This window comes from Chionomys nivalis, chromosome 21 (genome assembly GCF_950005125.1).
Source record: "Chionomys nivalis chromosome 21, mChiNiv1.1, whole genome shotgun sequence".
In the NCBI taxonomy this organism is placed as follows: domain Eukaryota; kingdom Metazoa; phylum Chordata; class Mammalia; order Rodentia; family Cricetidae; genus Chionomys; species Chionomys nivalis.
Window position 1 is genome coordinate 17,813,152 of NC_080106.1, and position 554,349 is coordinate 18,367,500.

The window sequence follows — 554,349 nt, forward strand, 5'->3', positions numbered from 1 at the left end:
CTGTGCTTGTAGGGTAATCACTTTAACTGCTTTGTTAAAATGTTGAGTCATCTCCCCAGTTTCTAGATAATTTTTAAAATATTTATTTATTTTATTTTATGTGTATAGATATTTGTGCATGTATTTCTGTGCACCATTACATGCCTAGTGCCCATGGAGGCCAGAAGTGGATGCAGATTCCCTGGGATGGGAGTTACAGATGATGGTGAACTACCATGTGATTCTGGTAATCAAACCCGCATCCTCTGAAACAGAAGCCAGTTCTTAACTGCTGAACCATCTCTCCAGCTCGCTAGATCACATTTTAATTAGATTCATTATTTTACCAGGCCATGGCTGCTTATTTGCACAACTGTCTCTGCGTTTCCCACAACACATTTTAAGTAATTTTAATAAACAGCATTTCTAGGTTCCCAGAACCCAACACCATGTCCATATCACAGTAAATGCCCATAAATGTTTATTGTATTTATAAACTGACAACTTTGGAATATATGATATCAAATTACCTATCCATTGCTTCCCATCCCCATGACACCAGCCTAGAGTGAAATATCATGGAACCATTTGCCTGGCTTGTTTCTGAGTCCATGTTGGGGTTATTTTATTTGTTTGTTTGTTTATTTGTTTTGCTTTGTTTTTCTTCTCCCTTTCCATAATTTATTTTCTACCAGCAGTCAGAGAGTTTGGAAAAGAGACAAATGAGATATAATAAGTATGAAAAATATTTGCAAATTCCAAAGAGACTGTATATACGTGATCTTTTTTTATTCTTTAACTTTATGCTTTTCTGAATCTGACTTTTGGAATATAAGGGATCAAGAGAAGACTATACTGTCCCTTGTGATGACTTGAAGCACTCTAGAATCTCACAAAACTTTGGCTTAAAACTAGAAGGTGCATAATTGTTCTTTCTAAGTCAGTGCTCACACTCAGGATCCTTCAATTCTCCAGGGTATCTTCTCAGAAATTCCTTATTCTTACTAGCAGATGTGAAATCAGAGATCTCAGCCTCACTGAGTTCCACATCTGAAGCCTCACTGGATGTAATGTTGGCATTGGGCTGGTGTCCGCCCATCCTTAAATCAATGAGAGTTTCTTTCACTGAATTCTCCTCTCTCTTCCTTCATGCCATCTGAGAGTTCTTAGACTCACTCTATATGATGATTTTCCTTTGTAGGAACTATGTGTGATTTCCCTCTACAATTTTCTATAGAACTGACATCATTTTTCTGATCCAAATTCTGACATTTTCTCATAACAAACACTGTAAATAGAATTATGGGATTGCCAGTATTTCTGCAATTAACACTTATGGTTCCTTAAGGGAGAAGCTGATGAAACCCACCTACTTCTCTGCTGCCTACTTTAAGGGTCTATCCTCTGCCTTGAAGAAGTGTTCTTTCTTTGTTTTTCCTTCTGACAGCTCATGGTCTATACACATAAGCCCCATTAATTCTTAGAAACGACTTAGAAACAACTCAGTCAGATCCTGTTCATTCCTTACAGTCTTGCTAGGTTTCCTGGTAGTGTAGAAACTGAGTCCAGATTCCTAGCCTGTGACCTCTATGTGATTTGTCCTTGTCCTACTCTCTGCCTTGTCTTCATCTTTAGTCCCAGATCAAGCTAATCAAAGACTTCATGGTAGTCATCCCATCCGCCTAGAGTCTTCCTCTGCTTCCAGACTTTCCTGTGACCACCTGCTTGCCTCCTCCAGGGTCCTCAGTTCAGCAAGCTTGTTTCTGCCAATGACACTAAAGGATCTTGGATTGGTATGGGCGAAGAAGGTGGTACCATTCCCACAAGCAAATCCTACACTGCAGTGAGTTAGGAGGAAATAAAATTTTACCTCTTATGTTATTTTACTGGAGTTTTTGGAACAAATTGCCACAGCACGGGAAGCTTAGACAAAAAAAAAAAGTCTGTTTCTTCACAGTTCCAAGGCTAGGGTGTTACCAAGTTTAGGTTCTCCCAATACCCAGACACCTCAACCATCCCATGTGTGTCCTTGTGTTATCTTTCTTCTGAGTGTGTACATTCATGGTATCTATTTGAGTGTCTAGGTTTCCTTTTTTTTTTTTTTTAATCAGGACATTGCTCTGATTTTTTTATTATTTATTTATTTGTTTGTTTATTGGCTTTTTCAAGTCAGGGTTTCTCTGTAGCTTTGGAGCCTGTCCTGGAACTAGCTCTTGTAGACCAGGCTGGCCTCAAACTCACAGAGATCCTCCTGTCTCTGCCTCTTGAGTGCTAGGATTAAAGGTGTGCTCCACCATCACCCGGCTGATTTTTTTTTTAATAAAGAATGTTTATTTCTTTAAAATGTTGTCTCCAAATATAATGACATTCTGAGGTTTGGGGATAAAGTTCAGTCAGGGAGTTGAGGAGAGAGGTGTGGTTCAGTCCAGAGCATCTCTCTCACTCAGGGTCTGCTGAGGCTCCAAGAAATTCCTATCGGTCATTTTCTTCCATGCTTAGCAATTCTTGCTCCCTGCATTTCTACATAAACCCACCTCCATTATTGCCACATCAGGGTTTGAGAACTCGGGAAAGTTCACAGAAAATTAAATATCCAGCCCACAGACAGCATGTGTCACCCATCGCTCATTTCCTTGGCCAAATCAAATGGCCAGTCCCATCTTAGTTCAAAGTAAATAGAAAATACAACTCCTACCCATCTAGATGTAGAAGAGAATGGTAAGTTACAGTGATGCCTATCATTCTCAAAGATCAATCAGTTCAACAAGCCTAGAACAGAAAACACACCAGCATTTGTTAATTCAAGATTAAGCCTCTTGATCCCCAAGGACAGCGCTGGTAGTGAAAAAAATCAAGTCTATTAGATCCAGTCTAGAACCCTTGTTTCTTGGCAGCTACTCTAATCATCACACATGTTATAAATGCACCTATCCTGGAGCACTGGACTGGATCATTCCAAGTCACTACCAACCTGAAGTACATAAGCCACGCACCCGAGCCCCTGCTAAAAGATTTCTTTGAAGTGGCAGATGAAGGCTCCCATGGAGTGATGCTTTGACACTCAAAGGACCTTTATTTGTCCAGACTCTTTTTTCCCCATTTTTTAATTGATTTTTATTTATCTCTACATTTTTCTCTGCTCCCCTCCCTGCATCTCCCCTCCCCACTTCAACCCTTCTCCAAGGTCCCCATGCTCCCAATTTACGCAGGAGATCTTGTCTTTTCTACTTCCCATGTAGATTAGATCTATGTAAGTCTCTCTTAGTGTCCTCATTGTTGTCTAAGTTTTTTGGGATTGTGGTTTGTAGGCTGGTTTTCTTTGCTTTATGTTTAAAAACCACCTATGAGTGAGTACATGTGATAACTGTCTTTCTGGGTCTGGGCTACCTCACTCAAAATAATGTTTTCTAGCTCCATTCATTTTCCTGCAAAATTCAAGATGTTGTTATTTTTTTCTGTTGTGTAGTACTCCATTGTGTAAATGTACCACATTTTCCTTATCCATTCTTCGGTTGAGGGACATTTAGGTTGTTTCCAGGTTCTGGCTATGACAAAGCTGCTATGAACATAACTAAGCACATGTCCTTGTGGCACAATTGAGCATCCTTTGGATACATACCCAAAAGTGGTATAGCTGGGTCTTGAGAAAGGTTGTTTTCTGAAAAATCACCACACTTGGTCCAACCTCTTGAGTCCAGATAAGTTCATCATCTTTGCTAGCTGCAGATGTCTTTTATTAAATAAGAGATGTCATCTAGGACTCATTGCCTGACTTATTTGACAGCTCCACCCAAAACATCTTCTTGGTCTCCCCAAGTTTTCTCTGGTTTTAGAGGCAAGAGATGATCTTCCCTCTTCCTACTCCCTTACTTTCTGGCTCCCTATATCATCCCATCCCTTTCTCTCACTCTTTTACCAAAGATACACATTCCTAAACTGGAGAATTCTGTTATTGGCTTTACCATTTACTCAAAACATCCATACCTACTGCTTCTGCTTCTTTATTTTCTTTTCCTGTCTTGTCTTCTGTTCCCCTGTCCTGCTGGATGATAGCATCAGCTACTTCTGTCCTCCTCCACCCCGTGAAAAGCTGCCCTTCCTCAGCCTTAGGGATCCACACTCTTGGCCTGCTCCATGCTCTCTAACTGTCCTTCCTGCCAGATGCTCTGGAATGAAACCAGAAATTCCAACCAAGCGTCTTGCCTTCCTAATCGGTCAGCAAGGCAGGTGCTTCTCTCCTCTGCTCAACACTCACCACCACCACCATCACCAAGAATGCCCTTCCCATTTCTCTTGGCGTGTCCTGGTTCTTCCATACCCTACAAAAAATACTTTTCTTTCCACTGTCTCACTATAGCCATTCTGATTGTCAACTACTGTGATTACTCTCCTTCTGACCCTAGGCCATCCAGACTCGGGGTTGGTACAATGTACTAAAGGAGGAGATAGTAGTATTTCAAGTGACCTGTGTAATCTGTCTTCCAACTAGTCTTTCCATATGTCCCAGTGCCCTACAACTTTTTGTTACAGGTAGAAAACATTCATAGATAGGGTACTAGCAAAAACACATAGCTGTGTTTCAATAAAGCTTTATTTACAAAAAAACCTCACAAGTCTATTTTTGGCCCACAGACTTCTGGTTCATCAACCTCTGATCTAAATGATATGGGGACCTTGTTTCCTGAATAACTCACTTTTCAGATACAGCTTTCTTATTTTCCAACTAAAATCACTTAGTGAGATTCTATGAATGTAAACAAGTATTCAGCAAAGGGATGGGCTCATGTTCAGATATGTTCTTTCATGGTCTGTATGGCTTGAGTAGAAAATGTCTCCAAAGTTCATGTCTTAAGTATTTTTTGGGAGGTTATGAGCACTTGAGGAAACAGGGCCTCACTGGAGGAAGCAGGCTAATGGGATGGATCCTTAGTTGTCTATTATCACGGCATTTCCTGTTACTCTCTCAGTGTTCTGTTGGGCAGGATGTGAAAAGTTCTCCTATATTACTCACCCCTGTTGCCATGGTGTGTATGGGGTTGAGCAACCATGGACTGAACCCTCTGAAATCATAATTCCAAATAAATCCCTCCTCCTCTGTCTTGTTTCTATCCGGCAGCTTGTTGTCTCAGTGAGGTGGAAGTAACTCCTACGTGGTCTGTGAAGCCGGGTGCTGAGTGGCTGGAGCCACCAGCATGAGCCTAGGCATGTGAGCATTTGGGTGCTTCCTATTTTGCTTGGTCCTAAGAAATATATCCAAAGTCCATGGCTGTTGAAAAGGATTGGAGTGTTGGAGTGTTAATGCAACTCTGCACACACTATAGGGGACATTCCTGTGCTTGCTCTACAGTGATAAGCAAACATACTTTCCTGAATTTCCTGTCCTGATTTCTATATCCCAAAGACGCATCTTTCTGACCGTATGCTATGATACAATACCCAACTCTATTGTTCTCTTACGGTCCTTTTAAATTGGAGCGTTTATTTGAACCAAGCTGCCTTACCCAAATAGTGTAAAAAATATATCCTAAGCTGCAAAGATTTCTCATGGGATTCTTGTACCTTCTCTCTTATCTGGTGATTCCATCTGCCCCATGTCTGTATTATATCTGCCAGACTGGTGGACCAGGCAGGCAAGGACACACCCATGCTCTGTCTATGAGCTGTCTTTGGGGCTCATGGTGCCTGCTTATCTAGTGAAGTCAGATAAAGCAGAGGGAGGCACACGAACTATGAGGGCTGGGCTTTGATGTCTTCGGTTGGGAAATCATGAGTTTTAGTTGAAGCATCTACCTCTGGGATTTTTCTGTGCTTAACAGTTCTGCACACTTTGTAGTTATCTTGGTCCTCAGGAGAGAACAGGAGTGTGGCTGTCATAGAAAGTTGACAGGCACCACAAGTCTGCCTTCCCTGTCTCTCTCAAGTCTAATTCTGTCTCTCTGTCTCTGTCTGTGTCTCTGTCTGTCTGTATCTATCTATCCATCTATCTATCTGGAGTTTACCACACTTAGAAGAAGCTTTCTTATTATTTGAGGGAAAGAAATAAAGCTGGTATTTTGTCAGTACTTAAAACATAAAAGAAAACTTGTTTAGAAAAAAAAAGAGTGAGGTTGAACTGTATCTCAGGCCTGCCTTTTTGGCAGAATCTAGGGAAGAAGGTTCTAGAATAAGTATATCTAAACTGTATCATTCCCTTGATTCTTCTAAAATGGTTAAAAAGGTTACTGATCTATTGTTCAAGAGCATATTGTATGAAGATTATGCTTTCATTATTGTTGAAGTTACAGTAAAATGAAAAAGAATGGACTGCCACAGATTGGCTGAGTCCTCAAGGAATGACAATAATTAATAAAAATATTCATGCCTTGGATTAAGTAGCTGTCTTTTCTACTATTACCTCAGTCTCCTAACAATCCAAGGAGGTGAATTAATTATGATTAGCTAATTCTATGCCTCAACTTTTGAAGTCAGAAAACTGACTCAGTGAGGTGACTCAGCTGGCCATTTACAGAGTCAGCCTTGGCTGTAAAGTCAAGCTTTTAACCCTTGAGATACCCTGGCTCCTTCACGCCAAGACTGATTTAAAGAGTCATTAAAAAAAAAAAAAAGCCAAGGACTTGTATGGATCCCTACCAACTGCCAGGAAGCAATGCTTTGTGCCTGTGCATCAGGAACAATGTCAAATTAGGAGTGGAAGGGAAGTGTTCATGAGTGGTGTCCAGATTCCCTCTCTATCAGAGTGCGTTAGCCCTTTTGGGGGGGGTCTCAGGATCCTCTACCCTTCTATGTCAGGACAGCTGAAACACAGCTTCTAAGGATCCGGAGCATTGGTGCAAAAGAGGCAAGTCAACAAACAGTGGGTGTCAATTGAATGCTCCGACTTCTTAGGCAGTTCTCATCAAAATACCTCGAGATGCCAAACTCATCTTCTACCGTGTCTTCTAACTTGGAGACACGTGACTTAGAAGGGCTTCCCTTCACATTGTAAGATAATCAAGTAAAGTACAGGCAGCTGTGGAAAGATGAGAAGGGGGGCTGAGAATGGGTTGTAGGGGTGAAAGAACTCGAGGCGTTTAAGCATCCCACAAACTGTTTATGTTACTGCCTGGCCCCCACCATGGGAAGATACATCCCTGCAATTCCTAGCTGTTTCCTATGTATGCCACAGCAGTGCATGCTAAATGCCAGGAAGAATGGCAGCATGGGTAATAGGAAAGGCTGTTGGGATAATATCGACAGATTATCGCCACCCTCTCCACGTCACTAGGAGGAAAAATTGTCACTGTGTTCAAGGGAACATGAATCCAGATTTCCAAAGGAAATGCTCCCTGCCAGCTCTTGTGTGATAGGATGTAGATGTGCGGCTGTCAACGGACTTTTATATTTAATAAATAAACGCTGTGTAATTTGCCACCCTCGTCGTTATGAGAGTGTTTTATTTAAGTGGCAATCGCTCCGCCATTCGCTACAGCAGCCTATGGATCGGGTGGGTTTAGTTTACCGCAGATGTTGCTGCAACCAAGGTGTATAGCAGGCTCATTCGGAACATGTTTTTTAAATAAGGGGTCATTAGCCTGATGGGCCAATTTGGACAATGAATTCTGTAGCAAAGCAAACTCATTGTCCATCCTCTGAATCCCAGGCCCTCGATTGAGATACAGAGCTGAGGATCTTTCTTTTCGTGGTTATTGTATCTCTGTGATTTCCCCCCAGACCTTCAACCTTTTCCTCCTCCTCCCTGACTCCCTCATTTGTACTAGATGCTAGTCTCTGTCCAGCGCTCTCTGGAGATAAAGACTTGCTTTAGCATACAGCACGCTCTCCTTAATGCAACCGAGTTCACGCTCATCATTTTAATAGTGGACCTAAGGTATGTTGCCATGTGAACAAGCCATCATGTCACCATAGCAACAAGCCAGATTGCAGCACACCAGTCTAAGGACTGGACCTTTCTTCCCCCCAACCCCCCGCCTCTGTGTCTCTCTGTCTCTCTCTGTCTCTCTCTCTTTTCCTTGCCTGTGCTCTTTTCTTTTGTTAAATTTGCTGAAGTGGTCACAATTCAGTCCGCTTTTTCAAGTGGGGTTCCGTTTAAACCTGTAAATTGTTGTATAAACAGAGAGGGCCAGCGTGGCACTAGGCTTCATTTCAAAGATGACTTGATGAGGACTTTGAATGTGGGACCCACCCCCACTCTCTGCCATGCCTTACAGTTTGATCAAAAAAGAGACGATCACACATATTGGTGGCATTTGGACTTAACCCACCCTCCGCCCCTGAGTTTCTTCTTAGCTTTCCCCAGCGGGACTCATGACTCTCCCATCCAGGCCTGGTGACCACAGCTAGCCCTTGACGCTGCTCAGAAGCCCTTGACAGTTCCCGAGCTCTGTAGGACCTGAATTAGACCCAATTAAAGATGTGGATTCTCCTTTCCCATTGCCAAGTAACCCGTGCCGGTTCTCGTTCGAGCCTCGTGGGGAGAGCGGGCATGTTGAAAGGACAGATGATAAAGAGACATGTACCACGTCTGCCTGCCCATATTCATCAATTTTGCTTGGCCTTTGATGCTCCTAACCTTCTCATCTTTGTTCGGGGAAGCAGAAAGCATCATTCTTCCAGGCTCTCACATCTTTCCCCCATTTGATTCCCTGCTCACTTGCACATGGCACGTCTATTACCTGCCCTGGCCCTAGCATACCCCCGGTCCCCACCCTCTGTAGCCCCCCTGCCTTTTCAGCTCCCGGCCCTGCCACACGTTAACTGCTGAGTGGTCTGAAGAGTGTGTTGGCCAGCCAGGCTGTGTGTGGGCCCCAGCGCAGGCTCAGCTGCAGGCCAGCACTGGATGGGGTGAACTGCCCACCAGGGCAAGAAGGACCAGTTCAATTCAGCTCAGTGCATAACATTACAGCAAACAAGCCTCAAATAACGAAGGACACATTCATAATTGATTTATGCTGGCCGCCGAAACTTCTATTACCTTTTGTTTAGCTCAGGGGGCCTGACTCCACGCAATCCATTGCTGAAACTAATTACAAGATATAATTAAACTGCGACACAAAGATATTATACCGTTAGTTTACTAATGACACCGCGAAGCTGTACCGCCAGCGCAGGACAGTGATTACGCTTCATTTATTATTTATTCTTTTGCTAAATGAGACGCTGACATTTTCAAAAATTACTTTGAGGTTTCTTAATTGTCGGCAGCAGGATGGACGAGGAGGAGTTCGCTTTCCTCTTAGTTACTTATCCAAACCTCAAAAGCATTATTAGCCAAAAAAGAAAAAAAAAAAAAAAACAAGTCAAATGGCGGGAGGGGAACAAAACCAATCACCCAATAGTAATAAGAAAAGCTTAATTGCATCTCTGGACGTTTTTGAAGTCTTCCCAACCGTGCTCTGCAGTAGACGGGGCCGCTGACCGAGGGTTTAGGTCCAAGAGAGAGACGCTGCTGTGTCATACGACTAAAAGTGACTCATTCTGCGATCTGGGCAAGCGCTGGTCTCCATGGAGATGTTTCAGAAGAGACTGAGCTTTGAGGGCTGAGAGGACACTCACCCCACAGTTTCAACTTTCGCCAACAGGCAGAAGGCATGTGGCACTCTGATAGTATAACATGATTGGTTAATCTCGCCACTTCCCCCAAACCAATCACTGCTTAGCATGTATTCCCAACATGGAAACTTCCGCATACAAGACCCATTGAATCTACTTCTTGGAAGGACTAGGGTTAACATGTGCCTCTCGTTTGACCTGTTTTAAGAGCATCTTCCACAGCTGGAAGGGTTCCCTGTGAGTGCTCAGATGCTCACAGTGGCTGTGTCCCCTCCTTGCCTTCCTCCCCTCCTTAACTGTCAGTACTGCTCAGTTGCAGCAACGGCTCTAGGAAAAATAAAGGAAACAGGAGTGGGAATTCCCTCTGTCAGCTCCCAGGACTGAGCTTCTCCGGGTCCATTTATTTACTGTCCCCTCCATTTCCATGCAGGAGCCTGGCTTTATTGCCCTCTCATTTATCAAGTTCTCAGAACAATAAAAGATTAATTTACTTGCCGCCATTTGATGAGTTTTTGATGCTACAAACGTGTGTGCGCACGAGTGGCTCTCCTTGGGGCTCATCTGGGTCAGGCTTTCTACAAGGTACCACTGGCCCCGAATGGCCACTAACCTCTCCGTAACCCCAGCGGTGACGCAATCACAGCGACCGCTGGTCGGCTTGAGACAGGGTTTAATTTCTTCAGAGTATAATGGCATCCGGCATCTATAATTATGCTATTTTCTCTCCTGTGCTGATTAAATACACTCTACCCAGAGAGCTAAATGATGAATATTTGAGTGGAGTGTGTTGAGCCAATAGCTGGTAAAATAGCCACAATAAATAAACTTGTTGGGAGGGAGGAGCTCAGCGATAGCTATGACTCTGCCAGGTGACATTAGCAGGGACAGCTGGAATGAATGCAAGATTAATATTGGAGTCGGTCCTTACCCCTCCTCACTGCAAGCTCCTGTGTAAAGGAAAGCTGAGGATGGACCTCAAAATCTCAGCTTGGGAACTGAGTGGACTTCCGCGGTCACTGTCCAGCCAGACTCTGCCTGTGTCGGGAGCACGGCTGGCTGTTGTTTCCCGAGCATCTCTCCTCCCTAAGTGTAACCTAGCTTTTGACTGCGAAATTAAACTCAGCATCATTCCTGCTGTGTGTGCGTGTGTGTGCGTGCGTGCATGTGCCCGTGTGTGTGTGTGCGTGTGTGTGTGTGTGTGTGTGTGTGTATGTGCGTGTGCTGTATGAGTATACCCATGGTACATCCCATATGTGGACGCCAGAGAACAACCTCAGGTGTCCGTCCTTGTCTTCTACCCTGCTTGAAACAAGGTCTCTTTGTTGTGGGCTACTGCGTGCAGGCAGCAGTCTGATTGGTCTACATGCTTCTGTGGATTCCTCGGCTCCCCTCCCCCTCACTGTTGAAGCTGGAATTACAGACACAGTACTAGTACTGCTCCCCGTTTTACCCGGGCTCTCACACTTGCCTAGCATGCACTTTCCCCAGTGTCAGGTTCCTCTGCCTTCTCTTGTGTTTAGAAGGAGTTGAGATCAGCGTAGGATCGGTGTCCTGTGATTGTATCCCCAAGGCCCTTTTCATGGAAGGACCAAGAACATGATACCAAATCTACAGGGCACCCTTGCCATCATTTTCACCCTCTGAGCCAGGCACCAAACCAAAATTCATGAGTGATGGACAGCAGTTCCTCTATCTATAATAATATTTATGCAAAATAATCCCTCCTTGTTTGTCTCCGCTGACTGGTAACGAATGTGGTATGAGCATGGAGACCTGAAAAGCGGAGGCAAGGAGGTGATGATGAACAGTTTAAGAGTAAGATATGGAAGTCCCCAAGTCAGATGGGAGTAGGGAATCTCCAACAGGTATATGCGAAGACCACTCTTGCAAGGCACATGGAGGGATCTTGAAAGAGAAGGCCTACATCATGAAACCATTGCAAGCATACTGAACAGCTAGGTTGAATGGTGACGATTACAGAAGCACAGGAAGTAAGAAAACCAATAAGTCATTGTAGGTTGGGGCAAGAGGGCAGACCTAACGGAGACCTGACCTTCTAGGTGTGAACTGACTCTCCAGAGAGAAGTCTCGTCTGGATTAAAGGTGCACACGGATGATTGGCTCATTGGAACATCTGTGATTGTGAAGAGTTGGGATGTTGCAGGTCTGGAGCCAGATTTTCTTGGGTGACCTTAATAGTCAAGAATCTCTAGAGAAACAGGACTGACTGATGTGTGTGTGTGTGTGTTGTTGTTGTTGTTGTTGTTTGCTTTCATGATAGGGTCTGGGTTGCCTGGCAATGTTATCTTCTCTCTAGACAGACCAAGAACTCAGCAGTTTCTCCACCTCTGAGTCCCAATGTGGTGCTGAAGGCCTAGAGGGTTCCTGGAGAGCCACTGGTCCACAGTCCATGTGAGAAGCCTAGGGAAGCTAGGAAGCAGTGAGGGAGCATAGCAATAGTGGCAATAACAGGGTAGATGAATTTGCCAACTGGGAGGCAATGAAGCAAGAAGCAAAAGGCTTTTTCCATGGTCCCCCTTATGTCTCGGCTGCCACCAGAAAGTGCTGCTCACATGTAAGGTGGATCTTCCACTTGGAAGAATCTAGTAAGAAATCCACCATGGGTGTGGCTTATCGCTCAGGTGATTCCAGACTCGGTCAAGGAGACAACCAAGATCACCCATCACCCTTCCTCAATAAGCATTCTATGCCCACCTTTATGTGGGGCCTAACATTCTTTTGATAAAAACCTTGGGGTTGTACTAACAGACCAAGAACATCCACAAAGGTAAATGTGGGGCTCCTGCAAAAACTGCCGAAGCTTATAAAAGTTTTTCCCATTTTGCCATTACACACCTTCCTACTGTTTCCATAAGTGTGTTTAAAAGGTAACTTCATCATGACTTTCTTGTGTTCTGTTACTATAATAACTCCATGAAGGTATTAACACATTGCCTCATGGTCTTTGGTTAACTTAAATCCGTGTTCCCAGGCTATGGTCACTAATATTTGACTCCAGAATAAACTCTCTTATTCTCCCTCTGAGGTGATGAATGCTGGGAGAGGGAGCAGATGCAGGGAAGCAGGGATGGATGGGGTGGGACTGCCAATAGGAAGTGAGCATGGGCTTCCTCTTGGCAGTCCCACAGGTGTTGGTTCCTAACCATCAGGTGATATACAACTGCGTGTAATTCCAATTCCAATGTATGTAGCACCCTCCTCTGGCCTCTGTTGGTGCCTGCACACGCATGTGCATATACACTCATACCAGTACACAATACATAAATAAAAACCAAAATAATTTTTTAAAAAAATGGAAGAACCAATTTTGCAAAGAAAATCACCCCTTGGATGCAAGATGGTAGAATGCTTTCAGACCTCATGCCTCTGGATTTTCTTGGCCCTTGGCATTCAGCTTCCTAGTGACAAAACATTGAAGAAAACAAGAATCCAAACAACCTCTTGCCGGGTGGTGGTGGCGCACGCCTTTAATCCCAGCACTTGGGAGGCAGAGGCAGGCGGATCTCTGTGAGTTCGAGACCAGCCTGGTCTACAAGAGCTAGTTCCAGCACAGGCTCCAAAACTACAGAGAAACCCTGTCTCGAAAAACCAAACAAGCTCTTCACAAGGACTGGCTAGGGTAAACGAGCTGCCGGTGAACCTCACTAGAGGTCAGGCAGGACTAGACCGGGCCAGGGATGCAGGTGGTGGATGAGGTCGTAGATGAGACAGTGTCTCACTTGCCCTTTGCTTTGGAGCTGCGCATCTTCTTTAGTGGCAGCCCCTTCCTCCTCCCAGCTCCCAGGGATCGAGCAAATGGGCCTAAAAGCTTTTCTTACACTGAACTATAAACAGGAAGTGAGTGGGCAATGACACCTCCTCAGGAAATATGCTCTGAGCATATGTTAATGCATACAAAGAAAACACCATTTCCTTAGCTTTCTGCCTTTGGTAGGCATTTTGCTCTCTTCTCTTTTGCTAACTGTGCTGTTTTCTCTCTTCTTTGCTGCTGAAGCCTCCTACAATAAAACCATTGTGTTTCCGTTTGAGTCTCGGGGCCTTTTCTTCCCCAATACCTGGGATTGCGGCATGTTTTTATGCTTCTTTTGTCTGCGTTGTCATTTTGTTTGGAAATTACGTGAAAGGCGAACCACCAAAAGAGAAGATTCTTTGGATGGGCCAAAGAGATAGCGGTGTTCCCAGAAGTCAGGCAGGCAAAAGGGAAATGAACGGAGTCTCAAGAGGGTGTTCCCCACCTGTGAACGGTCTGGTAGACTCGAAGGCAGGAACTTTACCGTAGGAACTGCTGAAATCAGGGCAAGACTTCAAAGGTTTGGAAAAATAACTATGCATAACTTTTGGGGTTTTTCCAGGTAGGAAAAGCCAAGGAGAAATTCCATGATGTTGAATTACTTTAAGCATTCTGTTTTTGAAGACTCAAGGACCCTGTGAGGGGTGAGGGCAGGGTGTCCAGAGAGTTGCCTCTTACTTCTGGAAAGTGAAATGTGTTCTATGAGTCCTTCAACTGACTAGAACAATGCGTGCAGTTAGGCAAGGTGTTGGCTTTCATGTCCTTGATGTGTCACGTGCTTAGAAATGATCCACGGTGACTCTTGGAGAGGAATGTGTGATCATTTGGCAAAGGGGAGAGCTGGAGATGTCACCATTAGTTGGCTAATATCAGGTCATCTAGACTCTAAAACAAGTGGCATTTGGGAGACCAAGCTCTCCAAGACCACTTTGAGGGTAGTCCTGGAAAACAGCCAGCTGTCCACTCAGAACCCTACCATTTATCAAGTCTATGACTTTAAATAAGTCACTAGGTATCCCTGGGTCTCATTTTTATTATATTTAAAATAGAGATTATAATTGCACCTGCCTGTCGTATCCAGGGTTCTCCAGAGGAGTGGAAATTAGAGCATATGGAAAGACCAAGGAGCAAGGAGAACATTTAGTTCAAGGATCTAGTCCATGTGATTATGGAGGTAGGCACATGGATCCCAGATCTGCATTTGGGGTCAGCAGGCCTAAGAGCCCAATGTAGCCAATCATGCAAGCAAAGACCTGAGGCAGTCTGATGGAAGAATCCCTCCTGTTCACGGAAGTCAACCAGCCTTTTCTACTTCGACCTACAGCTGAGGAAGGCCCACCACCTGGTGGGGAGCAGCCAGCTTCCTCAGTTCACCCCCTAAATGTTCACCCATCTGAAATGCACTCCAACTGGCATGTGAATTTAATTGCCATCCTACATAATTACATAGGGTCCCTGACATGTAGTATGGACCGCATAAGTGTTATGCCAGCACTGTGACTATGCAAGGGACAGAAATGACACTGGCACCAGTGTGGAGTCTCAGGGCAGGTTTCCAACCCCAGCTCTATTACCCGTTAACTAACCTTGATCACGGCCTCCCACCTCCCCATGTCTGTAGTCCTACATCTGTAAAATAGGAGGAAATGAGAAGGGCATTGCATTCTTTGGTTGTGGAGGAAGAGGCGGGGGTGGGGAGACTGAATTATGTATATGTGTTTGGGAATGCGAACACACGTAGAGACCAGAGGTTGACAACAGTTATCTTCCGCGAGCATTCTCTGACTTATTTTTTTTGGAACAACGATTTCTTCTTGATCCTTGAACCCATTAATTCAGCTAGTCTGGCCAACAAACTAGAGGGATTCTCTGGATTCCACCTCCCTGCACTGAAGTTAAAGGTATGCTCCTTGTTGTGTAGCTTGTACATGGGTACTGGGGATCTGAACTCGGTTCCACGTGTTCGTACAGCAAATACTTTAGCCATCTCCCCAACTGCTGTAGGTTTAACGTTTTAAACTGTGTTTCCCGCGCACGTGATGACACCCAAGTATGGTCATGGTGGCAATGGTGGCGAGGAGGAATGAGGAGGAGAACCTGCTGTCATCGGCCTTATGGGAGATTTGACCCAATGCTGGCCATGGGCAAAGTTGTCCCAAGTCTTCTTACCTGTCAATCAGGGGTGAAAGGAGGGCATTTGAAATTATTTAAAAGGTCTGTGTTTATTATGTAGGTTTAGACACGCACATGCCACAGCATGCATGTGGACATCAGAGCACAGCTTTCAGGAGGCAGTTCTCTCCCTCTCCTTCCGCCATGTTTGTCCCAGGTCTCAATCAGCATTGGCACAAAGTGCCTTTACCAACTGACACAACTCTCTGGTTTCACATTTGGATTTTTTTTATTTTTATTTGTTTATTTTTGGCTGTCAAGACAGGGTTTCTCTATATAACAACTCTGGCTGTCCTGGAACTTGCTCTGTAGATCAAGCTGGCCTCGAACTCACGGAGATCCACCTGCCCCTGCCTCTCAAGCACTGGGCATATTTGGAATTTTATCTTATGCATAATGTTGTGACAATCTTTGCTACTAACATGGCGAGGAAAATCATGATGACTGTCACTTTCATCAGAATTACAGAATCGGATTTACTAGCTCTTGAATTTGGACAAGTTTCTATAACACTCCTTCATTTCTACATTTTCTCATCCGGAAAATAGAACGACTGCGGATGAGCAGTTTTCTTTAAAACTAGCTGTCAGGAGCCTTTTGGAGCCGTGGGACACTTGGACATCATCCCTAGTCCATGGACCACAGACAGGGTTAGGATGTGTTGGCATCTGCCATAGTTCCTGGGTGGAACACTGGGCACTGGGCATGCATTGAACTCATAGCAGCTCAGCTTTCTCTTTGCTCATCTTCTGTCCTCTCTATGCCAACCTGACACTCTGGCCTCGAGTCCGTACGAGGCACCGTTTGCTACCCAAGTCAGCCATCCTACTGTGAATAGCTCTCAGATGTCAGCAAGTTTTCTCCTCGTATTAGGAAACGGTGTGTAAGAAGATAGGCTATTGACTGTCATCAGCCTTCGATGCTCACTCTGTGGTCTGGGCCCCTGGAGAGCACGTTTGTCCCTCTCCCACATGACAGCCTTCCAAATATTTGAAGACAGCTCTCACATCTCTCCTAGGCACTTTTTTTTCTCATCAGACTAAACATCTCTAGGTCCTGCACCCTTTTGTCACACAACACAGTTCCCAAAGCCCGCACTCTCTGGGTGGTTCTCATCTGGACTGGCTCCAAGTTCTCAGCATGGTCCTCTTAAACTGTGCCATAAAGGACTGTGTTCAGCAGTCCAGATGGACAAATTAGGACCGCTCCATCCTAGGAGAGAGTTTTATTTAGACAACCTAAGTTTGTGTTCTCTCTTGCTCGTTCTCCCTCTCTCCCTCCCTCCACTTCCCCTCTTGCTCCCTTCCTCTCTCTCTCTCTCTCTCTCTCTCTCTCTCTCTCTCTCTCTCTCTCTCTTGTGCTTGCTAGGAAAGCCCTTCACCACTATCCTACAGCCCTACCCTGCAGTAGCTCTTTTAGCAATCTTCTCAGTCCTCTTTTCTTTAATCTCGAGCTTTCCTTGACTCGAGCCCTTCATGTATGAACTGGTCCTAAACAAAACTGCCCTCCTCCTGCTCCTGACAGCTGAAGCATCAAACCTATGTTCATAAGTTTCTTAGTCAACTCCATCTTAAGTTTGGCCTACGTTTTAAACCATTTGGGCATTTGGCAAAGAAAATTTGAAACTTGATTCATGCTTCTTGTAAGATCTTTGGAATAAAAAGAGATGAAAAGATACGATGCTTAGCATTTTGGAGGCGTCCTTCCAGCCTTGTTCTTTGGTTGTGGGTGGATGTGGCAAATGTGTACATGTTTTACTGCTAGGAAAATGTCATGACTACATTATAGTCTGGATCTTTTTCACTCACCATTATGCTGTGGGCAGTTTCCCCCACCTTTAGGCTATAGCGGGTAACTGCGCAGTGCCTCCTATGGGCACGTGATGTGGGTAACGTGTTTAACCAGTCTTCTCTTCTTGGAAGCGAAATTTGTTTCTAACCATTGCTGTCATAAAGAATTCCTTAGTAGGCACCTCTGTGTGCATCCAAGTCTGTAACCCTTGGCATTCTGGGCATCTGGGGCTAGATTCTTCTTTGCTGTAGGGCTGGAATACACAGTATAGGATATTTGGCAGCACCCCACCCCCCAAAGTTGCTAATTAGACACAAGTAGTATCACCCTCCATCCCCGCGGTGACAAACAAGAGTGGATGGTGATGCTACCGGTCTTAGCCTCTTGGGTTGTCATTGCGAGGGGACAGTCTCAGCCTCCTCAGCACTTAACAGATGTCCCCATGAGCAGAGCGTAAATGAAGGCATTGTTGGCAGAGAGTTTAAAGATAGTAAAACGAGCTCCAATATTTCATTAGAGGCCAGGAAGGTCAGCGATGAGATTCTTGTGCCTGCTGGGGTAGGTGTCTCCAGCTCTACCATCACCACCACATCCCCCTCAGCTGGTTTCACCAGTGCCTCTTCTAGAAAAATCCTCAAGGCATGCTGCTTGTCTTCACCAATCCTATACAGGTATAGAGTTTTAACAAAAAAAAAAAAAAAAAAAAAAAAGCCCCCCTCATGAGTTTTATCTACTCTTTTTGCTATAGACCCTCTAGAGGTAGAGCCAGGAGACCGTTGCTATGCTCACAAATATCTTATTGCTCAATTAAGCCCTATTTTCATCCTGTATCAAATATAACTCCTTCTCTTAGAGTAAATTATCACTCCAAGGTTCCTAGAACAACATGCTTAAGAGTTTGGGACACCTTCCCTAGTTTACCAAATGTGTTCTTGTTATCATTCTCCTCTGTTTAAAACTAACATTCCAGGGGCTGGAGCAATGGCTCAGAGGTGAAGAACACGGACTGCTCTTCCAAAGGACCCAGGTTTGATTCCCAGCACTTACATGGTGACTCACCATCATCCCTAACTTCAGTCCCTGGGGACTCAACATCTTCTTCTGTTCTTCACATGCATGATACACATGGGATCCACAGATATGCACACGGGCAAACCACCCATACACACACAAAAATAAAAATCTCAAAGTAATAATAATAAATAACGTTCCGAATTTTCTCTTGTTGCTAGTTCAGTGTAAAAACATTTCTTTTACCAGACAATCAAATTCACCCTCCTATAATGCCAGGTGGGCGCTACCCAACGCTCTGGACCAATCTCCTTGTGTCCCGTGTGCATACATGAATGAGACTTGAGGTCTTTAGACACCGTGCATCCTTAGACTGCCCTTCCTTACTCCCTGCGGGAACCACTCCTGGTATGCGAATCCTCAGCTGCCCTTCTGCTTCTGCCGACGCTTGGCGCTGCAGTCCGGATCGTCTCGTGCCTCATCATGTCACTATCTGTACATTTTTGTTTTAGCGACTAGGTCTCATCTAGACCATTTGAATACAAGCTTCCTGAAGATGACAATGTGTTTCCCTTCTCAAAAATTATATATGCAAATAATAAATACTTGATAAAAATATCTGGGTTTTTTTTCTGTACTTTTTTTTAAAACTTCCATTATTCCTAGGTTACTTGTATAACAATCAAGGTGAGATTTAAAAATAAAGACATGTATTGCCCACGTAACAGCCTTAAAATTAGCTTGGAATTGAAACCTGGCTCTCAAAAACCAACAAACAAAAAATCTACCTGCTTTCTTTCATGGCTCTGTCTTCCTGATAAGCATTTTCTGTGGTGTTCACGCTAACCCTTCTGGGCACCTTTCTCCTGGTGAGTTGTTGATATATTCAGCAGTCGAAGCCGAGCCTCCATGTGAACCCACGGAAGTCATCCAATATTGAAGAGAGCGCAGAGGAGCACGGGGAGCTTCCTGTGATGGTTCATTTGCAAGGCACCTGGTGCCCCTTTCCAAATCTTACTCCACCGCTCATGTAAACTGAAAGTAGTATCTAATGCTATTTGTGGTAGCCACCAAACTTTTCAAATTCTGAATGTCCATAAATTTTTTCCTATTCGCAATATGGGATTTTTAAAAAGGAAAATTTAAACTACAAATTTAACAGCCCATGATACCAAGAAATCAAAAAATTGAAAAAGAGAAAAAGGTCGCAAGAGTGAGTAAAAAAGGGAAAAAAGAAAGACCTTGAAGTCCAAGCGTCCTGTGAGGAAGTGGCTCTGGCTTGACTTACCCATCTACGGTCTTTGTGGCTGTTGTATGTAAGCCATGAGGTAACCCAAGGCAGTACGCCAAAGCAAAACCAAGCCAACCTTGACCCTTGTCCTGGTGTGAGAGACTCCCAGGGCTATCCTGGAGCAGACCAGGTTATCTTCCGAGAATATATCTTTGCAGAAAGGAACATGCTTCTTTTTCCAGTTTCAGGGAAACCAGAGAGTTCTTTTAAGTCCAGCCTCCAAAAGCTCCTTGACCAACAACCTTTGGAGCTTGGTGTCCTCGTGGGGTCAGCTCAGATTGATTTGCTGATTAACTCCGGCATCTTCCTGGCTCCTCCAGACACAAGCACATTTCAGTGCTTTCTAAATATAGGTCAGCCCAGGCAATTAGGAGAGAACTTCTGATTTTGAAAGGTAGGCAGCAGGCAAAAAGCCCAGTTTGCAAACGAGAGATCATGAGGACGAGGTTTGGCCTCAGAAGACTTCACTGTGGGGACGGTGACGTTCTCAGCTACCTGCTTTCAACCCGTCGGGATATGCCGGAGGCTCTAGTGCGTCCTTACTCCAGAGAAGACACTAACTAGGAGGGATTTCTTGTGTCATCAGAAACGCATTTGGCAATGACCCTGTTACCTCCACACTAGGTGGCCACTCTTAAAACCTTGCACGCTTCCTGTGTTGATGACGAATAGATGTGGGTTCGATAAACCCATGGTCTCACTCATGGCAGACTTACATCTGGCCCTCCACAGCTTCATCAGTGCCAATTTCTGGTCCTCGTGCTTGTGATGTAAGGACCTTACTAGCCAAGCCATGTCCTGAGCCCCCATTCAAAACATTCCGCATGAACAACCTGAACTCCTTTGGGCAAGACCTAGAAGTCTAGCACCATAGGGAATGAAGGTCGGTGGACACAAATTGAACATTCACATGGAATCTCACTTATGCCCTTGTCATTCTCTTCAACTGAGATGATGCATTCCGTTCGGGGGGAATGGACCTCTATGAGTGTCATGTAAATGTATCAGTTACTTTTCTATGGCTGTAATGAAAGTCATGACCAAGGTATCTTACGGAAAGAAGTTCTTACAGTTCCTGGGGGTTAAGAGTCCATCACTATCCTGGCAAGGAGGTGGTAGAGCAGGCAGGAACAGTGCCTGGGGCAGTTAACTAGAGCTCAACTCTTAAACAGCAAGCAGAAAGCAAATGCAAACTGGCAAAAAAAAAAAAAAAATCGTTAAACTCTTAAAGCCCGCCCCCAGTGACATATGTCCCCCAGTGAGGCCAAACCTCATAAAACTCCCCAATCAGCACCACCAACTGGTGACAAAGCATTCAAATGACCGAGACTATGGGGGGACATTTATCACTCAAACAGCCGCATGTATGTGGCGGTGCACTTGGGAGGCACAGGCAGGAGGATCTCTGTGAGTTCAAAGCCAGTCTAGCCTACAGAGTGAGATCCGGAAGGGCCGGGGCTACACAGAGAAACCCCAGCTTGAAAACAATCACATGTGCGAATATTGAAACTTTTGTCATTTTTGGAATAGTTTTGATGTGTGTGTGTGTGTCTTAATATATGAAGAACTTGGATTATAATATTATAATATACAGGGCAGAAAGAACACCCAGGGTTTACCTCGGGTTTAGAGTAGACGTAGCCACTTGAAGAGAGCAATGCTATGCACAGTAAAAATTCTGTGGTCCCAGCCAGCGGCAGTAGCTCAGGCCCGGGTCAGGCCAGATCCCTAGGTGATTCTGTGGGCATCACCCTGTAACTCAGGGTCAGGAATTTGCTGAAGTTTTGGGCTTGCTTATCAGGCTGGGATTGAGTGGATCTCAGCACACAGAAGCCAGGCCTGGGCATTGTTGGATCTTATCCTCGGTTAAAAAAAGAAAAAAAAAAGAAAGAGAGAGAGAGAGGATGCAGCATGGGAAACGAAAACGAAAGCACCTACCGTTGGGCGATGTTACCATATCAAAGCCATCTCCGCTTTCTTCCTTTCCTGAGCTCTCTCCTGCCGTAATAGATATAGGCTGGCAAGTTATTAGTGCAGAAACTTCCTGGGACTCAGGGCATTTCAAAGAAGCGAAAATCCTTGGGCATCGCAGTGGTGAATGCTGGCTTCGACACTGCCAGAGCTCTCAAGTTGCAGAGATGGGAATGAGGCAAACTCACATGGCTGCACCGAATCTCATTTCCAGTTCTGTGTAGATGTGTGCAAGGCAGGCACGAGGAGGGGGGCGCGGGGAGGGGCAGGAGGCTGGTTGCTCTTTCTAAACTCTAGCTGTGACTTCCTTGTCTTTAGTTTCTAGAACACCACAGTGCACTAGGATGTCGTCTCTGGGCTATTTCCAAATCTATTGTCCTCTCTCCATGAACCATCCAGAATCTGCCCAAAGCAACGACCACTTACGTGACCCATGGAAACAGATGTGTGCTGCTGTGCTTTATGGTCAAGGGTTGACCCACGCGTGGGCTTTGCTTTTACCCAAGCACTTTAGCAGGTAGAAAATCCCGCCCCTAGTTACCCCAGGTCCATTGCTTCCTTCCAGAGGAATCCAGAACTACCCCCTCATGTAGCCTCCTCCTTCCAGTCTGTCCCCTGCCATCAGTTAGTCACCGGTGTGGGGTAAGCGTGGCTTTCCCTCTTCTTGGGCCACTTTTCCTACACTGCTTTTTCCCCCCATTTTTGTTTTTATTTTATTTTATTTTATTTGTTTTCTCTGTCACTCTGCTGGGGCAAGAGGGTAAAGAGATCTCGCACTAAGTGCGAGCAAATGCTGAATCTGGAATCTATCTTCTAGGCGGCACAATGATAAAAATTCATGGCAGGACAGCCACCACTGACACGCTCTCAAAGACATATTGCAGGTAGCATTATTTATTGTGGCAAGGAGTTCATAGAAGTGCTGCCTCGAAGCACCCCGAGAGATCCTAAAAAGCCCATCTCCCATCAGGTGAGGCAGATTTATGGCGGCTGCTCCAGAGAGGTCAGGCAGTACGGCTTAGGAAGCAGGCTCCTTTCAGAAAGCCTGGATTCCCTTAACATATTCAGTGCAGTGTGATTGGTTCAAAGGAGGGCTTGAGTCTGTAATGTTGACCATAAAATTGCAGTGACACGCTGCTTTAGATAAGAGGGCTGAAGGAAGGGGGCAGGGATGCTGCAAACGCAGGAGCAGCCAACACAGGCAAGACCCTGGAGCATGCGCTCAGATTTGAGGTTAATGCATGGGGGAGAGGCTGGGGGGATGGGCCCAGGCAGATGAATGTTCACACAAAGGAAAGCTGAACCCACCAGCCCAGACATGGCTGATAAACCGTGAGTCTGTGCACGGGCAAAGCCAGGTGTACACGGGCATGTGGAAATACGTCAGAGCCCTTCATGGGCATATGTAGTCATCCCGATTGGAAAATAATACAAAACAAAGGTCAGCTGGGCTAGGTTCACCATTGTCCTGGAGTAAAGGAAAAGGGGGCTGCTCCTCATGCCCCCTGCCAATTTGATAGGTGTCTCAAGGGGTTTTCACCAGCCCTGTTCACACGATGTCATCCCGTTAGGCTTACCAGTCCTGGGCGCAAAGATTTCTAGTTCACAGCAACCATCTAGGCCAGTTGTTCTCAACCTGTGGGCCATGACCCCCTCGGGGTCATATATCTGGTATTCTGCATATCAGATAGTTACATTATGATTCATAACAGTCACAAAAGTACTGATGAAGTCTCAACAAAAGTAATTTTGTGGTTGGGGAATCACCACGACAGGAGGAACTGTATTAAAGGGTCGCAGCGGTAGAAAGGTTGAGGACCACTGACTGAGCACAGCCCTAAGATAAGGCCCTTCTTTGAGCTCAGAGTTGCTGGGTCTGGTGAACAAAAGTACTGAGCTCCTCACTTCTGGAGTCAGTTACGTCCGTGCTGGGCCGAGAACAGGGCAAGCACCCTGAGGCGGCCTAGCACGTGGAGGCAGGCCCACGTCTGCTACGTGAGTTGCTTTTCCTGGGTGGTTGCCCACTGACAACGTTACAAACTCACCTTCTAAACTAGTAACCTCGTTGGTTTAGTGGGGCTACTCCCCTGCCGTCGATTTCCGTGTCCAAGTCAGAGAGACAGAAAGTAAGGAGGATGAGATGGCCATCTAAATAATCGAGGTGATCATCTTTGTCTGAATTATTCAGCCAGAACTTAAATGGCCTATACATTTAGAGAAAGGTAGGTTTTTCTGTTTGTTTGTTTGTTTGAATTTTACAAAGAAAAGCTTTAATTTCCCTCCGCTCAAGCCCACACATTCAGTTACACAGCCACTCCTCCTTGTTAACCAAACCGACATTATGTAGAATTTTGGTTCCAGTCTCTTTTCAATGCCCCTCCCAAACATGTGCCCTTTAGATGTGAGGCCTTTGAGGGGGGTCTTTCTGGGTTCAGAACTTTAGCCTGTAGGTGCAAACTGAAGGGTGTGGAAACATGAGAGACAGACTTATTGGGAAGAGCCCCCTCTAGTCACGTTCTTATCAGGATGGCAAAGTCTTGGAATCACTCCCCTGCTTTCTGCTCCTTGGAATTCCTCCCATGAGAGGCTTCCCTTGGCTCGCTGATAGACTGTTGTGATCTCTCCCATATGTTAGGAAGCCAGGAACACCTGCCATTGTTTAATTCCATCAGCCCACAGCCGACAATCCAAGATGCCGTTGTTTTGCTTCTTTCTTAGCTTTGTGTGTGTACACACATTTATGTGTGGGTGCAGGTGTATACACATGCCGATGAAGGTCACAGGCCAAGTCAGATACTTTCCTTGATCACTCTCCCCCTTATGTTTGAGATAGGGTCTTAACTGGGACTTCACTGGTTCTGCTAGCCTGGCTGGTCAATAAACTCCAGGGATCTGCCTGTCTCAACCACCCACCTGGTACTGAAGCGTCTATACACATGCACATGTTTATGTACATACAAGAACACGGGGCAGGGGGAGGGGAGAGACAGACACTCTGACTCTTCCCGTGCATTCTGGGGAATCTGAACTCAGGCCCTTACGCTTATGCAACAGATACTCTACAGACTGAGCCATCTCCTTAGCCATTTTTAAGACATTTTATTTTGTCTTAAGATGGGATCTTCTTAGCCAAGCAGTGGTGGTACACTCCTTTAATCTCAGCACTTGGGAAGTTTGAGGGCAGCCTGGTTTATTAAGCAAGTTCTAGAATAGCCAGAGCTGTTACACAGAGAAACCCTGTCTCAAAATATCAAAAAAAAAAAAAAAAAAAAAAAAGAAAGAAAGAAAGAAAAGAAAAATAAATAAAGATAGGAAGATAGGATCTTCTCATGTATCCCAGACAGGCCTCTGACCCATGATCCTCTGGCCTCAGCCTCCCACATACTGAGATTCCAGGTGCCCATCATCACTCCCTGCTAGCAATGCCCTAAGGGATGTGGCTACTGAGCCCAGAGAGATGCTCGAAGTTTCTGAGTGCCATGGCTCAGATGGTCATCCTTGCCTACTGGCCTTTACTGTCGTTCCTCCGAGTACCACTGTTGACCCCCTGAGGTCTACTGCTTGACCTCATTAATACAAGGAGGGAGAGAGCTAAGTGAATGTTTTCACAGCCTCCTTTCTCTGCAGGCCACCTGGAGGTTATCAGGGCCAGAGGCTGCTGCGCAGTTCATAAACCTGTTAGGGTATTCGGAGTCATGATTCTCTTATTCAACTGTCTGTGCTTTTCCTTGGGACAGCTAATCCCTCAGCGTGACTGGTGGAAGCCGCAGTATTGATTTCTGTGTCTCTCTAAACCTCAGTTGTGTTCAACGCTTGTTAGACATCTGAAGGAATATCCAGTGGGCTCTGGGGGCAATTTGAGAGCTTGGCTCAATAGGCCGCTCTCCAGAGAAGTTTCTGTAAGGTTGCTCTGCCAGCCAATCGACTAGATTTCAAAATGAGAGAAAGGGGATAGAGAAGTTGAGAGAGAAGAGAGGAAGAGAGAGGAGGCGAAAGATAAAGAGGAACGAGAGAGGGGGAGAAAGGAGAGGGATGGGAGGGAAAGAGGAAGACAAAGAAAAGAAATCTTTTTAAGGGCTCTAATGGAAATCTTGAGGATGGTCACCTTTCTCCTCCTTCAACCTCTGTCCCTTTGTTTAAAACAGGAACATTTTCTAGCCAGTGTGACTGGGCTTTGGGGAGGGTGGCCAAGCTTGAGGCTGGTGCTCTTGTTGAAGAGCCACATGTGTGTACAGCACCCACGGTGGTGTCCCAGCTTGGTCTCTACAGGGAACTGCCCAGTCAGATTGAAGCCATGAGTTTGATGTAGATTGTGAGGTTCTCTTTGGAGTCAATACCTGTCTTCAAACAGTGCCCACAGCTGCAACAGCAGCAGACAGTGAGGGACAAGTTTCCCTCCAGGGAAGACCATTATAGGTGGAAGACTAGCTCCTTGCTGTCAATCATTGGAGACTTGGCAGCAGGCTTCCAAGTCTGCCCCTGTTGTAATAGGAGCGGCGGGGCTGCGTCCCAGGCACCCAGCCACCCGCATGGCTTAGCTTATGTCCCAAATAATTACACGGAAACTGTATTCTTTTGAACACTGGATTGTATTGATATATCTACCATATTACATTGTACATTTCTACCTCTGATACTATGACATTGTTTACAGTTGAAGATCATTGTCTTCATATATTGCACAGTTGTTTATTCTTTTAGTCTTCAAAGTTAGATAGGTATTGAGAATTATATGTTTGTCATATTTATTTTTAAGTTAATTAGGTCTTTTAGTTACATAGAGATTATATTTAGTATAGATAGTATGATCTTCAGCCTGTTTGAAGAGCTGTAGAAAATGGCCTTTAATCTAACTTAGAATTTCTGTGCCAAAGAGACACAATTACTCCTGGCAACATCACTCTACTCCCGAGAGAACGTTGAGCACCAAAGACACTCCACTGGGAGCTTGTCTTCTTGGCAGAACTGGCCTTTGGGTTAAGAAAAGCCCATACCTCAACTTCTGACAAAAATACAGAATATCCCTAAGTGGATGAAACAGGATTGTCTTATCTTGCCAAGACAGGGTAGGATAGTCCTAAGAAAGTTCCTTGCCTTTAATAATGGTATGCCACTTATGTTAGGCCTTAGCCAAAGTTGGTTGACTCAACATTGCAAACGAGACTTTGGGTGATTGCCCAGGTAGTCAGTTGTCTCTGTCAATTGTTGCACATTTTGGATATCTCTCGATTGTTAAGTAATATTTATTCCCTTCTCAGATCTTTGACGGAGTTGAAGATTATATAATTGTAGTTACTCTCTATGTTATTTTAGACTCCTTGAGATAGAATGTTTAGCAAAAGTTTTGTTCTCAATATTGTTTGTTATATTTATTATTTGTTATTATTGTATACAGTTGTATTTGGTTTAGTTCTATCTTATTTAGACAAAAGGGGGAGATGTAGGGACATAGCCCCACCCATTGGGGGTGTGTTCGCCTCGGGCTAATGTTTACGGATAAATCTGCCGGGCGTGAGCCCAGCAGCCCTTTTCTTTTGCTCTGCTTTTCCTGTTCTCCGCGGGAACCTGTGGTCCTGTAAGTCTATTTCCTTATTAAAGCTGTATATATCTATATAATCTGTCTGCATTCATTTGCGCCGCCACATGCCCCTCTGGACCCCAGATTCTCTACGGCCTCTAAGCTCATGGCTCTCAGCTCAGAGCAAATTGGCACCCCAGGATCCTCTGACACACGCGCATTTGTCGTGGCTATGGAGGTGCTCCTGGCATCTAGTGGGTAGACACAGGGATACAGTCAGGCATGCCGTGACGCACAGAACAGCGCCTCTGTCTACGAGCAATCAGATCCGAAACGTCATTCAGGCTGAGATTAAGTAACCCTGCCTTGGTCTATGAGAAACTATGATCTCCAGGATTTTCTGTCTAATTTGCTTTCTATTTTACCTAAAGTCTCTTTTCTTCACTCATGAACATATTAATCATTGCCAAGGTTTTTTTAATTAATAGGAAAGACAAAGACCACACCACTCAAATCACCCTAAGCCAGCCTTTTTAGAGGTGGATCCTGGAAACTATATCTGAAGTCTCACAATTATCTTATATACAACTGTATTTTGAGACATGTGGGGAAATACAGATGATCCCTTCAATGTGCTAACTAGTGCTAAGTGCACATCCTGGCATTTTTCTATCAGAAACCTACTTCCTGGGTTCTGGCACTGCAACCCCCGGTAACAGTGCCATTTTATCAGATGCCCTGACATCGCGACTCATCCTGCTTGCCCACTTTCCTGCCCTGGCAAAGCCTGGGCTAATATTCGTCATGCTCAAAGGAAATTATTTGCTGTGAGACTCCGCCCACCCCTCACGCCATTCTCTGTGTGCCTGAGAGCTGCAGCCACCTACAGACAGACCCCAGCTTCAGGAGCACCCTCATTCTTCCAGAGAGGGGCTGCTGAGAGGCTTACCTACTTTGGAACCCCCCAAACTTCTTCTCTCTCATGACCTCTTAGAATCTTTATTTTCTTCAGAATAGCATTTTAAGGAATCCTCTGTCTTCCCAGGTGACCCTTGGGAACCTCTTTGGAAAAGAACAACAACAGAAGAATCACATCAAACTCTACTAAAAAGAGACAGCACATATCGTGGTGGTACAAATCAGTCAGAATGAAAGGAACTTCTGGCGTGCCACCAGTCACGGAAAATTGTAACGCCTGAACAGGAACTGTAGCTCAGTGATAGAACACACGTCTTGCGTGTTTGAGATTCTGGGTTCAGTCCTTGGCATTGCAAAAAAAAAAATGCATTTAAAAATTTTTAAAGATGTTTGCTGTTGTGTGCAAGTGTGCGTATGTGTGCGTGTGCATGTGTGCGCGCATGTGTGTGCATATGTGTGTGTGTGTGTGTGTATGTGTGTGTGTCTGCACAGGAGTTCAGTTGCCAGCAGAGTCCAGAAGCAGATGTTAGGTTCCTTGGAGCTGAAGTTGGAGGTGATTGTTTACTCCCTGCCTTAGGGGCTGTGGATTTAACTTGGGTCCCCAGCAAGATCAGGATATTCTGTCGACCACTGAACCATCCCTCCAGCAGCCCAAAATATCTTTAAGAAACATTTCAAAAGCTTGGAGGCATAGACACGAAGGTGAATGGGTGGTGAGTATTTCTAGGTTGCCCCCATTGGTTTTGGTGACTGTCACAGTCCTGTGAAGAGTTGTCTTGAGCCTAGAAGGCCTCTCGTCCCTCTTCTTTTTCTTCTTCCTGATCCTGAAGATAGGTCAGGCCCCATAATGTACAAGATGCAATATGGGCCACTATGTCTTTAGAGGGCCCCATGGGCAGCTCTTTGGGGCCCGCCTTAGCTTGCTCCTTCTGAGCTGGAGAACTGACTGGTTTTGTTCCTCATCTGATGCATGAGCTCTTGCCTCTCTTCATTATCGTTGCTTTTCCTAAGACTCCGGCCTGTTCCTCGCCAAGGTTTATTGTGCCACATTCATGAGGTGATACAATACTCTCGACAGAATCCATGGGAGCAGCGGTGGCCTCATTATCTCCACAGTTAACCCCTGCTTCCCCGGTGTTGGTCCCTGTCAGGGATTTTGAAATTCAAATTAAATTTCCGTGCAGCAGCTTTGATGTTGGAGGTAGAACTGCCTGACCAGGAGGTGGTCAGTGATTAAGATTCTATTGTGAGGCGATTCTTATGGACTCCAGTTAAAATGTCCCTATAAGTCACTTTTCCTCTTCTAGGGACTGAAGAACAATATTCTGATGTGGCGACATCTTGTTTCCTGGTTGGAATAATGAATTGGTATATTGTTAAAATCATCTTTTTAGTTAATATGCAAATGCCGGGTTTTGTTATTAATTTTCACACGTGGATAAAATTTTGTTTTAGCCATCACCACCCACCCTTACCCTTCTTGTCCCCTTCCTGCTCCAGCTGATCCCCTTGCCCTTCCAATAGTTCTCTTCTAGTTTCACATCTTACATATTTCCATCTGCTTCTACGCACATTGTTTGTCCCGCTTTCGCCACCACCCGCTCTCCTTCTGGTCTCTGCCTTCTCTTCAGATCCATTCTTGCCCTTAAATAGTCCCCTCAGTATTTGCTTGTTGTACATATTCTTCCTTTAATTGAGGCTCAGCTTATGAGGGAGAGCGCGCAGCCCTTGTGTGAGTCTGGCTTACTTCACTTTATGTGATACTCTCCAGTTTCTCCTCTTTTCCTGCGGGTGATATAGTGCCGTTCTGCTCTATGATCAAATACGACGCCGTTGTGTATATATAACACACTTACTTTATCCATTCATCATGGACGGCTCTTTATCTTCGGACGGTGCAGCAATAAACACATCCAACTGTCTCCACAGCTGCCTCCTGGAGTATGTTTTGAAGAGGAGTCCTGATTTTTTTTTTTTTTAAGTGATCTTCGAGATGCATATGACAAAGGACAGAGCTGGGAACATAGCTCAGTGGTGGAGTGCTTGTCTAGCCTGTGTGAGGCCCCAGGTCAAAGTCCAGGCATCGGAAAGAGAAAAAGATGGAGTAAGGAGAGGGGTGGGTGAGGAAGGAGAGAAAGAAAAGACCAGGAGAGGACAGGTCAGTAGCACAGTGTCTCTCTGCTATGTGGACTACTCTTCCTTTGGATATACCTACCCAGGAATGTAGAGATGGACCATGTGGTAGCTTTTATTTTTCATTTCTTGATGAAAAATTGTTATCAGTCATGTCTAAGGACTAGTATTTGAGTCTGGGTGTTCTATATGATCCTTGGGTCTAGGTAGGGGATCCTGATCTATAAAATAATAATGATGGTGGTGATGCTATTCGTCATAAATATTTAGAAAGGAAGTTAGGCTTCTGAGACTTTCCGATATTTTATACAAAGAATCTTTTCTAGAACTTTCTCTCTTTGTGGTCCCCTCCCATGTACACAAATATTAGCATTGTCTGAGATAGACACTTATTAAAAAGTTCCCAGCCACATGCGAAGCTGAGAGAAGGTGAAGCCTTGTCTTATTTCCACCATCATTACGAAGAGATGAAAGCGTTTTGTCCATAGTGGCATCTAAGGAACAGGCTCTTACCGAAAGCCAGTTGGCCTTCCATGTCCTGTATCTCCTGTGCCTGCCCCCATCCTATCAGAGGCAACATCACCAGTAACAAAAATAAAAAAGGAACAACTCACACCATTGGAAGTGCCCACCCCAGCCTGTGTTTGCTGGCCTTGGCAAACAATCGCATGCAAGTTGGTCCCCTCAACACATAGTAAGGCCCAGAAGCCTAAGCTGTGTTCTGCAAGCTTTCTACCTATTCATTCCCCAGCTTAATACTGTCGATTGAAAGTGTAGGAAACAGCATAGACAAAACACAGTCATGCTCTCATTGCGCGCCAGGCTTTGTGCCATTCATTCCGACCGCCCATGAGAAAAGTTCCTGCCAAAGGAAAGAAGGGACGTTCAGAGCAATTCTTCAGCCTGTACAAGGCCACGTAATAGAAGAATAAGATCTGAATCTGGTGTTCCCAACTCCAAGGCCCAGACATGTTCTTCCGCATTGTCTCCTTCCTCTCTGAAAGTGAAAATCCCATAAGCTATGAGTGCCGCCTCTGTCCTGTGTGTCTCTTAGATGCTTAAGCAAACGAGTTGCAGATGGAAGGATTTGCTTTCACTCCATTTTTGATAGTTTATCTTGCAATTACCTGGCCCCGCTCACTGAAGACATAGGATAGGGTGGTATGTTTTGTCTCGGTGGTAGAATGCATACCCAGCATCTGCGAAACCCTAGGTTCCATCTCCAGTACTACAAACAACCAAAAAGACACATTATAGTTAAGCCTGAAAATAGGGTTTATCGTAGATGGTATACATACTTTCAATATAACTATTGCATTCCTGTGAGAGAAAGAGGTCACCAGCCTCTGGGGAATTACAGAGCCTGCAGACACACAAGGAAATCTGCCCTAGAATTGACACCTCTATCACCAAGACCATGAGAGGGCTCCTCATCAAACATGTGAGCTCTGAGGCCTAGGTCTGCCTCCTGAAGTTCACCACTTGCTGGCTCAGTGACCCAAGGCAATTATTGAACCTTTCTTAACCCCTATTGCCTTATGAAAAAAAAACAGCTCATAATTATTCTTGCTTCGTGTGTCTATTTTTTAATGGAAATGAGATAGTGCATATAAAACCCTCTGGATAGTAAACTGCCCATGATCTTGATAGATGCTCAGTAGATGCTTATTATCATTATCATAGCCATTATCATTATTTTCTCCTGTGCAGTTTGAAACAAAGACTCTATCCTTACCCAAAATTTAATACCAGTGCCCTACAGCTAAAGAAGTCCATCATAAGATAAAAATTTACTCAATACTCCTAGCCTAACTTCCTCATACCCTGGGTACTTTGGTTGAGTAGAATCATCTCATCCAAGGTCCACGTTTATAGTGAGGTGTTAAATATTCCATGTGATTTGAGCTGGGAGTGTGACTCCATGACAGAGTGGTTCCCTTGAGTGTCTGAGGCCTAGGATTCACTCACCAGCACCAAAATCTACATCACTTTAACTCTGGGACTGCTGCACTCAATGTTTTCACACTGGTGCTAAACCATCATTAAGTCGGGGGCTGTCTGTATGAAACTATCTTGGATAGCTGATAACCACTGAAAGACCCAAATTCTGTTTCTGCCTCTCTCTCTAGATAAGGAACTAATAAATAAAGGAGTGGAAAGCAAGAAGGAAACAATGAACAGAATTACCAGTTGGTAAATTTGGGGACTTCTTAATGTATGAATCAATCTTGAATACATTAAAAGAGAGTCATTCTAACCATACTGACATGTATGAGTCTCACAGTAGGAAGAAACTGTCTGCCCTTGGTTGTATTTTTCAGAATGAGGTCTGGGCACAAGGCTGCTTGGTGTTCCTTCCCAACACAGAGGGAACGAAGGACCATTAATGTTCTCTCATCTGCCCTTCCCCAACTTCATTTCCAGTCTTCATCACCGAGTCGTCACGTTGTACTCAAATTTTGTCTTCCTTGGTCTGAGCTTGTAGTGATGGTTTTCATGAAAGAGTTTGGACATTTTTCTTCTGCTTTTCCACTATGCCTCTTAAAATGAAATTTCATAAATATTTAGCTGGTGATAGGAACCAATTGCATAAGTTATTTCAAAACAGAACATGCCAAGGTCAGGGTACAATGGTTTGAACCGCATGCACACCCATGTGCACATACACCACACACACACACAGCAGGGACTGTAACAAAGTGCCTGGAACTCTGAACTTCTCTGAGAATGATGCAAAAACTGAGTAAACCATACAGCCCCATGCAAGGGTGGCCAGGGTGCTATTTCTGCAGCTACTGAAGTTGGAAATAGGTAAGGAGCTATAAGCAACTGTTCCAGGACACCAGCAAAGAAAATGACTTTCTGCCATGAATGTCCCCTATGGGTATAGTTCAAATGAGACTCCCCCCCATCTTGCCTTTGCATCCTCATACCTCACGGCCTCCTGCCCTCCCTGACCTTACAATGAGAATTGCCACTACCTTGTCATTCAGTTCTGTCTAACCCAGGTCCACTTTCTCAAAGGCTCCCTGCCACCCCCACCAGCTCCTTCCAAGATTCCTGATTCTTCCATCAAGTCAAGCAGGTGGGTTGACTGAGATTTTCAGTGTTATTACCTCTTTCTAGAAATGGAGTGAAGGCTACCCTAAGAAAACAATAGATTGGCCAGGCGGTGGTGGCGCACGCCTTTAATCCCAGTACTTGGGAGGCAGAGGCAGGCGGATCTCTGGGAGTTCGAGGCCAGCCTGGTCTGAAAGAGCTAGTTCCGGGACAGGCTCCAAAAGCTACAGAGAAACCCTGTCTCGAAAAACAAAAAAAACAAAAAAAAAAAAAAAAAAAAAAAAAAAGGAAACAGTAGATTGTTCTGAGAATTTCAACATGGGGCAGAGAGGGTAGAGATGTTTCCTAAGTGTCCTCAGATGGAACCCTAATTATAACTTCATTCTCAGACCCAAGAAGACAAGTCTCAACAAGATGACTAATTAACCTATTTTTAAAAACAGACAATTTTATTTTTAATGTCATTTTTTTTATTAATTCTTTGAGAATTTCAATGCATTTTGATCAAAGCCTTCAATCCTAAGGTTGTTTCGGTCAGGTATTCTATCACAGCCATAGGAAAAATAAACATGGCATGAGATTTTATAGTTTTAATTCTGAGCCTTATTCTTATAGGCACATCTACTTAGAAAGTCAGAAAACCATCCAAGAGTTGTTTGAGAGAGTCAGATCCGCCCAGAGAGAAACAAATTGCATACATATACAATGGCTGGTCTTGCCAATGGCCACAAATCCTAGAAGTCTGTTGGCCCAAGCTTACTGAATCTACAGCTACGTGTCGGCTTTGCCAAGAAAACTCCAATGCGGCTCCAATTCCAGCTTGTAGCGATTTCTCTGAAGTGTTCTCAGTGAGTTGCTTCCCTCTCTGTGGCCACATCTAAAGAATCCTGTTCCTAACAGACATGTTTTCCTGGTATTCATGGATGTCCCCAGCGGACATGATCAGGCTGGCTTGAGTATCTCTTCTCTTACAAAAAAGTTAAACTTTAAAAGTCAGTATTCCTTTAATTCATTTTCCTTCCCTCTCAGTCCTGGGGGGGAATCTGGTGTTACCTTTATGCAGCAACAGGGAAAAAAAAGGGTAGTCTAGGATAGAGTTAATTAAACTATAGGGACTGAAATTACAGGCGCTGGAATCTTAAAAGTTCTATTTATGGGCATCTATTCCTTTCGCTTACATTCATAATCTTCTCTATAAGAAACTCCAGCGGAACCTCTGCAAGCAAGCCCTCTGAGCCTTGCTGTTGCTGTTGGTCTTAAATGGTTAAGTCATGGCTCTGGGGCAGTTTCCAAGTCCGGTGAGATCTAGAACGGTGGTTCTTAACCTTCCTAATGCTAAGAGACCTTAATACAGTCTCTCATGTTGTGATGACCCCCAATCATGCAATTATTTTCATAATATTTCATAGTAATTTGCTACTGTTATGAACCATAATGTAAATGGCTGTTGTTTTTTTAATGGTCTTCGGCAGCCCCTGTTAAAGGGTCATTTGACCCTCCCCCACAAAGGGAAGGGTGACCCACAGGTTGAGAACCAGTGATGTAGAGTATCTTTCATATTTTGGATCCTGGAATTGCCCAAGTCATCTCTCTCAAACATTCCAGCCTTGCAATGGTATCTGCCCCCTTCCACTCTCCTGTCTGAAGGCCACGTATGTCAGTGATGGACAACATTTCTGAATCCCAGTTGTGCTGACTTGGCTTCATTCAAAACTCTTAATGGATATTCTGCCTCTTTTAAAGTTCATAATTCCTAGTGAAATATCCCAACATCTCTTCTAGCTCAGAGAATACTATCATGTGATAAAGGTCTTGTAAGGAACAGACCTTACTGAGACTCTGGGTCTCAGCCCCACTCGTGACCTCAAGCCCTCTTTTGGAACTCTTGGGGGCATGGTGTTAGTATTTAATGTCCATATGACAGAGGTGGAAAGGCTTGTTTCAGCTGGCAGAGTCTTCAATCCATCCTGGAAGGCAGGGCAGAAAGATGTCCTTCCATCATGGCAGAGCAAGCATAGGAGGAGATAGGACATGGCTGGGGATGCCTAGGACCGGCCTCCTCTAGCTGGGTCCTGTCTCTCAAAGTTTCTAAAACCTTCCAAAGCAGTACCACCATCTGAGGATCATTCATTCATATCCATAGCCCACGGGGACATTGCATGCTCACCCACTGAGGTCACCTACCTCTTCTGTGTGCCCGCACAGACACAGCACATGAAAGAATGCTAATGCCAATCAAGGGAAGATGCGAGCACTCCTTTCGGGTTTTCAGAAAGATAGTTTAGTATATAAATCAAAAGGAACCTGTGACCATAGAGGATAGCTCTTCTTTACATCACTCCTTTCCCTCCAGAATATCAATATTTTGAGTTTTCATTGTATGACACCCACCTGTGACTCCTTTTCCCACCTCTAAGGCTGTGTCCTTTTAGAGCACGCTGTTAAAATGAAGCCTTGCCTATCTGTGTTCGCAAACATCAAAGGGTTTTGTGTCTGGGCTAGAAATTAAACCATGGGCATTGCTGTGACCCATCACCCAGGAGTAGGGGGCCGGAACTCTTTTGGAGAGCATTCAGAATCTAAAACATCTGAAACATCTTGGTCACCTTCCTCAAGGAATGTCTGTTCCAGAGGCCACCACCTTTTCCTGTATTTGGCCGTGTGTCCTAACTGCAGCTGAGGTCATTTGTTACCGTGCCTTCCTTCTGATTCTATTACCTTTTAGTAATAAATTATTGGCTGGGGAGAAGGCTCAATGGGTAAAATGCTTGCTGTACAAACCTGGGGACCTGAGTCCAGATGCCCAGCATCTATGTTAAAAAAAGAGAAAAGAAAAGAAAAAAAAGCTGGGTGCTATGGTATATATAACTCCAGAGCTAGAGAGGCAGAGACAGGTGAATTCTCAGTGACAGCCAATGAGTGAACTCCAGTTTGAGTGACAAACCTTGTCGCAAAAAGTAAGACAGTCAGTAATAGAGGAAGGCTCCCAGCATCAAACTTTGGCTTCTACTCATATACATGTACACATAGGTGTGCAACCACATAAACCTGTATGTATGTATAAAACATACACACACACACACACAAAAGAATCAGTCTTCTAGCTTTACTAATGGCTGTGAGCAATGTTTGTCTTGTTTAGGGTTTTCTTTCCACATGGTTATATATAGTAAGGTAATTAATGCGCGCAACTTACACACAAGTCGGCAGCGGCATCTCAGGACTTCCCTTACACCAGGGCTTCAGTATTGATCACAACTTCAGTTGTGGGTGTGTCTCAAGGCACCCCATAAAGACCTTTCTGCATGTGTAGCTGGCACACTCGCAAACAAAGCAAACATCAAAAAGTTGACAAGTGAACAACTCCCAAAAAGACTTTCCAGAACATTTGGCATGTCAAAGCCAGATTCAGGGCCATCTCCAGTGAACCTGGCAAGGCTTGATCTCTCACCTAGCCAGGCACAATGCTCACACTGTTAATGGCTGCTCGTGGATGGCAGAGACAGGAGGCCTGTCCTGAGTTACAGGCTATCCCAGGGTATAGAGTGAGTTCTGGGGGCTACAGAGCTCGATGGACCTGTTTAAAATAAAACAACAACAACAAAAAAAACAAAGACGATAAACACAAACATCCAGTACCTTCACACTAAGTCTCCGCTGTCTTGGTTGACGTAACTGGGATGCCTTGTCTCAATCTCTGTTTCTGGAACACAAGCAGTTAAAGGCACCCACCTGATCCTCTGGGCCCATCCACCTGCTGACAGGTACTCAGCTCTGCTGAGGACTGTATGTCAGAGAGAGGTGAGATGAGCAGATGCTGGCCATGATCCAGGCTTCCTAATCATTGGTGAGCAGATGCTGTCCTGAGCAACTCCATGTGGGGATGCCACTAATGTAGAAATTAGTGTTTTTCTCTTTCTGCCAGAATGCAGGATTTACATGATCCCTTGCACATATCTCTGGAGGCCTGGGCTATAATCTCATAACCAGCAAGGAGCCAATAAACCTTCACACAGGAGAAAAGACAACTCCCCAGAAAACTCCAGAAGCTTTATTTCACTGGCAATTTCCCCAACTGTTCTCTGCCGCATTGGAGAGCCTGGTCCCCTTTTGAGGTGTGTCTCATGCGCCAGCCTGAGGTCTCTTGTCTGCCCATCAACAGGAGTCCTGAGCAAGCTGTAGGGTGGACACCCCGTGGTGTCAGTGGAGACGAGGATGGGAAGGGGGCAGCTTGGGTAGACATGCATGAACTTGGCGTGGGTACTGTGGGTACCTTCAGAGTGAGAATAGACAACCAGCAGCTCCTTAGAGACAAGCTAGGGCCTCAAGAGAATCAACTGCATTCTGCGCCGTGGAGTTTGGTTTACCTGGAAGTGTTGTAGCTGATAAGGGCAGGTTGATAACTGTGGGTTTATATGCTTCAGGCTCTTTGAGGCTGCTGTGAAGTCTCCAGCCCTGTGTAAAGGGTCTCTGCATACGGTTTCCAAATGCCATGCTTTGTCTTGTCCTCTGCATTCTGAGTCTCCCATTTCATTCACCCGCAGTCCTCCTGGGTTTGCTCGCAGGAAGAACTTATTCAGCTAACCAACATTTCTTCATTCTGCTCCCAAGCCCACAGCAGTGCTCCAAGGCTACCCGCAAAGTTGATGAAGAGGCAGAGTGGTTGGTGGCTCTGTGAAGACCCTCTGTGGCTGTTCCCTCTTCAGTATACCCTGAAACTCAAAGAGCATTGAGAAAGGGGGCGGGCTACTGTTCTAAGCATCAGCCATTGCTAACCCCTTACTACCCAAGAAATTCTTACATGTCACTGGGTATGCAAGTACCTAAAAATATGTGGACAAATTAAATTTTAACTACGTTTACTTATAATAAGTCACAAAGGGATGTATCTTTAAATAAGCTTTGTTCTAAAGCTAATTTTACCATGTATTAATAACCAAAGCAAATTTGTATATGGAGGTGAATATGTGTTGTAAGGAGAGGGCCCCTTGTTTGTCCTGGCCGCCTGGCTAGCTTACACCTGAAATAACCACACAGAAATTGTATTAATCAAATCACTGCTTAGACCATTAGTTCTAGCCTCTTATTGGCTAACTCTCAGATCTTAATTTAACCCATTTCTATTCATCTGTATATCACCACGTGGCAGTGGACTACTGGGAAAGATTTGGCACGTCTGTCTCTGGTGGCTCCATGGTGGCTCTCTGACTCTGCCTTCTTCCTCCCAGCATTCAGTTCTCTTTTCCACACCTACCTAAGTTCTGCCCTGTCAGAAGGCCGAGGCAGTTTCTTTATTCATTAACCAATGAAAGCAACACATGAACAGAAGAACCTCTTATACCAAATATGTTTATTTATTCTTACATAAAGAATTAAAACTTGTATAGATATTTTATACTACAGAAATTGGAGCAGCTTCAATATTTTTCAGTGTTAATTAATATTTTAATTTTATAGTCGCCAAAACTGAGAACATCACTTTACATAAAAACATAGTACAAAATGGTAAAAGTATTTTTAATGTCATTCAGAAACTGTCAGCAATTTTGCTCTAAGCCCACACGAAAACTCATTGAATGTTTTCTGTTGCTGCTTTAATTTTTTATTCATTTGTTGTTTTAATGAGGCTCAAGTCAATATCTCAAACAGCAGTTCTCAAATTCAAACATGTGAACCCGAAATGATGCAAAAATATGCTAATATAATACTCACCTGCTGAACAGTGGTAGTAACAGGGTCGATTAAACATTTTTGTTTTCCATGATTAAAGCATCATATTTTTGTAAGAGCAGAAAGCTGTCTATGCAGTAAAAACACTGTCATTCACAACATAGAATAGTCTTAAGTCTAAGCAAGGTGGTGTTCCTTGACATTGCATGGTGTGGTGGCATGTCCAGCACAAAGTACTCACTGTGTGTTCAAAAGTAAGGTTGCAGCAAAGTCACACATTACAGCACTGCCGAGCACTGCCTGAGACAGCCTGGGTCCATAGCTGTTCACTTTGGAATTTTTTTTCATCACTTCATTGTAGGAGAAGGCCGCTCGTTAGTTCCTGGCCACCCAGAACCAAAATCACCACACAGAAACCATATTAATTAAATCACTGCTTGGCCCATTAGCTCTAACTTCTTATTAGCTAACTCTTACCTATTAATTTAACCCATTTCTATTAGTCTGTATATCACCACGAGGCCATGGCTTACCAGCAGAGTTTCAGCACATCTATCTTTGGCAGGCGGCTCCATCGCATCTCCCTGTCTCCGCCCTTCTTCCTCCCAGCACACAGCCTAACTTTCCCCGCCTAGTTCTGTTCTTCCCTGGTATAGGCTCAAAGCAGTTCTTTATTCATTAACCAATAAAAACAACACACAGACAAAAGGATCTCCCACACCAACGTCAAGTTCAAAAATCGTCTATTGTTGCCAAATTTTTCATGACCACTGCATTCAGTTTGTGATCCCCCCCCATATGGGTGTCTCAACCCACAGTTTAAAAAGCTGGGTTCTAGAACAACAGAGCATGTCACTGGTGGGGAAAAAAAAAAAAAACAGGCCCCTTGTAATGCTGGGTAACTTGGTAGGATTGACAGGAGGCTCTGCTCTGGCTGTTAGCCCCTCCTCCGGACCCAGGCTCACCTGGAGTTCCTCTCCACACACCTTGTGTGTGCTTCTTTCCTAAACCTACAAGTTAGGTGTCAGGGGTGGCACTTTTGCTGATGACAGACAGTCCCGGGATGTCCTTGTTCTCTTTTCGCATCCAGCTCCTGTACCTCGCAGGGCCTTTGCACACGCTCTCTCTGCCTGAATCTCTTTTCTGCCAGCCTTGTGTCCACCCACACCTTTCCTCTCTCAGTTCCATCACTTTTGTTAGCAAAAAGACTTCCTAATACTCAGATTAACTCAAATCCCCTGTTTTAAACAAAACAGAAAACAAACAAAAACACTCTGTTTTAAAGATTTACCTTTTTTCCAATCATGTGTCTGTGTCTGTGAGTATGTGCAGCTGAGTGCTGTGTCCGCCAGAGGGCATGGGATCCCTTGGAGCTAGAAGTATAGCACATGGGTGCAGGGAACAGAACTCTGGTCCCCTGAAATGCTGAGCCCTTTCTCCAGCCACACACTGTCATTTTATACCCCATTGTTTGGTTAGGAATTTCCAAAACTTCGTCCCCGTGAGAACAAACTCAGAGGCTGTTTGGAGTCCACCTTGGAGGTCCCTGTACCCAATAGAGTGTTTGGCATAAAGCAACCACATAGTAAAAACCTATTGAACTCTTGTGATTTGCAGAAAATCAGCTTATTCTCCATTTATGCAGTAATATACAGCCATCCAAGAGTAGCTGTAGGAGACTTATTCCAGAACCTTCTATGGACACTAAAATCAGTGGACACTTGGTTCCTTTCTGTAAGATGGTGTCACATTTGAAAGTAACTTGTATATGTCCTTCCTTTAGATTTTGAACATCTCGACATTGTTTCTAATCTACAAAGGTATGGAAAAGCAGTGGAAGTGATTCCTAGGCCTTGCTCTTATTGCTGCTGTTGGGAGAAGTAGGTTTGTGGGTGTGTGGCCTGAAATTCACCAACGAGCAGAGGCCCCAGAAGACATGGGGAGTCTTCCTCAGCTGTTCTAGGTCTCTTTCCTTTTAAGTCGGGATCTCCTAGTAGCCCAGACACTAACCAGTCCAGCTAGGTTAGCCAGACTGCAAGCTCCCAGGATGCAACTGGCTTCACTCCCCAGCACTTGAGATACAGGCACACACAACCAAGCCTGTCTTTCTCCAGAAATGTTGGGGATTTGAACTTAGGTCCTCATGCTTGTATAGCAATCACTCTTACCCACTATGTCATCTCCCCTGCTCCATTTTTTTTTTATCATAATTCCATTGTATTGAGTTTTTGAGTTTTTCAAATATGTTTACTCCATGGTTAGTGGAATCTGCAAATACTGAACCCACGGATGTACAGAATCTGTCTGAGTGGGTACATACTGAACCCACAGACTGCAGGACTCTCTGTGTGGGTATACGCAGGGTGTGCTTAGACTTCAATGGACCAGTGGTATGGTTCTCTAATGACTATCCAAGTGGGGCTCAAAACTCATCTTTCTCAAGCGCTTCTGGACCACAGTAACGAGTATTCCAAGTGGTGCTATGTAATACGTGGCCCAAGAAGCCTGGTGAGGCTTGACTAAGTCCTTCCCTGTCTGCCCCCCCCCTTACTCCCAGTTTGCTTCCGCATCTAGATTCCTCTGACAGACTCTTGCTCCTGTGATGCTTCCTCAGGAGGACAAGGGAGTGACTGGTTGTCCCCTTAACTCCTGTCAGCCAGTAGGACTCAGCCCCACTGAGAGGACATTTGAAGGATGGATGTGACTCCTGCAAAAAGGCAGTCCTTGCAGGGACAGGACCTGGCCTGCCAGCCTGAAGCCTCACTGTGGACTAGAAAGCAAATGCCCAGGAGTCACTGAGAAATGCTGTCTCCTCACACCTGCCCCTTGTTAGAGAGAAGCAGCTGACTGATACCACACTGGAGGTGAAGCTGGGCGGGGTTTCCAGTGCTTTGAAAACTAGCAGTTGGGTTCCCCCTGGAGTTGCCATTTGGAGTCACCCTCTTGCATTCCTTCCTAAATGGTGGAGTGTTTGCTGATCGGGAGACCACGTGGGCCCTTCCTTGCCTTGGCTCTGAGTATCTGGAAGAGAACACACATATGCTAGGGTCAGGCACGCCTCAACTCATCAATACACTTGATTAGATCTACTTCGGAGGGCTATTTAGTCAGACATTGGCCTAACCCTTACAGCCACATGGATCCTTAAATATGCTTCAGAAGGGACCAGGCCAGGGATGGGCTCCTTCCCTGAAATGCCAGAGAGGTGCCCCTATACAATCCCCTCCTTGGCCTCATTCTCTGTGTGCTCACTTCTAAAAGGAGTCAGGTTGACTTGGGGGACTTGGGGACTTTAACGTATCTGTTTTCCATAACACAAAGTTACTATTAACAGCGGCTTATTTCATATATATAATTCTTTTTTATAAAAGGTATAACAAGAGACAAGGAGGCTCTCCCCCCCACCACCACCTTGATGATAATAGCAGTCAGGCTGAAGGAGCCCAGGGTCACGGAGCTGCGCTCCAATTGGTGGCTCACGCACTGCATTGACATTTCTGCAGTTTCATCAGAAATTCCAAATAATCCATGTGGAAATGGGTGGCTATTTACTGAAGATAAATGCCCTGCATGTGCACGCAATGTTCTGAAGACATAATCTTGGCTCTCGGGCTGCCTTTTGTGGCCGGTGGAGGCAGCAGCTGTTCCAAAAAGCCCTCGATGAGGTGATAGAAGATGTGTGTGGAAAACTGCGTTCGTGGGCAACTAAGTATGAGGGTTTGATAACACACGTGCTGAAGAATGATATCTCCACTTGGGGCAGCAGGCGGGAGTAGCTCAATGGGCACACCTAGCCAGCAGCTCACACAGGACCAAGCCTCAGGGCCCTGCGCAGGGCCTTTCTGTGTTTTTGAGCTGGTTTCTGTAGATGACGAAAAGCACCATCAGCTCTCAGGGCCGACAGGGATGTATGGGGATTCATCGTCCCTGGCTTGTCCACATGTATCTGAGCTCACTTCTCCCTTATGCTAATCAGGCAGAATAAAGAAGCAGATGGGAGAGTTGCTGAGTCCGGCTTCTGCCTGGGATTAGGAACTCTCAGGCCCCAGGCCTCGTTGGAAGAATGACTCCAAATGCACCCCAAGATCCCTGTTGTGTGTCCTTTGTGCCTCCCTGCCTCAGCCATCATGGCTGCTCTTCCTTTTCTCCCTCTGTGGGGTGGCAAGCAAGAGATGCCCGCAGCCATGCTGATAAAAAGCCAGAGCCCTGGTGTCCTCCTTCTCAGTTCCCTGCTGAGGGCAAGCATCTTGGGGCAAATGTGCAGGTCAGTGTCTTATTGAGGGCATGGACAGGTCACCTTTGATGGCTCAGACACTCAGGGGAACATTCTGGGTCCTGTGAGAGGGAGCGGAAAGGAGGAACAGCAAGAGCTGGAATCATGGTGAATGTGGTGTTTGTTTGGGGGGGTGGGGGTGTTGCATGGAGTCTGGCATGTTCACACCGAACTCTACATGACTTTACCAAGGTGTGTAGTGGGGACTTCGGGTCACCCCTCCTATGCACTGACTAGAAACATGGACTCATATTCAGAGTCATTTGAAAAACACACGCCGTGGCATTTTCTAATTTTGGGGTATCCCAATCAATAGAGCTCAGAATTGTTACTCTTTATAAGATTATTTTGATGGGTTTTGTATGACTTTAAAAATTACATTCTTTTCCAACAGAACATTCTTTTGAGACTGTTTTTATTATTTATGTGCCAGGGATGTGATGTACAGAAGAGGGGAGAGAAGACCATGTGATTGAGAGACAGACAGACAGACAGACAGTGTGTTTGGTGTGGGGAGGAGGGGGGAAGGGAGGGAGAGAGAGAGAGAGAGAATGTTAGGAGCTGCAAAGAGAAGAATTGGCTCCATCTAAAGCTCTTTGTCCCTTCCAGAAATGTGTTTTCATGACAGACTGTTTCAGACCCAGCGAGACAAAGGAAGCTTTTCCAGCACATATTATGAATTCCAAAATGTATAATAAATACACGTTTTACAAAAGCAATATGTGTTTTAAAATATAATATATGCAAACAATCTTATAAATCACTCGGTTTGACACGAGTCAGCCGAAGAGGCTTCTGGGGAAATGGTGTCTTGCATGTGCGCGTGTTTTTAATAATGTAAAAATATGTGTAATATGTTTGAAAAACAACAGCCAAAAACCCCTTCTACCTGCCAACTTTATAATACTTATTTCCCCAGAGTCTGCTATATGCTAGATTCTTGGGAAAATAACAGGGGGCTTACATAAAAAGTATAAATATGAATAAGATGTAAAAACTCCACCCATCCCCATATATTTTTCCCCAATGGACTTGACCAGCCCAAGGATCATATGTCAAAAAAATATGCATTTTATGGTCTTCATGCAAAGGTCTCTATGTTATTGTGTGTAGCAGAGTCACTACCAGCAAAGAGAGCTCTATTAGACACCTCATTCTGAGACCCTCACAGGACCTGGTGCTATCACAGTGTGTTAGGGGCATTTATGGCCTTTGTTCACTGGACATATCTCTGCATTTTTTCTTTTTGGGGGACAAGGTAGGAGTTGTGCTGGACAGAGTGGGTTTCCTGGCCTCTTGCTGTAGATTTTGTAATCTCCTCATGTAGCTCTATGGGTTCCATTTACTTAAGGGTACTGAGTCACCAAATGTCAACATCCTAATCTGTGTGTGATGTGTGTGTACATATGTGTATGCCATAACACGCTCATAGAACTCAGGAAACAACCTTAACTGTTGGTCCTTGCCTACCACCTGGCTGGAGACAGTGTCTCTTGTTGCTCACTGCTGTGTGTCCTAGGACATCTCATGCCCATCCCCAGGCTTTGAAGGGTCATTCACCGCACTTCACCAACTGAGCCATCTTCCTGGCCTAATCTATTTTTTTTATTTATTTAATTATTAAAGATTTCTATGGCCTCCCATTTCCCTCCCCCCCCTCCTCCAATCAAGTCCCCCTCCCTCATCAGCCCGAAGAGCAGTCAGGGTTCCTGCCCTGTGGGAAGTCCAAGGACCTCCCACCTCCTTCCAGGTCTAGTAAGGTGAGCATCCAAACTTCCTGGACTAATCTTAATCCAGGATGGGTACATCTGCCTTTTCCTGTTCTGCCCAAACTAGAATTTATCTTGTCACAACCAAACTTTGAACACTAAAGCCAGACAGATGCCTAAAAGGGGTCAAATCTACTTAGGAAGAAGACCCTACAGCTGGAAGAAGAGAAAGTCTGCCGCTGTGTAAACAGAGGTATTCATTTAACTGCTGCTCCTAATACCAGAGAGAGAGAGAGAGAGAGAGAGAGAGAGAGAGAGAGAGAGAGTAAACTCACAGTGAGGGAGTCTTTCCATGAATTTGAGGTGCAGAATACTATGCAACCATTGCAAAGACCCTTTAGAGCATTTCTGAAATGTTCATCATACTCATACATGACCGGATGCAGTATGTTAAACGAAAGCACCATGCTGAATCCGAACCCCTAATCATCACCTCCCCATTTTTCTCTCCCAGACCCTGACGATCACTATTCTTTACTCTATGTTTGACTATTTTAGGACCCAGGAAGAGGTAAAATCATACAATATTTGTCTTTGCCTACCTTATTTAATTTAAAATGATACATTCCTGCCTGCCCATGTTGTCATTAGTAACAAGATTTTCTTCTTCTGGGGGCTGAATAATATACTGTATGTGAATCAACTGTAAATTCTTTATTCATCCATCCTAGCTTCTCATAGGTTGTGGACTGAAGCCTGGTTGCCCTTTTCTTTATGTCTAGTATCCACTTATGAGTGAGTACATATCGTGTTTGCCTTTCTGGGTCTGGGTTACCTCACTCAGGATGGGTTTTTTATTATTATTATTTTATTTTCCAATTCCATCCATTTGCCTGCAAATTTCAAGATGTCTTTTTTTAACCACTGAGTAGTACTCCATTGAGCAAATGTACCACATTTTCTTTATATTTCTTTGTTTGAGGGGCATCTAAGTTGTTTCTAAGTTCTGGCTATTATGAATAAAGCTGCAAATGACCTTATGGTATGAGTGTGCATCCTTTGAGTATTTGCCCAGGAGTGGTATTGCTGGGTCTTGGGGTGAAATTGATTCCCAATTTTTTGAGCCGGACACTGTCCATATACTGACATTTTGGAATGATGATACACTGAACGTGTCTGTACATGGATGCATACATACATGTTTACATACAAATGTCTCTTCAGTATGCTGATTTCAACCCATTGTATAAATACCCAGAAATACAAAAAAAAAATCAGTAGCTCTTTAACTTTTTAAGGATGCTCCAGTCATACCCATTGTGGTGATGTGAATGAGAAATATCCCCCGTAATCTCAGGCATTTGAACACAGTTGTCTCTGGAGAGGTTTAGATGGTGGAGCCTAGCTAGGGAACTATGCCACTGAGGGTGGCCTCCAAAGACCGTCTCACCCTGCTTCCTGTTCATCCTCTGCTTCATGCTTCCTCTTGAAGATGTGAGCTCTCAGCTTCCTGTTCCTGCTGCTATGCCAGCCACTTGATGCTCTGCTTCCCCCCATAATGCGCTCTTAGCCCTCTGGAACCTCGTGCCCAAATAAGCTGCCTTAATCATGGCGTCTTATCATAGCCACAGAAAAATAACTAATACACGCGTCAACAAATATACACGAGTTCTTCTTTCTCCACGTTCTTACCAACAAATATTTTTCGCTTTCCATTATGAGCTAACAGGTGGGAGGTGATAATGGCTGTGATTTAGGCTTGCATTGCACCGCTAGCTGAAAACCTTAAGATATATTCCTTGATAGTTGCCATATCTTGTATAGAGAAGTATTGTGGGGGACTGCTATTGAGTTGCATGAGCTCCTTATGTTGTCGATGTCAACCCCATCAGCTATGTGGGTTGTACACATGGCCTCTCATCCCACAGGTTGACTTTTCCCTTATTGGTTGTTTCCTTCCCCATGCAGGAACTTGAGGTTCGTGTGTCTCCACCTCGCTATCACAGGGGAATTACCTGTGCTTTTTTTGTTGAGAGGAGCACATTTTAACAATCTTTGCTAACTTCAGTCTGTGTTTTCTTTGAGGAGTGGTTTACATTTAAATCTTTCATCTGTTTGGGGGCCAATTTCTGTATGATACCAGATAAGAATCTAGTCTCATTCTTTCATATATGGATGTCTGATTTCCCAGTAGCATTTACTATGGACGCTCCCCTTCTCTCGGTTGTATCATTGGTGCCTTGGTGAGACTGACCATCTATGCGTGGGCTTACCTATGGATCTCCTGTTCTTGTCATTGGGCCGTACCTTTCTTGTCGTCCTTCCTAACACCCACGGTTGCTGTTAGCAGATTACAGGTACAGCCAGGCACTCACCTTGCTATAGTGTCTTAGCTGTGGAGCTTGTGGTTGCCTCTTTGACTCGGCCTCTGGAGTCTGGTCTTAGAAGAACAAGCCTAGGATTTTATACATCCTCCTTAAACTGTAGTTATGGGTCTTCCTAACTAGATCCTGTTCCACTGGAGAGATGGCTGCCAGTGTCTGCCGAGCATTTAGGTAAAAGGAATCATGCCCTTGCCGAGACAATCCAAGACTACCTGCACACAAAGATCTGGTGGCCTTTACTAAAATTGTTCTGGTTTTATTTCTTTTGCTATGGCAAAATATTCTGACAGAAGAAAATTTAGGGGAAAGGGGGTTTATTAAGCTTCCAATTCTAAACCATGCTCCCTTGCATGGGGAAAGACAAGAGAGAAACTTGAAGCAGCTAGTCATCACCACAGTCGTGGGCAGAGAGATTGGAATGCAGGCGTGGATGCTTACTGCTAACCCCACTCTGTCCACTCTTACACAGTCAGAACCCAACCCCAGGGAATGGGCCATCCACTTGTAGGCTGAGTCTTCTCACCACAGTTACCATAATGAAGACAATTCCCACAGACACGCTCACAGGCCAGCCTGGTCTAGACACCTTTTATTGACACTGTTCACAGGTTTCTCTAACGTATGTCAAGTTAACAAAGAAAGATACCAAGGAAGGAGTGACTGGGCCCGGACCCCGTAGACAGCTAGCAGAGGGGCCTACTGGGTTCCTCATCTGAAAACATTTTTAAAAATTTAGAAGTTACTGAATTAAAATTATTTTCTCCATGTGAAAAACTTCCTTTTTTCACTATAGTTACAGAAGAGAATATCACTTTACACCCAGATCCATAAAAATACATTATATACTACTGATTCCTGATATCCTGATAGAATGACATACCTAGTGTGCTTATTTATGGCACATGTACACACACACACACACACACACACCATACACACACAATCTTTTAAGTGTCTGATAACAAAAATCTGGTGTTTGGTTTACTAAAGTTCCATTAAAGTAAAAAAAAATGTGAAAATAAAGGAAGGAAAAGAGGGAAGAAGTGAAATAAAATATTTGGAAAGAAAGAAGGCAGGAGGGAGGATCTTTGGCTGGATCATTGAAGTCTTTTTAAGCTTAAAATTCATAAAAAGGGAAGTAAGTCCACAAGTGGGAGGAGGGAACTGGGAGATAAGATAGCCAGCAACTTAATTTAAAGATTCCTGTTGAGCTACACAGACAGGAGGGGCTGGGCATGACAAAGGGAGTTGTCCTCTATGAGGGTTACGATGCTGGTTTTCACTGAAAACCTAGCACAACCTTGAATCACCTGCGCCGAGACAGAGAGAAAGCAAGAGAGTCTTACCTGAACAACTGTCTAGATGGGGCCAGCCTGGGGGCATATCTGTGAGGGATTGTCTTAAGTATAAATTGAAGTGGGAAGGCCCAGGCCACTGTAGGCGGTCCCATTGCCTATCAAGAGGGCCCTGAACTGTGATGAAAGAGGAGACAGAAGCCAGGCAAGCAGGCCTACCAGCACTCATGTCTCTCTCTCTGCTCCTGGTGGCAGATGTGGTGTGACTAGCTGCTTCGAGCTCCTGCCACCTCTTTCTCTGCTCTGACGGACTGGGAGCTGATGTTGGCATCTGAAGAAGCCTCTCTGCCCTAAGCTCCTTTTTCCCAGCATGCTTCATCCCCGCAACAGAAACGGAGCGAGAACACTGATTGTTTCCCGACTTAATAGAAAAGAATGGGGTCTCTAGAAATGTCTTCTCTGGGACACAAATATTAAAAGGTGCGTCTCTTTCTCCACCATCAGCAAGGCAGATGAATTCAAAGAAGAGTGAATCAGGAAATTACCAGGGACTGACTGCTCTCTCGGCTTTTATTAGGCCTGCTGGTGACCTACAGACAAAAAACGCTTTCGCTACAATGTCATAAAATTTTAATTCTTTCTACAATTTGGGGAGTTATTCTCCTCTGTAAGTGATAGAGGAAAGCACTTTGATGCTTCTGGGTTTTAATAAAGAGTCCCTGTGCCCGATAAGAAAAATAAATCGGATAGCACCTCAAGCTAAAAGCCGCAATGTCTGGCCTTGCTCTGGAAGCCACTCTGCTGACCTTGAGAATGGTTTGTTATGGGGAGGCGGTAAGGCGGGAATTAAGCAAAGCTGGGGTGACTGCTGGTTCATTCTGGAAATTAAATATTTCCATTAGGTAGAAAACAGGAGCGTCAACATTACTGTTTGTCGGCCTTGAGATTTGTCTTGATTAAAATGCTGCAATTGTGCCAACTGCGTCTTGTAAATCAACTTAGTATTTGTCAAGCCCTCAGCAAGCCCTTTTGAGCAAAATCAGAAAGTATCATGCATAAGCAAGCACTCAAATTAAAGAATTTATCCATATATCTTGTGAAAGCAATTCAGGATACAAAGAGAAAATGGGTTATGTAGTTTAACCTATCTCTCAGTTGCTATGGAATCTATCCTCCAAGACACTCGGTGCTTTGTATGTTAGCCGTCTGCTGGCATCAATAGAAACGCATCCTAAACCTTCAAAGGTAAGACAGGAAATGGTAGCGATCTGAGTCTCATAGTGTTCACCTGTAGCCTCAACACAGAGGGGGGTGTGGTAGGAAGATTGCAAGTTTGAAGCTAGGCTGGCCTGCACAGTGGCCATTACAAAGGAAATACCCTGAACATGACTGACTAGAGTACTAAGGACTTCCTGGTTTCAGAGATATCCTTGGTTTATCTTCCATCTGATGAAGTGTTTGTGACATCCACAAAAGATACTTCCCTCCTGTCAACAAAGATGATCTACATTCAGGGAAAACTTGACATTGGCCTTAAGTGATTTCATTGTGAGAGTTTGAAAGTATTTTCTATTTTTGAAAAGTGAACAAGCGCAGCAGAAATGTGACAAGGTTACTTCACACTTCAGAATCTCAGAAACAACTTTACTATGAATAAGTATACTAAAACTCGTGTTGGGACCCTTAAATCTGAGGGGGGCAGGTACGTGATAAATTTACACGTTGACTTCGCCCACTACTGCTTCACTATAGAAAATATCAGGAGGAAGTGTTTAATAAGGAGCTAGACTAGGAAGTCCCCAAGGAACAGAAACACAGGAATGACAGAGACAAAAGCCACAGGCCTCATGGACTGGCCACTTGGAAGTTGGCAGTGGCCACCTAGTGCTGAGCTCCTGTGGAACACCAAAAACAAGACTTGCCTGATGGGCAATTGCTAGACTCTGCACTTGAACCACGAGTTCAGGACAGAGTAAGACGGCAGGAATGAAAAGGAAGGTCCTGCCTAGGAAATCATTTAAACCCACAAAAGGTCACTCTCAAAAATAGAGAGCAAACATCATGTGTATGGAATTCCTTTAGAATCAGTTTCTTTGGGGAGATAAATTTTAAAAAGGGTACTGGTGATTATTGTGATATAAATATATAATGGCCAGGAAATCTCAGGGAGGGGTAGGGGAGAACAATGAAGTAAATTTTCCCTTTTAGATTATCAAAACATATTAGGAAGCAACAATAATTAAAGCAATTTGGTGATGGCTGGAATCAAGACAGGATCCGTGAATGGAACTGAACACGAAATACCTACAGTGTGAGAAGTCGGTAATGGATAGATGGGCTTCCTAATGAATACAGGAGATGCCTGGGGACAAAACAAACGTAAACTTCACGCAGATGACAGGCTTTCGAAGAGCGCTAGGGGAAACAGACAGGTGAGAACACAGGTCGACTTCGGCTCCTGAAGTAGGCGCCTTTTCTAAAAGGAGTATGGGCAACAGAAAAGATGGACAGTTTGGGCTGAATAACTCAAAAAGGAAAACATGAAAGGCTGTGTTAGCCATCCACACTGCATTGGCAAAATGGAGAGGTTCGAGAATGAATTCCTGACTGGGGACTGCACCGCCATTCTCTTTTGTGGAGTCTTTAAAGACCCTGAGGATAGTTTTTGGCATTTTAGTACACATGTTCTCTTGGTCTAAAATGCTTGGACTCAAACCCAGGTCCTCATGCACACTATGACACCTATTCTATACTTAACCTACAACCCCAATCCATAAATGCAATCTTTAATCCAACATTCTACATACAGAAGTATACAAATATGCCTCACCAATTCTTGAGACACACGCCTACAAATAGCCCACTGAGAGCAGTGAGAATTTATTTCCATCTTGTGGCATCTTGTTTTGAAGTTGAGTTTTCTAACCACATGGTAAAATACTTTTCATTTCATATCCAGCAGGGACGATTTAGATAGTAGGTTTATGGACCATTCATACCCTTCATGTTTTAATAAATATTCTTCAAATGGTCCTGAGTCCTTAGATCTATGGGACTTTGGGGGCTAGAAATCATACTGCTCTCTGCAATTGCTCCTTTTAGCATGGGAACCCCAAAATATTACCAGCTGAGGGTTCAAATGTCCTCGCCAGTTTAACCTGTCCAGGGACTGACTGCTATAGAGCAAGAATTTAGATGCCCTCCGTGCAGAGCTAGAGTCACCAATATTAAGTGTTGTTATTGACTGGATATTCTAATAATATATTGTTTCATATTGACATTCCTACTCTGTGTGGGTTTTTTATATTTTCTAGACTGCTGGGATTGGTAGTAAGATTACTCAGACACAAGCTGTAGTATGTGTGTATGTGTGTGTACATGTGTATGTGTGTACGTGTGTGTACGTGTGTGTGTACATGTGTGCATATACGTGTGTTCACACATATGTAAATGCTTATCCAAGCTTTCACATACAAAGACTGGAGGTCATTGTCAGCTATCTTCCTCTATTACACTCCACATTTTTTTTTGAGACAGAGTCTCTCACTGAACTTAAGGCTAGCCTGAGCTATGTACTAAGATGCTAACCTGAGCTATACACTAAGATGCTAGCCTGAGCTATACACTAAGATGCTAACCTGAGCTATACACTAAGGTGCTAGCCTGAGCTATGCACTGAGAGGCCAGCCTGGGCTATGGACTAACAGGATGTGTTGAAATAATAAAATATTTATTACAATCTAGTTTTAATACCATACCATTAATGAAAGGGCATTTGACACTTTTTCAAAACATAAGAGGCTGTAATAGGGTAAAAGCTAGTCTTTTAGGTAAATACAGTGATTTCTTTCTGCTTTCTTCTCATTTTGCCTCAGAATGATAGAAGCTTTATCAAGGATGAGTGTTATTCTATAAGCTATGTGACTTTGACTGGCTCCTTGGCTTCCCTGAGACAGGAATTGTTTATCTATGAACATTTGGTCAATGTCATTGTGGAAGATATTCTTTTTGTGAGATTCCCTGTAGAGAGTAGTAGGAAGCCTAAGACCTTGTGCCCTGACCACTTCCTGTTCCCTTTCCCCAAATTCGATTTCACATCCCTTCCTGGTTCTTGTTTCTACCATGAACTTCTCATCTGAGTGAGAAGAGACACAGATGAGGAGAAAGTGGTTCAGGGCCATGTGGCCACTGGAGGGAGAACAGGACTGTCACCATGCTAAAGAGAGAAAGTACAGTACACAGGAGGGGACTGGAGGGGATGCAGATCTCGTCAACAGTGCTCCTTCATTGAACATTCTCTATGCCCCTGGCCTACAGAGGGGAGTCACAACCATCCTAAATCTGTCTCCATTTGAAAACCATGCTCCTATTGTCTTTCCCATTTTAATGATGAGGAAACTGAGGTCTGGGTGTTAATAATATATAAAGACCCCAAAGTTGGCCAGCAGCACAGGTGGGATTCTGATTCGGAACTCTGGCCCACAAGCTAGGCTATCAGGTGGGTTCAACCATCTGCCTGAAGTTCTTGCTGGCTGGCTGTGCTGCCCTTACAGGGGTCGGCAAGCTAGGCTCTAGACAGCAGAGAGATGAGAGAAACCAGAAAGAAGAGGCATCCCTCAATGCCACATTCCACTGACCCACCTCCTCCAGGTGCACCCCACATCTGGGGTCTCCATCTCACAATGATGCCATCAGGTCACTACACCACCATGGAAGTCAGAGCCCTTATGATCCCATCAATTCTAAAAGTACACATCAACAAACTAAGCCTGATCCTTTCAGGAATGTTCTAGAATAAAGCTATCACACCCTCCCTGTAAAAATTCTCTAAGCAATCCACCAGTCCTCTCTGGTTTCTATGTTCCCTGCCAAGCCTGAGCACACTCCTGTGATGTCCATAATTTTTTCTCAGTCAACCATCCAATATTTAGTGCAAAATACTTATTTGTCTTTTACATAATATTACTGTAGGATACAAGAATGTGTTTGAGCACTTGCCTGTATTGAATCTGGAAATGGAAGCCATGGGGACTATGAAGATTAAATTATAGCCTCAACTTGAACCCTGCAGGAGAAAGGCATTGGCTGTGATCAGGGACATCTCTGTTGCTGTTTTGACTTCCCTGAGCTTCGTGTTTTGAAATACTATGGAGTGACCTGATAAGTCTCTGCAGAAATAAGTTGCATGAGAACCATTTTCAACAAGATTTGAATAGAGTGGTGTAGGTAAATGTTTCTGTCTTGCAAGCCAGCTCCCAAATACGGAAACTGATATTAATTATAAATGCTCGGCAAATAGCTTAGCGTTACTACTAACTAGCTCTTACAGCTTATATTAACCCTTATTTTTAATTTACATGCTGCCATGTGGCTCATGGCTTGTTACCTCATCTTCTATATGTCCTGCTTCTTCTGTGTCTGGCTGGTGACTCATAGTGACTCTGCTCTTCTTCCCATTGCCCTCTTAGTTTGGTTCTCCCACCTAACCTCTTCCTGCCTAGATTTTGGCCAGTCGCCCTTTTATTAAACTAATCAGAAGGCACCTTGACAAGGACACATCTTCACAGTGTACAAAAAAGATCATTCCATAACAGAGTGGATTCAGGAGTATTTTTTTTTAAATAAGGATCGTATAAAAAAGAATCTTCCATCGTTAGGAAAGTGCTGCCTAAAATCCTAAGGTAGCTTTATATACTCAGAATAACAAAACTTAAAATAGCAAGTGTTAACAAGAAAATGAAGCCACCATAACTAGCATTCATTGTAGATAGTCATGAAAAAAATGATAGATCCATTTTGGAACATATTTAATCAGTCTCTCACAGAGTTAAACATATAGGACCAAGGATCAAGTTATCATAATCTACCTGAGAACTAAAAACAGAGGCTCAAGAGAGATCTATCTATACATGAATGCCAACAGCAGTGTTACCCATGGCACTAAATGCTGAAAAAACCCAGACGCCCACCAGCTTGGGAATAAACTGACACGCCCCACCCAGAAATACTATTTAGCAATGAAAACAGAACTAACTACTGGTGCCCATTACATCAAAGATAAATCTATGAAAACAAACAAACAAAAAAGTCCTCACAAAAATGAAGACGCTTACAGAAGGATTCTGTGGCTAGCACAGCCTAGAAAAAGCAGAACTATCGAGACACAATCAGATTTATGGGTGCTTGGTCTGAGAGCAGGAAAAAGGCAAAGAAGCATGCGTGCGTGCATGCCAAACGTGCCCATGAAAACCAAATGTTGACACTGGAAATCTTTGTCAATCATCCCCCCCCTTTTTTTTTCTGAGTCTACGTCACAGTTAGCTTCAACTGCCAACTTGACGCTATGCAGAGTCAGCCACCTGGGAGGGGTGAACCCCGACTAAGAAACTGCCTACACCAGACTGGTGTGTCTGTGAGGCATTTTCTTAATGCCTAATTGATGTAGGCCGGTCTAGCCCAGCGTGGAGATGCCAGTCCTGGGCAGCTGAGTCAAGCCAGAGGGAGTGAGCCAGCAAGCATCTTTGTGCTCTGCGGTCTCTGCTTCAGTTCCTGCTTCCATTTCCTGCATTGAATTCCCGCCTTGATCTCCCTTGAGGCAGCATTTAAGTTGGAAGTGTCAGCTGAATAAGCCTTTTCTTTTACCCGCTGAGCCGTCCACCCAGCCCTGCAAAAACACACCAATAGTAGAATCCTTCTACTCCTTGATTTGGTGGCAGCTGCCTGGCTAGATTTGTCAAAACTCACTACACCATGCCCTTGAACACGTGAGAATTTTCTTGCATATAATTAATATCTTAATGATCCTTACTTTAAAGCGAAGCTAAAGACCAACCAATAAATTATTCCAATCCAGACAGGGTGTTTTTTGTAGCGTAAAAAGCAGGTGTCAGGTCCGATGAGGAGGCTTAACAAAAATAAACAAAGAACTTTCAACCCCAACATGAGGTTAGCCCGGGTCTTTGTTTCCCACCTGTGCGCATAGTGGTTTCAGAACAGTCTCCAGTGGTGGGCACTGCCGTTAGCTAGGCATCTGCATGCCCACGGGTGTTCCCTGGGCCCACCCTGCTAGTGTTGGCTAGCTGTGAATAGCTGCTTTGGCTCCCAGCTGCTCACTGTCCTTCCGTGGCAGAAAGCTTATGTTCGGGTTCAAAAATCAGGCCACAGCTGCAGCCTCCCCTGGGCCTCCAGTTATCCTTCAGCGAAGAGAGAATGCAACCTTTGGGGTTTCGCCAACCCCTCATTTTAAAACAAAGGCTTAATGAAAGGGCAGGTGTGCCCGGAGCCCTCCTCCATGGCTAGCTGTAATTCTCAGCGAGTCAGACACGCTTGTTCCTGTGAATTAGCACCGAGCACAAGGCCTTTACCACGGTGCTAATTGCTATTGGGTGTAAACAAGAAGTCCCAGTATGTGGGCATGCGGCACGACAAAACAGATGCCAAAGCTATTCAGAGCCCTGTCCTGCACGGGTGCGGCGCTGGTGGCTGAGAGCGACTTTGTCTAAATGTCAGTCTCCCGTGGGCCTGGTTCTAAGCAGTTCTAGCTGAGTAACTGAGCGACGCTCACCCTTCCTCCTCCTGGTCTTACGTGTGGTGCCTGCCATGCTCTGCGGCCTCTCTGCTTTACTTACACAATGTCAGGGAACTATGCATCGCCTAAAGTTTCTCCCCTAAATGCTATGGGGCTGGGAATTCACTCTTCTGCAAGGAAGAGCCAGCTGCAACCCAAGGATAGCTCTGTCCACCAGACCTCTTTTTTAAAATGTCTTTTAAGAGCGTGTAGTAACTGTGCACGATGGGCTTCATCATGGCGTTCTCATTAAAGGATATAGTTTGATCAGATTTGTCGCCCATTGCACGCTCTTGTCCTCTTCCCCCTGATCCCTGCCTCTTCCCAGCCAGCCCTCCTTCCACTTTTCTACTTTGCTGTGTTTGCACATTTGTGTGTGTGTGTGTGTACGAATATGTTCCAGTGGGTTTCCCTAGGCTTCCTTACAGAAGCATGAGTGAGGCTTGTTTATAGGAACATCGCCAACTTACCAATGGCTTTGCCACTGGAGAAACTCAGCCCCAACCCCCGCCACCACTGTGCTTCCGGCTTAGACCACCAAATTTCCTTAAAAGCAACAGTGTAGGAACTAAAAGAGGGTTGTTGCTCGTTTAGTGTGGGATGCAAAATCGGTCTGCTTCCTTCTTTGTGCTCCTTCATGGCTCCCCAACCTTCACGACAAACACGTCAAGATAGAAATAACTAGAAAAAGACATTTCTGGAATCCTCCAAACATGAAATGGGTCATCTGTTCTCATGCTTAACTGAAACAGACATATCAACGAAGAGGGAGAGGGGGTTTCCAAGATTGGAGAAATAAATGCCTATCTTTGTTGGTTTAAAATGCTCCTTTAGTGAAAAACGAAAGGCTTAGGGGAAAGCACACAAGGCCTCAAGCCTGCACAAAGAACTACAGGCGACTACAGGATGCTGAGAGTGGGAGAAATCGTCTTCCCCAGGGAAGAGCGCACCAGCTGGGTATCCGATCCCAAATGGTCAGCTCTGAAAACATATGTAGAAGTAACATTATACAGACTGAGCAGGTTGTATTTATGAATGCGTGCATGTGCGTATGTGCACGTATGTATGTAATGACAATTAATGAAAAAATAAATTTTTCCTAGGCAGAGTCAGGGGATTATGGGAACGAAAGGACAAAGACCAAGCAGTATGTGGGAAAGAAAGTCGATCTTAGGGGAAATCAGTCACCCTATCTTTCCTGTTACATTGCGGTCGTGTGCTTATGGAAGTGAGGTCAACTTTGGGTTCATTACCTTTAGGCTTTTGCTACGTAACAAAGAATTATAAAACTTAGTGACTCGTTACAACAAGCATTTGTTATTTAGCTCTTTGACTATAGGTTGACCAGGGTGCCCGAGTCACCATCTCTTCTGCTCTGGGACAACTCAGCTTTTCTCTGTGGTCCGCCGGTGGCTCACTTGGGGCAGAAGGATCTAGGGGATCTTGCAACTATGTCTGTCCACTGGCCAATTGGTCAGTATATGGGAGCCCCCATCAGGGCCTCTCAGATCAACTCCATACAGGCTACCCCAGGCTTTTTCACAGGGCAGCAGCCTTCTAAGAGAGGGAAAACAAAGCCTATGAGATCCCTTGTTGACAAAGTCTTGGGCCTCATGTTGCATCGTTCCAATGGGGGAAATAAACCAAATTGCTTGATAAATGGAACTACAGGAATCTGTAGGTTATAAATCTACCACAGTGAGACTGGAGAAATGGCTTAGTGGTTAAGAAAAATAGCTGTTCTTCCAGATGCCCCAGGTTTGCTTCTCAGCACCCACAGGGCAGTTGCCCACCCTCTGAAATTCCAATTCCAGGGGCTCTAATGCCCTCTGCTGGCATCCTTAGGTACTAGGCACACACATGGTACATAGACATACATGGAGCCAAACACTCATATACATAATAAAATAATGAAAAGGATTCTTTGAACCTTTCAGAGAAAATGATCTGGGCATGTTGCTCTAGGGTTGACACTGGAGCTGACCATTTTGGCAAGGCAGGCTGGCCAGCAAGCCCCTGGGCTTCATCTGTCCCCAACCCCAGTCTCAGGGAGACAAATGCACATCAGCATGGCCAGTTTTTTCATCAGTTCTGAAGATGACTCAAGTCCTCATTCTTGTGCCCACTTTGCCCACTGAGTCACCTCTCCAGCTTAGAGTTATGAATTTTGGTTTTTTTTTAAATTAATACTATAGTTTGACGTGATTCTTTAATCTTTTGTGGGTAATAAGTATTCCAGCATAGGATTTAAATAATTTATCCAGCCAGACCCCTATTAACATATCAGCAGGCTTGTCCAATCCTTTGCTAGTCTAACTAAGACTATAGTTAATAACTTCATATATTAGTCAAGAGTGGAGGATGTACCTGTTAAGTGGGAAACTGATGTTGAAACCACATTGCTAGGTTTAATAGCAATGGCAGGAAACATACCCAGCACCCAGATCTTGAATCCTAAGTGCCATTTTCCACTTAAATGGGTCAAGAACTCTTGGAGAATGGGCAGTCCCAGACAGAACAGGGAGGCACATCATGGACCTGGGATGTCTTACTGTGTCAGAAAGGTAGTCAGTCAAAATGGAAATATGCCAAAAGACCAGCTCCAAGCCTGGTGAAGCTTGGGGAAATCGAACATCAAAGTACATAGTGGTAGATACAACCCATTAATTAATCCGTGAGTCCTTGCTGATATAAATAGGATATTCCAGTCTCACAATATCTCTCTGAAAGATACTAATTACAAAGTGAAAATCAAAGCCAAGAAGACACGGCTATAATGAAATGGTTTTTAAAAATAGCTTCTAGAGCCACAGGACATATAGTGTATCTACTTATATACAGTAACATATCACATCTCTGATACTTTCTTTAAAAACAAGCTTACTTAAAAACTTGAATCTAATCATGAGGATCTCAACAAGCCAAAACTGAGGGAGACTCTCCTGAAGGAGACTCTACTGTGGGAGACTCTACTGTGTGAGATTCTACTGTGGGAGACTCGACTGAGGGAGACTTCACAAAGTAACAATCAATAGTCTTCCAAAGTATGAAGTTCCTGAAGACCTAAAGATTCATCCATGTTAAATGAGACTGGGGCCTGGAGAGATGGCTCAGTGGTTAAGCAAAGCTTCTGCTTTCTTTAAAAACCTGAGTTCCCAGCACTCATCTCATGCAGCTCAACCTCCTGTAACCCCAGCTTCAGGGGATCAGACTTCTTTCTCTGGCTTTTGTGGCACCAGCAAACATATGTGCATATACACAAATAAAGTAGTCTTTTGAGGGGAGATTGAATACAAGACATTAAATGGAGTGAACTCTTAGATCTGGAAAAGGCAAATGACTCTCATTCCGTGAAAACACTGGTATGACATGATGGTGGATAAAGGGAAAATAAGCCAGGTTACAGTGTTACATTGATGTCGATTTCCTCGTTCTACAACATTTCTATTGTTATATAACAGTGTCTTTGTTTCCAAAATTTTTCAGAGATAAAAATCAATGAAAAAACAGTGTGTGCCTCTACGTATGTAAACAGAGATACACAGAAAGGTGGATTTTAAAAAAAAGAGCAGGGCAGAGTTTTCCCTCTCTAATGCAGATGTGATAAAATGTTGAGATTTAGACAGTCTGGGTGTGCAGGAATTCTTCACACCATTTTGATAACGTTTTTGTAATTTCTGAAATTATTTATAAGTTCAAAGCAAATATGTATAAATTTGAAATTTGATCTATGTTGTCATCTTGCTTTCTCTAGAGTGAGTACATGTTTTCTTCCCAACACCAGCAATGTGCAAAAAAGATGGTGCTTCCCATAAACAAAATGCCCTCACACATTTATGATGACTTCGGAAAACAGGCTACGGCATGTTCCCCATGTTTGTGTAAATGAGGCTTCCAGAAGAAGACAGGGAGAAGAGTGGTTAAGGACATGAGTGTTTGAAGCCATAATTATATGCTATTTCACCCCAACAAGACTGGAAAAGATTATGAAGTTTGAAAATACGGATGGTTGGCAAGGATAACAAGAGACATTCTTGCCGCGTATTGGAAGGAGTGCAATTTAGCACCATTATCTTGGAGAGCAATTTGCCAATATCTAATAACTTTAAAGATGTGCTCATCCTGTCACCTAGGAATCCCACCCACAGCCACCTGTATTTCCTAAATGTTCCCACATGTTCATGCTCACACAGCCATCTTTCCAGCGGTGCACCTTATGGTAATGAAGGATGCAAGATAGCTCACATGTCCACCAAAGGGTTCACATCTATAATTTCAGTTTCCGGGGGGCTGAGACAAGAAAATTGTGAGTTCAAGGCCAGCCTGAGCTACGTAGTGAGAACCTGTCTCAAAAACAGAAACAAACACATTTAAAAAAAAAAAAAAAACTTAATGTTGAATTTAGAAAGCAATTTGCAAAAGAGTAAGTACTCAGGTGCACTGTTACAGAATATCAAATACTACTGAGTGTAGTTACAAACATGTAAGGAAAGCATAAACTCTCTCCCCAACAGGATATGGCATCAGCTCCCTAGAATGCTCACTTAGACAAGGAAGTCTGGCAAGCAGGATCAAGAGAGATTCACCTGTAACAACATCTCACTCTCTCCAAATAGATATGGATATCATATAGACAGACAGACAGACAGACAGATCACTCTTCATTCTATTGGAGGGCTAAGAACTTGCACATTTTTTCCTTATGCTTTTTTTTCTGAGTGTTTCAAATACTTCATAGAGAGAAGGCTAGAGAGACAGCGCTGCAGCTGAGAGTACTAACTAGCTGCTCTTCCAGAGGAGCCCTGCTTGGTTCCCAGCACTCATAAGGGGCTCACAAACATCTGGAATTCTAGTCCCAAGGCATCCAATGCCCTCTTCGGCCTCCACAGGCAATGCACACAAGTAGTGCACAAGCATACATGCAAGCACGCAAAACACTGATGTCACATAAAAATTTAAAATTAATTACTATATACAAAGTTTCATAGCAAAAGCAAACAGTGGAAAACATTGACCTTGAACCTCCTCTAACTCTTGATAATTATGTCATCTTACACAATGTTCTTCATGTCTCTGCATCTGGGTGTTCAATGTGTGAGAAAGAAGTAATATTTGATATAAAGGTCAACTCTAAGCATAATAGTATGTGGAAAACTCATGCATGGTATCTCAAAAAGATCCTGAAAATCATTCTCATCACCATAATCCAGAGTTTTCTACCCAGGAACAGTTTCACCCCAGAGAACACTTGGCCATATCTGGAGACATGTTGAACGGGCACTATTGACTACAGAGACAGTCCTGACGTTGAGAAGGGAGAGGCCAGGGATACTGTTAAAGAGCCTGTATTGTACAAACAGCCCCCATGACCATTTGTCCTCAGAGCGGTTCATAATGAGACCCTACCTATATATAGTTCTAGGTCACCCAGAACTGACTGCAGCTTCCTGACTCCACATGAGTCTTCACGACATGTGAGGTATTAGATCTTGGCCCTGTTGCAAAATGACTATAGAGGGACACTTACCGTCTTTACTACCAATCTGCTTCGTGTTGGGAAACTTGACATCCTATAGAACAGAACAACAACCTGGCACACAGAAAAATTTGACTATGTGTCTCAGAGAAATGGGAGGCAGAGGCAGGTGGATCTCAAGGCCAGCCTGGTCTACAGAGTGAGTTCCAGGACAGCCAGGATGACACAAATGAAAAAATAAATCATTGTCTTGACAAATGAAAAAATAAATAAAAATAAAAATAAATGAATGAGTCCTTCCAATAACCAGTCCATGAATGCAGCCCTGTAAATGATTAAACCAGCTCCCTCACGCTTTCTCTGACTCCTCGTTCATCTGATGTGGAGGCTCTTTTTCCCTCTGTGTGTTATCTAAAGAGAATAATCAATGAACAAGTGTGTCGAAAGTTCTCAGAGCCTTATAGCAAAGATGCCCTTCTCACAATTCAGAATCATAAACATGGATTAATCTTCACATAGTCATTGTCAAGAAATATCTTGGGGCTGGAGAGAGGGCTTAACAGGTCAAGGTACTTGGTGCCAATCTAATGGCTGAGTTCAGTCCCTTGAGAGCCACACTATGAAGGGAAGAAACCAACTCCTAAAAGATTGTCCTCTGACCTCCACACATGCACCATGGTACACACGTACACACACACACAATTAAATGTGAACTTTTTAAAAAATTAAAGAAGCATCTGGAATCTGTAGAGACCCAGAACTGACTGAATGGGCAATGGCCACATGAAGTGAGTTTTTGACTTAAAGATTTAAAGATAATGAGTGGGATTCTGACTCTTTAAAGTGGATTGCTTGCAGCATAGTATGAGGCCAGCATGTGTTGTTGTTGTTGTTGCTTTTAATGGAGTTATTTTATTGACACTCTTTATCTTTGCTTTATTGTAGGTGCTGGTTTGGTGGCTCGGTCACTGCACATGCGCAGAGGACCACGCTAAGTCCCTGCTCTCAACTCTAGGACTGATCTGAAGAAGGTAAGTGCAGTTGCTCTCAAAAATCGATTCTTCGGCCGGGCGGTGGTGGCGCACGCCTTTAATCCCAGCACTTGGGAGGCAGAGGCAGGCGGATCTCTGTGAGTTCGAGACCAGCCTGGTCTACAAGAGCTAGTTCCAGGATAGGCTCCAAAACCACAGAGAAACCCTGTCTCGAAAAACAAAAAAAAAAAAAAAAATCGATTCTTCCTAATGTTCATGTTGTCAACGTGGAAGTTCTCACTGGCTGTTTCAAGAAATACAAAGGTGATTGATTGCATGGCTATAATTCCATTTTCGATATTATAATCATATTATAACTTATGCAAATGCATTCTGGTTTCTACACGTGTGAATGGACATACCGGATGTGAAGGCCAAAAAAATTCACCAAATGGAATAGTATAGGGAGTGCAAAAGACACTAAGATTAGTCGTTGCTTGAAATCCTAACTTTCTGTTTATCATCAATTGGGTGACCTCGTGACAATTACTTGATCTCTCAGTTCTTTGGTCTGCGAAGCAAAAAAATTAAGGGAATTATTTTGAATGCGTTTCCTTGAACTTGAATGTGTTTCACCCTTGCAAGAGCTGACAAACAAAGCAGCAATTACAAAAGTGTGGTGGGCAGCCCTCCACTTCCATCCCTGGAGGGCTCCCTCTAGAAGTCATTCCCCAGCCCTCTTCCCACATCTCCCAAGTTGGGATCTCTAAGGCTAAAAGGGAGTCTGCCTTTCTGGCACTGCCAGGCAGCTGAGACATGCTGTTGTGTAAGGGAAACTCTAACACATTGTTCTATTTGCACTTGGAGCGATGAGACACAGGGAGCTGCGTGTGCACCATGCAGATGTGATGAGCCCGGTTCGTCTTTGCCTTTGTAGAAGTAGTATTAGCAAGTTCCACATCTGATGGTGGCTTTACCCTTTGATCCTGGGCTCTGTACCATCCCTTTGGGTGGTGCCCTCCACTCAACACTTTCTCTAAGTGTCTAGGGTTCCTCCTCCGTGCCATTCTTCCTCCTGCCTGCTAATGAATGAGGTTACATTTCTCTTAGAAATGGCTGTTGGAGAATGGTATCTCCTCCTATCTGGTATGCCAAATGTGAGCGTATCCATGTGTGCTGCTTTCTGAGATGTCACTATTACCACCTTCTAACTTATGATCTGCTTTGAGGTCAGTCTTTGGCCACACCAAGTTGGGCTTTAACTCCCAAAGGGGCTATCACTGTAATATGCCTAAGAGGGTATGTGTTCAGGTGAGTGTGTTATTTGTAGAACCAAGATGTGTTCCTAGAGGAAAAAAAAAAAGTGGTGTTGACAGATCTCCACATCAGACTGCAACAGGCCACATTTAGAGCTCTAGACAGAGAATCGGAAAACCACTCGGGCCATACCGCAGTCCGTTTCTTCTGCCAATACAGGATTATGGGGCATTGCAAGCATTCCACGTTGTGTGCCTTGAGGAATCACAAGGACCCCTAAAGAGCCTCACATCTTAGAGGAAAACTAAATCCTAGCTTTGAAATACAAACACTGTCTCCCAGTGCTGCCTACAGAGACTCCCCACCAGGATCAGTCTAATTGCTCAGTGGGGTGACAGTTGCTCTTCTCCAGGGCTTCAGCAGATATGATTTTCTGGCATCAAATAAAGGGAAATGGAGCCTTAAGAATATAGTGTCACCGTTGTCTGCTGTGGATTGAATATAAAACTCTTCTCTCAAATCACAGGCAAGGCGTTGTGGGTGATCTGTCAGGTAAAATACTAACAAGTGCCCATTCATGAGAGAGCCATTCACCCATAAAGAACATTCCAGACGACACCCACTGCTGGCTGGGATGGATGTGCCTTTATTTGATTTGGGGTTGATTTATTTGTTTGCCTGGCTTCTAGAACAGCATAACTTGGATTTAATGTCTCGAATACTGAATCCAATACTTCTAGGTTCACTGACTTGTTATTATTTAGCATTTATGAAGTATATGTCAATGCACTTAGCTCTTTACAATGACTCATAAAAAGGTCTGATCCCGGCCATTGAGCAGAAGGTTGCTATCTGTTGAAATGCTGCCAATGTGGAAATGATCCCAGGACAGCTCTGTCTACCTTTTTCCCCACCCCCCAAACAACAATGTGCCCCCGTTGCTAAGTGCATCTGAGCCCAAACAAGATGTGTGTGTGTGTGTGTGTGTGATAGCTGCTGCTACCATGTTGATAACAGTATTTATTTCAGTAAAAAATAGAGTCAGTGTGGTGCTCCTGACATCTAAGAAAAGCTGAGGAAGAATGGGTGGATGGGTAGATCAGTGGATGTTATGGGTAAATGCATAGATGCATGGCTGTATGCATGGATTCATAGATGCATGGCTGTATGCATGGATTCATAGATGGAAGGGTGCATGGATGGATGGATGGATGGATGGATGGATGGATGGATGGATGGATGGGTGTGTGGATGCATGGATTCATGGATTCATGGGTGGAAGGGTCCATGGATATGTGGATGGATGAATGGGTGGGTGGGTGGGTGGGTGGATACATGGATTCATGGATGGATGGATGGATGGATGGATGGATGGATGGATGGATGGATGGATGGATGGGTGGATGGATGGGTGGATTCATGGATAGATAGATAAATGGATGGATGGATGGATGGATGGATGGATGGGTGGGTGGGTGGGTGGGTGGATGGATTGCTTTTTCCTAAGTGCACATCTCCCATTATCCACCTGTGTTTCTGCCTAAAGCTTTATTTAGGCATTCTCCACACCTTTAGCTTGTAGAACTGGCTGCCTTGGAATTAGACTGTTGCTTTAGTGCTTTCAGGTGATCAGTAACTAGGAGGTGGCCAGAGACATGAGAACCTGATTACACAAAATCTCTTGTCCTGGAAGCCTTCCTGTCCTCCTTTTCATGAGAAACTAACTCATTCTGTCAGTCATGTAAGTTGGACTCTGGAAGTCAAATCAAATGAGGCCCTGGCCTCACTATGAGCCCGTTCTAGCCTGGAGCTCATTATAGTCCAGACTGGGCCTCCAGCTCACGGCAGTCCTCCTGCCTCTGACTCCCAAGTACTAAGATTACAAGCATAGACCAGCACTCCCAGCTTCAACTTAACTTTTGTATCCCTTGTCCTGACCACTCTTCCCCTCCAGAGGCCCTTCAAGTAGCTCTGCCCCAGGATCACTTCCCCAGTTCTAGCCTCACCCTCTGCCCTGTGGTGCCTCAGGAGGTCTCTCGGTTGAACTTTCTGCCCTATGTCTCTTCTCCTCCCAGTACTTCATGTTCTCTGTGGCAATTTTATTATGCTGAATTTCTCGGAATGTCTCTTTCATGCTAAAATCTTTGGAAGTGTCTTCATAGTATCGCAGCTCTTCCTGCCCAGCAACTGAAAAGGATCAGCTCTGTTCGGCTAAACAGGTCTTTTCTCAGTACTTCCTTTCGTCTCTCGGTTAGGTTAGTACGGAGTGGCTTGCTCTCCCGGCTCCCTCCCCACCATCCCTGGTTCATAAAGTTCCCTCCCCACCATCCCTGGTTCATAAAGAAATAAATATGGAATTGGGACTGCTTCACTCTTATTACCAGCCAATCCCTATCCGTTTGGACTGGGGTGAACTATCTTCCCAGGGATGTCACAATGGAATATCCCCTCAGGTTCTTCTCTGAAACAGAAACCATAGTGTGGTGGCTAAGAACAAGACTCTAGATTTACCTGCTCATTTCAAAGGCTATGCCCTTGCCCCTATCACTTACTTTCCTGAGCCTCAGTTTGCTCAACTATAAAATAGGCTAATAGTTGTATACCTTCCATCAAGGTGGCTAAATGAGGTAATGCCCACTAGAGCCTGAGAGCCACACCTGGAATCTGTGTTCATCGGCTTTCTCTCACTCCAACCCAGAACACCCCGGACAGTCAGCTTAGAAGGAGAAACATTTATTTTGGCTCATGGTTTTGGGGGATTCCATCCATAGTTATATGCTCCCCTGACTTTGGACAAGTTGCAAGGCAGAACATTACCAGACGAGAACATGGTGGGGAGAAAACTGTTCATCTCACAGCAGTTAGGAAATGGGGTGGGGACCTCAGGGTCCCAGTGTACCCTTCAAGGGCTTCCCCTCCCACCTACTACTTCTCACGAGGACACATCCCTGAAGTTTTCACCATTTCTTGTCAGTGCAATCAGCCATTCTCCAGGTCTTCAATACCTGGGATTAAAGAGGCAATGTCTAAGAGCTCAGTGTTAGATGTCACCATTGTTGGGTCATACATGACATAGGACATTATTATGCGTCATAGTTACTCACTGACTGGCAGGGATACTAATTTGGGAAGTCTATATAACAAAAGAATTAATATCATAAGTACATCCTCTAAGACTTGGGGTACAAAGAACCATTATAATGAATAATTTTTTGGTATATAAATTTTACAATAAAGGATATGTATTCACACCAAAATACCTGGACAGTTAAGATGAATAACTCTGTGTAATAATATTTTAAATTATTTAATTTTTGACATTAAAATATAATTACAGAATTTCTCCCTTCCTTTCCTGCCTCCAAATTCTCTTATCTATTGCCACTTAGTTCTCTTTCAAACTCATGGTCTCTTTTCCATTCACTGTTGTTAATGCATGCGTGTGTGTATTGTGTACATACATACATACATACATACGTATATTCCTAAATATTTAATTACAATCTGCTCAGTCTATATAACGTTACTTGTATATGTGTTTCCAGGGCTGAACACTTGGTATTGGATAACCAATTGGTGGGCTCTTCCCTGAGGAAGACTCTTTCTTCCAGTCTCAGCATTCCGTAGTTGCCTGTAGTTCTTTGTAGGGCCGAGGCCTCCGAGGCTGCCCTCCCCCACTCCACGTTAGCATGCCTATTGATTGTCCTTGCTCGGCATCTATTTTACCAGTCATATTGGTAAAATTGTATGGGTGTGGCTTCTGACATTCCCAGGAGACACAATCATTTCGCCTTGTCTTCTGTGGTGATCCCTGGGCCTTGGGTGAGGGAGTTATATTGTAGATCTACCTCTTGGGAATGGGCTCCCCTACTCATTGTTTTGGTGGGCTGTGGTTCTTTTATTTAAGAACTTTTCCAGTGTGTAATAGATAGGCTTCTGTCAACACGCTGCTTGCTGAGCACCTACTGTGTACAAGCCACTTGCTTGGTGTTCCATACCTGACATCTAGCCATGCTGGTGAGCTTCTGTGTTTGTGCTTCATGCATCATTAATAGTCAAAGGATGATTGGTACCTGAGATGGTAACTGACTGTAGCTATCTGGATAATCTTAGACCAGACTGTTGAAAGCGCACTTATCTTTATTAAAGGAAAATAAAAATGAAGGCTTGGTTTCAAAGTTGATCAAAAAGTACCATGTAGATATAGGGATATCGATTAGTTGGCAAAGTGCTTGGCCACATCAGCCCGAACACTTCAGCTGAATCCCTAGTCCCACATCAAAAGCCCTGTCTGGTGCTGTGCTTCTGTAATCCCAGCACTAAGGGTAGGATAGGGAGAGGAGGATCCAATAAGGTGTGCTGGCCAGCCAGTCTAGACCAATCGGTGAGTTCCAAGTCCATGAAGAGGCCTGTCTCCAAAGGTAAGGTGGAAAGGCAGAGAGATACAGTTCAGCAACTGAGGATGCTTGCTGATCTTCCAGCGGACCTGAGTTCAGTTCCCAGCACTCCTATCATGTGACTCGTAACTACCTGTGACTCCAGGTCCAAGGGAGCCAATACCCTCTTTGGGCCTCTCCAGGCATCCACACTCATGTGGTACACACACACACAACACACATACACACAACACATGTAGCACCTTCTACTTTAGACGATGTCAACACTGAACTCTGAGTCACATCCAGGACAGTGTAAGGTTTCCAGCCATGCTCACAACTATTACAGTACAGTGTAATATCTGCCACATTCGTGCAGAAGCAGTCTCTAGCTGTGGTTTGAATGTGAGCGCTGGATACCAGGTTTCTCAGCAGCATGCCCCTCTCTCCAATTGTCCTAATAGATTAGATGATCTCGCTCTTCTTCTTCTTCTTCTTCTTCTTCTTCTTCTTCTTCTTCTTCTTCTTCTTCTTCTTCTTCTTCTTCTTCTTCTTCTTCTTCTTACCTTATATATCAGTTTTACTTATTGGAAAGACTGCAGTGGGATTTTCAACAACTAATTTTAAAACCTGAGGAAATATTAGCATAGTTGAGCAAGATCACCGTGAGTAGCACCAAAAACCCAGCACAGAGGGTCGAGAATGTGCTTTATATGGCCGTGTGTGTGTGTGTGTGTGTGTGTGTGTGTGTGTGTGTGAATATCTTCAAAAACAACTGTGACTTTTCCTTCATACAATTCCCTAATGGAAGAGGCCAAATCCTGTAGGAGAAACCCAGCATTCTTTATGCAGTCCCTGAAAGTGTGAGTACAACCCCAAGGCCACCTTTAAATGGCAATAATGCAACTGAAATAGATCATCCAAGGGAAGGAGACATATTATTAAGGGCAGCAGAGCCATTGACACTTGTTAGCTTGTCTCTGAACAAACACTACAGAGCGGCAAAGCTCGAAATGAATGAAATGGTATCCATTCTCCAGCTAATGAAAATGCTTTGGGCTCTGGGCCAGAGAAGAGATTTGGATCATAGATGGAGCTCTTTTTCCAGGGCCTTAAATTCAAATGACTAGAATTATTTTTAAAGTACCATCCTTCTCAGTCTTTTGGAATAAAAAAAAATGGTTTTCAATTTTAAAAGAAAAAAAACTTCATTCAACATAAAGATGGAGTGCACCATTTTTGACCAATCTCATTTGTGGGCTCAGTAACATAGTATACTCCAGTATGGAAGGGTTATATAGTGGAGGTAACACCTATAGAGCCTTCCTTGTCCCACCGTCCACATATGTATACCCTCCACAGGCATGCTCATATGCATGCACAGTACATATGTACACACATGCAAGCACACAAAGAGAGATACACTATCTTTATAATATGCATGCAAGCATACACAAAAATGCATGCATATATAAGCATGGTATATACCCATACATATATACAGAGAAACACATAGACACATGTATACATACACACACATACTGATGTTTTGTGCCTATGAAGCTTGAAAAAATATGCACATCTGACATAAAAGAGATCCATCTTCCCTCTAGACAACATATATATATTATATAATTATTATACACATAGTGTATAATAAGTTCATATAATAATATATATTACACATACTATTTTATGGATTTCTAAAACACTGCTTTTCAACCAGTCTAGAACAACTAAGACATTTTAGAATTGCTAGTTTGTATGGAATTTTTTTTCCGGCTCAGAATAGCATATAAGAAATATCACCATAGTTCAACACAGTATGCATCCTCCTCATCGCCATTGTATAGAATTGAATTGTCTAGGAACTGAAGTCAGTTGCAAGATTTAAAAATAAAAAGGCAAACCTCAATTTGTTGCTTATTTCAAGAATGTCATATCTAAATGAATAGACTTTCATTGAGACCCAAGTATTAAGAAGGAGAACATGTAGTTACTGTCTGCTCGCCTTTCTAATAAATGGGGTGGCATTGACAGGAAATAGACATTCATTGAGACACCTTTCAGCTGGGAGAAAGCCCTCTTCTAAATGAGGTATGGTGAAGCTGTGCCCAAATCCTGGACCACCCAGTGCCTTAGGTCTCAGTGGGTGCCAACCTGGATCCCAGATTCATAGTCCATCACTTGCAGACTTCTTGTCTTGATCCCTGTGTTCCCAGCTCTAAATTCATTTGAGGAGGTCATGTCTGGGAACAGAGATAAAGAGCTGTGGCTGAGGAGCCCTTTGTTAGCCAAGACTTGTTCCTCTGAGCACCTGGTCATAAGAAGGAAGCCAGACCACAGCAGTCTCCAGATGCTGAATACCGAAAGGACTCCCAGAACTCCTAGCACATCCTTTCCACAGCTGCACAGCCACCCTCATGGTTCTGGGAATCCATGAGGACGCTGCTAGTGAGTGCTCACACTCTCTTGGTATGGCATGCAATACTTCTCAGAATTCTGTGCGTGCCTTCAGCACTTGCCTTCCACCTGTGAGTTCAGATCGTCTCTCGTGGACTCTTTAAAGAAATAAGTGTGAGTCTCCAGAACCAGACTGGCAGATCCTCCTCTGTGGGTTGCATCTACCCATTCCCCATAGGGAACAGAATAGCTAAGGAAGCCTCTGTGGGTGTCCTGTGCCAATCAAGATGAAAGAGCCCGCATCTCATTTCCCAGCCTTGCTTTCCATGAAGAGCAGCTTTCCACCATGCAGTTAATCTTCCAGGGCCCCCAGTCATCAGTACTCTTCAGACTTGGTGCTCAAAGGGAGCCTTGAAGTCTGGGGAGATGGCTTGGTGAATACAGTGCCTGCTGTACAAACTTGAGGGCCTGAGTTCAAATCCCCAACATCCTTGTAAACATCTGTAGTCCACCACTGGGAAAGCAGAGACGGGCCAACCAGGCTACAAACTCCAGAATTAGCAAGAGATCCTGTCTCAAAGAATAAGGTGAAGAGATGTTAAGGATATTTACATATTTGCATGAAGATATTTTAACCTCTGGCCACTACATACATGTACATTAATGTGAATATATATCTGCATACACGTGCACATACACACACACACACACACACACTACTTTAATCCAACTAAGAATGAACACTTAGACTCTGCAGCCTCTGGAGTTCCGTGCTATGACTTCATTGACTATTTTTCTGATTTCTTAGAGTATTTTATTGCTATTACTATTATTGGTTCTATAATTCATTGCTGGGTTCTGGGGTGAATGAGGCTATTCTGTAAATCCAAATTAAGCCACTAAGCAGGCTGGACAGACAAAAGCCCAAAGTGTTGGATGCTCCTTTGGGGTACTTGTCTATATATTCAGTATAATCACTGAAGCAAAAACCTCGTGGAAGCTCTTCATACTTTAGCATCTGCCATCAGACGGGAATATCAATTCCATCTACCAAAGAGAGGACTCCAGGCAGGCTCAATATAAAATGCAAATATAATAGCTTAGCGAGCCACACTTCACCTGAGTCTATTAGCCTGGGAGCTTAAAGACAGCAGATGATGTTCTGAGGGAGTTGCTTCTTCCTCCAGCCTCTGTGGGTCACAGCTTCAGCCGGCCATGTGTGAGATGAGGACGATGGGTGAGGGAGACAGAGTAGAACTCGGCGATGGAGGCAGGGGAGGATCTGCTTGTTTTCTCTGAAAGATTGCCGTTGGCTCAATATGAGCTATTTCTGAAAAAGTTTACCTCTATGTAAAGAAGAAGGTGGAGGCTCAGCAGTCCCTCTAGTCCTGTCTAACCCAAATCCTGATAGTTTGTCCTAGAACCCAACTCTGCTGACCAGAGCGAGGTCAACCAGTCTGAACCATGGCACTGTCTCAACCTTGATGGTTCTACAGCGACATCCAGCACTCGGCTTCCTTTGTTGGCCCTCAGGGTGATAGATTCGTCTCTCAACTGCTCATGCCTCAGACTCTGGCCTCTGCTTTGCCATTGTAACTCGTTAGGCTGTCACAGTTTTGTTAATACCACTGCCTTCCTAGGCAGAACTTTTTGCCGGAATGGTCTGTCATCCCATGGTACTACCCACTTCTTCCAGCAGCTTCTCCAGAACTGTCCCATCTCACTCTACAACCCACAGCTCCGAACTAATGGCCAAGCCTCGGGCACTGTGAAAGTGCCCTCTTTAAGCCTTTACTCCACCGCATAAGACCTGCTTTTTGGACATTAACCAGCTTTATCCAGCTGTTACTGCATAATCCTTCCCAAGATTCGGGGCTTATATCTCCAGGGGCATCTCCCTTCTCCAAAGGAGCTGTCTGGTGAATTGCTGCAGAACATGACAGAAAGAAGTAGTCCCTTTCCAAAGAGTACTCTCAGATCTGGACGTGACTGTGCTTCCTGTAATCCCAGCACTCTGGAGACAGAAGCAGGGATACCGAGTTTGAAGGGGACTGACTACCTAGACAGACCCTGTGATGAAAAACAGAAGGAAAAGGAAGAGGGATGGGAAAGGAAAACCAGAGGAAAAGGGAAGGGCGTGCAGGCTGGAGGGGAGCATTGGATGTCATCTGTTGAACTCCAGAATAGGAAAGGAGACATGAAGAGAAAGGAGGAGGAGAGCAGAGTGGAGGGAAGCAGCTTTAATGGATTTCTGAGCAGCTGCTTGCTACATGAGATGTAAGGAAAGATGTGACTCAAAGAGCCTGTGCTTTACCTCAAAAGAATACCTTGCAAGGCAAATATTTACACTCTTACTTACATTTCAAGGCCCAGACATTTTCCTGAGGTCATCTTTGAGTCCTTGATGCTGAGGGACAGCAGTGGGTAGCTTCTTTCAGCAGCCAATGGAATATGATCATCACCCAAGCTGTGTATCTCATCCCAGCAAACCAGTTTTGTACCTCTGAAAAAGGGGGGGAAAACAAAACCAATATGCATTCACAAATCCAGACAACTTTTAATTTAATGAATAGTAAAGCTTCTAAGAAAGCCAATTTGGGACTGAAGAGATGACTCAGTAGGTCAGAGACCTTGCTATACAAGCATGAGGACCCGAGGTCAGATCCTCAGTATCCACGTAAAAAGCCAGGGGTGGTTGCATGAGCCTGTAGCCCCACCACTAGAGTGGCACAGAGATGGAAGGACACGTGGGGCTCGCTAGCCACCAGTCTCCCCAGGAAACACCAAACACCCCATTCAGTGAGAGACCCTGTCTCAAGGCAGTCAGGCAGAGAGAAACAGAAAACAACCAATGTCCTCCTCTGGGCCCTGCACATACACACTGAACACACACTGGCACATACACCTGCACACCCACATGTAGATACATGTATACACTACACATCAAAAACATAATACAAGATTTAAACAAATTACATAATAAATGTCAAAGTCAGGGCTGTTCTATGAGCCAGGTCATCATAGTCTATTTGAAAAAATAGAAAAGAAAAAGCTGTCATTGTCGGGTATTCTTGGGTTTGTGCAGTCATCCTCATTTATTGTAGATCCTGTGTTGGTGAATTGCACACCCCTTAAAATTCTGCTGTGACTCCAAATGTATGGCATTTACATGGTTATTCGCAGACATGGAGAAGAGAAGTGACAAGTCCCCAGCCAAGCAAGGTGGCTCCATCTGATTCATTTCTCATTCTGTAAACCAGGCTCTTGCCCTGGAGCTCCATTTTTCACATTGTGTATTTTGGGTTGGTGACATCACTGCTAAGGTGACGTCACGGTTAAGGTGCCCCTGAGCATGACACACAAATACTAGCTAGCATGCCCAAGAAAACAAAACTCCTCACTCCCAGCCTGAGCCATAGTGCTGGTGGCTGAGTTCACTGTTCATGAAGTAACTGTCATATTTAATAAGATGTCCTAAGACACATACTTGATGAAAGTGCAGTGATCCTAAGAGTCTTTGCCTAAGAGTAACCAAGAGCAATTTCTTATCCACTAATTCGAAATCGCAGTGACTTCATAGATCAAAACAACAGCAAATAATAAGAATCAATGTATTTAGGGGGTCCTAATAATGTCAAGGAGGTGAGGTACCAATGATGCCGTGTCATTTTCTATTCTAGTTATTTAATATTTTTGAAATTCTATACATGATATAGTGCGTCTTGATTATATCCACTCCTTTCTGCCCCCACAACTCCCCTCGTGACCTCCCATCCTCTTCTCAAACCCTTTTCTAATATGTGAATGTGTGTGTTCCCATCTCCTGATGGATCCAGTTAATATTGCCCTGTGCACACAGAAGTAGTGCGGGCTCCTGGGGCATGAGCAACCAGTGGGGGAGGGCTTGTCCCTGGAGTCACGGAGAGCACTGACTCTTCCTTGATTTGCAGCCTTGGGCAGCCCAGAGCTCCTCACCTAGGGCTGTGACCTTGTGAACCCTCCATCCATCCCTGGGACCATTTTCTGCTTCAGGGAAGAAGAGATCTTCCCGAGCAACCTCAATCTTCCTGTTGGCATGGGTGGACCTCCTCCTCACTGTTCTGATCCCCCCTCCATTTCCCCCGCACCCCTGTACTGAGCCCCACCCCCTCCTCTGGCATCTGCTCTGGGAGACAGGCAAAGAAGCAGAGGGCAAAAGGGAAGTAGAAACATAAATAGCAGGGTGAACCAGCTCCCTGAGGCCTGGCTCAAGAGAAGCAGGGCTGTTTTCTAATGGTCACCTTGAACTGCTAATTTTCACGCTTCCTCCCAGGAACTCTGCAAAGAAAGTTCGCCTGTAATTAACTCCAAAGTTCCTACTGCATCAACTAACATCTGTAGAGTCAAAAAAAAAAAAACTGATGTAGGTGTGAGAACAGCACCCTAGGAAATCCCTCTTTGTCTACAGGAAATGATGGCCGCCTTTCCCTCGGCCTGATTCCATTGGAGACCTTGTAATCCTCCAGCTGAAGAAACAGGAGTTAAAAATAGAAATAATAATGTTGTTTTATGAAGCTCCTAGTTTGTGCCCAGGTGCTGGGCACACGGGTAAATGTGAAGACTCCACCTCTATGCATGCAGCTCATGGTCTAACAGGAAAACTTGGTCATCATAATCACAGGACAAACGCTACAGGCAAGGGTGGTACAGAGGGGCCTGTGGTCGCACAGAAGCCAGGTGGAGGTTTAGAGGCAGAGCGTAAGCTTCTTGATGGACCGGAGACTTGAAGGTGGAGGAATCCGGCAAATAAAGTAAGTAAGGTGTGCCCATTTCCTCGTGGAGTGGTAGAGGTTACCATCCTAGTGTAAAGAAGAAGAAAAATGACAGAAGTTAAGGGGCATGGAGTACATGGGAGACGCATAAGAGAGAAGGCAAGGGGGACGTGATGCCTGGATCGTGAGTAACCTTGAAAGCCAAGTAGGAAGAAGCAACCCTCTGAAGGATGCCACAGAGGCCATCAAAACCATCCCCTCTGCACTCCCTGTGGTGGCTCAATTAAAGAGGTACAGAGAATGCATCATGGGCCGGGTACATCTGAGGATGAAGAGAGCAGTCTAGCTCTTGGGGGAAACCACTGAGGAAAGAGACCAAGAAAAGAGAAGTGAGGATACAGGCAGAGGCCACCTGGAGAGGAAAGCGGTAGTCAGCTGCCTGGGGTCGCCGTACATTGTGCAGGGTGAGCTGTGTACACCTGAGAACAGAAGGATGCCGGCCTGTTCCGGGGCAGGCAGAGCTAAGAGAGAAAAAAAAAAAGGATGAGGTGCCGAGAAGTGAATCAAGGGATAGAATAATGGCAGATATAGCAGAGGAGGAGGGTGTAGTGGAGGTAGGAGAAGTAGACAGAATCCCATGATAGTGACAAAGGAAGCGAGGTGTGATTGACCCTGAGGGGCCGGGAGGCACGTTCGTGAGGAAGTACACAGAAGTGAAGAAGTCAGGGGTCTATATCCCAACTACAGCAAAGGCTGAGGCAGGCCCGCCTGGGCTACAGAAAGTTCAAGGCCAGCCTGGATGACTTAGCAAGACCTTGTCTCAAAATAAAGTGGAAAGGGGCTGGCAGGATGGCTCCGTGGGTCATGATGCTAGCCTGCAAACCTGGCCATGTGGGTTCAAGCCCTGGAACCCACATGACAGAAGAGAGAACCAACTCCAATAGGTCTCTTTTGATACTCTCGCATGCAACACACGTGTGCACACATGGAATATATTTAAGTAAATAAGAAAATATAGAAAGAGGGCTGCAGGTCATAGCTCAGGATCGAATGTCTGTCTCCCTGGCATATATAAGGCCCTGGCTCCCCCCCAAACAGCAAATGTAGATCAGCTGATGGTCACACTTGGCTTTCAAAGGAAGTAAGGTTGTAAAATACTAGAGATTGGAAGGTTGGCGGGCAGCTTGCTGTAGCCACGGTAGTGTAACCATGGTCGCTTATGGCTAACAGGACACAGGGAACATGATAAAAACAACACAGCCCACACAATGCGAGCCTCAGAATGAGGAAGGCAGATGAGCTTTTGGTCAGGAGTTCAAAAGAGGGTGTCTTTAACAAAACCTTTTAGAGAGGACTAGATCACATCAGAGTCAGACCCCGATGCACCACCATGGCTTTCTCGCTAGCGTCCCCTTAAGCAAGTTCTGTCTTAGAGCGTGCCATCTGCACAGTAAGTCACGAAATAGCAAGCTGTGCGTGTCGCTGGCTGCAGGGGGAAGCAAGAGATATGTGTGAAGAGAATTTTGAAGATTGGAAAAGCCTCGTATGATCGTGAGGTGTCACCATGTGAGAACAGGGGCCTTCTCGCTGCCCTTTGCCATTTGCCGAAGAGCCTTTTCCTGTGGGAAAAGCACCAGGGAAGCTTCCTTACAGACTACTACTGGCAGTCCCTCTCTCTTCTGGAAAGTTTCATCTTCTTAGTTTCTACCCCCCTAACTACTCAAGAGGGATAATCCTACAGACACATCAGATACTTTTATAAAAAAGAACGAAAGGAAGGAAATGTTGAGGTTAAGGAGATGGCTCATTAAAGTACTTGCCACCCAACCGTGAGAACTTGAGTTCACATTGCCAGTATCCACATTAAAACCCAATACAGGGCACAAGTCTGTAACTCTGGTGATTGGGAAAGTAGAGAGAGACAGGTGAATTCCCAGAGCTTGCTAGTCAGTCAGTCTAGCCAATCAGTGAGCTCCGGGTTCAGCGAGAGACCCTAACTCAAAACTAAGGTGAAAGGGTAGGCTGACATGACCCAACAACAACCTCTGGCCTCCACATGCACGAACACACGCACCCATGCACACACCTGTGACTGTATGCCCGCATGCATGCACACATATACACCACACACAAAAATAATCAAATTAAAAAGAGAAGAAAGTTAAAGCAATCCTAATCATAAATGACTTTTAAAAGTACTAGAGAAGCTAAATATGATGGTTTATGCCTAGAACTCCAACACTTGGGGGATTGAGGTAAGATGATATCAAACTGAAGGCCAGCCTGGGCTAGATGATAAAATATGAGAGAGAGAGAGAGAGAGAGAGAGAGAGAGAGAGAGAGAGAGAGAGAGATTTATTCATTTCTATATGTTTAATCTTCTAAGTTATGAAGTCGGGAAAGAAACCTTTGTGAAGGCCGCTGCCTCAGATAAACTGGAATCAGAGCATGGCTGCTTTGAGGTGTTTTTCATTTCCCTCCTCTCTATGGTTTTTACTTAGCCTTTTCTTCCTAAGCCAATAGAGCAAGGATTTCCATGATGTTTGCCGTGTTGTGCTTAATGTATTTTCAATTACTAAAACATAAAATGACCCTTGCTAGGTGTTTTAGACCAAAACAATGGCTGCAACCTGGGTGGGCCTCTCAGCTCAACACTTGGAAAGCAGAGGCCGGCTGATGTCTGAGAACTCAAGGCCAGGCTGCTCTGCAGGCCAATCCGGTCTACATAGGAAAACCTTGTCTCCAAACAACAAAACAAAAACAAATGAAATAACTACAAAGTGGCAGAATATATACCATTAAAAAAATTGCAAGTATGAGTTATTTAAGCCACAGGTAGAGTTTGGGGTTTTATTTGTTAATTTGGTCCATTTTTAGTTTAAAGGTTTCTGTTTTTGTTTTATGTACATGTGTTGTTTGAATATATGAGTGTGTGCCGTGTGTATGCCAGGTGGCCCTAGAAGCCAGAGAGGGCCTTAGGTTCCCTGGAACTGGAGTTGCAGATGATTGTGGGCCACTGTGTGGGTGCTGGGAACCAAATCAGGATCTTCTGTGAAAAGAGCAAGTGTTCTCAACCACAGAGCCATCCCTCCAGCACCTAGCTTTTTAAACCGGCATGTTCGGGGTGTGCATGTGTCTCAGTGGTAATAGCTTGCCTGTCATGTATGAGGCCCTTGAGTCGATCCTCAATAGGATATTTTTAAGTTAAAATTAATGTATTTTTCTATTTAAATGCACCAATTCTAGCACCTGTTGGAACACTGGAAAATCAGGCAACAGGGGGAAAGGCTTTTATTTTCCCAAGTGCCAGACAGGGGTAAGGGCTTTCTCTGCTCTCTAGATCACCCCAGCCAGTCCTTCTCCTGTGTATTGTCTCTTGAAACTGAGTCACTAATCCTTGAGCATTTCAAAATATGTGACCATACTTTAAAAACAAACCAGCAAAGAACAATGCAACAGAAATTTGTCTCTAAGGATAAAGTGATCAAAATTTAAAATAAATAAAATAAAGAAGGTTCCAAGCTTGTTGGCATAGACCTGCAAGGGATCCCAAGTTCAAAGCCCTCCTGTGCTACAGGGTGAATTCACGGGGTCCTGAGTAACTTGTTAAGACTTTGTCTCAAATTTTAAAGAAAAGTCAAAAAGAGGGTTTAGGGATATAAATCAATGATAGAGTTCTTATCTAGTGCATCCAAGGCCCAAGGTTTAGTTTCAGTATCAGAAAAAAAAAGGGAAAGAAGAGATAGAAAGAAATCTAGTAGCTGTTGGAACACTAAAGAAATGAGAAAAGAAAAAGAAGCATTTCACCAACCCAGTACTTTGAGTGACCTAGCCAGCTCTTAACCAGCATTCTACTTACCTCAGTATTGCAGAGATCAAAATAAAAGCAACTACTGTTTTGCAAAAGGCCTAATGCATAGTAAAAAAAAAAATGATTTTTCTTACTTCCAAAGTAAAGGCAAGAAATGGGGACATGGCTCAGCAGGAAGGGTTGCCTAACCTATTCAAAGCCCTAGGTTGTATTCCCAGGGCTTCATAAAACTAGTCAGGTTGAGGCACACCTGCAATCCCAGCACTTGGGTGGTGGAGACACGGGGAGATAAGAAGTTCAAGGGCATCCTTAACTCCTTAGCAAAATTGAGACTTGCCCTAGGCTATGTGAGACCCTGGCTCAAGGAAAAGAAGGAGGAGGGGGAGGGGGTAGAGTCAAGCCTACTATGGATGTTCATGCCTGGATTCCTGATACTTAGAATCTAAGAGAGAAAGATCACCATGACTTCCAGGCCAGCCTGGGCTACAGAATGAGACTCTGAAAAAAAAAAAAAAAAAAAAAAAGCAGGTTGGTGGTCAGGAGCAATTGCTCAAAAGATTCCAAGATGTTCTTCTGACCTTTTAAGGTCAAGAAACCTTGATAACCTGTGCCTGATCCTGAATAGAAAGACATCTGGTAGACCACACTTGTCATTTAGCCTCAGCATGCTAAATCTCACTGAGGTTTATTAGCACAGACGTGTTGATCATGGCTGGTCTGTTCCACAGAGCAAAACTATTCCCTAGCAGCACACTCTTTGGCTTTTGTCAATTGGTCCGTTGTCTGTGGAATTTCCTCTTCTCCAGCCACTGAGGAGAAAGCAAGCCCCACCCCTCTGGATTTGGCTGTTATGAGGTTTAAAGAGGATCATTTGTTTCCATTACAACCCCTTGAAGCCCCTCTTTCCTTTCTCGTTAATGAATTTCCATACAAAAAGAAAAACAAGACAACAACAACAAACAAACAAACAAAAGGATCCGGCTGAGGACACAGTTAAGTGGCCGGCGGGTATGACTGTGCTGGCTTTAGAGAAAGGGGGATGGCCATTTACTGATTGTGAGGGGAGGTTGACGTCCTTGGTTAGTATGCTAATTTTGTCTCTTTCATTTAGCATTCAGATCAGGTCTGTGCAGGCCCTCCCTAGTCACAGAGTCCTGGGATGGGCGGCTGTCTGCCCAGCAGCGTAGAACATGCTTTGCATGAATTACAAAAATACCCAAGCGTCCAGTCTGCCCCAACCTCACACTTTCCCTCCCTCTTCTAGAGACACACAGACCCCGAGCCACATGCATGTAAGCACGCCCTGCACATGACGCTTACACATGTACCCACAAACAGCACAGACACACACAGGTCTCTATGAACACTAACGGCACCCAGAGAGGTACCCTAACCATCCATAGCTGGATTTAGTCCCTATTCTTTGGAGCTCTAATAAATCTGCAGGAATGTTCTTTCTACTGCTCAGGGAAACTTGAGATATATTAAGGAGCCCAAATTAAGAAGCAAGGTAAAAGTTAAAAACCCCCATTTGTAGGAAATTATCTTAACTACCATATCCAGGATGTTTTGAAAGTCCCGTTTCCACTTGTGGAAAAGAGAACTGTATAGCTCAATTAACTGAACACCCAGAGAAAAGAAAATCCAACTGTTTTTATTCCTTGGGGGTCCCCACTCTATCCATGTGTGTTTGGAACACTGTATGCAAAGAGTTTGCGGTTGGTTTGGGACTCACCAAGCCACAGCTGGGTGACAACAGAAGACTCCCCAAACTAGCTGCCATATGTCGGTCCAAATGGCAAAGACGATCACCTGGCACGTTTGCCCGAAAGCCCCGCCAATGGAAAACTGAATCTCCCCAAACTCCTCTTCCCAGTATCCTTTTGTGATGGTGGAGGCAGCTCCTGGAGACAAGCGGGAGGAGGAGCAGCTCCTAGCAGAAGGCGCGCATTGGAGTCCCTTTAAATAGATGGAGCGATTCTGAGCCAGCAGAAAGGCTCCAGTGCAAAGGAATGGATATGTTGGCTTTCACTCTTTGGGTCTGGTGTGGATTTGGTTTGGGATCTTTTTGTTTTGTTTTGTTTTTTTGTTTTCTCAGCATGAGGCATAGCTGTGTAAGCTGGCATGCCATGACTCTTTTCTGATCTTGTCTTCTCGTGCCCACAACAATATTCCCAGACTCAGCTGAGGAACTCCAGCGGTTCCCATGTTCCCATCGGAGCTTCCCAAGCCATGGGTGTTTTCCCCGAACTGCAGACTTGATTTGCCTTGATTATTATTTTTTTGGCTCTGATCCAAGATGTCTTCCTGTCATCATCTCACCGTCTTTTCCAGTAATCCCTTTTTTAAACATCGCCAACAATTAGTCGATTTATCTCCATCACCGAGGACCACCACCCACCCCCACCAACATCCACATGCAGACATCCCCTCGGCTGAGCCCCCATCCCTGTCTTGTTTTGCCTTGAAGTATAAGAAATCACAGCTTCTCATTAGCTGGAGAGCACGTTTGGAACGGCTTTGTGTTTACTCACTTAGTAAGTGATGCTGGCCTTTTTAATTATCCTCCTTCCGCATGCCATTTAGAGCAGCAAGCTGTTCAAATCAAACCGAACGGGTGCGCACATCCTCTGCAAGGCGGTTGGAAAGGAATCCTGGCTTTTTTTTTTTTTTTTTTTTTAACCTCACTGCTGGCTGCATCCTTCCTTGTCTGTCAGCAAGCCAAGGAATCCCCCCCACCAAAAGCTCTTACGTAGGAAGACACCAAAACCGTGAGTCACTTTTCGCTCCCAGAGCAGAAGAACCCCCAGCATTTTGCACCTAGCAACACACCCAAGATGATGGGGCTTTCCTCCAAACCATTGAGATCCCTAGGACCAGATGTCCAGTCCTCATACCATTCTCTCTTGCGGTTGCTCCCTCTTTCTCTTCCACCCTTCTCCATCCTTGCATCCGGGAGCGGTCCTCCTCTTCTTCCTTTCTGAGATGTGACAGCCGCAGACCACAGCCAGAGCTGAGTCCCTCTCACCTTCTGTTATTTTTCCCCCTGCAGCAGCCTTTAGCGGCTACCCTCTGCAAGCTGGATCACCAAAGACACACGACTCGCTCACAATGAATAATCAATACGGATATTGATCTAGGGAAAAATGTTTGTAAATTCCTGAAAGGGAATCAGGAGCAGGGGGCAGGGAGGTTCGTGGGGGACGACGCTGCAGAGCTCAACGGCGCTAGGAAGCAGGACCGCTTTTGGATCCCCAAGTTTGGCCAGCTCCGAGGTGACGGGTACCGGAATGCGTGCCGATGAGGGTGTGCGCGTGAGAGGATGGTGCTGTGTAGTCTCATTTCTCTACAGCTGCTTTCCCTGAAGAATCAGGAGCCACATGGTCGGGAGCCCCCGTCAACGCCATGTCTTGGCTGCGGGCCAGCCCTGTTTTGTTTTCATTATCACACGCTACTTTGCAATTTGCATAAATACAGGGTTATTTTTTATCGTGTCGCCCAAAAGATAGAGCCAGGGAAAAAATAGACTCTTTGTTGTGTGCAAGAGGGGCTTGCTGCCTACTCATCGAGGCTAAGGATTTGCCTCTCGGCCAGGGCTTTGGGGCACATAGCGAGGGCTCCAGAAGAAATGCAGGCAAGGGAGAGATAATAACACGGGAAGGGGGAGTAAGAAAGGGGGGCTATGTAGGATTTAATGAGAACCTCAGGAAACTCAGCTTGGTAAAAACCAAATGTTAAAGACCTGTTTTCCTGTGCAGAGAATGTTGAAGGTTTAGGCAAATAAGGCGGAGGTAGCGTCCAGTCTCTCCTTAGATACCTTGTATTCCTTCTGCTGGAAGGAACCACTGGGGGAGGGGGTAATACAGTAAACATACGTTAACATATGTGTGCTTTATCTTGACTCCCATGCAAAACATAGAAAGACCAAGGATAGACCATGAGTTCCCTCTCAGCTCTGATGGTGTTTCCCAAAGCGAGAGGCTTCAAACCCAGTCTTGTTTCCTGACCTTCCTTACAGACCAAGCCCTTCTGCTCTACAAATTGCACCTGTCCAGTAAAATGTGTGTCCTCCCCCTCCTCTCATCTTCAGCAAAATTGGCACCTGATCATGAAGGCTCACTAGCAAGCCAAGGTGACTCTGTCCTGTATGTACCTCTTGGCCATGGAGACGTGGGCTCCCAATCCCAAAGCCACATCTCAAAGCAGTATTGAGCACTTGTGTGTTCCTGGAAGTAGAACTTCAATTCAGAGAAACATCCAAGGAGATAAGGCTCTGAGCATGTCTACAGAGGATAATCTACATTAGGTTAATTGGAATAGGAAAGCCCGCCTTAACCATGTGTGACTCCGTTCATTTTGCCGACTCTCAGCAAGTAGCTGGTGACCACCTTCCCCCAGTGGTCTCTGCTCCTTCCTTCCCTCTCGCCTCACTCTGAGTTTGCAGTTTGATAATGAAATAAGAAAAAAAAAATCTTTGCGATCAGTCTGCCCTTTCTCCCATGGCCCTGTCTCCACCTGGGCTGGTGACGAAGGGGATGTGTCACTTGAGATAGCCTAGCTGTCAGGAGTAAGACCCCTACATGAGGATTCAATTCCAGCACCCCTTGTTCTGAAAGGAGCTGTCCACTTTATCAGCCACCAGCAGCACCTCAGCTGCACGAGTAGCAAACACAGCTTTTTTTAATTCCCTTTCTGGCTTCTGATTAGCTCTGGCAATCCAATTAGCAGAGGCATTTATATCACACAGGCTGAGGTTCCCCTACACATCATGGCAGCTCAAACCCACTCATAAATCCCAACGATATTACATCATCCTGTGACATGGATTAATTACAACCCCAGACCCTCCTAAGTAGGTCTACCAGTACCATAAGAATATTCGAATTAAAGAAGGGGCCAACAGGAATGTCTTTTGTCTGCCAGGGAAGTGACCATGGTCCTCTATCTCTGCACTGGGTCATTGCTCAAGCAGATATTGAAGAGGCCAAGCAGGCCACTGTGGGGGATCCCGGAGTGCTCTATAATGGTGCACCCGTCTGTTTGTTTGTTTGTTCATAACATGGGGTCTGTTATTGCGAAAGTTCAGAGCTCTTCCTAACTCATTTCCTACTCGGCTCTATACACCACCCAAACAGTTAAACCGGTTTAAAACCCTTCACAAAGAGGGATGTCTTCACCTTCATTGGTATTCTGCTGCAGTCGGTTACAGTCATGATATTGTGGTAACTTTGCATCTATCTAAAATTGCATTCCACATTCACCCTTGCATCCATCAAGCTCTAGCGTCTTTCTGTCCGTTCATCTAGCTATATTCATTTAGATATCAACTATTTATTCTGCTTCCCAGTCATCTATTCATCCATGGGCATCTCGCTATCCATTTTCTAACCATGTATTGATCTATGAATTTCTTTCTATTATCTGTCATCTACTTGTCTATCCATTTGTGTCTCTCTTAATCCATTCATCTGCATTATCCATCTATCTGTTTCTCTATCTATTCATTAATCTATTCATGTGTCTATCCATTCAATCATCTATCGTTGGCGTGTTGGTGACCAATCCCTTCTTATTCTGTGCCTTTTGTTAGCTATGGTCTTAACAGGATCCCAGATTCACATCCCCAATCACTTTTAAGGTAAAACACGGCCATTTTCCAAATGAAGTCTATACATGCTCTATGCTCCGCTGTCCATTCTTGAGTTTTAAAGAAAGAAATAGAGATAAATCAGTAGAATCACATGGTTTTAAGTGAGTTAAAATTACAAGGAAAATATTTCATCCTAGATTCCTGGAGCAATTCCCTCGCTTAACAAAATGGGCATTTCTGCTCCCCTTCCACCATGCCTTTAGGAGAAGTGGATTTTAGATAAAGTTTACAATGTAAATCCCATTCACTTGGTTATAGTTACCACTGTGCATCCTTCATGCAAATGATCCAATTCAACCAGAAATAACTTGGGATTACTTTTATCATAAAGCAAAACAGATATTAACCTTAACATGATAGTGGTGTAGTTGTATGCATTTAGATTTCTCCCTTATCTAGAGAGGATCCAAGACCATGTGTGTTTGTGTGTGTTTGTGTGTGTGTGTGTGCACGTGCTCATGCATAAATGTATATAATGTATGTGTCTGTTCATGTGTGTCCCTGGGGTAAACTGAGGACCAAAAAATGGATTTTTTTCTCATTACTTGTATTCAAAATGTATTTAAGTCTAGGCTGAAATTTAGACTTGAGTACTTTCTCAGAACCCTAGTTTTAGCTTCAAAGAAAATAGGTTCATGGGAAGGAGAATGAATAAGAGTCCCTTTCACTTAAGACAGAAACTCCAAGTTATTGCTCTGAGTGGTGAAGGCTGAACAGTGTGACTGTGACTTCTTGGAGTTTGCAGGACATTGTTTCCCAAGTAGTAGCCCAAGTTAGATTCCTAACTAAGAAGCAGATCTCAACTCTGCCAATATTCACTGTCAATAATAATATTATAGTAGTGTATAGACTACATTCCCAAGTAAGAATTCATTTGGATTTTTGTTTCTGTTTTTTTTTTCTTTTTTCCCCTTGTTTTTATTGCATTATTTTTAAAAATATTTCTGGTTTTTTTGTTTGTTTGTTTGTTTGTTTGACTAAAACAAAATATGGTTCTGGGCCTGGGTAGTCACCAGCTCTCCCCTGTCTTCACCCCAGAGTGAGCTCACCAGCATTGCCCAGAGTGATGTGTTGACCCACCCCAACATCCACCCCATCTGTGCTCTGCTAGAGCATGGAGCAGGGGTAGGGGAATAACCCAGGGCTGCAGGATCTCCACAACACAGGGCAGCAATAGCATACCCAGGGAGAATCCCAGTGAGGGTCCAGCATCAATGGTGCAGTAGAGACCAGGGGTCTTGAAACAGGTAATGATTCTTTTCAATAAATGCCTGCATGTAAAAAATGCATGGATACAGGGGTTTCCTGTGGGACTCACTGCGTCACACTGCAGCTTCCATTAAGAGATTTTCCCTTTCTTTCTTTTTTATATTTTTCCTCTTAAATTTTATTTTGTTTGGTGGAGGCAGGTGGGATTGGGAAGCATGATGTAAAAGGTGCAAAGAATAAATAAATAAAAATTTTGAAAAGGAAGCATGGTATTGAAGGGTTTCACATCCATGGATTCAGCCAAGTGCTGTACAAAATCATTTTCTAAACTGGCCCTGCTGAGTAGATGCAGACTCCGTTGTCATTTCCTGAGCAATGTGCCCCTTATCTGAATAGCATTGACATTGTACACCCAGCATTGTAATCTGTCTAGAGATGGTTTAAAATACACAGGAGAATATTGTTGAATTGGGTGTTACAAGTCACCTAGAAAGATTAGAACATAGGAGACTATACACAGAGTACATGTAAATAACTTCACTGTTTCTTATGACTCTCCGACATCCTTAGGCTAGGGTATCCCAGAAGGTCCTAGAATTGATCTCTTAGATTCTGAAAGATGGCTATATGTTGAGATGAAGACCATGAAAACCAAAAAAGATCACTGAGAAACCAAAGGGACAGGAAAAGCTCCAAGCCATGATAATCACTCTGCACCCCGGAAAAGCCAGGGAGACAGAAATCACCTGGTTCTTTATTTTTACGTAGTTTCCATTTCCTCATCACCATGGTTTCCCAGATTCTGTAATCTGGAGTGAGATGGTATGTGTTCAAACCCTGGTTTTTCTTGCCATGCTAAGCAGAAGCTCATCTCTCTAGTCATTACAATCAGCTCTATGTCTTTGATTTCTTACCTTTTAAAGAATTTTTATTTTTTAATTGTATGTATATGGGATGGAGGTGGGTTGTGCATATGAATGCAGACACCCAAAGAGACCACAGATGATTCCCCTGGAGCTGGAGTTACAGATGATTGTGAGCTGCCCAGTGTGGAGGTGAAGAAGCGAACTCAGGTCTGAGGAAGAGCAGCAAGCTCTCAACTGATGAGCCACCTCTCTGGCCTCTTGATTTCTTTTAAAATCATGCAAAAAAGAAATGAACTTGAGGGTCAAGAATAGTGTGTTAACATAGTAATAGCATCACTTATACTCAAGCTCATTTCGTATACTTACACAGTTTTTAAATGTTGTGTTTTTCTGAGGGAGGACTATCTCTTATATCCCCTGATAGACAGAGAGTACTAGGCCCAAGAGAGTCACATAGAAGGTAGGTCCTCTGTGTGACTTTAACTTGTTACTCCAGAAGAATGTAGAAGATAAAGACCTATTGGGAGCCAGACTGCCTATGATCAAAGCTTGGCGCCACTACCTATTGTTGTCAGTGAATTATTGGATATGATGAATTATTGGATATGGTGACCCACTTCTGTAATTCTGGCACTTGGGAGGCTGAGGTAGGAGGAGTACCATGAGTTCAAGGCCAATCTAGGCAAGAGTCAAATCTTATTTCAAAACTCTTATTTCCCTTTCCTTAGCTGTAACTGGAAGTAGTAACAGTAACTGTTGTGGTTTGGATATGAAATAATTCCCAAAACACTCATCTATTGATGCATTGGTCCTCAGATGATGGAGTGTCAATAACTCTTGGCTCTCCCTGATCAATGTATTGACCCCTTCATAGATCCATCATACATTGGCATAGGAGAGATGAGAGGAAATGGGACCCATTTGGAGGAAAGAGGCCACTGGAGGCATCACTGTGGAGAGGATCTCACCTCTATCCCCTTCCTGTACCTCACTGTCTGCTTCCTGGCCGCCAAGAGCAGACCACACTGCTTCCAGTCACAAAGGTCCTCCTGCCTTGCCTCGGGCTCAAAGCAATGGAGCCAGCCAATCAGAGACTGAAATTATGAATCCAGATAAACCTTTCTTCCCTTAAGCTCTTTCTCTGGTTATTTATCACAGTCGTGAAAAGCACTGTGTAGCAGCTAAACCCAGGAATGTTGTGGAGGGTAAATGAGACCCTAGGTGGGAGATGCCTCCAATCTCACCTACGTAGAGTGAGGGCGTGCTAAAATTCACTACAGTGATTGTTGTTATTGTTTAAGCTTTGACATCTTGGCTACAAATGCCTCCTTATTTGTGTTCTACAGCTACAGCTGAATCAATTTTCACTTTAAAAAAATTAGATGATCTTCTTGACATAACGAAGGGAATAAGGAGGCGGTAATTGGACTTTCCTCTCTCCTGGAAATCAGAACATTTTCTCTCAGAGAAGTGCTAAATTCCATGCTCTCTACCTGGAGCGAGGTCTTAATTCCATATTATAAAATTCCTTTAATAAATCAGCATCACCTCTCCTGATCGGGGGTTTGATCCCTTCCGAACTTAAAACAATCCTGCGAAAAACCTTATTAAGAACCACAGGTTGAAAAGAATATTGTCAAAACTTTCTCTCTCCTTTCCTCTCTTCACTTTATTATCTCTTCATTTTTTTTTGTCATTTAACTCCAATTATGAGATGCTAAGTGCTTTTGGAAGTTCCATTGTTAATATCTTCTTACAGCACTATTAACGTAAATCAAGTTTAATAGTGTCCCAGCAACTGTAAAAGCAATCAAAAATTCAGTACTCACGAATCATTCTGTAATTTCAGCATAAAATGTTAATAGAAATAATATCTAATACCATAAAATATCAGTAAATTCAACTTTAAATATAGGTGATGAATCTCTCCACTATCCTATAGTACGTGTGGAATATTCTAGTATGAAGTCCTTAATTGGCCAAGCCATAGCTCAGTCATGCTCAGGCTGTCAGAGTCCACTCCTTTGCTTCACCCTTGCCAGCCAATCCCAGCAGAATGAGAGCTATTAACAGACATTTCTTCATGGCAGACACACCAAGTTAGCTGACCATGGCGGTGGGGGGCTCAAGATCAAGGTGGGAAGTACAGCCAACCTGAAGAAATTCAATTTAATGCACAGATGTCATCAGGAGCCGCAAGACGCTGGGTTGTGTACCACCAGTTGTCGCATGGGCCCATAAGACACATTTCATTCGCCAATCGGTAGTTGACCGGTTTTTGAGTTACAAAATTTGATCAAAGTAGATCATTTTTTTGCTTTTAGAAAAAAAAAACTGTTCTTTGAATGCTTCAACTTGCATTGCAGTATCCTTTTATCTCAACGGTTCTCAGCATCCTGTAGCCTGGACCACTACCATGTTGCTCATTTCTGGTGGCATTCAGCTCCTTTGAAGTAAAAAGAGAGCCTAAGGCCATCCAGGTCGGCGTGGCTGTCACACGAGCATATCTTCTTGTGCTCATTCATCCCTGCCTTGTATTCAATTTGATTAACGTGAATTGTTCATTGATTAACATGAACTTCCGGAATTGGTTGGAAGCAAACAGCTGATTCTTTAACAAGGTATGTCTGAGCTAGGGCGGCCACAGTGCTAAGATGTTCCAAGGCAGAGATGATGAGCTGGGCTCACACAGAGCTGCAGTAGGCAATCCTCTGTGGTGCTCCCCAGGGAAAAGAGGGTGACAGTTCAGAGAGGGAGCGAGGGAGACAGGGTGAGTCACTCAGTGGTGGAGCTCTTGCCTGGCAGACATGAAGACCTGGTATCCCAGGGCCAGAAAAAGAAAGAAAGAAGTGAAAGAAGCAAGGAGGGAGAAGAAAGGAAGAGAGAAGGGAAAAGGGAAGAGAAAGGAAGGGAATGGGAGAGAAACAAGAAGAGATGGTTTGGTTGGTGTTATGTGGGGAACCAGATGCAAGTTTGCAACGTTGGGTCAGAGCGAGAACACAGTGCCCCATATTCACCCTGGCCTTAAAACACACGAGGCAGATCCCATTCATTGTTAATGAGTCCTGGCCTCTAGGACTCAGTATTCCAAAGGCTCCTAACTGATGCCTAGCTGTGGATCTGACCTCCAGGCATTCACCTGGCATCTTAAACCTGTTTCATCATCGCCTATGAGACTGTTCTGAAAAGCCGTGCCTGGCGCTTCTTTTCTCCTGAGTGCATTGTGTTTTCCACCTTCAGCCTTCCTTCCTCCAGTGTGGGACACTTTCCCACGGTGAGGTGCAGCATTCGGCAAAATGCAAACACTCTTTGTCATTTTAACATATGTTTATAACTGCATGTAATTAGGTCGTGATCTCTTAGTTTTATGGATACTGCCTTGAAAGCTCAGGTTAGATCTGTTTAAATAAAATTGTAAGTCCATTAAAGAAAACATGGTGGGTCACAATAGACGGTTTTCCGGACCAGAATGAAATCACGACGGTGACTGGCCACCGAACGATTGGAGTTGAAGAAAAGAGCTGAAGCGGCAACAGCGGTCTCTAAAGGAGACCATCCTGGGTGCTGGTGGAGTGGAGCGCACGCGGCACAAGCCCAAGGAACAGAGTTTGTATCCCCAGCACCCACATAATAGCCAGGTGTGGGGACCTGTATCTGTAACGCCAGTGCTTAGGGTGAGGAGCAGCCAGGAGAACCCAGAGTTTGCTGGCTAGCCAATCATACTGAGAAAGGTGAGCTTTGGGCTCAGTGAGAGGAGCTTATCTCAAAAATAAGGTGGAGATAAATAGAAAAAAAAAAACACTTCCTATGTGGACTTCTGATCTCTACGTGTCCTGCATACGTGTTCACACATACATACTTGCATATACCATATGCACATGTATTTTTTTAAGTTTCTGGGTTGGGGATGTAGCTCTGTTGGTAGCTTACTTCTTACCTAGAGTGTAAGAGGCTTTGGGTTCAGCCCCAGAACCACATAAACTGGGTACGATGAGACACGCTTGCATTCCTAACACTGAAGTTCAGGGTCATTCTTACCTACATTGGGAATTCGAGGCCAGCCTGAGACAGAAACTCTGTCTCTATAATAGAAAAAATAAAAATTAGAGTATTCTAAAGCTTATCCCTCTATGGCCTTTTGGAGCAGAAGGTCCAAGAAGGTAGCCTATGTTCATTGGAAGCAAAAAGCCTTTGTTACTGTTGGGAGCTTCTTGTCTTTGTTCGTTTGTTTGAAATGGCCAGGCCTTCGTTTCTTCCTGTAAAGGAGATGCTTTTGAGTCATGTTTCTGCAAATCTTTTCTTCTTTCATAGGCTGCACTTAAAGATGGTGGGCACACTTTAAAGCAGCATTCAGAGAGCTGTGTCTGTCTGAGGTGACTTGACCGGGTGAGCCGAAGCTACTCTCCATTGCTCAGCTCTTAGAAGTTCAGGATGTCAGTGCACCCAAGACAAAGAGAAATGGACCTCACTGTATGGCTAGTTTGAAAAAGAAAACTTTCTAATAATTTTAGCTGTGCACCACGTTGCTAAGTCCGCTTTTTAACCAGGCTTAATTTTTCAGAGCTGTCTGTGTTCCCAGCAAAGCTGAACAAGCATGTGACTGAGATTTTCCATGTGGCCCATGCCTCCATGCATGTAGAGACAACCTTTGTCACCATCCCACACCAGACCAGTACATTTCTTACAATTGAGGAGCCTGTGTCCTCCTTTTATTTCTCAATTTGTTCACACTTTACCTAGTCTTCCCCCAAAACATAGTTTCCTGAGGAAGTCTTTTCACTGTCTCCAGAGAATCCCTCAGTTTTTAGCACACTAGAATTTCGAACAAGACCAGCCTACAGCCCGCCACTGTGGCATCCTCCGCTCACGCCATCGTAAGAGCTCCTCTTGTTCCATGATCCCTTACCAGCAACTCTCTGTCTAGTAGCCATGGGGAGCTGCAATGCCCCTTAGACAGCAGAGTGCAGGCTATGCTCTGGGCGCTCCTCAGTGCTGCCCCGCCAGCTCGGCTGACCGCATACCAGGGCTCGCCTCCCTCCATCTGCACAGCACAGACTCATCCCTGTGCCACACGCTCCATTCTCTCATCATTGGCTCTGGTCTTTGCTTCTGCTCTGTCCAACAGAAGCCCATAGAGGCTGGGCTGTGAAAAGATCAAGCCACACTGATCAAGCAGCCCCTTGTCAAAACAGCTCACAACACCGGATCTTATGCTGTTTCTATGACTACCGGTTACCAGGAAGGGACGTAGAAGCCCTATGTGTGGATGTAAATGTCTATCAACAGATAATACATGAACAAGTTCTGGTATATCCATATACAAAAGAGTATTATTCAACCATAAAAAGAAACAAAGATCTGGAACATGCTACACTATGAAGGAATCTTGAAGACAATATGTTAAATGAGAAAAGTTGCAAGGCTTTATATTGTGTGCTTCTGTTTATGGGAAATATAGAGATGAACTTATCCATAGGTGCAGAGAACAGAATTGTGGGTACAGGATGCAGGGCAGGAGTGTAGGGAGGAGGGATGGAGTGGTGTCTCCTCACAGAGTGGATCTTCCATTTGGAGGGATGAGGAACTCTGGAGCTAGACGGCAAAGGTGGTGCGGTATTTTCAATGTACTCATTGCTGCTGTAAAGCAGTAAACGGGTGATAAATGACAGCTCTGGAAATCACAGAGATGCTTAAAAGAGTTAGTAAGTAGGGGTAGTGAGATGGCTCCATAGATATAGGCACTTGCCTGCAAGCCTGAATACCTGAGCTCGATTCCTGGGACCCACAAAGTCAAAACAATCAACTCCCACAAGTTGTCCTCTGACCTTCCTATGCAAGTCATGGCAAGTACACTCACATACAAATAAGCAAATAATTACGTATAAGATTTATCTAAGTTAAAAAAAAATAAAGAATTGGTTTATTGCCACAGTCAGCCCAATATTACTCTTTATGTCCTTCTGTTCCTCACCTCCGAATCTCCAGTGGATAAATGAGTCCCTTCTCTACCGGGAGTTCCAAGGTGGAGCACCCAAGCTGATGTTTGCCAGGAGTTTAGACATGGCTGGGACAGGCTGCAGCAACATGCCGTGTTGTCTCTTAGAAGACCACCGCCTTGCTGTGTTGTATGCGACGTCCTGGGGACCTGGGTCTTCAGGATGCCCAGAGCCTACATGACACCAGATAAGGGATGGGGTGGTGTCACAGCTTTCGTTCTTGTCTTACAACCGAGGTGGCCGTCACTTGTGTCTCCTAGAAATGATGCATGGATGATAAGAGGCTTTAACGAGCTTTCTTAAGTCCCAACTATAAGTTTGCATTAGTGACAAAGCCACCAGTATGAGATTTGGGGCCCAAAATGTTCTGGATTCCTGTGTTATCAAGAAGGCTTCTTTTTGCCTTCTGTGGGGGTGGGATGGGGGGGGCATTGTGAGGCTGTGAGAGAAACAACCTTTAATCCTTGCAAAGCCCAATAATATTATGTATATTGACTGAAACCCTGTGGAGTGGGCCTGACGGGTTTTTTCATTACCAGGGTACATTGTAACCTAGCTACCTTTGAAAAGTAACCAACCTCAAGAGGCACTTGACATTTGCAAAGAATTATGGGTGTCCTCTCTGTGTCTTCTCGAGTTCCCAAATTTACAATGGTCTTAATTTAAAAGTTAAGCCGGGGGGATCAATTGCTTAGTGTAGGGCCAGGCTGCCCTTTTTAAAACAAAACAAAACACAACAAAAAAATACCAAGCCCCCGTGGGCCAGTGTGACCTGACTTCCTCCCTGGGCTCAGGTTTTGGTGAGTCGCACACTGTCCTGTGTTTAATTTTGAAGGAAGATGTTTGTACTCCAATCTGACCGGCACGCTCCACTCCTCCAGGTGTGGCTGAGACGCACGGAGGCCGCAGCAGCTGGTAATGCGGCAGCGAAAATGAAAAAGGGACCTAAGGCGCTCCTTTAGCAAATCCCCTGGAAATGACACGGAGCCCTGAGGATCGATGCCATCGATCCAGCCGAGGCCTCCAGCCCAGCTTGGCTCCCAGCAACAGTCACAGCCCAGGAAAAACAGAAAAATCCTACTGGGCCAAACTTTGCCCAGATCAACTGGGGAGCGGGGTGGGGGAGAGGGGCTATCCAAGTCCAGCCCACAAAAGCTTTCTCTATTTGGGCAATGGCTGTAGGTCAACATTAGAGGAAGGATCAGGGTAAAATCCCAAGGGGACCTCAAGTGGGCCTTGGCCTTGCACTCCCACTTAGCTTTCCGACCTTCATTGGTTCTGGCACCTCTGCGTCTCCTGCCGAAACCATGTGTGGATCACGTGTGTAAGTCAAGGCTTGGGTATGGAAGAGGAAGGGAAGGCGAGTGACTCACTTGAACACCACAATTCGGGTGAGGTACAGCACTTGGAAGGCAGAAGCAGGGAGAACTCTGTGAGTTTGAGGTCAGCCTGAGGGGAGGGAGAGAGAGAATACTCACAACTATCCGAACCTGTGGTCACATGGTCTATCTTTGTTTCCTATCAAAATCAGGCAGCAATAATCATTCCTAAGTGAATTCAGACTGTTTTACCACAAACTGGTGCCCAGACTTCAATGATGACCAGGGAGACACTCATCAGTAGAGTTTCCTGTCTGGGGATGGATAGAATAATAACTGCTTCCACTATAATTAGTGCTCTAGAATCTCAAAAGAGGGGAGTTGATTCAGATAGAGAAGGTTGTGTGTAGATGATGACCCTCAGTAAGCTACACCCATATCAATGGGAGCCTTGAAAGACACCGTAGAGATTGCATTTTCTGTGGGAACAGCACAAAGCATAAAATAAAGGACTGGCATAATTATGTGACACTTTAAGAAAGATAATCTAGGAACAAGTGTATCAGTCAGCAGCTGCCATAATGATGCTGTGTAACAAATCATCCTCAACTGTCTTAAAACAGCAAGCACTTCATTTCTTCTTGTCTAGCTATAGGTGTTCTTTGGTTCTATTGGGTAAGATCAGCTGGGCTGGACTCCAAATTGCAAGATGAGTTCAAACCAACTTCATTGTTCAGGCTTCTCAAACCAGTCACTATCCAAGGTATATTTAACTATAACAGATCAATAAAAGCATAAGAGCATGGACAAAAGAAGCAATACCTCCTGAGGCTTAATCTAGAGCCAGCACACACACACACACACACACACACACACACACACACACACAAGCACACATGCATGCACATGCACATATAGGCACATGCACACAGAGGCACAAGCACATACAAGAACAATCATACATCACACGCATCACACACACCCAGAAACACGTGTGCATGTGTACACACATGCATGAGCATACACACCAAGAGACAAATGAAGTCACACAGTTAAGCCACACACCAACAAATGAGGGAGTTCTCCCTGCATCGTGAGTGGGAAGACCCATAAAAATCACAAGACAAAGGCTGTTGACGTATGATCCTCAGAGGCAGAAGGCACGAGGAACTGTGAACAGCGATCCATCCTCCCGTGTCAGGCGGAGGAACAAGCTGGGGGTGGAGAAACCGCAGGCATCTCATGATACGTTGAGTACAGTCCCATGTAAAACAGAAGGAAACAATCCATTGAGGAACACACAGAACCATTCTGAAACCAAGGAATCCAACCGAGCTGGCCTTGCTCGTCTGTTTAGAACAGGGAGAGAACTCTAGCTGGAGCGCTATTAAATGGCTGGTTGAAACAGTTAGGAATTCCTCGTTGAGTTATAGTTTTGGCAGCGGCTGTCTTACAAGCCCATCTGGTTTGAGTTGGCCAAAGTGCAGCTGTGCTCGCTGGGTGGGTGCAGCCTCCCTTTTGAGTAATGGGTCGGCGTGGAAGGGGTGGAGAAAGGATGAGGCTGTTGTCATGAAAAATGGGTAGAGAGAACACAGAGCTACTAATGGTTCTGCTCCGCCACGAGGAAGTGGGCCTGTGGTTCTGGGCTGGAAGATGGATTCCTGGAAGATGACTGGGTCCCCTCGGTCTCCTGAGCTGACATGTGTATTGGGCTCATACTTCCACATCTCATACTTGGGTTATGAATTGATTGTTCTGCTTTTATGGGGACTTGGATAATTAGTTTCACGTTCTTAATTTATCGCGTCAGCTAAGCTTCTTAATCCGTTATTTACGGCAAAGAGTGGAGAACTAAATTGCCTCCCGCCCCCTCCACCGAAAGCATTTCGGAGCCTGTGGCAATGGGTTGTTCAGTCGAGCCCGTGGCCCTGTTAAAGGAAAACTCTTTTCTCAAAGATGAGTTGGGACAGGACCCTTCAATCTCTCCTCCCTGGATCTTGGGAACATAACATTTGACTAGAGTTGTGTTTCTCTGAACCTGTTTTAGGGGGACGGCAAAGCTGCTGGGCTGAGAAAAGGTGATTGCCCGTGTGGAGAAAGGCCCTCAAGTGTGGTTCTTTTTTCCTTTCTTGGCCCCTCCCTCTCAGTATTGCCTAGGTATTCTCATTTGATTCAGCGAATCACAGGATCCTTAGGGAAGTCCAGGAGTAGATGGAGGTAAATGTCATAGGCCAAAGGCCAAGCCCCATGGATGAGTTACAAAAAAAGAAAGACACATACACACACACACACACAGAGAGAGAGAGAGAGAGAGAGAGAGAGAGAGAGAGAGAGAGAGAGAGAGATTGATTTTATGCTGGTCCTCATTCATTCGTTCATGGCTGTCTTCTGCCATACAGCCACAGGCAGCCCAGGGACCACAGTCTGGACACACCTGTATGTGACTGAACACATCCAAGCCCAAGACTGTAAGTGATAGATTCCAAGTGTCTTCCTTCACATCTCGGTTAGTTAAAGGGACTCTCAGGCGTCCTGTCTAGTCCGAGAGAATGGCTGGCAGACTCCCAGAGCCCTCCTCCTTTGCACTGAGTCGTGTTCATAGCCTCATCGTAAGCCACAAGGACAAACCCCTGTCCCAGTGGTAGGGTCTGGGAAGCCAGGCCTCAGGCCTTCCACTTAGCCCTACTGCTGAGGTGGCAGGAGACGAGGGTGGATTGCATCCAGACTGGTAGCTCCAGCCGTGAGCTACAGTTGCGGCTTCCGCCCCAGCTTTGATCCTCTGCCCAAGCCCTCTAAGCTGGAGTGTTGAAGGGTTAAATACAAAACACCAGACCTCACTGGATCAGTAATGGAGGACAAAGAGGATACCGATGGGGAGCTGGGGTCCTGCCCCTCCCTCCCTGCATCTAGGCCAAGGGGTCTCAGTGTTTACTGAATATTAAATAAATACCAATTGAATCGTCTGTTTAATGGGGTGTATCAAACATGTAATAAGATACATATCTATTAAACAGTTGTGAAATCCCAGTAAATATGTTCTTAATAATCAAGGGTGCAGATGGCTTACAGATTGGACCAAAGAACAAAAGACGAAGGAGAAGAGCCGTCTCCTGAAAGCGGAGAAGACAGATGATTCGTAGCCAGAATTTGATACATGTATCTGGGCTGAGCTAGAGGGAAAATAGGAGCCAGGCCCATAAAGGGGAGTCTGTAAACTTCAAAACTTCAAGACGAAGGGAGGCAGCCAATGAAATAAAAGACAGAGGAATGGGTGCTCACAAAAATGCCCCCGTTCCATGTTTTAAACACACCTTCAAGTTCCAGGAATATACAGGAATCTCCCTCTCTGCAATCACTCCTTGAGCATCCCCAGACTGCTGAGACTAGCCAAGAATGAGAAAACAAAAGAGTCACATGATATGTAGAGAAGAATTATTAACTTGTTTTTCTGTCTCTTAAAAAGTGGTAATTATCATATTATATTGCAATGTGCTATTGAAGTTACCTCAGAAAACTACTGAAAACTGATCTCTTTCTCCTCCTCGTGCATCTAGGTCAAACCCAGAATCTGGTTAGGTGTGATTGTTTGCCAAATAAGGGGTGCTTTGAACTGAGGAAAAGAGAGGGAGCAAAGCGTATGGGGGAGGCGGAGTCTCTTAAACAGAACTACGGATGAGCGTGATGCTCAAGATCATGCTACCCAGCATTCCCCGGGGCGGTGGGCACAGTGAGAAAGATTGCCTCTGTCCATCACCCGGGAGTGACCCAAGGCTGGGTGCTCTCAGTTCACCTCTCATCCCACAGTCCCATCCGAAGGGGAAAGAATCCTCTCACACTGTCCCACACGGACAGTCAGAGCTACGAGACTCCAGTGTCTTTTCGGTCTTTCAGATGTGCAATCGTCTCAAATAGTTAGAAAGTACCATGATGGTAATAATTGGCACTGTTATTCCTTCCTGGAGACCCGGCATTGCCCTCAGTGTTTACACAGACTAGTGTATCTAGACAACACATTCTCTGTGGACAGGTTTTTCTCTTTCCCTCCAATCAAGATGCGGGGCGGGCAGGCTAGAGAGAAGACTCAGAGCGCTCGCTGCTGTTGCAGAGGTCAAGACTTTGGTTCCCAGCACCCATCTGGCGGCTCACAACTGTCTCCAACTCTAGTTCCAAGGGATCCAATGCCTTCTTCTGGCCTCTGAGGGCAACAGGCATGCCCATGGTGCACAAACACACAAGAAAACACTCAAACATATCAAAAGTAAATGTTGTTTTTTTTTGTTTGTTTTGTTTTTAAGAAATGACGAGAAAACGGCTGGAGAAGTAGTTCAGTGGGTAAGAGTACCTGCTGTGTGAACATAAAGACCACAGTTCTGAGTGCAGCTTTCACATATAAACTAGGTGTAGCCATGTGTGTGCCTGTACTCACAGCACTGCTGTGGGGAAACAGGAGGATTTCCGGGGGCTCTGGTTTTCTCGCTCCGGGTTTGGGGAGAGACCCTGTCTCAAAGGAATAACGTAGAGAGTGATTGAGCAGGTCACAAATGTCCTCCTCTGGCCTTTGTACATTCATGCTCCTGCACACAGAGAGAGAGAGAGAGAGACAGAGAAGACAGAGAGAGAGAGACGGAGAGAGAGAGAGAGACAGACAGACAGACAGACAGACAGACAGAGAAGACATATGGAAACTGAGGGATACAGAAACAAAGCCACTCACCCAAGATCTCCCAGCAGGGAGATGACATCACCGAGATCCAAAGTTGCCCGGTCTGGTTGCCAAGGGCACACGTGTAACTCCTATGTCAGAATTTTGCAGGAATCTAAAAATCCTGGCTCCCGTGTGTGTGAGATTAACACTGGATTAAGCGCCCTGTTTTGTTTTCACTGTTTGATTTCTGCTCATCACAGTGTTGTCCTGTGTTTCGTGTATGTGGATTTTTCTTGGATTTTCTTGGATGATAACTGGGGTACTTAAACACTTAACCATTCTGTGGTGTCACTGGGACTGGACCTCAAGAAAAATACAGAAAGAATCCCAATATTAAGAAACCCTGATCACTCTTGCCCAAGATTGCTTTCAAGGCAACTTCCTACCTTGTGAAGTGGCAGGTCGAGAGCTGAGACAGTGCTTCAGCGGGTAAGAGCTTGCCAGCCAGGCCTGCTGGCCGAAGTAGGCTGGATCCCCAGGAATTATGTAAGAGCTGATAGGAACGGCAGTACAGGTGTCTGTAATCGCAACACACGGCTGCTGGGTGAAGGGAGGTAGAGACATGAGAACAGCCTGAAACCCATGGGCCAACTAACCGGGCATATGCAGTAAGTGGAGAGCAATCGGGAAGACATGATGGGAACCAGAAGGGAAGCAAACCCTAAATCCCAAGGTTGTCCTCTGACCTACACACATACGAGTGGCCCTGGTGGCTCTGAAAGGGGATTAACTGTGGGTTTGTGGATGTGGCTCTTCTGAGCTGAACTTGTCTTGTTCTGTATGCTGCAGGTTCTTGGGGTTAGCAGAGAGAATGCACATTTATTTACTGAAGGTACTTTATAAATCAATACCTTGTTTGTGAATTCAGGTCAATAGGAATAACTCTGAAACACAACCAACAACTACAGCAACCCTAAAACAGCACTTTCAACTTATTGATTTCTTTGAAAAGTATCTTTTCCTGGCCTCATTCACACACCCTTGATAAGCAACTCAATGCAATCAAAAAATGTAATGGATTTTTTAACCCCCAAATATGTATTTATATCTTCTTTTTTCCAGCATGTCTTTGAAGGGTAGCCAGGTCGCTTCATTGGACTAAATACGGTTGTAGGGAAGACGAGGAAATGAAGGCTGCATTTATCCCCCTGCCCTTTCCCTGTCTGTGTAGAGAACAACCAACCAGACCAACAGCTATTTCCATTTAATCATATCCCATCTTTTGGTGATTTTAGATACTTATCTAATTTCGCTGGAATGTGTGTTTCTTTCCATGCAGCATCTACTGAATACCTTAACTGGCCGCAGCCTCCGCCTATGCACTTCTCCATGCATGCAGCCAGGTGGAACATTCTCCATCTGAGATGTCCATAGGTTCTGGCATTAGTGAACACCCAAAGCTATTTACACATGGGTGTGTGCTTATTTCTTGCAGAGAGGAGAGCATGCATGATTCCAGGGGGGATCCAGGACCCTGAAAAGCCGTCCCTTATTTCTTTAAACTGTACTCGGAGGGCCCCAGGTTTTCCTGTGGCTTCTGGGTCAAAGAAATTTGCATATTCGTATAAAGAGATTTTTGCCCAATTCTCCCTCAGAAGTAGTTTTCTAAAGGTTATGTGATACTGTACACACACATACACACACATTATACACATATGTATGCACACATATATACACACATGTCTGTGTGTGGTAAAAAGGCAGACTGAATAAGCAACTCTCCTCTGTTAAGTTTGATGTTTAAAGGTTTCTACAACAGTGTTTCAACTTGTGCCCAGCAAAACTCATGTTGGAATATATTCCCAATGCAACCGTGCTGCAAGGTGAAGCCCAATGGGAATGTTTACCGTGAAGACACAGAAAGGGATTGTCTAAGCAGCAGACACGGCTCCACAGGAGCTTGCTTTTTTTTTTTTTTTTTTTTTTGGTTTTTCGAGACAGGGTTTCTCTGTGGTTTTGGAGCCTGTCCTGGAGCTAGCTCTTGTAGACCAGGCTGGTCTCGAACTCACAGATATCTGCCTGCCTCTGCCTCCCGAGTGCTGGGATTAAAGGCGTGCGCCACCACCGCCCGGCTAGGAGCTTGCTTTTCTGGCACTTGTGAGACCCTGTTCAGTCACAAGTCCCACCAACATGGAAGTGGGTTCAGGGGAATGGGTGTTCAGCTCTCTTCTGTGTTTCTCCCTCCCCTGCAGAAGGTGCAGTATTAGCAAAGGCATCCCCTTAGAGACAGAGACTAGACTCTCTGCCACCTTGATCTCAGAATCTCAGTCTTCAGAACAGTGTAAACTTCCTCTTGCCTTTAACTCACCCAGTCTATAGTACAAATCCACAGTACAGATGAACTAAGTCAATGCTCACTCATCCTGCTAAATTATTTTGTGTTGGTGAGTATTATTTTCATTGAAATTTGTTACTTATATTAATGTGATTATTTTTATTTTTATGTTATATTGGCATACATTAATTATATATAATAGTGGGTTTCGTTCTGTAATGAGAGCCTTAGGGGTCCTGCCCCAAGACTCTCTTCAGGGTTCAGATTGACTGCTATAGCAAGTGAAAGGCATGTTTTGTATCTGAGGACAAATGAATTCTCTCACACTGTGCTATTCCAAACAAGTCTCTTTATTCTTTTGCTTCTGTTCTAATTCTCCTGTCCTACTTCTAATTCCTCCCAGCTTCTTCTCCTCCAGCCTAAAAACTCTTCTCTTTATAGGAGCCTTGAAGCAATAAAAAAAAAATCACAAACATTACCTCTCATTGGTCAAAAGCACATCCCTAGGCTAAGCCAGAGGGAGCTGAGCCATTGCCAAGGCAACACAGGGTTCCAAGGTTACAGGAGTAATACTGTGACCAGATCAGGGGTGGGAGAGCGGCAACAGTGCTTAGTGAGAAACTATGAGACATAGGTCTAATGTGGGCAGACGTGACAAGTGAAGAATTGGCATGCTTTTCTTAGGGTGCTCTATGCAGTAACCTTGGTTGGGCATCTGTGATTCTGACCTTGTGTATAGCTGTAAAGTTTGAAATGTATGATCTATTTACAAAAAGCCTTTAGTCTAGTTTGAATTGGCCCTTAGGTAAAAATGGACTAATTGTGCGTAGTAGTCTTATCAAAAGGAACAAAGTAGGCTTTGAAGTGTCTACAGTCCTCATGGGACAAATAGATCTAGTTATGGAGCTTGTTTTAATGCATATTCTGTATATCAAAATTATATAGCTACATGAAAAGTTATCTTCCTGACCACCCACAGATATATGTGCCTATAAGACTGGGATGTAATCATGAGATTACACACACACACAAACATATATATATATCTCACATGAGATTACACACTACAATGCAGATATTGGGGATACACCAAGCTGCTTTAGCAAAAGTGAGCAACAGTTTCCAGGGTCAAGGGTCCTGCAGGCCTTGTCTGGACAGGATTAACCTTCATCAGAGCCAATCCTCTGGATATCTCCTCACTGACATCTGAATTATCAATTCTCATATACTATATATTTCCATGGCCTCTGACAATTATAACTTTTTCATATGGGTGCATAACATATCTCAATCATATTTGTCCCCATTCCCCTCTTTCACCCCACCCCCGACATTAATCTCTTTCCTCTTCCCTAACTCATCCCTCTTGTATTGATATGTCTTTTTTTTCCTATGGACCAATGAACTTTGTTTAGGGTCTTTTACATAAGCATGTGTGGAAGTTTTTTAATAGAATGATGTGCCTATACCAATGAAGAAAATGTCTCTCCTGGCATCTTGAAATTTACAGGCAAATGGATGGAACTAGAAAACATCATATTGAGTGAGGTAACTCAGACCCAAAAAGACAAATATAATATATACTCACACATAAGTAACTTTTAGACATAAAGCAAAGAAAAACCAGCCTATAATTCACAATCTCAAAGATCATAGACAACAATGAGGACCCTAAAAGAGACATACATGAATCTAAGCTACATGGGAAACAGAAAAATACAAGATCTACTGAGTAAATTGGGAGCATGGGGACCATGGGAGAGGGTAGACGGGAAGGGGAGAGAAAGGGAGGAGAGAGGAGAAAAATATATAGCTCAATAAAAACAAAAATTAAAACAATACCATGTAACACAGCAAAGTTAGCAAGATTCTGGTTACAGTTCAGTAGCTGTGTATGTAGCTTCCCAGAACCCATTATTAATATCGATTGTAATTGATAGACAATTACTTATTTGCAAATTTTATTACCTTAGATATGGAAACTTATATAAATAAACATAATTTGAAAAAAAAAAAAAGATGTCTCTCCTCCCCCATAAACTATTACCAGTATATAAATTTTCAGGAGGTGTGGTCCCTATGAGCCTCTCTCCCTTCCATAATAGGGTATTTTCAGGCCCAGTCTTGGGGCATTCCTGTGTAACTGATTACAGTTGACATGAGTTCAAGAATACAATAACCGTATCCTATCTTGAAGTCAGTATTCCATACCATGTTCCCTCCCTTCTTCCGGCTCTTGAATTCTTTCTGTTCCATCATTTATGATGGTCCCTGATCCATGAAGGGGTAATATAGATGTCCCTTTGTGGCTGAACATTAAACAGTCACCGAGTCTCTGTATATTGGCCAATTAAGAGTCTCCGTAGTTATTGATAAGTGCTGAGAAAAGAAACGGCTCCGACTGAAGCCGACGTGAATGTAGTGGTCTAGAAGGTAATGTGACAGGCTCGCATGTCCATTTAACAAAACAGTAGTAGCTAGCCTCCTCGCCACAGATATTTGATCACATCTACAGTACCAGATGCGAATTCCCTCTGGGAAGCAGGCATTCAATTGGAGTTTTAAAAGTAGTTGGTTGCTCCTATAACAGGCTTGCCACTATTGCACCAGTGGGCTCATCTTGTTTGGCCACTCCATCTTCTTTTACACTTGGTCAACAGCTGAGTAAGACTGCTGATGGCAGTTCTTCCCCAGTGCACGCTGTGAGGACTAGCCTGCAAAGAATAGGCTCCCAGCTCATTTCCCCCTTGGTTGGTTCCTGCAACCAGAATGCATGGCATATCCCCAGTAATTAGATCTTAACAACTAGTTCTAAGCAACTGGTTGTTTTTAAAGGAGCGTGCATGCGTGTTCCTGTTTTAGTACTAATATGTCAGTCTATACAATCCTAACAGCAACAGCTCCTTGTCACCTTCATAACTCTCTAGAGCATAAATAGGGAATGATTTGAGAAATCAAATAATTTTATAAATAGGGAAGTGATTTGAGACTCGTTCCTCTTTCAGGCTCTTTCTGAGCAATACTAGCCATTAGAAATAGAAAATAAAAATAGACAGGGTGACAATTCTTTAACAAGAACAAAATCGCCAGTGTTTGGCTGTCACTCACTCACAACACAGCTGGTCATTCCATTGGTCGAAGCCAGTAGAAACACAATCTTAGTTCTCTGTGTGGGTTACTGTTTGGGAATGTCACAGGTGTCTGGGTAAAAGAGTTTCACCATGTTTCTAACCTGGCTTCTTTTTGTAAAATAACATTTTCTTCTTAAATGTTTGTTCATTATTTCTACTTATAAAAATAATACATCATTTGAAGAAAATACAAAAAAAGCACTGATAATCTGACCATATAGAAACAGTCACTTATTTTTCCCACTGAGAATAAATAATAAAATTTATTTTGAAACAAAACTTGTATGTATATATAATTTTCCCTTATTAAAGACAAAGCATATTTGCATGCTAATGAGATAGGTATGCTTATATTCACATAGAGAATTATATTGTGGCTAAGTATTTGATGCTCCAGGACACAGAGAATCTTCAACATTTTCAGAATTGATTGATACTTGATCTGATGCTTGTCAATACTGAGAACACCACTTCAAGTAAATACATCGTACAAAATAGTGAAAATCTGTTTAGGGCCCTTTCAAAAATTGTTGGAAATCTGCCCTAATCCTAGATAAAAATCTAGCTAATTTTTTCTTTTCAATTGTTTGAGAATTTCACACATGCCTATAGTGGTTTATATCAAATCCCTCCACTTCCTCCCCTCCAACTTCTTCCCTATCACTGACTTCTGACTGCTTTTCCTTCCCGCATCGTGTGTCCCATTTTTAAAACACCTTTGAGTCTATTCAGTTCTGCCCCTTGTACAAGGCTTTACACGTGTATTATAAATGTGTATGTGGGGCACAGGGTATGGGTGTGTTACCTGCCTGGATGCTTGTGTACCACTGAAGTGTCTGATGTCCTCAGAGATCAAATTCCCTGGGAGTGAAGTTACAGTCCATTGTGAGCTGCTATGTGGGTGCTCGGTATCAAACCTGGGTCCCCGAGGAGAGCAAGAAATGCTCTTAAATGCTCCATCCACATTGTATATGATTCTTCAGAATTTATCCCTTTAACTCAGCTTTCTGGGTGCATTTACCTGGCTAAGACCTTTATTTTTTAATCTTGAATCCTATTCTTGTCACTAGGCACTGTCTTGTAAACGTTTTTCACTTTATTTAAATCACCTTGTTAAACTCCTGAAAATATTTATTTAGACTATAAAACCAGCATGTTCGTTTTCTTAAGCCCTTAGGAGTAGATGACAGTGGAGAGTTATTCACTGTTGATGTCACCCAGCTAAAACAAAGCCCTGGTGATCACAGTGTAAAGTTCTCCGTCAACACAGACTGATTGGCATGCTCGGTAAATCGTTAGAAACATCTTTGGGCAAACACATCTCTTTTCTCATCTGGAGGCTTTTCACTTCATTTCTCAAAAGTAGAATCGCCCAATTAGCCTTCACAGGCTGCTAGCAGGCATATATAATAGCAATGATGATAAAACCAGGAAATAGTGGAGAGAATGTTCTGGAAAGTTCCGTTGTTCTGTAGGGTTTGTTCCTCCACCTTGAATTACTAAGACAAAGGGAGCAGATATACATTTATATCTTTTATTTCCAAATTGGTTTCCAAAATATCCCAATTTGTATTCCCGCCTGCCTTGTTGGGTCTATTTTACATTTTCCTGTTGGGATTAGGGTTTCCCATCCTTACCTCTTTTCTAGGTTTCCAGATGAACTTAACAGACAAAATGTTTCCCTGTGTCAATTTGCATGACTTACCTTCCTGATGTAGACATTGTTTTCCCAATTATTTCTTGCTACTCTCTAGTTTTGCCCCTCTGGTGAGTCATTTTTGTTTTAAAGATGGCTGACTTCAAGATGGCTCACTCACATTGGCCTCAGACCTCAATTCCTAGTCTGGAGCTATGAAACAAGTTAGCCAACTGGCTCACGAGACTGAACTAATGCCTTTGGCTTCCTTATTACTTATTGCTGACAAATGAATTAGCAAGATACTCTGAGAAATTTCTGGCCAGAAATACAAAATGTTGAAACCACAAGAAGGGTTGTCATTATAGCCTACGCTAGTAAATACCCTTCTGCAGTCTAAATTTGTGCCCTGTAATTTAAAATGAACATGAATAACTTATACTTTTAAAAAACAGCAACAGAAGAATAGAGTTAAAATTTGATTTATTTTCTTAGTTAAGAAAGCCTTAAGCCTGTGAATCATGATGGCTGAGCCGTTAGCCTGTGAGTCTTTCTGACTTTCCCCTTGTGTCTGAGTTTCTTTGTACAGAAACCTTCAAATAATTGGGGTGCTAAACTTTGCAACAACAACAACAAAAAAACTGTATCTTTGTCCTTTTTTATAGTTATATGCAAATAGGTTGTGTTTGACTGTCGTTGTACTTCCTAAGTGATCCAGTAAGCTCCAGGTGTCTGTCCTTAGTATCCATGGGAATCATTTTAGGAACATCAAAACCCAAGATGCTCAAGTCTCTTCCGCAAAGTGGTATCCCATTTGCATAGAACATACCCACATCCTGGTGCACGCTCTAAATTATCTCTAGGTTACTCACAGTACCTAATGCAATCAAAGGCTAAGTGAAGAGCTGGTGTATTGTGTGTTTTAAGGAACAATGATAAGAACAGAATCTGTACATGCTTGTCATACAGACACAATGAGGGGTGTGTGTGTGTGTGTGTGTGTGTGTGCTTTCCTGAGGCAACAGATGTGACACTAGTGAGCACAGAGGGATAACTGGCCACATGGAGATAGCAAACACGGTCAGGAGAAGGGAGAACAGAAAGAACTATGGTATATTAAGAGAAAGCAATGCTAATGACAAAGGAGAGGCCTATGGTTGTCAATAAGAAAACCCTCGAACCTTCATCTGGCGATGGATCGAGGTAGAGACAGAGTCTCAATTTGGAGCAACGGTCTGAGCTCTTAAGGTCCAAATGAGGAGCAGAAGGAGGGAGAACATGAGCAATAAATCAGGACCACGAGGGATGCACCCACCCACTGTGACAGTGGAACTGAGTTATTGGGAGCCCACCAAGGCCAGCTGGTCTGGGACTGAATAAGCATGGGTTGATTCCGGACTCTCTGAGCATGGCGGTCAATGAAGACTGATGAGAAGCCAAGGACAATGGCACTAGGTTTCGATCCTAATACATGAACTGGCTTTGTGGGAGCTTAGCCTGTTTGGACGCTCACCTTTCTGGACGTAGATAGAAGGACCTTGGTCTTCCCGCAGGGCAGGGAATTTGGACTGCTCTTCAGTAACGAGAGGGAGGGGGAATGGAGTGGGGGGAGGAGAAGAGGAGTGGGGATAGGGGAGGGAAGTGGGGGGAGGGCAATATTTGGGAGGAGGGGAGGGAAATGGGAAATGGGGAGCAGGTGGAAATTTTAATTAAAAAAGAATAAAAATAAATAAATAAGTAAAAAAAAAAAAAAAAAAAAAAAAAAAAAACAAAAAAAAAAAGAAAACCCTCAAGATGTCACAGATGATGTAACCATGCTCTGGCCTAGAAGTGAAAGGAGGAGTGAACTCTGGGCTTCCCTAGGGAAAGAAAGAGATCAAAATTGAAAGGGAAACACCCTGACATAAACGTCTAAAAAACAGCAGACTCCCTGTTTTCCTGTGTTCTGCTGACCAGATCGCTTCATTAACCATCTCCCAAGCTCTCCAATGTCAATAGTGGTTCATAATGATGACCCGGGGGCACAGCAAGATCTTGAAGTGCCCTCTGACTCATCAAAGAAATATTAAATTAAATGTATTTTGCAGAGGTCTAATTCTTTTAAAATTGGTGATCCATGTGTGGTGTATATGATAATTCCCTATTAATTCAATATTTGATTCAACCAGAACAATATTTGAGTAATCCATTTTCCAACAAGAGTGAAGAGTTGGTGCTCATTTTAAAAATGTTGAGTGTGCCTCCATCGCACATCTGTTCTGAGATATATACAGCGCTGAAGAATTTACATAAGTGCGGCCCGATGCCTGCTCTTTCCTTGCTCTGTGATGAAAGTTCATTTTTGAAGCCTTACATTGCCATTGGGCCGAGTCCATTTGCCAGCTCTTTAAGAACTTCAGCCGAATTGTAAATTGCAGAACTGTCGGCGTCATTTGCATACATAATCACGTTAGAGTGATGGAACAATGAGACACATCATTTATGGGAAGGAGGAACAATAGCAGACAGCTTCCAATCCTTGGGACACTTGAGTAATTTATTACATGGCTGATGTTTTCTTTCTAATCTCTACGAAATGATCTCTTCTCGAATGATACACAGGCAGGGCTGCCCTCCCTTGTGTATTATCTTTACTGCTTTTCAAATCTTGAATTCAGAGCCACTATGATCACCCGTGTCTCCCTCTCTCCTCTCCCTCTCTCTCTTCCTCTGTCTCCCTCTTTTTCTCTCTCTCTTTCACACACACACACACACACACACTTCCTCTCTCTCACACACACACTGTCATATACACACTCTCTCAAACACACACACATACTCACACACAGTCTCACACTGTCATTCACATACGCACTCTCGTACACACACACACACTCTCACACACACTCTCATTCACATTCACACACTCTCTCTCAGACACATACTCTCTCACACACACATACACACTCACACACTTATAAACACACACAGAGACATGGTAATTTCAGTCCAAATAACATCCCAAGAGTTCAATGAAACATCCTCTCAGCACAGCGGCCCTGTATTGAATTAATTTAATCTCTGCATCTAGTTATTGAGTATTGTTCTCTGGACATTGACAATGTGCCGATCGCTCACTTCCTATTTCTAATCAATCTCGCAGATAATTTGCCAGCCAACTAAATGGTTTTACTAGCCTATCACCCTCCTCTACCTGACAGGGAGCAAAGTAAATACAATCAGCCCTGCTTTACACCCTCAGAAATTTATGATGACCCCAGGCAAGGAGCTTTCTGCAAGACTAATTTATGTATAGTGGCATCTGTCACTGTGGCACTTGGACACTCCTGGGCTGTTTTATTAGTTATTCCTGGTAACAGCCCTGTGAGATCACAAAGTAGGGTCAGCTATACCCTTCTCCCAAGGCTTCTTAAATTACATTATACGTGTGCATCAGGGGTTCATCCCTCAAGTCGAGAATATGTTCTAGTAGACCATAGATCAAAGTCACCTTGCATATAAGGACTGGAATCTATGCCAGGCACAAATACGTTATTACCTGTCTTTATTTCTTCCTCCATGATAAAGAGCAGTTCGGGGAGGAAATCACTCCGCTGAGGTCATAAAACAATTAAGTATAGTAACATTGTCACCCTTGGAGTTAATGGTTAACCCCAACTCACAGAAACCTGGATTCCAGTTTCGACGCAGCTGCTTACTAATCCTTCGGCTTTGCTAAGTTACTTTGGTTGCCTACATTTTGGTCAGTATGGTCAACATCTTTCCTCTTTCATTCTTTCTTTTTTTTACTGTGTTTCTCAGGCTGGCCTTGAGCTCATGCTGATCCTGCCTCAGCCCCTAGGGTGCTGGGATTACAAGCACGTGGCACCATACCAGCCTCTCAAGGCCTTTAAATGAAGAAAGCACGGGGCTGGGAAGGTGGTTCAGTTGGTAGAGTCCCTGCTATGCATGACTGAGGACCTGCGTTTGAACCCCAAGCACCCGTGTGAAAGGCCAGGCATGGTGGCACTGCCGGGGACTGAGAGGCATGGACCCCTGTGGTCTAAATATCTTTGACCCTTACCAGCCCATTGTACTAGCAGAATCAGTGAACTCCATGATGGTCAGAGACCCTGAAGAGAAATAGGGGGATAAGGGAAGCCACCTGGAGTTGACATTTGACCTCTATATAAACACAAATGTGTGGATACGTACGTGTATGTGGAGAGAGAGAGAGAGAGAGAGAGAGAGAGAGAGAGAGAGAGAGAGAGAATGTACCTTAAACTCCCAGGGTTATTGTGGAGAACGAAAGAGTAATAGTTCCTCATGTAATTGTTTCACAGCCTAGGCTGTCTGCCTTTCCCTGAGAGTAGTCTGTGCTGTAGCCTGCAAGGGGAGGGATAGCTGCTGTTAGCAGGCTACCAGACTGTAGAGAAAACTTGCCCAGCCATCCATCTTTCCCGTCTAAACTCCTGATGTTCTTACTAAAACACCTTCCAGTCAAGACAGGAAGCTTTCTGTTACAAAATCACAGATTAATGGAATTTTAAACCTTATTTTATTATTTTTTTTTTACTTTAAATTCTCCAGTGTGGGCAGAGAGCAATTGAAAAAGTTCTCTGCCAATGGTCAGAACAACTTCGTAGCAATTCCACTTCTGTGCAGAAGCCAGAAGCAGCAGGTGCAGCTTTCTCTCCTGAGTTATAGGTGCCTGATTGTCCCCACCAGAGAAGTCACCTCAGGCTTCCCGTACATTAGGAAATGGCATTTTGATATACATAAGTGACCTTTTTAGAACAGCCTGCCTCCTATAGTAGGTGTTCCATGTGTGTCAACAGTATTACTGTTATGAGCTTCCCCTGTGGTCATCGCCCCTAAGTTAGGGTTCTGTTGCTGTGAAGAGACACCATGACCACGGCAACTCATAAAGGAAAGCATTTTATCAGGGCTGGCTTAGAGTTCTGAGGTTTAGTCCATTATTGTCATCGCAGGAAGCATGGCGGCGTGCAGGGAGACATGGTGCTGGAGAGGTAGTGGAGAGGACTGCTCCTGGATCCACACACAGGCAGCAGGAGACTAAGACACAGAAGGCCTGTTAAGCTCCTGAGACCTCAAAGCCTGCCCCCAGTGACCCACTTCCTCCAACAAAGCCACACCTACCCCATTCAGGCCACACCTCCCAATGGCACCACTTCCTATGAGCTGATGGAGCCATTTTTATTCAAACCACCATGGCACTCCAACAGTTAGTCTCAATGACTCAGATGAGTTTTTGCTTCATTTTAAATTTTGGGTTATATTTGTTTATTATGGAATTTCTGCCCTCACTCTACCATATGCCTGTGAAGGGCAGAGGAAGTTGCTTCTCACCTTCTACCATGCATGGCCCCGGTAGTGAAGTCATATTATCAAACATGGCAGCAAGTGTCTCTACCCACTGAGCCATCTTGCCAGCCCAGATCAGTTGAGTTTTTTTTGTTGTTGGTTTTTTTTTTTTTTTTTTTTTTGGTTTTTTGAGACAGGGTTTCTCTGTGGTTTTGGAGCCTGTCCTGGAACTAGCTCTTGTAGACCAGGCTGGTCTCGAACTCACAGAGATCCTCCTGCCTCTGCCTCCCAAGTGCTGGGATTAAAGGCGTGCGCCACCACCGCCCGGCCAAAACTAACAAAGTTCTCCTGTAAGCTCTAGATGATTTAACTGTTGTGGTCGTTTGAAAGAAAATGGCCCTCAAAGGAAGTAGCACTATTAAGAGGTGTGGCCTTGTTAAAGGAAATGTGACCTTGTTGGAGGAAGTATGTCACTGTGAGGGTGGGCTTTGAGGTCTCTTTTTTCAAGCATTGGTCAATGGGAGTCTCAGTCCACTTCTTGCTGCATCCGTATCAACATGTAGCATCTCCCTCTCCAGCACCGTGTTTGTGTATTTGTCTACATGCAGCCATGTCTCACCACGATGGTAATGGACTAAACCTCTGAACTCTGAACAAGCCACCACAATTAAATGGTGTCTTTGTAAGAGTTGCCGTGGTCATAGTGTCTCCTCACAGCCATAGAAACCCTAAGACAACTGGCTTTCCCATTTTTCTGGTTTCTTAGCACCATATAAATTCCATCAGTGTTTACAACACAGAAACCAGTAGACCATGTGCGTGAGACAGATTTAAAAGCTTGAAGATTTAAAAACATAAAACTTTGAATCTTGACCTCATGGAGCCTACCTACTGCTGAAAGAGAAAGGGAGGCTCTGCTATCATGCAAATCTAGTGGTGAGATTTTATTTAGATCATGTATATATGCAGAATTCAAAAGGACTGACTGAATGGGTAATGGAAAATCCTAGAGGATTCAACATGAACACAGAGTAGCTCTTCCTCATAGTAATCTGTCTCTCTACCTGCCCCGTGAGCCCCAGGTAGCAAAGCTAGCTTTTGCTCGGTCTCAGTGTGCAAGGGCAGGTGGCCCAGGCACATGGAAGGACAATCTGTGGAGATCAGTGGTGCTGGACAATGTGTTGAGAGCCGAGGACTCCAAGAGGATCTTCTAACAGTGGAAGCAGAGACCAGGGAAAGCTTGCAGAAGGAGATGATGGGAAAATAGGGGAGATTGAGAGCTATGTATGTCACGGAGGCAAAATTGAAGTGGGTAGCTTGAGCTTGGTGGCACCCCAGAGTCTTCAGAGAGTGCTGGAGGGCTGGCGATGAAAGCACAGGAGGGGTGGTTGGGGTGCACAGGACTTTGATGAGGCTAACACAGGTGGTCATTCCAGATGGAAGAAACAGCGTCATCAAAGACACAGAGAGGTACAAAGCACACAGCAGAAAAGTGGACCAACAGCCTAACGTGACTCGAGCCGAGTGAGATCTGCAAAGGTAGAGGGGGGCAAAGTCCACCTTCCTGCTGTGGAATTCCTGTCTGGGTCCCTCCGTGCCATCTGGCTGTCCCAGTTCTCAGAGTGACAATGCAGACATTCTAACTCCAGCTGCTCACACATCTCCCCCATCATAGTGATGGTTTTACAACTTTGATTTTGACTCTGGGCCAAACTGGCCATATGGCTGGGCTGTCTCAGGAAGAAAAAGTCTTGGAGCCTTTTGCATTGGGCCATGTCCAAGCTCTCCTCTGTGTCAGATCTCTCTGCCATGAGGCTTTTGGCTTCATGGTTTGACCAGCAGCTAGCATCAGGAAAAGATGGTTGAGAAATAAACACCTAAGAGATAGTTGCTTCTAAAAGGAATGCCTTCTTTTAGTAGTGCTTATTCTAGAAGATTCTAAAGGCTAAGAACTCCCGGGTCCAGCCCAGGTTTGGAATGCATCGATGAATCTCAACAAGGTACATATTCTTCTTATTCAACTTCTGAGAGGAGAAATATTGGTTGGCTTCAAGAGCTGTAGAGTGATTAAAATCAGCTTAGATCTTTGCACTTAAATGCAAAGTAGAGGGTGCTTCTGTGAGTCATAGAGAATAAAGATCTTCCTGTTGATTTATGTTCTTGGTGTTTTCTGGGAATTTTGTCAGTCTTCAAAAAGAACAGTCATCATTTTCAGATTGTATTAAGCTCCTTAGAAATATTAGCATGCCGTAAATGCCATTCATTTTTTAATATATAGTAGCCATTAATAATAGATGACCATAGTTCATTCTTGTAAGTTTAATCAAATAAGTTCATACTGGCCACCCAGCTCTCGGTTTGGTCTTGTACATGCCTGTCCTTAAGCAGATTTTTGTATCTTTCTATATTACCTGAAATAAAGCAAAGATGGGAGATTTTTTGTTTTTATTTCTTTTTCAAGAATCTCATACTATATATTGGTCATATTTTTTTACTTTACTCATCCCCTACCTCCCTACCCATTTAATTTCTTATTCTTTCTTTCTCTCTTAGAAAACAAAAACAAACCAAAATAAGGCAGACACACACACAGAGGCACACACACACATGCACACACAACACACACCAATTTGTATTGGTCAACTACTCCTGAGCATAAGGCCTACCACAGAGTGTGGATGATATAACCACTCCATTGAAGAAAACTGATTTTCCCTCTCCCAGAAGCTATTATTTTCAAGTAACTTCTTAGCTGGGGGTGGTAGGGGTGGGACTTTGTGTCCCTCTCCCCTTTCCATGCTGGGATTCTGCCTGGCTTGGCCTTGTACCAGTCTTGTATGGGCTGCTCCAGTTTCTGTGATTCGTGTGTGCACCAGCCCTGATGTATCTGGAAAATGTTTTTTCCTTGAAATTATCCTCCGACAGTTATGATCTTTCCACCCACTCTTCCACACAGAAAGATCCCTGAGCCTTGGGAGGGGTATGATAAAGACATTCCATTCAAAACTGAGTGATCCAAACTGTGCAGTGTTGGTGCACATGCCTTTAATCCCAGCACTCGGGAGGCAGAGGCAGGCGGATCTCTGTGAGGTCGAGGTCAGCCTCGTCTACAAAGCAAGATGATTCAGGACAGCCAGAGTTACACAGGGAAACCCTGTCATAATGAAAGAAAAAAATGCTGAGTGCTCCAAAGTCTCTCGCTGTCTGTCCTTTAGCTACTTTTGAGTCTCTATGTTAATTGCCATAGGTTCTCCCCCAAGCAAACAAAATAGGCTATTGTCAGTACTATTGGTTAACTTCCACAACCTTGTACAACAAGACCTTATTGCTGAAGATATCACATACTTAAATCACAGAACATGGAAAAATTGGACTGTATTCAAATGGAAGCTAGCTATGACTAGCATTCACAGCGCTAAAAGATGCTGTGCACATTACCAAAGGAAAAAGGTTATCATCAATCTCACCCAGCTATACATCTGAGATCTACAATAGAGACCTGCTTGCAAGATATACTGGCACAATAGTGGCACAAATGTTATGGGAGTAACCAACCACTTTTTTAAAAATGGATTTAGGGCTCACTCTATGAGATGGGACCCATACTTGACACTGTTAGTAAGGCCAAGAACCTGAGACTAGATAGAACACAGGTCTAGGAGAAAACCTACTACAATTATTTCACTAAATGAGCATAGCAATAAAGCAACTCCTAAAGATATAATGCTATACCTATAGATCAGTATACCACCCTCATCAGAGAAACGTCTTAGAGCAGATGCTGAGGATTTTTTAAAGTATCTCTTCCTTGCTTTTGCAGAAGTTGTTCCCATACCGTGGAAATTACAAGGTCAAGTCTAAGATTTTTTAGCTGCGTTTTCTCCTCCAGAACAAAATTATTAATTTCCCCTTAATTCCATGAACCTGCCTAAACGTTCTGGACTTATCTCAGAGCAAAAGGAAATTAATTTGAAGCATGCAGATTGCTCCTGAACACAATTCTCCTTGTTTCTCAGTGCCCATTGATTGAGACTAACTAGAAGAGAAATCGTGTTAGCTTGAGTGAAATTGAGATTGTATTCAGTCATAGACTAAAATACCTGTGGCAGGTAGAGTCGACGGCTCTAACAGTATTACCTGATTCGTCACATCCTCCCCACACTCACTTTGTATGTTTTCCTCATATATTTGCTTCACTCTAGATGGCGATTTGCATGAAATGGCCCCTGTCAAATTCAAGACCACATTAAATCAACACACCCCAAAGAGAAAGCTCCTCCATTGCCAAAAGTCCCCGTGAAAAGATTGGGGTTGTACCCTTCTGATCCGGCTTGAGTCAACCTAGCACCCTGGGCGTGATTTGTCCCCTGGCAAACAAGTGATGTGAGAGGTGCCTCCACAGCTAAGACACTTGGAGGCTGTGCCCCCAAATCGAGAAGAGGCTACTCAAGCAGCAAGCCCTGACCAGTCTCGTTTCCCTGTAAATACTCTGATGTGAAAAGTCAAGGAGTGGGCGCTAGGGAGCCGACTCAATGAGGGAAGTGCCTGTAGCAACAACAGGGAGACCTAAATCTGGAACCTCAGCACCCACATAAAAGCTGGGCACTGCGGCTGCTCTGTGATCCCAGTCTTGGAGTGGGGGAGGTAGGAGGGCCCTGGAGCTATTGGCCAGTCAGCACAGCTGAATCACTGAGCTTCCAAGCTTAGAGAGAGCTCCTGTCTCAAAATTAATGGTGGAGAGCAACACAGGAAGGTAACTAATGTCAGTCTCTAACCTCTGTGTTCACGTGTGTGTGTGTGCATGCGTGTGTGCACACACACACAGAGAAAGAAAGAGGAAAGGAGGAAGGAGGGAGGGAGAGAAAGTACGTATACTGAACACTCAAATTTTTTTATAAGAAAGAAAAGAAAATCAGGTGGTAGAAGTCAGTTGGGGACATATTACAAGTAATAGCCGTAAATGGAGCATATAACAGAAAATAAGTTGTCATCAAAACTGCTTATTAATTTTAATCTTTAGTTGCTGAATGGCTCCTTTGATTGAGTCATTTGCACTGATTTCAGCAAATGAAACAAAAACATCTTTTCACCTGAGACACCCTCAACCATTCTGTGAACGTTCATTGTTTTTGAACTACCTTGAATGGTTTTCAGGTCAAAGAGTTTGGTAAGCTACACGATCCTTTATAAACAACCCAACGTTGAATAGCTTTATTTTTTTCAGACTCCAGATTCCCCAGAGGCCACTGTGATAGCGCTCTTCAGTCCTTCATTTAAAAGTGTTTTGTGGAAAAAGCAAAGGATTCAACCCTATCTTTGGAGGGAAAATACGTCTTGCCATTTTTCTCTGGTTATTTCATAATCAAGTTGTTATTTCAGCTTTATCAAACCCCATCCTCACCATGGTTCTATATTAAATGAGAATTCATGCAATGATTTTTATACGTAAAACAAAGAGCATTCCATAGAAATATACAGCAGAATTGGTGAACACTTTTTTTAATTTTGAAATTAATTGTAAACTTACATACATAAAATTGTACATATTAATGGAGAGCCTTGTAAAGTTTCAATACATTGTGTCATCAAGCCAAACATAGCTATCTCTCAAATTGTTGTAGCTTCTTTGTGGGAAGAGCATTCAGAGTCCTTTCGCCAAGCTTTCGGTAACATACAGGATGTATGGCTGTCGATAACCTCCTTCTGTATGGTAGCACAATAGAGTTCCTATCTCCAGCCATGTATGAATACATGAATGAATATGAGTACAAGGTGGGCTTAATGATACATATTTGCAATCTAAATGCTTGGGAGGCTGAGGCAGGAAGATCATAAGTTTGAGTCCAGCCTTAGTTACAAAGAGAGCCTCTATCTCCACAATATACTTTTAAATCATAAACTTTTTAAATTTTTTAATTACATTTATTTATTCACTGGGAACAACATACATGCCACAGTACCTGTGTGGGAATCATAGGACAACTTTGAGCAGCTGGACTTCTTCTCACACCATATAAGGCCCAGGGATTGAACGCAGGCCGTCAGGTTTGTCAGGGAGTACCTTTATCCGCTGAACCATCTCACTGACGCCATTAAAGTAAAGCTTTCAAAGGGAAAAGGGACAAAACTAGATATGAGACTTTAGAAATCGACCAACTTAAGTTGACTGCTTTTATTTTGGATCTAAATGATGCTTTTGTTTGAAAATAGTTACTTTTCAATTTGTTTCCCTCCTTTAAACATTGGCATATTTTTCCTAAGTAAGAATTTCCAGAAGATGCGCTATGTTGTTCTATTTTCTCTATCATAATAGCATATTCATTCCTTTATTTCCATGTGAAACCTTGATTACAACAAAAGCAAACACACAGTTCATAAGTTGACAAGGAATGGTAATTAATTTTTCCTAGATCGTAATAAATCCATCTTTACCGGCATTAAGTTGATCTCATGAGCTGCCCCTCCCTCCCCCATTCCTTCTTCCATCTTTAGACTGGTACCCTATGAAACACCCTTGACTCCACAGCCAAAATGAAAGTTGTCCTGCATCTTACAACACCAAGAGTGTGGCAGCACTGTCCTAGAGTTAGGCCCATTCATCTCCCTAGCTCAGCGTCTGCACTATCGTGATGTTCCCCATCCACCATGGCCTCCCAAGGTACTTGTTGGAGTGATGAGATTCACCACTTTTTCATCATTTGAGAATGCCGGCTACTCTCTCTAGTGGGCTCGCGATCTAAGCTGGAGGTGTTAAGAATTGCTAAGGACTGGAGGACCTGTGTAAATTACAGCCATGCAGAGAGGCGTTGGAAAATCAATAAGTAATGAAATAGTACTGGAGTGAAGTAGCCAAGAGAGCAATGGGTGGGAAACTCCCAAGGATGCAGTTTCATTTTGTCAAAAGGTAAAAGAAGATGTTCCAGCGTGTTTCTATAAAGCCGGCTTCCTAGGAAATAGGAAGCGTTGGGCATACATGGCAGTAGCGTTATCTTTGTGCTGCAAGAGCGCCATGGGCTGTGCACTTTTTAGTACTCGGTTTGGGTTTCAACAATCATGTATTTTATTCCATACAATATCATTGATATACTTCAAGACTATAAAATGCCCCTGGGGGGGGTGGTACTCTCAACCACACCCCATTTCCTCCATCTAGATTGCCTATATGAAGCATCTCCATCCATTCTGCTCATACAGCAACAATGGTCCCCCGTGGTATGAATGAGCCAGGATCTCGGCTCCCAGGAACTCATGATTGACTCCAGACATGGGCAGCCTGATGGCTGAAACGCCCTCACCAAGGCCGCTATCCAAATAAAAAGCTTCATTTTGAGTGAAGAGTTCATAAAGCCTAGCATCTCCAAGATGAAACTTCATCTGATGATTTTACTTCTTTGTAGTTATTACTTGAAAGCACAACCAACCCAACCTTCTTAGTAGATGGCTTCTGCTCCTCTCATGGCCATCTGGAACATAAAGGAAGCTCTTCTAGGGAAGGCGAGCTATCAACTGAACCTGCAGGTCTCAACCAAACAAAGAAAGCTACAAGGGGTCAGCTCAGAGCTCACAAAAAAATGATGGGACTGCACCTGCATTCTGCATATCTTTATATATACAATCTTCAATCATAATAATCTATATAAACATATATTTATGTACATTTGTTATATACCTATGTCATATCCAGATGTAGCTTCTGGTCTTTATTTCTTAATAGAGAAGTAAAGCTGGGAACATATTCTCAAGTTCTGTTTGGGGTCAGTTGATATCTATCTACTGAGATTGAAACTTTAGGGAAAAAAAGATACTATCGTGGAATGAAGAAAATAATCACTTGTTTGTGCAATTAAATGGTTCGTAGTCTTTGTGATATTATGACTTGAGTCTTGAGGCACCAATATAACAGCCTGGCTTTATCTCCGTCCCCTCTCTCGGCTCCCAAGCACATGTGCAACAGAGACAATAAGAGTCTTTTATACCTGATAAAACAGGCCAATAACCACAAGCAGAACAACAGCGAGATTGAAACCAACTGGCTGCCCATTCATGCTGTGTCACATATGTTTCCCAATAGCTAATGAGCTAGCTTTCATTATGGTTCCGACACAAGTGCATGTCTGCTGTATTGCGCAACACTGGGAATGAAGGCATGTTACACTAAATGGAAGGATATGTGACTCAACTCCCCAGTCCCCCGCCCCCCCAAAGCAATACTTTTCCTTGAACTTTGTAAACAGAATGGCTCTAGTCAGCTGGTTCATCTCCCTCCACATACATGTGTAATTCAGTCGCTCTCATCCTGTATGGAGATGAAAGATCTAGCGAATGACAGACAGGGAGCTTGCGCTACTCAGCATGCCTAGATGGCTCACTTGTCCTCTGCCTGATGGCCCCTAGACAGAGCAATACCCACATTCCTCCAGTGACGCATCCATAGATGCCGTTAAGCATTGTTCATGACATTGCAGCCACAATAATGAATTGGTATGTCTTGATCTTTGAAGTACTTAGGCAGGAGGCCACACGTTATGGGAAAAAACAATGAGAAGACTCAGTTGTACTCAGCATGGGCTGGGAATGAATACTGGGCAGGAAACTGATTGAAGTTGAAGATAATTTTGTTGAACACAATGGTTTCAAAGATGAAAACAGTTATGATGGGCAGTAACTCCTTCCATCAGAAGACCGCGAGGAGGCCCTACTTAGACCAGTGTGCTGGTGTGATTCCAAATCACACTACCATCACAAAACACTAGGGGGCACCATATTAATAGCAGTGTCCCAGCTCAATTGCCCTCCAGAAAGTCCTCCACCATCCAGACCTTGGCTCTCGGTTTATTCAAAGAATGTTGCTTAAGGTTCATGACATGTGACCATCTGAGGAATGTAAGCTGAATTAATGGAATAGCGTCCTCTCCAGAACTCATTCTAGACAGTGACATCTTAAGGAATACCTACATGTGTTCATTCCTCATGTTAGGCTAAATGTAATTTCTCCATGCCTGGTCCAGCATGGACTGTATTCATTCCAAAGCTCCTTGGCATTCCAGACCCACCGTGATCTACTGACACATGATCTACTGATCTTCTCTCAGAGTGAAATAACCCTTGCTTTCTCGGGATGATGTTCCTACGTGGGGTTGATTACAAAATGGGTGCTTCTTCCTTTCTTTCTTAACTTCGTACCTTCCATCCCCAATTCAAAACTTAGTCTCCATAGAAGAAATGTTAGCATCTCCTAATAAGCGATCATCAGGCCTGGTCACAATCCCCAGTGTCATGCTGGAAGACTGTGGCTCTGATTCCACTCACTCACGGTGCAGACCCATCCACTCCACCACCGCAAGCTGGAAGCTCTGGTTGCCTCATTCGGGATAGGGCTTCTACAGCTTAAAACCGATGAATAGCTGTAAATGACATTTAAACTACAAAAGGGTGTGGAGATGGGAAGGGAATCCCAGGGGAGAGAAATGATCGTGGATGATGGCAAGATCATAGCCGATATGGAATCTCTGTGTCGTACATTAATTTCAAAGCCTGTGGTATCATATGTATTCTCCTTGTTGATGTTCCATTGATTTATTGAGTACCTAGTATATATGAAACAATAAGAGAGATCTAAAGACATATAAGTACAAAGAATAAATAGGAAATGCACATTCTCTTCTCTCTCCTTGCCAATTGTATAACTGCCTTACCCAGAATGTTCCTTTGTCACCGATCACTTTCCTCCCTGTGATGTCACGGTCTTCATCCCCATCTTTTTCCTCCACTGTCCCTTTTAACTGAGCACAAGTATAAAGGAACCAAACCAGGGTGGGTCATGGCTCCATTGATAGAGTACTTGCTATACAAACATGAAGACCTGAGCTCAATGCCCAGAATCCACATCTACAAGGATTGGCATGGTGGTGTGCATGCTTAGAATCCCAACCCTGGAAAGAGGTAGAGAAAGGCACATCCCTGGAGCTCTCTGGCAAGCTAGCCTAGCATAACAGGCTAAAGAGAAAACCTGTCTCCCTGTCTCAATAAACAAGAAAGATGGCCTCCGAGGAATGGCAGTGGAGATTGTCCTTTAGCCTCCATCTACACAAGCACCTAGAGAGAAATTAGACTAGACTGTGTAGCATTTATAGTCTCGGTACTTAGTTTCTGGGGGGGCGGGGAACTTGGTGGTTGTCTGCTGGGCTCACCAGGTTGTGTTTCCTCCTGAGAGTCATCAGTCTCTGATAGAAAACTCAAGAGCTGCCCACCCTTCCACCCTTCTTCATCTTTGCAAGGCTTTTGTAGAAAGGTGACGGAAAGGATTTCTGCAGAGCAGATGAAATGTTCAAAGTCAGTGGTGTAGAAGTTGAGAAATAAGTCAGGAACTTGCAAAAGGTGGTATTTGCCAAGGAGGTCTACCAGGAAGCTGAAATGCCTGAGAGTCCAACTCCTCCGGCCCAGTCATTAACTCTTGTCAAGCTGATTTGAAGCCATGGGGTGGCTAGTCAGACAAAAGAGTGTCTCTGGATTCATTGTTTTTATTTAAGATCTCACAGGCCCTGACCTATAAATACTATACCTAAGAGAAATCTTCATGGCAGGAAATAAGGAAGTATCTTCTCGCTGCTAACTGCGATTCATGACTCTGACTTTCAGAATTGGGAATTCTTCACCAAATCGTGGTTGACAGTTGGTAGTTGCCATGGAAGGAAAGGAAATTTCTTCCAGGAGGAGCAGTGAGGGCTGGGGACTCATGAGGGATCTGCTGTAGAGGTGCTTCCTGTCACCCCTGACAACCCAGGGTTCAAGCGCCAGGACCTATGCAGATGAAGGAGAGAACCAACTCCCAAAAGTTGTCCTTTACTCAAGAATTGATACATGCACACACAAATCAATAAATGAAAGCGTGATGGGTTTTTCTTTTTCTTTTTTATAAATTGGTCACCTTTATTTTAGAGATTTATTTATTTATTATGTAGACAGTGTCCCGGCATATATGCCCACACATCAGAAAAGGGCACCAAATCTCGTTATAGATGGTGGTGAGCCACCACGTAGTTGCTGGGAATTGAACTCAGGACCTCTGGAAGAGCAATCTGTGCTCTTAACCTCTGAGCCATCTCTCCAGCCCCAGGGTTTTTCATTAACTACAATGGCATGCATCACAGCGCACTGCTTTAGAAGCAGAAGATAGAGTGGTCTAGTTCAGGGTTGGTGAGATGGCTCAGCAGGCGAAGGCGCTTACCATCATGCCTGAAGGCTTGAGTTCTGTCCCTAGAAGCCACACTGGGAGGAGGGAACCAACTCCTGGAAGTTGTGGAGCATACATGAACGTGCACAGCATGACACATGATGTGTGCACATACACACATCACAATACCCAGGATTAAAAGTCAATGTTTAGCCTAGCTTATCTTCAGTTACATCACTGTCTTTCCTTCAGGGACCTCCAGTGGGTAGTATCTATTAATATGATTTTCTGATCAATTACTTATCTTTACTGCCTCCAAAACCATATTTGGCCGATCCTGATGATCTCATAAATAAGAAAACAAAGTAGAGGCTCCTTAGTAATGACAATTCCATGAAGAAGTGAGAAACATATGTGCAATTTGGGAGTCTGTGTTAACCTTTCTAAAGAAAGTCTGTAACATTTTACCATTTCTTCCAACAAACCACCGTCCCTAGAAACAAGGGGCTCACTGGGCAAGGGGATCTTGACATAGTTCAGAAACAGCTAAACTAAATCATGTGTCTCTTAATCAGGCTTTCTTGTTGCATGGGCCAGGAAAAGATTATTTAATAATAATTATACTCAACATATACTGGGTATTTGTCATGTACCATGGCACTATTCTTTATTTTATCTTTAATTTATATATATATATATTTATTTATATATATATACATATATGTATGTATGTATATATGTGTGTATCTGGGGGTGCATGTGTCATAATAAATGTCTAGAGATCAGAGAACAACTTGCAGGAATCTGTTCTCCCCTTCCACCACCAAGTGGGCCCTCGGGACTAAACTCAGGCTTGAACTCAATCTCATTTACTTGAAGAACCAAGTGAAGGTTATAGGACTGACTTCCAGCAACCATGTCTAGCACCCAGGTCTCTCTGGGCTCCTAGGGTAACTTATTCCCACTGCTCTTTGAATACATATATATCACCTGGCATTAAAGGATGACTGGACTGGGAATGAGCTCAGTTGATAGAGCACTCACCTAGCATGTAAAACCCCTTGGTTAGGAACCCACATAACCTGAGCATAGAGGTGTGTGCCTATAATCCTATCACTTAGGGGAGGTGAAGGTAGGAGGGCCAGAAGTTCAAGGTCATCCTCAGCTAAATCATAAGTTCAAGGCCAACCTTGGCTATGTGAGACCCAAAGAGGGGGAGAGAGAGACACAGAGAGAGAGAGTCTGTTCCACATTTATTGAGCTCCTTTACAGAGGGTGTCTTTTGATTTCTAGGTCATAGAAGCAGAAAAACACAAACTTAATAGTATAGTTGGTAAATTATAGACTCTAGACCCGGAGATGTCTGGATCCCCTTTGGTCACTGGGCCATACTATAAGCCCAGTAGGCAGAGAAAAGAGGAGGAAGAGAGGATGAAGATGAATAGCCTAGTTGGTGAGCAATGCCTTTTACCTTCTCTGAGGAGGGCGTGAACGGAAATCTGCCGTTGAAAGCCCCAGTGTATGGGGATAAAATTAAAGAGGACAATTACAAGCGATTAGTCACTGGAGTGGCGCTCCATGGGTGTCTTCAAAAATAGGATTGGCTCTCACTCTTTGGACTGGGTACAGAGAAGGTAGCCATCAAAGACATCCTTTCTATGCCTGAAATTCTGTGATTAACTCATTTCAAGGAGCCAGACCGCTTGTGCTCATTAGGAACAATGACCCCATTTCTCAGGAGGTACCGAGTCGAGTTGTCCCAAGGGAATGTCTTTGGCACCCAGTGACGATGAAATTAACACCCAAGAGGCTGGTAGCAGATCAGTCTCCTCTACTGGGTCCTTGAGAATAGAGCTGTCACTCAATCTCTTGGTCCTGAAATCCCAGGAAGTCCAGGTCTGCTGCTAGTTTAGATTTCAGCTTCTCTGAATACCTTGTTAAACAGTCACTTTTACTCATTTTAATTCATTCCAAGGTCCAAAGACCAGCAGCCTGGGTGGATGAAGAGGTGTTGCAGGGGGAAGCAGAGGGGAGGTGGATATGGTGTTTGGGAATTGATCAAGGGAACCGGAGCTTTGGGAGGGAGAAGCCTGGAGCTGCAGAGACAGGAGTGGGCCAGTGCCAGCAAGGAAGCCCCTGCCCCAACTCTAACTCCATTGAGGATAAGAAAGAAAGCAACCCGAATGGTGGCCTCTAGGGGGTTTGCTTGGACCGCTTGTCACTGACAGCTGGACAATGAGACTGAGCCCTTTCCAGGAACAGTTCCAGGGAAGGGAGACCTGGTCCTGGAATACTGCAGCTTTGATGTGATGGGTGGGTAAGAGGTCTCTTTCCCAAACCTTTCCCTTGCTTCCAGGGTTACCTGGCCACACTGCAGATGAAAGCCAGACCAGCCAGCTGCCTGCTCCCTTTCCTGCCTTTTGAACCTGCTCGGGTCCTCAGGGTAGCCCCATGCTGTTACCTGACCCTAGATTCCAGAGAATACAGGAGTGATGGTGGGGGGATGCGAACAGTCCCGCAGCAAAAATATATAGCTCCGGGCTTCTCTCTGAAAGCCATGGGCAGGAGGGAGTCCAAGAAAGATCAGACTAATGATCACTGAGAGGAAAAAAAGAAGCGAAGCCAGAGGAAAAAATATCAAGTAGGATGGGGAAGACTAAAAGGAGACAGTTTTCTTAATTTTTTTTTCCCCGACAGTGGTTTCTCTTTTGGAGATCTAAGGCCTGCAAGTGTTACGTCAAAGCTTTCTCCAAACCACTAGATGAGGGGGTTTTGTTGTGGTGCTGGTACACTCCCGGGACTCATTGGGATGGCAGGATAAAAATTAATTAGACGCTGTTTGGAGGGGGCTTTGCGAGACAGCCCGAGGCTACGCTTCAGTCAGGTTGTTAGAAGCAATATCATCACCACCGCCCCTGCCCAGTGAACAGACCTACACAGGGGCGGCCGAGGGGGAGCCACGGAGCATTCAACACAGACATCAGAGCCGAGAGCTCCTCCCAGAGAGAGTACTTACCACAAGCCAGTGGATCTACCTGCTGACAACCTCAGAAATATGTCTTGTTTCATTTTCAGATTTTTAAGAGGAGTTACATTGGAAGCTTGTGGAATCCTGATGAAACTGCTTTAACAGGAGAGGGGGGAGGAGGTGGCCCTGTCTCACTCACACCTCTGACTATGACATGCAGGCTGGGAAGAGTCATCTGCCAAGCCGGGAGGAAGGCGAGATCTTTCCCAGTCATGAACGTGGCTGTCTTTTTAGAGGATGGCGGGCTAGAAGCAGAGCTCCAAGAAGCTAGCCCGCTTCTGCTGGCCCGTGATTCTTCAAGATAAGACGAGGCACAACAAAAGCCTATGGCCCTTGTCTTAGAGTGCTTCCTATCACTGTCACAAACACCGTGATCAAACGCAACTTGGGGAGGAAAGGGTTTATGTCATCTTACAGCTTATAGTCCACCATAAAGGTCGTCAGGGCAGGGCAGAAACTCAAACAAGAACCTGGAGTTAGGAACTGAAGCAGAGGCCATGGAGGCGTGCTGCCTCCTGGCTTGCTCCCCGTGGCTTGCTCAGCTTGCACTTTTATACAGTGCAGGACCACTTTCCCACGGGTGTCACTGCCCACAGTGAATTGGGCTCTCCCACATCGACCGTTAATCAAGTAAACTGCCCACAGGCATATCTGATTGAGACATTTTCTCAGCCGAGTTCCCCCCTTTCCAGATGACCCCAGCTTAAGTCGCGTTAACTAAACAAACGAACTATGGCACAGAGTCTTCCTCGGTACTTTCTGTGTCCATGTCTTCCTCGGCTCTCTGTTCTGCTCTTCATGAAGAACCCTGCTGTACCTGAAGTCATAGTGCCCTGAGTGTCCTTGAGATTTGAGTCCCAAGAGGGGACAAACTTCTTCCATATAGGTAAAGTGGCTGAAAAGATGATGTCAGGCCTGGGGAGCTGACTCATTGATAAAGTGCCTGCCTAGCAAGCATCAGGGCCTGAGTTTGGATCCAGCAGCCCCTGCGTACAGTAAAGTGCTACAGTGTAGACCCTGTAACCCCTGTGCCGGGGAGGAAGGGTGGACAAACGCTCCCCGGAGCTCATTAAGTAGCCAGCCCAGGCAAACGGATGAGCTCCAGGTTCAGTGAGTGACTCGGTCCCAGAAAACAAACTGGAAAGTGACTGGAGAAGATGCCTGGTGATGATCTCTGACCTCTGCATGCATGCATCTACCCATGTGAACAGTCCACACACCACAGACATGCATGCACGCACATGCGTGCTCTCTCTCTCTCCCTCCCTCCCTCCCCCCCTCCCTCTCTCCCTCCCTCCCTCCCTCCCTCCCTCCCTCCCTCCCTCCCTCTCTCTCTCTCTCTCTCTCACACACACACACACACACACCATTGTATGGGTCTTGGAATGTCATGGCTCACAGTATCTTTTCTGGCTGTATCAGATGCTCGGGTCACCTTCTGGGTACCTGTTACTATCCTGAGAGATCCTTCACAGTTACAACATAGAGTTCATCTCCAGATATATATACATACATATATATATATATATATATATATATATATATATATATATATATATATATACTCAGCTAATTCATATTCTAGCTCTTTCTGTGAAGCAAACAGTAATTAAGATCCCTGTTTTACGGATGGAAAAAGTAAAGTTGTTCACATTCCCCACACCCAGGGTCGGGGGAAAGCACTCTATGAGCGTAAAGAAAACTTGGCAACCCCCAGGACCCTTGCCCTCTCTCCAAACTTAGCGCTGTCTCTTTCTATTGTCAGTAATTGTTTCCTCGTGTCTTGGTGGGAGTGGGGCATGAGGGAAACCAACGGGAACAATTACCAACAGAAAACCAGCCAGCTTTCCCTCAAAAACAGTCATTTCTCAAATGAATTTGCCAGCTGTGGAATATAAAATCACACCATCACAAGCATGTCAGCTACTTCCTCTGAAGTTCCAGGAAGCATTACGTAGGGTGAGTCTGATTCCCTTGACCTTAGATTCTTGTCTGGCCATGACCTTGACACTCATCTTCTCCTCTGAGGAAACAAGGGACTCTTCCAGGGGAAACTTATTTCAAAGTAGACATAAGACAGTGGTGAGCCACTCAGCATCCTTCGGCCCCTCCTTTGCTAGTCCTTATACATTACCAGGTAGGCAGCAAGAGTCCCAGGACATGGAGCCCACAGTACGTGGTTGCTGGACTCTGAAAGACAGCCCAAGGCAGCCCTTTATGGCTCCTCCACTCTCTGCCATAGGGGGTAAAAGGCAATATGGAACGGTCATTCCCAGAAACCAACCAGGTAGCTTCTCAAGTGTGGGTTAAGGAGCTACGGCTACAGAAAGCCAGATCCCCTCCACTGAATACTCTCAAACCCAGCCAATCTGCCTGAAAAATTAATCTTTTGCTCTATACATAGTCGACATATTTAGAGGCATAGAATTTAAAGATAGAAAGGCCTATTAAGTCTTGAAGACAGTCTCTAGGACCTAGTGCAGGCTGGCTCCGTGCAGTCCTCAGTGTCAAGTGTCCCAGTCAGTGAACACATGCAAAACAGAAAGCGTGGTGTCTGCCCACCCCAGTGAACAATGATCACGTGACTCCAGTTCCCAGGCTACTCAGTAGCTTTTGGTATGATGAGAAAAGTTTGAACTTCCCAAGGCCTAGACCAGAAGGAAACAGAACTTTCTAGAAGGCAGAGACAGCTGAGAACACCTTCACCCCTTCCTGTTACACACTGTAGCATACTGCCTTCCGGAAGTATCCAGGCAGTGACCTCTCTGCAAGTAAATAGCCATAAGGGAGGAAGAGAGAATATGGGTGGTTCAGAATTCATTTTGAAGCTAAGTAAATCTTACCTTCCAGGTCCAGTATTCCTTCCCCCGGCCCCCGCGCCTTGTGTTTCCTTATAGCTCAGTTAGTAGCTAACTAGACAAGGATTCTAAGCAGCATCGAAATGAGAGAGGTCAGGGTTTATTTCAGAACACACAGCACCAAGTGATATGAAATCAAACACAGGCCTCTTTCCAACAGCATGATGCAGGTTTGCCGCAGGAACTGCTGTCCTTTCTCTCTGAGCCAGCTAGAGCAGAATCAAGTTAATTCCTGGTATCAGGTAGGAGGGTCTACCTGAGGCTAAACAGAAGTGAAAGCTAACTGCAACCCAGGGCAGAGAAGGACCATGACTGACAGTTATCTTTTTCATTTTCCATTTTCACATGATGGGAAGAGTTGCTTTATATAGTCCAGTTTAAGAACTCCGAATCTGGATAGCTAATTTAGTAAAGTGCTTTCAACACGAGTATGAGGATCTGAGTTTGATCCACAGACCCCATGAGTTTTGTTGTTGTTTTGCTTTGTTTTGTTTTAAGCCGTGCATGGTGATGCATGCTTGTCTGCTTTTTCAGAGCTGAGCAGGCAGAGATCCATGGGTCTCTGGGACTCAGTGGCTAGCCAGCGTAGTCTGCTTGGAGAGTTCCAGGCCAGTGAGAACCCTGTAGGAAGGAAGGAAGGAAGGAAGGAAGGAAGGAAGGAAGGAAGGAAGGAAGGAAGGAAGGAAGGAAGGAAGGAAGGAAGGAAAAGAAAAAGATGGACAGCCCCTGAAAAATGAATGGTTAACCACTAGCCTCCAATTGTATGGTAGGTGTGCATGCATGTGTGTAGGTGCACACACACACACACCTCTGTCACATCACGTGGACAAGGTGACACCCTGCCTGCATCATAAAAACACCACAACTAGACATTCACAATCAAAAAGGACAAACAGCTGTCCTCTAAATAGGTCCGCCTCCCCATTTCTGGCCTAAAAGATGAGATCTGTTTTGATGCCGTTGTTGTCATTGTTTTGAGACAGAGTCTCACTAAGCATCCCAAGCTGGCTTCAAAATCAAGATCCTCCTGCCTCAGCTTTCTGAGCGCTGGACCAGCAGGCATAAGCCTGGCCACACCCAGCTGAGACCTATTGTCTTTACGAGATCATTTAAGCAAAGCTGAACTTTTAACAGCCTGAAATTTGACACTTGGGCCAGCATCACCGGCTGCTTTGAAGCCTCCCAGCCCCCACGCTCCAACCTCCGTCCTTTTCTCTTGCCTTCTAAAATATTATCTCATCCTAGCATGGCAAGCTTTTTTTAAGTTCAATGTCAATAGCTAGTTAGGAGAGGGCAGAGGGTCAGGGATTAGGACTCCAAACTGTCCCTGACGCTTCTCTGTAGGCTGAACGGCTATTTGTATCAAACCACTGGGGGAAAAAAATCCTTCTTTACTATCTGAGGAAAGATCAGAACAGGAAAATGTCAGTTTGAGAGCTGACAGGAGTCAGATAAGAACGAACTAGAAACGAAGGCAAGAAAGGAAGAAATGCTGTCACTCAGAGAAGTTTCTAATCTAATGTTTTGAGACAAATGTGCTTCCTGCTGAGTGTGTAATTTTCACACACAATTGTCCATCCCTCTACATCTTTCCCAGACGTGCTGCTTGAGGCCTGATTTGATTTGATTTGTTTCTCGGATCTTTCCAAACCATAAAAAGATGTGGAAGGGGTCAGCCTGAGAACTGAGAGCATGTTCACCCCTACAGAACTTCTGAGTCCCGAAATAAATAGTGTCCGCTTTCCAGTGTGTGTATCCGTATCTATTAGAGAGATGGCTGGGAATGGAGGACGGAGAGCTGCAGAGAGAAACTGCGTGGCCTGTCTCTGCATTTCCATCTCACGCCCACTTAGTAAAGGCCTGAAAACAAAATGATGGGCATTGCATCTCTGGCTTTTAAATGTGGACAGCAGTAGTGGGTAGTATCTGGGGTGTGTGTGTGTGTGTATACGTGTGCACGTGTGTGCATGTGTGTGTTCACACACCCAGAAACTAAAAGATACCCGGTGTCCTGCTCTATTGCTCTACCCCTTATTCCCTTGAGACCAGATCTCTCACTGAGCCTAGAGCTTGGCTGACAACCAGGAAGTTCTGATAATCCCCCTGCCTCGACCACAATGAGTGAGTTACAGCACATATGGTCCAGCTTCATATGTGACTGTTGGGGATTTGAACTCAGGTCTTGATGCTTGTGCAAAATGCAGTCTTACCTACTGAGCCAATTTCCCAGCCCCTACGTTTTTTGTTTTTTAAATGCAGCGGCTTATCAGGAGAGGAAATGGCCAGTGTTCTAAAATACAGTCTGCGAGAAACATCAAAGAGAGGCCTGCGTTAAGAGCTTTCTCCTTGGCGAGGACAAGGGCAAATCCTCTGACGAGTAAAATGCCCAATAGTTGAGTGATTTTCTAAACTAAAAAAGGAAAGCAAATTTAATCTGGAGCCTAGAGAATTGCTTGTTTGCCCACAAAGTATTTATTGAGCACCTGTTGTATGCCTAGTACTCTGCTGAGCATTTATGTTATTCCAGAAAATCCTACCGTAAGTCTCTAAGCAGATAGTGTTGTCCACATTCTGTAGTCTCGGAGGTTGTCCTAATGAAGGATGGGGAAAGAGCAGGAGGAAGAGGAAAAGGAAGAGGGGAGGAGATCACTTGTCATTGATGCCCTCAACATTGCTCATTGATGACCCTTATGAAGCCCAACTTGGCTCAAATCATCCGTTCTTATTCATGGTGAGGGCCAGCACCAGCACCTTAGTAGTGTTGCCTACAATGCTTTGTGTAAATTCTCCAAGCTTGCTACCTCTGTTTCCTGGTACCACAGGTAGGAGATGATCAATCACTGCTTGTCAACAGAACTTGTCGAATAGTGCTCTGAATTTGATTAAGGAATGAGATACGGTACCTTTTTTTTTTAGATTTAAGTTTAAAGTCCTTTTCTCCCAAGAATGATTTCACAGATATTAAATCCTCCTGCTTCCTTATGCTCACAAGTGGATTTCACATTTTAATTAAAGATACTAGATAGTTTAGGATATTCCAGAAGGACCAGAAGAAATCCCACCCTTGAACGCTAGAGAAAGCGCCTGTAGGAAGACTTTTCTTAGGAAACCCATCCCTACTGTAGTTTTAGCCCCAACCCACCCCCACTCCATCCAACCCCCATAGGCTTAGCTCCTACTCTACCCTTGACCAAGTCCCTCTTATTAAAGCCCCACCTTGGGGAGTAGCAGGGTACCTCTTGGTTGCGAAGAAAGCAGGCCATAAACAAAACGAAATTTTACTGGCTCGTCCTCAGTTCTTTACTTTTATTGTTGGTGTCTCTATTTCTATGACTTGCAGTTGACAACAAGGAGGCAGGGGTATCTTCTGTTAAAGCTGCACTTGGCCTTCCAAACACTCTCATCTGTGAAGGCCTTGTTGGTACCTACACAGCTGATGCTGCTCACTGCCAAGGTGTTGAGCCTTGATCACTCTGAAAATGGATATTTGGACCTTGGCTTCAATGCCTGGCCTTACAAAGACTATGAGAAACATCACTCAGTGCACGGAAAACGCTCCAATGTCAGATGGAGCAAGGCACAGTTCAAGGTTACAGTAAGACTTGGCCACATCTTAAAGAACCTACATTCCATCGTGGAAGACAAGAAGCAAAGACCTGAGGGCTGGCGTGGTCAAAACCAAGGACACAAACCAGACCTCTTTCCAGACATATGGCCTCATCCCCAAGGCCCAGTTCTCCGCGGACTCGCGCACGGGCAGAAGTTCGAAACTGCTGCCAATTCTGCAACTGCTTTTTATTTAAAGGGCTCCAGGTCACGGTATTGCACAGAAACAGCGTAAGGCTGAAGTGTGAACTCGGCCTCCTGGGCTGGAGAAAGCTAACCAATACCACCCAGGCACTACTGTGTGCTTCCAGGGGAAGAGGAGCATGCCCTGGAAGCCAGTCAGAGGAAGTTCTGAGGGACAGAGGAGCCAAGCTCAGCAGCTCTGAACACAACTTCCTTTAAAAAAAAAGAAAGAAAGAAAGAAAGAAAGAAAGAAAGAAAGAAAGAAAGAAAGAAAGAAAGAAAGTCAAAGGACAGCTCAGAATTTTCCAGAACTGCAAACATGTGATGTCTGTCTTCTCAGCTCCACCACCTCCAGACAGATGGAAAGAGATGGAAAGGCTCTGAGACACTCTCACACAGGGAACTCACCCAGAAACATAAAAGAACAATACTTCATAGTAACTCAACGTCAAGATCTCTGAGAATAGGGAAGCAAGCCAGAGTGATGAGACTGGCACCAAGCAACCACCACCACCTCTTCAAAGGCAGAGTCAGAGCGTCTGTACCAGTGGTTCTCAACCTTCCTAAGGCCACAACCCTTTACCACAGTTCCCCATGTCGTGGTGGGCCCCAGTCATCAAATTCTTTTCATTGCTACTTCATGACTGTAATTGTGCTGCTTTTATGAGTCATGATATAAATAACTGTGTTTTCTGATGGTCTTAGGTGAGCCCTGTGAAAGGGTCGTTTGACCCCCCAGAGGTTGAGAACCCCTGGTCTACATGCTCTCGTTGATGCCTCTTGTACCCCTTCTTTTTCCCAGCTCCAAGGACAAGGTCACCATTGCTTGAAACCCTTCCAGATCATATCATATCTCAGTGCCACCGATAAATAGGCATCCGGTTCCAGAGGGCCAGGAAATGTGTCCTCATTCTAGCTTGGCAAACCCACATGGCCTGCTTGTGAAAATATACCCCATGTGCCTCGGGTGGGCCCTAGGCTGTGTCTGCACACATGTAGCATTTGGATGTTGGTGGCTTTAAGCCCGTAGTTACCCTCTCAACAGTTTTAGACAGCCTACAAAATGTCCCCCACCGCACACGGCAGCTTCACAGGAACCACATCCCCAACATCCATCTCTTACGGCAGACATCGCATGAATGATCCTCCCTGCCCCCGTTTGTCATAAAACCCATTTGTGTTGCATATCCACGGTCAAAGGCATGAAAGGAAGGGAAGGCGCCTAGGGTTGTAAGGGCAAAACTTGACCCCCAAGACCATTCTGAGATAATGGAGCCAGAGATGATGTTTCACAGCCCCTGCGGGCTTCCACTGTCCATCACACAGAAACTCATGCTGCCCCTTAACAAATCAGAGCAATTTGAGGGGATGGTCCTACTTGCTCGGCCAATAATGGCAAAAGAAAATTCATGGGACATTACACAATGGGATACCTTTGCTCCCCAGTCCCAATGGAACCTTATTCCCAGATGCTTCAAAAGCCATTTGTGTTTCATCTGTTTTCTTGTTAGTGTATATTAATTATATGAATTAATAACCTTCATTATGACACTCTCATGCAGATAAATATATATTGTACTCTAGTTATATACATTCACTAAAATGTGAAATGTCCCTTACACACTCATGGTTTTGAACTCTTGGTCCCCAGCTAATGGCACTATTTTGGCAGACTGCAAAACCTCTAAGACCGTGAACTAGTTAACAGAGGGAGGTCGCTAGGAATGAATCTTGAAGATAGCTGCTTTCTGGTGCTGCCTGGAACACTGTTTCCTGACCCTCTGAGATGTGAGCAAACTGTGCCACAGGCTCCTGCAGCCTCAACCAACAGCCCTCCCTGCCATAGTGGACTGCACCTTCTCAACTGTGAGCCCAAATAAATTCTCCCCACCTCGAGTGGCTTCCATCGGATCACAGAATGTCCCAGCAATGAGAAAAGTCACTGATATGATCACCCATTTCTTTTAATCAAGAATGCTACAAAGAAGTAAAAGGAGACCTGCCGGGGGGGTGGGGGTGTGCAGCGGGTAAAGGTGCTAGCTCCCAAGCCCAGCAACCGAGTTCAGCTGCCGGGATGCACATCGTGGAAGGAGAGACCTGACTGCTGCAAGCTGTCCTCTAACTTCGCATTCCAGCCGTGGCCTGTGGACACACGCACAAATAAACATGGAAAACTGAAGAAGCAAAATGATAGTCGCCATGCAGTGAACTTGGAGAAACAGGGGTAGAAGGGCAAAGCTAGGGAGCGCCAACGTGAGCATGCCAGACTGGCAATCGTTACAAATAGCCAGCCTTGTATAGGGGTGAGCTTCACAGCCACTCACGTTTCCTTCGCTACTCTTCAGAATCTACAAACTCAGGACCTCCGTTGGCAGATACCATCGCAGGGCGGGTAGTCTAGCCCCTTCTGGTGACTCTAGGCCAGACTTGAGAGTAAAATGGGGGATGAGTAAAAAAATAGGTCACTTGTAATGGAGCTGAATCCCGGGTCTCTTCCCACTTGTTTAACTGCTTCAAGAACTTGGATCCTCGTATAGTAGTAAGTCTAAGCTTTCTGGAACAAGTCGCTCCTTGGTGAGTCCTGAATCCAAGAGTTGGCTGGAAACAGAAATAACTGGTCAAAGTCGGGACGGATTCGCCTCGGCTCAGTCCCTGTGGGCTTTGTTCTTCAATCTGTTTATACAGTTTCCCGTAGGAGTCTGTAATTTTAATCAGTAAATATCTCCCTTGATTTATCACCTTCTATTGACATAGTGGTAATTTAAACTTCAGTCCTAATGCTGGGCCTGCCGTGCATGCTCTCCCCCTTCTCGAGTCCCACCTCTGTTTGATTTTTTTCCAGTCCTCTTAGGTAATTGGGCTACCTCTGACACCCTTTGTATGACAAGGCTGTGGTCAGAGGTCAATGGGTTTCCCCTTCCAAAGCCCAGAATGCTCTAGCCAATCACAACGCAATCCCATCTCAAGTTTGCAGAGCTGGAACAGAAAACCAAGACTGATGGGAACCCGTGGATTTTAAAACATAGACAGCCATGGAGTTTTTAAAGGACACTGCTATCCTCCCTAGCCCCAAAGACAGCTTGAAGACTCCACCCACAGTTTTAGTTTATCTGAATTGAGCAGAGAGACCTCCCTCTTCAAACTACCTGGAAATGCCAATTGCCACATTTGCAGGTTGAAACCTCTGTAAACATGGGCTTGCACAAGCCCTGGCACTCAGGTCTACGTTTTTGTTTGTTTGTTTGTTTGTTTGAGACAACTTCTCCCTCTGTAGTCCTTACTGGCTCAGAACTTCCTATGCAGACCAGACTGGTCTCAAACTCACGGAGGTCCGCCTGCCTCTGCCTCCTGAGTGCTGGGATTAAAGGGATGTACCACTATACCTGGCTTAGTTCTACTTTCATTATTGTACATATTTAGCTTTTTCCCTACTAGTAAACTGCTACCATCCTTTGGGCTTTCAAAGTCTCATGATTTCAATATCTCATTTGACCATAAATGTTCATGATCTTGATGGTCAAGATAAAGGAATGAAGACTTCTTAGTCATAGAGCTTGGCAGTGTCAAGATTGGCTTGATGTTTCCCGAAGTGGTCCATGGAGCAACAGCGTCACTTGTTGTTGGCCCGCTACAAAAAGGAATGGCTAGATTCTGGAGGAGAATTTTCAGGTTCTTAAAAAGAAAACCAAAAACCCTACTGTGAGTTGAAATGATAGACTGAGCCCCCAATGGATAAAATTAATATAAAGCAAATGACCTTTGGTTTCAGAACTCAAATACCAAGCCACCCATAATGGAAGTGTCCCCAAACTTAAGTTTCATGAGAATATGTCACAAGTTTAGATGTTTACAAGCTCCAGACAGATGACTAGAAAATATTAAGGAAATTTTTAGGTTGTGTTCACAAGTACGGTTCCCTATAGCATTATCTCATCAAACGTGTCTTTTGTTGATGGTTTTCATGGTTGTATCCCTGAAGTCATTACAAAAGTACCTGAGATCACAGAAGCTCAAGGAGAGAAAGGGAGGGGCAGAGGGAGAATATGTGGCTGAGTGAACAATAATAGAGTGTGGTGGTTTGAATGCAATTGGCCCCCAGAATCTCGTAGGCAGGTCAGAAGGTGTGGCTTTGCTGGAGTGGGCGTAGCTTTGTTGGAAGATGTGTGTCATTGTGGAGTTGGACTTTGAGATTTCTTATGCTCAGGATACCGCCCAATGTCAACTTCACATTGCCTACAAGATGTAGGACTCTCAGCTACTACACCAGTTCCATGTCTGCCTGCCACCATGCTCCCCATCATGATGCTAATGAACTGAACCTCTGGAACTGTTAGCAAGCTACCACAATTAAATGTTTTCCTTGTAACAGTTGCTGTGGTCATGGTGTCTCTTCGCAGCAACAGAAACCCTAAGACAGAGGGGAAATCAACTCAGTGGTCAACATGCATAGAGAATATTATATTAAACTTTCAATATTACATTTGAGGATGAACATGACAAGTTTGGAAACATATCAAGAGGCCAGCGCTTCAGAAGAGAAGGATTTGGGGATCATGCCATGGGCAAATAAATTTTTAAAATTGGTTGTTACACTTGATCTGAAATAGAAACCGGCCAATGAGTGTTTGAGAAGAGGGCACTGGGAAAGAGAAGATGAATTCTATTCAGACTAGGAATGGTAGAGTTTCATGCCAGAAGCAATTGGCAGAAGCTATCAGTCCGCAGATAACACTTGACATTCTATTCATTTGGAAGAGTATTCCAGAGCACATGGGGAGGTGAGCTGATGAGGCTCTCTCTTATGGCTGCTCCAGGCGTCCCTTATCCAGAGCTGGGCTTTTTCATTTGTGCCTCCGCCACTTCCAGCCAACATGACCTCCATGATGTTCTAGTTAGCACTGTTTTACGTGGAAGCAGCCATCTATGTCTCCTCCATTCTGTTGTAGATTCCTTGAAAGCAACTTGGGGAAGTGGCTCAGTGGTAAAGTGCTTGTCAGTCAAACATGAGGACCAGAGTCTGGATCTCAGAACTCGTGTGAATGTTGGGTGTGGCGTGGTACCTGTAATTCCAGCCTGAGAAAGCAGAGATAGGGGATCCCCCTAAGCAAGCTGGCTAGCCAGAGTAGTCATATCAGCAAGCTCTGGGTTTGCTTGAAAGATCCTGCCTTGATGTGGGAAAGGTGGAAGAACAATGGAGGATAATTGCTGACATCATCCATAGGCCTTCACGTGCATGGGCTCATACATGAAAGCACATCGACACACATGCGTGCCCGTAAACACACACATACATATTTCATACAGACGAAGATTAGTGGTGGGAGGAGCAAACAAGGCCCATGCCTTTCTCACTTCCTGTGCCTGGTAAACATTCAGCATTCTCTTTACTTCCTAAGTTAACTGGAGCTTGGCTACCTCACTGATTCAAGGCTAACACCAGAAGCTTGGTTGGTCTGAATTGAGGTGCACTACTGATGAAAACATCTCCTAAAGGAAACACCAGTGTCATTTTTGCTTCACTCAAGACCCCACTGTGAAATTCTAGAAAGTTCATTTTAGTAAAACCCATTGAGATAGTACCCACTCAGGCAAGCATCTACAAACCAGTGGAAACGTCTTTTCTGGGTAATGTAAGAGGTCTTGATTGTCTCCTTCTTAAGAAAGTAATCAATATTTGGGCCACTCCTAATAACTCAAAGCATTGAACATTTTCATCTATGAGATATCGAGGCTTTATCTTCTGATTATACAATGGGATCTGAAAGCCTTGAATGTGCAAATGAGAGAGACCGAGTCACTTGACAGTATTAGTTTTAGTAAGGCCCAAAATGAATGACAAAGACACTTACCTATATGCTGTGTCTGTGAGAGGAAAGGATTGCTCAGATGGGGGGACCAGTGCCATTTCTCATTGTTGCATCATTACCTTCACTGTGCATTAGATGAATGGGTAGGGTGGGACCATCCCTTTGGCAAGAAGACGTTTCTTGATGCCTAGCTGATGTCTAGCCTACAGTCCATCACACGACCATGTTCCTTCGCATGCTGCGGCGTGGGAAGTGAGATGGCTTCCAGAGAAGTAATTAGCAAAGTGCATGGAGGCTTGAGAAGAGAGAAAAGAAAGAACTACAGGCTAAATCAATAAATAATAAAAAATTCAGTTGAAGGCATTTTCCATCTTGGTGTTCTTGGCTATGAGCGAGAAAGAGAGAAAGGAAGAAAGCAGGCGTGAAAGAGGGATCCATGGGCTGGGTCACGCAGCTTCAGGGGGATGCTCTGTGCACACAAGATGGGCACGATGAAGGCCAAGTCTAGGAAGTAGAATTTTTCTTCCCCTGACTTCCTCCACCATTTGAATCTTCCAGGGAGGTATGTGAGATACCTGTGCTTAGCTATTCCTGGACTAATTGCCCAGGCATTGATCTCTTAATGGTAGAGGATGAGTTAATTTATTCCCAAACTCTTCTAACTTGGCAGAAGAGGAGTTATTAGTTCTTGGACTCGTTCGGTATATTACATATTCTATTATTTATCATTTACATATAAAGGAAAGTGTGAGGCTCTCAAAGGAGAAGCTGGCCCAGGAGCAAGAGAGAAGAGCCCAGAAGTGAGAGAGTGGTGGGGCAGGAGTGGGTGATTTAGAGAGTTTCCATTTCCCAGCTCGCTGCCGTTAGCAGGTCAGTAATGGCAAAGGGTGGGGAAACGGATAAATACCGGACTGGGAGAGAAGAATGTGATGCGGGAGATAAGGAAGGGGACTTTGATGTTCCAAGATGAAAGGTATAAAGCTCTCTCGTTCATGCATTCATTCCACAAATATTCCTGTACTGGATACGGATATTAAATGTAGGCCTGCTCCCAGGTAAACAAACAACATGTAGTCACAAGTTAGAAAAAGTGCTAGGATGGAAAGAAATCGGGTGCTATGGGAGGAAAGAATAGGAATGGGGATTAAATACGTGTGAATAAAGGAGTCGGGGAAGACTTCGGAAAGGTTAACATTTAAACTTGAACTTAAAAGATAAGGAAAAGTCAGCTGCACAAAGAGAAAAAGAGACTTGACAGAGAGCTTTATGAAGGCCTTGAATCAGGCACGTCCTTGGCAAATTCAGATTGACAAATGTTAATGGCACTTGTACTTATGGAGCAACCACTGGCGCACAGACGACGTGTGTGTGTGTGTGTGTGTGTGTGTGTGTGTGTGTGTGTGTGTACGCACGCATGCATGTATGTATGTGTTCATTCCTCCTACCCCTGTAGAAGGCATCACTATTCTCCCACTTTGCTAGTGAGAGAAATGAAGCTAGCTTGGCGTCAAGATCAAACAGAAGCAGACTGGGACCAGCACAATTTTCAGCAGGGAGCTAGGCTTAAACTAATGTAGACTGTGTAAGGATCCCGACAGCTACCATTAATGATTGGGGTGCAGGGGTGCCCCGGAGAAAGTGGAGGGGCATTGAGAAGGAAGGCGTGGTGGGTTTCCAGCAAGTGCCTTGTGGCTGCACCGAGAAGTTTCCAGTAGAGGTGATGGAGGGAACAAAAGGTTTGTAGGCCTATTTTGACTGTGTTGAGAGACAAGAGGCAGCCAAATAGTGAGGGCACAGAAAGAAAACACATAGATTCTAACCTAATCCCAAGTAATTTCTGTCATTCAAGAAAGGAAAGTGGGGTTGAGGAACAGAGTCCCTGGAATGAGAAAGTTTGTAGATAATGCCACCAGCATCCTGCCTCATCCAGTCTAACTTAGGTACCTGCTGCCAATGGCTGTCTTTGATTTCCCTGTACTCCTCCACATTTTTAAGCAGGGACACTCACACACACCCTACCTGATCCAACAACCAACGGGTTCACCAAGCCATCTTTCCCCCTATGACCAAGAAAGAGAGAACTACCATCAAGAAACTGCAATTAGGGAAAAGAAATGCAGGGTTGAATGTATTGTCAGCCAGCACTGAGGAAGCAGAGGCAGGAAGGTCAGAAAGACAAGGTAAGACCAGTGTGGTCTACATAGCAAGTTCTAGAGCAGCTTGGGCTCCTTAGCAAGTTCTAGAGCAACTTGGCCTACATGGCAAGTTCTAGAAAGACTCAGGCTACATGGCACGTTCTAAAGCAGCTTGGGCTACATAGGAAGACCCTGTGTTGAAATAAAGAAAAATACCTTCATACACATGAACATAACAAAAATGTAAGCCCAGCTCCCCTGGGGGAGAGAGGTCCCCTCGCCTGAAGCCATCCTCAACTCCGTCAAAAGCCTGGAAGACGCTCGCCCGCTTGAGTAGTTTTGTATCCCGGAAACTCAGGGTGTTAGTTTGTTTTCAGAACAAGGCCCAATGAAGGAAGCAAAATAAATAAGCAAGGGTTGGGTGTTTCAATTATTTTAAGGGGTTTCCACCCCAACACCATTCCCAAATCTTACAGAAATGAGGGACAGGCAGAACTGACAGGAGGGCCTTTCCGTTTCCCTCTCCTCACAGATGTACGACAGTCATGTGCCCCCACTCCCCAGACAGCACCTTTCTGGGCACAAGTAGATACATATGCAGCCACATTGTGGCTTTGGCCAAATCTGAGTAGATGTGCCTGGTGAGCTGTCTGGGCCTCGGTGGTTGGCTTCAGAACAGTAGCCACAGCGTGTTCCCCAGGGACCGTCTCTGCATTTCATGTGATATAGTTGTTCGTCTGGGTTTTATAGAGAACCAGAGGTCTTGACCCTAGAATACACTAGAGCACAGCCTTGTTAACAAAGTGTCCAGAGGGGGCGGGGGGAGGGGGGGAAACGTTAAGGGAAACTGGGAAAGGCCTGTGGAATACAGTGCCTTCATCCCAAGGAGGCCCCAAACACGCTCCCTGGGTGTGGCCTTTCAAACCAGCAAAATCAACTCCAGATATCTGAGGGAGAGTGAACAGAGAGTACAAATGTGTCAAGGGGAAGGAAAAAAAATAACAGCTAATATGATCAAATGCGAAGAGAATACACAAGCTGTGGCTCGTCGAAGATCTCTGGAGACACAGTGCAGAAAGCACAAAAGTCCTTCAGTGGAGGTAATGAGGCGCATCTAATTATATTTAAGAAAGAAACATAGAGGACGACCCTAAAAGCCTCCCCCCGCCTTTTCCCCAAAAAGAATCAATCGAGTCTAAATGCTAAGCAGACAGGGACAGGACGATTTCAGAGCAAGTGAGGAACTCGAGACAACATCACGGGAAACGAGATTGTCACTTTCCCAGAACTGAGAAAAATATCACACACATCCTTCTCTGTCTATTGTCTTTTAACCACCCCCCCTCCCCAAAAAAGTGTCAGGAAGAAGCAGCAGGAAGAGGAAAGGAAAGGGGGAGGAAGAAAAGAAAAGAAGAAAGGGAAGGAGCGCACGGCAGCCCCCCCCCCCCCCCCCCCCCGCCATGAGAAATCAAGGCAGGCTAAATGACATCTGACACCACCAGGCCACAGCTGAAGAACAAGGAAAAAGTTTTAGGGCGACTGTCATTGACCCATAGTCCTTCACTCCTAACCTTTCCCTCCAACATATGTTTCTCATTTCCTTGCTTATAGCTGGCCCAAGCTAATGATATGTGTTTTGGCCAGGGTCCCGAGCTCGGCATACAGCCGGTCTTGTTCTCATTGTCCGGGCTACTTACAGAAACCTCTTTCTCTGTGTCTTTCTCTCTCGCTCGCTTGCTCTCTTGCTCTCGCTCACTTGAAAAAAAAAAAATACAGCTTTAAAGAACAGTAAATATGCAAAGCAGCCCCCAAGCTCTATACAGCTACCATCTTGAACATGGCCCTCGCCACCCTAACACACCCCATCAATAAAGGCCTGAAGAGACTGCCCACGGGTGAGGGGTAAGTTCAACACAAAAGCAGTGGAAATTCAAACAAATTGGCCCATTAGAGTCTCACACAGCTATAAATACAGCTCGCACGGGCTATTTTGAGGGACGGTGGCATGGGAAAGTTCGGCCTGGAATCTTGAGTCTGTCAAAGGAGACAGATCTCTTCCAAGACATGGGAAGAGGACAGACTGAGCACTCACTCAAGGAGGACGGGGAGGAGGAGGAGGGCAGGGAACTGGTCCTCACAGACTTGGGCAAAAAGCAAGGAGGTGAGGCTGTTTGATCAGGCCTTACCCTGCACGCTAGGACGCAAGACTCCAGTGTTTAAAACTTGTTCTCTGCCAGTGTCACTCAGAGAGTCCCCAACCTCTGAGAAAGCTAGACATGCCCTTTTGCTCCTTCGGGGTCAATGGACCAGTTTGCTCTTCCTGAAGGACCCAGCAGGCCAGAGGAGGAGGGGTGGGAACCAGTGTGTCCTGGAGAGCCAGGGCAGCCCAGGCTGAAGGAGAAATTTCTGACTGACCCTGAAGGGAATTCTGAGGAGTCTGCTTATTCTGCCTACCAGACTCTAAGGAGTGGCATCCGTTGTGGCTATATTGTGAAATGTGGGGTGCTATAACATGGATTCGAGGAAACCGGAGCCCATAAATGAGAGTTCGTAAAATGTACAAGCAGACAATTCATATGCAAATGTCAAGAGCTGTTTAACATGTCCCTCGGGGTCTGTCAACAGATGGCAATGAACTGCTAGCCATTAGAAATGAGTAAACACAGAATACACATCTCCTTAGGCATCAGGTACCTGCCTATCCTGTCAGGGCGGCTTCCTCTTCCTAGTCCTCCCGCAGCCTGGGCTACTTCCCGCCCGGCCTGTCTTCAGAACATAGGCCCAAGAGCAAGCACGGGTTTACACAATCACTTTGAACACTGACTGTATACCAAGCCCTGAGATGTAAGGGTTGTCCAGACACTGTCCAGGCATCTTGGAACTGGAAGCCCAACTGATCTGTCCCCGACCCTACCACAGCCTGGTTTGTATCTGTTGTCTCTGTGTGCTTATCCATAGCCCTACTTTCCACCCTCTGAAGTGTCCCAGTTTGGATGCTAAGTTATATGGACCCTGTAGCTAGAGGCCTTTCTTTAGAAGCCCTATCTGGACATATGTGTATATTCCGATACCCAGAAATAAAAGTGCAAGAATGTAGCATCCTCTATTTTAGAGGCTCTTTGCAGACGCCAAAAGAGGGTTCCCAAATTATCAAGAAAATGGCTTCAGCAGATTAAATTTTAATTAGTTCGGGAAAAGTCTTCACTATATTCTGGGCTGGAGTCCTTGCTCTGTGCTGTAATGGAGCCCATGGTTGTAGATGGTTTTGGCTCTGGATTTTCCATGTTGTGTCTGAAACTTTAAACTGGCTACTGTCCTCCCCTACCAGCGGGGCCACACGAGGGCACTTGTCCCAGTACGGCCTGGAGGGGAAGAGTCGGCACAGATTGCCATGACAACACCCTTTCCTGAAAGTCTCTGACTGACACTTCCTGGGGAGACAGGAAGTGAGGACAGGAAGACACCGAGGTCATTCTCTTCCCGTGTCCAGCTTTTCCCACTTGCCAAACTCATCTGAGAGCTGACGTCTTCTAGCTGTGTTCTGTGCTTTTGCTGTTCCCATTCCCATCTCTAACGCCGTTCCGGAGTTGGGGCAGCAATCAGTGACTTTTGTCCCCTTCTTCCCAGCAGGCCACAGGGAGCTCAAACATACCCCAGTGGTAAATGACATACAAGTAACTAGTGAGAAGAAGCGACGTCAAGAAGTTGTGTAATTGATTCCAAAGTGAAAAAGATCAATGACTAATAGACTGACTTCTCCTTCGTCATCAACATTCTGACGTTAACAGTTAGCAATCACTGTAGAGTGCTGACCGCGGCCAGGCTCGCTGCTAGGAATGTGCATAGCGTATTAAACAAAATAGACATAGGCCTCGTTTTCTAAAGCTGACAGTTTCAAGGAGTGATGTCAAGGGGGAGACTGACCTTAAAGGAGTCACCTCCCAGTAAATACGTACATACCAGTTGTCATAAGGGTGACAAAGGAAAAACACAAAGGCTAAGAGATGGCATCAGCAGGGGGCCTAACAAATTTTGCTGTCCTTGTATGAAATACTCAGAATTGAACATTTAACAAATAGATAAATCTCTGCACCCTGTTTTGTGCAGGGTTCACTCACGGGCATCTTGCCATTTCGACACCATGGTTTTACCACACCTTTCTTAAGGCTAGGACCCAGTGTGCAGAACCGAGCACCAGCTTGGAAAATAATTACAAAATATAAGCTAATGAAGCTGGAAGCAGCAGTGAGGGGAGAAAGGGGCTTCTCCGGGAACATTTTGAAATAACAAGAGGGGATGCCAATGAGCAAAATGCAGGTTTACAAACGCCCTGGAAGCGGGCTAAGGAGGAATCCGTAGAGGAAGAAGTCCAGATGTGGTGGTGCACAGCTGTAATCCCAACACTGGGGAGGCAGAGGCAGGAGGATCACAAATTCAGGGATAGCCTGGGCTATGTGGAAAGATCCTATTTAAAAAAAAAAAAAGAAAGAAAAAAAACATTGTTTTAGGGGCTAGAAAGACGACTCAGTGGTTAAGAGCACTGGCTGCTTTCTCAGAGGCCCCGGATTTAATTCCCAGCGCCCACATAACCCTCATGCCTTTCCATAACACTAGTTCTAGAGGATTTGATGCCTTCACCTGGCCCCCACAGGCAATACATGAGCACGGTGTACACACATACGTGCAGGCTAAACACCCATACACATAAAATAAATTAATAATCTTTAAACCACATTAAAAAAAAAAAAAGGGAAGAGCAAAGCGAACAGGGTGAGATGGGTGGAAAGGTTGCAGCAGCTTCCTGGACGTCCTGTATATGGAAAGATGCATGTGTCTGCATCCTGCCATTCCCAGCACCAGCGCCAGAGACACCCCCAAAGTCTAGGGGGTTGAGGCTGAAGAAAACGGATAGACTGGGGCTCAGTTAGACATTAGGGTGCAGTTATGTTCCAAAAGGGTGAAGTGAAATCCTTCCGGGGCAAACAGAGCGCAGAGCTTTCTGAAGTAAAAGTAATAAACCGGTGGAAGCTCTGCCCCTCCCCGCCCCCACCTGGCTAAAACTCAGATAGGAGGATGTGTCTGACAGCATGAATCCCTAGTTTCAATCTGCAGTACCACACAGACCGGGTGTCGTGGCATAAGCTTTAATCCCAGTCTAGGGAGGCTGACAGATCTATCTGTTCTACAAAATGAGTTCCAGGCCAGCCGAGGTCACATAGTGAGACCCTATCGCCAAGAGGATTTTTTTTTTTTTTTTTTTTTTTTGGTTTTTTTTCGAGACAGGGTTTCTCTGTGGCTTTGGAGCCTGTCCTGGAACTAGCTCTTGTAGACCAGGCTGGTCTCGAACTCACAGATATCTGCCTGCCTCTGCCTCCCGAGTGCTGGGATTAAAGGCATGCGCCACCACCGCCCAGCAAGAAGATTTTTTTTAATGGTGTGTCTGTGTGTGTTGTGTGATCACATGAGCACATGTGATCCCAGAGGCCAGGGGCAAAGGACTCCCCTGTTACAGATGGCTATGACACCTCATATGGGTGCTGAGAACCCAAGTCAAGTCTTCAGCAAGTGCGATGCATGCTTTTGACCACTGAGCCATCTCTCAAGTCCCAGAAGCAAATCTTCATAACAACAGTTTAGAGGGGGTGGGGATGTTTAAACAGATGCTTATTTTATTAAAGACAGTGGTGGGAAGTGAGATGTCTTGTTAGAGCGGGGAATCGCCACAGTTTAAAAACCCATTCCCATTGGACTGGAGATGAACGGGAAAGAGAAATGCCTGGAAAGGTTGTGGGGGGAGGCGGGCAAAGCAGGAGCTATGGTCCTTGGTAGAGAACGCTGGGAGAGTTTTCCTCAGAACAGACGGGATTTGAAGTCACTGCAGCTGGGTCAGATCCCTGTGGTTCCTTGAGATGGTGACAAGTTCTGTAATTGTTCTGACTTTGTTGTTTTTTTTTTCCTCCACAAACCTATTTGTGAAAGTCCTACAGAATGGCCTTAACCAGCCCTTTCTGTCGCCAGAAATATGATACACGGCAGATCGAGAAAAATTATTTTTTTCCCCTGACTTCACAGCCTCATGGCACAAGTTCAGTCCCGAAATGGTTAAAATATCGGCACATTTCACTGGTCTTGAGTTACTCATAAACATTGGGCCAAGCAATTTCACTCAATCGCACATATTAACTTCTTAAGTTCTTCTCTCTGAGGATGTGGACTGTTATTTTATGCCAAAAGTCCTGTAATTAAGTTTGACATAAGCGCATGGATTAAATATGTGGTTGGGGGGAGGGGCACAGAATGGAAGGGTTTCCTTTTTCCCAGACTCTTTTTTGCCATATGGAAACTGTAACCAAATAATGTGCAAAAATTTTTAAGACAATTTCCTGTCTCATTACTCAGAGTTGTTTATCAGGTGAGTCTCCGCGTGAATGTAGTTAACAAAGCCCGTCTTTGTTATTGTTGCTTTGTTTTGTTTTTCTCTAATTTATCCTTCACAACAACAACAAGGTCTGAGAGCCCTGTGCTCCTTCAATCCTAGCACTGGAGACCGAGGCAGGTGGATCTCTGTGAGCTCATGGCCAGCCTGGTCTACAGAGACTTTGACTACCAAAGAGAATAAGATTTAGCCACGTCACAGTCCAGGGCACTGGTAATTTAATCTGTACAAAGTAGAGGAGATTAGCGTTTGAGGGACTACGGGTCCTGACTAGAGCCAATATAGTCAACTGATCTAATTCAGGAATAACTTAGACACTGGAGCCACAGGGGTGGGGGAGCTGGACATTGTAGTGACTTTGTCCGGGTGTGTCAAGACACGTGCTGCATCGTGGTTTCCTGTGTTCCGAAGCCACCGAGATGCCACTAAAATCCTCTCCGTCTGAAGGTCCCTCTGAAAGGGTGGCTCTGAAAGCCCCTGCCCTTGCTCTCGCTTAAGCGATGTAACCATAATTTTACTTGCAGTTTCTAGCCACATTCATGAAGGTTTCTTGTGGTTTGAGAGAGGAATGCTGGTGCTCCTCCCTCCCCGAAGCCAGCTGAAAATAGCTTTCCTACTCTCACTGAGAGAAAGCACCCTCCTTGACTTTCCCCTATCTGAGGAACATTCCGGAAATTAACCCTGAAAGGAAAGTCAGGCCATGTGGCACCCCCTAGCCCGCCTCCTGCAGTTGGCTCAGTCCGGCGCCCTTTCCAGTCCAGGCCTGTGCTGCTCTTGTCTTCCCTGCTTTGGTGGGCTTTTGTCCTGACACAACTCGCTTAACACACCCAAAGGGGTTCTCCGTCGCCGACAGCCTCAGAGTCAACATAGTCCAGCATCATTCTCCAAATTCTCCAAATAGGACTGAGGAGTCAAGGGCTTGTTGGGTGGCCTGAGTTCCATCCCAGCAAAAGGAAGAGTCAGGCCTAGCACTGAGAAGGTGGGGACAAGTGGCCCCCTGGCCCAGGTCAACCTTGTCAACTTGTTAAGTCCCAGGTCCTAGTGAGAAATTCTATCTAGAAAAAAACAAAACTAACAACAACAATAAACCCAAGGCAGATGATCCCTGAGGAATGACACCTGAGGCTGGCCACTAGCCCTCACAATCACACTCACATGCATGCACATGTAACTCCCATACACTGGCACCCACAGACATATGAACACACACACACACAGTCTAGACCCAACCCCCACAATAGCCTTCTCATCTGTCCTTTCCGACACTACATGCCGTGCCTTTTTCTCTTCAAGAGACTAGACCAGGAGCCTCCGACCATTGGCCTAGGAAGCCCTGTCCATCACCACACCACAGCAGCGCCTGGTTCCCACTCTGCTAACATACTGGTTTTCATTTTACACACTAGGAGGCCCAGACGGAGTATGTCGCCACATATACATGAGAATAATCTGTTTAGGCTCGGCGTAACCCACAACACTCTCTCCTTGGTGCTGGGGGGGTTCTCCACCATACCATTTAAATGCCCATCCCAAGCCCTCCAAGAACATTCTTGTCTCTTCATCTTCCTGATTTCAAGACTCATTAGGTTACATTAGCTTGTTATTAGGTGCACATTTACTAGGTGCATAGTCCCAGGCATGCTGAACTGTATTTCACTCTTCTGCATTGTTCCCTCTCTTAGCCACAAGCTAGGTACCAGGCACAGTGTGACCCAATGGCCTATCACCAACCTAAATGGGACAAAGTGCAGTATGTTAAGAATCCAGGTACTGAAGCGAGGTTATACAGACCTTCTGGGGGGAGGGGAGACTGTTGAAACCTTTCTGCATTCATGCCCCTGTTAAGTCTCCAAATGATAACGTAGACCCATTTTTTTTTCTTCTCAGATCTTGTCAGGTTTTTGCCTCTCCGCTGGTACTAATTCCAGCTTGCATCTTGCATGCTTCCTGCCTTTTCTGGCTTCCCTCTGAGATACCTGCGGGGCTGAGACCCTGTTGGAATCTTTAGAGTTTGAACTCATCATCTTCTAAACCTAGTGTTAGCGGTGCCGTGTGATGGAAACACGGCCTTTCTTCCCTGGTTTCTGCATGCCGTCCTTCTTTGACTTCTCGACTGCGATTCACAACACCGCAACCCCATGCTTGTGAGCAAGTGGTGGTCTGCAGTGGACGGGGATGAAGAATACTGTTATTCATAATATCCAGAGTAACACAAACCACATATACAACAAATGACAAAGGGATAAGATACGGCATGGCAGTAAAATAGAGCATTAGTCAACTATAAAGGGTAATGAAGTGCTGACATCTATTACAATGCAGATGAACCTTGAAAACACTGTGCTAAATGAAAGAAGCCAGGCACACCAAAGACAGTCTGGTATGTATCCATTGTTACAAACTTCTTATTCAACAAACACAAAATCAGAAAGCTGATTCATGATTGCCAGAAGCTAAAAGAAGGAACAAGGAGTGACTGCTAATAAGTGTAGGGTTTTTTTTAGGAGATTATGAAAATGCTCTAAGAGTCAGTAATGGCTGCATAGTCTATAAAATATTAAAACCCTCTGAGTTCTATACTTTAAAGGGGTTAATTTTATGGCCATAAAACTGTTACTCTTAAAAACTTTGTCTTTAAGAAAACAAATTAACACAGCCATCCCTATCGATACCTTATCTATAATGTATGAGTTTGGAAGCCAGAGAGATAGTGCAGTGGTTAAGAGCACTTGCTGCTCTTGCAGAGGACTGAGTTTGGTTCACAGCACCCAGGTCACTGTGTATATAACTCCAGCTTCAGTGGATCCAGTACTTCTTTGGACTTCTACATGTACATGCATGCAGATACACACAGAGAGACACACAGTCGGAGCTGGGGGAGGGAGGATATTTGAAAATCCTTCTTTTACTAAAGATCTTCAAGTGGATGGAAGCAGTTTACTTCTGGCCAGGTGAAGTTCCACCATCTTTCTGTAGATTCTCACACACCGTGGTGCCCCTGTGGAGGCCAGAGGCCTGTCCCCAGTGTTGGTCTTCATTCCACCTTGTTTGAGACACAATTTCTTGCTGTCCATCAGGGTGTAGGGAGAGGCTATGAGTTTCCAGGGATCCTCCTTATCCCCATCATTTATCTCACCACAGGAGTGCTGAGATTACACGCAGAAGTCATGGCATCTGGCTTTACGTGGACGTGGAGACCTGGGACAAGGTCTTTATGCATGGTATAATGAGTCCTTTACCCACTGAGCCCTGCCACCAGCCCTGATTCCCAAATTTCAATGACCTTAAGAGTTACATTAAGGGACTGGAGAGATGGCTCAGTGGTTAAGAGCACTGGCTGCTCTTCAAGAGGTCCTGAGTTCAATTCCCAGCGACCACATGATGGCTCACAACCATCTATAATCAGATATGGTAACTTCTTCTGGCCTGCAGGGATACATGAAGGCAGAACACTGTATACATAATAAATAAATAATTTAAAGAAAAAAAAGAGTTACCTTAAAAGTCTGTCTATGGTGTAGATTCCTGACCCTTTCCAAAAAAAAAAAAAAGTAAATCTAGATATTGGAATAGCCCGAGAGACAGTGTTTACTGACCAACCCGAGTCATACAGGTACTGGAATGCCCACGTCACACTTGAAGACATAGTGCTCAAGGCTAGAGAACAACATGGTGTCCAGCATTTGCAGAACACCTTCCCTTACATCCAGCATTCTGCTAGGTGCTTTAGGTGCTGGAAAAATTTAGTCCCTCTGATAAAAAGCACCAGAATAGGTTCAATCTGGAAGACTTAAAAACCATGAGACTAACAACTGACCATACACACAGAATATTATCAGTAAGAGTGAACAACTGGGACCGTATAGACCACGGAAAATTCAGAAGAACAAAGAGCCCCACGGGAGATGCCTGCTGGAGAGACATCCTTTTGGCCAAACTCTTGTGAAGAGAAAAATGCAGTGGCCTGAATCAGAGCCTTTGACTGGGGTTGTGTTTACGTGGGAATTAAGACAACAACCATCGGTAAGGCAGAGTCAGACCAAACTGGCCTGTGAGACCCTCAGAGGCTGGCGAAGAGATTAGGGCTTTGTAGTTTGTGAAGCCCTCTGGGAACTTCTGAACAGGGATGCCGAAGAATCTAGTAGGAAGGCATGAGTGAGAACCTTGGGAATGAGGTTGTAGGAAACAGGGCCAGAGCCCGAAGAAGTAGAATGCTTTGGAAGATAAAGAAAAGGAAACCAATTGGTGGATCTAGGATCAGTCCGCCCTGCCATGACAACCTTTGCCCCCAAAGAATAAGAATACCATGACAAAATTCCTATTTTACTTAAAAGACCAAAGCAATCCTGGTGTTCTTTCCTTCTTACGTTCGTGATAAGAGAGATAGTGACTTGAAAGGAGCCATTAAGAGGTGAGATTATGATAGCAGCCATGAGGGGCATGAAGCTAGAAGACTGGGATCAGCCAGGCTCAGGGCTGGAGAACAGTGTCTGTGGGCTAGGGGAGGAGGACAATGGAGAAGTCACATTGGCCCTGCTGTTTGGATTCCTACCTTTGGTGCTTTGTTCCTGATTGCTAAAAGGAGAACTGCTATTCCTGCAAAACTGTAAGAGGCAGACACTCATTGAGAGGGGCCTTTTATTTATTTATTTTTTCATTCCCGAATACCTGGTTATATCCCCAACCAGACAGGGACATTGTCATTCTGTAACACTCGCCATCAGAATTCCAAAAAGGGTTTTCTATCTAAGGAAGATGTCCCTAATCAAGGAGTGAAGGCAATAAATGCAACGTTTGCCATCTAACAAGCCGCCCCAAAGTGTAGTCGCCTAAAACAATAAATCATTTCTCACTGAGAGGAGAATTGGATGATTCTCCTATTGAGTCAATTTGACTGAGATGGGTGGACAAGAACAGCCCGGACCTCATGGCTGGCAGAGACGTGATGCCATCCCAGAAGGCTCTCTAGTCTCTCCACGGGGAAACACCAAGCTTCATTCTATGGTGAGTCCAAATGCAGGACAAAAGAATAAGCCATACCTACTAGTGCCTAGGCCTTCCAGCTGGGGCTGATAGCCCATCTGCTGTTATCCCAAAGGTAGCCCATCTGCTGTTATCCCAAAGGCCAAGGAAACCCCATAGCTGGATAAGAATCCAATGGAAGACTTTACCCAAGGCAAAGAGGGGAAAACGTGTGTGACCATTTCTCTTCCCACAATGTGGTCCCCATAACAGTGTGTCCCCCCAAAGAGGTGGCAGTTATCTTTGACTATGCTTCAGGAGGATGATTGAGAACTCACAGCTGCCACGCTCTGCTTGTGTTCCTGTCCTCTAGAAGACGGGAGCCCGTGTTGAGATGTTGCTATACCTCTCCAAATGTGAAGGTTCAAAGTTTTGTGAAATAATTTCATGAACGTATATTACTTATAACGTTCTTATTGATTTATTTTGCATGTGTACATATATGTGGTGTGCATACATTAAGTTTATGAGGGTTCACATGTTATGGGCACACAGGCACATGGGTGTGGAGGCCAGAGGTTGATATCAGGTGACCTCCTATATTGCTCTCCCCTTTTTCTTTAAGGCAGAGTCTCTCCCTGATTCGGAGAGTCTAGGTAGCCAGCCTGCTGGGGGATACACAGTCTCTGCCTTGTAAGCACTGAGGTTACAGGCAGGCTACCACTCCTGTCCTGCCATTTACATCACTTTTGGGGACCTAAAGTCCTCACACTTGTACAGGAAGCATCTTATCCACGGAGCCATCCTCCAATTTACTCATCCTTGATGAATTCTTTTTTTAAGGCACAAAGAGACAAGAGGAAGTAGAGAGAGGAGGGAAAGATGTTTTTCTTGGCATATTTCGTTTCATTACTCGGCAGGGGCTGAACCCTTCCTGTCTTGTAAGGGTCCCAAACAATTAGGTCGTGTCTCATAAAATGTCGACCTATCTCCTGCTTCGGGCAGATTTCAACACTGTGGGAGTGTTCACGACATACGCCTAGAAGCTCAAGTCTCCAGCCCACTGGGTAGAAAGCGCTTTGATGACAGACCCAGCCTAGGAAGTACAGACTAGCAATGTTCCATTCTCAGGACATAATTAATGTGCTGGTCATTTTTTTTTTTTCATCAACAAAGGATTTACCAAAATACTGCATGGTTTCCTTCAAAACTGTGGCCCTCCCTTTCCTGTCTCACTTTTTTTTTTCCTGGATGAGGACACCGTTTCCATTGGCTTTACAACGCTGGTTATTTCGGCTACTCTGCTCAACTCTGTCTCCCGGATCTGAAGAGTTCAGAGAGGCCAGTGCTGTGAATGGATGGCGAGGCTGGGGTGAAGGCGCTGCTGCTTCTGATCTTCTCTGGGCCTCTCCTCATCCCTCTGAGCCCAGCGACTTCCTTCACAGCTCACAGCAAACCTCACAGTGTTATAAAAAGCCAGCTAACTAAATAATGCCATAGGAATCTTAATCACTAGGGTCATTTGGCCAACAACATGACATAGCTTTTTCCTCTCAGAATTCAAACATTCAAAATTACAAATATCCCATCCAATTCAGACTTAATTATCACTGTTCAAACTTCAAGAACTTTCTCTGTTTCAGTTATGTAAGATGAGAAACAGTGAGGTATGGCCAAGGGCTAGCGAATTAGCTTGGTTTTTTTTTTTTTTTTTTGGGTCAGCGGGAAAAGTCTTACAACGGTAGTCTCTCCTTGAAACCTTGCTATCTCTGGGGCAGGCTGGCTCTTTGTCAAAGATACCTAGGTCACCTGCAACAGATTCTGTCCTAAAAAGAATAGAACTAACCTGGATTGAGTCCTGATGTCTGTCTCAGCAGGCCAGAAAACACTGTCCCACAGAGGAGGTCCTTGGCTGTGTAGATAACTGTCCCAACTTCAGAACATACCAGTCACCGTCCACCCAAACCGCTGTGGGCTAATCTGCACTGGCAGCCACATGAGGAAAGGGCCCTGGAGGGAACAGCACCCTTGGGGTGTGACTTTGCCCATTGCACTGCAGAACGGGATGCATCTCAGTTCCTGAAAATCTATTTCAGACGGCCTTACCATCCAGATCATTGCCTTTTGTTTTTGTTTGTTACTTTGTCTTTAATGTCCCCAAGCCTTGATCTCCCAATTCTCCTCCTACATCTCAAGTCCTGGGGCGGTGGCTATGCCACCATGCTTGGCTTACACAGTGCTGGGGCTCAAACTTGGGCTCTCGTGCGTATAAGGCAAACTGTCTCTCCACTGAGTTACATCCCCGACTCCACATGGTTTTTAATTATACAGGTTTTTTTAATTATACAGTTTTCCTTCTATACCAAAAATCATTCAGATAAATAGAAATTACCACCTAACTACCGGTTCTTCTAATAAGCCTGACTTTTGTATTACCAGGAAAGTTTTTAACACATTCTCTCTCTCTCTCTCTCTCTCTCTCTCTCTCTCTCTCTCTCACACACACACACACACACACACTCTCTTAATATTCGTTATCCAAAATTTATAGTGCCAGAAGTATTTGATAATCCAGATCCCACTCCCATTTTGGAATATTTGCATATGCATAATGAGTTATCATGGGAATGTGATCCATTTTAATTTGGTATTTATTTACTGTTCACATTGCACATCGTACACATAACCTGAAGGTATTTTATACAGCATTTTTAGCATATCTGCATTGTGGTGACAGTCTGTCTTCTGAGGTCAGGGGAGGAGTTTTCTACACAGAGTGTCAAACTGACTCTCAAAAAGTTTGGAATTCAGGAGCGTTTCAGATTTCAAACTTTTTAAATCAAGGCGCTCAACCCACCCCACCCTACCCCCATGTGTGTTTGCATGTGTGCGTGTGTATATACGTGCGTGCATGTGTGTGTGTGTACATGTATATCAACAGTCATCCCCAGGGGACTGATTCTAAAGCCCTCTTCAGATACCAAACTCTGTGAATGCTGAAGCCCTTCATATAAAGTAGCAAGGCATTTGTATGGAACCTACATTCACCCTCCTACACTCTAAGACACTTCTAGATCACTTGTCTCTAATGCCATATAGGTTCTGTGAAAACCATTATACTGTACTTGTTCAGGGAACAATGACGAAAAGGGAGTCCGGGCCTGTCCTGTTAAAGGAAACTTTCCCATATATTTTAAATCTGTGTTTGGCCGGATCGGCAGATGAGGACTGGCATTTAGGGAAGGCTGACTGCATGTTTCTGTGTGTATGTCTATGTATAAAATGGCATATGTGCTCTGAGATGCATATGTAGATAATTTTGTCTTGTGGTATCAGCACCTTCCGCTTGTCTTATTACATGAGTGGGTTTAAGTGGAGGTCTTAGCGATAGGTCTGGGGTCAGTGGCTCAGCTTCTTCTTCCCAACAAAGGCTCTGGTGTCTAGGAGATACCTGTTATCTGTAAGACAGTGTCCTTTATGCTGACCTGTAAAGCCTAAAACCCTAAAGATCACTTACCCTTAATGGTGCATTGTTTTGCTTTGCATAGTGCCTGAGATTGTAAGGCTATATGTTCCAGCTGGGGAAAAAAGAACGTTTATTTTTAGGTTGGAATGGAGTTCCTGCTACCACATGGCCATGATTTTAGCATTCTCCCTCATTTTTCACCCATCATTAGTATAATGAGGTTTTCTGAAGGTTAAACCTCTGACTTATTCTTATTCCCCAGAATATATTTTTATTTATCAAAATCTCCAATTACCATGGTAACTGTCAAGAGTCCTTTAAAATGCATGCTGTTGTTTTGGTACCAATCTACTACACAGTTACAGCAAGCCACAATGGCCACAGACATTGCAAAACAAAACAGTCACCCAGCCCCCACTTCCCCCCCTCCCCCCAGTCTCTCATTTCTTTCCATTCTGGTGCATCTCTGAGACGTAGGGACAACAAACCTACAAAGATAATAAACTTCTGTGCAGACAGGGAGAGGGAGTAGATGCCCCAGGATGGGCACGCCTCTCTCTGTGCTGCAGGAGAGAAAAAGAGGACCTGTTGAAAAGCGGAACAGGAAACAGATGGGGGGACATGATCTCTCAAAACCTCAGACCAGCCTGGTTGCTAGAAGGTTAGGCCAAATCAGAAGCCTGTGCATTCACCAAAGAGAAGCCGTCTGAGGCAGGCATCAGGACGGCTCGTGTGGCTACCAGTTCAACAGTTCCATGTGGGAAGGAGAAAGCCACACCATGTCTGGATCAGCTGAGGCCGACGTGGTGGAGAAGGCGAGCATGCTGGCAGAGCTTGCCTCAGGCCCTGGCTCCACACGGGCAGCATTGCGCTCTCTACAGCCGTGTGATTGCGTCTGAAGAAGGCTACTTCCTTTGGCTAAATTTAGGGGCTTCCACAGAAGCCTTTATTTACTGAAAATTAAGTTTGAAAAGGTGACCGAAAGAAGTGTGTTTAGTCTGCATCATCTTCTGTCTTAAGGGCTCCTGTAAAGAGGAGAGACGATACGATTCCACGTGTTGGGGTCGCTTTCAATGACTCAAACTCAAAGACATCAAAGAATCTAAACAACTTCATCAAAATTTGCTCCATCATGCAATTATTTATCCACAGAAAGAAAATTATTCTTAACTTCTGGGATCAGTGCTCGGGAAGGAACTTTCCGGGAGGGAACAAACATGCTGGCGTGGAACTTTGTCATCTCTTCGCAGGTTGTGCAATTTGGGGGCGGAATTCTTCCCTCCCAAACTAGAGAGTTGAACCAGTTTCCTGAGATGCTGCATGCTGACCGTCCAGCAGGCTTGCCCTCACAGAGTGAGATGGCAGGGCTCTCTACCCAAATCCCAGGCACCCCTCCCCCTCCCCAGCAACTGCATTTCACTTGTGACCTCGCCCAGCCAGTGGCCTGGAAGGAGCCTTTGAACTCGGCTCCAAAGCAGCTGTGATTGGGAGGACTTTGATTACCCTGCTCGGCTGGTCCTTCCATCTTGCTGCTTCTCTTCTCCTCCCCAACCCCCCTTACCATGACTCCTTTCCCCATCCCATAGTCCAGGCAATTCGGGTTTGGGGTTTTGGTTTGGTTTTTCGCAACCTTCTTTGTTTTTGTTTTTGCTTTAATTATTATTTTTTTCCTCTCTCCCTTTTTATTTTCCTATTGCATCCTAAACCTCAAGACATAGTTAGCACTGATCCTGATTTGTTTAGGGTTTATCTCCATTATTAATTCCAGTCATGCGAAGAAGAAGCAAAGTGCTAGGAGAAAGAGAGTGCTTGGGGGTCTGGTCTGTATACAAAGTTCGGGTGTCTGTGAAGGGAGCCAGCAATCCCTGGGAAACATATTTTCTTTAGATATCTTTTTAATCCAAACAACTTTCTTTCCTAGTCTGAAAATATTCCTTGTGATGGGACCCGTCCTGAACCATTTCATTTATTATCATTCTTTCCCCACCCCACCCCCAGTGATATCCTTTGAAGCTGCTGCCTGCAGTAATCTGGACTTAATATGGATTTAAACATTTACAATGGAAAATAATTTTGGTTATAAAATAATCTCTCTCGATAACGCTAGAGGACCCCAGCCCTAGCGCAACTGTCACCGTCTCTGACAGCTAGGGATGGGATGAGATTCTTGAATATGCATGTTGAGGGGAATGCAAACCAAGACTCACGGGATCCATGTAATATTTTATATTTGGCAGCTGTTATGACTGGCTGGAGTTGAATGATACCCAGGGCCCTGACTTGTTGTTTGAATGAATTCATCATCTTTCAGGACATAGGAGTATCTGGTACCCAGGATATACTAAAAATACTTTCTGTTGGAGTTGAGGGGAGCTGTCTTTCAAGGAGAGCAGGCTGCATCCAGCTGTCGTAGAGGGTATTTTCAGTAACTCAGGGCTGGAGGAGACCTCTCAGCTCTCCACCCCACCCCTCTTCCCTGTTAGCATTGTTCATTCTCTCCACTGGCACAATACAAATTTCCCATGTCATTGGGTTACCTCAGGCGAGGCCAGCATTATCAAGTGGAGTGGAGTTTGTGTGGGTTGGAGTATGTTTATGGGAATTTGGAAAAATTAGATGAGATTTCGAAGTCTACTTTATCAACTCAGTTTATAGAAATCAGCACATGATTTCTCAAAGACCGTAGAAGAAAACTGGGCTGTGTCTACGTGATGCCCTTCAGTGATAGAAAGTCTATGGTTTGGTTGTCATTATCCCTCCATTCTTGTGCCCATGCAGACATCACTAATCAATTGCAAACACTGTCACAGAGCAGGCAGCAGCTTCTACTTCCTGATATCAGATTCCAAGGTGCTCAGAATTTCTCAAAGCATTTTTCCAACTTGACTCTGGTTCTGCTTGGACATCCTTCCTTGGGCCACTGGACAATCTTTGTATCTGGCACTTCCATTCAAGAAGATTTTTCTAGTGTTAACCCCCTTCACTTCCTCTTTAAAATACCTGGCCTGCTTAGCGGGGCTTCTCAACCACTTCTTGTTGCTGCTGTATATTTTTTTCTAATTTTTTTAAGGTTTATTTGTTTTTATGTGTTGGAGTGTTCTGCCTGTATGCTTGCATGTGCAATGCCCACAGATGCCGGCACGAGGCATTGGATGCCTGGAACTGGAGTTATAAGCCGTTATGAACTGCTGTGTGGGTGCTGAGAAGTGAACCCAGGTTCTCTAGAAAAGTACCCTTTTAACTGCTGGGTCATCTCTCTAGCCCCTGATGTGATAGATTTATCTATATGCTATTTAACTCTTTCCATGGTAACGCAATTCACAGTAGAAATTTTATGAACTATAGTATGGAGGAAGCTATAAAATTAAATCATTAATAATACATATTGATATGTAGACATCTAAACAAAATATATAAATATTTCTTGTTTTTATTGTAAAAATTTTAAATACAGGCACTTGGGATATAACTCAGAAATAGAGCACTTTAGCGGGCTATATCAAACTCTAGATTCAAAAAAATGTAAATAGAGTCACTTGTGATTAAAATATATAGATGTAATTACACCCAAAGTGAGTGGCTTTTGTAATATATGCTATGCAAGGTACACATTAGTACGATGGTTGTTAGTCACCGGCCATGCTAACACATTAGTACAATGGTTGTTGTTAGTCACCGGCCATGCTGACACATACCTTTAGTCCCAGCACTAAAAGGACAGAGCCAGGCAGATCTCTGCAACTTCGAGGTCAGCCTGATATACCTGAAGAATTGATAGGGAGACACGATCTCAAAAGGAAAAAAAAAAATCAGTCTACAGATTACACTTGGGAGAGCGTACAGAATATGCATCCAGTTTCATATGTATTGGTAAACAAAAATACTGGTTTCATATTTTGTTCCCTATAAAGTAACAGCTGAGCAGTCTTGAAGCATAGTTATATTTCCAATTGTGGGTGAGTATTTATGTGTGAGTGTTTATGTGTGTGTGAACTTACAAGCTACTGTGAGACACCCAGTACAATTGCTGGGAATTAAACTTGGTCCTCTTCAAGAGCTGCAAACATCTAGTCACGAGACCATCTTTCCAGTATCCCGAGGATATCTCAGAATGTCCCCCACCCCCGACTTAAATTATTCATCACAACTGGGATATAATTCCTGTACTAAGCAATTCGTCCCATTAAAGGACAAAGCTTGTTCCCAGGACTGCACGATCATCACTACCCTCACCATTCAGACATTACCATCATCATCCTAAAAGGAGCTCTTCCATGGATGTCCAAGTGCTTTTCTTTTTTCTTTTTTTTTAAAGATTTATTTATTATGTATACAGTATTCTCAGTACTCTGCCTGCAGGCCAGAAGAGGGCACCAGATCTCATTACAGATGGTTGTGAGCCACCATGTGGTTGCTGGGAATTGAACTCAGGACCTTTGGAAGAGCAGGCAGTGCTCTTAACCACTGAGCCATCTCTCCATCTTTTCTAAGTCGTGCTTGACTGAAGTATTCTGTCGCCTCAACAATGAGGCAGGTTATGTCTGTGCTCACGGAGCTCTTCAATACATATTAAATAATAGTTGTTTCTTTACTATTCTCTGACAGAATAAAATCCTGGCAAAGAGCATTGAACATCTAATTAATTCATTGGCACTGAAACCAAATTGCCAGCTGAAGAGTTAATTGTGAACCAGGCAGAGATGGACAGGTAGGGAGCTGTTTTGAGCAGTGGTGTCATTCCGAACTCCAGGGAACACAGAGCAATAAACACCAGGCAGGCTGCGTGGTACGCGCCTAAGATCCCAGCACTAGGGAAGAAGATGTGAAAGGGTCAGAATCTCAATGTCATCCTCAGCTACACATCAAGTTTGAGGTAGCTTGGCCTACATGAAACTGTCTAAAAACAAAGCAAAACAGAAAGCAAATTAATTCGTTGAATACACGGTTATATGAGCTGCTAAAAACGATGGAGCAAGAGGAGGCTCGTTGTGCAGCTGGCACTGAGCGGACTTCAGTCAATTTTGGGTTACTTCATCACACAACCCTTGTCCAGTGTGACCACCTACATTAATTAGCCAGTAAGTGTTGTGTTACTAGGGATAATTATTTTGTTTTTTTACCTAAACCTAGGGTATTGGACAGGTTAAGCAAGCACTCTTCCGTAAGCTACATCCCCAACCCTTGTTTGGGGGATGTTTAGGGACAATATGCAAATCTAGGCACAGCATGAACAAAGTCCCAAGTACTAGTAATAATTACAGGATAATTGATATACCTAGTCATATTATTATGTTAACCTATTCAAATGAAATAATAGTAGTACTGTCAATATAACTGGCAAATGTTATAATAATTGATGGTATTAACATCTGCGCTGATTATAATATATTAACATAATGTAGTTAAAATAACTGTGAGGCAAGCCTTATATTAAGTCAATATGTATATAGATGCAAAACACACAAACACATGCATATGAAAATCTCCTTTAGTCCTTAGATTATGAGATGAGAAAACATACCCTTATTGTTTTCAAGAAGTATTTTTTTTATTTTCTATGAATGAGTGTTTTGCCTATGTGTTTGTATGTGCTCTTAGTGTGTGCCTGGTGCCCCAGGAGGCCAGAAGAGGGCATCGGATGCCTGGAACTAGAGTTTCAGGCAGCTGTGAGCTTCCATGCGTGTGCTGAAAACCAAATCCAGGTTCTCTAGAAGAGCACCAAGTTCTCTTAACTGCTGGACCAGCTCTCTAACTCCACTATACCCATTTTTTTTTCAGTACTGAGTTAACATGCCAAACTCAGTTCCATCATAGCCTCCTCGTAAGTATCATTAAACTTTGTCCTCAGTTGTTCCCTTCCCCTACTGCCCTCTCCCATCCCCTTCTAGAAATTTCCTCTTTCCCTAATCACAATATCAAAAAGTCCAGGTCTCCTGGAACAAACAGACTCACATCATCTCTTAGTAGACCAACGAGCATTGAGGAGCACAAGAAACACCCAGCGCTGACCCAACCAGTGCAGAACACTCAGACTGCTACATGAAACTGGGGACATTTTGGCATAAAATACTTGTGCCAAACAGGGAAGAGTCCGGCTCCCTGGGGAAATGTTTGATACTTGTCCCTGTTTTGCATATTAAAAATTCTCAGAAGATTGTAAACAAGTACACGTGAGATGGCTCAGTGGGTAAAGGTGTTTGCCACCAAGCCTCACGGCCTGAGTTCGATCTCCAGGTCCCATATGGTGGCAGGAGCAAACAGACTCCCTCAAGTTGTTCTCAGTCCTCCACATGTGGGCTGTGGTCCTCACACCTCGAGCTGTGGTGCTCCCCTCCCCACTCAGATATGAATGAATATAATTTTTAAATTATTATTACATTATAAATAAAAAAAACAGAAGAATATCTCCCAGTATAGATCAAAGCCTGAAAAACATTTTCTATGAAGGTATTTTTAGTAAGCGGGGCGTGATGGTATACGCCTTTAATCCCAGCACTTGGAAGGCAGAAGCAGATGGATCTCTGTGAGTTCGAGGCCAATCTGGTCTAGCTATAGCTGTTACACAGTCTTGAAGAAAAACAAAACTGAAAAGGTTTCTAATAAAGTGATTAGGCCTTATAGACTATACTATCTTTGTTGCAGAAACTCTATTATTTTTTATGTATTGGATGCAAAGTTAGTATGGAAATGAATGAACATGGCAATGTTTCAATAAAATTTTATTTACGAAATTAAGAAGTGGGCCAGATTTATCCTTTACGGTATAGTTTACTGATGTCTAGACTAAAGTCATCTCTTGGTCAAGTTGGATGTACCTATATTTCCTTTTTTTTGTAGCTATATTTCTAAATTCATAGTAATAGGCTTGCTCGCAAAGAGATTTATAATACAAAACCCAGTATTTATTAATTCCCATTGTCAGAATAAAAACTCATGTCCCAGCTTAAGGGAGAAAGGAAACAAGGACTGGAGAAGTAATTCAGTGGTGAAGTGCTTGGCCTCTCAGGCCCTGAGTTCTGTCCCCAGGGAGGAAGGAGAGAGAGGGAGGAGAAATGGAAGGAAACAGCCAAATGTGTGGACATGTGGTTTTAAGATGAACTTTATGCCAGGTTGTCAACCGGCCTCTATCTGAATCAGTCTTTGTTGGACTGTGTTCAGCGGTCAGCGTGATACTCTATCAAAGAACACATAGGATTAAAGAAGCAAAAATGGTATCCACAGACAAATCAAAATCTCACCATACTGCCATGACTGCAGCCATGCTTCTTGACCCATCCTGTGATATCCTAGAAGGTCGTTCTTCATAATCTAGGGTGGCTCCCCGTATGATTCCTTATTAAGTTATAGAATAAGAGCTAGTGCCACTTCCTGAGACTTAATACAAAGGCAGAGCACTATCCTCCAATCTGTGCTTTCTGGTCCTTCACTGTCTGTCTTAGCAGGCTGTCTGTTTGCTGGCAATCCTCCGCCATTCGCATGACTTTTACAAATGTCACTTTTTACATCTGTACTTTGCTTGTCCTAAGCATTTTCCCCTTTCTTAAATGTACTGTGTGCCAGGAAACTGGGGGAACTTAAGTCTTCAGTAACCTCCTCTCCTTGAACTATCTAACCAAATCACCAGCCTGGTTAGATTCCCCCAACCAGTAGATTAAAAAAAAAAAAGAATAAGAATAAAATAGGTTTTAAAAAAAAGAAGAAAAAAGAATAATATGCAGGAAGAAAGAATAATAAATAGAAATCTACCTCTTCATCCTGCATGAGATGGATTGAGGTTAGGATATTGATAGACTACTGTGTCTCTTCCAGAATACTTTTGTTTTCTTTTTTGTGTTTACCCAAATGTCTTGGTCTTTAAGGCTATTTTATACGCAATTTCAGTTCATTTTGGGTTGATTTCTTTTTAGCCCCATTGAACTGACATCAGAGGGTTGATATCATCCTAAACCATGCCAAGACTCAGTGACAATATCGCCTCTAGTGGTCCTCAGTTCCTGAAAAATCTATGACCAACCATCACAGTGGTCTACCTCCACAGCAGAGTGGTGTCCCAGCTGCATGGGAGAGGGAAGGGAAATCCATCATATGTGGAAAACTCAGACATCAATAAGCAACTGTGTAGACCTTTCAGTTGGGGACCAACCACAGAACTGCCTCTCCATCAACAATCAAACAGTCTTTAGCTGTGATCAGCTGCTTCCATCACCTCTGAGACTGGCAGGTTTCCAATAAAGCCAGTCACTCCTTCCCCCAGGGTAAAATCATCAGCAGGAGGCGGCCATTGTCTTGGAGCCCAGCAATTTGACGACAGGTTAGCTTGCACTCTATTAGCCAACAGCTACACCCTGACCCTTGACCCTGACATTGACCTCTCATGGCCCTCTCAGAAGTACACTCTGATCTTTTGAGGTGGCCTGCCCTGCTGGTTAGCATAAGAGAGGGCTTGTCAGGGGTCTCCGGTCACCCTTGCTCCCAACAGGATGCTTAAGACTCCAAGTACAGAAACAAGCCAGAGTTGAACCCAAGATGCCAAAGGTGAAAGTTCACAAGCATATCCATCAGCTGCCTGTCACCGAAGGACAACGTAAGAGCTATGGAAGCTTTCAGCACACGGATGGCCGCTGTCTCCAGACAGTCCTGTGACTTAATGGAATAGACATATCAAAATATGGCTTACAAGATACAAAATAATGGGCTTAGATGTACATTATATGAGGGTGTGAGATTGCTCTGGTACTTACAGTAGGGGAATTAGATTGACGTGTTCTGCCAGGGTAGTTAGGTTGAAATGCAGGCTGTCCCAGGAACGTTAGCTTCGGATGTGCCTTACAACAACTGTTAAATTAAGATGTGCCCGGCAGAGCGGACATTAGCCAGAGATGTGCATTAGACAAAGTTCCTAGTGGAAGATGTAGATTCCATGTTGACGGGGGTAGGACAAAGGGTTGGCTATTTTTCAGGTTATGAGACGCCCCCTGCATCAGATGGATTTCAGGGGGTTGAGTACAGGGACTAGGAAAGACCATGCAAAATAAAGTTCTTTCCCCAGCTTTCTCCCCAGCCAAACAATCTGCTATTTTCCCCACTTTTCCTGTTAGGGCCTTAAAGGCCTCCCCGTCAATAAAAACATTAACTCACTAAACAGCCTGATGGCTTTTCCTTCCCTGGCTTAACCCTTCGGGAGCTGGGGTTTCCTTTGGATTTGTAAAGATATTGATTCCAGATAATGTTTGCCTTTCTAACTCTCTCTTCTGTAGACTTGATGGATAGGTTCAGGGCTACATCTCGGCAGCCAACTCACCACAGCTACCCAGGGAAAGGGGAGTAGAGAATCAGGCAAGCGTTCAGAGTTAACACCATTCGAATCTCTTCCCTGGGACAGGAAGGCAGAAATGTCTGGGTTGGGGAGAGAAAGAGGCAGGCAGGCTGTACAGTTGCTTCGGATCAGTGTGGGGCTCATTTGCAGCTTTCTATATTCCTTTGACTCCTCTGCTGGAATTCCTTTTAGTTCCCCTTAGATTGGTTGATGGTTTCTAGTTAAGATCCGTCGCCATCTGGAGACTGGCTGTCATGAGTCGCATTTTTTGTTGGTTTGTTTGTTTGATTGTTTGTTTGTTTTGTACTGTAGCCCAGGTTAGTCTCATACTGGGTACAATTTTCCTGCTTCAGCCTCCAAGTGCCGAGATCCAAATGAGCACCACCATGCCCAGCTTGAATGATCTTCCTTCTTACCTTACAGTGTCTCATGTCACCCAAGCTAGCTTCAAACTTGCTGTGTAGAGCCAAGGGGAGCTTTGAACTTTCGATCATCCTCCCTCTAATTCTCAAATGCAGGGATTAAACAGATACAACCATGTCGAGTTTCTGCAGGGGCAGGGAGGGCTTTGTGTATGTTATGCAAGCACTCTACCAGATAAACCACATCCTTATCCCCCTGAGTTGTATTTTTTTTAACTTAAAGAAATACTTTAAGTTGATTTGTTTTTATTTTCTGTGTATGAATATTTTGATTGCATGTATGTGCACCATGTGTGTGCCTTGTGTTCTGATGTTCAGAAGAGTCAGATCCCTTGGAACTAGAGTTATGGATATTGTAAGCCACCATGTTGGTTCTGGGTACTGAACCCAAGTCCTCTGCAAGAGCAGCAAATGCTCTCAACCACTGAGCATGTCTCCAGCCCTGTGTTGACGTCTTGGAAACCTCCTTTCCAGGCAGACAATATGCTTTTCTCCAGCATTACGAACATGAGCAAGTATGGGTAACTATGTCTGCTTGTGACACTGGCCAAGTTCAGGAAAACCTGGCGGTAGATGCAAACCTTATCCAAGAAAAACAAAGGAAGAAACAGGGAGGTCATCTCCCTCATTAACCACTCAGCCTTCAAAGGTTCGCTGAAAGTCTCCCCAACAATGCTGTCGTCTTCTCTTCCTTAGCCCGGAAGATACAATTCCTGAGTTGCAGAGGTATAGCACCATGCAATTGGATGGTGTCCAGCCTTGCTGAAGGAGAGAGTCAAGCCCCACCTCTCATGTGTCTCCATGAAAGAAAACGTTATGCCAAGTGAGTTAACACAGTCCAAAAGACTAACCCTCCAGACAAGTGCGCCGAACAAAACCGTACCGGTCAAAGGAAATTACAGTGTCACCAGACACCTCCACATTGTGCCTGACATTCTCAGGAAGAGGCCGGCGGGCATTCCTGCCTATTTGTTGGGCTGTGTTTCTTCAGAGAGAAAAGTGGCTTTGCTGGAGGCTGATGGTATTTGCCTTCTACAGCCGAGTTCTCTTTGAGCCGACCACAATGAATGGGGCGGGAATACGCTGTCCAGGTCTAAAGTGTCCCCGCCTACTCTCGTCCATCTTTGCCCACGTTTTCACATCTTTTAGTTTGTGTTTATTGACTTATGTATTTATGTAGATAGGCTCTCTCTAGGAAGACCTGGCTGCCCTGGGACTCAGTCAGCCAGGCCCGCTTCACACCTGTGGTGATCCCGCTCGTCTCCCAAATGTTGGAATCTCGGGTGTGGGCCATCATGCCCAAACTTCCCAACCTCCATCTGTTTCCTCTCCTCACCACATCGCATCCCTTCCTGGTATGCAGGCTCTTCCCTTCTGGGTGCCCATTCCTGCCTCATTTTCTGACATCACATTTTCCTTAAAAATAGTCCATGAGAGCTATTTCTAATCTCCATCGGGGATCTGTCCAACCAGACTCCCAGGGGATATGGGAATGAACTTAAAGTTTGTCCTGGAGAAGAAGGGGGAAACGTGTATGTGTGTGTGTGTGGAGGGGCAAACTTATTCCCAGACTTAATTTTTAAACGAAACTCCTATTGCGTTGATAGAGATATTTGGGGAGACAAACTACAAACAAAATATGGTTCTCCTTAAACAGCACGCAAAAGGCCACCCCTCAAAAGAGACCAAGTAGCACCACTGCAGAATCGTAGCGGTGTCAGGATCCGAAACAAGCCGGCAAATTCCAACCCCTGCATAATTATTGCTCTGGGAACTAGAGGCAGTCACTGGACCTTTCTGAACATCCATGTCTCTGTTCACTAACTGGGGGGTAACAATGGCGTCTACCCTAGAGGGATATTGTGAATATCTAACAGGGTAATGTATATGAGATGCTTTATCTGTCCCTACCACAGGAGTGGTGAACTTTGCCATCTTATCAGTATCCTAGCAGGAAGAGTGAACCAAGTCACCACGGGCTCTGGCTGCACTGACTTCTGACAAAGCTGGCCATCGTGCCAGTGTCTGGATTCAGAGATGTACTATACCACTTAACCTCGCTACTTTACACAATGACTGTATATAAAGATTGGCTCTGGATGGGGAGACACAGACTGCAACAGCTTCCCCGATAGAGCATGGAGGATCCCACTTGGAGCTCCTATGGTTTTATTTCAAAAGTACCAGTTCATCTCCATCGTGGACATTGGTGTGCAGTGCATAAATAGGCCCTAATATGAACCAGCAGACTTGATTTCTCTAGCTGTATATTAAACAACAACAACAACATGCCTGCTACTGGTGGCTCTAAGGTCCTGACCTTTAATGAGGACTTGTGACGTAAAGCAACTTGCCCGGGAGAACAAGTAGGCAGGAGGCCAGAGGGACAAGGTCATTGGCTAATGAAGCGGTCAGCATTGAGTTCCTGTCACTCAGCTAGTTAAGAGGAAGCTGAAAGGGAAGTTTTTAAAAACGGGAACATTTAAGAAACAAAGCAAAGGACTACACACACACTGGTACTTGTGCTCCAAAGATACATTGATGTTGTCAGAAAGGCATGGTAACAACACATAGCCCATGGACGCCTTCACTGTGGCCCTGTTCAAGCTGGCATGCTGAGCACCAGCCGGTACAAAGAGCATCTTCAAGAGGCGAGCTGAAAACAATCCTCCAGCTCAAACAAAATAAGCGGGCGCTGAGCAGCCCTGCCTTTCGGTTCCGATCTGTTCCAGAGAGACAGCCAAGAGTGTACCAGAGAAGGCGATCAGGACCCATTCCCTGTGCTCGAGCTGACTTCCTCCCGAGCCACAGTTGCATAAGAACAGTACCCAACTCTGGGGGAGGCAGGGGCACAGAAAGAGAAACCTTACATGAAGGGACAAGAGCAGGCTTTGACATGGACGATGGCTCTGATATCAGCAGTGACATTGCTTTTTCTACACAGTCTTAAGGATCTTAGAAAGTGTGCGCTGTTTTTAAAAAATGGCTACTTAAGTGTAAAGAGTACTAACCCGGGGTCACTTTATGTGTAGATTCACAGTGGCATGCTTTACAATTGCTGAAACATTTAAAGCTTTTGAACCAGTCACCCAGTCCGCAAATGTGTATGTTCCTGCGTGCGTGCATATGTGTGTGTGTGCGTGTGTGTGTGTGTGTGTGTATGAAGGGGGAGCACATATACAATGCATGAATGGGTTCAGAAGATGACTTACAGGGGTCTTTTCTTCCCTTCCATTCCACCATGTGGGTTCTGAGGATTGACCTTGGATCATCAGGCTTGGCAGTAAACACCTTTACCTACTGAGCCATCATCTCACTGACACAAAGTGTATGCTATTGAAAACTGCTTTGTTCTCTCCTATACATGGCACTCCGTTAAATCAGAATTTTTAAAGTCATGATCTTGCTATAGAGCCCAGGCTGGCCTTCAACTTAAACACCACCTGCTTCCATCTCCCAAGTGTTGAGATTATGGATGTGCACCACCAAACCTGGCTCTAGGGTTGTTCTTGACAACTTGATGTCCTTCACGGTGGACACATCAAGATGTAGAATATAAATGATAGAATATTACAAGAATGTGCTGTGGGTAGACCAACCAAGTCTTCTTGAGGAAGTGGGGAGAAGACAAGAAAGAAAGGACTTTCCTGTCTATCCCCCCACTTGGTTTCCCAAATCATGCCTTTAGCTAGAGAAGACTGAGGATTCTCTCACTGAGCATCCTACCTTAGAGAGACAAAAGCTCAGACAGACCAGCCCTTGCTTTGCAGTAGCTAGAAATAACACTAACATGGTTGTTGGGGTCTTCAGACTTCTCCTAGGCACCATCCCAGCAGTAACCACTGACAGCCAAGAAGTCTCCAAAATATCCCTCTTATTGAGCCCTTTTGTCGTGCCCAGAACAGAATCCAACTCTCGAACATCCCAAGACACAAAGACACCAAAGGTTTCAATGTCCATTTGGGGAGGGAGTCATAAAATATTATTTTAGCCCCTGCCCATCTCACTTCTGATGAATGGGTGGAGCAGTGAGCAGAGGTGGCAGACATTTGATGTCAGTGGCACCCTGGTCTCTGTCAAGCCCCATAGCCTCTGATGTCCCAGGTCTCCAGAGATTAGGAAGCTGATTTGTATGCCTGCTCTCCTCTGCGTTACAGACATGACAGGAGGGTGAACTGGGAGCATTGAGCCAAGAAATCTGTTCTGGTGTTCCGATGGAAAGTGCTAGCAGATTAGAGCGCCTTAGCCTGGAAACCACGCTGGGACATCACCAAGGAGACATTTTGTCCTCATGACCCAATCAAGCCTCTTGCCAGGACCCAGTGCTCTGAGATATTTGGGGGTTTGGAAACTACAGGAAAGCACAGAGACTTCTATGCAATTACCCAAGGCTTTCTATTCTCAACTATAGACCTAGCTTTAAGAGTTTTTCATAGTCATAAAAATAATATTATATAATATTATATATACCTTAGAAATTATGAGCATTTATAAAAACAAAGAAAATTGAAACCAGCCCAAATATCAGTACCTGGAAGTAAATCCCCCCCACACTTTTGGAAACAGGGTCTCACTATGTAACCCTGACTGGCCTAGAGCTAACTATGTAGACCAAGCTGGCCTTGAACTCAAGACATCTGCCTGATTCTGTCTCTAGAGTTCTGGGATTAAAGCCATAAAGTACCATACCCAGTAGATACCTTAACGTGTATTTTATCTTATCAAATGTCTTTTAGGCATACATATGTATGTAAGTATCCTATTTTATGGCCAAGGTCTGTTTTACATGCTACCCACAACATGCAGTATTAGTTAGTTATGAACATACATATTATTCCCTTCCAGCGGCCATCTTGCAATCTGGTATTGGATGTAACCTCATTTTGTTCATTCTCTCTCTGGGGGTCAGTGTTATAAATAATATCCCAGTGAACATCTTTGTGTTTGGAGAATCTTCCCAGTTGTCTCATTAGGATAGACTCCTGCTATGGGACAATGCTCTTGTACCCTGTAAAGATTTGTCACTTGTATTGATTTAATAAAATGCTGATTGGTCAGTAGCCAGGCAGGAAGTATAGGTGGGGTGACCAGAGTAGGAGAATTCTGGGAGGAGGAAAGACTCAGTCTGCAGGAGCCACCCAGACCAAGAGGAAGCCAGATGAGAATGCCTCACTGATAAAAGGTACCAAGCCACGTGGCTAACACAGACAAGAATTATGGACTAATTTAAGATGTGAGAATTAGTTAATAAGAAGCCTAAGCTAACAGGCCAATGAGATTATAATTAATGTAGGCTTTTATGTGTTTCTTTGGGACTGAACAACTGTGGGACCAGGCGGGATAGAAACCTCTGTCAACAGATTCCTATAAGACAGAAGTGTTGGGGCTGGAGAGATGGCTCAGTGGTTAAGAGCTTTGCCTGCTCTTCCAAAGGTCCTGAGTTCAATTCCCACCAACCACATGTCTTTACAACCATCTGTAATGAGATTTAGTGCCCTCTTCTGGCCTGCAGGGATACATGCAGGCAGAACACTGAATATATAATAAATAAATCTTAAAAAAAAAAAAAAAAAAAGACAGAAGTGTTGAAAGCACTATCTCTTTCAAACAGTGGTACAGGGAAGAAATAACAGAAGAGTGGATAACAAAGCTGGAGTCCCATAAACCCCAGTGGCTTCTGACAATTGCAGGAGCCTCCTCCATTTATCTATGGGGAGTGGAAAGTGACTGAGAAAAAGCCTCTGCTCTGGCTGGCATCAGGTGGCTCCCATCCCCTCTTCTGTGGATTTTCTTCCTGGTTGCTTTCTTCCACAAACGTTGATGAACTCCCTTCGGCACTAACAGGCACCCAGGGGCGAGCAGAGGAGGGAGTTGAGGTGGGTGATTACTTCGCAATGTTTTAATTTGCCTTTGGATGAAGTCTCCTAAGCTTTCATGAGAAAATCTCTCATCATTACATGTAGTCATTTAATAAGAACAGTTGGAAGAGGGGATGAGCTAGGATGACAGATGGAGGGACGCAGATCTATGTCGTGGACCCGAGAGTACTATGAGGATTGGTATCAGGGAGGAAGCATAGTCGGCTCCCACTGCTTGTGACCATGAATATAAGAAAGTGTCAAGAAATTATTAAAATATAGGGATATACACAGGTGACAAACAGATTTCATTATTTTCTTCTGCCTATAAAGCCATGCTAACGTCTGCTGATGAGCTCCAAGACCAATAAACACAGACTGAACGAAACGGAAGACAAAACAAAGCAAAAAAAATAAAGAAAAGAAGAATAAGGCTCTGGTTATAGAGCTTCATCCTTTTCTGCTGGCACAAAGATCACTTTTTAAACTTTAGGCTTCCTCTGGCTTCCTTCAGACAGATTTTCGGGACATCCTAATTTGGTGTTTCTGTAATTCAACATCTATTATTATTTTAGGACCACAGTTATTATTTTAATTATAATTTAAAGCTGCCTAATATACCCAGAGGTCACTGGGCACCTAAAAGGAATAAATAAAAACAACGTTCCGTTTTTAAAAGCACCGTGTTTATTTGGAAGTCCCAAGAGCCATTCAACCAAGACATCATAAAACCTTCAAATAAACTGAAACGGAAACAAAATAAAATGTCCGTTCTTAATCTCCTTAGAAGGCAAGCAGAGGGGAGGCCAGCAAACCGAATGCTGGCATGGGAACTCCAGCACGGGCTCCTTAGCGAGTCAGGAGCAGAAGCATACAGCTGCATGTCCCCATTCTGCACTGTGACCTGCACAGACCTTTCCTAGATATAAAATCCCTGAGCCCTGGTAGGAAGTTTTAGTCAACAAAAGGTGAGCAGAGCAACAAATTGGATGCCGGAGAAAGGAGAAGGTGAGCTGGGCATGGTGACATGTGCTTGCAAAAGCCAGCACTCAGGCTAAGGCCAAGGGTTCCCAGCTCAAGCCTAACCTGATGGGTTACCTGGTAAGTTCGAGGCCAGCTTATGCTACATACAAAATCTTATCTCATCAAGAGAAATGGAAAAGGAAGAGTACGTGGTTAGGGAGATAGCTCAGCTAGTAAATGTTTGCCTTGCAAGCGACCTGAGTTAAATCCCAGGACCCATATAAGAAAAGCTAGGGGGCTGGAGAGATGGCTCAGCAGTTAAGTGCATTGACTGCTCTTCCAGAGGTCCTGAGTTCAATTCCCAGCAACCACATGGTGGCTCACAACCATCTATAATGAGATCAGGCATACATGCAGGCAGAATACTATATACATAATAATAAACAAATAAATCTCTTAAAAAAAGAAAAGAAAAACGAGGCATGGCAGAGGTGAGGACTAAGGAGGTGAAAGCAGGTTGCTTCCAACAGTTCACTGGCCAGTCAGCCTAGCCTACTTGGTAAGTTCCAGAGCAGTGAGAGATGCTGTCTTAGAAAAACAAATAAATAAAAAGGAGAAAGAGAGGGATGGAGAGAAGGAGGGGGAGAAGGGAAAAGAAAGAATCAGACAGACAAGAAGAGAAGAAGGGAAGGAGGTGGAAGGGGAAGGGAAGAGATAATGGATCCCCAAGCTGACAAATTAATTGGGTACACGGGATAAACAGAATCTAAACGAGTGTTGCAAGGTGATCAAGAGAACTAGATAGAGGCTGTGGGGACTTTCTCGGCCCAATCAGCAACAGTTGCTCAACTTCAGCTGATGCTTTCTAACCCAGAATTCTGGGGGGGTTTCTTGAAGAAAATATAGAAATACTGATATTTTCTCTGTGTGTACTTTCTCGCATGTGGAGTGTTGGCAATCAATATGGTACAAATGCCTGTGCTTAGACGGGTGTTTTATTGGGAATGGACCGAGTAAAAGCCTACATTCCACACTGAGTTGACAGGCCAGACGTCCGCAGTCTGTGAGACAGAGTAAGAAACTGGGTCTAAAAGTAGCAAGTAAAGGCAGGGACTGGATACTGACTTCGACAAGTCCTGTCATCTTTATTCCAATCGATAAAGGAAGACCTAGCCTTCTTCTCTCCCGTTCTTTCCATGTCCAGAATATAAAGCTTCGGCATATCCATCTGAATAGCTGGGTAAGGATTCTATGAAGGCTGGTATACTGAGTCAGACGGATGGTTCTGGTCTCTGAGCCTTGAGAGTAGGATCAGACAGATGCGTAGAAAATATTCAGAGAAGGTAGGCCGAAATGTTTTGGCAGATTACTTCTATAAACTGTAATAGCATTTATTGATTACTCTAAGATGTCATCTCTACATTATGCCTGGCATTTCACATTAACTACATTGATATTTGGAGAATGTATCGGTCAGTTTTTACTTTATAGAGATGCAATAACAAACATTCCCTACTTCTCAGTGGCTATCCACAGAGATACAGTTTTCATGGCCAGGTTGCTTGCCTTGCTATTCCGTTTTATCTTTATACTACAACCCGAGCTGAGGGAACGGTCTAGCCCTGGCTGAACTCCCGCTAGAAGACAGTAGCACTTGTTGGCTTTTTAAAGGACTTGCTCATGTTATCACTTTGTCCCCCATTGTATTGGAAAGGAAAGCAAGTCACGTGCCACATCTGACGTTGATGAGGCTGAAGTATAATCCTCTCGTGTAGAAAGGTGACACAACCAGGCCTGTATATCCCAGGGTTCCACATTCACAGGTTTAATTAAGTCCAGCTCGAAATATTCAGGGGGGAAAAAAAAACAAAATTGTTTCTATACTAAATATGCACAGACATTTTTCTTGGCATTGTTCCTTAAACAATATACCCTGACAACCAACTACTTAGAGACATTCGCATTGCATTAGGTATAAATAACCTACAAGTGATTTAAAGTGCACAAGGCACCAAGTATGTACATAAGAGACATAAGCATAGCAGGGGCCGACTATTGGTGAACAGTTTGATTTCCCACCGAGAGCAGTACCTAGAAGGCTCTAGAAGGGTAACTTTACAGAGAGGATCTCCATTCTCTCCCTCTTGGAAAGCTTGACAAGCAAAGCTGGCTCTCTCTGGCTCTCCTTTGAACTCGATACCTTGCGCTGGGATGGTGTGAGTGTTCGGCAGTTAAAAGCATGGTATCTAGAACCAGACTTCATAGGTTCAAATCCTGTGCTTACCATTTATGTCTGTAAGAGCTTAGATATGGTGGTCAATCCCTTTGTTCCCTTACATAAACACATACAAATGGCAGTGCCAGAAGGGTCCCACGAATGAAAGTGGAAAAATAACAGAAACAATACTATCAGAGGGAGACAGACAGACCGACTCTGGGTACAGTAGTTGTTACCTGCTACTCACCATTACTGTAGTAATAAATACTGGAGAGTAACTTGTCCAAATGGAGCTCAGCCACCAACTTAGTACAATATTTGCTGTCTCAAAACAATATTTGTGCAGAAACCCCACCCTGTCCAAAACAGCCGAGCTTTCTGAGAGAATAACCCAAAGAGGCCGGGCGGTGGTGGCACACGCCTTTAATCCCAGCACTCGGGAGGCAGAGGCGGGCGGATCTTTGTGAGTTCGAGGCCAGCCTGGTCTACAAGAGCCAGTTCCAGGACAGGCTCCCCCACCACCCCCCCCCAAAAAAAAAAAAAAGACAGCCAGAGCTGTTCCACAGAGGAACCCTGTCACAAAAACAAATCACCACATTAAGGACAGTTGAGGCAGGAGAATGTCAAATGCAAGGCCACCCTGGACAACTTAGAAAGATCCTGTCTAAAAACAAAACCAAACAAAAACCAAACAAAAAAAGGCAACAACAAATATCCCACATGAGAGACGGCTCAACAAGGAAAAGGTTTGCTGCCCAAATGTAAGTCATGAGTTCTGACTCCAAGTGTTTTTTGACTTCTCCACCCCTACTAAGGTACATATACACAATAATAATATATTCTTTAAATTCCACATTAAGGTCTGGAGATATCATGCATGCAAGGCCCTGGGTTCTATCTGTAGTACAAAAAAAAAAAAAGAGTAAAATCCCACATTAAAAGGCAGGTGCTTCCCATAAGGCTAAATACAACCTGAAACCCATACCAACTAATGGGCATTTGTGAGGGTTCCAGGAGGATCAAGAAGACAGAGAAAATGGACTGAGGGAAATGAACTGCCCCTCCCGCCCCTGCCGCCAGATTTCTTACACCAAAAGCTGTTGCCGTAGGGCCTCCCATAAGGCCAGTGATTCCCATCATTTGCTCAGGCTGCCAGAGTCACATGTAAGAGACTGGGAGGATTTCACAATGGAATTTACTTCCTCACAGCTCTGAAGTTACATATCCAAGGTCCTGATGTTGGTGAAGCTGGCTTCTTCTAAGGCCTCTGTCCCTAGTTTGTAGATGGCTGACTTCCTCCATTGACTTCACAGGATCTAATGTGGGAAAATTTCCTCCTCTTACAAGGACTGGGACCCACCCAGATGACCTCAATTTACCTGAGTTAACTCTTGAGGCATGTATCCGCATGCAGTCTAGGGATTCTGGGGATTAAGATGTCAACATACAAATGTGGAGCAGAGACAATACATCCCAAGACACTTGACCCCACATTGGAGTCTTCAAGGGATACCCAGACCTTGCCTTAGACCACAACATCAACATCCCCGTGGGGTGCAGAACTGTAAACTGCTCGGATCTCCTGGCCTTCCCATGTAGACATTGAGCATCAATGCGGCCTGCTTGCCACTTAGAGAAGCCCCCTCTGTGGGTCAAAAGTGTGTTCCACTCCAACCTGTCATAAGACCTGGTCTCTGACATTCAGGCTGAACAAACCAGAAGCTCAAGTTGCTGTCAGAGAAGGAGGGGAAACGCAGCCAACGTGGGGCTGTGGTCTTCCCGCTCCTGCTGGCCGACCACATTCTACAATGATAAAACTTTTAAAAGGTCGACCCAGAACCGAGGCAGCGACTGTGACATAATGAATCAAACTCTTGAAGAATCACAGTACGTTATGTGATTCGGGCATTGACCCATTGCACTAAAACTTAGCCTGAAATACCACCTAGACACAGGATATTGGATCTATAAGAAATGACTGAGATGCTATCGATTACTTAGTGTCCCTGTGTCAAAGGTGATCCCCAATGCAGAGTAGACCCTAAAACAAGACAGATACCAGCCCACCAGAGAAGACGTCATCAGCCCCCAACTTGCCCCAAATTGCTAGGGGTGAAGGTACAGAGACCAGAGGGCTTATTATGCTGTCTTTGTCAACCCTGCTATCCTGCAACCAGATAGTAATAATACTGTCCACCCGTGAGGCCCCTGGGCCCCTTACCTGCTCCTTGAATTGGTCACAGACAATACCAGGATCCCTAGCACCGTAGCCTCTTTCCCAGGAAAGGACATGTTCCGGGTTATCTCTAAATGGAAACAGAACAGGGTCCTGTGCAACCCTCCTCTTAACTCATAGTTCTCATCAGGCCAAGTACAGTATCTCAAAGCCCTGTGCTATGCTTTCTAATCATCAACCAAGCCCTTAAGCAGCTCCAGACTGACCCCTTTGAGCCAGGATGTACAATCCCCACTTTACAGAAGTGGGAACTTGCCCGGGAAGTAACACAAGTTGCCAAGGCCTTAGAATTCACAGCAGAACTGAAATACCAGGTTTCAGGGTTGCAGCCTGTGGCTTCTAGCAACTCCCTGCCCCAGGCAACTAGCAGCCCACAAAGGAAATCCGATCTTGTGCTGGCCCTAGGCAAGATCACAGTGTGGGCAGAGTGTCTTTGATGCCTTCCCTCCTCCCCCTCGGCCAGCCCTCCCCTCCCCTGCAGGCGTCCCTCCCAGCCTGGGCCCTCCCATTGTGCCAGCCCACACTCTAACTGAAGTTCTGGTGCCCAAAGTCTCCATGCTCTGCTCTCAAAGCTGCCCTGTCTTCCATAGCCTAGAAAGAAAGAAAGAATCAGGCAGATGTGCTCTCAAAACCCAGTTGGCCCGTGGGACTTAGTCATGTGACCTTGAGCAATTTACATTTAGCTTTTGAGTCTTCTCTTCTAAAGAGTGGGTTTGGGCTGTTCCTTAGGACTGTATGGAAGATGGCGTGAGTCACATAAAGTACATGGACTGTACTTGGCATGTTTTAGACTCTCGGAACAGTTGTTTCCGAATTGTTTATGTACAGGCATTAACTATATATCTGAGTCTACTCTCCCGCCACCCCCAAGTGAGAACCAAACCCAGGGCCTTGTGCTTGCTGGGCAAGCCATCTACCACTCGAGCTAAATACCCAAGCCCTATGTCTGTGTCTACTGTGTACCTGGTGTGTGACTTCATCCACCTTCCATTCAAGGTGTTCTTTCACTGACGTCTCTTGGCAACCCTAGGAAGCAGGGACTGCCACTGTTGCACTTTTAGCGTAGAGAGACGGAGATGGAAAAGTATTAGAGACAACATGATGTAGAGCCTGACTGGAGGTGAACCGCTGTGTCTTCACCCGGAACATGGATACTCATTGTTCATCATAGTTTATTTTTAAAACTTACCTTACATCATGAATGAGAATTGTTTAAATGATACTGTAGTTCGGATACTGTTGACACATACCTATAGTCCCAGCCCTGGGGAGGCTGAAGCAGGAAAATACCAAGTTCAAGACCTACCAGGATTATAAAGGGGGACCCTGTCTTTAAAATGAAACAAGACAAAACGCTATGAAAACCAACCAGTGGCTCGACTTCAGCATCAAGATCCCCGGCCTCCGGTTGTTCATCTGACAGTGGCCATCGCTGTGCAGTTGGAAGCTTACTCGGTGACTCAGCGTCAAGTTGCCGGAGATGACAGAGCCCAGGAGCTTGGCTTTGTTCCCAAACAAAAAGGCTTTCTCTGTAGCTTACGAGCCTGTCCTGGAACTCGTTCTTGTAGACCAGGCTGGCCTCGAACTCACAGAGAACCGCCTGCCTCTGCCTCCTGAGTGCTGGGTTAAAAGCCTGCACCACCATCACCCGACTGGAATTTTCTGCTTTAATTATGATGGTTAGCTTGGTGCTCACCTTTGGTTTTTTAAATGCACTGACAACGATGGCTAATCCCTTCCATAAGACACATTTCTGGGAAAGCCTGGAGATAAATGTTTACAGGCTGAGCTGGGATAAGAGAAGCCATTGGTATTTAACATGATTTAAGTGCTACGTGTCCAAGTCTAAGAAACAAGTATGTGAGAGCCACAACATCCATGTGCCGGGATGCTGGCCCTCATCCTCAGAATCACTGTCAACACTTGTAAATTGGCTGCTTTCTCCTTTTCCTGGATCCTCTTATACGAGAAGAGGATAGTAATTAAAACCATACATAGCATATTAAACCAACTATCTAAAGGAATGAAGTTGTTCGACACTGTCAAATATTAAATACAGAAACTCAAAATAATCTGAGCATGATTCTCTTGGTACACACATTCAAAATAAAGCCTGAGTGTAGAAATAGGCAGTGTGCATAAATATGCGTCTGTATACACATGTGCACACGCACACACCCACACATGCTCACACATCATTATTTTTCAATCAGTGGAATAAATACATTTCCTCAGCATGTAAAATTGATGAGCAGAAACCATGGGTAGCATCCTTAGTAAAACAATTATGAGCCAGGCGACAGTGGCGCAGGCCTTTAATCCCAGCACTCTGGAGGCAGAGGCAGAGAGATCTCTTTGAGGTCAGCCTAGTCTACAGAGCGAGTTCCAGGACAGCCAGGGCTACACAGAGAAACTCTGTTTTTAAAAAGAAAAATAAGTAAATAACGAGGCGTTACCAAAGAGTAAGGGCATTGTTGTGATAAACCTGACCATGTGGTTCTCAGGCCTTGGGCACTAGTTCGTGGGGAGAAGGTGGGAGAATTTGAAGCTACAGGCTAGGAAATTCCTCCAAGGCTATGAGCAGAGTTCAGTGGGTCATGCTGGTGGGAGTTGGAAGACCAGACTGCTGAGAGAAATGTGGAGCACAGAGAACTGGCTCCCGCTGTTTCGGAGGAGACAAGGAGTCTGTGGGGAACCGAACTGGAGACAATTGACGATACATTCTGGCAAGACGCCACCTTCCTTCTACCCACCTCCTGAGATTTGGGGTGAGACTGGATTCAAAAAGCAACAGGCTAGTTTGCTTGATGGAGGAAAGGTCAAGCCAGCGTGGCGTTCGGACTGTCATGCTTTGGATGCACTTATATACGGGCCAACACTGGGAGAGAACAAGACGTCTTGGAGCAGAGAGAGATGGAAAGTGCCCAGTTCGGTGGGGAGGGGCACATGGGTGGATTTAATGATACAGATGAGCTGGCTGCGAAAGCAGTTGGAGTCATGGCAGAGCGTGGTACCATTCGGGTCTGCAGTGCTGCAAGAACAGCACATCATTGTGCCCAGCCCTGGTCCTGGGCACAGTGTGTTCCTCTGGGCCCTAGTTCTCCTCTAACTTTTTATTCTGAGGTAGACTCTCTCCAAGTCTCCTAGGCTGGGCTTGAACTTGCCATCTTCCTGCCTCCTGGGTAGCTGGGAGTTGTAAGTAACCTGTGCTGCCAAATCCAGCAGGAGAAGCTTCTTTTTTTTATTTTCAGTGTTACTATTTAAAAAGAAGACAGTGAGGTGGGTGATGCTAGCCCACTTGGCGTCTAGGGAACCCCTCAGATATTCGCTAACCATCTCTCGCTGGATAGAAATTCCCTAGTTTGTATCACAAATGAATAGGCAGTCGCCGTGGAACTAGAGAAACAGTCTACAATGGAGGACCAAATGCAGACGAATGTTCCAGACAGGCTCACTCCCCGTAGAGGTTTATGTAGGAAGAAGGGCTATGACATGGTAAGAGTTCAAAATGAATCCTAGCTGTGTTTTTCTTTGCTTCCCACAGAGAGTGTGTGGATGTGGTTCAGACAGAAAATTTGTTCTCAAGCCTGTACTTAGAGGTCTGTTGTTTGTGAAGGATCTGAGCTGGAAGCCAGTGCAACACAGTGATCGAGAAAACCTGCTCTGGACCTAGTCTACCTGAGTTTTAATCTTTGTGTGTCCTTTATAAGCTGTGTGACCATGGAAATTCTCTCAACCTCTCTGAGCTTCAAAGGCTGCACTTATACAATGAGCACAATAGATTCTTCACAGGGACACTTAGAGGATTACACCATTAATATGGGCAGAGATTTTGCCATGCTCACAACTAGTAGGTGTTCCTCATCCAACTTACCTCATGATAGGAAGAGAGGGGGGGAGAGAAGAGAGAAAGCAAGCATTTCTAATATTTTCTTTTTTAAAACATTTTTCTTTTATTGAAAATTGATTTTTTTTTTGCTGTTGCTGCTTTTATGTCCATTATATAAATTACCCATGCATGACCTGGGTAGGTTAAGTAATGGTCCAAACCATAAACTACAAGCAACTAGTAGACCAAGATTTTTAAAACCCAATCAGCAAAGATTCGGTTATGCTGAGTAACAAGCAAGCCCTGAAATGTAGAAGTGTAACACAATAAAACTCAGTGCTGTTCTGGGCATCTACCTTTGTATTTTTTTCCCTATCTTTGTATTTTAATCCAAGTTGATTTCCCTCATTCTCCTCGACATGAAGGACTGGATCTGAGTGCTAAGCCCGTCTCAGGAGCCTGCTTCTGCCCAGAAGAGACACGCGTCATCGATTCTCAGGTTTCATTGCCCACCACACAGCTCATAGTCCCAGCTAATTCAAGAAAAAGGGCCATCAGTTCTGCCAAACATACAGAACTTCAGGAAGATAAGGTACCAGTCGATGTCAGGCCTTGCAAAGTCCCCCTATCATGACCCCTAGGGCACTGGTCAGCTTCTCTCTGTCACAGGACCCACCGGAGGAGTCAGCCAGGAGTGACTGTAACGAATACCTGAGAGAAAGCCACTTTAAAAAGGGAAGGAGATTTTGGTTTGAGTTTCTCAGTTTGTTGTTGCCACTGCTCCTCCTCCCTCTCCCCCTCTTCCTTCTCCTTCTCCTCCTCCTCCTCTTCCTCTTTCTTCTCCTCCTCCTTCTCCTCCTCCTCCTTCTCCTCCTCCTCCTCTTTCTCCTCTTCCTCCTCCTCTTCCTTCTTCTCCTCCTCCTCTTTCTCCTCTTCCTCCTCCTCGTCCTCCTTCTCCTCCTCCTTCTCCTCCTCTTCCTCCTCCTCTTCCTTCTCCTCCTCCATAAGTTTGAAGTACTCAGATCATAGTTGGTGACCTAAGTGCATTTGTGCAGGTAGCAAAGTAGATCCTAACAGGAACACAGGAGGGAGAAAGCAGCTCACATCATGATAGCAGGGAGAGGGAGAACACACCTCATGGTGGTGGTGGGGTAACTCCCTTCACAGCAGTGGGGTCGGGGCAAGGGAGGCAAGAGGGAAAGCAAGCATTTCTAATATTCTCTTTTTTTAAAAACAAAACAAAACAAAACATTTTTTATTTTATTGGAAACAAATTTATTTTTCATACAGCATATCCTGATTATGGTTTCCCCCCCCCTCCTCCTCCCAGTTCCTCCCCACCTCCCCTCCCATCTGGACCCATGATCTTTCTGTCTCTCACTAGAAAACAAACAGACTTCTAAGGGCTAATACTATAATTAGATAGACACATCAGAATAGGACAAACAAACAGAAGGAGAAGAGTCCAAGAAAAGGAACAAGAAACGGATAGAGACCCACTCATTTGCACACTTGGGAATTCCATAAAAACAAAACAAAACAAAAAAACAGAAGCCATAATATATGTATACAAGGACCTATAGGGTGAGAGAGAGGAAATAAAAAATTAAAAGATAAACAAAAAAGCCACAACAAGACATTATGAGATGAGGAATCTCCAAAGATGATGCTAAGTTTATCCAGTGCTGGGCATGCAGCCTCCCTTAAGAGTTGGAGCAGGTGATGGTGGCGCACACTTTTAATCCTAGCACTCGGGAGGCAGAGGCAGGCAGATCTCTGTGAGTTCGAGGCCAGCCTAGTCTACAAGAACTAGTTCCGGGAAAGGCTCCAGAGCTACAGAGAAACCCCAGTCTCGAAAAACAAACAAAACAAAACAAAACAAACAAACAAAAAAGAGTAGTTTGTCGGGGCTGGAGAGATGGTTCAGCAGTCAAGAGCTCTGGCTGCTCTTTCAAACGACCTGGGTCCAACTCTCAGCACCCATATGACAGCTCACAACCGTCTGTAACCAGTTCCCGGGGGATCTGACACCTTCACGCAAATGCACATAAAATAAATAAAAAAATAAAATAAAAAGACTCATTTGTTTCCCTGATGAGACTCTCTTGCAGAAAACTAATTTGCAGGTGGTTATCAATTGGAGACGGCTTCTGGGTTATATGGGGGTCGTGTGTCCGCTTTCAGCTCTAGGACCCCATCTGGTGCAGACCCGTGCAGGCCCAGAGGATGCTACATGAGCATCTCTGAGTTCCTATCTGTATCAGTCTTGTTGGGTTTAGAAAGTCTTGGTTTTTTGGTGTCCTTCCTCCCCTCTGGCTCTTACACTCTTTCTGCCTCCTTTTCCACAGGGTTCCCTGAACCCTGAGGGGTGGGATTTAATGAAGATTGCCATTCTCTTGAAGGGCACACCCCTAGTGACCCCTTTCCACCAGAACCCACTCATTACGAGTTCTGCCACTTCCCCATAGCAACCACAAGCTGGGAACCAAGCTTCCAACACAGTGAATGGTCTCCATTCAAGATCCAAACTACAGCCCCAGCCACCCTTGCTCAACTTCCGGTGAAGCAGGTCATCCTCTCACAGTGCCTTGGACCAGCCATCCGAGCTGAGGCCAGAGCCTCTCAGCCTCCGTCTAGGGCTCTCTCTCTTCTTGAGAGCCAAGACCTCACCTGTCCACTCCCTAAGCTTGCTTGATGTCTCAGTTTGGAAGCCAAGCTCCCCCAGCAGCTCCCCAGGAAGGCTCCGGCCCCCCAAATATTTAGTTAGCAGTGATTCCACTAAGTGGAATTGACTTTTTATCGGCTCCGCTCGGCACAGCTGCCACCAGTGGAGGCTGTTTCCTTCTTCGCCTTTGCCTGTCAGTTTGCTCCGCGTTCCTATGGGCAGCCTTTGGCTCTGATCAATACTAACTGCTGTGTAACAGCTCACGCACGGCTGCTCCGGTTGGCATCGATCAGACCTTTCTTCCAACAGGTAGTTGGCTGTTTGAGGCAATGACTTGAGATAAACACCCACTTTTACTTCAGGGCTAATTCACGTTGGGTGGGTTTCGAGAAGGCTCTGAAACCCGAACGTCAAGATTGGACTCCTCTTGGTGCTTGCGATCTTGTGCTCCTGCTTCTAGTTCACCCTTGTATTTTGTTGGTGCCACTTGTAAAAAGATAGCAGAAATTGAGACATTGAAAATGCCGCTTGGGAAAATGTGGGGCCAGTCATCCCTCTCTTTTCAATGAGATGCATCCTGCAGAAAACACAGGGCCGCTGGAGAGGTAGCATCCCCACAGGGCAACAAAGCCTACTTCCAAATACCCCAGGACGAACCTCCAGAACCCTAAAACCCTGATCTTCCATATTGGTGTAGGTGTAGGGGGGTCTTTGAATCCACGCCTTGTACCGCAGGCTCCTAAGTGAGTTTTCCAGGAGAAAATACGGTGAAATGGGCCACCATCGTGCAGCCACTGAGGTCTGTGTAGGGGATGCAATTCCACAGTATCTGTTTTGTAACTGGAAAACACACACTTCCTCCCCACACCAATGCCCACAGTAAATGTGGCTGAATGTCACACAGCCGATACCTTCACCGACTTGTCACATAGGCCCTAAGCCACCTGCTCTTTCTCTCTTTCTTCAGCCACCCAGGACACACCTGCCTCATCAGTTCAAAGTCCGCTGCCGCTTTTGCACTGAAATCCCAATGCCCTGTCCCTCCATCTTGTTCAAGTTCTTATGGCCCACGTGGTGTGTGGGCCAACGGCAGCACCCTCCGGCCACTTGCCGGGCTCGCAGACTCTCTGCTTTCTTTTTTTTTTTTTTTTTTTTTTTTTTTTTGGTTTTTCGAGACAGGGTTTCTCTGTGGTTTTGGAGCCTGTCCTGGAACTAGCTCTTGTAGACCAGGCTGGTCTCGAACTCACAGAGATCCGCCTGCTTCTGCCTCCCGAGTGCTGGGATTAAAGGCGTGCGCCACCACCGCCCGGCTGTTCTCTCTGCTTTCTTGTTCTCACTCTGCACACAGATTCATTTCCCAGAACTCCATTGGGTGTGCTTTTCCTCTGAACTTCCCAGTGACTCTCCACAGCTTGTCAGCAAGGAGGCCAAATTTCTCAGCCTCTCATCTGGCCTTCAGATCCCTCTACGTGGTCTCCCACCTCCCCCCAGCATGAGCCTTGTGCTTTAGCCCACCCCCCCTGATTAGCTGTGCCCCCTACTTTCGTTCCAGCTCTTTATCTGAACAAAATGAGGGGAAAAAAAGATGCCATGACACCTTAGAGTCTGGCTAGGTGACCTATCGGCTGTGCAACTTCTGTCAAGTTAGCCCACTTCTCTCTGCCTCCTTTCCTCACCTCTACTAAACAGAGATAAGAATAGTACCCAGCTGGGAGCGGTGGCTCATGTATCTAATTCCATCACACAGGAGGTAGAGAGGTGGATATCTGTGAGTTCAAGGCCAGCCCTGTCTACATATCAACTACCAGGTCAGTTGGCACTGCATGGTAAGACCCTGTCTCCAAAGAAGAAAAGTAAGAGAAGGAAAAAGAGGAGCAGGAGGAAGAGTACCTACCTCACAAGCTTGAGAAGTAAAGACGCAAGTGTGCACTGGCACAGTGTGTTCCATGTCTTTGGGCTTCCATCTGTTGCGTTCTTGTCCTCCCTCCAAGTCACAACTGAAAACCTAACTTCTCCAAGGACGTTCAGTAGTCTTCCCCTTTGATATCCAAAACCATAGATTGTTTTACTACTGTTAATAGCATAATTTTAGCAAGTGAGTATTAAGTACGTGCATAGTGCTTTGATATGCACTATTGCTTCTGTTTGTAGTTGGTGTGTGTGTGTGCGTGTGCACGGGTGTGTGCAGATGCACAACCACAGAGGCCAGAGGAGGATGTCAGGTGTCCTTCTCTATCACTCTCCATGCTCAGCCTTCTTCCCTTGGGCCAGGGTCTCTTACTGAGCCTGGAGCTTGGCAGTCAACAAGCCCTGGTGGTCTTCCTGTCTCCATTCCCCAGTGTTGGGCTGCAGGTGTGCACACAGCCATGCCCAGTTTTTCAATGGGCACTGGGGATCCAAGGTCAGATCATTAGGCTCAGTCGTGCAGCAAGCACTCTTACCCACTCAGCCAACCCTTTCCCCCCAGCACCCCCCTCCGCATTATTGGATTTGAATGCTGGGACTGAATACCTTCCATTGTCCCAGGTCTACTATCCCTCACCCTCTGCCTTGCCTTTTGTCACAAGAGGCTGACCTCTCTGTCCAGTGGTCTCCACTTTGATTTGACCAGTGAGGCACAAATAGGAGGAATAAATTAGATCAGAAGTCGATCTCAGTAGAAGGTCAGGGCTCCTGCCAAAGAGCCAGCCTCTTGGCCGCCCTTTCTCTGGCCATAGTGTAGCCTCAGCTTACTTTTGCATACTTGGGTGGGAGCGTGGCCCAGAGCAATGCACTCACTCCTTGGTTCCCTGCACCCTGACGACACCTTCATAGGGTCCTTTGTCCCTAGGTGATCTCTGCTCAAAGCACTAAAATCCAGTACGCTACATGGACTGACACAGTTCTCATTAGAGCCCTACAAAGTAGGTGGTACCATGTTACCAAAGATGCCCCAGGCCTTCCCATCTGAGTGCTGGGGCCATGTCTGATGTCTGCTGAGGGCCATCCCTCACTTACCACCCATGGAGGCCGCAGTAAACAAGCTGGCCCGGTCTTTTTCCGTAAGAGCACTCTTCCCATACCTCCCATACCTCCCATGCCTCCCACGCAGGAGTGCAGAACCCTCGTGATCTCCCTACCTCCCCAAGGCCCCAGACTGCAGATGGATGAATTTGGGGAGAAAATAAACATTCCATAGAACATAGTACTACAATCAAAATTAGAACCATGCCTAGGTTTCGGGTCTTAAAACAACAATCATATATTAGCCTATCATTCTGTGGCCTGGTGATTGGGGCTGGGCTCCGCCAAAGTGCTTTGGCAGCCAATGTGCGCACAGGAACCTACTGCTGCCGCTCAGACGTCTAGCAGCTGATAGGGCCTGACTCGGGTGACGGGCCACGTGTCTCTGGTTATCTAGCAAGCTAGCATAGACTTCTTCATGGTGGCTAGACTCCAGAGTCAGTGGAAGAGAACCAGCCCTAATGCTCCAGCGCTTTTCTAGCCTTAGCTTGTATGAGGTTTCTCCAACGTCCCAGTGATGGAATCCAGAATCAAGAACTGCCAAAACTGCCCCACCTCTTGACGGAAGGAACTGCGGAAGACTGGCTTTTGTTTGTTTGTTTTTTAATTCTACTACGTGGCTCACACTTTTCTGGGAGGATCTATGGCCTCACAACTTCACATTCTCTATCTTCATAGCTTAGAGAAACAATCTAGGCAAACTTTTTTTTTTGAGGGGGGTGGCGTAGGGAGTGTCTTTTTGGTAGTTCGGTGAACATCTGACTGAAAATGATTCTTAAAATGTAGCATGAAGGAAGTGAAATTTTTTTTTAATTAGGCTTCAGCAGAATTTTTAAAAGGATCTTTCTTTTCTTGAGCTGCCTCTCCCTTGTTATAAATTATAACTCCACCCAGTGGCACACCACAGCCAGCCCGTCTCTCCCTCCCGCCCTTCCACTGCGCTGCTGGCTTGGCAGCCCGTACTCAGCTCACATTGCTTGAAGAGAAAAGAAGTCCCCCTTCCTGCTCTCCTCACCCCCTCCCTCCTTTCTCCACCCCTGGAGCTCACCCTTTGCTCACCCCTGCTCCTCATGGCTCTGGCGGCCCTCCAAGGGGCAGGAGTTAGAAAAACCCATTTGCTGTAGGGCTGTCTGTTCAACCCCGCAGGTTGCACACTGCACACAATGGCTCCGAGACCTAGTCAGAACATTTTAAAAATGGGTGACAAGAAATTTATCTTAAAGACAATGTGTACGAAATCACATTTAAAGACACCTGTGAACTCGACATGGCCAGCTCAGTGCATGAACTCACTCCACGTTTATGGAATATCCCCTATGCTCCAGGTCCCTTATAGCCTTGTGGGAGACGCAGACACTTGAAAAGAATTTCAATTAATGAATGTCAGCTCGTTGTGCAAGTGGGGGTCTTGAGAAGCTAGCTGGTGCCCAGCCTAGGAGACTGAGACTTTTCATGGCAATGTCATCTCTTGTGGGCTAGGCCAGTGCTGCCCAGTAGAAATAGAGAATGAACCTAACGTCAGCTTTCTCAGCATATTACAAAAATACAAATCAAACAGGTGAAAACCATCCTATAGTTCATTTCATTCAATTCAACATGTCCAAGAGATTGCCGTTTCACTGTGCAATTAATATAAAATTATTAATGAGATGACTTACATTCTTTTTATTGTACCATCTTTGCAATCTGGCTTTTATTTTATACTCATAGCCCATCTCCATTTTAACGCCAGGTTTTCCACAGTTAAAGTAAAATGTAGTCCCTATTGAAGCAATTAAGTTGGGTTTAACAGAAACATATTTTATGTTGGTTTGGTTTAAAATTTGTAATTGAAATGAAATAAAGTAGAAAGATTCAGTTCCTTACCAGTGCGACTCGCCGGTCAAGTGTCTGAGCATCTGCGTGTGGCCACTGGCTACCAAACTGAAGATCAGGAGTCCAAAAGAATAAGCAGATACAAGCCCAAGGAAGGAGATTAGAAAAGAAGACAAGAATCGGTAGCCTGTAGCATCATGTTGATTCAGAAACACTAACGTGTCTTGAGAACGAGGTACCGGGGTTCTGGAAACTCAATGACCACAAAGCCCTCTTGAACTGGTGGCTTTCTGATTCTTGTCTTATGGACTCAAATAATCTAGTTCACTCAACACAGAGAGTAAATGTTAGAAAGAAGGTTATTATAAATCCATAGGCGGGAGCAAGAGAGAGGAATACAGAGTTGGGGTGGGGGTGGCTGACAGAGTTTCTGTATAGCGAGCAGTAAAGGTCCCAGGAAATAGGGCACCACTGAGGTTCTGGAACTTTTTAAAGAATTTATGGCAGAAGCTGGGGTGAAGCGCAGAGAGGGGAAAAGCTGGTCAGTCCAGTTGGCCCAACCACAAGATGCCCAGTCATGTACTGGAGTGTAGGCTCCTGGCAAGGGCACTGCCTAGGAGATAACAAGCAAGAACAGAACTCTCTTCTGGCCTCCAGGACATTCTGGGAACTATTGCTTTGAGGTCCCTGCCCTACTATTTCCTGTCATCATCAGCATGGGCTTTGGAATGCTAAGCAGTTTAATATTTTTACAGTAGAGAAGACTAATGATGGTCTAAAAACCAGGGATAGCATATTAATAACTTTCTCATTGTTGCGACCAAATGCCTGACAAGGAACAAGGTGGGGATGGAAGACTCTGTTCTGGCGCGTGGTTTAAGAGGATGCAGCCCACCACAGTAGGAAGGCATGGGAGAATTTGTGGCGGTGAGAGACTTGTGACTGCCTGCTCACGTGTGCGTAGACTGGGAAGCAGATACTGTTTGGGACCCGGATTAGGAGTGGACTCTGACTCTCAGAACCCACCCTCCACTGACTCATATTCCCCAGCCAGACTCCAGGTTCCAGATGGCGCCACAATCTCCCAAAACAGCTATAAGCTAGGGACCAAGTGTTCAAAGACATGAACCTATAAGGGATATTTTATATCCAAACTATATCAGGCAGGACAAACCAAAAAAATGACCACAGAAGTCTTTGAGTCTCCAAAAGAACTAAAAGCCACATATTGTGTGAGCATATACTCAGTATGGGGCCAATTAGACACACAAAAAAGAATTTTCTAGACTAGTCCCTACTACAGCTACTGAAACCCATAGCAGCACACCCACCCTCTTGATAGTCTAGGATGAAGGTTCTATAAGTCAACATCTGAGATAAGGAAGCTTACTGTAAGCAAAACAAAGTATAAAGCAGATGAATATGAGTCTCCAGCATATCACTGTCAGAAACAAACTCCACGAGGTTCAGAAGGATGTTGGCTATCTCACAGCGAACACTTCAGCATCAAAACAGACTGGAGAGATGGCCCCAGTGGTTAAAAGCACCGGCTGCTCTTCCAGAAGACCAGGGTTCAATGCCCAACATCCACATGACAGGTTACAACTATCTGTAACTGTAGTTCCAAGTATTTCTGACACCTTCACACAGACATACATGCAGGTAAAACACCAATGAACATAAAATAAAAATATAGGGGGAAAAAAAAACAGGCAAAACAGTCCAAGTTGTTACTCACAGCAAGTGGTCAAGTATAATGGGTGCCCATCTTTCTTCCTCCATCCCTCCCTCCCACCAGCCCCGTCATCTGTCGTGTGTCTCATCCTAAGCCTTGATACCCTGGGAATCACTGAGCATCTCAAGCTGATGTCGGAGTCCTGTGCTTCTACGTTTATGTTAAATCTTTAAGACTGCCTCTGTACTGTCCCTCTAGGTCAGATGCCTGAGAATTAGACCACACGACCATCCCAAGGCACAACAGCCGTCCCTGAGGAGATGAGTGTAACTGATGACACAAAATATGTTGCCCAGCTCCAATCATTTGGGGCTCACAGTTGGAGTGAACCACAAAGTGCTTGGGCCGAACAGGGTTGTCATCCCTTGAAAATGCTGGATCTGCTCAAGATAGGGTTAGGGGACCTGTGTGCTGGGCAGCAACACATCACCTGCAGCCCACCTCGTTGGCACCTCGGCATCCATTCATGTTTACCTGCAATAGAAACTTTCACAAATGCCTGTGACCACATAAAAATTCATGCCACTCGAACAAAAAAGAGCCAAGAAGCTTCAGGATGCTGCAGCCTCTGTGAGCCCTCTTCTTGAAGTTCAGACATAATTTCTTATGGTCCGATGACCTGCAGTTAAATTGGGTTGTCTAGCACTGATTTAGCCAGGATAAGAAAGAAAAACAGACTGCAGATAGTAACAGCAATGGTAAACTATGGGGAGGGGGATAGGAAATAGCATGTACCACATACTAGACAACAGGAGTCATTGAAACTCCTCGCAGTAGATAGAATTCTTGGCACACAATAAAGACCAGGAAATACCATCTCTGTTGATTTGTCTTCCGTGAACATATCTGAGAGAGGTGTAGCGCCAGGGAATAATGCCCCTGGAGCTGCTCCTTACGCTGCGATGTACTTTTGAGGGTGCCTCCATCAGTTTAAGAACTTCAGGTGGTTTATGAGAGACTAGGTGTTGCGAGAATTAGGAGTTTATTTCATGGTCCCGGAAGCTGGAAAGCGCAAGACCAAAATGATAAGAAATTCTGTACCTGCCAAGGGCCTGTTTCCTGCTTCATAAATGGCCATCGTTTTGCTCTGTCCTCACTTAGTAGTGGGGACAAACTACCGTTTTGGTGGTGGAGTTTATTAAAATCTCTCGGGCCCCTGATATGAGGGTTTGTATTCCAATCAAGAAGGTCCTTCCTCACCTGATCGCCCCCAAAGCCCCACTCCCCAGTGACACCATCAGCCTGGTGGTGAGGATTTTAACCTATGAATTGCACATGCCTAGTCGAGAAAGAGGAACCAGACACGTCCTAACGGTGGCCCCGAGAGGTCAGTAACTTCAGAATCTTCAGGGCCTTTCTTGGAGTCTCTCTGGCAATGCACATCTCTCAAAAACTGAATAGGATTTCGGGTTGGTTTTGTTGTTTTTGTTGATCTTTTTGCTCCTAGACAACGCTACCGAGCTGTAATCAAAACCAGAGATTTCGTTTGGTCACACACTTGAAAGCTAGGAATGTCTGTTTTCTAGGAAAAAACTCCTATACTTTGTCCATCTTCCAAGCCTATTAGTTTTCAGGCTTTAAGGACTCAACTAATAATGTGAAATGAATTTTACTTCATGATCCAAGGTACAGTTATGCATGCGTTGTGTATACTATAACCAAACCACAAGTTTCCTGCTACGGTATTTATCGTCAGTGTCTGTGGCCCATGCTGTTTCGTTCATTTTGTTTTTAAGTAGTTATCTAATTTATTTTTTCATAATTTTGAGATATAATGAAATCACAGCATTCACCCTTCTTTTTCTTTTCTCCAATCCCTTCTATGTGCACCCCCTCACCAAACTCATGGCTGCTTTTTCTTTAATTGCTGTTGCATACACATTCCTTTACTAAACCAGTGTAATCCCTAGCTGCTTTCTAAATACTTATCTGTATGCCCACAGCTCCATTTTTAAAATAAGGAGAGAAAGCGAAGGCGAAGCTGGTTACTGGTCAGGACCCAACAGACTGAGCTGTGGCCCTCTAATGGGCCACGCCCAGGGTGTGAAGAGCTATGTAGCTTAGGTCCCTCCCTGCATTTTAGCATCTGCTTCAAAGGAAATGAAAACAATGGTCTTGGGAAAAGAGTTTTGCTTTTTACTTTTTTAATAGAAAGGTTTTTGTCATTCACCTTTATACTGCTTCTAGTCAGAACTTCGTGAAACGCATAGATGGATTTTTTTCTTTCTCTTCCGGAGAGTATTTACAGAGCGGACAACCGAGGAGAAGGCAGGTCAATCTTTTGCCGCGTTCTGATCTCATGAAGAGCACTGTTGCCATGTAATTCCCATACAAGGGAGACGCGGGATGGTTTGTTCAAGGCCATCTTGAAATACACAGTGAGATGAGATGGAGAGACAAAGAGACAGAGACAGAGAGAGCAATTAGCAATTTCTGGATATTAACCTGTATTTAAGATAGAAAATGCAGCTTTCAAGCCCTGAATGACCCCTGAGTGAGAACTGTCAGCCATCCTGTGTGGTAGACACAGGCCGAAAGGCCCTCTCTTGGCAAACCCTGGCCCCCTCCCTTTCTGTTTGCTCAGAGCATCACAGTACTTTATTGAAACCTATCAGCAATATCCCAACATTCTGAGTGCTCTCCTCCAAATTAAGATGAGATAGGTACCCAGGCTGCTTTCCTAAATACAAAAAAAAAGGACAAAAACAAAAACAAAAGCAACAAAAACAAAACAAAACCCCACACTTTTCCTCTCTTTGTAGCTAATGGCAGATCCTTTCTGCCTGAGTCAATTCCTTCACTGGCCATGGCTGGCCTCCTCCGCTTGCTGTTCCTCACAATACTTCCTAGTTGACACTTCCTCATTCTGAGGATTAGCCCCATCTCTGCAAGCCATCTTCCTTCTCAAGAGGATACCTTGAAGAGAATAGCTTCCAGACAATCCCTGCTAATGAGCTCGCAGGCATTCTCAAGGAACCCCTTTTCTCTGGAGTGTCTGGATTTCACAAGGTACAAGCAATCCCCAAGACCCTAAAGGTATCGGGGCTGAAGTTAATGAGGAAGGGATGGGGTGGGGACAAACCTTTAAGAGGGAGATGACCCTGGGTTTCAGTTCTGGCTCCATCACACGTGACGGGAAATTAGTCCTCCGCCTTTATTCTTTCTGTCATTATGATAAAGTACACGAGGCAGAGGCAGCTTAAGGGAGAAAGGTTTTGTAGTGACTCACAGTTAGAGGTTAGATAGCATCATGCTGGAGAGTCAGGAGCTTGAGGCAGGTGCTCATTTGGAGTCCACAGTCGGGGAGAGCAGGAAATCCACGCTGCTGCTCACTCTCAGTTCTCCGTTTATACTGATCAGGATGCTGTCCCCGTGAATGGCGCCACTCACAATGGAAACTGGACCCTGGCCCTGGTGGTCAGCCATCTTTCGACCTTAATTACCGTAATCATGACATTGCCTTGCTGGTGTGCCTGGAGACTTGTCTCCTAGGTAATTCTAGACCCTATTCAGCTGACAAGTAACACTGACCTGAACATGCTCAAACCTTGCTTCCACTTCTATAATGTTGGAACAATGCTTTCTAAAATTTTAAGTGGAAGATGCGAAGTATCCAATACTGGACCTTCCCCAGAACAGGTACCCCAAAATATTTGTATCATCATATTAGATGCTAAGAGAAGATAGAAAGTGTGGAGCACTGAATGAAGCTTTTTATGGCTTGAATATAAAAAATTCCCCCACAGGCTCATGTTTTGAATACTTGGGACAAGTGGGGTTACCATTTGGGGAACTTATGAAGAGTTTGGGAAGCAAGGAGTTGGAGAACATAAATCACTGATGTGTCCTTGGAGGTTACATATAAGGACCCCCCAGGTCTGCTCCTTTCTCTCTGCTTCCTGTCTACCTCAGAGTAAGGGCTTCTTCTGTAACCCACTCTGCTGTGGGATAATGCTATTGTACCCTGTAAAGATTTGACACTCGTATTGGTTTAATAAAATGTTGATTGACCAGTAACCAGACAGGAAGTATAAGTGGAGTGACCAGACTAAGAGAATTCTGGGAAGAGGAAGGGCAGAGATGCAGTCACAAGCAAACAAGATGAGAATGCCTCACTGAGAAAAGGTACCAAGCCACGAGGCTAAACATAGACAACAATTATGAGTGAATTTAAGTCTTAAGAGCTAGTTAGTAATGAGCCTGAGCAACAGGCCAAACAGTTAATAATTAATATAAGCTTCTGTGTGTTTATTTGGGACTGAATGGCTGCAGGGCTGGGCAGGACAGAAACCTCTGTCTTCACCACTCCCACCCTCATGATGCTCTGCCTGATCACTGGGGCCAAGTAACTGGATCGAATCCTCTGAAACCACAAACCAAAATAACTCTTCCTGGAAGTTGTCTCTCAAGTATTCAGTCTAAGCTATAGAAAGTTACAGAACACAGAGATCAAGCATGGATAACAGCTTTACCACCATGTAACCTTGAGGAAGAGTGGACCTTGGAACACTGAGTCAGATCCAATCAGCTTCTTCGAGGCACAGATTCAGCAAAGTCTGCTAATGAAGATGATGAGTAGCCCGTGTCAGGGTCAAGTTTCTACAGCAATTGGTGCTGATGGTTCTGTTGGCTTCTAAATTGATGCTCAACAGAGATGGCCTGGAGAGAGAGGCTGAACACAGAACCTCTGTGCATCTGGACTCTTCTGGAACAGTCACAGTAGGTGCCAGGATGTCAGAGTGGAGACAGCAGTCATCTTTGGTCTATGAGCTGTCCATGACCAAAACAGGCCAGTTATCTACTGTGTGAGGTGGGGCTGGCTCCTTACAGAAAAGCCCCCAAATGAGACTACCCATTTTTTTATATAACTTAAGGGGTGATTAATGAAGAATATTAAAAATTCAACTTTCAGTTAATAAAATTTGAACTTTTCATCAATGGCAGGGTTATCAAACGTACTCAGAAAATGAGTCACATGTAAAAAAGAGAAGACAGGGCCAGTGAGATGGCTCAGTGGGAAAAGGTGCGTGCTACCAAACCTAAAGACCTAAGATCAAACTCTGGAACCCTGATAGAAGAACAAATTCCTGCAAACTCCTGCAAACTCCTGCATGCTGTACTTTGGCCCTTACTTGCATGTTATGGCTTGACCACCCACACCCATGCATATATACATATATACATATATATACACACAGAGAGAAAATAAAAAAATTCAAAAATACTCTTAAATAAATAAGTGGGGTGCCATGTGTGTTGGAGGCACCTATAACCTAGCCCTGGGGAGAAGGAGGCAGGAATCAGGAGTTTAAGGTCTTCCTTGACTACGTAGTAGGTTCAGAGCTATCCTATGCAATATGAGACACCATTTCTCCCTCCTCCAAAACGCACAAAAAGTAACCTGTATACAGAATCTATTTCCCTGGAAGTATTTTCAAAAGCAACTCAATCATAGAGAAAACCACTTGATTTAAGCCTGGTACTTTTGAAATATCAAAAGGGACACATGTTTTATTGCAGCAATAATACATGTGAACTAAGCTTTCCATGTTTGTTTTTTCATCCTGTTATCTCTTCTAGAACATTCCTTCCTGTGCATTTGTGGCAGTGCTTGCCTCTTCCCAGTGGTTCACAGAGTGGGTGTATGTGATTATAGCCTAGGATGTTCTTGCTTAATTATAATTACTCACATTAAAGCAACGCTTTAGAAGATACCTCATTCCCCAGGCTCTTACATGGACATGGGTGTGGAGAGACGTGGCTCATATATCTTATGGGCTGGGATTTTTAATTTCTGGGAGGTAGCTAGATGGAAGCTAGCAGAAGCTTTTGCACTTCCTCAGGCTTTTTGCTAACCCTCAATTAGAACTCATTCTTAATTTCCCAGCCCAATTTACTAACCTTCAGGATATGGTGAAAGAGCCCATCCAGTTCCTCCCTCTGAATGAAAAAACGCCTTTCTTCTTCCCTGCCCTTCTCCCTGCCAGCCTCCCTGCCTTCCGGCCTACCTTCTCCTCCCGTTTTACTGTGACCGCTCCTGTCTCTCTTGCTATCTTTCTCCTGTCACTCTTCTCTCTTTATTCCTTCCTCTTCTCGCTCCTTCTTTCCTTTCTCTTTCCTTCCATCGCCCTTGCTCCCATGCCTCACCTGCATTGCTGCTGCTATACAGGTTTCTCGATCATTTGGAACCTGTGTGCAGGGCAAAGGGCAGACTTTGAAGACCTGTGAGACAGTGATAGACAAGGTTGCAGCTTCTGCACCCCATGAAAGCCATGCATGAGGCCCATTGCAGAACCACATAGGTGACTTGCAATATGAAAAATGAGACGTTGACAATTTTTTAAAATAACTCAGTTACATAATTCTGGACCATGTGCTTTGTAGATGACATCATGTCATGATTTCAAAAGAATGGACAAACTTGGGTCTTGGTTCTGCTGTTCGTAGTGTGATTCCAGGGTGTTCCTAGCTCAAGACTTGCAACAAACCACCTGCTCAGTCAGGCCCTTGCAGCAGTAGCTGGGGATCCATCACCAGCATTGCCAGAGTAGAACAAAGCTGGTGGTGGCTAAGCTCACATTTCCTCTGTGCTCTTCTCCAACTTCCTCATTCCCTTCCACCTGTGGGGGGAAAAAAAAACCATGTTGTTGTTACTTTTTCCCTTTTTAATTCAGATACCAAGCTTGATGGCACACACTTATAAGCCCTATACTCAGTAGGTGCAAGCGATAGGATCAGAAGTCCAAGGTTACCCTCAGCTCCATAGTGACTTTGAACCCGGGCATGAGACCTGCCTTTAAAAAAATACATTCTGATGGGTGGTCCTGGTACAACTCAGCACTCAGAAGGCAGAGGCAAATGGATCTCATGAGTTCAAAACCAGCCTAATCTACATAATCTACAGAGCAAGTTCCAGGACAGCCAGGGCTACAAACAGAGAAACCCTGTCTTGAAAAAAAAACATAAAAATTAAAAATAAAAATTAATAAATACATTCTGAGTCAAGTGTGGTAGGGCACATTTTTAACCCAGTATTCAGGAGACAGAGACAGGTGGTCCCTATGGGTGTACGGTCAGCCTGATCTACACAGCCCTGTCTCAAAAAAAAAAAAAAAAAGGAAGGAAGAAAGGAATAAAAGAAAAGAAAATTCAAGGCAGGAGACTGCTCAGTGGTAGAGCGCTAAGTATGCATGAAGCCCAGCTTCCAGCGCCACAAACCTAATAACAACAACGACAGTCACAGCTGGGTGGGGGTGATACACGCCTTTAATCCCAGCACTTGGAAAACAGAGGCAGGTAGATCTCAATGAATTTGAGGCTAGCCTGGTCTACAGAGCAAGTTCCAGGACAGCCAGGATTGTGACATAGGGAAACCCTGTCTCAAAAAACCAAACCAAACAAACAAAAACCAACAACAATCACTAACCCATCTGCTGTAGCCGATCGTCACCTTCTTACTTAGCTAATGACACCCGGGACCCACAGCCCCCTCCTGCCCAGGCCCCTTCTTTCCCTCCTGCCCAGTTTCCTTTCTCCTTATTTGATTGACTTCTCTGTGCCCACTTTGTCTCCTTGCTCCCATCCCGCCTCGCCCCTCCCCTTCCCTCCCACTGACTTCCTTGCTTTCCTCCCTCTGGTCTTCACTGAGACTGAGTGCTGCAGATAACAGCAGAGAAAGGCTGCACATACTGAGGAAGTTTGTCAAGCAGGCTTGAACATTCTCCAGGGAATTCATTTTATTCTTCAGTGTGTGTGTGTGTGTGTGTGTGTGTGTGTGTGTGTGTGTGTGTGCATTCTCCTGTCATGGCATGTGTTTGAAACCAGAAGACAATCTGTGAGAGTTCATTCTGTCACTGTGTGGGTTCTGGGAAGGGAACCGAGGACATCAGACAAAGGGCATCAGTGCCTTTGTCCAGAGCCATCTTTCCAAATCAGTTTCCCTGGATTCTAAACAAGGTACCCCTAAAACTAATGTGCAGGACTGGAGAGATGGCTGAGCATTGAAGAGCACTTGCTGCTCCTCCAGAGAACCTGAGTTCAGTTCCCACCACCCACACTAAGTAGCTCTCAACCACCTGTGACTCCACCTCCAGGGGAATCTGACACACCCTCCTGTGGGTACCTCTGCACACATGTGCACACACACAGACACAATAAATAAATAAAATTGATTTTTAAAAAATCTGCTAGGCCTCAGTTTTCCTACCCTCAGAATGGAGGCTGGTAAGTGCTAGAATTCAGGTGTGCCTTGAGCTTGTCTCTATGACCCCAGAGCTAAGGAAGAGGGAAGTTTTCCTTTTAGATTTGTTTCGTTTGTCGAGATAGGGTCTTCTGTAGCCCAGGCTGGCTTCAAACTTCTTCTGTAGTGGAGGATGGCCTTGGCCACCTTGTCTCTGCCTCCCAAGTCCGGGGACTGCAGATGCGGGCTACCTTGCCTAGTCAAGGTTGGGTAGAAGGTAGGGTATTTATAGCTCACTGGTTGTGGTCTGTAGTCAGCTTGATCCATTACTTTGAGCCTTGGATGAGGTTGAAGGCTACGACAGTAAGAACGTGAGCAGGAGGGACAAGGACCAGGTATGACGTTCAGAGCAGTGTGCTACCTTCAGCCAGGACTTGTTGCTTAAAGTTTTCACGACCGCCTAGCTTCTAAGTATTCAACACTTGAGCCTGTGGGGCACATTTCTTAGGGAAGCCATAGTATGCCCCACCTGAAGTTTCATGCGTTACAGGACTGGTAGCCGCTGTAGCTGTGTTGAGATGATGGGATCTAAAAGAGGCGGGGCCTAGTGGGAAGCGGTTAGGCCACGAGAACACCCTTGGAAGGGATTAATACTAGACTGGTTCTCTTGAGAACTGGTTCTTATAACACAAACCTTCCGCCTCATCCCAACACATCTTTCATAAATGTCCCTGCCATAATGATGCCACCCTGGAGAAGACCTTCACCAGAGCCTAGCAAATGGCAGCCCCTTGCTCTTAAACCTTCAAGATCCCAAACTAAGCCTTTTGTTCTATGTAAGTTCCCCCGCCTCTGATACATTGGTCCAGCAATACAGTAATGCTTCTCGGAGATTCTATCACTGAATGAAATAGCAAACACACCACAAATGCTTTGGATAGATTAGACTTATGGCAAATATTAGTTTCCTTTTTCTGCCACCCGTGCAATTTGTGAAGTCTTAGGAAGATAAATAAGCAAGCTTGGCAGGTGACGCCTATGAGAACACAGTATTTTGTGTATTGGATTATATATAGGTTGGCGTAGCGGATGGTAAGAGCCTCCAGGTCAATTTTCATTCTGAGAGTGCTGCAGCCACTGCCTTCAGTTCTTTAATGTTTAAATAGTGCCTGCTTTCTTGTAGCTGGCACGCTTGTTAGCCCTCCCATTACTGTGCTTATTTATTTATTTTTAATTCCACTGCCCATGCATAGAGCATTCTCATAGGGGCGGGTGGGGGGGGGACGGACGGACAAAATGGGATAAAATGAAAGTGCCCCTGAACACGTGCGGAAACGCTGGCCTGTCCCCAAGGTGACAACAGTTTGGCACACGTCCCTTGCATCTTAATTCACGTGCATATGATTGTAGATTAAGTCTGTGATTCTGAGCATCGCGCTCCCTGCTGTTTCGTGTTGTCCTATCGCTGGTTTCCTTGGTGGCTCACAATGCTCCAAAGGGTTCCTCTTTGCCAGTATCTACAGCTCCATCCTGTCTTTTCCAGATGCCTTGGGCTATTCTGTAACCCTCCCTTTATGACTTAAACCTCTAGTATTCCGTCTCGTGTGGCGGGTACTTCCTTCCTGAGTTAATGACTAGAGCAGGGCCAGTGACACAGTCCTGTCATCCCGGATGCTTGGAAAGCTGAGGCAGGAGGAGCGAAGGAACCTCCGGCTTACAGAGTAAGTTCATGCCCAGCCTGGAAAACTTAATGAGATGAGACCCTGTCTTGAAATAAGAAGTAAAGGAGGAGTGGAAGTATAGCTCAGTTAGAGAGGTCTTGCCTAGCATGCTCAAGGCCAGGTTCAGTCCCTGGTCCTGAAAACCTATGGCAAACGGTAAAGGTTGAGTGAGTGGGAGTTCCATATGTGTCTCTAACCGTTCCCCTACGGACACACATGTGTCCCTACCCCCGCTGCATGCTGCAGCCAGCATCCTTCCACCTGCCCTATCATGTGTGCACGCTTCTCCGGGGGAAGTCCGAAGAGGCAGAATTGCTGGGACAAGGAAGACTGCCTTTTCTAAATAATCAACATTGCCAAAAAGTCTTCCAAAGGCTGTGGCGCCAGTCTACAATCCTATTAATAATACCTTTTCCTGAGTAGCTTTCGACAACATGTTTCCAAAATAATTGTATGTGGCTTCTTTCTGTTTTGCCTTTGGAGAAAGAAGAGGAAAGGTAATAATTAAAGAGGAGTGAAAGGGGTGACAGAAATTCACTCATTCATCCATCCATTCATCCATTCGTTCAGTCAGTCACTTTTCCAGGCATGGATTTCCTTCTAAGCCTGGTTCTAAATATTAAATACACAAGACAAACGATTCGCCCTGGAGGGCTTCATAGACTAGATACACATCTCAAATTCCTAATTCTTAAGGTACAGCAAAAAGACAATGAAAGATACAATCCTAACTTAATCAGGACAGGAAAAATGGGTTATAAAGATTTTTTTTAAGTTTTTAATGAAAAAATTATTTTAATTCACTCATCCCATACACACATGTGGAGGTCGAAGGACAGCTTGTTGACTCAGCCCTCTCTTTCATCATGTGAGACCTGGGGATGGAACCCAGGGGTTTGTGTACGCTAGGCAAGCTCTCTGCCAATGGAGCTACAGCCCCAGCCTCCACTTTAGGGTGCTTGATGAGATTCAAATGTGGTGAGCGTACTAGCTAGTATACTGGCATTACCTATCCTGACTTAGAGTGGTATAATGTTCTTGTTCTTGGGAAGTACATATTAAAGTGTGTAGGGTAAAATACACAGTTTCTCCACCTAAATCATAAAAGGTTCAAAGAATATGGATTCCTCTAACTCGGAGCTGGTCAGTGGATCTTTCTGTCCCAAGAATGATCTGTGTCTTCCCTGATGATCTCCTGATGATCTAGGAGCTAGTTACCATGTATGACTCCCAATCACCTTGGCTACATCATGACAGAGGTGACCACAGGATTAAATTCATTTTTTTTTCTGCTTCAGTGTAACCCAGCTAGTGACTGCCATGTTGGACAGCATAGACGGAAACATGAAAAAAGGAAAAAGATAATAAACAAATAGCACAAAATATAACTGATAAATTTATTTGAAGGGTGTGCAAAAAGTCTGGATTACTCTCGTATTTTCTCTCAACCTTTGCATATTATTTTTAAATCACATAATAAATATGAAGCCATAAGAAGAAAATTGAAATTAAAGGATTATTGAGATATCTTTTATTACAATTAAATTATCCCACCTGAGAGGGATACTCAGTTAAAGGCACAGCACAGTGGCAGATTGCTTGCCTACCATGTACTAGGCCTTGGGTTTTATCGCCAGAATCGCAGTCTATTAACTAGCTAAAATTGTATACCAGGGAACTCAAGAGATGGCTCAGTGGTAAAAAGCACCTACTGCTCTTGCAGTGGACCTGAGTTTGGTTTCCAGCACCCTCATCATGGCTTACAACTGCCTGTATCTCCAATTCCAAAAAATCCAACACCCTCTCTTGGCTCCAATGGGACCCGCACACATATGATGCACGTGAACTCATGCAGGCTCACACACGTACATTTTTTTTTTAATTTATACTATCCATGGACCAAGGAGAGGAAATATTCAGGTACTACTCCAGGCTGTAAAAATCATAGCCTTTAAAAATGTAACTTAACTACAACACTACTTGTACAAGCACATGGAAGGGGAAAACAAACACAAGGATATTCTCTGTTGCTTTTATTTGCAGTAGCAAGAAATTGGTAGTGTTCAAGACGTTCAACAAGAAGACAATGGTTCGATGTATTTTGCTTTGTTCTTATTCTGGATTATTCTAAATCTCCCCAACAGATTGAGGCAAACACATAAGGGCATGGAAAGATGCCTAAGAGTGATTGGCAGGGAACAAAAAAGAGCAGTTTGCCTAACAAAATGTTTGCCCATGTTCCCAGACTTCAGTATGATTGAACGTGAGGCTTTTTTTTTCTTCTTCTTCTTCTTTTCACTCACTGGTGATATAGGCGTGTACCCATATGGCCAGTCCAGGCTTCCTTCTCACTTCCAGTACAGTCTGCGGTACTTTGCCTGAGAGAGACAACACTGTACTATCAAGTAGGCATTGTGCTAGAAGTTCTGAATATGTTTAGGTAGGCAAAGAAGCCGGGCATAGAAGTGCATGTATGTGATTCTAGCCCCCAGGAAGCCGAGGCAAGAGGCTCATGAGCGCGAGTCCAGATTCGGCTTTGGAATGAGAGGAGGGAAAAAAGGAAGCCAGGCCGGGAGGAAACAGGAACGGATGCTGTTTGTAGATTCCATTCATTCTCGACCCACAGTATTTTCAGCTTACAATGGATTTACTAGCATGTGGCCCTATTGTAAATTGAGGTGTATCAAAAGCCTGATTGTACTTTTCACTAGAAACACTGAAACCACACCACACACACACACACACACACACACACACATCCGCATGTACATTCACGTGTCCCTTCACACATTCATCCATGCATATTTGTATGTAAAGAAGGAACCTTCTGGAAAAACACACATGAAGCAGTTACTAGGCCATTCTCTGAAATTTCTAGATGCCTGTGGAAAGACCACACAGCTCCGTCTCTTGAGTCACCCAGTTGGCTGTGGAGGGTCCTCCCTAAGGTGCCGCATGCTGTAGGCACAGGAAAGCAGCTGGGCAACCAAAAATATCTCCAGACCAGCGCTTGCCAGCTAGTTAGCTGCTCCTCTGAGCCAACACCAGCCCTGCAAACCATCCCTTTCCATGGCCTGCAGTTCTAGTCAGCGTAATAGCCAGTCCCCCTCCCCATGGCCACCAGGCCTGCAGGGCAGGCAGGGTCATTACTAAATTCCAATGAAGGGAGTGTTTATTATTGTTGTCGGGTTTGATGCTGATCCCAAAAGGACCTAATCAACAGGTAGCAAGACCTCCTGGGAGCAATTAGAAACCTCAGCTTTAACCCCCTCCTAACCGCAGCAAAGCCAACAGTCATTGCAGTACCGTGGCCACACTCTGCAGGAACTGCTGTGACCAGAACAGCAGGGAGGCCCTAAAGGATGTGCTCATGGGTATTCTGAGAAGGGAGGCTAGAGGGAGGAGGGTTGTGTGTGTGTATCTAAACCTCGGTTTCTCCAGGAATATACACCTCCTCATCCCCCTCCTTCTTCACCTTCATGATCCTCATGCTTACGTGTACCCTGTACCAGGTACATGAGGTTCAAACATAAAGTAGCATAGTCCAAACCAGGCGAAGTGGTGGTACATACCTATAATCCCAGTAGCAAGAGGCTGAGGCAGGAGAATAGCAAATTCAAAACCAGCCTGGGCTACATAATTAGTTCCAGGCCAGCCTGGGTTACACTGTAGAATTTTAGCTATTTTCAGCTATCTAATGAGACCTTGTCTCAAATAAACAAGTAAGTACATAGTGCACGATCCTGCCTTCAAGATGTTCTCTGAACGGGAATAAAGACATCAGTACTACAGGAGGTAAATGCAAACAGATTTGACAGACACACACCTCTGTACAGAGATGCGGACAAGCAACATTTCAGGATGAATTAGGAAGGTGTGCTTCTGATGTGTATCTGTGACAGCACCTGCTGTCTGGGGTTACGGCTTACATTTCAATGTCTACTTCTATGGGTCACCTCTGAAGCTCCTTTCCCCTTGTCAATCAAGTTGGGTGCAAATGTATAAAAGCAATGGGTTGTTTTTAAAAATATTTCAGTATCTGCTTTTTTTTTTTTGCTATTAACAGCGACTCACTTACCTGCCAACGGTTGGTTGGCAAGTTAGGTCCACCATTAACAAAACTTAGTAATGACTGAGAAGTTAACGGTGTCACGGGCCACTTCTCATTACCCTTGCAGTGACATTGTTATTTAATTGTCAACTGACAATAGCTTTGGACCAGACCCAGTAAATATATAGAAGCATACTGGCATTATTGTCAAAGAACAGTTGCACCGGGTGGCGGCGGCGCATGCCTTTAATCCCAGCACTCGGGAGGCAAAGGCAGGCAAATCTCTGTGGGTTCGAGACCAGCCTGGTTTACAAGAACTAGTTCCAGGACAGGCTCCAAAGATACAGAGAAACCCTGTATTGAAAAACAAAAAAGACTCCATTGGAGAACAGTTGATTAGGGTTTTGATTGCTGATTCCAAGGAAGAGCCCCCATGTCAAATGACAAGCGATAGAAGACACTGCCACTATTGCACAGGCCAAGTGGTCCCACGGTTTCCAAGCTGTGCAGAATTGCAACAGCCACTCTTCTTACAGTTGTGCAAGACTTTGCATTTTGCGAAAACTAACTGCAAATGTCATTTTAGCTGGGTCAACTGATTTAACCAGACCCAAGAGTACAATAAAGAGAGTGACATTGGATGGGGACATGGCAGCCATCTCACGCTGTAACCTTTTAAGTCCTTTGAAGATCATTTGCCCAAAGAGGAGGAGAATTTGTACGTTTCCAACTTGCTTAACCCTGGTATCATATCCTTCTGGAGCAAAAGTCTTGGAGACCAAAACTTGAGGCCCTACAAAAGCCGGTGCACATTTGAAGTCTTCTGAGAGTTGGTGAGGACGTTGAATGTCATTAGATTTGTTTTGTTTTTAAAAAAGGAGGAATGTTCAATCCTACAGGTCCTCATTTCACAGTTTAAACAGTGCTGTAACCCTTGGCACCAAGGTGGAAAAACAGAACCAGACAAGATCCTTGCCCCTACTGAGTTTGGGCTGTGACTGAAAAGAGACAGAGATCACAGGAACACCGTCAAGAGAGTCAGGCGGTTGCTGAGGTTTGGAGAGCTAAGCGTGGAGGTTTTAACATGCCATGGGGACAAGGATTCTGGGAAGGCTTCAGAGCACTGTGAAAAGGGATTGTCTGTGATGGGAAAACTGTGGCTCAGACTTGTATTCCAAGAAGAGAAGAAAAGCACAGGGGTGGGGGTGGGGCATGGTAAATCAGTAAGCAGAAGGGCAAGGGGAGGGAGGAGGAAGCAGAGAGAAATCTAGATCCAGGGAAATCAGCTCCATAAAGATCTTAGCCTGGCAGTGGTGGTGCACGCCTTTAATCCCAGCACTTGGGTGGCAGAGGCAGGGAGATCTCTGGGTTTGAGGCTAGCCTTGTCTACATAGTGAGTTTCAGGATAGCCAGGACTACAAAGAGAAATCCTATCTTAAAAAAAAAGAAAAAGGAGGTGGGACAGTAACGAACGTATAGGTATAAGCATTGAGGTATAAGCCATGAAAAAAGAGGCTTAGAAAGCCATGAAGTGTATTTTTTTTGCTAATGTTTACGTGTTTAGATGGTTTTTCTACATACATGTGTGTATGTGTATATGTGGGTGCCTGGTGCCCTCAGAGGCCAGGAGACAGTGTAGGATCCCCTGCTGCCATTTAGGGACCAGAAATTTAACCTGGGTCCTCTACAAGAGCAGCCGAAGCTCTTAACTACTGAGCCATCTCTCCAGCTCCAATGTGTAATGTAACTGCAGGAGTCTGACAGCCTGAGTTTACTTCCCAAAACTCAAAGAAAAGCCTGATGTGGTAGCATGTGCTTCTCATTGTCATCTTAGGGGTGATGAGATAAGAGGCAGAGACAGGTAGATCTCTAGAACTCTCTAGCATGGTCTACTTGTTGAAGTTCCAGGCCAATGAGAGACACTGTCTCAAACAAAAGGTGGTCTGAGGACCAACATTCCAAGCTGTCTTTGCCCTCTATATATGAGATATTTATGCATGCATTTACACACGTTCACACACATACACGTGTGTGCACACACACAAAGAGACACCATACACTCACATATTCGCACACACACACATGAATATGCACTCACATTCACACACACATTGCATACACATGCATGTAAATATGCACACATACATACGCACAAAAAGAAAGGGGAGAAATGAGAGCCTTCAGGATATTAGCAAATGTGTTACTTTCCAATATACACAGTTCTGGTGACGTAAAAAAAATCCTTAGAAAAGGTATTAGAGCTTGGTTAGAATATTCTAGAGTGCCCACCTACCGTGCCTATGTTCTAGACTTCCAAAGCATTAATCCACTTTTCTTGGATTCTTTCTTCCTCCTGTCAACACATGGTGGAGAGAATTCCCTCTTTGCATGTTACCCATTCTTTGCTCCATGTACCCACAGGAAAGAAAAAGCCTCATAGACCGCTGCTTATCAGAGTCATATAAGGTCTTATTAGCAAGACCATCATTGCTCATGATAGAGGGCAATGCTGTCAGTTTGGCGTGGGGAGGAGATTCTACAAGTCCGAAGCCCCCTGAGAAGTTCTGATATAGTAGATTTTTGAACGATCCCATTCACTTATGCTATATCTAGATAATACCATGAGAATGTCTGACGAGAGACTTGCTTGAACTGTGCACATGGATGGAGAAGGAGAGGAAAGGAAGCACTGAAGGGTATGCCACATTGGTGCGGGGCGGGTAGTAGGGCGCAAAGTTGATAGGATTCAGTATAGATGGTTGAGGTGGGCGGGACATGAACATGGAAATGAGAACTGTTACAAGTACCAAAAAATGACATAATGCTTTCAAAAAATGGATGCAGAGCAGTAGGCAAGTGCCAAGGGCCAGCTGTTTCCAGATGTCTTACGTTCAGAATCCTTTGTTCGTTTAGATTCTGGGCATTGAGTTCCAATCTGTAACTGGGGAAAGTGAGAGATATCCTTATTCATGTGGGCTAATAGGATTCTTTTGCACTCTTCCACTTTCTGCTATTTCTGCAAGCCAAATACTGCAAATCTCCTACACAGTTACTCTAGACCAAAGTGTGTGTGGAGGGGGAGGGGTGTCACACCCATTGGTCAATTCATTTCAACTCTGATATTGACTCATTCATCTGGAATACTTTTCCAGTAGCTACCTTGGGTTATAGATTGTTCTAAAATGTGATACTATGTGGGGGTCATCTATCTGCTGTCCCCCTGTCTCTACTTCATCCATCCATTCTCTTCCCAGTTCTCAGAAATGAGGAAAAACGATAGACAAAAGCCCAATCCATCTGGCTACATGGCCTTAGCCGTCGGTTGGATAGTGGCACCCTAGAAATTGTCAACAGTGAATCCTTTGACTTCCGTGTGAGCATCCTTCAACTGAGCTCTCCTCGGCCCATCCTCATGTGTAATAGGCTGATAACTGTGGTGACATGGTGAATGGATCATACATCTAAAGTCACCAAGGCACTGTTCCCGGGGAACGGAATTCTACCAAGAGGGGGCCGTGGTCAGGAGAAGTTCCTCCGGGAAAATACCAAAGCCTGCCAGAGGTTAGTGGCAGGCTGTACAGTCCAAGCGAAGTTGAACATGTAACTTGCCCTTATTCCCTTCCTACCCTGCTGCACGTCCAAGTTCAACTCACTTCAAAGACTGCTATGTTAAAAACCCGGCAGGCTAGTATGTGTCAAAGCATAAAATAAAATAAAACTCTGACAACAAAAATTACTATTCAAAGAAAAGTATTATTTTAGGGTGACATTATTTTTGAGATTCACAGTTTTCATTTGTTATTACATGTAGGAGTTCTGTGAACACACAGATAAGAGGGCACAATAGATATTTGACAGTGTAGTTCTCGGAACATTTGCATATCCAAGAGATTATTTCAACAAGTATACTTAGACTGACCCTATTAACCACTCACAATATTTTGTCTTGAATCCAATTCACACTCTATAGACATGTCCAATTCATATTTCATCTCTTACACTGTTTTCCCCTTCAGAATTCGTATTAGGAAATAAATCCATAACATCAAATTTCATGACAACATCTGCGCTGGCTGACATGATTTGAAAGGGAATTTCACTCATCCCAGGTTAGGCTGTCTCTTAATTTGCTCTCTGGCTTACCTGCGAAGCAGCCTGTTTTATCAAGCCTGGTGTTGAAAGAGCAAGTGCCTGATGCAGAATTCACAACCAGCACTGGCCTTCACCGTGCTCAGGGGTGGCTGTAAAGGGATCCCCTGAAGTCACTGTACAACAAACAGGACAGCTGGAGAGGAATCCCAGGCAAGCATGACCTTGTAACTTATGTCCAGGCCAGATCTGCCAAGCAAGCTGACAAAGTGTCCAAGATCAAGGGGACTCGGAGTACATAATATACAGTGAGTGGCCTTTTAATGAAAAAAAAAGTTATGGTCAAATGTATTAAGAGACTAGGCTTTATAGCACATGCCTTTCATTCTAGTATTCAGGAGGCAGAGGCTGGAGAATCTCCATGAGTTTGAAGTCAGCCTGGTCTGCCACGAAGTTCCAGGCCAACCAGGACTATATAGTGAGGCCATGTTTATCATCTATCTATCTATCTATCTATCTATCTATCTATCTATCTATCTATCTATCTCCATATATATGGCTGAGGAGGTGGTTCAGTAGAACTGGAGTTCAGATACTAAGAACCCATGGAAAAGTCAGAAGGTCACAGCAGCCTGACTGTAATCTCTGTATACAGGAGCTGGAGACCCTCAGAGCTCCAGGCTCAGCAGGAGACCCTAACACCATATGTCAGGTGAAGAGCCATCAAGAAAGGCATCCAAAGCCAGGTAGTAGTGGCGCACACCTTTAATCCCAGCACTTGGGAGGCAGAGGCAGGCGGATCTCTGTGAATTTGTGGCCACCTTGGTCTACAGAGCCAGTTCTAGGACAGTTCCAAAGCTACACAGAGAAACCCTATCTCGAGAAACAAAACAACAACAACAAAAAGACATCCAGCATCAAGTGCAGGCCTCCACACATGTGTACATTCACTCCCCATTCAAGCACCAGCACACATGAACTCACATATACACACATGCATACCACAGACATATGCATATAAAAATAGCGACTGAGATACTTGCACATTTATGTTCATAACAGCATCATCGCATTAGCCCAAAGGTGGAAACAGCCCAAGCGCCTATCAACTAATGAGTGAATGAACAAAGTGTATCTATATAATGGAATATTAGTTGGCATAAAAAAGAAGTAGATTACTTACATGCTCTAACAAGGATAAACCCTTGAAAACATTACCCTCAGTGAAATATGCCAGGCACAATAGAAAAACATATTGTACAGTGTCATTTATATGAGCTGTTGAGAAGGAAAAAAATTTGCAGCAAGAGAAAGTGGATCACTTACTAGACCTGGAAGGAGGTGGGAGGTCCTTGGACTCCCCACAGGGCAGGGAACCCTGACTGCTCTTAGGGCTGATGAGAGGGGGAGTTGATTGGGGGAGGGGGAGGGATATGGGAGGCGGTGGCGGGGAAGAGACAGAAATCTTTAATAAATAAATTAATTAATAAAAAAAAAGAGAAAGAAAGTGGATCAGAGGTTTTCAGAGCCAGGGGCTGAGATGGACAAGGAGGTGGGAGGGACATATTGCTTAATGAAGACAGAGTTTCTGTTTACAGTGCTGAAAAAAATTTAGAAATTAATAGAATATAATGATAGTTGCCTAACATCGTGAATGTGATTAATAGAATATAGTGATAGTTGCCTAACATCGTGAATGTGATTAATGACCTTGAAGTGTGTACTTCAAGGTCATTAAAATGAGAGGCCTAGAAGATGATTCCGCAGGTAAAAGTTCTAGAACAAGCCTGGTGACCTGAGTGTGATCCCTGGAGCCCAGGTGAAAAGCCCGGATGCAGTGGTGCGCACCTATAGTCCCGACACCCTGTGACAAGGTGCAGCTGGGCAGAGACAGACCAACTAGCCTGTGGTGTAGAAGAAGAACCAAGGGAAACCCTACCTCTCACAAAGTCAAAGGAGAGAGCCGTTTCCCGAAAGCTGTCTAGACACAGCCGGAAGCCAGAATAAAGCTAAAAAAAAGTTCGTGAAAGCTGTAAGAGGTGGGGTGGGGGGATAAACAGAAGTTAGAAGAAAACAAAAAAACCCAACAAAGTAGCCTAGTCCATCTGTCAATGTGCTTCTCTTTCCCAAGCATTCCAGAAAGAGCTATAACCCATTCTCTTCCTGTTCGGGCTCCTCTATGGAAGTGGAAGTTTGCTTCTAACATACCTGTGGCTATGTTTCAAGATCTCACCATCTGTGTTCGGGGCAAAGGTTCCAGCCTTTTTTGGCTGAGGCCGCTCTGAGCCAACACTCCTGACAGGACATGAGCTCCTAGAAGCAAGTTCACTTGCAGATAGCGCCTCAGCCTAGAGAAAGAGATTTAACATGATGTCACCTTTTCTGCCTTTTCCAGCCTGACTCCTCCCACCAGGCTACCTTTGGCTTCTGCTACTTACTTCCTAAGAGCTCAGTTTTCGTTGTTTTAGGAAAGTGGACAGTGGACGAGCCTGTGAAAGGACGCAAGTCTTCTGAGACCCAACCCATCGGCAGCCCCCAGCTCCTGCTTACTGTCACGGGGAGGAGGGGAGTCTAGTTTTCTGGAACCATTTTGGGAGCCCAAAGCTGACAGAGGCAGCAGAAGCAGGCAGGAGGGCAATAAAGAAGTTTCCAGATCCGCAGGGGACTGTAATCACATTCCCCAACCAGGTGCTGGGAGTAGGGCTAGAGTCAAGCCAACCTTCTTGGCTGAAGGCCAACACTTCCAGGCCTCCTTCCACTCCGCTGCTGCTTGCCATCGTCTTCCCAACCAGAAGCTTGTTAACTGTTTGCCTGGGCTCTTATTCCAATTTCAAGGCCCCCTCCGTGTGTTAAACTTCAAAGAAACTTTGTCGCCCCAAGTGTAGCGTTATATAACAAGTTGGACACTCCAAATGCCTCTGTTGAAAGTGGTTTGTTCAAATGAAGGGGCCTGGACACTTAGCTATTCCCCGCCCCCCTTCAGTCCAATAAAATTGCCTTGGTGTCTGGATTAAGTTGCTGAATATCCATCCTGAAAGTTCTAAAGATGAAAAGCAGAACCGCCTCACTAATAGTTAAAGTGTAAAATGATTACAAAATGGCACCTGGCCAATATTTATGAATCGTTGAATATGATCATAAAATCATAAAAAATAATCACCAAAAGGTAAATAAATTACCCGGCTTACTGCTTATTTTCACGTAGGGTCTGACACAGAAGCTGTAGCCATGAATGATTTATACCTGTTTTAACAATAATACTCATTTTACTGAAAGATGGTCAGCACTTGGGCTGCTGCGGGCACCATGCCAGTTGTCAAAAGGCTGATGTTTCAGCAACAATACATTAAATTATGAATAATACTGGTCCCAAAATGGAAGGTTATTAGCTCAGTATGCTTAATTAGCCCAGCTAGAACTCGGCTATCAAGTAGCAGTGCCCATTTCCAGGGCTGGAGCTATGATGGGGGATGGGGGTGATGCTAATGGCTCGGAGAGAGGGAGGAAGCGCGTGGGCGTGTCTTTTACTTTCTCTTCATCCCTGAACACTGGAAGAGGCATCTCAGAAGGCTGCCTTTTGGAATTTTGAACCTTCCTGTCGGGTCTCTTGCAAACACTTCTTAGAGGGAAAGAGAAAGCGTGGTTGGGGAGGAGCTTGGTGCTCAGTCTGGTGGCTCCAGCTGTGGTCTCCTTCCACATTTCTTGGTTGCCACTAAGCCTGGGTCCTGCCAAAGTCACGTGTAGGTGGGGTGATCACCAACCCTCCTTTCAGGCAGGTCTTTGCTGAATAGTCACAATGGTACAAATGAGGTAGCAGAGTGAGCAACCACCAAGCTAACCAATGATGCAATTTTGCATTAATTACAGACTCATGACTCCAAGGAAAAATGAGTTTAGAATGTTCGTACCTGGCCTGGAGTTGGGATTTAAATTCCTAGAGCAGGCTTCTATCTGTTCTGTCTTCCGTTTTTAAGACGGAGCCTTATGTATCCCATGCTAGCACCATGTAAGGTGCTATCGCTATATAAGCCAAAGAGGACCTGGAACTTCTCATCCTCCTGTCTCTGCCTCCCTAGTGCTGGAATCACAGGCACCTGTCACCACACCTGTTTATGCCATGCTTGGGGTTGAACCTGAGGCTTTGTGTATGCTAGGCAAAGACTCTAACAAACAAGGTACATCCCAAACCCCATGTTTTGTCTTTAAAGGATCTGACGTAGAAATCATCCCATGTAGCCAGAAAGAATGGTCCAAGAGAAAGGTTAGACGTAGGAGGAGTCGACAGGCACTTACCTGTAAGGGTCACAAGGAAGCTACCTAGTGCCTAGCATGTGTAATGTGTACCTGTGTTTGTGTGTCCTCACGTGTGTCTACACTGAACCCCACACCTTGCTCTGTCCTCCACCCTATTTTGGCATTATTCTGTCAGGTGCTCCAGTACTACACTCGAAGTCTGCAGGCAGGATGCGCCCATGCAGTACCAGCTCCATCTGCTAGAGGAACACTGTCTGCACCACTGCCCGGCTATACTTAGTACTGTTAGTAGCTTGTTTGTCTAAGCCCTGAAATTCATTTTCTTTTCCCGCCTTGCTTCCAGAAAAATAAATAAAAGTGAACACATCACTCATTTAAGACGAGGAATGGAATTTAGGTTGCGTTTTTCTTTCTATTTTTATGATTAGTTAGAATTTTCCTGGGAAAGCCGCCAGGAGGGCATTACAGTGAGATAATGTCCTGTATTTAATCGGAACTGCAATGGCGAACAGCGTTCGATGGGGAGAGGCTGAGTTAACGCACCCTTTTTGTCTTGTCTGTTTTCAAGAGACTACCAACTACTTGGCCCGAGATGAAGATGAGGCTGAGCGATGAGAGAAATGACAGGACTCCAGGCTGGCGCGGTGGCCTGCAGGTTGACAGGGCACAGCTGTGACTCCGTCTGCCCACCCAGGACCTGTCAACCCCAAGAGCCCTGAGAATCCCCTGAAGAAGCTGAGTCCAAACTGACCACGGGGATCAGCTGGAGCTCTGCATCCACTGGGCACTTCCAGCATCTTCTTCTGCAACTTTCTGACATCTGCGGGCCTGGGTACACTTCTGGTTTCCAAGTGCACATCTGTCCCTCCTGGTAAACCAGTCACAATGGGCAAGGCGAAGCACAAGGCCGCTAAGGGAATTTGGAAGTGAGCGCCAGGTAGGCCAGATCATCTCCTTGACTCTCTGCGTATGTGTGCCGTCATCCCGGGAGCCTCTGGGGTAGGAGCGGCTGGCTGCGAGCTGCACTGGTCTTGCTGTCGGAGTTTTTGTTCCTCCGCTGCCTCCTGAAAGGAGATGCCTGGAAGTGGTAAAATAGTAAGGGATATCTTAGCGAGATGTCCTAGAGAGATGTCTGAAAGGAAGGAAGAAAACAAGGGCCCAAGGACAAAGGAGAAGGGCTTTAACCTGCAGGAAGGTAGCCGGAGACTAAGTGGATGGCTGTGGTTCAGCCTTTCCCTGCAAAGAGCAGGGTGGTCAGGGAAGCAAGAGCAAGAGAGGGTACACAAAGCCTCACAGATTTACTGTTGTCCCCATTAAACTCCCAGTCGGCAGGAGCCGTCTGTTCAGGTAAAGGCAGTGCAGAGAACAGGATGCCCCAAGCAACCCATAAATAGCAGGGTGAAGACAAAGTGTTTATTACTTAGCCTTATGAAGCCCATATAAGTGCTCTCCCAGGGTGCGCGAGTGCAGGAGCGTGTGCGCGCCATTGGCCCACATGTGTGTCCCTGGAGCGGGAGACCCAGACACAGTGTTCGCGCTTGGCTTGACTCTGTGAAGGCATCCATTTGATGGAATGTACCGGAACAGTTCACAGTCAGCCCAGCAAAACCTTGTCGGGAGACAGCTTGCTTTTTTCTCTTTCCTTTTCCTGTTCGCTGTGAGAACAGGGCCTTTCTCTTCTGGGCTCTTTGCGCGCCCCAAAGTTGTCTCACGAGGTCATTGCCAGATGAGAAGCTTCCTTTCAGTGCGAGACTGGATGGAAACAATACTCTGGTTTCGGGAGTGTAGGGGGGAGGGGACTGGGACGATTCTGGGCCAGACTAGCCTGCTCTAAATTTAAATGGGCTATTGTTTTAATAAGACTGATGGTTTCTTTAGACAGTTGGGGCTATGTGATACAAGACTTCATCTCGTGTGTGTATGTGTGTGTGTGTGTGTGTGTGTGTGTGTGTGATGCTTTTTCAATACAGAGTATCGAAAGATAGGGTCTAAACTTTGTTTAGTTTTTCTTACTTGGTTTTGTCTTGTTTTTGGTGTTGTTTTTCAAGACAGGGTTTCTCAGTATAACAGCCCTGGAGGTCCTGGAACTCACTCTGTAGCCCAGGCTGGCCTTGAACTCACAGAGATCTGCCTGCCTCTGCTTCCTGAGTGCTAGGATTAAAGGCACGTGACACCGCCTGGCTCATTGTTGGGTTTTAATCCTTCACTTAGCCTGTGTTCTCTGACACATTGCTAAGTGACTTACCCTTCTCATCTGGACATTAATATCCTTAATTCAGACTTACCTATCTGTATGATACTTTCTTGGGCATGAGGATATAGCTCAGCTGGTATAGTGCCTACCTAGCATGCCAGAAAGGCTGGGTTCAATCCCCACCACCACCACCTAAACCAGACTTGGTAAACCATGCCTGTAATCCTTGTACCGAGGAAGTAGAAGCAGGAATCAGATGATCAAAGTCGTCTTTAGCTGAACAGTGAGCTTAAGACAAGTCTAGATCACATGAAATGTATAAAAAAGATACTTTCTGAGGTCACATTTAAAATAAAAATATTACCTTCTGGGACTGGAGAGATGGCTGCTCTTCCAGAGGATCTGGGTTCAATTCCCAGCACCCACATGGCAGCTCATTGCTGCCTGTGACTCCAGTTTCAGGGGACCTGATATCTTCATATAGACACACATGCAGGCAATACATGAATGCACATGAAATAAAAATAAATTAATTTTTAAAAGATACCTTCATCATATAGTCCTTTGAATCTGATTAAAATACACCGCGCACGCGTGTTCACCAACACGCTTCAACGCGCTTGGCTTGAATAGCTTCCATAGGGACAGGATCGGTTCTGCAAAAGAGTCAGGGTTAAGGATATGATCTGAGCATCCTACTGAATGTCTCGAAAGACTGGATTTATTGGTTTGCTATAGAGAGTAGAAAGCAGAAGAGACCCGCGCAGCAGAAAGAGAAAAGAACAATGCCGTTCTAGCATCTAGAGAAGTCCTCATGGACATTCATAGCGCTTTCAGCCATGGTCATCTCTGCTGTCACTGGACAATATTTTTAAAATTAAACCACTCTCTCCAAAGCTACTCACCATCATTTCGGAATGAGAACCCAGGTCTGCAAACTCCCGAGAGCACTGAGGATCATCCAATAGATGGAAGCAAGTTACCAAACTGAGGCTCACTATTCTGGACACTAATTTTCAAAAACTGTAAGCTCATGTTTCAGGCCTCCTATTGGGGTGACTCGTAAGATGATGGTGCTCAGCAGGGCCCAGTGTCTAGAATGCCGAGAGCCCTCTGGAATAGCTGGCTGGCCCTGCAAAACCATGGCCCATGTGGCACTGTGTGCTGGCCTTCCAGGAAGGTACATCACTAACTGATCCAAGAAAGAGGGATTCCCTGAGGTTCTGCCAATAAGAGCATCAGGAGTCAGCCGCGGGCCACTGAAGACCTTGGCCAGCTCCTTTGTAGCTCTCCAAGAGGTGGGCTGTCCTCAAGGACTGAATGGCCAGGATCTTTGTCTTTTTCTCGAAGCAGAATTTTAATGGTCCCGGCTGCCTCCAACTTGTGGGCCTCCCCCATAAGTCTTGGGGTGGCAGGCATGTGCCAACAAAACCCTACTTCCAGAGTCCTTTTTAAAGGGCTTGGCACTGCTGTCTGCCAGGTGGGTGGTCTTTACTGCTTCTTTATTCTCCTTTGTACCCTTCCTCCCTTCTTCCCTGAATCCATTTCTCCGTTACACACTTATCGAATGCAGTGCTTCATGATAGCACTGTGCCAGACACACAGCACAGTACGTGTATGTGTGTTCATATATGCATATGTATAAACACATGCATGAACACTGATACATGCACAAGTGTATATATGTTTTCATATATACAGGTGCATACACCTAAAAAAAATTTCCTGAGTCCGTAGTACTTTCTGATCAAATAGGCAAAGAGCCATGAATCCTATTATTTTATTTTAATTTTTTACTGTATGTGTATGTGTGTACCCATGAAGGGATAGTCACATAAGAGGGCAGAAGAGGGCATTAGGTGTCTCCACCATTAGGTAAACTCATCAGCTCTACTATCCCTGCCTGTCCACCACTGTGAGTACAGGCATACATGGCCACATTCAGCTTTTTGCATGGGTTGTGGGGGATCCCAACTCAGGTCATCACGCTTGCACGAAAAGTGCGCTTACTCACTGAGCCAAGTCCCTTGACCAGATGCTAATGTTACTTAGCGTTATCACAATGCACTTGGAGGGGGCAGAGGAGGAAGAAAGGAAGCGGCCTGAGAAGGTAGGTTTTGGAGATGGTCCAGGGTCCTGAAGGATTCCCGGCAGAAAGGGTACAGCACCTCTTTGTGCATTGCATGTGAGCTGTGGGAAGGAACCAAGGAAGGAGAGGAGGTTGGGATCACTAGGCTCAAAGCGAGTACAGCTTGTGTTAAGGAGTATCCTGGAGACACTTCCCTAGACTTGGACACTGATGAGGCTCTCCACGTCTTGCAGTCATTAAGAAAACACTCAGTATCGCTGCATGTCCATCTCCCAGGGCGACATGTTGCTTTAGGCTCTGTGTCTGAAAATGAGAGCCCCACTGGTTTACTCACCCTATCTAGAGATGAATCTTGGATCTGGGACTTGTATTGTCGAATGCCAGCTGATTCATGCGAGGCGCTGGATGTTCAGGGCTTAGTGCACCCACAATTTGACTAGAAGGTGGTCCCTGATGTGGTTTTCAATGGATGGCTTTTATTTGATTTCTCCTTGGCAAAATATAAGTGTGGGGGGCTTGGGATGTAGAGTACTTACCTAGCATACACAAAGCCCTGGGTTTGAACCCTGGCACCACATAAACTGGGTGTGGTAGTGTATGCCTAGAATTCTAGCACTCAGGAGGTGGAGGTAGGGAGGTCAGGGATTTTAAAGTTGTCCCTGAAGCCAGGCGTGGTGGTACACACCTTTAATCCCTGCACTGGGAAGGCAGAGGCAGGAACAGCTCTGTGAATTTGAGGCCAGCTTGATTTGCAAGAATGAGTTCCAGGACAGTCAGGGGTCAGGGCTGTGTAGAGAGACCCTTTCTCAAAAAAAAAAAAAACAAAAAAAAAACAAAAAAAAAATTGTTCTCTGCTATATAGCAAATTTGAGGCCAGCCCAGAATACTTGAGACCTTGTCTCAAAAAAACAAACCAACAAACAAGCAAAAACCGACAAAAAGTTCTGCAAGGATTAGGAGGTGAAGTCCATCATCTAAGGCGTGAAACAATTCCTGACTTTGACACCTAATGTATGTCTGTGCAGCCTGTTAAAAATCTGTGCCCAGGGCTATGTCGTGTCCAAATACAGAGGCCCTGTCCAACCTTCAGGCCTTTTAATGAATGACGTCTTTCTGCTTCTGGCTCTTTCTGGCTGGACTCTAATTCTGGATTCAGAGGACTGGAACCTCCCTTTCAGTAGCTCAGTTGGGTCAAGGCTCTCCAGTGACTGTAGCCTGTATATTACTATAGAAGGAAGTAGGCTAGCCTTCATTGGCTACAAGGAAATCCTATTAACAATTCTGCCCCGTCTCAACCTCCGTGAACTTCTGAGTCTATGCATTCGATTGCCTTGAACTTCCGAGACCCACCTGATAATGGTTTGAACCTCGTTGGTTATATGAGTCCATGCCCAATAATATTTTAACCTGCCATGCCTACCTGGTCCCAAAGCTTTGTCTGAGTTTGGCTCCCTAACCCTCATTTTGTCTGAGTAACTCTTCAGTTGTTCTCCTTCATACCTTGATTTGACATATAGTTAATCTTTCTTCTCTTCCAGGCTATAATTGTGAAAATGGGAATACAGGTTATGAAATGAAGTAAAAATCTGACTTAATTTTTTAATTTCTTTTATTGATATTTATTGAGCTCTACATTTTTCTCTGCTCCCCTCCCTACCTCTCCCCTCCCCTCTTCAACCCTCCCCCAAGGTCCCCATGCTCCCAATTTACTCAGGAGATCTTCTCTTTTTCTACTTTCTACTTCCCATGTAGATTAGATCTATGTAAGTCTCTCTTAGTGTCTGCATTGTTGTCTAAGTTCTCTGGGATTGTGGTTTGTAGGCTGGCTTTCTTTGCCTTATGTTTAAAAACCACCTATGAGTGAGTACATGTGATAATTGTCTTTCTGTGTCTGGGTTACCTCACTCAAAATAATGTTTTCTAGCTCCATCCATTTTCCTGCAAAATTTAAGCTGTAGTTATTTTTTTTTCTGATGTGTAGTACTCCATTGTGTAAATGTACCACATTTTCCTTACCCATTCTTTGGTCGAGGGGCATTTAGGTTGTTTCCACGTTCTGGCTATGACAAACAAAGCTGCTATGAACATAGTTGAGCACATGTCCTTGTGGCACAATTGAGCATCCTTTGTATATATACCCAAAAGTAGCATTACTGGAAAGTTGTTTCCTAATTTTCTGAGAAATCACCACACTGACATCCGAAGGGGTTGTACCAGCTTGCATTCCTACCAGCTTGCATTCCCACTAGCAATGCAGGAGTGTTCCCTTTTCTCCACAACCTCTCCAGCATAAGTTGTCATCAACGTTTTTGATCTTGGCCATTCTTTTAGGTGTAAGATGGAATCTCAGAGTTGTTTTGATTTGCATTTCTCTGATGACTAAGGATGTTGAATATTTTCTTAAGTGTCTTTCAGCCATTTTAGATTCCTCTGTTGAAAGTTCTCTGTTTAGGTCTGTACTCCATTTTTTATTGGATTATTTGTTCTTTTTATGGCCAATTTCTTGAGTTCTTTGTATATTTTGGAGATCAGACCTCTGTCTGATGTGGGTTAGTGAAGATCTTTTCCCATTCTGTAGGTTGTCGTTTTGTCTTGTTGACCGTGTCCTTTGCTTTACAGAAGCTTTTCAGTTTCAGGAGGTCCCATTTATTAATTGTTTCTCTCAGTGTCTGTGCTGCTGGAGTTATATTTAGGAAGTGGTTCCCTGTGCCAATGCATTCAAGTGTACTTCCCACTTTCTCTTCTATGAGGTTCAGTGTGGCTGGCATTATGTTGAGATCTTTGATTCATTTGGACTTGAGTTTTGTGCATAGTGGTAATTATGGATCTATTTTCATTCTTCTACATGTTGATATCCAGTTATGCCAGCACCACTTGTTAAATATGCTTTCTTTTTTTTCTGTTTGATATTTTTTGCTTCCTTGTCAAAAATCAGGTGTTCGAAGATGTGTGGATTAATATCTGGGTCTTCTATTCGGTTCCCTTGGTCCTCCTGTCTGTTCTTATGCCAATACCAGGCTGTTTGTTTTCAGTACTGTAGCTCTGTAGTAGAGTTTGAAGTCAGGGATTGTGATGCCACCAGAAGTTCTTTTATTGTACAGGATTGTTTTGGCTATCCTGGGTTTTTTGCTTTTCCATATGAAGTTGAGTACAGTTCTTTGGAGGTCTTTGAAGAATTTTGCTGGGATTTTGATGGGCATTGCATTGAATCTGGCTGACTTGATTTTAAAAGGTTGTTAATCCCTTATAATTTAAAATATTTCCTTAGGCTACAAAGATGAAGCAGAGGGTAAGAGCATTTGCTGTGCAAGCATGAGGACCTGAGTTCAAATCCCAGGCACCTGTGTAAAAAATAGGGCATGGCTATATGCATACCTGTGACCCCAGTACTCTGGGGAGTAGGGACAAGTGGATCAGCAGGCTCCAGGTTCTGTTTGAGACCTTGTCCCATGACAATGAAACAGAAAGTGATCGAGCAGGACACTCAACTTCCTATCCTAGTCTCCACACGCGTGCGTGGACATATCATCCCCGCCACACACAAACATCTCCTGACCTTGAACCGTATGAAAACTCAGACTGTGCAAGAATTTGGAGATCCCTTTCTTTACTACTGAAAAGAGCTCAAAGTGGCACGAACAAAGTCATCTCCATGAAAGAGGACGTAGGAATGCCACTTCTTCCTAGAGTCCTATGACAATCTCGTCTGTCATCCTCCAATTTTAATTAGTGTTATCCTCCTGTCTCGGGGGGTGTCTGGAGGCTTCGTTAAATCTACCAACTTCCACGTAACATTTAAAACTTGTGTTGTTTAAAATCCTGACCACATCAAAATGGTCACCGTTGGAAGGGAACTGTGTGTATACGGTCCAGGGGCTTCCAGTAAAGTGTTTCACGCCTGTAAGATGAAGACCTCCCAGGGGTCCATGGGAAAAGCAGTCCTCTTTCCTTTGGCACATTTGATTCCCAGTCACCTCCCATCCCTAGATTCTCACAGTATTGCGTTATAGCTTCAGCATCTGTCATTGAGAGCCCATTTTGTGACCTGGAGCATGGGTCTTACGAGATCCTACTGGAGTCCTTCCTCAGAAGCAGTTTGTCTTCTGAGTGGAGTTCACCGGGCACCTTTCCAGGCAGCCACCCTGAGTGCAGATTACAGCTATGACGTGTGTTCGAGACCTTTCTCCTTCCTGCCTTTCCACACTGACAATCAAATCAGTCACTGGCTTAGGTTGTCAACCTTCCAACTGGTGCTTCATGACAGAGCTACTGAGAACCAGAGTTCCTCCCAGGAGTTTCTTTACAGACTAGCAGTGGGTAGTTTTGTGACGCTCAACAACCAGAATTTTTAGACTGGGATCAGAACAACACACACTTCCAAATTTGGAGCTCTCAAGAGTAGCATTTTGGGAAATTTTTAGCTGGAAATCTTCATTGAAATAATGACTTTTGGCAACTTTTGTATTTAGTCTTTGTTTTTTGTTTTAGTTTTGGTTGGTTGGGTTTTTTTTGTTTGTTTGTTTGTTTTTTGTTTTTCTTTTTTTGGTTTTTTGAGACAGGTTTTCTCTGTAGCTTTAGAGCCTATCCTGGAACTAGTCCTTTTAGACCAGGCTGGCCTCGAACTCACATAGATCTGCCTGCCTCTGCCTCCCAAGTGCTGGGATTAAATGTGTGTGCCACCACCACCCAACAAGGGTTGCCTTTATTTTAATGAGTTCATGTACAGGAGCAGTGACTAAGGGAAGTCTGGGAGAATACAGTGATCTGTCCAGGCACACCACTTCCCGGGCCTAAGAAGCACAGGGTTCTGGGAGTCACTGCAGAATCTGTTCACATCTGGCCTGAGAAAAAGGCAAGTTAAGAGGAATAAAAGAAATCTAATCGTTCATTTGATGCTTCTTTCATCCATTTGAAGGAAGTCAGTTTACGGTGACATATTTAAGGATACCTGGGAACCTTGAGAGCTGGTATAGAGAGTCAACTGGTGGCTAACGACACGGATAATGCCAAGACAGCACTCCTACCACCTGTGTGCCCACAGGGGCTCAGGGTCACAGCTCACTGCCTGGCCCCGCATTCTGGAGTGCACGTGCCAATGGTTTTTTTTTTTGTTTTGTTTTTTTTTTTTTGACGTTAGTTCAAGCCAGTAGATCAAGGACATGTAGAAGACAGAGAATCTGCTAATTTAGTAGATGCCAGCATGTCTGTTATCAGAAGGGAGGGGAGAAGAAAAAGTGAACTGTGTGTTACCGTTAAGTATAGTCAGTATCATCATAGAAGAGACTTCCAGTATTGTGACATTAAGGTGGGTTTTTTTTTTTTGGCTTTTGTTGTTTTGGTTTTTTTTTCGTTGTTTTATTGTTGTTGCTTTGCTTTTTTTTTGTTTTTGCTTTGTCTTAAACCACGTGTAGCAGTCATGAAATCATGTTATGGAACTAAGATCTCGAGTGATGTTGACTGGCAGACCAGGGAAGCACACCACATCCTACCGTGTGAAATGTGGCATGACCTCTTACTTGCTGGTTCATTCATGGAAGTTCTCCCTCTCTTATAGTTACAGCGCTAGGAGTGTAGCTCAGTGGTAGAACGCTTGCCAGTCAGTGTAAGGCTCTGGGTGGGATCTCTAGCACAACAAAACAATTATTTAATAAAAACTTATTTCCAGCCATGCGGTGGTGTACACCTTTAATCCCAGCACTCGGGAGGCAGAGACAGGCAGATCTCTTTAATAAGTTTGAGACCAGCCTGGACTACAAGAGCTAGTTCCAGGATAGGCTCCAAAACCTAGAGAAACCCTGTCTCAAAAACAAAAAGCAAAAAACAAAAACAAAAACAAAAAAAAAAAAAGGAAGAGAAAAAGAAAGGCACAGTGGCACACACCTTAAATCCCAGCACTCAGGCGTCTGTAAGAAGCTAGCCTATTCTACATGGTGAGCTCCAGGACAGCTACACAGTGAGGCCCTGTTGCTAAATAAAAAGATAATGGAAATAAATAAATAGATAAATGGAAAATAAAGAATCCACTGTCATATTTTCTTAAGATGTAGGTTTACAGTGCTTCTCCAGAGTTTCAGACTCAACAAGTTTGTGTGAAGTAAGGTTGAAGATTCTGGGTGTATTTAAGCATCTCAGCACTGGCTGCTGCAAACATCACAGGTGGTGTGTGGCTTGAACAACAGATACTGCTTTCTCAGTTCTGGAGGCTGGCAAGCCCAAGTTCAAAGTGTCTTCAGTATCATCTCCTGGTGAGAGTCCTTTCTTCAAATAGGTCAGACTGAAGCTTCTTAGGCCACTGTGTGGGAGAAGCTCCCTGCTTTACACCTCACAAGCAGCTCCCAGACAGGGTTCAGTTAGTAAGTGGGGGGCGGGGGCACAGCTGCATTGAGCAGGGTATAAAGAAGCAGCAGAAGATGTGAGAACCCTACTCTCCCAAGGTAGTCATGGAGAACCTCAAGATTCATACTCATTCTTTGTTTGTTTGTTTGTTTTTTGAGACAGATTTTTCTCCGTGTAGCTGTGGCTGACTTGGAACTCACTCTGTAGACCAGGCTGGCCTCGAACTCAGGCATCTGCCTGTCTCTGCCTCCTGAGTGCTGGGATTAAAGGCGTGCGCAATCACACCCTGCTCAGGACTTAGACTTTCTCTTGAACAGCAACTCTCTGAGAGTCAAAGAGGAAACAAGAGGGCAAAGGACCCCAGGACCCCGTCATGTGACCACCAGTTGAAGGAAGTGACAGTTACTCAGAAATATCAGAGAAAGGAAGGCAAGATAGGAGAAAAGTCATCCAAGTCAGGAAATTAAACTTGTTCTGGGTGGCCTCACAAGATGATCGAGAAAATCCATTTAGGCTCAAAATAGCCACCATCATTCTTGATGGCCAGAGCCGTCACCCACGCCAGAGGGGTTCATGATGGCTGAAAAATGTGTTCAAATGAGTCATCAGAATGGAGATATGGCTGAGCTGGAGAACGTATAACTCAATATGCACAAGAGTCTGACAGCACCAAAAACTAAACAATAATTTAAAAATGTCTTTCAGAATTTGGGTAAAGGGCGAAAGGATAGCACACTGAGTAGGTGGAAGAATCAAGGCAAATGTCATTTATGCTGTTGAGGGTCAATCTCGGGGCTTAGTGCAAGCAAGGCAGGTGCTCTACCACTGAACAACACCCTGGATCTTTCATTCAGTAAGAAAGAACAGAGCTCATGTTCTGTGCTGGCTTAGCTTTATGTCACCTCCACACAAGCTATGGTCACCTGAGAGGAGGGTACTCAATAGAGAAAACACTTCTAGAGATCGGGATGTAGGCAAGCCTGTGGAGCATTTTCTTAATTACTGATGAACTTAAGAGTGCCCAGCCTATTGTGAGTGGTACTGCCTGGGGCTAATGGTCCTGGGTTCTATAAGGAATCAGGCTGAGTAAATGATGAGAAGCAAGCCAGTAAGCATTGCTCCTCCCCAACCCATGCAATAATCTCCTGGCTCCAGGCTCCTACCTTGTTGGCGTCTCTGTCCTGACTGCTTTTAGTGATGAACTGTGAGGGAAACAAACCCTTTCCTCCTCAAGTTCCTTTCGGTCGTGGGTTTCATCACAACCATAGTAACCCTAACTAAGATACACTCCAAAGCAGAAATAGAGAGAAGACAAACAGGAGGGGGGTTGGGCGAGTAGCTCCGTTGGTAGAATGTTTACCTGGTACTGTGTAAACCGAGCCTGGTAACACACCGGAAATCCCAGCATGAGAGAGATGCAAGCAGGGGCAGCAGAAGTTCAAAGAGGAGTGTGACAGTCTCTCACTGCCCTAGAGTTTGTAGACAAGGCTAGCTGGCATCCCCGGGGATCCACCTACCTGAACCCCCATGCTGGGATTTCAAATCATGCTACCAAGCACACACTATATAGACTAATATCTCCCACCTCTTTATTTTTTTCTCCCTTTTCTTCTGGTTTGTTTGTCTTTTTTTTTTTTTTTTTTTTTTTTTGCATTGATGGGTTGGGTCTCACTTTTTTTCTTTTTTTTCTTGATATTTGTGAAATTCTACATTTTTCTCTGCTCCCCTCTTTGCCTCTCCTCTCCCCCTTCAGTCCTCCCCCAAGGTCCCCATGTCCCCAGTTTACTCAGGAGATCGTCTCTTTTTCTACTTTCTACTTCCTATGTAGATTAGATCCATGTATGTCTCTCTTAGGGTCCTCATTATTGTCTAAGTTCTCTGGGATTGTGGTTTGTAAGCTGACTTTCTTTGCTTTATGTTTAAAAACCACCTTTGAGTGAGTACATGTGATAATTGTCTTTCTGTGTCTGGGTTACCTCACTCAAAATAATGTTTTCTACCTCCATCCATTTTCCTGCAAAATTCAAGCTGTCGTTATTTTTTTCTGCTGTGTAGTACTCCATTGTGTAAATGTACCTCATTTTCCTTATCCATTCTTTGATCGAGGGGCATTTAGATTGTTTCCAGGTTCTGACTATGACAAACAAAGCTGCTATGAACATAGTTGAGCACATGTCCTTGTGGCACGATTGAGCATCCTTTGGATACTTACCCAAAAGTGGTATTACTGGATCTTGAGGAAGGTTGTTTCCTAATTTTCTGAGAAATTGCCACACTGACATCCAAAGGGGTTGTACCAACTTGCATTCCCATCAGCAATGCAGAAGTGTTTCCCTTTCCCCACCCTTCTATTTTTAAATACAGGGGTTCGCCACATAGGCCAGCCTAGCTTGAAACTTACTATGTAGCCGAGGCTGGCCTCAAACTCTTGCTCATCCTATTTGAGTCTCTGAAGCAGAAAGGAGATTACAGTCATATACTACCATGATTAGCTTAGTCCAGAACCCTTAAATAAGTATCTGACTTCTTTAAATTCAAAGTCCCCAAACCCTACTGATAGCCAGAAAAACCCAAGACACTAGAAAATTAATTTTGATGGTATCAGCTTTGGGCTCCCATTGCAATCTTCACAGAGTTTTGGTTTTTATGATTTTGAAACTGTGTCCATGCGGTATGTATCCTGGAAATGTTGAATTTTTATTAATCCCAGAGATTTCAGGAAGTTCATAGCCCGTGGGGTTTTTATGGCAAGAGCTGGAAGCATTGAGGTCGTTCATATCTTTTTCTCATTTGCTTCCTAGTAGGTTTGCAATGTTTCTGGAAAATCAAGGTTTTGACCATGACATTTACAAAACTGTCACAGTCTGAAAATTCACCACACCTGTCTCTGGCCTTGAACCCACTTATTTCCGAAAGCTCTTCAGGGATGGACAATATCTGGAAATGGGCTTGTCAAGGTGGAGGTCATGTGCCTCGGCCATTTGCTTCCTCAGAGTTCTTGCAGGATAAACTCAACAATAAAAGCACTTGTTTTTTTGATCGTTTGCTTTTGTTTGTTTGTTTTTAAATATAATTAATGGGCAACATTTTAAAGATTTTATTTTTTAAATTTATTTGTTTTTATTTTATGTGCATTGGTGTTTTGCCTACATGTATGTCTGTGTTAGATCTTGGAGTTACAGACAGTTGCTAGCTGCCATGTGGTTGCTAGGAATTGAACCCAGATCCTCTGGAAGAGCAGTCAGTGCTATTAACCACTGAGCCATTTCTCCATCCCCTGTTTGTTTTAAAGTAGGGTTTTTTTTTTTTTGCAGGGCAACATTGATTATGAGAGGATCTGTTGAAGTCACGGGAAAGACACTTCATTTTTTCAAAAATTGGAAAGACAAAGAGAGCAGGATTCATGCCTCTATTTTTAAAAGAAAAGGGGGGGGGGTTGTAGTGTTCTAAGCCTGCAATGCTACGTGTGAAAAAAAGATTTTGCTAAATCATCATTTCTAGAATAATCTGCAGTGAATACAGTATTGGGAACTTGGATTGCTTGACAGACAGAGCAAGTCCTGTCAAACTGATTCATTTCCTTCCATGAAAGAGTAACAAGATTTTAGTAGATTGAGGGGGATGATAAATGTATTCTGTAGTTTATTTAGCAAGGTGCTCTAACCTGTTTCATCCATCCAACATCCTTTCAATGAATTCTGAAAACTTGGAGACGGGCATTAGATGTCCAGGGGATTTGCACTCCCATGCGGAGATCCAGACTCAATATCACACTATTGTTTTTTCTTTTGTTGAGAGTCCTAGCAGCCGAGAGAAGACACTGATCTTGTGTTTCAAGAGAAAGACATACTGGTTGTTCCCCTCAAAGAAGCCTCTGAATCCTGACAAATGATCATGTTTGTCATTTGTAGGTTTGATCATTATTATTCAGATATGTTCAGAAATAATGGTTATGGGTGTGTGTTTTCAATACGAAATCAGGTGAATATTGACGGTCATTCATTCATGCTTCTGCATCCTGTTGAAAATGCCCCACTAGAACTTCCCAAAGGATTGGTTTCCAGGTTTCTCTATCACCCAAAAACAGAAAAAGAAAAAGAGCAAAGAACACAAGCAAGCTGTGTTAAAAAAAAAAAAAAAAAAAAAAAATCTGTCATCCTGTGTCATTCCAAAAAGAAAACACATTGCTAGAAATTCTATCCTGGCTTAGGATGGAAGAGGGGGGGATTTGGTGCAATGAATAGACCTCTTGCCTAGCATGCAGGAAGCGCTGGGTACCATCCCCAGGGATAAACCAGGTACAATGGTGCACATCCACATATTTGTTATCTCAGTATCTCAGTGTTTCAGAGGCAGACAGGAGATCCGGAGTTCAAGACCTTTATTGGCTGTGTAACAAATTCAAGTCCAGTCTGGGCTACATGAAAGCCTTTATTAAACTTAAAATTTAAAAATAAGGCCGGGCGATGGTGGCGCACGCCTTTAATCCCAGCACTCGGGAGGCAGAGGCAGGCGGATCTCTGTGAGTTCGAGACCAGCCTGGTCTACGAAGCTAGTTCCAGGACAGGCTCCAAAGCCACAGAGAAACCCTGTCTCGAAAAACCAAAAAAAAAAAAAAAAAAAAAAAAAATTTAAAAATAAGATAAAATGTTCTGTGTCGGGAAGGTGTCTGTTGCTAGCAACAACAGCAATACAATTTTTATGTTTATCCCTTGGATTTTCATGCCCTTTCGTTTTGCAAATCCAAATATTTTAAGTACGGTCACATCGTTTAAGACATTCTTGAGGATGTCTGCTAGACAGATACTAGTTATGTTCCCCATGTTTCAGAAACTCTACAGCAACAATGAGCCCTACCAGGTGAGAAGGTTTGTTCTTGATAATATATCTTTATCTCATTTCCCAAAAAGTATCAGATTTAGCCCAGAGCCAAATAATACCTCACAAAGCATCTTATATTTGTTTTGGTCCCTCTGTGTAATCAGTCCCATCACCGTCATTTGACCTTCACGCTCCAACCCTGTGGTGTCAACAGGTTAGGATGACCAGGGTATTATTAATCACTATCAGACTTCCGCCATGTGCCTGCCATTGTGTTAGACACTTTATATTTATCTTCTCATTTAATCCTAAAACAATCCAGTGGGGTATGGAACATGGTTATCTCCATTTTACAAGGAGAAAACACTCCAAAGATTAAGGCACTGAGCGCTGGTGGGCACCCATGTCTCAGCCGAGCTTTAGGACTAAATGCCAAGTTCGGATGATTTTCCCATTCTCAGTATTGTTTCATTTTATTTTTCATATTTATATTGCTTTAAGAAAATAAAGGTAATGAGGACTTAGAGATGGCTCAGTGGGAAAAGATGCTTATCACCAATCCTGATGATATGAGCTAGAGCTAGGACCTGTGTAAAACTCCCCCTGCCAACACACACAAGGAAGGAAGGAAAGGGGAAGGATGTTCTTTGGGTAGTTCTTATTGCAATGATCTACTTTCCTGCATGTTTTGTAGGTGGCGTATTTGATTGCATTTTGTGTACCAGTGATGACACACCCATCTCTGGCTTGCAGAGAGAGAGAGAGAGAGAGAGAGAGAGAGAGAGAGAGAGAGAGAGAAAATAGAGGCGAGAGGAAAGAGGGGAGGAAGAGAAAGGAGGTCATGAGGTAGGGAAACAGATCATAGTTTTAACTTTTTACTTAGGAAGAAAAGGAATTACCAGTCAACTTGGTCACTATCAAGCTCTTCCCATTCAGGCCACATTTCTGAAAACTGAGATTATGTTTTGTTTTGTTTTAAACATGAGAGTTGTTTCTCTTTATTTTTACATGTGTATGTGTGTCTGTGTGTGGTATATGCATGTGCTCAGGTATGTGCAGGTAGGTATGCTTACCCATGCATGTTACATGTGGAGGCCAGGGGACCACCTCTATAGAGTTCGACCTTATTCATTGAGACAGGTACTCTCGCTGACGCTGGAGATCACCATTGTGCCTAGACTGACTGACTTGATCTCTTGTCTGTCCCCAGTGATGGCATATCCACCGTGTATGAATTTTAATGCAGGTATTGGGGATCTAACTCATGTCCTCCTACCTACACAGCAAGCCCTTTGCCCACTGTTCACCTCCAAGAGCATGTGTTCTTATTTTTATTTCTCTTTTTAAGTAAATCACACTCGTGAAATCGTAAAGAAGCAGATCTACGTGAAGCAGCCCACGGAATTCCCAACTATTTTCATTCACCCGTTCTTTCCGCCTGTGCTAAGCATCTCTTTATGCTCAGACCTGGACTCATTATTTGCAATCAGTATGGTCATCATCATTGTCATCATTGTCATTATCATTATCATTATCCTCCTCTTCACCATGGCCACATCCCTGAGTACCAATTAGCAGTGTGGGCATTTGCAGAGACATGTACAATGTATACTCCATATGGCGTCTGTCTTTGAGGAAGCAGGTGGAGCAGCCTGTAGCATGAATGACAATCTACTCACGAATGCAATTGCATTTCCATGTTATCATAGTGCAGCGTAGTGCAATCGAGGGCTGGTCTGGCTATATAAATGAATCCATCCCTACCTCATGAGCTGAATATGAGAAACAGGGTGTGCCTGAGATCGTCCAGAATTGAGAGGTGCCCATAGTAAAAAAAAGAAAAAAAAAATCTACCTCCACTTTCCTGTTCCTCCTCTTCATCCTTTCCCTCCTCTTCCTCACCACCACCATGAGTAGCTATGGCTGTTTCCTACTGTTAGCTTGAGAAGATGAGTGTGGATTGGGTATTGTGGGGTCCACACATGTCTCAGCCCCATGACTGAGGGGGTCCACAGAGCAGGAAATTGAAAAAAATGAGGATGACAGGGAGATCTTCAAACACCATTTTTATTTGTGCTCAGAATCTCTCCAATCAATCATTCAGGCAACAACCCAGCTGTCTAGTAGACAATGCACAAGGACAAGTATGTGGCCTATAACATTCACAAGTTTAAGATTAGACCTTGCACACATACGTAACGCCTGTAGGAGGGTCTCGATTCCTGGCAAGGAAGGTTTAGGTCCTGATGAGCCTGTAGGAGGTATATCTATGATATAACTCACCCTCTTCCACCAAACCTCATTCACTGCTCTGTGCCTGAGGAAACAGCTTTCTCAAAGGTGACCTCCCAGTGTCTAAACTCTCTCCTGATTGGCTCCCAGGACCTTTAACATGGCATAGGACTGCAAATTTATTCTAGGACTTAGACTTGCAGTCAAGTATAGAGGACCACTATTCTACCAGTCCAGGTCTCATCTGGGATGGTCCTACAGGATGCTGGATGGGAGATTTTCTATAAAACCCAGGGATAAAGCACCCATCCGCACACTAGGGTTCTCCCAGGAGAGTCTCACCTTTCCAAGTGTTAGGGATGACTTGACACCTAACTAACAATCTCTTAATAGTCCCTCTCTTGGGTGACCTTTCTATGCCTCTTTTAACCTCTCTCTCCTGCCCCACAGTAAAAGATAGACAAGCCCAGAGGACCATCTGGGGCAGGGGGTGGGAGGGAGCCAAAGGGGAAGGGTCTGCATTCTGCCCCTTGATTCCCTGGCTGGGCCTGGTTACCTTGCTGTCTCCTTTCAAAAACAGCAAGGGACACCCTATGTACCCCTTTTTGTGAGAACAAATAAACAGGCCGAGGTTCTCACGTCTTTATTAAACGTTTCCTTCACACTGCATGCTTTGGCACTGCGCCCATGTGCACCAAGCAGGCTCCGCAGAGCAACTGGACCCCACAGCCCTGCCACACAGTTCCTCTTCTAAATAGCCCTTTGAACAGGCAAGAGGCACCTGCACTGACCACTACAGGCCTCTCTTCTATGCCATCAAGGTCTTCCAGCTGCTGGAGTTCCTGGCTCGAAGGCTGCTGAGAAACCTCTTTGCACCCCTACAGATCAAGGACTGGAAAAAAGGATCCGGGGTCCAGCTGCCTGTGCTGCTTCCACACAAGGCCAGGAACCACTGGGGTGCACAGCCTGGCCGCGGGGAAGGAAGGGCACCGGTGGCCAGCAGCTATGATGAAAACGTAGGACTGCAGCCAGGAAGAGAAAGGCCAATCATAAATAAACAAGAAGGCATGTTTGACCAAACCCCCAACCCCTAAATCTTGAAGGCCACTGGAGCAGGAAATTAAGTGGCTGTACAGAGCAGCTTTGCTTCTCCCCACTCCGCCTCCACACCCTGCTCTGGCCTCAAAGGTTTTCTGGGCTATCCAAGGGGGGTTGTTTGCCTCCCCCCCATCCCCTGTCTTTAATTTAGAAATTTCAAAGATACAGAAAAAGCGGAAGTGCATTTTTAAAGCACACTGAACAGTCAATGGCCAGAGATCTGCGTGATATCGAGAGAGGAAGAAAGGTTGGATGGAGAAGGAAAAGGAAAAAGCGTGTGTGTGTGTGTGTGTGTGTGTGTGTGCAGGATATTCTCTGAGACAGCCTAGGAAAAGGGAAAACAAAGGCAAGCGTGGCATAAGAAGGGCAGAAATAAGTGGGAGAGATATATGAGCGTTGGGGGAGGGGCAATCGGGAGATGGCTGGGAGGATGGAGACGGGAACGCTGGCTGAGAGGCAGGCCGCACACGTGTGAGGGAGAGAGACAATGATGTCAGCATTTCCTTCTGGGGTGGTCACGTGGTCCTTGCCAGGTAAACAGACTGGAAATAGACTCCATAAAGACAGCCTGCTGGGGGAGGCAGAGGCAGCGGCTTCGCCCTTTCCTCTCTGCTCCATCCTCAACAAGCAGGTTCTCCTCTCTGAGCAGAGACAGTAGAATCGTGTTCTTAGAGCCCAAGGAACATGACCGAAGCACTGAAAGTGATTGGCTTCTTTGTGATTAGCCCAAGGAGTTCAGAGACATTTCAATGCTTCGGGGGGAAGAAAAAAGAAAGAAAAGAAAAACAATAAAGGTGGGGTGAACAGCAAGCTGAGCTTGATGCTATGTCTTGTGCTAGGGTTTGCTTAGGCAGGTCAGAGAGGTCTAGATTAAGGCTGGCTTGGGAGGGGCCGTTCAGAAGGCAAGTCATTGCAGACACAAGGACTCAAAATGTTCAGGAATCTAATGCAGCTCAGTGTGTGACTTCAGTGTCACTGGGAGGGATGGAAACCATGCAAATAGACGGGGTAAAAAGGCAAGTTCCAGCTGGGTGGGGTGGCACACACCTGTAATTCCAGCACACAGGAGACCGAGACAGGAAGACCTGAGCTGCTTAGTTAAAAGGGCTTTCTTAAAACAAGACTTGGCTTGCCAAGTACAAATAAGACTCCCCAGCAAAGCATGATAAGAATTTAGGGCCGGGCAGTGGTGCTGTACACCTTTAATCCCAGCACTCGGGAGGCAGGGGCAGGCAGATCTCTGTGAGTTTGAGCTGAGGCCAGCCTGGTCTGCAAGAGCTAATTCCAGGACAGGCCCCAAAGCTACAGAGAAACCTTGTCTCAAAAAAAAAAAAAAAAAAAAAAAAAAAAAAAAAAAAAACAAAACAAAAAAAACGAACAAACAAAAAATGATTATAGGACACGTTCAGATTCTAAGGACACATCTGAAAAGTTGACCAGAGTGGTAGTGCATGTCTTTGATCCCAGCACTGGGAGGCAGAGACAGGTGAATCTCTGTGAGTTCGGCGCCAGCCTGGTCTATATATGAAGTTCCCGGACAGCCAGGGCTATGTAGAGAGACCTTGTCTCAAAAAAAGCAAATAAAAAAGAAAGGAAGGAAGGAAGGAAAGAAGGAAGAGCAAGCTAAGGAAAAAAAGCAAGTAGTTTTTCTATCTAGAAAGCTTTAGGACTCAACATGGTGGCTGCAGGTTCAAGTTCCTGAAAGTAAGGCCTCTGCATGCTGGTGAAATTATCTCCTTTAGGTCATCCCAGTTTGCATAGTTTTGGATCAGACACAGTTACAGCTTTTTTCTCTCCCTGTGGAACTTTGGCCCAGGCCTGTGTGAAGTAAGCCCATCACGTCTGTCTGTCTTGTGGGATAGAGAAGGCTCCTGGGATGCACCTGTAGGCCTTGTCAGAGCTAGACAAATGGGGATGACTTGGTCGTCCTGAAAGACCAGCAGGGCCTCTCCGGATAGAAACAAGAAGAGAATATGCCCCTCCCTCCTCCCAAGACCGCTCCTCCACCATCTCTGACAATTTTAAAGCAGGAAGCACCAGATTTCAAGATGAACTGGGGCATCCAATGTGTCTGTAGCTAGACTTAGGAAGTGAATCAAAAGTGGGCTTTAGCTGCACCAGGGGAATGGGGTATAAGATGTATGTTTGTGGATACGGCTTTTCTACCCCCACCCCATTAGCCCCTCTTATGAGTGAGGGGCGGTGAACTAATGTACGCACATGTACTTTTAGCCCTGGGGTTAAAAGATAGATATTTGATCCTTTCCTCTGGTAACAACATATGTCAGTCTGACAGAACTCCTAGCCCTGAGTTATTTTTGCAGCATTATGTAATTGGATTGCCTAGTCAGAAGCGCTCCCTTAACAAGCCTTTCGGCAGCTCTCCATGTGGGCCAGGCCAGTCCTGCCCAGTGGCATAAACCCACACTTGGGCAGTCCTAGTCAGAGTCAACCAGCTAATCCCAGTGAAGGGAGACTAGCCTGTGGTCAAACACTGTAGAACCATCCAGAAAGGTGGTGAAGACCTGGATGGTATCTAGGAGGCCAGAGCTGGCGGTTATCACACACTGTACCCTCGGGGCCGCAAAACACAAGCTCTCGAGTGCCCAAGAAGCCCGCCTGCCCTGTGAGCGCTGCTGTCATCCTAATTCCCAGTTTACTGGATTTCCTAATATTTTTTCATGAGTGGTTGGTCATCTGATTATCCCTTCCTGTTAGCCCAGATGACTCACAGAAGTAAGGAACTTGTCCCAGCTCCAGACAGACTAAGACAGTTTGCAAAGGAAAACAAGAAGGCCCCGTAGGAACTTTCTCCTCCCCTTCCCCGGCCCCTGGCAGAAGCAGTTCAGGCTGGCAAGTCCAGAGCACACTGGGGCATCACTTCAGGGGGCTACACCCTTGCTGACACCCCAGGTTGCTTGTTGCCTCTGTTGCAGAGAACATCCTTCTTACTGCCCAGCGACTGTCTCCTATTCTTGAGTGTCAGCCCCGAGACCAGACAGAATGAAGACTGGCTTGTGTTTCCTCTGCTCACCCCATCCAAACCGCACCTCTTCCTATACCTTGCTTCTCTTCCTTTGACAAGAGGCAGATGGTACAAAGCCCCCGCAGAACCTGGTCTGCAGTTCAAGCCAAGCAAACCATAAAGCTGTGTGGCCTTGAAGTGAGCTTCTCTGGTGTGATGATTCTCGTGTATAAAAATGGAATCCACAGCAGTTTTCCCAGGGTCTCTAGGAGAGAGGAATGCAACGATGCGTACAGCAGATGAAAGTAGTAGGTGCCCAGCTTACATAGTAGGTGCCCAGCTTACATAGTAGGTGCCCAGCAAATGTAGAGGACTTGGGGAGAGAAGGAAAAACTTGCTTGGCTCCTGAGAACAAACTGTCATCCCTATTAACCGCCACTCATAATGTCATTTTGAATTTCAGCATCATTGGGTGGGGAGGGAAAAAGAGATCCCTGATCTCTGGGATAACCCTCCATGACTAATATGTTTCCCACCTAAAAACTGCCCCACCCGGCGCCCTCTTAAAGGCCCCGTCTTCCGGTAGACCCCTGTAAGGCTAAGCACTAAATCTAATTTAGCTTACGTTTCTTTCACCTGTGCCAAGCGGTAGGGTTCACCAACTACCCGGGGGGGGGGGGGGGAGACAAGAGCTGAGCAAGGTCTCTCCCAAAGGTAAACCCTGGTGTGAATCTAAGCCTTCTGGATGGAACCCACAGGGCAGGGGATACCGAGAGCAAAAGGAGGCAGGCACAAACAGCTACAAGCAAATAACTGCGGAGGCCGGGTGGTGGGGGGTGGTGGAACCTCTCTCTGGAGCTGGGGGCAGGGTAGAGCCAGCACCTCCGGGGCTGGCCGCTGAAGTAAACAAACACCCGGAGCCTGTCACATTGACTGCACCTGGAGGGGGCCGGGACGAGGGGGCCGGTGGCCTGTGGCAGCAGCGAGCACCGCTATCTTAGTTGGCAGGAAGCCCTTCCCTGAAGACTGTAAGTCTAACCTTTAGCATTCAAGTGTCGGGGGCTAAAGTGTCGTTATGAGCAGTTCTTCCTGCTGCAGCGTTCCCAGACTTCGGGAGGAGGGTCGGCGCAAATCTTCCCGCTTTCCTTTTTTTTTCTCCCAGACAAAACGCGCGAGGGAGGGAGATGCTCAGAACCAGGCATGCAGGACACAGGCACCCCTGAAGTTGGCCTTCTGGTAAACCAAACGCCCACTCCCATCACCTTGGCTCTGCGGTCGGCCCCAGTGGGTCCTCCACTCTCCGCTCGGCCCTGAGGCCGAAGGCTACAGAAACAAGCTTCTTTCCCCAACACCTAGGCTGGGAGGGGCAGCCTGGGACGACTCTCCCGCCCAGTGTCTTGCAGCCGCATTCTGGGACCTCTTCCTGAGCAGCCCCACCTCTGCTCCTGGCGGGGGTGGGACGTCTGGTGGCCCAACAAAGTCTGGGAAGCTCGACAGGTTGCCAATGAGGCGAAAATCTACAGGACAGGCAGCCCCAGCTAGGGAGTAGCAGCGATAGGGAGGAAGGGCTGGGCTTGGTCGGTGCGGATCCAGGCAAGGGTGTGCGCCCAAGCCCTCTGCTTTCCAGCTAGGTTGATAGGGCCCGGGCTGTGCGTAATGGTTTTCCTAGGTTCCCGCAGAAGAACGGTGACTGGGTTGCTTCGCCTGGGCTAACCCATTCCCTCTCCCAGTCAAGGGGCCCCAGGGACTTGCCAGGCACGCACCTGCAAGTGGCGCCTGGGTTCCAGGGCTGCGGCTCTTCCCTGGCCTAAGCGCTCCAATTGGTGTCTTCGGGGGCCAGAGCTTCCTGGCACCCCAAACCAGGGAGAAGGAATGGGTCCGGAAATACCGGGCTAGGCGTGCCAAGAGATTAGGGATGCGCGCGCTGGCTCGGAGAACCAGGATTTGCATCTTGGGGAAATGTCGGGATTCTAGCCGTTATGGTTTTGGGGACCAGGATGGAGAGATCTGGGGTGGTGACTGGTCCTTACAATATCCAGTCCCCGGGTAGGGGATGGAGACGCAGATATAAAAAGGGTGCATCCTGTCCGGGCCACGGGAAACTGGCGTCGAATGTTCTAGCTACCCACTGAGCTCTGGAATGGAATTGACAGCCTGTTGTGGTTACAAGGGCGCGCCTGAAACACATAGGGGGCCAGTGCCCTGCCCTATGCCTGGCCTGAAGCCCCCCCTCTCCCCGAGGAAAATGTGGCTAGCTGGAGCCATCCCCCAGGTGCCCCAAGCCTGTTGCGTCTTGAACCTCTCGAGGGACCTCGCAACGCGCCTTGCCGCTACCCATTATCCCCATCCAAACGCGGGTCCTAGATTTCGTGCCTTAAGCACACTTCAAGATCAGATTCACCTTTTTCTTTATTCTTAAGAACGGGAAATAAACGAATTGAATTTTTTTTCCTTTGGAAAAAATATCTGTTCAATATCCTTTGTTGCTTGAATTGTTCTTAGAATTTTTTTCAACTTCATTTAAAAAAAAAGTTGATGTGTTCCCTAAACCTTGTTTCTTTTTAAACCATCCCCTAAGCCGTGCAGCCGGTTACTCAGAGGTTTTCTGGGGGCAAAAACAGCGAAATGGGATGGGAGGGAGAACGCAGACTGGGAATCTCTCATTTTAAATCCCATTATGGCTTTGAGGAGAAGCACACACACACACACACACAAAGCAGGAAAATCTAGTTCGTCCCCCACTGATTTCCCTCACTTCAAAGATTTCCCTCGCCCCTTAAACCAGAAACATTATGGCACTAGGTATTTCTCAAGGAAAAAAATGCACATTTTTTTCCTGAACATGTATACGATATAGGCTCCTTTTTACGTTTCTCAGCAAAAGAGAAAAAGGGGTGTGTTTGAGGCACTCAATTCCCTCGCCATTAAACAAGCCATGCCTGCAAGAAATGCAAGCATGGGGGGGGATTGCTCAGCCACGCATCCCTCCATTAGCGCATGCCTGCCTGTCAACAATGCACGTGCCACCATGGGCATCCTCTCCCCAGGCCAGCCCTGGTAGAGCACACTCACTGCTCTGCTCTTCAGGCCCCCCTCCCCCCTCCGGCTCTTCTCAGGACTTCCTTTTCTTCTGCCTGTGGAAGGCAAGCAAGAAGCGTCCATCATCCCCCCCCCCCCGCCCCCAAGTTATATGCTCTTGGGAATCCCTAAAGCGAGTGTTGTCCGATCAAGGGTCTCTGCCCTGCAGTTGATCACTTTGTTGAGTTGTGATGAGTTAGTTCTGTCTCCTTCTCACACCCGCCTCTGGGTTTAGATGTGGTGCAGACTTCTGGTACCAGGGCACCAAAAGGGAAGCCAGTGTGTGGTGGTGGTGCAGAACCCAGGAGAGTCACGCAACCCGTTCCTCCTGCCCCCCTGCCACCAGGATTGGACTTCGGATTTCCATTGCAAAGGAATGGAGAAAACTAGGGAATCCAACTCTACCCCTGCAAGCTGACCAATTGCCCTGCATTTTCACAAACTCTAGGGACTGAAAATGAACGCAGGATTTATCGCTAGGAACCCTTTCAAGGATCCGGCGCTCTGAGTTTGGAGCTAATTCTTTAAAGGTTTTACTTGTGAGAAATAGGAAGAAAGAAAAGAATGAATGAAATATATTAAACCAAAACAAGAACAATAACAACAAAATACCAGGGCTTATCCCCTCCTCCTTGCCTCAGGGATGAAACCTTTTTAGATTCCAGCGGCCAGTTTGGCTTGATTTCTGAGGTTTGGAGGTTCTGGCGGGATTAGGGGTGGGCAGGTTGGAAAAGACAGACCTCAGCTGCCTTTGGACCAGCTGGGCTGCCCTTGGCCCTGGAAGCACAGGTTGGATTAGGGTGATTTGCTTTCACCTCCGAGGCAGACCCAGAGGAGGGCATGGCATGGATGCGTACCCCATGCTGGACTTCCATTCATCTCCTTATCGTCTCTTTCTCCCACCTGTCTCCTCTTTTCCAGGGACCCGGGTCTTTCTGTGAGTCTGAGCCAGTACTTTTCTTACCCTCAGCTGTTTTTCTTCTTGTAACTTTTCAAGCAAGCAAGCAAACAAACTCTCCTCTTGTTCTCCCAAATGCCCAGCCTCCTTGGTGGTGGTGGGGGGCACGCTTTGGGAAGCATATTTTTAGCTAAAGCCCCCCATGTACACACTTGCTGCACACCCCATTACTCCCAGGACCTGGGTGCTAAGACTCCACAGCTCAGTGCTACCGTTCTGCCAAGACTGAAGACTTTGACAATTTGTTCTTTTCTAGTGAAATACCTTAGGAACAAATATAAATTAGGCTTTTGGTCATTTTTCAGGTGTGAAAAATATTTTTGATGAAAAGTGTTCTGGGGGCTGTGTGAGATGGGAGAAAGAAAACATTTGACTAAAAATGTAGACACAAAGCAAGAAACTGCATGTGACAAACCCCACTGTGTGCACCCACCCAGGACTGTAGGAGTACATGACTTGAGTCCAAGGCAGGGAGGGCCACAGTGAAACTTCTTCCTTCTAGGAGCATCCCAGCCTTCTACAAAGGAGAAGGAAGTTTTGACCTACGTTGGCTTCGTATTCCCTGGCACACTGCAGACAAACTTTCAGATCTGGTGTTTAAGACTCCAGAACACGGGGTTCACAGTAGGGGCAGGACTATTGAAGGAGTGACTAGGGGTAGTCAGAACTACACCCGGCTACCCTAGGAGTCAAAGAGATCTGTCCGGTTTGACTGGGGGTCAAGGGGTGGACTGGGACCAGGGGAAGGAATGGATGGGGCGCCACAGCCACAGCACGTGCATGCTGTTCTCTCCTGTGTTTCCAGCCCCCCGCCCCCCAATCTTCTGCCATTTCCAGAGGCAGGAGAAAGGTGATCTCGGACTTGACCCCTAAATCACAGCTGCCGGTGGCTGCACCTCGCTCAGGGATGAGCACAGCCCCTTCACTGGGCTCTGGCAACTTAACTCTTTCCTCCCCGCAAGCTCAGAGGCCCGAGACGGGTGGCTGCGACTCTGGCTGCTGCTTTGCTAGCCAATCTGCCTCTCCAGCTTTACACCTTGAATCCGGTGCAGAGATCACAAAAGGAAGTCCCACAAAAGGGTGAGGGTAAGGGACGCTGGGATCTTGGGGACAAGCGCTGCCAGGGAGCCTAAGGAGGATCGGAGTTAGCGGAATGAAGAGGGATGTTTGGATCGTGTTAACTACTCAGACAGATGCACTTCGGCATGTCTGTATTTATGGAATCCATATGTTGTCGTGGTAAATGAAAAGACGGCAACATGTACATACAATAGACGTAGAATAACAATACACATTTAAAAAGAGACCAAACATTCTTCACTCTTCAACCCTTCCCTTACATCTTGAGCTAGAGATGTTCAGAGATGCATCCTTTCAACCTCCCCTGACTCCACATTGGGTTTCAATACCCTCTCCCTTTTTTGTTTCTGTGTCTCCAGTCACCCTGATTGGGGGGGGGGGATTCTTGGGACCCAAATCTAGGTTCTTTTTTAAAAGAAATATTCTAGCAAGTCCCCCACCCCACCCCCAGCACTCTCTTTCCTCCTGACATTGGCCCATTGCATATTTAGCCCTTGGACCAAATAATAGCTACCACAACCTCCTACTCTGAAAACTGTAGGGGAACAGATTCAGACTCAAAGTCAGCATCTACATCCTCTTCATTAAAGCAACATTGCTATGTTATATTTGCAAAGAAATGGCTTCAAACAGACCTGAAAACATAAATCTCCCAGCAAGGGGAAGCCCCTGAACAGCTCTGTACAACACCTGCATTTGTGCACACCTTGTATATTTGTGTGCACACACACAGATGAAAAGGCATCTGAAGTCATTCAAATGTATATTTATGTACCCTTTTATGCATATACCTTTGTTATAGCCATTCATTTGAGAGAGAGAGAGAGGCAGGAAAAAAAAGCCGTAGCTAGCAATGCAGTGTTTAGACTACATTCCACTTTCCCTCCCCACTGTAAAATGCCTTAAAAAAACAGGTTGGTCTAAAATTTTCTGCCTTCTTGCCAGTAAATAAAGGATTTAGATTCTGGATTTTCTGCTCCCTCTCCCGATTTTGTATGTAAAACAATCCATATAGATGCTGGATTATCATCTAAAGCATTATTAAACCACACAAGGTTGTTACTTTTCTTTAGAACGAATTCTCCCAGTAAAATTAGCATAAGTACTTACAAGATTAAGCTGACATTTCCCTATAACTGCAACATGAAATAGATTAATATCCAGAATTTTTTCCCAAATAGGGACTTTCTTCACACGTTTTTTAAAATATAAGAAACAACAGGCTACAAGTTCACTTCTATTTACATTTTCAAAGAAAATAAACATATGATATTTAAGTGGTTTTTCAACATCTACAAGGAGAAATTTAATTTTGCCGCATCTCCGAAAAACAAACTAACAGATTTATGAAGATTCATGAAGACAGAGAAATAGGAAGCAAACATATTCCTCAAGGGCTGATCAGTTTTCCTTACCTGATGTATTATGGAAAAATTCAGAATTTACCGGTCTTCCTTCAGTCAGCTACATTTTACACTGACCTGTATTTTGAACTGAAAGAAAAAAAAGATTAACTGTTGCCAATGAAAATTTTAAAATAATAATCAGAAACCAGACAAACTGAAGGTAAAAATATACAATGGCTACAATAAAGATAAATATTTATTTAATCAAAGCAGAGGTTGTATTTGGACTGTAGGAATGTTTCATCCTTCCCCTAAAAAAAGCGGGGGGGGGGGGGGGGAGAAGAAAGGCCAGAAAGAAAAAAGCCAGGGTCTTCACACGCTCCTGGAGAGTCCCCATTGTCCAGGGCTATCGAGAGCCCAGAATGGTATTAACCTCACAAAAGACACATTGTGCAGGGGACAAAAAAAAGCCCCTTCTTCTACAATAACTTTTAGCTTTTTTATTTTTAGAAAATGACAAAGGTTTTGCAAGCACTGACTGGCGAAACCTGTAGCAAGCCAGGCTGGACTTGGCTTTATTGATCAGCTGTCCCGCATGGAAAGGCAGCCAGGAAAACTTTGACTGGCAACCCAGATTTGGCTCAGAGAGAGGAAACCCCTGATTTTTCTAAATGTATTTTCTTTTTCTCCCCCCCTCCCCATGCCCTGCCTAAATAAAACAGCATTATTCCCAGAGTGAATTCAGAAGGATTAGATGAGGTAACTGCAAAATCCTAAACCGGTTTTCTCCCTCTCGTCTTGGCTAAGACGCTGCATGGTCTTAAGAGCATTGGAAAAGTCTCTCAAAATGAAGAATTACTTTCTAATCAAACAGATTTCCCGATTAATTCCCAAATTCCTTCTTAGATGAATAATCTTGGTAGGTTGGGGCAAAAAAAAATTACCCCCAAGAAAAATAAGTTTTAGCGAGCTCTCTCTCTACCTGGCTTGTTTGCAAGTCAGTTAAAGTGTAGATTGCATTTTATTTCATCACAGACAGTGTAATTTTAATGGCACTAGTTCTCATGTAGAACTTACATAAATACATGCTTGTCATTAAAAAAATATATGCAGTAGTCAGTAGCAGTGGTGCGCTGAAACTACGGGGGGGGGGGAGAGAGAGAGAGAGAGAGAGAGAGAGAGAGAGAGAGAGAGAGAGAGAGAGAGAGAGAGAGAGAGACTCTTGTTCTTCCTGCATTTATTTGCTTGCTTTTTGGAGGTACCATACCCCAGCCTAAGTGATGGCTTTGATGTACTGGGAATCTGTAGAGTAGCAGGGTCCCTGGCTGCTGTCTTTGATTCCAGGGATCTCCTTTGGGCTCTGGTGGGATGCGCTGTGCCTAGTCTTTATCTGAAATCCATCCTCTCATTTCAAGCCCTTTGGCTTCAAGACTGTTCCAGACTCTTGGAGGTGGCTGTAAGATTTTTTCCCCCATTAGGGATGGGGTGTGTAATTTCCCCTCTTTCTACACTCTAGACCTTTCCTCACTACTTAAACATATAGGCTTTCTTTCTTTTTTTTATGAATTTCGTCTGAAATTATTTTTCGCTGCCTTTATTACATCCCTGCTTTTGAAGGCAAAATAGCTTCCTGTGTTTTAAAAACATCTGCTTCCCAGGCTTTACACGGGAAAATTGATTTTACTTTTTCTCCACAAGCCCAGAAAGGTGGAAAGTTGGACTTCTTTTTGAAGGCAACTTTTCCTTTCCTTAAACTCGAACCCCTTCCAGTTCTGACTCACTTTTCTCCTTTCATTTCTTCTAATCCTACCCACCCCCCTCCTCTGTCCTGAGGAAGCAGACGATGCTGACTGCATCTATGGCAAGATATAAATTGAACGTACAGATTTTTGTCTAACCTAGGGTACGTGTTAAAGTTTTTCCCGTGTTTTCTTCCTTCACCCTCTGTTTTAAGGAGAGTTAATTTTTCTCCGTTTTTTTTTTAAATCTCTGATTTGCAATTTAAAGCGGCCTCCATTCTAAGCCCCTGGTCTTTCTCTTAAACCTCTGATTTATGCTGTCCCATGTCACTATTGCCTATTGCCCCCCCCACTTGAAGATGCTCTTTTCCTACTTAATTTAAGCATTGTTGCATTTTCTAGAAAAAGAAAAGAAAAAAAGGAGAAAAAAATTAAAAGAAAGAAAAAAATCTTAAAAAAAATCTTAGCCAGGTCTCTATTGTTGCTTCGCATTTCACTCCACGGTAGTGTGTGTGTGTGTGTGTGTTTGTGTGTGTGTGTGGTGTGTGCCGGTGTGTGTGTGTGTATGTGTTTTTAATACATGCATAAACTTTTGGTGCCTCTCTCCTCTGCCTAGGCTTTTCTCCTATCCTCTCTTCCTGCTCTCCTTGCCCTGCTCATCACTTTCCCCTGGTTTTTTTTCCTCCCTTCCTCCCCTCTGCCTCCCTCCACCTCCCCCTTTTCTTTTTTGCTGAATCTTATTGATCCAGAAGGTGGCTAATTAGCCCTTCCCGTCGTGCCTGGGTAATGAAGCACATGCGCACTGAATTAATCACAGCCATTTTTTGCAGGAAACTAATTAGCAGAATAAAGATCCAAAGACTTTTTTTTCTTTTCACTCATCAGCTCCCACTTCCAGCGCGTCCCCTCCGACCGCTGCAGCCGCCGCCGCCGCCGCCTCCTCCTCCTCCTCCTCCCGGCCGCAGCCGCCGCCGCCGCCGCCTGCTTTGCATCCCAATTACAGCCTAGAGCCGCTGCCGCCGCCGCCGCCGCTTCTCCTCCGTGGCCCCTGCCCGCTCCGGGGGCTGTAAACTCCCCGCCAACCATGCTGCTCGGCGGCAGCGGCGGCGGCGGCTCCGGCTCCCCGGCTGCGGCCGCCTCCCGCCCCGGGCTCCGCCGAGCGCGCTCCAGCTCCGCCGCCGCCGCCGCCAGCAGCGCGTCCTCCGCCGCCGCCCCCCGCCAGCCGCCGCTGCTGCCTTGATGGGCTCCGCGGCCCGAGCGCCTCTTTTCGGGATTAAAAGCGCCGCCAGCTCCCGCCGCCGCCGCCGCCGCCAGCAGCACCGCTGCAGCCGCCGCCGCCGGAGGAGCAACCGCGTAAGTGGCAACTTTTCCCTCTTTTTTTTTTTCCTCCTCTTCCCGCCGCCGCCGCCTGCTCCTCCTCCTCCCGCCGCCGCCCGGACGCGGGGCTCCTCGGGGCGCCCGGGCTGCTTTGCATGGGGCTCGTCCTGCCCCCTCCCGGCTCCCGCGCCCGGCCGCCGCCGCCCGCGCTCCCCGCGCCCGTCCCTGCTCGCTCGCCGCGTCCCGCTCGCCTGCCCCCTGCGCCAAACTTTCTCTTTCTCTTTTCTTCCTCCTCCTCCTCCCGCCGCCGCCAAACCCGGGCCGCCCCCTCCTCCGCGGCCCCCGCGCAGCCGCCGGCGACCCCCGGGAGGGTGGAGGCGCCCGGGGCGAGGCCCGCGCGGGGACTTTGGAGGCGCCGCCGGGCAGGGCAGGGCCGGCCGGGGTGCGGGGCCCGGGTGGAGGAGGCGCGCGGCCCCGGGTCCCCGCGGCCAGACAAAGGCGGCGACTGGCGGGGGTGGGGGTCCCGGTGCAGCGTGCCCCCCCCTCCTATTGCGCCCCACCCCGATCGGTGCCGGGGCCCTGGGCGGAGCGCGCGCCCGGCCTGGAGCTGCCCCGCCGGCCGGGCGCCTGTCTTCCTCGCGGGGCCGCTCCGGGGGCCGCGGAGCTCGGTGGTAGTCCGGGGTTCGGGAGGGGGCAAGGCGGCCTCGCCGAGCTCTACCTGGGCGCTCTCGGCCCGGCCGGGTGAGCAGCGCCAGGAACGCGCAAAGGGGCTGCGCTCTGGACACTAGGGGCTCCCGGGGGTCGGGGCCGCGCTGCCGGCCAGGGCCGGAGCCAGCCTTGCTGGCCTCCTCGGCCAGCTGAGTTGGGAGGCAAACATCGGATCGGAGGACTTTTTTTTTTTCCCTCTCCTCCTCCTCCTCTCTCTCTCTCCTTCTCTCTCTCTCTCTCTCTCTCTCTCTCTCTCTCTCTCTCTCTCTCTCTCTCTCTCTCTCGCGAAACTGGGATTGTTTACGTTCGGTTCCCCACGCTCACCCCTCACCCCTTGCCCCACTCCACTAGATGCAAAAAAGCACGTTCCTAATTTTACGATATACATTTTAATGTATAGAATCTTTTGCATGTCAGTTGGAGGGTAGGTCTAAGAGTGTTTTATGCAGTGCACTTGAATTGTGTTTGGGGCTATTAAAATACTGTGGGTTTTGTTTTTTGTTTTTTTTTTTACTTTGTGAGTCAATCTGTTGCTCGGAACCTGACTTTTGTGAAACGTGCAATTCCTTCAACTGTGGCAAATTCGACTATGGTTATGAGTGCTTCCAAAATCACCCATTCTTAACTTTTCCCCTCATTACTTTGTAGTAGGGGAAATATGCCAATTTTTATTGGTTTCAATTACTAAAAATTGTTCTAAGGATTATATGGAAAGAGGAAACTGATTGCCATTTTCTGGCCTTCTGTTGGTGACTTTTGGAAGGGGGGCTCGTTAAATACCTTTGTCATATTGTGGCTCTAATGCAAATTACAGAACATAAATTCACTTTGGAGTTTTAAGAAAGGCTCAAGCCCTTTGGGGTCATTGAGGATTTATTATGTTTTTCTATTATATATATATATATATATATATATATATATATATATATATATATATATCTTTTCTACCTGTTCCTGGCCAACTTTTTCGGAGGTCCTGGGAAAGAAGCTTGGGAAATGGTAGAGGAGAAACTGATCAATGTGAATAATCAATAGAGCAATGTGCTGCAATGTTGTACCTACATTTACTGTAAATTTTTACAATACCTGCAGTGTGGGTGCTCCAGTGTCTTGGGTGGTTTCTTCCAACAGATTTAGGGCAGAATAACCAGAATTTACTGCTCAGGTTTCCGGAACAATATAAGAAAAATTCACTCCATAGTGGCTCATGTTATAACTCCCTTTATTTTACTGAATGTGTGTGTGTGTGTTTGTTTACATATGAGGATTTCAAATGCTGAGTCCTCAAAGTGTATCCTCCTGAGTTGGAGGGAAGTAGGCACCAGCTCAGGACTTCCCGGGTGGGTATTGGGTTATCGAATCAGGGCTTCAGCTTTCCTCTTCTTATGATGTTCTCTTCGATTTTTTAAACTAGTACAAGTAGAGGTAGGAATATAAAAGAGTAAAACATTGGAGATTGAAGCAATATCAAAAGCCAGAGTGGCACGCTCACGCGTGTGTGGCGTGTGTGTGTGTGTGTGTGTGTGTGTGTGTGTGAGAGAGAGAGAGAGAGAGAGAGAGAACAGAAGACAGCTATCTTACAGTCAGTCTGAATGGTGGTGGGTGAATCCATATTTGGAGATTATTTTGAAATAGTCTTGAAAATGGTTCGGAACAGGATTTCGCAAAAAGTGTACATGAAGTCATTTTTGAAAGGATTGTGGTTTGGGGAGATGAGGTGTGGGCAGGAAAGCAGTGGAGGCCGGCAGCCTTCTTCCTCTTGTCTGTGTGTCTCCTCCCTTCCCCCCTCCCTGGGTTTTAGTTTTTAATTACTTAATGCTGAAACACACTGGGCTTATATAAATATTTGCAAATGCTCTTTCCTATTGATTTCTCTGAATAAACTGCCCTGCTCTGGTCCAGAGAGGAGGCGATTCAGATCTGTAGGCTTTTTAAACATAAAGTCTCCAAAGGAGTGTTTGTGTATGTGTATGTTGGTGGTTAGAGCTGTAGGCATGAAGATATGGTGGGGGACACAGGGAGAGTTTAGGGTCTTAGTGGTATGGACTGAGAAAGCTGGGCAGGAGCTGGTCTTATGGCTTGGTTGTCCTGACAGATTGTGTGTGTGTGTGTGTGTGTGTGTGTGTGTGTGTGTGGTGTTTCTGAACGTATTTGTACCCCCCATTAAATATGGAACAGTTTTTCAGGGCTTGGTGACTGCCTTCCTCCTCAGGGTCACATTGAGTGCTAATCTGACCCAAGGTGCAGGAATCCTGCAATGGGGAAATAAAAGAATATACAGAATGGGGTCAGGTCAGCTGCTCAGAGGCCAAAACCCCTACAGCTGCTTTGATTTTAGTGTGTGCGTGCGTGCTTGTGTGTGCGTGTGTGTCTTATGCTCCTCCTGCCACATTACAAATTGTGCTTCTCTCTCAGGTGTTAGCTCAGTAGCTTAAAGGCATCAGGGCCTTCGACTGCATAGATGGGCTCCCAGTGACACCAGAAAACCTACAATACCGAATCCAAAACAAAACCCAGGGAGGAGGGGGAGGGAAAAAACCCAACCCATTGAGTGCAGGCAAATAAGGTGGGGTCTCCAGATGCTGTTACAAAAGCAGTTTTGAATATGGAAGACAGTGCAGAAGACCAGTCATTCCAGTTACAGCAAACCATTAAAACAGAGAAGGAGGAGATAAAGGAAAAGGCATGTTTAGGTTGTAATTTGTTAGTACAAGAGAAAGAATCCCACATAAAGCTAGCCCTCCTCCCGCCCCCCTTTTACCCTCTCTTTTCTGGCTTCATACAGAATCCTTCACCCTTTTGAGGTTGTCTAGTGTATGGGTCCTTTCATTGAAATCTTCTGAGTTTAGGAAGATCCCTGCAAGCAACGCATTTTCTGTATTTCCCCCCCCTTTATCTTGGAGGAGAGTTGGCAAGGGTTCTGTGGTCTGCAGTTACACAATATGTTATCATGTTTTTAATCTCTAAATCATTGCAGTGGTTATAGATTTACAGTCTTGGGGTATTACAGGGAGAAGCAACGCGGCTGTATGTATGCTTTTAAATTACACCAGTGTAAGCTGAGAACAGCAGCTATGAATATGGGCGGCCAGCTCCACCTCCCCCCCCCCCCCCCCCCCGCTAGTTCTTGCTCCTTCTGTGATTTTATTTTTATTTTTTTAAATGCCTTGATTTGCTTAAACATAAGCCATCCTTTTCCCTCTCTTCTTTGTCTCTTCAGCTCTTGCCCCCACCTTCAAGAAGAAATAATTTTCATTTTTAGAACTCGCACCCCAGATAAACTAGAATTCAGACTCTTGACATAGAACTTGGGATACGAGACCACAAAATAATGAAAAGTGTGAATTTCCAAAGAAAACTTCTTGGTTTCCATATCGACCTCCTGTGTTGGGATGGAGAGTTGATTTCAAATCAGAAAGTGGTGGTGGGCGGAGGCGAGGGGAGCCAGGCGAGTGGCACTAGGGAGGTCCTGTCGCTGTGACCCCACTCTCAGCTTCTGTTTTTCATATTATTATGTAACAGAATCCTTGGCAGCATTAAAAATCCAGCATTACAAGCTGATTGTAATGCTGCCTCATTAGACAACGCTGTCTGGCCTTGTATTAAGTGAAACATAGAGCATGGCTTTCAGATTATAAACACCAATAAATATTAAGGCTCGGCAGAGGGGGTAACCAGCAACTGGCTTGGCCCTAGCTGAGGTTCCTCTATCCTACCTCCCTCTTCTTTCCCTCCCCCTCCCCACCCCGGAACAGTCATGTGTTTTCTTATTGGGATGCCGATGTGTAGACCCTAGTGACATTTAGCAAGGCTTTTTATAGAGTTCTCTTGTGTACACAAAAGGTTTGGAAGTTTGTTTTGTTTTGATCTGCAGTAAACAGGTCCTTCACTTGGCTGATGTCATTTCCGTTCATATTTGAGTGTTTATTGTGCGTCTTTGCAAGGCCTTCTCATCCCTCCCTCTGACCTTGCTGTTTGGTCAGAGCTCTGGGCCTGCTTTGGGAAGGGGGAGTGGGTGGTGTTCTCTGAGCTGTCAGGTCTGGCTTGGGGGTCAAATGTCTTTGCTTTGGCCTAGGTTTTTTGTCTGCCTGGGAAGACACTTCCAGCGTGTTAATCTGGTTAAACACTGCTCCATCCACTTGCCCCAGTATTTCCACGGCCTGCAGTGATTCATCCCAGCTTCCTTTCCTGGTGGCACCACCTCCCCTGGCCCCTGCCACACCTTGTCTGGGTTAATACATCCTTACTTTCCAGTTCTCTAGGACAGCCCCTAAAAAAAGAACAAAATAAAACAACATACACACACACACACTCACACACCCAAAAACATAAAACCCCAAGTAAACAAACAGAAACCACTAGCAACGTTCAGTGATGATTTTGAGATTTAGATTCAGTTGTGAATGGGAAATTGGCATTATTATCTGACTTCATGCTGTGCGAAAAGAGATTGTTTTCAGGCCTGGCCCCCAGCACCTCCTATCCTTGTTCCTTGCTGCCCTCACCCCATAATGCCCCTATCTTTTTGGAATGATAAAGGCCAGTCTGATGTTACTAAACATGTCACTGTCTCTCTTTTCATCCGGTTTACAACTGGATCCCCTTTCCAAAAAGAAAAGAAAGGATGGGGAGAGGGAAGGTGAGAAGTAGGCTCATGTAGGCCCCAAAGGCCTTTCTGGGATGGTGGGTTTTAGTTTTTTTTTTTTTTTTTAAAGTACGTATGTGTGTATGCACATACACACACTCATATATACATATATATGTATGTTATTATTTTATCCTCTTAGGTTTAGCAATAATAGAGAAGGGAAAGGAGTCATCACCAGGAAGTTCCCTGAGCTGCTTCCTAACTAAGAAGGGTGAAAAATGAACCAGCTTTGACACTTGGCTCCACGTGAAAGCCCAGTAACCTCTCCCCCCTTCCATGGCCCCGGCCTTTTGTTCCTGGAGAACGGAGCTAAGGTACTTTTTCTCCCAGACCAAAGGGAGCAGGCAAGGAGTCCCCTTGTGAGCGCATCGTCTTTAGATGGCCTGCTCATGGTTATTGTCAATGCAGGCTTCCTCAAACAATTGCTGCAGGGAGACACAAAAGCAAAAACATTTGTCCTATTTTTTTAACCTCTTTGTTTTAGATTTTTTTTTTTTATCCATTCTTTAAATTTCACAGTTTCTATTTGTCCGCAGAGAGACAAACGGAACAGCATGAAGCACATTTCACCGTAGGCCTCACTGGCGATTGGAGCAGCCTCAATAGAAACCCACATTCTAAAACACTGGCTGACTCGGAGAATATGTGAAATTTCAGCTGGGGGTTGGGGTAGGGGGACGACTGTGAAGTCAGATTAGCACAGATTTCCAACAAAATGAACTGCACTGAAAAGATGAAAAAAAAAATGGGATTCTAGCATTCCTCGGGGTAAAGCGTGAAAGGGTCATCTTTTGTTTATCTTCTGGTATCCTGTCCACTACTTAAAAGTGACCATTGACTAAGGGAGAATAGAAATTACGTGAAATTACTCATTAAAAAGAAACACCATCTGAGATGGACGGTTGAGAGTCTCACAGAACGCAGTGTTTAAACTCGAGTGGGAACTGCTTGGTGTGCATGGTGGATTGCTACTGGTTGAGGTGTTTTTTTTTTTTTTTTTTTTGGATTTATATAAACAGACAATATCCCCTGTCCCTTTTCTTTTCCTCTCCTGTTTCCTGTTTCCTTTCTTCTACCTCGACCTCCGTCCCCTCCAAGAATTCAGTGGTTTGCTGGCCACTGAGAAGGGATGTGTCAAACGGCTGGGGGATGGCTCAGGGACAAAATGGGAAGTCCACCTCTTTCCACCCCCCTTGGTCCAAACAAAGCGCCCCTCTCTCCTTAGCATGTAGACCCTGGACTGTGATGTTGCCTTTAAGCATCTGTCTGCTTCGTCATTAAAATTCTCATTTTCAAGGTTTAGAAAAGCAAATGTAAAAATTCCCCTGGGTATAAAAGTCTTGCATGGCAAATTCTCTTTGCCCTTTCAGAAAAAAAAAATATTTTTGTTTCCAAAAAAGAAAGAAAGAAAGAGACCGTGGTGACCTATTTGCCTAACATTTAGGACGGTTTTAAGGCAACTTCTGTAATTTTGCTTCCTAGAGACTTGGGCTTTGCCACTTAAAATTATTTTGGGAAAACTCTTTTGAATTACAGATTTAAAGGCAGATGACTCATTTGTATCTTTCTTGCGTGTATGATTGAAAGGTTTAGGAGGCGGGTTGGAAAGGGTAGGTAAATAAACCAGATAACATTATGTCTATGATGGGGTAAAAATTAATCTATAGAATTAGCACTGCAGTGATATTGAAGGCCTTGAGGTTCCTGTACAAAACGTCTGAGTAGGCCCTCCTGGCGAGCCACCCTCTCTGAGCTGTGCTGTCTGGAGGCTGGTCTGTATTCTGTATCATCACCAGGAGGCCTGGGGCCCCCAGCAGGTACCTGGCCCCTAAATAAAACTACCTCCTCTTATTGGTCGGGTGAACTCAGACCACGGAGCAAAATTCAGTTCCAAATGAATTTGTATGTAACTGGGGGACATGTCTGTGTGTGTCTCTGTCCTCCATCCCAGGTTAAAGCCTCAAGATCATTTAAGCACAAGTTTCAAAATCAATGTGGGCATATCATTTATTAAACATAGAATGATCTGGAAGAATTACACACATCTACGTAAACCCAGCTGTGCTCTGAAGGGGGGCTGGGATGCTGACCTCCCCTGTATCTTCAGTCAAGGATCATATTCAGCTTTGCCGAAGTGAAAGGATATAGAGGGTTAGCGTGTGAGTCTGGGGGTGGCAGGGAGCAGGTTTGGCTGGGTTGGAGAATTGCAATTCATCAGCCAGCTAAGCAGTAGTGGGCAGACCTCTGGCTTGGAGATTGGGTAAGGGGAGGAGAAGAGAAGGGTTAGCGGTTCCCTGGTTTATTTTGAAATATTTATCCTTTGATAATGTCGCCAACTGGGCTCTCTAGATGGGACAGGCCTGGGGACCCAGAACAGTGAGGACTGGTGAAGGACAGCCTTTTCTGAGGGTGGTTCCATTTGTGATTGTGTTCAGGATGTAGCCCGAGAGCATCAGGCTGTCTGTGCTGGGCAGGCAGCTGCCCTGTCCTGAGCTTGGGTACAGAATTTGCAACATGGATTTCTGAGAAACCGATGGTTCCATATGCCAGAGTGTGCTTTGCAAATTCCCTGAAGAGGTCTTATTTTGGTTATGGATGACAATGAGTTGTCCCTGAGGTAGCACCCCAGCTTTTATGCAGCCCACCATATTCACCATGGTCTACAGGCTGAAGGCTACCTGCCCATGGCTTGACCTGTGAAGTGTTTGTCTGGAACAAAGACAGGCTTGAGTAGGCCTCACATGCCTGTAGCTACTGTAGGATTAAGATAAAGGAAAGGGACCAGGGCCACCCTCCTTGCTACTTGTCAGGCTCCTTAGGTGTAAAAGGCCTGTCACCAGGGTCTGGGACACTGGCAGAATCAAGGCAGAGCCCATCTGCCAGCCCCTCTTCAGCGGCTCAGATGGCTTTAGATCTTGTCTTGTGGTTTCTCTAGTTTCATTTAAGTGTATCCTACGCCTCCCCCCCCATACTCACCAAATTAGGAGATTCTGAGGTGGTCCCATGAATAAAACTCGAGAAAGCTGCAGAATTCCATTTTCCAGGAGCAGAAACATTTTCCTGTTGTCTTTACTTCATCAGCTAGGCCCATGGGGTTGCTTCCAGGTGAGGAGTGAGGGTCTGGAACCTCTTGTTTTCCCAAAGAGATTTCCAGGGGGCATCTCTGAGTGGAGGGGCTACCTTGCTTGCCTTGCTGCTAGCATCATCATCTTCATGTATTATTCATACTCACTTTTTCAATTAAATTATTAATTGGTTTTCTTTAAGGTGTTCCTGACTCATGTGGCTAACATAAATAACCGTGTGTTTTGAAAACACCACCTGTTCTTGAGCCCGAGGTCAGGCAGTCTGGAACAGCCCCACAGTGGCCATACTCTGGTTCACAGAACCATCCATCCTCCACCCTCCCTCCTTTCTGTTCTCTACAGGCGTCCCCCTACCCCCCACTCCAAGTTTGACTAAATTTGGCCTCTGCCCTTCTTTGTCCCTAATCGACTTGATTCCCTAGAGGCAGTTCCTTTCTTCCAAGGCCCTAGCTTAGGGGGGAAATTGCAATCTCTTTTTTGTACTAAAATATAGAGGGGGGGAGGGGCGTTAGTCTGCACCCAACAGGTTAGGTATTACATCGATTTGAACCCGAATTCTATTGTACCAAAAAAATGCTCTCTACACAGAGACACGGTAGTTTTCACCAACCAAGCATCCCCCCTTTCCTCCCTGTTAACGCGTGCTTAATGCAAATACGATTCCATACATTCTGCTCTTCGCCTGGTGAGCTTATTATATTTCTAACACTTGCATGGTTCATTATTGTGCAGAAGGAAAAGACTCGCGGCCGCAGGGGCAGCCTGGGTGGCTGGTTTTCAGAAAGAGAAAAAGCAGGTGTCTTTCTTTCTGTGTTGAGAATGAAGACTAGATTTAGGAGGAGGGTGGAATGCTGTCTGAGAGTACTGGAGACTTCCGGTGAGATTTCAAGGGGCCCGCCTTTACATAATAGCATGTAAAAGGTGAACCTGGGGGAACCTCGAAGTGCCCAGCAGTTGCTTTGACCAGCTGAGGTGGCTATGTTCGGTTTGATCCTGGTGGTAGAACCTCCCTGAGACGGGCACCTTTCTTGCCCTCTCTGAAGTGCTGTGAGGCTTAAGGGAGGTCTCCTTCCTTAAATCGGGTGGCTGCAAACTGCCCTTTTCTACTCATTTCTTCTTCTCTTCTCTTTTTCTCCCCTCTCCTCAAAAACTGTCCTTAAATTCTCAGTGGAGAGTGGGGGATGTTTTCGCAAGTTTCTGCAGCTGAAAAACAGAAGTTCTCTGTGAAGCAGTTAATAGGATGGGTGTGTGTTTCAAATAAATTCCTGTCCACATTGGCTAATGTCCCCTGTTAGAGTGGCCTGGCTCTGACGTGGACAGGGCCCAGAGACTGATGGATCAAGGTTCGGAGGCCCCAACTGCTTCTCTTCTTCTCCTTTTTTTTTTTTTTTTTTTTTTTTTTTGGTGGCTGAGGCGCATCGGTTCCTTCCAGGCCGGCCTTTGACTTTTGATGAGCGGTGCGGTCAGTGCCTCGCGGGGACGCGGCTTTGTTCCTGCCGGGCCGGTTCCCGGGTTGGTGTAGGCCAGGGCAGCCAAGACTCCTGTCCCCAGGCGAGTGCGGCCCAGCCTGCCTCCACGGCCGGTGTTGGGAGCCAAGGCCCAGTAGACCCGGCCCTGCTCCGTGTGTTATGTCCTCAGGTCCCCGCAGGCGCGCGGGCGCGGCCACTGTGAGCAGTCCGGCCTGCGCCCAGCGCGACTGTAGATGTCAGGCTTTGCCCGGGGAGCCGAGAGGCTGCGGGGCTGTGAGTTTCAAATTAACCTTCCGCTTTGTTGCTGTGTAATGTGGATCCCCGAAGGCCCCCCGCCCCGCCCGCCCCCCTTCCTCGGGCGGTGCGCGCTGCAAACTGCGAGTTGAGCTTCATTTACATAAAGCGATTCCGGGCGGGCGGGCGGGCGGCGCAGGAGGAGGAGAGAGGCGGGCAGGCCGGGACGGGGACCGGGACGCAGCGCCGCGCCCCGTGGGTGAATCCCCGCCGCGCCTGGGGGACCTCCCTCCCCGGGCAGCCCGAAGATCGCCAGCCCGGGCCGCCACCATGCGCGCCCCGCCCCTGCCGCCAGGCCCCTCGCTCCTAGCCTGCGCCACCGCCGAGCCCGGGGGGCAGCGGGAGGTGGGGAGAATGCCGCCTGGGGTGGGTAAGTTCGGGGCTCCGCTGCCGCTGGAATCTCCCGTTGTTGTCGCGCAGGCCGGAGTGGTGGCCCCCGGACCTCCGAGTGCCTCCTTCCTCCCGAGGTGTACGGAGGCTTTGTGTGCCAGGTGAGTGCAGCCTCCCTCCCCCGCCGCGCGGCTCGCAGCCGGCCTAGCGCTGGAGGCAGGTGCTGCGAGTCTTGGCTGAACTTCCCATTCTCTTGGGGCATGTGGGGGAAGGGCAGGCTGGATGCACTTGAACTCCTAGACTCCAGTGGGAACCTACCTGGGGAGAGAGTGACTAGAGCCCGCTGGGCACGGGAGTACGTTCCTTCTTGTATCCTCTCTCGCTTTCCTCTCTGACCTACCTCCTCCTCCTTCTGTTTTTGGATTTGTTTATGCCTTCCTAATACTTGGGGTACTGGTGCTACTGAGAACTTTGGGTTCTTTCGTCTAAAACACACCCCTTCAGCCAGAGAGAGGGAGAGGGAGAGAGTTAGAAATCTCTGGTCAGTTTGCAGCAATGTGAAGAATGCGCCTGTTTGGGGAGTAATTAAAGAGAGAATCAGTATAGAGCTGGAGGGGACCTATGGAGATCATCTTGGCCGCCCTCTAATTTCGGTTTGTTCTTCTGCCAGAGCCCGTGCAGCATTTTTTGGGGGGGGGGGTAGGAAAGGAAGAGGTAAGATTTTTACCCAGTTAAAGAGGAGAGATGTCCAAGTTAGACTAGCAACAAGAAAAAAAAAATGCCTACCCCAAAAATCATTTTGTAGGTTTAGAGAGTAAGATGCCCCCTGGAAAACAGCCCTTTCTGTCTGGTACACATCTATGTAATGATGGTGGGACTCCTTCCCTCAGGGGAAAGCCCACAGCCCATACGTGGCACACTCAAAGGAAGTTTGAACAACCTGATACAGGGGTACAAGGTATGCTAGACTGCATTAAAGGCAACCCATAACCAGGTGAATCCAGGAGGGCACCTCCACCCTTTGCATTTATGTCACTTAGCAGCCTTTGACAACTCGCTTGAAGCCAATGACATAGAACCACAGAGAGTATAGACTTCCCATCTGGAACCCAGGGAAGGCCTCTTCTTCAGGCTGTGGCCAAGTAGGGCCTGCTTGGCGGAACGCACCAAGGCACAGCAAGGCAAACAGACTTAAGCCTCCGAAGAGAGATAGTGAGAAAGTTACACGTCATCTTCATCTTACTTCATTTAATGCCTTGAGATCCTCGGAGACGAGTCACTAAATAAATAGAGTCTAATTTGAAGCTCACCCTAGCTGGGGGTAACTGTTTCTTTGCCATCAAGCAGCAGGTGCAAGTTTGTAGAGTTGGCCCCTGGAGTCCCCTCATTCCTGAATTCAGGAGGTGTCAAACCTTCATGTTCTTTTAATGACTGTGGTTTCTGGATAGGTTTCAAGGGAAACCCTAAAAATCACGAGTTCCACTGGGCTGGACTGGAGTGCCGTGGTCCAGACTGCGTTACATAGGAAAACAGAGACCCTCCGAGGTAACAGGCTGCTGCAGGGAACTGGGAGCCTGTTTCTTGTTATCACAGCGTCCACTGGCAGCCCGAGATTCTAAATTGCAGACATAGGGAACGGGGAACAGAGGTGAGCTATGAGGGGTCTGGAGACCAAGAATCTTCATCATTTAAGGATTTCAAGAATGGGGTCTTTGGAGAGAGGCGAATGCCTGGGTGTTTGCACACCTGTAATTACATTCATCTAGTTTTGAGGGGTTTTAGAAGGCCCCCCGTACAGAGAGTGTGCAGCCATGAAGGCCAAGAGCACACAGCCAATCCCCCCCCACCCCCCGCCCGCTTTCTTTCCTAAGTCACAGGACAAAAGAGATTGTCTGCATTTGATTTCCAGTATGGCTTTCAGAAGACATGTAAAGTGGCTCTCAGAATGGGCTGGGGGTCACACTCGGCCTTTTATTTAATTACACGAGTGTTATTTAACAACACGGGGTCGGTGGCAGAAGCAAGCACTTGTACACGTTGAAAGCAGGTCCTTTTGGAATGGCCAGGAATCAAGTGCCTTGCAGACCTTCTGTCTCTATGGCATGGGTCAGTCGTCTCCCTCCGCACGCCCAACCAGTAGGATACTTTCTCTGGGATGGAATCCTGTGCTTCACATCTGAAAACTGTTTTGATTGACAAGGAGTCCGAAAACAGCAAAAACAATGGGCTGCACCCGTCAACCACCTGAAGCATTAATTTTGGTTTCTTTGCACAAGGGAATGCTGAGGAAGGATGGAAAGGCAGGGCCCAAGTCAAACGGCACTGCCAGGAGGCCTCCTGTTTGGCTCGTCCTGGCTGGACAGCAAAGTGCTTTCTTGCTGTTTTGGGACTGGATTTAACCGCCATGTAAACTTCATGCCAGTTGGACTTCCTAGTGTCAAGGAGCTAAAACAAGTGAGATTTCAGCCTTCACCGTTAGGACTTAAAGTGGTGGCTCTTACTCTTTCCCAGGACTGGCTTGGCCCGCTTTGGGCAACCCGAAGGGGGTGGGTTCCACTAGAGTAAGTCTGTGAGTGCAGAGTGATGGAAAATGAGCAGTCTGCTCCTGCTGATGGAGGTTTGACTGGTTCTTAAAGGAACTAAAGGTAAAGGTTTGATCACTGTGGTGTCCAGGGACTGTGTCCTTATTGCTGGTGTGTGTGTACGTACACGTGTACGTGTATGTAGGAACTGTTCCTTTTAGTGTCTCTTGAGGCTTTGAGGGTGATAGTGTGAGGACTTGGAGCCCATAGCAGACTCTTTCCTAGGAAACTTAGTTTTCCTGGGGACTTGCAAAAGTTTCATCTTTAAAAGTAAATATTTAAGTGACTAAGCAGTGTTTTCTCAAAATGTGTGGAATTGCTGTTCCTGCTTGCTGTCTGCCCTGGTGCCTGGCAGAGTTCCTAGCTTGCTTCCCAACCTAAGGCCATGAGTCTTTCCTGCAAGGAGGCCATAGGGAGTCTGGTCTCAGGAAGCTTGTCCAAGCCCCGCCTCCCGGCTGGCCAGCCCTGCAAGAATAATGCACCTGATGCTCGCTGTAGCAACCTCAAGCAGTACAGTATGTGCTGTGGTTTATGCTTTCATTTGTGATTAAAATGGTTGCTTGCTGTTAGGCTGGCCTATTTCTGTACTGTTTGGGCCTGTTGGCCTGCTCGGGTTCCCAAGGCTGTTGTAATTACCCAGTATGGAGACGGTTCCATCCAAACACAACAGGAAGGCAGATTCCATTATCTCAAACTTCGTCGGGTCGTCCACATGCTCTGGTCTGAGAATTTGGTTGTAATGGTTATTGTTAGAAATCACAGCATAGCTGTGACTCCCCAGTCCTTTCTCCCTGAGTTAAAGGACTGTGGTCAGGAAACTAAGCAGCCCGATTTAATGGAATCCAAGTCAGGGAATTCCTCTACAAGAGCGAGGCACGGTAAGGTCCTAAAGGTACTGGTTCTGTCCTGAGCACAGCGGCCTGCATTATGAAGCCACTGAAACTGAGAAACAGACACACAGAAGCTAAGGTTTCCTCAAACTGCCTGCAGGGAGAGGCGCAGGCAGAGCAGAGGCTTGGGTCCTTGGCAAGCTGCTTTCAAATCCAGATTAAGGAGCAAAACTATCAAATCAACAACTGTCAGATTTATTATCTGTATGATTTAAAGTTGATTGCCAGACGGTTCTCAGGAATTGACAATCAGGTGTTAGAGGACTGTTTTGGTTTTTATTTTTATTTTTTGTATGTGGCAAATGACTGTTACACAGGAACCAGGGACTCCGGGAAGGCAAGGCCTAGCTTCAGTTGACGGACAGCAACGTTGTGTTGATGCTTCAGAGGCAGTGACGTAGAGATCCCCCCTTCTTCCTATCCTGGTTTTCATCCTTCGGGTCACAGAGCAGGGTAGTGAGGACTGAGGATAAGCCACCAAGGTAGCGGTGACAGAGTGTTTCTAAAAAGTTCTGTGCCCTCTAAAGTTCCCCTGGGTGCCAATTTGTTAAAGTCCTTGTTTTTATAAATTTCCTCCTTTGGGTGTTTTCTGCCTTTCTTTCACTCCTTATCCCTCGAGCTTCTTGCTTTTGCAAGGATAAAGATGCAATTCAGAACAGGAGCAGACTGAGTGCATGAGCTGGCGGATTGGCTCGGTTGCACATCAAGAATTGTGTTGTTTTAACCCAACACAGGACCCTTCGTGAAATACCTGAAGCTTTATCTGCCTTTTGGGTGAGCCATTCTCCCTTCCCACCATATAGGCCCATCAACAAGAGGATGAATGTGGGGTGTGTGTGTGCGTGTGTCTGCACGTGTGTGTGTGTATAACATGCTTCTCCAGAGGAATGAATCCTACCTTCCCTGCCTCCCGAGAAGAGCTGCTGTGGTTTTTAACTGCATCCCCCCCCCCCCCCACACACACCTCAGGTCAGGTCTGAGGCTTCCAGAGAAAGGAGACTTGAGACAGGCCAGACAGTTGACTACCTTCCTACCGCCTACCCCTTCTGATTCCCACTGGTTTGGTACTGAGGCTGTTGCAAGGCCACTCCACTTGGAGATGGAAAAGGCTATGTCTCCTTTTCTGGGAGAAAGGGAATCCCATCAAGGTCTTAAAAAGCTGTCTGCCCTCTGAAGTGAATTTCTTGAATCTGATCTTAAATGGGTCTTTTGGGGCAAGAGTTAGGGATTTCTGGGGTATGTGAAGTTATTGCTAGGAAATCTTTAAATGAAAGTGAGAACATTGGCTCAGTTAAGCCAAATGCAAAGGAGGTGGGTTTTTGTTGTTATTGTTATTTGTGTGTGTGTGTGTGTTTTCTTCCATGACAGAGTTTCTTTCTGTAACAGCCCTGGCTGTCCAGAACCAGGCTGGTCTCAAAGATCCTCCTGTCTCTGCCTCACAAACCAGGTGCTGAGGTTAGAGGCCTGTACCACCTCTCCCAGGTAGGGGGTGGGTTTTTCCATCTGCAACTGATGTTATGCATTGTCCTCCCAGTGCCTTGAGCCACAGACCTCTATCTGAGTGCATCTGCAAGCAGGGGCTGGTGTGAATTGGGAGGGGGTTGAATGCGTGGGGTGATCTTGTTAGTTTGGATAGACTGCGAGTGGGCCTTGTCAGTGATTCTTATTGTCTGAGGAGCTTTACTGTTAGTGAGCAATGGGGGTAACTTGACTGATTTCTTGGTTGCTCCTGACTCCAGCCAGCGGGATTGGAGACTCATTCTTCTGAGAGCATTGACCAAGCTATATTTTTGGATAAACTGGTGTCTGCCTACACTTCAGTCACTGGCTTGCTGTGCGTTTTTTCACTGTTGAAATTCCAGTTCAAAGGCGACTGCCCGACTCTCACTGGACCTTCCTGATCAGAGGGGCTGAAGTCAGATTAGCCCAGCACAGAGAAGATCCAGGTCTTAATTTGATAGCTGGTTTCAGCCCCAGGCCCCTTCCTGAGTCCTATTAGTGCCCATTCAGATGCAAGTCTCCCTTTTGGTGTCTAAAAAAACACCCTGTCAGGAGTTCACACTGTCCATATGGACACGAGCTCACTTGTTCCCCATACTTCTAGTCTCTCTTTAAGTGGCCTACTTTAGATGACTTCTGCTATGCCCTGTCCAGAGGAAATAGGGGAAAGGACATCTGGACTTTCATTTTTTATTTTTTTTAAATGCCCCTCAGCAACTTTTTTTTTTTTTTGGTTCTTGTTTTTAAACAGTTTTTCTTAACTGCTCAAGAGACAATGTAAGAAGCCGCTTGTGCTGTTTCGAGACCTGCTTCCTAAAATGCTCTCTGGCTCAGGGCCTTGGTTCTTAATGCACATTTGGCTGGTTTGGGGAAGTGGATTTGGCTTTCCTTGTATCAGCCCTACCATCTCTGTGGAATATTTGCGCCCTCGCGATAGTGTCAGCTTCTGGACACATAAGGACGAGAGCCTTGTGTGCTGGGGGTGGGCGTCACTCCCAGAGCACTGACTTTGCCAGGCTCCTGTGTGCTGCCACTTTAATCTGGTCACAGTGATTGCTGGGGACTCGAGGTGTGTGATCGGAACCCGGCTTGCTTACTCTTTTTGTAAGATAGTGTTCTGCCCTCTCTGAGGGTATATATAGTTGCAGATAAGCTGTATGTGCCACGTGCCTATAATCCCAGCGTTCTGGGAGGGCTGAGGTAGGAGGATCAGGAGTTCAAGACTAGTAGTTAGACCTTGACTCCAGAATTAAAATGAGGTAAATAAACAGGATGACCCCACCTCCCTACCCTGGTGCCTTTTTCAGAGAGAAAGTGGAAACTGGTTGTTAAACCTACAGATACCTTTGGGGGATACAGAGAACTTGTAGGTCTTTAAAGAAAGATCTGTATGGGTCAGGTTCTCCAAAGGAACAGAGTGGATAGAATGAGTATCTGTATTGAAAGGGGATTTATTAGACTGGCTTATTGGATGTGGACTGGATAGTCCAACAATGGCTGTCTCCTGGGGAGACCAAGAACCTGGTTGTCCAGTTGTTCAGTCCATGGGCTGGATGTCTCAGCACTTCTAATATGGCACCTAGGGCCTGGAGGATTCCTGGAGAGGTGCACGGCTTTGTTCTGTGTCGGAACTCCAAAGAAGTTTCTTAAGATACTGGTGGAGTCCAGATCTGTGGGATCCATAATTTGGCTGCGAGAGTGAGTGCAAGCAAACAGAAAACAAGCTGCTTTCTTCCAGAAGGTGCCAGCCACCCAGGCGTAGGGTGAGTCTTCCTGCTTCGAATAATCAAGAAAACCCCCTATTGGAGTGACCAGCACTCCTGCAAATTGATTCCAGGTATAGTAGTCAAATCAATCGACAACCAAGATCAGGAAGGAGGCGTGTCCTCTTTCATTTTATTATTTACAAAATAATGACTCAGGAAAACAGAGACATCTATGATCAGAGGACCCGGTTGTTCAGCTGGGTTCCATGGGTCAGAGGGCCTGCATTTCTGGAAGCCCATTCACTCCATGCCACCGCTGGTCTTCCTGACCCCACTGTGTTGGCCCTTGATGTTAGGCCCACGCTGGGGCCTTTTCCGGTGTGATTTTTTTGAACTGACCCCTCAACTTCTTTGAGTCTCCCTTATTTTATGTGTCAGAGGGTGTGAGCTCACACCTGCACCTCGAATTCAGTAACGTCAAAGACAAGAGCTTGAGATACTTAGCAAATGGAGGCACCCCCATCCAGATGTTAGTCTCCATTCACCCCCATCCAGATGTTAGTCTCCATTCATCTGTTTCATCCCTGCGTATGGCCCCAGCCACTTTCCTGTTCACCAGCCCCTGTTAGAGGGTGACGAAGGTCCCCAGTTTCTTTCACTCTCTGCTTATTGGCTGTGAATAAGCCTCCTCTTTTTGACATCCTTAAAGTGTCCTGGGGCCTTAGAACTAGTACCCTCCCCCTCCCATCTTTCCCACGTGCCTTCCACACCCCCCCCCCCAACAAGCCTGGCAGGAGGCCCCCTAAGTGAGCAGCCCACTCCAGGACCCACCTAGAGAGGCCTTCCTGTGCTGGCTTATATATGCTAATAGGCCTGACTTGTCCTGGCTTGTTTGTAGTGATTTGTAGAGACATTTATATGCAAATACTATCAACTTGCTGAGTTAATTATCATGTGCCCTCCCACCCAGCCCCTCTCTTGCTAGGCCTCCCAGTCTGACTGGCCTGATCTCTTTCAGCCCTGAGCTCTTCCTGTCTTCTGCCTTCTAGTTTGTCCCCTTCCCGAACCAGCTGACCTGATCACAGCTTCTTCACTGCAGGGCGGTCTGTCATGGGAACCATGTGGTCCAGTGTGGCAAACTGGGCGTTCCAGTGGTGGTCCAATCCCAGCCTGCTGTGGGAGGCAGCCTGTGGCCCAAAGAAGGGTCCCACACCCATAGTGCTGAGCTCTCGGCTACTTTACCAGCTACCTTGAAGTACAGGTGCTTGGTTCTGTCAGTCTTTGCTACCCAGTCTTTAGTGACGATTAGAGCTTTTATGATTATTTCCATTTCACCATATTTAAACAACGACAGCTTACTAATTCAGAGTCCTGGTGAGAGTCTGTTCCAAAAGGATGTCCCCTCTTGTTCCCATCCCTGGGAAACAGGAGTGTACCTCAGGCCACGTTTCCTATTGATATTTGTGGGTGGGTAATTCCTGGTAGGGGGCACTTACGGTGAACATTTTTGTCTTGGCTCTATTTACATATAAATACCTAAGCGTGTGTAGCATCCTTAACTCAAGTGGCTTCTTTGTGGCCACTTGATGTCAGTAGCTCTCTCTCCTGCTGACACGACCGTCAGGTTTGTCTCCAGGAATGGCCTGGGGAGGTAAATCGTCCCCTAGCTGAGGACAACAAGATAGTTTGTTTCTCCAGGATGAAGAGGTGGTAGTCTGAATAGTAGCGTGCCAGCTGAGCGGCCCAGAGCTTGTGATTTGACCCATCTGATAATCAGATGGTTCTGTGGGCTTAATTTCATGGTAGTCTTTTTAGCATCCGAAGCTCAGTAGCTTTTCCTTTTAGGGCATGGTGGTGAGCTAGAGTTTGAGGAGGTAACATCCTGGTCTGTGGCAGGCTGCTCAGTGGATGCAGACAACATCAATCTCCGGACGGAAGCATCAACAGGTGGGACTAAGTTAAAATACATGTTTGCTGCAACCTGTGATGTCAGCAGGACATCCTCCTCTCCACACTTCCTGGCACTGGCTGCATTTCCAGTCTTGGCCCATAGCATGTTGGACATTTCTGTTGACTCCAGTCCTTCCAGGATCGGCAAGTCATTTTCTACAGTTAAGGAGTCAGAGTCTCCTCCTCCCCTCCTTCCTCCCTCTCCCCTCTCTTCCTCCTCCCTTCTTGTCTTTACCTCCCTCCACCTTCTCCACGTGGTGGGGCCTTGGCTGCTCTAATGCGTGCTCCTCCCAGGGAGCACCGTGGCCAGGCCCTGAACGAGGGAAAAGACACTAAGGGATCTTCTGACACCACACAGACTAATTTTGTTAGTCAAGGGGGCGAAAATCCACAGCTGTGCCTGGAAATTGGAAAAGGGCCTACTGGGATGGTCTTGTTTTGGAAAGTCTAAATGCAATGCTAATGGCTGAGATCTAAACGGGTGATGTATGTGCCTTTGACTGGGCCTCCAGATAAGGTGAAGAGTATTCTAAAAGTTACTTTAGTGCAACCTCCCAGATAACTGTATGCCTGGGGCCAGGCACGATTTATGGCCAGCTGGTAGTTCTGGCTGTGTGCTGGCTACCCTTTATCTTTTGAGTTCAGGCTCTGTAGCTTAACTGGTAATGCTGTTTATCTTTTTGGGGGGAGGGGGTACAGATAGGGGTTTTGATCAGGTTTTGTTGCTGGAGGCATTCGTACTTCTGTTGGTGGGGGTCCCTGATGATGATCTGCACTAGGGTGCTGCATTTTAGGGTATCCAGGGATCTGGAGTGCAGGCCCCTCATCTTAAGGAGTGTCAGGTCCTACCGAAATTGTGAGCCTGTGGGAGGGGGTGCCAGGCTTTCATACAGCTCCAGCCCAGGTTCCTTTCATCTCTGTCTTTCTACATCACTGCCGCAGGCCTGGCCAGCACACCCAGCCTGCTTTCCCAGTAAACTGCTCAGTTGTGGGTCATGGACTCCTAAGCTTTTTGGACAACAGTTGAGCCAGAGAGTCTGATGATACCCAGGGAGATCATTCTAGGAAGAAAATTATTTTTCTGATACAGCTAGGAGAGATTCAGCATCTGCAAGAGGAACCCTATGCTGAGAACTGCCCTAGACTTTGTTTTTGGGGATAAGTAGAGTTTTATTCACTTTATGTGGATTTTTGCCTTTATTATTATTATTATGTTGTTGTTGTTGTTTTTGTTTGTTTGTTTATTTGTTTGTTTTTGAGGCAGGTTATCTCCTGCTGGCCTGGAACTTACCAGGTAGATAGACCTGACTGGTCTTGAACTCCCAGAGATGAGGTTTTGCTTACCCTTGAGCTTGCTGGGTCCTGAGATTAAAGCTGTACGCTACCATGCCTCACCTACTTTGCTTTTAACAATCAGGTTGTGATATGTGTCACTCACTTAACTCTTGGTTTGTTTTGGGAAGATTTATTTTAAATTCTGTGAAACTCTCACTCTCTCCACGTGTGTGAGAGTGCAGGTGCCTTCAGAGGCCAGAAATTGTGTGGGATCTCCCTGGAGCTGGAGCAGTTGTGAGCCACCCACATGTGGGTGCTGGGGACTGAGCTTGGGTCCCCTGCTAGAGCACTGTGCACTCTTAACTCCTGAGCCCTCTCTCCGGCCTCCTTGTGTTTTTTATTTGTATTTGAGAACTTATGATGTTAGGTCTTTTAGTTGGGGCCTTAAGGATAAATGGAAATTTTCTCTGACCTTTGGAATTAATCTACAGAAATAATGTCATTATAGAAAGAACAAACTTCAGCAGGAAGTTTGTGGGTGTCTTTCTGAGGACAGAAGATGGACTCTACCTATTGGGTAAACCGCTGCCATCTGCTTTACAATTCTTCTTTAATTTTTTTTTTTTCATTTTTAAATCCTCAAAGACAAAGGGACCTGGAAGCTCAGACCTGTCCTGCCACATTCCTGAGTAATTTGGTTTTGATTAACCCAAGGAGAGAAGTTGGTTTCTCCTAGCGACCGGCTCTGGGACGGAGGGGATCAAAGCGCCAGGAGGGCCAGTGCCCCTAATGCAAGCTTTTCCTCCGCCCTCCCGCCCACTGCTGGCCCCTGTTCTCCCCCCCCCCTCCTCCTACCCCTTTAGAGTCCTGAGCCATAGCAACTTGGAATTTCTGACTCTCCTAGACGTGGAAGAGTCTCAGGGCTTTGGGTGGACCAACCGGGGAGAACCCCATCTTCCTAGCCCCCCTCCAAAGTTGCAGAGCGCATTCCTGTGTTAATCCTGCTGCCGGATTGCAAATGGCTGTGATTGTGTGCGCTACAGGATGGGCCCAACGTGCTGCTGTTCTTCTTGGAGGAGGTGACTAAAAGTTCATTTACATAAAGAAATGAGACTGGCCTTGTGATCCCTTGTGATAGAATAGGCTCGGCCTAATAAGAAAGGGGCCTCTTCTGTGCGGTCCCTGGGAGGGAGGGAGGGAGGGAGGGAAGGAGGGAGAGAGTGTGTGTGTGTGTGTGTGTGTGTGTGTGTGAGAGAGAGAGAGAGAGAGAGAGAGAGAGAGAGAGAGAGCGCTCACATTTCTCAGTTTTCTGTGTGTCGTCCTACAGGGCATTTTAGGGTGAGGGCACTTCAGGCAGAACATTCTGCTCTTGATAGTAAGAGATCAGGGTAGAGTCCAAGACTGGCTTTATCGTGGGTAATCGTCTCTTTAAGCCACATCAACAACTTTCCAGTATGTTTTAGAACCTGGCCATAGGGCTTAAAACCAATGGATAGCATCTTGGAGAAAGGACATGCCACCTTCCTGAGCTGGTTTGACCCCACTTTTTTTTTTTTTTTTTTTTTTTTAATTTGGTGAGGGTGTTTTGGGATATTGATGTGACCTAGGCCAGTTAAAAGTAGATGCTTGGGAGTGGATGATGCTTCAGACAAACAAGGAGACTACTCTCTGCCGCTCCCGTCTGAAGGGGAAAGGCAGGCAGCCAGAGGTTCTAGAACAAGGTCGTTCAATAGATACACACAATTTTATAAAATTTTAAATGAAGTTTGATAAAGTTTTCTACTGACCATGTTCAAAAGTACAACAGTATTAGCTTTACTATGACCTTTTATTTAGTATAGCTTATTAAAAATGTGGCCATTTAAGCATGGAATCAGCATTTAAAAATTATGAATGAAGTCTCAAAACCCTGTATTTTTTATTTAGGGCACCTCTCAGTTCTCATCAGCTGAATTCTATGACCTCGGTGACTGCCTGCTGTGGACAGGCAGATCTTGCAGTAAAAGTCCTGGCTCCAGAGGTTTTAGTAGGTGGAGCTGAGTTATCCTTGTACCCTTCCTGAGGTTCTAAAGGTTGGGCTTAGTCTGCCCTCAGCTCCTCAGCTCCCTTGGGGATCCCCAGAAGGGTCAAATATGACACTGGGGTTAATTTCATAAATAACCCTGTGATGTGGGATTTGGATGTGTTCACAAAGCTTCACCATTCTGTCCCAAGGTAGAGCACCACGGTGTCTTCCAGGACGGACGGCTTTCTGCAGAATCCAGCAGGGTGTCTTACTCCTGGATCCTACAACTGGGAAGGTTGAGCCAGGGGGATCGCCATAAACTCAAGGTCAATTTGTATAGCTACATAAGTGAGTTCCTGGCCTATGGGGCTACAGAGTGAGACCCTTATTTTAAAAAAGCAAGTGGCGCATTTTTGGGTAGGGAGTCCTCAGTGTGTATGCGTGTATGTGTGCTGGGGGTTTAATCTGAGCCCTCAGGCATGCCAACCAATTTAAGTCCTTTGAATAGTAGAATCTTTTTAAAGACAGGATCTCACTACACAGCCTTGGTCTGGAACTCTGGAAGTCACTGTAGACAAGGCTGGCCATGAACACTCCAGAGAACCATCTGGCCCCACCTCCTGAGTGCTGGGATTAGCTGCAAGCACCATCCCAGTGCTGACTTCTCCCTCCTTTTAATACATTTTAATTTTATGTGTCTGGGTGTTTTGCCTGCGTGTCTGTCTGTCTGCACTGTTTGTGCCCCTGCTGCTTGCAGAAGCTAGAAAAGGGTGTAGCCAGTTCCCCGGAGCTGATGTAATAGACCGCTGTGAGCTGCCCTGTTGGTACTAGGAATTGAACCCAGGTCCTCCTCAAGAGCAGCAAGAGCTTTTAACCACTGAGCCCCACATTACAGCTCTTTTTAAGGTAAAGTAGTGAGACCTGTCTGTCCGAAAGAGCTGCTGTGAGGAGTGTGTGTCTGAGGAGCCTGCCTCCTGCTGAGTGGTGTTAGGCGCCTCTGTGTTCACACTGTTGACACCCCCGCCCCATCCCTTAGTCAGTGCCTGTGATAAGAAACAATTGTACTTAGTATTACCAGTCTCAAGTCGCTCAGCCAGTTTCACCTCCTAGTCCATCCAAGGGCCCCCTCTCGGAGGCTAGGGGAATCTGTGCCCTTGGTAAACCAAGAAGTGGGTGTGGATTGGGGTTTTGAAGCAGGGAGGTATCTAATTCCTTTAACAGACTGGCCTCCTGGGCAGGCAGAAAACAAAACAAACCCAGGAGTGTGAGGTAGAAGGGGCCTGGCGCTGGCCTCTGCGAGGGACAGCCCTGCAGCTGTCTGACCCCGGGTGAAAAGTTCAAATCTGCATGTAAAAAGAGTGTCGTGACCCCCCACCCCTTCCCCCAGTCAAATTGAAACTGTTTATGTTTTCTAGGATATAACTTGGCTTTGTATTAGAACATCAGATAGCTTTGGTTCCCTTGGCCAAGGCCTGATCGTGCTGTGGGGAGGGTCTTTTGGGAAGGAGGGTGTCTCTGAGATGGAATTCTTGAACAGCTGTGACCTTTGAGGACCAGCTCTTAGAGGTGCCTGAAAGGAAGGGAAATTTCTTCCTAGGTCAGACCCTAAAGTCCTTAGCAAGGTTTTGCAGGGCCATTATGGGCCTTGTGGGACCCTGGGAGGTGGGGAGGGGGTGGCATCCGATGCCCAAAGCCCCCTGTCCGTGGAGGTGATGGTATTCATGGTAGGAGGATTTGCTCCGCGTGTCCTCTGATGACGTAGACTGCACAGATGAGGAAGGGGCATCTGGGCTTTTTTAGGAAACATCTATGACCCTGTTGGACAGAATTAAGATGGACCCAGTGAGACGCTGGAATGGGGTAGGAAGAGAGCCATGCCACATTGGGGATCTGAAAAATTGACTGGCCACTCTGCGTAGAGGGGGCCTGCACAGCTCAGATTTGTTTACTTGGCCATTAGGTGAATGTAAACAGTTCAGCCTCTCCGATTTTACATCCCTAAAGGGTCTGAGTGTGAATACAAATGGGTATTAGGCCCCTGTGGTTTCAATGACTTCCCTCCACTCCCTTCCTGGTGCTAACTAGTGGGTCTTTGACCTGCTCTCGGAGGAGGAAGGGAAAGTCATTTGCTAGCGTGGAGACTCTGGCCAGCCTTTCTCTTTGCTTTGCTGAGGTCCCACTCACCGTTGGGGACTTTGCCTGTTTTGATTTTTTGGTTTGGAGGAAGAGGAGTTTGCTAGAGTTTAGGACTTTGTCAGGCATCCTGGGAAAGCTGGAAACTGGGTTAAGGCGACCCTTTAGTGCTAGCCAAATGGTAGCAGGCACCGTTTCCTCCTTTCCCAGTCTGTCTTTGTCGGAAAGGGATTTGAACTTTGGAGCCTTCAGAGCAGATTATGGTGTCTGCCAGACTTTCCAGAAAGGGCATCTGTTTGGCTTGTGTAACACATTTGCCTCTTTAGAAGATCTTAGGAAATGCACAAAATCTTGAGGACCCTGTCAGACCATCCATTGGCCCAGAAGCTTCTGGAATATGCCTTCTGTTAGCATGCTTGCATCCTTCTGAAGCCTGCACCCCTTGCGTCCTGCTGAACCCCACACCCTAGCCACAGTTCCTGGAAGGGGTTCCCTTCCTTAACAGTCACACCACAGGGCCGTTCTGACCCACAGAGGAAGGAGCAGGTCATTCCCTTCCCTGTATGGTCGGGTTCTGGTTCACGTGTTCGAGGCCTGTGCAGTTCTGTTCCTTGCGGTGGCTCTGAGTCCAGTCACGCCATCACAGGGGCATTTTAATTAACAGTGCCTTAGTCATTAGTGAGTTATTGTTTTTGTCTGGAAACACTTAAGTACTGTTTACTCGATGTCTCAACGAGATGCAAAACAGCAATTAAGCAGAAATTTGTTGTATGAGGCAGGGACCAAAATGGACCATCACAAGCCGGTTGTGGTTCCTTCAAACCAAGGAAAATCGCTTTCCCCTTTGGCCTCCTGATCATTGGAATGCTCCAGATTCCGTTTCTTCCTGACCTGCCCCCTAGAGTTACTGGGCAGAAATAACTTGGGAGCCTTCAGGTTTCTCTGGTATGGACATTTGGGTTTGAAGTGTTAATGTTTACATTTCTTCCCTTGACATTTTTTTTTTCTTAGTGACCTGGGATATTTCGAAACCTTTTCCAGTGACGATTAACTGTTTGTGATAACTTTTCCATGCCCTGCTTGAGGATTTGTGGGACCCGAGTCTGCTTCGTCATGCCTCTTGAGACCACATGTCCTTGTTAGTGTCGCAGAATCTTTGCGACCCTTTGGTAGTGTGAGAGAGTAGGATAAATACCTCCTGTACATTTAATTTTTTTTTTTTGAAAAAATAGACTAGAGAAGAAGAAGTTAAGAGGATTTCTGGCTGAGGTAGAACTGGAGAGGCAGTTGAAAGCAAGACAAACAAAATAAAACAAACCCCAAGTTGAGCAGGAGGGGCATTCCCCGTGACTGCCTGCTCCTTAGGCAAGCAGTACTGAAGCCAGAGGAAGCAGTCTGCTGCTAAACCAACTAGAAAAGAAACACACAACACCTCCCCCCCCTTACAGGCCTCCAGAGGTTTATGGGAAATGGAATCCTGTGAACAAGCTCGGGGATCCTTCAAGGAAGGCTTCCTAGTTAACTCTGAAGTCATGCATTTGCATCTTTGGGCAGGAGTAAAATTCTTAGGCACTTTTGCATTGGAGCCTGGTTTCCCACTGCTCTGCACCTCTTCCTGCTTCCTCTTCTTTTTTCCCACCCCCTTTCTCTTTTCCTTTCAAACAATATCTTCTGACTTCCAGATTTCTGATAAATTGATAAGAGGCATCGCGTGAGTCAATAGAGCTGTAGACACTTTGCCAATATAACCCCGGCTCTATTGATCTGCCAGTAAATTAAAGTCTTACTTAGAGGCTGCCAATATTTCTAATCTCCTGCCGCACCAGTTACATCCTCCCAGCTACCTGGAAGGAGGACTTGGGCCTTTGAACGTTTATGGTGGTGTTTTAAAGGGGCTGTTCTGTTTCTGTGGGGTCCTGGGAGGCTCTTGCTCTGCCTGCCTGCAGGAGTGGGGGGGTGTAGAGGAAAGGGAATGTTTATACCCCTGTGGGATCTGTTTTCATGCTATAAGGTTCATTGGTCAAAACTGTTGGAAGACAGATTCCTTCATGGTGGGCATTTACATATTATGGTCCCACTCTGGCTGCTCTTACTCCTCCGATGGGCCCTTGGTTTGGAGGTAGGGACAGTTGAGGACTAGTATTAAGGGATACCGTGTGTATATTTTGTGGCTGCTTTCTTAAAAATTGTATTCTAGTGGTTTTTTATTTTATTTTTATTTATTTATCTTTGTTTTTTCAAGCAGGTTTCTCTGTAGCTTTGAAGCCTGTCCTGGAACTAGCTCTTGAAGACCAGGCTGGCCTCGAACTCACAAAGATCTGCCTGCTTCTGCCTCTTGAGCACGTGATACTACCACCTGGCCTTAATTTTATTCTTGACACTGGGAGAGCAAAGAAGTTTTTATTAAAAGCCGGGTGGTTAGTGTTTGTCATTAAAAAAAAATTCCTGACAAGCCCAAGAGTACGCAGAAGAGGGCAGGACAGACAGGAAGAGTGAGGGTGGACTAGATGTGAGCTTGTGTGGACACTGAGTCGTTGTGTGGTCCCCCCCCCCCCAGTGGTTGCATGGGTGCTTTGCCTTTGCATCATTGGAGCGGAAGAATGAAGGAAAGAGGTTTTTTTTTCTTGGTGCTCATTTTGCTGTGGTCCTGTCTGGCCTCCCTCACTCTCCCTTGTCTGAAGTGAGGGAACAAGAGCTGCCTGAGATTGTCCACTCAGAGGCAGTGGGGCTCATACACTTCCCTGCTGGGATTCCCACTTCCGGCAATGGCTGTGTGAGCAAATCGTTCGTCCGATAAGCTCTTTTCAAGTCCTTTTTATGTGGTTGGCATTGGGAAGAAATCTCCAGATAAATACCGTGTTCTCTTTAGTACGCCAGAGCAAAAGGAAAAAGAGGGAGAGGGAGAGGGAGGGAGGGAGGGAGGGAGGGAGGGAGGGAGGGAGAGAGAGAGAGAGAGAGAGAGAGAGAGAGAGAGAGAGAGAGAGAGATAAGAAAATCAGTGGGCTGGATAGTTCCTTCTTTTGCTCAACACATAGGCCTGTGTTTCTCTTCTGGTGTCAAACAACATATTTTTTTTGATGGACAATTGAATCTTTGGAGACCTGTCTTTCCTTAGGTATCCTGAGGAAGGAAGTGTCAGGAGGTATCTGTGAACCTTTAGAATAAAGACCAGCTTGGACTCTGACTTGTTTTCCAAGAGGAAGATTCTAGTCTTTCCCTTTCTCTTTTGGCTTTCTTTCCTCCCCAACCTAGCCCTCAAGAGCAAGACATTGCAGATGACTATGGGTTAGGTAGGAAAGCTTGCTCTTGAGGTTCCTCAGCTGGCGGAATTAGGGAGCCCTAAGGTAGTAGAAGAGCCGGCAGAAGGTGAGGAGAGGCCTCCCCTTCCTACCGAGTGCCTTGCAGCACGGTGGAGACAGACGGGGACACAGTAGGAAGTTGGGGCATCCAAGATGGCACCATGCTGAGGACAGAAGGAAGCATGCTCCTTGCATTGGAGAGTTCTCACCAGTGCAGGCCTGAAGAACCTCACTACCTTTCCTTTGGCTCCCTCAGGCTGAATGAGTGACGATGTTGGACAAGGAGAAACCCCAGGAGGTTAGGATTGACTTTCCCCTATGTTTGGACTGCATTGTTTTGGAGGAGGGGTTTAAATCTTGTTCACACCTGTTGGGACTGAAGGCTGGCTTGGAGAGCAGTTTGTAACAAGACTTCTGTTGTTGTTGCCCAAAAAGTTTCCAGCTCACAACAGAGGAACTTTATTGTAGCAACTTGTTAATGTTCAATTAGGCAAATTCTGAGTGCCCCAGGGGCTGTGGAAGGGCGTGCTAGCTTTCTCTGGGAGGCCTACTGCCCTTATTCCCAGGGATGGGATGGGACAGGCAAAGCCTTTGCCCCTGGCTTCTGGTGTGGGGTATGAGGGGCAATAGCTGGGATCTTGGCCCAGCCTGAGAGACCAGTTGAGGTTGGTAAAAGGTGAAGGTAGCCGTCTTTCGAGGCTGGAAGTGGGTCTTGTGTTTGTTGGCACTTGGTGCTCCTCACCCTTGGGTGTGGCATAGGTTGTGCCTGATGCACTGTTTGCCTGTGGGTTGGGAGCCGGTGGGGACACCTAACCTGGTGTGTGGCAGCCATACAGCCCCAGGCTATGGAACCCGGTTGTCTTAAGGAATCGGGGCCTGCCTGGCCACCTCTAAGCATGTTCTCTGCCTTCTTCCCAGTTGCTTCTTGAGTGACTGACTGTCCTATACTTTGATGGGCGGGCAGTGTTCTCCACCCTGCCCGGGCCTGAGGTCTTGAACCCACTGACAGGCAAAGCCAGGGAGCTCTTTGCTCTGAACGGCAGTTCTGACTGGGAGGTGCTTATGAATGCCAACATGAATATGGTTGCCTGACAGTTGCCTTTTCATGCTAGGAGGGAATAAAAAATAAGGCAGTGGGGGAGGCTGGGGACTTGCAACTCTCTGAGGAGTCTCAGGGTCCTTGTCTCTTCTTGTCCCTTCTTGTCAGGCCCACTGTCAACCTACTTTTGCAGAAGGAAGTGGTAAGAAGTGTTTCCTTCTCCTGTCTCTGGGAAGCCTCAGTGCTGGCAATCCCTGGCAATAAAATATTGCCCCCACGGCAGCCATGCTCCACAATGTTGAGCGATGCGGAGGGCGAGGCACTAGCAGTGTATTAAACACTAGTTGAGCGCAGGAGGGCCACTATATCACAGGAGAGAGATAAGCAAAGTTCCCTGATAGTGGATCAATAAAGGTTAGTGACATCATATCTCAAAGTGAGGGGACCTGCTTTCCGCACAGCCATTTATCAGATCCCAGCTTGGAAGGGCATTAACTCCTTCCTAGCCAGACTTCTGCTTGTTGAACACAGACTTAAGTTCCTCCTTTGGGAGGTGGGGAAGGTATCGTTTCCTTCCCATTAACACTGTGTCTAAGGGGGTCTTCACTTGCTGGCTATGCAAATGCCTTCTGCAGTTAACATATTAAACCAGCTGCCACTGGCTGGGGCATGCATGGAGTGTTTATGGAAAATTTCTTTACTTTGAAATTCGTGTAGAAATTCCCATAAAAAGTGTTTTTTTTTTTTTGTTTTTGTTTTTGTTTTTCGAGACAGGGTTTCTCTGTAGCTTTGGAGCCTGTTCTGGAACTAGCTCTTGTAGACCAGGCTGGGCTCGAACTCACAGAGATCCACCTGCCTCTGCCTCCCGAGTGCTGGGATTAAAGGCGTGCGCCACCATCGCCCGGCTTAAAAAGTGTTTTCTACTAGAGTCTTAGCACTGTGCTTGCCTGTTAACGGGGTATGCAGCTGTATTGCTGTCGGGGATGTGAGGGGGGGCCCTGCATTTTTATGTTTGAAAATCAAATGGCTTTAATCCCTCCCCCGCTTGCCCCAAAAGTTTAGTTAAAAAATTTGATACAGGTTAACATTGAGGCGCCCCCCCCCCATTTTCCTGCAATCAAGTAGTTTTGGCTGGAACAGAAAGTTACAATTGTGTAAGCCTGAGAATGATCATTGTTTACTGTTACAGGCTGGTAGTTTCAGTATTTCAAAGTCTCAGTGGCCTAGAGTTGACAAACTATTGCTGTTAGGACAGATCCACTCCCCAGTTCCTGTTTTTTTTTAATTGCCTTTGGACTAAGAATGATTTTTTTAAAACATTTTTAGATGATGATGATGATGATGTGTGTGTTCATAAAAAAGAGTACTGTCTCATGATAACATGAAAATCTGTAGCGAGCCTATTTGTACCTCTCAGTGTTTCTTGGCTGTTCTTGGCCATTTCTGTGTCTAGAGCTGCTTTCATGTGCAGCGTGGCAAAGCTAAGACTCAAGAGAGTATACGGCCCACAAGGCCTAAAATAGGTCCCGGGCTCTTTACGGAAATAACCTGCTGACCCGTAGTCTGACTCTAATATCAGGTCTACTGCCGGTTTGCTTTGTGACCTTGAGCAGCAGATCATTTCTTGTTTATCCATTTGTTCATTAATGTGTTTATTTATTTATTTATGTCTTTATGTGTGTATTTATTTGAGGCCGAGTCTCTCTGTAGTAGTCCTGGCTAGCCTGGAACTTGCTCTGTAGGCCACACTGGCCTCAGACACACAGGATGCGCGCACGCATGTGTGTGTGTATTTGTATGTATTTGTTTGAAGTAGCCTAGACTGGGCTAGCCTCGAACTCACAGAACTCACAGAGATGCACCTGCCTCTGATGCCCTAATGTATTATATGTATGTATGTGTTTATTTGGAGTAGTCTCTATGTATTCCAGGCTGATTTCAAATGGTTGACCTTCCTGCTTCAGCCTCCTGAGTGTTGGGATTTCTGGCCTCTGCCATCACACCCAGCCTTAATTTTTCATTCACCTTTAGTTTCCTTGATCTTTTTAATAAAATTTTGCCTCCTGCCTATCTGAGGGGGTTTTGAAAGTCATGAAAAATGGCTTTGAAAATCAGCTTACATTTGCCAAGTCCCTCATGCTAAATTAGCATTCTCGCTTTGCTTTGCTCACTGAGTGAGAGTACACAGAAGGACATGAAGACAGTTCTTTTGGAAATGACATGTCCCCGTACAAGAGCATGCATCTTACAGAGGTCTCAGAACTACCTGAGTTAGGTAAAGTTTGAGTTCCTCTGTCTGCCTGAAAACTTGGAGGCGTGCATCTCCCCAGAGCGGACATCCCTTGCTTTGCAACGGGACATCAATTTTCCTCTGTGACTGCTGAGATTTTTATCCTTAAGGAGTTGAATCACTTTTCTTTCCTTCCCACTGGTGATTTATGGATGGGAGAACAGGCCTTTTCCTGTGGGTCTCCGACTGTTTATCCTTCTGGTTGGACCCTGACAATCCGTTGGCTGGGATGCTCCCTTTGGCTGGGGCATTTGGGGGCCAGCTGCCAGTTTCACAGGCTGGGGGCAGTTGGGGGAAGGGCGAGGCCAGAGATTTCCAGCCCAAAGCTAATGGGAGGATGTCCAAGTGGGAAGTGTATTTTCATTGAGGAAGTGTAGGTATTAGAGGAGGCTGGATTACTGTGTGATTGTGCTGTCAATACTGCCGTATTGAGTCCGTGAGAGCCTGCACAATACAGGGAAACACTTAACTCACTACTGCTGCTTATTGAGAAGCCAATAGCAATTTACTTGCTGACACTTGACATCAAATCCATTCCCAGAGGTGGAGCTCCCGCAAACCACCATGGTGTTCCCTCTCTTCCCCGAGCCCCTCTCCTACCTTGGGGTCCACCCGTGTGTGCATGTGTGTGTGCAATTCCTCTGTGTGTGTGTGTCCTGTGTCCTCCTATTTTAGGGCAGTGGCTGCTGCTGGCTAGGGAGAATTCAGCGTGGTGTGGTCATGGGGAAGACGCTCCTGTTTCATGTTCACAGCTGACATCCTATTCCAATCGTTCTTGTGCTTGTGTTCTTCCAACAAAGTGCTGAGTGACCCTCTTTTGGATCCTCCCCAAGGAGTGTCTTTTCTACATGTGGGAACTTTCTCCTCTCCATAAAACAGCTGGTTCCTTAAAATGGATGAGTGAGGAAGTCGTATGTGGGAGAAGCTGAGGCGGGTTGCCTCTCTGGGAGGTGGGTGGACAGCTAAGAGAACAGTCAAGGCCACAAGGGTGGGGGGGGTGTGTGTGAGCCTCCCATAGGACCTGCGTTCAAGACATGGGGCATGTGTGACCCTAGCAAGTGGGGATTGGGCAGAGTTGCACTCTCTGGTCCTCCTGCAACCGCTCATTGGACGGCTCTGCAAAGTGGCTGTTTGAGGAATAGTGGTCTTTACATGACCAAAGGTTTAGGTGCTTTCAGATTCTGGATCCTTGGAATCATCAGCTCAGAAGTCAGCAGACCCCATTTCTGGAAGATAAATTGGCTAAAGCACCATGGTTTAGGGGTGACCAGTTGGAAGCAGTCACAGGCTCCTCTGGTGGTATTGGTCTTGGCTTTGTGTTCTTTATGCTTGGGACTATTCTTCAGCTCCAGTATATATGCCTGGGTGAGCAGTGGTCAGAGAAGGGCAAAGGAAGAGGTAGGCCTCAGTCGTCGGAACTGGACGGCCTCTAACCCAGCCACCACGGTTGGTAGGAGTAAGGAAGACTTGGCCTGTGAGGTGAAGGGGGCTCTAGGGAGACCCCCAATTCATTCAGTAAACTGCGCTCCCATCCGGAAGCTTCACTCCACTTGAGAGATTGGCTGTCCTTTTTCCTTCATGGGCCCTGCCCTTCGCCAGCTGCATTCACCTGCATCACTTCCTCTGCCAAAAACCCTGCACTTATTTTCCTTCTAGCAAAGGCAGGCAAAGCCACGTGAAAGTGAACTTAGGAAGCAGCGTAGGTCTTCCGTTTTCTCCGTGACCCAGGGTTTAGACCAGACCTGTTTATTTCGTGTCGTCCTAGGCCCAGGTGCGCCAGGGCTGTACGTCACCCAATTGTGGCACTGTCTACACTTTGCTCATGGGACATCCTTCTTGGAGGAAATGAGAGCACCCGGGGACAGATGGGCCAGCAGAAGCGTGACCCAGTACACTCTTGATTTTTGCCGTGGTGTCTTGTAGATGGGACCAGAAAAGCCCAGCATTGTGGTATGTGGTGTCATAGTATCCTCTCTCTCGATTACTCGTGTGACTCAAGAATTGACGTGTGGTAGCAAGATGACATGAAGTCTGCCTGGTAGGTCGCTATCTGAATTCTGACTTCAGCAGGTTTCCCAGTGCGCACATTAATCCTTTCTTAAGACCCAATTTTTCTGTAAAACAGAGGGGCCAACTTAAAGGATGCCTCAAGGGTCCTCCCGGTTCTCATTACTTCCTTTCTCCTTTCTTTTTTTTTTAAAGATTTATGTATGCATGTATTTGATGTGTACGTGTGTTTTGCCAGCATGTATGTCGGTGCACTACATGAGTGCTTGGTGACTGAGCAACAGGACTGGGGTGTTAGAGCCATTGGAACTAGAGATGAGGGTAGTTGTGAGCCTCTGTGTGACTGCTAGGGACTGAATCGTAGATCCTCTGCAAGATCTTAAACTCTGAGCACCTCTGTCCAGCCACTGCCTTCCAGGCCACTGGGAAGAAGTTCAGGATCCTGTTAGAACTGTCTGTTAGGGGCAGCAGGGATTCCTGTGCACAGAGCAGGGAGGCTGTGTCCAGGCTGGTTTCTGAAAAGGTGAAGACGTGGCGGCCTTGACGTTGTCTGGCACCAGCTTGTAGGTCTCCGACCACATAGACAGAGCCTCATGCACGGTCCAGAATCAAAAATGGGCTGCCCCTCATTTGTTGTGACTAAAAGACCCTCTTTAGGGTGTGGAGTCGCTCCTTTGCCACCACAGCTAACAGCCTTCTGTGTTAGCAAAATTAGAGGAGGCATACTTATATTACCTTCCCTTCATCGAGTGGGCCCTGCCTTTTAAACAACCCCCCCCCCCCCCCGCATCCTTGTTCTTGCAGGCTTCCTGCAGGCTCAGATGCCTTGTGTCTAAAATCAGTAAACCCTGAACCTATGATGCCTGTCTGTCAGCGTCTTTCTCTATCCTCCAGACAGGCAGACATTGTGAACTGTGGCTTGTAGGCAGAATCTATTTGGCCTGTACATATGTTTTGTTCAGCATGTACCAAGTTTTTTTTTAAAAAATACATAATCTACTTATTTTATTTCATGTGCATTGGTGTCTGCATGTATGTATGTCTGTGTGAGGGTGTCAGGTCCCCTGGAACTGAAATTCCAGACAGTTGTGAGCTACCATGTGGGTGCTGGGAATTGAACCCTGGTCTTTGGGAAGAGAGTCAGTGTTCTTAACCCCTGAGCCCTCTCTCCAGCTCCCTCATGTATCAAGTTTTTAAAATTATCTTACTTAATGTCAAAATCTAGATTGAATTCTATTTTTGAACAAAACAAAACAGATTTGTCCTTTTTTTTTTTTTTTTAATGTTCAGGGCGGTGAGGTGTTGAGAGGCCTTCTGGGAAGAGTGGCATTTGAGAGTCTGAAAGGTGGAAGTGAAATAGAGCATTCTAGACAGCTGGGAGATTCCTTCTGGAGAGGCCTGAGGCAGAGCTGCCTGGTGGGGTGGGGTAGGGGGAGCATGCCTGGTGAGGGGGATGACTGGTACGCAAAGGAGCAGCAAAGGAAAGAGCCCAGTGGCCAGGGATGGTGATGCACGCCTTTAATCCCAGGAGAGGGAGGCAGAGGCAGGTGGATCTCTGAGGCCAGCCTGGTCTACAGAGTGAGTTCCAAGACAGGCTCCAAAGCTACTCAGAGGAACCCTGTCTCGAAAAACAGAAAACAAAACAAAAAGCCAAGGGTTCTTTGAGGGTTGATCTGCTTCCTCCTTTCTCTTCTTCCTCCTCCTCAAGACAGGATCTAATTATGGAGTTCATGATGCTTTTTCTGTTGTTTTCTTAAAGAATCTTAGTTTTATGTGTATGGATGTTTACTCGAATACATACGTGTGCACTGCTTGTGCACTTGATGCCCACAGAGCCCAAAAGAGAGCTTCAGATCCTCTTGGACTGGAGTACAGATGGCTGTGAACCTTCGTGTAGATGCAGGGAACCAAACCTGACTCTTCTGCAAGAACTATGGATGCTTTTAATGGCAGAGCCGTCTCTTCAGCCCCTATAAGCTGGTTTTGAACTTGAGAGTCTTCTACCTCAGCCTCCTGAATAGCTGGGATTACAGATGTGTGCCAGCCACCACCTGTGACTGGCTTCTTCCCTCATAGGGTACCAGTCATTGATTTAAGGCCCGCCCTAATCCTGTATGCGCATGGTTAATTAATACCCTCAAAAACTAGCTTCCGAGACTGAGGCGGACAAATTTGGGAGAGTCTGTTCAACCTGCCACAAGTTCTCACCTTCCGGACATCTTTTGAAAGAGGTGTGGGATGAAAGTAAGAAAAATCAAGGCTGACTTTTGGTTTGAGTGCCTGAAAGGACTAGGTCCCTGGGCTGGCCCTGGCTCTTGACCCTCACGCCCCTATTCCTTTCCTCACTGTACCAAGCCCCAGCTCTGTTTTCCTTTACTGAGCAGCTACATGTTCCTCAGCATGGCTGCCTAGACCTCTGAGTTAGCTACTTAAATATTTATCGGTTTAGTTATGAGTAGCAGGGAGAGGTGCCAGTGGGACTGAGGAAAACGGGAAAGTAATCAAAGAGGCCTCATTTTTCAAAGCTCTCGAGCCCATTCCCTTTCTGTTAATCCTTGCAGTTGTTCCTTGGGGTGTGCAGGACCGGGAAACCTGGTGCTGCAAGATGCTCAAGGAGCTAAGTGTGTCAGGGGATCGCCTACCTTTAGTTCACATTTAAGTGGACAGAGTAGGCTCCCATGTATGAAGGGACTTAGGGGTGGGATGGAGGTGCACTGTATGGAGACATTCTACCCTGTTAAATTCCATCTTAGTTATGAGTTAAATAGACAGAAAAGGGCCGACAGCTATACCTGGAGCTCCCTGACGTTGCCTTGAATGGGAATTGCAAGGAAGACTGAGGATATTGAGGAATTGTTGGAGAAGACTTCCCATTGGAGGACTGACCTTGTCAGTCCTAACTTGAGTGCAGTTCTGGTCATTTAATTGCTGAGTTAAGGTCGACAAGCCCCGCCCATATTAATGCTGTGGTTCTGAAGGGACAGCCAGGTAGGTGGCACAGTGATTTGCTCCATGGGTCCTGTATTTCTTATTTTTGTATTTCAGAAGTTGGACTGAGCCATTCTTGATTCTTAACTCTTAGAATTCTCTGCTCCATAGGGGGACAGCTTTCCTTCCAATTCAAGGTGGAATTCTTCTCTTGAAATTTCTTGTAAGGACTCAGGGTTATCTCTTTATTCTTGGATAGAATGAAAGCCACATTGGCCTGTTCATGGTGTCCTTGGGCAGTTCTCTTGGATGCGGTTTGGAATTTGGTTATGGTTGCTCAGGGAAGTGCTCTTCCAGGGGACATTTCTGTATGTGACTCGTTACATGGATGAAACAAGGCATTTCAGTCTAGCATCCTGTCATAGGCAACACTTTCTACCTGTACTTCTAGTGACTGGCCTTCCCACAGCCTCTTCCCTCTTCCTCTAAGAATGTAAAGGATTCATGTAAGAATTCAACAGGTTGAGTGGCTTTTGTCTTTCACCAATGATAAGGAATGATGATAGCTCCCTTGGAATGCCTCTTCATTCCTTTTGAGAGGTTAAAGGACTCAGTACTAGGTGGAGTTGGACATACATTATTTTTTTAAAGTTTTAATGCTAGGAATGTCCGACAGCTCCCTTATTTTTCTAACCAGTGAACTAAACAAATAAACTATCCCCACTGTGGGTAAATGAGGAAGCTCCCTTGTCAAAGCCATAGAAAACGGGGGTGGGGATCGTAAGCCTGGGTGCTTTATTAGAAGGACTAGGGAGAGAGACCGGAGAAACCTCTCTAGGAACTGTTCAAGATTTGGATGAAGAAGTTGCTTCCTGTGTGCGGGGATGACTCACTGTCTTCGGGAGCTGTCACGTTCATGCCCTTTAGAACAGGAAGACCTGTGCAAGCAAGAAGGCTCATGTGAGGGTGCACATGCAGTTGGGGTGGAGCCGAGGCCTCCAGCAGTCTGGACAGTGTTGTTCTCTGGAGGTGGCAGGGTAGGGGGAGTGCAAGAACCATCTTCAGTGCCTGTCATCGTACGGTGACGGGGAAGAGTGTGTGTGTGTGTGCGCGTGTGTGCGCGTGTGTGTGCGTGTGTGTGTGTGATAGTCACAGAGGCACTGATACATATGCACATGTGTATAGACATGCAGACATGGTGTGCCATTTGGAAGGCTTACAGGCCCCTCTGGGACTTAATGGCCCCAGGACCATTTTTTCTGAGTATATAACATGAGGGCAAGACATACGTCACTGTTAGCAGCTTCAGCAGCATGAGGCCACTGTTTCCTTTTGGTTTTTGAGACTGGCTCTCACTAAGTAGCTCCTACTGTTTTAGAACTTGCTGTGTAGACCAGGGTGAACCCATACAGAGATCCACCTGCCTCTGCCTCCTGAGTCCTGGCATTGATGGTGTGTGCCATTGCCCTGTTCTCGCCTTACCACGATAGTACTTTTTCTTTTCTGTCTCTTGAAAAGATTTTTTTTTAAGTGAATGTTTTGCATACATGTATCCAAGTGCACACTTATATGTGCTTGGTGCCCTCTGAGGTCAGAAGACAATGACAGTTCTCTGGGATTGGAGTTATAAGTGGCTCTGAAACACCATATGGGCGCTGGACACTGACTCTGCAAGGACAATAAGAGCTCTGAACGGCCCAGTTGTCTCCGAACTGCCGAGTGGTCTCTAGCCCCATTTTTCCCCCCATCCCCCGCTTCTTCCTCACCCCTCCTCACCCATCTCCTCTAGAGTCTTTTATTTACCCCAGGCTGGTCTTGAACTCCAGTCCTCCTGCCTCTGCCTCTGAGCTTGCAGGTGCTTGCCAGCACATACAAGTTATTCAGACCTGGGGAAGGAACCCAGAACTTCATGCCTGCTAGACAAGCGCTCTACAAGCTGAACTCTATACACCCCCCCCCCCCCCGGGATAGTTTTGTAGAGACTGAGTGACTTTAACCCAAACTCTGACTTGAGGCAGGACGAGCCGAGGCTTATTTATTCTTGTATCCAATGACCACTCCAAGGACCCCTGGAAAGACCCATAGAAGGAAACTCAGTAAGCCTGATAACACAGCCCTTGAGACCTTTGAGGCATGTGTTCTCAGAGCTAGGTCGAGATCTCAGTGGACCTGACCAGTTTTGCACCATTACTAGGGTACAATCAAAGCTAGAGAGCGGGTTCTTTTTGGCCCTGACAGGAAGGAAGAGCCTTTGAAAGAGAACTATAGGATACAGCCATAGCAGGTGGACACTAAGGACATGTTCACGAGCTCATCCCAATAATTAGAAGTAATGGAGACCGGCTTCAGGCTTTAGAGGAGAGAGCTGAGTTTCCTGAGTAAGAGACTCTTGATCCAGCATGGGGGGCAGGGTATTGAGTGCTGAATCCTTCCCAAAGGTCAGCTGAAGGAAGTTGTACCGTTTAATGTCTAGCGATAGCTCAGTTGTTGCTCAGTTGCTGGAGTGATTACCTAGCATGCATGAAGCTCTGGGTCCATTCCCATCACTTAAATAAGCAGGGTGTGGTGGAGCCCTCCTTTAGTCCCAGCATTTAGGAGGAAGAGGCAAAAGGATCAAAAATTCAGGGTCATCCTCGGCTAATAAAGAGTTTTAGACCAGCCTGCACGAGGTGAGAATCTGTCTCAAGAAACAGAAAAATAATCAAAGAAGTCAAAACAAACATCTCAAATTTTAAGTTAAAACGGTCAATTCTGAGGAGAGAGGAGATGATGCTGGAGGATAAGGGCGGGGAGTAGGCATGGCTTTAAAGGCAAACCAGACTCTTGTAGCCTTCGATTTTCTGCTCATCTCCCCCATGTTCCAAAGGAGAGTGTGGCCCCCTGTTGTCCTTTTTTATTAGAATGTGAAGGTTTGGAAGAGAGTTTTGTCGGGATAGTTTGGCCAGAGTTGGAGCAGTTGGTGTAGGTCAGACTTGGACCCATGAAGGCATGTTGGGGGATAAGAGAAGGTGTCATTTAGCCACAAAGCCAGCCAAGGTATCGATGGGAAAAACTCAGGGAAGTATAGCAGAGAACCGTGTTGGCAGGGCCTCAGTGGCTTGGCTGGGACCACCACTGGGATGGGGGACAGGATGAACTTGGAGAATTTTCAGATAGTCCTTTAAGCATTTTTTTTTTCTCCTTTGGCCAGGAGAGGATATTCTCCGGGGCATCTTCCAACACCTGTTTCTGTGAGCATCAACAAAAACAAGACATTTCCCGCCCCACTCCCATGCGCCTGTTGCCCAAGAGTCCAAGAAAACCCAAATCTGGCTTGGGACGCCTCACTAACCACTTTCCTGGCTGCTAGTGTCCATATGTCTTAGCGGAGCTGGATTTAAGCATGAAGAGAGGTCAGCCAACACTGGACACACGCCTGAACGTGGGTGGGGAGTACCGGGTACATTGTTAACACGGTGTGAGAGGATGGTTTTAGCTCCTACAGACGTTAAAGATTGGCTCTCAGTGGTTGTTCTTCGGGGGAGTTGGCTCGGGCGTAAGGACTTTAAAAGAAGGCCATGAGTTAGTTTTGTGGCATTTAGGGAAGGTGAGGGGGCTGGGGCTGGTTTATGGGGAGCTATCGGAAGAAAGAAGGGGTGAAAGGAAACTGGGCCAACTAGCAGCCCCGTTTGCTAAGCGTACCTTCTCTTTCCAGGATGTGTGCTCCTTCTCCCACAAACAGGAGGCTAAGCAAGAACCTTTTGTGGAAAGTGGTTAATTTTTGAAAACTACATCACCTTGCCTAAGGTAGTGCCGACTACAGGTCACTGAGCTTGAATGCTTAAATCCTATTGAGTAATCACAGTTATCCCAACCCTGAAAGCCATACGGTAATAGATCATGTTATTTGTTAATGTCATGGTTTTTGTCCATTGTTAACATGGAGCCTGGGAAAATGTCAACTGGGAGAATTAGGAGCATGGATTTGGGGTGTTTCAAGTGGGTGGATGGTCTGGCCTGTGATGGTTAGGAAGAAGGTGCTACAAGGGATTCTCAGTGGAGGGTGAGACTATTCTATGCATGGGAGCCATTAGGCAGTGGCTGTACAGCAGTATATTTTCTGGCTGTCTGGCATTTGGTGGGCTGTTCTGCACAGTGTTGTACCTCCATTTGACCCTCAGTGGCATGTACCTGTGTGGTGTGTAAAATCCAGTCCTGGAAAGCTGGTTCCTCTGGAGGTGTTGGGCAATTGGGGCCGGCGGGCAGCCAGCTTCTGATGTGGTTGGCTGCCTGGCTCACACCTCTCAGGTGCTGGAGAATTGGTGAGATCCAATGGCCCCAGGCTACCACTGAGGCGGGCAGGATGCCACTACCTCCCTGAGCCGCCTCCTCTCTTTGTCTCCAGGAGCCCAGTGGGCACAGGCCTGGCTTTCCAGTTCTTCAGACAGGCTGCCTGGCATCATGGCCAGGCTATTGGCCAGCCCACCTGTGGGATGCATTTATTGGGCAAGAATGGTTGGCCTAGCATCTGCCTGCTCAGAAAGAGAAATTATCCTGATACATTTTTTTTCTTCCCAGCTCTCAGGGTCGTCTGTTGGATTAAGTGAAGGTGTTCGGTAATTGTTTCTTTGGCTTGCTTGGGATATTTGTAAATCTCAAATGCAGCAGGCTGTTGTGGGAGTTTTTCCTGTCTCATGGCCTTGAACTTTACTTAGGGGTTCAAGGTCTGTGAGTGTAGATTTTGGTGATGGGAAAAGAGAAGACTCATTTGACTTTTAGACACCAGAGACAGGAGGTGTGGTCTCCTGAGGTTGTCAAGGACATCATTGGTTATTGTCACAGCTCTCTTATAGCAACAAGGATTGTGTTAGATTTTTTTAATTGATGGTGTAATGAACTACTACAAATTCGGTATCCTGAAACAACACACATTGTCTTACTGCTGGTCTCCAGAAACCCATAAAATCGGTTTGAGTAGGTTTGAGTCGAGATGTTGACTGGGCTGAATCCTTCTGGGATCGTGTGAAGCATGTTCTCACCTTTCTAAGTTCTGGGGTAACCTACGTCCCTTGGCTGGTGATCTTTCCCCCACATCTCTCTCTGCTTCATTCTGTTTTCATGTCTCCTGGGGACTCCGCCTTCTCCTTTGTCCCTGATTTTAGGACGCCTGTGATTACAGCAGGCCCATCTTGATAATCCAAGATAATGTGTCCTATCTCAAGATCCTTAACTCTATCCCATCTTCAAAGTCCCTTCTGCCTTGTATGGCAGTACACTCAGAGATTCCAGATAGTTCAGATGTGGGCATGTTGGAAGGCTGGTTCTCAGTCCACAGTAGGGGTCCTGCGGAGGAGTTGCTGTAACCGATGGAGAGGGAGAGCTCTGGATCTGGAGTTGGGTTGTCTGCAGGGGAAAGCCAAGGCCAGTGCCACGCTGAGATCTCATGTGTCTCTCTACCTGTTCTACTAAAGAATGGGTCTTAGAAATAGGGAAGGGGGCTTGGGTGTGAGTAGTGCCCTCCCCTTCCCAAGAGGTATGGCATTGTCTGGCTGTAGTGCAGTGAGATCCTAAGTGTAGACGCTGAGAGAGAAAGGGGAGAAAGTGTTTATATATGAAGGGTCTTCACACGAGTCTCTGTCGGGGGTGAATCTGGGTGGTGCAGGAGGAGCAAAGGATCAGGTGAGATGGGCGTGCAGACTGGCAGGTTTGTGTGGTGGTGGCTTTCTCTCTACCTTCCTTGTACCGGAGACCGTCTGGGATCTGTGAATGGCTGGTCTGTGGCATATTGTCAAACAATGGAGCCAGATGACAGGTCTCTCATTGCTTCGCTGTGACTTTTTGGCAGTTTCTAGGGGAGCCAGGAGTCCTGATGGAGACATCTGTGGGTGCATTTTCTGTGAGACAGGACCATGCAGATGGCAGCTCATTTCCAGGCCAGACGCTAATGGTATCCTTATGAATTTAGCGGAATTGAAATTTCTTTGGATTAGAGTTACTAATAATATCATGGAGCCGTGTATTAATCTAGGTAAGTGCTCCGTCCACCACTGGGTGTTGGGAATTGAACCTGGGGCCTTACACATAGCAGCAGGAATACTCTTGCTGACCTAAACACCCACCACCTTCTGGGTTACAGACTCTCAAAGGCAGAAGTTTGAGTAATAAGTTCCTGAATTAGAACATCCTTTCAAAACTGGACATAGCTGGGCGGTGGTGGTGCACGCCTTTAATCCCAGCACTCTGGAGGCAGAGGTAGGTGGGTCTCTGAGTTGAAGGCCAGCCTGGTCTACAAGAGCTTGTTCCAGGACAGGCTCCAAAGCTACAGAGAAACCCTGTCTCAAACAAACAAACAAATAACAAACAAACACAACAACAACAAAAAAACTGAACATAAAATTTATCCCTAACATTTTCTGTTTAGACTCAGTAACTAGAATGAAGACGTGGCTTCCGGTGGAGCTGGAGCAATGGGCCCTCTTCCGGAACTTTGAGTCCCAGCACCTACACAGTTGCTCGCGTCCATCTGGGACTCCACTTCTGATGCTCTTTTCTGAACTCAGTACACAAAAGGCTCTCACATAGTACACATAGACAAACAGATAAAAGTCTCTCTCTCTCTCTTACTCTCTCTCAACAAAAACAAAAATCTTAAAAAAAAAAAAAAGTAGTGATTTCAGCCACGTTCCAAGAAGAACTTAGGGGAAGTTTAGCTGTAGCCATAGGGGGCAGCCACTGGTAGCAGGCTTGGGACAGAGATTGAGCTGAGATGCAAGGCAGACACATTCTGGAGGTGAATGGGGTGAGGGGTTCTGTTGCTGTTGGATGTACCCAGTCACACTTTGGTGTTGGAGAACTGAGACAAAGTCCCCTGTCAAGCAGGGCTGGCGATGTTGGGAAAACTGGCCTCCAAACATGGCAGAGACAACCTGGTTCAGCTGCCTGTGCTTTTCTGTGTTTCTGACATTTGACTGCAACATTTAGTGTGAATGTATCTTTTTGTTTGGTGAGCTAATAGTGTCCTTCCTGTAAAGATACTGTTTTGGTAGCTGTGGAAGGCACTTCCTCTTTGGGCCTAGGAAGCAGCCCTGTCAGTTTTTCGGCCTAGATAGGAACTTATCTGGCAGCCCCAGAATGCCTATGAAGACCTCATTTAGCACCAGAAACGGGGTGTTCCCACCAAATTGCATTTGGGAAGGACATCTTAATTCTGCACACACCACCCCCTCCCCCAATCACAGCATTACCTTTTGGAAAAGATTTATCTTAAATCTTAAAAAAAAAAATCTACCCATAGATTTACAATATTAACACATGTAGTTCTAGCCAGAGTAGGGCCTGATTTAGTGGCTTCTCGGGTGAGGTGATCCAATGGGTCAGACTGTCTGGGCACTGCTACGCTGAGGGTGTAGCTTCCAAAGAGAGACCCAGCATATCGGGCAGGTTGGAGATTTCCCACTGCCAGCTCCGTTCTTTATGAGGTGTCTAGAGTCAGCTCTCCAGAGAAGAGGAGGCTAAGATGAGGTCACCTGGTCCTGCAGGTCAGCAGGGGAGGTTCTGCCCTGGGGCTGTGTGCCCGCCCGGTGCTCCGATAATGCAGCGTTTTCTGCTGCGTTTTTCGCTTTAATGCATCTGAAATGTGGGTTATACTATTAATTACTGCAGGACAAAACAGGATTAGTGCAGCTGCTGCTCCCCCCCCCTGCACCGCTACACTTCCCCTTTGCTAGGTACCAGCCAAAAGGGCAGTTGGTTTTGCTGTGGTCTGTCTTTTGTTTTAGCCACAGGGGGCGCAGAACCTCTGGGGCTCCTAGGACTGAGAATGAGGCACTGGGTTTGTGGGGGAGGGGAGGTCAGAGGTGTGTGTGTGGGGGGGAGGTTTCCTTCCCTGTCGTTGGCTTCTTTGCTAGGGTTTGCCAGCGTCCGCACTGTGGCCTGGTCTCAGTGGGGAGAGTCTCTGAGCTGTCAGAGTGCTTTGCTGTGTTGGGAGCAGTGGTCATGGTGCTATGGAATGTTCTGCTATGCAGGGAAGCCCACAGGCATCGGGTGGGTTTGAGGCTTTCTTATGTAGTCAAAAAAAAAAAAAAAAAAAAAAAAAACTGCCAAAGGGAATGTTGACATGGCTGGGGGGAGGCAGACTTTTGCTGCACAAGTCTGGTGATCCAGATTCCATTCCCAGAAGCCAAGTAAAGATGGAAGAAGAGTATCGCCCCACAGAATTGTTTTCTGAGCTCTGCATGCATGCCCCGTTGCAGGAGCTCTCGCCATCTCACTCTGCACACACACGTCTCCTCTTGGAAAAAAAAAAAATACCAAAGGAAGGCCTTGACTATGGCTGCTCGTCTCCAGCCCGTGTGAGGGTGGAGACTGGTGGCCTGCAATGAGGTAATGTCCCTTGTGCTCTGAGAAGTTCTAAATTCCCAAGCTTGGCTACTGCTTCCTTATCTTTGCATAAAACGTTATAGATTTTAAGTAATATATGATTACATTTTCTATTTTTCCCATATCTAAGCTAGTGTGCTCATTTTTCATCCATATGGAATGAATTTTTTTTTTTTATTGGATGAGGCATTGAATAACCACATCTCACCAACAATGCTCCCAAGAGCACACAACTTGGTAGCGTTTGCAGTTCCGTACAATGTAATAATCTGTCGTGTGCAGGCGTGTGGATTTCTGTTTACTGGCATCCTTCATTATAGGGTAACATAAGATACAGAATTTCCCAGCTGCAGAAATTAGGAAGTAGGGAACAGATTTCTTCAACATGAACTGAAAAGCTGATTTATGGAGTTCATTTTTCTTTCTTCTCTCCCTCAACTTGAAATGACGAAGTCCGTGGGAAGGAAAGGAGTTGACGAGGCAGAATACTTTTTATCACAGGTTAATTCAATTAATTTGGGATTGCTGCTCACGTGAAGCAGTCATGGGACATGTGCCGCCCCAGAGATGCACAGCAGCATTAGGGGCGGTGGCGAGGCGAGGCGAAGGGAGGAAGGGCGGGGAAGACTGGGACTGTTTGTCCTCTCGGCTTCACTTGTGAATTGGGAGTTTTCAAAATGGCAGCCTGGCTGACACCCAGTGAACGCATAAGGTTTGTTCCCCCCCAATTACTCCCAAGATCTTAATTCTTCCAGAGTTGGAAATTAGAGAAATTATAGAACCAGGGGTCATTTTTTTAATCTGTTTTTTTTCCCCTCTCTCCCTTAAGCCATGGCTGTAATATCGTAGGGCCAAGCCCTGCTCAGTGAAACTGATCTCTAGCTTCATCCCAGAAAGTGTGGGCACTGCCTGGATAATATAGTTAGGATATCTGTGGTTTTATTTCATCTATTGGGAGACAGATTGCTTATTAATTAACTGAAAGGGGCTGGGGTGAGTTGGGTGGGTAAGGGTGCTTGCTTAGCGTGCATGGAGCCCTGGGTTTAATCCCTAGCATTACGTAAACTGGGAATGGTAGCACACACACCTGTGATCTCAGCACTTGAATTGCGGCCAGAGAATCAGAGGTTTGAGGTCATCCTCAGCTACAAAAAGCTTTCAAGGTCAGCCTGGCCTATATGAGACCCTTTCTTAAAAAATGGAATTAGCAAGCTCTCCTGATCACACTTGGAAGTACAGAAAGTAAAAACTGTTGCCGTAGAGTCATGAGGAAGACACCAAAGTTCACAGATCCAAGATGGAGGGGCCGTTGCCAAGCTCGTCTTCAGGGGCACACTTGTCGCTTTCAGCCCTTTCATTGTTAAACAGGAAAAATTAGAATAAATGGACTTAGTGTTCAATTTAGAGTTGAGAAGAATAAGTAAAAAAGTTATGCCGAGAAAGAGTTATAAGAAACAAATGAATTTAGTGAGTTGGAAAAAATAGAAGCATTTGAACTGGTAAATCTAAGAGCTACTTGTTTGGGAGAAAAAAAAAAGAAATAGGCAAAATCGTTATGGTGTCTAAATAAGAAAAGAGAAAACCCAAATATGCAAAACTAAAAACAAGTTGGAATCATGGAAAAAGAGTAACATTCTAAGTTGCATTTGAAACGAAATAATTGTTTTGTAAGATAAAATACAGTAATTTAAAATACAAATGTGAAAATCCGAGTGAGGAAGCTATTTTAGTGAAATGACTCAGACATCTAATAATTTAAACCAGGGAGAGAGAGAGAGAGAGAGAATGAATAACAAAACAACCAAACACCTTCCTAAAAAGGGTCTGGACTACAGTGCGTTTTAATGGGTGAGTTAAGTCCTTTAAACTTTAGGAGACAAAATAATTGCCTACTCAGTACGTTTTCCCAGAGTCAGGAAAGCAGACGCAGCACCACAGTTAACTTTACAAAATTATCACAGCTCTGGGAACCAGTGTCGTGGTCACAGAGGATGCCCAGAGTTGACAAGAATGCAGGGTGTAGTAGCGGCCTGGAGAGAATAAGGCAGGAAACTGATACTCAGATCCTGACTCCAGGGAAAGGCATGAGTGAGTGTAGGCACAAAAATGTCAGATAACAGTCACCCAGGTTCATCCCAGGAAAGTAAGATTTGTGTTCGAATGTCTTCCCTTGCCGTAACTGTAGAAGAGGAGCAAAGAGAAACTTTAAAAAGCCATTTGTTATTTTTGTTCTTATCTCTGGGTTTGCTGCAGAGGGATTGCATCCACTCAGCAACTTCAGACTTACTAGTGCAGCGGCAGCAGCAGCGGCAGCGTGTTGCAATGGGGGAAGGAAACAAAGACAGCTCATTTCTTTTTCCTGCTTTATTGAATTGGCCAGCAAGCCAGAGTCAAATAACGGTTAAAAAAGAAGCAATGGAAATCATTTGTAGATGCTACTGTCTTCCTAGGACACTCAGATATGTTGAAATTCGATTAAGGAGTTGAGTTACAAAGTGAAATTAAAAAACAATAAATAAGCTTCCTGTCAGCTAGGAAAACTGGTTAGAAAATGCTGAGACCACACAATGGAACTGTACCTGACAAAGGCGGCGTTTTGAGTAAGCGGAAGGAATTAGATTGATAGCCTCTGCTCTTCGGTACCTTTAAGTACCCAGTGCTGTATTAACGTTTTCCATGGATTTAGCTCATTTGTTCCTCTTAAGAAGGAGGTGCTTCTCTCTTTTGAGACTGAAGTTCAGAGAGCTAGAAGCTCGCCCAGTCTAGTAGCCTTGCATGCTGATCCAGTGGATGTTTCGAGCAAGGCCTCTGGCGTGCTGTGTTCATCAGCCTCTGGCCGATCGCACTGGGGCGTGTTCTGCGATTCTCTGCGGTTTCAGACACTCTATTCCTCCTCCTCGCACACATCGCCTGCTGCGCTTGAGTTGGTGGGGTTAATCATGAAAGAGCAGAAAGAGTAAGTCCATGTTCATCTGACTATGCACAAGAGCGGGACTCTCAGGCCTAGCAGTTCTAGAGTTTGAACAAGTGATAATTGATTTGCTAGACCTCAAAACAAACAAACAAACAAAAACAAAAAAAAACCAGGAGGCTGAGGATTGTGAGTTTAAGGCCACATTGTGATATGTAGGTAGTTTGAGCCTAGCCTGGGCTGTACGGTAAAACAAAACAGGATCTAGGAGCGTGTCTTTTTTTTTGTTGTTTTGTTTTTGTTTTTGGTTTTTCGAGACAGGGTTTCTCTGTGGTTTTGGAGCCTGTCCTGGAGCTAGCTCTTGTAGACCAGGCTGGTCTCGAACTCACAGAGATCCACCTGCCTCTGCCTCTCAAGTGCTCGGATTAAAGGCGTGCGCCACCACCGCCCGGCTTAGGAGCGTGTCTTGCGAGCATTTGCCTTCGTTGCCCAGAACCTGTGTGAGGTAGGCATACATAGGTGGTGTATGCTCATAATGGCAGCATTGGGTCAGTGGAGACAGGAGGATTCCCAGTGCTCACTGGTCTCCCAGCAGAATAGATGAGCTCCATGTCCAATGAGAGACTCTGTCTCAGAGGAGGTGTGTGGTCCTCTTCAGGATGGCACCCAGAGCCATCCTTCAGCATGTTTGTATGCCTGTGTGCGCACTACCCCACCTCCCCCAACCAAAAAGTCTACGTGGTGGGCATTAATAGCAGAATTTAAAGGTATCTACCAGACTGGGCAAAGATGTTGATGGCTCGTGTAATTGACAAGCTGTCATCAGTATAGGAAGCGCTCTAAACACCGGAGATGGCTCAAGGGAAAGGGTGCCCAGAGTTAGTTCAGGGCGGTCACAAAGCCCACGACCAGCTTTTCATTACTTTAAGATGCTGGATTTCAGGCGAGGTGGGACCTTTTTGTGGTTTTCAACCAAGACGTCTGTAGTTGGTTTTATCTGGCACGTGTTCTGTGCTGGTGAATAGGTAGGCAATCAGTATATGGTCCGTAGGAGGTAGCAATCAGTATATGGTCCGTAGGAGGTAGCAATCAGTATATGGTCCGTAGGAGGTAGCTTGGCCGTGAATGTCCGAACCCTTGACTGTAGTGTTTAATAACTGTTGTAACGTGTCCTACTCCAGACTCCTGTTTCCCTTATTCTACTTTTCCTCCTTTGACCCCACTTCCATATGTCATTTAGGAAGTGTGTGTGTATTTGATTTTTTTGAGACAGGGTTTTACTGTGTAACCGTGGCTGGTCTGGAACCCAGGTAGACCAGGCTGACCTCTAACACACAGCCTAGGTACTGTTTCCTGGGTACTGGGATTAAATGTGTGCTCTGTCGTGCTATACCTTACTATGTATTTTAACCCCCCCCACCCCCCAACTACCCTCACTCCCGTCTTTTGAGACTGGGTTCCTCTGTATTGCCCTGGCTGCCCTGGAACTCACTTTGTAGACCAGGCTGGCTTCTATTTCAGAGATCCGCCTGTCTCCACCTCCCAAGTGCTGGGATTAAAGGTGCTAAAATTTCTTTTTCTAAAACATTTTCCTGATAGAGTGTCAGCTTCATGAGGATGACATCAGGACATCCATTCATGTGTGTTTTTGTGTTGGCATCAGTTAAGCAGGAGGCTGTGTGTGCTATAGAACTTCAGTCTAATTAAAACTACATATAAAGGAGAAGCTAAAGATTACAATATATATAATTAGTGAGCAGTGGTTTTCAGGTACTGGATTTTAAGAAAGACGAGCAGGCCGTTGTGGTGGGCGGCTGTGCCTCTGTGCATACGGGATCTTCCCTACTGTTACAGTGCCCGGTCTGTGTGTGGACAGCGGAGGATCCGGTATTGGGTGCACCAGAGGGCGGAGGAAGGTTGCCAGTGGTATTTTCATGGTCGTGGTTGGTCTGTTTTGTCTGGAGCCTCCTAGGTTTCTGAGTGGCCTCGGGACATCAGGGTGCCAAATTCTGTCCGACTTTGGGTGTCAGTTTCTTGACCAGTGAATGGACGTGACTCTAGCCCGACTCTTCTTTTCCCAGCCTTCACGTTTTGAAGCAGTCTGGCGTTTTTTTCATTCGCGGACGTGAGTTTGAGATACTCAGCTGTCACCTGTGAGGATGAGAGGCCTGGCAGGTTTTGTAATCTAGTCACTGCTTGGAGTAAAAACATGAGCACCCATCAGGTGTGGCCTGTGTGACAGTCCCCTGCTGCCACTTGTCATCACAAAGTTTACCTTTACTTTCGTAAAACGGGGTCATGGTCTGGGCACCACTTCTAATCCCAGCAGGCGGGTGGCTGAAGCAGGAGGATTGCAGTGAGGTGGGCCACAGAACAAGACCATGTGCCCATAAAAATGAAGGTGTACCAGTTATTCGTTGGCACTGCCAGTCAGTCTCATTTAGACAGTCACTGCTTTTCTGAACGACCTGTGGCTCAGGAATCGGTTTAGGACTTGCTGGATACTTCAGATTAGACTTACCCTGAGCGTTGTTCCCATCTGGAGGCTTGACTGGGGAAGGACCCACTTCTGAGCTCACTCAAGGTGTTGGCGGGCCACAGTTTCTCGGGCTTCCAGGCAGAGGCCTCTGGTGACTGTTCATGGAGGACACACTGCCTTGTTCGGAGTGGCTTATGACCTGGCCCTTGGCTTCTGGGATCTGATTTCAGAAGTGACAGCCTGTCGCATCTGTCATAGCCTGTTGGCACTGTTTTGGTAGGGAGAAGGTGGTCACCATACCTATAGCTTGCTGTGAATGCCAGGAGGCGGGATGTTGGGCTGGCTTCCTGTAGCGAGTGGTATTTGCCTGGGAGTTAAGTGAGGTCATGGTTTGTTAAATTGTCAGGAGCATCTTAGATGGTCATTGTTGATTCTTCCTCCCATTCCCACCCTGAATTTTTTTTTTTTAAAAAAATGGCTTCCTTTGGAGGAGTCTACTATTTATTAGCAACTCTGAGAATAGATCAGAATGTAGAAGAGGGCTCACCTCAGTGTCTGACATCTGTCTGCACTTCTTTCACCAGTTAGGCCTGCCTTCAAGTGTCTGTTGGTTGGACAGTTAGGCCCAGGATTCCGCGCCCTGTGTCTGCTGGGTGTGGTAAATGCAGTGTAATTTGAGAAGGACATGGGTGTTGGGCCTCTGCAGATGCCCAGTGGACGAGGCAGCTGCGTAGGGAAACACCCAGGAGCCTTGGAAGCCATGGGCTGGGGTGGACGAGCTTCCTGCAGTTGTCCCTTCTGGTGTCTGCATGTGGCCATTAGGCCGTCAAGGAGGAGGCTGGTCTGGCACGTCTTCTGGTTAAAGGATACTCCAGTGGGTTGAGCTGGGTGCCAGACATTGCCACAACCCTAGGAAATGAGTAAGGAAAAAAAAAAAAAGAAAGCAAAGGAGAGTCCTCCCTTAGAACAAGCTGAGCTTTGTGCAGAGCGGGCTCCAAGTATGAAAAGCCCATTGTTCCCAGATGGCTTTTAATTAATACTCAGTACTCACACCCATCGCTCGCCAGCAAGACCCGCCTCCTCCCTCCCATCTCCACATGCTCTTTGTCCCTCACTTTGGTGCCCTGGGGACAGGTTTAGGGACCCTCGTGGACGGGAGAGTTGAGGAGGCCATTGAGTGTTGAGAGGGTGGACACACAGTGGTCCACTCTCTTTGTTCCCGTTCAGGATTCTTAGCTGGCCGAGTCCCTCCACCTGTTCCAAAGCAGCACTTTGAATCTGTCTGTTGGGAGCCAGCTCTGTCCCCTGTGGGGTTCTGGGAAGAAAGCCCAGCCTTGGCCCGCTCCAGACCTCTGCGCACACCTTTTCTTGCCTACAGCCAGGACAGGGAGCCAGAGTGAACGGTGTTCTGTGTTTCCGTCTCTCCCCGATTGCCCTGCTCTTAGAGCCCAGTTTGGACTGAGGAGGCTTCAGCTTGCCAGGGATGCTTTCTAGATCAAATCATGAGCTCTGGTGGCTAGGGTCAGTCCAGATTCAGAAAAGAGGTGCTTGACTTGATGGTGGTGTAAAGAAAAAGGGCCCTCTACAGAGCCGAAGGCTCATGAGGAACCTCTCCAGCCTGGCACTTGAAGTCTGGTCCATGTCTGCTCTGTGTGCTTCTCAGTAGCATGGAGTCCATTCTCTTCAGGAGTAGATGGAATAGTCAGGCCTGAGCCAGTCTTGCCCAGCCCTGGACTGAGTTTACAAAGCCCGTGGAGTTCTCCTGTGCCCCTCTGTACCTAAAGATCACTTGGGAACCCCCTCAGTCAGTCATTTGAGTAGGCCTCATCATTTTGTATGTGCCGGGTCAAAGTTGCATGGCTAGGACAGAAGCGATTTGGTGTGACCATGGATTAGGTTGTGTGGCCCGCCTAGGGTTAGTTCCATGTGCTTCGGGACATACAGGGTTATGGGGTTTTAAACCATGAAACCCTGGCTAGGGCCTCGGGAGAAGAATTGCTGGACCATCTGCTCCCAGATGTAATCAGTAAGTTAGACAGGATTCCTTAAAAATCTGGTCATTCGAGTACCAGCAAGCTAAACTTTGGCATGTCATGCAAACACAGCTACGAATGCTGAGGTGAAGAATCTCGGGTAGTGGGGTCCTGCAGCGTCAGTGGGTTAGTGTGGACTGTTAGAGAGAGACCAGAATCTCGGGTAGTGGGGTCCTGCAGCGTCAATGGGTTAGTGTGGACTGTTACAGAGAGACCAGATGGAGTCGGGGTCTCTGATCTCTCTCATCTGCAGAGGGGTCGAGCCTTCAGTCCCATGGTGTCGCAGCGACTGGTCAGATGTGGCCCCCGAGCACGAAGAAGATGTTCTGGGAGCATAAAATACCTTTCATATGTTACTCCCAAAGAAGGTCACACCTTAATAAAGCCTGGCCTGAATATATTTGAGATCAGGTGCTAGGTAACGGGGTATTGGCATTCACCTTACCTGCCCCTCTTCCTCCTTTAAAAGAATGGGCTATTGGGAAATTTACAGTCATATAGATAGCTCCCATATTTGTTTATTTTTGAGACAGGATCTGGATAGATAGCCCAGGCTGGCATGTGAACTCATGGCAATCCTCCTGCCTCTGCCTCCATAGGTATTGGAATTACAGGCATCAGTCATCACTGTGGCTTCTATTTTAGGTGAAGGATTTACATCAGTGATTCTCAACTTTCCTTATGTTGCGACTCTTTAACACAGTTTCTCAGGTCATGGTGACCCCCCCACCATTAAATGATTTTTGTTACTACTCATAACCACAATTTTGCTGTGTTATGACTTGTCGTGTAAATATCTGTGTAATATCTGTGTTTTTCTGATGGGCTTAGGCAACCCCTATGAAAGGGTCCTTTGACCTCCAAGGGGGTCATGAAGCACAGGTTGAGAACTGCTGATTGGGCAGTGTACTTGGTGGGAAGACAGGTTTTTCTGTAGTGAGGAGTCCTATCAATGATTTCCTGGTGAACAGCCGCTGTTTGCTTCTTAGATTAAGGTACTGTAGACAGACTTTCCTCAGATCGCATCCTTTCCAGCTCCGGCCACACTGTGACCAGGAGGCTAGCTTCCTCCATTCTTGTGAGATGTGTGTCCTTTGGTGGGCAGGGACTGTGTGTGGGGTTGGACTGTGGAAAGTCCTGGAGGGGAACGATATTGCTCAAGAATTTCAGCAGCCCTCCAGGGTAAAGGACAACTGTTGCTCAACCTGCAAGACCTTCAAGGGAAGACAACAATTGCTCAAACATGCCCCTGGACCCTTTGAATGCAATCATGCAGGTTACACAGGCCCCAAACGAGATAGCACCTTGAATTCTTCAGTGGTATTAAGACTACCATGATATGGTGCTTAGCATACATGAGGCCCTGCCTCTAATCCCCAGCATCAACCACCAAAAACCAAACCAAAACAAATGCAAAAGCAAAGCAGATCACCCCCACCCCAAATACCACCTCTATTAGCAAGCAACACAAACATCAAAATACAAATGCCCTGGTGTGGAACACAGGTTGTATGCCTGCCAAAATTGCTGGGGCGATACATAGTGACTTCACAGGGAGCCTGTCTGTGAAGGTCAGGAGTGTCCTGCAGGGTCCTGGCTTCAGCTACCAGCAGCAGGAGGAAGAAAACAGTGAGACAAGACCCGCCATGCCAGCCAGCGCCTTTCTAGAAAGCAAAGCCCAGTTTCTGTTGGTGATTTCCTTTCTCAAAGGGGCTTGGTTGGGTCTCTCTTTGAGCAAGAACCATGGTTCTCTTTCAAGAGTACCAGCATCTTGCCTCTCTGCACAGACCGTGGCAACTGTTTTGTCCATGAAGAAAGTCCTGCCTGGTTCTTGGCCTTTCCTGCAGAGGAGTTAAGGCTTCACAGACTGGCTGTAACAATAGCTGTAGGACCAGAGGAACAAAGGGATCTTAAGCTTCTTTTAAGTTGTCTTTGTAGCGCTCCTGTGTCCACAGTACTGGTCAGACTAGTTCATACCTGGTTGATTGTTATCAGTAAAGCAAACGTAACTCTATGGCCAGAAACAGCCCCTAGCATCTGGCGGCTCATATTCACCAGGTGGAACTGCCACGGCCACAGCAGCGTGTGCCTTTCAAGGGGTGCAGGTGGGAAATCGGGGCTGTTTGTGCGAGAGAGGTCCTGAGCCCCCAGTCTGGCCCCCTCCCTATAGATTCACAGCGGGTTACGGGTCCCAGCCGCATTAAGAGATTTGTTTTATGGACAGTCGAAGGCTTGTTGGTAGCATATTGGTATTTGGCGAATGTCTGGGTCGCCACAGGGGTGGTGGAGTCCAGCCCTTTATCTAGGATCTGCTTGGTGCTCTGGTCACACTGGTTTCTAGAAGATAAAAGGCCACTGTCTCTGCCTGTAGAAAAACAATGTCCAGTAGGACTAACCACTATCCAGGCAAATAACTACCTGCATTTAAGGGCTCAGAAGGAGGAAAGCCACAGTAGGATGGGGATTCTTGAGCAGAAGGTTGAGAAATTCCGGGGCCTGAGGGCCCTGGGTGGTTCAAACGATACCAGTATTTATTTGCCTTTCGGTTTGCTCTGTTCTCCTCTGGCCCTCTTACAATTTTAGAGGGTCCTTCGGCCGGATCCAGGCCTTCTCTGGGTCCTGCTGATGTGCGGCCCTTTGCCTCATTGAGATTTGCCGGAGGTCCTACAGTGGGGAGTACCAGACCTCCCCGTGTGGGGTTCACGGGCTGATTCCTGTGTGCTTGCTGCCTGCCATGCCACATCCCTGGCTCAGGGTCTCTGCAGAGGCTGGGAGAGCTCTGAGGACTGACAGCCATTGTGTGTTTCATAGGAGAGGAATTTGGGGGCTGGCCTTGGGAAGAGGCCTATGACAGCTGTGACTGTGGATGTGATCCGAGGGACAAAGAAGTTGTCCATCAGACAGGTTTGTGCCAGCGGTTTAATTTCCTTTATTTCAGGACTGGAAGTTATTTAAATTACTTTATAGACTTCCTGCTTCCTTACAAGAGCTCATTAAGTGCGGGCTGAACTGCTTCATTGCCATAATGGGTCGCCTGGACTTGCAGTTCCCATTCTGACCTCTAGGGCGTCAGGAGCCGAGAGGAGCATGGTGAAAACAGAATTTGGGCAGTTCCTTTAGATGACGCTTTGAAGAATAGCTTATGCTTCATTTATCTGTCTGTCTGTCATCTATCTATCTATCTATCTATCATCTATCTATCTATCTATCTATCTATCTATCTAATTTATTTAATATGTGCGTGCGTACATGTGGCATGCCAAATGTATGGAGGTCAGAGGGCAGCTTAGGAGAGTTGGTTCTCTCCTTCCCCCAGGTGTCGTATGATGGATTGACAGAGATGGTCTAACTCAAGTATAAACAACTAGCGATTACTCTGGAGTCCATAGATGATTTCTTGGAACTTGTTAATTTCACTGTCATTCATGTTCTGGACAAGTGGCAGGCATATCTCATCTGGCCTTATAATTCAGGACCCTAGTTACAGTTTCAGTGATTGAAGCAAAGCTAAGCATAGTTGTGTAAGCAGAGACACGGATCAAGAAGGCTCGGCAGTCCCCTTGGTGATGAGGACACCGTGCTAGGATGAGTCTGAGTGATTTAACCCTCTGGTTTACTCGGTAGGAAAGCTTTCAGATGAGTTCCAAAACAGCTCTTGAGCCCAGATCTTAAAAAGATGTATACTTCACTAAATGTTTTACCTTTAAACAATCTAAGAAAGTAATTTTTAGATGATCAAGAAACACCCTGGCCCCTGTGCATCTTTAATTGTCCCACCAGGGGAAACTTGCCCCAGAGTGCAGAGCTGAGCTGGTTGCAAAATGCTGAGTAGAAACAGGAGCCATGACAAACATGTGTTTAAGAGGGACAGGGATTGTGCACCAGTGTCAAGCTATGAACGGCCCCCTGCAGATGTGCTGGCCTGATGTTTACTTATCACTGTCCTGGCAAAAGCTAGAAAAAGGTGAAGTCAGACAGGCTGCTGCATCCAGGCCTTCCTGAACCCAGTGACTTTTGACCTATTTATTACTGTTTAAAAGTCACCGGAATGGGTATGTGCCACTGGTGTTCAGTATGTGTTAAGTTTGTTTTGTTTTTAAACTGACCTAGAAGGTTCTGGGCACTCACAGGAATTGCCATACTTTAGGGTCCAGTGGTGGTGGGGAGAGTCTCTCTTTCCTTGTTGACAGACAAGAATATTTCTAAAGATGGAGATAATACAGCGACTTAAATATAACCCGACTCAGACCTGCATGTCTAAGCGAATGCCGAGTTTTAAATATTCATTTACAACATTAAGCTCTGTAATTTCTTCATAAAGAATTCTAAAATAATAAAGATGACCTGGTAGGCAAAATTCCCTTGTATTTTCTAAAAGCTTTTCATAAGGTCCCTCATAAAAGATTAAGAGAGAACAAAACCACAGTGTGGCGCAAAGTCCTTGTTGTGGATTAAAAACTGATTAAGTGATAGGGAGAAGAATGCTGGTGGGGACCCACTGCTCATAGCGGGGAGAGGTTAATCGAGGGGCGACTGAGGACTCCGTCGCGGGGGCCAGAGTTATTAACTATATTAATTGTTTGGAGAAGCAAATGGAGGGTGAATTCGTGCATCCACTGCTGCTACCCTGGATTTTTTAAGTGGATTCAACCCAGAGGTGCCCTGAATGCATTTGGAAACCGGACAGTCCTGTGGCGGGGAAAGGAAGTTTGACGTCTATGGAGAGCTGAGATGAGAAATCTTGTCTGCACAGGAAGCTGCTGTGACTTCTGAGCCTGTTGCCTCTTCCAGGGAAAGACATCCAGGAGTTCTCCTGGGTCCCAGCAGGTCTAGAAAATGTAAAGCAAAAACCAGGGAGAGGCCGTTGGAGCGGAGGTGTGCGCCTCACAAGGCTGGCGCTGGTGCTGGTGGGCAGGGGGGTGATGCTCACTGTCCTCTTAGAATGAGACGATGTTTAAGTTTGAATCCCAAGGGCTTTGCTCATGTGTGTGGAGGTTTGCCCCTTTGATTTTCAGAGGGGACTTCGTGTGTGACCCTGAACCATGTTACGTAAGGGTAGAGCAGGTGGCCTGTTGGAGTCTGGCAGAATACCCAAGGCATGAACAGTACTCAGGTCCTCGAAGGCTGATTCTGAAGCGTCTTCTAAGGTGAACAGCGTTGCATGGTTGCGTAGAAACGGTGGTAGGTGCTAGACATGGGTGAAGGGTTCAGGTGGGTCAGGCAGTACTATGCTGGGTGTCCTGCCTCTCGCATCTCCTCCTGATGCTTCCTTCCCTAAGCTAATCCCACATTCCTTCTGAGACTCAGATGAAACTTCACTGTGCATGTCTGTCTAGCTTGAGGGCTTGTGTTTCCTGAGGAGGCTTCTCCAGACGAGCTCTAGACGTCTTTCTTGGCCACTTGCCTTTGTTTACCAATTTTCTTTGGTAGCTCCCTAAGTCCTTACCCAAGTCCCACTTTAATTAATCCCTGAAAAGCGCTGGCCTCCTTCAGCAATGTTGCTGATCCCTTCGTTTTTGCTGGGGGCAGATACATGCATCTGTGTGGGCTGGGGTCTCTGAGAGGGCTCCTCCGGGGGATTTTTGCATCCTTGGTTCAGTACCGTTAGAAGCTGCAATTACTACGTGGTGGCTAATTACTCTGCCTGACATTAGATCAGTGGACAGAGGGGGCTCTGAGCCTGTCAGCAGAGGTCAACCAGAGGTCCTCTCACTCAACAGCCCTCCTGTGATAGCCGGACACAGAGAAAAGCATTAATGGGGCGAGCTGAGGGCTGGCTCTGCTGCGGGGGTTGAGGGGGATGGGAAAGGCAGAAGGCTATTGATGACTGACGAGGTCATGGAGGCTGATAACCCTTCACACGACCTCTTCTCAAGAAGCCTGGAGGAAGCAGAGAGAGAAGGCTTTGCATTAGAGATGATGCTCAGAGCAGAGCCAGAGAGATACAGAGCGGAAACCGGGACATGATGCTTGTGGTTGGTGGCTGCGACTGGCCGTTAGGAAAGGCGGTGTTGCCCAGCCTGAGAGATTGAGGCAACTTGGAGCTTTGTTTTTGCTGTATCTTGTAGTCTGTCTGTTCTTGGCCATTTGTCTTACATTTTCGTTTGGGTGGGCTCTCAAACAGTATATACTGCTTTTACCTTGCTCCAAGCAGTAATATCTAAGGAAGTACAATGGGTACTAATCACATTGTTCAGAGAAACACAGGGCACGTTATAGTCACCCGTGTATCATTAAGAACGTGCTCGACCCTGGCCATAAGTGTGTGTAAGGTAATCTAGAGACAAAGTATGAAAGAGACACTGGACCGAAATCTGATAACACCCTTATCCGACACTTCACCCTCCACAATTTTTATTACCCCAGCTCACCTATGACCTGAAAAATACTAAATGGAAAATTCCAGAAAGGAAGAGTTCATAAGTTTTAAGTAATGTCTATTATAGCATAGCATTCAGTTGTTTCCTTGGCTGTTAGTTATTGTTGTTAGCCCGCTGTGCCTGAACTGAGCGTCGTCATAGGGATGCATGTGTGAAGTGAGGAATAGCATATTTAGAATTTGGTCCTACCTAGAGTTTCAGATATCCAAGGAGTCTCTAAAGGTGTGCCTCTTTGGGGTGGGGGACTCATGTAATTATTTGTTTTCAAACCGAGTACTTCTGTCACCTGAAATGTGTAACTATAAGCAGGACTTCATTTCTCTGAGCCTTGAAACTGAGGATAGGTAGGGTCTTCGTCGGGTTATCCACGGGATGAAACAAGGTCGCTTCTTTCCCTGTGCCTTGGTATGCGTGAATATTAACAGCGAACAGCCACTAACCATCTACTGTGCTGAATACCACCAGCCTCAGAAAGCTTCCCAGCCAGGTGAGGCCGCCAGGAGCCCCCACTCATATCTGATGAACTTGAGGCCAAAAGCAGGCTAGGAATTCATAGCATTTATTTATTTATCTACTTATTGTTTACTTACTTACTGTGCGAGGGATGGAAGCCAGGGGTTCACGCATGATGCTTAGCAAGCAGTCTCTCACTGAGTTGCATCCCCCCAGCCACTTGTAGCTTCCAGATGATCTGTCTGCTAGGATGTCAGCCAAGTGCAGATGTGACTTTAACACTCATGCCACTACGGTGTGTGTACTAGAGCAATACCACCTACTGTGCCTTCCTATTGCTGTCTTATACTAATACTGCATCACACTATAGGCCATTCTGTATTACATACTGCGTTACACTAGATACTGTACCAATACTCCAAAGTATTACTAAACTAATACTCCACAAACTTTGCCACATGCCGGATTTCTTTGGTATTGTTCCACATCAAGGTGTTGAGTGTCCTTCTTATATCTGCCTACTGAGTGTGTTACTAAGGCAGAAAAAGGTTTAAAAAGAGAAAGGTCAGAGGCAAAAAGGGTGTAGTTTCTCCTGGTGGCTTGCTTCTGAGACCCCTGCATAACTGTATCAAGGCCCTGTGTTCTATGTCTCCACTCTGGCTGGGACAGGCCTGGACTTTTCCCATTCACATCAGGACAAGAGCAGCGCCTGGGAGGAGGCACAGAGTTCTACCGCAAATGTTCTTGCATCTTCTGAACTCTCTTGATGTTGTTTCTCTACAGAGGTCCAATGGGTTTGGTTGCTCTGGCTTTTGAAGGCAGGACACAGTAGGACATGGTACGATCCTGAACCCTAGGCATTGCCAGACCTGGGACGGGTAACCAGTCCCCTTGATCACTTCAGGGGAAGCTGTTCCTTTCCTCACTTGGGACTGGCTGAGCTTGAGCAGGCTTAGCGCTGTTTCCCCTGTGTGCCAAATGCACAGACAGGAAGAGGACCTGGATCTTAGGTTGGGGAAGTTCAGCTAGAGAGGCCCAGAGGCCCAGCTGTGGAGCCAAAGAGGTGGGGAAGGTAGCTTGGGGTCTGCCGTTCTGAGTTCCTTGTCTGGAGCCAGGAACGCCCCAGGCCTGTGCCTCACAAAACTCAAGTTTTCCTGAACTTCCGCCCTTGGGTGCTGACTAATACCCCTTCCCCTCATATAACTTCACATTGGTGTAATTAACATATAATTTGATACCTGGAAATTCATGTTGGGCGGAGCTGGCAAGGATTACTCAGCTTTTAGCAATTCCAGACTCGGGTTATAGAACTTAGTGTGCTACGCCCTGGTTCTCCGGTTACTAACTTGTTTTCCCTTCACTCTGGCTACTTAGTTCTTCTGTCCTGAAGTGATTGTGCAGTGTGTTTTTATCATTTATGCACACGTAGGGTTGTGGATTTAGCACACGTCAACTGCCTGCTTGTCCAGTGTGGTTGGCCTTCCTTTTCCTCTCCCATCTGCCCATGGAAATTGATGGCACCGTGGTTCGCTTTCACTTCCTGTGTCTTTATCCAGGAAGTCCCCCTGGCATTAAAAAAAAAAATGTAGTAAGGAATTATCAGCTGAGACTAGAGATGAAGAGCGACGATGATTTTGCACCGTAAATTTATAGAGTATGCTGATGGTTATGTTATGTTGGAGAAATTATTTATTGTGTTGATTCATGTACTAGCTTAATTTACCCACTGCCTATGCGTGCAGGGACACAAAGGCTCACTGAATGAGCGAGCACCCATTGCTGAGAATGAGTTAGCACCATTGGAAGCCACCAGGATATCTTGAAAAATAGATCCCGCTATTCATGTTTGGAAAGTAGACATTCAGAGGTGTCAGGGTGGGGGTGACAGATATGCGTGGGGTCAATGTAGAAAGGAGCAGAGTGAATTCTGTAACTGTCTGTGGCCAGTGGCTTCTACCAGGACGCTTTGTCTTTCAGAGCGTGTGCCCACTTGTGTTGACTACAGGGAAGGTGAGGGCAGAGGGAGCTCCAGATCTCTTTGTCCCTGCCCTGCAATGCGCTTGTAAGCCATTCGGGTTTCAGAACTTGACTTCGGAAAGCTTCTAAATTTGCTCCTAGCAGGTTGATTTATTTTGTTGAGGTCAGATTAGAGCTAATGGCCCTAATGGTTTACAATGCTCCTAAATGGTTCTTAGCACTTAGGCAGGCTAGGATGGCCATTGTGGGCGGGTTTCCAAGTGTGGACCATATGATTCTTAGGGTGGATATGGATGTGTGTGTGTGTGTGTGTATACACAACGCACATATACACACACATATATATTTGTTGTTAAAGTTATTGTCAAGAGTCCAATTAATACATGTAAATGAGGCTAAAAGGTAATAATAAAATTAATATTAATCTCGTTTTGCTATCAAATCTAGGGAGGCATTTGCCAGTATGGATCTCACGGGTGTATGTGAATGAGTGAGAATCCTGCTTGGAGTCTGGTGACTGGGAGCTGCCCTTTGCCCTTTCCCTGGTAGTGTGCTATGTGTGAAATGCAGTCCTAGAGAAGCCTCCTGTTTCCCACAGCCATTCCTGGGTGCCAAACGGTTCCTGTAAGAGCAGGTATCTGGGTTAGGATGATCCTGGTGCATCCCTCCCAGCCATGCTGTGGTACCTGTGAGTTCATGACCAGGTCTTTGGCAAAGAGATTACACTCTTCATAAAACTGGCTCCGTGTTTCTGATTTCTGTATGATTGGGAGTAGGTGAGGCAGAGCCAGGTGTCTACAAAGGAGTGCGTGTCTCTGCTTGTCTCCAAAATTAAACGGTGCATGTGTATGCACAGGCTCAGTTTGTGGGCTGTGGCCTTCCGGGGCTGCTGGGAGCAGCTAGGAGACAGCGGCTACTCTGCCTGATCAGAGGCGTTTGGAGCCCAGGCAGGAGTCTTAATACGACTCTTTCTATCCTTTAACCAGGGAGAGGAAACAGAGAAGATGCTGCCTCCCTATCCTCCTGCTTAGGCCCAGAGTCATTTTCCTCAATTGTAAAAGTGGTGTTGCAGGCCACACCCAAGCAGATTGTCTTGTGGGCTAAGCCTTTGACTGCTAGAGACCAAGCCAAGAACTATTGAGTGCTGAGTGAGAGCAGACCGGCCTGCCTTCCAAGTGCCACTGGGCTCTTCCAAAACATGCAAACTCCCTTTTCTTTTCTTTTGTGTCTTGAGAACACTTTGTTTTTGCCTAGGTTTGTGGGGCTGAGGCTATCATACTTCATCATTCATGGCTCTGTAAATCACCCGTAACACCTGCTATTAAGAAGCATGTTCACATTGCTGTTCATCATGACAGTGTGGGTCCTGCTCTTTATCTCAAAGCAGAGGGGTGTGTCCGTGACTAGGAAGGAATCTGTTCCCACTCATTGATGCCCTGGGTGTGGTAGAACTCCAGATCTGGGCCTTGCGCAGCAGCCCAGGCCACTACTGACATGTGTTCTTAGCGATGCATCCCAGAGTCTCTGCTGGATGGTATTCAGTGAGTTCCACAGCCACCAAGTTCTCCAGAGAAGTTTTAATTACCAACCAATGTGATGTGGTTTCTTCAATGTGTTCGAACAAATGGATGTCAGGCCGAGGAGCCCAGACAAGCTTCTTTCCATCAAGCCCAGCAGTTATCACATGGTAGGCTCTGAGGAGGAGTTGTGCACGCCCTGGTGTCTGATGGCTGCACTTCCCTTCCGTAGGGCAAGAGGTTAGGTTAGTTCCTTAGGCTTCTGAGTAGGGTCCTTCCCCTCGGACCTACTGCCTCAGGAGTGAGACCTGAATTTGGGCAGGGAGTAGGAATTTGAGGGATTGGCTCAAATGAAAGACCTTGAAATGGCAAATCTTTATTAGTTTTGTAAACAGCTTTAGGAAGCGCTAGGAGCATCTTGCAGGGACCCTGCAATTATCATAATAAACAGTTTTATCATCTTCTTGGCAATCAATATTGTGGCTTATGCTGCTTTAGTATCTCAGTGGTATTGATTACCTTAACAACTGTGCTGCGGTCAGCTTCCATTAACCCTTGCTCTGCTGGCACTGCCAGTGCCTTCCACTGTTGGAAAAACTGCTCTGGTTGTAGCCCAGGCGAGTGCTGGAATTTGACAGCTGGCCAGTGAGGCAAATACAGCTTTTATCTCAAAGTGCCTGGGAGAAGGAAGGGCCTTAAACAGCAGATCTGGAAGCTAATACAACTTCGTAAAGGGCATTTGTGTGTGTGTGTGTGTGTGTGTGTGTGTGTACCCCAGAGATAGTTTGTAAGTTACAGCTTCGGGGTTCTAATTTGTGAGTCAGGAATTTGGATGTTGAGAGAGGAGATTCTGGTCATCCCTACTGTTCATTCCAGCACCGCTTTCGCCTTTCCTGGGGGACAGATTACGGCGTGTGGAATTCAGTGGAGACCTCAGGCAGTGTGCAACAGGCATCCCCGCCTCTCCTTGTGTGCTCATTTTCTGATCCACCTTTTACTTTTAGAGAGAAAACCACTTAGCTGAGAACATTGCTTGTAGCACTCAGGTTTCCCTGGACCAGTGAGCGTCTGAGGTGAAACAGTCCATCATCAGATGACAGAATGCTGGAGGTGGATTTCGGTGCCACGGGAGATTGTATCACCTTCACTGGCTGTCCTGTCTCTGGTCTGGTTAATGTTTACAGTCTCTTTTCCCCCCGGCAGGAATGAAGGTGACCAGGGCAGTTTTCCCTAGCTGAGCAGCCAGAGTTCACTCCCTCTACAAAGCCAGGGGCAGGGCTTGTCCTGTAGGGGCTCAATAATATTAAATGAGAGTTATTTGGAACAATATCTTGCTAGTGGGGTCGTGCTGTTAGTGCTGTGTGTTTGTGTGTGTACGTACCGTTATCTGTATAGAACTGGGACTTGGCTCTACTATAACAGCAGAAGGTCCCCTGAGAAAACCACCCATAATATGTTTATATGGATATATAGCATGTATATTTATGTTCATAGATACTAATGTAGATATTAGCATATACACGTTCACTAATATACATACACACACACACACACACATATATATGCTAAAATAGTGTATATAAATATTAAAAGACTGTTCCATTGAGTCCTGGGGATGAGCCTGCGTACCGTAGCAAGTGTTAACCCCTTTGGCCCACTTGAGGCTGTGACTGGGGTCCTCAACATTGTGTACCCCATAACACAGGTGCTGTTTAACTTGAATGACACTGATCTACCGTATCTTGGGAGTGAATTTTTAAAGTTTTGGGTGCTCAAGCTGCATGGAGGATCCAGAGTAGGCAAGGCAGGATTGGATGAGGGGAAAGGTGAAGTGAGTGACCTGTCGATCTTACTGCTGCTGTCTGTGGCTTTCTTTTCCTCGTTGCTTCCCAGGAAGGAGCCCAGAGAGGAGGCCAGCTGGTCTGTGACTAAGGCGAGGGTCAAGGATTGAGCTTGGAGAAGTGCAAGCAAGTCTGAGTCAAGGTGTTGCCACTGGAAGGGGTTTCTGCCAACAAGGTTCATGCCCCAGCAGGGCAGGAAGTCAAACCTCCCTCTGGACAGCAAGACAGAAAACTGTAGGCTTTGACTGACATGGGCGGGGTCATAGCCATAGGAATCCGCTGTGACATCAGGGCATTGGCTTGCTGGGCTCAGGCCTGTACTGCAGCATCGCGGAAGACAGGTCTGTGCAGGTGAGAGAAAGGTCTCCAGGAGCAAGGAGAGGAATGACCTTCTGTTCGGGGATGGAGACTTTGCCTGAGCCATGGCATAAGCACACCTTCTCTTTGGGTCTCCCCTTGGGGGGGGTCATCCTCTTCTAAGTGGGAATGTCTCGGGGTCTCGGTCACTATTTTAGACCCGCTTACTTTTGCCTTTCATTCTTCTGCCCAGAATGCCTTGGTCCCACAAAAGAGCAAGTTTTATTTTGAAGATCAGTGCTGTTCCTGCAAATGTCACACAGGCTCAGATGGTGATCGTTGGTTATTGGGTTACCGGTTGGTGGAATCCAGGGCTCGCTGGGCTCCACCCCAACAGCAGACAACTCAGTTGGAGAAACCGCACATGCACTTAAAATGGGTCATATTCCTGAAGGGAACGAGGCAAGCTTTGTTTGGGTTCATGTAGATACGCTGTACTCTGAATTGCGGTACAGTTAGTTACACCATGATCCTTTATAGGTACTTTTGGCTCTCACCTTAGCCCTTCATCCGAAGCAGATCCTGTAGGTTCCGTCTCGTTCACGAGGAGCTGTGAGGTGCCGGTAGCTTACTACTTTCTTTACTCTGCAGACTGAGCGAGCAGAGTGGCCTGATTGCTCCTGGCATTGGAGCTTGCCTGTTGAGGGTGCCCAGGAAGGAGAGGCACTGGTGTTTTCCTGAACTGACCTTCAGGTTCTGTTCCTTCCTGCCTGCCTGCCTGCCTTTCTTTAAAGACAGGGTCTCACTAAGTAGCTCTAACTGGCCTTGAACTCAAAGAGATTCACTTACCTCTACCTCAGCAGTACTGGGATTCAAGATGAGAGTTTTGTAGGCTCGTGTGCATGTTTATATAGCCTGCATGACTTGGGCCTCCCAAGGCCAAAAGAGGGCATCAGGTTCTCTGGAACTGGAGTTATGGACAGTTGCGGGCTGCCATGTGTGTGCTGGAACTGAACCAGGTTCTCTGCAAAGCCAGCAAGTGCTTAACCACCGAGCCGTCTCTCTAGTTCTTACCCTTTTCTTGTCTCCTTTTTTCTTTTCTTTTCTTTTCTTTTCTTTTCTTTTCTTTTCTTTTCTTTTCTTTTCTTTTCTTTCTCTTTTCTCTGCTCTTCTCTTTCTCTTTCTTTTTCTCTCTTTTTTTCTTTTTGTTTGTTTTTTTTGAGACAGGGTTTCTCTGCTTAGCTCTGGCTGCCCTGTAATTATCACTTTGTAGACCAGGCTGACCTCAAACTCAAAGATCCATCTGCCTCTCTCTCCCATGTGCTGGGGTTAAAGGCGTGCACCACCATGTCCGCTTTCCTTTTCTTTTTTGGAATAGAATTTCATGTGTTTCTGGCTGGCCTTGAACTCTCTGTATCACTGAGGATGGCCTGGAACATCTGATCCTTTTGCCTCTACTTCTCAGTCCTGAGATTGTAGGCAGGTACCATCATACCTGGCTTGTGTGGTGCTGGGGATCAAATCCAGTCAGGGCCCCTGAGCTACATTCTCAGTCTGTCTTTCAGGGCCCTTAGAATCCTCATCTATGTATAAATGTACAACTTAGTATCTTCCTGTCAGAGTTCTTGTATTCGTGTTTGGTGTTAGATGTTAAGTATCCTTTATCCAAAATGCCAGAGACTGGAATTGTTTTGGATTTTGAGATATTTACATAAACATCATGATATACCTTGGAGATGGGACCCAAACAAAAAAATAAAAAAACATTTGTTTTCCATGTACCCCTTATATATCTTAAAGATAATTTATATAGTTTAATAATTTTGAATCATGGTGTAGAATTTTCCATGTCACAGTTATGCTCAAGGAGTTTCAGGTTTGGAGTTTTGGTTAGGCTCCCTCTGTATTTACAGCTGTGCCTGCTGTAACCTGTGCAATGTTTTGAGTCTCGGATGCACTCATGCTTTTGTAAGTTGCGAATGTGACGGAGCGACATCCTTTGTTCTTGGGGAGGCTGGTGCTATTCGTGGCTGTGCTGTCAGAGCCCACTGCAAAGATATTTTCTGGAGTCCCGTGGCATGATGGGTACTACACTGAAGTTGCTGCTGGGGTGTGTGTGTGTGTGTGTGTGTAAAAAAGCACACTTACCATTGGGCCATTTAATGAGCATTACAGGTAGCTGGGGCTGGAGGGAGTTTCTTAGATAAAGGTTTCAAAGGAAGGAGAAAATTTATTGCTTTGGAAAAGACTTTGGCTTGTCTTGAACTTGCCAACTCAAGACTGTAGCTTGGATCTGGTGGTGTTGCTATTTCAGGAATGTGTCTGATAGTGTATAGTGTATCTAAGGGAAAATATATATATATATTGTATGAATACAGAATGTAAGAGTCATCCTTTCTATAACTCTGTTACCTGGACTCAGCAATGAACTTTTCTCTGGGTTCATCTACTCTTCTTTTTTTTTCCCTTGGAATATTTTGAAACCAATCCAATCGTGTCATAGTGCTTTATCATTTTTAATATAAATGTTATTAATCATGAACACAGTTGACCTACCTTCCTACCTGCCTCTCTGTACTAGGGACTGAATCTGAGGCCTTTTTGCCTTCTAGGCTTTTACACCCCTACCCTGAGACATTCTTAACTCTCACCTCCTCTCCCCCTCAGTTCTGAGGATTGAACATAGGGCCTCAAACATGCTAGGTGAACGCTCGCCCCTTAGATACAGCCCAGCTCCCTTAACCTCATCTGATACCAAATTGTAACGTAGACTTGTCTGATCGTCATCAACATGGCTTTTTATAAGGAGCTGGTTGGCTAGCGTTGCTAGTCACATCGAGTCTGCATTTAGTTCTTTCTTAGGTCTCTCCTGCTCTGGAAGAGTTTTCTCTACCTTTTCTGTCCATCCTCCATTTAAATACCCTCCTACCCCTCTAGCTGTGGATTTTGAAGAGTAATGAATAGGAGTAGGTACGTGTGTGTGTGTGTGTGTGTGTGTGTGTGTGTGTGTGTGAGAGAGAGAGAGAGAGAGAGAGAGAGAGAGAGAGAGAGAGAGAGAGAGCGCGCGCGCACAGAAGCGAGCACTGCTAGCCGGGTATAAGTAACCAAGGCCCTCATCCTCTTCTTTCCGCCATTGACCAGCTGTCTGACCTCTGGCAAACCACCAACACCCTTTGGGGTCATTATTCTTGCCTGTCAGAAGCAGCTGTGAGAGCAGATAGCCTCACACTCAAGCACTCTCATTGTCACCTCCCTAAAGAGATCCGAGGGGCATTTCTGGCACTTCTTGCTCACACGTTCATCCTACTCTTGGCGATTGAGAGCTCACTCATCCAGACCTTGTTCCTTCTCTCATAGATACAGTGAGTGGTTCACCTCCCGCATGCGCATGCTTCCCGCGTTGACTTACAGATACGCAAATCCATGGCTTGATGCGTAGCTCACCAATGAATGCATTTCAACCTTCAGTTTTACCTAAATTTCTCTACTTAATTTTGTTTTTTTCTTCTTTTTCTTTGGCTTTGATTTATATTATACTGACCTGTTGCTTATTCTTGTAAGAAATACCATTAAATATCTGTGTACTGAATATTCTGTAAGCTCATTGAGGTCTGGTCTATAACTTATGGCTTCTCAGCTCTCTTGAGCCATCGATGGGCTGGGGATATATACTCAATCATAGAGTGCTTGTCTAGTAAATGCAGGGCCCTGGTTTGAAACCCAGTGAAGCAAAGAACCAACAAAGCTTTAAGCTGCGGACTGGAATCAGCTCATCATATCACCTTCAGTTAGCCACCTAAAATTTTCCATTTGATAGTGGTTTTGATGCAGTATTCCCTTTGCCACTGTGGCCCAGCTCTTTTCTGGTTCATCTTTTATGAGACACAGTGGCCCCTGATGGTCTGCAGGGTCACTTGGGGAGGGGGGTGAGTCTTTTGTGGAACTTGGCTTTTCTGATAGCTCTCACTGTCTTGTCTCTTGGCCTTTGGTGAGTGAAATAATATTTGCTGGACAAACAGTTGGAGGGGATTTTAACTGCTAAAACAGTAGCCATTCCATACATTCCGTAGAGAAGGTCACCCGTGGTTCCGGTCAGGGACACGGGAGTGCCGGAGTCGAGGAGGTGGAGGTGGATGGATCAGAATCTATTACCTTTCACCTCTGGACAAAAAAGAGGGCCGTCCGTCAGATGTGCCCCACCCTCCGGGTCTCCAGTGTGAGCTCTTGTGCACACTCAGCCCTTGGTTGCTGCTTGGGAGAGTGGGCTTGGTGCTCTGGAAGGTCCTGGCATCAGCTGACCTTCTTCCATTACTTCCTGGACCTCCACTGCCTCCTTTCTCTGGAGACAGAGACAACATCGACCCCCGGAGGACTGGGGGAGGACCTGGAGTTCGTGCGTGTGGAGGATCTACAACGGTGCCTGGCACTCAGTAGGCACTCAATAAATGGTAGGTGCCCAGAGGATCACCTCTGAGTGGTTGAGGCTGTATGACAACTCTTCTTGTTATGGCTTCCTTTTCTTGTCTGTTGACACCTGGGAAGGGATCCCTAAATCTTGAGGTTTGTGATGCTGTGGGATTGGCATGAAGGATCTCATTCTGAGTCCCCGGAAGTGCTCTGTGTAACCCGGAGAAGTTGTAAGTGCCTGTGAATTCAGGAAGTCCTGTTGCTGTGGCCCCACCCCCTCTACTCCAACTGGCATCAGCTGTCATTTGTCCTTTCAGGATCAATCTGAGGAGAGTGTTTCCGATCTTCTACTCTGGGTAGACTTGGTCCAGTGGTAGGCAGGACAGGAGGGGGGTGTGGGTTGGGTGTGGGGCACGGGGGTGGGGTGGGGTGGTGTCCTGGGTGTGGCTCATGGCTTGTGAGTTTTCTTCTAATGGAATTTCCCATCACTTACTGCCCTGCTGATTTCTGATCAATGAAAATGAAATTGCATCACCTCCTCAGAGGCTCCACGTATGCCTGCCGCTTCCAGCTGTGTCAGTTCCGGTAAAATAATCTCATCAGGCGTGCAAGAGGGTAATAGGAAATAAAAATAAAAACCCACAATTAGCAAGAGGCCTTGCAGCTGAGTAACACTTACCATCCCAGAGGCAAAGGAGATGGGAAGTGGACAGCTAGGAAAGGGTCCCGGGGGGGGGGTGTATGTGGGGGGAGGAAAAGAAAATTCCTGGTGTTTTTCTTTCCCCTGTATCCCTCAACACGTGGATAGTTTGGTGTCTGTAAAATTCCCGTGTAATGAGCCTTTCTCTTCTCTTGAGTCTCCTGCAAACAGACACCAAGTCAATCCCAGGACCTCAGAACCCCATAGCTTCTCCTGCTCACCAGTGTGGGGGACCCCGGCCTCCCAGATTGTGACAGGGAACCCAGTGGACCAGGGTGGGACATTTTGAAACCATGACTGGTGGAGAATCCTCTGTGGCTCATGCCTGTTCTCTCTGTTATCTCTGTTACTCCCAGTGCATGTGTGTTACAGGCATGAGGGGTTGTGAACAGTCACTTGGTTACATGAAAGCTGGGCCAGTGACCATGTGTACAGTCACCCTAGGTGATCAGACTTGGAGAGGTTGACCATTACATCTAGAATATTCCGCCGCTTGTGTCTGGAGGCTGTAAAGTCACAAGGCCCAGCCTGAGGAGGAGCCACGGCCAGAGGAACCAGGATGGGAATACGAAGGGCGAACGAGGATGTAGAAAACCTGTTGGGTCACCTTGGGGATCAAGCAGAAATGCAACCGTGTCCTCCTTTCAACGTGGCTGAAAGAAATTCTTGTGTGTGGCAGTGCCCCTGGTTCTGGCAGTTCCTTGTAGGTGGATGTAGGACAGCACGTTCTCCTCTGTGGGTGCGGGGTATATCTGTCTGTGATAGTCTAAAGCATTTTCATGGTTCCTTTCTTGGGTGGCCCACATGCAGATCGAGGGTCAGAACTTCTTAAGGTCTGACCTGGAGGAGACGAGCTTGAGTTGCAAGCCTTGGAATTTCCAGTGTCGCCAGGCCAAGGGCAGCTGCCCGACCTGCTGTACTATATTAAATAGCTCGGGTTTTTAGACGCAGTAGACATCAGGTCACGGTAAGCCCATCTGGGTTCGTATGTGGGACACTTCTGACATCAGGGGCGGGAGGCTCCGGGAGGGATGAGTGGTAAGTGTGCTACAGCGAATCCCAGCAGCTGCAGCTGGGCGATGACCACACCCACTCCTGCCAGCACGTGTTCGTGTTCACACTCTAGTGAGAGCCAGCCGGCAGGAACCGGCGTCAATAGGGAGGGTGCTGCGTACGTTGTAGGCACTCAATAAATATTTCTTACATGAATGGATGAAGATCGTTAGGGCGGCCAGGGTTGCTTTGGATCAGTGCTATGATGGGTAGCAGCAAACCAAAGGCCTATAGGGCTAGAACCCTGGTAGTCTCTCTGTTCTTGAAGCTCAAGAAATGAGACCTATTAAACAGCCAGGTTTAATTTCATCCAGCCTTATGATGGTTCAATGTGGAAATCTTTCTCGGAACTATAGGGTTTCTGAAATTTTACCTCCTGGCTCCATCCAAGAGCAGAGCAGCTGGTAGTCGCACATTCTGGTGCAGTGTTAGATCTCCCCGGGTGAAAGGACTACGGCCAGAGCTGGTGTCTGTCATCTAGCACATGGTTGTCATGTGTGCATGTTTGCAGAAGTGTTTCTCCTCCGCCATCCTAGACCCTTAGCATGGCGTCTTGAGCTACATTGATCACACTTGATGACTTGAACTGGCAATTTCCCCCATGGGACCAGACCTAACCAGGGTGTTCAGGAAGCCATTAAGGAAAAATATGTAACCACACACATTCCCAAACTCAATTGTTCCTTCTTAGCTATGCTCAGATAAGAGACTTTCAAACATAATTAATCCAAGTACTATTTAATGCGGCCTTGGCTATTCTTCTTTGCTGCTTGTTGGCCCTGAGGTGGTGCTGGGAGCAGAAGGAGGGGGAAAGACCCCCTAGGCCGTCTCTGCTGGCTTTCTTAGGGTGCTAATGTTACTAGTAGCTACTCCTCTGTGGGTTCCCCGTGGGGTAAGGAGAGATTTTCCTCTGTTGTTACCCAGTCGCCTACGGGAAAGAGATCTACACAGTTCTTAGCCGAAAGGACCAGCGTAAGCAGTGGGTTTGGGAATTGACCTCTGGGATGGGAAAGATGCAGAGAGCAGCAATCCGGATTGCAGGCGACTGCTTATCAGCCATATACCCTGTTCCTTACTGCTAGGGGTTCCTCTTCAGAATCTGGAAATCTCCCATTCACACCGAGGAAAAGCAGCCCGGGCCCATGTGCACCTGGCTTGCAGTCCTCAGGGCCTGGCAGTGGTTACTTGCAGCTCCTCGACTAGGTGGTAAGGAAGAAAATTGAAACTAGAAATAACTCTCTAGCCCAGTATGGATTTGAGGTGTCTCTACTCATCCATTGGGTAAAATGGGTCATTTGGTAGAGAGTTCCATGGTGTGGTCTATGCCACCATTGTGGTCTCCGAACAAGAGGGAAGGGAGTTCTCATCCAGGGTCTGTGAAGCTGTCCCATGGAGCCTTTGAAGAGCTGGTGCGGTTGTGTGGTGAGGCTGTGCGCGCGAGTGTTTCCATGCGCCTTCATGTGTGTTGCCCTGCTAACGAGTCTTCAAAGGGTAGCTCTTGTTTGTGTTGTCATGGTGCCAATTTCTGAGCCTCACGCCTAAGCTACTGATGGTGAGCACTCTGTGTGGCCTGCCCCTCATCGAGAGGGGAAATGGGCTTCTATTTTCAGAGTCATTTGGAGGTGGCTGCTGGGGCGGGGGAGACGTTCCTTTCCCCAGGCCCACCTCGCCTGTCACCCTTCTCCGGCTTTCCCATTACCTGTGACAACTGGTTGGCTGAGCTATTGGTGGGGACATACTTCCCCGCCAGGAGAGTTGGATCAGGTTCTTAGGTACTGTACAGAGCTGCCACAGAACCAGCCCCTGGTAGTCTTTTGTCTGCACTTCATACGTCAGACATACATCCAAAACAACTGAAGGGCTGGCCTCTAACTGCATCCCCGAGCTGCAGATTGAAACAGGCTCTGCCCAAGTTGGGTTCTGTGGCGTTCGCACAGCCTTGAACTTCGGCAGGTACTTCTGCTGTTCAGAGAAAAATACTTAGTCGTTCAGGGACTCTTGTGAGCTCCTTTTTGTGTTTTGCTAGTGAACTTGGCTTTGATAACCCGTTCTACCAGACAGAAACCACAGTTCACTCTCATACTGACTGTACGTGATGGGCCTTCCCCCCTCAACCATTGTACTTAGGAATTTGCTTGACTTCGTAGATTTCTGTTCACATCAGGCCTTCAGCAGCTTTAGAATGAGGAATAATGTAGTACCAAAGATCTACAAAATATTGAGATAATCAGAGAAGTCTTTCATGAATTATTATGTATTGTTGGATCTTCTGTGAATATATATGGCATTCACATATTCCCACTATGTTACTGAAGATCACTCTAGAACGGTGGTTCTTAACCTTCTTAATTCTGTGATCCCTTAATACAGTCCCTCATGTTGTGGTGACCCCCAACCGTAAAATTATTTCATTGCTGCTTCATAACTGTAATTTTGCTTCTGTTATGAATTATAATGCGAATACCTGATATGCAGGATATCTGATGTGTGACCCCCGCAGGGGTGGGGGTGGGGGTCACGACCCACAGGTTGAGAACCTCTGCTCTTGATAAAGTATACTCTTTATTCGTTGTGGACTACTTGCTTGGTGTGCTAGGAGATTAGCAATGATACAGCCAATCTTTGCAGCTTACAGTCTAGTTGTGGAGTTAAAGACAGCCAAGACGAGGAATCAGAGGTAATTGTAGTGAGGAATCAAGGCGGGGGGGGGGAGGGGCGCTTTCTGTGAGCCAGCACAGGGTTCTATCACCTGAGGAAAACTTGAGGGTGTGTCTCTTAAAGGTTGTCTCGGGTCTGCATAGATTTGGAGAAAGCGTGGAGCTGCAGATGAGAAGGCCTAAGTGTGGGGAGTTGAGACCGGCTAGATATTTAATAACGTATCATTCCCTCCTTAGATACGGTTACTTTTTGTGATTTCAGCTCCCTAAGGTCAGGGTTAGTAACATGGGATCATTAAATAGAAAATTCCAGAAATAAATGGTTTACATAAGTTTTATGTTTATAAGTTTTATTTTGTGTGCTGCTCCAGCCAGTGTGGTAAACACTCCTGCCATCTTGGTCCACTCGTTGTGAGTCATAAGCCATCACCTTTGCCTAGTGGGTCTGTGCTCTATGCTGCCCACTTGTTCGTCACTTGCTAGTTTTCCCAGCCCCCCCCCCCCCCCGATTATCATGATGCTGAGGTGCTCCTGTTCAAGCAACCCGTATTTCATTTAACAATGCCCATTCAGTATAAGAATAGTAATGCTGGCAACTCAGGTATGCCAGAGGAGCCCCAAAGTGCTTCCCTTAATTGAAAAGGCCCAAGTTCTTAGGGGAAGGAAAGAAAATCTATGTGCTGAGGCTGCCCAGGGCTTTGGTGAAAGCAAACTCCTCTCAGGAAATTCAGGAAAAAGGGAAAAGAAGCTCCTACAGCTGTGCTCTTACACCTCTAACCGCAAGAGTTATCACCACCTTGGCTGGTGTCGCATTATGATGGAAAACTCATTAAATGAAATTTGGTATTCTTCTCAGTTTGAGATGTCCTGTTGGGGGAACTTGGAACCGAAGTGGCTTTCGCCGTAATGAGAGTGTAGACCCGAGACGATGTAGGAAAGCCAGTGTGGAGAGTTTAAGATGGAATGGTTTGGCGGTTGGTTCTTGGGGAGGGAAAATAAACTGGTTTTTCTGGTCTCTACAATCAAAGATGGTACCAGAAGTTCCTTGTAGAGAGACTGGGGCAGACGGCAAGGGGCAGCTCCCCTTGGACATGCGATGCCCGGCCAAGTCGTGAGCGATGGAAAGCTAGCCACTTAGAGACATCTTGTGGTCTGCTGAAAGTAGTAGATGCACATCCAAGCGATAAGTCCGGAATGGAAATTTTTGTTTTGGGAGTCAACTCGTAATTTCAGTAATTGAAACCACAGAAGTAGTTAAGGTAGTTGATGTGCAGAGATAAGAGCCAAGGGGAAAACGTACCCTGATGCTTAAATGCCATAGGAGAGCCTCAAGGAGGGGCTTCTGCGGGTTGCAATCTCAGTGAATTTTATTGGAAAGTGTATCCCAGAGAGCGCAGGGATGGGAAGAGGGCAGGTGATGTGGGGATTGGAGAGGGTGGGGAGCCGGGAAAGTTTGTCAGAGAAGTGAAGTGGGATGATTTAAGGAGCAGTTCTCAGTGCAGGGGAGATGGCAGAAGGTGGGTGGAAAAGCGTAAGAGCCAGTTGCCAGGGTGGGGCGGGCATGGGTGACCTTGGGATCTCCTTGGCCTTCACCTAATTCTAACCCCCCCCCTCCTCAGTTTGGGTGTGGGGCCTGACGTCTTGGCAGTTTCACTGAGTCCCACCCCGTGGGTTCTGCTCCACAACGGTCTGATGCAGCAACCCTCTGTAATCACTGAAAGAAGAACTCACCAGAGACCAGACAGACAGCTTTTGAGGAAGTGAAGGAGTGGGCAGCATCCACTGTGGGAAAGTGTTGTGATCCAGAGGGACAGGACAGGAGAGTTGCCTGGGCTGCCCTGTGAGTTGGTGGGACATGGACTCTGGCGCAGTCCAGTAGGAAGGATCGCCAGTGAAGTCCCACAAAGCCCTTGGATTAGTGACTAGGGCGAAGCCTAACAGCCACTGTCATAGGACTAGCCTGTGCTCCCCAGACACCTCGTCATAGGACTAGCCTGTGCTCCCCAGACACCCCGTCATAGGACTAGCCTGTGCTCCCCAGACACCCTGTCATAGGACTAGCCTGTGCTCCTCAGACACCCCCGTCATAGGACTAGCCTGTGCTCCCCAGACACCCCCGTCATAGGACTAGCCTGTGCTCCCCAGACACCCCCATCATAGGACTAGCTTGTGCGCCCCAGACACCCCCGTCATAGGACTAGCCTGTGCTCCCCAGACACCCCGTCATAGGACTAGCCTGTGCTCCCCAGACACCCCGTCATAGGACTAGCCTGTGCTCCCCAGACACCCCGTCATAGGACTAGCCTGTGCTCCCCAGACACCCCGTCATAGGACTAGCCTGTGCTCCCCAGACACCCCGTCATAGGACTAGCCTGTGCTCCCCAGACACCCCGTCATAGGACTAGCCTGTGCTCCCCAGACACCCCCATCATAGAACTAGCTTGTGCGCCCCAGACACCCCCGTCATAGGACTAGCCTGTGCTCCCAAACAGCAGACGTAGTCACTCTTGAGATGAGGAGGAAGGCTGAAACGCTGCTCCTCACCTGCCATACCAGCATCTTTCTTTTTCTCTCAAGAAAAATTCATGCCCATGGGCCATTGCTGGCGGGACCTGGAAGAACTTCCTTGGAAGGCAGATTGGCACATGCCCGAGTCTTGAATGTTCCTCTCTTTTGAACCAGTAGTTCTTAGAAATGTGTGCTAAGGAAATAGAGCTCTACAGAATGGTAAGAGTGAGGTCTCAGAGAGGCGCCTGTGGCCCCAGAAGCTGACGTACACTGGCCTATGGTTTGTATTCAGCCTTGCTAGACCCTCTGTCCTCATCTGTAAAATGGGTTCTTGGAAGAATCTAGTGAAATGATGTATTCAACAGAGTTGCTTGGAACCACACCTTGTCCTACTGAGTGGACTCCACCAACACAGTAGCTACTTATATTGATTGTTTTGTTTTTCTTCTGCATACGAAGATTCATGGGCACTTATTGCAGACTTAGCCATGAAATATTGGGAATTATTTACATGTCTAGTAATAACATTTGGTAAAATTATGTTGCATGTGTAGGTGCAGCATCTCTGGAGCTGTTGCTGCTCACTTATGAGGCACATTTGATGTCATGGGAAAACTGCATGCTAAATTAAGTTAAGAAGAATCCTTCCCCTTATAAGGAGCAGGACATCTGAGGTTGATAAAGAAAAGCCGTAACTATAGCTACAAAGAGGGGAAGCCTGAGAAACTGCCTGTGTTCCAGTCCTCTGGCTGGTGGAATTACAAGCGATTTTTACTCTAGCTTGGGAGTCTCTTTGTGGCTATCTACTTCTTTGCTTTTCTTTTTTTTTCAATAATGAACTCACACGACTTTAATCAGGAAAAGTTATTTAAAATAAATTTAACATCATGAGATGCCAGATTGAAACGATAATGGACCAGATGGCCTGTTTACACATAGTCTCCTGGCTTGCTCTCCGCGGCCCCAGTAAAAGAGGGAAGAAGCCAGAAATGAGGCTTTTGAGGAGGACCTGGAAGAGCTAGGAAAGTTTTGGATGCTATCAAAGGAAGCATTTAAGTATTGATTTCAGTTTGCCCGGGGGGACTTAACTGCGGAGATTCCCAGGGATGGGTGGAGGTGGCTTGTGCACCTGCCGGTGGGAGGGTGGCTGACAGAGCCCGGAAATGAAGCTCCTCTGGTTGGTGAAGAGGAGGATGACTTCGGATCTTGGAGATGGTGTGTGTGTGTGCGCGCATTCACTGCTGATTGGTGATTAAATTCAGGTCAGGAGCATGCGCAGGCCAGTGGTGGCCATAGGATGCGATGGAAAGGTCTCCACAAGACGCATTCAGATGGTTAAGGACTTTCTCACATGATTAGAGACGAATATTGCATTGGTGACTAAATACTAAATCCATATTTAAAATACTGTAGAATAGAATAATAGCTGGCTTGTCTTTTTTTAAATAAATAGTTACAAACATAGTAAACTTTGTTGTTGTTTTGTCTTAGAAGCCCCTTCCCCTGTCCTTTTCTATGGATGAAGTTCTCTGGAGTATCAGTGAGGCTGCTTTCCGAGACCTCGCTCTGTCTGTCTCGGATCTCATGACTGCCACCCTCCCATGCCCGCCCCAGACCCACAGTAACCAGAATATCTTGGTGGCTGTGTGTTTCCTGCAGAATGGACTGAGCCAGCACTTTTCACTTCCCGGTTGATTTATGTTCATGCTGCAGATAGCGTGGGTGTGTTTATTAGCAGACGTGAAACCCAGGGCCTTCTGGACAGTAGGCATCCTGCTTCATGAAGGCTCTGCAAGTATGTGTCACCTGGCCACAGTGACAGACTCCTTCTTGAGGCTGTCGGGAAAGCACTGCTGAGCCCATGGAATCTCACCTTTTAGTAAGTCATGTTTACTGACCTGTATGACTTGTATGCATCAGTAGACAGATGCTGGTACCGTATAAGCACAGAGTGGAACTGTTTGGTTCTCTACTGGGTTCTAAGCTAAACAGATCTGGGCATCATCTCTTTGCCCCTTGGATGAGGTTTCTAGTGTTTTATTTTAGATTTATTTTTCTTTTCTCTCTCTCTCTCTCTCTCTCTCTCTCTCTCTCTCTCTCTCTCTCTCTCTCTCTCTCTCTCTCTCTCTCTCGACAGGGTTTCACTGTAGTTTTGGAGCCTGTCCTGGAACTTGCTCTGTAGACCAGGCTGGCCTCAAACTCACAGAGATCCGCCTGCCTCTGCCTCCCAAGTACTGGGATTAAAGGCGTGTGCCACCACCGCCCGGCTTATTTTTATTTTCAATTGTGTGTTTGTGTCTGTTCGTGAGTGTGAGTACGTGCCACGAGTACAGGTGCCTGTGGGGACTGGAGGTACCACGTCACCTGGGAACAGGACTTAAAGGCAGTTGTGAGCAGCTCATTGTAGAGGCTGGGAGCCAAACTTAGGTTCTCTGTAAGAGAAGCAAGTGCTATTACCAACTGAGCCATCCCAGAACCTCCTTTCTTTGCTCTCTCTCTCTCTCTCTCTCTCTCTCTCTCTCTCTCTCTCTCTCTCTCTTTCTCTCTGTCTGTCTGTCTGTCTCTGTCTCTCTCTGTCTTTGTCTCTCTCTCTCTCATTAATGAGTGTTTATTCATTGTGTATTTTTTTTTTTTTATTTTACTCTTGTTTTAGTCGACTTGACACTGCTTTTATACTGTGGGCTACTAGAATTCCTTGATGGGGCTCATCTTAATCTTTTTTTTATTTTAATTGCTTTTTATTAAGGTAGGAAATATAGCCAAAAGTTGTGATCTGTCGTGGTTTTCTGAGTGTTACATTATGTGAAATTCTACCCAAGTTAAAATGGCATATTGATTTGCCTTCTCCAACTAGAGGATTCTACCCAGAGGCCTTAGCTGCAGAAAGGAAGACTGGTATTTGAGTCAGTTCTTCCCATGCTTCCTTGCCCAGCTTTGTAACCTCTGCCCTTTCACAAGGCTGTGCCAAGAAGGAATCTCCCACAAATATAAGAACCTCCACATCCATGTGGGTTGATGGTGCATGTATATTTTTGGAGTGTTCTGTTTTCTTTTGGCATGATTGCAGGTGTACAAAAAGTAAAATAAAATAAAAAAAAAAAACAGAACAAAAAATTCCCTTACTTGGGCTAGAGAGACGGCTCACAGGTTACAGCGATGGCTGCTCTTCTGGAGGCCCTGGATTCAATTCCCAGCACCCGCATGGCAACTTACAACTGTCTGAAACTCCAGTTCTGGAACCAACACCCTCACACAGACAAACATGCAGTCAAAACACCACTGTGCATAAAATAAAAATAAATGAATCATTTGAAAAAAAACCTTTCCCCGTCTTCATCTGTAGTCATTTTGCCCACATATGTGTGTGCGCATACATGTGCATATATGTACCACATGTTTCTTATTAAGACTTTTAAAAAAATTAGTAAGATCAATTACTATCTAGCCCACCCACGGTGGCCCCAAGCTTACCTTGCAGAGCTCTCCTGCCCCTGTCTCTTGTGCTGGTAGTTAGAGGTGTGTGTCCTGCCTTCCTCGCTCCTTAAGCTGTTTGGGGATTGAGGCACCACACCTCCTCACCTCTCATGTGTCCAAGCGAATCTTCTAACAGACTTTTTGTGTAACATACCCAGCACAGGCTCCTCCTAGCCCACCCACAGACCATGTTCAGATTCCACCAATTGTCTCTCTTACGTCCTTCCTAGGGAAAGAAAACCACAGAGATGATACATTTGTCACATCTCCCTACCCACCCTTAATCTGAAACACAGTGTTCTGCTGTGTTCTCTGCCACATGGATGTTTCTGAAGAGTGGAGAATGACTTGTAGACTTTGCTCCGTCGGGGTTCATCTGATGTTCCTTGTTGATTAGATTCAGGCGTGATGTTTTTGGCAGGGAGGGGGATGTAGTTAGTGTATCTCAGTGTATCCTACCAGAATTCACACAGATGTCTGTCTGTCCTGCTGCTGGTCATTGGTCTCTTGATAAAGCTGATATCTTCCAGGCCTCTCTAAGGTAACTGTTCTTTCTGTGGTAAGAAGCATGTGTACGGGAAGCGCAGATCGTAAGAACTCCCCTCCTCCAGTTAGTGCACACATCCGCTGATTCCCTCCTGGATGGATCCCTATTAGGGTGGTGGTAAAGAGAGGGTGATTTCTCAACTTGATAGGTATGCGTGTGTGTCTTCTTAAGTTTCTACCCTAACGAAGAACTTTGCTTCCACGCTTGTTTGGGTTTTTCTTTTTTAAAAGCATGGAGTTGTGAATTCTTATTTTATGTATCAAGTATCAGTCCTTTGCTCTTATTTAGTTTTCCTGTTCCGGCTGTCCCAGGTATGGTCGGCAGGAGCCCCTTCAGCTCTCTCCCGTGTTCATCTGAGACATCAGCTCAAGGTGTTCTTCAGTGAAAGACAGACAGTGTCTGTCTTATTGTGCATCTTTGTGTTTCAGGCTAGGACCTCACCACTTCTCCAGAGCCCCCCAGATCTGTTGCCTGGAGCAGTCTTGAACTGACCACTTCTCCAGAGCCCTCCAGATCTGTTGCCTGGAACAGTCTAGAACTGACCACTTCTCCAGAGCCCTCCAGATCTGTTGCCTGGAACAGTCTAGAACTGACCACTTCCCCAGAGTCCCCCAGATCTGTTGCCTGGAACAGTCTAGATTGACCGCTTCTTTAGAGCCCCCAGATCTGCTGCCTGGGCGTCCCTTAAACTGGAAAGGGTGGTGAGGGGAGATGTGTCCATGGGTCAGCTCTCATTCTCTTGAAGTGTTAAAATTTCTCGCACTACCTTAGGTTTTTCATCTATAATTTTATGAATCATCTATCTCATCTTGGTTGTGAGGTAGGTACAGAGGTGAGTCGTGTGGAGCATGATCTCTTGGCGTTCATAGCTGAGACAGACGAGTCAACAGAGAACCAGTCAGCATTGGGGCGACCTGATTGCTGCCTTTAACCATGTGTGTAGACTTACCTTCTAACCCACCGTGTTTTGTTAGTTTGGGCCCCATTCCAACTAGTCAAAGCCCCACCACCACCACACACACCCCTCATTTCTGCTATTGTGGTACTTTTAGTTTTCCTTGTTAACTTTCTGTGCCCCGCATGATGTTATGTGCCTTCTTGGTGTCACCCCCCAAGTTGTTTATTTAAGTGAGCTTAGTAGAGACAGGACAGCACCCGGTGGCAGCTCAGTGTAGCCCTCTGTCTCTGTGTTGACTTGAAGTGGTGGCATCCACCTGCTCTGGAGTCAGGCAGATTTTGTCGTCTGAGAGATCTTGTCCTTGAGATGGGAAACTTGAGGCTACCTTGTTAATGGTGAGGATAGTCTTTGCTGCTTTTCTCAGGTCACCGAGTCCATGCTTGGTTTACGCTGTGTTTGTGTTCTCACTGGCTGATTGCCTAGGGCGGCCCCCCTCTGCCGAGAGCTTTTCCTCAGCACCCGCTGATTCTGCTTAAACCTGCAAAGGATGTGCGGCGCATGCTCACGGGACATTCTTCTAACTCTGATGTCATCACCTTACCCACAAAATTGCTATGCACACATCATGCCCGCGCCTTGTCTGACTTTATGTGACTTTGGAGGACATTGTGCTGCACACGTCATACGCATTTGTGGCCCCCTCCTCAGGAGAACGTAAGCGTTCCCTAGCATCAGCTGGGCACTATATAGGAGGTTCGTAGTAAATAATGAATGAGTGAGTACGTTTCCAGGCCCATAGCTCCTAGGTTATGTCTTCTTTTGTAAGTTTCTAATTTACTCTTATTTCACATATATGATGTGTGTGCATATGTGAGTACAGGGATGTGTGTGACTGGTGATTGGTATGGTACAGTATACATGAAGAGGTCAAAGGCTAACTTCTAGGGGTTGATGTTGTCCTCTCCCTATGGTCCCAGGGAGTGAAGAACAAGCGCTTTTACCCACTGAGCCATCTCTCTGGCCCCTGCACACCTCTTATTTTATTTTATTTTATTTTATTTTACTTTATGTGTACGTGAGTGCAAGTGCACCAGAGACCCAGAGGTGCCGGATTCCATGAAGCTGAACTTACAGGCAATTGCGAGCTGCCTGATGTGGGTACTGTGATCCCAACGTGGGTCCTGTACAAGAGCAGTAAGCTCTCTTAGCCACAGAGCTATCACTCTGGTCCCATTATGCCCTTACTTTTTTAAAAAAAAAAAAAAAAAAAGGAAAGAAAGAAGAAAAGAGAGGGGGAGTGAGAAGCCTTCCATGACTTAGTTGTGGCGTCCCTGCTCACCTTGTCCTCCTGTAGTTATCTGATGGTGTCCAAACGAAGAGGGCTGCTTTGAGCTCTCCTGTTTGGATTGAGGGGTTGAGCAGTCCCCGATCTTGGAATAGTCTGTGCACATGAAGGTCTGATGCAAATATTGGCTCTCAGGATGCTCCTCAGGCACCAAAAGATAAGAGTGTCTAAGAACACAGATCCTACAGCAGCCATCTGGCTCTGTTGTTCAGACTACCCGAGCATGTGCTGCCTCAGTTTTACATCTCGGAAATGGGGCTACAAGAATAGCACCCCCTCCAAGTGGTTACGATTCTGCCCATAGGTATTGCTTCAGTGCCTAACTCAGTAAGTGATGGTTTCCATTATGAGGGCTTTAAAAAGCTCGGGGGAATATAGGCACCAGGGAGGAAATGAAGTCACCCATAATCTCACCTCCTCAAATTTACCGTCATAAAAATTTTGATAGAAATATGACAATGGCTGTATCCATATGTCTTTCACTCAGTTAGCAGCTGATCAGCTTCCATTGCTTGTAAATGGTTTCTTTAGAGTTATCAGCCTTATAACATGTTGAATTCCACGAACTGTAATTTATTTAGTCTCTGTTTTTGCCCGATTATTTCCATCTCTCTCTTTTTTTTCCTGTTACAAATCTTATTATGGACAATTTCGTATGTCCACACATCTCCCGGGTTGTTTCCTTGAAATACATTCCTAGAATGGAGAAATTGCTGAGTCAAAACATGTTGGCAGTGTGTGCTGTGCACTGCCTGGTGCCCGGGAGAAGGGCGGTCCTTACATTTCTCCCTGGGGCAGGGGGAAGAGTCCCTGGAGGACCAGGCATCCTTGCGCTGGCTGATGTCTCTGGTGATACCCCACGTTATTCACAGAGGCAACAGTTTCTCTTGCTGTCTCTATTCGCTTTGTTTTTCTTTCTCTCCCCCTTTGTTTCCCTTCTTGGTTTTCTGCCAAACAGCCCCTTGTGAAAGGACCGCCTAATTAACCCTGTGCTAATTAACAATTTAAAATTACACAGTGTGACTGTTCATGTTTAATTCTCTGGGAGCTGAAGCAACAGCAGGAGCCCCCTCCCCTTCCTTAGAACCGCACACCCCTTACCCAGCCTACTAGAAAACTGTAGCATTTTATCCAGCCCCTGTCTCCTTCATGGAATAAGACAGAACTTTCCTTACACACCCTTTTTAGTTTAAAGAGGAAGATAATTGCCTATATGAGTGGCATGTCACATTGTACCTGTTAGCATTTTATCCTTGAAAAACAATCTTTCCAAGAGGTTGGTGTTTGCAAGACTGCAGTGGGCTTTAAAACTGGGAAGCACAATGTGGGGGTGAATATAGCTCCCCCTTTCGCTGGGGTTATTTATTCCTAAGGTGTTGGAGCTCTTCTGCATGGGGTACTTTGCAAAAGGCAGACTTAAATGCTGAATAGAATGAGACAGTGGGCAAGACTGTGTGTGCAAATGCTTGCCGATCACTCCTGTGTCTTCCCTCGAACTTTGCCATTGGGAAGACGTGCTTTATAAAACCTTACTGAATTCTCAAATAGTGTTGAATACAATATTGAGGTGATTTAAAGGGAACCTGAGGGGAGTGGCCGGGAAAGATGAATTGGCCTGCAGGAAGAGTTCAGAGTTCTGGTGAGCCAGACTGGAGTGCGTGTGGGATGGGTTCACAGCCCGAGGACTGGGTTAGAGGGCTGAGGAGAGGCTTGTGAATTTTGACTGGCAGGGCTTCCCGTGAATGTGTGGGGACCCACTCGGTTCCCAGGCCGCCCTCTGTAACTGAAGAACATTGATTTTACGGGAAACCATGTTTACAGACAGAGCGCTGATCGACCTGCCGAGTTGACTTCTGCCTCCTTAAGTAAGAACTACCTTTTTCTTATTGACTGGCTGATAAACAGAGCAAGCACGCTGGGTGGGAGAGTAGTGGATGCCCCGAGGCCCATGAGCTGCCAGCCTGGGCAGGATGAAGAGACCGCTTCATGTCAGTGCATCTCCCCCCTCCCCCCCATCTATCCCTTATCTGCCAGGATAAGGATGGAGGCAGAGGATGTATGCAGCCATCCTTCTCTGATTACCTGGCAATGTGGGGACCAAGCACAGGCAAGCTGGTTGTCTGGTGCGGATGCAGGGAAGCAGTGTCCCAAGCTTTTAGTTCAAGTTCCCTGGGGTGATGTGGACATTTACACATTCTGTTTGGGGTGGGGTGTGAACCAGGAGCCTGCATTTCTCAGGACAGTGTGATTAGTCCATGAACCATGCCTCTTGTTTTTCACGGGGCTGTCCAATGCTCTGCTTGGTCAGCGTGCATGAAAGAGAAGCTCCAGAACAGGCAGCCCAGGTCTAGAAATTGGGTTCTCTTTCCCACCTGTGTCCTTATGGACTGTCAGCTTCCTGTGAATGAATCCTCCAGCTCACTCCGCTGGCCCAGGGTCACCAGCTATCTTATCTGCCTTTCAGAAGTGGCCACAAGGGTCATTGCCTGCTTGGGACTAGAAAACAAATTAAGGTTTTGTTTTTTGTTTGTTTTATTTTTGTCTTTAAAGTTCCAACCCTTAGCTGGCCAGTTCATGGAGGAGGAGGAAGAGAGCCGAGCAAGCAAAGCCCACCAATTAATTGGTAAATGCTAGCAGGTTTCTCTGGCCCAGCCCAGGCTGGAGAGGAGATTGGCTTTGCTGTCGATAAACAAGTCCCTGGTGCGGCATCAAAGCTCTTCTCCTTTATCAATCGCGGCCTCCCCTTCCCGCATGTTCCTGTAACTTACCAAGCATTTATGACATTGATTTTACAATCGGGCTGTTAACCCTCCCGCCCCTTCAGACCTGCCAACCTTTTGGGCTTGAACTGCCAATCAGGTGTCATCCATCCAATCAGGAACATCCTTAAGAAGAGCCTCCCCAGATTCTCACCTGTATCCCAGCTAAGCCTTATGGGAAGTCCCCGTTCATTTGCCGCTGGGGTTGATTTAGTGCGGTGATCTGTTTCAAACGAACCCGTCCTTTCTAAAGGCCTACAGAGCTCTGCTGTCTCCGAGACTGCGGTTATCAGTTGACAGCCATATATGCATGTGAGTTTCAAACTAGTCGTGGCACATTCTTCGAAAAAGTGATTTCTTCCAAGGCTTCTGCCAGCCTGCCTTCTCCGTCTTTTCCCGAGGGGGAGCTGTTGGCTCACTCTGTAGTCAAACCTGGAGAAATACGAAAAGAGTAAGACAGGGTTGGCAGGAGATGGAGGGGGATGAAACCCGGCCAAAAGCTTTGTCAGCTGCTTGTGCAAGAGGTGGTGGAGCAGGGGAGCGATGTCTTGGGGTCTGTGTGTAAAAGACCAAACTCTGAAGAAGTGCTGAGCCACCTGTAGGAGGGCAGCAGCAGCAAGGCGATCACCACCCCTGCGTTGATGTCACAGGAGCCAGGCAGCCTGTGATCCGTTTCTACCTTCCCCAGGGACGGAGCTCTCAGAGGGCAGGTTCAGCACAGTAGCTCTCTGGAGTCGGAAACGGAAAAGCCCCAGGGCTGAAGGACAGCTGCTTGGGTAGCAACTAATAACGAAGAGGCAGGTGTGGAAGTTGGGCTTGCTAAGCCCAGCTGCCGTCTCTGCTTGTGCTAAGACCTTTGCTAGGGAAAATCCACCGCGCGCCCGGTGGATGGGCTTCCTGCAGATGGGGCGAGGCTTTGCCCCCCTCCACAAGGGCACCAGCAGATTGAAAGTCCGGCCGGTTCTTATTCTCGGTGCCTTCCTATTTTCATTGTGAGCTCTGCTGAATCCCAGACAAGGATGCTTTCCTGGTTTGGGTGGAGGAGATGGGAATTTGGGGTGTCTTCGAGTTTGATAATGAGAGTAACGTTGGTTTCTGGTGAGATTTACCCTGTAAGGTTTACTGCTCAGGAAATGGGACTTCTGTTGCCTCCAAGACCTGAAAGGGAGGGATGTGGCCGCTGGCCCCCTTGGGCCCTTTGCAGGATGAACCTAAGGCTTCACCTTCGCCCTCTGAACCTTGTAGACCTTTGTTCGAACTTACCAAACCTGACACACGGGCACTGAAAAGCACCTGATTTCTCTATGTCATTGGACCCTTCTCAGTTCACCACTCTCATTCTGAAGCTGCCTCAGCTCCCTCCTCTCATCCTCCCTGATGCCCCCCCCTTCCAAGTGTCATACACTTGGGATGACTTCATGTAAGCTATCTGTATGCAGGAGGGCCCTTCCAGTGACCTCGTTGGGTCCTGGAAAGATAACGGGCCTCTTCCACTATGGCTCCCTGCCCAGCCTGACTCAAAGTCCCGATGGCATAGAGTAAAAAATTTCAACAAGTCTGTCTCTAGGGCTAGAGTGACAGACAGTGTGAAGTCAAAGAGGTGTGTTCCTGACCGCTTTCCCCACTTCCCATTCATTACATGGACCTGGCTGTGTTGTCATGGTGCTGCTTGCCCTCTCTGTACTGCACTGTGCAGGGCCGTGTCCCCCAGCCTGCCCTCTGCCCTGCAAGCTTTGTGTTGTGGGTATGGACAGAAGCTGCTTAGAGCACTCCGTGCGGGACCTTAGCCTTGGCCCTCCTAACCTCTTTCCTTTCTCTCTCTCTTTCCCCCTCTCTCCCTCCTCCCCCCTTGCCTCCACCCTTCAGGTCCGATCCGTACTGGGTGCAATGAAAGCTCCACGCTGGCCTTACCATGGAAGGCTGTGACTCGCCCGTCGTCTCGGGGAAGGACAATGGGTGCGGGATCCCTCAGCACCGGCAATGGACTGAACTCAACAGCACCCACCTCCCCGACAAACCCAGTAGCATGGAGCAGCCCACAGGCGAGAGCCATGGGCCCTTGGACAGCCTAAGGGCCCCCTTCAGTGAGCGCCTGGCGGACAGCAGCACCTCGGCCGGGCCGCCAGCCGAGCCCGCCAGCAAGGAGGTCAGCTGCAACGAGTGCTCAGCCTCCTTTGCCAGCCTCCAGACCTACATGGAGCACCACTGCCCTGGCACACGCCCCCCACCGCCCCTGCGAGAGGAGAGCGCCAGCGACACCAGCGAGGAGGGCGAGGAGGAGAGTGACGTGGAGAACCTGGCCGGGGAGATCGTCTACCAGCCAGATGGCTCCGCGTACATTGTCGAGAGCCTGAGCCAGCTGGCCCAAAGCGGGGCCGCGTGTGGCAGCAGCAGTGGCAGTGGGCCTGTCCCCTCGCTCTTCCTGAACTCTCTCCCCGGGGCGGGGGGCAAACAAGGGGACCCTTCGTGTGCTGCACCTGTGTACCCGCAGATCATCAACACTTTCCACATAGCCTCATCCTTCGGGAAATGGTTTGAGGGCTCAGACCAGGCCTTCCCGAATACCTCAGCCCTGGCGGGGCTCAGCCCTGTCCTGCACAGCTTCCGCGTTTTTGACGTGCGACACAAAAGCAACAAGGATTACCTGAACAGCGATGGTTCTGCCAAAAGCTCCTGCGTATCCAAAGATGTTCCCAACAATGTGGACCTGTCCAAGTTCGATGGCTTTGTGCTCTACGGCAAGAGGAAGCCCATTCTGATGTGCTTCTTGTGCAAACTCTCCTTTGGGTATGTCCGTTCATTTGTGACCCATGCGGTGCACGACCATCGAATGACCCTGAGTGAAGAGGAGCGGAAAATTCTTAGCAATAAGAACATCTCCGCTATCATCCAAGGGATTGGCAAAGACAAGGAACCCCTTGTAAGTTTTCTGGAACCAAAAAACAAAAACCTTCAACACCCTTTAGTTTCCACAGCTAACCTCATAGGCCCCGGACACAGTTTTTATGGTAAATTTAGTGGCATTCGCATGGAAGGGGAGGAGACCCTCCCAGCCGTCGCTGCTGCTGGCCCTGAGCAGCCCCAGGCTGGTCTCTTGACCCCTAGCACCCTCTTGAACCTTGGCGGGCTCACCAGCTCGGTCCTGAAGACCCCCATTACCTCAGTCCCCCTGGGGCCTCTGGCTGCCAGTCCTACCAAATCCTCGGAGGGCAAGGACTCTGGGGCAGCTGAAGGAGATAAGCAAGAAGTGGGGGATCCGGATTGCTTCTCCGAGAAAGCAGAGCCAGCCGAGGAGGAGGAGGCGGAAGAAGAGGAAGAGGAGGAAGAAGAGGCGGAGGAGGAGGAAGAGGAGGAGGAGGAAGAGGAGGAGGAAGAGGAGGGCTGCAAAGGACTCTTTCCCACTGAGTTGGAGGAAGAGCTGGAGGACAGGGCCCCCGAGGAGTCTGGAGCCACAGCAGGTGGTAGCAGCAAAAAGGACCTTGCTCTCTCAAACCAAAGCATTTCTAACTCCCCCTTAATGCCTAATGTGCTCCAGAGCCTGTCGAGGGGCACAGCTTCTACTACTTCTAATTCTGCTTCTTCCTTTGTTGTCTTCGATGGTGCGAACAGGAGGAACCGATTAAGCTTTAACAGTGAGGGCGCCAGGGCCAATGTGGCAGAGGGCAGGAGGCTGGACTTCGCTGACGAAAGTGCCAATAAAGACAATGCCACAGCACCAGAACCAAATGAAAGCACAGAGGGCGACGATGGGGGCTTTGTCCCTCATCACCAGCACGCTGGCTCCCTCTGCGAGCTTGGGGTTGGGGAGTGCCCCTCGGGTAGCGGTGTGGAGTGCCCCAAATGTGACACGGTCCTGGGCTCTTCCCGCTCCCTGGGTGGCCACATGACCATGATGCATTCTCGTAACTCGTGTAAGACACTCAAGTGTCCCAAGTGCAACTGGCACTATAAGTACCAGCAGACGCTGGAGGCACACATGAAGGAGAAGCACCCGGAGCCTGGAGGCTCCTGTGTCTACTGCAAAAGCGGGCAGCCCCACCCGCGGTTGGCACGAGGCGAGAGCTACACGTGTGGTTACAAGCCGTTCCGCTGTGAGGTGTGTAACTACTCTACAACGACCAAAGGCAACCTCAGTATTCATATGCAGTCCGACAAACATCTCAACAACATGCAGAACCTGCAGAACGGAGGGGGCGAGCAAGTCTTCAGCCACAGCGCTGGGGCGGCTGCCGCTGCAGCAGCCGCGGCTGCCGCCGCCGCCGCCAATATAGGCAGCTCCTGTGGTGCCCCTTCCCCCACCAAACCAAAAACCAAACCCACGTGGCGGTGCGAGGTGTGTGATTATGAGACCAACGTGGCCAGGAACCTCCGCATCCACATGACCAGTGAGAAGCACATGCACAACATGATGCTGCTGCAGCAGAACATGACCCAGATCCAGCACAATCGCCACCTGGGCCTCGGCAGCCTGCCCTCCCCAGCCGAGGCCGAGCTCTACCAGTACTACCTGGCCCAGAACATGAACCTGCCCAACCTGAAGATGGACAGTACCGCCTCGGACACCCAGTTCATGATGAGCGGATTCCAGCTGGATCCTACAGGGCCCATGGCCGCCATGACGCCTGCTCTAGGTGAGGCTGACACCACCCCCCACCCCACCCCCGCCCTCGGGCTTGTGTGCTTTCACCATATAGGAGGTTTGTCCCGTTGGGGCGGGAAGCATGTGGAAGAGGTCGAGGTGTGTAAATTGGTTTTGATTTTTATCACCTTGAAATTTTTTTTTTTTTAAATGGGAATGTCTCACAATCCAGTGTTTTCCTTCAAGAATCCCTTGCACTTGCTGTGTGCGTCTGGACAGTTTTATGCATCTGACAGAGCTGTGATTGTACTCTGGCTATCTAGGGCCAGGATTAAAACTCAAGTGTTGCCTCTAGTTTTTGGCTTATGGTCAGCTTTCCTTTACTGTTCCCATTCTTTCTCTCTTCTCTTTCTCAATTTGAAAAATTGCCATAATCACTCAAAACTTTTGGGTTCCATTAAATATTAAAACTTACAAGAAACCATATCTGGGACCATCATCTCAATAATTTAAACAGGGACAGCCATCATTCCAATAGGAGCTATTGGAAGCGGTAACATATCGCATTGAAAACCCAAAGGCTGGCTCCGTGCCGAACTGGGAGCCACAGGGAGATTTCTGGAGTTCTCTCTGTAGCTCTGTGGATCTTGATGGAAGAGGTATATTCCTATCCTTCCTTAGTTTGGATGAGTTGTTGATTAGTGGAGTTGGGAATGAATTAGGAATTAAATTGCCCTGGGGACACGGTCATGAGCGGCGTGATAGCTGAAGAACTGAAGAAATTGTAAAATTGTCCTTCAGAGAAAGCTGACATTTTGATAGCAGTTAGACGCTGACTAGTGGGGCCTTTGTTGCCAGGAGAAACAGTGCCGTCTTAGAGACACTGAGTGAGTCTACACCCAGACCCCAGCTGTGTTGTCCGCATTAGTAGTCAGCTTTCCGTTAATATGGCAGGTGCTTGAGATGTAGAAAGAAAACCAGTTTGTCTCCCAGTCTGGGAGGTTTCAGTCGGTGGTCAGTGGCGCTATTGCTCTGGGGCCTGTGGTGAAGCATTGTATCATGGTAGAGAGCAAGGGGCTGAAAAGGAGAGGAAAGGGTCAGGGGGTTCCACATGACTGGCAGATTTCCAGCTGGGTCCCACCTCTTGAAGGTGCTTCACCACCTTCCCATTGAGCCACAGGCTGGGACCAAGTCTTTAACACGTAGCCCTTGGTGAGGGACAGTTTTTCAAACCATAGTGCCAGGTCTTACTACTCAGCTTGACACGTCTAAAACAGAACCAGAAATGAGAGATTTGGATGCTGAGAGCTATGGGTCATGATCAATTTTTTGAGCGGGAAAGTGTACAGATTGACTTTATGAAGGCTAGTATGATGACCGGGTCCCCTTTGACCCCACTTGGTGTTCCACTGATGGAGCCTAACCTGGTCTTTATTCCCTGACTCTACTGTCTAGCCCTTTGGGGATCTGTGGAGAGACCCTAGTTAAGTAGAATTCTATGATCAGCCTGGGAATAAGTAGTTTTCTTAACAGCGAAGAGAGCACATTTGGGCATGGGTTAGGTAAGTGCCAGGAGGCCAGATCTCACCGGTGTGCGGTCTTCACTTTGTGTGGGGCTTCAGGACTAACTTGCTAATGAGCTGTGTTCCCAGGCATTCAGCTTGTTCTACCTGCTCTCTGTTTTCACTGCGAATTCATGATATTTGAGCCTTGTTTTCTGTCTTGAAACATTAGCCTGTTGATCTCTTAAGACCAAATGATCTGAAGACGTTTTGCTGACTGGTCTGGTTAGCCCACGAAGGCACAAGACTCCATTGTCTCACTTGTCCCCAGAGTGAACCATGCACCCCAGGAAGGGTGGGTGTTGGCCACTAGTGTTCTGAGTCTGTTTCTCCTGCTCTCCCCATCTCCTTCTCTGTCTCACCAATAGGAAGTAGTTTCTTACCTTAGGGACAATAAAATTCTGGTAGTCAGATCTTCAGAATAAACTGGGGATTTTCTCCATATCACAGAAGCACAGAGACGGGGTGACTTCACATTGACAAATTAAGGACTTGTTAGCTATCTTGAAAATCAGCGGCTACTATTAGCGTTGAGCAATGGAGACATATACTGTGGGCTTTTTTTTCTACTTAGTGTCTTTGAGTTCCAGGGCATCACAGTTCTTAGTGTAATCAGGCACAGAGGGACAGATCCTTGTGTCCAAACACACCAAGGCGATTCCCATGGTCTGTCTTGGAGTAGAGTTGCCCTGGATCTTGCCCAGTTCAGTCAGGAAGGGCTCTTGAGTTACCGGCGCTGCAATTGCATGAGGTGGGTCTCCGTCCTTTTGGCGGCCACGAGGTCAGTTGGGGTGACGAGAGTCACAGTTGTTGCATGTTGCGCGGTTGACCAGGTGTGCGGACAGTAGGACGTGTCCACGTGATTTGTGGAGGAGGTTGTGTGGCCCTAGCAGGAGAAAACACAGGCAAGCAGAGAAGCTGCACATTGCGGTGCCTGCTGCGGTTAGGCTACTGGTGAGGTGGCTTGAGGGCATCGGACATGATTCGGTTCCGCAGTGAGGCAGAAAGGGGCTTTTATGAACTGTCTTCTTTTGGAGCAGGGTACCATTCATGCCTTCCTTGACAGGACCTTCTCTTTAGGTACTCATCTGGAGATGCTGTCATTCTGGTGGTCATGAGGTGGAGAGGGTTACGCTTTTTGGTCTGGTCTGGCTAAAGCAGACCTGCCACCATTTATAGACAGGATATTAAGACTTGCAGCCATGTGAACATCCTCCCAAGCATCCCTTTAGACTCCCAAGTCTAACATAGCGTCAAGAAATAGCGTCAAGAAATGGGTCCCTTGCCGGGCGGTGGTGGCGCACGCCTTTAATCCCAGCACTTGGGAGGCAGAGGCAGGCGGATCTCTGTGAGTTCGAGACCAGCCTGGTCTACAAGAGCTAGTTCCAGGACAGGCTCCAAAACCACAGAGAAACCCTGTCTCGAACCCCCCCCCCCCCCAAAAAAAAATAGGTCCCTTGCAAGGCATTTTCCTTTTTCCCACCAAGTAGCGTAGCGGCCGTAGAGCACTCTCTTGTCCTTTAGGAGCCCCCTGCTTCCTTCCTTTACTTCTGTGTTATCTGATTGGTGCCTCCTGAGGCTGAGCTTCTGAGCGGGCTCACCTGCCACGGTGTGAAGCCCGAGCCAGTTGGATCTCTGTCATAGGCGCATGGTCCTTCCCAAGGCCCATAGAGGGCTCAAAAGAAACGGCCTGCTGCAGCCTCCCTTAGGCAGCTCCCAGATGCCTGTGGATCAAGTGAGGGTCATCTAATTCACTGGAGTTGAATTGACTGTGTGGACTGGAAGGACTCTAATGCCTTGGCTTTTCTCCAAGGTGGAGTCTTGGCGGGAGTCCTGGCAAGCTCTTCGTCATCCCGGTTTCCCGCTGCTCCTCTGCTGGGCCTGTGAACTGGGGATAGGAGCAGTAGCTTATTCTCTCTGCTTCTTCTGAGGGCTTCTAATGTTCATCCAGACCCGCAGCAAGTGACAGTGGATTTTCTCGGTAGAGTGGCGGTATTGATGTGACGAGCTTGCGTTTGAAGGGTGGGGAAGAGGTGCTGCTTCAGGTGGTTGACATCAGAAACAAATACGCCTTTGCTCCTGTCTCACCCTCTGGGCGGTTTTTGCTTTGAGTGAACACTGAGTATGTTTTGTGGATGTTGCCTGTCTTCATCCTCATTAAGGATAGAACTTTTTTTTTCCTCTTTCTCTTCTTTCTTTTTCCCCTATTTTTTTTCCTCTTGCTCTAAAATGAATGTCATAGTTAGGGTTCCTCTCACCAGGGGATGGGTCGGGAGGGGATGGTAAGAAAGACCACACAGTGGAGGTGGGTGGTCCTTGGACCTCCCACAGGGCAGAGAAACCTGCTTGCTCTTTGGGCTGAGGAGGAAGGAAGACTTGATTGGGGGAGGGGGAGGGAATGGGAGGTGGTGGCGGGGAAGAGGCAGAAATCTTTAATAATTAAATAAATTAATTAATAAATAAAAAAAAAAAAGAAAGAAAGACCACACAGAGAAAGCTTCCTGAACCTTCTGGAATGCACGCGTGGAAGGTCTCTGTGGCTTCTTACGTTGTCTGCAGACTTCGAATGTAACTGGTCTGGCTTAGTGGAGGCCATCCCGTGTTTTCGTAGCTGAAACCAAATCTCTCTCGTCGTTATCATCGTCGTCATCTTCATCACCTTCACCACCACCCTCGCCATCATCATTTTGTTTCCTTTGATGAGCCACCGCCTTGAATTCTAATCAGTCATTTAAAAAATGACCTCAATCAACCACTCGCAAAAGGTCAAGTTTAAGCATCAGTTGGAGGGTGGGGGCAGACCTCGTAGTTCAAGTGTGCACATGTTCAGAAGAGAGGTAGGAACCAGAAGCTGCCAGTCAGCTCCTGAGTTAATGTGCGCGTCTAGGGGATGGAGGGAAGCTCGCAGTTTCCAAGGCTTTCTCATGGTGTAAGTAAGAGCTGGTGTGTTAATCTCCCGCCAGTGAAAGTGAGCCTTCCCCTGGTTTATGCACGGCAGTGATGGACTGAAAATGGGTGGGGGTACAGAGACCTTTCTTAGGGAGTGTGAGCTCACACACACACACACACACACCCCTATAGCCTGTCTGGATTTACTTCCTGAGCATGTATCATTTGGTGCTTTTGACCCTCGTCTGACGCAATAAACATTTGTTCATGTGTGCAGTGGGGTGGGTTATTCAGCGTGAGGCTGGACCTCTGCTCTAGTCTGCCCCCACCCTGGTAGGGATGCAGCTGTGCTGGGGTCCTGTGTGTGGCTAGCTCGGGCACAGAGGCTTGGGAAAGGAAGATCGTCCTAGAAACAGAGGTGGGGGTGGGCAGCTCTGATGGACAGGTAGGATGCTGACAAGAGGGTGCTGGGAGGAGTGGAGGGCTAGCTTCTGAACTCTGTGCTGTATGGTTGTGCATCAGTGTGGCCATCTCTACTAATATTAATGGCAATAAAACATTCCATTTTTAGCCGGGCGGTGGTGGTGCACGCCTTTAATCCCAGCACTCAGGAGGCAGAGGCAGGCGGATCTCTCTGAGTTTGAGGTCAGCCTGGTCTCCGGAGCAAGTTCCAGGACAGGCATCAAAGCTACACAGAGAAACCCTGTCTTGAAAAACAAAGAAAAGAAAAAAGAAAAATATAGTTTCTTGTTGTATGTACAGCGCAAGCTTCCCCTTCCTATGGTGGTGGGAAGTTTTGCTCATCAGCAATGCTATAGAAGAACTCTGGGCACAATTTAGAATCTTCCTAAAGGCCCGGTGTTATAGATTGCTCTGCTCCTTCTTGATTCTGGAGGTAGGCTGGAGTCTGGAGCTTCAGATTCTGTTGCATTCCGAGGGTCATACAGACTTACCAGTTTTCCTAGAATGTGTGAGAGAAGGGAAATTGAAATCAGTCAGGAGACCGAGCTCCCCAAATTTGTCTAGATGTTCTTTTTGAGAAGGTGGAAAGCCTGGAGCCTTCTGCAGACCACAGAAGAGGATGTTGTTTTCCAGCAGGTAGCTCCTTGCAGTGTTTGTGCTTTGTACTGCATCTGTGAGCCTGGCTTCTGACCCTCTCCCTCTGTCCTTCCCTACAGTGGGCGGTGAGATACCCCTAGACATGCGGCTCGGGGGCGGGCAGCTGGTATCGGAGGAGCTGATGAACCTGGGCGAGAGCTTCATCCAGACCAACGACCCGTCCCTGAAGCTCTTCCAGTGTGCGGTCTGCAACAAGTTCACAACGGATAACCTGGACATGCTGGGACTGCACATGAACGTGGAGCGCAGCCTCTCGGAGGACGAGTGGAAGGCCGTGATGGGGGACTCGTACCAGTGCAAGCTCTGCCGCTACAACACACAACTCAAGGCCAACTTCCAGCTGCACTGCAAGACGGACAAGCATGTGCAGAAGTACCAGCTGGTGGCCCACATCAAGGAGGGCGGCAAGGCCAACGAGTGGAGGCTCAAGTGTGTGGCCATCGGCAACCCGGTGCACCTGAAGTGCAACGCATGCGACTACTACACCAATAGCCTGGAGAAGCTACGGCTGCACACAGTCAACTCCAGGCACGAGGCCAGCCTGAAGTTGTACAAGGTGAGGTCGGCTCCTTGAGACCCAGGAATGGGCTCTCTGCAGAGTAGATCGGGGAAGATTGAGAAGGGGGACTAGTAATTTGTATTATAATCCTGTTAGGTGCTAGTCGCCACCCAGCAAACTAGCTCTAAAGGCGTTGCATCCAGTGCCCAAAGAAGCTGAGATGTATCGATGGCTTCATCTGATGGCTGGAGGTTCGAGGTGTCTCATTGCAGGGGCAGGTTAATTCTACAGACCAATACTGTGTTGTTCCTTTCTTGGTTGCTGGTCTCTGCTGTAGTCTGTTGAGTCACCATCAGCCGCTATGGCCCACTCGTCCTTCTGTCCTTTAGTCCGTCTTTTATTTATTCTCTCCTGGATGCTCCCAGAGTGCTTCATTCATTTACCCATCCTGCCAGCGGCTACACACCAGACACGTTCTGTATACCAGCTGCTGTTCTGGAAGTATGTTTGTATCAGTGCATAAAACAGATCAACACAAACACACGTACATATGTACATATATAATGAACACTCACATTCATATATACACGTGCATATGTGTGCACATATAACTAGATACACATTTATATAGATGTACATGCATGCATATGCTCACACCCACATCCCTGTCCTCACAGAGTTTTCGTTCCTTTGGGACAAGCTGAGGTACACTCATAATGGGCAAATGACATGGTAGAAGGTGGTAAATGCTATGAAGGAATCTAGGTCAAGCGAGAGGGCCCCTGGTTGGTTTTCCCCCATGTTCCTGTATTTTACATCCCTGTTCTCTGCTTCCTCTCCTTTTAGCCCCTTTGGTTTCTCTTTTCTCTCCCATCCCTTCCGTTTCCTCCCGCACCCCCAGTCTCTGGCTGAACAGCCTAGGCCAGGCCATCAAGAAGGAGGAGGGCCGCAGACACTGTAAACAGCCCTTTTACTTGCGTGGCAGGATTGCTCCAGACGTCCCTATTGATTTTCGCTGGACTTAAGGCCTCACCTTTTCCTCTAATCATCCCGTAATGGCTTTAGTATGAACAATCAGGTACAAATCGCCATAAATCTCCCCAGCCTCATTCCACACGCCCTCCGCTCCCTCACTCCGCTCCATCCTCCTCACTTTCACCCCTAGTCTCTCCTTTCTCTTTCCACATCGTTTCTCACTCCTGGGCTAGCAAGCGTTCAGTTTCCGCTGACTCTGGAGTGGGTGGAGCCTCCTGCGTCCCCCTCACGATTATAGATGGAGACCCCGCCTGAGGAAGGCTCAGGATCCTTAGCCCACACTGGTCTCTGCTCAGTTGACGGTTGCGATTCATTTTGCTGTTGCTCTCATTCTCAGGGAGTACCGTGGGTAAGGAACAATCTTAGAGCAAGTTAGTAGGGATAGAATGTCCTAGAAGGGACTGCAGACACCAGCTGTAGTGGGCTAGGATTGGTTTAGGTACCAAGTAAGTCATAATCCTCTGCCCTGTGCAAACAAATTCTCCATGTACTGGCTGGATTTTGTCCTACCCTGGAAAGACAGTTTCCTGCAGTCAGGTTGAGTTGGAGGTCTGACTGACCATAGGACCGTGCTGACGTGGTCAAAACAACCAGGTGGGAAAACCAGAGGACACGAGCATTTCTGAAGGACCCGGCAGTCAGATCGGCCACAGGAGGGTGTAGGCCACTCCGATGAAGGGTCACAAAAGCATGGAGTGAGGCTGACCTCTTCCGTCTCTTGAGATGGATTGCCCTTTAGGTTATAACGTACACACAGTGACCACTAAGTCTGCATGCCACATCTTCTATGTGGTCCAGGTCTTGACTAAAGCCAAGTACTCGGGTTTGCTTCTGAAGGCCCCCCGAAACAGAGGATCTGCTGAGAGCTTCCCCCAGCCCCGAAATCATGTCCACGACTCACACTCTGGCCATCAGGATGAGGTGTTTTCTGGGGGGTGGGTGTGAAGGGAACATCTCCTGTACTACTCGTTCTGGTCACTTACATGACTGGGCCTTATTTATCTTACTTATTTTGTTGGTTGGTTGGTTTGTTTGCTCAAGACAGAGAGACCTTACGTACTCTTGTTCAAAGCTTCTGCCATGAGTAGAAGAGCCCTAAGTCCTGAGAGCAGCAGCTGTTTGACCAGTGTGTCCCTGGAGTCACCAGCCCTAGTATTTCGGTGTAGCTGGCCCTGTGTCAGGAGGCAAAGGTCTTTAGTCTGGTTCTATTAGCCCTTGGATAATGAATGTCCCTCTGCTTGCCGATGCTCTTTTGAGGGGCAGGGAGATCCTTTTCCTCCTCCCCCCCCCCCCCCCCCCCCCGCCTCAACCTTTGGATGATGAGTCCAGAGCTTGCTCCAAGCCCCTTTGTTCCCTCCACGTGACTAAAATAAACTTCTTGGCACAGAGGGGGCTCCCTCTCCCTGGGTTTCTTCAGTGCCTGGACTCGGGTGGGGTTCGGAGGTGGTTGGGCCCTGGTGTGGCCCATCGTAATGGAGATTGATTGCATGTTATTTTTCCTCTTGCTAATGTAATCCATTAGCCCGGCACATGCATAATCAGTTTAGAGCACAGTTAACTGGATGTAATCGAGTTCTTTACTGTCTGCTAGAGAAACCGCTCCAGAAGCGACTGACCGAGGGGGGCACTCAGCCTGCCCGGCTCACCCCATCCTGCCTGCCACCCCTTCTCACTCTGTCCCACTTCCTGGTAAATTGTTCGTGACTAGCCAGTGAAAACTTGAAGTTTTTTTTTTTTTTTTTTTTTTTTTTCTGTTCTGCTTTGTGCTTTGGTTTTTGCCTTTGGAGACAGGGTGTCATGGATCTCAGCATGGCCCAAAAGTCACCCTGTATTCGAGGATGACCTTAAACTTCTGATCCTCCTGTCTCCACCTCCCAGGTTCTGCCATGACAGGTTTGCATCTGTGCACCCAGTTTTATGAGGTTCTGGGGATTGAACACAGGACTTCATGCCAGGCAAATACTCCACCCACTCAGCTGCATTCCTAGCTAGCCACTGAAGTTAGTGGTTCTCTAGGGCACCTACTGAATGACTGTGACGTGGCTTCTCAGTGGAACTCCCACATTCCTCCTCTGAGCCAAGCCTTTTATTCTCCCTCTCTTTCCTTTGTGTTGGAGGAGGTGGACTTCTAGGGTCAGGAGATGCGAACAGTGCTAGGCTTGTGATCTCTTCCCAGCGTCGTCACTTCCTTGACGTCGTGGGGATTGGTATAGGTGGAGCAACCTAATGACGTATCGCTGGTCTGAAAGTTGATCACTGACGTGATGACCTCGGGATGGATGAAGGTCAAAACATCTGGGCACTGTAAATATGGCATCAAGTTAACTCTGGCTGTGTGTCTTAAGGGGATGAGTTTTGTGCTTAGATCCCAGTCCCAATCTAAAGATGAGTCTTAAGGCATGGGCAGATATTCCAGAATCAGGAAAACAATTTCCCCAATTACAAACCACATGGGTCCCCAGGTTTCAGATAGTGGACAGATAGCCTGTAGCTATGCTGTATTAGGACTGGACTTTCCAAAACTTGGAATGACCTAAAATTCAGGCACAGAGGTCAAGCCAGTCTGAAGCCGCCCCCTCCCCAATTGTCTATTCTGGATGTTAAGTGATTTTTAAGACACACACACACAATTTGAAGGAATTCATTCTTTTCTTCCACCATGTGGGTCCCAGGGCTTGGTGGCAGGGACCTCTACCCACTGAGACATCTCAGCTCCAGTGATGAATTCTAAAATGAATTTTGTGTATGGTGGGCAGGGGGTCTGGAGAACACAGGTATCAGATGAGAGGCTCTGTTTTCTTACCTCTGTACTCCTGCAAAGTGCCCACAATGGAATCCTTGGCTTTTGTTTGAACCAGTGGTTGCCTCTGGTCATGCCTCTAACTGACTAGAACAGTGTTCTCCGTGACTGTCGTGGTGCCCTGATGACCTGGCCCCTGCCTTCTGTGTTGGGTCAGTTTCCTAAGCCATCATGGAAGTGCAGTGAGGAACAGAACCCTTCCTCTCTCAGCAGGGTCAAGCTCAAAAGCCTCAGTTACACCTTTTCATGCTTCTCTGTGTAAATACATCCCGCCCCCTCCCACCTTCCCATCCCTCCTGCTCACAGATGCTCTTGCTTGTCTTGATGCAGAGAGCAGCTCATGCTAGCAGGACATGTTCCCTGCACTTTCTTCCCGGGACAGTGTAGATTTTGAGTTCACGGGCTAGCCTAGCTTCTCCTGGGTTCATCTTGCCTTCATGATCCTAGAGTGCCAGTGATGAGCTCTGGGAAATATGTGGTCGTTTCTGCCCGGGGAAGAAGGAGGGGTACAGGAAGCTGAATGGAATCCAAGCATACCTGCCCACTCTTAGAGCCTGCTTTGCAGAGAAAAATGCAGCAGCTCTAATAGATGAATTAAGATCCCACCAGAACCCGTTACTCAAGCAGTTCCCAGCTGAAGTGCCTTTGATTGGGCCAAGACCCCAGGTTTTATGGTAACCTTAAATTACAGCAAGGACCGGTGCCTACCTAGCTCAGTGTCAGGGTTGAATGTGAGCCTCCTGGGGCTGGAGAGATGTGAAGCCCTCACCTAAGCCACCAGAGGGAAGGAGAGGTGCTGGTTTATAACAAGCAAGCATACTCAGCTAAGTTGTACATGTAGTGAGTGGATGGTGCTCCTGCCTCTTCTGATAGGGACACAGTCAGAAGGACAGACTAAAGGACAGGAGAACATTGCTTCACACTCCTCCTCCTTCCTTTATGAGTAAGTTGCTCCTTGGATCTCATTTCCGGAGCAGGGTCATAAAACCATTGCGTGGTGGCTGGACAAACCGGAAGATGTAAAAACGCTCAGGAGTTCATATGAAATCCACATGTTGGTCTCCTTGATGGCCACACTGTGTGTAGTGTATGTCCTGTGGCAGCCGGACAGGGAGGGATCTTCAGAAGACAGCTGCATCCTCAGCACCCATGGGGGCTGACTGATAGCCTTCCTCTTGCTCTGACGGCAGGGAGCACAAGTTCTCGGGGGGAGGCAGTGTCCCACCACCCCAGCTAACATTGTGCATGATTTGATTTTGGAACCAGTCTCTTCTGAGCACGTTTTCCTATTAGGTAGACTTGTGTCTGCTGGTGCCTCTGCCTACCTGGGCGGCTTCAGCCGGGAAGTGGGGGAAATCAGATGCTTTCCTGAGAGGTTCGGGAGGTGAGAAAGGTCAGATGCTTTGGTGAGTTTGGCCACACTTGCCCTTTCTGGCCTTCTCCTCTGGAGCAGCCGGGTCACGGAAGTTCCTTTCCCTCAGTGGACAGCAGAGCTGACAGGACACGGGCTGCTGACCTGGCCTGAGTTCATGCTGGAGGGATCCCAGGCTGGCTATGGTAGCGCTTCCAGCCACTTGTCAGCCTCAGGGAACTCTAAGGAGACGAACGGTCAGCCCTCCTTGGGGGCAGGTTAAGTCATCACTGCTGTGGGAACATGTGACCATGTGTTACCAGTGTCGTATATTATGGATGGTCCTTACCCCTTTGAAGGCCCTTGGCCTTTCAGAAGCATCTCCGGCTCCTTCGTCTGTACTCCCTAGGAGGTCCTGATGTGTTCACTGGATGGCCTCGCACACACACTTTGCTCAGGTCCTCCTGGTTAAGGAGTGCAAACCCTCAGGTCAGGAAGTTCAGGTCAGTGTTGTCTTTTGGCTCTACACCTCAGACTTCACATAATGGAGCTCAAATTGTGTTAGATGTGCGTGTCTCTCTTTTTAAATTCCGTGCTTAATATGCCATTTGTGGAGAAAACCGGTGCTATAACCATTAGCCAAAGCACTTCCCTTTCGTTCTCCATGTTTGTGCCCACGCTCCCCTGCCATCCCCACCCCCTCTGGTGAGTGCTCATATGGTCTCCCTCCCCTCCCACCCCAATCTTTTTTCTTGTGGGTAGAAATGAACAGTGCAAACTCTGATGGAATGTTAGTCTATTCTGTTGCACTCTGCATTATTTCTTACATGGTTAGTATTGCATTTACAAACCAGCAATAATGTGAATTACCTTTTTTTTTTTTTACTGCAAATGTAATATGAATAGGTGTATCCATTGTGAAAATACTGTTTTTAAAGACAGGTAGAAAAGAGAAAATTACTGTCAGTTTAGTGATCTCTCGCAGTTACATGTTTGTGTTTCCCTTTTGTGGGGAACAGGCTCTCGCTCTGAAGCCCAGGATGGCCTTGAATTAGTGGTTTTCTTGCATCCATTTCTGCAATGATAGGATTACAGGTCTGTGCCATCGCTGCCAGCTTTTGTCTAGCTTCTCTTTCTCTTGTGCGCATGACAGAGGCGTTTTTAAAAGTGTCGGGATGACTTGGGATCCCTTGGGGGCTGGTGAAGTGGCTGGGTCAGTAGGGTGCTTGCTGCCAAGTTTTGCAACCCAAATTTGATCTCTGTGATACACAGAGTGGAAGGAGATCATAGACTCATGAAATCTATTCTCTGGCTTCCACATGTGTGCTGTGGCGAGTGTGCGCATACTAGGCACGCCAAAAGTGTTTACAGCTAACCACAGCAGAGAGAAAGATACGTACATACTTATCCAGCCATTTTTAAGTCGTAATTTTCCAACTCTGCCCCTCTGCTCTTGTAGATTTTCATATGCTTTCGTAGACAGACATATGTATGCGTTTGAAGAGATGTATTCACACCTGGACTGCTCACCCAAACACCGTTTAGATGAGGTGCAGAGAGGCTGTGGGTCACAAGCTGGTGAGTGCTGGTGGAGCTAATGCACAGCTCAGGACATTGGCCACAGGTCCTGGTGCTTCTTAAATCCTTTGCTCCTATTTACACCTGTTAAGTCTGAGGGGCGTGTTTGGTTTATATTTTCTTTCAGATAGTTTCTGTTTTCTTTCAAATTTCAAATAGAATGGTTACTCTGAATAGGATGGTTACTCCTGGGGGTGGGGAAGCATCAGAGGTTGGCACTGGATACCCTCTTTAATCTTTTCTTTAGCTTTTGAGACAAGGTCTCTTACTGAAGCCAGAGCACAGTTCAGCTAGACCCTCAGCCCCCAGGACTAGAATTACAGACCATGGCTAGCTTTTAAGTGGGTGCTAGGGAATCCAAATCCAGGCTGTCCTGCTTGTACACGCTTTACCGAGTGAGCCATCTTTGCAGGCCCCCAGCAGTTTATATTTTAAAGGGACTTCCCTCTTATGAGCGATGTAAAAAGGTTCATTTCACTTTCCTCATCCTCCAAACCTTACAGAGTGCCTTGCGAGGACCACACAGACCTAGAAGGCTTAGAATGTGTCTCGGGAGGCAGGGAGACAAGGTGGCTTGCAGAGTCCTATGCACACAACATTGTCCCCGCTCCCTTTCCTGGTCTCTCTGGCACACTCAGGGAGAAATGTGTTGGGTTTGTTGTTTTCATCAAACTTTCCATCTTGAGCTATTATCTGAGATATTCAGGGGCTCAGTGGGGAGCAGTTTCATAGTACGTTAATGGGGCCTGTGTATATCTCTCATCATTTATCTTTAAGAATAAATGTTCTGAGAACAGTCCCTGGATGCTATAGAAGCTCCCTTTGCACTGTGTGTGTGTGTATGTGTGTAGGTAGGTATGTAGGTATGTACGTACATACATATGTTTGTTTATAGAACAGGGTCTCTCTAAGCAGTCTAGGCTGGCTCCTTGTAGAGATGGGTCCTGCTTCTGCCTGGATGGCAGGTGTTCAATATTACCCAGTCAGGGGGATCATTGCTTCTCTGTGAAGTTGGTGCCCAGGTGGTATGGATGCCATTTCTGGGCAAACTGTTTTCCAGAGCAAGCTGCAAATCTCCTGTATGCTTCCGTTAGTGTGCCACAGTCCCTGAGTTGAGCTGAGAAGAGAATTTTGTCAGAGTGCTAGAAAAGCCCTGGATGTTCTTACCTCTCTGCCCGCCCCGCCTGCTCCCTTCTAGAGCTCTTCCTGCCAGTGGCTCTGCCCTCTCAGGGGTGGGCTCCAACAATTAGGAGACTATTTGTACAGCTATTACCTTCCTTTGACTTCCAGAACAACCCTGAGTGCCGTAGTTATGTGGATAAGTCAGGGAGACCAGAACAGCCCACATTGCAGGTGCCCAGAATGGGGCAAAAGTGTGAACTCCATTTTGAATCTTTTCATGTTGCTGGGGCCCTGGACTCAAAGGGCACATTTGAATACGTACAGATCCAACAGGTGCTTCTGGTTCTTTGTTTTGAAAGGGAAATTGTAAGGGAACAATTAAGGCATTGTCAGCAACACTGTCAGGAAAAGGCAGGAGTTTTTAAATAATTACATAATATGCCCGAACCATATTCTTGGTTCTGTTTTAAACAGAACTGAGAACTATAAATACTATATACATGTGGGCTGGGAAAGGCTGTTCTTAGGAAAACCATGTTGGTAGTACTAAGTAATTTTAATACTTTAATAAAATTAGATTTCCAGTCCTTCCACCCCTGCATTTTTAGAAGCAACTGTGATATTAGATGGGAGTTTGAAGACTTTAAACAGAAATGAGGGCGATGGCTGAGAACGTGACTCTGTGAGTAGAGCGCTGGCCCAAAGTGTTAGAGATTCTGGGGTCAGTCTCCAGCACCCCATAAGGCAGTATTGTGGTCTGTGTCTGGAAGCCTAGCCCTCAGGAGGTGTAGGCAGGAAGATCGGTAGTTCAAGGTCATCCTCAGTGAGGCCAGCCTGGGCTACAAGAGACAAATGGTGACCGGAGGCGATGACCTTCGAATGGGAGTTCTGCTACAGAGGACTCTAGGTATGGCTGTCAAGCATGGTGAAGTGCTCAGAGACTTGCAGGTTTTAGATGGACCACATGAAATATACATACCATGGCTGGCCCATCACCGCCTGTAACGCTGCTTCTAGGGCATCCAGCAGCCACTTATAGCCTTCATGGGCCCCAGGCACATACGTGGTGAAGACATATGTGTGGGCAGCACACACACACACACACACAATACACACACCTACCTATCTACCTACAACTCATATTTCAAGTGGCCGTCTTGTTTTGTTTGGCATAATCTGCCTTTGGGTGTTGACCTACCAGTAGGCCCTATAGGAGGCTGAGACCAGATAAGTTGCTTCCTTATTTTGTCAATCCCCCTTCTTTCCTTTTCCTATTGTTTCTCAAAAAGACAAATGCTTCTCATGATAGTTTCCAGTTTTTCCCCCTCATAGCAAACTCATATCAGATGGTCATATATTTTTGGTGTTAAATAAGTAAAATGCCTTTCCCTATCACAAAGGTGGAAAAATATCCCCATTCCTTTTCGTTAGTTTCCCCCTTTTAAGGCCCTTCCCCCTTATTTCCTTTTATTGATGTGATTCCATTGCATTTGCTGCGGTGGGGTCAGGATGCCTGGTTGGGTCTGCGGTACCCTTGCCAGCTGTGTGCACTGTCCTTGCTTACCCCAGGCCCCGGGGTCGCCGCCCACAGTTGTTTTTAAGATGCAGAAAGGCACATGGGTCTGCATGGGAGCCTGGATTATTGCACGAGGAGGACCCTTGTGTCTGTGGCGTATGATTTGTCAAGCGGGAAGGCAGAGCAGATTTGAGTTCGGCCTCATCACAGTGATGAGGGAGCTTCTCTAGGGTCCTTTTCTGGTCCATAGAAGGTTAGGACTGTTTACCTATTGCTGATATTTGATCTGTAATTGTTAATGAGCAGGGTAGGTTCCCAGGCTCAGGACGGCCTCCGAAGCATGCTTGGTCTCTTAGGTCAATAAGTATAGCAGTGTTTTCTTTGCCGATGTGTGTTGCCGATGTGGCCTGCACATTGGGATTACTGTAGGGAATGCCCACCCCTGGCTGTCTGCCCCCTCATTGCTCTCTCTGGTGATGACCTCCTCCTTGGGGACTGTTGGGTCTTTGCAGACACTTCTGAGATGACTCTGTGGCCTGCCGTGGGTGACATGCGTCATACCATGGAGCCACCGCCTTCTTGTACCTTTGAGCCCAAGGACTAATAGCTTGTGATGGAGATGTCCTGATGTCATGGGATCTGCCCTGTTCCTCCAGCTGCTTCTGAACCCAGCTGTGGCAGCCTGAGGGGAATTAAATCCCAGGCTTTCCCTGACTGTGCTTCTCACCCAGGGAGACAAATAGGAAAGGGGAATTCCTACCCGGATCAGCTTCCCTTACTGAATGTCTGTCAGCCCCATGGGACGGTGTATAGACTGGGGCTCAAGGCTTTCTAACCTGGTCCTGAAGTCTCTGTTCTCCAAGGGGTTTTGTTTCCAGTATCCATCCTCCGGGTGGTGGTTCCCAGGCCCTGAGAGCACTGTTTCCTGTATGTGTAGTCAAAACCCTCATTTCTTCTGCAGAGTTCCCTTTGGCCGAGTGGGGAAGATGAGCAGGTATTGGCGTGCCTCTGAATTCAGGTGGGGTGGCTTGTCTTGAAGTTTCGTGGTAGTCGTCTTTCTGACGGACAGAACTCCAACCTCTTTGATACCTCTGACCAGCTGAAGAGGCTGGAAGGGTCTTGCAGACAACCCGGACAAGATGGTGAAGCTGCTGGGCCTCGGACAAGGGGAGAGAATGAAATCCTGACTGTCCCCAGTGCTCCTCGCACAGGGTCGCCCACCCTCATTGTCCTAGGAGTGTAGGCTTTACCTGACAGAAGTTAGGTGTTGGGCGTTGGCACTTGCGTGTGAATGTCAGAGAGGAAACTGACATAACAGAGAGGAAATGTCGTCAGCTCGTGATCGGAAACCTGCTGCCTCCAAGCAAACCTGCAGGCTGAGAGGTGAGGGACGGGAGTGAGGCAACACTACAGACACACAGAGAGAGAGAGAGAGAGAGAGAGAGAGAGAGAGAGAGAGAGAGAGAGAGAGAGAGAGAGAGAGAGAGAGAGAGAGAGAGAGAGAGAGAGAGAGAGAGAGAGAGAGCAAGTGAGCCACGCACTGAAGGATCTAGATTTAAAGTAGGACACAGTGAGACTGCCCAAGAGGAGGTCAGAACTCTACTCTCTGAGGAGACTGTTTGCTTTTTCCTACCTGGACCAGTTGGCAGTCATCACTAATGGAGCCAAATCTGGCAAAATATCATCATTAAAAAAAAAAAAAAAAAAGCCTAAACTGAGAATCAGAAAGTGAGTACAAATGTAAAAAAAAGGGGTCTCAGCCAAGTGACTCCCACATCTCTCCCTAGACCAGAGCTGGCTTAGGGGCCGTTGGGGGCTGTCTCACACTCATTGAGCCATGTCTAGAAGAGTATAGGAAATCACAAGCCTGGGCCTAGTGCCACTTGGCTTGGCTAGAGGGGATGAAGGATGCTCCTTAAGCCCTTTCTATTTGGAATCGTTCTAGAAAGCTGGAGAAATAGTAGTTATGAAATACGGCCTATCACAGCAAAACAGATGTGGGAAGATTCCATGGGCCACCATCTTGGATGCGGGGACTGTGTTCTGTCTTCCCCCAAACCATTCTCTATAAGAAAGCCACTGGATGCAGTGTGTAGAGAGCCTTCCTGGGCCCAGGAGAGTTGGTACTTTACAGTGTCTGGAACTGGAAGCATTCCATTCAAACACTGCCTGTTAAAAGCAGTGGTGGGGGGCATGTTCTAAAGCTAGGTAGGGTCTTCCTGCTATGGCAGGTCCCAGTACCAGTGAATTCTGAAATAACCTTCTTCTTCTTCTTCTTCTTCTTCTTCTTCTTCTTCTTCTTCTTCTTCTTCTTCTTCTTCTTCTTCCTCTTCCTCTTCCTCTTCCTCTTCCTCTTCCTCCTCCTTCTCTTCTTCCTCCCTCTCTCCCCTCCTCCCTCCTTCTTTTCTTCTTCAAGATTTAGTTATTTTTATGTGCATTGGTGTTTTGCCTGCATGAGTGTCTGTGTGAGGGTGTCAGGTTCCCTGGACCTAGACTTACAGAAGGTTGTGTGTTGCCATGTGGGTGGGGGGAATTGAACCTGGGTCCTCTGCAAGAGTAGCCACTGCTCTGGAATCTTCTTGACTTCTGTATCACAGTTCCCTCCTAAGCCCCTTGCAGGGCAGGGCCTAGGGGAATAAGAATTAACACCCACTCTGATAGTGTCATCCCTACTGTCTCAGAGAGGTGACTCCCCAGAAAAGCCAAGAGGGAACTGAGTGACAGCCCCAGAAGATACCCACCTCCTCAGTCTTTTAGGAATCCATATGTCCACGTATAGCACAAAACAGTGTGCTGGGGGGGGGGGGGAAGGAGGTCAAGTGCCTTTTTCTGTTACTTCCCATCTTACTGCCCCAGACAGGGTCTCTCACTGAACTAGAAGCCCGACACCTCTGCTAAGCAGACCGGCCAGCAAGCTCCTAGGAGCCTCCTGTCTCTGTGCCCCAGTGCTGGGAGTACAGGCATGCCTGCTGCTACTGTGGGTGCTGGGATGTGAACTCTTCCTCTTGCTCGTATAGGAAGGAAGCACTCTTACTCACTGAGCCATCTTCCCAGCCTCAACCCATGACTTTGTGATAACACCACTCTTCTGCCTTCAATCTTTCCTGTGTCTTGTGTAGATATATAACTAAATAATTTTATATATTCATTTACATTTTTTAATTTTAATAAAATAATTTCTCCTTTGGTGGTGTGCAGAGTACTGTGAACACTAGTCCATGGGGGAGGCTCTGGGTGTAGCAGGCACCAGCTGGACTTTCCATGTTCAGTGAGTCATATAGGTGTTGTCTTCAGCTAGGACCTTACTGATAACTGATGTTTTATAATTTGGCTCTCATTGACTCTGGACTTGACACACTGTTGACTTGGAGGAGAGAGTGCCCAATGTTTTGTGTGTGCGCGCGTGCACGTGCGTGTGTATGTATGTGTGTGTGTGTGTGTGAGTGTGTGAGCATGTGAGTTGCGGGGGGGGGAGGGGACGAAAAGTTTTTTTCGAGACGTGTCACAATTACTAGTCTGTAGTGAGACTGAGTGTGTTACTTGGCCTTGATTGGTCTGTGGTGGCCCTGTGTGAAGAATAAGAAGCCTGGACATATCCCTGAGGTTCCTTCCAGGACTAAAAGTGTATGGTTGTTGAAGTTTTTGAAAAGTGGCTACGTCTGCCTCTTCTAAGAAAGTAGGGGCCTAGTTGAAGTACTTAGGGACACGGTCCAGGGCCAGCTTCACTTTGGCTAGCACTCACTCCAGCCTTCTCTGGGGAGCACCTGCTGCGTAGCACTTGGGAAAAGTGAGCTACAAGGTCCCTTTTATTGCTAGTCTCATAATAGTGGCCTGCATAACCTGAGGCGCTGCCACCTACCTACCTATCTATCAACCTATCTACCTGCTTGCCCGTCCATCCATCCATCCATCCATCCATCCATCCATCCATCCATCCATCCATCCATCCATCCATCCATCTTGGTTTTAGTCAATGTCCAGCATCAAGGTAGCCACATTTTCCTTATGTGATCAGAATTAGCTGCAAGTGTGCGGCTGGAGGCTTGGAATTGCTGTCGAGCGTGCAACGCCTTCTCTGAGAACAACATTCTTTTTCCTTCTTTTTCTCTTATGGTTTGGGACAAAGGCTAATACGTACTTAAAAAAAAAAAAAAAAAAAAAAAGAAGAGAAGACAAAGCAGGCCAACAGCAGCAGCACAACTTTAGCAAAGCTCCAGCCCAGACGTGTAACAGAGAGGGCAAAGATGAACACAAAGAAAGCTGAACTCTAATTAAACTGGAATATGGCTGACACCGGCGTCCTTTCATGTTTTGTGTCTGCTTCCAAGAGCATCGTGTAACCTTGGAAATACCACCGACCATCCTGGAGTGGGAGCAGCCCCCCAGACACAAGCCCGGGGTTGGCTGGCGCCTCAAAGCCGCCCTTCCCCGCCTTGCATAAGTGAGTTCATTTACATCGAAAGCCACAGTGTCTGTGACATGGCTGACTTAACATTGCCTTAGGAGTCTCCCTTTAATGTTTACATTTGTGTCCCTGCTTGTGGCCTTCAAGTCCCCACTGTCCCTGCCTTACAACCAGCACCTGCAGTCAAGTATGCAAAACTGTTTCCATGGCAACCTTTGGTGAGCTATTAATTTTTAGATATTTCAGAAGTTTTTTTCCGCTGGAACTTTTTTTTTTAAAGGATGCATCCCTCCTCGTCCCCATTTGAACGCTGGAAATTAATCTCCTTGGCTGCCCTAGCTGTAACTGTCTCCTCATTTATCCCCTCCTCTTTTAAAGGCAGATTTGCTTGCAGTCTATCTAGTACTCACTCCAGCCCTTTCTGTGGAGCACACAGCTAGTTCTGGGGTTCCCGTTACAGATCTAAGTCAACAAGTAGTAGGAGAAGTCTCCTGTCTTGATTCCCCAAGTGCTAACTTAACGGCGACTTTTAACGCCCACAGCCATGTGCCCAGGAAAGTCTCCCCAGGTTCATTGCCTGCCTGGTAGTTAGAGCAGTGTGAGCAGATTCCAGGAAAGTAGACTTAGCGACAAAGCAAAAAAAAAAAAAAAACCGCGCAACTCTTCTCAGTGAAGCCCATAGGTCGAACCAGTTAAGTCTTTGTGATGGTTTACCTGGGCCTCAAGGGCTCTGTGATGCCCAAGTCTCCAGGGTTGGGAACACCTACAAAACAGGATGCAAATTAAGGACAGCAACTCTCCAGGGTTGCAAATAAAGAAATGCAAAAGAAAGTTTTGCATAGCAACACTCATTTCCCATGCGGTGATCACCCACCACACACGGTATTGTAAAGTCCAGGATGTGGGGTTGGCCCAGGTATTACGCAGTTTTACATGCTTTTAAGGACAGCATGCAAGTCTTTTGCATCCCTTGTTCACGTGTCAGCAACGGCTCTGTCATTTGTTCCTAGTATTGCAAGAATCATTCTTTGAGAATGCAGAAGCCTTAGCTCCATTTTCTTACCCAGTAGGTCCTGCCAGTGTTTGGCTTCCCTGAATGTGTCAGCTCCCATCTATTACCCACTGGGGGCAGTAGCTTGACCAAGGGCAGCGCAGTTTTGTTCCATGGCAGCCGAGCTTTGAGCTAGCATTGCCCTCTCTTAGCCCTCCTTCCTCCTCTTATTTGGGTGGGCACTAGAGATGGAGCCCCCAGGGCCTTGCGGATGCTGGGCCAGCACTCCCCAGCCAGCGAGCAAGTGGAGCTGGGCCCACAGCACTTGGTTAGCCCTTCACTTTTTGAACATTCCCACCACGCTGGACCTTTAGACCTCAGGCCGCGCTGCACAGCAAACCCTCGTGGAGGACTGGAGCCCACCCAGCCTGCTGCTAGCCTCTTTCAACTCCGGTTTTGTTGTTTTTTTAATAAGCTTCTTTATGTTTTTCCTTCTTTCCTTCCATTTCTGAACAGTTTGACAAAAAAATGTTTTCCATGGGGAAGAATCTCACAGAAGTGTTTTCGTCGGTTGCTAGCTAATCTTCTCTCTTGGGGAGATTAAAAATAAAATGAGTGGGAAGTCCTGCTTATTAAGTGTGTGAGTTTATGTTTCCCCTCCCTCTCCCCTCGTTTTCATTCCATCCCTCCATCCTCCCTGCTTTCTTCCTCCGCTGCCTTCATTCATTCCCTCTCTCCTCCCCGTCCTCTCGTCCCTTCTTTTCCTGTCCCTCCCTTCATTTCTATCCTTCCTTATCCCCCCTTCCACTTCCACCTCCTTTTTCTCTGTTGTAGTTTGGTTTCTCTTCCTGTAATAAAAAACACCATGACCAAAAACAACCTAGGGAGGAAAGGGTTTAAATATCTCACAGTTCCATACCGCAGTCCATGAGGATAGGAACTGAAGCAGGGCAGGAACCTGGAGGCAGAAGCTGATGCAGAGGCCATGGAGGGGTGCTGCTTACTGGCTGTCTCTACATGGTTCGCTCAGCCTGCTTTGTTGTCTCCCCCAGGACCACCTGCCCAGAGGTGGGAGGCACTGTCCGCAGTGACCTGGGCCCTCTTGTATCAATCATCAGTCAAGAAAATGCCCCCACCAGACTTGCCTTTTGGACAGTCTGGTGGGGGCATTTTCTTAATTGAGGTTCCTGCCTCCCGAGTGACTTCAGCTTGTGTCAACTTGAAAACCTGCCAGCGCACCTCCCTTTCCCATATACTACCCACCCCCACCCACTTCCTCCCTCCTTCCTTCATTCCTTCCTATCTTCCCTTGACTCCCTCCTTGTGGGCGCCCTTCCTCCTGGGGTGCTGAGAGCTAGGTTCTCTGTGAGCAAGGTTGCTCCAGGCCCGGCTCCCGGGTCTCATTTCCCACAGCTGATGAAGAATCTATCAGCTTGGCTTAGCAGGCTCATTTTCCGTTCCCAGTGCACACTTGTTTTAATGTGTTTCAGTTAATGAGGTAGAAGAGAGAATGAAGTAAGTGGCACTGTTTACACACAGACAGCCTGTGCTGAGGGCCCTGCTGCAGCCCATTTGGCCCTGGGCATCCTCAGGGAACAAGTCCCACAGAGCAAGGACCTTTTCCAAACAGGGTTTGTGGGGCTGGTGCAGGTGATTGTGACTGTGTGAGCCTCCCTGAATCATCTACTTGGGGTTTTGTTTGTTTTTCTAGGTGAGGCTTTTCTTCTGGGGTGATGAAAGATAACCAGACTAGAGCTTTAGGAGGTAATCACGCGAATTGACCCAACCCTTCTCCCCAGGCCATTTCAAATTCTTTTGCTTTCTCCAGCCCCACACTCTTTAAGGGCCGCCTCCTGAGCTACTGGTCAGTTCCTGTGAAGTAACTCAAAACCAGTTTCAGGAGTCCCAGAAGAGTCACACCTTGTGTATGGAGTAGAGTCTGGTTGCCAGCATGGTTCTGCATGCCTGTAATCCTACCACTCAGGAAGAGGTAGAGGCAGGAGGATTGTAAGTTCAAGGCCAGCTTAGGTTACATAGTAGTTAGACTGTCTCGGAAAACAAAAGAAACAAAACTCCCCAAGCCTCAAACAGCCCAGGCGGGCAGTTAGAATTGGTATCTTCTGTTTCGTGGGCAAAGGCAGCACTGCTGATGTGATAGACTCCGAGGGGTAGCCTTGTCCGAGCAGGTGTCTAGTTTGGGCTGTGACCCTGTTGTTCATTTTGGGCCCCTTCACCACCCAGGTGCAAACACCGATGTCCTGTCCCGTCTCAGATCTCGGTGTCAAGAAACCGAGATTGGGTTGGTCTTTACTGTCATTCAAATTTGTAGCTTATGAATACACGGAAGATAAAGGGGTGGGGGCTGTCCCTCTGTGGGACCCTCTCAGCCACGGTCTCACTGGCACCCGCATTGTGGAAGGACATATTCCCATGCTGTCCACTCCTCCATCTTTCTTTTAGCCTTTCCTCCCTGGCTGCATGTAGCCCCTAAATGGTTAACCCTGTTGCCTGGTCTTGGCATGGCGCCAGGCCCAAGGGGCGATGCACAGGCTGGAGGCCCCCAATGCATCCTGGCTTCCCGAAGGCACAGCAGCCGTGGGTTCCAGCAGGAATTAAACAATTACCAAGGCTTAGTCCTCCCCACCTTCCGTGGATCGAGTCTATAAATTGTCAGCCTGTTGACATTTTAATGCGAATTATGTCATGTGGTATCCCCTTTGATTTCGACATGCCTCAGTTTGTAAATACATGAGCCACTCAAAGGCTTGTGGTTAGTGTACACTCCGGAGGCCTCGGGGTTTTTGGTGGGGAAGAGAGCGCTGGAAGAGAGAGCACAATGCTGGGAGTGTGCCTGGCATGGAAAGCTGTTCTCGGGCGCCCAGGGTGGCTCTGGAGGGATGCTGGACTGTGCTGTGCGTGGGGGCACCCACTATGAGCCCTACTGCCAGTTCCTACCTCCCAGCCCCTCCCAGGACCCTGGGAAGGCTCCTGCCGTGGGGGTGTTTTTACTGGGTGTGTGGGTGGGCGGACATTTCCCGTGTGACTGGGTAACTGTATTCTGTAACATGATGGCCACTTTCTCTGTCTCTGTGCCTCAAGAAGAACCAACTTACTCTAGATTTCAGGGTAAGTCAGCAGGTCAAGGGAACCTCACCCAGGGCAGGGCTTTTTCTAGAAAAAACTTGGTTGAGCCAAGGGGAGAATGGAGGGAGGATTCTCCAGCTGAAGATAAGCATAGATGGAGAAGCTGAGGTGAAAGGAAGGAAGAGGCTGTTAAACTATGTGGTGGCCACGGCACCTCACACCCATGATCCCAGGACTTGGGATGCCGAAACAGGAGGATTGCTGTGAGGGCAATGCCAGCCAGCACTGCAGAGCGAGACCCTGTTCTGAACAAATGATTCGTGGTGGTGGGGCTCATTATGTGTGGGAGAAGGAAGCTGGACATGTTAAATGTTCCGATTCTGAAGTGAAATTCCATGGGAGGGGGAACACAAGGATAAATTTGTATAGAGGGTAGGTATTTCTTGGTGTGTGAACGTGTGCGTGTGTGCGTGTGTGTGTGTATGCTCACTCGCGTGCGCAAGTACATGACACCCACACAGAGGTCAGAATTGAACACTGCATGTCTTCCTCAGTTATCGCCCTCAGAGTGTTCTCTGCTTTGCTTTTTCAGATAGGGTCTCTCACTGGCCTCGAACAATTCAGCAGCCTCAAGTCCCAGCAGCCTCTTGTGCCCACCTTTTCAACACTGAGGTTATAGGTTCTGGCTCCAGGACCTGACTTGTGTTCGTGGATGCTGGGAATCCTAACTTGGTTGCTCTTGCTGATGCAGCGGGCACTTTGCCTGCCCTCCCCAGTCTCTTAGAATAGACTTTAGTGGTGATTTTTCTCCTGAGAGCAGCCAAGAAGCCCCCATCCCAGGGCTTTCTTCCTGTTTTCTGCCTGCAGGTCCCCGTATCTGAGGTTTCCCTTTAAGTCTTAGGCTCCTGGAGGTGTTGGTTTCTTGTCTTTCCCCCACATATAGATGTCATTGTTCAAAAATGGGAAACTGAGACATCATGCCCAGATAAGAGTGGTTGGGACAGATTCCAAGAATGTACCGTAAATCTGGAAGCTGGTGTCTTCACTATTTTGCACAGAGGGCCTGGGAACATGTAATCTTCCCTGGTCTGAACATGGCAACTGTTGAGCCTGCTGTCTGGGATGGAATTTGGCTGATTTACAAAAATGTCACGGGATTTTTAGTGGTCCTGGGTGGTCAGGACCTGTTTCCCACATGCTGTGTAATCCCAGTTTCGTGTGTGGATAATGCCTGTGTTAAAAGCAGTTAGAGCCACGCAGAAGCTGAGGAGGAAGAAGGGATCCATGTTCAGTGACACATTTCCCATTCATCCGAGACACAGGCTGGGAACTTCCCCAGGAGTTTGGGAAATGTTTCTGCAGTGGCTTCTGTCTTTCTACTTATTTTAAAAGTGTTCTCATACGAGAAAGGATTTGAAAATTAGAGTTCAGGCTGAGTCTTCCTTCTCTTGTCTCTTGGATGATTTCTCTGTCTTTATTACTTGGGGAAGATGGGACGTAGCCAGTGTAGGATAGACAGACATGTGTGGGAAACATATGCATTCCTTCTGAGAATGGTCATGGAAATTATATTCAGGCTCTCTCCAGTATCTACTTAGAGTTTAGCTGTAAGGATATAATTTGAAATAAAATGCCAAGACATTAGAGTTTGAATCATTATAGCCCACACTGGTCCTTGCTAATTAAAATATAGTTGATAGATTACAAATTCAAGCAGTGGCACCCAAGCTAAAAGAGGGCTCCCTGCCTTAAAAAAATATATATGAAGTATTGTTTGCAACTTGAAAGTAGGGCTCATCCATCTCCTTTCTCCTCACTGTGGGGAGCAGGCGCTAGTGCTTGGAAACGCTTGGATTCTTAAAGCAAGGCCTTCTGTGAAGACACGCTGCGGCAAGAGTCAAGGCTGTATGGTTAAGAACACTGACTGCTCTTGCAAAGAATCCAGATTTGGCTCCCACCACCCATACAGTGGCTCACAGCCACCTGTAGCGTCAGTTCCAGGGGTTCCAGTGCCCTCTTCTGGCCTCTGACAGTACTCTGTGCATGTGGTGAGCATACACACATGCGGGCAAACACATACAAACACACATACACACAGGCACACACACACACATATTTTAAAGTAAACTTGCACGTGTAAGCTGAGATGTGCCGCAGTGGTAGAACTCTTGTCTAGCATGTGTGAGGTCCTAGACTTGAGCCCCGTAAGAGAACTAGATGTATGGTGTAACTTGCTGGCAGCAAGCCGGTTATTTTATTCATGCTTTCCAGTGATTGTGGCACGGTCATCGTGCTCTGGCCTAGACCCCATTCTCGCCTTCCTGGGCTGTTGGTGAGCCTCATCAGAAGAGAATGGCACTTGGTTGTCCAGTTCGTAGAAGAGATGATTCTGATGATTTTAGTGGTGTTAGTAACGTGAGTTCATTCTCTCCCACTCTGGTTTCTTCTGCCTTCCTTCCTTCAAAATTCACTGGAATTGGGTAACGGGCACAACGGTGAGCTAGTTAGAGACACGTGTGAGCTGTAACTTAGTAAAGCCTGGGACTGTCATCACAAGGGGCCACTCCGTCTTCATTAAAACAAAATCTGTGTCTGTGGGGTGAGAGAACACCCACGGAGGCCAAAAGAGGGTGTTGAATGCCTTGCTGCTGGAATTAGAGGCAGTGTGAGCCTCCTGTCATGGGTGCAGGGAACAGAACTCAGGTCCTGGAAGAACGGTAAGTGCTTTTAACTGCTGGGCCATCTTGCCATCCCTGGTGAGTGACCTTGTCCTGACTAGATAGCACCTATTCTTGGCTTTGCTGCCTCCCTTGAGAGCTGTTGCGTCTGACCTGCATGACCCCGGACCCTTTGAGTTTTTCTGGCACCTGGGAACTCTGTAATTTCTTTGCCTTTCATAGATTTAGGGGCTCTAGGCATTCTTTCCGTTTGAGCATCTGCTTCTTTTTCCGTCTCTGCATCTGTTTCAAGTAGAGTTAGCTAGCCAGGTGGCAGGCTAATTGACAGGGTGAATGTGTGCTTATAGGGTTGGGCTTGTAGCTCATTTGGTACAGTGCTTGCTTAGTGAATCCAGAGCCCTGGGTTTGATAGCCAGCAGCACATAAGGCAGGTGTGGTAGCGTGTACCCGTAATAAGGAGAGCGGAATCAGGCATTCTTTGGCCTTCTTAGCTATATAGTGAGTTTGAGGCTACTCTGAGCTGAGACATCATTCTCAGTATGAAGGAGGAAGAAGAAGTTGACAATGAACATGCGGCCCTTGCCTCAGCTGCAGCCAAGCGGAACGTCAAGGTGTACCTGATGGCATGAGAAGAGTCGTAGTTAAAGGGAATCTAGCCAGGCTCTGGGCAGCAAGGAAGAGTGTGCAGGCCCATCACCTCTTTCTGCCATACAGCAGTGGCCGTGTGTTAACTCCACATTCCAGCCATTCTCCCCCTACGGGTTATTTGCATCTCGCATACAAAGCATAGGTCGTACGGTGTGCGCAGGTGTCACAGACCCTGGCACCTGACCATGGATATGAATGAGACCTGTGTGTCCCCATTGTGAGGCCTTCCCAAGTATCCCTGTAACTGCCTGGGCAAAGTTCAGCATCATCAGAGGGGGCACCTGGGTAAGACCCAAAGGTGGGCGTTCCCACCTCTCAGGACTAAAAATGCATCAAAGAGGGGTAGGATGAGATGGAATTAAAATCCCCAAGGAAGTAAATGTCCTAAGGAAGAAAACTCAGGGTGTTGTTTAATAAGGGAGAAATGGGAGCGAGTTAGAGGGAGGTGGAGGGTGTGCAAAAGAGTTAGTGGGGGGAGGGGGTCTGACAATTAACTAATTCTCCTTGCTCTAACCCATGACAGAATTAATCACACATTAACATAGTGACAACAAAATTAATGTCATATGCAAATTAATCGTGCAGGCTTGGCATTCAACAGCTTGTTGGTTTTCTAAGGCTTGTGTTGTATTTAGCACCCACCAGGGTAGCTGTAGTCCATCAGCTGGCACGGCCCCACCCAACCCTTGTTCTGCCTGATAACACATCTAGGGCCTCTTTAAAGCAGAGGGGACTCCCTTCCTGCTGCCGGCTGCCTTGAAATGGCTTAGGTTAAAACTTAGTAAAGTCAAAATAACACACCAGCCTTGACTGGAGACCCCTCGGGCTCTGATGTGGTTTGCTCCCCCTCTTAAACTGTCTGACTCTTGTAGGAAAGCCAAATCTGTTTTCCTGAAGCCTTTCTAGGAAGCTATTAAAGCGCCCCAGAGATAGATGCCCTGTTGAAAGAGAGCATTGGGTTGGCACAGTCAAATCTCAGCTCATTCTAACATGAGTTTGAAACTATGAATGGCATTGTTTTGGGTGGCTTCAAAGAGTTAGCCCAAGCCCATTAAATCAGCTCTGAAGCAGAAAACCTGCGCCTCTCCTTGACGGCAACAAATGAATAAGTAAAGAGGAAGCAAGAACAGTGTGTTGTATAGCATTCTGCCTGCTTAAACTTCTGGGCCCCAGGCAAGTGTGGGCTCGTTCGGTCCAGCCAGCTACCAACCCGCTTGCACATTCACCATCTGTGATAATTACTATTTTGACACTTAATGAGTAATAGCCTCGCTAAACAGGCATTGTACGGAATGTAGACACAGAGATGCGGTCCTGCCCGGGAGCCACATGGTGTAAGAGCCAGGACGACGTGATTCAAAGTAGGATAAAGAACGGTCCACTGCTGATGTTGATGGCGAATGAGTATTGGCGTTTCCTTAGTGGTACTGATTTCCTTAGCTTTTTCATTAGCTCCCACTTCATCTGCTACCAAGGAGAGAGACTTGAGATTGATGAGGTCACGGCAGAGATCTGGGAAGTGCCGCGTGGGCTGCGAAGAGTCTTCATTCCTGGGTGGGGAGGATGTGCTTCCTGTACATTACGCACATTGGACAGGGAGTCCAGGGAGGAAAAAGTCAGGGCCGTAGAATGTAGGGCACTAGGATGCCAGTGGCCAACATTTCAGTGTCAGAAACTGAGACATCAAGAGTAGATGGTGTTCATACTTGTTTCTTCTTTGCTTATTATAGAAAACCTAAGAGACAGGTTATGCATGCATGTAGTCTACGCGTAGATACAAGCATACATGTGCATGTAAACGTATTTGTAATTTTTAGGTGTGTTATGCCTTATATACTAACTTTACTAGTCTTTATAACAGCTTTGAAATGACTACATTTATGTTGTGTGTTTGTGTACATGCGTGCACATGCGCTCGGGTGTTTGTGTCTTTCTGTCTGTCTACATATACGTGCTGTGGCGTATAGGAGTCCGAGGACAGCGTTCAGGGGTCTCAGGAGTTGGGGATCACACCCAAGTCGTCAGACTTGACAGCAAGTGCCTTTCCTACATGACCCATCCTGTTGGCCTGTAACAGCTTTACTATGTATCGACTGAATGATTCATCCAAGAACTTAGTATGGCCAGAGCAGGGAAGCAGGGCGAGGTGGGTGGGGCTTCCGCTTCTGTTCCCAGCTCCGACAGGTGCCAGTCCCAACTCTTCATGCATGGATCATAATATCATCTGCAGAACAGAGCGGTTTGCCTTGCCTGGGGTCTAGGATTGGATATCCCGATGCTTAGGAAGGGATTCTAGAAGCGATGCAGCTTGTGACAATCTAGAGAAGTACCCGGTGATGCCTGATCATGACCGTTGTGTGCAAACAAAACCAAGCAAAACAAAAGACGCCGGGTATTAGAGTGCTTGGAGTCACATAGTGCATTCCGCCAGGCTGGGGACACACGTGGCCATATGCAGGCGTATCTGGCCCTAGTGTTACCTTGTCTCTGTGTTTAATATGGTGCCTTTGAGGCCATCTTGGATGGTAGCCCTTTGCTCCAGGTGCTGGTGCCCGTTGCCGCACCTCCCACCTGGTAGTTACTGGCACAACAGGTAGGACAGGATAAGATGGGCACACACAAGTGACCGTGGCCAGAGAAGTGTCACTTGTGTAGGCATGTGGGCCTCACTGTCCCCATGGGTATTAGGGGATGATCAGGCCCAAGCAAGAATGGTTCAGGAGAAATTACTTTAGGGAGGGGAAATTGGGTTCACAGAGCAGTCCAAACATGGTGTTTGGGTGTCCCTGCTTCTGACCAAAGCCTTCAGGAAGACAGTTGGGAGGGCACTTCTGGCCCCGAGATGTGACCTGTGTGGCCATGTCCTGAGTGGCCATGTCCTAATGCTTCAGTAGGAGGTCGTCTCCATAGCTTCCCCACTTCCCCCATCCCAGGTTCTTTGCTGTGGAGCTTGGTATAGGGACCAGCTGGTAGGGGTCCCTGCATGCCTCCCACCGTGCCCAGCTGGGAGGCGGGCCTGCTTTCCTTCTGCATCTGTGCGTGTGGCCATTTTAATTTTTCCCTGGACAGCCTTGCCTGGGATACTGCTTGCCGCCTGCCATGGTTGCTAAGAAACCAGCAGAGGCCCGGCTCCTCCTTGCTCAGGACAAGGCCTCAGCCAGCATCCCAGAGCCCTAGCCTGCATGTATCCTGCTGAGAGCTGGCCACATGTGCTAACCCCTTTGCTCTCTGTCAAGAGTTCTTCTTTCCAGATCCCAGGACTCCTTTCTACACGTTCAGAGGCTGTGTCTGGTAGCTGTCTCTCCACGTCTCTCCTGTTAGTATTGAGATTCCCTCAGTTGGGATTGAGGATGGCCTGACGTCCACACGAAAACGATAGTCCCTAAGTTTGTCCCATCACCCTGCTCACACCACACTCAAGCAGACCAGATCACATCTGGGATCTCCACCCCTCTGTGTTAGCCCCTCTTCCTGTAACTTCATGCCATTCCTGCTTCTGAGTAACCGTTTATATCCACTGAAGGAAGAAAGGGGGAAAAATGGGTGTGTTTTTTGGCCCTGAGGTCGGGGAAGGAAGTAATCCTAGCTGCCTTATTTCCCATGCGGACTCTGCCTAGTTTCCAGAAGCTGCAGTTTCTGGAAGCAGTGTTGCTGATGTTGCCACGTTACCTTCAGCTCTTACAGAGTTATGCAGGTAGAGCAGGAGAAATGAGGGCAGGAGTGGGGACGGCCAGTTAGAAGTAGACCTTGTATCAGAACACTGTTTATTTCAGGTACTCAGTTATCTTTTTAAAGTCAGCACACTGTTCGGTTGGATTGGTTAGAACAATACAGTTCACCGTGGAAAGTAATGATACATATGTATTTCGTAGTGAGAAGAACAGCTCCTGTGTAGTAGGAAAATAGTGCCTGTATTGGCTTTTGCGTTTATATAAAACCGTGGCGTATTATATGTTGGTCATACCAAGACAGACATCAGTGGGAACTGTTCATCTCAGTGGTATGGAATTTGGTGGTCGTTTTTTTTTTTTCTTTTTCTCCTGTTTCTTTTATATTGCCTTTAAGGAATAACAAGCCCGCACTGTGGAGATGGCTCAGTGGGTAAAGTGTTTGCCTTCCAAGCATGAGGACCTGAGTTCAACCCTGAGAACCCACAGAAAAATGCTGGTTGTGGTAGTGCAAGCTGTAATCTCAGCACAGAGAGACGGGAGGGTCCCTCGTGCTCACTGGTAGGCACTCCGGCCAGTGAGAGACTGCATCTCAAACGAGGCTGGTGCTGTTTCAAAGAACGGTACCAAGCTGTGTCCTCTGACTTTCGCACACACGCGTGCACACACACAATCTTTTAAAAAGCAGATAGATTACTTTTGGCGTCAGAATCAACTGGGGAACAGTTTTAAAGGATGGGCTGAAGTTCTTATCTGAGGTCTTCTGTGCACATGGGTGGAGAGAGAGAACATGTTTCAATAGGCTTTCCCAAAAGCCTTGAGATGATTTAGGAACTTTTGAACCCCATGAAAGAGTACCCCACTGAAATAACTCTAAGCAGTAGCCACCAGGATCCTGGGCACGGTCCCACTTCTGAGCAGTCGACCCCAGGCACTGTTAATTGTAGGAAAGTCTTGCCTGTATGAGAGAGACTGTTTCACTACCACCATGGGTAGACACAGCTCTGTCTTGCTCCTCATCCACAAAATCTTTCTCGTCGTATGATTATTTTATAGACTGGGATGCTGAGTGTATTTTGTCACCAACTTAGAAAAAACTTTGAAAGGAGTGTTTGTTTGTTTGTTTTTTTTTAATCGCTTTTAATATTTTTCTCTGGCGTGACAGCTACGGTGCACTATAGTCCGAAGGTGCTATCACGGTGGTGGTCAGTCACCGCCCCTCCTTTTTGTCATTTATCCGTGCCTCGGGCGTGTCCTTCATTCAGCTTCTTTCCATCTCCTGCATTTGTCACGACCTCTATCCTCATCCTATGTTGTGAATGATGATGCTCCTCACGAGGAGCCTTGGTAAAGCCTCCCGGCATCAGTGTCTGTAATACGCACATCTATAGCATCGCCTTTTTCTTCCTTCATTCTGTGGCTGTAAACAAACCCTCAGTCCCTATGGAACTCCCAGCGCCTTGAAATGATCAAGACTCAAGGAGGGAATTCCTTGCTTCCCTTTTTCCTGTTGACTGCATTGTTTCATTGAGTCCCCCGCTCCCTCGATATTCTAGCAGAAATATCATAAATTTAACAGCATTATATATGTACACTTGGATTCCTATTTTTATTTATGTCTAGCTTGAAAACGCTTCATTTAGAAGGTCTGAAGTGCAGAGAACACACCAAAAGAAAGCTATTCTTAACCTCATTGCCCAGAGGTGATTTTAATTTGAAATACAAATTTAGTCTTTCCTGTGCAGATATGATACTGTTATTTTATAGAATTAAAATGATCATGCATATAATTTGTAACTAGCATTTGTGAAGTTTTACAGAGTATGACCTTTTCTTTAGTGGGGAGGGACAGGGTGGACATGGGTTCTCCTGTTACCCAGACTGCCCTTAAACTGCTGGTCCTCCTCCTTCCAGCCCTTGGAGTTAGAAGTGTGTGCCACCATGCCTGGTGCGTAACCTTGCTTTGATGCCACTAACTATCTTCCTACAACAGTAATATCTTTTGATTCATTGCATCTGCTTATTTATGTGTGCATGAGTGTGGAGGTCGGAGAACAACCTGCAGGAGTTATCCTTCCATCCCATGGGTCCTAAGGATTGAACTCAGGTCCTTAGACTTCCCATCAGCCTCTGTTGCTGGTCCCACAGCAGGACTTTTAATAGCTGTGAACTCTGCTGCTATACAAAGGTTCTCTGGTTTATTTAGCTGCCCCTTTATTTGACGTTCAGTGGTTTGCAACTATTTAACTATTGTAGGAAATATTAACAAAGACGCTAAAGAGGACTCGCTCTGGTTGAGGAGGACTCACTAAATCGGGGAGGACTTCCTCTGTATTTTAGGCCCCGCTCATCATGACCTCTTACTGGTGACTATCCATTTTGAGACCCACGTCTCACATTATTATAATGGTGAAATCTTTGCTTTTCTCTTTTCTTCCCCTTGGTGAAATATGGAAATGCCTCTCCCATGCCAAGGTCATGTGTTGGTAGTTCCTCTTCATTCTATTCCTGGCTCTGTGTTTTCACACATGAACCCATCTGATGTTTGTTTATCTGTGTGCTGTGAGGCAATGATCTCTCTATATTTATTTTCCATGTTTAGTCATCAACGTCAACTTCCTGTACCAAACAGTCCACCTTCCATTCTGTAGTTCCCGGCAGTGCTGACATACTACTTACTAATTTTTATTTAGGTCTGTTAGCTCGTTTCTGTAATCTTGGAACTTGAGAAACTGAGTCGGGAAGATTGCTGCAAGTTGGGAACCGGCCTGGGATCTGCTCCCTCTGTACAGTGAATTTTAGGCCGGCCTGGGATTCGGAGGAACACCCTGTCTTAAAAATACCAAACAAAACAAACAAACGAAAAACTTCCTTTTCCTTATCACCTGTTTATTTTTTTATTATTTATCACCCGTGACTTTTATAGACTGTTGAGTTAATGGGCAATGCCTTCTGTGTCCGTTCCAATCTATTAGAGATGTTGGGCAAAGGAGGACCAATTAGACAGCTGGGCTTTCCTGCCGTGGTTTCCCTGCAGGTTCACTTTGATTCGTGAGCAGCATACTTTGGGCCAACCCTCTTGAGTGCAGAGATGCTTTCGGTCACCCCGATCAGCCCCTCATGTTTCCAGATTGCTCACGAGGATGTCCTGGGAGACAGAACCAAACCCCGCTCGTGTTTAGTGGCCCCTTGACCTCGTAGCCGAGAAGTCACCACCACAGTTGTCGCCGCACTTGGGTGGCAATGGGGAGATGAAGAGTCGGGGCAAAGGCGGCCGGCCCCACCTTCTGTGCTCGGTGAGCACAGCTCTCTTCTCATCATTCCTGGCTACCTGTTCCAAGAACTTGCCAACATCTGCCTGGGGATTGGTTTTTTGCCTCATTGTCCTGGCCACAGTGTACGGGTTCCAGTGGCCTTGAAAAATCAGAAACCGTGCTGCTTCTCACTGCTGCTCTTCTTGCCCAGGATTCAGTCAAACATTGAAAGTGCTGGCTGGGGGAAGCGAGGAGAACGCGCCATTGGTCCTTGGTGATTGCTAACTGTCAGCTCCAGGGTACCGAATCCTTAGAACTGTGGTTGGCACACAACGTGCCCTGCAGACTCACTGCTGTTGTAGCCCTTCTCGACAGGATGGGTGCCCCGAGAAGTATCCTGTATCCAGAATGCTTGGGAGCCAGACATGTTGGCAGTTTGGGAATTCTTCTTGGAATGTTTGCATATACATATCGAAATAGCTTGCGATGGGACCCAGGTCTAAGCATGAAATTGATTTGTCTCACGCGTGTCTCGTTAACGTCACATGGTATTGGTAGTGCACCCGTGGAGTGACAGTGATACCTCATGTGGTATTTTCCAGTTGTGTTGTTATGTCAGTGTCCTCAGTGCTTTTGATTTTTAGAGTATATCGGAGCCTATGTGTCCTTTAAAGTTCCCTCTGAGGTTCTGTCTTGAGAAGAGGTTTCCCTGTTACTGTCTAGCTTACTGGATAGTTTTGGGCTAGCCTCCAACACTTGCCGATTTGGAATGGTTACACCTGCTCTGTTGACTGCTGAGAGCCGCCCCTATTTCTTGTGCTTAGTTGTACTGTGTGTTCACAGGAGGTCTCCTCTGCTCAGGTCCAGATCCATGTCAACATGGGGTTTGAGGAACGCATGTGATCTGGTTCCGGACGAGTGCCGTCCTCCTGGTCACCTCCTCTCCATGGCAAAGAATGGCGGGGAAGGTCAGTACTGGCACGGAGTAGCATGGACTGTGTAGGTGAACATGGCCGTTCTCACCCTCACATCTGTTTCCCGCTTGTTTTCTGGAAGTGGTTTATTTTCTGTTTGTTTTTGGATGACCAAACACTGAACCGTTGGAATTAAACAAGCTAGCGTAACAGTGTTTATAGGTTACAGATCTCAGGGTCCCTGCCAGGTTCTGCCCTCTTGCTGGCTGTTGGTCACTTTTGCAGACCTGTGTGCCTTCCTACTGTGACCGCTCCAGTGGCCGCTCAGACTGGTAGAGGTCAGTATGATTGGTGAGGCTTGTCCCCGTGTCACACGGTCAGAGGCAGTAGCAACGAACGCTGTGACCTTTGAGCATCGCTCGCACCTGTGGCTGGAAAGTTCTCAGCTCAGCTCTCTGAGCTACCAGAGGGCTGCCCTCTGTTGTAACTCACCAGAGTGTCTCTGCTTTGTGAGCTTGCCTTAGCCTTTAGTTATTGCCACTTGGCTATGCACTGCTCCATTTTGATGGCCTTGAGCTTTTTTTATGTTTGTTTGGTTGTGTTTTGTCTTGTTTTGAGACAGGGTGTCACTTCTTAGCCCAGGCTACACTGGTGCTCCCTGTGCAGCCCAGAATGGCCTTGGCTATGCAGTTCTCCTGCCTTAGCCTCCCGCATGCTGGTATTACAGGTGTAAGTCTCCTTGAAATTTTGGAGTTGAATATGGAGGTGCAGGGGAGCAGACAACTCTTGGGGCAGCAAGCATCATCTCTAGACCTACTTGGGGGGTAGAATATCCTGTATATCAGATACTTAGGATTCATAACAGTAGCAAAGTTACAGAGGCAACAAAATAACAGTATGGTCGGGGTCAGGGGTCAGCACAGCATGAGGAAGTATGTTAAACGGTCGCAGCTTTAGGAAGGTTGAGAACCCCTGCAGGAGAGCAAAACAACCTGAGTTTGAGCCTGCCCTGTCCCTTCACACCAGCGCCAACACGAACCAGCGACTCACGCTTTCTGCCGCATCTTCCCGCTTGTTGTCGGGGGCGCATCATCCTAATGCTGGAACATCACATCCAGTAGGCTGCTATAGGTTCAGCGACGTAGTGTTTTGTGTGCTCACGGGACCCTTGCTGGTGCGAGAACTTGACAACCCACGTGTTCATAACGGAGACAGCAAACTCCGGTCTTTTAGGTAGACTTTGCGGTGAGATGTTAGTGCAGAGAGACGCTTACTTCTGTTACAAGATGTTTTTGCTTTCTACTTTAATACCATCAGTGTGGAGTTTCACTCCTCTCAGCCCCAGAAGCCTGGGAAGAACTTAGTGGGAAAGGCCTGCAGAGGAGTGACTGGCCCGGGTGTAGAGAGGCTGGGCTGATGTCATCTCCACCGGGTGATGGAGGTTGTCTTGCCTTCTTCCTTATGATGGGATGTTGTATTGGATACTCTCCTTATCACCAAATGTGGGACAGAAGCACACCGAGAGAGGAACCTGCATAGTTTGTCCTGTGGTTCCTGAGGGGTCGGATGAGGTCACTCGGCTCCATGTTTCTGGTTCTGGTGTGAGGCAGAACATCGTGGCAGATGTGGAGGGAGAGCATCTTCCTGGGGAGAAGGGAAGCAGAGAAAAGAGTCATGGGGGAAAGAATCCAGAGTAACACGTAGCCCGTATCCCGTGCTCACAGGAACCTACACAGCACCGCTTCCTGGAAGTGCTATCCTATCTTATGTCTGCCAGAGGATGAATCCACTGGTTAAGTCAGAGCCCTAGGGATCTAATGGCCTTCCCACACACAGATGCACTATTAGCCTTCTCGGTGCAAATTGACTAGGAAGAGTAAGCACCTGAGAGACCATAGGCAGGGCATGTGACCAACGCTCTTCTGAAGTATCCAGGGCGTGGAATTCAGGGGCACTCGACAGCCCAGTGCCATGTGGAGTCCTGATTCAGATCCCAGATCGCCCGTGAGAGTGGAGAGCCTGAGCAGCCTGAGGCTCAGTAGCGTCAGGTACCGGTCTCCCTCATACTGACAAATGGCCTAGGTGTCCGGATGGGTGGTGTTGCCACCAGAGGAAGCTGTGTGAAGGGTGTTTGGGGACCTGGAACTACCCCGTGACTCTTCTGCCGTGAATACAAACTGATTACAAACTGAAAAGTTAAAAGCAAAGAAACGAAACCTCAGGGTACATGCTGGTTCTCAAAACGCTCAAAATGGGTTTAAAGCCGGAACTTCAAGTGGATGCCACTTTGACTACCTCCCAGGGACAGTGAGCTGTTAAATGTTGGTGGCCCCCCTGGATGGACTTCCTTCCAAAGGCAGGCACGTTAATGTTTTTATTAAATGTTTTTAAAGGCCCTTTTCCTCCCATTCTGATTGCTGGCCTTAGAAGCTCCAATGATTGTGCAGCTCCCCCAGCCCCCCACCATGCCCACCTTCACCCCCCACCCCCCAAAGCGTCGTTTTAGACCCGCTCGGCTCTTCCATAAGATTTCTTTAAAGTGTCATTTGTTTAGCTGTGTTTAATTTTATTTTCCACTCATATTCCTAACCCGTCCAGGTCCCTTTTATATTGCCTCTGCCCTTGCCAGTCTTTTGAAAGCCTCCCAAATTAGCATCATCTGAGAATTTAATTAACTTGCTGTTTACTAACCCTCTCCTTTCAAGATAATTAATGAGGATGTTAAGTGACACTGGGCCTGACGCTGCTCCCCGTGGCACCTGAGCGGGCAGCTACCCGAGTGAAGCCTTGGCAGGGTGGGGCTCTCCCCTTGGCTGTCCTGCAGCCAGTGTCCAGCGTCGTGGCCACACGAGGGGCAGGCCCCTGGGGCCAATGTTTGCTTAAAGCCAGGCCTTCCCACCTCACGTTTTCCCACTCTTTTTTTTTTTTTTTTTTTTGCTTTGTTAATTAAAAAGCCCATTTTACTTAGAGCGGAATGCTTATTTTTCGTGTTATTCCCCAGACAGCGCCTCCATTACCAGACTCGAAATTAAACTGGCTGAGAACGTCCAGTGTCACAATTCCCTTTTGTTTCGGTTGGAGTGGTGGCACAGTGTCTTTGGCTTTGCCCCGCCCCCTCCCAGCTTTCAGTTCAATCCAGGTAACCAGAGATTATTGTTGTTCTAGACCTGAGCACTGCTTGCTGGAACTCCTGGGGCCATGGAAGCCCGCTGCATCCAATGTGGTAGCCCCTAGCCACTTGGAGCCCTTGACCACCATAACTGAGGACCGAAACTTTAAATGGTATTAATGGTATTATTCGGCATGCTGGAAGTTTAAATAGTCACACGTGGTTAGGTGGTGACTCTTGGCCACCGAGGCTGCTGGTTCCTCATCTGCTTGGGTCTGTGTGGGTCTGAGGCCTTTTGCCTACCCGCTCCAGGGACTTTCTCCTCAGGTGGAGAGGGTAAACCGATTGCAACATGGTATCCAAAGGACCTGTAATTAGGAAGGTAAGTTTTCCGAAGGAAAAAGATGTTACTTTCTAAATCCAAATGTAAATGACTTGGATTATCCGTGTCACTGAGCACTTCATTCATGCAGATAATTGAGAATTGACAGTGCCCTTTTCCCTCAATTACTTCCTGAGAGTTCCGTGCGGTACAATGGGGGGAAACATGAAGCTATTTTTAAATAGCTATGTTAATGTCCTCATTAATTTTACCATTTTTCTACCAATTAACAAATATTAACTCTTGAGGCAGAATTAAGTTGGCTTCCCCTAGGAAGCCACGTTGGCCGGTAATTCCCTTGCCACGGGAGCCTAGTGAGGCTTTAGCATTTTAAGCCTTGTGTTTGGCAGTGCGCAGGTGAAGCGGAAACGCGGTGGTTTTCAGGGTGATCCTATGCTGGACCACACCCAGCGTAAGACAGTGTCATGTGACAGGTGCTGAACCAGGACCAGAACCACAGGCTTGAGTTCCATGGCCCCATTTGTCAGCCTCACGTATGACGCAATGCAGGGCTACATACATACTCAGTGCCTACAGGGGCCCCAGGGTTTGAAATGGGTAACTGGGGGGATGTGGAGCCTTCCTTCTGCCCCCTTTCTTCATTCCTGCCTTCTTTCCCCTCTTTTCTGCTCTTGTGTTCTTTTTGAGGCAGACAAAATGATTGCATAGGAAGCTGACAGGTTTTAAAACCTACACGAGTAATTAAAATCCCTTAACATGCAGAGTCACATCGCTGACACTTGGGGCTCGGGGATATCATTGGGCCTCTCTCTGCTCCCCAAGAATCAGCCACAGTGTGGAATAATGGACAAACCCTTTGAAATCCATATAGGGCTGGAGACAAGTGTGGCCGTGTTATTGAGATGTTTATGCGATTTCTTTTCCAAGTCCAGACTTTGAGACCGCTCCTTCTTGGCTTTCAAGATCCTTAGCCTTCTGCTTTTCAGTGGATGCTTAGGGGGTACCCTCATGGTGTGTAGCGAGAGACACAGGCTTGGCGGGTGTCACGGTCCACCTGTGTTCCCTCGGCCATGCAAAACCCGAGCTGCTCTCAGCTCCTGGAGAACATCAGCGACGTCTGCATCCTGCGTTTTCAGCTGTTGCTCAGCTCAGAGTAAACATCCGGTCTTCATTCCCCCCCCCCCCAAAGTGTTGCTTACTCTTGATTATAGAAGAATATGCAAAACCCGAGGATCACATGACCCAGGGCACATTTACACAGAAGTCTTACAGCGGAAACGAGGGATGGTGTTTAATTATTCTTAATTCATTTCGCCATTCAGAGTTAAATGACCCTTGGCTAGGTGTTGACTTTCAGTTCCAAACAGCTTATTTTTATACAAAGTTTTCCAGCCTGTGCGCGTGTTTGTGCGTGATTGCGTGTGTGCACGCGTGGGCAGCAAACAAAGGCTTGTAGATCGGCGGCATTCCATCTTCTTTGAGACCAGGCTTGTGGGTTTTCATGTGACTGGGCCAAATTTTCAGTTTCAGATCAGGATCAATATACTACCAAGAGAGGAGGGAAAGCCAGCTAGCCAGTTGTCTTTTATACATAAAGTTTTATTGGCACACCGCCACCCTTCATCTTCTCATTACAGTTCACCACTGCTTTTTACAGTGCCAGAAACTGGGTGACTGTGACAGAGATGTGATAGCCTCAACTTCCAAGGTGTTTGTCCTCTAGGTGTTCGCAAAGTCGCCTGAGCTCTGGTCTGAAAGGTAGAAATGAGCCTTCTTAGAGCAGTGGTTCTCAACCTGTGGGTCACGACCCTTGGGGTGGGGGTCAGATGACCCTTTTACAGGGGTCGTATATCAGATATCCTGCATATCAGATATTTACATTACGATTCATAACAATAGCAAAACTACAGTTATGAAGTAGCAACGAAATAACTTTATGGTTGGGGTTACCACAGCACCAGGAACTGTATTAAAGGGTTGCAGCATTAGGAAGGGTGGGACCCACTGGTTTAGAGGCTTGTTTTACCGGCATTCTGGGGAAAGTGTGGAGTTAGACATTATCCCCGTCACAGCGTCCTTAGAATGCCTCTGTTGTCAGCGTGGCTGGCTCTCTGGCTCATTCCCATGATCTGAAGACTTGGCTTAGGAGCTGTTGAATGCAGCAGCCCCTCCCTGCCTCGGCCTCATGCTGCTGCACCCCTGGTCGGTCGCTTTTTACTCCCGAGAGCGAGGAGTTTCCAGCCTTGCTGTGGGGAGGACTCTGCTCATTAGTGGGTGTGTGCGTGCGGCCTTTGGTTTCGCTAAAATCGGAATGCTTTCTCACCCCGAAGCTGCGGCTGTTATTCTAAACAGTAAGTGATACAGCCCTGTCTGAAGACAAAGTGTTCCCTGGTCATCACTAGACAAGGTCCATCGTCGTGGTAACACCGTGAGGTGGGCTCTAAGTACTGCCATCTGGCTTCACTGCTGAAATGGGATGGGACAGTGACTCACTGAAGGTCATTTGATAGCAAAGCCCACTGGCCATTCGTGTCATCTCATGAGTCACGGTGGCCCTGGGGCATGCAGCTGGTACCTGCAGGGCTCACACCCAGAGGCAAGCTGGTCCGCCTAACAGGTTCTTCCCTGACAGCCCAATGATTTAATCGCCAAGGTAAGTGAATGTGTGATCAAGCAATTAATTGGTCGCCATGTAGACCCTGGCTCCCCGTGAAATCAGATGGCAGGGTAGGCTTTCCGAGCCTCCAGCTTCCTGTTCACACCGGTCACCACCTGACCTCGGATTTTAGTTTGCTTTTAGCACTCATGAAGTACCTCCACACTGACTTTCTTCCTCCCGCCTCCTGGCATGTGGTGTTGCTGGTCGTCTGCTTACAGTGGAAGACACCACTTGGTCTTCTCTCCCCCGTGTTCTCGCTGTTAGATTATCTGGGTTATGGATGCTGAGTTCAGAGTAGGATGCATAGCTCCTGCCTTTAGAGGCCTTCCGTGGGAACTACAGGCACAAAGCAGAGACATAGATCCTGAATGACAGGGAGAGGAAGTGGGTGGAGCCTTCAAGGCTTAGAATCCAGAAGGGAAGGGCACTCTGTAGATAGAAAGGAGATGCATACAAGGGACAGTTGTGTTAGGATGTGCCGAAAGTAGACGCATGCACAGGAGTAACTGCACAGGCTAGCACACACCATATACAGAAAGAACAAGAAAATAACTTTTCTCTCTTGAGTGGTCAAAAGTGTGAGGTAATAGAAAAAAAGAGATAAAAGGGGGATGAATAAGTTAAAGCTGGAAGAATGATCGCTTAAAAATGTGACCAGTACTTGGGAAACTCAGACAGGAGGATTGTTGTGAGTTCTGAGGCCAGCCTGGGATACTGAGTAAGATGCTGTCCCAAAACAAAACAAAACAAACAAACAAAAATATCTCGGTGGCCAAAAGTTGAGACTGGATGTTGGGTCGCCTGGCCTTTGGTTATTGTAACTGCAAAGGCCCTTGGCTCTACGATTGGAAGGTTTTAAGACTTAAATCTTTAAAATGCCACTAACCTGAGAGATTTCAGAAAGATGGCAGTTTTAGATTGGCACCATCTTACTGACGTGGTCCAGGAAAGGAGCACAGCCAGGCTTAGTCCACATGTCCCCGTGCCCCTTTCACGTAGGATGTCAGACATGGCCGATATGCTGTAGCTTTCTGGTGCTTTGCCGCTGCTGGGGTCTTGGGTGTCTGTTTCCGGGCCCCATCTTCCTTCCCTTCCCTTTTCCCCCTACAGACTTTACTCCTATCTTGCTCCAGTGAGTTTGCACTTCAGTGACGGGAACTGCTTGTGTTACATTTCAGTAGGGTTTGTGGACTGTGCCCGAAGTGGAGTAGATGAGCTGCCCCTGCTCCCAGCAGGTTCCCATGGCCTTCCCTGGCCTATCCGTATTTCTTTGCCTGTTAGAACACTGAGGGCATGTCTCTGAGGAGAGGATGTTTGGATTAGTGCTGGACTAATTGCTGCAAAGCCTTCCTGTGTATCACACTTAGAAGTAAGTTTCCTGGGGCTGGAGAGATGGCTCAGTGGTTCAGCAGCTCTTGCTGCTCTTTCAGAGGACACAGGTTCAGACCCAAGCACCCACATCAGATGGCTCACAAGCACCCGTAACCCCAGTTCCACTCTACCCTCTTCCGGCCTCCATGGGCATATCTATTCACATACACAGAAATAAAAATGTTAAAAATAAGTTTAAGAATGTTTTGCTGGCAACTTTGTCTTTGGCCTTATTCCGCTGATGACTTGAACAGAATCCTGTGTCAGGGGCTTAGGTCCAAGTTGTGTGGGCATCTCCCAGAAGGGGACAGTTTGGGCTGGCCAGCCAGGCAGAAGGATGGAGATATAGCTGAGATGGGAAATATACACACTGCAGTTGTGGATCTCCGAGCCCCTGTGGGGAGTATCCCTCTGCCCCTCACAGGCCCTGGAATTTGGAAATCAAAGAAGGCAAGGCACCAAGGCATTTCAAGGGAGTTGAGAGACTCAGTGGGGAGGGTCAGACCAGGCCCCAGCCACAGTCAGATATGAGGATGGCAAAGTTATGTTGTTTGGAAATGGTACCTTTGTGAAGAAGAAGGGCTCTTCCCATGAGAACCGGGGAGCTGAGGTGCTCACCTTGTGCACTGTGTCCTCTGTGTCCCTGAGCAGCATCACGGTGCTCCTTTGGCCTTGGTAGCTCTTTCAGGTTTGCTGCTGATAGATGGATGGAAGGATTCTTTGCTGTAGAGGTGCGGTGGGCTCTGCCCATAGCTGCTCAGGGCTCCCACAACTTGAGTGGCTCCCCGGCATGAGAAGGCATGAGAACAGGAGGCTGTTCTCTCTCTCTCTTGCCATCTTCGGTGCTCTTTTCCATGTTCAGTATCCAGATCTTGCACCTGCTATCCCATTAACAAGAGAGCATGGCGACCAGAAAACAGGGCAATCCAAAGAAAAAATACAGCTAGGTATATGTAGAAGAGATGGAAGGGTGGGACATCTGTGACCGCTCAGATGTCCTTTAGCTGGGACATTCTGTGATTTGTATACTAAGAAGGGGGAGGGGGCCACTGACACTCTCTTGTGATTTGTATACTAAGAAAATTGGGTCACTAGGTACAGCCATTGAAAGCCATTATCTCCTGCCTTAAAATAGTTTTTAAACAAGTAGTAAATCTTAGCAAACATTTATTTTCTTCCATCCCCAACCTTCAGCTCAGTGAGGAGGGTATAGAGGAGAAGGGTGCAGTGAGGTTCAAAGGAGATGATGTATAGGGGATACTAACAGGGATTGCCTTTAGCCCCAGGACCTGGAGGGAAAGAGACAAAAAATTGCTCAGCTGTGATGGGGAAGGAACTCCGGAGGATGCTGTTGTTGTCACCTGCCTTTTGATTCCTGTGGCATTTTAGCATGTGAAGGAAGTACCTGGGAGGGCATCCAGCCAGGAAAAGGTGCCCAAACCAGAAAGATCAGATTGGTGAGTGCAGGGGAAACTACCATAGGTCTGCTTTTATGGGATGTGGAAGGCTGAAACCTGAGCCAAAAGGATCAGGGCATTCAGACTCCATTAGATAGGTCTTGACAGGCACGCCAAAGACCTAGAGTCAGATGGTGCGGGAGAGGATTTTCCTCATTCATGCAGATCATCAACCACCAGGGTTTAAGGACCCGCCATGGATCTGGAGCTGTGCTGATAGGAGAGAACAGAAAGATAGGACCTGGACCCAGCTCGAGAGCTGCTGTTCAGGGGAGGATGAGGAGGCGCGGAGAGAAGGACTGCTGGTCCTAAAGGAGAGGCTGCTGGACCTCTGTAAAGGGCACAGGGCTGGCCATTCCAAAGGAATACTTCTTTACATCTGAGTACGTCCAGACTCCCTTCAAAAGACCCTGTGCATTGTTTTCAATCAGAAGATGAGCCTGTCAACACTTGGAATTCAGTAGTATGACCAATTTCATGATCTTCATTTCATGAATGGAAACTTTGATATAGGATAGTGCATATTCTTTTGGTTTTGTTTTTTCCCAGGGACTTTGAATTTTATAGCAGGTTGTGGGCTAGCCTGAGTAGTTTTTACCCTGAGCCCAATCTCAGTGCACATATACCCTTCCAGATGGATCTTGGGCACTGAACAGTTTCTAACGGGCAATCAGTTGGCCACCACACAAACGCACAGAAGGTCCTCTCTGTATTCGAAGCCCGCCTTCCGTGACCCACCGTCTAAGACAGTGGGCACCAGACAAACTTCATAAGAGTCACCTGGAAGGCTTGGCTGAAACCCATGCTTCCAGGTCCCACCTTTAGAATTTCTGTTGACTTGGACAGAGCCTAAGAGTCTCCAAGTCCAAGGTTTCCTAGAAGTGTTGGTGCTGGCAGTCATGGCCGCTCTTGGATAATGTTTGCCAAAAGCTAAGCATCCTTGGGCAAGGAAATTGCTGAGTTCCTGGTGGGACCTCCCTTTAATGGCTCCTTCTCAAGGACTGGAACAGGACCGCTTCAGACCCCGGGTCACCCCCCTCCTCATCGTTGTGAAAGTTCAGGCTCCTCCAGTGTTCATGCACTTTGTGTGATGCTGGGCCCCAAGCCATGGCTTTCAACACTCCCAGCTTCTCGCCTCTTTATCCCTGAGGAGCAAACAGCCCTTGTGAACAAACACCAAAGCTGGGTCTCAGCCTCAAGGGGTGGCGGTCGGTCACACTGCAGGGTTCAGTTTTGCCTTGTGTTCCTACTGAATGGTACCGAGGTCCTTCCGTGAGACCTGTACACGCTGCTGAGGAAACGAGGGACAGCTCAGTCAAGGGAAGACTCCCAGAGATTCCTCTTGCCCAGGAGATGGCCCCGTCTTTGAGGCCATGCCCAGTGAAGTGATTAATCAGTGCCCTCCACTCTGCTGGACAATTAAGGGAAGCGGGAGAAGGAGGGAAAAGTCTTCAGTTAGACCTAATTTGGCACCATATTGTTTTCTGTTAATCTATTTTGCTCTCTGTCCGTCTGTCCCAAGGGACGGGTGCCTTGCTGCTTGCTGAAGCATGCATAGCTAATGTCCTCATTAAGGGCTGGTCTGTTTATCAGGACCATGCTAGGAAGCTGGGCTGCCAAACCTAGGCACAAGCTGGGGGCCCCGCTACCTCCCTCCGGGCCTTAGCCCCACCTCATTAGGCTGGTCCCGGCTATTGATTGGGAGCTTGTGTTTGGAAGAGTCTTACTTACTCCATGCATTATCTTGACAGATTGATCAGACCTGATTGAGAACCTCTTAAAGGAACGAACAGCTGTAATGGGAAAGTTGGACTCTGTCATCCGTTAGGATGATTCTGGAAGCAACAAGAACAAGGCTGACATCTTGGAGCAATTGTATTTACAATTAACATGGCTGAAAACGATTGCCTCTATTGATCCCCCCTTCCTGCAATTACAGCCCCATTGTTTACATTCCAGCACTTCAGTTATAAAAAGGAAATTCAATAATTATTGCATTATTTAAAGTTAAAGTGCCACAGAGTTTGCTGGCTGCGCTCGCTGGTTGATTTAACGTTCAGTAAAATCCATGCTGAGCTCTCCATCTTGAGGCCAGCGGTATCGGCTTTTAATGAGACTTAAGGTGTGGGGGGTGCTCGGCGAACATGGTGTTTGTCTGGGTTATTTATGGGGGTTGGGGAGCAGAAAGCAGGACGGAGAAACCAGCCATGTCATGGTTCATGAAACGGTCCCTCTCGCATGGGCATCTAGCCTGCGGATGGCTATGTCTCGTTCTCTTGGCGGCCACTCAGCTCTATTTCCGCCAAATAAGTTTTCTTTACCTTGTTGCTCCCTTGTCCCCCTTCCTCTTCCCTTCAGTCTTTGGCAAAACCTGTAGTCTTTGAGGAGAAAAGGTGGGCTGTCAACAGCGGACAGGAGGATCCCTACCAAATCTGTTAGTTTCTTTCTGTCCCGGTCCCATTTTTCCCTTTCAAGGGAGAAATTAAATCCAAAAAAAAAAAAAATTCACACACCCCTCATGAAGATGTCAGTGGTTCTGTATCCGTGTACCTGGCAGCAAGGACCTGGGTGTTTGGAAAGTGACCCTGAGTTTGCAATACCAAATTCATGCTCTCTGCAACAGCAACTGGAAAGTTCGAGAGTATGGGAGGAATCTTCTAGACTGTTTTCCTGTTTTCCCTGTTTGGTTGAGAGTTACTGTGGACTCAGTTCCAGAGGGCGTCTGGGCAGGTGGACCTAGCAGGATGCAGAGCAGAGGAGGGAGGAAAAGCAACCTTTTTCACTTAGCTGTCACCAGCCACGCTCCCTTCCACAGCCCCAGGACGTTCCGACTACAGGTGCCGAAAGCAAGAGGAAGATGAGCAGAGCCCATTGTGACTTTTACGAAGTATCTGAAGTAGCGGGCAGCTACTTCCCAGTGAAGTTGTCCATCAAAGAGGGGAACTGTTGTGTGCAAGTCTTGGATGATTTCTTGGGTATACCTTGTGGGAATCCGAAATGCTCTCTAGGAAAACGGCAAGTGCAGAGGTTAGAAGGAAGCCTTGAAGTTTTCCTGCCTCCTGTGGGATTGTCTCTGTTTCCTAGCCTCGGCTTCTTTTCTCTGTGATTGCTGTCCAAGCCATAGCCTCAGCCCCAATGCGAGCGCACGTGCGCACACACACGCACACGCACACGCACACACACACAAGATTATAAATTCCTGCCGAATTAGGAGGTGCTGTAAGGGACCTGATAAGGAATGACAGCCACGCCTGCCCTGCAGGTGCTCCCGATGGAGGCCAAGCTGGAAAGCCACTGAGCAACAACACCCGTTGCATCACAAACATCTGGGTCTGTGGTGTGGCACCCACCTGCCAGATATGATGAGGCAGGATCTGGGTTCACAGTCTGATCGTGGCAGTGCCAGATAGGCAGTCCTTCCCCGTTTTTCCACTCATGGTTTCTCACCATGGTTCCGTAAATGGCTTCTGCGGAGGCATGGCAAGTGTGAATATCTCCATTTTACAGACGAAGTGATAACACCTATTTGGGCCACCAAACAGGCCCCCTCCCCGCCATGTGGATTCTCACGGAGTTGGAGATGCAGATAAGCAAACTCGTCAGAGTGCACTTGGGGATGAGGGAAGTGTCTCCCAGCCACGTTATCCATCACTTTCTCCCTGTCCTCACCTGGGGCGTTGACAGGCTTGATTAAGAACGTGGCCCCTGATTTTCATTCTGTCAGCGTCCCAGTAGACCAAAGAGTGGGTAAACACATCGTTTTGTGGCAAGGTGTGTGGACTGCCTACCCGAGCTGCAGGGCATCCAGGTAAATTACTTCCAGTAGACACGGAGCATCTTTTTATGAGGAGGAAGGTGGATGCACATGTGTTCAGGATCTCCCAGCATAAATTCTGTCTATTACAGTTTCTGTAGTGTTGACACTGGCCTCCCCTTTAGGATCTGGGAAGGTGCGGGGTTGGTTGTACTGAGAGAAATGTTAAATGAGCTGTTTCCTTTCTTAACCCCAGAGATCAACTAATTTGAAAAGCATTGCAAATGATAGTAGCCTTAATTATTAGGAAAGCTGACTGCATAACAGGTATAGTGAATAAACATTTTATGTACAACACACTATCAAGTCCTCTCAGCCGAGGGATAAGGGAGTTCTGGTACTGAGGAGATGGAGGAGGTGTGACTTGACCTTTAGTGTAGCCAGCGGACTCACAATGAGAGTCTCGTGCTGGGCCGGTGGTCAGCCATGGTGCGTCCTGGGCCAGCATTGTTGGCAGTGGATTGATGAGGAGCGGAATGTATCATCATCCTTGTTTTTGTGTGACAACTTCTATCTGTGAGGGCTGGAGAGTAACACCAAGGCAGGCAACCATCTCAGCGAACGGAGAAGGGTACCGCTGTCAGAATGCTGTCTTGGTGAAGATTTGAGTTCCCGGGCCTGGGGCCATGGGCGTTTTCTGAAGGGTGGTGAGAATTTTCCTCAGGGTGCTAAGGCACCAACCTCGCCCATACATCCACGTTTGTAGTCTTTCCCTAGAAAGAGTCCAAGCACAGGCCGACAGTCCGCACAGGGTTTCAGATCTCGGTAGTTCTTTTCCTCTTAGGCTTTGGCGTCTGGCACAAGGCTGCCAGTACTGAGATTTAAGGACCGAGTAGTGCTCACGTAGGAGACAGAGTCGGGAACCTCAGCCCAGATCCTGGAGTTCGGAGGCAGAGAGTGAGCGCCCAGGTGACTTGTTCTGGGACGTGAGGAGCCTGGCCTAGAAACCGGAAAATAGGGCAGAGCCACCCAAACGATTGATCTCGGAACCATTTTTACTTCCTTTTGTTTTTTTTTTTCTTTTCTTATAAATCATATCTTGCGGTGTCTGCAGGGCTCCTACGGTGAAATGGGGCTAAATTAGCATGTGCCAAGGACGAGGGCACTAGTGGATGAAAAGCCAAGATTAAACAGAAAATATGTATGTATTTAGGTCGACCTTTCACGCATCATGCCGGAAATGTGACATTCAGTCTGAAACCAACTCAACCTCACTGATTAAAAAAAAATTAACTGCCCTCGCCCCTGGATGCAGCGCATCTGAAAGGGATTCTTTTTATAGGCGCTCAAGGTGAGTGCCTGGGCTTTGGGGAGCCTCTTGTAGAAAGGTCTTTCAGATCAGCTCCCAGCTGCCCACGGCACGCACTTGGAATCCTGTCCTGTGCCTGCTGATGCAAGGACGGTCACGTGACCCTCTCAGTGCTGGACAGGAGTCGGGTGCTCTGAGCCTCCCAGGGCGCCAGTGCACCCATCTTGGCTTCCTTCCTCTTTCCATGTTGGGGAATTTGCAGCCTAACTCAGGATCCTCCTCCTCTGATTTGCTGGTGAGGTTTAACTACTGTACCCCAGCCCCCAAGAACCTTGGTGTGTAACCCCAGGGGGCTGTTCCGTCAGAGCCCTCTCTTGCAGCTTCGTGGATGGAGAGAAGTCCAACACACACACATCTTTACCAGGACCCAGCAGGTGACTGGAGTCAGCCAGAACGTCCCCCATGGGGATTGTTCTTCACTGAGCAAGAGACGTGCGGTGGTCCCTCACTTAGCTGGTTTACTGGGATGGATGCCTAGAAGCTGTCTCCCTCACTAGAGAGCTTTGCCGTTTTTCCCTTACTCTCAAAACACAGTTACACACCATGTACTCTGAAGTGTGGCGAGAGGGTCTGTGTGGGCGCATTGATAATAACAGGTGCTACTCCCAACGGCCTGCCTGTTGTGAATCGTGTGTACTACGACGGTGTGTTTGTGCGCACCTGCATGCGCGCACACGCATGGGCGTGTGAATGTGTGAATGTGTTCTGCCCATTTTTTCTTTAAAGTGGCAGCTGTGACCGAACCTGATCAATATTTCACATCCCATGCATGAAGAACCAGATGTTAGAAGTTTCCTTTTGCTGAGGAGGAGGTGGTAGTTGGGGCCTCTCCAGATTTATAGAAATCAATGTTCTCTGACAGAAGTTGGTTAATTTTCCTGGGAAAGAAGTAACAGGAGCACATTTTTTTTCCCATGATGAATTATTTCCTAACGAGCCCTCTTTGGCTTTCCATATTTGGCTGGGGTGAGCGCGCACAACATATTAATGGATAGACTCCCACAGCCACACAGCCTGGTCTCGTTCTCCCTTCCTTCTTAAAATACTAACTGGAGTGCTGTACTCACATTCCATTGCCAGGCTCCTTGTCAAAAGCATCTGTTCACTGTGGGGAGGACTCTCTTCCTTGACCCAAGTCAGAAAGGGAAGCCATGGAAAGAGGTGTGGGCTCTCAGGTGTCCCCAAATGAGGCATACCCTGTTCCACACAGCTGGGGTGAGCATTTTAGAGCAGAGAGAGAGAAAGAGAGAGCAAGAAACCATGAGCTGGTGGAGACACAGGAATGCCACTCTGACCAGTGAGTGAGCCACCCCCTTTATGCTCGGCATAGGATGCCAACTGCCTGGCATGTACCACTCCCATTCGCGGTGGCTCGCCGTGATGGCCAGCTGGTCTTCCATTGCTGCTTAGTTGTCATTTAGAGACCTCAGGGATAGAGATAGACCTTTTCTGTTTCTGAGTGTGGGTCACGCTGGGTAACCTCTTCCCTCATAGAAGTCTTGCTGTAAGCCGCTCTGCCTTCGCGTCTTTTGCAGCATTTACCCATGCAGTTTGCCGTCCGTCCTCCCACCTACCCGTCCATCATTCATTCTTTCGGGTTAACATCCATCCGTCTACCCACCCACCCGTTCACCCGTTGATAGGATAGGGTTTTGGTCTCATGGTAGCTCCTGTAGACAGTTTCCTAACAAACAGGGCTCGGACGTGGAGGGCAAAAGGACCACCTTCCTGGCATTCAGAGCTGCAGACAGAGGACGACTAGGCCCAGAAAGTTTGGATAGACCTGGGTTCCACTGTTTGCCATTTAGCTGTGTGACTATTATTATAATAATTATTATTTTTATTATTGTTGTTGTTGTTATTTTTTATTTTCTCGTTGGTCACCCTTCTTTAGTAGTCCTTTGCTATCTGTGCTGTCTCTCTGGGATGTGCTGGATTTCGGAGTCTGGGCGGCATAGTCATACAGTGACATTAGAATTGACAGGATCCTGTCCCCTGGCACCTGGCATAGCCTCTGCGTCATTGCTGTCATCGCCTGAATTCTCGGTTGTGAAGGCCCCGGTGTTGTGCGCTGTGTTTCTGCGTGTGTAGGCTCGTGTGTTGTAGATACATAGACTCAACCCCCAAACAAACGCCAACAACTGGGCTCCACAGCCGTCTTCCTGTGAGTCCCAGGGGCCAGGCACCTCACTCACCACAGCCGAAGCTGAGGCTTTGTTTTGTGCGAACCATACTTGTGCCCTGACAGAGAAGGGCACGGAGGAATGATGAACACGGAGGCAGGGAAATGGAAAGAAGTACAACAGAACTTGGGTTCCTCCTCCCCATTGGGAGAACTCCATGATAGAGACGAAGCATCCGTCGGGGAATTCAGGATTGGCGTGGGAGAGAAATTTCCTGCCTGGCGAGGAGAGCAAGGAGGCTGAAAGAGGTAGCTGGTAGCTGCTCTGTTACTGAGTGTACCAGTGGGATTTGTGCCTTGGTGGATTCCTCATATATTACAGTGAATTTAATTAAATACATTGTGATCCCAATTGAGGGTATTCTAATTAGCTGGGTCAGGAACAAATTATTCTCCCTCCTTCTCCAAATGAAAACATCTCTGCTCTTCTGCTGGGAAGGCATGTCCTTGGCGGCCTGACTTGCCCCGCGGAGTCCTCTTCTGTCTCCACCGGCCCCACCCGCTCCTGCCGTCTGGCATTAGGCAGGTTCCCAGGGTGGGACTCTGGCGAGAGGCAGTGCCCCTCTGTGAGGAAGACGGAATCTGAACAGCTGGGCCAAGGGGGTTGACACACTCACGGCTGGGGAGTTACTGGAGGTATTCAGGGCTCAGGGAGAAATCAAGAGTCTGCTACAGGCCTTGGGTCCTTGTTGACTCCAGTAACAAGGAATAAAGACAGGGTTGTCACATGCAGGTAAGCGCCAGGAACCCCATGTTGTACAATGGAAAGTGGACATTTGGAAATAGAGAGAGAGAGAATGAGAATGTGTGTGTGTGTGTGTGTGTGTGTGTGTGCGCGTGCCCACCCTCATGCTCACTTGCTTGCGCCCTGTACTATTATTAGTAGAGGGGACTGTGGCTCAGGTCTTCTTGTTTCCTTTTATTCTTTCCTCTATGATTTGTGATGGGTGGCCATTTCCTTTCCAGAATGGCTCTCCAATGGCAGACAAAAGAATTGGTGGCAGTTCTGCGGGTTGCACCTTACCACGGCGATCTTGTGAGCAGAATGGTTTTAAAATTTATCTCTCCCCGCCCCCCACCACCACCACACACACTTTTTAAAAGAACTCCCAGTGTGATGTTTATCCCAGTTCAGAAATTATGTGGCCTGGCCATCCAAGAGCCCCCAGATTGGAGAACAAAAGACAGTTCGACATCTCAGTTCCTGTTCAACTCTTTCTAGGTCTTAGTCTTCGCCTCTGGCTCAGAGACTAGAAGCCCCAGCCATCTGGAATAGCACCCTCACCTCTATGTTTAGGTGCTTTGCTTCAAACTCAATGCATTCCTGGAAGGAAGTCCTCTTCCATGGGGAAACCATTCAGGTTTAGGAGTTGGGACTTTTACAAATCTTGCTAGTTGGTGATGCCATCAAGACCTCTTATGGAATGGGACACTCTGGGCCCTGACTGTTTTCTCTCTTAGCTTTTAGTCCCTCGGTTTTAATGGTCTCTTTAACAAGTGTTATTTTGTTAGTCTCTGACCCAGGAGCAGTTTCTGTGTTCCTCGCTCCCACTCCCAAGCCACACCCTCATTCCCGGGAAGATCCATCCCCCTGGGAGATTGAATTTTTGCAAGGCCCAGAGAAGAAGCTGGGGAGAATGACCTCTCTGGATCTTCCTCCTCCTTGGGGTGTGGACCCCACTAAACATTGTCTTGTTGTATACCCTGAAGATAAACAATGGGGGAAAAACACACACAACAATTTATCTGCAGAAGATTTTTTATTGTCAGTTGTACTTCTGTGCAGGTTCTTCTGGCTCCTGACTGTGGAGTTGCTCTGGGCAGCTGTTACTTGCAGGGGCTTCATTTTGTTCCAAGTACTGCTTTGGAAAGAGTTGACTTTCCCATTTTTTGAGAATGGGACGGGGGTCAAACTGTGGACCTGTTCTCAACTTGGTGCCCGTGAAGCCTTCTGCATTTGCTCTGCAGGTTGGCTCAGGTTCTTTGCAGAGCCTCAGTTAGTTCTTGTGGTGGAGGGCCACCAGCCTCTCGAGTGAATTTGCCATAGTACCTCATTGGTATATTCCTATTTCTTCATCTGGTTATGTGCAAACCTTTTGGGTTTCCCTCATCCTCTTGGTGGATGTAAGATGTGAATGCATGACCACATGAGCACCAGGACGGTGTCATCAGATAGGGTGTGCATGTGCTCGTAGGGCCATTCTATCATCTGCAGTCTCTGGAAGCACATGGTGTTCTGAGGGCTCTGGCTTTGCTGTGCCTTGCCTTACTAGCTGGACAAGAAGGTGTCCCTTCCCGTCCCTACAAGATCAGAAACCGCTGTCAAGGCATGGGCATTGCACAAGCCCTCTGGAGTCAGGAGGGAGACTTTTGCCACAGAGCCATCCCAAGACATTTGCTGTGTGCTTGTTCAAGCTCCTCTGGCCAGGCTCTGGTGACCAGAGTTGAATGTGGGAAGGTGGAGCAAGAGGAACGGCCCCCAATCACATGAGCATGTGAGGCCTTGAAGTCTCCTGTACTCCTTCATTCCCGGTGATGCTGGCTGTACAGTGTAGAGGAGACAAGATGGGCTGTAGCTGTTTCTTTGCCTGTAGCTGAGTTACTTGGGTCAGCCCCTTGAGCTCTTTGGACTGTTTGCCCTGCTTCATGTACAGTGAATGGGGACTATTAGAATAGTCCTTTAGACTATGAGAGATGTCTTTTTATGCAAAGAGCAAGTCAAACCCCTGTTAATAGCCACCCCTTTCTCACAAGAGGTCCAAGAACTTGGTGACTTTTGCTCTTGGGTGACCGTTAAGTCACACAGGCATAGAAGTCTGGCCTCTGTGGACTGTTTCTGTGGCCCCTGCTGTTCTTGTGCCCACGCTTTAAGCTGCCTGTGTTCTGCTTCCTGTTGGCTCTTGGACTTCCATGTTCTGGAATTGATGTGGTGTCTGCCAAACAAAGCATCATTGGGACCAGTGCAACTGACCAGTGATGGACTATATGATCTTGCCATACTGCTGTTCTGGCTTTGAGGCCTGAGCTTACTATTTTGACTAGGCTGGCCTTGAACTAATGATCGTCCTGTTTTTCAACCACCAGGCGCTAGGATTATAGGTATGTACCACCATGCCCAGCTAGAAAATTTTTAATTAAAATTTTTTTTTTCAGATAACCTTATGTAGCCTACTTTAACCCCACACCCACTGTGTAGCCAAGGTTGACCTTGAACTTCTGACTCTCTTACCCCTACCTCCCACACTGGAATTATGGCTGTGTACTCTTAAATTCTGATCTCACAGATTCATACATGCTGGGCAAGCACCCACCTACCAACTGGGCTGCATCCTCAGCTCCGTCATTTTAAATACAAAAAAAAAAAACCCAAAAAAAACAAAAATTAACAACAAATCCCACGATTGTTTTTATTAGGGAACTGCCCAGACCTGTACTTTGTTTCTGTGTGAGTGATGGAGGGGACTTTGCTGTCAGATTGACCACGGGCTGTCCCTAAAGCAAGGTGGTTGGGCCGGGCGGGGAGGAGGAGGCTTTGTCTGTAAAGGTCCAGATCATAATATTTTAGTCTTTGTAGGTCATTCTTCTGTGTCACTATTGTTCAACTCCGAGGCTTCAAAAAGGTCTAGAGATTGTAGTCTGTCAGTGGCCCTAGCTGTGCACTAATAAAACTTTATTGATGAGAACAGACAGCGGGTCAGATTTGCTCTCAGGCCACAGTTTGCCCACCTCTGCTCTAAACAAAGCAGTGCACGCTGCCGTGCGAAAGGGCGAAACTTTTATAATTGCGTGTAGCTGAGAAAAGTGGATGAGCACCGTTAACAGGGCTCATCGTGGAAAGTTACCCCGGGAGGGGCCGGCCACGTGGGAGAGACAGGTGTACATACTTCAGCATGTCATTTAACCCTCGAACGCTGGGGAAACTGAAAACAGGCAGTGCAAGGAGCCTAGCGTCGGCTATCCTGGCCCACCACGGCCCCTGGCTGACACACCTCCCACTGTGGCCAGTACAGGAGCGGCTTGTGCCTCCATGTGCCTTGAGTGTTGCTCTCCTCTGTCCCCGCAGCACCTGCAGCAGCACGAGAGCGGCGTGGAGGGGGAGAGCTGCTATTACCACTGCGTCCTGTGCAACTACTCCACCAAGGCCAAGCTCAACCTCATCCAGCACGTACGCTCCATGAAGCATCAGCGCAGCGAGAGTCTGCGCAAGCTGCAGCGGCTGCAGAAGGGCCTTCCGGAGGAGGACGAAGACCTGGGCCAGATCTTCACCATCCGCAGGTGCCCCTCCACTGACCCAGGTGAGACATGGCAGTGTACAGGGGAGGGAGGGCTTGGTGGGCTTCTGCGAGAGCCTCCCCAGCGTGGCTGCTCCTTGTGTCTGGCGTCGGTGCCTCGGCCTACTGTTGTGTTCTGGGTGGGAGGAATATGGATTGGTGTTTTTTTTCTCAAGGACTGCCTTTTGCTAGGCCTGTGTTCACAAACACAGGGAAGTCGTAGGTGTCTTGTCCACCAACCCCTGAGTTCCTCTTGCGTGTACTCCGGATTCTGTTACTGCTGCACACTGGCCTTGCCAAGTACTAGTGTTGTGGCCCCTAAGTCACAACTTCGGAACTGAGCTGCAGAGAACATTAAAACTAGCACCCGTTACGGCTGTATCTGAATGTGACTCATATTGTCCTGCTGGTCCAGGCCTCTGGGCTTCCTGCTACTTGTAGATTGTGGCCTTGTGCGGTTTGCTGTGTTTCTCGGCTTCCCACCATCTCATCTCTGGAGATTCTGTCTCTCTTTCCCCCATGTAACTCTCATTTCTAACAGGACCTCTCCCTCTTAACGTGGTAGTACAAGATAATCACGTGCTTCTTTCCAAACAAACAAGACAAGCCTGGTGGTACAGGCTTGTAACCCCGGCACCTGGGAGGCTGAGGCAGCAACTTCACAAGTTCTAGGCCATCCTTGGCTACACGGTGAGACCCTGTCTCAAAAGCAAAGGAAGAAACCGATCAAATGAAGCCTATCTCAGTCTTACTCTCTAATGAAATCCTAATGAGTTTTGAAAGAAAAAAAAAAAAAAACAATCTTTGTAGCTTATCTCTAGTGTGTTCCCAACATGTTATCACCTGTTCACTCTTGTTACTAAACCAGCCCGTGTGGGGAGCCTAGGGCCTTCTGGGGTTCCTGTTCTTTTCTGTGAAGTTTGAAGTGTTGCCTACTCCCTCGGGAAGCTCCCTTTCTTTGACTTCCAGGTTGTTTCTCTCTAGGCGAGAGGAGGAAGATGCTTCTCTTGACCCTTGTCGATGCATGTCCGTGGTTCTCGGTGCTTCTTTGCTCCTCAGGATGCCCCTGCTCCTCACTCAGCCCGCTGGTCTGGCCACATATATTCCAGCAGTTTCTTGGATGTCTCAATGGTACCACCTCTTGGACTCAGTGTTTCCTAGAACTCACTTGTTTGGTTTTGTTGTTTTGTCTGTTTGTTTTTGTTCTCCATTTCCTAAGATGAAGTGACCACATGTGAGCTTTTAGGCCGCTAATCCCTCATCTCCTGCAGCAGCTTCCCAGCCATTCAGCTTTTGTGAAGTGCTGATTTTGATGCTGTAAATCAAGTAGGCATTTGAATAGTTTTCAGAAGTGGAAAGTTACGTAAACCTTAGGGGGAAAAAAAATGCCACACCCTTCCCCCATCCCATTCACCAGACTGGGAGAAGTGGTTCAACTTGTAGATGTTGATCCTTTTTACGTATCTCTGTTTCTCAGCATGCTCCTATTTCTTGATGAATTTTGAATTTTGAACACTGCCTGGCGTTCTGAGCTGCAAGACTCCCCAGTGCGCTGTTCTGTAGCTCCCACCCCATCCCTACCTGCCCACCCGTGCATCTGCACACAAGCTTACCCAGACCTCATGCAGACGAGCGCCCCTCAGCCCCCAACAGGTGGATACCCCCACTTTTGCCCATACACACTCACGCACATGCTGCTAACATACAACACACACACTCAAACACACATGCTGTATTCGCACATACCCCGGGAACAACAACAGACTCTCCCGATATGTATCCTTGCCCCCACCCCGATATACCACAGGTGGATAGCACACCTCACATTCCCCCATGTGTGCTTACACTGCCATAGGTGGACGCCAGTTTGTACACATAGACCAACGGATGCCACCCCTCACCCCAGTTCCTTCTCACTGTGCTCCCATCCCCCTACGGACCCCCTCCTCTCCTCTCTCGCCCTTCTATTAGGATGAAATAATAATTGGGGGTGATATTAATATTCAGTATTTTCATTATTATAACTCTATAAATATTAATCACAGCTGAGCCTTGTAGAGTTTTATAATTTCATTTACCTTCTTGTACAACTTTTTGTTTTCCCTGCTTTTCCAGGTAGTCATGATTAATTCATGGCTTACCTAGTGCTGCCGGAGCAGACATTTCCTAATCTCTAAGCGCTCCGTGCTCAGTTCTCTCCGTCAGCTTCATTTCCTCTTGGAGCCGTCCCACTAAGCCCCCCAAAGCCCCAGGCTCCTCGGCTCCGTTGGGATCGTCCCATGGCTCCTTGGCTGTCTTCTCTTTGAAAACAGAAGTGCCATTCCCGAATGACAGGACACACTCACAGACCTCCGTTTAGGGGTTTTTTCCCGCTGGGATAGATGACGTTTCTTGTCTCTATGAAAAGCGTCCCCTGCCATGGTTGGCAATTCAGGGATGTGCTATTAGCAGGGACCAGGATAATGTCTGTCCCTTGCAGGCCTGGGAAGGCTCGTCTCTTCCCAGGTGTTTCCAGGTAGCTGCTCTCCTGGTTGAAGTTTTAACAGTTTGATCCGCAAGGCTCCTGATCTTGTCTGACCCCATCGCACAGTGGGTGTGTACTCTGGGGAGTAACAGCGACAAATGGGCACTTGTAGACACTCCCTTGTCCAGAAGGCCTGAGATCATGTGTCTCCAGGCTGTGGGATCCCCGGTCCCACCATTTTATCCTAGCCTCTGTGCGGTCCTTCTCTGGCCCCCTCCTCCCCATGATGCACTGTGCCGTCATGTCGCAGGATTTCCCTCTGTGCACCAACCTTCGCTTCAAGGTCTCTTTCACCCTGTAGTTCTCTCCACTCAGAATTCCCTTTTTATTAGCGAGGTGCCCCGAACTAAACTGCATCCAGCCGCCATCTTACTCAGGTCTGTGTAATGGAGCAGGCTGCCCCCTGCTTGCCAGTGCAGCACTCTCCTTTCTGCTGGCCAGGCTGGAAGGACTTTCTTCCACGCCACCTTCGGCACTTCCTTTCATTTATTATGTGCTAGCCTCCCCCGCCCCAAGTATGTGAGCAGCTTGTGTCAGGGCGCTAGACTTCCTTTACGAATTTCAAAATCCTTTGGTGTTGTCTTTGGCCTCTAGTCATGCTGCTGCTCCAGCATCCACGCACATGCACACGCACACGCCCCGCCCGCTTCCTCCCACACACGTGCTCCTGTGAAGTTCATCCTCCGCTGATGACAAAGGGACAAATTATTAGGTAATGCACTGACATTGACAGGAACACGGTTCTGTCTTAGAAATCCTCGCAGGAGAGAGAACACATCTTGAAACATAGCCTCCCTCTCCACCAGGGACTCGCTCTTAAGAACTTGAAAGGACGTCTTCAAGAAAAGGGACGTCCAAGGCCCGATAAAACCGAGATATTTCAGATTGTCAGCTTCAGCTCCATAAACACGGACTTTGTCAGCACTTCCCGTCCTGTGCTCATTAAGAGAAAGATCAGGACATGACCCTCTCCAGCAAGAAGTGTCTTTCACATGCCGTATGAAGCATTAGGAAGCCCGTGAACCCCTTTCAGGTCCCTGTCTACCCCAGCTGCAAACCAGGTGGTCATTAGCTGGTCCAGCTGCCTGGAGGTTGTGACGCTGGGTATCCTGTGATCTGGTTCAACTCTGTCGTTCTTATGCCTGTCTTCTCTCCTGTGGTCCATGTCCCGCAGAGCGGCATGCAAAAGGCTTGAGCAGTCGTCTCCTGTCCTTTTTCAGGCCCAAATGTTCTCATCTCAGGCCCCTTCCACAGTGGTTGGGAGTCTCCCTCACTGACAGCGTCTGTAGGAATGAATGCATGACCGACTTCTTCCCCAGAGATGATCCGCCTTCCAAGTCTTCCTGTCCGGGTCACTCGGCGGCTCGTCAGAGCCTGTTGGTTCAAGAAGAAGGAGACATGCAGGAAAGGATGTAACCCTTTGTAACCCTTCTGGTCATAGTTGAGACTGACACTGTCGTGATGGCTACATAGCCCACAAGAGGTCTCAGAGCCAGAGTTAGATCATGCAGGTCCTGCACAGGGCACAGGTTGATGGGCCACCGCTTCTCAGGCGGTTCTGTTTCTCTTTGGTGCCTGTAGGTGTGTAGCCCACCTGGCACCAAGTCCTGTGTGTGCTATAATCTTCTTTCTAACCTCAATCAAACGAAAACTAACTCTTTCTCTCCCTTTCTCCCCCTCTCTCCAGATCGCAGAACACATGCTCACCCATATCACCCATGCATACGTATTGGGATATAACACATTGTTATATGCACAAGGTCCTGAATTTGATCTCCGCCACTGCAACTCCTCCTAGGCACAGCCATGTCCTGTTCCCTTAGAAATTTTAGTTCTTAATTTCTACCTAGAGTAACCAGTGTGTCAGTTTGAATTTTGTTTTTGTTTTTTTTTTTCTCAAAGGCCAAGTAGTCAGTCCCAATCTTGGCTTGGTTGGACTTTGGTCTTGTCCTTTCCCTCCTGTCTGGAGGCAGTAGCTGTTGTCATGAGCTCTCAGTGGCTGGTACCAGCTATCCGCCTTGCCTTGGCTGACCAAAAGCCCTAGCCTAGAAAAGCTCGTATGGGTGTGTCACTCGAAGGATCCCATCCCTGCTTTGCTTATTAAAAAGGTACCTCTGGCTCCTAGGTAAAGCTGTGGTTGATTTTATTTTATCAGTGACCTAACTCCTGAGACTATGAAGTCCTTTATGTTTCTGCTGCTGCCTTTTCCTTTTTGTCCCCCTCCTCCTCTTACTGGCTCCTCTCATCACTCTTGCCCCAGCTACTTTTTCTTTCATATACACAGAGATCTCCAAGCTTTATATACTTATAATTTAATCAGATTATCAAAGGGTGACTTATGTGCTTTTTGTTGAGTTGGGGAGCACAACTGAAGTCTTTCAGGGTAGTGACTTTCTGGGGTCGGGGAGGTGAATGCAACTTGTTAGGTGATGCGGTGTTTTTGTGCCGGTCTTTACTGAAGCTCTCTTTGGCTTCTTAGTGGCTCTTGTCTTTAAGCCAAGTCCCAGTGAGTGTGTTTGGACTCTCTTGTGACTTCAGAGAACAAGACACTGAGTCCAGCGTTCTCATTTGGCTCTGTTTTCAAAATCAGCAGGAGGCCGCCCTCTAAACATGAAGTGCGTCTTTTTTGCTTTTGTAAAAATAACTAAATTGCATGCAATTTCAGTATAATTTTTCTCACAGTGCTAAAAGGCATCGCAGCCAGCTCTTCATACCTGAAGCTCTGTTTTTATGAAGCCTCTGCTTTCTCATTTCCTTTTTGCTGGGTCTTTGTTGACAGGGCTTGGGAAAGCCTGGGGCTGAAGTGTACCTAAGTCAGATGTCAAAGGTAAAGGGGCAAACAGATTTGGGTGGCTGCAGGTCCTAGTATCTGGAGGAATGGCACCCACAGGACTTCTTCCATTTTGAGTGCAGTTTCCGAACAAAGATTGTAAATTTTGAGGTGTGTTTAGAAAGACGTTTTTGCAAAGGGACCGTCGGCACTGTGCATCAACAGAAACAGAATCTGCAGAGCAGATCTGGGCTCACAGGATCAAATATAAATACAGCTCACTGTTTTCCAAGAAACCTTTTCCTTGTGCCTTTCCAAATGGCCCATGTTTAAGTAGAGTTTATTAGTTGGTGTCGCTGACAGTTTCCTGGGAGGGATCTGTTTATGTGGCACCAAAGAGCATTATGCCCATGACAGGAGCTCAAGCTGGTGATGTCCATTGAAATTCCCAGCCAGATCACTTCACAGCATGCCAAGAGCATCTATCTCCACTGGCTAAGTTCCTGGACTTAGTTTTCTGTCATGGGCACAAAGCATTCTGTAGTTTGGTTCCCTTCTGACTCTGGTGTATTTTGTATCCACCTCTTGGGGCCAAGAGTAGTTCTCAGGGTGTATGTGGCCTTGTTTTTCTGTTGGAACTGAGTTCTTGATTTGCCTTAATTAGTCCTCTAACAATCTACAAAGGTCAGTGCCAATTGCCTGCTCATTTACATTTGTAATTGTGACGGCTTCTGATTACATATTCCTTGTTGTCGGTCCTTCCTCTGAGTATATGCTGGAGTCCCCAGCCCCCACTGTCACCCCACACACAAGCAGGCACATGCACGCTCACGCACAATCCCAGCTCCGTTTCAGCTGAAGCACGGCCTCTTTACACAAGAGCCTTGTGTAGTGGTGGCCCCGGGTGCCAGTGTCTGCTGGAAAGGCACCTTGGAGAGGCTCTCGTCTGTAAGGTGGGGATACAATGAAGCTGGAGTCAGGGAAATTACGTCAAGACCAGGCCAGAACTCTGAGAGCCATTATCCAGGAACCTTCTTGAACTAGGTAATTAGGCGCAATTAAACTTTTCTGCAGGCTCTCTGCAAAATATGCTAATGCCCTGGTCTGTTGGAAGGTGGACATGGGCAGAGGGCTGCCTGAGTGCTGTCACCGATTCCTGGTCTGGAAGGGTCCCTCTGGAGAGAGCATGATGACATCAACAGGAAGGTCACCTGGGTGGTGGGTCCAGAGTCCACAGCTTCCTGCCTCACCTGACCCGTGGGGGTGGGTGCCCTGTCTGTGCTCCAGCACCAGGGTCCCCCTCTCTGCAGAATTTGTCTTGATTTCAGGAGTCTCGGTTGCAAAGGTTCTCACCCATTCATCCCTTCTCACCCATTCATCCCTTCTCACCCACTCATCCCTTCCTACTATCGAATATGTTCCCTCCTCACTTTATGTTTCATGGGTTCATCGGGCTTTTGTGTTAGCTCACCACTTCACACTGGATCACAGCTTAGCCTGTCCCTGGCTGGGTTTTCATCACACCGTCCAAGCCATCCTCTTGAAGGACGTACTCTTGTGTGTCCTGATGGCCGCCCGTGGGCCTACTCTGAGAGGCACAGAACTGTGTCTTTGTTGAAGACAGCTGGTTAAGTAGCCAAACATTCTGGAGACCCAGGTGGATGTTCGTAGCGTAGTCATAGGCACCGTAACAGAACCGTAGGACGTTGTTTTACCAAACATTACTTAAATGAAACTTTATCTTGAGATATCTCTCGTGGCTTTGGAAAAGGGCTATCTAGGGAACTTGAAAATTTGAAACTTGTCCCTGAAGTGAACATGGAGAGGTTTTTTTGTTTGTTTTGTTTTGTTTTGTTTTGACTGTACTAGATTGAGAGCTGGGAGTCCTGTCCTTGGATTTCAATGGAAGGGACCTTCTGATGTTGGCACCTGCCGTGGGAAGCCGTGGCCTTCCTCAGCTGTTCTGGCATGCATCCAGGTCCCTCCTGAACTGACCCTCCTTCCAGCCTCTGCAGTTCACACCTCTTGTTACTCTGGTGTCTTTTTAAAGAGAAACAGAAGTTTGCATCCTTGGAGAGGTCCAGAGTGTCCATTTCTGGGGCTAATTACATCCCATCTGAACCTCGTCCCCAGCCGTGGCAGGGCCCGTGGAGAAACGGAGTGCAGGTCTCTTTCTGCTTAGGGAAATAGTGCAGAGGCCTTTTCTTCACGTGCAGATGTTAAGGAACCCTTCAAACCATGACCCGATCATAAGAATTAGAGTCCAAATCCAAATGATCTCCCCCTCGCCCATCACACCTAGATGGGCATTGGAAGGTTTTGTGACCTTGGAATCAGTGTAAGCACTGACTGCCTCTACATCCCCGTCTGCTGGCATCCCAGCCCGGGAGAGCAGAGCTCCTCTTTGGAACCTCGAGTATCACTCAATTGTAAATAACAAAATCTAAATGTATCTTTTACCATCACGGTGTTGCCAGTGTTCCACGGTGAGGTGTGGATCTCTGCTGTTTCGGTACAGGCTCAGGACAGAAGCCCTCCGGAGTGCTGTGCCGGGTGGCACTGGCTTCCTCGTTGGGAACTCTCCGGCTCCCAGCAGAGCCAGGTGATGTGTATTGTGCTCTCCGTCATTTCGTTTGGCTGGTGTCTTGAGTCGATGGTAGCCGCTGGCTACCTGCTGTCCACCAGGCTGAATGAATTCTGTCTTTCTTGCCTCCCCGAATCTCTGCTTTCTTTCTCAGAATGGGGGGAACCATATGCCTGGGAAGAGATTTAATTTTGGGTTTTCCTCTTTACATCTTTTCCCATTCGCACACAGTTTGGAGGGATTTTGAAAGGACTCTGTAAGGATAAGGGTTTTTTTTTTTTTTTTTTCCCCAAGAAGGGATGTTTGAGGGCTTTTTATAGTTTCATATCTCATGGCTATCTTGAGACCTTTTGTGTATATTCTAATAAAAAAAAGAGCTATTTATTGCTTTTTTAAAAAAAGACTGTTGACCTCGGTTCTAATTAGAACATTAGAAGCTGGGCAGCATGCAGTATTCTCAGAAGGGCTTGTCTGATGTTGTACTCCTCAAGTTTTATCCAAAATTGTCATACAGTTTGGTCCTTCCCAAGGTCGTTTTCTTGGCTTGCACATGTTGGTGGCTGTCTCATTCTCCCTACCTTATTCTCCTCTGTGGGCATCTCTCATGTGGGCATCTCTCATGTGTACCAGAGTTTGTCCCCCCCCCTCTTTTTTTTGCAGATGTATTTGTGTTTATTTTATGTGTATGTCTGAGTGCCCCTGCGTGTATATGTGTACCTCATGGATGTGGATGTGTGAGTGTCCTTGCGTGTATGTGTATACCTCATGGATGTGGATGTGTGTGTGAGTGCCCCCACGTGTATATGTGTACCTCATGGATGTGGATGTGTATGTGAGTGCCCCTGCGTGTATATGTTTACCTCATGGATGTGTATGTGTGTGTGAGTGCCCCCACGTGTATATGTGTACCTCATGGATGTGGATGTGTATGTGAGTGCCCCTGTGTGTATATGTGTACCTCATGGATGTGTATGTGTGTGTGAGTGCCCCCACGTGTATATGTGTGCCTCATGGATGTGGATGTGTATGTGAGTGCCCCTGCGTGTATATGTGTACCTCATGGATGTGTATGTGTGTGTGAGTGCCCCCACGTGTATATGTGTACCTCATGGATGTGTATGTGTATGTGAGTGCCCCCACGTGTATATGTGTACCTCATGGATGTGTATGTGTGTATGAGTGCCCCTGCGTGTATATGTGTACCTCATGGATGTGTATGTGTGTGTGAGTGCCCCTGCATGTATATGTGTACCTCATGGATGTGTATGTGTCAGTGCCCCCATGTGTATATGTATACCTTGTGTATACCTGCTGCCTATAGACACCTGAAAAAGATACCAGATTCCCTAGAGCTAGAGATAAGCTGTTGTGAGCTGCCTGGTGTGGGCAATGGGAACTGAACTGAGGTCCTCTGCGGGCTCTTCCCCCGTGAGCCGTCTCCCCAGTCCTCTAACCTCTTCTCATAAGGACATCAGGCAGATCAGGTTAGCCCGTCCTGAAGATCTCATGTAACTCCATCACTTGGGGGAAGACTGCTTTTAGGACCTCAGCTTAGGTGTATGGGAAGAAACAGTTCAGTCTGCACCGTGGGACTCTTCGTGTCTGCCACCAATTTCTCTGCTTTTGTGTTGTCGCCGTGGGCGTGGCGGCAGAGTAGAGTGCAAAGGTGGCTACAGAAGCCAAGGGAGGCCCCCCATGGCGCTGGGGGCCCTGCCAACCCTTGCCCCAGCTTTCCATTATCAGCACACCGTCCTTAGTATGGACCCTGGCATTCCAGCTTTCCACTGTTGGCATCAGAGCAGCAGAGAGACTGATCTGGAGGGGATGAAACCAAACCGAAAGCGCTAAGCAGCAGGTCAGGTCTCAGTTATCCAAGCCCGTTTTACCATGAATCTTCTTCCACCGGTCCTGATGGTGCCCTCTCAAGCCTGTTTCCTGGTCCCCCTGGGGGTATTCGGATCCCTATGAGATGACAGTTTTAGCATCATTGCATTTGGCACTGGCTGAGAGCTCTCTACCAGTCCTGGAGGCTCTGGGGTCCTGGGGTTGTGGACCTGGCCTTAACTGCGTTAACCCTTTACTGCCCGGGCATGCTTTGGAAGACTGAAGAGCACATCCTGGATTCACGCTAGAGTCTGGCAGCCCCAGCTCTCCTGCTCCAGTTATGGTCAGTGTCTCCACCAGTCCTCGCCAGCGTGCCACATTCTGCTCCTGTTAATGGCATGGAATTCTCCATGTTTTAAACAGGCTAGGCTCCCATCCAACGAATTTCAGTGGCTAAGACTGCCCAGGGAATGTAAGTTTTCCTGTTTGTTTGTTTGTTTAAAATATTAAACAAATAAGTTATTGAATGCCTGATTGGTGGGGTATGTGGAGATTATAGGAGAACCCATGAGAGTTGGTTTTCTCTTTCTGTCATGTAGGTTTTAGGGATCAGATTCAGGTCGTCAGGTTTGGCAGCATGTATCATCCATCCAGAAAGCCATTTCTCTGGATTTTACCTTATTGTGTCATGTTCTCCAGAAGGAACAAAATTAAAATCGGGGGCTGAGATTTTTTTTAAAAAGAGAGGGAGCATCCTAGGAGGCCAGAAATGAACTGAACAGTTAGAGAATCAGATACAAGAAGAAAGATTTAAAAAGAAGAAAAGAAACACAGACTTGTGTTTCTAACTGAGATGTAACTGTTCACATTTATGGAGCACGGCATGCTAACCTGGTCCCCAAGTGCAGCACGTAAGGATGGAATGCGGCCTGTAAGCATTTCTGTATACTTCAAGCACGAGTAATTTCTCTGTGCTGGGAACTTTTAAACTCTCCTAATTCATTGTGAAATATATCACAAACTGTTGTAGACAGTTGTCACCCGCCTGTGCTACATAGCGAGCCGGAGCTAGCTCCTCCGTCCTCTCCGTGTTAGACTGCCTGGCATCTCGCCTCTTTGCCCACTTGCCCACTCTCCCATCCTGCTTCTCTCTACGTCTTCCTGTTCCTCTCATAGAAACCCATGGTTGGGGAAGATGTGAGCCAAGCCCAGAGGTCAAGCGCTTTCATCCCACAAATGCTGGCACTGTCTTCTAGATGGCCATGCCCTTTGGAGTCTGGAGAATCCACCAGGAAGCAGAGAAACAGCTTGGATCTCTGTCCTTCCTCATTGGGAAAGAGGCAGACCTGAACAAATGCACGATGCTAGGTGACCAGTGGGATGGAGACTGGGAAGCTGGCTAGATAAGGGGCCCAGGAAGGGCCTCCATTGCCTTAGCACGAAGCTGGGGAAGACTTCTGTCTTTGGCCTTGAAGCTGGGTCATCTGCTGCTGTGCAAATACAGGTCCTGACTAATCTGGACAGCACTTGGCTACCATATGCTGAGACCTCCTCTGCCAGCTGCCCTCTGATGGGCAGCCTTGTCTTACTTCTTGGGATCTGAAGCTTCCTGTGTGTTTCCAGGGCAGGATCTCCCTTCATGCTAATGCAACCCTAAAGAAGCCCCCAGCGCTTTAACACCTTACCCTTTTAGCATCCCTAGGGTTGTGTGACACCTGATAAACCCACCTCTGACTTCCATGCCAAGGCCGCCTTTAGCAGGCAGGACTGATCTTATTCTACAACCTTTTCTTTCCTGGTGGCTATGTACCCAGACCACAGGCAGATCTGAAGGCTCCCTCAGAACACATAAGACCAGGGAAGTTTGTACTGTACCCTGCTGTTTTCTCTGGCCTCTTCCTTAATCAAGAACGTAGACTGGGGGTTTGGAGGAATCAGGCTTTTTGGGTTTTCTTGGGGTGGAGAATCTAGTCACTTCTATAAGGTTCCTCTTAGAAGACCCTGGGAGAGAAGGATGCTGGCGTCCGTCCTGGGTATCTGGGAAGAATGCTTCAACCACACCTGTCTGCCGTGTGTGAGGACAAATTTAATTTATTTCAAAAATCTAGCCCCAGGCAGCCTTTTCTGTTTGTTTCTTTGGGGGGAGGGAAAAAAATTGAAAAACAGCAGCAGCAAGCTGTGGTTTGACCAGCTAGCAGAAGAGAGATTATCTCTAAAGGATATGAAAGGTTTAATCATTTTAATTTTGTTTTTATTAAAGTTCATCATAACTTCTGCCCCTCCTCCACCATGCCCTGGTAGAACAAAAGGAGGTAATATAAATATACAGAATCCCCCAAGTATCTGGCTAATAAAAAACTCCTTTGGGTGCTGCCCTGAGGAGAGGAAGTGGCTTCATGGCTGGGGACAGTAAGCTGAGCAGGGCAGGCCATGACAACCCCAGCTTCTGTCCGGCATCTCTATGGGTTTCCAGCCCCCTTCCAGCAAGCAGCGATCCTGGGAGGATCATAACTTCTGCTAAATGGAAGCAGGAAATTTCAGGTGTTGGCGCATTCTGTCTTGGTTTTTAAGCCAGCCCAGCCCCTCAAAAACACTTGTTGCTGAAGAAGTTGAAATTTACCAAGAGCAAGGAAGTCGGCTCCCAATTGGCTTCTCCCACCTCTGTGTTCTGGTAAAATATTTAAATCCCGATCCTTTGGGGGAGAGGCTTTAGACAGCAAAGCTAGGATACAGAGCCAGTTTTCGGATAGGAAAACTGACTTGTTTTCTCATGTAACAGAAAAACAAGCTGATTTTCAGAGTTAATTCAAGTGTCAGCAATCACTAAATGCAGATGAACTGGCCACACTGGTTCTAAGTAGTAGCCTTTCTGCACCAGGGCTATGCATCCCCCCCCCCACACACACGCACACACATACATACAGAGAGGGAATTTCCTTACCTTAGAACAGTAGAACTGTCTTGAACAGTCTGTCCCTGCCACTGCAGGCATCTTAGAGAACATTGAGAGCAGTGGATTGATACACTGTCATCCAGTTTAGACTGACCTGAGCTGGCAGTACAGCTAACTCGCATTCCTGTTTGCATCAGGACCACATAGCACTTTGTAGGTTGCTATCACGGGCAGCTACTCGCTCATCAGAAGGGTGGTGGCTTTTCTAATGGTAGCTCCCATTCAAGTCCTGCAAGACATATCAAGGCTTCCTCTTAGTATCTGTGAGAATGAGTTAACCTGAGCACTGGCAAGCCTGTGGACATAGCATTTGTTGTCAGGGTTCTTGTGGGGCCTGAGGACCCCCTGGGCATTTGGGCTGTGCCACTAGCATTGAATCCAGTGCCTCCTTGCAGGGCTCAAAACTGAACCAGTCCTCTCTGCTGAGCAAGAGACTGGAGCCTTGAGGGTGCTCCTGATCAGCTGCACTGCACCCTGCTCGCTGTGCTCCGAGGGGTGTGCCTGAGCCTGAGCCCAGCAGCCCCACCAGCCTGGGTGTTTATGACATTGAACTGGGCCAGCCATGGGCAGTTTTCTTTGGAGTTGGAAGAACACCACAAATCAACAAACGGGCCTGGCTCTTTCTCTGTGGGATTCTTGATGGGAGCCCATGAGCCGTGGGCCAGTTAGTCCTCACTGAGGAAGAGAGGCCCCACAGCTCTCGTTGAGGACTCCCACTCTGCAGAATCAGACTGAACATCCGTCCATGGGAATTCTGGGCTGTGGCTCGAGATCTCGGGGCCTTAGTTTTGATGCTGTGTAGAGTGAGCAGGACCCTCATCTGTGCTGTTTCCAGCATTTAGCTGTGCACTACAGAGACACCCTGTGTGGTTCGTGTACGGCAGGGGTTTAATGTCTCCTTTAGCAGCTTTGGGAGGAAGGCCACAGGGCACAGAAGGGGAGACTCCACTGAGTCACTAGGCACCAGGTTTCTCGCAGCCTTTTTATGGAGCTCTTCCTGCTCCAGGCCTGTTGCTGCTGTCCTGATCTCAAGCTCACTGTGCCTTTGAGTTCCAGGAAAGGAGGGCTGGGAGAGGACCACCATGCGCCACCCAAGCCTGCCTCTTCAGACACTACCAGAGCCCTGCCCTCTTCCCCCCTCTTATCTTATTGGCTGAGACTTGGTGATATGCTGATCATTGGGCCCCGCCATCTAGATACAATTCTTAACTGCAGGGAGTGCGCCCTGATTAAGGCAAGTGTTCAGATGGCAAAGAGCAGTTATTAGGGAGGCAATTATAGTCTCAGCCATGCGTCTTTTGGGCGATAAGGAGAGGATTAAGTAAACTGTGTTCTGATTATGTGATGGAGCATATAGGTAGCCATTAGAAGCCGTGTTGTAAGTGAACATTTAAGGTTATGGACGACAGCTCCATAGACAGAGGAAGGTATGGAACCATATGTAATTGTCTTCATTTCCTTTAAAATGTATATAAATATACTGCAATATTATAACTGATTGTGGTTGGATTTTACTTCCTTCAACACCCCCCCCACACACACATTTTTGAGATCATTCAACAATAGGCACTTACTCATTTTATGATCAGGAAAAAAAAAACTTTCACGTGTAAGAAGTAGAGAATCTGATAATTACTACCTCATATATGAAATATACTTGATGGAAAAAATAAAATGAGTAATAAAGGGGAAAATCCATAAACATGTAGTGATAATGGAATGGCGGTGAGTAGATAGAGCTGCGGATTCATCGAGAGCAAATCCCATCACACTAATAAGATGAGATGAGTTAATGTGCATGGATTCCCTCTGAAGGGAGCAGTCGCACCAACGCAGACTGTGTGTGGGGGGATGCCACAGGTACACCTGCAGAACCCCTGCCCCGGGTGTCATTGAGGTAAGTGAGTGGCGGGTCCCCCATGTTCTAGTATTGGCAACTGGACATGTTGAGCTTTGCCACTGTGTATGAAGCCCATATTGGTTGAATACCAGTTGCTATGAGGCGGGGTAAACAAATAGAAGAAATGGACCCGTCTGTGCTCCCTTTGAGGGATGTGGACATGCACACAGGCATGCACAACATGTGTTTACACACACACACACGTACTTATACACACATGTGGAGCAGGACAAGTGCCTCTTCATGGGTGTGAGAAATTTTTGGTTTGGGTGATGAGGAATCTCCGAGAAGGTCAGCCTGTGTCTGGATTGATGAGTTGAGGCGGCAGAAGAGGACCTGGGGTGGTATGAGACCCCCAGAGCTTTATCAGATGCCAGTGAGCAGGGCATTTTAGCTAAAGAAAGGATCTTGGACAAAGACCCAAAATTGTCCCCTCTCTTTTTTGATCCTTTGGACTAAGTTCCTTCCATTTTCCCTTTCCCCATTTGAAAGAGACGACTAACACCGATATCACAAATTTATTCAAAATAAGTTCTTAAAACGCTTGACTTTCCTTGATCTCCTGAGTACATCCAGAACCCAGAAGGAGTTTTTTCATGTGTGTCAATCCTGACTGAAAGGAGGACTGAGCTGTAGATACCGAGTTCAGATTTCCGGGCTGGTCCGGCAGCTGCTGCAGGTGCCGACTCTGTCTTCATTAGTAACGTGGAAACAACAGTACACGAGATTCGTATACTGCAAATTCTTACCGCTAGAAACTAATCTATAATTGATCTAGACATGCCACGAGTCTTGTTTTCCATTTGTGTCTTCTTTGAATAATGGTAACACTGATGGAATTTCACTCACAGAACGGTGACGCAGCATACAGAACACTTATATGGAAGGTCCACAGCCCCACTCCCATTGTCTTGCGCTTTCTCCCTTTTATTGTCTCTGATGCCCTGCATACACATAGAGGATATTCATGTGTACAGATGCACGCATGTATGCATGCAGATATACATGCATGTATGCATGCAGATATATGCCTTAATTTTTTTTCGATTGTCTTATTTAAAAAGAAAAAGAAAACTATTTTAGAGTAAATTTTGGCCATGGTACACCTAGCTAGTGTATATTTCCTAAAAGCAGAAATGTCGTTTCACCCACCTAGAGATTAACTAGGCAAGTCAGAAAGCATTGATACCAAATCGTTAGTTATCAACAGATCTCAGACCACAGGTTGTATTTACCTCTTGTGCCTCTTTTAAGGCCCTCTACCTGGATCCTGTAGGGTCTCGACATATTTGAAGCATACAGTCAGCTATCTGGATGCCTTCCTTTCGAGTCGTATTTAACCGATGTTTCCTTCTGGTTGGAAACAGGCCGCACATTTTGGTAGATGTTCTAGAAATGGTGATGTAGCTGTCTTTCCAGGACGTGCTGTCTGGAGGCTCATGGTACCTACCGACTTGTGTTTTTATTGACAGCCTGTATCATCTGGCTTTCCTGGTTCCTTCCAGGTCACCCCGTTGACGTTCCTACTTTGCTTTTCCTGAGAACCTAGTGGATAGATACTTTGAGATTGTTTAGTAAGGAATCAGGGTTTTAAATGGGGCTATTTGGAGAAAATAGAAGTTAATAAAAATGGATAGATACTTGACAAATGAGGGGAGGGTCACTAAATTTGCTTTTAGCTGGTGCTCTACTTCTTACTTTCCCTAGAAGCCTAGGAAAGGAAATAATGTTCTAAAGTGATGTGGATCCCAGATAGTGCAGGTCAGGAATGGTGAATTTGGGAATGGCTGAAGAAAGCAATATAGTGTAAGAAGAAAGACTGGGGAGATGGCTCAGATGTAGTATGCTTTGTACAATAGCACGAAAACTGGAGTTTGGACCCCCTGCACCCACATACGCTCTGGGTATGGTGGCATGAGTCTGTAATTCCAGGGCCAGGGGGACAGTCGAGAGTGCACTGCTCAGCCAGTCTAGCGGGGATGGTAAGTTCCACAGCCATTGAGAGACACTGTCTCAACAAGGGGAAAAAAATGGTGATAGAATGGAGAGATGGCTCAGCAGTTAAAAGGAATTGCTACAGCCCATGGTGGCGGCGGCGGCGGTGAAGGTGGCCCATGCCTTTAATACCAGCACTCTGAGTTCGAGGCCAGCCTGGTCTACAGAGACAGTTCCAGGACAGCCAGACTACATAGAGAAACCCTGTCTTGAGGTGAGCCTGAGGGCTTACTGCTCTTCCAGAGGACCTGAGTTCAGTTGCCCTCCCCCGCATCAGTCAGTTCACAACCACCTGTGACTCCAGCTCCAAGGACCCAGTACCCTCCCCTGGGCTTTGCTGAGTACTTGTGACACATGCTCACACAGACACACACACTCACACAGATACACACACAGACACACTCACACAGACACACTCACACAGACACACACACAGACACACACATAAATAGCAAGACTAAAAGAAAATGTTGATAAGGCTAAGTTGGGCTGGAAAGAAGGCTCGGCAGTTCATAGTGTGTATCACTCCTCCAAGGACCCGCCATTTGATTCCCAGCACTTACATCGGGGGCCTCACAATTCCAGGTCCAGGGGATCCAATGCCTCCAGTATCCAATTAAACATAAAAATGAAAAAAAAAAATAGGTGGAACACGATGGAAGTCACCCAACATCGAGTGCTGGTTTTTATAGACAATGCATGAGAGAGCACACGCGCGCATGCACACGCACTCACGCACGCACATACCCCTCTACCTCTCTCACAGTTGAGTAGCATGATCTTAGGGATGTGAATGTTGACCCTGTGGTAAAGTAACCTCTGATCCATTTAAGGAAATGAACACTTGTTTTCTTGGGGTGCCCTCTTTTCAGTAAGCCAGTGGCTCTGGCAGGATGCTGCAGAGTGTGGGGCTGGCCCCCAGGGGGAGCAGGACAGGTTGGCAGCTGTGTTGAGAAGCATAAAGGAAAGTGGGGTTCTGGAACCAAGCTTGCTGTTCACCATTTCTAGTCTCCCCACCCCCGAATTTCCTAAATTTTTCAGTGAATATGATAATCTCTCGTTTTCTCCATTAAGCCAAAGTTCTGTCTTAGCATTTTCTCTAATGAACAGATGGGAGCCAGAGCTTTGTCCTGGGTTGGCTCTGGTCGTGAGGTCTCAACGTCTGTTCTTCTTTTCCATATTTTTTGTTTGTTGTTGATTTTAAAACACCGCCCTCTGACTTTCCTCCTGGATTGGTCGTTGTCACCTCTTGCTCTCTGGAGGTGGTTACTCAGTCTGCAATAAACAGGGCAGAGCCTTCAACTCCTTATATGGCCAGTGGTCTGCTGCCCCTGAGCCTGGTGAAGTAGTCAAGGCAGAGGGGCCAGAGGTGAAGGCAGAGCAACATGGTGTAAGCCTGAAGATACTTGCTATCCTGTAGGAATGGATTCCCAAAGGGTTCATTGGAGTGGATTGTTCTAAAATCTGCCCGTACTCCATAGGTGAGCGGACAGAGGGGGCAGAAGTGCCAACGGACACCCATATAGGATCATGTTCTCTTTTAGGAGACCGTGGGCTCACCTTTTGAGGGAGTCAGGAGTCATATGACAGTCATACGAAAATCTCATGATCTGCCCTTCAGGGAGATGCTCCTGGCTCCCCAAAAGAAGATGGGCGGGCTTGAAGGTAGAACTTGCCTGTGCTGCCTGAGAAGGAAGCATTTGGAGCAGCAGAATGGACTGGGTGGTGTTTAGACCAGTTCTCGGGGGAGAGCCGGGGACAGAGCAGATGAGAATGTCTGGGAGGGTCTGAGCTCTGGGAGGTCTGCCTTAGGGAGGTGCTGGTGCTGAAAGTGGGGACAGAACACACAGGGACCCTGTATGGTACAGGGCAGGGGCAAAGACCATTACTGAAAGCCCACTCACATCCCACGTTCCTCACTTTTCCAGATGAAGATAGCACTTAATCTGTAGTGCGCCGTCGCACGCGTGATTATAATTACGTACTGTTTGTTTATCTCATTCCGAAAGGGGTTGACAGCCTTGTTTGGCTGATTATTTAATATCTGCTTACTGTTCATTTCTAAAAGTATAACCCTCTGTGGGGCAGGAGAGCGCAGGCTCTGCCACTCAGCAGTTCCTCAGCCAGAATCCCTGCTTCTATGGGCATCATCTTGGTGTGGGTGCTGAGCAAGCCCCATCCCGCACATGTGTGTGGCTCTTCATTGCTCTTTGTGTGATTTTTTTTTTCCCTTCCTTCCCAAATACTCTTTTTCATTGATCAGTGATAATCAGCCAAACAAACCAACTAAACAGGTTTGTCGTAGTATACCAAGTGTATAATCTGAGGCTGCCACCTTCAGAAAGGGGTCGATCGACATATCGCTCTCTCTCTCACACACATGCACACGCGCATGCACGCGTGCGCACACACTACAGGCTTCCTTTTCTTAATGCTAAGACTGGACTGTCCGTGGGTCCACTATACGAGCACTGACAAGAAATGAGCAAAAACAGACGAGCCAAACGAAGTAGGGGTGTGCATTGCTTGTTTAAAGCAGGGTCAGCAGTCGACGGAAGACGTTTAGCTCCTGGTTGTCTCCAAAGGGCACCAGCTCATCGGATTACAGTGTCACCAGGGTCACTCATTGCAACCCCTGAGGTATGCCGTGTCTGGCTTTCCATTCTCTGGGTTGAAGGAGAACCCACTTGGTTCTTGCCTGCTGCCGCTGGCTCGTGCTGAGAGCTGGCGCACCCCCAACACTCTCTTAGCTGGGTGATACTGTTCTAGACTGTCTCCCAGCTTGATTGAAAAGGGATAGTTCTCCTAACTTCTGTGTAACTGCTCTCAGTAATCCCGCCATGTGCTGTGATGCCACTGTCGGCCCTTGGTGGAGCAGAATCAAAGCTGAGCCTGTCCGGACCGGCAGCTTACGGTTGGGAAGGGTTTTGATGCTCTGGGCCCAAAGCTAAGAACTCCAACCACAGAGTCTGAGGCTCCGTTAGCGAGACTTGAAGATGAGGTTTCCTGGTTAGTTTTGCTCTGCCCACGAGGGTATATTGATGTCAATAAGATGTGGTCTGAGTTGCTATAGTAGCCAACAATCCAAAATAAGGTGTAGTGCACTCTTAGTATTTTACCTCTAAAACTCTTTCTTTGTGTGTGTGTGTGTGTGTATACATACATACACACTAGGGAGAGACTGGCCATAAGAATGAGCATCCCCTCCCCTAAGAATTAGCTATTCATACTTCCTACAACTCTTTCCCTTTTTGGAACACTGATTCAATGAGTCTTAGCACTGAGTTCTTACTATTTATCCTGCAGTTGGCTCGCTGGAGCTGCAGGCTGAGTTTATGCCTGTGTGGATGAGAGACCTGGGGTGGTGGGGTCAGTCTCACTGCTGAGCAGCGAGTATGCTCAAAGGCATGAGATTACTTTGAAAGCCCTCTAGGAGGGAGCAAAAGAGCCCTGTGAATGCCCTCTGACATTTTCCATGACCCGGCACCCATCTCATGTTTATCCGTGTCCCCTTCTCTGAGGAAAGGCTCTTGCGGTCCTTTACCTCTCTGGCAAGCAGTGAACACTGTGGGCTTTCAGGTCAGACCCAGCCATGGAGTCAGTCACACAAGAGCTGTGGTTTGTGCCTCTGTGAGCCCGCAGCCTCAGTCTCATGACATAACCTGAGGCTCCTGGAGCCTTTCAGACGATCTGATGAAAGAAATGACCCCTTACCCTAGAGCAGAGCATCCACAGACACACGGAATCCTTCCCGCCCCTTCCATGATCCCAGTGCTTCCGTCCAGAGCCTCAGTCATTTCGTCTGTAAAAGTGGGCCCACGTGTACATTTGAGGTCTGCCTCATAAATGCTCCTGTGACAGGTGGACGAGAGAGTTTGGGCTGAAGAACTACACACTCAGCATGAAGCCATGGTGTGTGCTTTCTGACCCATAATTCCCTGTTCCAACTCTCCATCTTTGTCAAGGGGAAAGTTACTCTCTTACTTTTCCTTTTGGGCCATTTGTTCAGACGGAGCCTGGTGGGATATCTCTCTCTCTCCTTCTCCCTCTCCCCCCCTCCCCTCTCTCTCCCTCTTTCCCTTGACAGCCATGTTATTATCTTTCTGTTCTCCAGCCAGGCATTTTCTCTTTCTGTGAAGCGAGTGAAACCGTCTTCCAGATTCTGTTTCAGAGACACGAGAGTGACACAGCCATGTCCTTTGCCCGCAGGGCACATAGCCCTAGAGAGAGCAAGAGAGTACGAGCCTTGGTCAGTGGAACTGGGAAGAGCCACCCCCAGATAGCGTCTCTGCTCAGATCTCCTCCACCCCCGTCACCTGTCTCTTTGGCCACCAGTGGTGACAAGAGATCCTCTTAATCTTCCTTATTGCTGTGCTAGCTCCATCTCTTAGCTGCTGCCTTTGGATTGGCCCTGTGCGCAGTTTTGAGGTGTTTCTTCCTGGAGGCTCCCTTATGAACAAGCAGAGCACTGATGCTACCTGAGAGTGGTCAGGCCGTGTGCTGACCATTTGTTGAGCTTAGAATCCTCATCATCTTCAGACCCACTGACCACCGCAGAGGGACCAAGTTTGAACACATGCATCTTCAGGGACCTTTCCTGTCCAGTCCACAGGACCGCATTCCCATGATGAGGACTCGGGTATCTCGGCTCAGAGAACCTCCCACTGACCTCCTTTCCTTTTGGTTTACCTGGTTCTCAGCAGGGTGATTCCAGGTATGGCACATAGCAGCCATCCACAGATGCTTGTTCGTAGCATTCCCTAAGTTAAAAGTTCATGAATGTGAATGTTTTCTGTCAGGTTCTTAGGTGAATGTGTCATCTTCTATTTAACATAATTAAAAAGCGGTTTCACCTGGTTCTGTAGCCTGAGGGTCAGAATGCCAAAGTTAACCTTTTAAGAGTGTTTCAAAAGGGCTAGAGGATTTGGTGATTGAGTGCTTGTATAGTGTGTGTGATACCCTGTGTTCAGTCCCTAGAAACACATGGACAGAAACTCACATTGCCTGTGGTCTGCCTAGGCTCCGTGATACCAGCCCTTACGTCTCTGCATCCTGCAGGATTCTGGGAGTGTCTGTCATTTCCCGTTGACGTTTTCACGACTTGTAAATTGTACACCATTCCATGTCACTGTCCTAGGCCTCATCTTCAGAGCTGTAACATCTGGTTGTTTCCAGACAGCCTGTCGTGTGGACGATTGATGGGTTTTAGCTTTCTAGTTATCTGTTTAATTTTTGAGAAAGGGTATTTCTGTTTAACCTAGACTAGTCTTAAACTCTGAATCCTCCTGCCTCAGCCTCCCAAGTACTGTGATTACAGTCGTCTACCACCATGCCCCACATGCCTTTTTTTAAAAAATATTTATTTATTATGCATACAATATTCTGTCTGTGTGTAGGCCTGAAGAGGGCACCAGACCTCATTACAGATGGTTGTGAGCCACCATGTGGTTGCTGGGAATTGAACTCAGGACCTCCAGAAGAGCAGTCAGTGCTCTTAACCACTGAGCCATCTCTCTAGCCCCCACATGGCTTTTATTCTTGGGTCAGATCTGAGAACTGTTGGGACTGAGCTGTTGGTTCTGGAGTCACCCATGTGGCTGAGCGATGCTTGCAACCATAAACAGAGTGAGGACCACGAGATGTCATTCAGAGATTTCTAGAAAAGGTCCCAAGCTTTACCCATGTCTTAATATTTTTTTTTCTTTTTTTTTTTTTTTTGTTTTGTTTTTTTTTGTTTTTCGAGACAGGGTTTCTCTGTGGTTTTTTTGGAGCCTGTCCTGGAACTAGCTCTTGTAGACCAGGCTGGTCTCGAACTCACAGAGATCCGCCTGCCTCTGCCTCCCGAGTGTCTTAATATTTTTTAAAGTATTTATTTCATATGCTGTGGCTGGACATTGAGGGACACGCCACAGTGGACAAGTGAGGGTCAGAGGAAGTTAACTTGTGGACGTTAACTCTGTCTCCACCATGTGGGCCCTGGAGATTGAACTCAGGTCATCAGGCTTGACAGCAAGTGCCTTTACCTACGGTACCACCTCTCCAGCCCACTGGTGTATCTTCTGATAATATGATCGTCTGTTGTGAGGATGTAGCCCTTGACCCCGGCTAGTGGCATGGGAGCCCTTACATCTTCCTAAGATGCGGGATGAGCAGTCCCTCAAAACGACGTGCAAATGCAAGCCAGGGCAGTGCCTCAAGCGGCTGCTAAATGACTAATGTGGTCTTGTTTGTGCATGTACCTCTCTGTTTCCTAGTGTGTATTTAAGGAAGCTTCCTCGTGTGCCAGGCAGTATCAAAGCCCGAGGGCCACGGTGGTAAATGTGGGTGGCCTGGCCCCATCTCTCACGGAGTTTTCCTTCCAGAAAAGCTTGTGGGTAGAAGAACAAAAAGTATAACTATGAGGCAAAGAATTAAAATCAAATGACAAAAAGAAAAAGGAAAAAAAAAAACACATGTTAGGCGAGGAATTAACACTATGCATAAGATGGGCGCTCAAGATAAGAAGTAGCTTTGGTTTTTGTCCAGAGGCTTCTCCAGTTAGACAATGCCAAGTATGCAGGTAAGTAGAAAGCAGGGTATGGCAGCCGGGTGTGGTGGTGCAGACCTGAACTCCCAGCATTCCACAGGCAGAGACCGAGGTCAGCCAGCCTGGGCCTATGTAGTGAGACTGACTCAGAAACAGCCAAACACCGCCAGCACCACCTCCATTAACACCAGCACCTCCACCAGTACCACTATCACCACCACCACAGCAGCAGCAACAGCAGCACAAGGCCTACAACAGTCCTTGTAAACCCCTCCCTCCCTAACAGGTGTCAGCTCAGGGCCAGTCATGTTTTAGCCGTGTGTTCCACACATTCCCATCATTCATTTATTTTGGAAGAACAAAAGTTCACTTTATTTAAAAGTATTTCAGTTGGTGTATGTTTTTTAACATAACTATAATATCATTATCAAACTCTTAGAAATAGTAAGATTTACAAAAATCACCAAATAAATTCCTTAATCCATAGACTTACCCCCCTCCCCCCAACCCTCAAGAGCTGATTTGTTTAAATCCAGGTGCAGAGCTGGGAGAACGGCTCAGTGGGTGAAACACTTGCGGTGTAAGCATGCGGATCCAAGTTTGAACCCCCAGAACCCTGTAAAGCCAGATGTGGTAGCATGCGTTTGTCATCCAGTGTTCCCGTGGTGAGATGGGGGGCCATCACAGTAGAACGCCCCAAGCTTGTGGGCCGGCTAATTTGACGCTGGACCCAGGAACAGCAAGAGACCCTGTCTCAAACAGGGTAGACGGCGAGGGCCCCCACCCACGCCAAACATGCACAGGTTAGCATAGCCAACTGCGCGTGTAGTCCTCACAGCTTCACGTCTCTATAACCTCCTCTCCTCTGTAGGCCCCTCTTCTACTCCCCCCTACCCCCCTACCCCTGTAGTTAGATCGACACTTTTAGGATTTCTTCCAGCTTGACTTTTGATGAGCGTTCCTGTCAGTGTTGCCTGACACATTGTTCTGTCCCGTGTGTCCTGTGACCTGATGATTATCTCTCGACTTGACCTGGATTATGGCCAGTTGGACGTTTCTTCCTGGCCTCCGCACATGTGCCCTCTCTCCCCAGAGACGTCCAGCTGCCTTCCCAATGGTCAAGGCCATTGGCGACCTTTGCCCACGCCTCCCGTCTCTTTTGGACTTGGCCAATGGGCGGTGTTTGAATTCTGTCGTTCTTCATTTGGTAGCCGGCTCCTCCTCTCAGGGATTGTCTTGCTCATTGGTTACCCTGGGTGAAGGCGTGTGTTAGTTGTTTCCCTTGCCTCTCCGGTGGTGACATTTAGGCCGAGACCTGGTTTGGCCACATGAAGAAGGAAAGGAACACCGCAGGCTCAGGTTCCAGCTGGTGCGGAAGCCCTAGGGCAGAAGGATGGGACATGCAGCTGGCATGTCCCTGGGAGGGTGCCACAGGTTGCACAAGCCATGGTTTCCACCTTCAGAACCGAGTCCTGAGTTGAGGGGTGTGAATGCCTGGCACGGCCCGGCTTGCCTTTGGGTCACAGTCACTCATTTTGTCCCCAGCTCTTCTCCTCATGGAGTTCATAGTCGTAGGAAGCAGAAGACACAGAGCATCCTGCAGGAAAGCGGGCTGCAGCTCTTCTGTGGGGAGCCTTAAAGCCCTGTGCATTTTCCTCTTGTACTTAGTTGTGCCTCTCATGGGGAGTCTATCGTTACCACTTGAATTCCCCTCTATTTTCTCTCTGTAGACAGGGCTTCCCCGGGGAAGCATCTGGACCTTACTTGACAGGTGTTAGCATGGAGTCGCCAAGGTTGTGAGGCTTGGCCAACTTTGTAAACTGTAATGTGAATATGAGCACCCTTCTTTTTGCAGAACTTTGGTTTACTTAAGACAGACTACCATGTAACCAGGCTGGCCTTGAACTCGGTCTGTAGCTGAAACTTGCCTTGAATTACTAAGTCTCCTGGTCCTCTTACCTCTGCCTCCTTTATGCTGGGATTGCAGGCAGGTGCCACCATGTCGGGCTCCTCTCTATAGTTTTTGGGGGCTACTGAGCTCCACTGTGGGGCTTCTTTCAAACTATGGGCCTGTGGGGTTAGAGGCCAGCTGCCCGAGGCTTGCTCAGCTCTGCTTTTGCCTGGGTTTAGTTACTTTTCCTTTGTGACAGTAGAGTCAGCACCCAATGCTCAGGGGACAAATGAACATTCCTTTATCTTTGCAAGCTTTGCCTAGAGCTTAGGAAGCACAGAATGAGGGCCGGGGTGATGGCTCTGTGGTACGGACCTGAGTTCAGGTCTCCGACTCCTATAAGGTCTGACGAGGAAGTGAACACCTGCAACCCCAGGGCTTCTGCAGTTGGGAGAGAGGCGGAGACTGGAAAGTCCTTGGAAACCTGCTGGCTAGCCTGCTGTGGGCAGCGATGGACAGCAAGAAGGTAGAAAATAACGACTGACTGTCAAGGCTGTCTTCTGCGCCCTGCCTGTACCCCTCCCCGCCCCCAACGAACACACCCGTGGGCACATCCGATGGGAAGGGAGAGACGGGAACGGTGCTGTGTCATGGCGTGCTTCAAGACATCCCTGTCCCTGTAAGGAAAAGTGTGGGTATGGAGCCCCCAGAGTTAGTGTGGACGTGCACATAGGGACTCGGGAGTCCGCCAGCTGAGTGGTAAGTTGGCCAGTCATCTGAAGGGGAGAAGGATAAGAAAAAAAAAACATGAGTTAACTAGTGGCTATTGGCCACCTAGAGAGGACAACATGCAAGGGTGGTATATATATAACCTGGGAGAACCCCAGAGGCTGCAGGGTTGTCATTGTGGGCCACGCCCCGCCTCTGGTCAGTTCAGTTTGTAGTTCTCGGATGGGAGTGAATTTTTGAGAGATTTCAAGGAAACTACCTGGTGTCTGAGAGGTTCAGAAAGGAAGACCGAATTGAGCTCAGGCCTGCTCTGAGCGGCCACATGCAGTGAGGGGGTCTCACAGTGTAACAGCTGCAAAGATGACCCAAATGTTTGTGACTTGGAGGCTGAGGTAGAATTGCCCCAAGTTCAAGCCTGGGTTACACACAAACACTGTGTTTCAGAACACACGTGCGCATGCGTGCACACACACACAGTTATTAAGAAAGCAAAAGAAGTTATTTTTTTAAAAAAAATAATGAAAGGTTAGTAGGTTGGGGATGGGGGAATAGACCCACTTAATAGTCTGCAGATTGTCAGCTCTCCAGAGAAAAAAAAAGATGTTCAATTCCGTACCTGACAGTCCAGGAAAGGGTTGTGTGTCACCATCCCAGGGCAAGCAGCTAGCACAGACCTTGTTCCTTCAGTTCAAAATAGAAAATACGTTTTCTTTTTTCTTTTTTTTTTTTTAAAGATTTATTTATTTATTTATTATGTATACAACATTCTGCCTCGATGTATGCCCGCACGCCAGAAGAGGGCGCCAGATCTCATTACAGATGGTTGTGAGCCACCATGTGGTTGCTGGGAATTAAACTCAGGACCTCTGGAAGAGCAGCCAGTGCTCTTAACCTCTGAGCCATCTCTCCAGCCCCCGAAAATACGTTTTCTAGGTGGGACTCTGACTGCAGAAAAAAAAAAAAAACACACACAAGATTGGTGTTACTTAAGTGTGAGACACCGGATGGGAAGACCAAGCTAGAAAAGAAAGCAAAGTGCTGTTGTCGGGAGCGTGTTCTGCCGCGTTCTTAGCAGTCGTGTGCGGAAATGACAGACATCCTTCACACCGAAGGCCCATGAAGACATCCCAGCTCTTCAGAGACGCCCATGAGAGTTTGTCTTTTGGTTCAGTACTGCAACTCTGGGTCTCTCTTGTGGCCCAGAACCCAGTGCCTGGCAGTAGCACCATTGGAGGAGGCTTCATCCATTGTCTCCTGCCCTGAGGAATGTGACTAGGCACCCAGAACCTTTTCTTACATCGAGGCCCAGAAACGGCTGCAGCTAGCAGTTTCGTCTTCTCTAAGCCATGTCCTGTGCCAGTCCCACCTGACTGGGAGAGCCTGTAGTCGGAGGAGTGGTCTCAGTCATTCTTACCCTTGAGTGTTCCCTGTATTTGGTGGAGGACAGCACCCCGTTTCCTGGGGTTTCTTCTGTGGCGATTTTGTAGGAAGTCAAAGCAATATTTAAAATTCTCCAGAGTTTTTGTTTCTCACTCCGGGTGACAGGAGAAAGAGGGGCCTTGTGAGTAGCCCATCAGGCTTTTGTAGACATTGTCGCCACAGTTAAGGAGAGAAGAGAGTGGAGGTGGAGATGGGGAGTGGCTGGGACTTTGTCCTGTCCCGTTTGGCCTCACTGAGACCATAATGGTTGTCATAGAAATTCAAACCCCGGACTGCCCCTTGCTTCATTTCCACCCACTAAGAGTGGAATCTAGGGAGTTTTTCTGCCTTCCAGACCTGAACAGAATGGCTGAGTTAGTAAGGGGAAAAGAGAGTCGACCCAAGTTTGTTTCTCCAGGTTGGGTGTTTCTGGAGAGCATAAGCAAGGCAAAGTCTTCTCCCTCGAGTCGCCCTCTGTGGGTCCCTGAAAGTTAAGCTCCGTTTTGGGAGGAACCCAGGGAGCATGGGGAGGGCTCTTGGGAGTGTCCTAGGATCTAGGGAGAGGCCTGGGAATGCCCACAGTGGCCAGTGCAGCTGTCCACCAGCATGGAGGACTCAGGGGCTGATGGGAGGTGAGCAAGCAAAGCTTTCCAGCCCAGCTGCCCTGTTTAGATTGGCCTGCAACTGCCCAGGAAGCCTGGCAGGCTGTTCTTCCCAGAGGGAGGCCAGGCGTGATCTCTCCATGTCACCCAGGTTGCAGCCACTCATGCATAAACTGGGTGGCCAGGTCCCAGCCTCTCCTTCCCTCTGCGCAAATTGGACGCGACTAACCTTGCCATATTTAGCTCAGTGCTAAGGGCTGCTCGCCTCTGCGGGGCGGTCATGCAGGCACAAATTCGGGAAGTCGCTAAGCCACGGGCAGCCTTATGAGCCTTAAAAGTGTCCTCTTGGCCAGAAAGGTCATTCATAACTTGGCTACCCTGCTGATGTACAGTCAGCGATATTGATTGATTAATGTATAAAAGCCCCAGGTCCATTTGCCTCTATGAAAAAGACTGAAGTGCCGCCGGCTCTCTTGATTTTCACCTCTTCCCTTTGTTTGAAGGACACTTCCCCCTTCTTTTTGTTTTGCCGGCCGTGTGTAAGGGGGTTTCAGAAAGCCAGTTTCTGCCCAGTAATGCGTTCACAAAGGGGGCATTGATTCACATCAGTGTCGCCTCAGCTACCCTTAAAGGTTTGCCAAGGAGTTGCTCTTATTATTAACCTTCTGTCCGCGGAGGAAAAAAAAAAGAATAAATAAGTCGTAAAGTCAGCCTCGTTGATTTGAATTTGGGTTCTGGACTTGATCTGAAATAGTTTCTTCCATGTCTGTGGATCCTGGTGCAAGGTGTTGACGAGAAATACCGTAGTAAGATTAGGGATGGGTAGCAGTAAGTGGGGAGCCGCCCCCACCCGCGCCCCCCTTCTTGGGCACCACACCCCAGAGAAGAACTCTGGATGTCCTCTCCATGCTAAGACTAATGCTGAGGGGCAGTGTCCCCGTGCTCTGTGTGGCCTGGTTCACAGAATCAGGTGCGGTAAACCTGTTAGGAGCATTTTGGTGTGGCCAGCCACTCTGCTCTTCAGCACGGACAGAATTAGCAGGGCGAGTGCAGGGCCATTCTGGCATTGCAAAACAGAGGCAGGCAGTAGCCTGGGGGTCGGGGGCAGAAGGCAGCTCTGCTTTTGGTAACTTCTAAAGAAGTTTGTTTTACTGTCAACTCTCCACCACTACCAATTTTTGAAAAAAATCTATTATCCAGGTAACCTAAGGAAGGTCCTGTTGTCAAAAAATCAAAATGGAGTTGGTGATCTCTAAAGGCCTGAAATGTCATTGGGTTAGCCTTGTGTTTCAGGTGGGCCGAGGACATCTTGGCAGCTTATGAGCTGTATTTAAGGTTTTCCTCCTGTGACCTTGTCAGAAATGCCGAAGGAAATAGCCCAGCGCTGGGCATGCATATAAGGCCATTTAGTCAATATTGGCAGGCCTTCTTCCTTCGGCTTTTGACAGAGGTGTTTCCGGCAGGCTGGGGAAAGTGTGGGTTGAAGGGAGTACCATCCACGCCTGAGAAGGCGCAGTCTGCATCTTCGCCTGCAGGTGTCAGTGTGGAGTTCTCCCTTCTGGCAGGCCCAGTGGGAAAAACAGGTGACTAGATTATTTTTGATAGGCCATAGGGAATGAAAACTAGGCAGTATGCTTGTCTGTTTCCGTGAGCCAAGCCTCACTCACCCAGCAACGAATACATCACAAGGGATGAAGATGGCCCCAACTGTTCATTTATTACAGCCCAACAGAAAGTGACCACCTCCCTGTCCCTGGGGTGTGGCCAGGAGTAGGAAATCGAGGTCCTTGAGCATTGTGAGCGTTCGTGGCAGGAGCCACAGTGGAGCCTCCCCTGTTCTTGGAAAGCATAGATATTTGTGCCTTCCTAGGAATTTGAACCCAGCGCCTCCTTGATGCCTAAGCAGCTCCCATTCCAAGTGGCATAAAAGCATCAGGGTGGGGCCTGCTCCACCCCCACCCTGCCCTTGCAGGTGATTTAGAAGTCTGTAGGGATGTACCCTCTGTGATTCTCTCCTTGTTAAAAGATGCTGTGATATAAGCTGGCTGCCTTTGGCCTGGGCATAATGGAGATGCTCACCACCACACCCAGACCCCCTAAAGCCTCCTGTGTTTCACAGGACCCTTTGAATAATCTCTCCTGTTCAATTACAAGCAGCACAGTGTTGCTGAATTGCTATGGGCTGACTGCAGTCATGGTATTGTGCCAGGCTGGCCCGATTGCCCTTTTGTTCAGGAACACAGCAGAGGCACCAGAGATGCGCGCAGTATCTGGTGGGAACTACCTGCATACTGTGTCGTCTGTTTCTTTGCTAGCACTGGGGAAGCACTGGCCCATATGGGGGGCCAAAGTCACTTTACGTAATTCTTTAATTGAAACCTTGCTTTTCTAGCTGCAGTCCAAACACAGCGCCTTTTGTTAATAGCTGGAGATCCGCGCTTAGAGTTTCCGATTTGCGTTTCTTTTCCCTGGGCTTTCCCCTTTTTTGGTTTTCCACTTTTGGCGTGAAAAAGCAATGCTTTAAGCCATACAGAGGGGCACACACCTGTAATCTGAGCAGCTGGGAGGCAGAAGCAGTAGCATCTGGAGTCCATATGTAGCCTCATCTACGTACTGGGTTCTGGGCTAGCCTGGGCTACATAAGACTGCCTCAGCAACAACAGATGAGCAGTTTAGTTCCTACTGTGGGGAAGGTGGCAAGCGACATTTCTGACCACTGGGGAGATTCTCCATCGTTTCCCTAACTCAAGGTCTGCGTTCTCTGGGCTGCGGTCGTCCGCCTAGTTTCCCGTTGCAATGAACAAAATCTTCAAGCCTTTCTTTACCTGCAAGAGTAATCAGAAAGCTAGGGACCCCCCCCCCCCCCATTTCTCTGGCTCGAGCACTATTTTCCATATTTCTCTTACAAGAATTGAAACAGATCTTAAGACTTGCTTTTTCCGAGGGAAACCCTCCCTTGGTTTCCAGATGAGCCTCGGAGCCCGCCATTCCTTCCTCCCACTGCTGGGGTGATAAGAGCCAGCTCGGAGGATAGACCGAGAATGAATCCATTTTCTCCCCCCCCCCTCGGCAGAATGAATTAGAATTTGCCTGATTTAATAAAATGGCTTCATCTCCCTGCCGTCTTCCCCATCTCCAGAGTATTTCTTCCTCAGTGGCCTGCCCTTCTCTAATGGATCTCAGTTCCATGCCTCCTTATTACAGGCCGGCGGCCGCGCACGTAATGCGTTTACCAGAGCTCTCACGCACACACACCATTTCGCACGCATGCACGCATGCACTCCAGTGTAGGGGGATCCTGATGGCTGAAGGTGTAGGTGTGGAAATCTGTCACCCGGTCTCATTTTCTCCATTGTCAGATGTGATGGTTATAATTGATGCTGAGGCCGGTGCATTCTGCTATCCATCTGCCATTAACCCAGCCTCCCGGAGTGGAGCTGACCACAGCACAGAATATATTTTGGGGGAAGGGGAGAGGTTGAAGATGGAGAATTGCAGCATAAATCTCTCCCTGTGGCCCAGCCCTTTCTCTGTATAATTGGAACCCATTTATCTGGGCAGACTGGAGAGAATTTTGCAGTCTCCCCGTTGCCCTCATAGAGACCAGTGGGTATTTGTTGCTTGAATTTGGAATGGTCTTTCCATTTGAACTTCCCCCTCCCTCCTAAATTTGTGTTTTAATTTCTATTTCCTAGGCTGATTTTTTTTTTCTTCTTTCTATTCTGACACTAATTACGCCAGCCGCGTTGGGAGCTCTCACTGCTGGGAGGTACCCAGCTAAGTGTTAAGAAAGGGTTTTAAAAACAGGCTGAACTCTTTCTTAATGAGGCTCAATCGGCTTCTCCTCCGGGTGGTTTTGTTTTGCTGATCTGTCAGTTTTTCAAGGATTTAATTGCACTTTTTTTTTCGTATTAGTCTTTGAGATTGGCCTATACAATCCAGCTATAAAATACTTTTTTAAAAAGGCAAAAGTTAATAGTTTTTCTCCCTCACCTCCTTTTATTTTATCCTTTGCCTGGATCACTCCAAGGCCCTCCCTAGCGAGTCCCTTTAGAGAACCAGCTGCAACGAGAGTTCAAGGTAGGAAGGGCACACGGACCGTGTTGGGTTGGAAGGCCTACGAGCCATCTCCAAAGACCCTAAGCTTTCCTTTCTTCTGTGGGCGATGGCAACTTGGCAGCAGCCTCCTCTTCAGGGTTTGTTGTCAATCAGGCAGGGTGAGCCTGGGGCACAAGAGCTGCCTCTTCGGGTACGGAAGTGATTGTTCTGTCAGGAAGTGCCAGTCCAGCTAGCTAACACCTCGAGTGCTCAAACATGGCAGCCAAGAACGAATCCCGAAGACAGAAGGCAGAAGTTGTCAAACAGAGGCAGGGAGACGCAGCAAGACCATATCCTTTATGCTATTATCTTTATGGCATAGAAAAACATGCTTGAAGCAATCAGCATGAAATTCTTAATTGCTTCACTTACTTCTGCTCTCCTCATGGGACAGATTGTGCAAACGCGGGAGCTGCCAGGCCCCTCATGTTAGCACACTGTCCCTGCTGCACACACTATTTTTAACTGGCGCTTTGTTTTGCAAAGATACACAAAGCTTTTTCTTTATTTCTTTGTGTTCTTCCCCTCGCTCTACCCAAGGGTGCTCAGAGGCGGCAGAAGCAGTGGAAAGTGGCTTTAGCCAGGCGGGCTGGCGCAGCACCTAAGCTTCCCGACATCTGGGCACCCAGCCTGGTCCACAGCACCACCTTCCACCTCTTCGCTTTGGGTTTTATCCCCTGCCCCCCAGCCTGAGCTTTTGTTTTGTTTCCAGCCTCTGAAGTTTTCCTCCAGACCAGCCCATTTCCTTCTCTCCCTCTCCTCATCCTCCCAGAGTGCTTTGCATCACTCAAGCCCGCCCCCCCTCTTCAGATGTGGATCTTCCTCTTGAAGAAGGCCTTCAGTCCCCTCTCACGAGGTTGTAAAAAATCCGAGGACCAGATCTCTGAGATTTCAAAATAAAATAAAAGTAAACTCTGCTTAAAAAACACTTTAGCAGGAAAGCCAGGCTAATTGTAAATCAATGGGTCTTAAAATGCAGCATCGATCTCCAGTTAGAAGTTTGAAGGGGAAAAGCAGTAATTACTGCAGCAGAAGGTAGTTTTCCTTCTTAGTAAGTTCTGGGCAGAGAGGGGGCTCATTAGGGCAGCACTTCGGAATCTGAGTAATTAGTTTAAAAAGTACTTCTGTGGTGTTATTCCCTCAGCTGGAAATTATTGGAGGCTTCACAGATTTATGGCTCAATTCTGATAAGATTTGATTTATTATTGTGTTTGGTATGGAAGGGCCTTGATACAAAACCAGCCAGGTGTAGATTTAGGAAAGCAGAGATCGGTCTCAGGAATGAAGTGGCCTTTTGGAATAGGCGGATCTTGATTCTGTAGTGATTTCTTCTGTTGATTGATAGTTTCAGAATGGAACTAACTCGGAGCCCTAGCATACGCAACCCCAAGGCCAGTAGTGAGCTGAGATCCACGGAAAGCTTGTTTGGTTTTGTTGTTGTTTTGTGGATTTTTTTGTTTTGTTTTGTTTTAAATTGTTTCTTGCCCTCACACCTCCCAGCAGAGTGGTTGAACTTTACGCAGCCACGTGATGTCACCCACAGTACATCTGCAGGAGGGTAGGTTCTGTGAGGATGGGAGTTTATCATTCTTGCCCAGTTGGGTCCACAAGAGCCGGAATCTAGTAGGCATGAGCCGAGATACATCGGCTATGACCAGGAGTGAACCGACAGGCAGACACACAGTTCCTCCTTTGTTTTCTTAGATGTTTTTGAGAAACTCAGCTACTCCAAGCACCCCCCCATTGCGGGGATTACTGAAATTTTGTGGGTGCTGCTTCCGAGGTCCACCTCACCAGCAACAGGCATTCTGCTCTTCTGGGTTCTGCAATCCCCCTGCCTCCTCCTGAGCCGTGGGTGTGAGGGTTGTGAATGTGTCAGTTGAGGTTGTGCATCTCACAGTCAACTCTCTGCGTTTTGGCCAGCTACGGATGGCTTGTGGCCATGTGGGTGCTGAGAACCAAACCCAGGTCCTCTTCAAGAGCGACAAGGACTTTTAACTGCCGAGCCATCTCTCCAGCCCCACAAGTTGTGAATTTCTGTAATGGTCTCTGGGAGAATTTTATTTATTTTAAATTATCTTTTCTTTTAAATTATATTCTTATTATTTAAAACAATTTTTAAGGGGCTGGAGAGATGGCTCAGAGGTTAAGAACACTGACTGCTCTTCCTGAGGTCCTGAGTTCAATTCCCAGCCACGACATGATGGCCCACAACCATCTGTAATAAGATCTATTGCCCCCTTCTGGCGAGTAGGCATATATGCAGACAGAACACTATATACATAATAAATAAAAATAAAAATGTTTAAAACAATTTTTAAATATATTTTAATCATATTCTTCCCCTTTCCCAAGTCCTTCCAGTTCATCTCCCCCCACCTACCCAACTTTAAGTTCTTTCTCAAAAAAAACAAAAAAATCAAAAAACCCAAAAGCCTAGAAAACAAAATAAAATAAAACAACATCTTCCCCCCTCCCCTCCAGGGGGGAGGGGACAAACTGTAACCAAATAAAAGTACACTAAATAAATAAATAAATGACTAAATGAATGAATGAACAGCTGTGTGCTTGGTCAGCTACTCCTGACTATGCTTTTCCCTCTCCCAGCAGGTAAAAGCGACAGTTCAGTTGTTAACTTTTACACTGGTGGCTAAGTTTTCATTCATTCACTCATTTCTTAAAATATAACAAGATGAAGCAAAACTATCACATTGCATCTAGGAGGATTTTAAATTCCCAGCAGACACTTTTCACGGCGTGAGTGCCTCTTCAGGGTGACCCTAGGGAGTCTGCTTCAGCGTGCCAGGCTGGTGCGTGTAGCAGGTGTGGTAGTGGTGTATGGACTGTGGTAAGTGGCAGCGGTGTGGGGGGGGGGATCACGACTGGAATAGCGGAAACCGTTCTTAATTCTTAGCCCCGGAGGGCAGAGTTAATTAAAAAACAAAAATGGGAATTAGAGAGATGACTAAGAAGTTAGAGGACCCTTGCTGCTCTTGCAGAGGACCCGGGTTGGATTCCCAGCACCCACATAGAAGCTTACAACCGTCTGTAAACCAGGCATGTGTGCATGGTTCACAGACATGCATTTGGTCAGGACACCCATATGCATAAGGTAATTTTTTAATCATTTTAAAAGGCCAGTATATAAACAATGCTTTTGAAGATCTCTGTAACTATAGGAATTCATAATTGTCAATCTGCTCCTGTCGTCAGAGAGTGAGAGCGACGTAGAGGCACTCCACAGTGGTCTAAATGAAGGCTTACAGAAGTAGCTGAATCGCATCGAGAACACTTCTGTTTTCCTTGTGCGCCCTTGCTTCATTCTGTTACTATATGAATCCTGTTCACACAGAAGCACTTCCAAACAGTAGTGGTTTTAAGTAACCTGATTCGCAATCTCCAGAGAGTTTTCAGTTAGGCCCAGGGGTCGAGTGTTTTAAGCAAAGCTCCTAACAAAACTAGATTTGGCTAGTCAAATGACCTCCAGCGAGGTAACGTTTGGCACACTCACTCAGGCTTTATTGTTTCAGTATCTAGGATGACATCAATAAAAAAAAACGCAGAATCCTGTAGTATTTTGGGGTTCCCGGAGAGCAGTTCAGACATCATTTATTCTTTGAAGTACATTGGGATTTTTGCCATTAGAAGGACTCATGACCGTTTTTTTCTGGGAAAAAGACCATAGTGTAAGTGGCTGATGAAGGGCCTCTGTCTGGGTGGCTCCCAGTCACCGCCCCCAGACCTCTGCGTGGAATGCAGCCTTCTCTTGTATAGGCACACTTGGTCTTTGCCTCCCCGTGTGGTCTCCTGCTTGCTTTTCTCTGGTGTCTGGGAGGGTGACTCTTGCTTGGGGCATTGCCCTGGCTCAGGGCTGGACTTCTGTCGTGAGACTCTGGAAGTGCTGATGGTCCACTTGAGGGCAGGGGGAGAATGTCACTTTCTATTTTTAAACGAGAGGAAACATTTCCACTGTTTATCCAAGGAGCCCTGAGCTATGCTTTCAAATGCTAAAAATGATGTCCCTCGTCATGGCCTCAGTGGGCTCCTGTGTTCTGTCACTGCTCACGAAAAGGCCGCTCTCTTCCTCCCTGACATCGTCTTGTCACTGGCTTCTGTCGCTTGTACAAACTCTTCCCTCAGCCTAATGCACGCGCTCGCAAAGTTTACAAATAGCATTAGCACCATGGAGCGGAGTAGTCACCGCTTCCTTTTTTAATTTAGATTTTTTTTCTAAAGCACGTTTAGATTTTAGAAACAGGCCTGGGCTAGCATTTCAAGCACCCATTTTGGGAGTGAGTTCCAGTTAGTTCTTTGAAGACAAAGTCTTGAGAGCTAGGCAGTCTCCATGGTTTCTCTTAAAGCTGAAGGCTTGGTTACCCCCTCTGTTGTTATGATAATTCCATGGCATTCTGAGTTACTGGAAGTCAGTCAGGTCCAGATCTAATCTCCCCCCCACACACACACACGCCCCACGTCTGTAGTTCCCCAACCCCTTTCTAAAGCAGCGCACCTAAACACACACTGTCGCCTGAGCCATTCCCCGGGCTGTGGCTGTGCGGTAGTGCCGGCGTGGCTGTGCGGTAGTGCCGGCGTGGTTGTTCTGGTTTAGTGTATGTGTTTTGAAACAGCAGAGCTCTGCTTATGCACACAGATTGACTGGTCATGTGACACCCATGGGCAGTGACTGCTCCTAGCATGGTAAGTTCTTTTCTATACCAGAGCACAGTTTGTAAGGTGTGTGTGTGTGATAATATTTTCATCCAGGTCTGTTGTCACTAGAGATTAGTGTGTAGGGCCAGCACCCTGGGACAGAACCCTAGAGTGACCAAGTACTTTGAGGCTGGTCCCATGGTTGCCAGGTTCCAGCCTGGAAACCAACCATTCTGTTGGCCCCTTATCGAGACACATCTGACTTTTCTAGTCCTTCTGTTTGCTGTCGCTGTCCCTTTGCAGTTTCCTTCTGGCTTATGTCTCCTGACAGGACAAGACACATCTGTTATCCCTAGAATGTAGGAAGATGGTTTTCAAATGCAAGAGCAGGAAAAAGAAAAAAAACAAACAAACATTTGTTTTTTGTTAGGCAAACCCTGAATAGCACCCAGACCATCTGGGTTTTGGTAGACAGCTGGGAGCCTCAAGTACAGGCACGCTGGACATGGTTCTGTCTCCTATCCCTGGACAAGTAGGAAACCGAATGGCAGCCGCTGGCCAGGAATTGATTGCATTAATTGATATGCCAATAATAGAGCTTGTTACATCCACCATTGGTTAGGAGGCCAGCTAAACAAGTCTGCTGATCAATGGCACCAATAAAGATTTCATCCATTAATGAGCAACATGGTAATTAATGTTATCCCTAAACCAATTAGCCTGCCTAGCTAACACACGCAGATTAGACCAATGACTGGCATCATGGAAAGTGGGCAGATGACTACCTGTGTGGCATGGTTTGGGTGCTCAGGAGCTTTGTGGAAGAGATCCTGGCACTCTGCAGCGTGTTCTAGATGGAGATAGTACGCATGGTATTCTGAGCCCCGGCCGAGGTGACGACACTGGTGGCTGGCTGAGCATTGGAGCGCAGCAGAGCCCTCACCTGTGGCGAGGGGACTGGGTCTGAGTTTCACTTCTAGTCCTTGGGCTGAGCAGCCTTCCCACAAGAGTCTCCAAGGGGCTATTAGGGGTGTAATGGAATGGCTGAGTCCCCAGGTCACTCTGGTCCCAGCTGGGCATGCTTTCCCTGGGGACACCCCGATCTGAAGCTCACGGGCATTACCCTGCGCTTCTGGAGGGCAGGCCATGGCCTCTTCTGGGAACCATGAGCAAGATTGGTAAAGTAATTAACCTCCCCCAAGCCCCATGTTTCATTAGGAAGAACAATTTTTTTTTTGCTAGAAGAAAGGAGAAACAGTCAGTTTGAAGCTGGGCCCTTTCCCTTCCCTTGGCTTTCTGGGATGACATCAGTGGGGTGTCTGCCAAGCATAACCTGGCAGCCTGGCGGCTCTGCCTGACTGCCTGACATTTCTGGGGACTGTGCAGTTCGCCAGCTCCAGCCGTGGCAGCATGCCAAGGTGACGTTCCGTGACTAAGCAGAAACAAGGGAGAGGGAGAGAGGGAGGAAGAAGGTATGTGTGGTTGGGGAGCTGGGGGAGAGAGTGGTCTGGGCAGGGTGTGGCACGGGGAGCTGGGGATCAGAGGAGGCATGTCGGGGGCATCAACTCAGGAGGTCTGATGTCAGGGGAGCGCACTGGCAGGCCAGGAATGCTTCCTTTGTCTCTGGCTGGGGGTAGTAGTGGTACAGGGCAGCAGCCACGGATCCCAGCCTGAGAGATGGCAGAGTGAAGGGGTCTGACTTAGGAGGAAACCGAATGAGCCAAGCAACAGCGACGGCTCAGAGGGGCCTGGCACTAGGAAGAAGTGGCTCAGGGAAGCTTCCAGCAGCATCAGGACCGATTCTCTGCAGCAGAGTTTCCTTTGTATTGTTAGGTATTGACCCTCAGAGACCCCTTGTGGATTCCCTAATTGAAAATTAATACTAGATCAATGCCATGAGCAATTTGCATATTGATCATAAACAACTTTGAAGGCACCGAGTGTGCAGTGGATCAATAGGGCTCCTGAATCGGCTGCGGAGGGAGCACCTCCCAGTGCAGTGCACTCCGAGAAAGGTTAATGATTTGGGAAGTTCCTAACTGTTCAGTGTGGGGATCAGCCCCCACACGGCATAGCATCAGCAAGAGCAATTAGGGCCAGACCTAAGCAGTCGCCCCTTGGCCTCCTCTGCTCCCCAGCCCCGAAGCCCAAAGGGGAGGGTGACTGTGCCCCGTGGCACAAGGGCTGGGACGTCAGGGATTTTAGCAGTTGCCTTTTTTGGAGATGGATGAAGTCTTGGGGTAGTTTATTCTGGGAAATGTACTGTAAAAGGAAGCAGCCAAGTTAAGGCTCCAATAATTGTCCTGGCCCCTTCCCCAAACACAGTTCTGATGAAATGAGATGGAGGGGTGGAGCCTGACTCTGGCCAGCCTCCTCCTGGCTTTTGCTCAAGGAGGAAACCCACGTTAGCCCTTCCCTTGTGCTGGGTTGGATTTGGCCCCATTTTGCTTCCTGTTCCTTTTGTTTCCCCTCTCTGGCCGCCCCCCCATTGCCCCATCACTTATCTACCCTCCCCCGGCTTTCATCCTTGTCTTTGTGCCCTTACTACGGCCCCCTGGCAGGCCTGGAAGGGGCTCCCAAAGGTGGTCACTTTTACCTGCCTCCCACTTGGCTCTGATCCAGTTCTGCTCCTGTCTTGGCTAGAGAAACAGTGAGTTGGCCAGCCCTGATCAGGGCCACACACAGCTTGAAGGTAGAGAGGGTAGAGGAGCCTTCTACTAAGCCTGGCAGTCCAGCCACAGCCCTAAGACATGGAAGCAGGGAGGCCTGTGGAACTAGCCACAGAGAGGTTTTGTGGGTCAGGGGAGGCACCGCTCCTGTGCAGTGCCCCGAGCAGACATAGAGTCACAACAGCCAATCTGAGGAAACACAGCCCCCCCAACCCAACAACAAACTTAGGTTGTATGTCCCAGAGTTCACTAAGAGACAGTGGAAGCTTGTATTAAGTCACAGGCCGTAAGGCTTTAGAAAAGGGATACACAAAGAATCCGTCACCATAGCTGGCTTGTCTTTGTGCCATCACCATCCTGGCTCCCCTGCTGCCGTCCTGAGCCCTTTCATTCCTGGTGTTACCTCTGCTCTACTCTGGTGCATGCTTTGGAGCCTGGTGTCCATGTGACCACTTCTGGCTCTCTGGGTGTCAAGCTGCTGTCCGGTGCTCCAGCACAGCGTCTGGCAAAGGATGTGTGGTAGTCTTCCCTCCCCGTGCGTTTCTTCACCTTGGAGCCAGCTTCATCACACACGCATGTGTTTGTAGGTTGGCAGTAGCCTTTCTGTGGGGACCTGCCTCGGGACCCCCATGTGAAACATGCAGAATGCCCCACCCCCACCAGCACCCACCACACAAACAGTTCTCTGCTCTTCAGGCAAGAGAGGACAGCAACCAAGGCGATCTGGCGATGCTGTGGTAGTTAGGTCCACATAGGACCTGTGTGCTCATAGGAAGAGGTACTGGGGAGGAGGAGCATGCTGTGCCAAGCCTCTCGGAGTGCCTGGTGTGTCCAGAGGCTCTGGCCAGGCAGTGGCCCACAAAACCTCGTAGGACCTGGCCTCCAGGACCTCTCTGCCCCTGATCTTCCGTCACTGCCCGTGTCTGGCTAGCCCTTCTCGGACCTCCGTGCTTTTGGCATACGGGCTAGCCTCGGTGGTTTACACCATCCCTCCACAGGTCTGGACAGACCGGCCACCCTCCCTGAGCCTCCTTGGAGTCCCTTTGCCCCTCACCCCTGCTGTGTCCTTTTTCCTAATCTTTCCCACTCTGCTTTGCTTAGTTGCCTTACTCTCCCATCCTCCTCCCAGCCTATGACCTTCACCAGTCATTTAGCCTCTCTCAGCCTCAGTTTCCTCGTCCGTGGAATGGGACTGCTGATTGCGTTACTTCAGCCCAGTGGGTGTTGTGACGCTTCCACTGGGCGGGTACTTAGTAAAGTGTACGTCACCTTGCTGGGCATGGGACTGTTCTTTGTCTGTTTGGTTTTTTGCTGCTGCTGTTGTTTGTTTGTTTGTTTTTTGAGACAAGGTTTCCCGGTAGCTTTGGGGAACTCTCTCTGTAGACCAAGCTGGCCTCAAACTCACAGAGATTCCGGCTGGGACAGGTCTCCGTGGCAGGGGTAAAGGACTGCACGGGCAGGAGAAAAGGAGAGAGGGCACCACAGCCATCCCATGGCCCGCGCTTGCCCAGTTGTCTGTGCTCTCACTTCGCAATTAAAGCATCTGTGATCAGGTCAAAGAAAATGACCACAGGAGCCCGAGGCTCCATGGACAGGTAATGGGGGCACACGGGGGGGGGGGTTTGACCTGTAAGGGGCAAGGTGGAGAGCCCAGGTGGCGTGGCTTGGCTGGGCGTGGCTGCAGCCCTACTAGCCCAGCCCTGCCAGCCCGGCGGACATCCGCGCGCATGTGATTACTTCATTGTGGAGCCTTTCATTGACTTGGCTGCACCATGCTGATGAACTGAGACTGGGGACAAGAGCTCGTAATTGAGGGAAATGCATTCCCATCACAGGCCTGTCTGCAGCTGGGAGGGAGGGTGGACTGCAGGAGTTTGCGCATGGGTGGGGATGCAGGTGTTTTGTGGGTACAAAGACGGATCCTCTTTTGCTCTCCCCTTCCCAGCCTGCACAGACACTGGGTACAGTGGCCAGAAGAAGGGTGCGGAGGTCCGTGGTCCTGCCTGTGTGTCCCGCTTCAGGTTTCCCCAAGGAAGCCTTAGATATTTGCACACTGCCCTCCTCCCATGCCCTTGCAGGGCCGGCATCTGCCATGGCCTCCCTCTTGTCTCTCCACACCTGTGTTCTCCGTCATTCGCTCCCTCTCTGTGTGCTCACCTTCAGCTCTGTGCTGCGGGAAGGGAAGCACCACCACGTCCCTGCTTAATGGAAGCTGTGTTTTGAAACGAGGCAAGGAATAAGCAAGGACTGTACAGGGCGTTCATCCACTCACAACTGATTCAGTGGGGAGCTTAGCTTGGAAACAGTGACCCCAGGAATACTTAAGGCGATCCCAAGAAAGGGAATTGAGAAACAGAGTTGGAGTGATGGCTCGGGGGTAAACTGCTTTGCCATGCAAGTCCGAGCTCCAGTCTCCAGCACCCACTTGAAAAGCTGTGAAAGCAAGACGCTGAGGCGTGGACCTCTATTCCTGGTGCTGGGGAGGCAGAGGCAGGAGGATCTCTGGAGCTGGCTAGCCAGTCAGTCTAGCCTGAGCGCTAACTTCAGCGAGAGGCTATGTCTGGAAAAATATGATGGAAAAGCAGTGGAGGAAGGTAGCAAACAATGACTTTGGCCTCCACGCGTACACACAGAGATGGACCCACACACACACCACCACCACTACCACCCTGTCCCACAAAATCAGACAGAATTTAGAAGCAGAACTCATTTTCAAAGACCTAAACCAAAAGTCCCACGGCTATCTTGCTGCCGTGCGTTTCCTAAAACCTGCAGCCTAGGCCACTGTCTGGTATCTGTGGTTGGTCGTCACCAATCAGTTGCTTAGTTTACTGCTAAGCAACCTCCCTTCAATGCAGCCTGGGCCATAAGAGACATCTCCGAGAACGCGTAGCCGGCGTGCTGCCCACATAATGGCTGGGCCAGGGAGGAAGGTTGCCTCAGTTACAAAGAAGCACGGGTGGCGTGCAGGCAGAGGAGGAGAGAAAAGGAGAGCCCTCACTTGACACCCTCTGACCCCAGCCGGTGGAGCTGAATGCTGGAGAGGCAGGGCTGAAATTGCAGTCACTTTAGATTATTTGGAGTGAGGAGAGGCAGGGAAAAAAGGGTCTGTTGACTACAGGAAGCCGAATTCTTCCCCTGCTGAAAGCGTATTAGTGAAAGGGGAAAAGCAATTACGTGGCTTTTGCTCGCTCTCTGTGGCTGGAACTCGGGCCTGTGACAGCAGCCCTGTCACCAATGCCTGGGACTTAACCAGATCTAGAATGTTCCTGGGCTCCACCCTTCCAGAAAAGAGCAAGAAGGAGACATGAAAAAGAGAGGCGGGCAGGAAGAGAAAGGGCAAGCACTACCCTTTGTCCTGGCTTTAAGCCTGGTGGTTATATCTGGGGTGTCATTTTACCACTGGGCAGGGAGTGAACAGCATACCATTTGCTAGAAACACGGCTATCTGGGATGTTAGGGGCCAGTGCAGGCTTTTTGGTTCTGTTTCTAGTAAGTTTGGTTCTTCTTGCTTGTCTTTTATGTCAAAATATTAGGAAGAGCTATCTATTGCCTAGAACAGCTGCAGCACCAACTTGAGCCTTTGGGGAGGGAGCCAGAGGGAGCAAGATGGCCAGCGCCCTTCGTTGGTCACGTGACCCTTGCTTGACTTGAGCACTTTTCCCTTCCTCCCATTCATTCCCTCATCCTCCTGTGAGCTCCCTCATTGACCCACCCATCTCTTAAGTCTATAAAACCAAGGCTCTCGTGGTCACTTCCTCCAAACAAACTCCTTTGACCAAATGCGGAGCCCTTGGGTGACCAGGTTTCTACAAACAGCTCTTTCTCCTCATAGAGTCTTTACACTTGAACAGCACGTGTTATCTTTTCATTTGGACTACCCTGCTTATTTATCCTTTTTGAATTTCCTAAAATGTGAAAGAAACCTCTGATTACACCCTACGTTAAATACGGCTACCTAAATTTCACTTAGCTCTTCTCAGCTGTCTGCACCCTTCCCAAGCCTTTTTCCGAGGCCCAGTTTCTTCCCCTCTCTCGGGATATTTGCTGTTTCCGGCTTTTCACCAACGCTCTTTGGTGAACTTTGTAGCTGAGTCAGTTCATAGATTAGCACCTTTTGGAGAGAAGAGGGTGTTTTCGCTCTCATAGCATATGCGTAGTTGAAAAAAGAAAGATTTGTTTTTACTTTACATGTATGATTGTTTGTCTGCATGTGTATATGTGTATCTTGTGCATAGAATGCCCATGGAGGCCAGAAGCAGGCATTGGGTGCCTGGAACTCCAGTTCCAGTTGTGAGCCACCATGTGGGTGCTGGGAACCAAACCTTTGTCTTCTGTAAGAGCAGCAACTAGTCTCAACCCCCAAGCCATCTCTCCAGCCCCATATTCTTAATTTTAACATACCCTGCTCTGTTTCCCCTTACTGATTACTATCCAAATTTTCCCCTTTCTATAGAGAGGTGGTGCTTGGTAAGGGGCGGGGCCTCACTTCATTTGCCCACCACACTGGATGCTGTCGTCACTGACATCATATTGAGCATTTGGTTATTTTTATTTCCCCATTTCCTATAAATCCATCCCAGACAGCCAAACAAAACCTTCAGTGGTCCCTTACTCTCTTTGTGCTAAGGATCTGTGTTTCACTTGGAAAAAGTGGGGCGGATCCTGCATGAAGGATTTCCCCGTCGGTAGAGTTTTAGGATGTTTACCCATTTCATTGCTTACAGAGAAGGATCTCTCCACCCCAATTAAATGGAGATTTGTGCTACAACCATACATAGATCAGTTATGCCTGTGTTAAGTACCAGTTCTTTGTCATAAAACTATACTTTTCTACTCAAATCTCATGGCTGTTTTGTCTTCGGTGTACAGTGTTCAGTCTTCCAATGTCCCCAACATTGTAGCATATGGGATGTAAGCCTCAATTTGGGCTAACATTTATTGTGGTGTTTGCTGTGATTGGTGATTGTTTTTATAATTATGCTTTGAGATGGAGTGCTGTGTGGACTGGGGGCAGGGAACGGAATCTGTTGCTTCTCAATGATGCTTGCCCTGCTGTCAGATCTCATAAACCATTTATAAGAGGAAAAGCTAAGTAGTTGAACTAGAATCTTAGGGCTTGGTTTAAAACACAGTACCTCAGGGAGACAAGAGGAAGAGCTGCTGTGGGTAGCAGTCTCTGAGAAAGGAATATGGGTTAGTATTTTGTTAAACCCCAGAAAATTACTGTTTTGTTGTGTAGGATCCAAATTAACAAAGCAAAACAATGACAGGCTTTGGGTGGAACTATTGGCATGCCTTTCGGAGTTCCTCCGTGGAGGAGCCAAGAATTTTCCTTCTCCCATTGACACAGAAGAACTGCAGAAGGTGCCATGTGTTAGCCGTCCCATCTGCTTGTCCCCACTGTTAGTGCAGGAGCACTCTTGAGCCAGAAAACACCTGGCTTCCCCCCAACACACCCCCCCACACACACACACACCTCAGTTTCCTATGCTTCCCCTTCAGTTTTCTTAGGAACGGTCAACCGAAACCTGCTGCTCCCACCTCCTACCTGTGTCAGATTAGACTCTTGATGGTTTGGGAGAATGCCCTAGGTTTTAACTGTATATATGGCGGTGTGTCTTTAAATGTCATGACCATGAGATCTCCTCCCAGAGTTGGCCTCTTTGCTTGTGGCCAGGCAGTGTGTTATGGTTATCTGAAGGTTCTCCAGGTGCTTGGAGATGAGGGGTCTGCTGTGGGTCACCGCCAGGGTCTGTGTGTGTGTCTGGCATCGCACTGTGATGTGTGGTCCCTTGCAAATGCATCAACCTCCTTCGCACACACTCGGGTCTGCCCAAGTACGGGCAGTGAGTTCAGCCAGTGTTTTCTGAGTTGGCCCGATTTCTGTTGGGTCAGATTCGGTTTGGCAAGTGTAAACCTTTGTTTGTGCTTTGTTTTTATGAATCAGCATGGTTTACCAGCTGTGCATATAAGGGGCTTATGATCCGGGCAGGAGCAGCCCATTGACAGCCAGTGCCTCGCTGCTCTGCCATGCGCTGGTAGACGTCAACAAACGTTTCCATCTGAGTCCTGCAGTTCATGGGCGGAAAGCTGCTTTCTGAATGGCTATTCTCCTCGGGCACGGTGGACTGAAGAATACGGTGACAACCAAGCTGGGAATCGAATCCAGGCCTGTCATCTCCATGCCCTGTGACTCAGACCTCTGCAGTCAGGGTTCTGTTTTCCTCCATCTTGTGCTATTTGTCTCAATGGTCAGAAACAAAATGTTCACCTGTTACTTTCTCCTTTAATTGGCTTCTTTTTATATATATAAAAAAATGCCTTTTTAGAAGTCCATAATTCCCTTTGGCATCGTCAGATCATGCCTTCCCTGGTCTTGTAAACACCCTGAGTCTGCAGGGCAGCCACACCTCCTTCCCTTCCCATGCTCCGCTTCCTGTATGTATTGCATCCATCACTGCTGCTGTTCCCGTCACGAGAGCCGTCCCTCAAGGTTTTTGCGTATGCCCATTAGGTTCTAATCACCTGCCTGTAATATCATTTCTGGTACATCCTGTTCATTTCCCATACCCCTTCATTTGCACGTAGATGCCTGAGTGTGCCTACCGCCTCCCCTACCCCCTCCCCGCGCCTCTCTGCATTAAGCATAAGACCTCTCTCCAGTAAGTCAGTTTTAACTCTGAAGGCCATACCAGTCTTCTGTAATGGAAAATGTTAGGTGTGTGTGTGTGTGTGCATGTGTGTGTGTGCGCGCGCGCGCCTTAATTTACTCTATCACTCATGTGTGTTTATCTATCTTGTCTTCCCCCCTTCAACCATGGAGGCTTGGCAATGTTTATTTGAAGCAGGGTGTTATTGAAAGACAGATGCTGTGGGGACCGCTCGGGCCTCACACCTGGAATGTTAAAAAGCTTTTCAGGCAGATCTTTTCCGTTGATTGAAAAATGTCCCTTTCTGCAGTGGGGGCAGGCAGGAAGGAACTGGTACCCATCCAAGAGGCTCCCCATCTGCACCCATAATTCTGACCCTACCCCTCCATACTTTAGTTAATGTGTTCAAGTCTGTGAAGTGATTTGGTCTGATGAATGAGTGTGCAAAGTTCTTTTCATCCCCTCGTCCATCTAAACCATCTCTCCCTCAGCTCCAGAGACCTTTCTTTCTCAAATGCTATGTCCTGCAGACTTGCAACCCCTGCCTCTGTCCTCTCTTCCCAAGCAGCGTGCTGAGCTGCAATCAGTGTTTTCTCCCAGCGACTTTGTTTTCAACTGCCTGGAGAGTGGCACCTCTCTTGGTATCAAGATCCTTCTGTTTTGCATGCCTCTGCTTTCCAGAATATTCCAGCTTGGTGTGAGGTTAAACTGCAAAGTGGCATTTAAAAAGAAAGGAGAGCAAGAGAAAGATACGCTTCTAAATGCATTTGTTAGGTCACGTTTTAAACGAAGTACAATTGAAGGTAGGTAGGTAGGTAGCTCCCCCCCCAAAGAAAGAAAAACAAAAACAAAACCCTGCAAATCCACTAAGCTCCCAGAGAGCGTGCCTCCTTTGTCACGGCGCTGACATTGAAGTGTAATTTTTCATGGTTATTTGGACTGGAAAATGGGGGGAAGGGAGAGATGGGTCTGCGATTATTTCCCATAAATGACAGCACAATCACATCACGCTCCGCCACAAACATTCTCAGGGAATTTGCCTTTTTTACACTTCATGTGTGAAAGCAGCAGCCGCAGCCAGAGCTCCGTGGAAACCCAGGGACCCGTCTCTGCTGAACTCAGTTTCCTCGGGAGTTCTGGGCTTCTTGTTTACCGTGCGTGCTTTCAGAGCCTGGGTTTGTATTTTACAAACTGGAGCTCACACCTCTCTGTTATTTTCTTTGCTTCCCTGTGAATCGCCACCAGGCGAGTCCGAGGCACATTCGTTCCTGTGCTTTGTCGCTGCTCGTTCCCTTTTATCCTTTCTGGGCTTCTGCAGGGGGCTGCCCAGGTGCTTTCACTAAAGCACACAGATAAATGGGACGCGGTGCAGTGCCGGCTCTCGGCATTTCCTCCCTTTTTTCTCCTCTCTTGACCCCCACCCACCCCCTTAATTCTAGTGTGGTTTTTGACAAACTGTTCAAATGACCAAGTGGCCTTGCCTGGGAGAGGAAAAATGGCAGGGCCCGTCCTGGCCACACAATGGCAACATTCTTAACTCCTGTTCAGTGTTGCTCCCGCAGGAGGGACGGCTCAGAGAGGGGAATTTTCTCTGCAAGGCCACAGGCTCTGGACCCACAAGGATTCTGCCCCGTGGCTGCACCAGTCTGAAGCGAAGTCAGTGCAGAAGCAAGGCGAGGAGCCTTCCCAGGCTGCTGCGTGCTGCACAGCCCCCATTTTTCTTGCTTCTGTAAACAGTGGCAGGATCTTCAGATATACAAAAGCATAATGGTCTCTCGCCCCCAATTAGTCATGTTTAATAACACCCAAAGTTGCCTTCTGAGTGGCGATTCTTCCAGCCCAGTGCCAGAAGGCAGGTGGGTAGGGTGGGGGTGAGAAAGGAGGTCAGGGCAGTGGCGAGGAGGCTGGATTCCTCCATTGTCCACCTTCCACAGAGCTTTTCCCAGAGGTCTCTGGGAGGGTGGCAGCCCCATACCTAGACCTTTCGAGAGGCCTCCAGAATCGCCAGGTGCAGCCCCCAGGTGTCTTGGCTGAATGAGCAGAGCACAGAGCGGAGAATTCCTAAGTCAAACAGTCACTTCAAAGACCCAGAGGAGAAGAAGCCTCTTACTGGAGAGCAGCCCAGGGCTGATCCCCTCCACGTCCTCCCAGGTCCTTTCCTGTCCACGTCCTCCCGGCTTCTGGTGGGCTGGAATGTGTTTATAAATGTCGTCTCCGAGAAGGTGGTTTTATATAAACAGCGTGTCATGACGTTGACTAGTTTCTTTCTTCTTTGCTTTTTTCCACCCACCAAGGTGAGAAAACAATATGTAGGAACACTGGCCTGGGCCCCCACGGCTCTCCCAGCTGCTGGAGGGCTGTCCTTGGCAAACCTGCAGAGCTTACCTGGGTAAAACGGTCAAGGCAATGGTGGCCTGGAGAGGGAGCCCCCTTCTGCCTCTTTTTGGCTCTGTTGTGAAGTTTTCCTGCCTGGACTATGGTAGATGCTCCCCTCCCTGCCCCCAACCCCGTTGCTGTTTTCCTTGATGAATCTATAGGAAGTATAAAATAAAGTGGACAAAGTTGTTCAGCTGTTTAAAAATTAGAACCCTCGGGTAACTACTGCCAGGGAGATGTGCGGATGCCCTGTTCTCCGTGTGCCGGTGAGGATGTACACCCTTCACGGAGACACTGAGGACCAGAGTTGCGAAGACAAGGATTTGTGTCTGTGGTGGGCAGGCACCCTGTTACCTTGTTTTCGGGGAATGTTCCTGGAGCTGAGGAGTTGTTACCCACAAGACTTCAGTGCTCTGAGTTGCCCCTCAGGCAGCTTCCAGACAGATTGTCGAGGATGGAAGGAAGTCTGTGAGTAACCGGGTAAGAGGCCGTGTTTGGGATGCCACTATAGCTTCTTCAGGACTAGAATGTGACCGCAGTACAGACACAGTCCAGGGGCTCGGAGAGTCACCTACTGGTAATGCCTTGGGTCACCTTTCAGGGAAGGTGCCAGAATGTCCAGGAGGGAGAAGGATGTAGTTTTCTGCTCCACCCTCGTGTTTGTTGCTTACTGCATCATCACCATTAGATTGGAGGGAGAAGACAAGGATGGGAATTAACAAACTGACAACAGAACAGCCATCTGCCCGTCAGCATTGAGCATCACAACCCGTTACAAGTTTCTGTTGTGTGTCAGAATCTTAACACAGGGGGGTGGGGTAAAGTGGGGGTGGATTTTATTTGAAGTAAATGGCCTGGGCCTTAGCAGTTATCTTTTATGCTGTGGGGTTTGACCTCCTTCGCAAAATAAAGCGTGCACACTTTGCATAATATCTGTACCCAGTAGAGGTTTCCCATTGATAAGAAAAGGCTGAGAGGACTGGATACACCAGGCTGTTCCTCACCTTGCCCTGTGCCAACCAAGGCTGAAAGAGTGGAAGCGATTGGCTGGGCAAATAGCGCGTGAGCCCAGGGCTCCCGCCCAAAGAAGAGGGACAAGAGGACAAAGCATAGCTCAAGTCCCTCCTGCTACCCACCACCAACCAACCATCCCCGTAACTGCCACCCTCGGCGCGAGGGTCACTTCCGCTGGTCAGAGTGCATGGTGCTTCCTACCTGCCTAGGTGGCCGTTCCTTCTGTTAATTTAGGTTGCAGACGGGAGAAAGGCGGCAAGGCAAAAAAAGCCTTAGCCCTGTCTTCAAAGTAAGCAGATTGGTTATTTTGTTTTTCAAAGAAGAGGTCCCATATACAATTAAAACTTGTTTCTGGTAAACCTCATTCCAGGAAGGACGGGCTTTTAACAAAAGGCTTTTGACAGCTGCAGGCTATTTCATTTTTTTTAATGCCGAATGAAAAATCAATACATTTTTCTGGGTTATACATATTCAGAACGGGCCTGGTATTTCCATTATAATGGAGAGCGGGCGTCTGCACACCTCGCCTGTCAGCGCCGCACCAGCGCATTTTCCGAGCCACTGCTAAATATTTCAAACCTGATTTGATTGTGGCTCGTGACAGCTAATGTTTCTCAGCTCTTGAGCCCGCCGACAGGCAAACTCACTTTATCCCCCTCCGCCCCCCCAAGCTCCCCCCCCCCCGTAAAAGAGAATGAACAATTTCATTCTTCGGGGATCACAGATTGGTGTGTTATTTAAGTAACATGTTCGTGTGAGAGCCTTGGGTACAGACACCCTGATTCTTAGGAGAATTTCCAAATTTCTATCATATCAAGGCACTGTGGGGGCTTTGTCAGGTTTGAATTAATCTACATTATCCTGTTAAGAGGTAGGAACAGAGGGATTAGTTATAATCATTGATTGGCTCCCCTTCCTTCAAGCCTGTAAGCGATGTGTAAAATACCCCCAGTGGACACGTCACTAGACCCATTCTTTGGGGGGGGGAAATGGTATTTTTTTTTTTAACCCAAATGCTCTCGTGGGTGAACTATCTGGGAAGCGTGTGCCGTGGTGGAATGCTGACCTCATAATGATGGTGTTTTCTGGGTTTGGCTTCTAGCTCACACTCCTTGCACGCACCAGCTTCCGGGTTGCTCCCCAAACTCCTCCAGATCCCCGGGGGTTGGCAGCTAACATAGGTGCCTTCCTCTGGAGAGGTCACAGGGGGAGAATCTTGGGTCACCTTGGTCAGGAGGCCGATGGTCAGGGGCTAGAGAGGGCATTTGTGGGAGATTTTTCTAGGTCCATGCCTCTTTTAGGGTCAGTCTATTTGCTGGGATTCTTGGGCCAGGAGTTGAGAGTGATTGCAGCAGACTCGCCCTGCTCTGCCCTGAGAAGGAGGGCCTAGGATTTGTCAGAAAGAGGCAATCAAGTCATAGTTTTCTTCTGGACAGTGGTGGCGCACACCCTTAATCTCAGCACGGGAGGCAGAGGCAGGCGGATCTCTGTGAGTTCGAGGCCAGCCTGGCCTACAGAGCTAGATCCTGCACTGTGAGAGCTACACAGAGAAACCTTGTAGCACACAGGTTTCTAGTCTGCTCCGAGGCCGTACGCCACGGTTTATGTGGCGGTGAAAGAGAGGCAGAGGGCACCACTGGAAGGCCATGTTAGTTTTCAAGATTTCCTTCATTTTTGGGCCACAGTGGAGCTCCCGCTGGTCAAGTATCTGCCTAGCAGGCATGAAGCCCTTGGCTCCATCTTGTTCACGATCGCAGCCCTGGGGAAATGGAGGCCGGAGACCGTATGATCAAAGTTTCCCCTTCTTGATTTCACGTTGACAATGGAGGCAGGCAGGCGGGAGTACTCTACTTGAGGGCCCAGGTGGGCGCGACCATGAAGCTGGGCTCCTGCAGGATTGTAGCGGCCCCACCTCTGGTATCTTTTTAAACCAGAGTGGTCTGGATGCCTTGGACCCGCTGCCTCTCTGAGAACTGGGGCTGGGGTGGGGAGCGACCCCCTTGCCCATGTCTTGCCACACACCCTTGAGAAAGCATTCCTGCTGTGCCGCAGTTAGGATGTGATATATCATTTCCTTAATGCTCCCAGGGAAAGCCGGTTGTGTTGTGTCTGCTTGAGCTTTGTGATGGTTGTTGTGAGTGTGTTGGTTGGAGGAGAGCAACGTATTCCTCAGAGCAATGGACAGGATTTTCCAGATAAAACCTATTGCCAGCCCAAGCCTTCAGTTGTTCCCGCCATCTCTCTGTAGCTGATACTACAGAAGGAAAACCAGAAACATGGCCTCAGTGATGCCCCCGGCCAGTTTCCACCACACAGGGTCGGGATGATCTGTAGGAAAACTGCCCCTCCGTTCCACACCCTGTCAGTACATGAGGAACTAACAGGCGGCCCCAGCTCAGCGGGCAGGCTCTGGTCCAGACCCAGAGGCTCCTGCACCCTTGCCCAACACTTATGTCCAGGGGCCAGGAGACTGACCAGCCCTTCCCTGTGGGTGCCCAAGTCAGGCCTTTGATGAGAAAAACTTGCATAAAAAAAAAAAAACACTCCTGGGACCAGTAAAGACACACCCTGTCTGCAAAGCATCAGGAGCCTGGGCTGTCCAGACAGATTTGCAGTTGGTATCCCTGTTTTTTAATCATTTCTCTACCTTTATTGGTATTCAGCTCTCACAGGTTTCCGGTCAGTGTCAGCCTGGGCTTTCATCCATGTTAAAGAGCCTTTACCCTCTCTCTGTTGATGACGATGGTATGAAGACAGATGGTGTAACTGCTTATGAATGTTCTATTTCCCCAGGACTAGGCCATTCGCTTAGAGATGTGTATTACTTCCACATGCTCAGGTTAGGCAGCCCAGACTTGTCTGCCTCCCAGCCAGCTGCCCTCCTGGGCCTTGTCATGCAGAGGGCGACACCTGTAGGTCACAGGTGGAACTGCAGAGACTCCTGTGACTAAAGGAGACCTATTTCTTATATTTTTGTTGTTATTTTTTAAAGTGGGGTGAGGACGCTAGTCCCCTGTAAGAGGATCTGGCTTGTTTATAAATTCCTTAATCATTCTTTCCAGAGCACACATACAGCATTCTCTTAGTGTATAAGTACAGATGATAAAACGAAGCCTAGAAACTCAAGTGGATTTACATCTTCCACAAAAAATCAATTAAATAATAATAATAATAATAATAATAATAATCACCTCCTGAAGTAAAGGTACATGGTTTCTCACTGTATGGGGAGCTGTCCATTGTGAGAGCCGGCCTATTTCCATCTGAGGTGATTATGGATGTGTGTGCCAGGAAGGCGGTGTGCCCATTGGGCCAGCCCATGTAATTACTTTTTCGATCCTGCAAATGATTTGTGCCACGGAACATATTTAAGATGCCTAACTAGTGTACATATGCCCAGTTTGGTACTGGTTAACTTATTGCTGGTATTGCCATTAAAGATGAATTTTATAACCATCTTATCAAAAGCATCAATGTGCAGAGAACATTTTACCTGAACACAAGATGGCACGTGTATCTTTTGGTACAACTTACTTGTTTTGCCCTCTCATATTTAAGCTCTTTTTGTTTGTTTGTTTTTTTCTCTACAAGACTGTATGGTGTTGATGTTGAGTGGTATACCTATTGAATGTCAAGCCGTGAATGCCCGATTTTTGTCTATTTGAACTAAAGGTAAGGTCAGGAGACTCCGTTAACTTTTCTGTGCAATGAGCCAACAAAGACCACAGGAAAAACAGAGAGAGCCCCGAGGTGATGATGGATAAGCAGTTCACGTGCCGTTGTCTCTGGGGCTCTCTGCTGTTGGTAAGGAAGAAAGGCCGTTCTTCTTCAGGGTTCGTTTTTCTAGCCATCGATACACTGTCATCTTTCTAGAAGACTTAGGAAAACACAGGTCTAGAATACTCCTGGCCTATTTTGGAAACCCATAAAGACAAATTGCGATGACTGTTCCCTCCTCCTGTGGGATAGAACTTAGAGGCCAGTTCTGGGGGAGTTGGGAGGTATAACACCTGAATTATTTAAAGGTGGGTCTAAGGCCAGCCTGGGCCACAGTGTGAGACCTTGTCTCCAAAACAAAGCAACCGACAAAGCAGGCTGTGGTTGGAGAATCTGATGGTGGCACTGGCTAGAACCCAGTCCCTAGGTTGTGTCCTGGTCTTGGCTCCCGTTGAGTCTGGTCCGAGCTTCTTGTGATGGGGTAGGAGTGTGTGTTCTCATGCTTCTGAACCCAGAGAGGTGCATGGCAGTTTCTTCATCACTTCAAGAGATTTTTCGCCTTGACTGTTTGCTTTAGTCTTTAAAAAAAATGAGGTGTGTGTGTGTGTGTGTGTGTGTGTGTAATGTACCTGTGTAGGCACCTGTGTGTATGTGTATGTGTGTGTGGGGGGGGGGTAGTGTACCTGTGTAGGCACCTGCGCCAGAGCACATGTATGGAGGTTAGGGATCAGTTCTATGGGGTTGGTTCTCTCCCATCTTTATGGAGAATCTGGGGCTCACACTCAGTCCACCAGGTTTGCAGAGTGCTGAGCCATCCTCTAGTCCCGAGTCCTCCTCTCACCTCATTCCCATTAAGTGCCGGCGTTGGTTGGTGATCCAGTGGTCAGGAGACCAGGGACCAAATCCCGTCACTACAGAGTCTTCCCTTCTCGCCTTGAGCAGAAGCGGTTGGCTCCACAGCCAGCCGACCTTGGGCAGTGGTCATTCCACTGAGCCTCTCCCATCAGGCTTCTAGAATATCCTATACCACTAAAACATATCACTGATGTTCTGTGACTCTTCAGAACGTAACTGACTGCGGGAGCTCCTGTCACCGTCTGGCACATGTATAGACACTGCCGGGCCAGGGAGGACGCGGCCACCCAGTCTGATCTAGTCTTCAGCCAGAGTTCAGTAAGTGACCGCTTCGCTTGGAGAGAGCTCAGGCGCGGCCCTCAGAGTCTATCTGGAAGTTTCTGGCACACATCTAGCGCCAGTCAGGCCTCACTGCTGCTCTGTCCCTGGACACACCCTCAGCCCCACTGGGCCACAGGGGAGACAGGAAGGGCAGAGTCACCAACATCTGTGCTTTGTGGGGCGAGGAGTGAGCCCTTCATCACCTTCCCAGCTTTTATCCTTGACATCTCTGCTTTTCCATATTTCAGAAGAAGCCGTTGAAGATGCCGAAGGACCCAGTGAAGCACCCGCTGACCCAGAGGAGCTGGCCAAAGACCAGGGGAGCGGCGGCGAGGAGGGCCAGAACAAGCGGGCAGGTAGTATGCATGGCCGTCCTTAGCCCCAGGCCTTCTCCCTGGGAGAAACGAAGCTGCTTCGGCTAAACAGACCCACACCTCAACTCATCTTCCAAAGTATGTGCTCTGAGCACGCCAGAGAGGGAGTTTTGTTAGGTCCCCCCTTTTGTTCTTTCTTCTTTGAGTCAGGATCTCACTCACTATAAAGACCAGGCTAGCCTTGAACTTGCAGAGATCCCCCTGCCTTTGCCAGGGTTAAAGGGAAACATCCTCATTCCCTGTTTTCCTTTCTCTTTTCCATATTCTTTTCAAAGCACCCTTATCGAGCACCGGGCATCTGCCGTTTCTTGGGCAGCTGCTCAGCGTTGTCGCCTTGTGCTTCTTATCCTCCTCCTTCTGTTGAAGGCTCATCAAAGACATCTTGGCTGAGGTCACCCCTGGTTCTCAGCCTCAAGCTTACCAGAGGCAGTGGACGGTGGGCATCGTTCTGCATCCGGGGACCTGAGAAGGGCCTGCACACTCTTCCCAGCATTCCCCTTTACAGAGGGACAGCAGTGTAGTCTGGCGGGGGAACATTTTAGCAAAAGCAGAACAAATTGAAGAAGCCAGGGCAGGAAGTGCTATTTCTGGAAAAGCCAGTGCCAAGAGAGGAGAACGGCCATTTCTCAAGATGACAGGATCTCTATCCTGAGGAGAGAAGAGTTGAGACAGAAGAAAAGCTCAGGGGTTCAGGGGAGGCGCTGAGTCATTTCTGAGAGGATTTACTGGGCAAATAAGTCTTGCAGACACAGTCACAATGCTAACAGGAAATGCTGTGACAAGCAACAGAAATTATTCTGTTTGGTCAACCTAATTCTTACCACCATGCTCAGTAGTATAATTCTTTGATTTTAAAGAAAATATTTACCTTCTCGAGTCTGTATTGGTTAGGCCTTTGTTTCTTTTCTAGGCAAGACTGTTCTTAAATCATATTGAGGGTTGGGGGGTTGGCCTTCATTATTTAAACAAGATACAGAATCTTGGAGAGAGGCCAGAGGAGAGCAATGAAAATGACTGACGGCCGAGAAGTCCTGCCTCTGTGAGGAGCCTGCGGAAGTCAGGGCTGTGTGGCCTAGAAAAGTAAAGTTTGGGAGGCTTTCAGACAGCGGGGACAGGCGTAGGGAGGGGGAATCTCCCTGAGGGAGCAGAGGACAGGGCACAGGCTGAGCAGAGGGGTGCGCCAGGTGGATTTCACTGTCCCTGTGGCTCAGAGTCCTCTTTTTGAAGTAGGCTCTGTGGAGTTTCGAGCTGGATCTTGCCATATCACTGAGGGTCAGGGTCAGATTCCCTGGGAGGGTTTGAGGGAGAGCCAACGGGGAAGGGGCTGCCATCAGTGAGTGAGGTCCCCTTGGACGCAGGGAGAGGTGTTTCTACCTGGTTTTGCCTAAACTGTTGAGGTGAGGAATATAAATAGGCAGTGTAGACAGTCAGCAAGCATCGTGTGCCCCAAGGGGAGCACGTTTTGCCGACACACTCTAAAGGCTCCAGTGACCTTCAAGGTCACCTGGGTGTTCCCATGATCTAGGTGCTTGGTTTCTGGTCACAACCCTGTCATTTGCAGGGTGACATTACTGAGTCTCTTAACCTCTTCGTGCCTTCCTATTAAGTGAGAGAGGTTAAGTGTAGTTCCCAGCGACGTGTTGTCCTAATACAGGAAGCTCAGAAGGAAGCCAGGAGCACGGTCAGCTTTGTGTCTGGAGTTTGTTTACCAGTCAGTCAAACCTGAGGCAGACCAGTAGCCATCTCTCTTGGCTTTCTCCATTTGAACATGAAACCAACGACTCATGGTGGTGGCTTCTAAGACTTTTTGAAAAGGTAGCAGAAGCAGCATACAGCCACGTCACTGATATTTGCTGTGTGTTTCTTGCATCCCATGTGAGTGCTGAACACATTATAAAAGAATGGTTGCTTGCAAAGCTCCTACTATGTGCAGCACCTGCACTGCCAGCTCCATGCAACCTGTATAGGGCAGGCTTTGTTGAGGTTGGTCGGTTCAATTAAACTAGTCCAGTGTATATGATTCAGAGTGAACACCGTCTTCCATCTTAGCGCTCAGCGGACATGCTCAGCAACCAGGAGGCCATTAAAAGGTGTAAAACGAGAACCATAGAGTTCATGTCCCTAACAAGGCTCTCCTGTCCGCATTCATCCACGCAACGGGCCCACCTCTCGCTCTTTGCCTCCAGAAGACACCGAGGAACAGTGACTCAGGGCACCCCTTGCCAGATGCACAGAAGTAAAGGAAGAAGGTGGGCTTCCTTGCTGACACCTGCAAATGACCCTCCTCTGACCTGAAGCATAGTTCTGTCCGTGGCTTCTGAGTTTGTAATGGCAGGCTTTCTTGAAGCACTTGGAGCTAATTTGATCTTGGAATAGATATAGGTGCCAGCAACTGAAACCATCATTTTGGATGCTTAGTATTTTGAAGAAAAAAAAATTGTAATTAAAAAAAAAAAAGTCTGCCTGTCTTTCATTTGTTTCCTAAATTGAGTTGTTGCAATCTGATTAAGCATGCTGGGGGCTGCTTCCTCCCCGCAAACAAGTAAACAGTGATTTCCCAGCTTGCTGTGATGCCCAGTGACTGACTGCTGCTGATGCAGATTAATGTTTCAGAGGGGTCTGGATAGTGGCATTTTCCCTATCTATTGATTTTGTAGTTTGGGGTTTTGTGTAGGAATGGATAATCTTGAAGATTTTTTGTTGTCGTCTGTTGCTTTTTATGGGATCAGGACTGGCGATATCCTTTGTGGCTGGCCCTGAGACGAAGTCCACATGTGATTGGTCAGACAGGGACCAGCAGTTTCGTCCCTGAGCGCCTGTGAGGCACTGGGCAGAGTTCCAAGGACCACAAGTTTAGGGGAGGCTTTTGTTATCCGGGTGCATGACACTGTCCTTGGGTATCAGGATGCCTGTTGTCAAAATAACATTACAGGAACTTGTATGATGACCAGAATGTCCAATGTCTGTATTGAACTTGTACTCAGAGGCAGTAACATTTAAGTTTTGTTTCATTTTAATGAAAGTAGCCACATGTGGCTCGGAAGGAACAAGATTAGCCCTGAAAGAATTCATCACGGGCACTCTGACTCTGAAACTGGTTAAATCTGGAGGCTTCCCATCTGACCTTCCTGGCACAGATGGGTGCCCAGCTAGGTGGGCAGGGCTTCTGTGGCCAGCACCAGTCACAGCTGTTGATGCTCCATCCCAGTTGCCATCGGTTTCCCTGTGTGCCAAGACCGCTTTCCCGACAGAAGCATGCCCGATTCTCGCTCTCACTCTGAAAGCGAGTACACAGCTACTCTCCCACCTCTGCCGTTCTGCAGGCTCGGACGCTTAGGCTGAATAAGCTCAGGCAGGGTACAAGAAGTACACAGGCAGATTGCGAACCGTATCCTGCTTTCCTAAACCTAGGACAGGAATGGGCCCTGGCTGTCCTAGAACTCATTTTGTAGACCAGGTTGGTCTCGAACTCACTGAGATCCACCTGATCCTCTACTTCCCAGGTGCTAGGATTAATGGTGTGCACCACCATCGCCCAGCCAGGAATGGGCTTCTTAGTTAAGCACTTGATGTGCTTTACCTCACTGACCCAAGCATAAGGAGTAGATCCCAAAGTTGTACAGTGAAAATGGCAACCCAGCTTGGACCAGCATGTTCAGAATGACCTGGATTATCTGCTGGGAATGTGCCGTGTAGTGGGCCAGCGAAATGACTCAGTCAGTAAAACACTTGCCCAGAGAGCCTGCTGGCCTGAGTTCCGTCCCTGGATCCCCCTCCCCCAACGGAAGGAGAAAACCAGTTCTGACCGCCACATAAACACCTTGACATGTTTGTGTGCTCAGTGCGCACACATTCGATAAAACGAACTTCAGCGAAAGCAGGTTGTGGACATGGAAAGGGAGGGCTCTGGGTGTGAAGTTAGGAAGGCCATTAGCTACTAACGGTTGGTCATGGGACTTAGTTATGGAGGCCTAGGGTTCTGTCTGTGAAACATGGTCAAGTACCACCAGCCCCAGCCACCCGTGGACTCCACAGGACTGAGCAGTGGTGTGTGTGTGTGTCTATGCCGTTGAAAAGCAGGGTCATGTTTAGTCAATGTGCAGGCTGGTAGGTGGGGGCGGGGCGGGGCAGCATGGGAAGGCTCCTCGAAGCCAAGCGTCCGCTAATGGACTGCCATTTCCACTGTCCAACTCTGTGGTTTTTCTCCTTTGAAACTTGAACATGACCTCTTGTTGTCGTCTGCTGGAGTGGATTTGAGTGTGAGCGTTTGAGATTGAAGAGCCCCCAGTGTCCCCCACTAAACAATGATTAATGCTGTGATTAGCCAAGTCCATCATTAATTGCTATAAATTAATTATACAATTAATGTGGTGTTTTATCACCAATAATTAGGGGACAAGATTGAGCTGTTGGCGAAGAACCACAGTGAGATGGTTATTATTGAAAGGCTACAGCCACCATGGTCTCTAGCCACAGAGCTCCAGAGTCTGGCTAAGGGGGCTTGAGACAGGATGACCAGGGGATGCTAGGGTATTGTAAAGGGGCGGGCGGAGGGGGTCAGAGCACCAGCTCAGCCTAAAACAGAGGCATGGTGCTGCTCTAAAAAGTCTCTTAACTGGTGCTCCTGTGTATATTTTTGTTAAATTTCCTGTTAGAACTTCAGTGGAGTGCTTTCTCTTTTGTGGAGAAAGGGCCCAAAGGGACTTTACTCTTATTTATTTATTTATTTATTTTTTAAATCCACGATGCTCACCTAACTCGGAGCAATTAGTGCAGCAGAGCATCCATGATTGGAATCTATGGGAGATGGCTGTTAGAGAAGGTATTAATGGGCGGCCGTGAGGGGAAAGCGTGTTTGTGGGCACTGGCGCTGGCAGGCATGATTTCAATCAGGTTTGACATGTTTAACATAAATGTATAGTGCACGGCTCTTGCCGCGTATGAATAATTCCTACGGAGCCACTGCCCTTCTAATTACTCAGTCTGAAGAAAAAAAAAAGCAGGGCAGGCGCATCGTGGTGGAAATCTATTATCAGCCCTCCCTATTCTCTGTTGTTTACAGCACTGTATAGAGATGCCACAGTATAGGGGACTTAATGCCCAAAACGGAATCTGTCACAGCCTAGAAGGGGCTGCTACCTTCTCCCTGTCTACCCCCCACCACCTTTCCTCCCTCCTTTCCTCCCACTCCTCCTTTTTCAATTCAGTCATCTACACGGAGGTAAAACAAGGTACATGCTAAAGGAAACATGGGTTGAAGAAAGGTCCGGGCTAGCAGGTGTCAGCAGCCATAGGTTCATTTCCATGCATGACCTTAGGTCTTTGACCTTCAGTTGCCCAACCCATAAAATAGCGGGTTGAACCAAGTTCCAGAACTTAAAATTCTGGGACCGTAGATGTTTAACCAGAAGAAGCATTGTTGAGGGGTAGTATCACCTCCAGGAATATTAGTTACTAACGTCAGAGCACTAGTAACGTTTCCCAGAGGTCTTGCTAATGTGTGGGTCTGTAACACGGCACAGGCCTGGGTAAAGGGTTCGAACTGGCTTTCTCCGTGGGGTCAGACAGCAGCAAGCCCACGCTTCTTGGTGGGATGTCAGAGAGTGCAGACACTCCCCTAGTCCCACATTACTGTGAACATCACAGTCCAGCATGGTGTGGGTAACAGTGGCAGTGCCGCGTGAGCAAATGGTCAGCCAGCCCTGTGTGGCTGGAAGCCATCTCATTCCCCAGCACCGTACACCCTCTACAGAAGTAGCCTGGTTCCGTATCATTCTGGCTCTTGCTTCCTTCTCTACCTCACCCCAAAGTCGGTTTGCCTCTGCAGTCTAGTAGGAGTGAGGGGATGCTGGGAGCCGTGTTGGCGTGACCTGGTTCATGTCAGGTTGACACAGGTTTTTGTTTTCACACGGCTGGAAATTGTGTTGCTGTCAGCCTCTCCAGGGTCCACTTGTACCCCCACCCCCTTTCCCATTTTCGGACCGCTTTTAGCAGAACTTGGCTGCTTGCAGTCGCTGCAGGCAGAATCCTGTCTCACGACTGACAACAAACCAGCAACTATTTTTATGGCGGTACGCAAAAATAGACCTAGGGTGTGGTGTGTAGCTAGACTTGCCTGAATCCCAGTAACTCAAAGCTTGGCTCTGAGAATTATATTGAAAAGTCATCAGTGATAGGACCTGTCAGTTGTGTGTGTGTGTGTGTGTGTGTGTGTGTGTGTGTGTGTGTAGACATGCAAAAACCGAAAGCAACTTTGTAACGGAAGTGTCTTGTGTAATCAGATAATCATGCACAATGAGAATCACTCTTAAGGTATAGATCAGGGGCTTGACAAGTAAATGAAGGTGTAAACTATGTTTGTCGCTATGGAAAACACTTTATAGCAGGTCAGGAAGGTAGCTCTGCCAGCAGGGGCTTGGCTTTGTGAGTTGGAACCTCAGAGCCCATGTTTTAAAATTGCTGGGTGTGGGGCATGTAGCTATAATTCAGCTCCAGGGAGCTGGAGGCAGGTGGATCCCTGGGACTTACTGACCAGCTCCCTAGCCCATTGGGTGCCTTGTGGGCCACAGAAAGACAGCACCTGAGAAATGACAGCTCCGGTTATCTTCTGGCCTCTGTCCACGTGCACACACAAGGAAATGACGAGCTTGTGATTCTCACTCTGGGGCCCTGTCGATCTTCCCTGCCTTGTTTGAGCTTCAGATTTCATGAAGGGCTTCTGTGAGAGCTATAGCAGGTTGTTGTTTTTTTTTTTTAAACATACCCCAGTGCCTCATGGGACATCACTTTTCTTAGGCACAGCCATTCTTCTTGGGTCCCCTGTTATCTTGATTTTTGCAGCTAGAGAACTGCGTGCCATAGATTAGGACCTCCTGGGTGTCAGAGCTCTGATTAGCTTTCTCCATGATGCACCAGCGGGTCCTTTAACCTTCTAGGTCAGACATCCATTCCCTACCTTACAAACTGAAGAGTGTATATATAACACAGCTACTTTCTTTTATTATATGAAAAATGGAGAAGACCTTACAAATCCTGTGCTTTTTAAGATACCATGTAATTGTCAGCTGTGTGCATGATGGGTGGCAATGTACATGGCTTCTACTGAGTTTGGTGTGTGCTGCTTAGCACTGCTCAGAAATGGCCCCAGTGTCTATTAATTAAATAACGCGGCATGAGGACTTTGAAATATAAATGACTCTACTTTCTGCTTAGGGCATCCAGCCCTTGGGGTAGCAGAAGTATTTCAATTGCTGTACATAAAAAATAAATTTAGGATGCTTTCACTTGTCCTAAAACCAGGGACTCTCTTTCATATGGTTTCACCGCCCCGCGTGGGCTCCTATTCCCAGGCACTTCTAAAAGTGAAACCCACGTAACAAGTGTCTGAGACTCTTCCAGCGCCCAGGCCCTGTGGTTGACCTCCCCTTTGGTCAGTTCCTCGAAGCCCTGTGCATGGAGGTGACTGCAGGTTCAGTGCCCTCAATAAAGTGCTCATAATCTCCCAGTTGGGATCTGATCCAGGTGTAAGCAGCTGTGGGGACCACTGTGCCCTATTCCCTGGCGATGAGGACTGGTAACTTCCTATCAAGGGGACTCGGCCCAGGAAAAAAACAGGCACATGGAAAAGGAGCAGGTTCGAACCCTCCCCAAAGGGACATGGGAACCACCTCCCCTGTGCACACGTAACGTAGCTTTGGGAATGCCGTGAGCAAGCCACACGCGGAGACTGTGTGACAACTCAGGCAGCCGTACACACCTTGCTTTCCGTGCTAACAAAGATGACTGACAGGGGTCTCCCACCAAATGCTAGAAAAGGGGACAAGATTTCCGTTTGCTGACAAGGCTACAGCAGGGTCGAGGAGAAAGCTGCTTTGTCAGGGGAGGTTTCATTTGGTGGTCCTGTCGTCATGGGTACATTCCCAAGCTGCTGTGGTTTCTTTCGTGAATGAATTTAGTCAAAACCCGAGGACGTGAGGTTTGAACTAGGAAAACACTGGGAGAGTGTGATTATATTTGCATCTTTGGGACCTTCGCTTGGAACCTACAGAGATTGACCCTTGCTGACCTGAAGGATGCTTGAGCCTATGAAGACTGAAGCACTTCCATTAACTAATTACCTTTGGTCTGGTCCCATGAATTGTGTCTCCATTGAGTTTTTGCTGTTTTGTTGTAGGTTTTTAAATCAGTGTATTATGTAGCCCAGAATAACTATGACCTTGAGATTCCCCCGCCTCAGTTTACCTAGTACTGAAGTGACTAGCACGTCCCACTGATGTATCCCCTGTGTGATTCCACCTCTGGTTGCTCCATGGTCATTATAGTCATGTCATGAAGCCCAAGGGGAACACGCTGAATACAGACCTGACTGTATCCTCTGCCTGTGGCCACAGCAGCAAGCAGCGTGTCTAAAGCCAGGGGCTGACAGGATGCTTTGTAGGAACTGACATGAGGCCAGAGGCAGGCAGAGTTGGCTGACTGCTTCCAGGTTAGGAATCAAGAACACTTCTCAGGTCCCTGACGCCTGACACAAGCTGGGCTCAGGGTGGTAGCCAGCGCCTAGAAGTTTTTCAATAGTCGAGACAGCCGGGCTGGTCTAAATGAGGTGGTGGCTGTTTTGACTGGTGCTTCCTTCACAAGCCTGACACAGAGGGAGCAAGGTGTCTCGCAAGCGGAAATACAAGATGTCCTTTTGGGAGCTCAAATCAGCGTAGTAGTTAAGCAGCCTTATGCATATTTCAACAAGGAATTAGGGCAGCAGATTGATGCCTCTGATGTAGAGTATAGTACTGTTTCCTCCCCAAAGATACAAAGCGGCAGCTGCCGTGGTATCCACCAGTTAACACAGGCGTGCTGTTCCACCGCGAGGCTTCCAGTGTGCTCCAGAGAGACCGCTTACTGGGAAGACAGAGACCCCACAGCTCAGGATATTGCCAGATCTCCACTCCCGGGGTTGGAGTTTAGGGGACTTTGGCCAGGACAGCTTGCCGGTGCATAGGCAGGAAGGCTGGCCCTGCCCCTTTGGGCAAAGTGAGAAGAACCTACAGGCTTTTGCCAGGTTTCTCAGGACCTATGGGAAGAGATTTCTCAAAACAAGGCACCCTGACGTTCTGGATCACAGAGCAAATAGAACAAATGCATGGAGGTGATGCTCTCTAGATTTCTGACTTTGAAACTGTGTCTGTATTTGCTTTTAGAGTGAGTAGGTGAGGGACAACTGCATGTAATCCTTCACCTTTGGCCAGAGACACTTGGCACTGAGACCAGGCCTGCTTCTTCTCCCCAAACTAAGCCGAAAGTCTCAAGTCGCCAGAGTCACAGAGAGGGGACTGGCAGGTGTGCCGTGCTTGTCAGACTCTTGAACTTAATCCAAGTTAGAGCAGAATTCCTTATGATTCCTACCAGTGACAACAAGCGCTGTTTTCCAAGTGTGGTCCCTGGAACACCTGCCTCACTAGGGAACTTTCTGGAAAGGCATTCTCTGGCTCAGAGAGCCCTACAGAATCAGAGCCTCTGCAGGTAGGGCCTAGAGTCAGTATTCTAGAGTCAGTATTCATTGAGCCTCACTAGGAACTTGGGCCCTCTCTGGAGTTCCCGGAGCCAAGGGCTGCAGTCCCAGAGACAAAAGCTAGAGCCATTTATTTATCCGCCAAGTCCTGAGTTCCTTCTAGACTAGAGAGAACTGCGCTTGACTAAAGATGGGGGTGTCCCTAGAAGAGGTAGGTGCAGGTGCTGAGTCTGGGCAGCTGACACCAGCAATGGCAGCATTAGAAGTGGGGGACGGAAGGGTGCTGTCACAGTGACAGAGATTCAAGCCTGTGGAATCTTCAAGAAGCACAGCTCATAAGTGGCATTGGATACACAGCCTATACCTGCTCTGTCCTTGAAGCTTCTTGGAGACCAGTGCTTGTTTCAGAGAGAAAGGGGAAACAATGGTGTCTGAGATGGTTTTCAGGCGCTACCCTGTCTTGTTTGTAGCCGAGTTGATGGAGAGAAATTAATCTCCTTAAGTTACAGTTGTACCCATCCGTACTGAACTCAAAGATTTCTTTGAAAAGGTCTTTCTAGAAACACAAAGTCTTCATTGGGGAGACCCGTGTGGCATGCTGAACCAGTGCAGGCACTGTCTTTCACTCTGGGGCCTATGACCCTTGAACCTGCTTCCTAGAGGAACACAACTTGGGGTGCCATTCCCAAGGAGACGCCCCAGTAGGCTGTTGTCAGGCATGGAGGAGAAGCTCCAGTTCCTAGCAGGAGCGCATCGCCTCTCCCCTGCTGTGTCTTCAGAGGCCTGCCTCTGTTCACTGGAGCTCTCTTCCAACCCTCTCCAAAGCGTCTTGAAGTGTCTGGCTGGAGGCAGAAGGAGACCGTGCACGCCTAAAGACAGCTGGCAGCAAAGCAGACTCTTCAGAGGAATGTTGTTCTCTGAATTAGCAGAGGAAGAGAGTTTAGCCAGATCTCTGGCCACTTAGCAAGCGCAGTGCTCTCCAGCACAGAATCGGGAAGCCCAGCTTGTCCCCTGGGGAACAAGGAATGGCAGCAAGCGCCAAGATCAGCTCCCCTCACATTGACAGCATGAAGATCACAAAGTCCTCTGGAGGCACAGCACTTGCGCTGCTGAGAGGGAGTTGGAGGTCTGGGAGAAGGGCTCAGGGGGAGAACACACCTCGCCTTTTTTTTTTTAACAAGAGCCTTGAGCTGCATGGCCACTTTCAGATCTAGTGAAACATCCGTGTGTAGTCTGCCGGGGTAGCTGTCCCAACACTTTAATAAGAAGTTGTGTGAGGAGGAAAAAAAGTTCCCACTAGTCAATGGAGGTAGATAAAAGATTGCTGTAAATTTCTGGGGCAGGTGGCAAGCTGGTTTACGGAATGCAAGGCGGTGAGAACCTCTGGCTTACGGAAAGTAACATGAATTAATAATCATTTAATTGGCTCCTCCATTACGCTGCTGGTTTGGGAGATGGAAGTTTAGATGGAGGGGCTGTCAGCTTTGCTTCAGCCGTGAGTCGGATGCTGCGAAGTGGGGGTGGTGGCGGCCTCTGGACTCACGACTGTCTGGGGGTACCCAAACGTTCAGTAGGCTCACCCCAGGGCCCCACAAATGAAGAAACTCAGCACATTGGTAAACATCACCTTCAGGTGACCAAGAGGGGCAGTGGAGAAGGAACTTCCAAGTATGTGGGCAGCTCGGTCCCTACTCAGGATCTCCCCAAGGTAGTAACTCTGGCCAAAGGGAAGCTGGCCTGTCACAGCATGGTGTCCACCATGCCAGCGGCCCCCGTGCCAGTTAAACTGGTGGGAGGATGGATTTTTGCATGGGAACACAGAAGGTAACTCCACCAGTACCTCGGTCTTCTCAGATTTCAAGCAGTTCCTGCCTAACATTTTGAGGAAACCAGAAACTTGGACCTTATAGTTCCTTTCACTCTCTTCCTCCATGTTTCTCACAAAGCCCTTGCCTTCCTTGGTTTCAGCATCACACGGCCCATGGCCCTAGATGAGAAAGAAACATGTACCCCATGAAGTCCACAGTCCACGGGGGCCATACGTGCAACTCTGTTGTCTTTTTAATTCCAGTGACTCGGGTTCAGAATTTGTGAGAGGAGACTGAGGTTGGGGAAGCATTTGTTCCAGGAAGACTCTTTCCTCCAGAATTACAGAGACTGACACTTAGATGCTGTGTTCCCATGCGCTCCACACATCAGAAGCCTGCCCTTAAATGGATGTTGTTTCTAACAACAGATGGGTTCAAACATCATAAAACCGTTCATCAAAAACTGACTGAGCATGGTGGCTCACACCTTTAATCCCAACACTTGGGGAGCAGAGACAGGCTGATCTCTGTGAGTTCAAGGCCAGCCTGGTCTACTATATGAGCTCCAAGACAGCCAGGACTATATATAGAGACCCTGTCTCCAAAAAGGAGAGAGAGAGAGAGAGAGAGAGAGAGAGAGAGAGAGAGAGAGAGAGAGAGAGAGAGAGAGAGAGAGAGAGAAACTACAAGCAAACTTTCATGGATTCAAATGAGCTTTCTTCCCCCTCTTCCTTGTCATGAATGGAAGAGGAATAACTTACTACTAATTATTAATAATAAAACATAATGATAATTGTTTTTAGAAGTTAAATACTTGCCAGACAAATGTGATAAGGTCAAAGTATATACAGAGGTGGAGTCTAGGTGGATGTCTCCGTTCACAAATGGTTTTCCCCGCTAAAGAAGTCATGCGCAATGCCGTGTTTCCCCCTTGAATGTAGAGGAATCTGATGGCCTCTGACAGAGAAGCAGGAATCAGGCCACCTCTTTTCAGTATTTGTCCTTGTCAGGTTTAGTGGCCCACCCACCACGATTTAGGAGGCTATGACAGGAAGCTGAACTCTAGAAACACTTCTGAAGCGGCGACAGCAACTTTCTGGTGTTTGCTGGGTAAGCTGGTCAGGGCGACCCTAACTCCCAGCTCCCGAGTCTGTACGTGTGACCTGATAGGGTTAGCAGCGGTTCTGCCCAGCCTTCCAGTGTCCCGGAATCTCATCTGCCTTGCCTTAGGTAGTGTGCCATGCACCATGCATGCTGTCCTTCGACTCCATACCACATTCTGGTCCCTTTGCATTGCTGGGAGCCCAGCGTGTTTCCTGTGAGGATTCATGGAGATTTAAAGAATTTTCCTATGACCTAACTGCCAAAAGGGAAAAAACAAACAAACCTGCCTTAAACAGCAAAGTTTTTTTTTTAAAAAAAAAAAAAATTACCCCCTGCTGTTTTACACAGCATGGATCCAAATACCTACTTTTCATGGACAGCTGAATTTAAATGCTAAGTCATTTAATTATAATATTTAAAATAATGTAGCTACACAATAAACTTAGGAAATTAACCTAATGCTGTTACCTAAAAGAGATAATCACTTTCTATTTTTTCCCTCCAATTCTTATGGTTTATCTGTAACAGTAAAATGTACATTTCATCTTCTCTGAGCCGTACTTCTGATTTTTTTTCATAGCAATCATTTTAATATCTGTAATACACACAGGAATGGCGGTATAGTCACTTTGTTAGATTGTGCCCTATTGTATAATACCCAGTTTTTACTCGTTTGTTTCCTCATCCCCAGCCCACCCCCAGCCACTGCCCCTGGGCTTTATTTTTGACAGAGTCTGGCTAAGTTGCTCAGGCTGAAACCTACAAAGTCCTACTGCTTCCTCCTTTCAGGTAGCTATGCCTCCATGCCTGGCTTAATTGTTTCCCCTTCGTTTAATCATTCTTATAAGGACGGCGTCAGGCGGTTTCTGTTGTTGCTGTCCGTCAGCTGCTGATAGTGGAAGCCATGTTTCTGAGGTCCATCTGTTTCCTCCTCGTTGCCGTGACATCAGAGAAGACTAAGAGTGACCAGCCATTGATTTTTTTTTTTAAATGGTGTTTTCTATATTGTAACATCTTTTTCTAGAGTTTAAGATAGAATTTAGAGATGTCTTCAGAGCAGAGAACCATAGTCCTTTCTCTCCTGGTGGTCATACCGCCTCCTCTCCTCATGTTAATGGAGAACTGTTGGCTACATGCAGAAATTATACAAGGAGTTCTAACCTAGACTTGCTAGGGCTTGGATTTTATGTCTGAGGTCGAGTGAGGGAGGGGCTGGTGTCAGATCATCTTGGCCTGACTCTGAAGAGCAGTCTCCACACACCTTCCAGGTACATGCAGGAGACTGAGTGCATGCTAGTCCTCTCTCTCTCTCTCTCTCTCTCTCTCTCTCTCTCTCTCTCTCTCTCTCTCTCTCTCTCTCTCTCCTCCCCTCCCTTTCTTCTCTCTCTCTTTCTCTCTCCCTCCCTCCTTCCGTCCCTCCCTTTCTCCCTCCGTCCCTTCCTCCCTCCCTTCTTTTCTTTTAAATTAAGGACTTGGTGAGCTGGGGGGTCTAATGCCCACTTCTGAGCAGATTTTATTTAGTCATAATGTTAAGTTGTCCTGGGTAGAAAGAAGATAAGCTGAAAGTTTGTGTACCTGTGGGTATAATATTTCATATATAGCCAGACTATTGTGTTTCTGGGAAGAAAGAGGACTGAGGGAGCCCATTTGCCAATTTGATTTGATTTTTCAAACCCTTTGTAACAGCTCCGTGGCTCAAGGTGGCAGAAGAAGCTTTAGGATCCCAGAGCAGTTAGGGGTTTGTGGGGAGAGAAGGGCAGCAAAGATCCCCCCTACCACGCCAAGGGAAAGAATAGTAGCTTCAGATACCAGAGTTCTCACCTCTGCCCCCTCACCACACTTCCTGTGTTCCAGTTGAAGGAAGAGGATGGACTCTTTGGTCCTTCAAGGAAGCTGAGGTTGCCCTGGTGTTTGCTTTTCAGCTCTGAGAGACTGAGATGGGCTGGGTGGTCTCAGTCTCATTGCCCTTTCATTCGCACTGTTGAGCAGCCAGACAATCGTCTCTTCTCGTAGCGGGGTGGCAAGTGGTGGAGGCCTTTAGTGGGTCGGTCGTACCATTGTCCCATAGCAAACACACGGTGGGCAGAGATGGGCACCAGGAGTAGCACCTGTATCTTGGTTGCCTCTGCTGGAAGGAGATGCCCTTCTTCTAGCGGAAGTTCTAATGCCTTACCACTTAGGGATGGAGCTAAGCGTGCAGAGGATGACTTGGAACAACTAAGCTTTAAAAGTATTTTTAGGAATTCTTAGAATTTCTTATTCTTTAGAATTTTATACAATGTATTTGGATAATATTCACCTTCAACTCCTTCCTTTAGCCCCTTTAAGATCCAACTCCATCTCCCACCCCTCCCAACTTCATGTCCTATGTTATTATTTCACCTCATCATCGTCGTCATCATTGTCACCCCCATTCCCATTGACTCCAGTTTGTGCCGTCTGTGTACTTCTGGGTATGAGGCCAAAGCAAAACAGTATTTTCTGGACGTGATGGATCCACCGCAGCCATGAACACACAGCAGGTGTGGTTGCCGCCACGACGCCCGCTCAAGATGCAGCCAGTCAACATTCTAGTAGGGAGTGGGAAGAAGCTCATGAGCTCCCATCTCCAACTGAGAAGCTACGGGCCGCCAGTTTTCTCTAGCAGTGGGGATCGGGGGTCAGCCACCCTGCAGTGGATGGGCAGTAAGCCTGTAAAGAGCATATCATCGGTGGCTTCCGCTCACCGTCTGTAGCGTGTACTTGAAGAATAGTGTGAGGGGGGGTGAGGAACTTGCTCGTGGCCGAGGGAACTCTCGCAGCTGGGAAAGTGTTTGTGCTGGGGCTGTCACACTCCAGGGCCTGCTGGGGGCCAGGAGCTGGGAAATGGGCCGTGGGGGACTATGTTACAGCACCCAGTTCATCAGCAGCCAGTCCATCACATCAGATATCCAGCCGTCATGTATCACCTTTCAGCTGAAAACGAATAACTCCCATTAAGAGCAGAATGGGTTTGAAGTCGATCCGAGACAGATTAAAATACTGTTATGAATCTGTGCTGGGAGGAGGAAGGGGGAGGGTCTGTGTGTAATACGCCTGCCCTTGTACTTTTTAAATAATAGATGCCCCGCAAACTTCAGGAGACCAGGTTACCAAGATACCAGGGTTAAAGGGCACAAAATATACATTCTGGGAAGAGCCTCAACTTCCTGGAATATTTCTTGTATTTGGCAATTCAAAAAAAAATTTATGGCCTTATGATTTCTATGAATAAAATTTATTTTTTTAAGAATAATTTATTATTAAAGTATGCAGTTCAGTGGGCGAAGGCACTTGCCAACAAGCCTCACAACCCGAGTTCAAAATCCAGGTCCCCCATGTTGGAAGATGAGAACCAGCTCCGGCAAACTGCCCTCTGGTTTTCACATCACGCGTGCACATGATACAAGCATGTGCCACACACACACACACAATAAGTAAAGAAAATTTAATACAATACCTTCAGGTCCACAGCAGAAGTGGTTTCAAGGTCGAATATAAAGGGAAAATACATGTCAGATAACAGACAGAGTGAGACGAAATCTGTTTTACCATGGAGTACACCTTGGGCTTTCTAAAACAGTGACTTAATGCTGAGGCATATCGTTTGTAATGGCAGTGATGCACATTTTCAGTTTTTTATATAAAATTATTTCAAAGAGCTTGCAGATGGAAAGCATCGGCAGCCACAAGGCAGCCACTCACACAAGCTCTTGCCCAGACCCAGTCCGTACGCGGCTGTCAACGTCACAGTTGGAGCAGCCGTTCTGAAGCTGTGTGCAGGTGTAGGGGGGTGGGGTGGGCTTCACTTCCTACTTTTGCTGTCAATTGCATTTTATTTTCTTCGCTGCTACAGAAGGCTGAAAAATCCACAACAGAGTTAGAAATAGAAAGACGAGTAGCTTTATACCCTCCATGGCGATGAATGTGTCCTTTATCTGCATCCTGCCCTTCATTATCTAATATCTACCTTTTTTATGCTCCTTCCCACCTCACTCTGCACCTGCACGTACATCTGTTAACATATATTCATGTGAGAGAGAATGTAGAGCTTTGGTTTTGAGATTGGATGACTTTGCTTAATATTACACGGTCTAAATCCATCTATTTTCTTGTGAATTTTGTGAGTTCCTTTTTCTTTGGAGACGGGTCGCATCTCATTTTATATATGCACCTTATTTCCATTATCTATCCACCTGCTGATGGACAGCTAGTTGGTTCCATTCCCTTGCTGTAGTGAACAGCCAGCCATAGACACCAGGGTGCACACATCCCGTTGGTCAGGTATGGACTTCTCTGGGTGTGTGCCCAGGAACAACTAGCTGGGGCATACGGTAGTTCTACTTTTAGTTCTTTGAGGAATCTCAAGTTGATTTCTCTTTGAGGAACCTCATTTCCATAATGAATGTGTTAATTTATAACCCCACCACTGGTAAATATGGATTCCCATTTTCTGTTTTGTTTGGGGTTCGGTTTGGTTTTTGTTTTGTTTTTTTCGTACTGCTTTAAGCAACATTCTGGAAAAAGTGGAATTTCATATCCTTCGTTGGCAAGGAGGATTGGGATGAGCAAACCCAGCCACAGAGGAATCTCTGTTTGCTCTAGAGGAGCCCTTCTTCTCCCCATTCAACCTTGAGCCCAATTATGTCTTCACCAAGATCTCCTAGGTCCCTCTCTCTGCTTCCTGCAAATCTTTCTGCCAGCCTTTCTGTCCCTACTATGTGATAGTCAAGCCTTATGTGCCCCTCTGCATGTATTGTCTGGGGGTCTTGTTTTGGCGCTTAGCAGCGCAGGCAAGGGCAACACGGCTTGTAATGGTTTGTGAGCCAGAAGGGCACTGGCCTCTTTCCAGCCACTCTGAAGACCCTGAGCATCTGCAGAGCTGCTTCAGTCGCACCTCGGGGCCACGCCCTCGCTCGCTGCAGTCCTCAGTTACCTGCCCCCCAAGCAAACCGCTGAACCTGGATTGAAGTTTTAACGTGTTAATATGCAGCTGTCCACTAAGCCTGTGGCAATGTCGTGATCCCCAGAAGTGTGACCGTATAGTTGGGAGCTCATAGCTGTTCAGTTCTATGGTGTGTCTGGTACTCAGGCTGGTGAAGCATTTGGTGAGACTTCGCCACCTGTCCCTTTCTCCCCCAACCTCTTATAACGCGGCAAGCTGTGTTTAGATAGTAGGACGTTGGAAGAGACCGAATTTAGACCAGCCTGACACCAGGGCCCTTTACTGAAGTTCTTTCCTTCTCTGTTCAACGTTGAGTTGTTAAGGGAGTAACAGGAATTCACAGGGTAGGGTGGGGGTGGGACGGGGAGAAACACACAGGGCTTTCCCAGCATGCATGGTAAGCCATCCTTCCTGTGCTGTCCCAGAGTACAGCACAAAGCCCCCTCCAGACGACCTGCTCTGGCTACGGTATTGCATCTTCTATTTTTTCTTTTAGCGCCGTCCAGTCAGGCAGAGAAGGAGTTGACAGAGTCTCCTGCAACCTCCAAGCGCATCTCCTTCCCAGGTAGCTCCGAGACTCCACCCTCTTCGAAGAGGCCAAAAACATCAGAAGAGGTCAAACCAGAACAGGTGAGGCCAGAGGGGTCTGCCGTCATGGGGGAGGTGCTGTGTGGGGTGCCGTAGATGTTGATGGGAGTGAATGCTGTTTGGGTGTGGTTATTTTAGATGTTGGTGGGAATGAATTTCATGGTACTTGGGGAAGGGCCAGACACCGTTCTGGGAGGGAACAGAGGATTCGGTCTGAGTGGTATGTCCCCACAGATGTACCAATGTCCCTACTGCAAGTACAGCAACGCTGACGTGAACCGGCTGCGGGTGCACGCCATGACGCAGCACTCGGTGCAGCCCATGCTCCGCTGTCCCCTGTGCCAAGACATGCTCAACAACAAGATCCACCTCCAGCTGCACCTCACCCACCTCCACAGTGTGGCCCCCGACTGCGTGGAGAAGCTCATTATGACGGTAAGGCGGCCTGTGCTTCTCCTTCCTTCAGAGGTCAAAAGCCAGGCAGTCACGTGAGCAAGATCTGCCTGTTGGCCAAGAAAGCCAGGGTGAGGGAATTGTTCCAGTTCCGTGACCAAGGTTTTGCTGTTCTCATCTTGCACTTGGTGTAAGTGTGGCAGGGTTGTGGCCCCGATTCAAGAGGTCATTGTTCAGTCTCCAGGTCTTTATTGCACGGTCTGGGGTCTATCTGGCTCCCCCATTCATTATAACCTTTTTCATCCTCATAGCCAACCCTATTTGAAGAATTTTGACACATTCTCATGAACAGATGGGGAAACTGAGTCTTAACAAAGTCACTCAACCCCGTGTGTCACTTGTCAGCTGAGATTCAAACCCACGTGTTTCACTTCTGGGTATGACACTGGAGTGTGGGATCTTCTCAAGTTGTTCTCAGAGAAGGAAAATCATCCATTTGGGTATGACATGACATGCTGGTTCATGAGTGCAGGCTTTACATCTGGACATGGTACTGTTGTGCCCGCGTGCATTGAAAGGCCCTCATAGACATGGCCGAAAGATCAGTACCGACCATAGCGTGAAAACTTCAAAACACTGTACCTGGTAGCAATGTCATACTTTCAGCTACTCTAGGACAGCTAGGAAAGTCCCTTCTGGTCACGTGGGAGAAACAGCAGAGCTTATCCTCACCTCTAAACGAGCATTGGTCCAGCAGTGGGAGAACAAGCCGACACAATTGATGAATCATGTGGGAATTCCCAGAGAGGTAGTCCATTCTGAGTCCCGTGTAGAACGGGCGGGTTGCAGGCCCATCACTTTGAGGGCATCTCCAATTGCATTTGGTTATGTAAAATCAATGAGCCGTGTTGTGTAAGGATGTTTAGTCGTGATGATTGACATGCCAAGAGAATGGGAAACAACCAATGGAAAACTCTAAAGTAGCGTAGGCTGAGCCGCCGTCCAGAGAGCTTTCAAGAGTGAATTTATTTTACATGGGCATTTTCAGATAGGCTGGCAAATCCCGGAGAAAGATTCTCTGTAAGTGGATTGGGTCTTCCTCCTGGGTAGGGGAGGGTTTCTGCATGGCAGGTTTCCCAGGCAATTCCCACCAGCTGTGGAAATAAGAAGGGTTTTTCCCAGGCCTCATCTCACTTTCTGCGTGCCTAGAACCCTGGAAACTGAAGGAACAAGAAGAGGCATGGGAAATAATCATTCTCTTTACTTAGCTACATTTTTCTTCTGCTTGGACGGTTGCTTTTGTTGTATAATAGGAATCTAGTATAGCAGCTATGGACCTGAAGTAATCTCCATGCCTCGCATACATTAGATAGTAAAATACAGTTTTTCCTCCCTCCACTATGTAAGTTGTATTCCAGATATCCAGTGTTGGTCATGTTCGTGTGTTTATTTATTTATTTTGGTGTTTCAAGGCAGGGTTTCTCTGTGTAGACCTGGGTATCCTAGAACTCACTTTGTAGACCAGGCTGGCCTCGAGCTCACAGAGATCCGTCTGCCTCTGCCTCTGGAGTGCTGGGATTAAAGGTGTGCACCACCACCGGCCAGCTTAGGTGGTCCTGTTTCATAACAGAACCAGAAAAGCAAATTTTAAGTGGTAATTTTCATGATTGCTATGAATCTTTGCCAGTGGAATCTTCAAGGGCAGTTGTTACTGCTGTGTTGCTTGGGTCCCAGTCTCTCAGGTAGTTCTAGACGTTACCCACTAAATAGCACTTTGTCGAGAAGTGATTTTCGGCCTTTTAAAGAGCAATGAAAACAAGCCTACAGCCACCCCAGTCTGCTCTGTGCACACTAAAATTCAATAAACCCTATTACGGGCCCTCCTGATCGCAGTGAGCAGATGGCTACAAGAGCATGCATGACAGCGCCAGGGAATGGGCGATACCCCAGGAGAAGTAGCTGCCTGGCTTGTTCTTGAACCCCCATTGGTGAGATTGTGTAGGAGAAACCACTGCCTCAAACCCTATGCTTTGCACAGAAAACCCACGTGCCTCATCTTTACAAAGACAATAGAGATGTTTTCTAGATGTTTCTGAGAAGTGTGCAAATTATGGGAAGCGTGCTGGTTCCAGGAAATGAGTTTGCTGGTATCGGTGGGTAATAGATTGTGAAGGGAAGTTGAAAGTCGTAGGATGCACGAGAGATGCGAGTGTCTAAGTGCCTCCCTCCACTTCAAAGCACAGTGTGGGGGTGCTTTAATGTGCCGCTGTCTGCCTGGGAAGTTGGAGTCGTGCCGTGGCTGTCCCAGGGACCGGTTCTTCCGATCGTGAGGATGGTTTCACAAGTGATGTTTCCTTCTCCATCCCGAGCAGATGAGCCATGAGGGCTAGGGAGGGTCTGCAGCCACTCTCTAGGGTGAACCCAGAATCCTCGTTGATGACTAGGCTCCTAGTCTTGGCCTGGTGCCAGAGCTGTTCTTGTGAAAAGTTTGGTGTTAGAACAGAATTTGCAGTCGTTCCTCAACTAAGTGATGCTAATGAACCTGTGGCTGCAAATCCTGTCCCCGAAGGGTATTTTACAGTAATTTTATTAGAAAATTGGCCCTGGGAAAGTATTGGTTAGGCTTCCTGACAAGTTTATCTGTTTGGCACTCAGAAAGCAGTGTGATGAGGGTGTCTCTTCACCAAGTCAGCCTCCTGGGTTTCCCCGTGAAGGGGTAGCCAGCGTGTCTGCTCACTCAGCCTCCAAGAGGAGGAAGTCGTGTCGTGTCCCTCTGATCCTGGACGGCAAGGCAAACGGCAGTGAGCAGAGCAGCTCGGTCAGGCAGCTTTGGCTGCAGAATAGGAAATGCTGGCAAAGGCTCCCAGATACACCATCTCCCGGTGGATGCAGGACACAACCAGGGTATCTGAAGCTAGGCGTTCTGAAGAATTTTTATTCAGCGTCTCGGTCTAAAGTCCCAGGAAGTGGCTTGTATTGGGCTTCAGTCCATCTGAGAGTAAATTGTGCCCTGGGAAATGCAGGTAGATGACTTTGTGCGCAGTGTCTTTCCGTCCCGTTGTAAGTGGAGAGTGTTTTGAGGAGGCTTCATTTAATAATACCTTATCAGACAGCTTTCAGGAACCTGCAGTGTCTAATATGTCTGTTGCTATGGTAACAGCTGCTTGCTTATGCTCTGCATCTCATATCTATGTCTTCCATGGGTCCCCTTCTTTTTACTGATGAGGGGGCTTGAAAAATGCTCTCTGCTGGCAAGGTTTGCAGCCCCGGCCCTCCACTGTGGAAGCCGCACCCACAGCCCCTCACTTCTGCGTGGCCTGATGGAAACAGCCCAAAGAGGATCTTTTTTACTGAGGAGAGGAGGGGATCTCTCCAGCTGCAGGGCGATGAGACAAGGGCCCCTCAGCATTTGGCTGGGCAATCCCCAACCCCATGTTGATTTCAAGAAACCAGGTCTTATTCCCAGACCCGCCGAGGCTTCAGATTGAGGGAAACCGTGGCACTTCTATCCTGTCCCTGTATTTTCTTCCTTCTTTGGGGGTGGGGGAGGATGAGCACCTAGGGACACATGTTTCTTGGTCCTAAATAAGAATGGGAAAGACCACCCACCATGCATTTCAATACTCTTAAATCATTCTAATTGATCAGTGTCTTCTAAGTGACAGGACATAGCCCTGGGATCCTAGATCATTAATACGGGGACATTTTCTTTGTTCCTTAATCACTTAACAAAATGGGACCTCACAGCTGCAGTGAGGCTGAGCCAGGAACACCTTTTCCTGTAGCCCTCCCTCTTCCTCCTCTTTCCTGGTCCACCATTATTCCATGTTTTATACACGCCCAGATGTCCCTCCTGTGTTTCTGGCCCTGCCTTGCCTGGGGTTTTCTCTCAGCCTCTCTTCCGGGGACAATAGTTTTGTCTCCTGTGATCTTTAAACAGCATCTCTGACTCTCTCCACTCCGTCCATGTGGGGATCTCAGGGACAGGCGTCCCCCTCCCCCACAAGGGGGCTCTTCTGCTCCCCCTGGCCCTGGGGCTCTCACACCCACCAGTGTATCATCTCTTTCACTTTGTCTCCATCTCAGAGGAAGGTAATGAAAATAATCGGGCTTCATTAATTCCAAGCCCTGTGAGATGATAGCCATTTGGAGCCTGTTTGCCAATTAGATGGTCTAAATTAGAAGTGACCTTGGTATATTGCCACTGCCTGCCTCTCGGGGTCTAATGAAGCTATGCTCTCCGATTCTTCCTTCCCCAGCTCTCTCGTCTGTGTGCACACACATGCACGTGTATAACGGTTTGTGTTTCTTGTCTCTCTTCCCCCCGTCTTAGCAGTCTTTCTCATTCTCAGTTTTTAAACTCGGGTTCTGGTCTATGTTTTTATTCTGGTCTGCATAAATGTTAGTGTAACCTACAGTTTTGTTTGTGTGTGTATGTGTAGATTTTAGGCATTATAAATAACTATATAAACAGCCATGTAGGAGCCATTTTGGAAAGGAAACAGGTGGGGAGGAGGTGGAGGGGTTGGCCAGCGAATTCAGAGGTACAGGTGGGCAGGAGAGTGCACCCCCAGTGTCCTCTGGCACAGTAGGCCCGTGGCCATCCACAGCAGTAGATATTTCAAATAGAAACCTTTCAATGCTTCCTGAAGAAATGATAAATATTTGAGGAGATGAATATGCCAAGACCCTCATTTGATCAGTACAGAGTATATGTTTTGAAACTTCATGTTGAGCCCCATACATTTGTACAGTTGTATATGTCAAACTGTTTTGAGAGTAGGCCAGGTGGTACACATCATTACCATGTCAGCACTCAGGCAGGAGGATTATGAGCTGGAGGCTTGCCTTGGACCATGTATGACATTCTGTATCTTAAAACAATAAAAGTTAAAAGTATGCTATTAATATTATTTTTAAGACGATCCATAGACAAGGTCCCATAGAGACTGTGCTGCCGTGTCTCACCTGCAGTGAGAAGGAAGTAAGGAAGGGGGCGCTCTCAGGCTCTGCTCTGAGTGGGGCCCAGGGTTGCTGGCTGCAAATGGCTGGTAGGCCGGGTGGGGTCTACGCAGGGCAGAAGAGAGCCGGTACCTGCCTTCCCTCACCAGTTGGCAACTTCATCCAACCCTAATTGGAGGTCGGCGCTGAAAGCCGGTGCCGAAAGCAGTGAAGTTTTAAGCTCATGCCTAGTGTTCTGAGACAGAGCCTGTACTTCATTGACCAGGACGTAGATCAGTCCAAGCCTCAGGAGATTTATCGTAAGGCTTCCTGTCTTCTGCCCTCTGCAGTGTTGGTCTCTACTGAAGAGTAAGACTTCCCTGGAAATCTAGGTCTTGGCAAATCTACCTGTCACATGGGTAGCTAGCCTTTAAGAGGATGCTCTCTCAGTGAAGACTGGCGCCAGGTTCCTCAGGGTTTCTGAGACGATAGCTCTAGGTTCAGCGTATGGAAGGTGTTGATTATATTGATCTAACTTAGGCTGCCTTTTCTTGAGGTAGTCTTTGTTGTAAAGAGGTCTCTTGTTTGTTTCCCGGCTGCCCGGCAGCTCAGACCCAAAATAATCACACAGAAACTGTATTATTTAAAACACTGCTTGGCCTGTTATCTCTAGCTTCTTATTGGCTAGCTCTTATTAATTTAACCCATTTCTATTAATCTGTGTATCACCACAAGGCTGTGGCTGACCAGGTAAAGTTCGGGTATCTGTCTCTGGTGGAGCTACATGACTTCTCTCTGACTCCACCTCCTTTCTCCCAGAATTCAGTTTAGTTTTCCCTGCCTACCGCTATTCTGCTCTGTGAAGGGCCAAGACAGTTTCTTTATTAACCAGTGGTATTCATAACATACAGAGAGGAATCTCACATCAAGCCTTAACAGATTGATGGATTTCTTACTATGTAGACCTTCAACACCCATGACCTGCAGGCTGGTGAATCTGACTGCAGTTTTCCCAAAGAAATGACAAACAGAGCAATCTCCTCAAACCGTGGTGGGGACCAGAACTCCTAAGACCCTGGGTATACAGGATGCATCCTTGGTTCTTTGGGGTCCACTCACCACACAGAATCTTGAAAGGGATTTATTTACAATCCAAAATACTGAACTAGGAAGAGCTTAGACATAGGTATAGTCACGAATCCACGTCACCATTTCTAGTTGGCCAAGAGAGGTTCACCTGAGTCCATAGATTTTCCCATTAGGGAACCTTTGATTCCTTGAAATTGTGTGAGGTATTCTGTGTTCACAAAGTTTTTCCTGGAGGCTACAATTTTCACTGGACGTCCTGAGAGATTGAGGTCTCCCAGGCGACTCTGGGTGGTGCACTCCTTGGGAGGAGGAACCCTGTCTTGCCACTGCATCTCGCCGGCATAAGCAGAGATTCTGCCCGGTGGCTGGTGAGTGGAAGGCAAATGCACAACCAGAGTCAGCCAAGGCTAGAGACTGCCTTGGAATTGCTTCTTGGCTTGATGTGACACCCTTTGGTTTCTGCTGTTACATGAGAGGGAGGATTGAACTTTAGCCTTGGAGTTGGACGCCCCATTTCTCTTTTCAGCCATTATGCCTGTTCACTTGTTAGGGAAATTTTAAAGCCTCTGCTTTCAGATTTTCAGTACCTACTTCTCAGCCACGGTTTCTCCCAGCATTCCCTTCACCTCAGCATATTCTGGAATATACCTAATTTGGCCCAGAAGAGATGGGAAGAAAGCAGAGGGTCATGGCCCAAGCCAATCTTTCGGGGATTTTTTTTTTCCCCTAACCAGAAGAACTCTATCTTAATATTGAGTCTGAGCAACTTATGGGAGGGAGACTTTATTCCAACTATGACTCCATCATGGCGGGGAGGCATGACAGCGGGCACGGGAAGCTGAGGGGTCACAACCACAAACATGAGTGGGGGAGGGAATAAGGGAGAGAGAACAGAAGTGGGGTAAAGCAATAAATCCTTTAAGCCCACCCCTAGTGATGCACTTCTCCCAGCAAGACTGCACCTTCTCAGCCTCCAAACAGCGCCAGTAACTAGAGACCGAGTGTTCAAATATGTCTGCCTACAGGAGACTTTTCTCATTCAAACCACCGCAAAATGGTCATCAGGAAAAAAGTCAGTCCTATGTGCCTAGGTATCGGAGCTGATTGTTGTACCGGCCGTATTTGGAGGTATGGATGGGTCTGAAGGACAGGCACTTGAGGAGAAGGGGTGGCAGAGAGCAAGATGAGATGTATTTATGTGTGGCCTGCAGAAAAGTCGGTGGTGGGGTCCAGTTATTGGAGAGTCTCAGAGATCTGGCCATGTGTAGAATGGCCGCTGCACTTGGGCCATGGCGAGGTTTGACCCGCTGTACATCCAATGCTTTGATGCACCCGCTGGGAGAGAAAGCCTTCCTAGATCTTCACTAGGCATAGTTGAGGGACTGAGGTACTAGGCCCACAGAGACTGTGGCTGTGACCTTCTGAACCTTCCATGCGGTCCAGGAGCCAAATATGATTGGAAAACATTGGCGACCAAGGTGAGCATTGAGGGATGCAAAGCTCTGGAAACTGAGAGGAGGAGGAAGAGACACAGGCCCGGAAATACTAACATTTGGGAACTGATGGGGGCCCACGGGTGATCTACACAGTGAGGCAGCTTCCTCATCAACCTTGGTTCAGACGCACGCGCGTGCACACACACACACAGACCCTTAGTTCCCTTCAGGGATCTTCCTCTTTGCGTCCTGGGGATTCCTTGCCTATTAAATTTTATATGCCGCCTCCCCAGGACAGGTTAGGCATAGTGCAGACGAGACAAGGCGTGTAGATAAAAGTCACTCCTTAAACACACATGGGGCAGGAGTTCCAGGTTTGGAGGCCAGATTAAGATGCGGAGGAGCACGTGAGGTTGATGATTATATTTCGGGGAGAGTTAATTGATGGAAGGTGAAGGCAGACAAAGAACCGCTGCTTACTGCCTTCTTGAATCCCAATCAGGAATTATGATTAAAGTCGCAGCGAGACAACAGAGGGCTGATGAATTGGTGTCTTTTTTTTTCCCCCTTTTTTTGCCGTCATTCACACTTGATTGACTTCAACCTTTCAAGTGCAAAAGTCTCTCTTTTCCATTATTATTCATAGCCATCTGAGTTTTTCTAATTAAAGTGTATGAAAACAATTACTGATCCGTCGTACTGAGTCTGCGAGAGGGGTTGTCTGCCTTACTGTAATGCCTATAAAAAGCCCACGGTTTTCTATAATGATGTGCAGCTGAGGTGTTAGATAATTTTATTCTTTTTTACTCTGTAGGGCTTTTTTTTTTTATTTCTCATGATTCATTTTTCATATTTCCTAAAGATCACCAAAAAGGACTGATCCTGCAGCTACAACTGAGAAAAAAGGTGGGGGGGGCTCTTTTTCCCCCCCTTTCTCCCCCTCTTACCCCCAACCTCGTGCTCTCCCTTGGCTGAAGACGATAAATTAATCGGTGACCTTTCACTCCTTGGATTCCCGCTGGACTCCCCGACCACACTGGTCAGAAATGCTTTCTATTAAAAAGAAAATAGATGGAACGAGTTTGGCAGTCTCCACTCCACCCTGGACCACGCAGCAGCAGCTCGCTCTAAGCAGGTGCCGCAGGCGTGTGTGCAGCGCAGCTGTCTGGGGGTTGGGCCTATGCCCCTCCCATTCACCTGCCATACACCTGCTCTTCCTAGCACCAGGCTTCTCAGGACCCGTCCTTCTCTGGTTCACCTGTTGCTTAAGGGGCTGAAGAAAACTGTTACACACCTAAATGTGACCTCTCTTTGGTTAGTGGTCACAGTTGTTTGGGTCTCCTCTACTTGTAGAGCCTTGCTGACACTAGAGAACATGCCAGCTGCTATTTGAAAAAGGCTGGGATCTTACAGTCATTAAAATATCTTTTAAATATTAATTTTAATCAAAACTCTAAGGGAAATTATTCTTGCAGCAAAGCTTTGTCTGATTGGTACAGCAGGGCCTCCAGGTAGGGCCTGTTACCATGTACTTCTCCCCCAGTTGTCAAGTTAAAGACCGTTTATAATTCATTTGGAATTGTTATTGCTGCTGGATTTTCCTGCCTCGTGGCAGGCAAAGAAAGCATACTCTTATTTTCCCCCCTTTTAGTCTTGAGAATGTCACAAGTGTATACAATGAGATATGATCATATCCCCTTTTTGGTCCTCCAGCACACCATCCATGTCCTCACTTCGCACGCCCCCTCCCCGATGAGGTAGGTGATCTACAGGACCCACCTCAGACTGAGCTACTGGGAAAGGGAGAATCATTTGATTGTTTTTTTTTTTTTTTTTTTTTTTTGAGGACGTGGCCTCTGGTGGGTTGTGCATGCAACTTAGCGAGATTGTTGCTTTTTAGACGGAGTGCCCTTATTCCTTTCCCTGGGTACTGAAGGCCTGTGATAAGTTGTTGGGACTGGCTTCTGGCCACACAGCAGGGAGGCAGAGAAAAAAGTCTGAGGATCTGACCTAAAATGTAGCTACTTAGATCAGGGCTAATTATGGAAATGCTCCATTAGGGGCTAACAGCCCAGTCTCAAGGTCAGGGAGGGTGCCCTGTTGTAGAGCGCTGTGCAGAATTAGCTGGATGGCTGGGATCATGGGTACAGGTTCCCACTGATGTTGTGGACCTTAGGCACAAAGGCTCTGGATGATAATTCTGACTTCAGTGAGTTACAGAGAGTGCTTGTTTGTACGTGCTCTTGGCTTGTAAAGAGTTGTGGTGTTTCCTGGAAGATCTGCCAGTGTGTCTGCATGTCCTAGCTTCCTCCCTTTGTTCTCTCTCCTTACCCTTTCCTTCACTCTGCCTCCCCTCCTCTCCTTGCCTGAATACATTTGAAAACAGTGCTACAATGCTCCCTGCTTCAAGATTACCATGTACTTTACCAGGTATGATTTAATTAGGGCCCTTATTATGTTTTCAGCAGCTTAAGGTGGGCCTTTCAACTTATCTACCTAATTGGTTGCACAAGAAGTTTCACAGCCCATGACAAAACATTGTCAGTGATCAAAGTCAAAATTCTGCATAAAAGAAAAATATTAATAATAAGATTATTCTTCAAGTGTGCACTGCTAATTATGTCCAGAATGTAACCGTAGAAACACTTTTGACTGATGGGAGCTCTGTCTAATAAACATGAATCTTCACTGAGCTATGAAAAGTGACACCGCCAGCTTAACACTGGTGAAGGCTAATTTTGCTTATTAAATAATTTTTAAACCTTTCGTATTTTGTGTCCGTTCCCTCCACGATCTGACTCCTCTTGTTTCTCTGCTTCTCCCTCCTCAGGTGACCACTCCTGAGATGGTGATGCCCAGCAGCATGTTCCTCCCTGCAGCTGTTCCAGACCGAGACGGGAATTCCAGTTTGGAAGAGGCGGGAAAGCCACCTGGTTAGCGTCATTCATCTTTATTCCTGCAGATTGAAGCAAGATAAATTCTTGGGCCAAAATTTTTATGGGGCAAGGGACTAGGGATTCTTTAGAATGGATTCTGGGTGAGCGGGGCTGAGGGGCTCCATCACCAAAACCTGTACATTTTAGGTCTTAGCGTGTGTCCTGTAGACAGTTTGTTCACATGGTTTAACGATAAAGGACTGCCTGAGATCTCGTGGGATACTGATATGGGACGTAGGTCCCCACAGAGTGCTCAGTTAAGGACCAAGTCTTTAGATACCTGCTGTTCAAAGATCTTAAGGTTCCTTTGTTGTCTTTCTTGCTACCTTTGCGTAGCATTCTTGGAGTCTTCTGGAACTGCCTTTTTGTAAACGTAGCATTTGGAAGGACGGTGGCCACGGACGTGTCTCCTGCAGTTGTCATGGCCACAGAGTGGTTCTTAGGTCTCCGCGAAGCTCTCCTGAGTCTTGAACACACATACTCTCAAGGACATCTAAGGCGGACAGTGCAGATGCCTGGCCTTCGTCCTTGTGATGTGTCCAGGTGACCTGGGAAGAGCCAGAGCACTTATGGATATGATGATCTCGTTGTTTTTTTGCAGGGGAGGGAAGTAATGCATTTTAGTCATTGGGAATCCTTACTGCTTACCGAATAGAGCTGACATTCTAAAGCCACACTAATACTTACCTGCTAGCAAGGACCGGGAAACAGCGATGCCACAAAAAAAAAAAAAAAAAAAAAAAAAAAAGTCACGTTAAACATGAAACTAACTGCCCTTAAGAGACCCCAAAATGTGTTAGCTTCCTCACGACTTGGGACAGCACTAGTGTAGGTGATAGCAGATCTATCTAATGTGCTAAATTTTTATAACAAAAAAACAGTGACCATAAAGGATGCCGTTAAGATCACAGTAACTTTCAAACTGCCTTTTGGGAAACTGAGGTCTCTGAGTCAACTAAATACCATTTAGAAGGTCCGTGTCATGACTCAGACATAGTATGAACCGAACCTATTTATACCCTCCTGTTCACCTCTGTTCGCGCACCCTGTTTATGTGTGCATTCTAGAATCTGGCCCTGTCGAGAGATGCTGGCACCCGGTCAAGTGTTTCCTGTATTCATAAAGCCTGGCTAGATGAATGGCCCTGAGTGCCACCCTGGGAACAAAGCCTTCTTTCTCTTTGGGCTTGACATGTCTTTTTTTTTTTTTTTTTTAAACAGAAACCTCAGAGGATCTGGGAAAGAACATCTTGCCGTCTGCAAGCACAGAACACAGTGGAGATCTGAAAGCCTCCTCTGCCGACCCCGGTGGTGCGAGAGAAGACACGGGCTTCCTCTGCTGGAAGAAGGGGTGCAACCAGGTTTTCAAGACCTCTGCCGCCCTCCAGACCCACTTCAACGAGGTGCACGCCAAGAGGCCGCAGCTGCCTGTGTCGGATCGCCACGTGTACAAGTACCGCTGCAACCAGTGCAGCCTGGCTTTCAAGACCATCGAGAAGCTGCAGCTCCACTCTCAGTACCACGTGATCAGGGCTGCCACCATGTGCTGCCTTTGCCAGCGTAGTTTCCGGACTTTCCAGGCCCTGAAGAAACACCTCGAGACAAGTCACCTAGAGCTGAGCGAGGCTGACATCCAGCAGCTGTATGGCGGGCTTCTAGCCAACGGGGACCTCTTAGCAATGGGAGACCCCACCCTGGCTGAAGACCACACCATTATTGTTGAAGAAGACAAGGAAGAAGAGAGTGACCTGGAGGATAAGCAGAGTCCAACAGGCAGCGATTCCGGGTCAGTACAGGAAGACTCAGGTTCAGAGCCAAAGAGAGCTTTGCCTTTCCGAAAAGGCCCCAACTTTACCATGGAGAAGTTCCTAGACCCTTCCCGCCCTTACAAGTGTACCGTCTGTAAGGAGTCTTTCACTCAGAAGAATATCCTGCTGGTGCACTACAACTCTGTCTCCCACCTGCATAAGTTAAAGAGGGCCCTTCAAGAATCGGCAACCGGCCAGCCGGAGCCCACCAGCAGCCCGGACAACAAACCATTTAAGTGTAACACTTGCAATGTGGCATATAGCCAGAGTTCCACACTGGAGATCCACATGAGGTCTGTGCTGCACCAAACCAAGGCCCGAGCAGCCAAGCTGGAAGCGGCAAGTGGCAGCAGCAGCAGCAACGGGACTGGGAGCAGTGGCGGCGTGTCCCTTAGCTCCTCCACGCCAAGTCCTGTGAGCACCAGCGGTGCTAATGCCTTTACCACCGCCAACCCAAGCAGTGCTGGCATGACTCCAGGCTCCAACCTGCTGAGCCAGGTGCCCACTGAGAGTGTGGGGCTGCCGCCTCTGGGGAATCCCATCAGTGCCAACATCACTTCCCCTGCAGAGCCCAAGGAGGCCAACCGGAAGAAGTTAGCGGATATGATTGCTTCTCGACAGCAGCAACAGCAGCAGCAGCAGCAACAGCAGCAAGCACAGACATTGGCCCAGGCCCAGGCTCAAGTGCAGGCGCACTTGCAGCAGGAGTTACAGCAGCAGGCTGCCCTGATTCAATCTCAGCTTTTTAACCCCACTCTGCTTCCTCACTTTCCCATGACCACAGAGACGTTGCTCCAGCTGCAGCAGCAGCAGCACCTGCTCTTCCCTTTCTATATCCCAAGCGCAGAGTTCCAGCTCAATCCGGACGTGAGCCTGCCTGTGACCAGTGGGGCTCTGACACTGACGGGGTCAGGCCCAGGCCTGTTGGAAGATCTGAAGTCTCAGGTCCAGATCCCACAGCAGAGCCACCAACAGATTCTGCAGCAGCAGCAGCAGCAGCAACAGCAGAATCAAGTCTCTCTTTCCCAGAGTCATTCAGCCCTCCTTCAGCCAAGCCAGCACCCCGAAAAGAAAACCAAACTGGCCATCAAAGAAAAGGAAAAAGAAAGCCAGAGAGAGAAGGAGGGGCCGGAGGGGGTAGAGGGTAACACAGGACCAAAGGAATCACTGCCAGATGCCTTGAAGGCCAAAGAGAAGAAAGAGTTGGCACCAGGGGGTGGTTCTGAGTCGTCTATGCTCCCTCCACGCATCGCTTCGGATGCCAGAGGGAATGCTACCAAGGCCTTGCTGGAGAACTTTGGCTTTGAGCTGGTCATTCAGTACAATGAGAACAAGCAGAAGGTACAGAAGAAGAACGGAAAGACAGAGCAGGGCGAGAACCCGGAGAAGCTTGAGTGTGACTCCTGTGGCAAGCTCTTTTCCAACATCTTGATTCTAAAGAGCCATCAGGAACATGTGCACCAGAACTATTTTCCCTTCAAACAGCTGGAGAGGTTTGCCAAGCAATACAGAGAGCACTATGACAAACTGTACCCGCTGAGGCCGCAGACTCCAGAGCCGCCGCCCCCGCCGCCACCCCCTCCTCCGCCCCCGCTTCCGGTGGCGCCCCCCCAGCCAGCTTCTACGCCAGCCATCCCGGCATCCGCGCCACCCATCACTTCACCCACCATCGCTCCGGCCCAGCCCTCCGTGCCTCTCACCCAGCTCTCCATGCCGATGGAGCTGCCCATCTTCTCCCCGCTGATGATGCAGACGGTGCCGCTGCAGACTCTGCCAGCTCAGCTGCCCCCTCAGCTTGGCCCTGTGGAGCCTTTGCCCGCCGATCTGGCCCAGCTGTACCAACATCAGCTCAATCCGACCCTGCTCCCGCAACAGAGCAAGAGGCCACGCACCAGGATCACCGATGACCAGCTCCGCGTGCTGAGGCAGTATTTCGATATTAACAACTCCCCCAGTGAGGAGCAGATAAAAGAGATGGCGGACAAGTCTGGCTTGCCCCAGAAAGTGATCAAGCACTGGTTCAGAAACACTCTGTTTAAGGAGCGGCAGCGTAACAAGGACTCCCCGTATAACTTCAGCAACCCACCAATCACCAGTCTGGAGGAGCTCAAGATCGACTCCCGGCCCCCATCGCCAGAGCCCCAGAAGCAGGAGTACTGGGGAAGCAAGCGGTCGTCGAGAACAAGGTTTACCGACTACCAGCTCAGAGTCCTTCAGGACTTCTTCGATGCCAACGCTTACCCGAAGGACGATGAGTTTGAGCAGCTTTCGAATTTGTTGAACCTCCCCACCCGTGTCATAGTGGTGTGGTTTCAGAACGCCCGGCAGAAAGCCAGGAAAAATTACGAGAACCAGGGAGAGGGCAAAGATGGAGAGCGGCGCGAGCTTACGAACGACAGATACATTCGAACGAGCAACCTGAATTACCAGTGCAAAAAGTGTAGCCTCGTGTTTCAGCGCATCTTCGATCTCATCAAGCACCAAAAGAAGCTGTGTTACAAGGATGAGGATGAAGAGGGGCAGGATGACAGCCAAAATGAGGACTCCATGGACGCCATGGAGATGCTCACCCCCACCAGCTCCTCTTGCAGCACCCCTATGCCCTCCCAGGCGTACAGCACCCCAGCGCCCTCAGCTGGCACAGCTCCCTCTGCGTTCTTGCAGCTCACCGCGGAGACGGACGAACTGACCACCTTCAATTCGAAAGCAGAGGCGAGCGACGAAAAGCCAAAGCAGGCCGACCCTCCCAGCGCACAGCCAAACCAAACCCAAGAGAAGCAAGGACAGCCAAAGCCAGAGGTGCAGCAGCAAGAGCAGCCCGAGCAAAAGACTAATGCACCTCAGCCCAAGCTCCCACAGCTGGCTGCCCCCTCCTTGCCGCAGCCGCCTCCACAAGCACCCCCTCCGCAGTGCCCCCTCCCCCAGTCAAGCCCCAGCCCCTCTCAGCTCTCCCATCTGCCCCTCAAGCCCCTCCACACATCAACTCCTCAGCAGCTGGCAAACCTACCTCCTCAGCTCATCCCCTACCAGTGTGACCAGTGCAAGCTGGCGTTCCCATCCTTCGAGCACTGGCAGGAGCATCAGCAGCTTCACTTTCTGAGCGCACAGAACCAGTTCATCCACCCACAGTTTCTGGACAGGTCGTTGGACATGCCTTTCATGCTGTTTGATCCCAGTAACCCCCTCCTGGCCAGCCAGCTGCTCTCGGGGGCCATACCCCAGATCCCCGCCAGCTCGGCCACTTCTCCTTCCACGCCGACCTCCACGATGAACACTCTGAAGAGGAAGCTGGAGGAGAAGGCCAGCGCGAGCCCGGGCGAGAACGACAGTGGAACGGGCGGAGAAGAGCCTCAGCGAGACAAGCGCCTGAGGACGACCATTACACCAGAACAGCTGGAGATTCTCTACCAGAAGTACCTGCTGGACTCAAACCCAACTCGGAAGATGCTGGATCACATCGCCCACGAGGTGGGCTTGAAGAAGCGCGTGGTCCAGGTGTGGTTTCAGAACACCAGAGCCCGGGAAAGGAAAGGTCAGTTCCGGGCTGTGGGCCCAGCACAGGCCCACCGGAGATGCCCGTTTTGCAGAGCACTCTTCAAGGCCAAGACTGCCCTCGAGGCTCACATCCGGTCCCGGCACTGGCACGAAGCCAAGAGAGCTGGCTACAACCTGACCCTGTCCGCCATGCTGTTAGACTGTGATGGGGGACTCCAGATGAAGGGAGATATTTTTGATGGAACTAGCTTTTCCCACCTCCCCCCAAGCAGTAGCGATGGTCAGGGTGTGCCCCTCTCACCTGTGAGCAAAACCATGGAGCTGTCCCCCAGGACTCTTCTCAGTCCCTCCTCCATCAAAGTGGAAGGGATCGAAGACTTTGAAAGCCCCTCCATGGCCTCGGTTAATCTGAACTTCGACCAGACAAAACTGGACAACGACGACTGCTCCTCTGTCAACACCGCAATCACAGACACCACGACGGGGGACGAGGGCAACGCCGATAACGACAGTGCGTCGGGAATAGCGACCGAAGCCAAATCTTCTGCACCCAACGAGGGCTTGACCAAAGCGGCCATGATGGCGATGTCCGAGTACGAAGACCGACTGTCGTCTGGTCTGGTCAGCCCAGCCCCAAGCTTTTATAGCAAGGAGTATGACAATGAAGGTACCGTGGACTATAGCGAAACCTCGAGCCTCGCAGACCCCTGCTCCCCAAGCCCCGGGGCAAGCGGGTCTGCAGGTAAATCTGGTGACGGCGGGGATCGACCCGGGCAGAAACGTTTTCGCACCCAGATGACCAATCTGCAGCTGAAGGTCCTCAAGTCGTGCTTCAATGACTACAGGACACCCACCATGCTGGAGTGTGAGGTCCTCGGCAATGACATTGGACTGCCAAAGAGAGTTGTTCAGGTCTGGTTCCAGAATGCCCGGGCGAAAGAGAAGAAGTCCAAGTTAAGCATGGCCAAGCATTTTGGTATCAACCAAACGAGTTATGAGGGACCCAAAACAGAGTGCACTTTGTGTGGTATCAAGTACAGCGCGAGGCTGTCTGTACGCGACCATATCTTTTCCCAGCAGCATATCTCCAAAGTTAAGGACACCATCGGAAGCCAGCTGGACAAGGAGAAAGAATATTTTGACCCAGCCACCGTACGTCAGTTGATGGCTCAGCAAGAGCTGGACCGGATTAAAAAGGCTAATGAGGTCCTTGGACTGGCAGCTCAGCAGCAAGGGATGTTTGACAACGCCCCTCTCCAGGCTCTTAACCTTCCTACCACGTATCCAGCGCTCCAGGGCATTCCTCCCGTGTTGCTCCCCGGCCTCAACAGCCCCTCTTTGCCAGGCTTTACTCCATCCAACACAGGTGGGTCCTTCTCCAGGTGATTGTTTTCAGAGTTCGGTGGGCGGACGCTCAGTTTCATAATGAGGTTACCAACGCTCTGGGTGGTGGTCACGTAGGAGGCTTGCCTCTCTAGTCCCCTAAAGGCAACACAGTGGCAGGTCCTATTGTAGTTCCCATCCAGCCATGTATGCTCCCCTCTCCCCCCGTGCCAGTGGGTACTTGGATTCCCTGGACTCTCCTGTGCTGCAGTGGAAGTGCCCACTTGGGAGGATGTCCTCTGACATCATTCTCAGGGTGCCCGTTGCTAAGAAACATCTGACATACTAATTTCCAGGGAATTTCCAACCTTGCGGTCATATGATCCCACGTAGGTAATTGTTATAAATAGAAGACCAGGGAATTGACTAGCTGAGACTGTATTGGCCCTGGTAGCAGCTGCCTGGAGAGACCTGGAATCAACCCCTTATCCTCATGCGTGTAGTCCCACACACCTTTCGAGAGCAGGAAGCCGCTCATCATGCTGGGTGCTTCCTTCACTGGTTCTCTTCTGTTGAGAACAGCGTTAATCTCTCAGACAGGTGACTACTCTATGCTCCAGGGCTTCTCCGCCCTCACATTCTCCCATCCCTCACACTTGCTTGTCTGGCAGCACACACGTTTGCTGCTTATATGGACTCTTAAGGATGGGGACTTTTGCAGTTCTTTCGACAGACGTTCCTTTCTTGTTCCTCCTCATGTCTTCACCGGTCTTCGCAGCCCTCCGAAACTGGACCTTCTCCTCCAGCATCCTGCAAGAATTAGACACACTCTAGTGAGTCCCCTCTACAAAGGTCTATGCTAACCAGCCCACACACTAGACCCCCACAAGGCCGCCTTGTCTTCCCGAAGCTTGGGGCTTCAGTTGGCTTCCCTAGAGCAGTCCTAGTTCAATTAACCTAATAATGCCGGCGGTGCTTCACAGAGTATAAGCTACTGCATTCCTGCTCTCAGTTTCTTACCAAAGGGAACAAGAAAAGAAAGCATTAAGACAAAGGCTTTTGCATAAATATATCACGCAGACTGATGCTGAAGCCAGCAAGACATAAAAGCCAGGAAGCAAATTGCGGCAAGTGGTCAGACATTTGAGTGATCCTTGCAGCCTAGGGCACTGGCAGGAAGACCCAGCATATAATGATATAATGGCGTGAAAATAAGAGAATCGGGACCAGCAAGATGGCTCATTGGGTAAGAGCACTTGCCGTGCAAACCTGATGGCATGATTTTGATCATCAGAATGCACACACACACAGAGTCTGATGCATTGGCACACATCTGGAATCCCAAGAGTCCAGATGAGAACTGGAAACAGAAGATTTGCCTAGAAACATATGGGCTAGCTAACCTGGAAATAGCTGGGCAGACATAAGAGAGACCCTGCCTCGACAGGGCAGAAGGTGGGAATTCATTCCCAAAAGATGACCTTTGGCCTTGACGTACCCACCATAGCACATGAACACCTCCCGACAACAAAAGTTTTAAGGTAGTCTTAGAATGTCTATACAGATGGGAAATCTGAGGCCCAGAGAGGTCAAGACCATTCAGCAAGCCACGGGGCAGTAGGGAGGGAGGGGGAGCCAGAACTCCCACCCGCCCAGGCCTCTGGGCTCCCAGTGCTGGGTGCTCTTCCACAGCACCCAGTACGAGCCAAGTCAGCCAGCAAGTGTAGGTGCTGCCTAGGTTCTGACCACTCAGTGAACTGGACAAACAAAGCTGTCCTCCTCCTCAGGGCAGCCAGATGTCCCCCAGCTATAAGCACCTCAGCTACTGCAGCTCGCAAAACACTGGACCTGGCATGGGAGGGAAGGAGCTTGGGTTCACCAAGCAGTTACCGCATGCCAGGCCTGATGCTAAGGTCTTTTCTTGTGGCCATTCATGCGGCCCCTGCCATCTTCTACTATAGAAGGCTGAGGTTCTAAGGAATCTCCTAGGGAACCAAAGGTCACACATCTGATGTGTGTCAGCTGCCATCCACACAAGGTCAGTCCAACTCCACAGTGACTGAGTTTTAGGGGGATGAAGTACCTGGCCCAGTTCTGATCTTACAGATCAGAAACCCAGCGTTAACGGCAGTAGAGTGTGAGTCCAGCCAGTACGGAGCCGGATAAACAGCAGGGCTTCAGGGAGTGTTCCTTAAAGTGTAGAGCTCTTGGTAGTCCATCAGTGGAACACACGTAAGGCCTTCTGACCTGAACCTTTCTTTCTCTTGAAAGTGGGAAGCCATGGCTGTGGGCCAATCCACAGACATTCCTATTGGCTCTGGTCCCAGACCTCAAACCTGGAGCAGGCCCCCTGCCTACTGGCACACAGAAAACCGTGCCCTAAGCTCGGAGCTTATAACCCCCACTCTGCCTCACTTGTACCAGCTCATCCAACAAGCCTTGAACTTTTCTCAGTTGCCAGTCGCATCTTCTCACCCAGCCTCCTTCCCTAGTGTACATTGAGGAAGTCGGAGTTGCCCTCAGTGGTTGTACTGAGAGAAGTTTGGGCTCTCTTGGGATTAGCAACAAGAAGCAACCTTGTTACTCCTGTAATATGGAGGTTTTGATACACTGTATCATTCAAGTTGGAAATGAACAGTTTTCATCCATGTCTGGGCTGCAGAGTCCTCCCCCTCCCCCATGAAGACAGTGTTGTTTCGCAACCTCTGCCTCAGCTTTCTGGGAGAAGGCAGTCCTGCTCCAATACTAAGGAGCGGCGATGTGTGAACACCGTCTAGTTTTTCAGCTGTGGTAAATGTGGAGGTGTTCCGAGGTCTGTTGTCTGCGCCTTTTCTCAGCATTATGCATTGTCCAGTGAACGCTGCCTCTTTCCGGCACATGCTCTCTTAGACCCTGGCGTGGGTAATGCTTCTGTACGTAGTGATAGATTGGGATTGAGCAAGATCAAAGATAGAAAGGACCATACTTTGGCTGGCCCCAGTGTTACAGTTCCATGATCACGAGTAAGCAAAAACTGAGCACCGGGTAGGATGGGCCCGCATCCCTTGGGAGCTGGGAGTATCACTCTGAGTGTCTGCAACCCTGCAGGCCCTGTTACGTACTGTTGACACAGAGGCAAGAGCAAGTGGTATGTCTTGCTGCACAGACATACTGAACCAAGGCGCTGGACCGATTTTTTCCTGAGCGAGTTGTTTCTCATTCATCTTCTCTCTGCCCTCCTAAGGCATCCACTCAACTGCCATGGTGCAGGATGAGGACATGTGCAGAAAGTGTGGTGCTTGTTCTTGTGGCCTTGGGGCCCTGCCAGGAGTTCTGCTTTGGCTTTCCCTCTGTGGCACTTTGGTAATGACTTTCAGTTTACATGAGTCCCCAGTTGCTAGAAGCCAGTTTGGGGACCTCCAGGCGAATTTGTCCTAGACAAATTGAATGGTATCTGGAAGTACATGGCAAGGAAGAGGTGAGCTAGTAAGTGTTGATATTGGGCGTGGAAAAGTCCAGAAGCTGACCCAGGTCTGTGTCTTGGTTAACATGCTTGGTCACCTAACCCTGAGCATAGCAGGGTACACCTGTTGACAGCACTGGCTTTGAGAGGACCCTTCAGGTTTGAACATCGGTGACCATGCCCGAGGCACAAGTACAGCACCTTGAATGTGTGACTCACCGTTCAGAGTGACTGATCCGTGACTTTTCTTTCTGTCTCCATTCCTTTTAGCTTTAACGTCTCCTAAACCGAACTTGATGGGTCTGCCCAGCACAACAGTTCCTTCCCCTGGCCTCCCCACATCTGGATTACCAAATAAACCGTCCTCAGCTTCGCTGAGCTCCCCGACCCCAGCACAAGCCACCATGGCAATGGCCCCTCAGCAACCCCCACAACCCCAGCAGCCGCAGCCACAGGTGCAGCAACCTCCTCCGCCGCCAGCAGCCCAGCCGATACCCACGCCACAGCTTCCCCTGCAACAGCAACGCAAGGACAAAGATGGTGAGAAAGGAAAGGAGAAGGAAAAGGCACACAAAGGGAAGGGGGAACCCCTACCTGTCCCCAAGAAGGAGAAAGGAGAGGCCCCTACAGCGGCTACAGCTACCATCTCAGCCCCACTGCCCGCCATGGAGTACGCGGTGGACCCTGCTCAGCTGCAGGCCCTGCAGGCGGCCTTGACTTCAGACCCCACAGCATTGCTCACGAGCCAGTTCCTTCCTTACTTCGTACCAGGCTTTTCTCCTTATTATGCCCCCCAGATCCCTGGCGCCCTGCAGAGTGGGTACCTGCAACCTATGTATGGCATGGAAGGCCTGTTCCCCTACAGCCCTGCCCTGTCGCAGGCTCTGATGGGGTTGTCTCCAGGCTCACTACTGCAGCAGTACCAGCAATACCAGCAGAGTCTGCAGGAGGCAATTCAGCAGCAGCAACAGCAGCAGCAGCAGCAGCAGCGGCAATTACAACAGCAGCAGCAGCAACAACAACAACAACAAAAAGTGCAGCAGCAGCCCAAAGCAAGCCAAACCCCAGTCCCCCAGGGGGCTGCTTCCCCAGACAAAGACCCTGCCAAAGAATCCCCCAAACCAGAAGAGCAGAAAAACGTCTCCCATGAGGTGTCCCCCCTCCTACCGAAACCCCCGGAAGAGCCAGAAGCAGAAAGCAAAAGTGCGGACTCCCTCTGTGACCCCTTCATTGTTCCAAAGGTGCAGTACAAGTTGGTCTGCCGCAAGTGCCAGGCGGGCTTCGGCGACGAGGAGGCGGCTAGGAGCCACCTGAAGTCCCTCTGCTTCTTCGGCCAGTCTGTGGTGAACCTGCAAGAGATGGTGCTTCATGTCCCCACCGGCAGTGGTGGCGGTGGCGGTGGCGGCGGCGGCTCATACCACTGCCTGGCGTGCGAGAGCGCGCTCTGCGGGGAGGAAGCGCTGAGTCAGCATCTCGAGTCGGCCTTGCACAAACACAGAACAATCACGAGAGCAGCAAGAAACGCCAAAGAGCACCCTAGTTTATTACCTCACTCTGCCTGCTTCCCCGATCCTAGCACCGCATCTACCTCGCAGTCTGCCGCTCACTCAAACGACAGCCCCCCTCCCCCGTCGGCCGCCCCGTCCTTGTCCGCTTCCCCCCACGCCTCCAGGAAGTCTTGGCCGCCAGTGGGCTCCCGGGCTTCGGCCGCAAAGCCCCCTTCTTTTCCTCCTCTCTCCTCATCTTCAACGGTTACCTCAAGTTCATGCAGCACCTCAGGGGTTCAGCCCTCGATGCCAACAGACGACTATTCGGAGGAGTCTGACACGGATCTCAGCCAAAAGTCCGACGGACCGGCGAGCCCGGTGGAGGGTCCCAAAGACCCCAGCTGCCCCAAGGACAGTGGTCTGACCAGTGTAGGAACGGACACCTTCAGATTGTAAGCTTTGAAGATGAACAATTACAAATGAATTTAAATAAAAAATTAATAACAAACCAATTTCAAAAATAGACTAACTGCAATTCCAAAGCTTCTAACCAAAAAAACAAAAAAACAAAAAACAAAAAAAAAGGAAAAAAAAAAGAAAAAGCGTGGGTTGTTTTCCCATATACCTATCTATGCCGGTGATTTTACATCCTTGTCTCTTTTTTTTTTCTTTTAATATTAAAAAAAAGAAAACACAAATCCTACCCGTTACATTGTGTCCTTTTAAAGGTACTATTGGTGTGGGAAACTGAAGTCCGCAGGGCCTGCCTATTGTCGTTGGAGCTTAAACCCCTTGTATATTTGCCCCTTTTGAGAACTGCCCCACCTTGATAGCACAGAGGAGGCCGGCACGCGCTGTATGGGAAAGCACTCCGCCTTGTTACAGTTTTAAATGTCTTGCTAGCTTAGCACTCAGATACCAATGGCTTGCTAAAAGAAAAAAAAAAAAAGAAAAAGAAATGTAATGTCTTTTTATTCTCAGGTCAATCGCTCACACTTTGTTCTGTTTCAGAATCATTGTTTTATGTTTTTGTTTTTGTTTTTTTTTGTTGTTCCAGAAAAGATTTTTTGTTTTGCTTTGTTAATTTAAAAATGGGCAGAAAGTATTCAAGAAAAACAATGTGAACTGCTTTAGCTTTCTGGGGATTTTAAAGAATAGCTTTTCTGCTGAAGCCAATTTCAAGGGGAAAAGCTAAGCACTCCCACCTTCAGAGAAAAAAAAAAACCCACACAGAGTGTTGAGGACTTGTAGCTTAAAAAAGATGAGTTTTAAAAACTGACTTTCTGTATTTATGGTAGGTATGAGCATTTTTGGTGTTGAGTAGGTTGCGGCATTGGAGATGAGCTGAAGCAGTACAGTAGACTTAAACCCTTGGTGCGCTTAGCTTTCGTGTGGTCCAGCGACAGCTCCTCATTTGATGTCTTGTTCATCCCTAGTGGATAGATTGCAATCTGTTGCTTCACCTACGCTTCTTCCCCCTTTCCCCCCAACCCCCACCCCATCATCTCTCTCTTAAAGTGGCTGCCTTTCGTTTCTAGGAGGGTGGCTGCAGAATTATTTTATAAACCTAGAGAAAGCATTTCGGAGGACTCCAGAGGTCACCAGGGTCCTCACAGATTATTTTTGGTTGGGGAGCTGAGACTTTGGAAAGGCAGTTAATTCTAGTTACCTGCGTCTGGTAGCCCTGAGCGTTTAGCTTTTTATTTATCCTTCCTTTGCTTTTTCTTTGTGCCCCTCCTCTCTCTCTCTCTCTCTCTCTCTCTCTCTCTCTCTCTCTCTCTCTCTCTCTCTCTCTCTCTCTCTCTCTCTCTCCTTGATCTGTGGACTCTTCAAATATTCTTTTCTTGATCTAAAACATTCGTTTCAGTTTCTGTAATTGGGGCTATGTGCTTTTCTTTCTAAGAGGTTTTTGGCTAGAGATTTGGTTTTGGTTTTTGTGTTTGTGTCTTTTCTTTCCTCTCTCAGAAAAAGAAATTTCATGCTTTAAAAAAAAAAAAAACAATCCAAAGACACACCCTTTCACTGCTGATGCAGAAAAGGGGGAAAGGGTTCTTGTTACTTGAGAATTTGTTTCTGATTTAAACAAACAAGACTTAGTGTAATAAAAGAAAGTAACACAAAAGAGTTCCCAGGTCGTTGTGCGCTTCTTCTGCAAGCAGAGAGGCAACTGTTAATGACAATTCCAGATACCAAAAGACACATTTTTTTTTTTTTTTTACTTCAAAGTTTTGTCCTTGTATTAGGCAGTCTGAGCGGCGAGTGATCCGGAGTGCAGCCAACAAAGAACAGATAACAGTGTACAGTGAGCAAAAAAGGAACCATGTGCATCAGGCACTTGTGTTTCTGTTACTATCCATATCCCTATAACACAACACAACGCAACACACACCCATCTTCATCTTAAAACGGTCTGAACTTTGAAAGGAGAACTTTGTGCTGCTAAAACATAAGTTTTGAAGACAAATAGATGCTTTGCTGTTTCAGTTTCATAGCCAAACCCCAACAGACATAATCTCCCTCACCCCCAAAGTGCGAACGCCTCCCTCACTCTCTTCCTTATGTTTCAAAGGGAACTTTGAAGACTGTGAATCCAGGTTCCGTTGGCCACCTTCTGGGCTTCTTCCCCAGTGCTGAAGCCACTCATTGACTTTGCAAAAGACTGGAGCATTCCAAGATCTGAAATCTTTTCTTTTTTTCTTTTTCTTTCTTTCTTAGCCGGGACTATTTTTATGAATTTGTTTTTAGTTAAAGGAAGAGTAGATCCTGAACTGTTGTACATATTTCTAACTAGGCTGATGCACAGTGCAAATTTTTAATTTTTTAAAAGTAGAAATACTAAAAGAAAACCATCGTAACTATCAGTATCCAGTTGTAGCATAAGGTGTCAAAAACAAATACGCAAAACACTTACTGTTTTAAATAGCTATTTCCTTTTAACAAGAATTCTTGTATTTCTCCCTGTGTTTTGAGGTGAACACTTTTAAATTTTAAAGTTGTACAGTTTTTTGTTTTCCATTATTTTATCTTGTTTGTAACTCTATGAAATATATATATATATATATTTTTTGCCATTTAACTGTTGTATGTTACTGTGTCTGTATCTATAGAAAAATGTTTGTTTTTGGTTCTCTGTGTGATACGATTTAACAATTTAACACTAGCTTTACCTGCCATTCTGCTAGGTCTTCTTGAAAACTATTTTTTAAAACGATATTGCTTGGTAATAGTGCAATTTCTATCCTCCCCACCCCCAACCTCAAGTTTTTTTTTTTTTTTTTTTTTTTTTTTTGTAACTCTGCCAGCCCTTCCCCAATGGTTTTGTTTGTTCTATTTTGAGCTACTACCATCCTCCCTCTGTGAGGCAGAGTGACTGTCAGTGTTTCACTGTGCCATGCCTTGACCCATGGGTGGTTGGGTAGAATGGCTACTGCCCACCAGTGCCCCTCAAAGGAGATCTGTGAGGGTTTCAACCTGGAGTGGCTTGCGTACTGACCGCTTTCCTCTATGGCTGCGGCACCCACACGTTATGTTCATCAAAGAAGAAATTCTCAGCACTAACCCAGAAATAGCAAAGCAGTCAGTGATGGTGAAAATCAGCAGGCAAACAAGAGCCGGTCATAGAGTTGTGGCCTAGCAGCCACAGTGGCTGTGACCTGTAGCGTGACAAAGCATGCCTTTCCTACAGTGCTCAGCCGTTTAGATGCTCTCCCCTCAGGGAGTCTGCTCCTGTCTGCTGCTGGAGCAGGTAGCTGAGGAGACTGTCTCAACTCACTTTTAAAATTACTTCCTAACTTCTATTGGCACTTCGGTTTTTGGGTTTTGGTTTGTTTTTGTTGTTGGCGTTACTATCTCCCCACCCCCACCGCCCAGTTCATTCATGGTGTGACTTGGTGCTAGACACTCTTGGGCATGAGGCACCTGGATACCTGTCAGAATCGGAAGTTATTTCATCCATCCTTTCTCTATCCCTCCCATAAGTTTAAGAAAGGAAACACACACACACACTGCATCTAGGAAGTTGGGGTTTTTCTTAGTTTGCTTTTTTAGTTAAAAGCTATTTAAAAAGATGAATGTGGCCAAAGTGTTACACAATTGAAAATAAAATAAAAGAGGCGGCACATGATGAAACCTGAGTTATCAGGCATGGCAGGAAGTTGCAGGAGACAGGCAGTGACCCAAGCCAGTGCACTTGATGTTCATGGACATATATTTTTTTTAAATAATAAATTAAATTAAAGCATTTTAAATAGAAGCATAAAATTGAGTTGGTTGTTTGTTGGCGCTGAGATACTGCCCACTGTGAAACAAAGCTTTGACTAGTTTGTTTTGTTTGTTTACTTTCTTCAGGGGGGAGGGGGCAATTTTGGGTAGGAAAGAAAGCATAAATGAACGTGACCCTGAGGTAAAGAGGTATATGAACAGCCTTTGCAATGTACAAAAAAAAAAAAAAAAAAACCAACAACAAAAAAAAAAACACAAAAAAACAAACAAAAACAACAAAAACAAAAAAAAAATAGAGCAAGTGAAACCAAAAATGATGTTCTTGGTGTTTTTCTATAATGTAGTCTTGTTAGCTTTTTTGTTACTGTAACAACGCTGATCTCGAACTGTACCAAAATACATGGAGACTAACAGAACCACAAGGAACTCTCAAACTGAAAAAGAAATTTGTCACAAAACTTTGTTGTCATAGTTAAGTTGATTGTAGATGGTAATTGAATATACTCCTTTGAAAATATTTCATCAAGTATGTTTCCTGCTCATTGTGATACATTAAAAAATATGAGCAAAAGTTCTTGTCTGTTACCAGATTTGTGTGCATGGACGGGAGCATACACGGAAAAGATGCCCACAGCTGGGGAAGTGTAAATTTTCTCAATGTCTTAAGGCTGTGTGTGCCAAGTGTACTTATCCCAAGGTGCATGAGAAGGTACACAAAGCACAATTACTCTTCGGTGTCTTTGTACTGGTGTGTGTCTGGGCCAGAGCAAGCCGTGGAGAGTCCCTGATGCAGAGAGCCCCAGTAGTTAGTGTAGCTAGCTAATTTTTTTTAATGCAAACTTTACTATGAAAATTTAGGTACCAGTTCAACCTCAAGCAATGACATTTTGCTAATGGTCAGGAGAGAGGTAGGTTTAACTTATCTGAAGTAGGAATTGGTGGTCATGGCAGAAGGAAGGAGGTGGTGGCTGGCAGTTTCCGTGTCCTATGAAAGGGCTTGCTCAGCCTCTGGTAAGAGGATCCAAGGCAGCCCAAGCACAGTGGCCTCAATGATTCCTCCATGCGAGCAAGCGACTAAGACATGGCAGAGGCTCCTGATGGAAGCCTTCATTCTGCAGTATAACACTTAAAATCCATTAATGAGGAGCACATCTACGATTGGGCCCAAAGAGCTTTCATTCATCTCTAATTTATTAGGCACAGCTAATAATTTAAAGAACTCTAGCACCTGGGCTTGGGTACCACCACCAGCTACTTATGTCCTTACAAGGGGTGCAGTATCAGCTGCTGGCCAACAGGAACCTTGTTTTCTAAGGTGTTAAGCTAAGGAACCCCCTTCTGTTGGCCCCAGACATCTACTGCCAAGCAAGTCTTCCCCAACCCCTTGGGCTGGTGCAGCAGCCTTCAAGGGGCAGCAGTGATCCTATTAACTTACAACCTCAGTCTGCAGGTGTCACAAGCATTGGTTGGACTCAGAAGAAAGCTGCCTCTATGGCCAGTGCTCGAAGTTCTGTGCCAAACAAGTATGGCCACTGTCCCTAATGAAGTCCAGCTATTTCCCCAAGCATGAGACTTTTCTTTCTGATGTTGCTGACAAAGCATACGGCTGCACAGCTGTGTCCCTCATCTCTCCCTAACCCCATGAAACCATGCAGTACGATCAGAGTGGCTAAGAGCCAAAGCTGTCTCTGCCTTCGGTACTACTCTCTCTCTCTCTCTCTCTCTCTCTCTCTCTCTCTCTCTCTCTCTCTCTCTCTCTCTCTCTCTCTCTCTCTCTCTCTCTCTCACTTCGGGAATTCTGCAATAGCAAAGAGGCGCAAGTAAGGCAGTAAGGCTTCAGGATCACTCCCAAGTGGATATTAATTTCCTTGGAACTAATAGCCTTTAAAGAAAGTCTGGTACTTAGCCCCCCCGTAGACTAACGACTTTCTCACTTTGAGCAAGTTTAGAATATAAGTTACAAGAGTCAAACAGGGATGAGAGGTTTGTGCCCACTGCTCTGCAGCCTTAATTCTAGCAAGACAGACGTCCTCGTTCAACCTCCACATTGGTGCTGGGTGGACCAGACAAAGCTTGCACAGAAGCTAATGGTCTCCAGGCTGTCAAGGCAGAGGTCAAGTTCATCGTTCTCTACTTCATGCTAAGGGTGGGTCTTTTCTTTCTCACATACATACATACATACATACATACACAGATAGATGATAGGTAGATAAGATAGATATAGTGTGTGGGTTTATATGTAAATATTTTCTTTAGTTCTTTAAACTAGCAAGCATCATGTTTGGTTGGATTTCTGAGATGGGGGGAGGGAATCTTACTATCTAGCCTTGGCTGTCCTGGATCTCACTATATAAACCAGGCTAGCCTTGAACTTACAGATCTGCTTGCCTCTGCCTCCCAAATGCTGGGATTAAAGCAGCATATTTTGAAAATGTTTTAGCTAGTTAGGTTGGTTTCCTCTGTTTCTAGTTACTGGCAACAAAAGTAAATGAGGAGTTAGCCCTCCCTAACTATGGCTATTTAACCCAACTCTTGACCCCTATATCAATCTGAGAATGAAAGCTTCCAGATGAATCATGTTACTCTTGGGTCACTTCGGACTGAGAAGGAACTAAGAAAAGCAGCAAGTGAGCCCAGCTCTCTTGCTTTAGGACACTTGTTCTTCCCAGACTCCTGCCTCTTGGTCAACCACTCTCCTTTTATCCTTCACACCCCGCCTTGCCTTCTTATTTGTACGGCATTGAAAAACACTCTGTAAAATTACAACTTTTTTCTTGTATCTAGGGATTAAACTCAGGGCCCCGAACATTAACAGGCAAGTACTCTATACCAAACTACATAACCATTCTCAGATTACGTACTTCTTTGCTTATTCCTCAAATGACCTGTAAGTGGGTGAGATTTATCCCAAGAATCCAGGCTAGGTAAGGAGTGAGGGACAGCTAGCTGTGTGCTTAACCGTTGGTGCGCCTCTTTGCTATTGCAGAATTCCCGAAACACTAGATACGGGAGGGAACTGAGTTCAAGTCAGGTCCTTTGGGTAAAATTCTGGCTCTACCAAATTGACCTTAATTGAGTTGCTTATCCCTACTGTAAAATGAGGATAAAAGTACCCTATTCACAGAGCTGTTATGACAATACTGCCTGGTACATTCTAGATGCTCAACATGAGTTTGCTTCAACTATTGATACATCAGCCCTCCATTTCTTTCTGTGGTCCACGTGGGACCATGGTTTTCTTGCTTTTCTTCCCAGAGGGTCCAACGAACGGCAAGTAGGTCCCATCAAGCCCGCTCAGATGTGTAGTTCTGATTTCTTGCCTGCCTGTACCTATATTAGATGGTGTCTAGAGTGTCTAGCAGGTTTCTGTTCATGAGTTCAGCAGCAGCTTTTAGGCTTCACTATTTTACTCAGCAACCCCGAGTGATGAATTTGGTCATGAAGAAAGGATAGCTTTGGTGTGCCGGGTTAGGGGTATATTTGCTTCGTGATGCCTTGAAGGGTTGAACAGCCTAGTAAAGGGTTAAAGAATAGAGGGAAATGAGTATATCACTCGCCTGTTGCCTATTTAGAAGTGTGCCTAATGTCCAAGTCCAGAGCTCTAGAACCTGAAATGAGGCTTCGAGAATAAGTAGGTTACCGGTGACACAAAGTTGAAAGGGGGTACAGGAAGGGGCAGTCAAGATCTCATTTCCTCTAGACAGAGGGAGAAAGTGCTACGATTCTAGCAAGCCCCAGCATAAACATGGAAGATGCATTGGAAGAGGGCATGAGGAAAGGTTTCAGTAGAGTTTCTAGGCTTAGCCTTTGCAGCTCATTGATGCAGGCTTTGGGGGCAAGTGGTCTTATCAATGACTAGAGATAATTGTGTCTAATAGAGACAATGATGAACTTGGCAATAAAATTGCTAGTACTGGAATCAGCTAGCTTAGTAAAGGGTATGCCGAATGGCTGCTGGGTGCTTTTCATTTTTCTCTGATAACAGGCCTCACATGTAGTCAGGAGAAAGGATCCTTCATGCCGTGTCTTGTTTCGAGCTCTAAAGCTTGAAAGTGCATAGCTAGGGGAGGCATAATTTGTCTTCAGCCTAGTTTTGTTTTCTTTCAAACATTTAAGACTTCTACTCTTACATGGCCTTTCAATAGCTGACTTAATGTAACCATATTTGCTATGTGGTTTTTACTTGTGTAGAATTGCCCCGCTTCTCACTAGCTTCATCACATCTTCGTTTCATTATGATGTACCCTCATACAGTTTGAGTCATGGTTTCTTGACCTCTTAGATCTGTAGAATTTGGCTTTTTTTAAAAAAAAAAATAAGAATTGGCAAAATTTCATCAATGGTTTTTCTCTCCCTCACCCCATCTCAGGGACTCCCAATTATTTCAGAATCAGTGCACTGAGGTTAACTCTTAGCTTACTGCTAGTCTGGGTCTTCCCATCTGTTTAGCTGGTTTTGTGCTTTTGTTTGTCTGTTCTTTGCTATTCTATTTATTATGCTATGTCTTTTTTCTAATCGGGAATTAATTCTAACCAGCATATTTTTTTTCATCTCAGACACTAAACTCTTCATTTCTGGCAGCTCCATTTATATTTCATTTGACCTTTGAATGTGAGCACACCAAAACCAAGATTAAGGTGTGTCTTCACCAGGCATGGTTGTTCTTGCATGTGATTTCGCTGAGGCAGGAAGATCAATGTAAGTCTGAGGATAGACTGGACTACTGTGTGAGACTCTAGCTCAGAAGGACGTGTACAAAAACAAAAAGCATTTGCTTTACTGTTACCCTCTGCTAAGTTATCTGTGTAAATTCTGGCTTGATTACTGTTATTAATTAGGAGCTCTGTCTTCCTCTCTGCATGCTCACTAGTCTTTGGCAGATGCCAGACATCGTGTGTTTTCCTTTGTTGGAAACTGGGTATTCTGTAGTCTTGTGAACTTACTTCAGCTTCTTCTGGGATGCACTATGTGACGTGGATGCCTGGGGGTTAAGTCCTGCAGATATGACCAGAAGTCTGTTCCCCACGACTGAAGAATACTTCTGAGAACAATTCCTGAAACCATCAGCTACCATAGCCTCTTATCCTCAGACTTTCAACTGCTTTGTCCCCCAAAGAAAGCACACAACAAAGGATAAAACGAAGAAGACACCTAGCTAAACAGATGGGGAAAGCTAGACTATCGGGAACCAAGGAGTTTACCTCAGCACACTAATTTCTTTCTGGGCCTCCAGTAGTTTTTCTCTGATACTTGTTTGTATCCTGAGACTTTCAGCTGCTTAGGTCCCCCAAGACATCTTCATCTCCTTAACGGAGAGGTCTGTCTACTGGGCTTTACTTAGGTCTCTTATGACATGAAGACTCCCAATACAGTAGAGTGTGGTCATCAAGAGCTCACTGCTTCTGCCTTTCAGGGGCCGTGTCCTTTCTCATGTGATACTCAGGGCTCTTGAACACCAGTTTTTCATATATTTTCCTGTGCAACTTTAGTTTTCTCAGAAGATCTTTATTATTCTATCTCAGCTGGAGGCAGAAGTCAACCGTATTGTTGACACATATGTCAAGAGTCCTGTGGCCCTTTCAGAGTGCAGCCACCGCTTGTGAAGGTTCTAATTAGCACAGGGCCTGATCCAGCACTTCTCTGGGTGTGGTGTGCTCTAATTGACTATGCGAGACTGTAACTAACTCATCTCTGTGCTTCAGAGATCAGAAGTGGAAAATAGTAGGTAAATGAATTAATTATTGCAGTCTCCTTTCTGCTTTGCCACAATGCCACATAGCATGGGGAGGCCATTTCTTAGATGTCTTAGGTTTACAAGTTTGAGCCCGCCCAGGGAAGGCTGTGGAATGGTTTGAGTTCATCTCCCTCAACTACAAGAGTTTTCTCTCTTCATAACACCATTCTAGCTTTTTCATCAAAGTGATTTCATTTCAATGTCTTTCTTCACAAAGATGATTTTTCAAACTAAGCTCAGCTTAGTGAAAATCCATTGATTTTAAAGTGGGTCCGTTGGAGGCGAATCCTCTGCACCAGGTAATAAAGGACATAACAAAGCAGGCCTAGAAACATTAGCCATTGCTTTCTAAACCTAAATTATAGTTTTTGCTTGTCTTTATTTTAGTAAAACTTAGTTCCTACCTACTTTGGGTAAGAACGGATGGATCTGAAAACAGGGGTCCTGTCAAATAGCCCACTAGGACTGGTGCGAGCTGAGGGAGCTATCCTGAGATGGCTAAGCACAGGCCCAGTCTCGCAGGCTCCAGCAGCAGAGCCAGGAAGCTGCAAAGCCAGGTAAGGGTTCTTTCTGGAGTAAGCACTGTAAAGGGAAACACTGGAACTGAAGTTGCCTTTCTAGGATAAAACTTCATAGGAAGAAATTTCAGGCACAATAATCCACAATTGATCAAGGCAGGAATAATAAGGGGTCAAGGAAGAAGACAGATGTGTTATCTCAGATAAAACAGAGAGGAGAGAACAAACCAAGAAATCTCAGTGGAGAAGACTATTTTTTTTAGTATCATGCAAGCAACATGAAGCCAGTGGGATCTCTAGAGCCATGAAACTTAGAAAATTACCCAACTTAGCCATTTTTCCTAAAAGTTTAGGGATGCTATTTTTATAAGAAAAGTATTCGCAAGAAAGAAGTGTGGTCAAATTTCACTGAAAAATATAGTTTGAAATTAAAATTTCAGGCTGGTGAGTTGGCTTCGTGGCTAAAGGTGCTTGTTGCCAAACTGGACTACCTGAGTTCAATCCCTGAAATACCCTGTGGTCGTAGAGAACCAACTTCTAAAACTTGTCCTCTGGCCTCCATCTGTGCACGTGTCACGTGCATGCATGCATGCGTGCGGGCGTGCATGCGCGTGCGCACGCACACACACACACACACACACACACACGAATAGATAGACTACTACTACAGATGAGTGAAAAGCCATAAGGTGAATGCATGGTTTATATAGCCTAATAGTTCAAAATGAGCCAAAAGAAAAAAAAAAAAAAACTTAAAGAAATGTAAGAGAGCAGCACCAGAAAAACTACAAAATAATGTGTCTCTTAAGTCTGCTAAGAGCTGGAATTTGCTGGATTTTTAAAAAGGAACAAGCCTTTCAAAGGATTGGACTTGGAGTGTCTCCCTTCCGGGAGACCACAGAAGAAAGAGCTAGCTCCTGTGAGAGGAGATAAACAGAGGTCGTGGGGGGCAATCATAGCCTGATCTTCAGAGCCCGTGTGGGGAAAGCCGGGCTGGGTGGCACACCCTTATAATCTCAACACTGAGCCACTGGGAACAGGCAGATACTCAGAGCTCTCTGGCCAGCTACCCTAACGTAGTTGGCAAGCTCTGGGCCCAGTGAGAGACCCTGTCTTAACGAAATGGACAGGCTCTTTTCTCTCTTAAAAACATACATGACCAGTTGCTCCTGGTTCATTTGTGGAAAAGACAATCAATCAATCCTTCAAAGCATTACCTTAGCATCCCTGGCAAAAATCAACTCGATGTGTGGTATTATATATGTGTACGTGATCCTTGTATCTGCACAGGCAGACATAGTATTGGCTTATTACCAGAATATTCTAGTAAGTCCTCTCTGCTCATTTTCAAAATCCTCAACTCCCTCCAATTTGATGTGTAATTTTCAACATCATACTAACTAAAAGCTCAAAAAACTAATTCCAAAGGTGCTTCTATAATTCCAAAGGATGTTCTGAAACAAAAAGATTAAGAAGAACCACAGTGTTCTTGAAGAAGAAATGAGGCAGTCAGATTTTCTGCACGATGTGGTGGAGGTCTAATAAAGTCACATGAGTAAGCCCGTGCATGGACAGGAGAACAAAGAGACGCCTTAGACAGCCCGAGTCGGTCCCACACATAAATGGACATTTAATTTATGACAGAGGTTACAGTTCAAAGCAGCAGGGGGAAATGGCCATTTCATTAAAACGTACTGAAAATTTTGAGTACCCATGTGTTTGAAAAGATGTAAAACAGAACTCGTATGCACCATTGGTTACAGGTGGTTCCTAAACCGAAGATGCCTTCTAGCAAAATAGTAGTCTTTAGAAGATGTAGAAAACCCTTTTCATGACTCTGAAGTAAGACAGCTTTCAAAGATCTTTCATGAGAAAGGGAATAGCTAACAATGTGGACCATACTAAGAACGTCCATATATGCAAAGACAGAGCATGTTCTGCAGATTAACACACAAATCCAAATGTTTGGAGCTAGAGCCCATATATAAGAGAGAGCTTGCTGTGTTTGTGTCTCTTGAACCTAGGTTACTTTGTTTATTGTAAGTTTTCTAGTTCATGGATTTACGTTCAAATTTTATTTTTCTCTACTGATCAAAACCCCAGTGTATATATGCCATATTTCCGTTGTCCTGTCATCAGCTGATGGACAGCTAGCCTGATCTTAATTCTTGGCTACTGTGCATATAGCAGCAATGAGCACGGCTGAGAAGTCTCTCTGTGGAAGGGGTTGGAGGCCTTTGAGTCTATGTCCAGGGTGGTATAGCTGGCTCACACGCTAGTTCTGTTTCCAGCTTTTTGAGGAGCCTCTACGGTGATTTCCAGAATGGCTACAGCACTCACACGCTAAGGATGAGCAGAGGTTCTTTCTCCACATCTTACCAGCACTGTTGCCATTTGATTTCTTGACAGTAGCCATTCTGACTGGGGTGAAATGTAAGGAATTTTAAAGTAGTTTAAAAGAAAGTTTCTTTTATGACTAAAGATGTGAATGTTATCTAAAGTGTTTATTAGCCATTTGTGTTTCTTTTGAGAATTCTCAGTTCTGATCACTGGCCCATTTTTAAAAATTGAGCTGTGTGTTTATTTGATGTTTATTTGTTTGTGTGTGTGTGTTCTTTGTGTCTTTGAATATTAATCCTCTGTCAGAAGTACAGATGGTAAAGATATTTTTTCCCCTGCTCCGTGGGCTTCCTCTTCATTTGAATGATGCTTGCCTTTTCTCAGCAAAAGTTTTTCTTAACTTTATAAGATTCCATTTAGGTCAAATTCCCTTCACTACCAAAGTACCTACTCAGTAGACCTGATTGTGCCTATTAGTTCAAGTGTATTCTGAGCCATTTCCTTTGTCAGTTTCAGTATCCAGGCTGTTGAATTAAAGGAGTTTTTGGTGGGATGTCTTAAGGGAGGAAGATAGCAGAATCTAGGTGAGAGAAAACGGGGCATTTTAAGAATACAATGTTTAAGCAAGAATAGTTATGTAGGGGTTGGGGTAAGAATGGGGAGAGAGGAAAATTAATCCAAACTAAGACTGAAAAAACAATTTGGAAATTTACTACTTTGAAATCCAATTAAAAATATATTAAACAAGAGAGAGACAGAAACAGAAGATTGAAACCCCGTGTGACTGTAGAATACTGCTTGGAACAGACAAGGGTTATTAAACAAAACCCTACTGCTGTATATTAGACGCCATCTTATGACTGTTGGTCAGATACCTCAGAGGCCCCTAAGACAGCATAAAATCTTGCCACTCTTCTTAGTTGTCTTCCAGTTGATAAGATCCTATCTGACACCACACACCTCATATATGTAGAGAAATCAAGCTAGAACTGAGCTGGAAGCATCCTCCTGCTATCTACCTGACACCCACACACCTCATATATGTAGAGAAATCAAACTAGAACTGAGCTGGAAGCATCCTGCTGAAAAGCTTCCCTACTGCCAGAGAGTGCCACATAGATTGCTGGGAGAGGAAGTCTTCTCATCTGTGATCTATAGACAGAAGTTTCTGTCCCACCCAGTTCTGCAGCTGTTCAGTCCCAAATAAACACACAGAGGCTTATATTATAAACTGTTTGACCTATTAGCTAGGCTTATTATTAACTGGCTCTTACAACTTAAATTAACCCATGATTCTTGTCTATGTTTAGCCACATGGCTTATTACCTTTTCTCAGTGAGGCAAATGCTTCCTCTGTGTCTGGCTGGTGACTCACTCTGTGCCTTTCCTCTTCCCAGAATTCTCTTAGTCTTGTTGCCCTGCCTATACTTCTGCCTGGCTACTGGTCAATTGGCGTTTTATTAAACCAAGACAAGTGACAAATCTTTACAGTGTACAAGAACATTATCTCACAGCAGTGATCAACAATTCTTCCCCATCTGTGAAGGCTGTGAACTACACCACCAACCTGCCAGGCAAGGTGTGCTCACTGGTGAAATAGTGGCATAACTCTTATGGGAATAACCAACTGCCCACTGGTTGGATTTACAGTCTGCTTCACAAGAGGGGATTCACGCCTGGCGCTGTAAACCTAGTCCCCAGCTCATGGCTACGAGGTCTTCGTCTCCAGGGCGGACTTACTACTCTTGTTTTGCTAAGCTGTCACGGTATCAAGCTGACTTCTAAACATTTTTGTTTATACTTGTAATGCTACTTTCAACCTTTATCAGAGACGTTTCCTCTGTATTGAACAGTGGTGAATGCAGAGATCCACGGCTTTCCAAGATACTGAGAATAAGTGATGCTTGAGCGCTCAGCCTTAAACAGGGCATTCATACCACTCCTTCTTAGGCTTGGGGACTGTCACAGAACAGGGGGCAAAATACATGTTAAGAGCCAAAAGATAAGGAGAAAGGATACAATATGCTATGGGTATGGCACAACCAACGTCATCTTGACTTCACAGGGACTATGGCTGCCTGCATGAGACCTGCACAGCACTGGCCCTATTGACAATCAGTCAGGGATCGGGAGGAACTCACCGGGCACTACCACTTCCTGCTGAAGTATTGGCTGTTAATGGATTCTGAGGGATGTGATAGTCGTTGTCTTTGGATGTGTACCCACTAAGGAGAATTCAAGCTCTATGGGTTTTCCAAACTCATAGTCATGATGATGACCCTGGTTAAAACCCAGTGGATTTCAAACAAACAAAACAAAAGTGCACCTACATGTGAGGAACAAGTGACTTCTAGTGAGGAGGTTGAGGGATGGGGGTGTGCCTAGAGGGGGTGGGGAAGTGAAAGTAATCAGAATATACAAATTCATTAGATATGAAATGCAATTAATAGGAAAGTGCCTGTTCTACGTAAAACTACTCGTAGCACTAGTATTGAGAACAAACAACAACAAGAAAACCCTGAGTGTCGTTAAAGACTCTGGAGGTGGATTATAGTGGTGGGCTGTGGGCTGAACGTGTATGGAGATCAGGGATGTATTCGTCCCCTCACATACAGATACACATAGAGGACAAGCATAAAAGTGGGCTAAACACCCTGAGCAAATGCCTCAGGAAAGACAAGTTTAAAAGGACAACCAACAGCTCAGTAATTGCATCATTAAGCGGGTAAATGTAGATTCCAAGCACACTGCACTCTGGGACAGTACTACACGGCCAGAGAGGAGCCAAGAATCCAAGGCCACCAGGAAGCTTGGTAATGAGAGGGATGTGTTTAAGTTTAAACCCTTTGTCTGGGGCTGGAGAGATGGCTCCATGGTTAAGAGCACTTGTTCCTTCAGAAGACCCATGATCAGTTCCTAGCTCAGAACTACCTGTGATTTCAGCTCCAGGGAATCCACCCTTTTCCAGCCTCTGGTAGACTTGCAGGTCACAGTGGATGCTTTTGAGGTACTGAGCATCAGGAATGGCAGAAAGACTCAATTTTCATTGTGCTCATTTTGCTGTATGTATATATACATACAGCACACATACATATATATAAAATATGGCTTAAATTTTGTTAAAATATATGCTATATATTAAATGAGTCTAATATTGCGGTAGGCCAAGAGAACTGCTGCACCTCAGGGAAGAAGAGCTATAGATACAATGTGGCCTCCTGAAGTCACAGGTAATTCCTAGGTTAAGTTTCGCAGCAGGTCACTTCTTAGGTTTGGACTGTTTGCTACAGTGTCACCTCGGTGAACTTGTAGGCACCGATGTTAAAAAGTCACTTTGGTTCTAGAAACAGCCAAGATGAGTAAGACTTCAGAGCACATCACTGACTGACTCTGGGATTCCTAGAGATAGACACTTGTCTCCCACAGAAGAGAATCCTGGAGATTCTCTTCTGCTCACTCGCATAAAACTAACTCTGTGGCTGGGCGTTGGTGGCGCATGCCTTTAATCCCAGCACTCGGGAGGCAGAGGCAGGCGGATCTCTGTGAGTTCGAGGTCAGCCTGGTCTACAAAGGGAGTTCCAGGACAGGCTCCAAAGCTACAGAGAAACCCTGTCTCGAAAAAAGCCAAAAAAAAATTTAAAAAAATTAACTCTGTGGCAAATTCGCTTGAGCATGCGGTGAGAATCACAAGGTGGCTGACTCACTGGGACAGCTTATGGAGCCTTAAGATATTTCTTCTAAGAGTTTTTCTTGTTCATACTGTAAGTGAATTGCTCTAGGAATCTTAAGCACTCACGGCATCCTTTTGGGAAGAAATGAGATAGAAAGGGTTCCTATTTAGTTAGGTCTTTGGTGATCTGGTAAAGTTTTAATACTGTTTTGATGCTGGAGGATCCAAGGCAGCAGCTATAACAGACTCATCTGAGTCTGCCCGCCCCCTCTGCTGAAGCCCCATCGTGTGCAGCGTGTGCGCAGCGTGTACAGCGTTTGTTCCGCCACTCTCTCGCTGTGTTCTCTTGCTTCACCCTTGGCTGGAGTGACTGCACATGTGCCCCCTTTAGCCTGCTGGCTTCCCTTCTATCTGTCTCCCTTTCTCCCTCGTGCGTGTGTCACGAGATCCCACTACCAGTGACTGATTATAAATGGTCTTCCTTACAATACACTGAGAATAACTAAATAATTTTTCCTCTTCTGGACTTTTCCTGGTCAAAGTTCAAGTAGGCTCACCATGCAGCTTGAGTGCCTATTTTAGACGTATACCTGGCTGAACTTCTCCTTGGGTAAAATACACGGCAGCATGGCGTGCTAAGTGAGAGACTGTATCTGAAGGAAAGGAAACAGTTCCTGGAGCCTTGCTTGGTTTTTATTTTTAAAGAATGATGTTAGATTTTTATCTCAATTTAAAAGTCCAATAGATACAAAGACTGACAACGTTTTAACATGTTAGACATCACAGAAAATGTGATTTACTATCAAGAATTTATAAATTATTTCCTAAAGCTTGTGACTTAACTGAAGTTACTACATAGAATATTTATGTAAGTAAGCCTTCCAGATCAAAGCATGCCACTGGGTTCATATTAGGTTGGGACTCAGTACTTTTTTATTCTTCTTTTTTTTTAATTTCTTAAAACAATCTCTTCTCATTTTACTTACCAATCCCATTTCCCTCTCCCTTCCCTCTTCCCACTCCCCTCTCCTTCCACCCACCTCAACTCCCATCCACTCCTCAGAGAAGGTAAGGCTTCCCATGGGGAGTCAACAGAGTTTGTTGTATCACTTGAGGCAGGACCAAGGTCCTCCCCCCTATATCTAGGCTGAGAAAGGTATCCCTCCAGAGAGAATGGGTTCCAAAAAGCCAGTTCAAGCACTAGGGATAAATCCTGGTCCCACTACCAGTGACCCCACAGACTGCCCTAGCCATACAACTGGCACCCATGTTCAGAGGGCCTAGTTTGAGCCACTGTCAGTTTGGAGTCAGTGAGCTCCTACTGGCTCAGATCAGCTGTTTCTATGAGTATCCCCATCATGGCGAGGGATGGCCAAGATGAGGGAAGGACAGAGAGGAAGAGCAAAGAGAGAGATACCTTTATAGAGGGAGCCATTATGGGGCTATCAAGAAACCTGGCACTAGGGAAATTCCCAGGAATTCACCAGGATGACCCCCACTAAGACCCTAAGCTATAGTGAAGAGGGTACCTAAACTGTAGTCAGATTGATGACTACCTTAATTGTAATTATAGAACCTTCATCCAGCAACTGACGGAAGCAGATGCAGAGATTTACAGCTAGAGCTCAGAGTCCAATCAAAGAGAGGGGGAGACGCAATACTTTAAAACCATATTCTTTTTTACTGAACGTAACAAGGGTTGAACCACTGTGAGTTCTTGGCTGATGTAGTTGTGATTTACCTCCGTGGCTTTTCTCCCTTTAGAAGAACATAGTGTTAAGCCTGGCTCTAAAAGGAGATGTGGCTGTCTGTCAGGCTGTCTGTGAGTTCTTCAGGACCTGGGACAGACAGTGGATGGCAGAAGGAATATCAAATGTCAGGATGTCTGGGATACCCAGGATAACCTTCTGCATTGCTTGTCCCCCCTCCCCTGCACAGCAGGAGGAATGATGCTGCTTTTTTAAAGGTCCTTGGGTATACGAAGAGGAGTGGGATGCTGTGTTACCCGAGACCTTTCCTAATAAAATCTGTCTTCAGATGAAAATCTTGAGTTTTTCCTGCATGTTGACCCTGCTGTAGCCTTGTAAGAGCTCACAGAAGACGTTTTCCTTGGTTATTACTAGCAAAGTATTCTAAAAAGATGCCAGATACAAGCAGAAAAGGACTAGCCTCGGCCATGGATGCCCTTGAGTTGTTTTCTGTTTCTGCATTCCGGGACTTTTTTTTTTTTTTTTTTAAGAGAACGGCTCAGCACCTCCCTGTCTGTGCAGCCACGAGGGCTAACAAAGTAAGCAGAGGAGATACTTAGGGCATTCTGGCTTTCAGGGACTGGAGTGATAACTCAGTAAAGTGCTTGTCTTGCCTTGCAAGCATTGGGATCTAAATTCAGTCCCCAGAGTCCATATTTTTTTTAAAAAAAAAAAAAAAAAAAAAAGAATGCCTGGCATATGGTATGCATTTGTAAGCTCAGGTCTGGGGAGGAAGAGGTCCAAGCACTCCTGGCACTCACTGCCCAGGTAGCCTGCTCTGTAATCAGACCAGTGGCAAGGGGTAAGGTTGACGATACCCGAGGAACACTGTCAGAGGCTGTTCTCTGGCCTGCATGCACACATACCTGTGTACCGGGGCACAAAACATGCACAAGCACACATACCCACGCATACGTGCCAGCTTTCATGTGTGGGCGGGTCTAGATCTCTCTGTGCTTGTGGTCTTAGGAAATCTGAAAGTTTGTAGGAGTAAAGTTTGAAAAGGAGTTTACAGTTCACGTCTGAAGCTCCCGAAGGCAACATTTAGCACGGATGACTGTTCTCTAGCTGGTTATCATATTCAGAATCTTCACAGACCGGCCCTGGATTTGGGAAAGCTCACAACATCTAGATCTTTTGATACTCTGTCTGGGGACGTTGCGTCAGCTGTACCGGACCCAGGTTATTCTAGAATATGATGAAATAAACCCTAAAGCATTTCTCATTTATCAGGCAGAGTAAAACGGCAGTGCTTCCTTCAAATCAACTTTCTTTTTCTTTCTTTCTTTCTTTCTTTCTTTCTTTCTTTCTTTCTTTCTTTCTTTCTTCCTTCCTTCCTTCCTTCCTTCCTTCCTTCCTTCCTTCCTTCCTTCCTTTCTCTCTTTTTTACCTAACTAACCTGGGGCTGGAACTGATTGGGACTCTAAAAGCTTTGTGACCGTCTGTTCCTCTCTAACAAGCACAATGGTTTACTCCCTCTTGAGGCAGGGGCTCCGTGTAACGAATCAGCGCTTCTGTCGACTCCAAGAGCCTCTAATCATTTCCACCATTTTCCCCGTGCGCTTCATCCGCCGACTGTGTGAATCAGAGGCAGGCTGCTGGCCATCAGAGACGGGGAAACGTCACCGGCCTTCCTTGCTGGCAGGGAACCACATTCTACAGCGTCTGGATTCATGGGTGAAGTATCCCGTCTCAGAGTTTGTACAGCACCTTCTGTTTTCAGTTTACTGGTGAACAGGGCACATCACAAGAACTTGGAGTGCAGCTAAAGCCAAATCAGACTTGACAGAAAATTATTAGCAGGGTACAGAGGGAAAAAGATCCCCCTTCCTTTCTGTAATCAGGTTAATATGTGCATGGAATGCCTCACTTAAAAAGGTAGTGTGTTTTGGCAAAGCTGGTTTCTTAAGTAGAATTTCAGTTCCCATTATACGAGGCTATCCATTGCTGCTCTGGCAGGGCCTTTGATCAGTGAACTCAGTGGGGGGGGGGCATGGGCATATTAATAACTTCAACATGTGGCCCTTCGGCCCAGCTGTACCCTTGTCTTGGAAATAGGCCAACTGGAAGGAGTTTTCTTAACATGACCTATATATGCATATTGGGGGAAAGGGTAAAGGCAAGACAAGGGTTCAAAGAAGGAAACAGAAAGGGGTTTTTGGCAGTAGTTCTATTTGCCTGTTACCTATTTGAAGCCTTCTGCTGCTACATAGATGGATATCCTATGGACTCGGGCTCCATCCTCAACTTTTATTGTCTTTATTCTTTATGATATAATGTTATAAAGATTACGGATGCTGGCAGCTCAGGACAAGACTGGAGAGAAGGCAGGGGCACTGTAAGAGTCTGTAGAGATGAGAGATTAATGCAAACCAGGTGCCCGAAATAGAAGCCTGGGTCCATCTCACCAGGGCTCTATCTTTTGCCTGCTCCCTTTTCTGCACTGGTATTTTGACTTCCATTTTAACAACCAGAGGCTTTGGTCCTCGTTACAGTGCCGCCATAATCTAGAGCCAAGACTGCTTCTTCTGTGCCTCACCTTGCGTGGCTCAATAGCATCCTTCAACATTTTCTTCTGTGATGTCTGAAAGAATGACTGAATGACTCTTCATCCAAGGAGTGAAGGGGAATGACCCCCAAAGGTAGGATGTGGCACGCATGGGCATTCCGCAAGTTAGGGTATATATTCAATTTCTGTTAACAAATACCAAAGTAACAGTGGTTTAAATGAGCCAGCAGTTGATGTTTGTTAAGGTGGTGGTTCAGACAGCCGCAAGGAATTGCAAAGATGGCCCCGGTGTTTCGAGTTCCTTGTTTCCCTTCCTATGCTTTCTTTTCTCCACACGGGTTCCTCCTTAGTTGAGGACTGGCTCTTCAGCTCCTATGACCATATTTTCACAGGAAGTTGAAAGTGAAGGAGGAAATGCTCCTGTTTTAAAGTCGCCAAGATGTTCTTATAGCTTCTCATAGCCCAGAGCCTAATTACGTGAGCCTACTTAGCTGCCAGGGAGCCTGGCCCATGAATTCTTTATCTACTTGCTTTCTAGGCCACAGAAACACAGCTATGGGGATTTGGACACTGAGAAATAGTCAGAAAATCGAATTCATGCAGTTGTTATCGTCTAGATAGGCGAGGATGAAAAGACTCACATTGCCTACAGTGTGAAGGTTGTGTATTCTTTTTGTTTCTGAACCAGTGTTCTCTGATGAGTTCTCATTCAATAACTAAGCATGCAGGTGCTATACAGAGCTCTGGGCCCAGAAAAGCACTTCCAGAATAGCCCTTGCTCTCTTCCCACGGCCAGAGGAAGGGATTGGACAGAAAAGCAGGTAGGTGTGTATCAACGTGCACACTGAAGAATGGTGAGACTTCACTAGACTCTGAAAGCAGAGTTTTCAGAGAAGACGAATGAGGTAGACATGAAGTGATAAGGAGGTGTCATATGCTAGGAAGGAGATTCACATCCATCCCATAAAGAGCAGTAAAAGAATACCAAAGATATATTAGCAGGAAATGCATGGATTTGGGTCTTAATGGTATGATTTCCCCATAAAAGAGATACTTGATGAATTTGACTACATGGACATTAAGAGGGGAAAGTCTGCTGGCACGAACATCATGAACAAAATCAAAATATGAATTAGAAAATGAGAAAACTATTATCTACACATGTGATTGTGATTAGCTTTCTCTGCCACAAAAGCTTGGTATTTTGTCTCGCACAACTACAGGGATTGTGATAGGGTAATTTTCTCATGTATGAAAGAAAAAGCCCAAAGATCAGAAGGTCAACAATTCAAAAGCATCCTTAAAAAATTACTAATGACCCCCAAAAGTAGGAATTAAGCTCAAACTTGCTTAAAAATTTAAAATAATCACTTGATACTGGTGAGGGGGCTACAGAAAATTGGTACTTAAGGGCAACAAATGCTTAGTTCAAGATTTTTTTTTTAAAAAGTTGTTCTTAAAGTAAAAAAAAAAAAGATATACTCCACCATGGTGTGCAGTCTCTAAAACATCCCCCCCCCCAGCTCATTTCCTGGCCGTGCTGATTTTATGTCAGCCTGACGTAAGCTAGAGTTGAAGAGGAAGGAGCCTCAGCTGAAGAAAACCAATCTCCCCATAAGATCCAGCTGTAGGGCACTTTCTTAAGTAGTGACTGATGGGGGAGAACCTGGCCCATTGTGGGAGGTGCCATCCTGGGCTGATGGTCCTGGGTTCTGTGAGAAAGCAGGCTGAACAAGCCTTGGGAAGTGAGCCAGTAAGCAGCACCCCTCCATGGCTTCTGCATCAGCTCCTGCCTCCAGGTTCCTGCTGTTTGAGTTCCTGTCTTGACTTCCCTTGATGCGGAAGGGTAAGCCAGATAAACCCTTTTCTCTCCAGCTTGCTTTGGTCATGTTGGTCATGGTGTTTCATCCCAGCCATAGTAACCCTGAGCAGGACACTAGCATTGACATGTTGGTGTAATCCCTTCTCCCGAGGTGTGGGAGGGACCCAGTGGCACTCTTCTAATAAAAGAATATATACCGAGGATGAAAGAATAGTTTCCAGATGAAGCTGAGAGAAGATTCTGGTTTCTATCCTTCTCATTCCCTTACTCTTGCCCTTTCCCTGGTATTCTAAAGACTCTCAAGTACCCCATTGTAAGCGGTCAGTACAGAGGCTGTGAGAAAAAGCTGGGATCTTCAGCCAGCAGCAATTGAGAACAGGAACCTGCCCATAGCTAGGCATCCAAGAAGCTTGAAGCAGGTTATCTCCTAGTTGAGCCTGAAGGTAACTCAAGGCTTAGGCCCATCTAACCGTTTGACAGCGTTGGAAGACTGAACCTGTGGCTCTAGCCCAAAACAGCCTTGTTGCACAGCATGTGAGACAACAGATGAGTTATTTTGGTTTGGCTTTTTGCTTGTATGACATCACTAAGCTTTGGAACAATCTGTCATGGAGCAGTAGAAAAGTAAGAGAGATTGAATAACTGGGAAAAGGAGCCTGTCTTGGGCAGTAGCCACAGGCTGACAGAGTCTGAATAACAGATTACAAAAACAGACTCTTAGTAGTAATTTCAACTTGGATGAGGCTGCCAATGTGGGGCACCTGCTGCTGGAAAGTAGCAGAAAGGGACTCTTGTTCCATGGTGCTAGAGAGCCTGACAATACCACGCCTTCTAGCGACATGGAGAGAGGAATTTGCAGAATGAACTGGGTGGTATTCTAAAGGGCCGAAGCTGCTGCTCACCTTGTTGTTAGTCTACAGAGATGCTCACTTCCACAACTATAAGCTTCAAATGCATGCAGTTTTATAAAACACACACACATAAATACACGAGGAAGAAATGGGAAAGTATATAGTTCAAAGAAAACTCAAATCAACAGACACTGTCCTTAAGAAAGACCAGATGCTGGAATGACAAAAGATTTTTAAAACAATGGCCTTATGGATGCTCAAAAACAACTAAATAGAGATATGAAGAAAAAATTCAGGAAGTCTGCAGTAATGGCACACACCTTTAATTCCAGCACTTGGGAGGCAGAGGCAGGCAAATCTCTGCAAAGAGTTCAAGGCCAGCCTGGTCTACAGAGTGAGTCCCAGAAGAGGTTCCAAAGCTACACAGAGAAACCCTGTCTCAAAAAACCAAAAATGAATTAATGAATAAATAAATAAAAATAGAATTCTGGCTAAAATATAGAATAACAAAAAAATTATAAATTCACTGGATTAATTAAAGGATGATTTGAGAAGACAGGAGGGAGAAACAAAATTTGAAGAAAAGATAGATGAAATTATTGAGTCTGAGAAGCAGAAAGGATGGCAGAAAAGTGAGCAGAACCTAAGGGACACAGCAGGTAAACTCGCACTCTGGCCATTCCAAAGGAGAAGGGGCAGGGAGCATTTGAACAAATAGCAGCTAAAAACTACAGGAATTCCATGGGAGACATGGTAGTCGTCCGGTGAGCTCAACACACTCTCCCAGGATGCTCAAAGAAGCCTTGCAGAGCACACTGTCATCAGAACCACGTCTGCATGCTAGTGTTCTGCCCTGAGGATTCCAGTAGTTTCTCATCAGCAGTTTTGGAGGCCAGCATGCAAGTGGGCCGGTAACCTCAAAGCACTAAAATTTACAACAAAATCTACACAGCAGAACCATCCTTCAAATATGAGAAAGGAAAACACTTGCAGATAGATCAGAGTTGAGTGGATCTGCTAGTACATAGACCTATCCTTTAGAAATGCCCTTCAGTGGCTGACTGTCACGGCCAGGCCTTTGATCCAGGCCATTGGGAGGCAGAGACAAACTGATCTCTGGGAGTTCAAGATTAGCTTGGTCTACGGCAGTGGTGCCAAACTCTCCTAATGTTGTGACCCTTTAATATAGTTCCTCATGTCATGGTGACCCCCAATCATAAAATTGTCTTTTGTGTTACTTAATAACTGTAATTTTGCTACTGTTATGAATCATAATGTAAATATCTGTGTTTTCGGGTGGTCTTAGATGACCCCTGTGAAAGGGTCCTTCCACCCCAAAAAGGTTCTATAACCCCCAGGTTGAGAACTGCTGATCTACAGTGTGAAACTCAGGGCCAGCCAGGGCAACACAGTGTTTGCCTGATGTGAAACATTAGTTGAAGATATGTTACATTTAATTATGCTGTGGGATATTTATTTAATGATGCAAAGATGTGTTGCATTCTTTTATGTTGCATTTGTTTTAACTCTGTGAAGCTGTATTACTTTGCCTGTCTAAAACACCTGATCGGTCTAATAAAGAACTGAACGACGAATAGCAAGGCAGAAGAAAGGATGGGTGGGGCTGGAATGCAGAGAGAATAAATAGGAGGAGAAATACGGGGAAAAGAGAGGACCGAGGAACAAGAAAAGAAGAAGAGAGTACACCAGTGGCCCGCCACCTAGCTATGCAGCAAGCCACAGAGTAATAAGTAACAAAAAGTATACAAAAATAAAGTAAGATAAAAAAAGCCCAGAGGCAAAAGGTAGACAAGATAATTTAAGAAAAGCTAGCTAGAATCAAGCTAAGCTAAGGCTAGGCACTTATAAGAAGGAATAAGACACCATGTGTTTATTTGGGAGCTGGGTGTTGGGCCCCCAAAGAGTAAAGAGCACCAGTTATACTTGTCTCCAGAATAACACTGATAACAGCTTATAAGCCTGTTAGGTTGCAATGACACTAGTGAGAAACTTAAAAGCATAAAAAGAAAAAAAAATCTCAACAAATGCACACATGAGCAATTGCAAAAATTAGTTTAACTTTGGTTTGAAAGTCTATTTTCTACATAACAAACTAATAATTTTTAAGTTATTAGTTCAAAATCTAGTATTACTATAGTTTTCTCTGTAGCTCCACTTTTATTTTCTGTAATGTATAAGAAATTAATTCAAAAAACAATTTTTAGTCTATGCCTTTAGATCCACAATATACACTATTGTGATGTCAGTAACAAAATAATGAGGTACAAAGCTGTACTGTAGCAATGTCGTTTTTGCTTTTATTTTTAATATAAATTCAAATTCGAGTCTTATTACTTGGAGATATTAAACGTTAATCATAAGAAAATAGTCACAGAATAAAAAGAAATGAAAAGCAATTAAAATGTTCTACTATTAAAACAATCCCCAGTGTGTTAGCTTCTTTTCCTGGTGCTGTGATGAGAGTAGCCCAACCAAAAGGAACTCAATGGAGAAAAGGTTGAGTTGCCTCCCAGTCCCTCACTGTGGGGAAGGCAAGGCAGCAGGAACCTGAAGCAGCAAGTCACCTCATACCATGGTCAAGAGCAAAGAACAATGAAGTCATGTTGGCATGCTAGCTGACCCTCCTCTTCTCATTCAGTTCAAGACCCAACTCAGGGAACAGTGACACCTACATTCAGGGTGGAGTTTCCCATTCCATTCTTGCGAGGAAATTCCTTGTGGGTTTGCCCCCGGGTAAATCTAATTTAGACAATTCTTTCCAGGAAGTAAGACTCTCTTCCCAGGGATTCTGGACTGTGTCAAGACACTCGCTTTCTATCCAAGGACATAAATAAACTCTGAAAGGATGAAAAAAAATCCGTTCTATATTGGGTGATATATAGTTTATTGGTGGCGCCTTTCAGAGCTGAATGCCATGGTTCCAATTGCTAGTACTTCTCCTACACACACAAAAGAAGCAGAAAATGATTTGTTCTATATAAACAGTAGCCAACAGAAAATAGGGGAGCTACACCAAAATAACAAAATGGACTTTAAATTTCGAGGATTAGATAAGACAAAGCAGACAGGTCCAATATAGCAAGAGACAAAAACCATAATATTTATATGCTTATATTTTGTTGTCAAAATACAGGAAGCAAACTTGACAGAACTGAAGATATAGGTGGCTCTAAGCAAGTTCTAAACTACAGGAGTCCTTAATAGGCCACCCTCAATAGCAGAGAGAGCACACAAGACCAAAAATATGGGACATATACAGAGTAGTCAAAAGCAGAATATACATGGTTCTTATGTGCACGTGAGACATTCTGTAAGATCAGTCATATAGTAGGACACCAATTCAATCTCAATAAACTTAAAAAAGTGATTTCATGTAAAATACTCTGACCACAAGAAGATGACATTAGAATTCAATAGCCGAAAGTGAACTGAGAAGTTCATACATATAAACATTACTCTCTTGAATGACCTGTGCACCACAGAAAAGTTACAAAGGAAGTTAGAAAATACTGGAATAGCCACACAGTATGTATTCATTAAAAAAGATGACCCAATGGGTGAAAGTGCTCATCGTGTAAGCGTAACAACCCAGCTCAATCCCGGCAGCCCTTGGTGGAGGGATAGAACCCACTCCCCAAAGTTGTCCTCTGACCTCCACATGCATATGCCTAGAGTCAAACATGTATGATACACACACAACAAAAATGTCCTAAAGAACAAAAGTCTGAAATCAATAAACTGATTTTTACCAACAGAATAGAAGAAGAACAGATTAAAAGGAAATATCAGAAGAGATTTAAAAAACACACAAACAGGTTTTATGTGGAGTTTAGTTGACCATGTTGAGGTGCCAATCTGTAGTAAGGAGGAGCGGGCTGCATCCCACCACTCAGCTAGCTTAACCCCAAAAATAACCACATAGAAATTGTATTAATTAAATTACTGCCTGGCCCATTAGCTCTAGCCTCTTATTGGCTAACTCTTACATCTTGATTAACACATCTCCATTAATGTGTATCGCCACTTGACTGTGGCTTACCGGCATGAGTCTAACCAGCGTCCGCCTTGGGCAGGAGGATCATGGCATCCGCCATACTGCCCTTCTTCCCAGCATCCTGTTCTTTCTACTCCGCTTATCTAAGTCTGCCCTATCAAAAGGCCATGGCAGTTTCTTTATTCAACCAATGAAAACAACACAAATACAAAAGAGCCTCCTACACCACATCTCAAACCCAAAACATCTGACCTCAGACTGAAATCATCACCATTAAACTGTAAAAGAACAAGAACTTTTCCTCTAAGATTTGGAAAGAGGCCAAGAGAATGTCTGGTTTTGTCTAGACATTCAAAATACTTCTGGAAGTTCAAGCTAGAGTAATTATACAAGAGAATGAAATAAAGGCCACTCACATTGAAGAAGTAAAATTATCAACTTGTAGAAGACATTATTTTATACAGACAGAACTCTAAAATATCCTGTTTTACCAAAATATCCTGTTAGCTATAGAAAATTCCCTACAATTACAGAACAGAAAAATTAATACTCCCCCCAAAATTGGTTTTATATACCAGTAATGAACAATCTAATAAAGAAGAAAATTCTATTTACAAAAGTATCAGAAAAATATTAATTAGTCAAAGAAACAGATTATATATATAATAAAAAATTTAATAAATTTTAAAAAGATATAAATAAGCAGAAAGATAGCCCATGTTCATAGTTGACATGCTTAATATTGTTAAGAATGTTACTATTAGCCGGGCGGTGGTGGTGCACGCCTTTAATCCCAGCACTTGGGAGGCAGAGGCAGGCGGATATCTGTGAGTTTGAGACCAGCCTGGTCTACAAGAGCTAGTTCCAGGACAGAATCCAAAAGTTACGGAGAAACCCTGTCTCGAAAAACCAAAAAAAAAAAAAAAAAAAAAAAAAAAAAAAAGAATGTTACTATTACCCAAAGTGATATACAGATTCAATAGAATTATTACCACAATCTCTGGAATATTTTTGCATATATAGAAAATAGCCAATCCTAAAATAACTACCTAATCCTAAGAAATACCAAAATGCCAAAAAGATATTTAAAAAAAAGAACAGTTTAAAGACTCAATATTTTTACTACAGCATTGAAAACAGTGTGAGAGGCTGGGAGATGTCTCAGGTTATGAACTCCTAGTCGCCCAAGCATGAGGATCTGGGTTCAAATCAGAGAGCAGGGTGTGGCATCTTGTGACTATTTTCTCAGCATTGGGGCTTGATAGTCTATCAGAACTGATGGACTCCAGGATCAATGAGAAACCCTGCCTCGGACAGTAAGGTAGAAATCAATATAAAACTGTATCTAGTGTTGACTTCTGACTCTAGATGCACATACATACACACACATGCATGTATACACATGTATGTACATATAATATACAAAGTGTGATGTAGGAATACAGACAAGCAAAATGGGAAAAAATAGTCAATAAAGTCTTTTTTTCTTTTTCTTTTTTTTTTTCTTTCTTCCCAACACCCCTCTCATCTGTCCTTTTTACTCGGTCCCATCTTGAATGCACCCATAGAAATAAAGTCTTTTATGTACAGTCGCCAAGACCTGAATTATGCCCTACTCCCTGAATTCACTTGTGGAATTCCTATTGTAACTATTGTTCCTTTGTAACTATTAGTGATAAGAGCTCTAAGGAGGTGATTAATGTTCAATGAGGATGGGGCCTTAATCTAACAGAACTCATTCCCTTATAAGAAGAGGCAGAAATCAGAGAACTCTTCACCCTGTGAGGATTTACCAAGACAGATATGTGCATGCCAAGCTCCCACTACCATGGCACTCTGACTTAGGACTTTAAGAGTGAATCTCTGCTGTTTCGGGCACTCAATCCACGGCATTCTGTCATGTCATACTGTGTTCATAAATTCAGTGTCAAGTGTTCTGTTCTCTTTTCCTCAAGGGAGAAAATTCCACTCAATGGGAAAAGGACAATCTTTTCAATAAAAGGTGATGAGAAAACTAGATATTCAAATGGAAAATATTGAAGATACACCATTATCTTAGAATATACAAGATGAAAATGGAAAATGGATGAAAGACCTAAACACAGGACAGAATTCTAACACCATATGAAGGCTTATGTTATAAAAGTGCTATGACATTGGACCTGACAATGACTTTTTAGATATAACACTAAAGTCACATGTTAGGAAAATTTAAAACTTAACTATATAAAAGGATATTACCAATAGAGCAACTTCCAGTAAGGTTGAAAATATTTTCAATATTTTGGTATCTATGTTATACAAAAACCCTCTAAAACTCAACAACAACAAATTATTTTTTTAAAAAAAGCAAAATCCTTGAATAGATATTTCTCCAAAGAATATTTACAAATAGTCAATGATATGAATGTGAAGGTTCCCAAAGTAGTGGTTATCAAGGGGCTATGAACAGAAACTAAGCCAAGGTACCTGCTCATCCCCAGCAGGAGAGCTTCTGTTAAAAATAAAAACAAAAAGTAGCCAATGTTGATGAGGACAGAGAAATCAGAAACTGTGAATTTCTGGTGGATGTGCAAAACGGTACCTCTGATGCAATAAACAATAAGGTGGTTCCTCCAAAAATTAGAAACAGAATTATAATATGATTCAGAGATTCAATTTCTGGGCAAGTATGTCATGTTTATAACTGAATTATTCACACTTTGTCCAAAGGTAGAAGCAACTTAAGTTTTATCAACATATAAACAGACAAGCAAAATGTAGCTCACATACACACACACATACACAGAGAGAGAGAGAGAGATGTGAGAGAGTGAGAGTGAGAGAGAAAGAGAAAGAGGAGAGAGAGGAGAGAGAGGAGAGAGAGGTGAGAGAGGGAGGGAGAGAGAGAGAGAGAGAGAGAGAGAGAGAGAGAGAGAGAGAGAGAGAGAGAGAGAGAAATTCTGGCACATGCTACAGCATGATAAACCAGTCACCAGAAGACTAACCTTGTATTATCCCATTTCTATGACTCCCTGGTCAAATTCATGTGGACAGAAATTAGAATGGTGGCTGTTGAGCAAATGTGGAGCTCCTCTTTAATGGGCAGAGGGGTTCACTTTTGTAAACGGAGACGTTTGTGGAGGTAAAAAGTGGTGACGGCTGCCCAATACAAATGAACTCAACACCAATGAATGTATATACTTACTTTAAAAAAAAAATGAATGGTTCAGGACTTGATAGTTTTAAAAGTTCTCAACCTCAGAAATGGCTCAGGGGTCAAGAGCGCTTGTTGTTCTTGAAGAGGACCTGATTCAGTTCCCAGAACCTACACGGTGACTCACATCTGCCTCCAACTCCGGTTTCAGAGGATCTGGCACCCTCTCCTGGCCTCCACAGGCACCAGGTGATGCACATACATGTAGGCCACCACACAGACTTATATAAAATTTAAAAGCTTTCAACGTCTTCATATTTAAAAGGTACGATATTGAGAAATGACATCGAAGAAAATTTTGCATTGTGGGGACAGTCAGGAGAGCCATGGCTAAAGGCTGTGCCAACGATGTGACAATCAGAAGGTTTTAGAGATTAAGAAAGATGAACGGTGGCATTCAGCAGTCTGCTCAGCCACACATAGGGAAACTGTGCTTCCCAGATCTTCTCCATCAAACAGGATCTCCGGGAAGCTTAAAAGCTCTGTCCCTTAGACTTCTAAACACAAACCTAAAGGGGAAAGGCTTGCCTGGAAGATTTCTTTCCTGCCTTTTGTGGAACTGAATCAACACTAATGAGACTTACAAGGAGCCCATGATGTCTTTGTAAGAATTCTGCCAGCTTGCACAGAACAGGACAGGATGAAAAGTACAGTGGAAAATTAAAACAAGCCGTGGGATCTCCAAGTTCTACTGACAGGAAAAGCAGGCTGGAACAAGGTAACTGTAATACACACTCCCATTCTGCATAAAAAATGCGATTCAAGGTGAGACCAGAAGCCCAGACTGCAAAGTCAAAACCCACAGAGATGCTCCTGGGTCATGAGAGCTAAGCAAAGACCTTTTAACATCAGAGCATCTGAATTTCATAACTACAGTGAACCTCCCTGTTTTTCCCTCCTATTTTCTCTGATGGGGAGATCCAGTCCCCATCTCTTTACTATATAGGGGGTATTATGGGCAGGGAAGACTTCATAGATCGAGAAGAACAAATAGAACCAAAGGCATTGTGAAGACTTTAATATTCACATGGGCACGAGCCAGGTGCTGAGTGTATTTTGGATAAATGAAGGACATGGATCATAGGGGGAGACACAGAAGAAAGACTGCTTGGCAGCCTCTAAAATGGTCTCTAATAACCCCTTATTCCCAGGGTAGCACCGTCTTGCAATCCTTCCCTATCTGCATGCTGCAGGACCTAGTGGGAGGAAAAGAATGTGTGCATGCATGGGAGCAGAGGTAAACGTTGGCTGTTGCTCCTCAGAAGTCAACCTTGTTGTTTTTGCGATCTCTTACTGAGATCTGGTCCTTGCTGATTTGGACAGACTGGTAGTCAGCAAGCCCTGGGGAACCTCTGCTCCCCACCTCCCTAGAGCTGGGGTGTAAACACGGACTACCATATCTGACTTTCATGTGGTGCTAGGAACCAACATTAGGTCTTCATGCTTGCATAGGGTCCTGCTAGTCTTGTGTGTGTTTGCCGCAAGCTAGAGTCGTCTGAAACAACCTCAATTGAGAAACCGTCTCCATAAGATCCAGCTGTAGGGCATTTTTCTTTATTAGTGATTAATGGGGGAGAGCCCAGTCCATGTGGGTGGTGCCACCCCTGGCTGGTGGTCCTGGGTTCTGTAAGAAAGCAGGCTGAGAAAACCATAGGGAGCAAGCCAGTAAGCAGTACCCCTCCATGGCTTCTGCATCAGCTCCTCCCTCCAGGTTTCTGCCCTGTGTGGGGGTTCCTGTCAGGACTTTCTTTGAGGATAAACAGCAATATGGAAGTGTAAGCCAAATAAACCCTTTCCTCCCCAAGTTGCTTTGGTCATGGTGTTTCATGGCAGCAATGGAAATCCTAAGACTCAGACTGAGTCATCTCCCCATCCCCTGCTGGGGATTTTTTATAAAGGAAGATGAGATGCCAGTTCCCAAGCTACAAAAAGATGGTGGATTCCATCTTCCTACTCTCTTGCTTTTTGCCCCCACTCACTCTGGGTGACACCATCTTGTCACACTGTAAGCTGCTCTCTAGAGAGGACAGTAAGAATTTAAGGCTGGCCAGAAGCCGTTGAGCAAGCAATCTACAAGGTCTTATCCTCTGTGAAAACAAAAGAAGACCCTCTCCAAAGCATCATAACCTTAGACCAAAATTTGGAAGTCATGATACCTTTAGAACATACATGTAGTTTGGCAGACCACACAATGAAATATCTCTCTGTATTTAGCTCCTTCACAGTCAAAAATTTTAAAGAAAAGACAATGTACATAATCCAGACTCGCTGTGAATTTTCCATTTTTACGTTGCTTATTTTTCTTTATTTTTTTTAATCTATAATTATCTGTACTCTGTCTCTTTAAAGACTTTACCTTTTTTTAGGCATTAACTTTATTTTTTGTATTCTTTTTCTTCTCTTTCACAAGCCTACGTATGTCTAACACTATGAATCATTTAAAGGTCATTTATATCTGAATCTGTTCTATTGTGAATCTGTAATTTTTTTTTTTATTATCCAGGAGCATTTCTTAGAATGTTAAGCAGTTCTTAAAAACTAAAGTTGCACCACGTAGAGGTAATACGATAACCACCTGTGTCCTGCCCAGTCTAAACCGTAACTGCGCTGTTATTATGGTAATTACCATAGTTCCTGCCTGAGGTCAGCACAGTTCAGCACGGGGAGCGGAGCTGGAGCCACTTGTGACTTAATCAGTTGCACCGCTGAGCTGCAGAGCAGCTGGTTGCTCTGGATGTTGGCTCCACGTCTCTCCAATTTCAAAATGGAGGACGTACCATTTTCTACTAGCTCTGGGGCCGCCAGGTAGGAGCCACACTCAGCAGTTTAATTCTGAGACTGAGCGTGTGGAACAGAAACTCATTTCATCCAAGTTACAGCCAAATCTGACACGCAGAGCACTGTGCAGTCTGAAAACATCTGTGCGTCGGCAGGAATCCGCCTAAGCCTGATCCCACAGTCTGCCCAGGCGGGGAGTGCAGGCATGATCTCAGAGTACTTTCTTCCCGATCCCGAGCAAGAACACAAACACCCAGGCCCACAAATGCACCATAGCCAGAGTTTGCACCAGCAGCAGGGCTCAGAGCCGCGTTTTAAAACCGCGCACGTGTGGCTTTTCTTTTTTAAGGCTGCTGAGTCAGGAAAGTCTCTCTGTGGCACGCCACCCACAAACAGCAAAAAGCTGCCTTAAACTCTGTTTCTTTTTGTGGGTTTAAAATTAAGCTCTCTCAGGTTTTACATGGAGTTCATTACCACGTTAGGTGCCACTCTGTAGAGGGAGCAGCGGGCTGCGTTCCACTGCTCAGCTCCCAGCCACCCATTAGCTTTACCCAAAATAATTACACGGAAACTGTATTCTTTTAAACACTGCTTGGCCCATTAGCTCTAGCCTCTGACTGGCTAATTCTCACATCTCAACCCATTTCTAATAAATAATCTGTGTAGCACTATGAAGTGCTGGCTTACCAGGACGGATCTTAACCTGCGTCCATCTTGAAGAGGAGAGGCTTGATGACTGACTCACTTCCCTTCTTCCCAGCATTCTGTCCTGTCTACTCCGCCTACCTAAGTTCTGCCCTATCCGGCCAAGCAGTTTCTTTATTAATTAACCAATGAAAGCAACAGATAGACAGATGACCTTCCCACTTCAGTCACCCCAGCACAATAGCCGTGAATGAAGTAACCAGAGGCAGAGAGAAAGAGAGAGAGAGAGAGAGAGAGAGAGAGAGAGAGAGAGAGAGCGCGAGCGCGAGCGAGCGAGAGAGAGCTGTTACCCAGTCTCAGTAGCATGGATGTTCAGTAACCAGAGTTGATTTAGGTCCTGTTGTCTCTACCGTGCCAGCCACAGATCCCAGAACAGCCTCCAATGTAGTAGTTAGCTATTGGACGGGAAGTTAATTGCATTGGGCCTGTTTCATCTCGAACAATTCAAAATGATCCAACTGACTATTTTTGAGATAGAATATCACATACCCTAGGTTGATTTTAAACTTCTTACGTAGCCAAGAATGGCTGAACTTCTGATCTTCGGCTTCTACTTTCAGTGTGCTGGGATTATAGGCATGTGCCACCATTGGCCAGTTCATGTGGTCCTAGGGGTTTAACTTAGCAAACATTCTATCAATGGAGATATATCCCCAGATCCCTTTTTTTTTTTTTTTTGGTCAGTTTTCCCTTTCTTTTCCCTAGGACACCAGCCAGCACCATACCATGATATAGGAACTCAATAATTCCAGGCATGCAGCCGTAGAATTCTGGCCTGCTTTGTAGTATTATTGCCATGATTATTTTTGTCTTTCATCAGCCAGGATCTAAGATAGGTGTCTGTCCAGGTGGTTTTGTTTGCCTTTGCCCTAATCCTGAGCCCCTAGTACAGAATGAGGTGTAATGGTGTTGTGTTTGGACTTCTGTGCTAAGCTGATTTTGGAGATAACCCTGATGCCATCACAAAGCTCACTGGCAGCTCTGTTCTCTTCTGCTTATAAACACTTATCTTCCTTCAACATCCCCTGAAGTTATCTGAAAGTCTCAGTCCAGTGCAATAATAGAAACTTTATCCCCAGTATTCTTTGATAAAAGAAGCCCCCATCCCTAGATTCTGAGCCTAGTGTGGTACTGGAGATTTATGCCCCGCCATTCAGTTGGAACATTTTATTTTTTATCCAGCAGGATCTAAACCTGCACAGATACTGTCCTAGTTTTAGATCTACAGAACAGAAGATCATTGACTTCAGCTGGGCTCATGGTTTTGTTTTTCTATCTGTCCACAGAGATATTTTTTTTTATGAGATAATCACTCTTAGGGTCTTGATAGTTTACTGAATGGTTAGAATATTTTATTATAAAAAGTCATTGTGACTGCAAAACCACTAAAAATGTGCATGCATACATGCACATACACATACATACATACACATGTGGAGGAGGTGCTAGAGATTGAGCCTTGTACAGTACTTTAGCATATGAACTGCAATCCCAGCCTCAAATTTTTGTGTGGTGTGTGTGTGTGTATGAGAGAGAGAGAGACAGAGAGACAGAGAGAGGTTGTGTGTATGACCTTGTACACTTGGAGGCAAGTGATAAACCTGTTGTTTCTCTAGAGCCATATTTTTTTCTGATACAGGATTTCTCCCTGGGACTGGAGGCCTGTTGGCCAGCTGACCCGAGAGCTCCAGGGCTCTACCTGCCTCTGCCTTCCCAGGGCTAGGACTACTGTGTGCCATTATGGCTAACTTTTCTTTTGTGTGTGTATGTTGGGACTTGAGTTCATAGCCTCGCTTTACCAGATGAACTGTCGGCCTAGTGCCCTAAAGGTGGCATTTTAAATATCTGTAGGTAATATTTTTGGAAAATTGAGATCTAGAGGGTGAGTGGATCTCTAACTCATATCTCTTGCTAAAATAAATTTTCAAGAGGTTATAAATTTTAACATGATGCCACTGAGATGTTTTTAACGCTGTAGACTGACTACGTGCCTTTCAATATGTGCAGTGTGCTTGCTGTTTTTGAAGTAGAAGATCTTGTCATAGACTCGCTCTTGGTTGATTTGGGGAATTGACAGAAATGTAAAGAAGTCTAAGACCCAAGTACTGACCCAGGATCCGTGCTAACTAACATCGACTTCTTAGATTGTTATTTTTCTGACTTCAATTCCATTAGAATGCTATTCAAAACCACCTGAGAGCTGGGATGATGTCTCAGTGGTTAAAGGGCCTGCCGCACAAGCCTGAGGTCGGAGTTCACATCTCCAGAAACCATACACACACCAGGTGGCCCTGGTGGCAGTCTGCAATTCCAGCCCCAGAAGGCAAGAATGGCGGCTCCTCAGAGCAAGCTGCCTAGCAAGACCGGGCACTTCAGCGAACACTGGGTTTGACTGAGAGATCCTGCCCCAGTGAATAAAGGGGAAAAGAGATCAACCCTGGGCTTCCACATGCCTGTGCACATGTGTGTGCCCCCCCAGAAACACACATACACACATGCACGTGAAAATGGAAAAAGGAAAATACATACTAACAACTTTTTAAAGCTCTTTTGTTTTGCTAATACTTCTCTTGGGTGAAATCCTCAGTGTTCAAAGTGGGGCTCACATTTCCTGATTACAATCAGGTTTCTGTCAGTTCTTGCTTGGTATTTATTTTGTTTCTGATGTCATCTGTCATCTTTGAGCCCAGCTGAACCTCCTGTTTGAAATCTAACTAAACCTGCTGCTATTTTATTACTAAAGAATCTCCACTGAAATGGTCACCTGGGGTTTAGCACAGGTTTTCCCGACAGAAATGCTTTTCATTCCTGTTGCTCACCAAGACTTAGTAAACCTGTATCAGGAGAGGAAATAGGATGATCGCTGTGGTTAAAACATCTGAACGCCCTTCCAAATCTTCTTTGGGACGATGCTAAGTTGGTGCCCATAATGTCAGTCCATGGGTGTCCAAGCGTGCTGAACCATCAAAGCTGGACATCTATATCTTAATACTGCCCACACTGATGCATTAACAGGCCTTACAATATTCTATAGGAGACTATAAGACATCCATAGGATGTTCCATTTAAACGCAGATTAGAAACCACAGGTCAGTTTTTGTTACCTAATAATACACCAATCACCATCCTGGGGCCCCTTTGCTAATTACAGTCTCTTTCAAAAACAGTGAAACTGTTTAGTACCTAAGAGGGGCGGGGAGACTCAAGTTTCAATTTAAAAAAAGAGAAAGCCTAAATGTTTCAAACAGTTTGCTGGAACAAAGAGAAACAAAGAAATCTCCCCAGATGTCAACCTTTTCCCCAGAGATCAAGAGGCCTGGGCATGGACAGGGTACAGAGTAGTGCATTGCTGAGCTCTGAGTCTGCAGGAGAGCTTTCTCTTGATTGATTAAAGCAGCAAAAAAATACCGAATTAAAGCAATCTGGCCAAATGAGACTACAGGTTGGTAATGGCTTTTCCCTCCTCCTTCAGAAATCGCAGGACGGTTCTATACATGTGGGGATGCGCAGGACGGTTCTATACATGTGGGAATGCGCAGGACGGTTCTATACATGTGGAAATGCGCAGGATGGTTCTATACATGGGGGAATGCGCAGTCGTCTTCAACACACATTTCATTTCAGACTCTGGAATGGTGGAAAGTTTTTCCACATGAGCAAGCAACCAAGCGAATACCATATCCAGATAAGTCACAAATCATGTCAAATAGGTAGTGATCTGTGTACTGTATGTCTATCCTGCATATAACAAGTTACCTGTGATCAAGGTGCGGTGCATATTTGCGACATGACCCACTGCTCACATTTATTAAAAAAAAAAATATGATCCAATTTCCTTTGTTCCTCTCTTAATTAAAATTTTCACAGGGCCTAACTTTCTTGCATTCCTGTTCTTCTGACTCTGCTCAGTCTCCTTTAGGGCTCTTCTTTTCTCTCTGGAACGAGCTATAAGAGTTCCCAGTGATAAGATTTTGAGTCTGAGTGAAGGCAGTGTATCTAAAGTTCTGAGAAAGGCAGCAGCAACCGCTTACCTCGGCCTTTAGTCTCTCCGGAGAACGGATTTCTAAACGGACCGTGCTTCTTGTTAGTCCTCATGAACTGGAGAATGAAAATGTACTCTTCATCTCCCTCATGGTCAGAATTCATTTCTAGCCTTATGCAACGAAAAAAATCTCCTAAAATAGCCTTTTCACCATTCCCCAAAGACAGCTTGATCACAACTCCAAATAATACTTTTATTTGATAATATACCACACAAGGCTGTAATATTTTGGTTATAAATCTGGTGAGCACATGGCCTATCATGTAAACAGGGCATTCTAAACATCAAAACCTGGTTATCAGTAATTCGTGGGTCCACCTGGCACAAAACAAGACAATTCGAGGCAATCAGAGCAAATGACTGTCCTGTGGTTCACTGCCCCCTTCCTACCTACTTCCATTGCTTGAGAGACAATTTCACACCATGCATTTTATGTACCTAAAATGTCCACTTAATTAGAGTCAAATGTTCAATTATTTCAGTATTTTGGTATATACAGCCTCACAACCATCATGCCCCCAATTTCAATCATTTGATAATTCCCAAATGAGACTGTGTTTTCTTCAGCAGCCCACTCCAGCTCCCCCACGCCTCTCCACCAACTTCCTGTTTAACTATTTACCTATTTTGCCTCTATGTATCTGCCAATTCTTGACGTTTCTGATAAATATAACCATTGGATAAGTGGTCTTTTATGATGGCTTTCAAAGTTAACTCCTGTGGTAGCATGGGTTGGCTCTGCATCTCTTTTCTGTCTGAATAGTATTGCACTGTAAGGACGTACCACACCACATCACATTTACCCACTCGTCAGCTGTTAGACATTTAGGTTGTTTCTACTTTTAGTCTATTCCGAGTAATGCTCCTTTGAACATTTGTGTGCAAGTTTTTTTGTGTAGACATAGGTTTTCTTTCCTTTGGGGGTATTTACCTGTTTGTGCCCCATCCCTTTGTTACCTCTGTGCAACGCACTTAACCTTGCAAAATTCTAATAGAGAGTTCTCACACACTAGGCAGGAAAGCAAGAAGTCAGTGAGCAGGATGTGCAAGGAAGAACACTGCATTATGGAGGCCACTGGAGTGAGTGTTTTTGCTTAAAGATATGTATTTGTGCCTTGTGGTGTTGACCGGAATACATGCGTATTTTGTATGCATTAGATGACAGAGAAAGAGACGCAGGGAGGGAGGGAGGGAGGAATGGGAAGAAGCTCCTGCTGGGCTGCCAAGGGTCCTTGCTGCACAGTTTAAAATCACTTACCCAGGAGCAGCTGGACTAACACAGCAAAGCTAACCTAACACTTACCAAAGCTCCAGGGCCTTTGCTCCTCGAGCAAATGTTTACATTCTGTGTCCAGAATGAAAAGTTTTAATTTCTCCCGTTAATAGTTTACTCACTGATGACGCCTTTAATTTGGCCTCTTTCGTTAAAAGACATGACACAGGCGAGCTGCGTTTTCAGGGAATGTGTTTAGCCTTATGGAGGTCTACACGTAGGAGGATGGTCTTATGTGAGGAGACGCGGTGAATCTAGATGTGTTAAAGTAAAATCAATACCAACAGAGGAGGAAATTAGCAAGGAAGTCACTGGGTTTTTTTCTTCCTCTTTTTCTTTCTTTCTTGTCACCAGACTGAGCAAGTTGGGAATTGTTAGGATCTTTATGTATAAAAATCTCCAGGCTTCTATTCTAATGGCTTCCAGGTTTCCAGCGATGGAGATGAGTCTAACAGACTTAGTAAATCCTTATTTATTCGTCCCAAAGGCCAGACTGTTCTCTCCTCTTTGGTGCTGGTTTCTCTTCATCCATTGCCTCTTCTTGGGGTCTTTTTGCTGCCCATCATTAATCTTTCAAGCCACAGCTGGGTGAGTTCAGAACAAAACTATCAGAGGAACTGAGAAATGAAATATTTACCCATACCGATGGGGGAAAAGATCTATCAACCTTAACCCTTCAAACTCAATCACTTCTATTCTATTCTATTTTTTTACTTTATAGATAGAAGGTATGATAAACACACACACAAATATTACCATATGTATGGATGTATATATTACTATCTACTCCCATTTGTAATGAGGTATAATATTTAAAGCTCAGTTAGTTACCATGGAAATACAGGTCCTGTTTCTTATCACAAAAGCACGCTATCGTTTGGTGTCAGCCAAGAAGGGATGACAAAGGCCTCCCCGAGAGCCTAGTTCTGCAATTACTGAGCAATCAAGCACCTCTTCTAATAATGCACATGCAGGTACACACGCTCCTTGCTCAGTGCTGTCTTCTTTTCTTCCTTCCCTTTGAAAGCCATACGGAGGAGGGAGGATGCAGTTGCCAAGAACAGACATCTTCTGTTGGACGGCCTGCTTATGCGGGATTTCGGTGACATTCCTTAGTTCTTACTACAGAGCTCATTAGTTGCTATCCTCTCAAAGTCTCCCCACTTGAGTTTTAACAAGTATTTTCTTCTGAGGCTATACAGCCATCTTCCTTTTATGCATTAGCTGTTTTATCATCTGTCATTAACTAATGACGTGAGGTGGATAAATAAAAATCATGGTCCTCTACATTTCCTTGAGCCTTCCCTGTTCCTCTAACCACACCACTAAAACTATCAACAGAAAAACAAAAAGGAAGAAAAGAAAACAGAATGCCCGGCACTAATTGCACCTGGTGGTGCCATCTAAAGCACAGAGTGCACGTGACAGGACAAGCAGAAGGCCTGGTTTTTTTTCTTTACAGACTTTTATTTTTAGGGTGACTGGGTTGTTCCCAAGGTTTGCCTTGGATGCTCAGACAGACATTTTAAGTTCACATGGAAATTTGGGGTGAATTAAAGGATGAACTGAAGCATTCAAATTAGTCTGATTATAGATAAGCTTCTTACGGTGATCTTTGCCCTGTGCAGTGTCTGTAATTTCATAAATTACACAGTCATCTTTGATTTCACACTCAAATCCTAGGATGCTGGAACTCCTTTGTCTCCGAGGAAGCAGGATGCTTAGTTTTTAAAAAGCATGTGTGTTGTTGGGATCAGGAGAGACAACAGTAAAGTACCAAAAAAGAAAAAATGTCTAGGACACAATCACGTTTTTGAATACACCTCCAAACTAACGAGGAAGACAGCCTTTAAAATCTATATACCAGTAATGATCAATAATATGAGCCAAACAGCAAAAATTCTGCAACAGCCTAAATGTTAGTGTGGGGGGGGGGTCACCAACTCCTGAGTTTGTGCTGTGGTTTGATGTTTCCCCAAAGTTCTTCTATTACAAACACAAACCCCAAAGCAACAGTATCAAGAGACGGAACTTGGTCAAATTACCGTGTAGGTGAATGGATTAACTGGGTTTAAGAGAGAGAGAGAAAAAGAGAGATGGGAGAGAGAGAGAGAGAGAGAGAGAGAGAGAGAGAGAGAGAGAGAGAGATGAGTTTGACTTTCTCCCATCTCTTTACATGTTTCTTCAACTCTGGACATGTCCTTCTCATCGCTGGAACTTGTTCTTGTACCATAGAACAGTGCAGTATGAAGTCTGTCCTCAGACATTCCAACTTCCGGAAAAGGGAGCCCAATACACTTCCATTTCTTAAACTTTGACTGGCCTGGCACTGTCACAGCAGCACAACCTAGACCGAGACTGCTGCTAAGGTCTGATGCGAGAGGAGCAAGAGGTCTTGAGAAACAACACAAAAGAGATGGGGGAAAAGCAGCTCAGAAAAGAAAGACAGTGGACGTGGAGATGTGCCAACAGGGACGACCATGGACTTCTCAGGGCTGTGGTCATGTCAGCATCACCAAAGCAAATCACTCCTGAATAACAAGGAAAACTGTAGACTCGGTTCAGGGGAAGGGATAGTTTCCTCCTCTCAGACCACCCCAGAAGTACTTCCCTCCTCATATTACGAGACAAATGAGGAGGAGAACAGGAAAGGAGAAAGAGGCAGAGGAAAAAGTGGAGAGATGACTCAGTAAAGAAAAGCAGGCTGCACGTGGACACATTCTAAGGGAGATGAGCCCCACACGCCGGGAATGTCATTAATTAAAGAAGAAATGAATGTATGGAGATTTGCCAAAAGCAGCTCAGGAGACCAAGGGCTGTGCACTTCTATGTTTTCACCTGTGTGCTAGAATCTTCGATCACGCTCTACAGACGTTGGCAAGGGCCTGAGTAATGCTATGTTTTTAATGGACAACTGACTCCTGGAATGTTTGTTGCCCAAAGATGGCCTTATAATATACAGTGTCTTGGGGTTGAACCCTGGGGAAACATTTGATCAGCGCCATGGGCTGGAAGACAGCTAAACAAAAACTCATTAAGGCTGTTCAAAAAAGTGTGCAGAGAAGGTTCATGGCTGGTGAATAAAAAGAATGAGGATCTTCATGGTACTGAACCAGGAAGTACTCCAAAGAGCCTGTGCATTCCATATGCCCAGAAGGATACCCAACACTTCATGTGCTTGGCTGTAAGACCTCCATGCATGAGAGAAGAAACCCACATTCAAGAGAAGTTGCTACCTCCCTGAGCTCAAAGTAGCTTGTCACCAATGGAACCCAGCAACTTCCTTCTCGGATAGCAAAGGGAGCAAGTGCACTTCAAAATGCATGCTTGCTAATCGCCGTTTCGTCAGTATTCCCCTCCTGTTTCCTCTGATAAGGTTACCCTAAGACATGGAAATAATTGGTATCTTCTCTGCAAATGTTGCAAGAAAGGGAGTGAAAAATGGAAGAGTATACTTCCATGGATTCTACTCATTTATGTGTGACATTTTATTCATATGAATATAAAATCTTATTCATCATTATATTTCCAAGTCTTAGAGGAGTTGACATACAGGAAAAAACTTAGTAAATTCTTGTTGAATGATCGTCCACAATGATATCAGCCAATGGAAGGGATACATTCTGTAGTACTTCACGATCTACAAAGTATTCACATATATCTGACAGCCAGTATCTCATGGGAGCTGATCTGCTTAGGAATTAATATAGCAAAGCAGAAGTCAGAGACTCTTTCTTGCCATCACAAAGAGCCTTATTTCCTGAAAGCCTTCAGCTAAATTTAAATTCCCAAGGGTTTGGGAGATGCTCAGCAGGTAAAGGCACCTGTTGCCAAGCTTGCCAACCCTAGTCTGAGCGCGATCGCTCCAAAACTCACATACATGGTGGAAGAAGAGAACGGACTCCTGTACATTGTCCTCTGACCTCCACAGGTGTCCTGTGGCAAGTGTATCTGGGTATGAATGTATACAGACTTACACCACATATGCATGCACACTAAATATATAAGTATAAAACATTCTTAGCACGCCTGTGTGCCTGATTACTATCCAAACTCCTTCCAAAGCCTTGCTAAGGACTCAGTAGAATGAAGGGCAGCAGAAGTGTCTGTTGTTTTCATAAATTTCAAAGTGTTGTGTCATTTTCAATAGACAATTAAGTCCCCACTTTATTAAAGGAACATGGAAAAAATACCCCTGCCTATACTTGGGGGTTTCTTTATATTTTTTTTCCTGACTGTTCAAGTTACATATCTCTGAACACCTAGATAAAACCAGAACTCTAGAATTAAAGAATGAAAAACAGCTGAGACCTGGTTTATAACTCCAAGTTTTAAGACGTTCTAGGTATTTGAGAAAAGAATGGCACTTTGGGGTAGAAAATTCAGTCCTACCCTTACATGGTCTTCTGTTTTCTTTGCTGATTTGTCCTGGGATTAGGAATATGCCCTTCATGAGAGTTATCCCACACCGGTGCCCCTGGCCTGCTGCCACACCTAAGAATTGGCCCCCGAATGCGTCCACCTCAATCCCTGCTGCGTAGCTTGGCCAGGATCAACACTTCTCAGTGTAGTGGAAGACACAGATGGCAAGCTGTTAACTTTGATCAAAGACCTGAAGACATTTCAAAAGCACTACATTACTGCTGTCCCCACTGCCAAATGATTTTTGTTGTCATTGTCCTTTGCAGAATTGGCCTTGGCTAACAAACGTCATTAAGAAAAATCCATGTCCAACTTGAGAGACGTCGCAGTTCTCTACTCTCTGACGGCAGTCCTGACCTCCTTTTGGCTGAAGTGATGATTGAAGGCTTTCCCTACTGGCTTTTCTTTCCAGCAGAGAAAGGGCAAGAGACTAAACTTCTCACTGAACACTCTCCGGATTTCTGCTCTTTTTTCTGTTCTGTTTCATTTTCCTGACGTTACTCATTGCTGCTTCCCTGCTTCCTCTGAGAAGTAAGAACAGATAGTTACACCCCTTGTGTCCATGTGACGGAAAAGTCAGTTCCCTCGTCACAATAGGTCTTCCTCGTCAACAATTACTAAGACAGCTTTGTTCCCATACACGTGCTTATTTTGGAAACATTTCTACCAATTTCACCTTACAACTTAAAATGTGATAAACTTGCCTACAATGTTCAGTGAGTCGTGGGAAATGTTTTTAGGTAAGGCTCTTGGCATCACCATACCAGATCAGGTGGAGGTGGTAAAGGAAAGTTGATCAGGGGCCAGTGAGAAGGCTCAATGGGTAGAGCTTGCTGTGCAAGCCCGACAACTGGAGTTCAATTCCTAGAGCCCATATAAAACTAGAAGGAGAGAGTCAACTCCACAAGGTTGTCATCTGACCTACACACCTACACACACACACTGTGGTGTGCGTACAGCATACTCTATAATAATAGATAATAATATATATTAATGATATATAATATATAATGATAGCTTACTGCACATGGGTACTCAGTATGGTGTAGAGGTTCTTAGTAAACTCCATCATGGTATCAGGAGGTGGTGACCAACTATAGAAAGTGTAGTGCAAGCATTTACCCTTGAAACGCTGTGCAAAGCCAGAGGCCAGCTTCTTCTCTGTTTCAACAGTGCGTAATGTTAACCCCAGGCTTTGCTGTCTTCCCTTATCTTCTTCAAGAAGCAGAGTTGTAAAATATAGGAAAAACAACTATTTGTAGATGTCCATATACAAGCAGTAATAGACACAAAGAAAACCAACGAGATGTGGCAGCATCTAAGAAGTGGAATGAATAAGTTCTGGTCCTTAATCTTCAAATACACTTGATCTCAGCTTTACAACTATACATTCCAGGAACTCTGATTGTATACTAATGATTTACTTTTTTACTTCATTAATTTTTTCATTAAAGAGGTAGTGCAATACTTCTGCCACATTACTAGTGATGACCTACATATGATAGCATCTAACCACACAATCATAACCTGGGGGAATTATACATTTATTTATTCATGACTATACATTTCGCATTTTTAGCAATGTCTTTTTGATTGCCTTTACTATCAGTTTAATAAACTATAGATAGAATAAAATTTGTTTCATTACTTTAAAAATTCATTTTTCTTGTTTCATTTTTTTTATTGTTGCCATTTTTGGTTGGTTGGTTTGGTTTTTATGAACCCCCCCCCATACACACACACATTGGTCATTACATTTATTTCCAAATATTTTTATTTCTTTTAAAGATACCTGCCACCCAAAAACTTAAAAAGATGAGTATGTGTATGTCTTAGGGACTCTACATCTCTTGCCTCTGCCTTTCGACTTTATTCTCACAAACAATGCCCCAGTCTAAGGTGCCACTTCCCCTTCACAGGGTCTCTCTTTGAAATATCTCTAACCAATTGTACACAGTGCTACCATAATTAAAGTGGAGCACCTATCTTTCCTTTCTCTGGTTTATAAACCTTCAGTGGCTTCCAGTATAACAGGAAATAACAGAAAAGAGTCTCCACAACTGTTCATTCATGTACCCCCACTCTCTCTGCAAGGCGTATATTTCCCCTCTCATAAGGGTATGGAGTATGTAGGAGGTGCAACAGCACCCTTATTCCACAGAAGAGGGAACCAAGATGCAGAGTGCAGATCAGTCAATCCCTTGACAATGTGCAGTTTCCACTCTGAGATCAGCACCCAGGAATTCATTCTCCCCATTTCTTTTCCCAACACCTTTTCCACTGCTCACCACTCCCTTACAGAACCAGTTCCCTCTCTCCTCTTTGGTTACAGTGTTGTCTGCCTGCCATTACCTTTCTCTCCCTCTTCCATGAAGCTCGGTGAGGACCTTGTCTATTCCACTGCACTGTTTTTATTACAACATTGCATCTTGTACTATATTACTCTGCATATACATTCTAAAACAATAACTCTTGTAAAGCAGAACAATTTATTATACCACTGTCTCTTTTCTTACCAATGAAAGTAAGAGTGGGAAGCAACTGCAAAGAAAGAAATCAGTCTACTACTGCTGGACGAAACTGTTATGTTAGAGATGTACACATGGGCACTCAGGAAATATTAATTAATGCTAAGAGATTATTATTCATCCCTGAGATCCCCCCAGAACAATTTAGGCTATCTCCATTGCTTTTGGTTGCCCACCAAAATGTGCTAACAAGCCTTTCTTGCTAAGGACACCATATTCACTGGCCACAGGACATAACAGAAATCAAATGATTACTGGCCAGACAGCTTCCTCCCTCTGCATACCTCTTAAAATACTAGAAGGTGCTATGCAGGCTGCTGGGTGAATCAAATCATGTGCAGTCTTACCCAGCTGTGAACCCTGTGAATTATAATAGTGACCAGCAAGGCGTGCCTATGGGTACAATAATGGCATGGATTTTATGGGGGTAACCAACTGGTTTCTTATTCAATTTAAAACCTTCCCCACAAGGGTGTCTGAACTGGCCTTCCCCAGTAATCACCATCCTAATTGTCATCATAGAACCTTCATCCAGTAACTGATGGAAGCAAATGCAGAGATCCACAGCTAAGCACTGGGCCGTGCTCCCGGAGTCCAGTTAAAGAGAGGGAGAAGCAATAATATGAACAAAGGGGTCAAGATCATGATGGGGGAAACCCACAGAGACAGCTGACCCAAGCTAGTGGATGCTCACTGACTCCAGACTGACAGCTGGGGAACCCAACCTAGGACCAAACTAGACCCTCTGAATGTGGGTGACAGTTCTGTGACTTGGGCAGTCTGTGGGGCCACTGGCAATGGGACCAGAATATATCCCTAGTACATGAACTGGCTTTTTGGAGCCCATTCCCTGTGAAGGGATACCTTGCTCAGCCTCGATAGAGTTGGGTGGGACTTGGTCCTTCCTCAACTTGATATGCCAGATTTTGTGGACTCCCCATGGGAAGTCTTACCTTTTCTGAGTAGTGGATGGGGTACTGGGTAAGGGGAAAGCGGGGGAAAGCAGGAGGGGAGAGAGGGGGGTTGGTATATAAAGTGAAAAAAAAAACCCAACTTTTAAATAAAAAAGACCCCCCCCCTCCACAGAAAAAAAAACATACACCATGGTTTGGAGACCTCACAGCCCTAGCGATGAACCCACTACGATTATTCTGCTAATTAGACACAGTATCAAACTGCTTTCTAAATTCATATTTCTATATCCACAGTTCAGTTCTCAGGCCTCACTAGAGAAGGTTCTTTGTGCAGTGATACTGCTTAGAGAAAAACAACTGGTCAAAGTCCAGAGAACAAGTGACCAAAGCAGGCTCAGCCGCAAGTAGGACGTCTGTATTACACTCCCTCCCTAAGGAGCTGGGCTATCACTGGAGAGTAGACAGAAAAATAAGAAGAGCCAGGGGCTGGAGAGGACCAGTACAAAGCAGTGTCTTCTGGACATGACAGAAGGCTGTACACAAAACTCATAGTGGCTGTGATTACCACAAAAAGACCTGTATGAGATCAAACCTGTCAACACGGAAAGACCATGAGCCCCTAATGCTAAGGCTTCTGGGGGAGGAGGAATTAGTTTTCTTTAAGGGTATAGACCCCAGTAGGTTACCCACACTCCAGCAAACAGCCCTACACCCTGAAGGATGTAAGCAGCACATATTGGAACCAATGAGTTACTGAACAATAATTTTTAATAGATCACATTGAGTTGGAGGGGAATGGGGGAGGGGACCTGAGAGGAATTAGGGTGAGGAGGTGGTGATGAATATGATCAGAATACATTGTGTAGAGCTCTCAAGGAATCAATAAAAATATTTTAAAGAGGTTATATTCAAAAGATTGTACACAAGTCCTATGGGAAATTCCCAAATGACCGCCTGTGTCCTGCCCAGTCTAAACCTTAATTGCGCTGTTATTATGGTAATTACGATAGTTCCTGCCTGAGTTCAGCACAGTTCAGCAAGGCGGAGCCTTTCTGCTCTTGCCTCAGAGCCATGTGTATGGCACAGCAAGCTATCCACAAACAGCAAAAACTATCTTTCCCTTATTTTTAAGCCTTCTCAGGTTTTTAGTAGATTTAGTTACCATGTTGGGTGCCACTCTGTAGAAGGAGCTGCGGGCCACTTCCCGCTGCCCAGCTCCCACACAGTTAGCTTTACCCAAAATAGCAACACACAAATTGTATTCTTTTAAACATTGCCTGGCCCATTAGTTCTAGCCTCTTATTGGCTAATTCTCACATCTTGACTTAACCCATTTCTAATAATCTGTGTAGCACCATTAGGTGTGGCTTACCAGGAAAGATCTTAACCTGCGTCTGTGTCGGGTGGGAGAATCATGGCGACTGCCTGACTCGGCTTCTTTCTCCCAGCATTCTGTTCTGTCTACTCCGCCTATCTAAGCTGCTGTCCTATCAAAAGGGCCAAGGCAGTTTCTTTATTAACCAATAGACATATGACCCTCCTCCATCACCTTCCCTTCCCTTCCTTATTTTTTACATACCAATCCCAGTTCCCCCTCCCTCCTCTCCTCCTGCTCCCCACACCTTCCCTTCACCCCACCCCCCATTCACTAAAAAGCAAGGGGAAGTCAACTAAGTCTGTCCCATCACCTCTGAGGGAGGACCAAGCCCCATCCCCACCCTCATTTTGTGTCTAGACTGAGCAAGATCTCTCTCCATAGACTGGGCCATAAAGTCAATTCATGCATTAGAGTTAGATCCTGGTCCCACTGCCAGTGACCCATATAATGCCGAAGCCACACCACTGACACCTGTATTCAGGGGGCCTAATTCGGTTCTACGCAGGTTCCCCAGTTGTTAGTCCGGATTCTGTGGGTCTCTTCATCATGGTCTTAACCCCTTTGTTCTTACTATGGCTCCTCCCTTACTTCAATTGTACTACAGGAGCTCAGCCCAGTGGTTAATTGTGGATCTCTGTATCTGCTTCCATCTCTTTCTGGAAGAGGGTTCTAGCTTCTCTGGGGTTGTGGACTGTAGGCTGGTTATCCTTTGCTTTATGTCTGGTATCTACTTATGAGTGAGTACATATTGTATTTGTCTTTCTGGGTCTGAGTTTCTCACTCAGGACATTTTTTCTAGATCCGTCCATTTGCCTGCAAAATTAAACATGTTTTTTTTAATGTTGAGTAGTACTCCATAGTGTAAAATGTACCACATTTTCTTTATCTAATCTTTAGTTGAGGGGCATCTAGGTTGTTTCTAGGTTCTGGCTATTACAAATAATGTCACTATGAACATAGTTGAGCAAATGTCCTTGGGTATGAGTGAGCATCCTTTGGTTATATGCTCAAAATTGGTATTGCTGGGTATTGAGGTAGACTGATTTCTAATTTTCTGAGAAGTCACCATACTGATTTTCACAGTGGTTGTACAAGTGTGTAGTCCCACCAGCAATGGAGGAGTGTTCCCCTTATTCTACATCCTCTCCAGCATGTCATCAGTGTTTTTGATCTTAGCCTTTCTGACAGGTATGGTATATCTGAGTCACATTGATCTGCATTTCCCTGATGACTAAAAATGTTGAGCATTTTCTTAAGTGTCTTTTGGTTATTTGAGATTCTTCAGTTGAGAATTCTCTGTTTAGATCTGTATCCCATTTTTTAATTGGATTATTTGGTAGTTTGATGTTTAGTTTCTTGAGTTCTTTGTATATTTTGGAGATCAGCCCTCTGTCCAATATGGGGTTGGTGAAGATCTTTTTCCATTCTGTAGGCTGTTGTTTTGTCTTGTTGACTGTTACCTTTGCTTTACAAAAGCTTCTCAGTTTCAGGAGGTCCCATTTATTTACTGTTGCTCTCAGTGTCTGTGCTACTGGAGTTATATTTAGGAAGTTGTCTCCTGTGCCTTGTTCAAGGGAACTTCCCACTTTCTCTTCTATGAAGTTCAGTGTGGATGAATTTATGATCCTTTTGGACTTGAGTTTTGTGAATAGCAATAAATATGGATCTATTTGCATTCTTCTACATGTCGACATCCAGTTAGACCAGCACCATTTGTTGTAGATGCTTACTTTTATATATATTTTAGCGTCTTTGTAAAAAATCAGGTGTTCGTAGGTTTGTGGGTTAATATCAGGGTCTTCTATTCTATTTTTTTCTATTGGTCCACCTCTATTTTATGCCAATACCAAACTGTTTTCATTACTGTAGTTCTATAATGGATCTTGAAGTAAGGGATGGTGATGCTTCTAGAAGTTCCTTTCTTGTACATGACTGTTTTGACTATCCTGGGTTTTTTCTTCTTCCTTATGAAATTTAGTATTGTTCTTTTAAGGTGTGTGAAGAATTGTGTGGGATTTTGATGGGGATTGCATTGAATCTGTAGATTGCTTTTGGTAAGATTGCCATTTTTACTATGTTAATCCTACCTATCCATGAGAATGAGAGATCGTTCCATTTTCTGATGTCCTCTTAAATTTTTTTCTTCAAAGATTTAAAGCTCTTGTCACACAGGTCTTTAATTTGTTTGGTTAGCATTACCCCAAGAATTTTATGTTTGTGACTATTATGAAGGATGATGTCTCTCTGATTTCTTTTTCTGCCCGTTTATCATTTGTATACAAGAGGGCTCCTGATTTCTTTGAGTTAATGTTATATTCTGCCATATTACTGAAGATATTTATCAGTTTGAGTTAATGTTATATTCTGCCATATTACTGAAGATATTTATCAGTTGTAGAAGTTCCCTGGTAGAATTTTTGGGATCACTTATGTATACTATCATATCATCGTCAAACAGTGAGAGTTTGACTTCTTCCTTTCCAGTTTGTACCCCCTTGATCTCCTTTCATTGTCTTATTGCTCTAGCTAGAACTTTGAGTACTTTATTGACTAGATATGAAGAGTGGACACCCTTGTCTTGTTCCTGATTTTAGTAGAATCACTTTGAGTTTCTCTCCATTTAGTTTGATGATGAATGCTGGCTTGTTGTATATTGCATTGTATATTATGTTTAGATATGTTCCTTGTATCCATGATCTTTCCAAGAACTTTATCATGAAGGGATGTTGTATTTTGTCGAATGCTTTTCAGCATCTAATGAGATGATCATATGGTTTTTTTTTTTCAGTTTATTATATGGTGGATTACACTGATAGATTTTTATATTTTGAACCATCCCTGCATCTCTGGGATGAAGCTGACTTGATCATGGTGGATGATTTTTTGATGTGTTCTTGGATTCGGTTTGCCAATATTTTATTGAGTATTTTTGCATCAATATTCACAAGTGAGATTGGTCTGTAATTCTCTTTCTTGGTTGAGTGTTTGTGTGGTTTCAGTATCAGGGTAACTGTAGCCTCATAAACAGAGTTTGGCAATGTTCCTTCTGCTTTTTCTGTGTTGAACAATTTGAAGATTATTTGGTATTAGTTCTTCTTTGAAATTCTGGTAGAATTCTGCGCTGAAACCATTTGGCCCTGGACTTTTTTTGGTTAGGAGGCTTTTGATGACTGTTTCTATTTCCTTATTGATTATAGGTCTATTTGGTTTGCTTATCTAGTCTTGATTTAATTTTGGTATGTGGTATTATCCAGAAATATGTCTATTTACTTTAAATTTTCCAATTTTGTGGAGTACAGGTTTTTGAAGTATGACCTGATGAGTCTCTGGATTTCCTCAGTGTCTGTTTTTATGTCCCCCCTTTCATTTCTGACTTTGTTAATTTGGATAGTCTCTCTCTGCCTTTTATTTAGTTGGGGAAAAGGATTGTCAATCTTGTTGATTTTCTGAAAGAACCAACTCTTGGTCTCATTGATTCTTTATATTATTTTTTCCATTGTATTGATTTCGGCTCTCAATTTGATTATTTCCAGCTGTCTACTCCTTCCGGGTGACTTTGCTTCTTTTGTTCTAGGGTTTTCAGGTGCTCTATTAATTTGCTAGTTTGGGATTTCTCCAGCTTCTTTATGTAGGTATTTAGTGTTATAACTTTTCTCTTAGCACTGCTTTCATTGTGTCCCATAAATTTGGGTATGTTGTGTGGTCATTTTTATTGAATTCTAGGAAGTCTTTAATTTGAACATTGTTCAATTTCCATATGTTTGTGGGCTTTCTAAATTAGTTGTTGATTAAGATACAAGGGGTTATTCCAATTTTTTTGGTATCTTTTCAGGTTTGCTTTGTTACAGAGTATGTGGTCAGTTTTTGAGAAGGTTCCATGAGGTGCTGAGAAGAAGGTATATTCTTTTATGTTTGGATGGAATGTTCTGTTGATATCTGTTAAGTCCATTTGAGTCATAACATCTGTTAGTTCCCTTATTTTTCTGTTAAGTTTCTGTCTGGCAGATCTGTCCAGTGGGAAAAGTGGGGTGTTAAAGTCTCCCACTATTAGTGTGTGGAGTTTAATGTGTGATTTAAGCTTTAGTAGTGGTTTTCATTTGTTTGTTTGGTTTTTTTTGGGGGGGTAACAAATGTGGGTGCCCTTGTATTTGGGGCATAGGTGTTTAGAACTGAAATGTTCTCTTGATGGATTTTTTTTCCTGTGATAAATATGAAATGTCCTTCCTTATTTCTTTTGATTGATTTTAGTTTGAAGTCTATTTTGGTATAGATTAGGATAGCTGCACCAGCTTTTTTCTTAGGTTTATTAGATTGGAAAATCTTTTCCAACTCTTTACTTTGAGGTAATGTTGTCTTTGAGGTTGAGGTGTATTTCTTGTATGCAGCAGACAGATTGATTCGATTTTCGAATCCAATCTGTTATCCTGTATCTTTTTATAGGTGAATTGAGTCCATTTATATTAAGGGATATTAATGACCAGTAATTGCTAGTTCCTTTTGTTTTTGTTGTTGATGGTGGCATTGTGTGTGTGTTTCTCTTCTTTGGAATTTGATGCTGTGAGATCATCTATTGCCTGTGTTTTGTGGATGTACCCGACTTCCTTGGGTCAGAGTTTTCCTTCTAGTACTTTCTATAGGACTGGATTTGTGGATAGGTATTGTTTAAATCTGGTTTTGTCATGGAATATCTTGTTTTCTTTATCTATGGTGATTGAAAAATTTTCTGGGTATAGTAGTCTGGGCTGGCATCCATAGTCTCTTAGTGTCTGTATAACTCCTATCCAGGACTGTCTGGCTTTGTTTCCATTGAGAAGTCGGGTATAATTATGATAGGTCTGTTTTTATATGTTACTTGGCCTTTATCCTATGCAGCTCTTAATAGTCTTTCTTTATTCTGTATGCTTAGAGTTTTGATATTATGTGGTGAGTGCTCTATTTGTGTTTTGTAAGGTTCATAGGCATGAACCTTTGTAGTTTTTATAGGCATGTGCTTCTTTATGTTGGGAAAGTTTTCTTCTATGATTTTGTTGAATATATTTTCTGTGCTTTTGAGTTGGACTTCTTCATCTTTCCTTATTATTTTTAGGTTTGTTTGTTTCATGTTGTCCCAGATTTCCTGGATATTTTGTGTTAAGAGTTTATTAGATTTAACATTTTCTTTGACCGATGAGTCTGTCTCCTCTATTGTAGCTTCAGCTCCTGAGATTCTCTCTCCCATCTCTTGTATTCTTTTGTTTATGCTTTTATTTGTGGTTCTTGACCATTTACCCAAATTTTCCATTTTTAGAATCCCCTTGGTTTGTGTTTTTTTTTTTATTGCCTCTATTTCAGTTTTCAACTCTTGAATCATCTCCTTCACCTGTTTAATTTCTTTTCCTCGGTTTTCTTTAAGGAAGTTGCTGATTTTTTTTCCCAATTTTTGTTTGCCTTTTCTTCCATTTCTTTAAGTGAATTTTTCATTTTCTTATTAAGGTCTCAATCATCTTTATAAGTTATTCTCAAGGTTGTTCATCTTTGTTGGGATGTTCAGGTCTTACTGTTATGGAACAACTGGTTTCTGGTGGTGGCTCTTTATGTTGTTGAGCACATTCTTGCCTTGTTGTCTACCTATCTCTTCCTCCGATAGGTATGGGTGTAACCTGTGTTTCAGGGGGTACTTCTTCCTCTATTTGGTGTAGTTGAGGCTGTGGCTCCATTGAACACTCCTTAAGGTCCAGGCAGAGCAGAGCCTCTGCTGGTTGCTCCTCCGGATGCAAGCAGGCCCAAGGCTCAGATGGTGGCTCCTGGAGGTACAGGTGGAGCCACAGCTCTGGTGGTTGCTCCTCCAGGTAGAGGCAGGACCATGATTCCAGTAATCACTCCTTTAGGTGTAGGTGAGGTTGAGGTTCCCGTGGTCACTGCACCAGCAGGGTATCTCATATCAAGAATGGCAGTGTATGCTGGCTGGGACACAGGTGCTCTTTCCCAGAGGAACTTCTTAAGATAGCTTCTGGAAACCACTGCTGTTTTGTTGCTCCAATTGGTCAATCGTCATTTCTGGTGGCTCTTGGGCCTCTGGGTTCTGGACAGCAGTTCACTTGGACCTTTGATGCTCCTAGGTGGCAGGTCACTAGAGCCATGGGTCAATTGGGTCTCTGATGCTTCCAGGTGGCTGGTTGCTCAGGCCTCTGATGCTTCTGGGCAGTGGGTCACTTGGGCCTGGGGTCATTCGGGTCTCTGATGCTCCATATTGGCCCAAGTGGCTTGGGCCTCTGGCCAGCTGCTTTGCTCCCCACCATGATGATCATGGACTCATCCTCTGAGAGTGTAAGCCAGCCCCCAATAAAATGCTTTCGTTTATAAGTTGCTTTGGTCATGGTGTCTTTTCACACCAATAGAATACTGACTGAAACAGTGAAGAAGAAAAAAATGAGAAAAATAAAGCACTGTTCGTGAGTGTGTATTAACATACTTGATGCTCCTAACAATCCCAGGAGCATGGATGCTCTCACTATTTCTGTCCACAGAAGGAGGAACAGAGGCTCAGAGAGACTGTGGCCTCTGGGGCTGTTGCTCTGCTATTGGAGAAATTAAGAGTAGAACCCAGGAAGCAGGTCCAGAGCCACACCCTTAGCCTAACACGACACTGGCTCTTTTGCTCTACATGGGTGATGGTGCAGTCATTTGAGGCACTGCAAACAGAGATGGGTCTTGCAGCCGAACATACACTGGCACCATTCCTGGTAATGTTTACTGAGCCCTTTCTAAACATGCCTGCGAGACTCTGACATGCCATGCAGATCCGCTTCGGGGACAAAGGCTTGCTGCTCTAACGAATGCGGTGCTACAAGAAAGCCCACCTCTGCTATTTGCTGTCCCCTGAAAGCAACCCGCCTGCCCATCACCATCCATGGAGGTTGACTATCAGGGGGAAACCTGATGAACACTTTGGTTGCTAGAGGTGGTGACATGTACCAGTGCAGCAACAACAACAAAAAGAGAGACAAGCAACCAGAGCCCCATTTGGATATCTCTCTCTGCTTCTCCGCCCACTAACCTAGAAAGCCTACCTCTGACCACTCACTACTGTGACTACTGACTACTCTCCTTAACGCACCCTGTGCTGTGTAGTGGGTGCTGTTATCGTCACGGGATCACTTTTGTAAATCAAAGTACAAAGGCTTAACTTGGCCAAACATAGAGTTGGCCGTGGATGGACCCAGAACTAGAATGGAGATAGTCTAACCTAGAACTTCTGATCTTTCTTCCTCGACTTTCCAAGTGCTTAGATTAGGTTTATACCACCACACCTGGTTTGTATGGTGCCAGGAATCCAACGCACGGCTCTGAGCTGTATCCTCGTGCTACAGAGTACAAGTGTGTTCTCAATATCTGTGTGATTATAAGGAGGGGAGATGGCTTCAGCAATTGAGATTTACGAGTCCAGCATGCACTTAACACTGAGGGAGAAAGGGAACACTTGAAAAGATTTCAGCTAAGAGCCAAAACAGAGCATGCCCAAGAACAAGAGCAGTGACTGGAATGGCCTCAAATGTAAACAGGACAGCCGGAAATAATTTTCCTCCAGGTCTTCCACAACTCATTTCTTGGGAAGACAAGGCTGAAATAGCAGAGGGGGGAGGGGGGACATTCAATTAGATATATACACATGTATGTTAAATTAGCTTCAACTCAAAGAGAAAAGGTTTCATCCTCCAAGATGAGATGCTTATCATTTAATACATCTGTCTAGCATCTTTCCTCACATGAGGGAAGTTGGAAACATAGAAGGCCAGCAGATGGCCCTGACTTTAATGAGAAGTTACAAGGTCTGAGATCTGTCGACGCTCCTCAGAGATGTGGAGTAGTGTTAGAAGATGGGACGAAGGGAGAAAGCTGAGGCAGCCCAGGATCATAGCTTCTGAGTTATAGTCCACGATTAAAGGCTTTATCCAATACTATAAATTTGCAGGTGCTTTTATCCGTCTTAATTCTACCACTCTTTCCAGGACAGCTATATTCAAGACAAAGACAAATTTCATGAGTCATATGTCAGCTTAAATCATATGGAATCCATTTTTTTAATTACATTTTTTTTTTGGTAAGTATAGGTATTTCTAATGGCGGCAACTGAAAACAATCCAAATATTAAATTTATTTCTGATCCTAGAATGTCTTGGGTACACCTCTCTTTCACTTACAGCCTAAAGTAAATCTAAACTGTACCAGGACACAAGAAGGCTGAGAAATCAAATTCTGAGAAAATGGGATTCGGTTAGCAAGGATTACATGCATCGGCGAACTGTTCTAAAGTGAACACTTGCAAATGCCAGAGGTTCTCTCTCTGAAACTGGGGAGTTTAAAAGAAAGATCAATCATGCTGGAGAAGGGAACCCCTCTTTGCCCATCTCTATTTAGTCAAGCACAACCAGGTGGGTTTCTGTCATAGCTGGATCAAACTTGTGAAATTGGTTTTGACACAAGACTGGCTGGTCCATCTTCAGGAGGAAGCTTCACTCCGATCAAATCCTTCGCCAGCGACAGTGATCCTGAGGGACGTTTCTGTTGCTTTTTGTTGCTTTCTTCTCCCCTACACTGTGCTCACGGAGCCTTATGTTGGCCACGCTGCACTCAGTGTGTCTTTCGATGACGACCGCACGTCTCCCTGGATTTACCCTGTAAGATCTCAAGGTGCAAGAACAGGCAAAGAACCTTTAAACTGGCTGAGTTCAAGGCTGGCCTGAACCTTCAAAACATGTTATCTACCTGTAATCCTAGCACTTGGGAAGCAGACGCAAAAGGAGGACTTCTGGGCTACACAGTAAGACCTTGTCTCTCAAAGAAAAAAAGAAAGAGAGTAGGGGGAGGGGAGGACCCACTATATTATTAAGTGAAAGCAGGCATAAAGAGGCGGTTCTTCAGATCTTTTATTTTTTAATAAATCAAAAAATATTGGCCATATTGTTTTTATTAGGGCAAAACCCCTTCTGTAAAGTCACTGCTCAAGTCTAATAATGGAGTAGGTAAAGGGTTTCTGTATTTTCTGAATAATCAATACCAAAGCTGCTGATGTAAATTTATTTGAACTCTGGGGAACACAACCTTTGAAGTTCTGGGAAATTTTTAAATATAGTGTGCAAATCAATAAATGGACAGAAACATCACTGTCAATGTATTCATTTTTATTTGGAGAGAAAACACGTCCTTAAATGTACTGGCTCACTCCCTCTCTGAACCTTTTCCTAATTTTTTTTTTTTTAAACACAAGAAACTCATGACAGTGTGTGAACATGAAACATTCTTTTGGGCTATAATCAGAAATGGTGCAGAGGTCTCTCTCTCAACAGGGTGACTCCTTAAGCCCAAAGAGTCCTCCTCCTGCTCCTTTGTACTGCTCACATATATATTTTTTCTTTACTCGTTAATTCAAGTCTAGAGCCTGCACTAACCAGAATGGCTTGAGAGTATTTTTTTATGGAGGGATTCTACTGGCCTACTTTGGTGGTATGTCTCATTTTGAACGGAATGCAGCTATGAGATTTAAAAATATATATATTTTTTTCATTACTGACTATTTTTACAGTCCACTAAGCAAAAATACAAAGCAAATTTTTTTTCTTACTCCCATTTTCCCTTTTTCCCTTCTTTCTCTTTCTTCCCCTGTGGAGTTCAAATTAAAGAAAAGTGAAAATTGAAGCTGTTGTTCGCAAGGCGATTGCAACATGCATATTTGATTTTTATGATGGATCTAAATTGCTGAATAAGCCCGTGGAACAAAGGGAGACAGCAGCTTCCTGCCCATCACGGGCAGCCACCAAAGGCAGAACAAAGGCTTCGGCCATTAGGGGCTCAGCAGGGAGACACATTATATAAATGACTTTGTCTCCTTTGCCCCCTCCCCCCTACTGGGTGCACTGGACAGGGGTTGGGGTGTGTGTGTGTGTGTGTGTGTGTGTGTGTGTGTGTGTGTGTGTGATGATTTAGTAGGGCAAGAGATAAGAAATGCTGGGAGCAGCTATGGGAAGAGAAATGAAGAGTTGCGTTATGATTCAAAGGGGCCATGTTTTACTCCCTGGGCCAGGGTGACTCCCAGTGCGTGGTAGAGCACCACCTGATACTATTCCCCAGAGGACTATGGTATGTTTCCAGAGAAATCTCTAGCTTCTCTTCATACTATTTTGTTTCTTCATTGAGAATGATGAAGCAAAAAGGAAAAATACCTAGGAAAAATTATGAAATTCTAATATTCCAAACTAATTGCCAAATACACTGAAAGAACAAATCTACCCACGATTCACTATGGCCCTGGCTTTCTAGAAAAAGAAAAGCATCAATAGCGCCTTCTAGACTGAAGGAAAGAAAAGATGTGTTAGTAAGACTCCACCCGGTAACATAACGTGGAGTCAGCCTGCATTAGGCACCGTCCCTCTAACCCCGCGTATGACCTGTACGCTTCTAATACCAGCAATCAGCACCGGCGTTAACAACCTCTGTGCAGAATTTGTTTTGTAGAAGAATTTGAAAAAACTTCACAGAGGTGAATCATTTACCGCTTCTAAAGTCACCCAAGAAGGGGTTGTGGGGATTTCCAGGGGAGAATCGCCTCATAGTTAGATTGAAGCACTGAGCTCCCAAATGCTTTGTTGGAGTGGACGGCAGGGTGAGGGGCAGACTGTGGCCGAAGTCCGGGGTCTCCGGTCACCCACTTCCATCTCCGTTGTGACTATGCATCCCTGTAAGGAAATACCTCATGGCAAGTTTCCATTTCCAAACTTGTCCCTTAGGCACCCTGATTCTTCCTTCGCTGGCTCACCTAACCCGCTGAGGAAGTCTGTCTGTCCCCAGGTAACAGAAGTTCTTTCCCTTCTAGATTGTGGTAGCAGACCTGACATTTTTGGAGAGAAAAGGACCCCAGGGGTAAACCCAACATGCCTGCCGATGTCACCTCAGGATGACCGCGTGTAGTACAGCCAGCTCAGGGAAATGCTACAAGGAAACTGTTCTTCTTTTCTTAGACCATCAGTGCCATCTCAAATCTGAAGCAGAGACAAACCTTATCAGAGGTCATAAAGGACAATGGAACCTTATTGTCACCAAGGTACCTTTTCTGCCAGCACTTTGGATTCTCCCTTTAAGGTGGTTAAATAGTAATTAGAATATTACGTATCTTTTATTTGGGGGGGGGGGAGGTGTAAAAATTCTTTCCAAAGATTGCTCAATGGACACGGGATGAATATGTGGTTAAAGGGCAGCCCCAACCCTGGTCACCAGAGGTGACAGTTGATACAGATAAATCTGTAGAGAAGAGACTACGGTATGGCCATTCATGTCACTATTCATTTATTTAGTTATCAAATATTCATTTAGGGCCTATTATTAATATGATTCTATGAGCTATAGGTTCTGTGTGAATAAGACACAGTCCCCAAAGAATAAAATACTTTATGTGTAATTGTGGCTTGCCAAGAAAATACTAAGTCATCGAATAGTTACCTAATTTAACGCATGCTAGAACTCCTCTGATGAGAGGGGGAGGATATTTAAGGCAAGGTGGGAAGAGTAAGTCTGGTAGATTCTCTCAGAGACCACTGATCTTTTGAAGCTCACTTCCGTTACCAACGTGCAAAGAAGAGGGTGTTTTTATAGGTTCTTAGACACCTTCTTCCTTATCTTTAGCATACAGAAAAGAACACTATTTTATTTCCTTAAAAGTAAAACAAAATATCATCTTGGGTAGGGACGTGAGTAATGAAAATGGACTTCAGAGTCAAGCCAGTGCTCTGTCTAATAGGATGTCCCCCAGCCTCCTGTGCCATTTTCATTTATCTTCAAATTTATAAAAACTAGGGGTAGGGGCAATGGCTGGAGGTGAAGAACACTGGCTGCTCTCGAAGAGGAGTGGAGTTCTGCTCCCAGGCCCCATGTCATGTGGGTCACAGCCCCCCCCTTCTGACCTCCACAGCCACCTGCACCTAGCTGGTCACACACATACACTCAGGCGGGTGCCATACACATACACTTAATAAGCCCACGGGGTTTAAATAAAAATTAAGATTCGAGTCACAGAGAAACCCTGTCTCGAAAAACCAAAAAAAAAAAAAAAAAAAAAAAAAATTAAGATTCGATTCTTCATCTATACTGGTTCTACTTCAGCAGTACCTGAGTGTAGCCACTGTACTGGCCACTGGCAGCGAGGCCAGCACGGGCACTGGACACACAGTGCCTTGGGCGCACTAGCCACGGTGAGAGCGCTAGGTTTCAAGAGAGCAGTCAGCATCGCAGGAGGCGTTCAGAAAGACTTCTCGCCACTATGGCAAGCACTGCTGTGCGGGGCTGCGAGCCTGGGAAGACCTTTCCCACTTGCACCCACTTCTGTTCTTCTCCCTGGCTACGTCAGTCACTCAGTCCTTGACACCCCTGCTGTGAGCATCACGAAGGGCTTGGGCCCTTCTTTGTCTAGCCCCACCTTATACAGTGCCCCACCCCTGTAACCATCTGCAGTTAGCCACGCCACCATGCTCTTCTCCCTCTCCTCAGGGTCTTGCACACACTCTAGCAGTGAGCGCCACCTCCAGCCCTGGGGCTCTCTTGTCCAGGATGTGGCACTACCATTCCCTCTCAGGGCATGCCTCCTCCTTCCCTGCTTTGCACTTCAAGCACAATTCACTTCGCCAGGAAAGCCTGCTCTGTTTAGGTCAAACCCTGTATAAACGCACATTCCTTTTCACGTACCGTTTATTACAGTGGCAGATTTACATTTATTTGTGCCCTTTTTTGATGCAAGTCAGCCCCTTCCAATCCACGGAGAGCTCCTTGAGGGCAGGGACCACGTCTGGTTTTGATAACTGTTATATCCTCAAAAGGGGGCAGAAAGAGCAGAATAAACTGGGAGTTTGACAAATGTGTGTGGCTGAATTTAGGGTGAATGTGAAGAGAGAAAGTAGCAAATGTGAGCGAAAGGATGCGCTGCTGCTTCCGTGTTCATCCGGCTCCTGGATGTCACAATGAGTGCAGAGATATCCCACAGCTATGGAAGTGTGATATACTTGTTTCAGAGAGAGAGAGGGAGAGATATCCTAGGATGACATCAACTTCCTACATAGCCAAGGATGACCTTGAACTTCTGATTCTCCTTGTGCCTCCTTCCTGAATGTTGATGTTATAGGCATTTGTAGTGCCACGGATCACACATACCGGCCAAGCACACCACCAACTGAGCCACATCCCCAGCAATAAAGTGGACTTTTCTTTAAAAAACAAAACAACAACTAAATAACGAGTAGTAAAAATAATACGTGAATTGTTTCCAAGGTGGACCATTCTGGGAAAACAGTGCAGAAGGAAACACTAGGAATCCAGCTCACCATCTGGACAGCAACTGTCCCACCAGGCCCTGCCTAAGCTAAGTGTTTTGAATTTAAAGGGCTTCAGCTTTCAGTGAAAGAGCTAGACAGTGATTGAGTTCAGTCTGATTTCGGTCAAATGTTAGCTACTCTTTCTCTAGTCCCCCAGCACAACCAATCTCTTGTCTGGTAGTTATACACATGTTCCGGGAAGACCTGAACACCAGTATGGGAGGCAAGCTGGGAAGAAGAGGCCCTGTCCAATAAATACAGGGACCACGCAGGGTATCTCTTCTCTAAGCACTAACTGTAGCTCCTGAGAGTAAAGGGAAAGACACAGAGCTAGGCAACCATTGCTGGAATTCTTTGCAACAACCAAAGGAACTTCTAAGGAATTTAAATAGCCAACCAAAGGCCAATCATGCAGTACATGCAGGTAAGTCCCACACGTGAGTGAGTGAGTGGGTGAGGCAGAATTATCACAAATTCTAGGCTAGTCTGGGCTATCCAGTTAGTGGCAAGACACCTTGAACAAAACAAAAAGGCCAGGGATGTATCTCAGTGGCAGAATCCTTGCAGAACACGTGGAAGGACCTTGGTTTACATTTCATACTACAACAGACAGTCAACACACTTTTTCCTTGCAAATTCGTCTTTGTTCCTTTCTTGAAAAGAGATGTTTAAGAAGTAGGATGCTGTTTTAGTCACTTTTCTCTTGCTGTGATAAACACCGTAACCAAGGCAACTTAGGGAAGAAAGAGTTTATTTTGGCTTATGGCTCCTGAGGGAGAAGAGTCCATCATGGCAGGGGGTGTGGCGGCAAGCAGCAGGCCTGAGAGCGGGAGCAGGAAGATGAGAGCTCACATCTTCAAACACAAGCACAGAGCAGAGAAAGCAAGTGAACTGGAAGTGGCATGAGGCTTTGAATCTCAAAGTCTGCCCCCAGTGATGTACTTCCTCCAGCAAGGTTGCATCACCTAAACCTTCTGGAAAGGCAGCTCCAACTGGGAAGCAAGTATTCGAATGCATCAGAGTGTGGGGGACCTTTCTTTTTGGAACCACAGCAAATGTTTAACAGTCACTGCATACGTGTCCCATTTTAAGTCAGGTCAGGATCAGAGAAGACCTAAAATCTTGACTTTATATTTCTAGCTGTCCTCCAGTAAAAAGATAACCTACAACATTTTTTTTTTTGGCTTTTTTTGTTTTGTTTTGTTTTTTGTTTTTCGAGACAGGGTTTCTCTGTGGTTTTGGAGCCTGTCCTGGAACTAGCTCTTGTAGACCAGGCTGGTCTCGAACTCACAGAGATCCACCTGCCTCTGCCTCCCGAGTGCTGGGATTAAAGGCGTGCGCCACCACTGCCCGGCTAACCTACAACATTTTTAAAGCAAAAAATAGGAAATGGTTTTCAGAGTCAGATTCAGTTTTGTAAAAGTACTGATGTAAATAAGTCACAAGACATTAAAAAAAAAAAGTAAAGAAAGGTCCATTCAAAGATGAAACTAGCAGAGCTTAAAGGTCTCAGAAGAGGATCTGGAGAAAGTCAGAACATTATTATGAACAAAATAAGGAACCAATAGACAAAGGAAGCAACAGGTATTTGTGACCTGAAAAGTTTAAGAACTGAAATGAAAAATTCCCCCGAAATAGCCAGAAATAGATTTGAGTGGGCAGTACAATTAGCTAATTTCAACACAAGTGGAATTATCTCGTCTGAAAAACAGAAAGAAAAAAAACACACAAATGGAAATAATCTAAAGGATTCAGGCAGATAAAAGTCTATATTCTATGATCCTCAAGAGAAAGACTACTCCAAAGAAGGAGAGGGATAGTATTCAAAGATGATGGTTGAATGCCCAGATTTCATGAAAAGCACACATATAAAAATCTACCAAATTCAACTGCCTCCAAGGAACACTACGGCACTGTCAGAAGACAATGCAGGAAGTTTCTCCAAAGAAGCAGCAATACCACCTAGAAAGTGCCACTGAGAGGGTTTTTCAAAAGACTGTCATCAAATCAACAAAAACCTTGCCAGTCAGAAATAGAGAACTGAAAGAGAAATAAGCAATTAATCCAGAATCCTTTATTCAGCAAAACTGTCTTTGAAAAGTCGGGGAGAGGAAGGGGCCGAGGACGTAGTATAGTTGGAGACTAGCCAACTAGCTGCGCTCCGTGACCTCAGCACTTCAGAGACACAAGCAGGAAGTCCAGAAATTCAAGAACTCAAGGTCATTTTCAGTTGCATTAGACCTGTCTCAAGGAAAAACAGAAAGAAAGGGAGAAATTAAGGTATTTTTTGATAAAGAAAAGCTGAGGAAATCTGTTGTCATTAGACTTGCCCTTAAATAGATGTTAAATAACAAGCCAGACACGGTTGTGGTTGTAATCCTAGCACTTAGAGAATGGAAGTGGGCGGATCAAGAATTCAAGGTCATTTTCAGCTATGTGGTGAGCTCAAGGCCAGCCCAGGCTATGCTGAGGCTCCATTTTTATCTTATTAATTTATTTTATTTTTATTGTTGTCGTGTGTATGCACAAGTTAATGCATGTAAGTATGCACACACTTCCCATGGCGTGTGTGTGAAAGCAGAGGGGTAACTTCTGGAAGTTCTCTGGGGTTCTAGTGATGGGACTCAGATCATCAGGTCCGCACAGCTGAGCCATCTGGCCAGCCTTTTACTTTTATTTTGCTATGTGACTCAAGATATTAACACATTTAAAAAAATCCCAGTTATTTCCCCGTGTTTCTGAGTTTCTAGTATGTTCAGATACAATTTTGTAACATTTTAAAATCATTTTTAAGGTTAACATACAAAATAATGGGTTTTTGTTTCATTCCTATCTCTCATTTTATTTGGTGTTCATTTGTCCCACTTATACATGGATCTATCTTCCTGACACCTTCTGGCCCCCTCTTGCTGGCTCTTCTCCTCACCAGGGAAGGCCCATTTCTCCTTTCTTATCACGCTTATTCAATTGCATCTTTATTCCCCTTCCCTTAAGATCTCTCTCCTCTCTCCAGATCCCCTGTCTAGTTTCATGACTGCAACACACACACTTTAAACCTAAGTTCTACATCAGAGAAACATTCACATTTGTCTTCTGAGTCTGGCCTACTTTGCTTGAACTGGAAGTCATGTTAAGCAACATCACAGAGGTATATGGCACTGCTTTTAGTCTACTTTAAGTCAAGTTGGTAGGAATTTAAATTAGAATGTTAAAGCTGAAGGCAGTGGTGCATTTCTGTAACTACCAAGAATGGCTGCAGAATAGACACAGGAAACATGAAGAGAAATTAAAACATTGCTCTATAAAAATTAACTCAATAGAAAATACGACTCTAATGTGGAAACTGATAGAAACTATGAGTTATATACTGAGAAATGCAGACTGAAGGAAGACATTCCTTATCAGTAATTACTTTAAGTGTAAATAGAATAAACTTTCAATCAAAAGATAGAGATTCGCAGAATGGCTTAAAAACATGATCCAATTATATGCTGTCAAAGTTCACTTTAGATTTAATGCCACAAATAGGTTTTCAACTGATGGAATGGCAGAAAACTATTTCACAGACACAGCAACTAGACGAGAGCATGAGTTGCTGTATCTGTATCAGACCAAAATTGGGACAAAGACTGTTCGTTAGATAAAGGAAACAACCCATCACAAGAATCTACCAATCTTAAACAGACTCACCCAACACTGGATCACCTATTACATACACAACAAATGAATAGATGTGAGGTGAAAAAGTACAAATCGATACAGCGGGGATTTCAATATTATGGTTTCAACAATGAGCAAATGATCTAGACAGAAAATCCACAGGGGAACACATGCCTTGATATGTTGCACCAAATCAACCAAACAGACATAAAGTCGCATCCCATCCACCAGGACTAAAAGTTATGCCCCGCCCCGCCTCACTCCACCCCACCCTGCCTCATTTTACACATAATGAGAAATGAAAGGAACTTGGCTCTCTCAGATTCTAGCTTGGATCTTTAACATTATCGTCATTCCCAAAATGTCTAAACACACGCAGTTTCCTCCGACTCTCACTAGATGACGAGTATATGACCTTTGATAGTGCCATTTCACCAGGCAGAACAAAGTCAAGAGAAAATGGCCACTATGTATGTCCTGCAGCTTCAGGTCAATGCTGTGCATGCAGCCAAGACATGTTATGGTTATGCAATTCATCACATAACTTATTTATCACAAACGGTGGAACAAGTCACATGGATTCCCTGCTAACCATGCCCCTCTCACTACTATAAGAAGCAACACCCCAACTGTCCATGTGGAGTCTTCGCTCACTAGGTCCCTTGAACTGCTCACCAGTGCTTAACTTTTCCTAAATACTTCATCTCCTAAATAAACCCTCTGCTTGTGGGCCTACTGAATATGTGTCGAAATCCTTTTATTGACAATGTCAACCTTGGACTAAAGGGATCTGGTTTCCTGGCTGACCTCCCTTATAATAGCATTTATATATTTTTCTCAAACACACATTGAAAACGCTCTGTGACAAAGCATATGTTAGGCCACAAAAATACCATAACAAATCAAGATTAAAGTCAGACCAAATATCTCTTCCAATTAGTAACAAAATAATATTAGGAAGTTCAATAATATATGGTGTTTTTGTTCCTTCCCCTGTGGCTATGATAAGACTCCCCAGGAAAGCAACATTAGAGCAGAAGGGCTAATTTCAGCTCACAGTTCAAGTTAGAACCATGGTGGAGATGGAACTTTAAGCAGATGACTGAATCATACACACAGTCAGGAGAGCAGTAAATACACACATGTTCAGCTCGATTTCTATAGTCCAAGATCTTCTGTCAAAGAAATTGTCCCACCGGCAATTAAGATGGGTCTTTCCATGTTAAATAAGATAATTAAGATATTCCATGACAAAAATGTCAAGAAATTGGTCTCTCAAGTGATTACAGATTTTTCACATTGACAACACTAACAATCACACATGGGAATCAAATAATATGCCCTGGAACAATCAACATATTAAAGAGTAAATTAAACAGAAAACTGAAAAATATCTGTGGATAAATGAAATTGAAAATACAACATAGAAATTAATAGATTCCTAGAAACAAACATGTTACTAAAATGAGTAAAGAAGAATTAGAATGTATCAATAATGAGTAATAGACCTTCCATCAAATAAGCCTAGAGCCGCATGGCTTCACAGTGGGCTTCTATGGCACAATTAAAGAATACCAATTGTATTGGTAACTTTTCTGCTGCTGTCAGAAGATACTATGACCACGGTAACCTACAGAACAAAGAGTTTATTTGGGTTTGTGACTCCGGAGGGCTGAGCCAATCATGGAAAGGAAGCAGCAGGCATGGTAGCAGGAGAAACAAGCTGAAACTCACATCTTACACTGAAAGCACAAAGTAGATAGGGAATGAGCTAGAAATGGCTCTAAACTCTTAAATGATCCTTAAACTCTCAAAGCCTGCCGCCAGTGACATACTTATTCCAAGGTCATACCTAAACAAATCCAAACAGTGCCATCAGCTGAGGACCATGTATCTAAATGCCTGAGACTATGGGAGACATCTATTATTCAAATCACACCACTCTTTCTCAAACTCTTCTAGAAAACTGAAGAGGAGAGGTAAAGCTCTTACTCATTTTATAAAGCCAGAATTACCTCAATACTAAAGGACAATGTCACTACAATAAAAGAAGATTACAGGCAAACACACATGCAAAATTCTTCAACAATAAAGTACTAGCAAACCAAATCCAATAGCACATTAAAAGGATCATTCGTCATGATCAAGAGAGATTTATTTATGGACTGTAAGAATTGCTCAACAAAAATCAATCGATATGATATACCATATTAACAGATGTATGGGGAAAAAAACCCAGTATGATCCTCTGGACTAACACAGAAAAAGCATCAACAAAAGTCATCCTTTAGTGATAAAAACATTCAACATACTAAGACTAAAAATAATTATCTTCAGACACAGAAAAACATAAATGAAACACCCATAATTAACATCATACTTAATACTTGTGTAGTCAGTGTTCTCTAGAGGCACAGTACTGACAGAATGAATATATACATATTAAGAGGGGATTTATTAGAGTAGTTTACAGGCTATGGTCCACTAGTTCAACGAAGGCCGACTTCCAGCCAAAAAGGCAAAGAATCTGGTAGCTATTCAGTTCACGAAGCTGGATGTTTTAGCTGGCCTTCTGTCTGCGTTGGAATTCCAAAGTAGGTTCTAATACCAGCGAAGGAATACCTCAGCCACAGGAGAGATGAACTTGCCAGCTAGAGTGAGGGTAGCAGGCAAACACAAAGTGCACTTTTGCGTAGGCTCTCATCAGAAGGTATGGCCCAGATTTAGAGTGGGCCTTCCCACCTCAAACAATCCAGTCAAGAAAATCCTTCACAGGTGTGTTCAACTGCTTAGATTCTCCTTGATTCCAGGTATGGTCAAGTTAACACAAGATTAGCCATAACAATACTGAAAAGTTGAAAGCTTTCCATAAAGACCAGGAATAAGATAAAGATGGCCACTCTCCCCTCTTTCAGTCAACAGAGCCCAGGAAATTCAAGCCAAACATAAATTACACAGGAAAGATGAAAATAAAAGTTATCTAAAAGGGATGAAGTAAAATTGTTCACAGATGCCTGGTTGTATACATATAAAACCCTGAAGACTCTCACTGAAAATTATTAGAACTGACAAATTAATTCAGTAAAAAATAAGATTAAAAATCAAGGCAAACAATCAGTAGTAGCTCTTTATAATAACAATAGGAACTATCAGAAAAAGAAATTAGGAAATCACTACCATTTACACCACCAACAAAAAAATTATGAATAAACTTTACCAAGGAGGAGAAATCTATACACCCAGAGCAACAATGAAAGGAACTAAATATACCCTGTATCATTGGATTTGAAGAATTAATTCTGATAATATGTTTATGTTATCTGAAGTTATAGATTCAACATTATCTTCATCAAAATTCCAACGTTACATTTCACAGAAGAATAAAGAGATTCCTAAAACTCATATGAAACCACAAAAGGCCTCAATAGCCAAAGCAGTCTTGAGTAAAAGAGCAAAGCCGCAGTAACCAGAACAGCACAGTCTTGTCATAAAAGCAGACATATCGATCAATGGAACAGGAAAAAAAAAATCCAGAACTACACATGCAGTGAAAAAGATGACAATCTCATCAATGAATGGTGCTGGAAAATCCAGATATTCACATGTACAAGAGTTCAACTGGACCATTTTCTCACACTACACATAAAAATTAGTTCAAAAGGCACCAGTTATTATTATTTCTTTGTACATTTTGTGGTGCTGAGGTAAAGCCAATGCCTCTTGTATGTCATACAACCATTAAACCTAACATACTTGTAATTACATGATTTCCCCTACTCTTTTCCTCTCTCTAAACCCTCCAATGTACCCCCTCTTATTCTCTTTCCAATTCTTAACCTCTTTTTCTTAAAATTTTCATGAAAACTATAAGCTTTGTTTTGGTATCTGAGAACATTATCAGTAAAAGTAAAAGAGAGAGAGAGAGAAAGAGAGAGAGAGAGAGAGAGAGAGAGAGAGAGAACCAACAAAGTGGGAAAAATACTTGCAAACCACAGATCAAGAGTTTGAAAACTCCTAGCCGGGCGATGGTGGCGCACGCCTTTAATCTCAGCACTCGGGAGGCAGAGGCAGGCGGATCTCTGTGAGTTCGAGACCAGCCTGGTCTACAGAGCTAGTTCCAGGACAGGCTCCAAAACCACAGAGAAACCCTGTCTTGAAAAAAAAACAAAAAACAAAAACAAAACAAAACAAAAAAAAGAGTTTGAAAACTCTTCAAACCAAGAGTTTGAAATCCAAATATATCAAGGTGTCCTACACAAAGCCCAGCCACTTCCAACATAAGCCATGGCCAACAATTCCATCATCTGAATCGTCCATAGGAGTCTCTTTCTATTGGGTGTTGGCTTTCTTGCTTCTGTCTAATGTATGATCTTTCTTGAATCCACATTTAGCTTTAACTGAGGACCAGTGTTTACCTAATGAGGCAACTGATGGATCAGGACAATTTTACCTTCCCATTAGACCTATTCAAGTTTGTCTCTTGTTAGAGGATATTCAGTCACATTGTGAAACCCAAGACTGTTAATTGAATAAAAGCAACCTGGGGTCAGGAGGCAGAGTCAGCAACTAGTTGACAGGAAAAAGTTATAGAGAGTCAGAGAGAGTCCGGAAGATGGACAAGGGATGCACAGGAAGTAGTTATAGAGAGTCAGAGAGAGTCCGGAAGATGGACAAGGGATGCACAGGAAGTAGTTATAGAGAGTCAGAGAGAGTCCGGAAGATGGACAAGGGATGCACAGGAAGTAGTTATAGAGAGTCAGAGAGAGTCCGGAAGATGGACAAGGGATGCACAGGAAGTATTAGAGAGAGTCAGAGAGAGTCCGGAAGATGGACAAGGGATGCACAGGAAGTATTAGAGAGAGTCAGAGAGAGTCAGGAAGATGGACAAGGGATGCACAGGAAGTAGTTATAGAGAGTCAGAGCGAGTCTGGAAGATGGATAAGGGATGGACAGGAAGTAGTAGAGATGGACTTTTTGGTTTCCCACAGCAGAAGGATACTTTCCTTTTTGAGATGCTAGCAAAGGAACAAGTTCAGCCAGTTGCTCCTCAGCCTCTCTGAACTAGCAGGTTTTCACCCCAGCCTCAGACTCCACAGTCTTTATTGTAAAATTGTAAGATATAAATTTAGATATAATACAGTCTCTGGAGTGGCCAAGAGCACCAGTACCTCCCCAATAGCTAAAGCACACCAGGATTTCTAGTTAACTGGAGCTAGTTATCTGTCCTTGACTGGTCTGTTTCAGGTTGACCCTGGCTTGTAGACATCGTCAAATATCACATTCTTCTTAGTGGCCTTTGCATGCAAACATTGCCCCTGTGTTTCATAATTTTTGTAATATTTTTGAAACTTCAAAGCCTCTGAGCAGTCTTTAAACGGAGATCCTGTAGAAATTGATAGACAGTTCTACAGGTAGATGGGTCTCTAAATGCTAGGTTCATCTCTTTCAGATGCCTCCCAAGTTGACCTCACAATTTTCTAGTATTTTAATATGACTAAGCCTCAGATTCTTCTATTTTATACACTTTGCCCAATTGTTTTCAGTAGGAGGGATAATCCCAATTACTTAATGTAAAAGTCAAACTCTACAAGTTACTCAAAAAAGATGATAAAGTCCTGTGTTTGTGTATGTGCTTGTACATGTGGGCATGCATTTATGATCGGTAGGTACATATATGCGGGTGCAGGTGTAAATGCATGTCAGAGTACATGCATGCAGAAGGCAAGAGATGTCCTTGTGTGTCACCCTCAGAAGTACTATACGTTTCCTTTGAGACCGCAGTCTCGGTCTGGACCTCACCAATTAGGTTAAGCTGGCAAGCCACTGCAGCCCTGGAATCCTCCTCTTTCTGCCTCCCTAGTACTGGGAATGCAAACACACCACTATGCCTGGCAATTTTACTTGGGTTCTGAGGAGTGGAGTGTGAAACTTGTGCTTGTGAGACCAGTACTTACCATCTGAGCCATCCCCCGAGTCATAGATAATATTTAAAAATTAATAGTTAACTATTATTTTTTTTTTAAATTTCACCAAAAAAGTCAGGAGACCATTTATAGCAAAATCATCTAAGATGTTGGTTTAAAATGAAAATTTCTAGCTGGGCATGGTGAGACTTGCTTGTAGTGTCAGTACATATGAGGTAAAGGCACAAATATCAAGAGTTAAGTCCAGGCTAGAGTGTGTGAACTCACATCAGCGATAACAACAAATACTAAATAAAATGTAAATTCTTGAACTATATCTCCAATACAGCTGACTCAGGATTGCATTTCACACCAAAGTCCCAGTTTCCTGACAGAGGGGGGTTGCTCTGGCAGGTAGAACATTTTCATAGTTATTCATTGTCTTGTGTATGGAAAAGGTACTTTAATTTATAAAGATGCTTGACTAGTTGTAAATGAACTACCATTTTATATGTGAACTAATGGAAGCATCTGCCCTTTAAAGAAAAGCTCCTGTTTAATCTGCATCTTTAAAATGTAATTAAGTCC

At 46.2% G+C, this 554,349-nt stretch overlaps 1 protein-coding gene and 1 non-coding gene across 2 annotated transcripts; one reads left to right on the forward strand and one right to left on the reverse strand.

Moving 5' to 3' along the window:
• Positions 1–69,958: 69,958 nt before the first annotated feature.
• On the reverse strand, positions 69,959–70,027 carry LOC130864245 (small nucleolar RNA U54). Its single transcript, XR_009055937.1, has one exon. It is a non-coding gene; the product is annotated as a small nucleolar RNA U54 (small nucleolar RNA).
• Positions 70,028–242,396: 172,369 nt separating this feature from the next.
• On the forward strand, positions 242,397–486,976 carry Zfhx3 (zinc finger homeobox 3). The gene is made up of 10 exons (XM_057753329.1): positions 242,397–242,535; positions 329,099–331,863; positions 337,441–337,937; positions 387,232–387,463; positions 441,758–441,865; positions 459,760–459,893; positions 460,086–460,286; positions 470,541–470,643; positions 471,867–477,314; positions 480,984–486,976. The coding sequence occupies exons 2-10, from the start codon at positions 329,145–329,147 to the stop codon at positions 482,654–482,656; spliced, it is 11,115 nt and encodes a 3,704-aa protein (XP_057609312.1). The 5' UTR covers positions 242,397–242,535; positions 329,099–329,144; the 3' UTR covers positions 482,657–486,976.
• Positions 486,977–554,349: the final 67,373 nt, after the last annotated feature.

Coding starts and splice junctions, on each gene's coding strand:
- Zfhx3 (XM_057753329.1), top strand. CDS start 329,145: ATGGAAGGCTGTGACTCGCCCGTCGTCTCGGGGAAGGACAATGGGTGC. Junction 331,864..337,440: donor CGCCATGACGCCTGCTCTAG/GTGAGGCTGACA, acceptor CCTTCCCTACAG/TGGGCGGTGAGATACCCCTA. Junction 470,644..471,866: donor AGAGGCGGGAAAGCCACCTG/GTTAGCGTCATT, acceptor TTTTTTAAACAG/AAACCTCAGAGGATCTGGGA.